Below are 487587 nucleotides of genomic sequence, written 5' to 3'. Positions count from 1 at the left end.
AATGGAAATATAATTTACATGAAGCAAAGAAAGTAGAAAACTTATTTCGGTCTCTGTCGAAGCAATCCGGCATCTTTACCTTAGGTTCAAACCTGAAATTTTGATGACCTCTGACATTAGTAGCAACCAAACATGCATGCTGCTGTTGGTCCCTGATTTTGTTTCTGGAAAACAGAAGAAACTAAAAATATATGGGATATACCGAAACCCCCATATACATGGAAACCCCCCAAATTCCAAATGAAACAGAAAGGGAAGGATATTGGGAAGGGAAACTCACAAAGTGCAGGGAACAGCAGAAGAGATTATTCAGCAAGCAACTCCTTAACTGAAGATCTGGGACTCCAAACATCCATCCATCCATCCATCCATCCAGCCAGGAATGTAGCCAGCAATAAAGGCATGCGCATGGTGAGAATAAATAGCCCCTCTCAAGATGTAGCAGTAGGCAAACAAAACGAGGAAGTGAAAACACCTGAATGAAAGTTAAATAGAGAAAAAGGAAAGACAAAAGAACTATCAGCATTTGGACAGAGACAAAACGGGTTGTGGTCCAAAAGAGAACAAAACCAATCACACATCCAGAGTTTACTAAATTGAGCCCCGGAGTTCAGCCATGACAGGCACTGTCTCCAGTATCCATCAAGCAATGAAGGGCAATGACTATCAGGGAAAACTGAATAGTAACTATGGACTGCTAGTGCATCGCTATATCCTCCAATGCACTTACAATCTAAGTTGCATATGGGAAAAAATGAAAATTTTGCCACAATTGAGCAATAGTTGTAATTGCTGCAGACTACCCTATCCTGCACTGCCTATAGTTGCCTACCAAATCTAGCCCCATCTTCTACTTGTTGGTTGTAGTTTAAGAATTCTAAGTTTAACACAATAATAAGTTTGTACCATTCAATAAAGTATTTTTTCCTCAACAAATGAAAGTGCTAATAGATGAGTTGATTACACTGGGAGCTGATAATACATTATAGAAAGGACATCATTGTGTTTTTAATGTAAAAGAATCACCTAGACTGTTTTACTCGTCTCTCTCCATTATGCTTCCTCTGTGGTCCTGCTGCTGTATATGAAGACATTCGGTCTGGGATGGTGCCAGTACTCCTCCCTCTGCCCCTGTCCCCTGTGCTTTTATTGTGACTGTTTAGATACTGCAAGGCGTGTCTCATCCCAGACTCATGTGATGGAGAAAAAGAGAGGGAGGGGAAGACTTAAGAGAGGAATAGAAGGAGAGGCTGTCATCTGAAAGAAAAAGCCCACACACCGAAGAGTGTGTAAGATAGTTGGCTAGAGACTGCTCTGGGTAGAAAGCATTTGCATTGTATAACTTGAGAGGAACGCTTTCCTGGATCTGGTTCTGGACGATCTACTTAACAATAACAGCCTGCGGACAGATCCATAGGAGTCAGTGACATCAGACACACACCTCTACTGTAGTTGGACACTGCATATTGGAAATTTATCCTCTCACATGATAAAAAGTCTCTGCACACTTCTGTACAGTAGATTTGCTCCCAGGGGAGTTTTTCTGTTATCCTAAAGAAGAATACAAATCAAAGAGCCTGGAGAAAGGATCACAACATGGGAGCTGGGACTTCTACAGAACAGGTCACTGACAAGCCCACAGAAGAGCAGATTGAGCAATGCATTGACCTGGGGCAAGAGGTGCAAGATGGTCAAGAGGTGGAAGTCAACACAGCAGGTGATGCCAAGGTAAGATACGGGATACACCCTGGTATGGTCTATTGTATATGGTCCACTGCAGTAAACTCACACAAAGCAGTAGGAGTTCACATGGTGGGTACCCAAGTACCCACCACACCTACAAATTACATTGTGTCAATGATTGCTTATTAACATACAACTATAAATATTTGTAAAGTGCTGCAGAATATGTTGGTGCAATATAAAGAAATAATCTATACCAAGTTACATTGCATTATAAAGACATAATATGTAAAATACAAAGATGTCATGGACTTAAAATGTTTTTTGGCGAATTGGACCAGACACCGGTTTAGGATAGATATAAGCATACAGCAAATGAGGGGTAGATGGGAGCTTAGTGTAGGAATGCTCCCGCACAGTCACACGGGACACAGCACAAATACTTTCCTTATCAGATGGATGGATGCTATTTGTTTGCACCCATAAAATGTACCACAGTGATGAGCGGGCAGGAAGCCGGGAACTATCCTATAAACTAAACATAACTTGAAATCAGGGTTATTTACATTGTGTACATTCCTGACATTGTATCATGGCAAAACACTGTACAGTTAATAGGGGCTGCTGTGTGGTACAGCGTGGCCGGCTTGTGCATGGGATCCTGCTGTGCCAAGGGCGCAATGATCAGATCTGCAGTCATAAAATTTGTAATCACATTAACCTAATCCACAGCCATGTGTAAGCCGGGTATTGGCATCTATTATAGAGATGAGTTGCTGGGAGTAGATGGTACTGCTGTGGGCTATGTCCGGCTACCCTGAATGCAGCTCTGGCTGTCATTGTCTACCTCCTCCAGCCACTCCTGCCTGAGCAGCCTCCACACCCTCAAGGTTAAAGCACGTGGATGTCTGATCTGCTCAATCTGGTTACATAGGATCACCATGATGGTCCCTAGCCCATATCTATCTATCTATCTATCTATCTATCTATCTATCTATCTATCTAGGAATGAAATGGAATGTTTACAAATAGAATGTTTACAAAAAGAATTTTTACAAATAGAATGTTTACAAGTAGAATGTTTTCCATTCTAAACATGTAGCAGTACTTATTATTATTATCATTATTAATAAGAAAATATTTACTTATATGGTCGGTGTCAACTATTTTATAACATTATATTTTGGAAATGAGCAAAAAGAAATCTCTTGTTTCTTAATTCCCCAGAAAGTGAATAAATTGAATTTGATTCTATGGTCTGTACTTTCCTGCTCATAGATAAAGGACAATGCAGGAGCAGCGCCTTCCCAATGCCTCCTGCTTCTTTGCTATTGTGTGGTACCCAGTCGATTCCTCTACCGCAGTGTGCACACAGAGCAAATTCATGCAAAGGATGGGAAACTGCTCAATCACGCTCCGCTCTCCTCCACACTGCAGTGATGCCGAGCTTTGGGCTATTTCTGGGTCACGTTACCATCTCCTCCTCCCTTTCCCACACCCTTCTCATAGCTGACCCCACTGTGTACATATTTGAGTGGACTGAAAGTGATTTTCCATTTTCCTATATGGAGCATGGAGGCTAATTGGAATGCAGAGGGGAGTTTTACAAACTTGCTGCTTCTGCTCCTGAAGGAATTGCTTGTAAAATAAGTGGGGAATCTGTAAAGTGACTGATGGACGCTGAGTTAGCATTTTGCATAGTAATGTGTGCATGTGACTGCAGGTTAATGGATAATACAGGGGTGGTAGAGACTGTGCGGACTTTAGGGCTATTTCCATCACTGTATTGATCACAATCCATTAATCCACTTCACACTGACCATTAAAAGTGCGCAGTGGAAACCTACCCAAAAATATTCCTGAATCATGCCTTTTACTGACGCTTACTGGATGAGCTTGTCTCATTACTTACATGATATATAGCATCTCGGGGCACTCACATCGGCCTGTAGATAAACATGCTATCCTCTAATTAATGGTAATAATGTCCACATTTTTATAGAAAGTAGAATATAACTCCTACAAAGTGGATCTGTCACCAAATGTTACAATAAAAATCTTAGACCCACTGAGTCCGGTATACTTACTTTGGAAATCCATGTCAGAATAGCTGCTGTATAAGCCTTATTGAACGTTATTGAATTAGTCCAGTTCCAGTTGGAGTCATGTAATGCTTGTTTTAATAATATCATTATATAGTCTTTCTGATAAGTGGATTCTCAACGTACAGTAAGTACACCAGCCTCATTGGGTCTAAAACTTACATTTAATAATGTATACATATTGTATTGCGAAATCTGGTAACAGATCTGCATAAAAGTCAAACTATTGTAGTTAAAGGAACTTTTGTAAAGGTAGCTATTAGGGATGATAAATAGGGCTGATCGAATACCTCAAATATTCCGCAACGCCTATATTCACCAAATAGGTCGCCGCTATTCAACTATTTGCGAATATTCGATGTGCAATATAATGCCGGCGTCACACGGTACGATATATCGGGCGATATGTCATTGGGGTCACGTTGTTAGTGACGCACATCCGGCATCGTTAGACATATCGTACCGTGTGACACCTAGGAACGACTGTGAACGAGCAAAAATACTCATCTTATCGTTGCTCGTTGACACGTCGTTCATTTTCAAAAAGTCGGTCCTCCTTCGGTGCTCTGGTAGTTCATCGTTCCCGTGGCAGCACATGTCGCTCCGTGTGACACCCCGGGAACGACGAACACAGTTTACCTGCGTCCCGCCGGCAATGCGGAAGGAACGAGGTGGGCGGGATGTTTACGTCCCGATCATCTCCGCCCCTCCGCTTCTATTAGCCGGCCACAGTGTGCCGTCGCTGTGACGCAGAACGTCCCTCCCCCTCCAGGAAGAGGATGTTCGCCGCCCACAACGAGGTCGTCCGGGAGGTAAGTACGTGTGACGAGGGTTCACGACTTTGTGCGCCACGGGCGACTAATTGCCCGTGATGCACAAACGACGGGGGCGGGTACGATCGCTCTTGCGATCGCACGATAGATCGTCTCGCGTGACGCCGGCATTAGTCTATGGGAAACTTGAATAGTTGCCGAATAGCAACTATTCGGGCTTCCCATAAACTTACATTGCGCATAGAATATTCGCATAGCGATGGCCTATTCGTCGGATATTCGTGAAGCCGAATATTGCCGAATATTTGTGATATTTGATCATCCTAAGTAGCTATATTAGGACAAATTCACATGTGGAGTTTTTGTGAGTATTCTCTACAATGTTCAGAGCTGATTTGTTAGCCCTTGCACTTATACAATACGTAAAAATTTCAGGTGAAAAATAATGACACCTGTAAAATTATACAGCAATGCAACATGAAGCTTCAATATACCGAAAAGACTGACGGCCCTTGTATATGTGAATCTGGTGGCTTTAGCCTAAACAACCTTAACTGACAATTATTTAATGTGTCACTGAAAAGGGAATTATGGGGTATATGGCATATCCACTATATGCACTTTAAAGTTTTGATATATTTGAATTTATACTCAGTGAGACTGACACCGATTGGGACATCCAGGTGAAAAATGAATGTGGTGCCTTCTCAGCTCTGTCCATACACTTCTATGGGAGTTATAGAAACACAGAGCAAGGCCAAAAAATTTGAGAACTATTTAGGTTTTAAAGTGAATCTGTCAAGTGCAATATGCACTATGCAATATGCAATAGGACTACGAGCAGTTCTGGGTGCATATTACTAATCCCTGCCTACCTGACTCTGCATCTAGTAGCATAGATAAAGAGATCTTTAGAAAAAGTATTTCTAAAGATCCTTTATGATGATATGCTAATGAGCGCAGGGACTAGTCATGACAGCGTTAGTCCGTTTTCTCACTCTGTCCTCTTAGCATGTTAGCACACTCACAGGGGCGTACTAACATGCTAGTCAATGCCCATTGCCCAGCGTCATCATCAGCGGTGACGCCCGTACCTGTGTCCGTTGTCGCAGCTTTAGACGCTGGCTTTAAGGTCAGTGCTCATGATCAGAAGTCACCACACTTCTGGTTATGTGCACTATGAAACTGTGTGTACACGTCCCAACTTCAGAGAGGTCTAGTGCACATGACCAAAATTGCCAGGGACTTCTGATCATGCGCACTGACTCTAACCTGGCGTTTTGAAGCGGTGACATCGGACCCAAGGTACGCTAGTCACCACCGATGACTGAGTAATGGGCATTGAATCTCATGTTAGCACGCTTCTGCTAAGAGGGCAGAATCAGTACAGGAACTAACGCCCTTGTGACTAGTCCCCACACTCATTAGCATATCATAAAGGATCTTTAGAAATACTGTGGAAGGCACTGAGCTGAAAGATGTAATTTGAGAAGGAACCCTTCAAAAATGTGACATCTGGAGCAGCTGCTCATGAGGAGTGGCCAAAATACCTGTGGACAGGTGCAGAAGTCACATTGAGAATTAGGCTATGTGCTCACGTGTGCGTATTGCATGCAGTTACGCTGCGCTCTGCACTGCAGCGTAACTGTATGCATCCTGCGTCCCCAGCACAATCTATGAAGATTGTGCATGAGAACGCAGCGATTCGGCTGCTGCCCGAAGCGTGCGTTCTAAGAAGTGATATGTCACTTCTTTCGTGCGGTTTGCATGCTGTCTATAGGGAGAGGCAGCATGCAGAGCGCACGAATTCTGCAGGCACCAGGCGCTTCAGAACAGAGCTTTTCAGCTGCGCTCTGAAGCGGACCTTTTGTGTGCGGTGCAGAGCACACACGTGCGCACATAGCCTTACAGATATTGTTTGTTTGCAGGGATTGTCTCAAAAGGTAGTGCAACAAAATATTAAAGAGAATCCCTGTCAGCACAATTTTGTAATATAAAGTGAAGCCATGGCTTTAGTGGCGGTGTAATGAATACATTGTTCTCTTTAGTGAAAAAAATCAGCTTTGTTGTTCTACTTTAATTACCATTTGAAGTTTTCTGCTAATTAGATTTTGGTGTACAGGGGTAGGACGGTACACTGGGTCTTCTGTGCACAGGGGCTGGACTGTACACTGGGTCTTCTGTGCACAGAGGCTGGGCTGTACACTGGGTCTTCTGTGCATAGGGGTGGGACTGTGCACTGGGTCTTCTCCTCCCTATCTGTGATTCCCCAGCCCCTCTGCCTGTTTGTGCACCAAAATCTAATTTTTGGAAATAGTCAAAAAGATGATTGAAGAAGAACAACACAGCAGATTTCTTCACCAAAGGTATTAATATGATCATTACAAAATCATTCTGATAGGTTTTCTTTTTTAAAAGGTACCATCATTTTTAATTAGATATATTAGACAAATGGGACAAATGAAAGACATTTCTGAATTATAATCTGCAAGGTAAAGCCACCATTAAAAAGAGATTGCCTTTATACCTCTTTAAATAGAGATGAGTGGACCTGTGGAAGTTCGTGTTTGCCAAACTTGACCCCGGACCTGGATCCCCATAAATCAATGGTGAACGTCTGTGCTGTAAAATGGTCAGAGTTAATGGACTGTTAAAGGAAGCAAAATAGAAGCAATTGCCCTGCAAACAAATGTGGAAAGCGAATTAATTTAAAAAAAAATGATGTGGGTTCCCACCTATATTTGATTACCAGTGCAGGTAAAGCAGCCAACTGTGGGATGCAACCCTTAGCTGTCTGCTTTACCTTGGCTGGTTATCAAAAATAGAGGGGTCCCCATGCCAATTTTTAAAATTATTTAAATAAATGATAAAAAAAACTGCATGGAGTCCCTTCTATTTTTAACAACCAACCAAGGAAAAGCAGACCACTGGGGGCTGGTATTATCAGGATGGGAAGGGCCATGTTTATTTGCCCCTTCCCAGCCTAAAAATAGCAGCCTACAGCCGCCCCAGAAGGGGCGCACCCATTAGATGCGACAATTCCGACGCTTTACCCAGCTCATCCCAATTACCTTGGTGCAGTGGCAATTAGGATAATACTTTTGGGGTTGATGCCAACTTTGAATTGACAGGTATCATCAAGCCCTGGGTCTAGTAATGGAGAGGAGTCTATAAGACACCCGCATTACTAACCTGGCAAATGTAGAGTTAAAAAATATACACACACGTGCACACACAGGAAAAAAATAGTTTAAGTAAATAAACACTCCCCTGCACGCTCTTGTTCATGAATATATTAATTAAAAAGAAATCCTCAAAGTTCCTATGTAATCCAATAGTGTAATGTCCCTTAACACCCTTCAAATACTGTGAAGCTTCATTCTGGGAAAGTTCTCAGAATGAGGCTCCAAAGGTCACTGCTGATTAGCGGCAGACCCAGAATTTTTCATGCTCTCAACAAACTTTATTAGCATATGAACAGCAGCTGAACATTTTTAAGAGTCTCTGTACGAGTTTGAGACCTGGACATCTGGTATCCGGTACTAACTCCCAAATTTACATTTCGGGTTCTCTCATCCCTAGTTTTAAACAAAATGGTTATAGAAATATTTTCATGACTCAATTTATTTTTAAACTAATTGATTGTTTTGGCAACTTGTGAAATGATTTTGATAAATAGGGCTGACTTAAAGAAGTTGTCCAGTTACCAAAACTGATTTTTTTTTTCTCATAAATCTTGCTAATATGTGCCTCTCCACAGATCTATCATGTTATTTTACGAATATTACCTTTTATTGTGCTCTAGCAGAACATCCTCATTTCTGGCTCCAGCTCTGATGGGGTTAATCGCTCTCTTGACTTCCTGGGTTCAGTTACTGTGAAGCCCCACAGGTGTTGTGTCGGTGCATACCTTCAGGGACTCCACGTAGCTGGTGCTGGTCACAGGTAGGGAATCTTCGGTTTTCGATCGTGACGCCACTCTCAGTATTGCGGCCAGTAGGGACCGCCACTGCAGGTTGAGGGTCGCCTGGGGCTGATGGTGTGTGCAGTTAGATGTAGGAGCCTCCTGAGAGTGAGGCAAGCCCCAGGGTCCTGTGTAGGTTTGTAGTACCACAAGTCGCAGAATGACCACACAGGCAGGATGTCTTTCAGGGTTTTTACTCACTTCAGGTGGCAGGGTGAGTAACCCGGGCGTAGCTGAGATGAACCAGGTAGGAACCAGGTATCCTTCAGGCTGACTTTATGAGGGTGACTACTGACTCGCCTTCCTTAGCCCTTGGTGGTTTGGGGTGACCCCGACTTTGAGTCCCTATGGGGGTCACCCAGGGAAGATGCTGAAGCCTCTCTCCCCTTCGTTTGCCGTGTGCTTGTTCCCCGGACCAGGCCACTCCAGCCTCTTGCCTCCTATGACCTATGGGCCCTAACTTGCGGTTACGTGGCTGCGGCTTTTGTAGTGTTGTGGTGTGGGCTTTAAGAGCCCCACACCGGCAGGTTTAGCAGAAGAAAGTTGAATCTATCCCCGCTTCGGGATCTGCCGCCCGGTTGGGCCTGGTGCTCTCTAGCAGTCTCCTTACTTCCCACTCCGTTGCACTCTCTAGCTGAAGCTGGCTTTCAGGCAGCACTCCTAGTTGACCGTTCTCCCCCGTCAATAGCCACTGCGCGGGCGCTGTTAGACAGCAACAGCCCCACAGGTCTGCTCCTCACTGAGCCCTATGGAGTTCTGCTCTAACTGACTCACTGCCCCTCCTCTCCTGTTCTTGCCTACGCCACCTAGCAACCAGACTCTCTTACCACACCCCTTGAGAGGAGATGGAGGCTCTACCCCCTCCACTATTCCAGTGAAGGTGAAGGCTTGCCCCCTCCTGGGATCCCCAGGGGTCCTCTCATGGGTACATGTGTGAGACCTGATCACTATGCGCCTGTGTTCCACACCCCAGTCAGCCATCTGGATTACCTGTATTGTACTGTCCCCAGCATGGGTGCAGTACTCAGTGGTGCCTGACCAGGTCAGGGGCGCCACATTCCCCCTTAGTTATCACCAGCACGTCCTCGGGCTGCAAGACAACATTTTAAAATGCATAAAACATTAAAACATGGTAAAACATTTTAAGATCACCAGTTATCGTACATCACCACCCTCCACCCACAAGTCCGTTAACCCACCCAAAACCCTCTCAGGAGGCAGGTCACCGGTCCTGTTGGTAACCAGGTCTGGGCCATCCGTTTCCCCAGACCTTTCCTCCAATCTTCCTCTCCCGTTGGCCGCGGCTTCAGCCACTTCTGGCAGGATGTAGAGGCGGCTTTCATGGGCTGGTGGTTTCAGGGTATACCTGGCCTGGTGGATCCGCGCCTTCAGCCTCTTCTGGCAGGATGCAGAGGCGGCCTCCACAGTTGGTGCTGACCAGGTACCCTCTTTGTGGTGGTGAGCCAAGGCCCCATAAACAGGCGTGCTCTCTGGTCGCAGGTGAGCCAAGGCCCTTTTCTACGGACGGGCCCCCCTGGTTGCAGACGAGCCAAGCCCCTAAACAGGCTGGCCCTGGTGGTGGTGCCACTGGTGTAACTATTTACACTGCGAGAGTTTGTGGCTATAGCAAGTTCATAGCCTTAAGGTTTATGGTTTTTCTCACAATAGTTTTTGTGGGCGCATTTCTTAAACGTTGCAAACAAAACTTGTCAAAACTTCAACTGGTAACTTGCTGGATTTCTTTACTTCTCTCTACTCTACTCCTCCATTTCACTAGGGCGTGGGCATGTAGGGCACCGGCACCTGTGACTTTCTTGCTCTCCGTCGTCGTCCGTGGTTGTTTCATCTGTAGGATCTTTGTCTGTGGTTGTTTCATCTGTAGGTTCTTTATCTTTCCTTTCTTGGTCTTCGTCTGTTTCTACTTCTGGTTCTTTATCTCTGTCTTTTCTTTCTTGTCTTTCTTGTCTTTCTTGTCTTTCTTGTCTGGGACATGGTGCTACGTCTAAGGCATAGTAGCCCCTTTCTCCTTGATGCAAGGTGAACTGTACTAAGTCCCCAATTTTCAAATTTCTGCCTGAATGTCCTCTGGGCAGGTGGGCTTGAACATCTCTCCGATTCACAAATATGCCCTCTTTTATTCCTTTTACTACAATGAAGCCGTATCCGCTTTTCAAGTTGAAGTCCTCTACTATTCCTCTGTAAAGGGGTCCTCTAGCCTGGGCTTTGGACCTTCTTAGGCACCTTTTCTCCTCCAGGTCTCTGGCTGTGACCTCTCTCTGCTCTGGAGACTGTGGTGTTGGAGGATACTTTGTTCTGCTGCGCCGTGTCTTGCGGGCTGGGTTCATGCCTGCGGGCTCCCAGGTGAGGTCTTTGGGTTGATCTTCATCTGCTGACGGTGTCAAGTCTTCCTCCTCCCAGCGAGAATAGGGCAGCATCTCTGGCTCTGGGTATGGGTCCACTGCTGGTGGCTCCGGAGTCAGCTCCTCAGCTTCCTGGCCTCCTCTCCCCCTTAGTTCTTCTTGGCACTCCTTTGGTGGCAGTGCTGGGGATGGGCTTTCTTCAGCTGGTCTGGGCGGTGGACTCTCTGGCGCGGCTGCAGGGGTTGCCGGAATCTCCTTGGGGGTATGCGGGGGGAGCAGATACCGATCCACCATCTCCTGTGGGAACTGGGCCTCTAGGTCAGCCTTCAGCTTCCAGTATTCAGGGTCCTCTCCTATCAGGGTCTTCCTAGCAGGGACCTCTCTGGACTGGGGAGCGGTGTCTGCTCTGGCCTTGCAGGCCGGGGAAAATAGTGATGCAATCTCTTCTTGGCGGGCCGCGCCCTGTATGGCGGCGGCCTGGTCTTGGCGGGCCGCGCCTTGTATGGCAGCGGCCTGGTCTTGGCGGGCCGCGTCTTGTATGGCGGCGGCCTGGTCTTGGCGGGCCGGGCCTGGCATGGCGGCGGCCTGGTCTTGGCGGGCCGCGCCCTGTATGGCGGCGGCCTGAATTGGCGTTTCTGTCGCGGCCGGTTCCTGGCGGGCCGGACTGGACACTGCAGCCGCGGTCTCACTTGGCGTCGCAGCCTCGATGGGGTCCGTGCAGGCTGAGTCGGGCGTCGCTGCAGTGATCGGAGCTTGGCGGGCCGCACCCGGCGGGGCTGCGGCCTGGTTCAGCATATCACTTGCGGCGCGGACGAGCGTCGCTGCTGCGTTGGGGTCTTGGCGGACCGGGTTCAGCAGGGTGGCAGCCTGGGTCAGCGTCACACCTGCAGCACGGATGAGCACTGCCGTGGTGGTCGGAGCCCTGCGGGACAGGCGGGGCATCGCTGCAGCGGCCTGGGCTTGGCGGGCCGCACCTAGCGTGGCTGCGGCCTCACTCAGCATCGCCGCACCGGGCGCCTCCTCTGGGACCGCGGTCGTAGCAGCTAGGGTCGGGGCTCTTGTTCTAGCCGGGGCAACACCGGACTCACCCATCGGGGTCTGAATCGTCGTCGTCGCTCGATCCGGCAGGCTCCGCGCGGCTCTCTCCTCATAGATCCGGACCGCTGCAGCCTTCTCTAGAAGCTCCTTGCGTTCCTCATAGAGCCGTCGCATAATTCTGGCCTCCAGCTGATCACAGAAGAGGGCAAGCTCCCGGCACCACCAGGCAGCAGAGCCTGGTTCTGGGTATCCGCGTCTGGACTCCATTTTCTCTAGCAAGCTGCTGGCTTCTCTTCTGCTCCGCCGTTTCTGGACGCTTCCGCTCTCATAGCCGGCAAGGTCAGAACTCTGCAGGGGATCTCTGGGTAGCCACACCTCTTCGTGGGCGGTAACTTCTTCCAGCGCGGGCTGCTGTTGTTTTTCAGCGCGCTTTTCATGGTGGCAATATGGCGGCGCTTCCAATTTTTCAAGCGGACCGCCCAGGCACATGGTCACCTGTCTGAACAGGTCTAGTCCTTATCCTGTTCGTGACGCCAGATGTGAAGCCCCACAGGTGTTGTGTCGGTGCATACCTTCAGGGACTCCACGTAGCTGGTGCTGGTCACAGGTAGGGAATCTTCGGTTTTCGATCGTGACGCCACTCTCAGTATTGCGGCCAGTAGGGACCGCCACTGCAGGTTGAGGGTCGCCTGGGGCTGATGGTGTGTGCAGTTAGATGTAGGAGCCTCCTGAGAGTGAGGCAAGCCCCAGGGCCCTGTGTAGGTTTGTAGTACCACAAGTCGCAGAATGACCACACAGGCAGGATGTCTTTCAGGGTTTTTACTCACTTCAGGTGGCAGGGTGAGTAACCCGGGCGTAGCTGAGATGAACCAGGTAGGAACCAGGTATCCTTCAGGCTGACTTTATGAGGGTGACTACTGACTCGCCTTCCTTAGCCCTTGGTGGTTTGGGGTGACCCCGACTTTGAGTCCCTATGGGGGTCACCCAGGGAAGATGCTGAAGCCTCTCTCCCCTTCGTTTGCCGTGTGCTTGTTCCCCGGACCAGGCCACTCCAGCCTCTTGCCTCCTATGACCTATGGGCCCTAACTTGCGGTTACGTGGCTGCGGCTTTTGTAGTGTTGTGGTGTGGGCTTTAAGAGCCCCACACCGGCAGGTTTAGCAGAAGAAAGTTGAATCTATCCCCGCTTCGGGATCTGCCGCCCGGTTGGGCCTGGTGCTCTCTAGCAGTCTCCTTACTTCCCACTCCGTTGCACTCTCTAGCTGAAGCTGGCTTTCAGGCAGCACTCCTAGTTGACCGTTCTCCCCCGTCAATAGCCACTGCGCGGGCGCTGTTAGACAGCAACAGCCCCACAGGTCTGCTCCTCACTGAGCCCTATGGAGTTCTGCTCTAACTGACTCACTGCCCCTCCTCTCCTGTTCTTGCCTACGCCACCTAGCAACCAGACTCTCTTACCACACCCCTTGAGAGGAGATGGAGGCTCTACCCCCTCCACTATTCCAGTGAAGGTGAAGGCTTGCCCCCTCCTGGGATCCCCAGGGGTCCTCTCATGGGTACATGTGTGAGACCTGATCACTATGCGCCTGTGTTCCACACCCCAGTCAGCCATCTGGATTACCTGTATTGTACTGTCCCCAGCATGGGTGCAGTACTCAGTGGTGCCTGACCAGGTCAGGGGCGCCACATTACTACAACCTCCATAATCCTTTGCAGTAACTAGCAATCTATCTCACACCCACTCTAACTGTTCCCTCCCCTCAGATCTCCACCAAAACAGTTCCCTCCCCTCCTTCCTGTGTGTGCATTGCCTAATCATGGTAATAGAGCTTTTATCATTTGGTCACCTGCACAACAAGTCCCAGAGTGGAGCAAGATAGTGACATATAGCACACTATGTGTAAGAGCAGAGCATGTCACTGTCTCCACTCTGGGACCTCTGCTGCTGGTAGGATTATATGATCACACTGCCGACACCGCAGGCTCTCCTGACAGCTGAGCACAGCGGGCGGGTGGATAGTGTGATCATTCACTTGCGTGGCAGGGGGGATTTCAGCTGAAGAATCCCCCCCTGTACGCCACACTGGAGCCCGCACCTCCCACAACTGACCGATGGTAAGCGGAGCCGCTCTGCATTCACCGCTCCACACTAAAGCTCTCTGGATCCTCCCCTCGATGCTGGGCTGTGATGTGCGGTAGTCACCGCCCACAGCCCAGTCAATCAGTGTGAGTGGTGCCAGCCTCCTCTGACGTAAGCGTCAAGTTTGAGAGCCCGGAACTTCGTCGGGACATCAGAGGATGGTGGCGGCCACAGCTCCAGGGGTCATGTGACAGGCACTGAGCGTGCAGGATAGCGCCGCTCAGTGCCAGAACTGGAAATAGAGACCAATTAAAAAAACTCCCAAAATGGTAAGTTACATCCATAGACAAAATAAAAAAAATGGGTGAACCACCCCTTTAATATTTGGAGAACAGCAGATACTTAGACATTGTAGCAAGTATCTTTCTGAACAGAAAGTCGTGACATTTGTGTGGAATGTCCCATTTCACTATTGTCCTAGAAGCTTAGGTTCATATTTAGCTGAAATCACATCCTGTTTTCTACTGTAATCATTTATATAACATCTAAAAAAGGAGCAAGATGGAAGGCAGTGTAGCTTTCATAGAGGGATTTGCAATCTTTACAAAGTTTGCCTACCACATCTGCACCTGGAGTCTGTAAAACAAACAAGAGATTTTTGCATCTCAGCTGCCTGGTATCTGAATAGAGGAAAAGGATGAATAGAACATGTTGAAGATAGATTTAAAAGGGTTGTCCAGTCTAACTCCATACATCTGCAGTCACTCTATGTTTCAGATCCTGTAACGGTGATCATGTGGCCAAGAGTATTTATATGCACACTCCAGGCTACATTCCGACTAGAGGGGTGCAGCCTCACTCAGTATACTTGCATTGAGTGATGTTGCTCCCATCTAGTAAGAGTCTGACCGGGATGATGCATACCACATAATCAAGGCCTCGTTACCAGATCTGAAACCAGTGAATCCTCACAATGCACAGTGCATATGATGTGAGGATTCATAAGTATGCTGATGTCATACCCATGTGACCAGAAGAGGTGGGGCCTCAGCCAAGAGAAAAATAATGTTGCTTCCTGGTATCAGCCTAATTGGCTGAGGCCCCGCCTCTTCTGGTCAGATGGGTATGACCTCAGCACAGGTCCTTCTAGTCACTTAGTAAAACGACTCTATAATACAATTAGTATAAAAAACAGGGTCAGGACGAAATGGCAGGGGGCGGGAATCACTATGAATACCCACCCCAGCTATTAGCTGATCAGCAGCTGCTGCCACTCAAAAAGCTGCTCATTTTACAAACTTTACTTACTTGTGTTTCAAAACCTATACATCCTAGCTAACAACTAAAGGTATGTATAGAATCAGCCTGATAGTGCCAGTATAGCACTGGCTTTAGCTTATAAGGAAAAATCCTGGTGATTGGTTCTCTTTATCGTATAAACTAAATTTGCATTATAGTTCATAACATAACTATATGAGCAGTAATAATAAATATATAAACATATTATTATAATAATAATAATAATAATAAAAAGAAAACAGTTTCAGATTTGCCATAGATAAGACATTCATGTGACTAGTGGAGAAGCCATCGTTTCATTAGATCTTTACATACTGCTTTGGTTTGTGCATTCATCAAATTAAAAGAGTGAAAGTCCATACATTTTTTGTTGTTTTTTTTTTACATAAAAATATCATTTTAATTCTTGTCACTCCACAAAGTAATAAAGTCAAGAAAATGTTAATCTAGTACCTTCATTGAATCTTGATGGTAGCGTCAAGATTTTAATGCCAACGGTTACATCTAATATGGTACAGATGCTCATGTCATTATAGTTACCCACATTCCCATATACAGTACGTTTTCTGAACACTACCATCTTCATTTACTTATAGACCTCAGTTTACCGTAATGGAAACCCAATGATACAATCCAAAAACTCATCAATGTACAATAGTTGAAGAACAGTAAGCCGTCAATCATGATCCATGATAAAAGAAAATTTGTCTATATATCAGACTGACGGAACAATAGTTACTTCTGATCATAAATTACCGTAAGATATGATGGCAAAATAATAAAAGAAAATATGGAAAATAGATGGGACATTATCTGGACTTGTGTTCTATACACAAGGCTTGGAGAACAATTTGACAAATTTGGTGCATATATTTGGTTGCATTAGTACTATAAATTGAAATTAAATTTGCATTATACTTTGGGCAATTTCTGGAATAAGTATTTGTTAATCGGTTGGTTGGAGGGTCGCCCTCTTTCTATAATTCCCTACTATTTTCCCCATCTGTGTAGTATTTTGATAGAAAATATGATCCTGGCAAGAATGATACAGTGATTTGTCCAGTCCATGGCCAGTGGGATCAGAACATGGCACCCAGATTTCTTTCAATCCAACTGTCATACACCACCCTCTATGGCGCTGCAACAGGACGTAACACAATGGATAGCTTTTGGTTGTAAGTTTCTTTTCAATAAATCACATTCAAAGAGTTTTCTTTATTTTTAGGACTCTGAAAATTGTAGATTCACATTGAAGGCATCAAAACTATGAATCAACACATGTGGAATGAAATACTTAACAAAAAAGTGCGAAACAACTGAAAATATGTCTTATATTCTAGGTTCTTCAAAGTAGCCACCTTTTACTTTGATTACTGCTTTGCACACTCTTGTCATTCTCTTGATGAGCTTCAAGAGGTAGTCACCAGAAATGGTTTTCACTTCACAGGTGTGCCCTGTCAGGTTTAATAAGTGGGATTTCTTGCCTTATAAATGGGGTTGGGACCATCAGTTGTGTTGTGCAGAAGTCTGGTGGATACATAGCTGATAGTCCTACTGAATAGACTGTTAGAATTTGTATTATGGCAAGAAAAAAGCAGCTAAGTAAAGAAAAATGAGTGGCCATCATTACTTTAAGAAATGAAGGTCAGTCAGTCCGAAAAATTGGGAAAACTTTGAAAGTGTCCCCAAGTGCAGTGGCAAAAACCATCAAATGCTACAAAGAAACTGACTCACATGAGGACCACCCCAGGAAAGGAAGACCAAGAGTCACCTCTGCTGCGGAGGATACATTTATCCGAGTCACCAGCCTCAGAAATCGCAGGTTAATAGCAGCTCAGATTTGAGACCAGGTCAATGCCACACAGCGTTCTAGTAGCAGACACATCTCTAGAACAACTGTTAAGAGGAGACTTTGTGCAGCAGGCCTTCATGGTAAAATAGCTGCTAGGAAACCACTGCTAAGGACAGGCAACAAGCAGAAGAGACTTGTTTGGGCTAAAGAACACAAGTAATGGACATTAGACCAGTAGAAATCTGTGCTTTGGTCTGATGAGTCCAAATTTGAGATCTTTGGATCCAACCACCATGTCTTTGTGCGACGCAGAAAAGGTGAACGAATGGACTCTACATGCCTGGTTCCCACCGTGAAGCATGGAGGAGGACGTGTGATGGTGTGGGGGTGCTTTGCTGGTGACACTGTTGGGGATTTATTCAAAATTGAAGGCATACTGAACCAGCATGGCTACCACAGCATCTTGCAGAGGAATGCTATTCCATTCGGTTTGCGTTTAGTTGGACCATCATTTATTTTTCAACAGGACAATGACCCCAAACACACCTCCAGGCTGTGTAAGGGCTATTTGACTAAGAAGGAGAGTGATGGGGTGCTACGCTAGATGACTTGGCCTCCACAGTCACCAGACCTGAACCCAATTGAGATGGTTTGGGGTGAGCTGGACCGCAAAGTGAAGGCAAAAGGGCCAACAAGTGCTAAGCATGTCTGGGAACTTCTTCAAGATTGTTGGAAGACCATTTCCAGTAACTACCTCTTGAAGCTCATCAAGAGAATGTCAAGAGTGTGCAAAGCAGTAATCAAAGCAAAATGTGGCTACTTTGAAGAACCTAGAATATAAGACATATTTTCAGTTGTTTCACACTTTTTTGTTAAGTATTTCACTCCACATGTGTTAATTCATAGTTTTGATGCCTTCAATGTGAATCTACAATTTTCAGAGACATGAAAATAAAGAAAACTCTTTGAATGAGAAGGTGTGTCCAAACTTTTGGTCTGTACTGTATATAGCAACATCAAATCCCATAGTGCTTTGCAGACATCACTGTCCCCATCGGAGCTCACAATCTCAATTTCCGATCAGTGTGGGAGGAAATCCATGCCATCTCCTTGTCCTGGGTGGGATTTGAAACCAGAATCCCAGTTTGCATGTGCAACATACTAAGCCCCCATACTGCCCGACTGATTGTTTGCAGTCAAGTGATTCATGTACAAGGGGTGCTGGTGCAATGAGTGATTTCTAATGGGTATTTTTTATTTTCTAACGTTTGATACTGTTAGGTTACGTTACCCAAGTCACAGACAGACAACCCTTTCAATAAAACATGAAAAGCTGAGAAGTTTTCAATATTTTTATTCCTATAATGTTACATTTTTTAGCCTCTGATAGTAGCAGTGACTGATGCACTTTATTGGGTTGATTTGGGACTTAGTATTATGGTGCCAATTTCTATACATTACGCTTCTAGTTTTATTTTTTTATATCAAAATATGTCTGGCTACCACTATTGACTACTCTCATTATGCTTTAAATTGTTAAACTATTAACCAAGGGCCTATAAACTGTATCCTTTGAACTGGGCCTGCATTGTTGTTAGCGTATGTCTGGCTTTTACCTTCGACGTGACCATGTGTGGATTACTTTCAGAGCCTTTTCAGTGTTGTATCATGATTTTTGTCTATCTTTGTATTATATAATTTGCAATGATCATTCAATTTCACTTCCAGGCTTCTTTATTACCTTGTTCATAAATTAGTTGTCATTTATTCCAACTGATCCTAAAATCTTATTATTTCTATACTCGGCTATGTTCATAGTATGTTAGGTATGAAAGTTTAGCCTATTGGGAATGTTTCTTGCGTACACACTGAATGTATCCATAAACCACTCAAGACTTAACCAATGCTAAAAAATGTATTCTTTTGACATTTATCAGAAATGTACATATTAGTATAAATCCTCTTTTGCATTAAACCGGCTGTGCTTTCCTGTGCTTTTTTTTTTTTAAAATAAGCCCTAGCAGGAATTTTCAGCCTTTTTGGATAAGTCTTACTCCAAAAATAAGCCCTAGTTGCGGTTATTAGTTGGCCACCAGATTATTGAAAAAAATTTATGTTGTACAGTATAGATATTGTAACAAAGGAGTCCACAACGACATATGGAGCTGAAGTGTATACAGTTGTCCAGGTCATGGGACACCTTTGTCACATACATAGTGATTTTTTGGCGGGTATGCGCTGAAAGTAACATTATAACCTAAAGTGAAGTTTGAAGTTTGAGGCAGTGTTATATTATTTATGTTAAATTCACCACTCTGAGTCTTAACCAATAGTTTTGGTCTCTACTTAGAGTATTTCTATTTTGGTTGTCTAATATGGTCAGTTTTCTGCAGAAATAAACCCATACTTACCATACTTTTTGAGTATTGTTTTTTTATTTGTTCTGTTGATTTCTTAATTTGCAACTATAAAAGTAGTCCTGAATTAGCAAAAAAACCCCATTAAATCCAAAATCTACAAGTTAAAAGGAGGCGATCAGCCCCAAAATGCATTTTAAATGTGTTATACAGTGATGTTGGGGACTTAGCCCCTATAATCACCGTACTGTACCTGTTGCTCTTACAGTGCCTGAGAAAATATCTTTTAATTCACATGCAAATGAGAATGCTAAGGTGCACTGTTGGTGTGACTTAAGCTGGGGTCACACATAGCGATGCAGCAGCGATCATGACGGGTGACCTGACCTTATCAGGATCGCTTCTGCGTCGTTACATGGTCGCTGGTGAGCTGTCAAACAGGCAGATCTCACCAGCGACCAGTGACCAGCCCCCAGCCAGCAGCGACGCGTGGAAGCGATGCTGCGCTTAGTAACTAAGGTAAATATCGGGTAACCAAGGAAAGCACTTCTCTTGGTTACCCGATATTTACCTTAGTTACTAGCGTCCGCCGCTCTCACACTGCCAGTGCCGTCTCCCAGTTCCCTGCACTCCTAGCCAGAGTACACATTGGGTTAATTACCCAATGTGTACTCCAGCTACGTGTGCAGGGAGCCGGCACTGGCAGCGTGAGAGCACACCGCTTAGCGCTGGCTCCCTGCACCTCTAGCCAGAGTACACATCGGGTTAATTACCGGATGTGTACTCTGGCTACGAGTGCAGGGAGCCGGCACTGGCAACGTGAGAGCGGCGGACGCTAGTAACTAAGGTAAATATCGGGTAACCACCTTGGTTACCCGATGTTTACCTTGGTTACAGCTTACCGCAGGCTGCCAGACGCCGGCTCCCTTCTCCCTGCACATTCAGATTGTTGCTCTCTCGCTATCACACACAGCGATGTGTGCTTCACAGTGGGAGAGCAACGTCCAAAAAATGAAGCAGGACATTCAGCAACGACCGGCGACCTCACAGCAGGGGCCAGGTCATTGCTGGATGTCACACACAGCGACAGCGACGGGACGTCGCTGCTACGTCACAGAAAATGGTGACTTAGCAGTGACGTCGTTGTTGCCGTCGCTGTGTATGACACCACCTTTAGAGTTTGGTGCACTATTATGGCTCCTCATTTGCATATTCTGGTCCTTCCTTCACTTCTGATTGACAGTTCTTGCTTTTCCGAGTGAGCACTGTCTGAATGTTGGCCGTGTGCAGCTACAGCTCCTCCCTGTCTCTTTTTTTCTGATGCTGCTCAATACGCTAATACACCTGGAAGTTCAGCATAAAATAAAGGAAACAGAGAGGAGAACACATGTGAGTAACATTCAGACATTGCTCTCTCTGAGAAACGAGCATTGTCAATCAGAAGCAAAGTAAGTGCTCTGTGAGCAAAATACACTCCTTCTATGCATTGGGACTCCAAATTAGTGAGATTTGTTCACGGAGCGCTCAGGAAATCGTTAAAGTACACACACTTTGTGGTGTACTGAAAGTTGCTGATTCATTACATCACGTGATCAGTTTATAAAGTATCCCAAACAAAGAAATAACTCCTCAGAACTATACACCAATAAGAGCCGCAGCGTTGTGTATAGAACTGTGAAACTTCCCTGCGCATTAGTGTTTGATGAGCCCTATGACATCATTCAGGTATAAGACAAGATGCTTTCGATAAGAACAAATTGGATTGTATTCTCTCACAACTCCAATATGCAAATGGAGGGCATAATGGTGCACCAAACTCTTGGCCATGCTTTGGGTGCACCGAAACTCTTGGCCATGCTAAGGGTGTACCGAAACCTACTTATTAGTATATAAATTAAAATGTATTTTCTCAGGCAATATACCAGTCACAGGTATCACAGGTTCAATACCAGTATGGTTGTAATAGGGGTTACAACACTGTATAATACATTTAAAATGCATTTTCATGGTGGACTCCCTTTAAGAAAGCACTCTGTTAGTAATGGTTTTGCAGGTGACGGAGAAGACCGGCCTTTATCCAGGTAAGGCTTAATAAAATATCTGCTATTATGTGAAAACCATAGAATGGACCACCTGAGAAGTGTGGACTTCTTCAATTCTTTACATTTCATTGCGACCACTGTACTGTTTTATACATTCCCTATTTTTTTCCTTTACACTGACAATTTTTGTTTATGGACTACTGGAATTTCTTCTGTCACTTTTGTGACTGAGTGACAAAAAGCAGCTCATTGTAGCGTAAAAAAAGCTACCAATACCGTGCAACTTTCTTCCATAAAGTGCAACATTTTTTTATTTTTGGCAAAGAGCTATGCTCAACACATTCCTGGCTTAAACATATGCAAGTCATATTTCAGTTGGTTGCATTTGTGGAATACATTTATTTGCAGACAACAGAAATCTCTGTCTCTTGACAGCTATTACAGCTGCTGCTCTTCTTGCCCTTCTTAAGACTTTGTAACCTCTACAAACACACATAAAAGATTAACTATGGAAACTGAGCTTCCTGTTGCAAATTATTGTGGATTTGAAACATAAGAGACTGTAAGTACAGAAAACAATTTCAGTGATTCACAGGAAGTTTCTAGTTAGAAACTGAAAATGGCTTTTTTATATTATATTTATTAGGAAAAAAAAAAAATAAACATTGTTAGTAACACAAAAACTATATATAATCAGTGGCACAACAAACGCAGTTGCAGAGGATGCTAAAGCCAGTGGCTATTTCAGCTATATGTGCGTCCAAGGACGCAAATTTAGCGGAAATTGATTGCAGCGCAGAGACCTATTGGGTCTCTGCACTGCAATATACGCCACCGGCAAATGATTTTGGCGTGCATATCACGGATAACGCAGGGCAGTGACGTCATGATTTGGAACACTACAAAGGCCAATACATCTGACGAACATGTAGGTAGGGTACCAGGTCCAAATTTATCATCGGGGCTAATTGGACTCTAGTAATGCCACTGTATATAATGTAATAAATTTAAATATAATAAGTAGAGTTGAGGTAATAAATCCTACTTGAATTTTATAAAAATCAGCATTTGTCAATATGCAGATTTTATGTAGTTTGCATCCACACAGGTTCAACATATTATGGCTGCTGGCTGCCATTTTCTGAACCATAATGGCCCGTCAAAAGATTGAAATGTCCCCCCCAAATTAAAGACTTATCTCCTCTTCTTACCACCACCCACCCTGTCCATGCTGCATCTTCTGATCTCACACACTTACAATGAAGTCTTTGGGTATCTCCCATTGTACCGTGAGGATTCTGTGCATGCACATGGACAGTCATTGCACACATCATGATGTTGATGACTTCCTGTATGACCAAGCAGTACCCTCTCGTAGACCATGAAGTCCGGCAGAGTGTGAGATGCCTAATGGCTGATGCCATCGAGAGTGGTATTGAATCTGATGGTGCATCAAGGAATGGACAAGTGGTGGTAAGTAGCAAAGGGGTCAGAGAGGTGGGCAGAGGTTAAGTATACCTCTTTTTTAATAATTTTTCACATATTACAATTATTATGCTTTGGGGTGATATCACGTGATCCCTATGACCAAGCAACGGCCTCTTCCCTCTCCCCTTTCAGATACATCAGGAGGAAGCAAGAGAGCATCCTCTCCTCTGTCTTCCTCCGGATGTCAATGTCACATGAGCCCATGAGAGCCAGTGCCGAAACCACTGGAACAGCGGCCAAGACCAGAAGTGAGTATGGATGATATTACTTTACTTGGGTGAAACATACTGGTTGAGAAGGGTTTGACCAAGAATTAGACAACCTCCTTTAATGCCCCAAACCCTGAGCAATGCTGAAACGTGTATTTGTTTTGGTCAGTAATTCAGATAATTCCTGTTAAATAGATTGTTTTGAGTGTAACATATTTAAATAGACCACCAAAGACGAGACTTCATTATCACTGGTCATTTCTTGATAGAAAGTTATTTACGCCGCTCATGTTTTGCACGTAGGACACAGTGTATGAAGCTGTTCTGACTTTCATTATCTCCTGTAATAAACCGTACTTTCAGATTTGGAAGGTGGCTATAATTTGTTAACATTACTCTTGTATCCTTTGCTGGAATACTTTGAGGCTCTGGGAAGCTTCAAATACTTATATGACGCATTCCCTAACAGCATGTGGTCAGATTGTTCCACAACCACAGTATTTATTATCTCAGGATCACAAGTGGTTTAATCTGCCTGGGCTGATATGCTCGTTTGACCTTATTTATATATATTGTAACAGGCTGTCGGAATGATACTAGGCATCTCTGTGTGGTCATTCACAAAGAAAGAGAGGTTCCCATTGTACCATACCCAACGTGAAGGGGCTTTACGGGAGGCGATGTTCCCCCAACCAATTACTTGTATGAAGTTTGTTCCTGATTGTTGCACAGTGTAAACATGCCCAATGATCAAATAAAAAAAAAATATTAAAAAACTTTATCTGTTACTTACTGTGTCTTTTATGCCTTCATAAAAAAATATTGCATGCTGGCAACACATCATAAAAACAGGGCATGTGCTGCACATACTGATAGGGGGGGGCAAATCATAGCAAAATAATGTATGATAATCAGAACATGTGGATACACTTGAACCAACGTCAATGGACTTGCTATATTGTTGATTGCACTATGTTAGGATACACTGTGTAAATTATGCCTTAAATAGAGTTAATAAATGGGCATTTTTTTCTCTTATGTTATACCTGCTATCCACCTGAATATTCGGGAATATGGTTCAAGAAATATGTTCCTTTAGAATTAGTAATAATTCTTTTGTTTTTTACCAAGGCGGCATAGCTCACAGGATTCTCTGGGGCATGTCTTCAGGCTGCTCTCTATTATTACCATGTGAGCCATTGTTAAAAAACATAACATTTTGCATAAAAGAAAATAACTCTCTTTAAATATAATAATTATAATAATATTTATTCACTTATATGACGCCATGAATGCCACAGCGCTTTACATACATCACGAACAATGTCCCCATTGGGGCTCACAATCTAAAGTGGGCTTTACACGCTACGATATTTCTAACGAGATGTCGGCGGGGTCACTAAAAATCGAACGTCTGGTTGTTCAGTGTTCCCGAGGCAGCACACATCGCTCCGCGTGACACCCCGGGAACGATGAACACAGCTTACCTGCGTCCTGCCGGCAAAGCTGAAGGAAGGAGGTGGGCGGGATGTTTACGTCCCGCTCATCTCTGTCCCTCCGCTTCTATTGGCCAGCCGCTGTGTGACGTCGCTGTGACGCCGAACGTCCCTCCCCCTTCAGGAAGTGGATGTTCGCCGCCCACAGAGAGGTCGTTTGGAAAGTAAGTACGTGTGACGGGGGGGTTACAACATTGTGCGACACGGGCAAGAAATTGCCTGTGCCGCACAAACGATGGGGGTGGGTGCGATCGTACGACATATTGTAACGTGTAAAGCAGCCTTTAGTTCCCTATCACTATGTCTTTGGAGTGTGGGAGGAAATTGGAGTACCCGGAGGAAACTCACACAAACACTGGGAGAACATACAAACTCCTTGCAGATGTTGTCCTTGGTGGGATTTGAACCCAGTACACCAATGCTGTAGTGCTAACCACTGAGCAATTGTTCTACCCTAAGCTCAGTTTTGCCAATAATCTAATGAGTATGGGGACCTCCCAACAGATGACTGTCAGGGGAGATATGAATTCATGTCCGATTTCAGACCGATGATTCTTTTGTTCTCTGCGAGATAAGGCACCAGCATAGATGTCTAGCCTTAGCTCTCTCTTGGAGTACACAGGAGATCTCAGCAGAATGGACGCTCCTGCGTATGGATGAGAATGCTGCAGGCAGAACTAAGGTTCAGCTGACCACTATGTAAGGCCCGTTTCACACGTCAGTGAAAAACACTGACGTTTTTCACTGGCGTGTAAAACACGCACATGTCCCTCCGTGTGCCGTGAATCACGGCACACATGGGTTGTCTATGGCAATCCGGGCTCCGTTCTCCATGGCCCGTGATTGCACTTAGAGATTAACTCACCTGTGCGCGCTCCCGCTCTCCATGGTGCTGATTGCTCCCGCGGTGCAGCATCCGGCCGGCGCTGACCCCCGCAGCAGCTGCTTCCGGGTCGGCTGTGTCGTGCATCATGAATATGCATGACAGTAATGAGCCGGCTCAGAAGCAGCAAGCTGCACGGGCTGCAGAGGACATCGCTGGAGCCGGGTGAGTAAAAATGATTTTTATTTTAAAAGCACGTTTTTTCTGGCACGTGTTTCACGGACCACACCACTGCGTGGTCCGTGGGACATCAGTGATACCAGAAAAAAATGGACATGTCTCCGTGCGGCAATCACGGACACGCGGGTACGCCGCACGGAGACACGTGCAGTGAAAAATCACTGATGTGTGAGCAGACCCATTGATTATAATGGGTCTGTATATGTCACTGATTCTGGTACGTTTAAAAAAAGCACAAACGTACCAGAATCACTGACGTGTGAAACAGGCCTTACGTGTTTGTGCGGCTTTACACTGCTAAAAAGGATCTATCATCTTTCTCTTTTCTTAATACATTAAATGAGCAATAGTTGTCATGAGATTCATAAATGACCAGGATAGCAGTAGGGAAAGAAGCAGAACCAGAATTCCATCACAACAAACACTCTACCTAACTAAACCCCAAATTTTATGAACATTATCACCTTTGTCCTACACACCTCTCGACCAAGATCCATCAATCTAAAAGGCAACTTTTCTTGTCTCGTATCCTGTTTATGCATCATGATAAAAATAATTGCCTGAAGACACAAGCTACAATTGGCATAGAAGTTGTATTGGCGTACCACAGATGCTGCAGATTTTCTGCACCAAGTTGGATTTGACTGTGGCAATGTTGTGGTTTTACTCCAAAGTTTGTCTATTGTATTATAAAGGACAAAATGAGCAGTAAAGCTCCTCACCTTAAATTAACAGGTTGCTATACAGCTCAGGTCAATTTCCCCTTTGGATTTCCTCTGCAGCATGGCTCTGAAAAAATATGCCCAGTGTGAACATAGCCTTATAGCGTGCAGTTCAGTTTCTGGCAAATATGATTTCATAGTCAGTTAACTGGTATCACTATAGGTTTTTGTGAATAATTTTGTATATAGTTTGTTACTGTTCGCAGTTAATGCTTACATTTTTCAATAACACATATAGTGGTCTTAACCAAGCACAGTATTCAAAATCTTGCCCACAAGCACGGCCCAATCATCTGGCATAGGAAATAGCAATTAACACCGATTTAACCCTATATGTTTACCTATTTAATGTAATTAGTCCCTATTTTTCACTTTTTTCTCTAACTGCCTTCTTTTTTTTTTACCAAATTTGTGTTTGATAAAATTTTGGTTGGGAATCCCCAGTGCTTGCTGGGATACTCAATCAAGACATCATCAAAGGCAGCTTCTATGTTCACCCTGAAACTAAGCATCATCAGTGACGTCTGCTTCTGGAGCTGGGCTAATTTCTACTGTAGGGAGTGCACTGTTACTGCATTACAAAGAATATTGAAAAGTGACAAGATCCTACTGGGCATACGTTATAATTGACTATCGATGCATGCTCAGTAGAGCAGGAACTTGCCCAGGACCTAAAATGGATGTCACTGATGACACTTCATTTTAGGGAGGGCACAGAGGCTATGAACTCTGCTCCCTGATGGTTGATCCCAGCATCAAATGAAATGTCATCGAACAGTAAAATGGTAAAATAAAAAAATAAAGCAGTTAGAATAGAGAGGGAACAGTAGGGACTTTTTAATTAAAGCATTTTAGAAAAGAAATTAGATTATTACATTGATCACATAGACAATAGGGTTAAATCAGTGTTAGCGTCAGATCACCCCTTTAAAGCCAGTTGAAATCTTATCTAAATTTTCTTTGGGAAGTGAAGGCTCTAGATTCCCAGCCATTTGTGGATTGACTGCTGATTAAATATCCTCCTCTCCAGGGTAGCGAAAGAATGGCAAGAATGCCCATGTATTCTTGGAAGTAGTCAGAGTTAATAAAGTGCTGCTTTAGTGAATGCAGGGCCCACTTCTTAAAAACAAGCCTGGAAAACTGAGCTCAAATCTGTTTGGGTGGCTCTCTTAAATACATTAACAAGCTGTCTGTGAAATCTGCCAAGTACCTGTGTGACTGACTAGTAAGATAGAATAACAGTAGAATGGTCTAGTACTTTTACTGCATTCATTTGTAAAGGGTCTGTCAACACGTGTTTAACAAGCTGAATATAGTAATGTGCCTCCTCAAAAATCAAGTTAGTTCTTTGAGAGTATCGTACAGAATACTTCAATGTTTGGGTTAATTGTAATGTTCTGCCGGTATATACATACGATCCGCTGGGTGTAAGGAGTTTGTTCTGCTTGGTGGTTGGAAATTTACATAACAAGAAGATGTTGTTTGGTCCTGTATAAGCAGTAGTAGGAAGAATAATAATAAGGTTGCTGGTCATAACTGACTGATGTGTCTACTTGTGTGGCCAATATCTTTGTTGGTACCGCTGCCAATAAGTTCTTTATAGTTACACATGGAGAGGATCATTTAAAGGACATGTTCGTCATCTGGTGGGTACCTAAGCTAAGTACATAGGTACATAGCTAAGCAGATACACATATTCCTTATCAGGAGGCTCATGTCTTCCTTGAGGAACAAGTTTCTTTTAATGTGCTTCTTGGCTGGTTTTGACTTTAATTGATTACCTCCTTTCATGTGATTTAACTAAAGTCAGACTAAAGGCGAATGAACCTGCCAATGTTGGATGTATTTACCAACAATTAATTGTGTATGGTGGCCTCCCGACCAATTGTGTATGGTGACCTGCATAGATGATGTTGGTGTAGGAAGCGATTCGGTTGTTGGAATTTCAACAGCCAACCCTTTTGGCAGAGAGGCCTGAGATAAGCCAAATGAGTCTTGCAAGGCTTTTCTACACAGAACACAGAGGCTCTGCGCTGAGTGTTTTTGTGTATAGGGGACTTAGGAGAAACAGCTGTCTGCCAAATAATTATGTATTGGTGCTTTTAGTATCTAGCACTAGTATACCACCTCTTTTCATGCATAAATCATTGTCCACCATGTAGTCCTAGCCTAAAGGAATCACGTCTTTGATTTTTCCCACTCTGAAATGAGAGTTGTAGCAAATCAAATAGATATTCATCAAATGAAGACAGTTGACTACTACCTAATACTTTTACTATTATCAGTATAAACTCGGGGTCTCAAACATGCAGCCCGCATGCGACTAGTGAGGCTGCTTCTTGGAGCCTGCAGGCCCGTAGATCTCATGATGATCATAACTCGGTGGAGGAGGCCGCCGCCATTGACAGCACTTTACTTCAGTTGAATGATTTGACGAAAATGATGTCAGCTGCAGGCCTCTGATTGGCCGGTGCCTGCCATTGGAATAGCTATACAGAGCGCTTGTCTCTGCACGCCACCGCAAATCATTCAACTGAAGTAAAGTCTCGACGGCAGTGGCCCCCTGTATCGGGCTGCAACCTTCAGGGGGTCAGTGGGCTTCAAGCAGCAGAAAAGAGGACCCTGAGGGAATGTAGGAGAGGTGAAAAAAAATATTTTTTAGTGTATGTGAACAACAGGATAATAGAGGACATTACTACAGGATGGGACATTGCTAAAATAAGGGGACTTGGAAAGGGGACATTACCACAGGATGGGGCACATTACTAGAGGGGACACGTTGGCACAAGCATGGACACATTACTACATGGGACAAGATGAGCACATTGCTATAAGGGGGCAAGATGGGCACAAGGATGGGCACATTACTTCAGGGGACAAGATGGGCACATTACTACAGGGGACAAGGATGGGCACATTACTACAGGGGACCAGTTGGCCACAAGGATGGGCACATTTTACAGGGGAAAGATGTGCACATTACTATAGGGGACAAGATGGCACATTACTACAGAGGACAATGTGGGCACAAGGATGGGTACATCACTACAGGGGAAGAGATGGGCACAAGGATAGGCACATTACTACAGGGGGCAAGTTGGGCAAATGACTAAAAGAAGGACACAAAATGGGTACACTACTACAGAGGACAAGGATGGACACATTACTACAGGAGACAAGATGAGCACATTACTACAGGGGACAAGAATTTACAGGGAACATGATGGGCACATTACTACAGGGGACAAGATGGGCACATTACTACAGGACACCAGATGGGCACATTGCTACAAGGAGATAAAAAGGGCACATTACTACAGGGGACAAGATGGGCACATTACTACAAGGGGACAAGGATGGGCACATTACTACAGGGGACAAGATGGGCACATTGCTAGAGGGGACAGGATGGGCATATTACTACAAGGGGAACAGAATGGGGGATATTACTAAAAGATGAAGACAAGGATGGGAACATTACTACAACATGTTGGCCAAAATTACTATATTGTGCTAATTGTAAAACGATAATACTTCCAAGAAAGGGATAAAGTGTAAAAAAAATAATTAAAAATAAGCACTTTTTTTTTTTTACCATTTGAAAATGCTTTTTCATACATAAACTGAAATAAAAAGTGCACATTTGTTATAATAATAATAATAATAATAAAAGAAAGAAAGGGCGCTCCTGTGTAAAATCCAATGATAAAAGCAAGACAATATGATGGACACACTCACCTGGTACTGTTGTACATCAGGTACAACGCTGGGGAGATAGCCGAAGGGAATTACAAGGTGTACCACTTTGGCATCAGCGGGGATCTTGTCCTCTCAAGCCCGCAGGAGTCCTGACCTGGGCAGCTGCTCACGCGATCGGTAAATCCACGTGGAAATCACAGCTGCCGAACCAGCGTTAGGCTGCAGCTCCTCCTCTGGGATGGACGAGCCCGTAGGTACGATGTCTGGGATGGAGGGACCCGCAGGTACGATGTCATTAAAAAACGATATATCCCCGAAACGCGTTGTGGCACAGTTATCTGTAATAAAATCTTCTGAAAATTATTACTATCATCCTCATGAACTTCCCTAGCAGCGCAGCCGATACTGTGATTTTTTCCATTATTCTTTAATCCATTTGTTATAATAAATGAGAAATTAGGTTTCAAAAAACGTGATTCAAAAGGTGTATAGAAAAAAAATGGTGTCACCAAAAGTGTCACTTTGTCCTGCAAAGAATGTGGCCCTCCAAATATTTTTTTTCTTCCACGTGCGCCCTTATAATCAGCCAAGTTAGAGACCACTGGTGTAGACTAACAATGCCCCATGGGTAAACTTTGAGTTTCAAACAAATGAAAAATAAAAGTCAATGCAACCATTTCTGTTTGGTTTTACATATATAATGTAAAAGAAGACTGAAATCGCTTTTTCTATAGGACTACACTATGAGGCAGATAAGAGTAAAAGCAACAATCCTCCAGATGGTCTTCTTACAAGGCATATTAAGGAGAAATATATCTACTTGGATTTCAATGATGTTAATCAGCCATCTACATGAGAAGCGAATTTATTAAATGATGTAATAATGATGTTGAAGCTGCATCTGGCACTGAAAATCTAACTACGCCCATAGGTTTCTATTACCGCATTGTCTGCTCATTACGTATTGTCCCATGATATTTAAGTAAGAATTCTAATAATGTAGTCATAATAAGAAATTATATGTATGGAAGTGCCTTGTGGCGATCATCTGCTATCATTGGGGACATTTTATTCAGGCATACAGACAAATAGTTGTATTACATATTGGCCAAAAGCCAACATGAGTAGCCAAGCATGTAGTGTGCCCGAGTGGTGGTCACTAGAGATGAGCGAACCGGTCGCGGTTCGGCTCGAGGTTGGTTCGCCGAACGGACCTCCCGTTCGAGTTCGGTTCGTCGAACGTTCGACGAACCGAACTCGAACTGCATAGGAAACAATGGCAGGCAATCACAAACACAGAAAAACACCTAGAAAACACCCTCAAAGGTGTCCTAAAGGTGACAAACAACTCAAACACATTGGAAAGTGACAAGGACATATACTCATGCGAAAACAAAACAGCTGGACAAGGAAAAAGAGGAGGACACACAGATATAGGCATGGCACGCCCTTCTAAAATCATGTAAAACACCGCAAGGTGACTCCAAGCGGAGTCTCCATTTTTTCCAAAAATTGGGCCACACACACACCCACCCCTTCAGTGGCAGCAGTTGTGCCCCAGTTGTACACTTCACAGCTACATTTGCATCAAGCACATTCAAAAATACGCCATTCTTATCCGTCCCCAGGATGACACCGGGGTAGGTAGCAAAGTCTTTCCTGATCCCAGCTCTGTTCATCTTGGCTTCTTTTAAAAACACATCAAGCAAGGGTTACTCCAAGCGGAGTCTCCCTTTTTTTCCAAAAATTGGGCCACACAGACACCCACCCCATCAGTGGCAGCACTTGGGCCCTAGTTGCAAACAGGATGTTTTGATTTGCATCAAGCACATTCAAAAATACGCCATTCTTATCCGTCCCCAGGATGACACCGGGGTAGGTAGCAAAGTCTTTGCTGATCCCAGCTCTGTTCATCTTGGCTTCTTTTAAAAACAATGTAAGCAAGGGTTACTCCAAGCGGAGTCTCCCTTTTTTTCCAAAAATTGGGCCACACAGACACCCACCCCATCAGTGGCAGCACTTGGGCCCTAGTTGCAAACAGGATGTTTTGATTTGCATCAAGCACATTCAAAAATACGCCATTCTTATCCGTCCCCAGGATGACACCGGGGTAGGTAGCAAAGTATTTCCTGATCCCAGCTCTGTTCATCTTGGCTTCTTTTAAAAACACATCAAGCAAGGGTTACTCCAAGCGGAGTCTCCCTTTTTTCCAAAAATTGGGCCACACAGACACCCACCCCATCAGTGGCAGCACTTGGGCCCTAGTTGCAAACAGGATGTTTTGATTTGCATCAAGCACATTCAAAAATACGCCATTCTTATCCGTCCCCAGGATGACACCGGGGTAGGTAGCAAAGTCTTTGCTGATCCCAGCTCTGTTCATCTTGGCTTCTTTTAAAAACACATCAAGCAAGGGTTACTCCAAGCGGAGTCTCCCTTTTTTTCCAAAAATTGGGCCACACAGACACCCACCCCATCAGTGGCAGCACTTGGGCCCTAGTTGCAAACAGGATGTTTTGATTTGCATCAAGCACATTCAAAAATACGCCATTCTTATCCGTCCCCAGGATGACACCGGGGTAGGTAGCAAAGTCTTTGCTGATCCCAGCTCTGTTCATCTTGGCTTCTTTTAAAAACACATCAAGCAAGGGTTACTCCAAGCGGAGTCTCCCTTTTTTTCCAAAAATTGGGCCACACAGACACCCACCCCATCAGTGGCAGCACTTGGGCCCTAGTTGCAAACAGGATGTTTTGATTTGCATCAAGCACATTCAAAAATACGCCATTCTTATCCGTCCCCAGGATGACACCGGGGTAGGTAGCAAAGTATTTCCTGATCCCAGCTCTGTTCATCTTGGCTTCTTTTAAAAACACATCAAGCAAGGGTTACTCCAAGCGGAGTCTCCCTTTTTTCCAAAAATTGGGCCACACAGACACCCACCCCATCAGTGGCAGCACTTGGGCCCTAGTTGCAAACAGGATGTTTTGATTTGCATCAAGCACATTCAAAAATACGCCATTCTTATCCGTCCCCAGGATGACACCGGGGTAGGTAGCAAAGTCTTTGCTGATCCCAGCTCTGTTCATCTTGGCTTCTTTTAAAAACACATCAAGCAAGGGTTACTCCAAGCGGAGTCTCCCTTTTTTTCCAAAAATTGGGCCACACAGACACCCACCCCATCAGTGGCAGCACTTGGGCCCTAGTTGCAAACAGGATGTTTTGATTTGCATCAAGCACATTCAAAAATACGCCATTCTTATCCGTCCCCAGGATGACACCGGGGTAGGTAGCAAAGTCTTTCCTGATCCCAGCTCTGTTCATCTTGGCTTCTTTTAAAAACACATCAAGCAAGGGTTACTCCAAGCGGAGTCTCCCTTTTTTTCCAAAAATTGGGCCACACAGACACCCACCCCATCAGTGGCAGCACTTGGGCCCTAGTTGCAAACAGGATGTTTTGATTTGCATCAAGCACATTCAAAAATACGCCATTCTTATCCGTCCCCAGGATGACACCGGGGTAGGTAGCAAAGTATTTCCTGATCCCAGCTCTGTTCATCTTGGCTTCTTTTAAAAACACATCAAGCAAGGGTTACTCCAAGCGGAGTCTCCCTTTTTTCCAAAAATTGGGCCACACAGACACCCACCCCATCAGTGGCAGCACTTGGGCCCTAGTTGCAAACAGGATGTTTTGATTTGCATCAAGCACATTCAAAAATACGCCATTCTTATCCGTCCCCAGGATGACACCGGGGTAGGTAGCAAAGTCTTTGCTGATCCCAGCTCTGTTCATCTTGGCTTCTTTTAAAAACACATCAAGCAAGGGTTACTCCAAGCGGAGTCTCCCTTTTTTTCCAAAAATTGGGCCACACAGACACCCACCCCATCAGTGGCAGCACTTGGGCCCTAGTTGCAAACAGGATGTTTTGATTTGCATCAAGCACATTCAAAAATACGCCATTCTTATCCGTCCCCAGGATGACACCGGGGTAGGTAGCAAAGTCTTTGCTGATCCCAGCTCTGTTCATCTTGGCTTCTTTTAAAAACACATCAAGCAAGGGTTACTCCAAGCGGAGTCTCCCTTTTTTTCCAAAAATTGGGCCACACAGACACCCACCCCATCAGTGGCAGCACTTGGGCCCTAGTTGCAAACAGGATGTTTTGATTTGCATCAAGCACATTCAAAAATACGCCATTCTTATCCGTCCCCAGGATGACACCGGGGTAGGTAGCAAAGTATTTCCTGATCCCAGCTCTGTTCATCTTGGCTTCTTTTAAAAACACATCAAGCAAGGGTTACTCCAAGCGGAGTCTCCCTTTTTTCCAAAAATTGGGCCACACAGACACCCACCCCATCAGTGGCAGCACTTGGGCCCTAGTTGCAAACAGGATGTTTTGATTTGCATCAAGCACATTCAAAAATACGCCATTCTTATCCGTCCCCAGGATGACACCGGGGTAGGTAGCAAAGTCTTTGCTGATCCCAGCTCTGTTCATCTTGGCTTCTTTTAAAAACACATCAAGCAAGGGTTACTCCAAGCGGAGTCTCCCTTTTTTTCCAAAAATTGGGCCACACAGACACCCACCCCATCAGTGGCAGCACTTGGGCCCTAGTTGCAAACAGGATGTTTTGATTTGCATCAAGCACATTCAAAAATACGCCATTCTTATCCGTCCCCAGGATGACACCGGGGTAGGTAGCAAAGTCTTTGCTGATCCCAGCTCTGTTCATCTTGGCTTCTTTTAAAAACACATCAAGCAAGGGTTACTCCAAGCGGAGTCTCCCTTTTTTCCAAAAATTGGGCCACACAGACACCCACCCCATCAGTGGCAGCACTTGGGCCCTAGTTGCAAACAGGATGTTTTGATTTGCATCAAGCACATTCAAAAATACGCCATTCTTATCCGTCCCCAGGATGACACCGGGGTAGGTAGCAAAGTCTTTGCTGATCCCAGCTCTGTTCATCTTGGCTTCTTTTAAAAACACATCAAGCAAGGGTTACTCCAAGCGGAGTCTCCCTTTTTTCCAAAAATTGGGCCACACAGACACCCACCCCATCAGTGGCAGCACTTGGGCCCTAGTTGCAAACAGGATGTTTTGATTTGCATCAAGCACATTCAAAAATACGCCATTCTTATCCGTCCCCAGGATGACACCGGGGTAGGTAGCAAAGTCTTTGCTGATCCCAGCTCTGTTCATCTTGGCTTCTTTTAAAAACACATCAAGCAAGGGTTACTCCAAGCGGAGTCTCCCTTTTTTTCCAAAAATTGGGCCACACAGACACCCACCCCATCAGTGGCAGCACTTGGGCCCTAGTTGCAAACAGGATGTTTTGATTTGCATCAAGCACATTCAAAAATACGCCATTCTTATCCGTCCCCAGGATGACACCGGGGTAGGTAGCAAAGTCTTTGCTGATCCCAGCTCTGTTCATCTTGGCTTCTTTTAAAAACACATCAAGCAAGGGTTACTCCAAGCGGAGTCTCCCTTTTTTCCAAAAATTGGGCCACACAGACACCCACCCCATCAGTGGCAGCACTTGGGCCCTAGTTGCAAACAGGATGTTTTGATTTGCATCAAGCACATTCAAAAATACGCCATTCTTATCCGTCCCCAGGATGACACCGGGGTAGGTAGCAAAGTCTTTGCTGATCCCAGCTCTGTTCATCTTGGCTTCTTTTAAAAACACATCAAGCAAGGGTTACTCCAAGCGGAGTCTCCCTTTTTTTCCAAAAATTGGGCCACACAGACACCCACCCCATCAGTGGCAGCACTTGGGCCCTAGTTGCAAACAGGATGTTTTGATTTGCATCAAGCACATTCAAAAATACGCCATTCTTATCCGTCCCCAGGATGACACCGGGGTAGGTAGCAAAGTATTTCCTGATCCCAGCTCTGTTCATCTTGGCTTCTTTTAAAAACACATCAAGCAAGGGTTACTCCAAGCGGAGTCTCCCTTTTTTCCAAAAATTGGGCCACACAGACACCCACCCCATCAGTGGCAGCACTTGGGCCCTAGTTGCAAACAGGATGTTTTGATTTGCATCAAGCACATTCAAAAATACGCCATTCTTATCCGTCCCCAGGATGACACCGGGGTAGGTAGCAAAGTCTTTGCTGATCCCAGCTCTGTTCATCTTGGCTTCTTTTAAAAACACATCAAGCAAGGGTTACTCCAAGCGGAGTCTCCCTTTTTTTCCAAAAATTGGGCCACACAGACACCCACCCCATCAGTGGCAGCACTTGGGCCCTAGTTGCAAACAGGATGTTTTGATTTGCATCAAGCACATTCAAAAATACGCCATTCTTATCCATCCCCAGGATGACACCGGGGTAGGTAGCAAAGTCTTTCCTGATCCCAGCTCTGTTCATCTTGGCTTCTTTTAAAAACACATCAAGCAAGGGTTACTCCAAGCGGAGTCTCCCTTTTTTTCCAAAAATTGGGCCACACAGACACCCACCCCATCAGTGGCAGCACTTGGGCCCTAGTTGCAAACAGGATGTTTTGATTTGCATCAAGCACATTCAAAAATACGCCATTCTTATCCGTCCCCAGGATGACACCGGGGTAGGTAGCAAAGTCTTTGCTGATCCCAGCTCTGTTCATCTTGGCTTCTTTTAAAAACACATCAAGCAAGGGTTACTCCAAGCGGAGTCTCCCTTTTTTTCCAAAAATTGGGCCACACAGACACCCACCCCATCAGTGGCAGCACTTGGGCCCTAGTTGCAAACAGGATGTTTTGATTTGCATCAAGCACATTCAAAAATACGCCATTCTTATCCGTCCCCAGGATGACACCGGGGTAGGTAGCAAAGTCTTTCCTGATCCCAGCTCTGTTCATCTTGGCTTCTTTTAAAAACACATCAAGCAAGGGTTACTCCAAGCGGAGTCTCCCTTTTTTTCCAAAAATTGGGCCACACAGACACCCACCCCATCAGTGGCAGCACTTGGGCCCTAGTTGCAAACAGGATGTTTTGATTTGCATCAAGCACATTCAAAAATACGCCATTCTTATCCGTCCCCAGGATGACACCGGGGTAGGTAGCAAAGTCTTTGCTGATCCCAGCTCTGTTCATCTTGGCTTCTTTTAAAAACACATCAAGCAAGGGTTACTCCAAGCGGAGTCTCCCTTTTTTTCCAAAAATTGGGCCACACAGACACCCACCCCATCAGTGGCAGCACTTGGGCCCTAGTTGCAAACAGGATGTTTTGATTTGCATCAAGCACATTCAAAAATACGCCATTCTTATCCGTCCCCAGGATGACACCGGGGTAGGTAGCAAAGTCTTTCCTGATCCCAGCTCTGTTCATCTTGGCTTCTTTTAAAAACACATCAAGCAAGGGTTACTCCAAGCGGAGTCTCCCTTTTTTTCCAAAAATTGGGCCACACAGACACCCACCCCATCAGTGGCAGCACTTGGGCCCTAGTTGCAAACAGGATGTTTTGATTTGCATCAAGCACATTCAAAAATACGCCATTCTTATCCGTCCCCAGGATGACACCGGGGTAGGTAGCAAAGTATTTCCTGATCCCAGCTCTGTTCATCTTGGCTTCTTTTAAAAACACATCAAGCAAGGGTTACTCCAAGCGGAGTCTCCCTTTTTTTCCAAAAATTGGGCCACACAGACACCCACCCCATCAGTGGCAGCACTTGGGCCCTAGTTGCAAACAGGATGTTTTGATTTGCATCAAGCACATTCAAAAATACGCCATTCTTATCCGTCCCCAGGATGACACCGGGGTAGGTAGCAAAGTATTTCCTGATCCCAGCTCTGTTCATCTTGGCTTCTTTTAAAAACACATCAAGCAAGGGTTACTCCAAGCGGAGTCTCCCTTTTTTTCCAAAAATTGGGCCACACAGACACCCACCCCATCAGTGGCAGCACTTGGGCCCTAGTTGTACACTTCACAGCTACATTTGCATCAATCACATTCAAAAATACCCCATAATTAACCGTCCCCAGGATGACACCGGGGTAGGTAGCAAAGTCTTTGCTGACCCATGACTTGTTCATCTTGGCTTCTTTTAAAAACAATGTAAGCAAGGGTTACTCCAAGCGGAGTCTCCCTTTTTTCCAAAAATTGGGCCACACAGACACCCACCCCATCAGTGGCAGCACTTGGGCCCTAGTTGCAAACAGGATGTTTTGATTTGCATCAAGCACATTCCAAATCCACAAGCATTTACTCTCCCCAGGATGACACAGGGGTAGTAAATTCCTTCTGGATCCATGACTTGTTCATTTTGATGAACGTCAGTCTGTCCACATTGTCACTGGACAGACGCGTGCGCTTATCTGTCAGCACACACCCAGCAGCACTGAATACACGTTCAGAGACAACGCTGGCAGCTGGACACGACAAAATCTCCAAGGCGTAACTGGAGAGCTCTGGCCATTTTTCTATGTTTGAAGCCCAAAAGGAGCAAGGCTCCAGTTGCACAGTCATGGCATCGATGTTCATTTGGAGATACTCCTGTATCATCCTCTCCAGCCGTTGAGTATGTGTCAGACTTGTTGTCTCTGGTGGCCTTGCAAAAGAGGGTCTAAAAAAATTATGAAAAGATTCCATAAAATTGCTGTTACCGGCACCAGATACGGTCCTACTGGTACGGGTAGACTGGTGAAGATGACGAGACCGTCCCATGTTTGTCAAGTTACAACTGGGAGATTCCCTCCCTGCACCTGCACGGTTGTTTGGTGGAAAAGCCGAGCTAAGATCGAGTAACAGCTTCTGCTGATACTCCTGCATACGTGCGTCCCTTTCTATGGCTGGAATTATGTCACAAAATTTGGACTTGTACCGGGGATCTAATAGTGTGGCAATCCAGTAGTCATCATCACTTCTAATTTTGACAATACGACTGTCATGTTGGAGGTAGTGCAACAAAAAGGCACTCATGTGTCTTGCGCAGCCATGCGGACCAAGTCCACGCTGTGTTTGTGGCATAGAGGTGCTACCCGTTCTTTCTTCCTCTGACATCTCCCCCCAACCTCTTTCAACTGAAATTTGACCAAGGTCTCCCTCATCCGCTGAGTCTTCCATGTCCATGGACAGTTCGTCCTCCATTTCTTCATGTTCTCCTGCACCTTGCTCAACATTTCGCCTGCTACTATGCGCCCTTGTCGATCCCTGTTCCCCATGGTCCCATGCCTGCTGCGTTGGTGATGATGAACGTCTGGACCTTGGTGATGTTGTTGTCCCTTGCACATATGAATCCTCCTGTAGTTCCTCCCCTTCATGTTGTCCCACCCCCTGACTCCGAATAGTGTTTAGCGTGTGCTCCAGCATGTAAATGACTGGAATCGTCATGCTGATAATGGCATTGTCAGAGCTAAACATATTCGTCGCCATGTCGAAACTGTGCAGAAGGGTGCATAGGTCCTTGATCTGAGACCACTCCATCAGGGTGATCTGCCCCACCTCTGCATCTCGTTGGCCCAGGCTATACGTCATGACGTATTGCACCAGGGCTCTGCGGTGCTGCCACAGTCGCTGTAACATGTGGAGAGTTGAATTCCAGCGTGTCGCCACATCGCATTTCAGGCGATGAACCGGCAGGCCGAAAGACTTCTGTAGCGATGCAAGTCGCTCAGCTGCGGCGCTTGAACGCCGGAAGTGAGCAGTCAGTTTTCGTGCCCTGTTCAGAAGGCCATCTAGGCCGGGATAGTGTGTTAAAAATTGCTGCACGACAAGGTTCAACACGTGAGCCATACAAGGTACGTGTGTCACCTTGCCCAGGCGAAGGGCCGCACCCAGGTTTGCAGCATTGTCGCACACGGCCTTACCAGGCTGCAGGTTGAGTGGAGACAACCATTTATTAAACTCGGACCGCAGAGCTGACCACAACTCCTCAGCTGTGTGACTCTTATTACCAAGACATGTCAAGCTAAAGACCGCCTGATGCCGTTGCGCTCGGCTGCCAGCATAGTAATGAGGCGTGCGTGATTCCTTCTGCGCAGTGAGAACGCTGGTGGCCTGACCAGGCAGGCTTGGGGCGGAGGTGGAGGACCCAGATGAGGTGGAGGATGCAGAAGCTGTGGCGGAACTTGGACAGACAGAGGATTGACACACAAGTCGTGGGGACGGCAAGACTTGTGCAGCAGACCCTTCACCATCTATCACCATAGTTACCCAGTGCCCAGTCAGCGACATGTAACGTCCCTGTCCATGCTTACTGGTCCAAGTATCGGTGGTGAAATGCACCCGTTCACACACAGAGTTTCTCAAGGAAGCGGTGATGTTGTGTGCGACATGCTGGTGTAGCGCGGGCACACCTTTCTTAGAGAAGTAGTGGCGACTAGGCATCTGGTACTGGGGCACAGCGACAGACATAAGGTCTCTAAAATCCTGTGTGTCCACTAGGCGGAAAGGCAGCATTTCGGTAGCCAACAGCTTACAGAGGGATAGAGTCAACCTCTTAGCTTTGTCATGGGTCGGAGGAAGTTGCCTTTTATTTGACCACATCTGAGGGACAGAGATCTGGCTGCTGTGTGTAGACGGTGTTGAGTAGGGTGTCCCTGGAAAAATGCAGGTTTGTGAGGAAAGTGCAGGCGGAGACATGATGTTGCCTTCATCCAACGTTGGTGCTATCGATGTCTGAGAGAGCTGTACACACTCACTTGTTTCCCCTTCCAAACCAACTGACGACCTTACAAGCAAACTGCCTGTTGCGGTTACAGTGGTGGAAGTTTTGCGTGGAAAAACAGGTGTGACAGCTGTCCCCACAGTCCTAGAAGATGAAGAGCGCGCGGATGCACTGGAAGGGGCGGGCGGTGGATGGTTCGCTCCGCTAGCCGGCATTGCAGCACGGTGAGCTTCCCACCGGGACTTATGATATTTATTCATGTGACGATTCATGGAAGAAGTTGTCAAACTGCTGAGGTTTTGACCTCTACTAACAGAATCATGACAAATGTTACATATCACATGAGTTGGGCGATCTTTTTCGATGTGAAAAAAGGCCCAGGCTAGGCAAGGCTTATAGGCCATGCGACCTGTTGATCCACCCCGAATAATGCTCATAGGCAGAGTGGTGGCTGAGGATGCAGTTGTAGACGTGCTACCAGTGCTCCGACTCTGTCCAGGAAGGTGCAAGGTAACTTCGTCGTCAGTTGCATCCTCCTCCACCGCCTCTGTTGACCTCCTCGAGTGCCTGACTGGTGGTTGACAGTAGGTGGGATCTAGAACGTCATCATCAATTGTTGTGTTCGCACTCCCCTCCCCCTCAGACCGAGCCTCTTCTTGCCCTGACCGAATATTTAAGTTGTCATCCCAATCGGGTATCTGCGTCTCATCTTCATCAGTATGTTCCTCATTGTCTATAACCACAGGTGTTACAGTTTGTGACAAAGGGTCAACATTATGCTCAGAAACTTGGTCCTCACGGCCTGAATCTGAGTCACAAAGGTTCTGGGCATCACTGCAGACCATTTCCTGTTCTGTACTCACTGTAGCTTGGGAGCAGACCTCTGATTCCCAGGCTATAGTGTGACTGAACAGCTCTGCAGACTCAGCCATCTCAGTTCCACCATACTGTGCAGGGCTGATGGAGACTTCAGAGCTGGGAGAAATCAAGTGTGATTGGGATGACAACTCAGAGGAATGGTGTTTTTTGGATGCGGTACTTGAAGTGGCTGAGAGGGCACTTGTTGGACCACTTGAGATCCATTCAAGCATTTTCCTTTTTTGCCCATCATCTACCTTTGTTCCTCTTGTTCGTGTCCGTAAAAAAGGGAGCACATCGGATTGTCCACAATAAGTAGTAGACATCTTACTTTTGCTAGTAGATGGTCTATCTTCAGCAGATGATAATGGAGCTTTGGCACCTTCCCCACTGACAAAACCTTTTTTGCCTTTTCCACCACGCCTCTTCCCCTTTCCACCAGCATCTGTCATTTTGCCACTCATGTTGATTGCGACAAGATTGTGGACTGAAAATGTGGTAGTAAAAATTGAGAGGTGGTGAAGATTGCAGTGGTGGTCTAGCTTTATTAACAGCAGAATAATAAAGAATAAATATCCCTGACAATGTAACTTAGTTATAATTCGTTGGAGTGTGCAACGCAGGCAGACGTGCTGCAAATGTCTTGGCACTAGTGGGACTATAGCAAAGTCCAATAGCCACGTATAGGATGCCACTAGGTTCACTGAGTGTGTGCTAGTATAATGGCTTAGTTATAATTAGTTGGAGTGTGCAACGCAGGCAGATGCGCTCTGCAAATGTCTTGGCACTAGTAGGACTATAGCAAAGTCCAATAGCCACGTATAGGATGCCACTAGGTACACTGAGTGTGTGCTAGTATAATGGCTTAGTTATAATTAGTTGGAGTGTGCAACGCAGGCAGACGTGCTGCAAATGTCTTGGCACTAGTGGGACTATAGCAAAGTCCAATAGCCACGTATAGGATGCCACTAGGTACACTGAGTGTGTGCTAGTATAATGGCTTAGTTATAATTAGTTGGAGTGTGCAACGCAGGCAGACGTGCTGCAAATGTCTTGGCACTAGTGGGACTATAGCAAAGTCCAATAGCCACGTATAGGATGCCACTAGGTACACTGAGTGTGTGCTAGTATAATGGCTTAGTTATAATTAGTTGGAGTGTGCAACGCAGGCAGACGTGCTGCAAATGTCTTGGCACTAGTGGGACTATAGCAAAGTCCAATAGCCACGTATAGGATGCCACTAGGTACACTGAGTGTGTGCTAGTATAATGGCTTAGTTATAATTAGTTGGAGTGTGCAACGCAGGCAGACGTGCTGCAAATGTCTTGGCACTAGTGGGACTATAGCAAAGTCCAATAGCCACGTATAGGATGCCACTAGGTACACTGAGTGTGTGCTAGTATAATGGCTTAGTTATAATTAGTTGGAGTGTGCAACGCAGGCAGACGTGCTGCAAATGTCTTGGCACTAGTGGGACTATAGCAAAGTCCAATAGCCACGTATAGGATGCCACTAGGTACACTGAGTGTGTGCTAGTATAATGGCTTAGTTATAATTAGTTGGAGTGTGCAACGCAGGCAGACGTGCTGCAAATGTCTTGGCACTAGTGGGACTATAGCAAAGTCCAATAGCCACGTATAGGATGCCACTAGGTACACTGAGTGTGTGCTAGTATAATGGCTTAGTTATAATTAGTTGGAGTGTGCAACGCAGGCAGACGTGCTGCAAATGTCTTGGCACTAGTGGGACTATAGCAAAGTCCAATAGCCACGTATAGGATGCCACTAGGTACACTGAGTGTGTGCTAGTATAATGGCTTAGTTATAATTAGTTGGAGTGTGCAACGCAGGCAGACGTGCTGCAAATGTCTTGGCACTAGTGGGACTATAGCAAAGTCCAATAGCCACGTATAGGATGCCACTAGGTACACTGAGTGTGTGCTAGTATAATGGCTTAGTTATAATTAGTTGGAGTGTGCAACGCAGGCAGACGTGCTGCAAATGTCTTGGCACTAGTGGGACTATAGCAAAGTCCAATAGCCACGTATAGGATGCCACTAGGTACACTGAGTGTGTGCTAGTATAATGGCTTAGTTATAATTAGTTGGAGTGTGCAACGCAGGCAGACGTGCTGCAAATGTCTTGGCACTAGTGGGACTATAGCAAAGTCCAATAGCCACGTATAGGATGCCACTAGGTACACTGAGTGTGTGCTAGTATAATGGCTTAGTTATAATTAGTTGGAGTGTGCAACGCAGGCAGACGTGCTGCAAATGTCTTGGCACTAGTGGGACTATAGCAAAGTCCAATAGCCACGTATAGGATGCCACTAGGTACACTGAGTGTGTGCTAGTATAATGGCTTAGTTATAATTAGTTGGAGTGTGCAACGCAGGCAGACGTGCTGCAAATGTCTTGGCACTAGTGGGACTATAGCAAAGTCCAATAGCCACGTATAGGATGCCACTAGGTACACTGAGTGTGTGCTAGTATAATGGCTTAGTTATAATTAGTTGGAGTGTGCAACGCAGGCAGACGTGCTGCAAATGTCTTGGCACTAGTGGGACTATAGCAAAGTCCAATAGCCACGTATAGGATGCCACTAGGTACACTGAGTGTGTGCTAGTATAATGGCTTAGTTATAATTAGTTGGAGTGTGCAACGCAGGCAGACGTGCTGCAAATGTCTTGGCACTAGTGGGACTATAGCAAAGTCCAATAGCCACGTATAGGATGCCACTAGGTACACTGAGTGTGTGCTAGTATAATGGCTTAGTTATAATTAGTTGGAGTGTGCAACGCAGGCAGACGTGCTGCAAATGTCTTGGCACTAGTGGGACTATAGCAAAGTCCAATAGCCACGTATAGGATGCCACTAGGTACACTGAGTGTGTGCTAGTATAATGGCTTAGTTATAATTAGTTGGAGTGTGCAACGCAGGCAGACGTGCTGCAAATGTCTTGGCACTAGTGGGACTATAGCAAAGTCCAATAGCCACGTATAGGATGCCACTAGGTACACTGAGTGTGTGCTAGTATAATGGCTTAGTTATAATTAGTTGGAGTGTGCAACGCAGGCAGACGTGCTGCAAATGTCTTGGCACTAGTGGGACTATAGCAAAGTCCAATATCCACGTATAGGATGCCACTAGGTTCACTGAGTGTGTGCTAGTATAATGGCTTAGTTATAATTAGTTGGAGTGTGCAACGCAGGCAGATGCGCTCTGCAAATGTCTTGGCACTAGTAGGACTATAGCAAAGTCCAATAGCCACGTATAGGATGCCACTAAAAAACACTTAGTGTGTGCAAGTATAATGGCTTAGTTATAATTAGTTGGAGTGTGCAACGCAGGCAGATGCGCTCTGCAAATGTCTTGGCACTAGTGGGACTATAGCAAAGTCCAATAGCCACGTATAGGATGCCACTAGGTACACTGAGTGTTTGCTAGTAAAATTGCTTAGTTTAAAAAAGTTGTAGTGTGCAATGCAGGCAGACGTGCTCTGCAAATGTCTTTGCACTAGTGGGACTATAGCAAAGTCCAATAGCCACGTATAGGATGCCACTAGGTACACTGAGTGTTTGCTAGTATAATGGCTTACTTAGAATGAGTTGGAGTGTGCAGAGGACAGGAGGGTACAGTGGCAGGATTGTGGTGCTCTGGGTAGAGGAATGGAAGCCTGCCTTTCTATTCCCTCCTAATGGTGAAATGCAGGGAGGAAATCCCTGACCTGGGCTACACAGACGCTGTTGCTGTTTGCAGGACCTGTCACTTATGGCTCTCTGACCCTGCCGCTTTGAGCCCTTAAAAGGACTGCTAGAATGTGCTCTCCCTAAGCTGTCTAACGCTGTGTATGCAGCGCATACAGCTGTATCGGCTATAGGACTCAGGAGGACGGAGCTGCGACACTGATGTCTGACACCAAAGACGCAGAAGGCAGATAATGGCGTTCGTGAAGAAAATGTCCGGTTTTATAATGCAGGGACATGTGACATGCAGATCCTATCACACATGCCGTTGCTTCTCTGGCTCAAAGTCCACTTAGGTGTGTGTGTGTCTGTGATTGGCTGACATGCTGGCCCGCCCCACAAGACGCGCGCGCTTAGGGAAGGAAGACAAGAAAAAAAAAAAAAAAAATGGCGATCGCCATTATAGAAACAGCAGTGATCTGAAGGCGCTGTTCACGCACACTATACACTGAAATGTGATAATAGTTTGATTCACAGAGTGACTTACACTATTACAGCAGAAACCAAGCTAGGATTTAGCTGTTTTTTGGCTGCTAGAACCTTTCTCGAACGTTTCTAGAACTATCGAGCTTTTGCAAAAAGCTCGAGTTCTAGTTCGATCTAGAACATGCCCCAAAATCACTCGAGCCGCGAACTGGAGAACCACGAACCACGAACCGCGCTCAACTCTAGTGGTCACTCTTATTTTGTGGTTCCTCACTCTGCCCTAAAGAAGAAGACCCCATGATAGGAGACAGGACCAGGTCTTGTTTTCTCTAGGTTACTCAACCAAAATGAAAAAAAAAAAGTTAAACAAGAAATGAAGGGACATTTTCTTTACATACATAAGTCGATAGTGAGATTCTGGATTTCTATTTTAGTGAAAACCATGCACAATGTGTTAAATCCTATACTTCACAGACATTACAGATATAGACAATGGTTGAAATAAGTGGAATTAATTACGGTAATTTTTAGCTGGGGTTATGTATTTTTGCTGGCAGACATCCTGTTTGTTGGGAGGTGGAAGTGCGAAAGGATGAACTGACTTATCTGCTACTCATGGATACTGGCTGCCATAACTATTGCATCAGACAGCATGAATAATGGAATGTAGGTGTGACCAAAAAAGAAGCGTTTTGGAGCAAAGTGTCCCTTTTACTCAGTTTTTTCCATTTTGTACCATGTCAGATTATCCTTAAGGGGGCTTTACACGCTGCGACATCGCTAATGCGGAGTCGTTGGGGTCACGGAATTCGTGACGCACATCCGGCCGCATTAGCGATGCCGTTGCGTGTGACACCGATGAGCGATTTTGCATCGTTGCAAAAACGTGCAAAATCGCTCATCGGTGACATGGGGGTCCATTCTCGATTATCGTTACTGCAGCAGCAACGATGTAGTTCGTCGCTCCTGCGGCAGCACACATCGGATGTGTGACGCCGCAGGAACGAGGAAGCTCTCCTTACCTGCCTCCCGGCCGCTATGCGGAAGGAAGGAGGTGGGCGGGATGTTACGTCCCGCTCAGCTCCGCCCCTCCGCTGCTATTGGGCGGCCGCTCAGTGATGTCACTGTGACGCCGCACGGACCGCCCCCTTAGAAAGGAGGCGGTTCGCCGGTCACAGCGACGTCGCCGGGCAGGTAAGTATGTGTGACGGGTCTGGGCAATGTTGTGCGGCACAGGCAGCGATTTGCCCATGTCGCGCAACAGATGGGGGTGGGTACCCACGCTAGCGATATCGGGACCGATATCGCAGCGTGTAAAGTAGCCTTTAGCATTGTAAAAAGTGTCTGAACCATAATGCATGTATTCAATGTATACGTGTCTTTATGTTATAAGAAAAAGGTAATCAACTGAAGGTCATTTATTCACTGTACGAAGATACTAGGACATAGTAAAATATTCATTCTCAAATCTCAGCTCAAATTGAAAACAAAATACGGAAGCGAGTAAGATGTCTTTTGATTGTTCATTTGCTTCTAAATCCGAAGTTATCGGAGTTGTCCAACAGTAAAAAAAAATTTTAGGTATGGCTTGTTTGAAAATATCAAATAGAGGCAAACTCAACTTACAGGGCCCTGCATCTTAGGGTATGTGCACACGTTGCTTTTTTTTCCGCGTGGAAAAAAACGCACCCTCTGGCAGAGGGGAGAATTGTAAACAATGCTTTTTGAGAAACAACGCATCGAAAACGCATGCGTTTTTCATGCGTTTTTCATGCGTTTTTCATGCGTTTTTTTAGGTGCGTTTTTTAAGACTTGTCAGTGTTAATAAAGTTGGTTGAACACAGACCTTTGGAAGAAAAAACCTGTGATGTCATTTCCTTCTCCACAGTCTGTTTGGATAAATGGGAGGGCTTGGAATGGAAGGAGAACCATTTGAATTTTGGAAAAGTTGAAATAAACTTCGCGCACCAAGCCTCTTAGGTACCTATACGTCAGAAAACCCCCACAAATGACCCCATTTTGGAATCTGCACCCATCAAGGATTTTATTCAGGAGTATATTAATCATTTTGAATCCACAGCTACTTCCCCCAAAATGTAAGATACATATAGTCCAACAGTATATTTGATCCACAATGCATTAGTCCCTTAATTGGGACGCTGCATTGTGTGACTGAGCTACTCAGAATACAATTCAAAAACAGGAGGAAATGAGTAGAAATGCTTCAAACAATATGTATTTTCCATGCGTATTTATTAATATATTTTCTATACCAGAAAAGTGATGAAAAAATACATATACAAATATATACAAAATGTAAACAAGGTAAGGCCAAGAGGAAAGATCTTAAAAGGTACATACATAACCTGCAAGAACCCATGCAGAGAATCCTAATAATCTACTAGGGAATGATGTCTAAATATCATATCCCATGGTTCCAAAAATGCACATAAATGTACAATGTGTGTCTGCTGCTAACATGGATGTTTAACAATTGCACAGTGGATAATTGTACCCGAGGTCTACTTATACCTGCTATATAGAGAACCAATTGCTTATCTTAATAAATATTAGTTTTTGTATAAAATTTACATCAGCAGGACTCCAGAAAGACACCAAGGCACAAGAGTTTGTTTGGTTTGTGTCAAAACACCAAACAAACGTAGATGTGTACATCTAAACAAAATCCACGACCACAAGGCTTACATTAATCACTATGCATCCCTAGTAGGCACTTATCACACAGGAAATTTTAGTATCTTGTAGCGGTTGCAAGGGGGCAATCTCTAGAAAGAGATTGGCGTACGAGGGCGCACAGGCCGCACCCATCGCAGTGCCACGTTGCTGCAGGTAAAACGAATCTTTAAACGTAAAAAAGTTGTGGGTGAGGATAAAGCGGAGCAGCTGGAGAATCAGATCACACATCGCGCTGTCCCGACCGGAGGTCCCAAGAAAAATTTGAGCGGCTGCCAAACCATCGTCGTGGCGGATGCAGGTGTACAAAGATTCTACATCCGCCGTGACCAACAACATGTCAGATTCCATATGGATGCCGTTGATCCTATTGAGCACGTCCGTCGTGTCTTTTAGATAGGAGGGAAGTGTTTCGACCAGAGGTTTTAGATAGAAATCGATGAACTTACACACTGGGTCACACATTCCCTCCAGTCCAGACACGATCGGACGACCCGGCGGGTCAAGGGCATCCTTATGAATTTTGGGGAGCAAGTATAAGGTGGGCACCTTAGGGTATTTAATCAACAAGCCATCCACAACTTTCCTCGTGACGAGACCCAAGTCCAACGCCCGTTCCAGAATTACTGAAAGCTCTCTGGAGAAGGAGTCAACAGGATTAAAATGTAGTTTCTTATACGTGCCCTTCTCTCTCAGCTGACGAAAGACTTCCCTCTCGTATTTAATTATGGGCCATATCACTACATTTCCCCCCTTGTCAGCAGGTTTTATCACTACGTCCTTCCAGCTCTCCAGTTGTTTTAAGGCTGTCCTCTGCCGAGATGTGAGATTATCATTATAGCGCCTAGATGACAAATGGGCAAAATCATTTAGTACCAATCTTGTAAATATCTCGACAGAGGGGCATAGTGACAAGGGGGGAAATCTAGTGGACCTAGGTAAAATACATGATGGAAACACACCTGTGCCGTCGGGGGGTTGTTGTTCCGACTGAAGCTCCTCCAAAATTGCTAAGGCCTCTCTCTCTTCACGACTATCCTGCGGTGCATATGCCTTCACTGCTTTGACATAATATCTTTGTAAGGTCAATGTTGAGTGCAATTTAATAGTGCTTGGCAGTGCTTGGCATTGCAGGGACAGGGCCCCCTTGCAACCGCTACAAGATACTAAAATTTCCTGTGTGATAAGTGCCTACTAGGGATGCATAGTGATTAATGTAAGCCTTGTGGTCGTGGATTTTGTTTAGATGTACACATCTACGTTTGTTTGGTGTTTTGACACAAACCAAACAAACTCTTGTGCCTTGGTGTCTCTCTGGAGTCCTGCTGATGTAAATTTTATACAAAAACTAATATTTATTAAGATAAGCAATTGGTTCTCTATATAGCAGGTATAAGTAGACCTCGGGTACAATTATCCACTGTGCAATTGTTAAACATCCATGTTAGCAGCAGACACACATTGTACATTTATGTGCATTTTTGGAACCATGGGATATGATATTTAGACATCATTCCCTAGTAGATTATTAGGATTCTCTGCATGGGTTCTTGCAGGTTATGTATGTACCTTTTAAGATCTTTCCTCTTGGCCTTACCTTGTTTACATTTTGTATATATTTGTATATGTATTTTTTCATCATTTTTCTGGTATAGAAAATATATTAATAAATACGCATGGAAAATACATATTGTTTGAAGCATTTCTACTCATTTCCTCCTGTTTTTGAATTCCCCCAAAATGTAGCTGTAGCAACAATAGTCTCACTGTTGGGCTATGTGGCCATGATCCAGCGACACGGCATCTAGTACCCAGTGTCAGCCTTCCTGCAGAGATGTGAGTGTTTCCCACGGGAGAACGCAGCTGCCCATGCCCACGATTTGGGTTCAGGCTGCTGTGGAGCTCTATGCTACCTGCAGAGAACACTCATCTACGCAGCATAAATTGACATGCTGAGGCTCGGGAAGCTGCGCCACCGGTCGGTTTATGCTGCGGAGAAAAGAAGCACAGTGGGCACGGGATTTCTAAAAATCCTTCCACTGTGCTTCTACTGCACAAGGCAGCGTCATGGACGCAGGGAAAACAATCTGCGCCCAAAACGCTGCAAACCCCGATTGTGGGCATCCAGCCTAAAAAGCGTCAATGGAGGTCAAATATATATACAACGTCCCACCCCCCCCCTGCATATTCTAAGCTGGCACCTTTATTACCTTTCATGTGGCACTAAAGGGTGCCTAGCCTAGTTTTTAATCACAAAAACAAAAAAAAAAATGGCGTGGGGTCCCCCCTATTTTTGATAGCCAGTCAGGGTAAATCAGACAGCTGTAGCCTGCAAACCACAGCTGGCAGCTTCATCTTGTCTGGTGATCAATTTGGAGGGCTCCCCAGGTTTTTTTTTTTTATTTATAAATAAAAATAATAATAAAAAAATAACATGGGGTCCCCCCAAATTAGATCACCAGCCAAGGTGAAGCTGACAGCTGAGGTCTGGTATTCTCAGGGTGGGAAGAGCCATGGTTATTGGACTCTTCCCAGCCTAAAAATAGCAGGCCACAGCCGCCCCAGAAGTGGCGCATCCATTAGATGCGCCAATCCTGGCGCTTCGCCCCAACTCATCCCGCGCCCTGGTGCGTTGGCTAACGGGGTAATAAATGGGGTTGATACCAGATGTGTAATGTCACCTGGCATCAAGCCCAGCAATTAGTGATGTCACGGCGTCTATCAGACACCCGACATAACTAATTGACAGTAAACAAAAGCAAAAAAAGACAACAAAAAATTTTTTATTAGAAAAAACACTCCCCAAATCATTCCCTTGTTCTCCAATTTAATAAAAAAATGGGTCCGCAGAAATCCATTTGGATGTCCCACATCGGCTCTGGACCTTCTAGAATATGGGGGCACGTTCAGGGAACGTATCCCCCATTTTCTAGGAGGGCAGACCCTCCATTTGAGGAGAGTGGGTGCAAAAATCTGCACCCACTCTCCCCGGGTCACAGCTGCAGAGTGCGAGCAGCCAGCACAGCTCTCTAAACACAGTGCTGGCTGTCAGCTGCTCTGCTCATGTGACCGGCCGGCGTCTGCTGTGAAGGAGGAGGGGGCCGCGGGGGATCAGCGCTGCGACCGGACAGGTATGTGTGACACCGGGGGGAATTGGGGTGAACGGGCAGGGCCTGGGTGCATTTTTCTGTCGCATGTCTCAAGGCACATGCGACAGATAACATAGGAGCAGGGCGGCCGGTGCGCTACTGTGCGCGCGGCCATGTTGGATTTTCGGGAGGGGGGTCGGGGGTCGGGGCGGGCACTTTGGCGACACCGGGGGCTTTGCCAGGAAGTGAGGTCAACAGGAAACCTCTTGACCTCACTTCCAGGTAAATGCCTGCGTTCTGGCGTGCCGACAAAGCCCGCGGACCGCAACAAAAAAGCAGGTCCATGCGGTGTAGCTGCGTTCTGACCCCACATCATTGATTTCAATGGGGGAGAGAACGCAGCCACACCGCACAAAAGAAGTGAAATGCTGCTTTTCTTTCCGCACCGATTTTTGGCATCCAAAACGCTGCGGAAAGAAACGCAGCGTGTGCACTGATTTTTCAGCTTTCCCATACACTTTGCTGGGAAAGCTGAACGCATGCAATTTGCCACTGAAATGCTGCGGTTCAAAACGCAGCGTTTCCGCGGTAAAAAACGCAACGTGTGCACACAGCCTTAGGAGGTCTAAACTGGCTCCAAAAGTAGTGTCTTCACTGTTTGGTGGAAGTAATTGCACTCCTGTAGACTGTGATGGACTGCCGTGGGCTGGTTACTAGAAGAATGCATTATTAGAAAAACTGTGATGCTCGTCCCTACTTGCCTTGAGGCTGGGTACTCAGAAGGTCCAGGTCAGATACCAAGAACACTTGTGATAAACAAAGGGGTAAGACAAAGGCAAATTAATGTGGCAGTCCAAGGTTAAGATTCCAGACAGGTAGAGGATCACGATAAAAGGTCTAGGCAAACAGGTTGTCAGAAGCGAGATTAGTGGTTGGGCAACAATAGATCAGACTGAGCATAAAAACACAAGGCACGCAGACACCACTGATCTAAAACTACAACTGGCAGTAATTGGAGACAGGGAGCCAGCAAGGTAATCACTCCGAACAGTGGACACATGAAGGAAACCCTACACGTCCAGGCCTTGTTTGGGTGGCTGGACTGTCACGCAACACTGACAGCTCAGATCGCCCCAGCCTTTGATTGGACAGTAAACTGTGCATCACCATATCGACGGCTCAGCATGCCAATGCCCAAGATTAAACCGGTCAATTCTCACCTAATGCGTTCAGACACACTAGGAGGAATCATGACAGAAACATCCATAACACACTCTTCTAGTTACCTGACCACTGGAACTAATTACAGGCTGCATCCATGCAGTGATCTCACAATGTAGCAGAGTCAGTGAACACCTCTGGAGGTGGAAGGTGAGTATGCCTTCATTTGTTATGTTAAAACAGTCCATGCTTAAAAAAATATTTTGCTGCTGTAGAGCGTGCATTATCTAACTGTGATCTACAAATAAAGATACACATCTATTAGAGCTCTAGATCAGTTTTGAGGCCTGTCTTCACCCAATCCCTTCTCAGTATTAGATGTAGACAAAGGGATGGAAAAGGTTCTACACACAGTGCAGAAAGAGCAAAATATATAAAGTTTTATGCACAGCAGGGGCAACAACCTATAGACATGGAGGAAAGTACATGGTTTAGAAATAAGTGTAGTTCTTGATCTGTGCAGATGCATTAAAGGAAGTGATGACAGCATTACCTGTCACAATGATTCTGGGATAGCAGGGCACCTGGGCCCCTAAGCTGTCCCACAAGCTTGGGGTACTTATGCTATCCCTATTTTCAGGGATACCCCAATGGTGGGAATGCCTGAGTCTCCTTCCTGGCCCTGTTCCTGACCAGCCCTGTTATGTTTACCCCTCCCACTTCCCCCAGGAACAGGACAGGAGTGTAATGAAAGTCACAGATATAGACAGACAAGGGAAAAAACAAAACTCTGTCACACAGTGTGCACACATGTAGGTAAAGACAATGAGAGACTCCGAAGAAAACAAAAGAGGGAGAAGAAAGCTACAAAACAACATCAGTAAATTTCTGCAACAAGCAAATAGCATAATTTTCACCAGAAAATCTGGGACACCATCCCTCACAGACCAACATAGAAACTCTAGCTGGTATGGGTAGAAGATTTCATCCAGCTTAAATAGAAAGCTAACAGATGTGATTGGTCCCCTCACCACATGTGATCAAAGGAACCAAACAAGCAAACTAGCAGAGATTAACTCCTGCTATCCTGACTATGAGTTAGCACACAGCAGGTCGACGCCCGAGTCTGTCTGTGTTGATGCAAGACACCAGAGAAACCATGAGGTGGAGAGTCAGAATCTGCAATGTGAAAAGAGCTCACCGCCGCCATGACAGTCAATGAAGTTTGTGCAAAACTCCGTGTGGCATTACCTAGATAATAATTAATATAATAATAATTTTATTCATTTATATAGCGCTATTAATTCCACAGCGCTTTACATACATTGGCAACACTGTCCCCATTGGGGCTCACAATCTAGAGTCCCTATCTGTATGTTTTTGGAGTGTGGGAGGAAACCTACGCAAACACGGGGAGAACATACAAACTCCTTGCAGATGGTGTCCTTGGTGGGATTTGAACCCAGGACCCCAGTGCTGCAAGACTGCAGTGCTAACCACTGAGCCACCATGCTGCCCTTATATATGTGATGGCTTCAGGCGCCACAGGGTATTCCACCTCACCCAAGGTGCAGTATTCATCTTGGATACGGAGGAGGTCATCACCGGTAAACCACCACAATACATCCAACACACAACTCGGGAGCTCTGTCACTGGGACTGGGCCAGGGTAAGTGCCAGGGGTGGACATCATGAGGTATGGGACCAATGCCCACTAGTTCAGCAACCCAGGAGGTGGGGCACCTGCAGGGAAAGTGATGAGCACACAGCATTCAGTAAGCTCTGGGCGCAGCAACCACCAGGTCGCACTCAGGAAGAGACAACAGTCAGAAGTGACAAGGACAAACAGGGACTGGTGGTCCAGAGCTGGAGGCTCGACCCGGGTTCTTAGGAAGAAGGGAGATCCCAGGGTTCGCGGTGAGTGCAGCAGGCACCAGTCATCCATTCCAGGAGGGAAGACCATTGGAAAGGACACACAGAAGGAAACATCGGCCTTCACCTCTGAACTATCCGGGATTGGCAACAGACAAAGTGGAGGAAAGCTTGACACGCCCAATGGAATAGGTCACCACACATCCATGGAATGCAACGATATAAAGTCCGCCAGGTGGACTATAACTTGAATAAGAGGGAAAAATATCGGCACATCCAACGTAAAATAATTTCTTTCTTTATTTTCACATGGTATTATTATTATTATTTATTATTATAGCGCCATTTATTCCATGGCGCTTTACAAATGAAAGAGGTATACGTACAACAATCATTAACAGTACATAACAGACTGATATAGGAGGAGAGAGGACCCTGCCCACGAGGGCTCACAGTCTAAAGGGAATGGGTGATGGTACAATAGGTGAGGACAGAGCTGGTTGTGCAGTGGTCTACTGGACTGAGGGCTATTGTAGGTTGTAGGCTTGTTGGAAGAGGTGGGTCTTGAGGTTCCTCTTGAAGCTTTCCACGGTAGGTGAGAGTCTGATGTATTAAAAAAGTCCATCCATATTCAGAAGACCCTGACGCGTTTCCGACGCAAAAGAGCGTCCTTAATCATAGGCTAACATTTTTAGTGAGCTCTAGACATTTATAGGCAAAGATCAACAATATAGTTAGGGACAATTAGTAACACATGGTTAAAAATCACACACTAAAAACAAAAAGTAGGATTGGACAAAAAGAAGGGGGAAGGGATTGTGAAACACCGTAGTATAGAGTATCTCATATAAAGTACCATTAATAATATTTCAGCAATGACATAGAGCAAGTCATATTTAAAATCTCATTGCAATGAACTGTGTGACTGAACACATTGGAGGGAGAGAGAAAAAAAAAGGAGAATTTTTTCTTTTTTTCTGTTTATTCAATATATATAATATAAATCATTTCTATAGTTCATACCTTCTGGAAATTTGTTTTTTAATGTAAGGATCCAGTAAGCTTCTCTCAAAGCTAGATTTTTCATCCTGTTACCACCTCTAGTGGGTGCATTGTCTTTATCAATAGCAAAAAAGAGAAGCTATCCAGCCCTCCCCTATGTGTAGTTATAAAGTGTTTGGCAGCTCCTGAGTATGAAGCATTGCCATTATTAATGTTTGCAATGTGTTCAGCCACACGTTTTTTTATTTTGCGAGACGTATATCCAACATAACGCAATTCACATGTTGCACATTCAATACAATAAATCGCATGATCTGTATCACAATTGATAAAAGCTTGTATCATATGCGTCTTACCAGAAGGAAGTGAAATCACAGTTTTTCTATTTTGGGCATATGGACATACATTACATCTGGATCCCTCACACCTATAAAAACCTTTCACTTGCAACCAATGCTGTTGTCTGTTTACTGTGGAAAAAAGTCTGGGGGAAAGCATGTTTCCCAAGGATCGACCTCGTCTTGCCACACACATGCAACCATTTTTTAGTACCTTTCCCAGGATGTCATCCTGATTGACAACAGGCAAATATTTGAGAATTATTGCTTTTATTTGCTGAAAATGAACACTATGTGCTGTAGAGAAAATGAATCTCTGATTTTTATCAGAATGACCCCTGGGAAGTTGGTGATTATTATAAAGTGCATTCTGTCTAGAACGACTACAAACGATATTGCATGTGTGATTTAGGGCAGTAGTACAGTAACCTCTCTCTTTTAATCATTTTTTTATTATTAAACTCTCCCTATCAAAGCTAGCATCACTAGAACATAGGCGTCTTGCCCGCGTGAATTCTCCATGTGGTATTTCATTAATTGTGTGTCGGGGATGATTGCTTGAAGCAAGGAGTAGAGTATTACCTGCGGTTTCTTTCCTATAAAGACAAGAATTAACTGAGTTCGTACAAGGATCACCAGTGAGTGTAATATCCAGAAAAGGGACTTGTGGGCCACCATGACTATAGGTAAAACTTAAATTTATATCATTTTGGTTCAGAAACCCCAAAAAGTGAGGCACGGCCGCCATGTCGCCCGACCAGACAAAGATCAAGTCGTCGACATAGCGGCCGAACCAAACTATATCAGCGAAAAAATGGATTGGTATCAGCAAAGAGAAATAACTCCTCCCACCAAGCCATATATAATATAGCTAAAGTGGGGAAGAATTTTGAGCCCATCGGGGCGCCCTCTACTTGTAAGAGCATAGAAGAATCAAACATGAAAAAATTGCTTCTGAGTAGATAATTTGTGACCTCCAAAACATAACTGATAAATTCCTCATTGTAATTACCGTATTTCCTCAAATGGTAACCAATAGCCAATACCGCTAGTTGGTGGGGTATAACAGAGTATAAATTCACCACATCAAATGTCAAAAATCTATAATGCTGTTGCCAAGCAAAATTATCAAAGCATTGCAGCACTGCACTGGTGTCCTTTAGAAAGCCAGGGACTCTATGGGTTAATGGCTGTAAAACACCATCCAGGCTGAACGGAGCCAGGGCAGAGCCGTGGGCGTAGTGACCCATGACTCACCTTTGCAGGGCAACCAAGGGGTTAATTGCAGTTTGGGAAAAGAGCGGGGTTTTCTGCAGGGTCAGGAGTTTAAGGGGTGGACTTATAGGGCCAGGGGAGGGAATAGGGGGGGGCTGTATATATATGTCCAGTGAGAGAGGGGGGGCATCACTTTGGCATGAGGCACCTATAGAGAAAGGTCCCCGTGTCACCTACCTAGATCTCCCCCCTGACCTGATGGCAACGTTGGCGGAGATCCTGGAGCAGCTGCGGGCTGCTACTGGCGGCGAGGATGGAGCTGCGGTCAGAACAGCTATGAGGGAGATCCTGGGAGGCTCTGAACCTGCTGCCGACGCTGACCCCCCTCCGGTCCGGAGCACGCACAGAGTGAGGGCGCCGGAGCGGTTCTCACCTGATGTGGCTCCTGGTCCTCAGCGGCGCCGCCGGAGCCCCTCCGGGGACCCTCCTCGCAGTACAGCTCCAGCTTCAGCACGCAGGAGCAGGCGGGGGAGGAATCCTTCTCGGCGTCCAGGACCTGTGGTGGTGGGCGGTCCCTCCAGGGATCATGTGACCGGCCCAGCTGCCTCTACTGCACAGGGCTACAACAAGATGGCGGCGGTCCTTCCTGGCGATGCTCCAGTCTGGGGGACTGCTGGACAGCGCGGAGATGGGAGTGCTGCAGGGCCAACAGGGTCTGAAGTCAGGAGGACAGCAGATCCAGGAACCTCGTCTGCGATGCCAGCGCTGGACCCATCTTCCAGGAGGTCAGCGCGCGCCGGGTCAGAGTCGTCTGACAGGTGTGGGATGCTGCAACGGAGGATGTCATCACCGGCAGGGAGATCGCGGTTCAGGCACGGGTCGCCTTCAGGCAGGAGAAGGCTGTCGCCGTCAGAGAGGTCAACACCCCAGTTAAATTCGCCAGCACGGCAGGGGCCTGCGTCTGGGAGAAGGTCCTTTCCACGGTCATGGTCGCGTTCCAGGAGGAGGTCACCTTCTTGGACACAGGCAGCATCGGGGATGAGCCAGCCCGCATCTCATCATCCAGTCCGCTCCCTGGTCGTCCGACCAGGTTCGAGCGTGGAGGGCTCTCAGGGTCCTCCTGGTCGAGCTGCTGAAGATGCTTTCGTGAGGAGCCATTCCAGAGGGGATCGTCATCCGGAGTCAGGATTTTCGGCTGGTGGGTCTCATGTACTGACGCAGCTTGGTGAGTTTGCCTCTATGTTTTGTACGTCCTCACCTAGTTTAGTTTCCCCGGGGTCAGGAGCTGGCCAGGCGCAGGCAGGGTTGAGCGTGGCGGGCGTGGATGTCGGTAGCCTCGGCGACGTGCTGAGGGGTGTACGTGATTTGTTGGAGTGGCTGGATAGGTCGAGTCGGGGGGCAGTCGGGTCTCCCGTTCCTGCGTGGGTACCGAGCTCTGGGGTGGCAGCGCTGGCTGTTGTAGTTGTGCCGACGGAAAGCGAGGCGGCTGCTGGAGATGGTGTGGTGGCTCCCGGGCAGAAGGAGACGGATAAGGAAGGGGACAGGATTATTTTGGATGATAGGGCCAGAGGGGAGGTGTACGTTTGCTTTGGGCCCTCTGGGGGCGCATTTGAAGAAGGAGGTGAAGGAAAAGATTTGGAAGGATGAGTATGTGGAGATTTTTATCCTCCTTCCTTTGGAGAAGTTTAATCTAGATAAGAAGAAGAAGGATGATAGCAAGAAGGAGGAGGAGGAAAAGCGGAGGTGGCGGCTGATCCCTCAAACGTTTGTTAACTGGTTGCAGGCTTTTGCGATCCTAGCTAGTGTTATTGGCGAAAAGGCGCCGAATAATTGTTCTGGGCTATTCTGTTATATGGACGCCATAGCGGAAGCTCATAGGATTTATGGCGGGCAGACTTGGTTATGGTACGATGAGCAGTTTAGGCAGCGAAAAGCCGTGCGGCCCAGCATACGATGGGATCAGAACAGATCAGGACATCGGGTTATGGTTGAAAGTTATGGCACCGGCTCGTTATGGTCAGCCCTTTCACGGGGGGGCCGGGTCGGCCGGCCAACATATCGTTGGGGGAGTGGGGACCCAGGAAGGTGGCGTTGGAGCAAAGGCAGGGGTGTGCTGGCAGTTTAACGACAGCCAGTGCAAGTTTGGGAGCTCCTACAAGTTTAAGCATCAGTGTTCCGGTTGTGGAGGTTCCTCCCATGGACCGGCTCGTTGCTTTAAGAAGGGAAGGCCCAAGGCAGGGGGAGATTCTGGAAAAGGGGGGTAGCCCAGTGAGGCTTCTCGAGATGGCCCCTTATCTAAATAGATACCCTAGGCGGGACAAGGCAGTGTTATTGGAGGACGGTTTTCGTGTTGGTTTTAGGATTCCCCCCCCCTCATGTTGTTCCGTTTTAGTTAAAGAATTTGTTGTCAGCGACACCCGGAGGTGGTGACTAAAAAGCTACTTGGCGAGGTTGCTCGTGGTCAGATGGCGGGTCTGTTTGCATCCCCCCCCATTCTGAATTTGGTTGTATCGCCGCTAGGGGTCGTCCCAAAGAAGGAGCCGAACAAATTTCGGCTAATTCAGCATTTGTTGTTCCCCAAGGGTTTGTCTGTGAATGATGGCATTGACCCAGACCTCTGTTCGGTGGTTTACACCTCGTTTGACGCAGCCGTCAGATGGGTTCGGAAATGTGGTAGGGCAGCATTGTTAGCAAAAATGGACATCGAATCGGTTTTCCGTTTGCTGCCGGTGCATCCAGAGAGCATGCATCTGTTGGGTTGTTTTTGGGACGGATCCTATTTTGTTGATCGTTGTTTGCCTATGGGGTGTTCCATTTCTTGTGCTTATTTTGAAGCGTTCAGTTCTTTTTTAGAATGGGCAGTGTGTGACGTGGCTCAGCTCTCGTCGGTGATTCATTATCTCGACGATTTTTTGTTTATTGGTCCCGCCGAGTCGGCAGTCTGTCAGACATTGTTGAAGACTATGGAATGGTTGTCTGATCGGTTCGGGGTTCCCTTGGCTCAGGATAAGACGGAAGGCCCGTGCACTTGTCTGAATTTTTGGGCATCACTATTGATACTGTGATGATGGAGTGCAGGCTGCCGGAGGAAAAAATCTCAGCTTTGCACGCGGAGGTGAGTTCGGCTGTACGCCTTAAAAAAATTTAGTTGAGGGATCTTCAGTCTTTGTTGGGTAAGCTGAATTTTGCTTGTCGTATCATGCCCATGGGCCGGGTTTTTTCACGTAGGTTGGCGTCGGCGACGTCCGGGACGCGTTCCCCCAGGCATTACATAAGGTTGACCCAGGACCTTAGGGAGGATTTGGCTGTTTGGGGCACTTTTTTGGAGAAGTACAATGGCCGGTCGCTAATGATTGCAGAAGTGGTAGATGGTTTTGATTGCGAGCTTTTCACCAACGCAGCAGGTGGTACGGGCTTTGGGGCTTACTTCGGAGGTAGGTGGTGCGTGGGGGAGTGGCCGATGACGTGGCATGAAGCAGGGTTTACGCGGAATTTGACGTTGTTAGAGCTGTTCCCGATTGTGGTGGCGGTGTCCGTTTGGGGAGATAATTTTAGCAACAAAAAAATTCGCTTTCACTGCGACAACATGTCGGTTGTCATGGCGATTAACAACTTGTCTGGCTCGTCTCTTCCGGTTGTCCGCCTGTTGCGGTATTTGGTGTTGCGTTGTCTTTGCCTTAATGCGTGGGTGGTGGCAGTGCATGTGCCGGGGGTCAAGAACTCCATTGCTGATTCCCTTTCTCGCTTACAGTGGGATCGTTTTTGGAGCCTGGCGCCGGAAGCGGAGTCCGCCGGCAGCACCTGGCCGGCGGAGCTCTTGGAGTTGGTGTTCGAGAGGCGAGCTCGTTGATCAGAGCGTCATTGGCTCCTGGTACGTGGGCTGCATATCAAGCAGCCTGGAGGGACTGGATGAATTGGAGGCAGGAATTTGGGCTTGGGGAGTCTGAAGAGGATTCTATCGGTGCCTTGCTTTGTCGGTTGTGTAGGATGGCTTCGGATCAGTGGTCTTTTTCCAGGGTTAATCGGTTTTTGGCGGGGGTTTCGTTTGGTTGTAAATTGCAGGGGGTAGTGGATATAACAAAGAAATTTCTTGTTCGGCAAGCTGTGAGGGGCTTGAGAAAGGGGGTTCATAGACCAGACAGTCGGAGGCCGGTGTCATTCCAGCTGCTGGAAGAGCTGGGTGCTCAGCTGGAGCAAGTGTGTGTTTCACACTTTGAAACGGTTCTGTTTCAGTTGGCATTTTCATGGGCCTTCTTTGGAGCTACGAGGATAGGCGAGTTGGTATCCCCAGCGTCATCCCGGGGGGGGGGGGCGTTTTGGGAGAGGACACGGTTGTGTCCGGGGACACTGTGGAGTTTTGGATCCGGCGGTCTAAGATGGATCAATTTGGTCGTGGGAGGAGGGTCACGTTATGGGCGTTGGCGGGGTCCCCTATGTGCCCTGTATCCTGTTTTAAACGGTATTTAGAACTGGGGGTCGGCCACCCGGGCCCATTGTTGAAGCATCAAGATGGATCGTTTTTGTCCAGGTACCAGTTTGTGGCGGTTTTTCGGAAATGTTTGGAGAGGTTGGGGTTGCAGGTGGACAAGTTTTCAGCCCACTCGTTTCGGATTGGGGCAGCGACCGAAGCTGACAGATGGGGGATCCCGGCGGAGACGGTGCAGAGGATAGGCAGGTGGGAGTCGAAGAGGTTCAGGCTGTACGTCTGCCCCCATTTGTTGTAGGAGTCTGGGCGTTTCTCTGGACTGGTGGTGTATATTTTAAAAAAATAAATAAATAAATAAATAAATCTCTGCAAGGTTGTTTTTACAGTTTAATGATCGTTATTGAAGCGTGTCAGTTTTTCGGTTTTGTTACACCCCTTCCCCCCCCCTCTTTTTATTTTTGTTTCCTTTTTATAGGTGATACGCCCCTGGTGTGGATTTTCGGCCATTCTTTTGTTTATTGGGGGGCACTGAGAGCTGATGTGCGGCGGAATGGTCGGCAGTTGGGTTGGTCCAGAAACGAGGTAATCGTTCATTGGATCGGGGTGAGGGGCATGCGCTGGCGGCAGGTGTTGGTGGATTTTCACCGTTTCGCTCGTTTGGATCGCCCCCCTGAGGTGCTGGTGTTGCACATCGGGGGAAATGATTTAGGGGCTTGCCCCTGTCGGGAGTTGATACGGGATATCCGGTACGACCTGCTCCGCCTTTGGGCAATCTTCCCTAAACTCAGGGTGGTTTGGTAGGATATCGTTCCCCGAAAGATTTGGCGGGGGGCTCGCTCCCTGGAGAGGATTGAGAAGACCAGAATAAAGGTCAACAGGGTGGTTGGGAATTTTGTGTCCAGGAATGGAGGAGTCGTAGTTCGGCACAGGGACTTGGAGGCGGGGGAGGGGAATTTTTGGTGGTCAGATGGTGTGCACCTGACTGCCGTGGGTATCGATCTATGGGCCTTGAGCATTCAAGAAGGAGTTGAGCGAGCACTCGTTTTTGTGGGGTGACTCGCATTATGAGGGGTCAGGTAATGCTCGTGGTGGCGGTGGCGAGGGGGGTTCTTGGAGTCGGTGGAAATGTCGGGGAGGGGGGTGGTACATCGGATAGATGGGGGACCACCCCCCTTGTTTATTCTGGTATGGTAATTGCCTGGCCGACTTGGGGGGCTCTACAGAAGTGGGGTCTCCTGAGAGTCGGTTAGGGACACGGTTTTCCGGCAAAAGGTGGTGCCCCCGAGCTTGTGGTCGCGGCTGGGGGCAAATATGCCGGATGGTTTTGGTAACATACTTGGTGTCCGCCAGCTTTTGGGGCTCCAAGAACCGCCCTTGCATTGATATAAATGGTTAGTTATGGTTATTTATGTGTTATGATGTTTGTTAATAAACCGGGCCGATTTGGCCAATTTATCCAAAATAATGGTGTTGCGTGTTTATTAGTGGGTGGGATAAATTGGTTATGGTTCGGTGTGAGGCAATGGTGGGGGGAAGCCTCTGCAGTAGGGCAGTCAAGGCTGAACGGAGCCAGGGCAGAGCCGTGGGCGTAGTGACCCATGACTCACCTTTGCAGGGCAACCAAGGGGTTAATTGCAGTTTGGGAAAAGAGCGGGGTTTTCTGCAGGGTCAGGAGTTTAAGGGGTGGACTTATAGGGCCAGGGGAGGGAATAGGGGGGGGGCTGTATATATATGTCCAGTGAGAGAGGGGGGGCATCACTTTGGCATGAGGCACCTATAGAGAAAGGTCCCGCCCTCCCACCCTATGTTTAATCTGTGTCAGGGGTAGATGGGGAGTTGCGTTTAATTTAACTTCTTATAGTGTGTTCGGGTCATTTCGGCGAGCGGTGGCGAGGGGGGTTCTTGGAGTCGGTGGAAATGTCGGGGAGAGGGGTGGTACATCAGATAGATGGGGGACCACCCCCCTTGTTTATTCTGGTATGGTAATTGCCTGGCGGACTTGGGGGGCTCTACAGGAGTGGGGTCTCCTGAGAGTTGGTTAGGGACACGGTTTTCCGGCAAAAGGTGGTGCCCCCGAGCTTGTGGTCGCAGCTGGGGGCAAATATGCCGGATGGTTTTGGTAACATACTTGGTGTCTGCCAGGTTTTGGGGCTCCAAGAACCGCCCTTGCATTGATATAAATGGTTATTTATGGTTATTTATGTGTTATGATGTTTGTTAATAAACCGGGCCGATTTGGCCAATTTATCCAAAATAATGGTGTTGCGTGTTTATTAGTGGGTGGGATAAATTGGTTAGGGTTCGGTGTGAGCCAATGGTGGGGGGAAGCCTCTGCAGTAGGGCAGTCAAGCCATGAACTAACACCCTCATTCAAGGATTCTATCCCTGCAACTATGGGTCGGAGTGGAGGAGGAAATACGTCTTTGTGTAATTTTGGCAACCCATGAAAAATGGGAGTTACAGGATGACCAGGCAAAAAAAATGTTTTATATTTAGACTCGAAAAAATTTAGTGCAATGCCTTCCTCCACTAACCGTTTTGTATTTCACTGAGGGATCATTAGAAAGGCGTACATATGTTCTAGAATTAGGTAAAATAGACATAACCTGTGTGGCATAAAGAATGGAGTCCAAGACACCACACAGCCTCCCTTGTCACTCTGGCGTACAACAATGTTTTTATTGTGCTGCAATTCATGTAATGCTTTAAATTCATTTTTATTAAAATTTTTGAACCGATTATCTGTAAAGGATTCCTCATGCAACCTCACCAGATCCCTCTCAACTAAGGATTGAAAGAGATCCAGCGATGGAACACGAGACTCCAAAGGATAATATGTATTATTTTTGTATTGCAAATTACCATCAAAGCAAACAAGGGGAGGCTGTGAGCTGCCCTCACTATGCAGGCTTTCCAAGGCCAGCAGTGCAGATTGTTCAGAAAACAGCATACGAGATTTTACAATGGAATCAGAAGAATCATCATCAATGACATTTTAATACCATGTGATAATAAAGAAAGAAATTATTTTACGTTGGATGTGCCAATATTTTTTCCTCTTATCCGGGATTGGGTGGAGCCCATCACAGAGGAACACGGCACTCCAAAGGTGGTGTGACTCCAGAGAGTAAAGAACTTGAACTGGACCCTCTGTGTCGTCCCATCATTGCCAGCGCTCCCATCAGCGATAGCTAATAACTGACTGCATACCACAGGTGGTGTCACGAATAACTACTCCCATCATCCCCATCTTTATTGACACCTTTAGGGGTCACGAAACTGGGCCAGGCCGCTGTGACATCCCAAACCAACACCGGCTCGGTGACGGGTAACCCCCAAGACCCCGTGGGAGCGTCATATACATCACAACCAGCATGTATACAAAAGGACGGACACTCCCAAAATAACAAAACGGAAACTGGGATCAGGCTGTAAACTGCATAATCAATGAGTCTGAAGATAAATGCAGTAATGAAGAAAAACTTCATTTTATTGCAATTTTATTAGGCAAACATAAGTAAATATAGTTTTGGCAATGTGAAAGGTTACAGTTTCATTTACATCAAACCAAAGAGAAGAAGAGCACATTGTAGTATAAAAAGTACATGTAAGTATATGATATATCAAAGAGAATCCATCAAGAAAAGATTAAGAAGATATACTCTGGGGTCCTAATGCAGACATTACACCCATCTAAATGCTGATGGGGTCATTTACCCACAAGTTTATACTATTTGCACTGATTGAATATTTCTAATTAATATAGGCTTTCACAAAGTACGTGCAGTTCAGTCTGCAATCAGCATATTACATAGCAGAACGAGCTGAACAGTTCTGTTGAAAAATATTGAGTATAACCTTTATTTTAATCCTTTAGATTCTGCTCTTTCTATGCTTATGTGCGGTCCCCGTGCCAGCAGCTGGCGCTGCTCGTGTCCGGTCCTTCTGGGGTGGTGGCTCGAGGGTCTCCGGACCCGGGGGTCTTGCGGACACGCCGAATAAAAAGGGGGATAATAAATGTACGGACTGGGCCTTAGTAGGTTCGTGATGCCACTCATGGTGTGTGGTGAAGTGGGACACCACCACTGCTGTTGTAGGGCACCCAGGGGAGATGTTGTGGCAGCTAGTTGTTAACCCCTCCGTGGGTAGGGATCGTGGCCCCGGGACCCGGTGTCTCTGTGCAGGGTATAGCGACCACAGGGAGTGTTTGTGTACTCACAGTTAATAAACCACACAAGTTTCTGGTAAACCAAGGTGCTGGTGGCCGGTGCCGCGGCCGATTGCATTCGGGTCCCCCACCAGGCTGGTGGTCTCTATCCTTTTCTCTGCACTGTTTTGTGTAAGGTGGACTTCCTAGCGTGAAACTCAGACTCAGGAATCCGCTCCCGGCTGGATATGGCCTAAAAAGCCGTGCCCGCAGACGCTGGCCCGTGGGATCTATGGGCCCTGGCAGTGACCTCTTATCCCTATCGGTGGGCTGTTGTCTTCTATGAGGGACTTTGGGTGGGACAGAACCTCTAGTCAATCGGTGAATTAACCCGTCCACTTGTTTCCGGTTCTGGCTTCAGTGTCCGAGTACCCCCCTTTGTGCTACGGTTTCCGGGTCGGTTCCCCGTGTCGGTACTGGCGGGCTACAACCCTGTCCTGGTCCACCTCGGTTCTGCTGAGCCGTCTTCCCGTCTCCTAGCCAGTGGCACCAGGGCTCCTACCCTGGTACCGTTCAACTTGAACTTTCCTGCTGGAGCTACACTTAGCTCCAGCCCACACACCTCTCCAAACTGAACTACAGCTTAACTGCTTGTTTTCCCGCCCTGGGCTTTCTAGACCCCTGGATGGGCGTGTCCCTACCGCCTGGTGATGCCCACTGGTGTGTTTGTCTTTCCCTAAGGGGCGGTGACTAGGGTTTCTAGGTTGGCTGTGTGTTGCCTAATGAGGGAAGGTGTTATGCAGGGGCCTATTTGTGACTACCTGGTTTTGCCAGGGCATCACACTTAGTAGTCCAGTAGGTGGTCCTAGTCAGTGATTTATAGTTACCTCTAATCCATACCTACACAGGAAAGTCTGCCAATCACTGAATAGGACCACCCAGTGGTCTAATAGGACCACCCACTGGATTTCTAAGCTTAGAAAGAGCTAGATTTCAATAAAATACAGATAATACTACGTTTTTACCCCACAAAGCTATATACAATCTATTCAGCTACTCATGCTGTATAACGCGCAGCCTGCAGATCAGACACCATATTCAACATGTTAGGTTAACTCACCGAATTCCACCAAAAATCAGGCATCAATTCATCCCGATTTTGTATTAGTGGTAAGTCTTATACCTTATACTATGTCTTATACTAATGAAATGAATTAAAGGGAACCTGTCAGGTCCAATATACACCCAGATCCACGAGCAGTTCTGGGTGCATATTACTAATCCCTGCCTAACAGTCCCTTTATACACAAGCACAGATAAAGAGATCTTTAGAAAAGTATTCCTAAAGATCTTTTATCGTACGCTAATGAGTGAGGGCAGTAGTCCCCTGGGCGTTAGTTCGCCGGACAGTCGCCTCCATTAGCATGTTAGTACGCCCCTGTGGGCATGCTAATATGCTAATGAATACGCAGCGTCACAAGATGATCTCACTCACCTCTCTGCTGCCATCGCCGCCCAACGCTGGATTTCGGCTCAGTGTGCATGACCCAAACTCCGAGGTCATGCGCACTGAGCCGAAATCCCCCTTCGGACGCAATGGCGGCAGAGAGGTGAGTGAGATCATCACGTTACGCTGCGTATTCATTAGCATGATAGCACACCCACAGGAGCGTACTAACATGCTAATGGGGCGACTGGTTGGGGAACTAACGCCCAGAGGACTAGTCCCCGTGCTGATTAGCATACGGTAAGAGATCTTTAGAAATACTTTTTCTAAAGATCTCTTTATCTATGCTAGTGTATGCAGGGACAGTTAGGCAGGGATTAGCAATATGCACAGAACTGCTCGTGGCTCTGGGTGCATATTGCACCTGACAGGTTTCCTTTAAGTAAAAATACATAATTGTGAACAGACTCATTTCCTTTCTTTTTACCAGTATTGCTTTAAAAAAAAACAGGACATCATAAATATCAAATTCCTTACTGTCATTTTGGTTTCAGTCCACGGTTTTGCAATGAGCTGTATTTCATCAGAGCTCTGTATGCGAACGACTGCAGAAATACAAGGCATGTAGGCTCCGTGAGAGCTCTGCATTAAGCTCAGCGAGTGCCAAAATTGTGTCAACTTATATATACACATACATTTTAGACTGTCGTGGTGACACTTATATGATTTGCTGTACAGAGCAAAACAGGAAAAAGATGGAGGAATGTAGCTTTCTTCTGTATTTATTTCCTGTCTACGTAAAGAGAATATAAAGGCATTCTTCCAAGGTTAAATGTTACTGCATGTTCACTTTTTGCCATTATTGCATATAATCTATCTATCTATCTATCTATCTATCTATCCCTCTATCTATCCCTCTATCTATCTATCTATCTATCTATCTATCTATCTATCTATCTATCTATCTATCTATCCCTCTATCTATCTATCTATCTATCTATCTATCTATCTATCTATCTATCTATCTATCTATCTATCCCTCTATCTATCTATCTATCTATCCCTCTATCTATCTATCTATCTATCTATCTATCTGTCTGTCTGTCTGTCTATCTATCTGTCTGTCTGTCAATAAAACGTAGGCCTCATTTAGACGTCAGTATTTTCAATTTACGCAAAGTAAATTTACGCAAAGAAAAGTACCAGTGTCATCAGTGTTTTTCACATACAGTATGGATAAATAAATCAATAAATGACAAAGCATCTCCTATCCTAGCAATCCTAAACATGGACAGCACATGAATATTACAGAGCCATCCATGTGCTGCCCGTGTCTTTCATGGACCCATATGATTGTATTGGCACTTTTCATTTGTGCTGCTGGAAAAAAAATGGATGTTTCTCAATGTATTTTACACAAATACATGGCAGGCATAAAATCACTGACATGTGAAAGGACTATAATAGATACATGTTCTATCAGTGAACACGTGCGACATGAACGTCTGAATGAGGCCTTAGAAAGATTTTTATTCCATCCCAAGGTATGATACGTTTCGGTCTAAAATAGAACGCAGCTTACATTTCATTGAAGGATATGTGTGACGCCCTGGCCTATCAGGTCATCACAGGGTATTGTGCAATCTGCCCTTCTGCACAGCATCCACATTCTCCTTGGTTACGGGTCCCTGACGTTTGGTGTTGCTAAGAACAAGCTAATCGAAATCCTAGAAACACTCTGCACCACACCCACTAGACACACCAATGGGTAGCCTGAAGGGAATAGGGCCGCTCATTTGGGGGGTTGGTTAGGGAGGGTTAGGAGTGACAGGAGCAGTCAGTTGAGTGGTGACTCTCGTAAGGAGAGGTCACAAGTCAGTTGGAGGAGGTTTGGAGCTTGGCTCCTTGCTAATACTAGGTGGCAGACGTTGGTCTGGGCCTAGTAGGAGCTGGAACCCCGGTCGCAGGGGATCATGTCAAGGGGCACGGAACTGCCAAGGAGGGCAGCTGGCGGCCTTGTGCCATCTCCGGGCAGGGGCCAGGGCACGACGGGGTATGTGGACCTTGAGCCGGGAAGTAGCTTCAAGCGTCCTGGTAATTCACCCGACGAGGACAAAGTCTTCTTCAGGAATCATTCTCGACCCGCTCCAAAATCGGGGTACTAGCGCAACAAGGGGGATAGGACTTTTCCAATATACAGGCCAGAAAATCCCAAGCATGAACCCTGACTAGTTCTATAATACAGGGGCCAACCAGTAAAGAAGGTGCCAAGGAAAAGGTCACAGGCTAACAAGCAACACCATCAGGCACGGGATTCAGGCATGCTCCCTCCCTGCTGCAGTGGTAATCAGAATTTTGGTTTACAAGTTGTCGGTGTCAGCGTTATTGGACTGAGTGAGTACGCAGTGACCCTTTCCTCCCCAACGGTATCCCTCACTACCATCACCGAGTCCCGGGGCAGTCCCCCTACCCACGTAGGGGTTAAACACCTGGCTGCCATCCCATCACCATTGGGCGTTCCCAACAGCAGCGGTGGTACTCCACCTTACCACACACCGTGGGTGGCGTCACGAACTCTAAAAACACAACCCCCTGTAAATACCCCCCTTTTATTTTGAGTGGCCGCATGACCCCTCCCGGGTCCGGAGACCCCTCGAGCCACCGCAGATCCGGATCCGAGCAGTCTTGGCTGCTGACGCTGGGGCGGTACATATGCTGCCTCTATCTATCTGTCACGATGTGACTACAGATGTCAATCAAGGAACAAATGGATTCCCAGCAAGCATCGGAACACAGTGGGAACACCAGGGTAATGTTAGGCTGAGGGAGGACCCCTAAAGAGCAACACAACGCAAGGGGTACCCCAGGGATGCAATGGTAGGTCCAGGTGCTAGGGAGAGGGGAGCAGGGTCACCTCCTAACACTCACCTCAGGCTGATCTCTTCACTCCCAAATGTCTCTAGATGGTTCCTTCCCCCTGCACGCCGGTCATGTGCCTATGCCCTCACTGGCCCTGAACTCACCCTGACTAGTGAAGGCCAGTGAGTCTCTAGTTTTGCTACTGCAATAAGACAACACGAGGAAGGTAAGACAAATAGGTAGGGAAAGACAACAAAAAGGACTGCTTTGATTCTTCCATAGGAAACTTTGCGGCTGCAGTAGTAACGGCACCACAGCTATGCAGCGACAAGCTTTTTCAACATGGTCTGCTTAGGAATGAGCTATAGCCGGCCTAGAGAGGAGTGAGCTGCGGATATTTATAGCAGAAGGGAGTGGCTGCAGCTAAAGTTACAACTAACTGTTAGATCACTGCAGGATAGAAATGCACCGTAATCTCTTCAATACCGGATGGAATGAAATATGCTCCAACTCAGGTTACATGATGAGCGGGCACCTAAAGCGGATCTGCAATGATTAAGTCAGGACAATATCTATCTATCTATCTATGACAGTGAAGCATCAAATATGGGTGCAGGTCTTTACATCCACTGCAAAGCATAAAAAAACAAAGGGAGGCAGCACTTCCTTGTGATGCAAAAAGGAATAAATAATTCCATGTCCAAAAAATATAACCTTTTGACTCCAAAGATTAGCTTTTCTAAAAACATTAAACTTTACTGGCCCATGTGACGTGGTGACGTATCGGTTCATATACTGAACTCTTATATTCACGGAGTTTAACATAAATTTGAAGATGTCCTATTGCGTTCAGAGGCACCCACTATGTGGAAAACCTTGCACTATTTAAGGGGAAACGCACTTAGAACAAAAGCATTGTTCTCCTGACCTAATTCATGCTGACATATACTCACATTTTGCACTCATTACATTGGACACATTAGCATGTTTTTATTTTTCTTTAATAAGGGTCTAAACCAGTCTATTTCTTTTGTCTGTAGTTTTGTAAAAAGAACAAAAGGAGACATTGTCCTAAGAAAGGACGCATCAGGAAATTCCAGACCTGGGGATAGTTAGGAAGCTGCCAAAGATAATGCAATTGTTAATTTCCTGAGGGAAAAAATTAAAATAGCTATCTGCAGAGAAGACTGCTCTAGTCATTCATCTAGAGACCAGTATTCTACGATTAGGTCATATCCAGACTTATGTCATACCAAGACTAAAAGAACACGAAACCGAGGAGAAGGGTTTCTGTGAAAGGCTTCCTAGAAACTAAAACAAAAGCAAAATATTGTTATCTTTTCTATTATCTATAGATTTCATCTTTATCTAGCTATCCATCTAACCCTCTATCTATCCCTCTATCTATCTATCTATCTATTCATTATCTATCCATCTATCTATCTATCCATTATCTATCTATCATGTATCTATCTATCCATCTATCCATCCATCTATCTATCCATTATCTATCTATCTATCTATCTATCACTTTCACTATCTATCTAGCTATCTATTTATCCATCTATCTATCTATCCATCATGTATCTATCTATCTCTTTCATGATCTATCTATCTATCCATTATCTATCTATCTATCACTTTCATTATCTATCTATCTATCTATCTATCTATCTACCTATCTATCTATCTATCAATCACTTTCATGATCTATCTATCTATCCATCTATCTATCTACAGTATTTATCTATCTATCACTTTCATTATCTATCTATCTATTTATCTATCTATTGTGGGGAATCAGCTTTGGTAGGCATTGTTAAGGTGGTGTCACACTCAGCGACGACAACAACGACATTGCTGCTAAGTCGCCATTTTCTGTGACGTAGCAACGACCTCAACAGCGACGTCGCTGTGTGTGACACATAACAGTGATCAGATCCCTGCTGCGAGATCGCTGCTCGCTCCTGAATGTTCCAGGTCATTTTTTGATCGCTGCTAACCCGTTGCGCCATGATGATAAGCTCAGCATCCTTGTGTTTGACCACAGCAGCAACGGTCGCGACGACGCTGAAGGCAGTAACGTAGGAATGAAGACAGGACAAGGGCGTGTTTTTGTGGTGTATTTTGCAATGCACCTACGACTCCGATTGGTGGTTACAACAGCGTTCCGATTGGGTAACTTGCCGAAGGCGTTACAGTGATTTCATTCTTTAAGTTCCATTCTTTGTTCCACGTAGTGGATTCTCTGTCTGGTGTCACTAGTGTGTCGTTCTTTGTGGATCTGAATGAAATGAAAAAAAATGAATGAAAGCACTACTGCGTCTTTCTTTGTTTGGCAAGGTCACCCAATCAGGCGCCGCTGTAGTGATCACCAATCGGAATAGAGAGGCGTGAAAAAAGGCAACACAAAGGCGCTGTAGCGATCACCAATCGGAACAGAGGGGCGTGAAAAGAGGCAAAGCAAAACATGTCTAGGGGTAAACACCACGCCTCTATCAAGGTCTGAGTCGTTGCATAGCGACACGTGTGACACCGCACAACGACCATCGAGGTCGCTATGATTGCTGCTCCGTCGCTGCTTAAAATTACATGTTTGACAGCTTACTAGCGAACATCTAAGGTCGCTGTTACGTCACAGGAAATGGTGACGTAACAGCGACGTCGTTGTCGTTGTGTGTGAACCCAGCTTTAGGGACGCAGTAAAGAGGCACACATAGGTCTTCAGTCCAAAATTCAGTGTTTTATTCACACTGGTAACAAACAGAAAAACTGTCTTACTTCAGACAGGTATGCAAACCAAAAGTCCAGCTTACCAAACAGCATAGCATAGGTCCTGGACATGCCAGTCCATTCAGGTATATCAATTCCCGCAGAACCTGCTGCAGCTTTCCAGCCCAACCACCCACACATTGAGAAGTTCTGGCTGCCTATTTATGCTGTGCTAGACTTTGCGGTGGTGCAGCGTGCGTGTTGCCCCAAAAACCTGGACTAGCAGGGAAGGTCCAGGCCATATTTGAACCTCCTTCCCTTCTGCACACCAGTGTGAAAGGCACTTGCTGGGAGAAATATACCTTTCATCCAGCACAACACCCTTCACTGAGTTTCTCTATCTATCTGTCTGTCTGTCCGTCCGTCTATCTATCTCTCCATCTATCTATCTATCTCTCCATCCATCTATCTATCTATCTATCTATCTCTCCATCCATCTATCTATCTATCTATCTATCTATCATCTATCTATCTATCTATCTATCTATCCCTCTATGTATCTATCTATCCCTCTATCTATCTATCCCTCTATCTATCTATCTATCTATCCAGTGACGTAACTAGAGTTCGATGGGCCCCAATCCAAAATTTGGAACTGGTTTCACAGTTTTTTAGTGTATCCTAAAAATACATTTTATTAGGCAAGCATCCTGCCCACCTCCTTCCTTCCGCATAGCCGGTGGGAGCCGCGGGACGTAGGTAAGCTGTGTTCATCGTTCCCGGGGTGTCACACGGAGCGATGTGTGCTGCCCTGGGTACGATGAACAACCTGCGCAAAGAAAAAGAAACGATTTTTTAAAAATGAGCGACGTGTCAACGATACACGATTTGCAAATGTTCTGCGTCGCTCATAGGTGTCACACGGGACGACGACGTAAACGATGCTGGATGTGCGTCACGAAAACTGGGACCCCAACGACATATCGCACGATGGATCGTCTCGTGTGACGCCCGCATAAGAAAAGATGCTCCAGCTTTGTTATTTCATGAAGAATACAATTAATTAATAAAACAGAAATCTCCGGAGGTGACAGACCCTTTTTAAGTTGCAGACATTCCTGTGTGGCTTTTTATGGAAACTTTTCTTTTTAGAACCATAGTGTAAAGTGTGATCCTATTAAAGAGATCTTTGGAGGACAAGGTTACATATAAGTGTTATATTTTCCATACTCTTGCGAAATATCACTATTCTATTAAAACATCATTTTTAAAAGACAAGTTACTATTTTTAAATGGTCGCTGTCACATTTCAACAAACTGTTCATAAAGTTATAGTACAGGAGAATATAAGAAACTTTGGAATACATTTTATCAGCTAAATATGCTTCTTTCTTCACCTTCGAGTCACTTCTTCCATGTTCCGCGTCAACACCTATCTCCGCTCTTGAACTCACCATCCATGCCAAAATGATTTTTGGTCTACCCAGGTAACATCTCCTATTATAGAGGTGGGGAAGAGGAGTGCGGAGCAATAGGGATAAAACAAAAATTAAATCTGTCCTTTAGACATGGTGACAGGTCCACTTTAAGGGACTCCAAATATATTCTATTTATTTAAATATAGGGAAATAGTTATTTTTATTTTTCCGACCCTGGAAGTTATCCGCCTTTGTACACCAGTCAAAGGACACCTGTCTGGGGAAAGGTCATTAGCATACAGGTGACATATTCGATGTCCTGGACAAATTCCTATGAAAGAAATAGCAGCTGCTTAGTGCTAAAATGTAAAAAACAGGTATAAACAGCAAAAAATAGGAAACACTAAAGGGTGCTTTACACGCTGCGACATCGCTAACGATATATCGTCAGGGTCACGTCGTTAGTGACGCACATCCGGCGTCGTTTGCGATATCGCAGCGTGTGACACCAAGGAGCGACGATCAATGATCGCAAAAGCGTCAAAATCGTTGATCGTTGACACGTCACTCCTTTTCTAAATATCGGTGGTGCATGCCGCTGGTTGTTTGTCGTTCCTGCGTGTGACACCGCAGAAACAACGAACATATCCTTACTTGCGTCCATCGGCAATGAGGAAGGAAGGAGGTGGGCGGCATGTTCCGGCCGCTCATCTCCGCCCCTCCTCTGCTATTGGGCGGCCGCTTAGTGACGCCGCAGTAACGTCGCTATGATGCCGAACGCACCTCCGCCTTGAAAGAGGGATTGTTCCGCGATCACAGCGACGACGCTGACAAGGTATGTGCGTGTGACGCTACAGTAGCGATAATGTTCGTTATGGCAGCAATCACCAAATGTCGCACGACCGACGGGGGTGAGTGCTATCGCGCATGACATCTCTAGCTATAGCTAGCAATGTCGCAGCGTGTAAGCACCCTTAAGCCTTTACGGTGCAAGGATTATGGATGATTTCTAAGTGATAAACTCACTTTTCAACCTGTTTTCATACAACGCATTTCGCATTCATTGTTTTGAAACTGATTTTGAGAAAATGCAATAAAATTGTGCTTTTTAACCCTATTTTTGGAAAATCATGGCAAAAAAATATCAACAAGACATAATGGGCACATGTTCTTACTTTTTTTTAAACTGGGGTTTCCTTCTTGCCCCTATACTTTTAAGTAGCTTTTCAGGATAAGCTGTATATGTACACGAGGAATAATGCTTGTCATGATTCTCTTGTGGCTCTTCTCTCTGCAGAGCCCGTGGGTTCTGTGTGTTTTCTCATTGTCTGTATTGTCCGGGTCTGTGCCTGGTGGGAGGGCCCTATTCGGTGGTGATAGTTCCTGCTCTGCAGTGTATGTTTCTAGTTCCTGTGAGTTATTCTGATCTTGTCCCGTTACCTAGTTTCCCATTCGCTGTTCCTGTTCCTCTGCCTTGTCTATACTCTCTGTCTCCCTGACCTCTGGCTTGTTTTGTGACTCCGACTCTGCCTGCTCCTCTGTACTTATGTGTCCTCCCGGCTCCCGACCCCGGCTTATACTCTGACCACGGCTCTGCTCCTCATCTGTGCCTAATGCTACTTCCTGCCCTACCGACCACCGGCTTGTACGTGACCTCGGCTTCTCTTGCTCCTCTCTACTGATGTTACCTCCACGGCTTTTGACTCTCGGCTTGATCAACTACTCTGTAGACCGTCCCCGCTTGGGTACTGGTGACCCCTAGTGGGCTTGCGCCTCACTACACCTTAGTGCTTGACTTCTTTCTAGTGTACCTGTACCCACGGTGGTTAGTGTCACAAAGCTATATCTGGCCATTATATGACTTATAGCCTGCGGTCTCACCGGTTTTCCCCTCTGCAGGTTTAATTTCTTATTTGTAATAACAGGACAGGTGTGAATTTAGTTCTGTGAAGAGGTAAAAGATTTGTTTTCTCACCCTGCACCTCTCTCCTCCTCCTCCATTCCCACTCCAGAGTATTAAAGGAGCTATAACCTGACTCCTCACTGCTTGCCATCCATATTGACTTGAACAAAATAGAGTTTAGCATTTTTCTTTTTCAGAAATTGTGGTGAATCCAAGTAATAGGAAAGAAGCAGAATTCTTTGAGAGTTCTTTTATCAAATATATTACAAATTTTCTTATATTCAGTAGTATTATTGATTTATGCAAAGTTTGATGAAAGTACAGTTTCTATTTAAAGAGTTTTCCCACTCAAAAGAGCACATAATCAAAGTCCGTTCAAAACCAGAAACCAGGCCTTTCCTATAAAAGAGACTACAAACGTTGGGCTTATTCAGCTTGGAAAAGAGAATCTCCTTGAGGCCTGCGCCACACATCCGTGCCTCCGGCACGTGTTTGTCATTTTTTACACGTACCGGCGGCACGGAGACATGTACAGCAATGCTACCCTATGGTAGCAGGCACACACACGTAAAACCACACGGAACGTGTGTCCGTGTGCGTTTGTACGTGTGTGCGATTTTCAAAGCGCTGACATGTCAGTGTTTTCTCCGGCAGCACGGGTGTTACACGGCCCGCACCCGTACCACACGGGTGTAGTGTGGATGCGGTCCCGTGTGACACGCGCCGGAGTAAACACACATGTCAGGGAAAAAAATAAAAAACATTAACTCACCTTCTCCAGCCCTCCTGTCTCTGCCGCTGCTGCCTCTTGCTGCCGACCGCCGCTCATTATTCTCATTGAATATTCACTTCACTGCCTGGCAGCAGCAGCAGCGGGGAGACGGGAGGGCTGGAGACCGAGGATCAGCACCACGGACAGCAGCGCGGACATCAGGAAGGACCAGGTGAGTATAATAATTACCGGTTCTACGTGTGCTATCGCGGATAGCACACGTAGAACACACGTGTCACGCACGTACCAGAGACACGTACTTACCTGCACGCAACACGCAGGGGAAATACGTGTCTCTCGGCACGTGCGTGAAATTCACGTGAGTGTGGCAGAGGCCTAATATGTATAAATATATGTTTGGTCAATACAAAGGACTGGCGCAGTATTCCTTCCAAGGGACTAAGGGATATTCATTACATATGGAAATTGCGGAAGCTAAATAGGAAAGGGTTCTTTACAGTTAGCAGTGAGATTGTGGAATTGTGACTACAATACCTAATAAACAAGCTTTGAAAAAAAAAAGCTGGATGCTTTTCTCACAACATAAGACATTGTGGAGTATTAATAATCTAGTGATAGTGAATGTGGAAATTGTGGAGAAAGGTTGAACTTGATGGATCTCTGTCTTTGTTCAGCCTATGTAACTATGTAATTATATGTAGATACAGGGGTTGTATTTGTGCTCAGGCCCTGGAACTTAGCAGGGCGCAAAAGTTTCTTTTGGGCATTATGAGAAGGCTAATATTATTTAAAAAAGCATAATAATCTGGAGCACTGTTGGAGATATTTCATTGGAGCCCGAGAGCTTTAAGTCATTGCCCTGCAGAATGAGTGTGAAGAAAACATCCACTGGTGAGAGCAGCTGATTGTCAGGGGTTCCAGCAGTGGCGTACCATCAATTAAGGCAGGCCACGCCACTGCTATGGCTTCCAGCAATCAGACGTGCATGAACATTTTCCTTAGGAAACAAGGTCAACAACATACAGTACAGACCGAAAGTTTGGACACACCTTCTCATTCAAAGAGTTTTCTTTATTTTCATGACTCTGAAAATTGTAGATTCACATTGAAGGCATCAAAACTATGAATTAACACATGTGGAATGAAATACTTAACAAAAAAGTGTGAAACAACTGAAAATATGTCTTATATTCTAGGTTCTTCAAGGTAGCCACCTTCTGCTTTGCCCACTCTTGGCATTCTCTTGATGAGCTTCAAGAGGCAGTCACCGGAAATGGTCTTCAACAGTCTTGAAGGAGTTCTTAGAGATGCTTAGCACTTGTTGGCCCTTTTGCCTTCACTCTGCAGTCCAGCTCACCCCAAACCATCTTGATTGGGTTCAGGTCTGGCACAGATTTCCACTGGTCTAATGTCCATTCCTTGTGTTCTTTAGCCCAAACAAGTCTCTTCTGCTTGTTGCCTGTCCTTAGCAGTGGTTTCCTAGCATCTATTTTACCATAAAGGCCTGCTGCACAAAGTCTCCTCTTAACAGTTGTTCTAGAGATGTGTCTGCTGCTAGAACTCTGTGTGGCATTGACCTGGTCTCTAATCTGAGCTGCTGTTAACCTGCGATTTCTAAGGCTGGTGACTCAGATAAACTTGTCCTCTGCAGCAGAGGTGACTCTTGGTCTTCCTTTCCTGAGGCGGTCCTCATGTGAGCCAGTTTGTTTGTAGCATTTGATGGTTTTTGCCACTGCACTTGGGGACACTTTCAAAGTTTTCCCAATTTTTCGGACTGACCGACCTCCATTTCTTAAAATAATGATGGCCACTCGTTTTTCTTTACTTAGCTGCTTTTTTTCTTGCCATAATACAAATGCTAACAGTCTATTCCGTAGGACTATCAGCTGTGTATCCACCAGACTTCTGCACAACACAACTGATGGTCCCAACCCCATTTATAAGGCAAGAAATCCCACTTATTTTTTTTTATTTATTCTCTATCTACATGTGTTTGCAGGGCAATTGCCTTCATTTTGCGTCTTTCTGCATCCCCTAGCACTAACTACAACCAGTTTACAGCCATTTTGTAGCACATAAGTTTAGGTTTCTATTGACTTATATGGGGCTTGGGGTACGGAGTCAAGTTTTGGCTCCCAAACAAAACTTTTAACTAAAGTCAAACCCAGTGAACCTGAACTTCCATGACTCCGCTCATCTCTTAAGGCCCCGTCACACACAACGAGATCGCTAAATCGTTGCTGAGTCACCTACCAGCGATCAGGCCCCTGCTGTGAGATCGCTAGTCGTTGCCGAATGGTCTGGACCATTTTCTTCAAAGGCGATGTCTTGCTGGGCAGGACGCATCGCTGTGTTTGACACTGTGTGACAGGGTCCCAATGACTGGCGAGATCGTTATACAGGTCGCTACTGCGTCGTTGGTAAGGTCTTACTGTGTAACATCTCATCAGCGACCTCCCAGCGACTTACCAGCGATCCTTATCAGGCCGTATCATTGTCTGGATCGCTGGTAAGTCGTTGTGTGTGATTGGGCCTTAACACTAGAACTACTGAGGTAGTCATTTTGACTACTTTTCACTATGTATTTCTATATAGGTGTCACAAGTCCAGTAGTTCTAGTGTTAAAGGTGATTTGTTTATCTTTTTGGTTATTTGACTAAGATTAGACAAAAAAGAGTCTGTTTTTCTTTCCAGAAATAGCCCCACTTTTGTAAATAGGCTGTGACTGGTATTGCATCTTATTGAATGGGGATTAGCTGTAACCCAAGGCATGGAAAGGTGAGGACCTGTGTTTTTATTTTCTGTAATTTAATAGGAGTAAAGTACCTTACATCATCCTTGAACTGTCTTTGGTTTCCTATTTCTTCACCATACAGCCTATACATGTAATACAATAGGGTATAGAAAAATGGTGCCTGCATTAGTTTACATATACAGGCAATGACGATAATGAGAAGGATTGGAGGAGACCATAATATAGCAAAGCGTAAAGCAAGGGTGAAGTGTTTTATACTACTAAGGTTGAGGAATAATATATAATAAAGGTAATGGTATATTAATATTTCACTTTTCAGAGTGTATTTTTCATCAGGGAATCCAATCGTCCCCTCCCTGATTTTCCTTCTGATGATATCAGATTATTTAATGGCCTGCTGCAATCCAAGGTACTTCTGCTGGCTCAGGCTTGTGACTTGGCATAGCGATAGCTTTTCTTTTCTCAGCGTGCTCGTAGAGGATGCTGAATAAGTGTTTCGAGGGACAGCAAGGTTCTGCAGAACGTCGCTAAACCTTCACGGATCCCGCACTGCCCCCTCTCCAAGGACAACCATCCATTAGCAGATATGACAATACGCATGAGAAAGAACAAGAGTACGAAGAATTCAAGGAGTGGCAGACTGGAAAAAATAGGACCTTACTGCAGCCGGTGAAAGGGTTTATTCAGATCTTGTATAGAATTTCAGGATGGATATGTGATACTGTTCTGTGCTTTAACAACACACCTTTTTACTGCAGTATCATTACAATGTTGTTTATACAATCCTTACTCGTCATGCGGGTTCAAAAAGTTATTGCCTTTTTAGAGTTATAATAAAAATGGAAACAAAGACGATTTCTTGTATTGAGAACCTGTGTGAATGGAGTACACATGGGAAGATTACATTGTAGGCAAAATTTAGACTAATTTTAACGAGAGACCATCTACACTGATATATTCAAATGGTGACCATTAAAAACATCATATAGAAGGATATACATAGCAACCACCTTTAAAGTGAACCTGTCAGATGCAATATGTACCCAGAACCATGAGTAGCTCTAGGTGCATATTGCTAATACCTGCCTACCAGTCCCAGGATAGATTAAGGGATCTTTAGAAAAAGTATTTCTAAAGATCCCATATGATAGGGACTAGCTGCAAGGGCGTTATTTCCCTTGGCTAGTTGGCCCCCTTAGCCCCTGTGGGAGTGCTAACATGCTAATGAATGCACAGCGTCAGGCATGGTCACGCTCTCCTCTCCGCTGCTATCACTTCTGACTCCTGGACTTCGGCTCAGTGCACATGATCCCAGACGTTCGGTCATGCGCAGTATGAAGCAGGGTGTACGAGTCCTGACTTCAAACTCATGTAGTGTGCATGACCAGAAGTCTGGGATCATGCGCACTGAGCCGAAATCCAGTGTCGGATAAGATGGCGGCGGAGAGGTGAATGCGACCATCCTCTGCTGCGCATTCATTAGCATGATAGCACACCCACAGGGGATTACTAATATGCTAAGAGAGCTGACTAGTCAGGGGAAGTAACACCCTAGTCCCTGGCCTCGTTAGCATATCATATGGAATCTTTAGAAATACTTTTTTCTAAAGATCTCTTTATCTATGCTAGTGTATACAGGGACTGTTAGGCAGGGATTAGCAATATGCACCCAGAACTGCTCGTGGTTCTAGGTGCTTATTGCATCTGACAGATTCCCTTTAACGCTAACTCATTTTGTTATATTTTAGGAGATATTGTTTATGGAACGTTTCCTTAAATTTAAATCCTTCACATTTACTTATCTAATCCAGAGTTATTTCAGAAATCTGGATTTACACAAGAGTTCAGCAGTAAATCATTATTGCAGAAAAGTAGTAACCCTATATATAAACTGAGATGTTACAATTACTCAGAAGAAAGTTATGGTAATTCTGTCCCAGAACTGATGGGACTGTTTGTTACTTTTTCCCATTCTGTACATTCTGTTTGTGCACATGTGTATTGATTCAATTTGACACAATAGATGCTGATCCATGGAAAATCATGTGTTTCTCAATATTTTCCATGAAAAAAACTGTTTTGTACAACACCATGGACATAGATTTACCACATCTACTCAAGTTGGCTCAAATATGTCTTGATCAAAACATTTTTAAATTGAACCTGTCATGTACAAAAATGCTATTAACCTGCAGATATGGGGTTAATCTGCAAGTAAGTAAGTAATTATTTGAAGCCGTGTGGCCGCCACTTTGAGATCCCTACTGCTGGGAGGAAATAAACGTTATTCTTCCCAGCAGCCTCCAGCTTTCAGTGATAGAGGTGATGGTTAAATCGCTTCAATCACCACTCAGTACATAGTGAGCAATAGCTGTAACCATTTACCAGCAATGATACACTGATGAGCCAGCTGTCAGTCAGCCCCCTGGTGTAGTTACAACCACTCCCTATGCACTGAGTGGTGACTCTATGACTGAAAGCTGGAGGCTGATGGGAAGAATAAAGGACATTTCCTACCAGTAAATAGGGTCCCAGTGCAGCAGCCTCACGGCGTCAGAATGCTAATGACCTGCAGAATTACACTATATCAGCAGGTTAATAGCATTTTTTCATATGACTGGGATTCTTTAATATTAGATTATTCAAGTATTAGAGGTTATTATTTAGTTAATTCTACATATGATTTAATTTTGTATGCATTGAGTATGGATTATGGAGTATGAATCTATGAATTAAAATATATTATTTATTGGTGTTTTATTATTCAAGCACTTTTAATTGTATACAGAAAGGGTCACAAAGGTCTATTAACTGCTTAAAGGGAATCTGTCAGCTATGTAAGCTGAAGCCATCATGCTGCAACGGTTAACACAGAAAGTTCAGAATGCCTGTTTTGTCACAGTCTATCTTTTGTTTATTTGCTATGTTTGTTTAAACAGCAGGACTCTTATCATTACAGGACTAAAAAGTCATGTGCAGCTAAGATCAACACACCCCCTGCTGTGATCGACAGCTTACTGTCGATGTACAATCTCTATAGAGAGCCTGGTGTGGGTGGGGACAGCTCCCTGGGCTCAGCTACATGACTAAGGGGTGCTTCACACACAGCGAGCTCGCTGCCGAGATCGCTGCTGAGTCACGCTTTTTGTGACGCAGCAGTGACCTCATTAGCGATCTCGCTGTGTGTGACACTGAGCAGCGATCTGGCCCCTGCTGCGAGATCGCTGCTCGTTACACACGGCCCTGGTTCGTTTTCTTCAAAGGCGCTCTCCCGCTGTGACACACAGATCGCTGTGTGTGACAGCGAGAGAGCGACAAATGAAGCGAGCAGGGAGCAGGAGCCGGCGTCTGGCAGCTGCGGAGGCTGGTAACTAAGATAAACATCGGGTAACCAAGGTGGTTACCCGATATTTACCTTAGATACCAGCCTCCGCAGCTCTCACGCTGCCTGTGCTGCCGGCTCCGGCTCTCTGCACATGTAGCTGCTGTACACATCGGGTTAATTAACCCGATGTGTACTGTAGCTAGGAGAGCAAGGAGCCAGCGCTCAGTGTGCGCGGCTCCCTGCTCCCTGCACACACAGCTAAGCAGTGTGCGCTGGTAACTAATGTAAACATCGGGTAACCATACCCGATGTTTACCTTAGTTACCAGTGTCCGCAGCTTCCAGACGCCGGCTCCGTGCAAGCGCAGCGTCGCTTGCACGTCGCTGCTGGCTGGGGGCTGTTCACTGGTCACTCGTGAGATCTGCCTGTTTGACAGCTCACCAGCGACCATGTAGCGATGCAGCAGCGATCCTGACCAGGTCAGATCGCTGGTCGGATCGCTGCTGCATCGCTAAAGTGTGAAGGTACCCTAAACCTAAAAATAAAGATTGTGTCAGAATAGCTGCACCTAGTAATCTAAGTGATATGTCATTGGATTCGGGATCTATTTGCCTACATCATGCTGCTCTCAGATAAAGTAGCAAAAACCTGCTGATAAATTTCCTTTAAGGCTTCATGATGTACTATCACATCATGGAGTGTAGGAGGGTTTTTGGAATGGGCTCAGGAGTAGAACTTGTTCCAAACAGGGAAGATGTCGGCTATATTATATCTGACCTCCTTCCGAATGCTACTGTTAGCCTCTTATGATGCTGTAAATTTGTGACAGCGGAATATTCAGTGCCAAGATCCGGCTGCCAACTGTCTCCCCACCTCCCTCCACGATGCAATAGTGGGGAGCCTATGGGATGCTATGACAGTTAAAGTTATAGTGCTTGTCATGTGATTTCTCCTGTCATGTACAGCCATAAGCTGGGTGTAACAGAAGGCGCTGATTATTACTATGTACAGTAATACTAAAAAAAAAAAAGTAAATGACCTTAATGGAATTTTCCACTACTAAAAAAAACGTTTACATCGCTGTGCTTAAAAAAATACACATACCTATCACACCCCACCTTTCCCCTCGGCCAGTAGGCGAGAAGCTGCTGTTTGGCTGCAGCAGTCACATTATGTCCATCTGCCAGGAAAGCAGGCTATACTGGCAGGAAGCAGGGTGACAGTCCATAGGTGGTTATGCATTATTCTTTAGTTTGCACCCTTGGTCTATTTTTTTAAGTGATTTAGTATTGGACATCTTCTTTTAGACTGGAGATGGAATACGCACACTTTTGCTTGTGTTTTTCCCCATTTGTTTGAAAGGATGAAAAACGCTGCAAAAACACAGAAAGAATTGACATACAGCAGATTTGATAAAAAAAAATATTTTAATGGCTCAAATCTGCAAGGAAAAAAATAAGCAGCATGTGTATAAGAGACTCTCATCTAACGCACTCTTTGACACTCTACATCCGGCTTCCTTCCCCACCACTGCACCGAAACTGCCCTCACCAAAATAACAAACGGCAATTTTCGATTCTCTTCCTTCTGGACCTGTCCTCTGCCTTCAAAAAAGGTAGACTACTCCCTTCTACTATAGTTCCTCTCAATTAGCCCTCTCCTGGATCTCCTCATATCTTTCTAAATGCAGTTTTAGCATTTCCCACTCCACTGTTACCTCCTCAGCTCACCCTCTCTCTGTCTGAGTCCCTCAGAGCTCTGTCTTGGCACCCCTTTTTTTCTCTATCTATACCTTTGGCCTGGGACAACTTATAGTCTCATGGCTTCCAATACCATCTATACGCTGATGACAATCAATTCTACCTCTCTGGTCCTGATGTCACCTCTCTACTGTTCAAAATCCCAGAGTATATCAGCCATATCTTCTTTCTTGTCATCATGTTTCCTAAAGCTCAATGTTGACAAAACTGAGCTCATCATCATCTTTCCTCCATCTCACCTAAATCCCGCTCCCAATTTATTTCTATCACAATATATGATGCTTAATCGTGCTTTTCCCTATACAGGAAATCCACTGCCTTGGAGTAACCCTTCACTCTGCCTTGTCCTTCAAACTGCACATCCAAGATCTTGCAATATCCTGCAGCCTCCAACCCAAAATATTTCCAGAATCTGTCCTTTCCTCAACCCTCAATCTACTAAATTGTTAATGCATGCCTTCATCATCTCCTGCATCGAATACTGCAATATTCTCCTCTTTGGCCTTTTTGCTACACACTTACACGTCTCCAATTCATCTTTAAATCTGCTAAGCAACTAATCCTCCTCTCTCCTCGTTACTCCTCCATTTCTCCCTTCTCCTACTTCTCCCTAAATCTCTTCATTGGCTCTTAATTGCCCAAGGATTCCAATTCAAACTGCTAACAATGGCCTACAATGCTGTCCATAATCTGTGTCCTCCGTATATCTCCGAACTATTCTCCCGATATACACATATATGGTATCTATGGTGGTCCCAAGACATATTCTCTCCTTCACACTTGTATATTTTTAAAATTATCGCCTCTAAGATTTCTCTCGAGTATCCGACGAACTCTGGAACTCTTTGCCCCAAAGTGTCTGATTATCCACCACACTCTGAACTATCAGATACAACTTGAAAACACATCTCTTCAAGAAAGCTTAAAGCCGGCAATAACTCATCTCGCAATCCCACAACCTACTGTTTCCTTCCCTATACCCTGTAGAAGGTAATCCCGCATGGGCAGGGCCCTCTTTTGTCTATACTATTGTCAGTGGTGAATATGATGCTATAAAAATAAATAATAATAAGATGACCATGAACACAGGAAACTGCTTGCGCTACAGTATTCCTCTCATAAATGCATACTGCTATACACAGATGTAGTCCACGCAGATAGCTATGCTGTAATAATCAGTAGTGCTCTGTCATTCCACAAAAGTCACTGAAAGTCCTAAGTATTAAAGTGAAGATGACGGAACTCATCACATTATGGAAAAATCTTTATTGTCTCATAGAAAGCAATAAAAATCACGAGGGGAGAGTACAGGCAAACGACCGTTGGCTACTGCCGCTTTATGTCTACCAACACTTCTACTGGCCTGAAGAAGTGTCAGTAGACACAAAACGCTCGTAGACTGCTGCTGTTCATATTTACTACTTGGGAGCATGTGCATAAGATTTCAGGAATGTTTTCTTTATTATCCTTATTTCTTCACTTTTAGCTGTTACCTTATGATGTGTCCTGTGACTTTACAGTGTTTATTATTATTACCCACGTTCAGTGACATCACTGTGTGCATCCTCCTGTGCTGTTATTCCTCTTTGGTAATTAATCCATGTGCTGAGACATCAATGGTGTTATTATCCCTATTCATCACTCTCCATTATTCCCATACAGTTACTTCACTATGCTTATTTTCTCTCTGGTGGAGTATTACACATGATGGATATGATGTCACATCCATTTGTGCATTTTTAAGAGTTTACGTATATGAGTTGTTGTTGCACCTGGAAACTGGTACCGGAGGTGACCACAGAAGGAAGGTGAGGAGCTATTCCAGATCTTGCTCTGGGGCTTCTAATCATATAATTCCCTTTATAACTCTATGAGTAGTAATATACAGCATGTGGACAGCACACGCACGTGTCCAAGACAAATGCAATGACAATAAAACGTATTTGTCTGCTTAAATAGAAGCTTTTTGCTCACTCAGTAAAATCTCAGCAAATTCCTGCCTGTAGCATCTGGTATTTCAGTTTTTTTAAGTATGCAACATTTGGTCGCAATTCCAGGAGGAGCTCAGCATAGTAATCTTGTCTAGTCAGTTTCTGTAGCTCATCCATTTTACATCGTATCTACAACTCACTAAACTAACTGTCACCCACGTACAGAATGTGGCTTCATCTTCAATAATATTTTAGCACCGAGAGTCTAATTGTGAAGTGTTGTTCTACGGAATGATTGCCCTAAAAGGAGGCACCAGATAGGGGGAAGGACGTCGAAACCCATAAAGTAGAGGAATGTTTACTGTGAATAATTCTGGAGAAATATTTCAGTGCCTCATGCAGTGTACGGGAGGCACCCAGGGGGAAAGGAATCAAGATACAAGGAAACACTAATCTTATTTTGCTTCAGGGTGTTCCATTTCAGATATCCCTGCTAAGGCCCATTGCTGGACTTGGAATCCTTATAGATTACACTTGTAATTTAAAAAATAGTTCATGATCTTGGATATTAAATTTTAGAAAACTACTATCTTTGATAAAGTTATACTATTCATTAACAAAATGTGCCTCTTCAGATAAATAAATGGCTTTATGTCATATAGTACCTGACAACGTTTGACGGCAAACATCCAGAATACGTATCAATTTGTAGTGTGCATGGCACATTTTGACCGTAATTACACCCCTTTTATGTAGCACCACTTACACACCCATTCTGTGCTTCTTTGTACCCCATTTCCTGCCTCTCCATAGAGTAGCCACCAAGTCGGACTATACCAAAGTGACTGTTGGCTCACAGCCTGTCCTATTGTGCCAATATGGGCTTCAAACAGGGTATTCTTTAGCATAACCTGTCCCTGATATGTGCCAGGTTTTGGATTGTTCCACTTTGTGGGAGTTTATCTGTACCTTCATTTGTTTTTGTGGCCACTCACTGCTACCATTCATGGATCCAAAGCTCCCTTAGCGCAAGTATACAATGTACACATTGCAGTATCCATTATTATTTGCAACACTGGGAGAACAGCTCCTAAGACAAACAGAGAAAAATTCCGTTCCAGTTCAAGTCTTGTATAATTGGTTACCTTGACTTTTAAAGGAATACTGTGATAACTGTCACAAGGTGGCACAAGACACTACTAGTATGCAGTAAATGGAGAGGTAGTCAGATGGGCTGAGATCATCAACCAGGAGGGCATGACAGTATACGGGGGCAGACAGGGATGAGGTTTAGATACAAGCCGAAGGTCAGGGTTCCAGGAGAGTACATACAAAATACAGGGAGCAGTGGAGGATGCAGTCAAGAGGAAGTCTGAGGTCAGAAGCCGGGAAGTCACAAACAGGGGAGGACAGGCCGTGATGGGTAAACAGCAGTCCATAGTAAAGAGACCAAGATCTGAACACTGAGGATCACAGGAGCCAACAGCACAACTGTAAACAGGAAGTACGACTGGCGGCATCCTGCGCTAATACACTCCCTAAAGCAGCAAAGCAATCACCAGGAACAAGAAGGATCTGTTAGAGCCCCTCCCAGGACAGCGTGTAACCCAGTGCTGTGAAACAAACCACAGAGCATTCATCCTGCAAAAAGCTCTGCAACATAGACAACATATACCAGCTCTGCAGGAGAGCATAGCAGAACAATACAGAATGTTCTGCACAATGGAATCAGGACAAATGCTAAATATAACTTCAGCTATAATAATTCAATAACTTTAAATAACAAGGTGATAAATACTTGCAGAACACAAAGTTAACTCATGTACACGTCACTCCCCTACTCAGAAAGAGGAAATATATTCCTAAAATTGACCCCTTTGGACCACCAATCCACTCCATATGTAGAGTTGGAAATAGTCCTTGTCGTTAGTCATTGGGTTCTTTGTTCAGTCTTGACAGGTATACTCCCCGCCTGCACTGAGCATCCAAGACTCTAGGTGTCCTTCTACCTCTTTGTAGTTTATGATAAGAAGAAAAAAAAAGGTTATAGGCTATGTGCGCACTTACCGGATTTTTCGCGGATTTTGCCGCGGATTTGCTGCATGTTTCGCTGCAGAAAATGTTCATAACATCTCTGCAGTGAATCACCAGCAAATCCTATGGAGAAAAAAAATCCTGTGCGCACTGGGCGGAATTTGACAGCTGCATGTTTTGCTGCGGGAATCCCGCAGCAAAAACAAGTGCATGTCACTTCTTTTCCGCACATCGCTGCGGGATTTTACTCCATTGACTGAATGTTAATCAAGAAATCCCGCAGGGAATAACGCAGGCAGCAAATTCTGTGCGGTTCACTGCGTTTTCCTGCGTTATTCCCTGCGGTATTTTGCGGTTTACCTCCGGTAATGTGCATCACTTGCTTGCGGTTTTGCAGGGAAGTGATGTCATTACAGGAAGAGGAAGCCGTGCAGAGTAAACACACACACAGATCACAGACACAGACATCACAGACACATAGAACACATAGACACAGACACATAGAACACACATAGAAAGAAAACGGAAATATAGGAAAAAAAGAACGTGGGCTCCGCTGCATATTTACCTTCCAGCCGAGGTAAGCACACAGCGGCGGCCCGGTATTCTCAGGCTGGGGAGGGAGAGGGGCAGGGTTAATGTCCCCCGCCTCACTCCCCCTCCGGCAGCCGAGAATATCAGCCGCAGCTGCCCCGGGACTGTCGCATGCAATATGCGACAATACCGGCGTGTCCTCGGCTCTTCTTGCCACCGTGTAGCAGTGGTGACAAGGTAATACAAGGGGTTAATGGTGATGGGGGACCACCGCCATTAACCCCAGGCTTGATCATGGCAGCGTCTATGTGACAGCTGACATGATCAACCTGTAAGTAAAGTGAAAAAAAACACAGACACCGAAAAATCCTTTATTTTAAATAAAACAAACAAGCCTCGTTCACCATTTTATTAACCCCTCCCGCACCAAAGCTCCGGCGTAATCCAGGTCCGACGTCCAGCGCTGCTTCCATCCAGCCGCGACTGTCACAGACACAGGCTGAATGCAGCAGAGGTAATTACCGGTCATTTCCCACGGCCGGTAATGTGAACTCACTGCCGACCGTGGGAAATGCAGCGATCTGTCATCTATCTCTCTATCTATCTATCCCTCTGTCTATCTATCTATCCCTCTATCTATTCTTCTGTCTATCTACTCTCAGAATTAAATGACTTTTTTTTTTTTTTTTTCTTCAATGTGCTTTATTGCATTGAATGCAATAAAGCACATCCCAACCCGCACGCGGCAAAACCGCGGCAATACCGCGAATAATACCGTGGTAAAACCGCAGCAAACCGCGGCAAACCGCATGCGGTTTTCGGGTGCGGTTTCCCGCGGTTTTTTACCGCGGGTGCGGTAATCTTTGAGGGCATGCGGAATTTTCTCAAGAAAATTCCACTTCCCAGTGCGCACAGAGCCATAAGGAGAGTTTATCTGCTCATGATGTGAGCTATGTATGCGCATAGAATCAAGCTGTGGGCGTGCTGCCGTCTCGTCCGTCACCAATCATTCAAATGGATCTTTAGTGCAATCGTATATACACAAGCAATAGAAGGATCTATTAGGGCTTCCTAATTTGATTTTTTTTTTTTAAATCAAAGCTTAGGGATTTTTTTCCTAAAGTTTATTTGGTTTAAAAGTATTCAGACTCTATATTGTATAGCAAACACATTTTGTTCCCACCTCCAGTGTCATGAGAGAGCTTCAATCAGCTGATTAGATCGGGTGCTGGGTGTTGGAAGTCTAGCAATTTGATATTTCTGACATATCGGTAATATAATATAATTACCTTATCATATCAATAACATATAATGATAATATAATAGATCATCAATAAAAACATTCTTGACAACCCCTCTAAAAAATGAGTTGCCCAGGTGGACATTACCCGTAGGAAAGATTAATGTTAAAAGTCTGCTAGTAAATTTGGTGGGAAATGTAGTTGTCAAAAAAAAGCATCTTTAATATATTTAATATTTATCAGTCAATTAGATTCTGGAACAGATTGACAATTTATCTCTAGAAGACTATCATGATCACCTGTTTTGTTGGCCCCATATATACTGATTGTGTCAGGTAGAACAGTAAATATTCTGTAGATAATATTACATGCCAGTAGTACAGGTGCAAATCACAGCCTTATCAGTGGCCTTTGCATCAGGTAATCGTGACAGATCTCTGCCTTAGGTGCGCTCATAACTTATGAACATTATGTAACGTGTTGCAAATCAGGCCTTCTGGCTGTTTCCCAAGAAGCTCTAAAAAAAGGAGCCTTTGGTTTATAAATCTGGAATTTGGAAGAATATCTGTATTATCACTTCAGTTATTATTTTTTCAGTTAAGAAAGTTTAGAAAAATCCCCTTTATTTACTGGGATCCAATATCCATATGCTGTCTGCTATTTGTATTGTGTGCTTCTTTGGGCGTCTATCCAGGTGTAATGTCAGATCAGGCAAGATAACCGGCAGGTCTATCAACATAAAGGTGGACAGAATTCTTCAGTTCTTGATATTTGTTAGGTGTTATTACTGGACGAGCTTTAGAGATTTCTAATGGCAATTTTCTGAATTAGTCGTCATTTGTAGCGGGTCTGTGAAGGTTGTCGTCTTCGATGACAGTCCCGTAAATTGAACAGTTAGTCAAAACAACAGACAAATCCCTTCTATGATCTGTTTGAGATTCTATTCAAATGGTACAAGTCCTAGTAAAAAAGGAATTAAAAGATGCAATGTTGCAGATCAGCTTCTCTACAGATAATTGTCACAGCTTAGCATTTTCCATACTCCGTCGTGTCAAGAATAGGTGCTGATGATTGGTGCAAAATAACCTAAAATGGCCTTGAGGGATGTCCAAAATGTCAAGTGTACAGTCACCTTAAAAATGCACTCCTATTAACTTTTTTTTCTAAGCCTGTGTGAATAGTATTGTAATGTAATGTCAGTGTGGTAATATACATACTGATCACCACCTTCCCCGGTTTCGAGCACCATTTTGCTCATCTCTTGAATCATATGAGATTCATACTTTCCAGATCACACTTCGCTCTATTGTTCAACTCATCAAAGTCATTCAGATTTCTGGTGTAAATAGCTCCGGAAAGTTGCACAATTTTGGCACTCTTCAAGTTGCACAAAAATGTTGCAGCCATGGCATTTTCATGCCAGTTTCTGTCAGCTATGCCAAAATGTGCAGAGCTGGGGCATGATGGGAACTCGGCAGGGGTGTGATATTGGGGTTCATCTAATTCATGATGAAGCTGTGGCATTCTCTACAGCAAAACCCTTACTCTAGACAGGGACTGGTGTAAAATTTATGACATGACGCTTGGTGATCCATGCCACTTATCAGATGTTCCAGATTCATTCAGAAGCATGCACCTTTTCATGAATCAGGAATGTTTGACTCCTCTACATCCCCTCATCCAGGCCGGAGGAAATAATCGTTGGTCTGTAAAGGGAACCCGTCAGGTCCCTTATGCCCTCCAACTCTAATGCTGTCACGCTCCCCGGGTCCTCGGCTCCCCTTCCCGGGTCCTCACCCCCGCTCCCCGGCTCACCTGCCACGCCCCCCGCTCTCCAGCCTACGGTGTCCGTCCTTCCTAGGCCCCCTGGTCCCCGATCCCGGCGCCCGACGGCTTCCCAGGACCTGGCCGGCCCCCCTGCGTCCTCCTCTCAGCCTCCTTCCCTGGCTTCTGGCACCCGGGCGGCGCGCATGCGCATTAGGGCGCGAGCGTGGTCACTGACCCTTTCTTAAAGGGCCAGCGTCCATTAACAGGATATGAGGCTAATCAGGTACAGGGTATAAAGGGGTTTATTGTCCAAGGGGGCGGGGCCTGATCTTCGTGTTTTCCAAGCTAGGAGTCAGGTCTCCTTGTGTCTTCGTGCCATACTCACGTATCTCTCTTCTAGAGCTGATCCTGCCTCGCCATCCGGTTCTGCTGAATCCCGAACCCCGCACGCTGTCCGTCTGCCATCTGACAGTCCGTACCATCTCTGATCCCTGCGGTGACCTGTCATCTCGCTCCACAAGGTTCCGGACCCTGCCTGACATCATCTCGGCTTCCGAACCTGAGCTACGTCACCCGGACTACCATCTGTGACTCCGTGGTCCCAGGGACTTCTCCGTTACCTTCACGTGCACGGACTGTTCTGCTATCCATAGTGCTTCAGCTACCGGACTCCTACCACCATCTTAGAGTTCGGCCCAGTGGATCCACCTCCTGGGTCTGCCCGACCGCCTGGCCCTGACAGTAAGATCAGGCCATGGATCCCGCTGCAGCACTAGCGGCCTTGCAAGAGGAACTCCAACGCCAGCGTGAAGTCCAGACCCGCATGCTGAACTTTATGTCTTCCGTGGACGCCCGCCTGAATACGTTACAAGCGGCAGTTACGCCTTCAGCATCCCGGGCCTCCACTAGTCAATCCACGGCTCCCGCACCCGTGGCCGCCTCTTCGGATGCTTCCCGACTCCGTTTGGCTTCACCACCTCGTTATGCCGGAGATCCCAAGACCTGCAGGGGCTTCATAAACCAATGTTCCCTTCATTTCACGCAGCTGCCACATTTGTTCACCTCCGACCAAGCCAAGGTCGCCTTCATAATGTCCCACCTAGAGGGCGAGGCACTGGCGTGGATGAACCCCTTGTGGGAGAAGGAGGACCCTATGACCAAGGATCTTCAAGAGTTCCTGCAGGCCTTCCGCAGCACCTTTGACGAGCCGGGTCGCGCCTCTGCATCTGCTTCATCCCTTCTCCGCTTACGTCAAGGAACACTGACGGTGGGCCAATACGCCATCCGTTTCCGCACGTTGGCTTCAGAACTCGGGTGGAATAATGAGGCCCTAACAGCCGCCTTCTGGGAAGGACTCTCGAGTCGCATCAAAGATGAGTTGGCGGGTCGTGACGTGCCCTCCACCCTAGATGCCCTGATTGCCCTAGCAACTCGAGTGGACATTCGTTTTCAGGAGCGCTCCAAGGAGCTGTCTCGTGAGAGACGTCCGGTACGGCATTCTTCTCCTCCACAGAAACCCTCCACACCTCAGTCATCATCAGCTGGGATTCCCGTCCACGAGCCCATGCAGATCGACCGAGTACGGCAGTCTGAACAACGTCGAGCAGAGCGACTCGCCAAGGGTCTCTGCTTTTACTGCGGAGAGGGCACTCACCTCCTACGCTCCTGTCCGGAAAGGCCGGGAAACTCCAAAGCCTAGGGTTGGTAGGAGAGGCCACCCTAGGTGCTGGGACTCTCTCAGACCCGGTTACGTGGACTGTGCAAGTAACAACGGGAGAGACGCGTTTCACGGCTGAGGCATACCTCGATTCCGGGGCAGCAGGCAACTTCATCCAGCAAGCCACGGTGGACAAGTACCAGCTGCCTGTTACTCCACTTGACAAACCCCTCGTGATAGCCTCTGTGGATGGGAGACCCCTCTCTGATACCATCTCCTGGGTCACCAGGCCGGTCAAACTGCGTATCGGTGCCCTTCACACCGAGAACATCGCGCTCTACGTCCTCCCACACATGTCCCATCAAATCCTGCTGGGACTTCCCTGGTTGCGGACACACGAACCATCAGTCAGCTGGGGCACTGGCGAAATCACCCGATGGGGCTCTGCCTGTCATGAGAAGTGTCTGAAGTCCATACAACCCATCCGACGACCTCCGGTTCCAGAGAACCTACCGGAACTGCCCTCGGCCTATTGGTCCTTCGCAGACGTTTTTGACAAAAAGGAGTCTGAAGTACTTCCGCCACACCGTCCCTACGATTGCGCCATCGACCTGCTCCCCGGAACAACACCACCTCGAGGACGGATATATCCGTTGTCTCCAGCCGAAACCAGAGCCATGTCTACCTACATCACAGAGAGCCTGGCAAGGGGATTCATCCGGAGATCCTCCTCTCCTGCGGGAGCAGGCTTCTTCTTCGTTAAGAAGAAAGAGGGTGACCTACGCCCATGCATTGACTACCGGGGTTTGAATCAGATCACCGTAAAAAACAAGTACCCTCTGCCGCTCATCCCCGAATTGTTCGACCGGCTCAGAGGAGCCCGTGTGTTCACCAAACTGGATCTTCGGGGTGCCTACAACCTAGTTCGTATTCGCTCTGGGGACGAATGGAAGACTGCGTTTAATACTCGCGATGGGCACTATGAATACTGCGTGATGCCCTTCGGCCTGTGTAACGCTCCTGCCGTCTTCCAAGAATTGGTGAACGACATTTTCCGGGACCTCCTCTACGTCTGTGTAGTAGTTTATCTGGATGACATCCTTGTCTTCTCTCCGGACCTCCAGACCCACAGAGAGAACGTACAGCTGGTTCTACAAAGACTGAGAGAGAATCGTCTCTACGCCAAATATGAGAAGTGTGTCTTTGAGCAGTCTTCTCTCCCCTTTCTGGGGTACATCATCTCTGACACTGGACTGCAGATGGATCCCAAGAAGGTCTCCGCCATTCTCAACTGGCCTCCTCCTTCTGGACTGAAGGCAATCCAACGCTTCCTGGGATTCGCCAACTACTACCGCCAGTTTATCCCTCACTTCTCTGCCCTGACTGCTCCTCTCTCCGCTTTGACCAAAAAGGAGGCTAATCCAAAGGACTGGTCACCTGCGGCCGACGCCGCGTTTTGCTCTCTGAAGCGAGCATTTGCCTCCTCTCCTGTACTCCACCGACCGGAATTAAACCGCCAGTTCACCTTGGAGGTGGATGCCTCCTCCTCGGGAGCCGGAGCAGTGCTCATGCAGAAGTCCTCCTCCGGTAAGATGGTGACTTGCGGCTTCTTCTCCAAGAGCTTCTCAGCGCCTGAACGTAATTACACCATCGGTGACCGAGAACTATTGGCGGTCAAACTGGCTCTGGAGGAGTGGCGCTACCTCCTGGAAGGAGCAGTATACCCCGTGATTATCTACACGGACCATAAGAACCTGGAATACCTGCGGTCCGCTCAGCGACTGAACCCACGGCAAGCCAGGTGGTCCTTATTCTTTGCCAGATTTGATTTCCAGCTCCATTTCAGACCCGCGGACAAGAATGTACGCGCTGATGCCTTGTCTAGGTCTCTCATGCCCATGGAGCAGGAGGAAGAGACTACCCAACCTATCATCTCTCCTAGCAAGATTATTCCGGTGGCTCCTGTCACCCTGGCCCAGATACCGCCCGGGAAGACCTATGTCTCTGAGACTGACAGGCAAAAAGTGTTACACTGGGGTCATGCCTCAAAAACAGCCGGTCATGCAGGCCAGAAGAGAACATGGGGTGCGATTGTACGTCACTACTGGTGGCCATCCCTTCGCACGGACGTCGCTGCTTTTGTCTCTGCCTGCCCCTCATGTGCCAGGAACAAGACGCCCAAACACCTGCCCTATGGCCGTCTTCTGCCTCTGCCGATACCCTCAGTTCCGTGGCAACACATAGCGATGGACTTCATTACGGACTTGCCATTATCCTCCGGGCACACAGTCATATGGGTCGTGGTGGATCGGTTCTCCAAAATGGCTCACTTCGTCCCTATGGCCGGACTGCCCTCTGCTCAGGAACTCGCGGAAGCCTATATACATCACATCTTCCGCTTGCATGGCTTTCCATCCCACATCGTATCCGACAGAGGAACTCAGTTCACCTCCCGCTTCTGGAGGGCGCTCTGCAAACATCTGGGAGTGACTCTGGACTTTTCTTCTGCTTACCATCCTCAGTCTAATGGCCAAGTGGAGAGGGTCAATCAAATCTTGACCTCCTTCTTACGTCACTATGTCAACGCCCATCACGACGACTGGTCCACGCTTCTTCCTTGGGCTGAATTCTCCCATAACCACCACATCAGTGAGTCGTCCTCCAAATCTCCTTTCCATGTCGTTTACGGACTTCAGCCCTCCGTCCCATTGCCTATATCCCCTTCTTCGGATGTCCCTGCTGCTGATACTGTAGCCCGTGACTTCGCTACCATTTGGGACTCTGTCAAGGCGTCCCTTGGGCGCGCTTCCCAGCGGATGAAGAAACACGCTGACAAGAGGCGTCTGGACCCTCCGTGTTTCTCTCCTGGTGACCTGGTCTGGCTTGCTTCCCAGTACATCCGATTGAAGATACCTTCCTACAAGCTGGGTCCTCGCTACATCGGGCCGTTTAAGGTCCTCACCAAAATCAACGAGGTCTCCTACAAGTTACAGCTCCCGGCCACGATGAGGATACCCAACTCATTCCACGTCTCCCTGCTCAAGCCGGTGGTCCTTGGTCCATTCTCCGCTGCTGCCAGTCCGGCTCCTCCACCTATTGCCGATGACGACATCTATGCGGTAAGGGATATCGTGGCCATGAAGACCGTTCGAGGCCAGCAGTTCTTCCTGGTGGACTGGGAAGGGTATGGTCCTGAGGATAGGTCCTGGGAGCCCAGGGAGAACGTGGGCACTCCTCTGATCCGTGCCTTCATGTCCCGGTTGCGGGGAGGGGGGCGTGGGGGGGGGGTACTGTCACGCTCCCCGGGTCCTCGGCTCCCCTTCCCGGGTCCTCACCCCCGCTCCCCGGCTCACCTGCCACGCCCCCCGCTCTCCAGCCTCCGGTGTCCGTCCTTCCTAGGCCCCCTGGTCCCCGATCCCGGCGCCCGACGGCTTCCCAGGACCTGGCCGGCCCCCCTGCGTCCTCCTCTCAGCCTCCTTCCCTGGCTTCTGGCACCCGGGCGGCGCGCATGCGCATTAGGGCGCGAGCGCGGTCACTGACCCTTTCTTAAAGGGCCAGCGTCCATTAACAGGATATGAGGCTAATCAGGTACAGGGTATAAAGGGGTTTATTGTCCAAGGGGGCGGGGCCTGATCTTCGTGTTTTCCAAGCTAGGAGTCAGGTCTCCTTGTGTCTTCGTGCCATACTCACGTATCTCTCTTCTAGAGCTGATCCTGCCTCGCCATCCGGTTCTGCTGAATCCCGAACCCCGCACGCTGTCCGTCTGCCATCTGACAGTCCGTACCATCTCGGATCCCTGCGGTGACCTGTCATCTCGCTCCACAAGGTTCCGGACCCTGCCTGACATCATCTCGGCTTCCGAACCTGAGCTACGTCACCCGGACTACCATCTGTGACTCCGTGGTCCCAGGGACTTCTCCGTTACCTTCACGTGCACGGACTGTTCTGCTATCCATAGTGCTTCAGCTACCGGACTCCTACCACCATCTTAGAGTTCGGCCCAGTGGATCCACCTCCTGGGTCTGCCCGACCGCCTGGCCCTGACAAATGCTATGTACTAAAATCAATGTTTAAAAAAAATCAATTATAAACTGTGCTGTTCCTATGATAATTAGACCTTTGACTAGTCGAAGAGGTGTTGTTTCTGCTGACTAGTCAGCCCTCTCTACATGCTATTACTCTGCTGTGGCATGATCACATGATTTCCATGAGTTAGTGTCCCTGGCAGTTCCTGGAGATCTTGCGCATGCACGCAGCTCATTTTAGCAGTGTCAGTGTGCCTGAGAAGATGGATGTACGCTTCTTGGCTTCAGAGAGGTGTACTGAGCATGATTGGAAGTGCAGAAGCTGTTTTTCCGATCATACGCAGTGCGCCTCTCTGAAGCCTGGACGTGTCTACTTAGCTTCTGAGGCACAATGACAGTGCCAAAATGATCCGCACTCCAGAAACTTTGTTGTGAATACATTTGGACTAGGTTCCAGTTTGGGGCTCCCTCTTGTAATCAGTGCTGGTAGTGAAGTTTACTTGCTGAATAGAAACCAGACAGCTGGGGATGATTGGCAATCAGTTTGTTCTGACTGGGCCTATATAACTGAGTTTTGTTTTCTTGTTCCTGGTCAGTGCTCAATGTTGTTTCCTGTGTGCTAAGGACATTCTGAAGCCAGTCCTTCCTTCTGTGTCTACCAGAACTCCTTTCAGATAAGTTTGGTCTTTGTACCTCTGCTGGTGGTTTCCACCTTCTTGTTGTTTTTTGGTTTAGGTACTAAGGCTTATTTCCTATTTTGCCTGTGTGGAGTTCTGAATGGAGTTGGATCATTCCCTGCTGGGAATGTCTGTGTACCTTGCTCCATATTCTGGTATGTATTTTGCTTTGTCATGCTTGGTGCTAATTTCAGTCCCTGCACTATATTAGTGTTTTGTTTGGATTCCAGTAACACCAGAGTACTGATATAGTGGGGGAGAGTCCATGTTGCCTCAGTATTTTGTCATACACATGTGACTACTGTTGGGTTGGAGGGCACAGGGGACCTGACAGGTTCCCTTCAAAGAATTGAGGCCTATGTATGAGCTGGAAGTCTTTTTTACAATGAAAGCCTATGGAGTCTTGATCTGGCTCTCCATAGACTTTTACTGTAAAAAACAGTTCCAGAAAGTGTATATCACTTCATGTGACTCAGAAGAAGACCAGAATAGCGCAGGATACAGGAGAAGATGGTGATCAGTGAATATATTATCACACTGACACTTCACTAACATTTTCACAGCTTAGGAATAAACATGTGTAACCATCTGACGTCTGCATCTAATTTTAAGTGTAACCATCTGATGGATCTTCCAATTTACTTTATTATCCAAAAGAGAACCAACCCAAAGTACTTGCAAACTAACATACACTTACAAATTAACATTTAATAATTAATTTCATATTTTAAAAACTCAATAAGTATTTATTCATTGAACTCTCAGGGTACGTGCACACAGCTATAGTATTGTCCAGTACAGTACAGGTTATCCAGTTTCTTACCACGCTTCAATCATGTACAGATAGGTAATTTAGATTATGAGTCCCAATGGGGACAGTGATGATAATCTCTGTAAAGCGCTGTGGAACCTCTTGGTGCTATAAACAATGCATTATAAAAATAAATACAATATTCTGCAGAGCTGTAATGGGCTTTATTTTAATATATGCAGCATATACTATACCTTTGCATGATTTTTTTGGCCAGATTCTGTACATTTTAGACAAAACAAAATAATGAAGTAGGGGCTCAAATTCCTTATTTGCTATTTTTCTTATCCTGTGATAATCATTGTCAGTTTGTGTGCCAAAGAGTTCAAAATGGCACACGAGGATTGATGAGTTTTACGTATAATGAAAGATGGTCATTTTTCTAGTCTTTTCCCTTTTCTCTGCTTCTTTAAAGCAAAAAGTCGCATGATCCTTTAAATTGTTATACCTAAAGCGGGCTTTACAGGCTGCGACATTTCTAGCCGATGCTAGCGATGGCGAGCGTGATAGCAGCCGCCCCTATCGTTATGCCGATATTTGGTGATCGCTGCCGCAGCGAACATTATCGCTACGGCAGCGTCACACGCACTTACCTGGTCGGCGTCATCGCTGTGACTGCCGAACAATCCCTCCCTTAAGGGGGAGGGATGTTCGGCATCACAGTGACGTCACCGCGACGTCACTAAGCGGCCGGCCAATCAAAGCGGAGGGGTGGAGATGAGCGGGACGAACATCCCGCCCACCTCCTTCCTTCCTCATTGCTGGCATGTGGCAGGTAAGGAGAGGTTCCTTGTTCCTGCGGCATCACACGTAGCGATGTGTGCTGCTGCAGGGACGAGGATCAACTTCGCCCACGCGACAGCAGCGATATTTGAGAATGGACCCCCATGTAAACGAGGAGCGATTTTGGATGTTTTTGCAACGATCCAAAATCGCTCCTAGGAGTCACACACAATGAGTTCGCTACAGCGGCCGGATGTGCGTCACAAAATCCGTGACCCCAACGAGATCGCTGTAGCGATTTCGTAGCGTGTAAAGCCCGCTTTAGTCTTCAATTGTGCAAAAGTAAATGTAGATTTTGTACTCTAGAATCGGAGAACAATTACGGAAACATTTTGTGACTTTTCAAAAAGTTGTAAATAATAAAGTAGGCTAAAAACAAAAGAATAAGTAAAATAACACCAGTAATGCCGAACAATAAAAAAAAAACATCGAAACCAATCAAGCTTAAAAAAGGGGCAAATTAAATAGCAAAAAACCTAAGTCACTATGAAAACCAATTTGACTCCATATAAAAGGCACAAATACAATGATGACCTGAGGCCCCCATCTGTCGGAGGCTGCATATCAGTGAATAGAGGCGGTGACTCTCTTACTAAGTGGTCGTACAGGTTATAGGTGCGGTCAGCTGCATAGACTGCTCCGGTCCTACATGAGCTCTTATTCATATTCTAATGAACTGATTTTGGCTAAGATAAATGAGGTACATAGCTCACATACCGGAGGCGCCTCACACCTGTTTGTGTATTCACTGCCAACATTTTAGCCATAATTCATTAATTCTTCATAGAAAATACTTTTCAAAAGCTTTTCTTACTGAATTTATTATCCCAGTCAATTGGATAAATAACACTTGCTTGAAACGCAAATACAATTTTCATGGCTTTCCTACCAAAATAAATTCTACCTGTCAACACTGCATATTTGACCTTTTTATTAGATGTTAACATCAGTTTCTTGCTTATTTCTAGGAGCGTATTCTTATTGTAGAAGGTGGAGGGAGTGGATTTTTAGCTCAAACAGTATTAGCATGGTAACAAAAGAGTAACCAGGACTGGGTGTTTACAAATCACAGAACATTTTTATTACTGATGTACTCATATGTGGCAGAGGTGCCATGTTCCCACCGGACAAGCTACACAAGACTTCTATTCTATAGCAAGTTTTACTAGCAACCCTTGAATCATCTCAATAGGGTATCATCTGAACTCCAATAACTCATACTAGTCAGACTTTGCTTGAATATACAACACAAAGCATGGCTATAGCACTAATCAGTAAAATATTAAAGTATTGAAGAGGACGCCACTGTAACAGGTATGGTGACACATATGGCGAAATCTTGAACTTGTGCCCAGACCAAAGACTTAACTATAGAAGGTGCCATAGGTTTGGTTTCTTGGCAGTAATGGGGGCCTTCAGTCATCTCCCTAGCTCGCTCCGTACCCCAGTACACTCAAACCTGTCATACAATGCACATGTATGGCATTTGTTGGGAAGAGATTGATGTACCAACATACACTGTAGACCATCATCCCTAACCAATGCCCAGCTAACTTGGTATGCATAAGGGACCATTGCCCAATGCTGTTTACCTGAATAATAGGGTTCCTGTATGTACAAATGTGTTCTTCAGAGTAATCTTCCAGTTACTGACCTATCTTGTACCCTGACATTGATTCTTGTCTGCCTCCTGTACTGACCTTTGGCTACATTTCTATATTGTCTGTCTTCTCTGACAGCATTTCATGGACCTAATTTTGGTGGTAGATCTTGGATTCCTGCATCTGTCAGCTGTTCTTAATGGCAACTTTCTGAAGTTGTGTAATTTAAACCCTGCATTGAAGTCCAGATTTCTGTACGTGGGTTTAAGTGTGAATAACAGGGGGTCCAAGGGTTATAAACTCCACAGTTTAGCCCCTGCCAAGTGTGTCACAACCTTAAGGATCCACTCCGTGGCGTATCTAGTGGTTCAGCTCAGGGGGGGGCGAAACATCTGAATGGGCCCCTAACCTGGTAACAACTATAATATCATGCCTTAATAATGGGTATAGAGAAACCTCAGCAGATGACCGCGCTGTTACTGAAAATAAATCTACACAAAGGCCAACACTGATATTACCGCCATATGGTGACCATATAGTGGTAGATATCAGTCCTGCAGTACATGTGAGAGATTATAGTACAGTTATAGGTGGTGACTTACTGCTAATGTTCTTTCTGATTTACTTTTCTCGTCTTTTTTTTCTGGCCCAACCCGACATGAGGACTTCTCCAGCCAGGGCTCGTCTGCAGAAATTACAACACAGACTCATCTGACTTCTCACATATCCAGCCCCGACTCCATCTATTCCCGACCTGCACAATCCCCTCATCCTCCTAATACCCCAATACTGAGCCACTGCTGCCATATGTGCCCCTATTACTGCACCAGCTGTGTGGTACAATAACAGTGCTCCTCTTACCACCCCACATACTAATGCCACCGGTGTACCCCCACATGGTAATCATGCCTCATTTGTGCTCTCGAGATGGTAAAATTGGCCCCTCAAAATCATTTTTGCCCTTGGAAAGTGCCCTAGAAAAGTGTCCACATTTTGCCCCTAGAATGTAATAATGCCCCCAGTGTGCCTGTGATGGTCACAATACCCTGAATGCCCCTATAACAATAATGCTTCTTAAGTGTCCACTACTTAACATTTAAAAATGTCTCCTGAGTCTCCAGGTACACATAGCTCTCTATACAAAGTATGATGTCCCCACAGCTCTCTATACAGAATATGATGAGCCCACAGCTCCCTATAAAGTATAATGGGCCAATAACTCCCTATACACAGTATGATGGGCCCATAACTCCCTATACACAGTATGATGAGCCCACAGCTCCCTATACACATTGTAATGAACCCATAACTCTCCTATACACAGTATAATGGGCCCACAACTCCCCTATACACAATAAAGTGGGCCCACAGCTCCCCTATACACAGTATAATGGGCCCACTGCTCCCCTATACACAGTAAGATGGGCCCACACCTCCCCTATACAAATTATAATGGGTGCATAGCTCTCCTATACAAAGTATGATGGGCCCACTGCCCCCCTATACACAGTATGATAAGCCCACACTACATGTTATCAGGCCCTTATAATATATAGCCCCCCCACACCCATCCCCTCATTACATACATGTTGTCAGGCCCTTATAATATACAGCTCCCCTCCCCTCCACTCATATCACCTCATTACATACATGTTATCAGGCTCCCACACTGCACAATGTAATAGCCCCCTCCCCCACACACATCACCTCATTACATACATGGTATCGGGCCCCCACATTGCAGTGTAATAGTCCCCTCCCCCACACACATCACCTCATTGTATACATGGTATCGGGCCCAAACACTGCACAGTATTGAACACTCTGCGACCTGTCATCACAGTAACTTATGTCCCTTCCTCACTGCACACAATCTTATAACCCCTCTGCGTCTTACCATCAGCCCAGAGCGCTGTGTTCAGCAGAGGAAGAGGGAGGCAGAACCGGCACGGGTCCTGGAAGAACAGCAGGGAATCCTCTGCACACAGTGCGCTGCTGTATGATAGGACCTAAACCTCGTGACGCGGCCAAGCCGAGATATTTAAAGGTGCAGTGTCACTGATATAGTTAGCTGTATTGTAGCTCCGAGTGGCCCCCCTCTGAGCACGGGGCCCGGGGCGACTGCACCCTCTGTTCCCCCGCTAGCTACGCTACTGGATCCACTCCTTTAACCCTCCCCCTGGGTGATTTTCCATTTTTTGTTTTCGTTTTTTTTCTTCCCTTATTCCAAGAGCCATAACATTTCTATTTTTCCACCAATATTGCCATATGAGCGCTTGGTTTTTACAGGATGAGTTGTACTTTTGAATTACACCATTCATTCTGCCTCCAATTTTACTGGAAAACAGGAGACAAATTCCAAGTGCAGTGAAATGTCAAAAAAAAGTGCAGATACATAATTTTTTTTTTAAATTTTATTTACCATGTTAATTATATGTTAAAATTGACTTATTAAAATGATTCCCCAGCTCTGTTTTCGTTTGTAGATACCAAACATGTATAGTTTACTTTTATCTAAGTAGTGACAAAAATTCAGAAGTTTGTAAAAAAAAGAATTGCGCTTTTGTCGCTGTTTTCCAGAACACGTAGCGTTCTCATTTTTCAGCATCTGGGGCTCAGTGATAGCTTATTTTTTGCATCTTGAGCTGACATTTTTAATTATACCATTTGTGAGTAGATGCGATGGTTTGATCACCTGTTAATGCATTTTAATGCAATGTTGCATCAACCAAAAAAACATAATTCTGGCATTTTGATTTTCTTCGCGCTACACCCTTTCACAAAGAGATTGATTGATTTTATATTTTTATAGATCGGGCATTTCTGAAAGCAGTGATACCAAATATGTGTATTTTTTTATTTTATTTTTAATGGGGCAAAAGGGGTGTTATTAAAACTTTTAGGTTTTGGGGTTTTTTTCATATTTTTTTCATATTTTTTTACATTTCTAATTGATTTTACTAGTCTCCCTAGGGGACTTTATCCCTGCACTGTCTGATTGCTTCTGCTGACTAGAGCGATGCTTCAGCATCCCTCTGATCAGGAGAAATGCTGATCTCCTGTGAATGTCATTGCTCTGTCGGCATTCACAGGAAGTGAGTCATGACAGTGACAGGTATCGTCATCTGACCCCACATTCTCTTAACAACCCATTGGTGCCCCGTGAGCGAGTCACGGGGCTGCCGATGGCAACGGGGAACAGCGCAATCCCCGCTGCCGCATGTTAGATCATGCTGTCAGAGTCTGACAGCGTGATCTTAGGGGATAGAGATCTGTTAGCTGCACATCTGCTGATCAGATTAGCACACATGTGTGGGGAATAATGCGGGCTCACGTGGTGAACCCGCATTAAAGGGACAGACACAGCCAAAGACGTACTGTATATATACGTCCTTGGTCGTGATGGGGTTAAGGTAGGCTTTATGACAAGTATGTTCTAAGTCATGGTGTTTCAAGAATATCAGTGTAATTTCTCAGGATACCACTATACTTTAGAACTATTTTTTGTTAGTATGAAATAATACTAGCTATGACTAGGCTGGTTAATAAATAATCCATTACGTCAGGTTATTACGGGGTCTAGATCAATGTCCTCTTGATGACATGGTGATCTTCTATGGCATGCCTTGCAGCCATGATCTCACAAAAACAACAGTAATTTTACTATGTCCACCATGCTGTGTCATAAAGGTAGTCGTAAACTCATAGAGATATTTGGCAAGACTCTCAAGGTCCAGGTGAACATGCTGCCGCTTCTCTGGGTTATTGTATTTTACAGTGAAGCTTGAACAATGCTGGCTCTCTTCATCAAAGAATTTTATTTGTGCCTCTTTTTTCCAAGAATGTCATACTTAATTTTTTTAGGTACAGAATACAGTAATAATTTACATGTGACAATGGCAGTGATCAATGTAAATATAACATTCTTACACAGTGATGCAACCGTCTACCATCTACTGTTACAAACAATGAAAGCTCCACAAGGGTACTACATCGAGAGAAATTCAGAAAGCCATCATGTTTCTCTTAAGTGTATAAAATCCTTAAATGGTTTGTCCACGGCTAGAACATTCCACGTTTGTCCCATTAAAATTAGAAAGCTTATATACATCTCCTGTACCAGTGCTGTTCCAGCGGTGTTGGCAATCGCATTCTTGGGGCTCACGTAAGGTTGTGAGATCACCCGAGACCCAAGCCCAATCACCGCTGACTTCCTTATCTCCATCATCGGATGTATAAGTAATCAACATTAAGGGAGATTCCAGCCACAGATCTCCCTTCCTATTGATCACTCATACGTCTGAAGGTGGGAGAGGCAAGTTGGCAAGTCAGTAGTGATTGGATGCAGAGCTTGGGTCATGTCACAACCTGACGTGAGCCTCGGGAATGCTAGTGCCAGCACCGCTGGTATGGCGTCAGCCCCGGAGGTGAGTATAATCTTATTTATTTTGATGAGGCCAAACATGGGGCATGAGAAGAGATTTTTCAAGTAGTGGATAACCCCTTTAAAAGTAGTCAACTTTCTCATACTCTACCCCTAGAGACAGTAACAGTAAAAGCAGTATCATAATTTAGTGTTAGAGTCCTGGGTTCAAATCTCACTAAGGACAACATCTATTAGTAGTTTGTACGTTCTCCCTGTGTTTGCATGGGTTTTCTATGAATGCTTCAGTTTCCTCTCTTTCTCCAAAGATATACTGATAGGGAATTTAGATTGTGAACCCTAATTGAGACAGTGATGATGATATCTGTAAAGCGCTCTAGAAAATAATGGCGCTATATATGTAAAATAAATTATTCAAAAACTGAGAAGGCAATTATATTATGATTAATGAATTTGAGATGTATAATTGGAGGGAGATATGGAGTTACATTGGTCCAAGGATATTAACCCCTTCACGACATATGACATATTTACGTTATAGATCGTGTCTTTGCCTTTCATACGAGCTTGCACGCCAAGACCGCATATTTAACTGCACATGACGGCTGATTTAATCAGCCAGCATTTGCCTCTAGGAGCCGTGGGTGGATCGGAGACCGCCAGTGGCTGTTAACCAGTGGAATCCCGCTGTCAATCTCTGACAGCAGGATTTAACACTTGTCCAGCAGGGGGGCATGCAATTTCCTGCTCCCAGTAGCGCTCCTGTAACATAATTGGGGGCGCCAATGGGTTGTCATGACAGCCAGGGGTGAACTTATTACCCCTATGTCTGTTACGATGATCTTCCTGTGAACCCCGTCTGCGAGCCGGCATTCATAGCAAGTCATCTTTCCTTTTGTTCACAACAGTGCTGATGCACTGCTCTGTACTGCACAAGCGTTCGGATGATCAAAGCTTCAAGTCTCCTAATGGGATAAGTAAAAAAAAGAAAACAATTATTAAAAAATACACTTAATTGGTATCACGGCATTTAGATATGTCTGATCTATCAAAATATTAAATAAATTAATCTCATGGTAAACAGCATAATGCAAAAAAATGCCAGAATTACAGTTTTTCCGCAATTAAATACAATAAGAGGTGATCAAAACACATCGTATCTACCCAACATGGAATCAAGTAAAAATGTCAGCTCAGGCAGCAAAAAACAGTCAATCACACAGGGCCAGATCCCAAAAAATAAAAACTTTATGGATCTCGGAAAATGGCACCAAAAGTGATATTTTTTTTTCTATTTTTTTTTTACAAATTTCTGAATTTTTTTCACTATTTTAAGAAAAAAAACGATGCATGTTTGGTATTCACATACACATATTGACCTGGAACATTATACTGTCAGGTCATTTTTATCATATAGTGAACATGGTAAATAAAATAAACAAAAAACAATTGTGAAATTGCACTTTTTTTTTGCAATTTTACTGCACTTGGAATTTTTTTCCTCTTGTTATTCACGACATTATATGGTGAAATGAATGGTGTCATTAAAAAATGCAACTTGTTTCGCAAATAAGCAAGCTCTTAAATAGCTATTCTGACGGAAAAATTAAAAAGTTATGTCTCTTGGAAGAAGGGGAGGGAAAAATGAAAACGCAAAAACGGAAAATGGCGGAGTTCCACTACATACAGTCATGGCCAAAAGTTTTGAGAATGCTACAAATATTAATTTTTACAAAGTCTACTGCTTCATTTTTTCTAATGGCAATTTGCATATACTCCAGAATGTCATAAAGAGTTATCAGCTTAACAGCAATTACTTGCAAAGTCAATATTGGCTAAGAAAATTAACTTTAACCCCCAAAACACATTTCAACATCATTGCATTCCTGCCTTAAAAGGAGCAGCTAACATTGTTTTAGTGATTGTTCCATTAACACAGGTGTGGGTGTTGATGAGGACAGGGCTGGCGATCAATCAGTCATGATTAAGTAAGAATAACACCACTGGACACTTTAAAAGGAGGCTGGTGCTTGGTATCATTGTTTCTCTTCAGTTAACCATAGTTATCTCTAAAGAAACACGTGCAGCCATCATTGCTCTGCACAAAAATGGCCCAACAGGGAAGAGTATCGCAGCTACAAGAATTGCACCTCAGTCAACAATCTATCGCATCATCAAGAACTTCAAGGAGAGAGCTTCCATTATTGCCAAAAAGGCTCCAGGGCGCCCAAGAAGGACCAGCAAATGCCAGGACCGTATCTTAAAACTGTTTCAGCTGCGGGATCGGATTACCAGCAGTGCCGAGCTAGCTCAGCAATGGCAGCAGGCTGGTGTGAGTGCTTCTGCACGCACTGTGAGGCGGAGACTCTTTGAGCAAGGCCTGTTTTCAAGGAGGGCAGCCAAGAAGCCACTTCTTTCCAGAAAAAACATCAGGGACCGACTGATATTCTGCAAAAGGTACATGGAGTGGACTGCTGAGGACTGGGGTAAAGTCATTTTCTCAGATGAATCCCCTTTCCGATTGTTTGGGGCATCTGGAAAACAGCTTATTAGGAGAAGAAGAGGTGAGCGCTACCACCAGTCTTGTCTCATGCCAACTGTTAAGCATCCTGAAACGATTCATGTGTGGGGTTGCTTCTCAGCCAAGGGAATCGGCTCACTCACAGTCTTGCCTAAAAACACAGCCATGAATAAAGAATGGTACCTGAATGTCCTCCAAGAGCAACTTCTCCCAACCGTCCAAGAGCAGTTTGGCACCCAACAATGCCTTTTCCAGCATGATGGAGCACCTTGCCATAAAGCAAAGGTGATCACTAAATGGCTCATGGAACAAAACATTGAGATTTTGGGTCCATGGCCTGGAAACTCCCCAGATCTTAATCCCATTGAGAACTTGTGGGCAATCATCAAGAGACGGGTGGACAAACAAAAAACAACAAATTCTGTCAAAATGCAAGCATTGCTTATGCAAGAATGGACAGCTATCAGTCAGGATTTGGTCCAGACGTTGATTGAGAGCATGCCAGGGAGAATTGCAGAGGTCCTGAAGAAGAAGGGTCAACACTGCAAATATTGTCTTGCTGCATTAACTCATTCTAACTGTCAATATAACCTTTTGTCATAATATGATTGCAATTATATTTCTGTATGTGATGTAAACATCAGACAAACACAATTAAAAACCAGAGGGCAACAGATCATGTGAAAATATAATTTTGGTGTCATTCTCAAAACGTTTGGCCATGACTGTATGATGGGGCAAATTGGGCACAATTATCCTGGAAGTTTATTGACTTGTATCAGTTGGTAGGTCTGAAAAAAGTTGAAATTGATAGAATTATTTAATTTTTTTTATGTAACTATGTATCAAATCTTTTTGAAATGATTCAAAGCTGAGCTGATTAAACAATAAGTGTATCTGGACATTTGATCCTTGCATTCTGCAGTGATAAATACAGGCTACTTTATATTTTAAGCCATTTCCTATGTCACTGAAATGCAGTTGTTTAAACAGCAGACGTCCATCAGTGGCAGCTGGTATTTGCCAAGCACTTTTATGGCAATCGGCGCTGTCTGGGACAACATGCCTCAAATATTTACAGTTGACATAGCACCTGCAATAGATTTGTCCAGGTTACAGACTGGTTTGGTTGTCAAGTTAAAGAGCAAATGATGTAATGTTTGGATAGTTGAGCTCAGACTTAAAGGTAGAAGCTGCCGATATTACTGATCAGTTCCGGACTGACTAGTATAGATCTTCTGAAGGTTTTCCACCAGCCCATATTGTTGTTTTTTTTGTAATCCGGTAAGTGACTAAAGCTGGGTTCACACATAGCGACAGCGACAACGACGTCGCTGTTATGTCACCATTTTCTGTGATGCAACAGCGACCTAGTAAGTCGCTGTTATGATCGCTGCTTAGCTGTCAAACACAGCAGACGCAGCAGCGATCATAGTGACACGCATCGCTGTGGAAGCCATGCTGCACTTGGTAACTAAGGTAAATATCGGGTAACCATTACCCGATATTTACCTTGGTTACCAGTGCACACGCTTAGCGCTGGCTCCCTGCTCTCCTAGCCAGGGTACACATCGGGTTAATTACCCGATCTGTACTCCGGCTCCAGCTACGTGTGCAGGGAGCCAGCGCTAAGTGGTGTGCTCTCACGGTGCCAGTGCCGGCTCCCTGCTCCCTGCACACGTAGCTGGAGGACACATTGGGTTAATTACCCGATGTGTACTCCAGCTACGTGAGCAGGGAGCCGGCACAGGCAGCGTGAGAGCACACCACTTAGCGCTGGCTCCCTGCACACGTAGCCGGAGCCGGAGTACACATCGGGTAATTAACCCGATGTGTACCCTGGCTAGGAGAGCAGGGAGCCAGCGGCACTGGCAGCATGAGAGCGCGGTGCTAGTAACTAATGTAAATATCGGGTAACCAAGGAAAGGGCTTCTTGGTTACCCGATGTTTACCGTGGATACAGCTTACCGCAGGCTGCCAGACGCCGGCTCCTGCTCCCTGCTCGCTTCAGTTCGTCACTCTCTCGCTGTCACACACAGCGATGTGTGCTTCACAGCGGGAGAGCGACAAGCAAAAAATGAACCAGGACATTCAGCAACGAGCGGTGACCTCACAGCAGGGGCCAGGTCGTTGCTGGATGTCACACACAGTGACAGCGACGGGACGTTGCTGCTACGTCACAGAAAATGGTGACGTAGCAGCGACGTCGTTGTCGCCGTCGCTGTGTGTGACACCACCTTAAACCTCTTTAAAGAGATTCTGTTAGCAGGTTTTGCAATGTAATCTGAGGACAGCATGATGTAAGGGTTAAAACACTGAATAAAGGGATGTGTCACTTATTAGGCTATGAGCTGTTCTTTACTTTCATTTAAAGTTTTATCATCAGGTGATTATCACTACCTGGACTACAAGACTCCTGAGCAGTTCTCTGATAATGCCCACTCCTCTAATGAGGAGCACATTGTCACAGAAAGCTGCAGTGGGGTGGGGATACCTATCTGATCTCCGCCACATGCCACATCTAAGACCTCCGATTGTGTCACAACAGGTGCACACTGTAAACCAGGCGTCCACAACTCCAGTCCTCAAGGGCCATCAACAGTCCATGTTTTCAGGATTTCTTTCAGGATTTCTTTGGATTGCACAGGTGATAATTCCAACACCTGTGCAATAACTAAGGAAATCCTGGAAACATTGACTGTTGGTGGCCCTTAAGGACTGGAGTTGGGGACCCCTGCTTAAACTAATAGATAAATTGTTGGAATTAGGGTCCCTTTACCCTCATTAATGCTGCTCTCAGATGAGGTAGGGGTTAAAACATTGAATTCAGCGATGTGTCACTTATTAGGCTATGTGCTCTTGTTTACATTCAATGAAAGTTTTATCATCAGGTGATTATCACTACTCGGACTACAGGGCTCATGAGCAGTTGTCCGACCACACCTCCTCTAATAAGTAGCTTATTGTCACAGAAAACTGGTGGGAGCAGGGTTAGCTATCTGAATACTGCTACATGCTACATCTAAGACCTCTGATTATGTCACAACAGGTGCACCCTCTAAACTAAGAGATACATCTTTGGAATCAGGGTTCCTTTACCCTCATTATGCTGCTCTCAAACGCTGTATTTTTTATAAAGTCTGTGTTCGGTACGAGCACTGAGATCGAACCTCAAGTTCGCTCATCTCTCTAATTTCTGAAAATAATCAAATGTTTCAATTAGAGAAGAGCGAACCCAATGTTCAGTGTTCATTGTTCATACCAAACACAGACTTTAAAAAACAAACAAACCAGAGTTTTCGCATGGAGACTGGATGTTTTACGTATGCAAACCACTCAAGCGAGCATCATTGTCCTTGGGTACGCTTGGTCCTCAGTCCAGTATGAGCTGTTTGCAGTGTTTGAATGGTAATCAGATGTAGTGTACACAAAACAAAATCCCACTTACCCCTCCCCGGAAAGTGATCGGTGTATGGCTGACCGCATGTAGGCGGAGACCTGAACTGCCCAACTAGTGACTTCAGTTGGGGTCAGGTCAAGTCCAGGTCCCAAACCAAAATTTATCTAAAGTCTGGCTGAACCAACCGAACTAAACTTCGCTCATATCTAATTATTTTCATTTTTGTGGTACCCAATTTGGAGTTCAATACCTTAATATACTCATTCTGTTCAGGTTATTCTTTTGGATAATAACCTCTATTTCTGTTTGTGCATATAATTATTCTCCAAAATTGTTTATTTTCATTGTGGATCATCTAATGCATCATTGTATGTTGGAGGAGGGGTGTGATTCCCAATAGAAGCACATTTGTTAGAATTTTGTACAACTTTAAATGAACCTGTCAGGTCGTTTATGCACCCAGAACCACGAGCAGTTCTGGATGTACATTTCCATTCCCTGCCTATCTGTCCCAGCATCTAGTAACATACATAAAGAGATCATTAGAAAAAATATTTCTAAAGATCCTCTATGATATGCTAATGAGCGCCGGGACTTGTCGCATGAGCGTTATTTCCCCCGAATGGTCTGCGCTCTTAGCATGGCAGCACACCCACAGGCACATGCTAACATGCTATTCAATGCCAAGTTTTATCGGCATGGACACGCATATGTAGCGCCCCTGAGCCACTCAGGGCACTACTGGGTACTGCATCCCCACAAGGATGCATGGCCTACCCTCTGGGACCTGGAACACTAGTGCCAGTAACACCTGCACTCACCAAAATCCGAGTTCCCACACAACACCAGGTGCATTCACTAGTCAGATGCTGGGGAATGGCCACCTAGAGGGTGGAGTCAGACCAGGGGACTAGACAGTCTGGTGGGAGTGGACAAGTCAATTACCTTGAACCTGTGCAGTCTTCCCTGATTCCATGTCCGGTTTCATGTCTTTTTAATCACTCTGTCAGTGTCCATTTACTAGAGACAGACTAAGAACTACGCTGTTCGAAATGCGTCCTCTCACCTGTATTCCCTATGAATTCATGATGGAAATTTTTTTAACTTGAACATGAAATAAAGAAAGAATAAATTTTTAACCTATTTTGGACCTGATTGCTGGATTCCTACCCTACCTATGGGAGTGGACAAGTCAGTCTGTGAGAATGTAGTGAAGGGAGCAGACGTGCCTCGAGCTGGGTCTGTGCAGCGGTGACCCGGGGGCACAGGAGTAGGTTGCCAGAATAGGATCAAACAAGTACCTCTGGAACAGAGAGAAATTGCCAGGGATGGTACGAGGGAGCACCACTGGAACCAGCATGCACGGGGCACAGGGCCCTAGGTCAGGCGACAGTTTCACATGGCCTGGCAAATTCCTGCACGGTGAGGTCTCTCCAAGTTCCTCACTGACCTACAGATCCGGGTGCATCAGCAGTAAAGCAAGGATCGGGGTTCGGACACATACCTCTTCACAGGGTCCACACTGTCAGCAGTATGGATAGACTTCTGTACCACAGCTGGGGGACCCCCAAAGTTCCAGGCTTCGGGGTCCTAACTACACTGAGTGCTGGGGACAGAGCAACCAGGTCACTACCTGGCACTGGAATACAGGGACCTGAACCAGTCGTCCACAGGTTAAAGTGAGTAGAGACTGTTCATTACAACCCCGTTGTGGTCTCCTTCATTATAAAGTGCAAAAGCTCCCATCTCGCAAATCCCCGGGCTGAGTCCTGCCTGCGGAGGGCCTACCCCCATAGCTGTCATCACCATCAGCCCAGGGGTAATTCCACTAAGCAGCGGCGGTTCCATCCTATTAACCGCAACCCGCAGGTGGCGTCACATAAATGACTTTCATCTCCCATGTAAATAAGCCCTTTTCAAAAAGGCCCCAGGGCACAGGACCGGGCAATGGCCACCACCAAAATGACATTCCTTAGTAGTAAACTGTCCAGGACCGAGTACCCCATTCCCTGGGCGACACACATACCTTTGTCCATTGTCACCACCTTACATGCTTTGTTTAGGCTCAGCGCGCATGATCAGCAGTCCCGGCACTTCCGATCATGTGCACTAGACCTCACTGAAGCAAGTGAAGCCATGAACCAAGGGCCCTCCAGTATGTAGAGCAAGTCACAGGATCAGACGGATTGACGGATAGACCAGGGAGAATGTTTATTTACAGGGAATTACAAACGCTAGCTGTCGATCACCGGGAGGGGGGCAAAAGGAGTAAAGACAGGTAAACAACCCACAGTACAAAAATATACTCTTTAGCTGAAGCAACTGCTAGGTCACTACAACTAGAACAACATACAGTATAGTTTTAACAGCAGTACAGCGATATGCATATATTCAAAGTTAAACAATCCTACGCTGTCCTCTATCCTAATTGGTCTTCTCTAAAAGGACCGCACGGATACCGCACTCTGACTACAGAGGCCTAATATGGTCCCCTAACCATTACTCCCAGGTGTACATGTCGCGGGCGGGGAGGAGGGTGTCAGCACACCACGCTCACCCCCTTCTGCTCGGGTCCGGCGGCTGCTGCTCAGTGGTGGCTCGAGCGGTGGGCCGGATCCCGGGGGTTTCTCGAGCGGCACTCCTCGCCCGTGAGTGAAAGGGAGTTGTTGGGTGTGGGGATGATTATTGTCCGTGACGCCACCCACGGTTGTGGTGATTTCACCACCGCTGCTCTATACGGGGCTCCCGGGGATGGTGATGCGGAGCAGCCAGGTGTTGTGTTGCCCCTCCGTGGGTAGGGGTTGGTGATCCCGGGGCCCTGGTGACGGTGAGGGAGGTGCAAGGCCTGGTGGGCGCAGGGACGCGGGGGCAGCGCTGTGCCTTGCGGCACTGTGGTACTCACTCAGCCTGAGACGTGACACAGTTTTTACGGTAAACCAAACGGCTGGATAGACGGTCCCACGGACGGCTGCACTTGCTCTCCCAGTAGGTGACGGTGATGTCCCTTTTCCTTGCACCTTGATGTACTTGTTGGTTGCGATGGGTCCCCACCGGTAACCCGCTCCCCGGCTTCAAGCTGGACCGGGGGAGCTCTACTCTTTGCCCGCAGGCGCTGGCCCTAAGAAACTGGTGCCTTGGCGGTGGCGGTGTCTCTCTTACACTGGCTGGGCTGTTGCCTTCAATCGGGACTGGATTGTTGGGGGATCTACGTCCCCTTCACTGACGGATTCGGCAAATTATGGCGACTCCAAGCCTTGCCGGGGTCCGAGAGGCCCCTGCCCTGGTGCTGACTGTCCTTCGGAACACTGCTCCAGACCGCCGGGCACACAGCCTACGGGGTCCTTCCAGGAACTTCCAAACGGTCCCCCTCCAGACAGTCACCGCCGTTGCTGACCTTGCTGACCTGGTGCTACACACAGCTGGACCCTTCAGGCTTTCTTTCTTTCCTGTCACCTCACTTGCTTTCCTCCTTTTCCACTTTTCTACTTTCACTTTCTTAACTCCTCTACTTAGCTCCTCACTCCTGCTCCTCCCTGAGCTATCTGCCTGGTTTCTCCCGCCTCCAGAGCTGTGACCTCCTCGGTGGGCGGAGCCAACCGCCTGGCCCACCCCCTGGTGTGAATCATCAGCCTCTGGAGGAAGGCAACAAGGATTTTTGGTTAGCTGAGATGTTCCTACCTGGGATGTAAGGTGTGGTGGTGTGTGACCTGTGTCCCTGGCTTGCCCAGGGCGACACATACACTCACTGTGCTGTCTGCAGGACTGGTCCGCTCCAAGGCTTGACAGTACAGTGGTGTGCACTTAACTCTGTGAGGGTGATGCAAGATTTTTCTTCCCAAGATTCACCAGATCGCTGGGCTCATCCAGGCGGCATTTTCTAGCAGGCCGGATACTGACTCTCATGTATGCGTTCCTCTGCACGTCTTGGAACTCTCTCTCTGTCTGCCACTTCCTGTTTCTTTTTGCACTTTTCCTTAGGGCAGAGGAAACAAACACACAGCAGCAGGGGAGATGCAGGCCATTCCATTGTGATCTGCAGGGGAGTCAGTCTCTTAAAGCCACAGTACAACAAACTCTTAGGGCCGCTTTACACGCTGCGATATCGCTAGCATCGGCTAGTGATGTCGAGCGCGATAGCACCCGCCCCCGTCGTACGGCCGATATGTGGTGATCACTGCTGTAGCGAACATTATCGCTACAGCAGCGTCACATGCACATACCTGCTCTGCGATGTCGCTGTGACCGGCAAACTGCCTCCTTTCTAAGGGGGCAGTTCGTTTAGCATCACAGCGACGTCACAGCAGCGTCACTGAACCGCCGCCCAATAGAAAAGGAGGGGAGGAGATGAGCGGCCGGAACATCTCGCCCACCTCCTTCCTTCCTCCTTTTCCAGTGGACGCAGGTAAGGAGTTGTTTGTTGTTCCAGCGGCATCACACATAGCGATGTGTGGTGCCGCAGGAATGACAAACAACATCGTACCTGCAGCAGCACCGATATTCTGGAAATGAACGAAGTGTCAACGAGCAACAATTTTGCACGTTTTTGCGCTCGTTGATCAACGCTCATTTGTGTCACACGCTGCGATGTCGCTACCGGCGCCGGATGTGCGTCACTTACGACGTGACCCTGACGATATATCAGCAGCGATGTCGCAGCGTGTAAGGTACCCCTTAAAGTCACAGTAAAGCAACATTCTTAGTAGCAGCTATACTCCCCTACACAGGGACGCGTACACACACCTTCATAGTACTGGGACTTTTGATCATCCACACTGAGCCTAAACCCGGCATCTGAGACGATGACAATGGACACAGGTACAAGCAACCCAGCTGGGCAATGGGCATTGAAAAACATGTTAGCTTACCCCTGATGTTACACAGCCAGAACTGCTCGTGGTTCTGGATGCATATTGGACCTGACAGGTTCCCTTTAATGCTTTTAAGTATTTTTAAATGTGTGCCATTGTTTGTTCTTGCTACTTGTCAATAAAATATAATTTTTTTATACCAATTGGTGTACACACCCTCTTCCTCTTTTTCTTTCTTTAATTGTTACAAAAGGTGTGTCATTGATTCAGATCCCATACATATCTGTCGTGCTCCCTATTATTTTTCTATTTAAAAACTCGATAAAACCACATGAATAAAACATAAGTTAGTTGGTAATGTATGTAAAGATCTCTGTAATTAATGTTGCTATATAAGTGAATAAATATTATTATATTATTATTACATAATGAGTGCCTAAAGAGTTTAGAAGGTTAACTGAGCGCAATGCTCCCTTTGTTCTATGGCAATGTTGTCTCCAGTCCTTGAGTACTCCCAGCAGGTCATGAAATTGAGGATATCCTATAGCAAGAACACCTGTGGCAATTTTTGCAACATTGACAATAATTACATCACCTGTAAAATACTAAGGAAATCCTGAAAACATGACCTTGTGGGGGCTCCTGAGGACTGCCGAGTGCACACACTTGTCGCGGGCGGGGAGGAGGGTGTCAGCACACCGCGCTCACCCCTTCTGCTCGGGTCCGGCAGTTGCTCCTGGTGGCTCGAGCTGCGGGCCGGATCCCGGGGTGTCTCGAGCGACACTCCTCGCCCGTGAGTGAAAAGGGGGGTGTTTGTTGGGATTATAGTTCGTGACGCCACCCACGGTTGTGGTGATGGCACCACCGCTGCTCAGTGTGGGGGTCCCGGGGATGGTGATGGGAGCAGCCAGGTGTTGTGTTGCCCCTCCGTGGGTAGGGGTTGGTGATCCCGGGGCCCGGTGAAGAGATGTGAAGTGTAGGGCCTGGAGGGCGCAGGGGCGCGGGGGCAGTGCTATGCCTTGCGGCACTGTGGTACTCACTCAGCCTGAGACACGGACACAGTTTGTACGGTAAACCAACGGCTGGTAGGACGGTCCCACAGACGGTTGCACCTGCACTCCCGGTAGGTGACGGTGACGTCTCTCTTCCTTGCACCTGTTTGACTGATGGTAGCGGTGGATTCCCTCCGGTTACCCGCTCCCCGACTGCAATCTGGGCCGGAGGAGCTCTACACTTTGCCCGCAGGTGCTGGCCCTGGGGAAACTGGTGCCTTGGCGGTGGCGGTGTCTCCCCGGTAATGGTCGGGCTGTTGCCGTCAATCGGGACTTTGTTGCTGGGGGATCTGCGTCCCCTTCGCTGACGGATTCGGCAAATTGGGCGACTCCTAGCCTTGCCGGGGTCCGAGAGGCCCCTGCCCTGGTGCTGACTGTCCTTCGGAACACTGCTCCAGACCACCGGGCACACAGCCAACGGGGTCCTTCCAGGAACTTCCAAACGGTCCCCCTCCGGACAGTCACCGCCGTCGCTGACCTTGCTGTTCTAGCCCTACACACAGCTGGGCTCTCAGGCTTCTCCTTCTCTCTGCTCTGTCACCACTTCTTGCTTTCCCCCTGTTCCACTTTCCTTTCCTTCACTTTCACTTCTTGTTGTTTACTCTAGCCCCTGCCTGGGCTACTCTGCTTCTTCACTCAAGCCCTGCCTGGGCTAATCTGCTGTTCACTCCTTCATGTCCCTGAGCTTTCTGCCTGGTAACTTCCTGCCTCCAGAGTTGTGAGCTCCTTGGTGGGCGGAGCCAACCGCCTGGCCCACCCCCTGGTGTGCATCACAGACTCCTGGAGGGAGGCAACAAGGATTTCTGGTTAGCAGGTGTGCCTACCTGGAGTGTGGGGTGTAGTGGTGTTGTTATCTGTGTCCCCTGGCTTGCCCAGGGCGACACATTCCCCCTTAGCAAAATGCAGACCGTCCGCGGGCTGCCGTCCTACACCGGTTTTATTTTTCTGTAAAAAGGGGATAACAGGGTTAAACATAACATAAGCATTTTCAATCAACTCTTCCCAAGACGGGAGGCACATTTTACTTTTAACGTTTCAACGGTGTACGGTCACGGTTTCCGCTCTCTCCCACCCAAGCAACCTGGCCCTGATGCTGCCCCTAAAACCCAGGCAGCACCCCTTGACCCACAGTCCAGCACAAGTCACCCGAGCGGGATCTGTCCTTCCCTCCAGAGGGTAGCCACCGGTCCCTTTGGTGGCTGGGCCCTGGCCTGCTCTGCTCAGGGCCCTCCCTTCAACCTGCCTCTCCGGAGGCGGCATGCGGAAACGGTAACGGTACCCAACATATTTACAAGCCACTAACGTTTGTGGTTGCCCTGCAGAGTTCACGGGCTTGTCCATAGCTAGTTCCCATGCATTTTTAAACTTTTAACGGTCCCCACGGGGACAACGGTGCCGGCTCCTGCCGGTTGCTAATCACAGCTGACAATCAGGTGAAAACTCGGTTCAATCAGTGTTTTTCATTTTTCAAAACTTTCAACAAACTTTCAAACAAACACACAACACTCTTTTACATTTTCGGGCCCCTCTTACTCATAGAACGGTCTCCCTGTACCTAAGTGGGGGTCTACCTAGGTTGGAACGGGTGGACCTTCGGGGCCCGGTGTCAGTGGTGCTAGACAGTGGGGTAGAGGGAACAATCGGTTCCTCCTCCCTGCTATAGTGTGGGGCAGGCGGAGGTGCAGGGGGGCTGGGTGCAGGTTCATCCCTGGGCACTGGCACTGGTTCTGGCTCACGGTTAACCGCTTCCACTACTTCTTCATCCACGGGTTGTGGGAACAGTATCACTGGAAGTATCACCGCGCCGTTCTGTGTAGGCCAGTTTGCTGGGAAGTCACCCATTACAGTGTGGATTACCTCTGCTGCCTTTTCCACTGGTGGAGGAACCGGTACTTCAGCCTCTGCTTTTAACGCTGGGGGGCATTTCTTTAGATGGTCCCGAGAAACTGTGGCCAGGGTGCCCCCTTGGTCACGACTGATCTGGTAGGTCTTCCCATTGTCCCACTCGGTGGGTTGTACGACGTAAGGGACTTGCTCCCACTGGTCATCCAGTTTGTGGGCTTTTCTCTTTCGTTTCAGCACCACATCTCCTGGCTGGAAAGGACCTGCAGGCGCCTTCTGGTTGAACCGGTGCTCTTGCTGTTCTCGACTTCGACTGAGGTTTTTCTCCACATACTCCTGGATTTGCCGGTACTGGGCCCTCCTCCGACTTTCCCACTCTGCCGTTGAAGGGAGTGCTTCCGGAGCCTCCAACCCCATCTCCAGATCCACCGGCAGGCGGCCAGGCCGGGCCCTCATCAGATACGCTGGGGTGCACTTCGTCGAGCTGGATGGGATATTATTGTACATGTCGACCAAGTCGGGTAACTTTTCCGGCCACATGTTCCGTTCTTCCAGCGGTAGCGTCTTGAGGAGCCCCAGGACCAAGTGATTCATTTTCTCGCACATGCCGTTGGTTTGGGCGTGGTACGGAGTGGTCCGGATCTTCTTGCAGCCGTACAACTGGCAGAATTCGTGAAACACTTCTGCTTCAAAAGCCGGGCCTTGGTCAGTCAGCACCTTCTCGGGGTACCCATGGGGTCGGCAAAAATAGGCCTGGAACGCTCGGGCAGCGGTTCGACCAGTCAAGTCCTTAACGGGGACTACCACCATGAATCTTGAGTAGTGGTCTACCATGGTCAACGCGTAGGTGTACCCACTTCGGCTAGGGGTGAGCTTGACATGGTCCAGGGCGACCAGCTCCAGCGGCTGATGGGTGACTATGGGATGTAACGGTGCCCTCTGGCTAGTCTCGTCCTTTCTCCTTAGTGTACAAGGACCGCACTCTCGGCACCAGGCTTCCACCGATTCACGCATCCCACTCCAATAGAACCGCTCCCTCAACAGCATCTCCAGCTTCTTCCACCCGAAGTGGCCAGCACCATCATGGTATGCCCGCAGGACGGTAGCAACCTCAGCTTGAGGAACGATCAACTGGCATATTTTCTCATGGGTCTTTGGGTTGATCAGCTCACGGTACAGCCTCCCTTGGTGTAGGTAGAGCCGTTTTCGTTCTTTCCACAAGCGTTGGGCTTCGGCTGGAGCGGCAGGGTCCATTCCCATAGCACCTTGTTCCACCAGGGTCTTGACAAGGCGGACAGCCGGTGCTTGGTCCTGGGCGTCCTGCCACTCTTGACTGGGCCACGGGTCCAGGTCCGCCCGTTGCTGACATACTTGTACCCTTTCAGTAGGTGGCTGGTGAAACGCAGGCAACTCAATCTCCTCGAGGTCGTCATCCTCACACCCCTCTTCTGACAAATGGGGCATCCGGGAGAGTGCATCTGCATTGATGTTGACACGACCAGCTCGGTACTTTATGGTGAAATCATAGTTGGCTAACCGGGCTACCCACCGCTGCTCCAGCGCGCCCAACTTGGCCGTGTCCAGGTGAGTTAGCGGATTGTTGTCCGTAAACGCGGTGAATTTTGCCGCCGCCAGGTAGTGGCGGAACCGCTCTGTGATAGCCCACACCAACGCCAATAGCTCGAGCTTGAAGGAGCTATAGTTCTCAGGGTTCCTCTCGGTCGGCCGGAGTTTTCGGCTGGCGTAGGCAATCACCTTCTCCTTCCCATCCTGGACCTGGGACAAGACCGCTCCTAGCCCCACGTTACTGGCGTCCGTGTGGAGGATGAACGGGCGCCCATAGTCAGGGTACGCCAAGACCTCTTCTCCGGTCAAGGCCGCCTTCAACTGGCCAAAGGACTCCTCATGCTTGTCCTCCCACAACAGTGGGGCTCCAATAGGTTTACCACCTTTGGTCTGTCCCACGAGGAGATCTTGCATGGGGGCAGCCATCTTCGTGTACCCCTTTATAAAGCGCCGATAGTACCCCACCAGACCCAGGAACTGCCTTACTTCCCTCACTGTGGTTGGTCTCGGCCAGCTCTGGATGGCAGTGATCTTCTCAGGGTCGGGGGCGACACCATCCGCACTCACCACGTGTCCTAGATACTGCACCCTGGGTTTCAGCAGATGGCACTTCGAGGGCTTCAACTTCATCCCGAACTTGGCAAGGGACGCGAACACCTCGGCCAGGTGCTCCAGATGGGCCTCATACGTCTGGGAATAAACAATCACATCATCCAAATACAGCAGGACGGTCTCGAAGTTTAAATGTCCCAGACAGCACTCCATCAACCGTTGGAAAGTCCCGGGGGCATTGCACAGCCCAAACGGCATGCTATTGAATTCGCATAGCCCCATCGGGGTGGTGAAGGCGGTCTTCTCCCGGTCCTCGGGGGCCACGGCCACTTGCCAGTATCCGCTGGTGAGGTCAAGGGTCGAGAAGTAGTTTGCAGTTCTCAGTGCAGCCAAAGATTCTTCAATACGAGGCAATGGATAGGCATCTTTATGGGTTATCTGGTTGATCTTCCGGTAGTCCACACACATCCGCATGGTACCATCCTTCTTCTTGACCAGTACCAACGGAGCGGCCCAGGGACTACAACTGTCCCGAATAACCCCTGCCTCCTTCATATTCTTCAACATATCCTTGGCACACTGATAATGTGCAGGGGGAATAGGTCTGTACCTCTCTTTGATAGGGGGATGTTCACCAGTGGGAATGTGGTGTTGGACCCCCTTGATCTGCCCAAAGTCTAGGGGGTGCTTACTGAAAACCTGTTCGTACTCCTGCACTACCCTGTGTACCCCTGCCCTGTGATGTGTAGGGGTATCATCAGTGCCCACATGTAGCTGTTGGTGCCACTCCTTGGTGTCCCCCTGGGGTGGGGAAGTGCTGGTGGTAGGTGGGAGTGTGGATGGACGGGCTTCCTGGATAGTGTGAGGGTCTAGGGTGAGCAGTTTGGCAATGGTGGCATACCGGGGAAGCCTAACCTCCTCTTCCCCACAGTTTAACACTCTCACAGGCACTCTCCCTTTCTTCACATCTACCACCCCTCGGGCGGCCACTACAGTGGGCCAGTGCTCAGAAGGCATGGGCTCCATCATTGCAGGGTAGTCACGCCCCTGAGGCCCTACTGCTGCCCTACACCAGATCATCATCTCACTTCTAGGGGGCACAGTCAATGGAGCAACATCCATCACTCGCACTCCACCAATCTCCCCTCCGGTTGAGCTTACATGCTGGCGGTACATCAGGGCGCGGATCTCACGTTGCACAGCCCTCTGCCGGCTCCCCGCCGCCGTGGCGGCTAGCTGCTGCAAAAGGTTCAGCACATCAGCCATGCAGTGTTCCATCACATTGGTCCCCAACACTATTTTCGGGTTATGATCACTAGGCTCATTCATGATCACAATCATGCCCTGGTGTTGCAGTTCAGCTTGCCCCACTGTCATAGCCACCTCTTTATACCCCACCTGGGTCAATGGAAGTCCATTAGCGGCAATCAAATTTATACTATTGTCTGGAGGCGCTAGCTCGTCTGTGGCCCAATATCGCTGATACAATGTGTACGGTATGGTAGTTACCTGTGATCCAGTGTCCAAGAGAGCCATCACGGGTATGCCGTCCACAGCCACAGGGATGATAGGGCGGGCCCCGACGTATCGGTCTCGCCAGTCCGGGGGGCCACGGTGTTCTACTCCTGAGGATTGGCCCGGGGCCCCAGGGGTTGCTCGTTTAACGGGCACTGTCGGTAAACATGGCCCGGCTTACGGCACTTGTAGCAGATTGGAGGTCTGCTCCGCGGGTTGTTAGCGCTTCTCTGCTGCATCCAGGGAACATCTTCGGGACTGTCAGCAAGCTGTATCTGCGCTGGGGGCTGAGATCTGGTCAGAGGTTGTAGTGCAGCAAGGATTTTAGCAAGGTCTCCATCCAGGCGACGGACCTGGGCTGCCAGTTCTTCCACTGCGCTGCTCGAGGCTGCAGGTAGTAAGGAGGTTGGTTTGGCTGGGGCCGCCACAACAGGAGCTGTCTCGACGGGCCACGGGACAGGTTCCAGAACTTCAGCAGCTGGGGGCTGTAGTGCTTTGATAGCTCGCTCCTTTAACACAGCAAAGTCCACATCAGGGTGTTCCAGGGCCCACAGCCGGAGTTGTTTACGATCCTCAGGGGACCTCATCCCCTGTGCGAATTGCTCCACTAACATCTTGTTGCTATCCGCCTCATTAATAGAGTTCACCCGCTTTAGCGTGCGGAGGGCGGTCTGCAGACGTAGGGCATAGTCCCGAATGCTATCCCCAGCTCGCTGCCGGCACTGGTAAAACTGCATCCTCAGCTCAGCTTCAGTCCGGGTCTCGAAGGCAGTCTGTAGCTTCTCGAAGATGGTGGCTACAGAGAGCCGGTCCCCCTCGGCCCAGGTCTCCGCTTCCTGCTCCGCCGCACCGGTTAACTGGCCCAGCACTATCGCTGCACGTTGCTTATCAGTCAGGGGGTACAGCTCTAGCAACGGGTTAAGCTTTTTCCGGAAGGCCTGCAAGGCATCCGGTTTCCCGTAATACTGCGGTAGCCAGGCAGCTCCGGGTGCATAGGGCAAGGAAAACGGCATGACCTGAGCAAGCGCGGGGGCCGCGGCACCTCCCGCCAGTACGGCCGGGACCTGGGCAGGCCCATTCCCATCCTCGGGTGCCGCTGCGGCTGCGACCACCGCTCTTCCAGCGGCTCCGTCGGGCGCAGACATCTTGTTTCCGTCCCCCTTAGCTCTTTCCGGCCCCTCCTCTCTCGGGGCGGAGTTTTGGCCTTCGCGCCTCTACTGCTCGAGAAGACGCTCGAGCGGGAACTTTTCGCGCCAAAGATGGCGACTTCTGAAATTTTTCTGCCGGATACCTCCGGCGGTAACAAGGCGCACCTCTACCAGACGGCAGAGCGGTAAGATCCTGTTCGTGACGCCAAGTTGTCGCGGGCGGGGAGGAGGGTGTCAGCACACCGCGCTCACCCCTTCTGCTCGGGTCCGGCAGTTGCTCCTGGTGGCTCGAGCTGCGGGCCGGATCCCGGGGTGTCTCGAGCGACACTCCTCGCCCGTGAGTGAAAAGGGGGGTGTTTGTTGGGATTATAGTTCGTGACGCCACCCACGGTTGTGGTGATGGCACCACCGCTGCTCAGTGTGGGGGTCCCGGGGATGGTGATGGGAGCAGCCAGGTGTTGTGTTGCCCCTCCGTGGGTAGGGGTTGGTGATCCCGGGGCCCGGTGAAGAGATGTGAAGTGTAGGGCCTGGAGGGCGCAGGGGCGCGGGGGCAGCGCTATGCCTTGCGGCACTGTGGTACTCACTCAGCCTGAGACACGGACACAGTTTGTACGGTAAACCAACGGCTGGTAGGACGGTCCCACAGACGGTTGCACCTGCACTCCCGGTAGGTGACGGTGACGTCTCTCTTCCTTGCACCTGTTTGACTGATGGTAGCGGTGGATTCCCTCCGGTTACCCGCTCCCCGACTGCAATCTGGGCCGGAGGAGCTCTACACTTTGCCCGCAGGCGCTGGCCCTGGGGAAACTGGTGCCTTGGCGGTGGCGGTGTCTCCCCGGTAATGGTCGGGCTGTTGCCGTCAATCGGGACTTTGTTGCTGGGGGATCTGCGTCCCCTTCGCTGACGGATTCAGCAAATTGGGCGACTCCTAGCCTTGCCGGGGTCCGAGAGGCCCCTGCCCTGGTGCTGACTGTCCTTCGGAACACTGCTCCAGACCACCGGGCACACAGCCAACGGGGTCCTTCCAGGAACTTCCAAACGGTCCCCCTCCGGACAGTCACCGCCGTCGCTGACCTTGCTGTTCTAGCCCTACACACAGCTGGGCTCTCAGGCTTCTCCTTCTCTCTGCTCTGTCACCACTTCTTGCTTTCCCCCTGTTCCACTTTCCTTTCCTTCACTTTCACTTCTTGTTGTTTACTCTAGCCCCTGCCTGGGCTACTCTGCTTCTTCACTCAAGCCCTGCCTGGGCTAATCTGCTGTTCACTCCTTCATGTCCCTGAGCTTTCTGCCTGGTAACTTCCTGCCTCCAGAGTTGTGAGCTCCTTGGTGGGCGGAGCCAACCGCCTGGCCCACCCCCTGGTGTGCATCACAGACTCTTGGAGGGAGGCAACAAGGATTTCTGGTTAGCAGGTGTGCCTACCTGGAGTGTGGGGTGTAGTGGTGTTGTTATCTGTGTCCCCTGGCTTGCCCAGGGCGACACACACTATTACGGAGCGCTTAGTGAAATGTCCGTTCCTTGCAGTGCTTTTCTACAATAGCAATGAACTATAGAAATCATCAGAGCCTATAGAGTTTAATAGCTGTGACATTTTTTTTACATTATTAACTGTGGATTATTTGACATTATTATATAGTAGTAAGGAGTAAAGGGGGAATTCTTTTGTGGGATTGGGCTACAAGGTGAGATCTCCGCTACATTGCACTATAATAAAAGTGAATGGGGTCACGTTGAGACTCACAAGTTGCTTCAAACAGAACACACAAGTCGCAGAATGTCCAGCAGATTTCTGGCAACTACAGTGTTGTGGTCAAGACAGTTTATGGCTAGACTGGACCTGTGAAATAGCACACTGACCCATTTGAGTACAATGTACCAAAAAAATATACAGTATATATTGTCTCGTTGGGCTAAAAGTGGATCAAATAGAGTGTAGCGATCTCATAATTGTGTTTTATGTATTCATGAAGGAATCCTTTTCTTTCTTTTCCAAAATATTGCCTCTCTTGTCTATAGGATGTCTCGGGTATCGCAGTTCAGCTTTATTCACTTGAATGGGAAGGTTCCATAAAGCCCTTGGGCACAACTGCCTGTGATTCTGGCAAAAGTTAGGCTTTTTTCAACCCTGGCCACAGGGGTTATCCGAGACTATTTTTTTCCTATGGGCCTAAGACTAAGGGGTACTTTGCACGTTGCGACATCGCTACTGTGATGTCGTCGGGGTCAAATCGAAAGTGACGCACACCCGGCGCCAGTAACGACATCGCAACGTGTAAAGCCTAGATGCAGCTATCACAAGATATCACATGTGCGACGGGGGCGGGTACTATCGCGCTCGGCATCGCTATCATCGGCTAGCGATGTCGTAGCGTGCAAAGTACCCCTAAGAACTCAACTTCCTGCCTGATCTTCCTGACAACAATCTTTGCCGGTTCAGATCAGTCACGGACCATTCCAGACGATGATTCTGTGGCTTCTGTTGACATCACATCAACTGTTACTCTTCTGCTCTGTTGATAGGGCGTTACTGCCAATGTCATGATGATTGACACCTGATTCCCCATTACCTAAGTACAGGCATCCAACTGTCAATCACCTTGATGTCAGTGTGATGCCCTGTCAACAGAGCAGCCCGAAAGAGGAAGAGCTGCTCACTTGATGTGAGGTCAAATGAAGCAGCGGATCTTGTGACCACTCTGAGACAAGCAAGGTCCCGGTGCCTCCCAGTTCTTAAGCCCTCTGAACCTTTTTGATTTCTAAGCATAAAAATGAATCCTGTATTGAAACCATTACATTTTATACCTTTAAACACTAAGTACATACAGAATAATCTCAGACTAACTAAAGACTAAAATGGATATGTCGATGAAGAACGCAGTTTGCCATCAGAAGAGAAAAACATTGTGTACAGCCGCTGACAATGCACAAAAGCATTTTGGGGTTGGAATTAAAAATTAATGTTAATTACAGCCCTGGAAATGTAATGGGCACCTCACTACGGAAATGAGTTGAGAATGTTCCAGTAATGCGCAGGAAACTTACTTTGTTGTGTGAAACTTGTATATTTTTATATTTTCTTACCAAAAGCAATCCAGAGAAAGTCTTCATGTTGGGAACAATAAAGTAACTAAACAACTGAAACACCACACAAGTATAAAAGGTAATTATTATTAGGTAATTAAAGGTATTGTTTTAGGATTATGTCGTCAATGAAAATATAATGTTTACAAACAAACTCCAATGATTGTTATATATATTAGGGATGAGCGAACCTGAACTGTAAATGTCAGGGTTTGTACTGAAGACTGGGTGCTCAGTCCAGTGAGAGACACTTGCTGTCTCTGAATGGCTCTTTCTGGGGGTAAAATCAATGTTTTTGGATGTTGTGTGTAAACAAAATTTGCCCTCCCTGCCCTGGAAATGCTCAGTTTATGGCTGGCTGTATGTGGGTGGAGAGCCGAACTACCCAATTATTGACTTCCATTATACTCATTACTTTAGTCAAGCCCGTTAGTTTGGATCCCCATTCATTTATGGGGGTTTGGGGTCCAGGAACAAGTTCAGGTCAAGTCTGAGTGCCGAAACAAATTTTTAACTAAAGTCCGACCGAACCTGATGATTCCGAACATACCCATGCTCATCTCTAATAATTATTTTTATGATTAATCATACATTAACCCCTTAAAGTGAACCTGTCAGGTGCAATATGCACCCAGAGCCACGAGCAATTCTGTGCATATTGCTAGAAATATTTATGCTAGTATTTCTAAAGATTTTTTTTCTTAGCTAATGAGCTCAGTAACTAGTCGTAAGGGCATTATATCCCCTGACTAGTCCGCCCTATTAGCATGTTAGTAAGCCCACAGGGGTGTACTAACATACTATTCAATTCAGCATCACTAGAAGTGCCGCGTGTACCTGTGTTTGCTGTAACCGCGCTTCTGAATGATGGACACTTCTGGTCATGTGCACTAGCCCTCTCTGAAGCCAGGACGCGTACACCCGGCTTCATACTGCGCATGACCGGAAATGCCCGCCAATTCAGAACAGCGGTCACAGAAAACATAGGTACACGTGGCGCCGCTAGTGATGCTGCATTAAATAGCATGTTAGTACACCCCTGTGGGCGTGCTGCAATGCTAAGAGGGCGGACTAGTCAGGGGATATATCGCCCTTCGGACTAGTCCCCGTGCTCATTAGCATACAGTAAAAGATCTTTAGAAATACTTTTTCTAAACATCTTTATCTATACTAGTGTATACAGGGACGGTTAGGCAGGGATTAGTAATATGCACCTAGAACTGCTCTTTGTTCTGGGTGCATATTGCACCTGAGAGGTTCCCTTTAAACATGCAGCCAATTTTTGTTTTTTGCATTTACATTTTTTCCCTCTTCTTTTTGATAAAGCCATGACTTTTGTAGTTTTTTTGTAAGCATAGACATTTGTTGTGGGACAAGTTGTTGTTTTGAATGCTCATTTTACCATATAAAATTTGGGAAAATGTGCCAAAAATACCATGGTGAATGTTCTCTGATTGGTCAGTTGCAACCGATCCAACGTGAAATGGTTAAAAGCAAAATGCAATTCCACAATTGTTTGTTTTATTTAATTTTAACGGCATTTTTTGCAGTAAAAATGACCTGACAAGATGAATCTCTGGGACAATACAATCATGTTGATATTATGTTTTATTTTTCTATGAACTCAGTTTCTTAAAAAAAATCAGAACTTTGTAAAGGAAAAAAAAATTGCTTTGCGTCACCATTTTCCAAGATCTATAACTTTATTTTTCCATCAGTGGGAATGTGAGAACTTTTTTTTATTTTTTACATTTCATTATTTTTAACAGGCGATGATTTGAATTTTATTTTTTTTTTAATGTTTTTAGTGTTTTTCAAAAACGTTTTTTTAACAAATTACTTTCTTTAGTCCCCTTAGGAAACTTGAACCTGTGATAGTTTGATTACTTTTACGATATTCAGTAATACCACAATATTGCTGTATAAAATAAGAATGACAATTTGCTATAATGCCCAGAAAATCATCTGTCACTCATGGAGGTCTTCAGCCAGTCACAGGAACTCATTGGCATGTAAAATAGCTGCTTTATGGCATGCTCCATGACATAATAATGTGTCGTGGAGCTTTAACCCTTTCACGTCCAAGGACGTATATATACGTCCTTGGCCGAATCTGTCCCTTTTAATGCAAGCTTGTGCATATTAAAATGAGTCCAGTTAAAGAGGGGGAGAGCTCATGTGTCCAAGTGTATTCAGTCTTTGCCCCAGGCTGATGGACAGCTGCAGCTTGTACTGAGCGCTGTGAGATCTCAGCAACAGCAGGGAGGAAGGACACTGAGGAACTGTCAATCAGGGTAGGTGGGCAGAGATTGTGTTGACTTGTCAAAGTAAATGTTGCAACCTCATCATGTCTGTGAAATCTATTTACACAGTTTGTAATGTGAAATCTGGTGACAGATCCACTTTAAAAGACAATATTGTGAAATTCTTGTGTTTTTATGCACCAGTAAAATGGCAAAAAAATACTTTAAGGTAAGAATGACTAAATAAATGATGTTGCAGAGACAAGTGATGGGCAGTCTTCTTGGTGATCCAGCTCTCTTGGCTTTGCTCACCAAAAAGAGCTGGATCTTTTGGATCCTAAATGGACACTTATTAAATATGTGTTTGTCCCAGGCCAACACATATTTAAGATGACGTTAATGCAACAGAAACTCCACATGCCTGTGGGTTAAACCCTGCCCACTTGGAACGGACCAATTAAATTGATAAGCGGGAGGGGTCATGTTGAGTTAGGTGGGGTTTTGTTCGGTGAACACCAGATTTTTACACTTAGTGAGAGCCATTAAGAGAATTTAGTGTCTCCCTGGGGTGCCGTCTCCCATTTTTCAGAGTAGAGAGAAAGCTTTTTGTGTTGGATCGGTTGCAACTAAAGGTACCGTCACACTAAGCAACATCGCTAGCAACATCGCTGCTGAGGCACAACTTGCTAGCGATGTTGCTGTGTGTGACATCCAGCAACAACCTGGCCCCTGCTGTGAGGTCACTGGATGTTGCTGAATGTCCTGGACCATTTTATAGTTGTTGCTCTCCCGCTGTGAAGCGCACATCGCTGTGTGTGACAGCGACAGAGCAACAACTAAATGTGCAGTGAGCAGGGAGCCGGCTTCTGTGGACGCTGGTAACCAATGTAAATATCGGGTAACCAAGAAGCCCTTTCCTTGGTTACCCGATATTTACCTTCGTTACCAGCGTCCGCCGCTCTCACACTGCCAGTGCTGGCTCCCTTCTCCCTGCACACGTAGCCGGAGTACACACCAGGTAATTAACCTGATGTTTACTGTAGCTAGGAGTGCAGGGAACAGGGAGCCGGCACTGGCAGTGTGAGAGCGGCGGACGCTGGTAACGAAGGTAAATATCAGGTAACCAAGGGAAGGGCTTCTTGGTTACCCGATGTTTACCGTGGTTACCAGCGTCCGCAGAAGCCGGCTCCCTGCTGCCTTCACACGTAGCAGAGTACACATCGGGTAATTAACCCAATGTGTACGGTGGCTAGGTGTGCAGGGAGCCAGCGCTAAGCGGTGTGCGCTGGTAACCAAGGTAAATATCGGGTTGGTTACCCGATATTTACCTTAGTTACCAAGCGCAGCATGCTTCAATGTGTAGCGACGCTCCAGCGATCCCTGCCAGGTCAGGTTGCTGGTGGGATCGCTGGAGCGTCGCTTAGTGTGACATCTCACCAGCGACCTCTTATCAACTCACCAGCGATCCCTATCAGGTTGTATCGTTGTTGGTGTGACGCCCTGGGCAAGCCAGGGGTCACAGGTCATTGCACCACCACACCCTACACCCCAGTTAGGAACACCCAAGCTACTAAAATCCTTGTTGCCTTCCTCCAGGAGCTGGTGTCCACACCAGGGGGTGGGCCAGGCGATTAGCTCCGCCCACCGAGGAGTACACAGCCCTGGAGGCGGGAGGAACCAAGCAGTCAGCTCAGGGAAGAGCTTGAGTTCAGTGAGGGAAGTGAAGGAGTAAACAGTTGAGATGAGTGTAGGAAGTGAAAGTAGAAGAAAGTGAAGTGGTAGAGGAGCAAAGGAGAAAACTGGAGTAAAGGAGTAAAAGGGACAGTAAGAAAGCCTGAAGCTGGTCCGGGTGTGTGCCCCGGACTGAGACAGCAAGGTCAGCAGACGGCGGTGACTGTCTGGAGGGGTGATTGCTCGGAGGTTCCTGGAAGGACCGCGGACGGGTGGTGACTCGGCGGTCTGGAGCAGTGTACAAAGAACAGTCAGCACCAGGGCAGGGGCCTCTCGGACCCCGGCAAGGCTAGGAGTCGCCATAATTTGCCAAATCCGTCAGTGAAGGGGACGGCTGTCTCCCAACAACCAAGTCCCGATTGAAGGCAACAGCCCAACCATTAAAGCAGAGACACCGCCACCGCCAGGGCACCAGTTTCTGAGGGCCAGCGCCTGCGGGCAAAGAGTAGAGCTCCTCCGGTCCAGCTTGAAGCCGGGGAGCGGGTTACCGGTGGGAACCCATCGCAACCATCAACAACATAGGTGCAGGACAGAGGGACATCACCGTCACCTACTGGGGAAAGCAAGTGCAGCTGTCCGTGGGAACCGTCTTTCCAGCCGTGTGTTTTACCGAGAACTGTGTCATCGTCTCAGGCTGAGTGAGTACCACAGTGCCGCAAGGCACAGCGCTGCCCCCGCGTCCCTGCGCCCACCAAGCCCTGCATCTCCCACCTCATCACTGGGCCCCGGGATCACCAACCCCTACCCACGGAGGGGCAACACAACAACTTGCTGCTTCACACCATCACTCCCGGGATCTCCACACCGAGCAGCGGTGGTGCTAACAATTCACCACAACCGTGGGTGGCGTCACGGACAATAGACTATATCCCAAAACCCAATCCCCTTTCACTCACGGGCGAGGAGCGCCGCTCGAGACCCCCGGGATCCGGCCCACCGCTCGAGCCACCACTGAGCAGCAGCAGCCGGACCCGAGCAGAGGGGTGAGCGCAGCCTGACACCCTCCTCCCCGCCCGCGACAACTTGGCGTCACGAACAGGATCTTACCGCTCTGCCGTTAGGTAGAGGTGCGCCTTGTGACCGCCGGAGGTATCCGGCTGAAAAATTTCGGAAGTCGCCATCTTTGGCGCGAAAAGTTCCTGCTCGAGCGTGTTCTCGAGTAGCAGAGGCGCGAAGGCCAAAACTCCGCCCCAAGAGAGGAGGGGCCGGAAAGAGCTAAGGGGGACGCGATGGCGGCTGGCTGCATGTAGCAACGCAGCTAAAAAGACGGGGACACGAATGGAGAAATGGCAGTGTCCTCAAATTGGAGTGCGGGAATCCCCGCAACCGGAGCACCCCAGCTCTGGAGGAAACGAGGAGGAGTAGCCTTTGAAGACTGCAGCCCGGGTGAGCTCCCCGCCGGGACCGCTGAGTGGCTGGAGCGGGAGTTGGGTCGGTTCTGCTTGAAGGTGAGGGCGCAGAGCTTGCAGCAGTTGATGGATTGGAAGGCAGAGATGCGAAGGATGGTTGCCGTAGTGGGGGCCCGTGAGCAAGGGGCCGGTACAGCCGTGTCGCGTCATGATCAGTCCACCCAAACCCCAGAACCGGCCCTGATTGAGTGGGAAACGGATATCAGCACCGTGGCTGGAGGTCCGGAGAGAATGTCGTTGATGGAGGAAGAGGTCCCCAGTCTGCCGCCTCCGCCGCCATTCCTAACGGCTGTCAGTGGTTCGGGGTTGAACTGCCGGTGGGAGGAAAATCCCATGTACCGCTCGGCCCCGGAGTGGGCCGACGCCCTGCGGTGGTAGCCGCCTCAAGGGCAGCGGATGCCCGCTGCAGCAGTCCCCGTTGGGACCACCACTGAGTTGTGTTTGTTTGAAAGTTTTGAAAAGATGATGGAAGCAATGATAACCGGAGAAGTAACCTGATTGACCGTGATTTGGAAAACCGGCCGTTGCTGGCACCGTTGTCCCCATGGGGACCGTTTAAAAAGTTTGCATGAGGAACTGCTCATGGACAAGCCCGTGAACTTGCAGGGCAACCACAAACGTTAGTGGCTTGTAAATAAGTTGTTTACCGTTACCGTTTCTGCATTGCCGCCTCCGGAGAGGCAGGTTGGAGGGAGGGCCCTCAGCAGAGCAGGCTGGGGCCCAGCCACCAAAGGAACCGGTGGCTACCCTCTGGAGGGGAAGGACAGATCCCGCTCGGGTAACGTGTGCTGGACTTGGGGACAAGGGGTGCTGCCTGGGTTTTAGGGGCAGCATCAGGGCCAGGTTGCTTGGGTGGGAGAGAGCGGAAACCGAAACCGTGAACCGCTTTGCAACGTTTAAGTAAAGTGCCTCCCGTTGTGGGATGATGTTATGTTACTGTTTACCTATTTTTTTATATTTACAGAAAATAAAACCGGTGTTGGACGGGCAGCCCGCGGACGGTCTGCATTTTGCTAAGGGGGAATGTGACGCCCTGGGCAAGCCAGGGGTCACAGGTCATTGCCCCACCACACCCTACACCCCAGTTAGGAACACCTAAGCTACCAAAATCCTTGTTGCCTTCCTCCAGGAGCTAGTGTCCACACCAGGGGGTGGGCCAGGCGGTTGGCTCCGCCCACCGAGGAGTACACAGCCCTGGAGGCGGGAGGAACCAGGCAGTCAGCTCAGGGAAGAGCTTGAGTTCAGTGAGGGAAGTGAAGGAGTAAACAGTTGAGATGAGTGTAGGAAGTGAAAGTAGAAGGAAGTGAAGTGGTAGAGGAGCAAAGGAGAAAACTGGAGTAAAGGAGTAAAAGAGACAGTAAGAAAGCCTGCAGCTGGTCCGGGTGTGTGCCCCGGACTGAGACAGCAAGGTCAGCAGACGGCGGTGACTGTCTGGAGGGGTGATTGCTCGGAGGTTCCTGGAAGGACCGCGGACGGGTGGTGACCCGGCGGTCTGGAGCAGTGTACAAAGAACAGTCAGCACCAGGGCAGGGGCCTCTCGGACCCCGGCAAGGCTAGGAGTCGCCATAATTTGCCAAATCCGTCAGTGAAGGGGACGGCTGTCTTCCAACAACCAAGTCCCGATTGAAGGCAACAGCCCAACCATTAAAGCAGAGACACCGCCACCGCCAGGGCACCAGTTTCTGAGGGCCAGCGCCTGCGGGCAAAGAGTAGAGCTCCTCCGGTCCAGCTTGAAGCCAGGGAGCGGGTTACCGGTGGGAACCCATCGCAACCATCAACAACATAGGTGCAGGACAGAGGGACATCACCGTCACCTACTGGGGAAAGCAAGTGCAGCCGTCCGTGGGAACCGTCTTTCCAGCCGTGTGTTTTACCGAGAACTGTGTCATCGTCTCAGGCTGAGTGAGTACCACAGTGTCGCAAGGCACAGCGCTGCCCCCGCGTCCCTGCGCCCACCAAGCCCTGCATCTCCCACCTCATCACTGGGCCCCGGGATCACCAACCCCTACCCACGGAGGGGCAACACAACAACTTGCTGCTTCACACCATCACTCCCGGGATCCCCACACCGAGCAGCGGTGGTGCTAACAAATCACCACAACCGTGGGTGGCGTCACGGACAATAGACTATATCCCAAAACCCAATCCCCTTTCACTCACGGGCGAGGAGTGCCGCTCGAGACCCCCGGGATCCGGCCCACCGCTCGAGCCACCACTGAGCAGCAGCAGCCGGACCCGAGCAGAGGGGTGAGCGCAGCCTGACACCCTCCTCCCCGCCCGCGACATTGGGATCGCTGGTAAGTTGTTTAGTGTGACTGGGCCTTAACCAATTAGAGACCATTCAATGCAATACAAACAAAAAAATGAGACTTTAGAGGCGCTAAGTTATACCCCATCTCTTTCAAGTTGACATCTATAACCAGATCTGACTCTCTACAAAGTAAAATATGTAAAGTCAATGCAGGTCATGATATTGTAGATTACAGACTTCAACATGCTCGATCCTATAGTTGCATGTTGTGATCTTATCTTATCCACCCGGTTGCTTTTATATTGCTGAATAGCTTCACTTGTTATTAAATGAAAACCTTCTCGAGGAAGAATGTAATCTGAAACATTTCTGAAGGTCAGGATGAGCAGAGAAAGCTTTATTTACGGAATGAAACCACAAGTTTCACTGATTATTTAAAAAACAAATAACTCTTGTAGAATACAACGGTTTCCCAGAACTCCTCCAAATGGCACCAGCCTTCATGCACACATGTACGCCAGATGACCGGCGGAAAAATAGTAAAAAGTAATCCTAAATAGTGACATTAGATACATGCATTTTAAAAGTAAATTCTAGTCAGCTAATTTATATAAAGAGATATCTTGTCCTTACCTTGCCCAGGAGCTAAGCAGGCTCTAAAGGTGATGAGTGTTTTAGCCCAAATCTATGAACCAGCTTAAAGTGAACTTGTCATATAAAAAAAACGGTATGAACCTGCTGATATGGGGTTAATCTGCAGGTTAATAGGTTGGCTTAAAAGGCAAGATTTATATACAGGGAAGAGAGGGCAATACCTCAGTAATAGAGAAGTGCAGGAACCAAAAAAATGCAATGTCAGATTTACGAGAACTGAGGCATTTATTCCTGGTAAATAAAATACTGTATTTTTTGTTTTATTAGATGCACACCAAATTTATAGAAAAAAATTCTGGTGGTGTTTTACCGGGGGACAGCAGCGGTGGTGAAGCGGGGACACAGGAGGCAAGGGTAGTGGTGGAGTAGGGCGATGCTGGAAGCGATGTGTCCCAGATGCTGTGTCATAGGTGAGGGCTTCAAAGAAATGGCACCCAGAGTCAGCATGTGCGCAGATTGAGCTATTGGCTTAATGACAAGCTGAGATCTCATTTGCACATGCGCCAGCTCCAGGAGCCATTTTCCTTAAGTCCGCTGCTGAGAGATCAATGGGCCGGAGGCGGCACGTACGCAGATGAGATCTTGAGTCGAGAGCTCCATCTGCGCACGTGCCGACTCCAAGCACCATTATTTGAAGCCCTCGCTGCTGAAAGAGCATCTGGGACACCCGCTGCACAGCCTACTCCACACAGCCAGCACAGTGTCTGCAGCCAGCAGAGCCCCAGCAGCCAGCATAGCCCCTGCAGCCAGCACAGCGCCCGTAGCCAGCACAGCGCCCGTAGCCAGCACAGCCCCAGCAGCCAGCACAGCCCCGCAGCCAGCACAGTGCCCACAGCCAGCACAGCCCCAGCAGCCAGCACAGTGCCCACAGCCAGCACAGCCCCAGCAGCCAGCACAGCGCCCGCTGCTAGCACAGCCCCAGCAGCCAGCACAGCCCCCGCAGGCAGTACAGCGCCCGTAGCCAGCACAGCCCCCCCCAGCCAGCACAAATCCCATTCTCCACCTCCCGGTAAGCTATATTCGGATTATAAGATGCACCCCTCATTTTCCTCACAAATTTTTGAGAGGAAAAGTGTGTCTTACAATTCAAAAAATACGGTACCTATTTATGGCAAGTGGTAAATCTTTGCCCATATACATGTATGTATTGCACTATCTATACAATATAATGTAATTTAATGTATACATACATCTATGAGTACAATGCAAATCGATTGGAAAAATATAAAATGGTTACAAAGTTGTATAAACCCTTTGATTGGATCTTCAGGGGCTGACCTTGAATACTGCAGACGTTGCCTTAGGGTGATGTACATTACTATTATGTCTATGTATGTGCTGCTAAGCATTTTATGTGTAAAAGCTGAAAGAGAATTATAATTATCTACTTGGCCCTGCTCTACCTCTATAGAAGTGGTTTTGATAGATTACATCCAAAAAGATACTGAAGGAAGGTTCAGAAGGAATATTCTTCATCTAGCTCAGCTAAGTACTCTGGATCTGCTAATGCATAATTTCATTTAGCCTGCTATGGTCATCTCCGGTCAGGTTCTTTCATTAGATGTGAATTACATGTCATACGATAAAATAAATGATAAGGAAAATATTTTAAAGCCAAGTGCTCAAACTTTAATGCAGTTACACATTGTCCCGCCAAGTACAACTGCAGAGATACTCCTGGAAAATCAATGGGAGATCTCACACAGGGAGCAATCTGGACGATCTGAAATTTAATTGCAGTTTTACGGTTATGTGAAATTATAGATGGAAAAAGAACACAAACTTGGGGTGAATGTGTCACTCAGAAGCAGCTCTTGGCTGGTTTTCTTCATATTTCTAAGTAACAACAAAGAGCTAAAGAGGTTTATTTTCGTCTGGCAGTTATTTGTGTGATAAAATAACAAAAAAAAAAAAATCAATTAAATATTCCTTTCATTCTTTCCCTGCCACTCTGGTACCCCTAGTCCCCGTCCTGTCTCTGCTTAGATTGCTTCAGCATTGCTGCCTATACTAGCATGTGACTACTGCAGTCTGTCAATGGCCATAGTAGCAATTTGCCATGAACTCTGAGTATATAACTATGGTCAGTGATTGGCTGCAGCACTCACATGTCAGTATGGCACGTCATTGCTGAAGATATGTAAACAGTGACCATCAAAGGGGATTTGAAAGTGACTAAGGCTAAGTTCACACACTGCGTTTTTTTTGACGCTGCGTTTTTGTGCGTTTTTGGCCGCTAAAAACGCACAAAAACGCACCCGCGTCGAAAAAACGCGTAAAAAATGCATGCGTTTTTACCGCGATTTGGTGCGTTTTTGGCTGCGTTTTTGATCTCTGCGTTTTGCTGCGTTTTTCCAATGCATTGCATTGGGGGAAAACACAGAAAAACGCAGGAAAGAATTGACATGTCCATTTTTTTTTTCAAGCTCAAAAACGCAGCTTAAAAAAAAAGTTGTGTGCGGACAGCAAAAATGAAAGCTCATAGACATTGCTGGGGAAGCACAGTCATGCAGTTTTGAGGCCAAAAACGCACCCGAAAAACGCGCAAAAACGCACTCTGCGCACATAGCCTTAGGGTTTACTTTTTCCCCTATGCTGCCACAAAAAAACTCCTTCTTTCTTGTCCATTGACCACTTCTTTACCCATCTGCATATAGTTTTCCCTAGTCCTTGCTTCTGGAGCTTTAGTATAAGGCTATTATGTGATACAGTATCAAATGCCTTAGCATAGTCCAGATATATCACATCAGTTGCATTACCAATATCCACATTTGCAGTTACCTCCTCATAGAAGCCATGTTGGTTAGACACGACTTATCTTTCATGAATCCTTGCTGGTTATCAGTATTATATTATTCTCTGCAATATATTTCTGGTTATCTCTGATAATGCCATCAAAAACTTTACACACCACTGATGTCAGCCTTACCGGATGGTAGTAACCTGAGTCCACCAACTTAGTTTTCTTAAATATGACCAGACCTGTCCATTAGTCTCCGGTCTACCCCTGTAAGGTGTTTTACAATCGGAGGAGCCGATGGTCAGTTCTGGTAACAGGTCTGGTCTCCACCAGCAGCCTGATGATTAGGTCAGTGTGTGAGGAAAGCTACATGAACAAGAGAAATTGGCCAACCTCTACCTGAGAATCCGTCAGGTAGCCCGTTCTGATAATCTGATAGAATAGTTTATAACTCTGTTTTCTAAGCTCTTCTTAGTTGACTTACGCCCATAGACTACACTAAATGTCCAAGGAAACTAAGAATTAAAATGAAAAAATAAATAAAACCCAATTGCAAAATATATTTTTAGCAAAAAATACATGTATCTAAATAAAAAACATGTTCCTCATAGGTGGAAAAACTTCTCTAATGACTTCTGAACTGCCCATTGACTTTAAACATCTGGAGCACAGTAACTCGCGATCATGACAGCCGGAGTCCCCATAGAGATGGCACAGTTGATTTATTACCTAATGAGACTTCTCCATTGATAAAGAAGTACTATACACTCAGTACTAGGATGCATTGTTGGTGCTCTCTCCTCCATGGGTTGGGTCATAGGAGTCCCAGACAGCTCCGCGGTAAAGCCAAGAGGCTGCATTTCCCCTGTAACTGGGGCTAATATACCAGTATCAGTTACAAGGGAAATAAGATGAAAAAAAAAATTTCAATATATAAATGCGCCTCAATTTATAGATTAATGGTGTTTACTTGTAGCTAAATAGGTTATTATAAATTCTGTGACTTTTAGATGGATGGGTTTCTAGTGCTAATGTGGTTGGAAAAGTGTTTTAATGATAAACTCTGGTATAAAAAAATGTATGTAAAACTGGCAAACCAATTGTTACGGCGGGACTGGCGGATTAGCATAAAGGTGGTGAATATCCCAATCGCCAGTCAGGGTCCACCGTGCTCCAAGATGGTAAAGGAGCTGCTGGCAACTCGTTGGTCAGTTGGATAATACAGAGCTGGGTGGCTCTGAAATAATATGAGCCTGATCCAAGTTTAACGTCACTTGGACCAGGACTATTGTGAACCCTGTTAACGCCACAGGGTCCACAAACCCAAACCAGGACCTCCCCTGTTAGCACCTCAGGGGTCTGGCATAGGATTTATGCCAGATCAGAACCTCAATTTGCAGACACAATATTTCGGGGTAATTGCCCCTCATCAGTGCAAAGTTTGAGAACTTATCTGGCTGTATGAGAGGCTAAGACGTAGTCTAAAGGAGAAGCTATTGTCCTTACGGAGACTGACACACCATTCCAGCATGCCAGAGAGGAAACTTATAAGCTGCAATGCTCCTAAGTCATACGACAAAACTCGTTGGAGGGTCACTTTGACTTCTAGAATTGCTACCTCCAATAGGTGGCACCAGATTTCATCTTCTTCCTCCCTGAAGAGACAATTTGAATAGACTCTGTTATAGTACACACAAAGGCAGGAAGAGGAAGTTATGTAGACTGGACATGCAGGGATTTGTCTGCTTCTAAAGCTGGGGTCACACGCAGCAGCGATCATGATGGGCAACCTGACCTTATCAGGATCGCTGCTGCGTCATTACATGGTCGCTGGTGAGCTGTCAAACAGGCGGATCTCACCAGCGACCAGTGACCAGCCCCCAGCCAGCAGCGACGCATGGAAGCGATGCTGCGCTTGGTAACTAAGATAAATATCGGGTAACCAAGGAAAGCACTTCTCTTGGTTACCCGATATTTACCTTAGTTACTAGCGTCCGCCGCTCTCACGCTGCCAGTGCCGGCTCCCTGTTTCCTGCCCTCCTAGCCAGAGTACACATCGGGTTAATTACCCAATGTGTACTCCAGCTATGTGTGCAGGGAGCAGGGAGCCGGCACTGACAGCGTGAGAGCACACTGCTTAGCGCTGGCTCCCTGCACTCCTAGCCAGAGTACACATCGGGTTAATTACCCGATGTGTACTCCAGCTACATATGCAGGGAGCAGGGAGCCGGCACTGACAGCGTGAGAGCGGCGGAAGCTAGTAAGTAATGTAAGTATCGGGTAACCAAGGAAAGGGCTTCTCTTGGTTACCCGATATTTACCTTGGTTACAGCTTACCGCAGGCTGCCAGACGCCGGCTCCCTGCTCCCTGCTCGCTTCAGTTCGTCGCTCTCTCGCTGTCACACACAGCAATGTGTGCTTCACAGCGGGAGAGCGACGAGCAAAAAATGAAGCAGGATATTCAGCAACGACCGGCGACCTCACAGCAGGGGCCAGCTCGTTGCTGGATGTCACTCACATCGACAGCGATGGGACATCGCTGCTAAGTCACAGAAAATGGTGACTTAGCAGTGACGTCGTTGTCACCGTCGCTGTGTGTGACACCACCTTAAGGCGTATATCCTATACAGATAAATAATCTTATTAGTACCATGTGGGGGAAATAGTACTTAAAGAAACCAACTCAGTAAGCAGTTTTACAGGCAATGTTCTATTTGAGTAAAAAAAAAAAATTCTGGAAGAGTCTTGTGATCACTGCAGCTATGTGCTTCAAAAATTAAAAAGGGACAGAAATAATACATTATAGATAAGGATGAAGAAATCTACCAAAATTCAAATTCAATAGATTTCCAAGAATTCAGCAGCTTTGCCATTAGAGTCTCGTAATTTCATGACCTTGTGGGGCCTAATAAGCACCAAAGATACCAGTGAAGACTGTACTGGGTAGAAATAGAGGACTGGACTGAAGTGAGTCTGTGTGATATTACAGGTGAGAGCTGGATTAGCAGAGATAAGTAAATCAATTTAATGTACATCAAATTCATATATAATGCATCCACTGGTATGGTATATCAATGTGAAAGACCTGAAATACAGCAATAATACCTAAAATATAACTTTTAATAATTCCTCTAAAAATAGGGAAGGATCACCTTGCCTATGCATAAAAAATCAATGCAGGGAATAAATCAACTGCTGGAATTCTTCCAACTTCAAGGGGAAACCAGCAAACCCTGTGAAGTAGCAAGCACACCTTAAATACAATTGGTGTTTAAGCAAATATAACTAATCAACCGGGTGTGCAGTTTTCATAACACAGCTGCTTATTCACACTCTGTTGATATCACTAGCAGCAGCGTCATCCATCAGATTATTAACCACCACCACCATCAGGGGAGCATTAAGGAGTAGACCTACCATGCACAGCATACAGGACCAGCGCTGTGACCGCCTGATTAACCCAGTTTAGGTCTACTCCTTAATGCTCCCCTGATGAATGATACACAGGAAACGCGTCGGGAGGAGGAGAGTCTGGGAGAGGAGAAGTGGGTCTATTCATAAGGGGTCCTAGACCGGCTTGATGAAGGTCTTTTGGATTACGCCGAATATGATGACACACTGACCCTCTGGGAAAGAAGACACCAGGATTTGGGTGAGATTGTTCCCTGATAGAGAGCATCAGGTTAACCTATGGAGATTGCATCCCTGGTTATTGTTTTTCAGTATCAACCGGTTGTGAAATAATCTTTAATTGCACTGGTAGCTGGGGTCTATTCAGGACTTCTTGCCATTATTTAACTGGTGGTTAATAATCTGATGGATGACGCTGCTGCTAGTGATATCAACAGAGTGTGAATAAGCAGCTGTGTTATGAAAACTGCACATCCGGTTGATTAGTTATATTTGCTTAAACACCAATTGTATTTAAGGTGTGCTTGCTACTTCACAGGGTTTGCTGGTTTCCCCTTGAAGTTGGAAGAAATCCAGCAGTTGATTTATTCCCTGCATTGATTTTTTATGCATAGGCAAGGTGATCCTTCCCTATTTTTAGAGGAATTATTAAAAGTTATATTTTAGGTATTATTGCTGTATTTCAGGTACATCAAATTCATGCCAAATTTTTAGGAATTTGCTAAACCCGTTGAATTCGAACAATGTGTGATTCACTTTGTGGGAATCACCTAAAATGGCCACCATTTTATAGATTACAGAAGATTGTATCTGCCAGAGAAAGATTACATGACCTCATGCACAGCTAGGTGGGCATTTCCATAAGTCACTACAGCTATCTCATCACATACACAGCTAATTAGGAAGAACTATCATAGCAGAAGCAAGGAATCTAGCAGCCATGTTATGGTGAATCTGGGTAAGGAGAGGATGTCACAACTCACTGACAGTGTGTGACAGCATGGCAGGGAAGAAGATCATTGTGTCAGGAACAGGCTGTTGGTTACCATATAAGAGCCATTCATTTTGAGGTCACATAAAGGAAACCTGTCACCGTGATTTTCCCTTATAAGCTGCGGCCTCCTCCAGTAAGCCCTTATATACAGTAATCTAGGATACTGTATATAAGTCCACAAGCCGATCTGTATAACATAAAAAAACAGCTTTTATTATACTCACCTACGGGGCAGTTTGGTCCAAAGGGCATTGCAGGTCTTCATCCAGTGCCTTCTCTCTTCTTGCTATCTCCATCCTCTTTCCCTGCTCTATGTGGATGACGCATCCTACGTCATTCACACAGGCCTCCATTGTGCTTCTGCACGTGTGCATTTTTCTTTACCGAGCTGCGGGCAGAGCAAAGTACTGTAATGCGCAGGCACGAGGAAAGGTCAAAGAATGACAACGCATGTGTACTTTAATACTTTGATCTGCCGTCAGTAGGGCAGAGAGAAGGAGTGCAATGGAGGACTCTGTGTGGATGACCTAGGACACGTAATCCACAGGGAGCAGGAAAGGAGGATAGCGATTGCAAGAAAATAGGAGGTGTAGGACCGAGACAAACTACGTCCATGTGACCTGACTACCCCACAGATGAGTATTCTAAAAGCTCTTTTTATGTTATACAGATTGGCCTGGGCACTTATATACAGTATTCTAGAATGCAGTATATAAGGGTTTACTGGAAGTGGCCACAGCTTATAGGGGACAAATCTGGTGACAGGTTCTCTTTCAGGCTGTGCTTGATTCAAATAAGAGGGTTTGGATACAGTCTTAGTAGACCTCAAAGATGTCTTTTCAGGGCAGTTAAAAGATTTTAATTCCTGACAAATTGATTCACAGCTAAACAAATTTTAAATAAAAATTTAGTGAAGTTGTCGAATTCGAATTTCAAAAGATTCGCTTTCATAATTTTTGTTTCTTTTTATCCCCTTCTGGGCTTATTCTAATCCAACAAATATTCATGGACCAGCTGCCATTTTGCCAAATTTGCCCGGAATGAATCATAAAAAATTAATCTAATTTTGATTTGTTTTGAATTGATTCACTCATCTCTATCTTTAGATATTGTCTTCATTTAACAATTTACTTTTTGTTAGTAGGACAACCTATCAATTATAGGTCCATAAGGTCTCTTGTGGGTATAATCCGCAGGGGAACCCAGATGCCAATGGAAAGAATGATCAGTCAATGGAATTTCACATTCCAAGGTCCTTTGCAAGGTACTCCAAAGACAAAGATTAATTTCAAATGTTCCCCTCTGGTTACTAGATAGGTATTCTCAACAGAAATTCCTTCTTAATTCACCTGATAGGGTGTTTATCATGTTTTTTCTACACCAGGCGGTTCTGCGGTCCCGTATCTTTTGTCATAACTCGGTTGTACATGTTATAAAAATGCAATGTCTTGTGAAGGAGACTTTTCTATGTATCACTAAGCTATGTATGCGAAATTCTTCAAAGCAAGATGTTTGTGTGACATCACAGGAATTCTGGATGGATATGGCATTTATTTCAGGCATCTGAAACAACAGGTGCCAGGACACATGCTGAAATACCAATATTGTTATCAGTCTGGTACAAAATTTGCACCTGTTGTCTAATCGTCAATTAAAATAACTATCCGACATTATCAATCATGAAATATGTTATTCTCTGGATTTTGGGGGAAAAAAGTCAGTATGTTAAAATATTAGATTTGTTAGTGTCCTCCATATTAACATTTACTCTTATTCAGGGTAATAATTCTTCTTTTCAACATATTTATAAATGACCTTGTTGGGCATGCGGAGTAGAATTTCAATATTTGCAGATGATACTAAACTCTGCATGGTAATCAATACAGAGGAGGATAATTTTATATTACAGGGAGATTTATGTAAATTGGAGGATTGGGCTGAGAAGTGGTAATTGAAGTTTAATGTAGATAAATGTAAGCTCATGCACTTGGGTAGAGGAAATAACATTTATGATTATGTACTTAATTGTAGAACACTGGGTAAAACAGACACAGAAAAAGACTTGGGTGTATGGGTGGATGGTAAACTTCACTTTAGTGGACAGTGTCAGGCAGCTGCTGCCAGGGCTAATAAAATAATGGGATGTATTAAAAGAGGTATAAGTGTTCATGAAAAAAATATAGTTCTACCTCTGTACAAGTCACTAGTGCGACCGCACTTGGAATACTGTGTACAATTCTGGTCACCGATATATAAGAAGGACATAGCTGAACTGGAGAGGGTGCAGAGAAGAGCGACCAAGATTATTAGAGAAATGGGTGGGCTGCAATACCAAGACAGGTTATTAAACTTGGGGTTATTTAGTTTGGAAAAACGAAGGCTTAGGGGGGATCTAATCACAATGTATAAATATATGAAAGGACAGTACAGAGACCTTTCCAAAGATCTTTTTACACCTAGGCCTGCGACTGGAACACGGGGCATCCACTACGTCTTGAGGAAAGAAGGTTTAATCATAATCACAGACGAGGATTCTTTACTGTACGAGCAGTGAGACTATGGAACTCTCTGCCGCATGATGTTGTAATGAGTGATTCACTACTAACATTTAAGCAGAGCCTGGATGCCTTTCTTGAAAAATTTTATATTACCAGTTATGTATATTAGATTTTATGACAGGGTATTGATCCAGGGAACTAGTCTGATTGCCGGATGTGGAGTCAGGAAGGAAATTTTTTCCCCATTGGAACTTGTTTGCCACATTGGGTTTTTTTTGCCTTCCTCTGGATCAACATGTTAGGCTATGGGTTGAACTAGATGGACTTAGAGTCTCCCTTCAACCTTAAAAACTATGATACTATGATACTATGAATTCCGGACTAAACCCCATCTCCTTTGGAGACCATGGACACTTCATTTGTCACTTTCCAAATGAGAAGAAGGGCCTATTTTACAGTTTTTCATCGGTGATCGTATTGTTGATGTCAGCAAAAAAACTATTATCAACTGTCTTTGTCGACTTGCAAAAACTATCCAGTAAGCGAGGACTGAGCTCATTTAACAGTTGCAGTAGGAGTCCAGGTATTCATGAGCTGTAGACTCCCCCGCATTGCCAACTTTCTCCTTATCTTATGCCTACGGAGAAAATTAATCAGCGGAGGAGAGAGTCAAAGCTCATAAAAATCAAAAACTCTAGGGAGAAAAAAAAGTAAAGAGAACTCTTAGCTCCCAATATGGCTAATATAGTGTGACTTGATGACAAGTACAGCAAGAAACTCAGTAAATGATACACCAATATGAATCTGTCTTATTAATGAAGAGCACATTCTAAAATATGAAATTGGCGGTAAACAGAGTTTTGTGTATGCAAGAATTTTGTAGAAATATTGCAAGGAACTGTCATGGTTGCCGGGTATGACAAACGTGGTGGGGGGCATTCAGACCTACGTGCGTCTGGTGCACAACAAAACACAACTGACAAAGGGGACACTGGGGACACAATAACAGCGGGGGCCCTGGAACTAGTAAAGGGTATGGTGGGACACCTCCTATCCTCACCTACAGCTGTCCCTACTCTCCCAGCCAGTCCCTATACAAGTTCTTCAACTGTCACCGAACAGGAACCTGAGACCCTGAGAAGATCCTATAAATGCCCTGGCTAGTGAAGGGCAGGTGAAGTACACTAGACCCCACTGCTGCACTAACAGGACACATGGTAAGGTAACACAAACAGGGGGGAAAAGCAACAAAAAGGATAAAGCCTGAGAGCAGAAAACCTACACAGTAGTACCTTCCTCCAAGGTGGCCAGAGAAAAAATTACTTTTGTATCTTCAGCAAGGATTACTGGGAGGACACCTCTATTTAAACCTGAAGGGAAGTGGCTAAAACACAGTTGCAGCTGAAATACTCAACTAAGAACTGCTGGACATCAAAACTAACATTAACTAACATTAACTCCTGATGTACTGAAAGAAAAGAAACCCCATTTAAGTGAAGAGTCCCAGATGGAAATGAGGGATCCCAACCTTGAATTCGTCATAAGTCGCCAAAAATAGAGAGGCAATCTTGACAGGAACACAATAAATTACACACTTACTTAATGGTATTAAGGAACCCATATACATTAGATTTCATATAATGTGCACTGGGACCACTGGTGTGCACAGACAGAGAACAATCTATGGGCCCTTTTCAGTCTAATAACTCATCAAAAGGAATTAGGCATAAATGGGCCTCCTGACCTCTTGGGCACCACATGTTGCACCAATAGTATGTCCACCCCTGATTGAGATCTCCATACATAATGATCATATGGTTAGAATTCACCAGATCCATTTGTTTTGAGCAGAGAGAAAGCACTGCCAGCAATGCTGGGCTAAGTTATGTATGGCAGAGAGAGTTGTAAACTGAACTACCATCAGTTACATAATATATATATAGTGAGTTTTAGTACTTTAGTTATGTGATAGCAAACAGTCCAGTGTGAGGAGGACTACGGCTGCAGCCTGTTGCTTTATAATGTGCTGCCCCTGACCTGGTCAGGCACCACTGAGTATTGCACCCATTCTGGGGGCAGTACAACACAGGTAATCCAGAAGGCTGACCGGGGTGTGGTTACACAGGCGCATAATCAGGTCTCCCACATTGACCTTTGAAGGGACCCCTGGGGAATTCAGGAGGGGGCGTGGCCTCCATCTCCACACAAGGGGTGTGGTAGAGCGCCTGGTTGCTAAGTTGCGTAGGCAGGCACAGAGGGGAGGAGTAGTGAGCCAGTCAGTTAGTGAAGCTCAGGTGGAGAAGTCGCAAGGTAGGAGACCCTGCAGGCTGTCACTAGTCAGACACCGCAGGTGCAGTGGTCACTGACGGGGGAGAATGGTCACCTGGTAGTGCCGCCTGAAATCCACTCAAGGCTGGAGTGCAAAGGGGTGGCTTACTACGGGGACTGTCAGGCGAGGACCAGGCCCGCACGGGTTTACAGGTCCCCAGAGCCGGTGCCCATTCAGTTGGCCTGCTCAACCTGCAGGTGGGGGTACTTCACACCCTCCACCACAACACCACAGAGTCCGGAGCCACGTAGCAATGAGAGGGCCCATACTTCACAAGAGGCAAGCAGCCGGAGTGACCTGGTCCAGGCTACAAGCAGACGGGCCGAAAAAGGGGAGAACAGGCAAAGCAACTTCCCTGGGTGACCCCGTAGGACTACAAGTCTGGGTCACCACAAAAACACAAGGGCTAGGAAGGTGAGTCAGTAGCGACCCTCAAAAGTCAGCCTGAAGGAATTCCTGGTTCCGCCTGTCTATTACAGCTTCGCCCGGATTACTCACCCCCTGCCATCTGACGAGAGTAAAACCCTGAAAAACATTCTTGCTGTGCGTGTGAGTCATTCTGCAACCTGTGGTTCCACACACCCAAACTGGGCCCTGGGGCTAGCCTCACTCTCGGGAGACCACTACATCTAACTGCATTCAACATCAGCCCCAGGCGTCCCCTAATCTGCAGTGGCGGTCGCCCTGACCGCAATACCGAGAGTGGGGTCACGAATCCTATAGAAGTCAACCTACCTGTGACCAGAAGGACCCAGGACGCGCTGTCCCTGAAGACCCTGAGACGACCTGAAGGTAACGGGACACTGGGCGGCACAATAACTAAAAACAAGGCTGGTTTGATGTTTGTGAGAAGAACATAAGTATATCATACACATTACATGAAAATAGGCTGACAAATGATTGCTATCCGTCGATCAAATGACCATATGTTGATGGCTCCAAACAAATGACAGACCACATCAGCAAATATTGGATTTTTTTGGCTATTATATCACCGGTTAAGAAATCAAACACACGCTACCAGTGTTTTAAACAATTATGAACATTCATCGCTCAGTTTTCGGTGAAAGCGACTGATCGAATATTTCACAGAACAAACCATGGATCTTTCATTATGATCTAAATCAACCGTTTCATTCGAAGTTTTATCTAATATGTGAGAGAAATAGATTTGGTCTCATAAATTATATTAGAGAATCAGTCATAACTGATGTAAGTCATGTTCTTAATGTTTTCTCTGTAGTTACTTATTGAAGATTGTATCATTTAATCAGAAATAAAAGATTTCCAGGATTTTTTAGTATCCGAATAATCTATAATGCGGGAAATTCCTTACTATTGCCTTGTAGACATCATCAGTAGAAAACAAGCAGCCATGTCATGAAGTGCAGATTACTGTAAACAGTATCTGAATTATAGCGAAGATGCCTGTAGCGAATTTAACATTCTTAGAAATCCTGCTGGGTTATGATCGAATTATCCATAGTCAAGGCACCCTTGAAATTGTTATAGAAAATTATCTATTTCTCCCAGAAAATGATTGCAATTAAGTATTTTTTTTATACACGTTTATTTCCTTTGTGAGTATTGGAAAAACACAAAAAATTTCTCACAAAACCACTAAAATGGGTTGGACAAAACTGTTGCCACCTTTCCGAAATTGTGGGTGAACAACTTTATTTCAAGCATGTGATGCTTGTTCAAACTCACCAGTGGCAAGTAACAGATGTGGGCAATAAGAAAATCACACCTGAAACCAGATAAAAAGTGAAGACGTTGCTTCAATCTTTGCATTGTATGCTACACTAAACATGGAAAACAGAAAAAGCACAAGAGAACTGTCTGAGGACTAGAATACCAAAATTATTAAAAAATATCAACAACTACAAGGTTACAAGTCCATCTCCAGAGATCTTGATGTTCCTTTGTCCATGGTGCACAAATTAATCAAGAAGTTTACAACACACAGCACTGTAGCTAATCACCCTGGATGAGGAGGGCAGAGAAAAATTGATGAATGGTTGCAATGCAGTATAGTCTGGATGGTGGATAAGCAAAATGTGTAATTGCAATATTTTTTTGGGACAAATATTGAATTTCCTGGGACAATTGCAAGGGTGCCAACACTTTTGCCCATGACTATATTATAAAATTATATAGCTCACATTTGAGATTTGTCATTTGACTCTCATTTTACTTTTACTTTAATTTACTCTGTATCGAAAATTAGAAAAAATTTTTAATAAAAAAAGGATTTTCTGATAATATAGGTTTTTATGACTTCCCTATTAATTATTAATAATCAAATAAAATGTAATTGCTAAGGAACTGATGTTCCTTTCCATCAGGATGATCCTCATTACTTCTAGGGAGGTAAAATCTAGCAACCAAAGGAAGACGCAAAAGTCATGCACTTGTTATATATTATTTTTGTAAATGTAAAATAAAGTTAAAAGTGTTCCTACATCTATATGTTATTTACTGAAAGTAGTAGTTGGCTATATGCATGGTTTATCACTTTGCAAGTACTTTGTAAGCTCTGACTACTTTCTCAATGCAGCCAAGTCCAGCTGGCAACTGCCATAAAGATTCGTAATCTCTAATGAATTACATCATGTTTTGAATAGTAGTCAGCCGAAGAAGACATCTCTGGAAGAGAACATACTATGTCTACGTAAAAATACTTGGATTGCTCTGGTTCTTGCTTGTGAAAGCCTTCATGCGCATTCCATCACACTCCAGCACTTCTGCACTCTACTTGGAAGTGGATGATTACACAGGTATGCAAAATCTGGGTTTAGGAAAATTGTTTCAAATCCAATGACTGATTCTTATGTTTTCTTATGCCCAGATTTCAAAAACACCTCCACTTTTAACCATCTTGTATAGATTTTGCCCAAAGCGCGTGAAATTATGTACAAGTGAGATGAACAAGACAAACCTTTATTGTAGCCAAAAGTATACACAATATTATATATATTATATATATATATATATATATATATATATATATATATACACACACACACACACACACACACACACACACACTTATTGAACTTTCATCTGCAATTTTATTGGAAATTAATTCTTGCACCTTTCAATTTCTCTTCAAAGCTTCTCTTGATACCTTTTCTCTTAAAGGCCTACAGATTTCTACTGAGTAGCATAAAGCAGTAATCCCACATCATGTTCACTTTCCATCTACCTTGGTATCGTCGTTCCATCTTCTTCGGGTCCTGATGAATTCTTTCTCCTTGCTCTTTGCTAACAGCACCAAGGTTTTCTGGAAAGTAGTGTAATGGGGAATGTAAAAAATGTAACTTTAAATTGATCAGACAACCCAAGGCTTCGAAACGTTTTAGTAACTTTTTAATCAGACTCCATATTTTACCATGCACTACATGGGGTGGTAAGGGGTCCATCTCTACCTCTAAAGCAGGTGGAATTGTGCATTTTGATGAGCTCTTGGACTACAAACGGACCCTCTAATGTTCTTACACAGGGGCCCTCTCTGTGTGTGTTGGTCAGTGGTCGTAACTATGGATACATAAGCTAAAGCCCCCCTCACACATAGCGATATCGCTAGCGAGATCGCTGAAACGTCACAGGTTTTGTGATGTATCAGCGACCTCACCAGCGACATCGCTGTGTGTGACACGTAGCAGTGAGGGGGCCCCTGCTGCGAGGTCGCTGATTGTTACAAAATGATCAGGACCTTTTTTTGCTCGTTGGTCTCCTGCTGTGCAGCACGCATCAGCATGTTTGACTGCGGGAGACCAACGAGCACCGACTCTGTGTAAGCAGCGTACGCTGGTAACCAGGGTAAATATTGGGTAACTAAGTAAAGCGCTTTGCTTAGTAACCCGATGTGTACCCTAGCTACGTATACAGGAAGCCAGCGCTTGCAGCCTACATGCGTTGTACGCTGGTAACCAGGGTAAATATTGGGTAACCAAGCAAAGCGCTTTGCTTAGTTACCCGATATTTACCCTGGTTACCAAGTGCAGCATCATTACACGAGCCGCTGGTGCCTGGCCGCTGGTGAGATCTGCCTGATTGACATCTCACCAGCGACCATGTAGCGACGCACCAACGATCCCTGCTGGGTCGGATCGCTGGTGGGATCGTTGGTGCATCGCTACGTGTGACGGGACCCTAATGTAATGCCCTTAACATGAGACAAGCGACATAGCTAATCAAGAGAACTATACTATATTGCTAATTGGAGGTATTTTCTAATATTATTATTATTATTACACCTATTACATATTTTGATAGGGTCTTAGAGATGTGAATACCACTTTAAAGAATAACAGGTCTTAAAAATGAAAACAATAAAAATCTAGGTCCCAGATATCCGCTTTAAAGAAGTAATCCAGACAATAACTGAGAATACAGAAATTTGCCTGTAGTATAGATGAAAAAATTGTTTAAAAGAACAATTTTTTTATCTCTACTGGCTAACACGGTACAAAGATATATTTTACTTGTAGTATAGATGCTCATTCCTGCCTCATAATCCCATCTATGTTGTCATTGTCAGTAGGGAGAGCCATGAGTAGGAGGTTATTCCTGAAGAGCACATGTACATTGTCTTATATAGGGGTTCTCATGACCCCCAAAGCCCCAAAGCATACTTTATTTTTTCTTTTTTAGGATCACAGTGTCCATAGTTTTTTGGGGGAAGGCAGTTGTACTGGGTGATCTGGATTATTACTAAGTAAAGCTTCAGTGCAGTTGTCTTCCTTATGAAGAATGACTGGAATGAAAGTGTGGAAGACAGAACGAGTTGTTTGATTGATAACATCTTCAGAGGACTGCGATGCTTTGAGTAAAAAATAGTAAGACCCATATTAGTATGGGACATAATTCATCAAGATGGCATCCTGGGGCTCTGAATAGGGGCCTATGTGTACGGCCACACGTGCTGGAGCATGGGGAACAGCACACCCCATACAATCAGCTCAGTGGAATGTTAGCCCATGTCAATAATCATAATAGAAAATGGCTGTCATTCCTCTGGTAAAGCATTCCTTCTTTAATGACTTCAGCTTCCTGCTGGGGACAGATCGGTCGCCGGCTCATAATCTATACCCCATTAGCCTTTTAAAGATAAAAGCAAAGGAAGATCGTAAGTGACTTCAAATAGATTTTCTCCTGTCAAATGTATGTTTTAATTCCTATAATTTAGCTATAATTATATTAGTAATCAGCTTCAAGTTCATAATTGATAAAACTAAGATGCTCATTCTACAATATTATGTGGTAATGTAATAATTGGGCTGATACCTGGAGCTTAAAGGGAATCCGTACTTTTAAGGCACTGCTGTATTGTCAAGGAATCCATTGTAAGAAATGACATGGAAAAGAGGGTGAAGTGCTCTGGACAGGACGGAGAACTTCAGCCGCCTCAGTCCCCACCTCTGTTCTTAATTTAAGGGTTTGCTAATACTAGTCTATAAAAATCATTCAGAAAACTTGTTTTAGTGTCATGCGTATGTTATTCTGTATGTTGTGTGCCATTATTTTCTCACCTAGCATCAACATGCACATGCCGTTCCATATGACAACTCAGGTATACAAGAGAAAATGAGATTTTCGCCGCGCTCACACCACAATGCTTGTGTAAATTTAATTTATGTCTTTTTTTATTATATGTAGGTACAGGTCAACACATTTCAAGGGACTCAGCCCTCTTCATCATGATAGCAGACAAACTATATTAATGTTCTTTTGGTCTGCTGTCCTGATGAAGAGGGCCGAGTCCCTTGAAAAGTGTTGACATCTACCTACATAGAATAAAAAAGACAAATTAAATTTACACAAGCATTGTGGTGTGAGCACGGTGAAAATCCCATTTTCTCCTATATACCTGAATTGCCTATCTCGGGGAGCTGAGGCTAAACACCTGTTCGGCTATTATAGGGGTTGTGACTGGTGCAACCCCTATAGGTGAGTGGACTTTACCTTTATACACAAGTGAGTTTATCGGTTAAGACCCTATTGCGCTTTTCTTTTCTGCAGTTCCTGTTACTATACTGTTCCATATGACAGATATTTTGTTTCTCACCAGCTATTATTCTACAGTCATTTACAGTACCATTTACAGCAGAGGTCTAAAACACACGGCCCGCGTGCCGCATGCGGCCTCCGAGGCTGTTTGTTGCGGCCCGCAAACCCCATGACGATCGCAGCTCTATGCCGGGAGTTGGCACTAGCAGAACTTTACTACAATTGAGATACAGGAAAAAAAATCATCCAACGCGTTTTGACAACGCAGAGTCGTAGAGTCTTATTCATCCATGAATAAGACTCTATAACACTGCGTGTTTCTATGGATACCGCCTGTATACTTTTAATGCGAAAAAAAAGTGCACGTTTTTACTTTACTTCTGCCTATGATACGCTGCAATTGCGTTTTCTTCTTGGATCTTTATACCTGGGATTTTCGTGCAGGATCAGGTGATCTACTCCTGGAGCAAAGAATCAGCAGTGGTGAGCTGGTAACACGGCTTGTTTATTACTACAATTGAATCATTTGCGGTGCCGTGTAGAGGAGCTATCTGCATTATACCAATGGCTGCTGCCTGCCAATCAGATGCAAGGAAGTGACGTCACTGTATGATGTCACCTCCTTGCATCTGATTGGCCAGCGGTAGCCATTGGTATAATGCAGACAGCTCCTCTGCGTGGCACCACAAATGATTCAATTGTAGTAAAGTCCTGCTGGTGCCGACTCCAGGCATAGAGCTGCAATCGCCATGGGCCGCAACAAGCAGGTACATGCTCACGATCAGAGGACCCGCTGCGTCCCTGGACGGGGCTGGTCCTGACCTTCGGTGCCGCAAGTCTCTTCCGCAGGAGACCACAGCTGCCCGTGCCCGTGATCAGCATTCGGGGCACTGCGGTTTCCTCGCTGTGTTCTCCCTAGGGAGGGCATGCGACTCTGCAGCATAAATTCATATGCTGCGGCCTCTGCAAGCCGCACTGCAGGTCACTTTTCACTGCGGGCCGCACAAGCACAATGGGCATAGGGTTTTTTAGAAATCCCATCCACTCTGCTTGTACTGTGCATCACAGCGTTTTGGATGAAGCTGAAACATGCTGCACCCAAAACGCTGCAAACGCTGATCATGGGCACGCAGGGAATGGAGGAAAGGTGACAAGAATTTTTTTTTTGCGTGTTACTAAAGGATGAGCACAATACTACATACCACAAGGATGAACACAAGACTACTGGGAACAATACTACAAGGATGAGCATAATACTACTGGGCACAATACCACAAGGATGAGAACAATACTACAGGGCACAAGGATGGGCACAATACTACAAGGATGAGCAGAAAACTACAGGGCACAATACTACAATGATGAGCACAATACTACTGGGCAAAATACCACAAGGATGAGCAAAATACTACAAGGATGGGCACAATACTAAAAGGATGAGCACAATACTACTGGGCACAATACCACAAGGATGGGCACAATATTACTGGGCAAAATACCACAAGAATGGACATAATACTAGTGGGCACAAGACTACAAGCATGGGCGCAAGACTACAAGGATGGGCACAATATTAAAAGGATGAGCACAATACTACTGGGCACAATACCACAAGGATGGACACAATACTACAAGGATGGGAACAATACTACAAGGATGGGAACAATACTACTGGGCACAATACTACAAGGATGAGCACAATACTACAAGGATGTGCACAAAACCACAAGGATGTGCACAATACCACAAGGATGGGCACAATACCACAAGGATGGGCACAATGCTACAGGGATGGGCACAATACTACAGGGCACAAGGATGGGCATAATACTACAGGGATGAGCACAAAACTACAGGGCACAATACTGCAAGGATGAGCACAATATTACAGGGTACAATACTAAAAGGATGAGCACAATACTACAAAGATGGGCGCAATACTACAAGGATGGGCACGATACTACAAGGATGAGCACCTTACTACAGGGCACACAGATGGGGACATCACTACAAGATGTTGGCTAAGATTACTTTATGATGCTGCTAATTTTAAAACAATTTGAAAACAAATTTACAAGAAGGTGATAAAATTCACAATAAAGCATGAATTTTATTTTATTTTTTGACATTTGCCCTTTTTTATATATAAACTTAACTAAACAAAAAAGTGCAGATTTGTTATAATAAACAAGCAAGAATTCATTAAAAATGTCATTTTGTCATGCAAAGAATGCATCCCCTCAATTTTTTTTTCTATATGCGGCCCATACACCCAGCTGAGTTTGAGACCCCTGATTTACAGTGTTCTATGCCAAAGAATGGTAATGTATCTGTAAAAAACAGTGGCATACGATAGTTTGCATGACATCCGATTTTTTTTCTTGTACCCATTGACAAATCTCAGCTGTTTTACGCGACCATACACAGTGTGCTCCGTTCTTTTCCTCCCGCCAAATAAGGGTGAGAAAAACATAGCACTTTTAAATGACTAACTTTGGTCTGAGTGCTATGCAATTTTTTTTTTGGACCCCTAGACTGTTTTATATGCTAGTGTGAGTGTACCCTAACTCCGATATGCTACAGTACTGCTGTCATTCACCCTTTGGAGGGCAGAGTTAGGCTGAGAATAGAACTGAGAGCTTAGACAGCTAAAGTGCATTGACCCGCCCAGAGCACTTCCTCATTTGCATGCCACTTCTCAAAGGGATTTCTTGGCAACACAGCAGCACATTTGACTGTTGAATGTATGGATTTACTGGTGTTCTTATAACCTACACATATATTTGGTCTACGTTCTGGTACAAGGAGATGACAGAATTTTTTTAAGTAAACACCTGATCTCTGGCCAGCAAGGATCCATACATACATGCAAACAACACCTGCAAGGATTTTGTATGTTCGTTCTGCATTTGCGAGTTTCCTCCCTCACTCCAAACGCAAACTGAGAGGAAATTTACAAATTCTGTAATTTAGACAGAATCTCTCTTCATATATCAAAATGTAATTCTTGATTAATCAAATTATTACAAAAATGAACAAAAAGGCAAAAACAAAGTTACACTGATCAATACAAGACCTGATGGCATGTGGTTTGTACAGCTATTGACAGAGGTGGAACAATCTCAGTCACAGGGATTGCAACTGCAACCGGGCCTGGGGGTGCAGGGGGCCCACCTGAGGCTGCAAATTCAGCTGAAATGCATCGTGGTGCAGAGACCCATCGGGCAAACAGAAGCAAACAGGTGCCGGGTAAACAGAAGCCAGCCACTTTCATCTGTGTCCGAGTGACTGGGGGCAGCGCATGACAATGGCGTCATGCGCTGCAAAAGCACAGACACCAATGAAAGCTGCTGGCCACTGTGCTCTGGCTACATATGAGAACTCTGCATGACATGGGAGTCAGGGACGGTAAGTATAATGTTTTTGTTTTTTGCATTAGAAAGAACGGAGACCTATTTGCCAGGATGGGGACATATATACCAGGAGGTGGACAGTAGATACCAGGAAGGGGACATTGTATACCAGGAGGGTGACAGTATATACCAGGTGGTGCCCAGCAGGGGAACAGTATACACCAGGAGGGCCCCAGGAGGGGAAGCGTAAATACCAGAAGGGGGACAGTAGATACCAGGAGAGACCCAGGATTGGGATATATATACTAGGATGGTGACATATATACCTGGATGGGGACATTTTTACCAGGATGGGGTTTAATATACACCAAGATATGGGCCACAATGGGGAACATACTTATATAACTTTTGGCATGTGTATAATTCAAGTGCAGAGCCACCAGATGATGAATTGAATTGAAGGTCTTTCTACTATAGTCCTTCTATTATACTGATGTGCAGTCTTCCTAATCAAGAAGCTTCCTCGTTTTAAAGCTTCTGATGGAGGGGTTCCCTTATATTTACTCAAAAATCCCTAATTGCAATTTTAAAGTGGATTTTACTAATCAGACAACAACTCTTTGTTTTGCAATAGGAGATTTTCCAACATGTTACCTCTGGATTTCTCGTTCTACATAAAATAGGTCTGGTGTACAAAGCTTTCGTCCACTATGTGCCTTTCATGCAGGAATGTAAATTAGTTCTGAGCTGGATTGGTGTAAAGTAGATATGAATAAACAACGTAATTTACTCTGTCAACATTGACAGAAGGTTAACGGCCTCACCAGTCTAGTGAAATCTGTGATGGAGAAGCTAGAACTGCCTATAATGGGTAACTTACACCATTTGCTGCAAACTATTGACACCTTTTTGCTACTTGGAAGTGCATGACAGGTGGCGGCAACCACAGTCAAAGATCTGTGGAAAAGTCAGTCAGACATTTCTGGTTGTTGACTTTGGCAAAGTTAAAAAGACGTTCATGACAAGTGTCAGGTTTGCTGCAGTGGGCATGCGTCAAGTAGAACGAAGGAGAGAGCTCAATCTACAGTCTGTCAATTAATTTTCAAAGTGACATATGGCCCAGTTTTTGAATAGGGTATTGTGAATTGCATCATTTGTGTGGACTCATTAGCATGGCGCCACATAATCTCCCTGCCATAGTTAAGGTAGAGTATATAAAGAGGAGTGCAGTATATATCACTTGTAGACAGTGCTTTCTGGACTCTCGACTGTGCAGTGACCTGTGGAGACTTATTGGGGCTGGTCGCCATTAGTTATTTCTGAAGTAGACTCACTGTGTGTCTTAATAAGTGGTTCCAGACCACATGTAGCACCCTCCTGACTTTCTAGTTGGAGTGGTCTCTGATCAGCTCTAGTGCAAACTTTGTATCCTGTCACTTTGGGGGAGGGTCACTAAGAACAGACAGAAGCTTCATCACCCCCTCCAGCAAGTATGGCCAGAGAAAGCTTCTTACCCAAACCTACAGTACAAAGGATTGCATTTGCTGTACCATCCTCGAGAAATAGGGTTAGAGGGCAAAACCCTAAACTGCCCTATAAAAGCCTTTTGATAAGGGATAGCTCCACTCAACAACTCAACTTAAGTATATAACAAATCAAGATCCAGTAGTGGTCAGAAAAATAGCCTTCTGGTCTTTTATTATACAATCTCACTTACACCCTAACTACATTCTTTGGATTCTGGCTGTTCAGGCTAATTTAATGGTGAACTGCTCATTATTATAAGATTAATAGTTTCATTGTTGGACAATAGTTTGTGGAGTCTGTAGATTACGTCATGTTGGTGTAAAATTCACACTGCCAAGGAGCCTGTGCTTTTAGGGGAGAATAGAAAGTGCGCTGAAGGAGGCCACAATCACTGAGAGATAATACGACATTGTGCATGAGAAAGGCTGCGGTAAAATGAAAAGTCTCTGTAGTTTGAGCATCTGCCTATTAACATAAGCATTCAATGATCTGATATTGGTCACTGATAGGGATTGCAAAGACATGTCTGACCCAATATATTTTAGTGGGAAAAAGTTACTAAATAGTAATGTTAGTTCTTATTTGTGCAATCCAGCGGAGGCATGTGTTAGGCACTGGCTGCGTGATTTCATCCATGTTTGCATTAACTCTTAAACACTATGTAATTTCAATGAGAAACATACTTTAAAGTTCCCATGGACTAAAGCTGGTGTCACACATAACGACGACGACAACGACGTCGCTGCTACGTCACCATTTTCTGTGACGTTGCAGCGACGTCCCGTCGCTGTCGCTGTGTGTGACATCCAGCAACGACCTGGCCCCTGCTGTGAGGTCGCCGGTCGTTGCTGAATGTCCAGCTTCATTTTTTGGTCGTCACTCTCCCGCTGTGACACACACATCGCTGTGTGTGACAGCGAGAGAGCGACGAAATGAAGCGATCAGGAGCCGGCACTGGCAGCTGCGGTAAGCTGTAACCAGCGTAAACATCGGGCAACCAAGGGAAGACCTTTCCCTGGTTACCCGATGTTTACGCTGGTTACCAGCCTCCGCTCTTGCTGCCAGTGCCGGCTCCTGCACTGTGACATGTGGCTGCAGTATGCATCGGGTAATTAACCCGATGTATACTGTAGCAAGGAGAGCAAGGAGCCAGCGCTAAGCAGTGCGCGCGGCTCCTTGCTCTCTGCACTGTGACATGTAGCTGCAGCACACATCGGGTTAATTAACCCGATGTGTACTGTACCTAGGAGAGCAAGGAGCCAGCGCTAAGCGCGGCTCCCTGCTCTCTGCACATGTAGCACAGCGATGCGTGTTGTTATGATCGCTGCTTCTGCTGTGTTTGACAGCTAAGCAGCGATCATAACAGCAACTTACAAGGTCGCTGTTACGTCACCGAAAATGGTGACGTAACAGCGACGTCGTTGTCGCTGTCACTTAGTGTGACACCAGCTTAAGCCTCACCAGTTGCTAGTGGGACAGGCGGGTCCCTAACGGCTTCTTCCTGCCCCTTGCCAGTGACAGACAGGTTTTTCCATATAGGGAGATACCTGTCCCACATTGGCAGCGAACAGGGAGTAATGCCTGTGCAACTAGTCTAGGTGGCTTTTAAAGTATGCCTCCTAACATACATGGCTGAAATCATGTTGCTGCTGTATGATGCAGGCGGCCCATGGATCGGGCACCATGTATCAGCTGTCATGAATGAGATCTGGCAGGAGCCAGATTTTAAAATGTTCTGGTCATAGAAAAGTGTAAGATTTTTAATAGCATATTTGGCCATAAGTATCAGAAGAACATTGGCTGAATACATCGATTTTGCCAGCCTTGAAGGAATGATTCATTAGAAAATTACTAGTGATGAGCAAGTACTAAAAAGCTCGGGTGCTCGAAGCTCGGGCCGAGCCTCCCAAGATACTCGTGTACTCGGCCCGAGCAACGAGCCCAATGTTATCCTATGGGAGACCCGAGTATTTTTGTGAAATGACCCCCCGGCAGCATGGAGAAACCCTAAAAATGTCACAAAAGTCTCAGAAGAGTGCTCAAATGACATGGCAACAGCATGGGGAAGACCCCTTGAAGCATTTATCACTGAAAAGTCACAGCTGTGAACAATTTTGTCCGCGTTTTACGCCATTTTTACGGACTCACCAGAAAACCTTCCAAAATGACCCCAAAATGATTTTTCATGGCGGAAATGTTAAGGGCACATACCCAATAGTGAGATAGAGCTGGTGTATGTTACTTTTTGAGATTAATACATGAAAGATTTTACGTGAAAACATTGTGTGGCACTCCGATGTCCCTGAGAAGAGACGTACATGAAGGCCTCTTGAGTCTAATGTGCCCATTTTGAGGAAGTAAGTCTTTGTAGTATTTTCCTTTGCCAGGGCAGTCCAAAATTGTGAGGTTCACCAATGCCCCTGCATACAGACGTGCATGAGGGCCTGTAAACCTGAAGTGCCCATTGTAAGGAAGTGTGTCTATTGTAGTATAGCCCTTAGGCAGGGCAGCCAAAAATTGGGAGGCTCCACGTTGTCCCTGGATAGAGACATGCATGAGGGCCTGTAAACCTGAAGTGCCCATTGGAAGGAAGTGGGTCTATTGTAGTATAGCCCTTAGGCAGGGCAGCCAAAAATTGGGAGGCTCCACATTGTCCCTGGATAGAGACGTGCATGATGGCCTGTAAACCTGAAGTGCCCATTGTAAGGAAGTGGGTCTATTGTAGTATAGCCCTTAGGCAGGGCAGCCAAAAATTGGGAGGCTCCACATTGTCCCTGGATAGAGACGTGCATGATGGCCTGTAAACCTGAAGTGCCCATTGTAAGGAAGTGGGTCTATTGTAGTATAGCCCTTAGGCAGGGCAGCCAAAAATTGGGAGGCTCCAGGTTGTCCCTGGATAGAGACGTGCATGAGGGCCTGTAAACCTGAAGTGCCCATTGGAAGGAAGTGGGTCTATTGTAGTATAGCCCTTAGGCAGGGCAGCCAAAAATTGGGAGGCTCCACGTTGTCCCTGGATAGAGACGTGCATGATGGCCTGTAAACCTGAAGTGCCCATTGTAAGGAAGTGGGTCTATTGTAGTATAACCCTTAGGCAGGGCAGCCAAAAATTGGGAGGCTCCACGTTGTCCCTGGATAGAGACGTGCATGAGGGCCTGTAAACCTGAAGTGCCCATTGGAAGGAAGTGGGTCTATTGTAGTATAGCCCTTAGGCAGGGCAGCCAAAAATTGGGAGGCTCCACGTTGTCCCTGGATAGAGACCTGTTAGGTTCTTAGTGCCTCCGTGCTTGCATTTAAAAACAGCACGTGTGTGCCTGTTGGTGGCAGCTTTCCGCTGCATTTGTGTGAGTTTTGCAAAAACTTGGATATAACGCACAAGTCTAGTGAATACACATCAGCACAGCATTGCAAAATGCGCAAGGGCGTTGTCAACGAACAAGGAAGTGGACGTGATGGTGGTGCAGGCAGAGACCGAGGTTGTGTGCAAGCTCTAATTTCGCCACAACAAAGGGCCACATCTAGTCGCTCGCACGTCCTGTCCCAAATTCTTGGGGACCGCTGCAGTACACCGCTCTTGAACCAAGACCAGTGTCAACAGGTTGTTAGTTGGATAGCGGATAATGCTTCCAGTCAGATTGGCACCACCACAAACACTCTGTCTTCCACACGGTCAAGTGTCAGTAGCCGTGATACTGCACCGCACATTTCAGAACCTGATCCTCCTTCCTACCACCAGGCCGAGTACACGTCCACGGACATTACTGATCCCACACTTGGACACTCGGAAGAGCTGTTCGTTCACGTTTCCATTCACAAATTCTGGCCTCTCGCCAGCTCCTGTTGAAGTGGGCCATGACGAGATTGTATGTACAGATGCCCAAATATTTGAGCAGCCACGTTCTCACGAAGTTGGCAACGTGTCTCAACAAGGGGTGGACGATGATGAGACACAATTGTCAGGAAGTCAGGAGGAGGAGCAGGGTGCGGAAGAGGAAGACGACGTGGTGGATGATCCAGTAACTGACCCAACCTGGCAGGAGGATATGCAGAGCGAGGACAGCAGTGCACAGGGGGAGGGAGGCGTAGCATCCCAACAGGCAGTAAGAAGCAGAGTGGTGGCCCCAGGCAGACGTCAGGCAACTGTTCCCCGGAACAACACGACACAAGGTGCCTGTACAAATGTTAGGTCTTCCCGAGTCTGGCTGTAATACTATTGTATGTATTGAGGATTTCGATTGCGTTAGGGCAATGACAACCAGAGACGAGTTCTTGGTGCAAGACGTTTATAATATGCAACCAGCAAATATGTACATAAACGGAACAAAAACACAGTAGAACATAAATACAGGAAATACCTTCCAGGGACGGAGCAAAAGGGAATTCCCGGGACCGCGCACCGGACTCCCCCAGGGAGACCACCAAGAGCGAACCCTTATACAGGGACTGTCTGGCAATCACCCCAGAAGCCCTAAATGCGCAGCAGCCGGGACACAAAAGGGCAATAGGTAAGTCCAAAAATGTCCGTACGTGATGTGAGTCCAGAATGGTATTAAACGGAAGGAACCGGGCAGTAGTGCCGACCAAAGACGGCAAACGGAGTCCGGGCACAGCTAGATGATATCAGATGAAGTCCAGAGTCGGTGTCGGTTGTTTTCCAAGAGGATCCGAATAACAATCAGGAACCAAAAGCTGCAGGGCAGGAGCACACAGGAAGCAGTATACTCAGGCACTGGACTAAGCTTTAGGGGCGGCTTTTAAACAGATGGACAGGAAGTAGGGCAACAGAACAGAAAACTCCATGTTAACAAAGGGCAAGCTCTTTCAAAAGAAAACTGGAAAACCCGGAACTCTGACACTGGCAGTTTTTTAAGTTGGCTCCAGATGATTCTAAAAAGGTCATTTGCAACACCTGCCATGCCAGCATCAGCAGGGGTACCAAAACTAGCCGCCTGACCACCACCAGCATGATCAGGCACATGTCAGCCAAGCACCCGACTTTGTGGGAAGTACAACAGAGTCCAGGAGCAGTGCTTGCTGATGTCACTGCTACGTCTTCGCTGGTTGTGCATGCGAGCCAATCCCCTGTCCATGCTGCCTGCAAACAAGCCTCCTCCACTCCTGCACCTGCAGTTGCCTACGCAGAAAGAACACCATCATCAAGCACGTCCTTGTCCCAGCGCAGCGTTCAGTTATCCATTCAGCAAACCTTTGAACGCAGGCGCAAATACACTGCCAACACCCCACATGCCACAGTTCTAAATGCTAACATTTCGCGACTGCTTGCGCTGGAAATGTTGCCTTTTAGGCTGGTTGAGACAGAAGCATTCCGCGACCTGATGGTGGCAGCTGTCCCACGTTACTCGGTCCACAGCCGCCACTATTTCTCCCGGTGTGCCGTCCCCGCATTGCATAACCACGTGTCACAAAACATCACACGTGCCCTGAACAACGCTGTTTCAGCCAAAGTCCACCTAACCACAGACACGTGGACAAGTGCATGTGGGCAAGGCCGCTACATCTCGTTGACGTCACACTGGGTTAATATTGTGCAAGCTGGGACCCAGTCTGAGCGAGGGACGGAACACGTCCTTCACACACCAAGTTTTGCAGGCCCTACCTCAGTCAGGGTTTCACACACACTCTACAGCTCCGGAATGTCATGCTCCTCAGCCTCCTCTTCCTCCTGCGCATCCTGATCCACTTTACCCTCCACACCAGTCCCAAGCTGGAAGTGTCGCGGGCGGAGGAGGGGACGGTGCGCTCTCCCACTGCTCGGGTCCGGCTGACGCTGCTCTACGGCTGCTGCTGCTCGTTGGCTCGAGCGATGGCCGGATCCCGGGGACTCGAGCGGCGCTACTCGCCCGTGAGTGAAAAGGGGTGGTTTGGGTTTTGGGGATATTGTCCGTGACGCCACCCACGGTTGTGGTGATTGTGTGGACACCACCGCTGCTCTGGACGGGGATCCCGGGAGCCTGTGACAGGGAGCAGCTTTGTTGTTATTTCTCCCCTCCGTGGGTAGGGGGGTTGGTTGTCCCGGGGCCTGGTGATGGGGTAGAGATGGATGACAGGCGGGTTGCGGGGCCTGATGAGGTGCAGGGTCGCAGGGGCAGCGCTGTGCCGCACGGCACGGAGGTACTCACTCAGCCCAATGATGATGACACAGTTCACGGTAAAACAAGTGGCTGGATGGACGGGTCACTCGGACGGCTGCGGTTGTTCCTCCCTGCAGGTTAGTGATGACTGTCTCTCCCTGCACCTAAGTTAAGTGTTGGTAGTGATGGTTTCCCAACGGTAACCCGCTCCCTGACCTGGATATGGGCCGGAGGAGCCCCTTTTGCCCACAGGCACTGGCCCTGGGAGACGGTTGCCCTTGGCGGTGGCGGTGTCTCCCCTTCACGGTTGGACGGTTGCCTTCTATCTGGACTTGGCTGTTTGGAAACCCTGAGGTCCCCTTCACTAACGGATTTGGCAAATTCACGGCGACACCAAGCCTTGCCGGGATCCGAAAGTCCTCTGCCAATGGTGCTGGCTTCTCTTTGTATACCGGTCCGGTACGGCCGGGTCACCACCCGTCCACGGTCCTTACGGCAGACTCCAATCGGCCTCCACTGCAGACGGTCACCACATCCTGCCAACCTTGCTGTCCTGTCCGGGCCACACACCCGGACCAACTTCAGGCTCTGTGCTGTCACTTTTCTCCTCTCTACTACTTTCCTCCTTCCACTTCCTTAGCTTAACTCTCACTGCCTGTGTTTTCCCTCCTCCTCGGTGGGTGGAGACCAACCGCCTGGCTCCACACCCTGGTGTGGACAACAGCCCCTGGGGAAGGCAACAAGGATTTTGTGTTTTGACTATGATATGCCTGCAGGGAGTGTGGGGTGTTTAAGTGATGTGCTCTGTGGCCCCTGGCTTGTCCAGGGCGACACAGAAGCACTGCAGCACTGCCTCGGCGAAGCGGCAACAGGCAGTGCTGAAGCTAATCTGCATAGGTGACAACAAACCCCACAATGCAGAAGAGGTGTGGACAGCTCTGAAACAGAAGGCAGATCACTGGCTCACAACTCTGAACCTAAAGCCAGGAAAGGTCGTGTGTGACAATGGCCGGAACCTGGTGGCGGCTTTGAGGCGAGGCCAGCTGACACATGTTCCATGCGTGGCCCATGTGCTCAACCTCGTGGTTCAGCGGTTTCTAAAGTCATACTCAGAGCTGTCTGATCTGCTGGTAAAAGTTCGCCGCCTGTCTGCACATTTTCGAAAGTCACCTACTGCTTCAGCCGGCCTTGCCGGCTTAAGACGCCGTTTGCATCTTCCGGCACACAGACTGGTGTGTGATGTCCCCACGCGTTGGAATTCAACTCTGCACAAGTTGGTCAGGATATGTGAGCAGAAGAGGGCAGTTGTTGAGTACCTGCATCACCTAAGCCGTCGGGAAATGGGTCAAACTCCACACATAACACCTGAGGAGTGGAGATGGATGTCCGACCTATGCACCATCCGCCAAAACTTTGAGGACTCCACCAAGATGGTGAGCGGCGATGACGACATTATTAGCGTCACCATACCGCTTCTCTGCCTTCTAAAATGGTCTCTGCTCAAAAAACAACCATGATGCATTGCAGGCGGAGCGCGATGAGTTTGAGCAAGAAACAGTAGTGGGTGTGGGTGATAACACACAGCCCAGCCTCGTCTCATCACAACGTGCAGTGGAGGACTATGACGAGGAGGAGGATGAAGACATGGAGCAACTCTCTGGCCAAATTGAGGATATGACATGCAGTCATATCCTCGGTTCAGCGTGGCTGGCCAGAGGACAGGGTAGATGATGAGGAGGAGGAGGAGGAGGACAGCATGTTCAGTCATCGTGTTGGTCAGGATACTGAAGTGATGGCTGTTAAGAGTCTGGCACACATGGCTGACTTTATGGTAAGCTGCCTGTCTCGTGACCCTCGCGTTAAGAACATCTTGGCCGACAATCATTACTGGTTGGTAACACTGTTAGACCCACGCTAAAAGGAGAACTTTATGTCTCTTATTCCCGAGGCGGAGAGGTCAGGCAAAATGCAGCAGTTCCAGAAGGCCATAGTCACGGAAGTAGGCAAAGCATTCCCCTCACAAAACGCTAGCGGCATAGGTCAGGAATCAGTGGACAACCAAGGCGTACAGCCGAGAGGGGCACAAGTCCAATCCGCCAGAGGTAGGGGAACAGTCTTTAAGATGTGGGACAGTTTTCTCAGCCCCTCACATACCACAGCCCCTGAGGTGAGGGGTAGTGCCACAAGAAATCCTAAGTTTGGCCAGATGCTCAAGGAGTACCTTGCAGATCAAACAACTGTACTCCGACATTCCTCTGTGCCTTACAATTAATGTGTATCCAAGCTGGACACGTGGCATGAATTGGCTCTTAGTCTCTACGCCTTGGAAGTCCTGGCCTGCCCTGCCGCTAGCGTTTTGTCAGAGCGTGTTTTTAGTGCCGCAGGTGGAATCATTACAGATAAACGCACCCGCCTGTCAACTGTAAATGCTGACAGGCTGACTCTGATCAAGATGAACAAGGGTTGGATTTGGCCAGACTTCACCACACACCAACAGCAAATGACAGCGGAATTTAAAGTTTGTAACGGGAATTTGCCATGTACCTCCACTCACCCATGGTAACACACTTCTGGACTTTGGCTAATCGCTGGACTGCTCCTCCTTCTCCTCATGCGCCATCATGGTGACCGTTACAATAGTTAAGCCGTTGTTTCAGGTATACCCCCAGTGGTAAATTTTTTCGCCCATTCTTTCTGAATGGGCATTACAACGACAGGAGACCCGCTCCTTTGCAATGGGAACAATGTTTTGAGGCCCTCATGCACATCTCTATCCAGGGACAATGTGGAGCCTCCAAATTTTTGGCTGCCCTGCCTAAGGGCTATACTACAATAGACCCACTTCCTTACAATGGGCACTTCATGTTTACAGGCCATCATGCACGTCTCTATCCAGGGACAATATGGAGCCTGACGCTGCCACCGACAGACACACACGTGCTGTTTTTAAATGCAAGCACGGACGCAATAAGAACCTAACTGGTTTTTAGGAGCGACAATTACTGAGAAGTCTGACACTATCAGACACTGCTGAATGACGTGTATTATACACTAGACTTGTGCGTTATATAATAGTTTGTGCAAAACGCGCACCTGTACGCTGCCACCGACAGACACACACGTGCTGTTTTTAAATGCAAGCACGGACGCAATAAGAACCTAACTGGTTTTTAGGAGCGACAATTACTGAGAAGTCTGACACTATCAGACACTGCTGACTGACGTGTATTATACACTAGACTTGTGCGTTATATAATAGTTTGTGCAAAACGCGCACCTGTACGCTGCCACCGACAGACACACACGTGCTGTTTTTAAATGCAAGCACGGACGCAATAAGAACCTAACTGGTTTTTAGGAGCGACAATTACTGAGAAGTCTGACACTATCTGGACTGTTTTAGACTGTGTACACCAGCCCCAGATATGATGAAGGCTGGTATACGGTCACCACTAGGAATGGCTATATACCCTGCCTGCCTGCCTGTATACTGCTACAATAGTCCTGACAAGGACTCTTCTGGTCACTAGCCTGTATTCCGACCTGGCTATACCCTGCCTGTATATAGCAACAATAGTCCTGAGAAGGACTCTGCTACTGTACTCCGACCTGGCTATACCCTGCCTGCCTGTATACAACTAGAATAGTCCTGAGAAGGACTTCTGGTCACACTGTTTGCAGCCCTGCTCCGGAACTAACTATAAAGGGCCGCAAAGCTTTCCCTGAATCAGCGACACTCTCCCTGCACTGACTGTCTGGATAGTTGTGAGCAGAGCACAGCGCGCCGGCCGGTATAAAGGCTCGGTCACGCTGTGCAGGCCGGCCAATCACTGCAATTCCACAACTAACAGGGCTGTGGCATTGCAGTGGTCTGCCAGCCAATCCCTGCATGAGGGCTGGCTCTCAAAAGAGCGCCAACATGCAGAAATGAAGACCACGAGTACAGCACGAGTATCGCGAGATTACTCGGTCCCCGCCGAGCAGCCCGAGTACAGCGATACTCGTGCGAGTACCGAGTAGTTACAAGCATGCTCGCTCATCACTAAAAATTACCTATTGTGTAGATTTTTTTTTGTAACGCTTTTTATTCTGTACATCGCCATTGTTGGGATCTGTGCGCGTGACTCCAGCAGTTGACAATGACAACTTTAGAGACAGTCCAAGTAGCACAGATCTGCACTTTATTCTATCCCAAGTATCATAGTTTAGCAATGTCATACAAATAGTTGAAATATAAACACTTTCCCTTCTGAGATCAAACCAAACATGATTGCTGATTATCTAATGCCTACATAAACTGATCAGCATTTACAGACAAACCATGTTCGTGTAGCTTTTTGGTTGTCACACACTGTCTACTGTCCATTTATGGCCCAGTAATGAGCTAAGTGGCTACACCAGCTAAGTATGGATCAAAGTATGATCCAAATCAAATTAGATAGGCAGTGAAAGGTCCAAACCACCTACCTTTCACTCCGGAAACTTGCAATCAAAGAAAGAACACTTTCACTGCTCTACATCAATTTTGCTGACTACAAGATGACATATGGTTTTTATGAATTTTGGTGTGCTGCATCTACAAATTACATCTGTTTCCTCCAGTCACGTCCATTATTTCCCTCAAAAAGCTGTTTACTAAGGAACTCTTACAGTACTAATAATGTAACATTATATATAACTATATTAATCAGATATGCTGAACACACACAATAAAAAGTTGAAAATGCAATTGATATAACAAACAGGAAGACTGTTTAATAAGCAGTTAAAAAATGACCATGTTGAAATGTTATGGATATATAAAATGTGAAAATGGATGGCAGAATTCAGTTGTTCAAGAGGCTTACAAGGTGCCAAAAATGTAACTGTTAAAAAGGTTTTTGTTAAGTATGTCATCCAACACTCAAACAATTCATGGACGGTGCAGGAATGATCCTGATATATTCTGTTAAATTTGTGGTTGTTTTACAACACCCAAAGGACAAATATATGTGACTTTGTGGGTAAAGCCTATCATGCGTATTTTGGGATTAAACTGGGTGATCAAGAAAAATCTTGGGTACAACATAAAATAAGTTGAACACCTAATACAGTGGATAAAGGGTGCTAGAAAAAGTCTCAGCTTAGGAGTTCCAATGGTCTAACGAGAGCCTGAAAATCATGTTGGTGACTGCTACTTCTGGATGGTAAATTTTACAGGTATAAACACAAAGACAAAATCTTCCATCCAGTGCCCAAAACAGATAAAACACAAACACGATGGCAGAGTACTGCTGGTGCTTACAGTTTGACAACCCTGAAAACCCTGATCGTAACTATTCCAGAGCATCCAAAAGAGGAAATTTCTCCCTAAGAATTAAAATTTACACAAATATTGCCCTCTTGATTGGAAGATAGACTCGTTTTTCATGAACAAATATAATACGTGCTATCGCTTCTTCACAATTTCCCAATTACCCCTGATGTTTGACTTTAGAACCTTTGGTCAAACATTTCTCATTTGTCAAAAAAAATTGATGTACAGTTGTGCTCAAAAGTTCACATACCCTGGTGACTTTGGCCTGATAACATGCAAAGAAGTTGACACAAATGGGTTTGAATGGCTAATAAAGGTAACATCCTCACCTGTGACCTGTTTGCTTGTAATCAGTGTGTCTGCATAAAAGCTGAGTGAGTTTCTGGAATCCAAACAGACTCTTGCATCTTTCATCCAGCCACTGACATTTCTGGATTGGGAGTCATGGAGAAAGCAAATGAATTGTCAATGGATCTATAGGAAAAGATAGTTGAACTGTATAAAACAGGAAAGGGATACAAAAAGATATCCAAGAAATTGATAATGCTAGTCAGCAGTGTTCAAACTGTGATTAACAAATGAAAAATCAGGTGCTCTGTAGAAACCAAACTATCAGATAGACCAACCAAATTTTTGGATACAACTACCAGGAAAACTGTTCTGGAAGCAAAGAAAAATCCACAAATAACATCAGCTGAAATACAAGACTCACTGCTCACTGAAAAAAGTGGTGTGGCTGTTTCAAGATGCACAATAAGAAGGCACTTGAAGAAAAATGGACTGCATGATCGAGTCGCCAGAAGAAAGCCATTACTGTGAAAATGCCATAACATTTCTCACGTACAATATGCCAAACAGCACAGAGACAAGCATCCAAACCTCTGGAACAAGGTAGTTTGGAGTGATGAAACCATAATCCAAAATCGAACGTTTTGGCCAGAACCATAAAGGTTACATTTGGAGAGGTGTCAACAAGGCCTATGATGAAAGGAACACCATTCCTACAGTAAAGCACGGAGGTGGATCGCTGATGATGTGGGGGTGTGTGAGCTACAGAGGCATAGGAAACTTAGTCAAAGTTGAAGGAAAGATGAATGCAGCATGTTATCAGCAAATACTGGAGGCAAATTTACATTCATCAGCCCGGAAGCTGTTCCAACATGACAACGATCCAAAACACAAGGCCAAGTTGTCCTGTCATTGGCTACAGCAGAACAAAATGAAGGTTCTGGAGTGGCCATCTCAGTCTCCTGACCTCAATATCATTGTGCCATACTGGGGAGAACTGAAACTCGCACTTCATGCAAGAAAGCCCAGGAATTTACTGGACCTGGAGGCTTTTTGCCAAGAAAAATGGGCAGGCTTACTATCTGAGAAAATAAAGAGCCTCATCCACAACTACCACAAAAGACTTCAAGCTGTCATTGATGTTAGAGGGGGCAATACACGATATTAAGAACTGGGGTAGGTGAAGTTTTGATCAGGGTCATTTGGATGGTTTTGGTTGTCACTATGATTTAAAAAGAGAAAACACAGTAGTTTGACAATAAATGGCTTCACCCAACCACTAACCATGAGTGAAAAAAAACGTTTTTGTGTTATCATTCTTATTCTGTGAAAAAAGACCAAGAAAGCAAAAAAATCTGCCAGGGTATGTAAATTTTTGAACAAAACTGTATTTAATTTTTTTACTTCATATTTGTAATCAGAACCTTTCAGTTGGGTAAAATCAGCAAAAATACTTAGGCTAGCAGATTTTTTTCAAATATAGGTCAGTGTTATCAGTATCCATCAAACTAGGTTTACTGACAAACCCCAAACGTTTGAGACTTGTTATCTCATGCAGCTTAAAAATCTGGGTAAAATATATGATCCTTTTAGGATTTTGACTGCTGTGTCAGGATTGTTGCCCGGCAATTCCTCAAGATGATTATTTACTTAGTTTAAAAATAATTGTTCTCATCAGCATATTGTCCAGGACATATGCTCCCGATAACATTCTCTGCACATACACGTGTGTTTGGCCTGTCTAAACAGACCATGAAATGACTACCAATTGGTTTGCATGCAGTTGATTTGCAGTTATTTAACGGCTGTGGTCAGTGTAGCGCCCCTGAAGCACTCAGGGTGCTACAAGGTTCTGCATCTCCACCAGGATGCAGGGCCTACGCCCTTAGAGACCCAGAACCACAGTGCTGGTAACACCAAAAGCCCAGGTAATCCCAGTTTTCCCCAAAAATCCCCCCATACAATGGTACCTAGCTAGGGTGGGACCATGGATGGCCGCCTAGAGGTGGAGCCACTCCAGTCCACTAGTTAACCAGGTGGGAGGGGCAGACTGTGGAGAGTAGTCGAGAAGACAGGAAGTCAGTAGTCTGTCTGAGTCTAAAGGGCCATTTACACACTGTGACATCGCTAACGATATATCGTCGGGGTCACGGTGTTTGTGACACACATCCGGCGTCGTTAGCGACATCGCAGCGTGTGACAGGCTGGAGAGACCTTAAACGATCGCAAAAAGAAAAATATGATATGAAAAATCGTTGTCTGGTCAGTAGCGATGTTGTTCCTCGTTCCTGCGGCATCACACATCGCTATGTGTGACACCGCAGGAGCGACAAACATCTCCTTACCTCCATCCACCGGCAATGAGGTAGGAAAGAGGTGGGCGGCATGTTCCAGCCGCTCATCTCCGCCCCTCCTCTGCTATTGGACGGCTGCTGTGTGACGTCGCTGTGACGCAGCACGAACCACCCCCTTAGAAAGGAGGCGGTTCACCGGCCAGAGCGACGTCGCAGGGAAGGTAAGTCCGTGTGACGGGTGTTAGCGATGTTGTGCGCCCTGGGCAGCGATTTGCCCGTGACGTACAACCGACGGGGGCGGGTACGCTCGCTAGCGATATCGGTACCGATATGGCAGCGTGAAAAGTACCCTTTAGTCTAAGTCAGTAGTCTGAAGAAGAACTGCAGTGACGTATTGACTCGGGTTGACGGTGACCTGGTACCCAGGAGAGGTGGTTGCCGGTGGAGTACAGTGTAGTACTCCCGAAACTACGCACCGAAGGGGTACAGGACCTTAGGACAGGAAAGAGCTTCAAGCCGACCTGTTAACACCTGCACAGCAAAGGGGACCATCAAGGACCTTGCTGACCCTAAAGAATCCGAAGACTCAGTAGCAAAGAGAGAACCGGGGACAAGACCAGAGACTCCAACCCCACATGGTTCACGCTACCGTCAGGCGGACATAAGTGGACAAACCACAGATCGGGGACCCCCAGTGTTCCATACCACGGGGACCCCCAGTGTTCCATACGACGGGGACTCATTTACCAGAGACAGGTGCAGGGGGAGAAGGTACCAGAGAACCAGACTGGCACTGGGACGAAAGGGACATGGAGGCGAAACCAGCCGGCCTCGGGCAACCAGTTACCATCTCAAGAAAGTGAGTAAACCAGTTGCACTGAATACCTGTCTGTACTCCTTCTTCCGACACTCACCGCACCATACACTCGCTCGGGCAATACCCTACTTGCGGAGGGACTACTATTCTAGCTGATAATAACATCAGCCCCAGTAGAGACATTTTGCAGAGCGGCTCCCTACATATAGCCACAACACCGCAAGTGGCGTCACGAATAAACTTTATTCACCAATCCCCCATAAATATCCCCATTACAAAAAGGGTCCAGGGCACGGAACCGGGTAACGACCACCATCGTGACATTCCCAATAGAGACACTGCCTGGAACGGAGTACCCCATATCCCTGGGTGCTACATTAGTCTGCCTAATTGGGACTTTTTCAACTATATTAAAAAAAAACTAAAATGGTCACAGTTTTTCCTCATCTCCCTGCTAAATAACTTCTGCACAGATCACAGAGCATGCCTAGAACTTATTCAAGAACATCCAGTCTCTTGTTTCGTATGGTTGATGTGGCTGCATTAAAGCATATTATAATAATAATAATAATAATATTTATTCACTTATATAGAGACATTAATTCCATAGAGCCTTAAATACATCAGCAGAAGGCCCTTACAATTTAAATTCCCTATCAGTATCGCTGTTAACAGTAGTTCAGTCTAGTTGGCTGCTCCAATAATCACATACAAAAAATAGAATATAAAATAATACAATAAAAAAATAAAAGCAGATGAGAAAAAAGGACATGCTGCAGTATCTTTTTTTTTAGCTGAACATCTCAGGTACAATATGCACCCAGAAACAGTTCTGGGTGCATATTCCTGATCCCTGCCTTATGCTCCCTGTATCTAGTAGCATACATAGTTACATAGTTACATAGTTACTTAGGTTGAAAAAAGACCTAGGTCCATCTAGTTCAACCTTCCTCCACCAGTTCTACATTTAGTCACTAAGTCACTTATAACCAACAATGTTGTGTGCACTGAGGAAATCATCCAGCCCTTTTTTAAAAGCTGTTATAGTATCTGCCATTACTACCTCTTGTGGTAGGGCATTCCACAGTCTGACCGCTCTAACTGTAAAGAACCCTTTTCTATTTAGCTGTCTGAATCGCTTTTCTTCCACTCGCAGTGAGTGCCCCCTGGTCTTTAGTACTGTCTTTGGAAGAAATAAGTCATGTGCCAGTCCTTTATATTGACCACACATGTATTTATACATATAAATTAGATCTCCTCTGAGACGTCTTTTTTCTAAGCTAAACATATCCTAACTTTTTCAATCTGCCATCATATGGGAGGCCTTCCATTCCTTGTAATAGTCTAGTTGCCCGCCTTTGATCTGACTCTAACTTCTGAATGTCCTTTTTAAAATGTGGAGCCCAAAACTAGATCCCATATTCCAGATGTGGCCTTACAAGTGATTTATTGAGGGGTAAAAAAATAAAAGCAGATGAGAAAAAAGGACATACTGCAGTATCTTTTTTTTTAAACTAAACCTGTCAGGTACAATATGCACCCAGAAACAGTTCTGGGTGCATATTCCTGATCCCTTCCTAACGCTCCCTGTATCTAGTAGCATAGATAAAGAGATCTTTAGAAAAAATATTTCTAGAGAGTCTTTATAATATGCTAATGAGGCCAGGGACTAGTTGCAAGTGCATTACTTCCCTTGACTAGTTGGCCTCCTTGGCATGTTAATACGCCTCTGTGGGCATGCTAACATGCTAATGAATGCGCAGAGTCAGAGGTATAGTCGTTCTCACCTCTGCTGCTTCCATTGGTTTTCAGCTTAGTGCACACGATCAGAACGTCCCCGGACTTCGGGTCAGGCGCACTACACCAGTTTGAAGCCAGTACACATACACCCGGCTTCATAGTACGCATGACTGATAGTCCGGGACTTCTGATCATGCGCACTGAGCCAAAATCCAGCATTGGGCGCGGTGGCAGCAGAGAGTGGTGAGATAGACCATGCCTCTGACTCTGTGCATTCATTAGCATGTTAGCATGCCCACAGGGATGTGCTTACATGCTAAGGGGGACGACTAGCCAAGGGAAGTAATGCCCTTGTGACTAGTTGCTATCCTCATTAGCATATGATAAAGAATCATTAGAAATACTTTTTTCTATAGATCTCTTTATCTATGCTAGTGTATACAGGGACAGTTAGGCAGGGATTAGCAATATGCACCTAGAACTGCTGATGGTTCTGGGTGCATATTGGACCTGACAGGTTCCCTTTAAATATTGGTAATACATTCTCTTTTTCTGGAAGCAAAGCATCTGATATCTCTAAAGATTGTTAAAGTGGGTTATCTTGTCTTATCAGAATGAGCAGGTTTAATGGCATTTCATTACTTTAGTCTTTCTTTTCTTTTGCAATTTACTATTAATAGAGTATCATATCTATTTTAATTCTGGGTCATACAAGGAGAAACTATACCACTAAATCATTCTGCCCCTTGCATAAATAGCAGAAAAAAAGTTATTCTGCTGTCATTTTATGTAGTTATGGAAAAACTCATTAAAACTTATTACCATATATACAAACCATTTGACACATAAGCATGTTGATTTATAAAGTAAACTCTGCTAAACAGAGCTAAAACAGTGCACAGTAGCTTGACACTTTATGGACGGCATTAAAGTCTTGCTACTTAAATCCAAACATGCTGTGAAGCCAAAGATGGCATTTACGCAAAACACCGATACGTCAGATCTGGTAACAAAAGCCATATTGGGTGACAGAATTTTTTAAAGACTATAAACAGTGAAAAAAGGAAAGACGGGTCAACATTTATAATATTGTACACAAAAAGAAGTTTTCCCACCATAAATATTTGACACCTATCTACAATGCGGGTAATAATACTTGATCATTGGGGACCCCAAAAAAATATTATAGCACTCTGAAGAAGGAGAGGAAAAAATGAAAAGCACAAAAATGAAAAGTGGCCGTGATGGTAAAAGCTTGAAGATAACTTGTCATATTAAATGCTCATTCCCATCTGCAGACATTATAATATAGAAGAGAAAATCCATGATAACTGGGCTTTAGCACCTATAAAAAAAATGTTAAACATAAATTTTACTGTGTAATTAAAAACATAATGAGAAAAAAAACAATAGATTAAAAATTAGCGATCCATAAACTTATGCATTTCAGGGTCAACAACCCTTATTTAAAGCTGTCAAAGAAGAAATGGAAGGGTGGAATTTTAAGCTGTTTATTCCGCCATCCACATTATACTAATGTGGCTCAAATTTGGCAAATTCACTTCATGCCGGTTATATGTCTTCCATACTGACCAAATTGAGGGAGCCTGTCTCTGGAGAAGCTGAGGTGTTCGTTTCAATTGCAGCTGTGAAGTTTCCTGCTGGAGTGCTATTTCTTGTGTCTTTCCCTACCAATTTGTCTTACTTTCCGCTTGATGATTTATTGCAGTAGTGAAACTAGCGTTTTGCTGGCCTTCACACTAGTCAGGGTGAGTTCAGAGCCAGCGAGCGCCTAGGCACTTAATGGTGCACAGGGGAAGGACCCGTCTAGGCATGTTAGGCAGCGCAGGGATTAGAATCAAGTGAATGCCAGGAGGAGACCTTGCTTTCTTCTCCCTATCGCCTGGGCCTTCCATTGTATTTCTTTCCGAGTTTTCCATTTGTCTTGCGCTGATCACAGGGTGTCCTCTCGCAGCCGGTGTGACAGGACTATTTATTGTCAGAGGAAATATTGATCTGACATGTTTGGACTGTTGATCATATTTTTCTTCTGTAGATAAGCCACCATGTCTGGAGATAGTTTTTTCATAGAGAACACAGTAGCCCTGGGCTGAACAAGTGCTAATGACTATGAAAGATGGCAGCCAGCTGAATAAACAGCTGAACCATCATTTTGGCCGACAGCCATCTAATGTGTATGGCAGGCCTTAAGCCGGCGTCACACGTTACGATCAATTGTGCGATCGCACGAGCGATCGTACCCACCCCCGTCGTTTGTGCGTCACGGGCAATTAGTTGCTTGTGGCGCACAAAGTCGTTAACCCCCTGTTACACGCACTTACCTCCCAGACGACCTTGCTGTGGACGGCGAACATCCTCTTCCTGAAGGGGGAGGGAGGTTCGGCGTCAGAGCGACGTCACACAGCGGCCGGCCAATAGCAGTGGATGGGCGTAGATGAGCGTGACGTAACATCCCACCCACCTCCTACCTTCCGCATTACCAGCGGAACGCAGGTAAGCTGTGTTCGTCGTTCCCGGGTTGTCACACGGAGCGATGTGTGCTGCCTCGGGAACGATGAACAACCGTAACACAGAAGGAGGACCAACATTTTGAAAATGAGCGACGTGTCAACGAGCAATGATAAGGAGAGTATTTTTTGCTCGTTCACAGTCGCTCTTAGCTGTCACACGCTACGATATATCAAACGATGCCGGATGTGCGTCACTAACGACGTGACCCCGATGACATATCGCCCAATATATCATACCGTGTGATGCTGGCTTTAGTGTCAGAGGTGTGACAGATTCACTTTAAGCATTTGTGCTTACCATTACAGGGCAGGGGATAATTTTATAGGAGGTAAGAAGATTTTAGCTGGTTCTCTCTGGGATTGCAAGTAAGATCTGTTCTGCGTTAATAACCTTTTACCAGTAAAGCTTGCCTACAGTGCTGGAGCAGACATAAAGCCACTTAGCTAATGAATACAGAAAAAACTACTTAGACATTCAGGCAGAGGATTTTATAGCCAGACAAAATGCTCGGATTCTTATTCTGATGGAAGCCCAGGTCATGATAATAGCAAGTACATCATAAAACTGCAGGAACCGGTGTTTTATTTTATGAAATAAAAATCAATAGTACATGAAAATAAGCAACATTGTGATACGACTTATGAGAGAAATCTGTTTCTTTCTCCTCCTGGTCTGATGTTTCACTCTTGATTCACAGCTAAAATCTGTAAAATCTTTTTAAGTGAAGACAAATTTTCCTATTACTGAAATAGATGACAGTTGGTGCCTTTAAAGTTCCACGGAGTTGGAGTGAAGAGTTAGATGTAAGCAGTTACATTCTGCAGCAAGTTCTCCTGAAATAAGTAGAGTTAAAGTTTTAAGTTTAAAGAACTTGTGAGCACCAAATGCCATCTCCTATCTCAGTGATGGAAAAACGTTTCTTCCCTGAATACAGATTTTACCTCTGAATTTAGAATTTTGAAAAAAATAAAAAGATTAACTCAAGAGGAAATAAAACCAAAGAAATGACAGGAGCATAAGTTGGTATACATGCGTTGTATAGAGCATGTTCACACTGTGGCTTAGATCAGGTCCCCTATGCTCTCCAACCATACAGCACTCATATCTGTGTGTCAAAATTCTCTGCCTATCCAGCCCTCTATAAAGCTATTCACTAAAATCAGTGTTTAAAAATGTTCTATAAACTGTTCTGCTCCTATGCTAATTAGGGGCATGACTAGTGAATGAGGCGTTAGTTCCCTAGACTAGTTAGCCCTCTTTCCATGTCATCACACCCCAGTGGGCATAAAAACATGATTTCAATGAGCCAGCATCACCACCAGCTCCTGAAGATGTTGCGCATGCGCACAGCTGTATTCACTTACATTGAGTATCTTCTGAAGCCAGGTGTACGTGTTCCGGCTTCAGAGAGGCGCATGATCTGAAGAACAGCTTCTGCACTCCGGATCAAGCGCAGTGCTCCTCTCTGAAGCCGGGACGCGTTCAACCATGTTCAGAAGAGGCTCAATGTAATTGAACAAAGCTGCGTGAATGCGCAAGATTTCCAGGCGCTGGCGGTGGCGCAGGTTCGTGTTAATCATGTTCATGATGACATGGAAAGAGGGCCGACTGTTCAGGCACCTGCCTTTTTAGATCTCAGGAGGAAAAAGAAGTAGATGTCTTCTAAAAGAAATGTTTTAAAGTTTCTCATTATCACATGCGCTATTGACTTATGAACGTGAAATTAATTACCCTGTAAATATCAACACCAGACTTTTTTTGCTTTGTGGCTTACATATTTCTGTCTACTGAGAAAACATGCACGCTCGGCCTAACTGAGTGTGTATGTGTTTGAGAGTATGTGGGAGGAATAGCTATCGGCTGAACAAACCCTTGTCCTGGAGAGCACTTTGACGTGAAATAATAAACTCTTATATACAAGTTAATATTAATAATAAAGTGTCATGTATTACACAACTTTGTATCTTCAATCAGCATTGCTAGATCTGCCTGACAAGCTCTTTGTGTGCTATTTTTCTGCAATCACCGCAGTACACCTGGCTTTGTGAACGCACTTTCAGCCACAGTCATTTAAGAATTTCGGAGGAAGTGAGAAGTACAAGGGGAAATTGTTTTCATTTACCCTGTAATAGGGGGATTTACACGGGTCTTCAGATCTTGATGCCTGCAGCAATGTCTGGCTCTGCTTCACGGAAACGTAAAACCTCCTGTAATTGAGACAATATCTGCTATGTTATAGGTATACATTGAGGGAATTTGCTACTCTCTATATAAACACTGGGAGGTCTCAATTCATCAATGGCATAAAGCACTTTGAAAAGTTGCAAAACGTTTCTTTGCAACACTAAATAGTGCAAAAGCTTAGTGGTTTTTGGCATTTTCACGACAGTTTGATGCAGATTTGCCAAAATAGGTGGAGCTGTGGAGGAGCCATTGTGGGACAGCCGTGGCTGTGCCCACCTGTCAAATTCATCAAATGTGTTGGCATTTGGTATGCCCAAAATGTTACTGCAGTCTATGCCTTGTGTAACAATTCTGAAACGGTGCACAGAGGTATATGCCATTAATAAAGTGCGCCAAATTCATCAAGTGACATGCACCTCTTAATGAATTTGGCACATGTTATTCCTGCATGCCCCTCATTAAGACTGGCGTACAGGAGTCCAGTGTTATGAATCAGGGCCTAGGAGTACTTGTGTGAACATCATTTTATTTTGTTGGGTCTAATAATTTGCCTATAGTTTTTTATTATTTTAACAGTGACAGATATCTTTGACATTACACTGCCAAAGCATGGGTGCTCGAATACTGAATCTTACACAGGGTCCCTAACTATCATGTGTTTTCAATAGTATTAGTCTTCTCATTTGGGCCAAAGAGCCTAGGTGCAACCTCAGCCCCCACACCAGTATAGTTACACCCCTGATATCCACAATACAGAATTATTTGCCTATTACAAAGTGCTGTTGTGCTCCTGTATTTCACAGATGATATCTGCAGGACACTTTTAAATTCCCTGTCAATATTTTCTCTATTACCAAAACTGCTCTTTTGTGTCACGTTGGAAACAAAGATGGTAAATCTACCAAACTAGTGTTTGATATACCAGTCTAAAGGCTGCTTTACACGGTACGACCGATTGTGCAATTTCACAATCGATCGTACCCACCCCCGTCCTTTTTGCGTCACGGGCAAATCGCTGCCCGTGGCGCACAAAGTCGGTAACCGCCGTCACACGTACTTACCTCTTGTGCGACCACGCTGTGGGCGGCGAACGTCCACTTCCTGGAGTGGGAGGGACATTCGGCGTCACAGCGACGTCACACAGCCGCCGGCCAATGGAAGCGGAGGGGCGGAGATGAGCGGGACGTAAACATCCCGCCCACCTCCTTCCTTCACATAGCCGGCGGCGGCCGCGTGATGCAGGTGAGCTGCTGTTCATCGTTCCCGGGGTGTCACACGGAGCGGCGTGTGCTACAGCGGAAACAATGAACAACTAAATTAAACGATATTATGGAACCTAGCGAGCAGTACACGACTCATGATTTGTGAGCGATACTGCGTCGCTAGGAGGTGTCACACAGGCCAGCATCGCCAGTGATGCCGGATGTGCGTCACAAAAACCGTGACCCCGACGATCTATCGCACAATAGATTGTCTGGTGTAAAGCAGCCTTTAAAGAGATTGTCCACTACTTAAACATTGATAACCTCCACCGAACTTGACAGGTTCTTCATTTTCTCGATCCATTAGCCCCTTTTCTCTTGTTTCTTCCAGACTCATTTGCACTCATCAGAGTCTGGTCTTTTCACTGTCCTCTCATCTCTCCAAATTACCCGTTTCCAATTTTTTACTGTCCCTTTTTCATACTTTTTTGTAAACTTTAGCCAACGCTTCTTATGATGATATCGAAGTTGAGACTTCTTCACCTTTTTTTGGACCACCATTCCAGACTTGTGTAACATGCATCTCACAGTGCTTAAATGGATGCCTGTTAACTCAGTATTACGAAGCATATGAGCCTCCTTCACTGCTGAGTTTGTCACGCCAGAACTGATAGACCTTCTGATCGACTAGTAGACTCCGATATTTTTACTTAATTTCATATTCTTCCAACTGTGACGGCACTTATTGCAAGTTGGCCAAGAGACAGCTATCGTTTAGCTGCATGATGCTGTTCTCTTTTCTTGGGAAATCATTTTCATGGCTGTTCTTCGATTTGAACCAGTGACCTTTCGCTTTGGAATCAATAACACATTGAACTATTATGGAATATGGGAACAGGTTGTAATTTGTAGTATACAGGAAGAAAAAAAAATTAAACACCAGGAGCAAAACAGTAACAATGCAGTAACGTAACAAGAATTTACGTAATTCATCATATGCTAGTTTTTGCAAGTCAAATTTATATATGCGATAACAAAGATTATTGTCTATAAAATTAAGGTAGTCTCTTGCTCAAAGATGTAATAGATGGTAAAATATGGAGCCTGAAAGTCAAAAGTTCAAAACATTGTTACCCTTTTGCTTATCACTGTATGTTTCTATGCAAGAAAACTGGTATAGAAAGCTATTTACAAAATTCCCCCAAGGACTCAGACAGGTAAGAATCCCGTCTGCCAGATTCTTGTTTCTTCTAATAGTCCTAATCTGATTGTTGAGGGGCCTCATAATCAAGTGATTATAGGGTCTACGATATTTATGACAAAACATATTTTTATGGGTAACCTGTTGCCTCATTAATTTTTTTCCATTATTTTTCATTATTTTGCCCATCCTTATTATCTCATCCTTTTTTTCAGTGACGTCACCTATTACTATTCCAACAGGTTATATCTCAGTTTGGAATCATAAAGGTCTGTAAGAAGAGAAACAAATGACAGTGTGCTGGGAGATAATGGGACTGTGCAAGAATAGGAAAACGAGCCGCCCCAGGCCATGTGTGTGAATACAGCCTTGATTAGCAGTTGTGATTCCCCATATCAATGTCCTTTTAATCAGTCATCACTGCCCTCCCCATTATTTTATGAAAGAACAAGCACAAATTTAACAAGCCCAAATTGTTAATAGACAAAATCCAAACAAAATGACCATGTAAACACTATAAATGATGGCTATGTTATAGTCTATGGAGGATACATACTGTATATGAGAGATATTCTAGATGAAGAAGAGGTTACATTTTCTAAATTAATCACATTTCATGTGGACTTCTGATGTGAAAGGGCCTTAGCCTAATCTTTTTAAAGAACAGAGCTAGTCCACGGTATGAAGGTATTTACCGTTCTATTTGAAGCCGTGGAGGGATTATTCAATAACGGCTTTCTTAAGTGAATTATCGCTTGAATTAATACCAGGATATGGTGGTAATCTGCAGCCAGGTACAATTAGTATATGAAGGGTAAGACAAAGGATTGAATAAGAACCCAGCATACATGTCTACGACATTGCATCGGAGCTACCAAATTACAATAATGGCACCATTACTTATTAGGTACATTTTGAGATAATACCTATTTACAAGAGCAAATTTCTGCTCATAATGAGAGGTGGTCGATGATATAACGAGGAAATTGGGGCTCATTTAAAAGTCCTTTTACATATGGCAGTGCATCAGTATGATGGGTAGGATGCGGCTGACAACAATGGGAAGAGAGACAGACACGGAAAGATACAGACAGACAGAAACTGACAGGGAAAGAGACAGACAGAGACAGACAGGGAAAGAGACAAACAGACAGGGAAAGATACAGACAGATAGAGACAGGAAGACACAGATAGACACAGACAAAAAGGCAGACAGGGAAAGAGACAGACAGAGACAGAAAGAGACAGACAGGGTAAGAGATAGAGAGACATACAGGGAAAGAGACTGAGAGATCGACAGGCAGGGAAAGTGACAGACAGACAAAGAGATAGAGAGAGACAGACAGGGAAAGAGACAGACAGACAGTCAAAGAGATAGAGAGAAAGATACAGACAGACAGAGATAGACAGAGACTGGAAGAGAGACAGAGAGACAGTTACTATCCTGGGCAATGCCGGGTACTACAGCTAGTCATCTGATAAACAAGAGTCTAGTGCTATCACATTAAAACAGCCATAATAGCAAACAAATGACAGATTGATGCAAAAGACATATAACAGGCCAAAAGCTTTTTGTCTTGGCATATTGAGGGAAGTGGTGGCATGAGCCGAGAATAAAATGGTGCCCAATACTGTATAAATCAGTCATCAAGACAGCATCTGTATAATCTCATGTCAATAAGTTAAATATATCCTTGGTCTGCAAAGGTCTATAGGCCCCTTTACACACTGCAAAATTTCAAACAACATCGCTGTAACGTCACCGGTTTTGTGACGTTACAGCGACCTCCCCAGCGACATTACAGTGTGTGAAACACATCAGCGACCTGGCCCCTGCTGTGAGGTTGCGGATCACTACACATCTCTCAGGACCATTCTTTGGTCCTTTGTTTCCCGCTGTGCAGCATGATCGGTAGAAAGTCTCAGTGTGTAAAGGGGACTTTACAGCGACTTCGTTAGCGACTTCCCTTTCAAAAAGCTGCTTTACAACGTCCCCAATGACTAGCTAGGTCGTTCTGCAGGTCCGTATCGTTGTTGCGTCGTTTTCCAGGTTTGCCTGTTTGGCAGCTCACCAGCGACTCACCAGAGACTTTGTAGCCATCCCGGCCAGGTTGGGATCGCTGGTGGGATCGCCAGAAAGTCTCAGTGTGTAAAGGGGCCTTAAGACATGTAAGGACAAGTTAGGACATTACATTGAAGAAGGAGGCCAATTCATGTGTAAAATAACCCCAAAAGAGGTTTCCTGCTGTGTCACTCAACACCTCACCCTCTTCATCATCATTATCTTAGTTCTTCTACTAATACTTAGATTTCTAAACAAACAGAACTTTTGTATAATAAAGCTGGGTTTACACACTGCAACATCTCAAACGACATCGCTGTAACATCACCGGTTTTGTGACGCAATAGCGATGTTGTTTGCGATGTTGCAGTGTGTGAAACCTATCAGCGACCCGGCCCCTGCTGTGAAGTTGTAATTGTTACAAATCGTTCAGGACCATTCCTAGGTCCTTTGTTTCCCGCTGTGCAGCATGCATCGCTGGAAAGTTTCAGTGTGAAAGACTTTGCAGCGACTTTGTTAGCAACTTCCCTTTCAAAAGGCTGCTTATCAACGTCCCCAACAACCAGCTAGGTCGCTCTGCAGGTCCGGATCGCTGTTGCGTTGTTGGCCAGGTTTGCCTGTTTGACAGCTCACCAGCGACTTAGCAGAGACTTAGGGAGGTCGCTGTTACGTCACAAAACCGGTGACGTTACAGCGATGTCCTTTGCGATGTTGCAGTGTGTAAACCCAGCTTAAGACTACAAGGTTTGTCGAAATAAAAACGTTACTAAACCCATTGTATATTGCCTTTAGAAAGCTTTGTTCACACTGATATTATGACTTCTTCCATGGATCCAAACGCCAACTGTCAGATCTTATTATACTGTTACAAGAATGACAAGAAGAACAGGAAGACAGTGGCTCATGGAAGATATGCCAGTGGTCACTAGAGAGATGAAATGATCTTTCCCCATATGGCTATCACTAAGGATTATATTAATAAGGATATACAGTTAGGTCCAGAAATATTTGGACAGTGACACAAGTTTTGTTATTTTAGCTGTTTACAAAAACATGTTCAGAAATACAATTATATATATAATATGGGCTGAAAGTGCACACTCCCAGCTGCAATATGAGAGTTTTCACATCCAAATCGGAGAAAGGGTTTAGGAATCATAGCTCTGTAATGCATAGCCTCCTCTTTTTCAAGGGACCAAAAGTAATTGGACAAGGGACTCTAAGGGCTGCAATTAACTCTGAAGGTGTCTCCCTCGTTAACCTGTAATCAATGAAGTAGTTAAAAGGTCTGGGGTTGATTACAGGTGTGTGGTTTTGCATTTGGAAGCTGTTGCTGTGACCAGACAACATGCGGTCTAAAGAACTCTCAATTGAGGTGAAGCAGAACATCCTGAGGCTGAAAAAAAAGAAAAAATCCATCAGAGAGATAGCAGACATGCTTGGAGTAGCAAAATCAACAGTCGGGTACGTTCTGAGAAAAAATGAATTGACTGGTGAGCTTGGGAACTCAAAAAGGCCTGGGCGTCCACGGATGACAACAGTGGTGGATGATCGCCGCATACATTCTTTGGTGAAGAAGAACCCATTCACAACATCAACTGAAGTCCAGAACACTCTCAGTGAAGTAGGTGTATCTGTCTCTAAGTCAACAGTAAAGAGAAGACTCCATGAAAGTAAATACAAAGGGTTCACATCTAGATGCAAACCATTCATCAATTCCAAAAATAGACAGGCCAGAGTTAAATTTGCTGAAAAACACCTCATGAAGCCAGCTCAGTTCTGGAAAAGTATTCTATGGACAGATGAGACCAAGATCAACCTGTACCAGAATGATGGGAAGAAAAAAATTTGGAGAAGAAAGGGAACGGCACATGATCCAAGGCACACCACATCCTCTGTAAAACATGGTGGCGCAACGTGATGGCATGGGCATGCATGGCTTTCAATGGCACTGGGTCACTTGTGTTTATTGATGACATAACAGCAGACAAGAGTAGCCGGATGAATTCTGAAGTGTACCAGGATATACTTTCAGCCCAGATTCAGCCAAATGCCGCAAAGTTGATCGGACGGCGCTTCATAGTACAGATGGACAATGACCCCAAGCATACAGCCAAAGCTACCCAGGAGTTCATGAGTGCAAAAAAGTGGAACATTCTGCAATGGCCAAGTCAATCACCAGATCTTAACCCAATTGAGCATGCATTTCACTTGCTCAAATCCAGACTTAAGACGGAAAGACCCACAAACAAGCAAGACCTGAAGGCTGCGGCTGTAAAGGCCTGGCAAAGCATTAAGAAGGAGGAAACCCAGGGTTTGGTGATGTCCATGGGTTCCAGACTTAAGGCAGTGATTGCCTCCAAAGGATTCGCAACAAAATATTGAAAATAAAAATATTTTGTTTGGGTTTGGTTTATTTGTCCAATTACTTTTGACCTCCTAAAATGTGGAGTGTTTGTAAAGAAATGTGTACAATTCCTACAATTTCTATGAGATATTTTTGTTCAAACCTTCAAATTAAACGTTACAATCTGCACTTGAATTCTGATGTAGAGGTTTCATTTCAAATCCAATGTGGTGGCATGCAGAGCCCAACTCGCGAAAATTGTGTCACTGTCCAAATATTTCTGGACCTAACTGTATTTATCAAATAAGGATTTTTAGACTGCAACTGCTTTGACAATACAGAAAAACTGGTGATTAGTGAGCCCTACCATGCTTGGGTGCTTGGTACTCGTTAAGACCAGTTGGGCACAATGCAAGTACCCGAGTATAATGCAAGCCAATTAGGAAGTCGAGTATATTTCCAGATCTTCCAGAAAAATGCTTGACTTCCCCATTGACTTCCATAATACTCTGTACAAGAGTCGAGTCCATCTGAGCTTCCGACATCATTAAGAATACCAAGCACCCGAGCATGGTAGTGATGAGTCATGGTAGTGATGAGGTCATCATGGTAGTGCCCGCTCATTATTAAGAAAAACACATGTGAACCTTTAGTACCTGTGTTTTAAGTTGAATTTTCAGCCTTGCAAGTGATATGATTTCAAGATCCCTTTTTAGAATCATATAAAAACAAATCCGCAACAAAAAAACAAAATGTACATTAACACGTTTTCTAATTGAGGAAAAAACCCAAAATAGGGATATTTACAGACTACAAACTGTCATGTCTGCTGATCTATTCTTAGGAATGTAGAATTTCATTGGAGGAATATTCCCATCTAGTCATCTCTCATCCATCTCCCTTCTTTACATATCACCATGTTCAGTAAGACGTCTTGCAGAAGTACATATTTCACATATGTGAATACCTACTATAGTCTATGAAGGTAGGAGTAAGAAAAAAAATGGAGCGTTGTCCCTTTTTACACGTTAAGGATCAAACCACCCTATTTAAATCAATGAATCTGTGAAAAAATGTATGGCCTAAGGATTTCATCCATGTCCTGTTCAATTTTTACTGATGACATAGTAGAAGCTTGGACCAAAAATGGTTGAATATTGAGTCCAGCACCCTGTTTAATATTGATTTTTTTTTTCCCATACAAGAAAATAAATCACTTCTAGATGAGGCTAAAGACGTGGTATCAAAAATGATGATACTTAATGTGTATTTCTTCTTTTCTGCAGTTGCTTCACAAAAATGGTAAAATAGCCTTACTCAATGGCGCTGCTGATGAAGACGTGGAAGAAGGATTACAGGCCTCAGATGTGAATGGACACGAGATAGAAGAAATATTAGCAGTTGTTAAAGAAGGTTGGTATTCTTTTTACAAGCTATTCTACACTTTGGCATGTATTGTATAGACATTTTTAGCTTCTTGAAATGACATTCATCCATAGACCTTGGAATTCTGCAGAGCAAAGTTCTTTTCACATTATGTTTATAGCCTCTATTTAAGGCCTGTTTCACACGTCAGTTCCTTCCTGGTCGGCAGTTCCTGCTTTTATGAATATTCATGAGCCAGGCAGGAGCTGCCGAGAGCGGAGGCTGCACAGCGAATCACAGGCAAGGTAAGTTGAAAATATTTAATATTTAATATGTCCGTGAGTTTCTGGTATGTGTTTCATGGATCACACACGGATCACACCATAGTGTGGTCCGTGGGTCATCAGTGATGCAAGAAAAAAACTGACTTGTCTCCGTGCAGAATCACGGACACGGGTGTACGCTGCATGGAGACACGTTCAGTGAAAAATCACTGATGTGTGAGCAGACCCATTGATTATAATGGGTCTGCGTATGTCAGTGATTCTGGTATGTATAAAAAAAAACCACATACATACCAGAATCACTGACGTGTGAAGGGGGCCTTACATATATGGAAGGATGTATATGTTAAACGATCTCCATACAGTGGTATGCTTCACTCTGTGGATACAATTGTAAAAAAAAAATGTGTTTAATACTTTTTTTTACAGCATTACATTATACAAAAAAAGAATAGCAGCATTCCATTTGAGGAGAGGAATGTAGCTCTCTGACACACTCCACTAGTAGCAATTTGTCTCCATGGAGAACAAAAAGATCTGAAATTAGAAAAATTTTACAGTTTCAACTTTAAAGGGATTTCTGCTATGTCATCTAGAGACAGCATGCTATAAGAGTAAGGCTATGTGCACACAGTGCGTTTTTCTCGGCGTTTTTGCGCGTTTTTCGGGTGCGTTTTTGGCCTCAAAACTGCATGACTTTGCTTCCCCAGCAAAGTCTATGAGTTTTCATTTTTGCTGTCCCCACACAGCGTTTTTTTTCAGCTGCGTTTTTGTGGTGCCACAAAAACGCAGCATGTCAATTATTCCCGCGTTTTTCACTGCGCTTTTCATCCATTGAGTTCAATGGGATGTTGAAAGACGCAATGAGAAACGCAAATAGCTGCGTTTTGGTGCGTTTTGGTGCGTTTCTAAGACCAAAAACGCAGCTATAAACGCAGGAGGTGGGTAGTAAAGGGACGTGTACAGGAAGAGGATTCCTTCTGTCAGTATATACAGAAGCGTGAATCCTCCCGGTACCGTCACCGCTGCGTCCACCTCCGGTCCTGTGCATGTATGCTGCCGTGCGGCGCCATGTCTGGGCGGGAGGTGGAAGCGGCTGCGAAAACAAAAGTTAACAGTAGAAAAAAAAAAAAAAAGTTATACTCACCTGTCTGCAGACTCCCGGTGCCATGCCCGCTCCCATCTCCTCTCACGGTATCGCCACCCCCCGCTCCGGCTGTGTGCAGACGGCCGGGAAACCTCCGATGGATGCAGGACCTGGCGATGGATCACCTGATGCAGTCACCTGACGCATCAGGTGATCGTAAGTATCGCGGTGACGCGGGCGCCCGGCCGGTATCAGCGGATGCGTCAGGAGACTTCATCCCTGATTACCGGCAGCTGCTGCAGCGATCGGACAGGATCAGACTCCCGCCCCATCGCTGCAGGAGCTGCCGGTAATCAGCACATAAGTGAGTATTATTTTTTTTTTTTTTTTTTTGCACCGATGCATCAGCTGATTGTATAACCGGCTTTTATACAATCAGCTGCTGTGTGATGGGATTCAGGCACTTGATCCTGACACATCATCTGATCGCTTTGCCTTCCAGCAAACCGATCAGATGATATTGGATCCGGATTGGACGGCGCGGGACCCTAACCCAGGATTACTGCTGAGGGGGGTTTATTTCAATAAAGATGGAGTCACTAATTGTGTTGTGTTTTATTTCTAATAAAAATATTTTTCTGTGTGTTGTGTTTTTTTTTTATCTTTACTAGAAATTCATGGTGGCCATGTCTAATATTGGCGTGACACCATGAATTTCGGGCTTAGGGCTAGCTGATAATATACAGCTAGCCCTAACTCCATTATTACCTAGCTAGCCACCCGGCATCAGGGCAGCTAGAAGAGTTGGATACAGCGCCAGAAGATGGCGCTTCTATGAAAGCGCCATTTTCTGGGGTGGCTGCGGGACTGCAATTCACAGCGGGGGTGCCCAGAAAGCATGGGCACTCTGCACTGTGGATTCCAATCCCCAGCTGCCTAGTTGTACCCGGCTGGACTCAAAAATTGGGCGAAGCTCACGTCATTTTTTTTTTTAAAATTATTTCATGAAATAATTTAAAAAAAAAAGGGCTTCCCTATATTTTTGGTTCCCAGCCGGGTACAAATAGGCAGCTGGGGGTTGGGGGCAGCCCGTACCTGCCTGCTGTACCCGGCTAGCATACAAAAATATGGCGAAGCCCACGTCATTTTTTTTGTTTGGGGGGGGCAAAGAAATCCTGCATACAGTCCTGGAAGGAGGATGTTGAGTCTTGTAGTTCGACAGCTGCTGTCTGCTCTCCTGCATACACTATTGGATGGAGGATGCTGAGCCTTGTAGTTCTGCAGCTGTCTGCTCTTCTGCATACACTAGTGGAGAATGAAGAACACATTGAAGAAGGAAATGACATCAGACCTTTTTTTTTTGTTCACTGATAAAAAACGCATAAAGACGCAGTGAGCAAAAACGCAGCAAAACGCAGCAAAAAACGCACCAAATCGCGGCAAAACGCGTGCGTTTTTTGCCGCGTTTTTTCGACGCAGGTGCGTTTTTGTGCGTTTTTAGCGGCCAAAAACGCACAAAAACGCAGCGTCAAAAAGACGCACTGTGTGCACATAGCCTTAAACAGAGAATTAAGTCCTGTGTCTCTAATCACAAAGTCTGTTTTTGTTTATCTGCAATGCTAGTATATGCCTTTTATCTATATCATTAGTGGGTCTCAGCAGCATTTGAGCTCTAGTCTGACTCCGCCCCCCTCCCTGTGATTAGCAACTTTAGTCTACGGAAATGTGCACTGAAAGGCTGGTGTGGGAGTAATTTGATAAGCTTTGCTACATGCAAAAAAATAAATCTTTTGATTATATCAGAACAGCTACACCCAGAACACTAAAGGTCCAGTCACACATAACGAGATCGTGAACGAGATCGCTACTACGTCACACTTTCTGGATCGTTTATGAGTCGTTGTTGAAATCGCATGTTGGGTGTCACACATAACGAGTTTATGAACGAGCATGCGTCCCGTATAACGATCTTTCAAATCGCTGGGACCCTGTCACACAGCAACTATGTTAACGATTCCAATCCCATTAGGGGCGTAGTAAAATGCAGTGAGTCACGTAGGCGTGCATTTGCGTCGCCTTTTCCATACCCCCCTCCGCTTTCATTGGCGGCCAATACTGCGTTCTGATTGGGCATGCAGGGGGCGTATCTAGCGGTTAAATTTTGGATCGCGTCACCCTTTGTCACTTCTTCATGGTTTAGTTCTTTGTATACCAGGAGATCCCACGGGTAGTGCCCTTCCTCTTTAATTATTGACCCTTTGTCACTTCTTTTGCGCTTTGCTTTGAGATAGAACCTGCGTCTCCACCCTGATTCCTTCGTCCATTGTACCCGGTCGCTTTGTTGGTGTGTTTTTCGGATCGAAGCCGCACCTGCACCTGGAGCTAACCAATCGGTGCAGAGAGGGGCGCGGAAACGGGGACACAACAACACGCCTTCGTGCATCTCATCTAGGTCGTCAACGAAATCGTTAATAGGGTGTCAAACATACAGATTCATGCAGCCCAGCAGGACTCCAACGAGCCAGAAATGGCCCAAGCTGTTCGGCATCGATCAGCGATTTCGCAGCAGGGGGTGAATCGTTGGTACGTGTCAAACGTGACGAGATCGCAATTGAAATCGTTCTTGCGTCACAGAAACTGTGACGTAGTAACGATCTCGTTTACGATCTCGTTATGTGTGAAGTGGCCTTTAGTGATACCTCATTAGATTCAGGATGTCTTTGAGTATATCATGCTGATCTCAGATGAGGTAGCAAAAACCTGGTGACAGATTCCCTTTAACCTCTTCATCCACAGGCAATTTTCTGTGTTTTTATTTTTTCCTTCCCTTCTTTCACGAGCCAAAACGTTTTATTTTTCTCTTTCCACATAGTCATGTGAGGGCATGTTTTGCGAGATGAGTTGTACTTTTGAATTGACACTATTCATTTTATCATGCGATAAACTGAAAAGTGGTAAAGTGCGTTGAAATTACAAGAAATTGTTTGTTTATTTTTTTATTTACCATGTTCACTATACAGTAACATTGACCTGCCAATATGATTCCCAAGGTCAGTACCAGTTTGTAGACAACAAATGTAGAGGTTTTTTATTTAGTTGGCGAAAAAAAGTTTGGAAATTTGTGTCGCCATTTTCCGAGACCCAAAGAGCTTTCAATTTTCTGGATATAGGGCAGTGTGAGGACTTATTTTTTGCGTCCTGAACTGATGTTTTTACTGACACCATGTTTTGATTGCCTCTTATTGCATTTGATTGCAATGTTGCCGCTGCCAAAACAATGTCATTCTGGTGTTCATTTTTTTCCTCATCACTTTGTTTACCAATTGGATTAATTTATATTATATTTTTATAGATTGCGCTTTTACGAATGCATCAATACGAAATAAGTGTATGTTGTATTTTTTTAATTCCTTTATTTTTAATGAGGCAAAAGAGGGTGATTTCAATTTTTTATTTTTTTGTTTCATATTTTTAAAAACGTTTTTTTTATTTTTTACTGTATATAATAGTCCCCTTAGGGGACTTGAAACTGCCATTATCTGATCGCTTGTGCTATACATGGCAGTGTATTAGCATTGCTGTGTATAACTAAAATCACAGTCTCTTATGAATGCCAGCAAAACACTGGGTTTAACAGAAGTATTGTTTTGACAAGCACATGGGTCTGGAGCAGACCATCAGCTGTCACAGCAACCCATCAGAGCCCCATGATCACATCTCGGGCTCACACATGGGTGCAAGGAATAATGCGTCACCCTGTTGGTGTGTGTTAAGTGCTGCTGTCTGAGATTAACAGGTGGATCTCTGCTCCGCTCCACCCGCGGTACTTGAAAGCACATCAAGGCTGATTAAATTAGCCATCTTGTGTCGGGAAAGATGCAGGCTCGACATATGAGCCTTTATCAAAATGACAGACACGACATATGATGTAAGAGGTACATCAAATGTGTATTGTCACCTTTAGGCCTAAGCCACACGGCGAGAAAAACGGTGCGAGTGGAGTGCGATAAAACATCACATTCCGCTCGGACCAATTTTAGCCTGTGTGTCAGCGCACATGAGCGATCATTATCTCAGCCCTAATCGGACCGAGAAAACAATCGCAGCATGCTGCGATTGTAATGCGAGACTCTTTCTCTCGCACCCATTCAGTTTTATGGAGCGAGAGGAAAATCGCACTGCACTTGCGGTACAATGGTGTACCACGTGTGCAGGGCAAGAATCGCAATAGCCGGCTGTGGAGGAGATAGGGAGATAAATCCCTCCCCTCCGCAGTGCTGACCCGCCCCTCCTCAGTGCCGACCCGCCCCCTGCACCTGAGGTCCGCTTGCACAGTCGGACCTCAGTTGCAAGGACACTCGCAGTGACACTTGGCTCCTGCTGTGCTGCCAGCGGGAGCCGAGTGTCATGCGAGGATCGCACTAGTGCCCCGTGTGGCCCCAGCCTTAGGCATAGGTAAAGACAACCAAGCAAGATGCATCTTGTAGTAACAAAAAGGAACATGTGAACATTTCTATATCATTACAAATATTAAGTCTGCCATTGACTTTGCAACGTTAATACCTAAAGTTTACTTTAACTGTCTATCCATTGATTTTTCGAATAAAAGCTAACATGGATGTTCCCATATATCTTCAAAAAATACCGCAATCTAGCACTCTGTTCCATAATTGCATGAATACTTTCCTTATTTAAATCTATTACCTATGAAAACAGGCAAAGTAGAACCTTTATCACAATAGAGCATATGTCGAAGGGCTAAACAGAAGTATAATAATGGGTATCTGCAGGCAACAGTGAACCATGGTGGAGGTTCCTTGGAAGTTTGGAGCTGCATTTCAGCTAAATGAGTTGGGAATTTGGTCAGAGCTTGTTGGTGAGAAATACAGGTAAAGCCAGCTTTACACCATACGATCCAGAATACAATATCGTATGCGATCGGACCTGCCCCCATCGCATGTGTAGCACGTTCAATTTGTTGAACGTGTCGCACAAACGATTAACCCCCTTCACATGTACTTACCTTCCATACGACCTTGATGTGGGCAGCAAACATCCACTTCCTGGAGTGGGAGGGACGTTCGGCGTCATATCAACGTCATGCGGCAGCCGGCCAATAGAAGCGGAGGGGCGGAGATGAGCGGGATGTAAACATCTCGCCCACCTCCTTCCTTCCGCATTGCCAGCGGGAGCCGCAGTACGTAGGTAAGATCTGTTCATCGTTACCGGGGTGTCACACACTGCGATGTGTGCTACCCTGGGTACGATGAACAACCTGACGTTCAATTTTTAGGAATTGAATGATGTGCATGCGATGAACGTTTTACCATTCAATCGCAATCGCACGTAGCTGTTACATGCTACAATGTAACTTAGTTACGATGCCTGATGTGCGTCACTTACAACGTGACCCCGCTGACACATCGTAAGATATATTGTAGCGTGTAAAGCGTCCTTAAATGCAAGGGGTATTCAATCAGATATCTCCCACGTATCCATCATGGAATACCATTAAGGAGGGTTCTGATTGGTTAAAAATGTATTCTGTAGCAGGACAGTGACATAAAACATACAGCTAATATAACTATCTTCAGCATGGAGTATAAGTGAATGCTGGAAGTGACGATCTGGCCCCCACAAAACCATGATCTCAGCAGCATTGAGTCTGTCTGGGATTACATGAAGAGACAGAAGGATTTGCATTTGCCTACACCCACAGATGAGATGATCTGTGGTTAGTTCTAAAAGATGTTTGGAACAACCTCCCTGTTGAGTTCCTTCAAAAACTGTGTGGAAGTGTACCTAGGAGAATTCATGCTCTGACACTATTTTGAAGCCAAAGGGTCGTCACATCAAACATTGATTTGATTTAGATTTCTCCTTTGTTCATTCACTTGTCATAAGGTTTTTGCTATGTAATCTGAAAGCAGCATGATGTAGGGCTGAGACCATGATTCCAGCAATGTGTCTCTTAAGCGGGCTTTACACGCTACAATATATCTTACGATGTGTCGGGGGGTTCACGTCGTAAGTGACGCACATCCGACATCGTAAGTTATATTGTAAAGTGTGACAGCTACGTGCAATTGCGATTGAACGTTAAAACGTTCATTGCACGCATGTCGTTCAATTCCTAAAAATTGAACGTGAGGTTGTTCAATGTTCCCGAGGTAGCACACATCGCAGTGTGTGACATCCCGGGAACGATGAACAGATCTTACCTGCATCCCGCGGCTCCCGCCGGAAATGCGGAAGGAAGTAGGTGGGCGGGATGTTTACGTCCCGCTCATCTCCGCCCCTGCGCTTCAATTGGCCGGCTGCCGCGTGACGTCGATGTGATGCCGAACGTCCCTCCCCCTCCAGGAAGTGGACGTTCGCCACCCACATCGAGGTCGTATGGAAGGGTAAGTACGTGTGACAGCAAATAATCGTTTGTGCAACACGTTCAACAAATTGAAAGTGCCACACATACGATGGGGGCGGTTACGATCGCATACGATATCGTATGTTTAATCGTAACGTGTAAAGCAGGCTTTACTGGGCCATGTATTATTGTTTCAATAAAACCAGTGTTTTATCTGCAGGTGACTATCATAAAAAGACTAGTTGACTTGTGCCATCTAGTCCTTCTGCTCTCTGTGGAAAGAGTAGAAATCCAGCAACCGACCTTCATTACAATGACAAATTTATTTATAAAGAATTAAAAATCATCCATAAGATGGTAGTGCAAGAACCAGAAAACCAGCAGGGGTCAAAAACAGAAATGCTTCGGATACTATTCCTTAATAATTGTTTCTGTTTCCAGACACAATGATTAAGGAATAGTATCCAAAACACATTTGTTTTTAACCCCTGCTGGTTTTATGGATATTGCACTACCATTTTATGGATGATTTTTAATTCTTTATTAATAAATTTGTCATTGTAATGAAGGTCGGTTGCTGGATTTCTACTCTTTCCATGTCCCCCTGTCTGGCATCATAGTGTCCATGCAATAGATCTTCTGCAGGAGAAGGTGAGCTGAGAATTTCTTTTTCCTTGTATTTACTGCTGCTTTCTGTAACTGTAGCACCCACGGGGCAGGGTTTAAAGGTACTCATCGCCGGGCCAGTGATGTCGTGTCTGGGGATGTCACGGGTGGCTCTGCCCGGCTTCGTGACCCCGAGGTGTACAATAAAAAGGGGATCGGAAATGATGGAGGGTGGTGGAGAGGATGAGGGTAGTAGTGGATGAGGATGAGTATCTCGTGACGCCACCTGCGGTATGCGGCCAGGGATTAGCCGCTGCTGTCGCTGTCCCCTGGGGTGGATGGTTGTAGCAGCAAGGATGGTTCTGCTCCCCACAGGTGGAGCGGGCCCCGGGGAGGTTGATGAGGGGAGTGGTGGCCGTTGGCGCCGAAGCGGTGGGCGGTGGCGCCGTCAATCAAAAGGCTGAGTCAGCTGCTGCAGTTCCAGGTCTTTTACTCACTGTCTTTAGATTGCCTGGGAGGTACCGGTCACCTCCATGGTGCGCTGCAGCCAATCCCGGTTAAGTTAGAGGTAGCCACTGGTATTTGAAAGTGTCCTTTCCAAGAGATGTCCCTCCAAGAGGGAGGAACTCGGGCTGAGCTTTCTGCTCCAAGCTGCAGGCCCTGTGAGAGAAAAGAAGAAAAGTGGTATTGTGTCGCCAGAATTGAAGTCCCGACTAGACTGGCTTAGTGTCCAGGTTGCTCCTACTTCTACCCCAAGTGGTGCCCGCCCCCCAGGTGGTTGTCCTAGTGACCGGGAAAGTCCCATGCCCCGTGATGGCCACCCCCCAGCCTACCTTAGTCCAGTTCCACAGTGAGACCTAAGCTGTATGTGAAATGAAATGTGGAAACACCGGTGATTAAGCCCCTCCTTACCCGAGATAAATATTGCACCTTAAGTGAGGTGCAGTACCCTGTGGCGATTGAAGCCTCAGGAGTGCCACATAAACACACCAACACCACCATTGATTAGTAGCTTTCTGTCAATATGAAACATGGCGTGGGGTGGTAGTCATGGGTGAGGTAATCATCTGCCGCACCCTGGTACGCTACATGAAAATGGAGGTCCTGGGAGGGTATGTGATGTTGTACTCCGGAGGCGATATGCTTTGCAGGCCGCATGTTGCTAATGATTTTGGCTGGCCAGTACCAGATATTACACAGTTCATTGAGGGAGACCACAAGTTCATAACAAAAGTAGTTTTATTGAAGATTAACTTGACAACAACAATGTGCATTAGATAGTGGGCACAAATCTTCTGGCACGTTTCCGTGTCACAGAGGATTATTAAGCACATTCTTCACTTCAGTTGTTCCAATGTCCATTAGTCCTTTTCTTCCCAACACAACCCCGCCTAGTACTACATCACAGTCCTTGGAAGTCATTCTCCTCCTTAAGCAGTTCCACATATTTTCCCTCTTAGAGGGATGTTGCCAATATGACTGGAGTGAGCAAAGACCAACTGAAGACGCCTCAGGGACACCTGCTTCATTCCTTGTCCTGCTCTATATTGCACTATCACCCATCTCGCTTGGTCACTCATTCCTTCTGTCTATGCACTGACCTGGCTCCACTAGATTACTCTGTGTCACGGTCACCTCCTTGTCTTTCTTGTTGTTCTCTCTTTTCCTTAGTCACACTGTCCCATATAACGGTCTCCGTCTCTTCAGGACACCCATGTCATGCGGCTCTGCTGCTCCTTAGACCTGAGGTCTGTCTGTCACAAGATGGGCCCTGACTGACGTTCCCACAGAAACCATTTCTCTCCCTCAGCGCTAGCTCCTCTCCTACAGGCTAATCCCAACTGTCTGTTGCCAGGCAGATTTAACCTTTCACTTGCATCCCTATGAAACGTATATACCTTATTAAGCCTCCTACATTATATACTGCATAACATTACATCTTATACCAATACACATACATTACATCATTAGTACTCCTACACCTCTACATAGTAACATTCTCAACTCTGCTACATCTTATACATTACAATACCATACCCTATACATTTCTACATAACATTATCCTAATAGATATAAAATGAACCAATCACCAGTATTTTCCTATATAAACTAAAGTCAGTGCCATACTGACACTATCAGGCTGATTCTATATATACCTTTAGTTGTCAGATTGGATGTATAGTTTTTGAAATACAGGCAAGTAAAGTTACACAAATATATAGGTTTTTGATTGGCAGCAGCTGCCGATTATCTAATATGTGGGTCGGGTTTTGCTATCTATTCCTGCCCCTGTCTGCTGCCTGACCTCTGTAGATGCTGGACTGTATGGGCTCCTTCCAGGTATGAATAATTTATGTCATGTGATAGGGTTATGTTAGAAATGCAGCCCATACAGTGTAGCATCTACAGAGGCCAGGCAGCAGACAGGGCCAGGAATAGATAGAAAAACCCATCCCATATGTTAGCTATTCAGCAGCTGCTGACAATCAAAAAGCTGTATATTTTGTAACTTTACTTACCTGTTTTTCAAAAACTATACATCCAATCTCACAACTAAATGTATGAATAGAATCAGCATGATAGTGTCAGTATAGCACTGGCTTTAGTTTATACAGGAAAATCCTGGTGGTTGGTGCGCTTTAAGAACACATTTGGTGTCTTCAGGGGTAGGAACTTGACCACCATCTTACAAATGCAGTGTGCATGGAAATCTATCAATGAGTGATGTGTACAGAATGCAGCATGCAGAGAACTGCTAGATCTACCTCAGAGAAACCTGTGATTTTTATCACAGTTGCTGTACTCAGTAAACTAAGAGACACATCGCTGGAATCAGCGTCTCTGCCCCTACACCATGCTGCTCACAGAAGGGGTAGCAAAAACCTGGTGATAGATTCCTTTAATTGATAAAAGTAAACTAATACAGTTTTATTGTTAAAATCCTTCTTACTTTGTAGTATTTTTTCTATATATATTTTGGATACTTTTGGCTTGGCCTCTTATCCTATAAATTAATATGTGTATATTATTAAAAGTTACTCTCATAAGTATTATTACTGTGGATAAGAGCCCAGCATTTGTTTCTAGCTTTGAATATATAATACCTCTTTAAGAAGAAGAGGGAAAAAATCCTGTGTGCCTGATCTGCAGGACGGCGGGATTGTATGTTTGCTTTTTAACAGTTTTTCTAGGAAGTTGTTTGGGACTGAATAGCAGGAAATAATTTCAGGATGATCAAATTTTGTTACAGCGGAATGAATCACAGTACTCAACACGCTCGTAAATAAAATAAAAGGAACAGGATGGAGAAAGTTGAGCTAAAGTTGATGATGATTGTTTTGTGTATATTATGAGATAAGAAGCGGAAATTTCTGCAATGGCTTTTGGTGTCTGACACCTGCGTCATCGTATGATGCTCATATATTGGACTGACATTATTTCATGTAAATGTGAATGGTTCCCATAATAATTATTACTAGTATGTTATCATTTGGGGAAATTCAGTTATTTTTATACAAATATTCAGTTATCAGAACCAGTGATTTATAGCACAGGCGGTTCAGGCATCCTGTTTTGACCTCTTGTGTTCCTGTTACTTCTTGTTTTATGGAGAGGTCAACTCAACTGTCTGGACTTTGGCTTTCCTAGTATACCTAATCTGTAAAAAGGCTGGAAGACAAAAGAGCGCAAATAGAGTCTTTTCCGATTGATAGAAAGAGGTTAAAGTGCTGAGAGAGGCTCACCTTAGCGGGTTGTGACATTCACAACCAATCGAGTTGTGTAGACCACAGCTCCTGCAGCTCCACATGGAAGTAAATTCAGGATAGTGATGGAAGGGTTAAATTCCCGCTGCTGTGATTGAGAGGAAATGCCAAGAAAATTTGATGGTGGTTTTATTAATAACGCGTTTTGGAGCTATCATCTCCTTCATCAGGTCAAAATCATAAACTGATCACATGTGATTCTGACTTGATGAAGGAGATCATATCTCTGAAACGCATTGTTAAAAAATCACCATCAAATTTTCTTGGAGTTTCCTCTCATTCACGGCAGTGCGGCATTAACCCTTCCATCTCCATCCTGAACCCCATGTACCTAATAACATTTAATTAATTACATAAATTCTTAGTAGCAAATGTAGGAGGGAAAATTAGAAAAACATTACAGTGCCTGAATTAAAGAAAAGCATGATTTAATAGTTTCAGGTTGGTTTTAAAGTGCTATAATAGCCAATTTGGACCATTTTATCCTGATGCTGATGGTGGGAACTTTTTCATTATGGACAATAGTCAGATGCAAATGTCAGGTATTGGGCTAACATACATGGAAAACCATTTAAGGGTATGTGCGCACGTTGCTTTTTACCTGCTTTTTACCTGCTTTTTTGCCGCTTTTTCTTCTGCGCTGTTTAATGCCAAAATGGATGTGTTCTTCTATTCAAGCAAAGTCTATGGGAATTTGGGTTTCTTGTTCACACTATGTTCAAAATGCTGCCGTTTTGTGGCAGAACTTTGGTCAAAAACTCAGCTTTGCAGTGCAAAACCCAAATGGCAAAAACAATTGACATGTTGCTTCTTTGAAAAGCTGAGTTTTTGACCAAAGTTCTGCCACAAAAAGGCAGCATCTTGAACAACATAGTGTGAACAAGAAACCCAAATTCCCATAGACTTTGCTTGAATAGAAGAACACATCCATTTTGGCATTAAACAGCGCAGAAGAAAAAGCAGCAAAAAAGCAGGTAAAAAGCAGGTAAAAAGCAACGTGCGCACATACCCTTAGACACTGACATATGTGCACCATGGATCATGCTCATGGTGTCCTCCCTTCATCAATAGAAACCAAGGTCAGATGATAGATAATAAATTGGCTACATTCACACGCTGAGTTTTTGGTGAGTTTTTTCATCAGTATTTGTAAGTCAAAATCAGGAGTGGGACAATCAGAGGAAAAGTAGAATAAAAACACAGGCACCACTTCTGTATTTTTTACCCACTCCTGGTTTTGGCTACAAACTGAGGAAAAAAACTCACCATATACTGAATGTGTGCATGTGAACTTATAGGTTCAATACCTGACCTGACTGTGGGTCTGAATATACAGTATTACACGCATATATGATGCTGTAAGTTTGAGTCATAAGATCCATTCCTAGTATTGACTTACAAATACTAAGGTCAAAAAACTCAGCAAAAACTGAACATGGGAAAATGGCCTTACATGGACCAAATTTCTGCCCCAAAAGAGTTCTGAGTGACAATATAGTAAGACGACAGGGTAACGGATCACACAAAGTTTCATTTCTAAGTTCATTTGTAAGGGTATGTTCACAAGTATTGTTTTTTCATGCAGAAAAAAGCCGCACCTTTTTACAGTAGCTGGACAATAAGATTTTTTGAGCTGCGGGGTATTTATTTATTTATTTTTTTAAACTGAAGAATGTCAGTTCTTTTAGCATTTGTGCAGCATTTATCGCCCATTCAAATGAATAGAAAATAAAAATGAAAGTAAAAACACAGTGAAATTCCATAAGAAACAAGTAAAAAAATATACGTATTGTAAACAGTGTTTTTCCTGCTAACATTGGCCAAATACTTCTACGTCTGAATATACTCTTATGTCTGCATTAAAAATGCGATGAAAAGACAAACAAGTCTGGGTTATTTGATCAAATATTTGTACCTGGACCAATGGTTAGGACGAACGTTAGCCCACCTGCTTATCGGCCTGCATTAAAAAGATTTAAAAAAAAGGGAACCAATCGCCAGGATTTTTGTATATAAGCTAAAGCCAGTGCAATATTAAACCAAAAAAGGAACCAAAGATCCATATCTGTCTAGACATTAAACAACGCAGATCCCACCATATTAATCACATATAGAACCGAAAAAGGTGTTTCTGCAAGTAGAGGTTTTTCAATAATTCATAAAGTATCCATCATGATTAGAAAAAGTGTCACATTTTATTCCATCATATTTAAAATACAATATTTCTTTATTAGATGCTGGTGTACACAGAAATTTAAAAGAACCCTACCCCATAAAACCATACAATGAAAAAACTGGTGCGTTGTGGAACAGCCATAATATCAATAATTAATATATCATGTATACATATAAATTCCTGGGTAAAAATGAACATAGACACATCCGATGATCTCACACAGCTATAGTAAGGTGCCAATGTAGCTCAAAAGGTTGAATATTCAACCTGCAACTTGCATTTCATATTGCAACCAAATCTATAATCCAAACCGTATGGATGGAAGCAATAATAAGGTTAAACTATTTTCCAAGTTACATGATAATGCATTATTCAAAGAAAGCAGATCACAGCATTCAAAGACAATATATATAACAGTCCAATGTCAGGAGCACAAAGCTTCCTGTTAGAGGTTAAACTGTTTGCCAATATTTATGAAATTGCATTATTCAAGAAAGCAAATCCCAACATTCAGAGACATTATGTATCAACCTGGTATCAACTTAGTATCAGGAGCAAGGAGCTTCCGTTAAAGCTGGGGGAAGTCAGGGAGCCACAATTTGTATACCCAGATGGCGGACCACAACGCCCAGCACCTCGACGCGCGTTTCGCCTCTCGCTTCGTCAGGAGATTAAAAATGCGATGAAAAGACAAACAAGTCTGGGTTGTTTGATCAAATATCTGTACCTGGACCAATGGTTAGGACGAACGTTAGCCCACCTGCTTATCGGCCTGCATTAAAAAGATTTAAAAAAAGGGAACCAATCGCCAGGATTTTTGTATATAAGCTAAAGCCAGTGCAATACTGGCACTATCAGGCTGATTCTATACATACCTGTAGTGGTCAGCTCAGATGTTTAGGATTCGAAATACAAAAAAGTAAAGTTTACAAAATGAGCTGCTTGATGAGTGACAGCAGCTGAGGATCTGATAATATATTCTTAGTTATCCCCTCCCCCTGTTAGAATTAGCATAAACATTATACAAACAACTCACTTTGTCTGTTGCAGGACCTGTGTGTGGTCATACCCATGTGACCAGTAGGGGTAAGGCCTCTGCCACCAAAGCTGGATACCAGGTCACATGGGTATGACCACACACAGGTCCTTCAACAGACAGTTAGTGAATAGTTTGTATAATACTTATGCTAATTCTAACAGGGGGAGGGGATAACTATGAATATATTATCTGCTCCTCAGCTGCTGTCACTCAACAAGCAGCTAATTTTATAAACTTTACTTTCTTGGATTTCAAAACCTAAACATCCGAGCTGACCACTACAGATATTTAGGGAATCAGCCTGATAGTGGCACTTTACTGGTGTTTTATTTGGACTGCCAGCATCACAGAGCACCCAATAACGTAAAAAGTAATTCAAAAATTAGCCAACGGCAACAATAGCACATGGCTAACTTTAGGACATCAAATAGAAGCTCCTTTGTTTCGTAAAGCTGTTTTTTAACCTTTTCTTTTACCAATAGCTTCTTTACCCTGCTCCTTCATACAAACATGTTGCATATTTGCTGCATTGTCTTGAAAAGATTTATCTATAACCAGAGGAGTAGTTAGGGCTAGTGATGGGGAGCAAAACACATCTGAGTGGGCCCCTAACTCAGGTAACCATGTTTACAGCAACAGTCGTGCACCCTAATCGTGGGTATAGGGGGAACCTCAGCAGATGTGTATGCTGATACTGAAAATAAATCACTGTACAAAGGCTAACACCAATAGCAACGCCATACAGTGACCATACAGTGGTAGGTACCTAATCCTACAGAACATATAAGAGATTATAGAACACTTATAGTGATATACAGGCGATATTGTTTATGATTGGAGTCGTTCACTTTTCCCATCTTTTCCATCTTACTGCCATGATAACTTCTTTCAACCAAGGCTCATCTGAAGATTTTACAGTAAAGATATATTTGACTTCCCACCTTATCAGCCCCGACCCATCTATTCCCATCCGTCACAAACTCCTCGTCCTCCTGTCGCCTCAATGCTGACCTTTCTACTACTGTATGTGTACTCCTTTTAGGTCCCCACATAATAGTGCCTACCACTGTGCCCCTTATGAATTAAAATGCATCCTTTTTGCCTTCTAGATGGTAAAATTGCTCCAGAAAATATTAATGTCCTGTACCAGTGCATAAGAAAACAGAGCCCACATTTTGCCCCCTAGAAAGTAATCGTCCGTTTGATGGTCACTATAACTTGAGTGCCCATATAACTATAACGCTTCTTTAGTGCTCCCTTAACAATACATTTTTGTAATAGTGTCCAAAGTTCCCCCAATGTATAGTAGTAACGCCCTCTGAATCCCCCCTATGTACAGCTCCTCTACACAAAGAATGATGGTCCCACAGCTCCCCTATACACATTATAATGCCCCACAGCACCCCTATGCACTATATACAGTATGATACCACAATAGCTCCCATATACAGTACAGACCAAAAGTTTGGACGCACCTTCTCATTCAAAGAGTTTTCTTTATTTTCAGGACTCTGAAAATTGTAGATTCACATTGAAGGCATCAAAACTATGCATTAAAACATGTGGAATGAAATTCTTAAAAAAGTGTGAAACAGCTGAAAATATGTCTTATATTATTGGTTCTTCAAAGTAGCCACCTTTTGCTTTCATTACTGCTTTGCACACTCTTGGCATTCTCTTGATGAGCTTCAAGAGGTAGTCACCGGAAATGGTTTTTACAACAGTCTTGAAGGAGTTCCCAGAGATGCTTAGCACTTGTTGGCCCTTTTGCCTTCACTCTGCGGTCCAGCTTACCTCAAACCAACTCGATTGGGTTCAGGTCTGGTGACTGTGGAGGCCAGGTCATCTGGCGAAGCACCCCATCACTCTCCTTCTTAGTCAAATAGTCCTTACACAGCCTGGAGGTGTGTTTGGGGTCATTGTCGTGTTGAAAAATAAATGATTGTCCAACTCAATGCAAACCGGATGGAATAGCATGCCGCTGCAAGATGCTGTGGTAGCCATACTGGTTCTGTATGCCTTCAATTTTGAATAAATCCCCAACAGTGTCACCAGCAAAGCACCATCATACCTCCTCCTCCATGCTTCACGGTGGGAACCAAGCATGTAGAGTCCATCCGTTCAACTTTTCTACAAAGACACGGTGGTTGGATCCAAAAATCTCAAATTTGGACTCATCAGACCAAAGAACAGATTTCCACTGGTCTAATGTCCATTCCTTGTAATCTTTAGCCCAAACAAGTCTCTTCTGCTTGTTTTAAGTCTCCTCTTAACAGTTGTTCTAGAGACGAGGTGTGTCCAAACTTTTGGTCTGTACTATATATATATATATATATATATATATATATATATATATATACAGTGCCTACAAGTAGTATTCAACCCCTGCAGGCAGATTTAGTAGGTTTACACATTCGGAATTAACTTGGCATTGTGACATTTGGACTGTAGATCAGCCTGGAAGTGTGAAATGCACTGCAGCAAAAAAGAATGTTATTTCTTTTTTTTTTTTAAACGTTTATTCAGAGGGTCATTTATTATTCAACCCCTCAAACCACCAGAATTCTGTTTGGTTCCCCTAAAGTATTAAGAAGTATTTCAGGCACAAAGAACAATGAGCTTCACATGTTTGGATTAATTATCTCTTTTTCCAGCCTTTTCTGAGTAATTAAGACCCTCCCCAAACTTGTGAACAGCACTCATACTTGGTCAACATGGGAAAGACAAAGGAGCATTCCAAGGCCATCAGGGAGAAGATCGTGGAGGGTCACAAGGCTAGCAAGGGGTACAAAACCCTTTCCAAGGAGTTGAGCCTACCTGTCTCCACTGTTGGCAGAATCATCCGGAAGTGGAAGGCTTATGGAACTACTGTTAGCCTTCCACGGCCTGGACAGCCTTTGAAAGTTTCCACCCGTGCCGAGGCCAGGCTTGTCCGAAGAGTCAAGGCTAAGCCAAGGACAACAAGGAAAGAGCTCCGGGAAGATCTCATGGCAGTGGGGACATTGGTTTCAGTCAATACCATAAGTAACGTACTCCACCGCAATGGTCTCCGTTCCAGACGAGCCCGTAAGGTACCTTTACTTTCAAATTGTCATGTCAAGGCTCGTCTACAGTTTGCTCATGATCATTTGGAGGACTCTGAGACAGACTGGTTCAAGGTTCTCTGGTCTGTTGAGACCAAGATCAAGATCTTTGGTGTCAACCACACACATGGCGTTTGGAGACTGGATGGCACTGCATACGACCCCAAGAATACCATCCCTACAGTCAAGCATGGTGGTGACAGCATCATGCTGTGGGGCTGTTTCTCAGCCAAGGGGCCTGACCATCTGGTCCGCATCCATGGGAAGATGGATAGCACGGCCTACCTGGAGATTTTGGCCAAGAACCTCCGCTCCTCCATCAAGGATCTTAAGATGGGTCGTCATTTCATCTTCCAACAAGACAACGACCCAAAGCACACAGCCAAGAAAACCAAGGCCTGGTTCAAGAGGGAAAAAATCAAGGTGTTGCAGTGGCCTAGTCAGTCTCCTGACCTTAACCCAATTGAAAACTTGTGGAAGAAGCTCAAGATTAAAGTCCACATGAGACACCCAAAGAACCTAGATAACTTGGAGAAGATCTGCATGGAGGAGTGGGCCAAGATAACTCCAGAGACCTGTGCCGGCCTGATCAGGTCTTATAAAAGACGATTATTAGCTCTAATTGCAAACAAGGGTTATTCCACAAAATATTAAACCTAGGGGTTGAATAATAATTGACCCACACTTTTATGTTGAAAATTTATTAAAATTTAACTGAGCAACATAACTTGTTGGTTTGTAAGATTTATGCATCTGTTAATAAATCCTGCTCTTGTTTGAAGTTTGCAGGCTCTAACTTATTTGCATCTTATCAAACCTGCTAAATCTGCAGGGGGTTGAATACTACTTGTAGGCACTGTATGTCGCGGGCGGAGGGGTTGGGAACGCCGCTCGCCTGGGGGTTCGCTGGCGCCTCCTCGCCCACGAGTGAAAAGGGGGGAGGTTTGTCGTGGGATGTTGGTCGTGACACCACCCACGGGGTTGTGGTGATGGTTGGGCACCACCGCTGCGCGATGGCGGAGAGCAGCTGAGGTGTTAGCCCCTCCGTGGGTAGGGGTTGTTGGTCCCGGGGCCCCAGTTGGGGAGGGAAGGTTTAGGTGCAGGTGCAGGGGCCGGATGCGGGGAGGCAGCGTGGGGCTCGGGTGCAATGTTGCGTTCAGCGCGGTGCCGGATGCAACTGTTGTACTCACTCAGACACAGAAGGACAGAGTCTCTGGTAAACCAAACGGCTGGATGGACGGGGCCCACAGCCGGCAGCGGTGTTTTCGCTCTCCCCGGACGGGTTAATGGTGGCTGTCATTTCCCTGCACCTGTGTGCAAGTGTTTGACGCCTATGGCTTCCCACAGGTAGTCCGCTCCCCGGCGTGTACATGTCAGGAGAGCCCGTTTTGCCTGCAGGCGCTGGCCCTTGGATCTCTGGCCCTTGGCGGTGGCTCTTATCCGGACGGGTTGGGCTGTTGCCTTCTGACGGGACTTGTTTGGGAATGAACCCCTGAGGTCCAGACCGCAATCAGAGAATTTGACTGTTACGGCGGCTTCTAGCCTAGTCGGGGTCTGAGTACCCTGCCTTGGTGCTTTGCTTCAATCTGCTCCCCGGTTCGGTACCGGCGGGCCACCGCCCGACCCTAGTCCTACGGTTCCGCTGACCTCCACCAGCTCCTGCAGACGGCCACCACCGTCTGCCGACCTTGCTGATTGTGCCTGGGCTCCAATCCAGACACACACAGTCTTTCCTCCTCTCACTTCCACTTCCAACTTCCTCCTTCACTCAACTTCTCAACTCAACTCCAACTAAAAACTGACTTTTTTCTCGCCTCCAGGCCTGTGAACTCCTTCGTGGGTGGGGCCAACCGCCTGGTTCCGCCTCACCTGGTGTGGACATCAGACCCTGGAGGGAGGCAACAAGGATTTTGTTTGACTGGTGTCACCTACCAGGGGAGGGTGTGTGTGTGTGTCAGTGTACTGTGACCCCTGGGGGTATATATATATATATTTACAGTGTGTCCACCCATATCCTGTCCACCGCCATTAACTTGAGAACAGCAGCAGCTATAGGCATAGAAGTGGTGTTTAGGTACAGTAAAGTATCCATGTGCTACGCAATGAAACCACTTATAGCGCCACCTGGTGGAAAACAACGGAGTTAGCATTTTTATCTTGATAACGGAATGAGATAGAGAAAAAAAGTGAAATACAAAGTTGTAAGGCATCATCAATTCAATACGAATCGACACCTTGCATACAGAAATGCTGTGATATGAAACCCAGGAACCCCCCAAAACATTGAATGCTGAACACGCATATGGCGCTCATTAACTTTGATGCTCAAAGTGGCCACCGTCAGCTGCAACATCTGGACTCTGGACAGCATACTGTATCTTGCTGCACATTGTGCAATATGGTAGGTAACATGTTTGCACAAGCATCTGTAATACGTCGTCGTAGGTCCTGCAATGTTGGTGGAGAGGTTGAATACACCTGCTCTTTGATGTGACCTCACAGAAAGAAGTCCAATGGGGTCAGGTCAGGTAAGCGTGGAGGCCACTCCACACAGCCATCATACCCAATGACTTGTAGGAAGGTCTCCATGAGGTATCACTTCACGTCCGCAGCCTTGTGAGTTTTACACGGTCTAATCATAGCATTTCTGTATGCAAGGTGTTGATTCGTATTGAATTGATGATGCCCTATATCCTTGTAATTCACTTTTTTTCTCTATCTCGTTCCGTTTTTGAGATAGAAATGCTAACTCCACCAGGTGGCGCTATAGGTGGTGTCATTGCGTAGCGCATGGATACTTTACTATACCTAGACACCACTTCTATGCCTATAGCTGCCGCCGTTCTCAAGTTAATGGCGGTGGACAGGATATGGGTGGACACACTGTATATATATATATATATATATATATATATATATATATATATATATATATAATTTATTTTTATAGCGCCATTTATTCCATGGCGCTTTACAGTGAAAGGGGGTATACAGACAACAATCATTAACAGTACATAACAGACTGGTATAGGAGGAGAGAGGACCCTGCCCGCGAGGGCTCACAGTCTATAGGGAATGAATGGGTGATGGTACAATAGGTAAGGACAGAGCTGGTTGCGCAGTGGTGTACTGGACTGAGGGCTATTGTAGGTTGTAGGCTTGTTGGAAGAGATGGGTCTTGAGGTTATATATATATATATATATATATATATATATATGTATATGGTGTAATGTCCCCACAGCTTCCCTATAGACAGTATGATGGACCCATAGCTCCTCTATACACAGTATGATGGGCTCACAGCTCACATATACACAGCCCCCAAAGCTATAATGACTTGAAAGCTCCATATAAACAGTACAATGCCACGCACACTGTATGATGGTCCCAACAGTAGTCCTCACACAGTAATTCCCCCAAAGCCTAGTATACAATGTATAAAACAAAATCCCCTATATACAGTATAATCACCCAAAAAAACCCTATATAAAGTATGATGGCCCTCACAATAGTTATCACACAGTACAAAACCCCCTATTATGCCTCCACAGCTCCCCTATAAAAAGTATAATCCTCTCCACAATGTCTGATGGCCCTCACACTATATGAAGACCATACAGTTTTCCTATAAGTATCCCTTTGAGTGAGGGGCCAAGGGTGACTGCCACATTTCCCCCGTCCTTTCCCGGTAGGTACACTACTGTTGTAACATGTTGTCTGAACTTTGCCAGATTGTATCCATTGCTGGCTATGCATTGTAACAAATCTCAGACATTATACACAGAGAAACTGTAAATCAGAGCCATGGCTATGTTACACGTGATTTTGAGGACTTCTCACCTATCCTCATACACAACCTTTCTTGGATCTATCATATACAATCATTCATCAGTTATCTTGTTAACACTCTCATTACCAATTTACATCTTTCACATATAAATTATAGCATTCTTGAACATACTTTGTAGGCTAAAGCCCTCCATTCTGGGTGCAAATGTAACCTGATATTCACAGAAGTCCTTTATCGCAAACCAAACAAGGCCTTTTGTGCATTTGTTGTCCCATTTGGCTTTTTCTATAGATAGTGGGGGAGGTACACTCCTCTGCTTCTGAAAGGTTTACTTGGTCTGGAGTAAAGTCTGAGCTGAAATAAAAGAACAATAGTATAAAAGACAAGTTCAATTTACATTTGCTAAATCCCACAGGTTCCCAGTGAAAAGGAGATTCATATGGTATGTGAAGAAAGTTCAAAAGATAAGGGGGGAAGGTCTTTGGTTTGCAAATGCTAATTCCTCATGAAGTAATGCACTGGATGGAGGATCAGGGTGAGTCATAGTTAAGCCACCTTAGGGTTTGAACAATTTAAAGCCCTCTCCATGGGGTCTGGGGGGCTGGCAGACAATAGGGCAGGGTGGGGTTGGAGGAAGGGGGAGTGTGGTGCTCTCAGGCAACTCACAATCAGGAAAGTTGTTAAAGGCTTGGAAGGAAGCTCCACTCTCATTTCACACATCCCTCCAAGAACAGCACAGGGACAGCACTGGGATGTTCTACACTTTCTGCCCTATAGCTGGATTGTCCTACAAGAAAAGCTTCGCAGGACATCTGCTGTCTGCTCTACTATCCTGGGATACAACTACTACTCCTGGCAGCCATACAGAGGACTGAGCTGTGGTATTTGGATAAGGATCTCACAGAGGACAGTTATGCTTGGCACAATCACATTAACTGGTAAGACCTCCACAATTCATCATGATCAGCATGGGCTAGAGGTGACATTTCCAGGGATGATCTGATGAATGCAGCCTTTGCCATTAGATATTAGAGTTTCTAGGAATAAGAGAAGTTTTCACACTTTTTCCTCTTCTAAATTAAAGAGCTCAGCCAAGTATATGATAAAGCAGATATTGTTAGGACTGGTTGCATTTTCTTTCTTTGCTACATTAATTCATAATATTTACATTTAAAGTTTGGGAAAAGGTTCCTCTTATTTCCTCCATGTGCTAGTTTAGGATAGGGGTCTGCTCCATTAGCAGCAGGTTTCTTCAGATTGCCACAACATAAATGGGGACAATTATTTCAGACATTTTCTCATTTTGCTGCTATAGATGTACCAGCTACATGTGGAGCAGCGGATAATATAGGAAAGGTGGAGTAAGAAGTGAAAGATCTTTAAGTTTTGTTATTTCTTTTACATTTTACAGCTTTTTAGAAAAAATAATTTAATTTACTGACAATGATATTATGGGATAGCCAATACAACCTTCCGATGCTGGAAATGCGTTTGCTGCATGGTGAAGTATCTGTGATGGATCCAGCATGTTACAGTATGGATCACGTTCACCTCGTAAATAACTGGGAACTATAAGGTTAACGCTCAGGATTTGGTGTCTTCTTACTGATATTCGTCAGCTGCCACTGTCCTGTGCTGCCTGACAATGACATTCATTTGTAAGTGATCCTACTGCCATTCCCCAGGGAAACCTTCCAATTTAACCCACTCCTGTTTACAGCCAGTGCATCTGGAGGTTTTCTTTATTAACATAACTAGTTTCCTAAATACTATTATTTTTATGGCATAACATTTTAGTACTAAAACCAATTCCAAGTGTTTGTCTGCTGTAATAGCATTCCCTGCCTTTCCTAACACGTCATTGTCCTATACAGTTAGGATCCTCATTCCTGGCAGAGACTCAGGGAGGGGTCCCAGTTCCCATACTGTGGAAATGTCAGCATTGGGAAAGTGTAATCCCATTGCATTGTGAAGAGCTGGATTCTTCTCTTGGTGGTGGCTTTGTAGTTTGGTTCATGGGTGCAGTAACATTTACTTCATAGTGAGCCTTTAGGACTTCTAAAGTTGGATTGTGGAGCACTCAAATCACTTAAGTGAGATATCCAGAAAGGGCATTACTGAATGGAGAAGGTTTTGGTATTACTAATATTCTGCACAGCCTTTACCAAGTAACCTGATAGAAATTGAATTGTAGTGGATTGTGCATATATCAGGCATGTGTGTGTCTGTCTATCTATCCATATCTATGCCTCTATATATTATTTCTGTCTATCTCATCCATCCATTCATATCTACCCATCTGTCCCTCTACCTACCTATTATTTATCTATCTGTCCCTCTCCCTACCTATCTGTCCCTCTCCCTACCTATCTGTCCCTCTCCCTACCTATCTGTCCCTCTCCCTACCTATCTGTCCCTCTCCCTACCTATCTGTCCCTCTCCCTACCTATCTGTCCCTCTCCCTACCGATCTGTCCCTCCCCCTACCGATCTGTCCCTCCCCCTACCGATCTGTCCCTCCCCCTACCGATCTGTCCCTCTCCCTACCGATCTGTCCCTCTCCCTACCGATCTGTCCCTCTCCCTACCGATCTGTCCCTCTCCCTACCGATCTGTCCCTCTCCCTACCGATCTGTCCCTCTCCCTACCGATCTGTCCCTCCCCCTACCGATCTGTCCCTCTCCCTACCGATCTGTCCCTCTCCCTACCGATCTGTCCCTCTCCCTACCGATCTGTCCCTCTCCCTACCGATCTGCCCCTCTCCCTATCTCTCTATCTATCCTCTTATAACACAGATCTATCTTCTCCATAATTCATCCCAATGATATTTTATGATCTGTATGTCTGACACCAGTGTTTCACATTTCCAGTATTGTTTCAATTAGAGATTAGATTAGTCGTTTTTTACTTTGGAGAATTTTCACATCCTTTCTTATTTATTTTTTTATTTTACACAGACTTCTATATTAGAAGGAAAAACATGATGTCCGAAACAAAAACAACCTAAATAACTCTTCTTAAAAAACAAACAAACTTGTGTTACTTTGTAAAGTCTTAAGGCCCTGTCACACAGAGATAATCTGCGGCAGATCTGTGGTTGCAGTGAAATTGTGGACAATCAGTGCCAGGTTTGTGGCTGTGTACAAATGGAACAATATGTCCATGATTTCACTGCAACCACAGATCTGCCCAAGATTTATCTGTGTGTGACGGGGCCTTATCCTATTTGTACAATTAGAGTCTGAATTTTAAACTGCTGCGGAATATGTTAGTGCTATAGAAAAAATGTTGTTGTTGTTATTATTATTAGGAGTGAAGGGGTTATTTTTTGACTAGCCTAAACAAATTCTGTGTGAAATAGCCCTGTTGGTAGTCGACCTATACTGTTATTATATAAGCTCTGCACGTCTCACTACCTACAAACATAATGATACAAATGTTAAAATGTTTGTTCTATCTGTCCACTTATCCTGCTGTAAAGGTTTTGGGCTTAAGCTGGCCATATGCATTTTATTTCTCAGTCAACTTTTTGCCCGATGTTTTTTTTCCTATCCGTTTGGGCAAGTTACTTTGAAGGAAGTATGAGCTGCGTCAGACATCTCATGCTTATTCTCTTGGCTAAAATATGCGATTGGGAAGGTTGAGATCTAATAAGCATATGGTTGTCATACATGTTTTGGGACAGCTGAATAGTCCCTGCCCCTCCCTGTTCAGTACATTAATTACACTTGATTTTCCATTTTCCCCAGCCATATGGATATCTATTTGAGAGAGGATGATTTTCTGTCACATACAGCTCCCTGTGTGGGAAGGTTTAATGGGTTGTCTTCAAGGAACAATCTGAGACGATAGAGTTTCAAGCTGTATAAGGCACAGCCCAGTCTGATTGCTTAGTAATCCTTCCATACATTCTATTTTAGCATTAGATGGTTAATGCTGTAATTACTGCCCCAGAGGTGAAACCCAGTTTGCCTTTACAATAAATAATTAAAGGAACCTCCCTAAATTGGAAAATGTCAGTTCCTGTTGCCTCAGCCTTAGTGAAACAGGACACTTATTCATTCTTCACATGGAGCAGCACCCATTGTGTCTCCTGTAGGTGTGTTCTACCATAGAAATCCCATGTCGGATAATTGTGAATGAACTTATTGATACATGGGTTTGAGGAAATTCTCTAATAAATACATCATGGTTAGAGCTCATCAATGTTCCCTTGTATGACAAGAATGTTCTTGATGTGTAGCTGCTAGAGAATGCGAATTACAGTCCTTTATTAAAAAGGAAATCATTTGCAGGGAAGGAAGTCTCCCATGGCTATCCCAACCCTTGGTGGCTGCTAATAAGATTTGCTTCTTTTGAAGCTGTTTGTCTAAGCTGAAATGCAAACAGACAACAGGGCCAGACACTTGGGCAAGTGTAGAAAGGCAAATCACTTGGTCACTTTGTAGTGAGAAGTCAGGTATGTGGACATTGCAAGGGGTCCACTCCTAATCTTGTTTCCTGTGTAGCTCATGAATTGTATCTTAACACTTGTACAGCCAATATTCATGAACATATGCTCACGGTTATGTCGTTCATTCATGCACTATTTCTAAGTAGGTCTCCAACAATTATTCATATAAATGTGTGCCGCAGCCGGGGCTGCTCGGATCCAGATCCGCGGTGGCTCGAGGGATCTTTGGACCCGGGGGTCGGGGTCGCGCGGCCACTCGGAATAAAAAAAGGGGGGATATTTACAAGGGATGATGTGAAAAGTTTGTGACGCCACCCGGGGTGTGTGGTAAGGTGGAGTACCAAAGCTGCAGTTAGGAGTACCCGGTGGCGATGGTGGGGGCAGCCTGGTGTTTAACCCCTCCACGGGTAGGGGAAATGCCCCGGGACTCGATGAGGACTGCGGAGAGGTGCCGTTGGGACGGTAAGGGTCACTTATGTACTCACTCAGTCCAATAACGCTGACACCGACAACTGTGGTAAACCAAAGTTCTTGACACCGCAGCCGCTTGGAGGGAGCACGCCTGGATCTCATGCCTGTTGGTGTTGCCTGTTAGCCTGTGACCTTTTCCTTGGCACATTTTCTTCTGACTGGTCTCTTTAGCATAAAACTAGTCGGGTCCCACTCACCAGTATGGTTAACTAGGTGAGCTTGCTCTCAGGGTTCACGCTTGGGATTTTCTCGACTATGAAGTGGGAAAGTCCTATCCCCCTCGTTGCGCTAGTACCCCGATTTTGGAGGCTCTGTCCTCGTCGGGTAAATTGCCAGGACGCCTGAAGCTACTTCCTGGCCTAGTCCACGTACCCCGTCGTGCCCTGGCCCCTGCCCGGAGATGGCACAAGGCCGCCGGCTGTCCTCCTCCACAGTCCGTGCCCCTTGTCACGATCCCCTGTGACCAAGGTCTGGCTCCTACCAGGCCCAGACTAACGCCTGCCACTTAGTAGTTTCAAGGAGCCCAGCTCCTGACCTCTCCTCGAGAGTCACCACTCAACTGCGCTCGTGACCTCTCCTTAACCAAATCCCAGTGGGTGACCCTATTCCCTTCAGGCTGTCCACTGGTGTGTCTGGTGGGTGTGGTGCAGAGTGTTCCTAGGATTTTGATTAGCTTGTTCTTGGCAACATCAAAGGTCAGGGACCCGTAACCAAGGAGGAGGTGAATACTGTGCAGAAGGGCATATTGCACAATATCCTGTGACGACCTGATAGGCCAGGGCGTCACAAATGATTGTTGATTTGTAAAGAACTACATTTAAGCTGGCCACACACATTACAGAGATGTCTGCCAAATTATCATTAGACCAACATGTATCTCTCAGTTCCACCATATACAGAAACACTTTGGGCGAGCGCTCCTTTATTCTTTGAGAGAAGCTGAAGGCTACCTACTGATGCATCAGTTGGCAGCTCATCTCTTGGAAAACAATGTGACTGGCAGTCTAAAATTGGACATGTGCAGCCAACAACTCTCCCAACATTCAGTCGGCTAGTGCCCCATACACATTAGACCGTCAACCGAACCCCTTCAGTATCAGAGGGTTCAGCCGACATTAGTCTAACATTAGTCTAACGTACATGTGGGCTCTGACTTGCCATTGATCAGAAGAATCTTTGTCTGAATGTCCCATATACTTATGATGACTACTTGATGTCACTAAAATCGGCATGTTCGACCACATCACTAAAGTAACTTTTACAGGAGAACCTAACTTAATACAGGATAAACATGAAAGTGATGAATCTGAGCATCATCCTGTATCTTAAAAGGAACCTGTCAGCAGATTTGGGGCCTATAAGCTGTGGCCACTACCACTGGGCTCTTATATACAGTATTCTAACATGCTGTATATAAGAGCACAGGCCGCTGTGTAGAGCGTAATAATCACTTTATAATACTTACCTAAATGGTCGCTGTGGTGGAGTTGGGTCATATGGGCGTCTTCGTTCTCCAGTGCCGGTACCTCTTCTTTCGGCCATCTTTGTCATCCACACTTGCCGGCATTGAGGTTCTGCGCAGGAGAACGGAGACGGCCATATGACCCAACTCCATTGCAGTGACTGTTTAGGTGAGTACTATAAAGTTATTTTTATGTTCTACACAGCGGCCTGGGCTCTTATATACAGCATGTTCGAATATTGTATATAAGAGCCCACTTGTGGTGGCTTATAGGCCACAAATCTGCTGACAGGTTCCCTTTAATGTACTCCATAAATGTTTTTTAGTTACACAAGGAATAGTTTTGCACTTTAATTATGAAGAAAATAGCTGCTTTTATCCATCCTAGACATTACTCTGGAATATCAGAAACTTATCACTGTCACCTTATTGAAGTTAATTGAATTGAGCAAAAAGATTTGTCTTGCCCTGATTGAGTAGCTGTAATATGCCGTAAGGCGGTAATTGTGGGCGTGGGATTGACTCTGGACACCCCGGTATGTTACATGAAAGAGCTGGTCCTGGCTGGGTGTGTGAACTTGTAAGTTATGGGCTCTACACCCATACAGAAGACATGCTGCCGCTGACATCAGCTCTCCAGGACTAGATGACGACTTGTTACCACAATAAAACCACAATTTTGTTTCAAACAGTACGTTACACATTGGTTCATCTTTATCTACAACTTCATACACCAGATAATGGGCACATACAGTATCTTCCAGGACATTTCAATTGTACAAAGCATATTCAGACACATTCTTAGCTCCTTCTGGGTTGTTTACGATTTTACTGTTCCTGTGAGTTCCAGCACAACCAAGCATAATGCTATAGTCCAATTTGTGACAGTCCCTTTTCTTTTCTGTGGCTGCACATCAGGCTTATACTCCCAATCTCTTCTGTATCCACATCTCTTCTTGTAGAGGAGGGGGGTAGGGTGTAGCCAGTAGTGTCAGTTTTGCCTTGAAAGAAAAGTTTTTTTCAGCTCACCCGTAGTATGTTTTCACCTGGCTCCAGGACCCAGAACGGTGCAGGGATGTAAATTCCGTGTTCAGGAATATAAAGCAGCAAGTAGTGGAAATTCCTTTCCTGATCCAGCAACACGTCCGAGATAGATGTGAATTAAAAATTCATTTTATTGAAAAATTGTTAAAACACCAATCATCAGAATGACATCCAAAAAAATTTTTGGATGTCATTCAGTTTTGCCTTGCACTCTTGAACGCTTGAGATAACTCTGCCCGGGAAAGCCAACTACACTCATGTACCAGTCCATCTCTGCCAGTTACGTTCTAGGCTTGGGACCTTTCTGCTAGACTGCTGTCCTCCGGAAACGTCTGCCTAGGGTCATTTTGTTAGCAGATTGGTCTCTTGGTTTTGTGACTCAGTCAACACTTCATGATTATTATAATTTTTTATTATATCTCCATTTATTAGGATCATGGAATAAATGGAGATATAATAAAAAATGATAATAATCCTGAAGTGTTGACTGAGTCACAAAACCTAGAGACATCTGAAAACGGGTATATGTAGACAAGTACAATAATCATGAACAATACAAGACGCAGACTGGTACGGGAGGAAAGGGGACCCTGCCCGCGAGAGCTCCAGGATCACGCCGTCTCCAGTATGGCTCCCTTTCTTATTTTTCCTTGCCACATATCACCTACTTCATGCTTCCTCGACGATCTGCCGAGTACATGTCTGTTTCAGTCATGCACTAACTTTATAAAAGGAAGTGTCTCTTTCCGTATAAACTAACTCCTCCCAATACTTTACAGTGTCTTTGGTAACTACATATACAAGTGCTATCCATTACACATGAAGCATTACCATGTATAACCTTGCTGTACATTGCACAACACATTACAACGCACAACACATTACAATACAATGCACACATCACAATATCTACAAAAGACACAATTTACATTACACTACACGACAATACAATAGCGCTTTTGGTGTCTTCAAGGGATGGAATGCGATAGCACCCAATCCACTTCCTTACATGGCTATGCCCATAGTCCATGTCCATTGGACCAGAACCCTGCAAGCTGATAACATGACAACATCCCAAGCATCTCCTCAGTAGGCGTCCAACAAGAGTTACCTCCACTGATTAGCTGTTATCTGCTTTATTAGCAGCTATAGGTAAAAATGCATGAAATAGGATCAGCATGGCTTTATACATTGCTTTGTAGTTGCTTCAGGAAACAGCACATTGTTTACCAGTCACTTGAATAGGAAATAAGTAAATGACAGTGGGTATTAGGTGATCTAGGGAGCCACACTGATCCAGCTCCTTACATTGTTGCCATAAAAATAACAGTTGATCAGTAGTAATGCCATGTGTCAGACCTCGACCAATCTGATATTGGTGAAGTATCCTGCAGATATGTCATTACTATGTTATTCCTAGATAATTCCTTTAAATGGTCAGTTAAAGCTTAAGGCCCCGTCACACTAAGCAACATCGCTAGCAACATCGCTGCTAACGAACAACTTTTGTGACGTTGCTAGCGATGTTGCTGTGTGTGACATCCAGCAACAACCTGGCCCCTGCTGTGAGGTCGTTGGTTGTTGCTGAATGTCCTGGGCCATTTTTTAGTTGTTGCTGTCCCGCTGTGAAGCACAGATCGCTGTGTGTGACAGCGAGACAGCAACAACTAAATGTGCAGGCAGCAGGAGCCGGCTTCTGCGGAGGCTGGTAACCAATGTAAACATCGGGTAACTAAGAAGCTCTGTCCTTGGTTACCCGATATTTACCTTTGTTACCAGCCTCCGCCGCTCTCACTGTCAGTGCCGGCTCCTGCTCTGTGCACATGTAGCTGCAGCACACATCGGGTTAATTAACCCGATGTGTGCTGTAACTTGGAGAGCAAGGAGCCAGCGCTAAGCATTGTGCGCTGCTCCCTGCTCTGTGCACATTTAGCTGCAGCACACATCGGGTAATTAACCCGATGTGTGCTGTAACTAGGAGAGCAGGGAGCCAGCGCTCAGTGTGCGCTGCTCCCTGCTCTCTGCACGTGCGGTGGTAACCAAGGTAAATATCGGGTTGGTTACCCGATATTTACCTTAGTTACCAAGCGCAGCATCTTCCACGCGGCGCTGGGGGCTTGTCACTGGTTGCTGGTGAGCTCACCAGCAACTTGTGTAGCGACGCTCCAGCGATCCCTGCCAGGTCAGGTTGCTGGTGGGATCGCTGGAGCGTCGCAGTGTGACATCTCACCAGCAACCTCCTAGCAACTTACCAGCGATCCCTATCGTTGTTGGGATCGCTGGTAAGTTGCTTAGTGTGACTGGACCTTTAGCCTCCTTATATAGGACCTTAAACTGAATTTATAAATGTAAACTGAGTACCTTCTCCAACTGGTGCTGCTCCACTGATTCTAGAACCGTTCTTCTGCGCCCCTCTGTTCCAGAAATAAAGATGCATATTTTCCCTTCCACGATACACCACAGAACGTCTCTATGGGTGTTTGCATTTTCTTGTCTGACACTGACCAATCAAATTACGACTTTTCCCACAGAGAAGTTCCAGTTGGCTGAAAGTAAAATTTGCACCAGTATTACTGGGTTGCATAGCTTTGGAATAGAGTGGCATAGAAGAAAAAAAACTGCTGCAGAATCAGTGGAGCAAAATGAATTGGAGGAGGGACTCGGTCTAAATTAAAAAAAAAAAAATCCAGTGAAAGGTCCTCTTAAGAACAGGAGGACCAGGCATATTGTATTTTAACATGCCTGATCCTTTTTGTTCTTAAAAGAAATGTCACATCTTGGAGAGTTTGAGCACCATCATATCCATTAGTTGGTAGACATGTTTTTCCCAAATTCAGCAGATTATGCTGATATTTAACAAAGTGCATGGTCACCTTAAAGGGGTGGTTTACTTGACCACTGAGGAAGGATTCTCCGGTCGTGATGGTTTACCATATCCCCCCAACTTAACCTAATAAATAACACACCGACTGCATGCGACTTTGGTTAAATAAATTGGCCACAACAGCCTTTATTACCTATTATTAACATTCTAACACCAGGGGGCGCCGTCCAACGGGCGACCCCAAACAAATAATAATAGGTAACACATAAATAATACACTGTACAAGTACCCTATGTAGGCCCTGTCCAGAAACCCTTTCCTACACCAAATCCCTGGCCGCAACACTCCGACCCAGAGATGAGGTATTAATCACCCCACGGATTAATACCCCCCAAACTTTGCAGAACCCCATGCCTGCAATTTACCGGAACCCGGAGACACCATACCAAGACAGTGCCTCTCGGTCCAGCCACCAATCCCTTACAACCGCCTCTGGACCAGACCTACCCCCGCTGCTGCGACAGAACATATGACCCCACCAACTAGTATTCCTTTTGTTTTCTGTTTTTCTTCTTTTTTTTTTTTTTAACTTTCTTCAAACAGTTTATCCATTGAATTAATGTTTTATTGTTAAAACGACATAGCCGGAAAACACACACAAAACACAAGGGAGGGTGGGCGGGAATCCTTCGCCGTCCGGAATCACAAGGGAAGGTAAGACCCCTCCCCTATAGCTTATATACTCCCCCCTCCTCCCCTATAGGGACCCTTTTCCACCAATCCCCTACGAAGTCCCATAATCCCCTTATTTCACTTTATTAACCCCCTCCCTCCCTTCCCTTTGGTCATGTCGCCCCTCCCCCCTATGGGGTCCATGGCTTTCTGCTAAGCAGTAGTGACCACATCTCTGTAAAACTGATAGGCTTTTTCTAAATACCTTGATCAGCCAATTCTACCTCTGAGCAGTGCTATTGCGGTCCACTCATCTCAATGAAGTGACCCCCGGGGCTCCATGACATCTGGGATCCGGTGATGTCCCGTCAACTGCCAGTTGACCTGATATCACCGCGGCCTGTCCTGGTATTTCTGAGTGCCTGGGATTGTGGGCGGAGTTTCACATCTCGTCACAGCCCAGCATCGTTCCTGCTTGCGGCGCTCTGCAGTGAAGAACACGCGCGACATGCTGCACTGTGATGCTGGGCTGTGATGAGCGGTGAAACGACGCCTACAGACTGGTCAGTCAGGAAGACTTGGGCCAGCCTCGGTGATATCAGGTCAACTGGGAGTTGATGTGACATCACCAGATCATAGAGGTCATGGAGCCCCGGTGGTCACTTCATGGGGATGAGCAGACCGCAATAGTGCCTCGCACTGATAGAATTGGCTGATCAAGGAATTTAGTATAAGCCTTCCCTATCAGTTTTACAGGTATGTGGTAACTACTGCAGAGTAGAGAACTACCCCTTTAATGCTAAGTGTGTAACGTGATAAAAGCAGAACTACTTTCTTGCATGTGGTTTAATATGCCTGAATATGTCATAATGCTTCTGTTTTACTTTGGACCCTTAATACTATAAACCACTTCATAAAAGTCTATTTCTCGTAAAGGCTTTACGAACCTTACTTTACAGTTGTCACCTTCCAGTTGAACCTACCCACTTTGTATAAATATTCATGCAGGAGCACCCAGAGGACATTAGCAGAGGCCCGACCATAAGGTATAGCTGAGCTTAAGTTGCCTGGAGCATGCAAAAAACGGTTTAGAGGATAGGATAATGGATCGATTCTAATTTTACACTGCACATACCTTCACCCCATAGCATTTGGAATGCAATTTGAGTAAAATTAATGTTATTGTCCCAGAGTAGTAACATAACCACTAGTCAAATAATATTGGAAAATATTATCATTCTGGGCAGCCTGTTACCTTCAATGATATAAAACATAAGAACGGAATGTCATGTAAAGTATATGTAGAAAACACAAAGGACGGAGGAAAAATGCACAGTTTGCAAAATGTGGTCTGCGTAAGGGGCTTTCGAGGGTCCAAAGAGAGAGAGCTTGGGTGTGTACATAGCATATCTGATCAACGTAGAATGCTGGGAATTTTTGGAGCATGTCCAGTTTAGCTGTAGGAATCCCATGGGAGAGTTGTCAACCAGCTCCAGATGTCGACAGGGATGTCTTTAAGCACATGGAGTTCTTTACATTCAATCTGTTACATCCCTGAAAACTTTTTACATCTTTCTGATTTAACCCTATAGTTGACCTAGTTATTTAAATTTTTGTTCCTTTGCATTAAAACCAAAGCAAGGGTTAGGTACCGAAATAAAATGAGTCAATTTTTTGTAAAGGAGTTTGACAATTATTTATTATTATAGCGCCATCAATTCCATGGCGCTTTACATATTAAAACGGTATACATAATAGGGACATGTACAATAATCATAAACAATACAAGACACAGACAGGTACAGGAGGAGAGAGGTCCCTGCCCGCGAGGGCTCACAGCCTACAAGGGATAGGTGAGGATACAGTAGGTTAGGGTAGAGCTGATTGTGCGGCGCTATATCAGACTGAGGGTTACTGCAGGTTGTAGGCTTGTCGGAAGAGGTGGGTCTTCAGGTTCCTTTTGAAGCTTGTCAAGGTAGGCGAGAGTCTGATGTGTTGAGGCAGAGCATTCCAGAGTATGAGGGAGGCACGGGAGAAATCTTGGATGCGATGGTGGGAAGAGGAGATGAGAGGGGAGCAGAGGAGGAGATCTAGTGAGGATCGAAGGCAACATGCAGGTAAGTACCGGAAGACTAGATCAGAGATGTAGGGAGGAGACAATCTTAAACATATATGGTCCACAGGCATAAATTAATAATTCGGTGTATCTCCTCTGACAACCTCATGTTTAAAGCACACAAATCACCAGGATTTTCCTATATAACCTAAAGCCAGTGCTATACTGGCACTATCAAGCTGCTTCTATATATAACTTTTAATTGTCAGCTAGGATGTTTAAGTTTTGAAATACAGGCAAATAAAGTTTGTAAAATGAGCAGCTTTGTGAATGACAGCAGCTACCGATCAGCTGATAGCTGGGGTGGGTTTTCCTAGTCCCCCTGGTTGTTCCTCCTCCTATTTATGCTAATTCTATTATGGAATTGTTTTACTAAGTGCTAGAAGGACCTGTGCTGATGCCATACCCATGTGACCAGAAGAGGCGGGGCCTCAACCAACAGAAAAAAATAATGTTCCTTTCTGGTATCAGCTCTGTTGGTTGAGGCCCCGCCCCTTCTGATCACATGGGTATTACATCAGCACAGGTCCTTCTAGTCAGTTGGTAAAACGACTCTATAATAGAATTAGCATAAATAACAGGGAGGATAGACAGGCAGGGGAGAGGGAATTACTATGAATACCCACCCCAGCTATCAGCTGATCAGCAGCTGCTGTAATTCAAAAAGCTGCTCATTTTACAAACTTTACTTTCTTGTGTTTCAAAACCTATACATTTTAGCTGACCACTAAAAGTATATATAGAATCATCCTGATAGTGCAAGTATAGCACTGGCTTTAGGTTATATAGGAAAATCCTGGTGATTGGTACACTTTAAGGGTAATGAGGTTCCTATTATCCCTATTCCTTCAATTTTTTTGTGCACCCATCCATATAAACTGCGTAAAGCAGCACTGGCATACCAAATGCTAGCTTGCACAGGACTCCTGATTGAACTTGCCCACATCCTTCCCGATTAGCTTTCTGTAACCCTTTCACATGTATCAGAAGTGTATCTGGATCCATGAGGAGTTTTGATACCACCGCAGAAAAAAATCCACTGAGGAAATGAGCAGCAATCTACTTATTTCCTCTAGACACTGCAAAGAAACTACTAATCATCATCATAGTATCATAGTTTTTAAGGTTGAAGGGAGACTCTAAGGCGGGCTTTGCACGCTGCGACATCAGTAACAATGTGTTACCGATGCTGCAGCGATAGTCCCGCCCCCGTCGCACGTGCAATATCTAGTGAAAGCTGCCGTAGCGATTATTATTGCTACGGCAGCTTCACACGCACATACCTGCCGTGCGACGTCCCTCTGGCCGGCGACCCGTCTCCTTCCTAAGGGGGCGGGTCGTGCGGCGTCACAGCGACGTCACACGGCAGGTGGCCAATTGAAGTGGAGGGGCGGAGATGAGCAGGATGTAAACATCCCGCCCACCTCCGTCCTTCTCATTGCAGCTGGCGGCAGATAAGGTGAAGTTCCTCGCTCCTGCGGCTTCATACACAGCGATGTGTGCTGCCACAGGAGCGAGGAACAACATCGTACCTGTCGCTGCACCGGCATTATGGAAATGTCGGAGGCTGCAACGATGATACGATAACGACGCTTTTGCGCTCGTTCATCGTATCAAAAAGGATTTGCACGTTGCGATATCGACTGCGACGCCAGATGTGCGTCACTTTCGATTTGACCCCACCGACATCGCACGTGCAATGTCGCAACGTGCAAAGCCGCCCTTAGTCCATCTAGTTCAACCCGTAGCCTAACATGTTGATCCAGAGGAAGGCAAAAAAAACCAAAAAACCCCAATGTGGCAAACAAGTTCCAATGGGGAAAAAATTTCCTTCCTGACTCCACATCCAGCAATCAGACTAGTTCCCTGGATCAATACCCTGTCATAAAATCTAATATACATAACTGGTAATATTAAATTTTTCAAGAAAGGCATCCAGGCTCTGCTTAAAGGGAACCTGTCATCAGAAATTTCGCCCAAAAGCTAAAAGATTCCCCCTCTGCAGCTCCTGGGCTGCATTCTAGGAAGGTCCCTGTTATTATTGTGCCCCATGTGAGACCAAAATAAAGCCTTTATAAAGTTCTACCTTTTTGTATGCAGCTTCTGTAAATGTGTCACGGGGGCGGGCTCTCTGCCGTCCGTTATTCTGCCTCCTGGTCCTGTATGCCGCCCCCATCGCTCCTTTCCATATCTGATGCACCGCCCACTGCTCCAGCCATCCCCGCGCATGCCCAGTGCCAGTCTCACAGGACTGAGCAGTGTGACCGCTGGTGACGTGTGCGCAGGCAAGTGATTATGGACGGGACTGTGACTGTTATCAGCAAGTACCCGGCCATAATCTCGTGAGCGCGCAAACCTCTCCAGCATTCACACTGAGCTCAGTGTAGATGCTAGACTGTATGGGCTGCTTCCAGGGATGACGTCCCTTTGTCATGTGATAGGGGCGTGTTCGAAATACTATCACATGACAAAGGGACGTCATCCCTGGAAGCAGCCCATACAGTCTAGCATCTACACTGAGCTCAGTGTGAATGCTGGAGAGGTTTGCGCGCTCACGAGATTATGGCCGGGTACTTGCTGATAACAGTCACAGTCCCGTCCATAATCACTTGCCTGCGCACACGTCACCAGCGGTCACACTGCTCAGTCCTGTGAGACTGGCACTGGGCATGCGCGGGGATGGCTGGAGCAGTGGGCGGTGCATCAGATATGGAAAGGAGCGATGGGGGCGGCATACAGGACCAGGGGGCAAAATAACGGACGCCAGAAAGCCCGCCCCCGTGACAGATTTACAGAAGCTGCATACAAAAAGGTAGAACTTTATAAAGTCTTTATTTTGGTCTCACATGGGGCACAATAATAACAGGGACCTTCCTAGAATGCAGCACAGGAGCTGCAGAGGGGGAATCTTTTAGCTTTTGGGCGAAATTTCTGATGACAGGTTCCCTTTAAATGTTAGTAGTGAATCACTCATTACAACATCATGCGGCAGAGAGTTCCATAGTCTCACTGCTCGTACAGTAAAGAATCCTCATCTGTGATTATGATTAAACCTTCTTTCCTCAAGACGTAGCGGATGCCCCCGTGTTCCAGTCGCAGGCCTAGGTGTAAAAAGATCTTTGGAAAGGTCTCTGTACTGTCCCCTCATATATTTATACATTGTGATTAGATCCCCCCTAAGCCTTCGTTTTTCCAAGCTAAATAACCCCAAGTTTAATAACCTGTCTTGGTATTGCATCCCACCCATTCCTCTAATAATCTTGGTCGCTCTTCTCTGCACCCTCTCCAGTTCAGCTATGTCCTTCTTATATATCGGTGACCAGAATTGTACACAGTATTCTAAGTGCGGTCGCACTAGTGACTTGTACAGAGGTAGAACTATATTTTTTTCATGAACACTTATACCTCTTTTAATACATCCCATTATTTTATTAGCCCTGGCAGCAGTTGCCTGACACTGTCCACTAAAGTGAAGTTTACCATCCACCCATACACCCAAGTCTTTTTCTGTGTCTGTTTTACCCAGTGTTCTACAAATAAGTACATAATCATAAATGTTATTTCCTCTACCCAAGTGCATGACCTTACATTTATCTACATTAAACTTCAATTGCCACTTCTCAGCCCAATCCTCCAATTTACATAAATCTCCCTGTAATATAAAATTATCCTCCTCTGTATTGATTACCCTGCAGAGTTTAGTATCATCTGCAAATATTGAAATTCTACTCCGCATGCCCCCAACAAGATCATTTATAAATATGTTGAAAAGAAGCGGGCCCAATACTGACCCCTGTGGTACCCCACTATGAACTGAGACCCAGTCTGAGTACATACCATTAATAACCACCCTTTGTTTCCTATCACTGAGCCAGTTTTTAACCCAGTTACACATATTTTCCCCTATCCCCATTATTCTCATTTTATGTACCAACCTTTTGTGTGGCACCATATCAAAAACTTTTGAAAAGTCCATATACACAACATCCACTGCATTTCCCTGGTCCAGGCTTGAACTTACTTCTTCTAACTAAGAACTTACTAAGATTAGCACCATTGAATGGCAATAAGGCTAATCGTCCTGTGTGGGTCTCTAGATGTGCTATCCAAAGGTCAGGCACGAATCTCTGCCACCGAAGTTGTGAACATAAACTAATACTTTACTAAGGTCTTATAAAGGAACATTACCCATTTATGCTACTAATAATGTACAATTGTAGTCCGATGCTTTGCTATTGTAAAAAAAACATGGTATTCATATTTCATTACCATTAGGACTGCTTCACGAATCCATTGAAGAGAATCTGTCAGCAGATTTTTGCTATGTATTCTAACAGCAGTATGATGTAGTTAGGGCCCCTGATTTCAGCAATGTATCACCTACAGTAGTTCAGCAGTTGTGATCGACATTGAGCCCAGTGTAACTCCACCCACACCACTGACTGGCAGCTTTCTTCACTGTATATTGACAGAGGTGGGAGCGAGGCTGGATCAGGAGTCACGAGATACCTAGTCCACTAGTGATAATCTACAGCAAAACACAGCCTAGTAAGTGACACCGCTGGAATCTGGGTTTCTATGCCCAAATCATGGTGCTCTCAGACTACCTTCCAAAATCTGTTGACAGATTCTATTAAAACTTCCAATTATTCCATAAAATTTATTTCTAATCAAATGTGGCACTATTCAGAAGTTATGCTTCATTTCATACTGGACTACCAGGGGAGCAGTCACTGTTCAGTTATAAAGTGTTAACTACTGTAAGAAGTAATATACACTTTTCGCTGTAGAGATCTCTACGTCTTAATCAACCCAATTCTCTTTCTGGCTACATAGTGCTACACAGTAGTGACAGTCTACTTGTTCAGGGGTAGTGCTACTCAAAATGTAGCCTAAAAGATAAAATTATATTTTATCTTCCATTCTTACTCACTCTACTCCACTCCAATCCACTCCACTGACACAGACAGAAAAGGGCCCCTATGCTAGAACAATATATGTTCCCTTTTTTCAGTCCAAGAGCTCATCAAAAAGAACAATTCCACCTGCATTGAAGGTAGAAATGGAACCCCCTTACCTCTTGGGCCCCCGTATGGCTGCACCAATGATGTTTGCCCCTGCTACGCTCCCTTTCACCACCCCCAAGTCACACTTTCTATGTGGTTACCAAAATAGACGTTTGTTGGATGAGCTCAAATGGTTTAAACATGCTTCCAAAATCCAAGAATATGAGCGAGGGCATCACTAGTAAGTGGCTCAAGAAGTGACATTTTCAACCCTAAGTAATTGTAGTGATATAGTTTAAAGTGTACTTGTCATTTTAGGTGAATATTCAGTATAGGGAGTCATCTGGATGAGCCGGCCCTGGTCATTGAGCGCCCACCAATCCGCTACATATAATCTGATTGGGGTTGTTTAATTGTCCCCTTAGACCAGAGGTGTACAACCTATTCTGGTTTGAGGGTCATATTGTCATACTGAATTACTTTCAAGGGCCTTAGTAAAATTTAAAAGGGTATTACCTCTTGAGACGTTTATTACATATCAAAAGTATATGCCATAAATGTCTAAGAGATGGAGAGATCCTTCACACCTGTAACTCTCCATTGAATACTATGAATGTTGTTGGAGCTTGAGCATTTTGCACTTCCCTAAGAATGTTGAGAGCTGGATTCATAGGCCTCCATCATTTCAACTCGCATATGCCTGTTAGGAGTTCTAATCAGGGATCAATTTGTGCTTGTGTGCTTGCCCCCCTGTTGGGAATGTCATTCAAGTGGGTGCTGGTGTGGAGCTCTCTCTAGTGGCCAGGAATGGTAATGAAGCTGAGTCTGAATCTGTGACTCAAACAGGTGATGGAATTAATTAGCAATTCAGGAAGTCCTATTGCAGGTCAGCCTAGTGTATTTAGGAGAGTATTTTCTGCCTGGCGGCCGCCGGTACTGGATGTTTCCTGCTGCTTCTGAAGATGGCTGGGAGTTTTCCCTTCAATTTCTCCCATTTCTGTGCCTGAATCTACTCCAGATAGGTTTACTAGTTTCTGTGCCTAATTGTTGGAATTGCACTTAAGGGTGTTTCTGCTTATTCCATTTTGGTCTGTGTTTTGGTTTCTTTTTTTTTTTTTGTGAGGATCTGTCTCTGCTTTTGTGACTAGGGCAGTTCCTCCAGCAAGAAAGGGAGCTTGCTCCCTGTTCATGTTTGGATTATTTGCACTTTAGAATATTATTTGTTCTGTGATTTTGTTTCTTCCCATTATATCTGCAGTTCTGTTTAAAGTATCTGGCACAAGAGTGCCTGATATAGGGGAGAGAAACCGTGTGGTCTCAGGTATTTTTTCTACCAGGAGTTTGGTATTTTTTGCAGGGTTTTTTGCTGGCCGCAATCAGTTATCTTTCCTGTCCTGTTGTATCTAGTAAGTCGGGCCTCACCTTTGCTTATCTATATTTTCTATCTGTGTATTGTGTTTTTTTTTTTGTTACATCACCGTCATTTACATGTTGGGGGCTTGCTATTTCTTTGGGGACAGCTCTGAGACAAGTTAGGATTCCTCATTTCTATCTTTGAGGTGTAGCACGTAGGAACAGCCCACTGCTACGTCTAGTGTTGTCCGATAGATAGGGGATTGCAGTCAGCTTATTTTCCAACTCCTTTTGTGGTTTTCTTTTTTTCCTGATTAATGGGATTTTTTGTGATCGTGCACGGTTACCAGTTCATAACACCCTCCCCCCCTTCCATGCTCCCGAGTAGTGTGCCACTCTTTTTCTCACTGATGTGGAAGCTACTATATACAGAAGATTAGGGCCACACAAGATGACATGGTGGGTCACATGCGATTCCCCCGAGCCACAGGCTTTGCACCCATGGCTTAGACGAGAATGCTCTGTGCACAAAACAATTGTTAATGTGATTGTTTTGTGTGCATAAAATATCAATAGTTATTGGCAGCAAATCTGCTCACATAGGACAATGACTTTAATGCCATCGTCATCGATCCAATCATCTGATGAATGAGCATTTTGCCTGTTTGTATTATTTATACAATGTTTGTGAAAAGACGGTCATCATTCAATAGTGTTTGAAAAAAAAGATGCACAAAGACCCTTTTCTTTAATCTTTTACAACTTTTAGGCAAGAACAAAATAATTATACTGTAAATAAAAAAAATACAATGTAATGATGGTTGGTTGAAGAGCTTTTTTAAGTTTTGCCTATCTGTTGCGGTGATAAAAGCAAACAAAGTTTTGGCACCAAGTGAGTTAGTTTTTTTCATTAAAGGCCTAGTCACACACAACGACTTACCAGCGATCCCGTAAACGATGCGACCTGATAGGGATTGCAGGTAAGTCGCTGGGAGGTCACTGGTGAGATGTCATACAGTCAGATCTTACCAGCGATGCAAGAACAATACAGGTCGCAGTAGCGACCTGTATAACGATCTCAGCAGTCTCTGGGATTCTGTCACACAGTGTCAAACACAGCAATGGGTCCTGCCCAGGAGGACATCGCCTTTGAAGAAAATGGCCTGGACCATTCTGCAACGACTAGAGATCTCACAGCAGGGGCCTGATCGCTGGTAGGTGTCACACATAACGAGATCGCTAACGGGATCGCTACTGCGTCACAGAAACCGTGACTCAGCTGTGATCTCGCTAGCGATCTCATTATGTGTGACGGTACCTTAAGTAAAATTGGGTGTTGCCAGAGATTTTCACTGGGTTGTGTTTGTCTTTTCCCTGTATGAGGTTGCCCAATCATAAGCAGGTAGCAACACACAGGAGAAAAAAGAACACACCCCACAATTGCTCAGAACACGCTACTCTTGTGTAAAGAACATGCTCTCAGTGAAAACTCTGAACAGCCTCTTGGACTTAATGAAAAATGGAGTGTTGAATACTTTGATTGCTAATATCTCCATAACAGAGAGGCAAAAGGCAAACCTATTTTTCTGCTCTGCAGTCTCAATTACATTGTGTGTCCAGTTCAAAATGGAAAAAATTCATTGAAGGCCCTCTCTTGAGCTTCAGTTTACTTATTTCAGGGTCAGTATTTGATCTCTTTCTGCTGTTCTGTTATTGTTATCTTGACAGATTTGTTACTTTGTACCTCGTTAGCTTCCTCAGTTTCTGTGTCCTAAACTATAGAAAAAAATATTTTCTCATCTAAGAAAACCAGACATTCATATTTGTGATGGCAAAGACAGAAAAGACCCCAGTGCAAGAGCAGTAAATGGGCCAGTCCAATAGCTCTTCATAATGCTCTATTCTATCTGCTTTGGAGGTAGACATGGAACCTCTTAAATCTTGGTCCCCCTGAGTGGCTAAACAGGTTGAACCAATGGTAAGTTCTTCCCAATGCTGCATTCATTAAGTTATAGTGAGAAGTGAAGTTTTTATCTCAGTACAACCTCCTACTACTGACCTTTGCTGCCCAATTTCACACACAGGACAGCAAGGATTTGAAAATGGTACAGTATGAAATATAGATGTCAGCATAGGCAGACCCAAAATTCCCACGTTGTCCCTAGCTCAGCGATGTCAGCCTCGATGGGGGCGGGGGGCTGCCTCCTCCTCATCACCCACAAGCACACAGACTGGGGACTCATCAAGCTCAGGCTTCTTTGGGGGTGAACCTTTTCGGAGCATTCGGGCATTTCCACCTTCCCCTATAAGTCCCAGAACAAGACTAACATCCCAGCCTTTTGTAATTGGGTGCAATAAGTCCTGGACCATGGGGGACCTCATGGGATTCAGTCCCCTTGGTTATCTCACTGATTACTGTGGCTACAGTATAGCCTTTCGCGACCCCATGGTTACAGCGGATGCCGCTCTTCTTCTTGGGAATCGGTTGGAGAGGGAGTGTGGCCCTCACCAGAGTCACCAAACTCCCTGAGTCTAGCAGTCCAGTCATTTGCATGCTATTTATTTTCACCAGACACGCCTGCAGTCCCTCACTGACTTGACAGTCCACATTACAGGTCAGATATGCATAACAGAAACACCGTCGACTCAAGCTACAGTACAGGCGACAATGGGCATCTATGTGACCTGGGCTATGACACTTCCAGTAAATTATATCCACAGCTTAGGCCTTGGAAACCCCAGTAAGGAGAAGGCAAGTCCCATGGCTTCCCCAAGGAACCCTCTATCACTTGGTACATTTCCAAGAGTCTTGACAGGTCATCTGTGTTCCTGGGATCTCCCTGGGCAAGCCATGTCTGTACTGGCTTGCATGGGATTAGATGAACCGCTCCATTACCAACCACTCAAGCATCTGCACTGTGGTGGACTACTCTGGCGGCAGCCATTTTTGGATCTGTGCCGCCACCATGCCCGCAGCAGCCGGGCTGCTTAGATCCGGACCTGCTGTGTGGCTCGAGGGATCCTCCGGACCCGGGGGTCACGTGGACATGCCAAATGAAAAGGGGGACGTAGTTGTACGGCCTTGGCCATATTCAGTTTGTGACACCACCCACGGTGTGTGGTGAAGTGGGACACCACCGCTGCTGTTGTGGGATACCCAGGGGAGATGTAGTGGCAGCTGGATGTTAACCCCTCCGTGGGTAGGGATGGTTGCCACGGGGCCCAGTGTTTCTGTGCAGGGTATGGCGATGGCAGGGGCTTGCGCGCCAGGACGTACCAGGGGATGTTTGGTTACTCACAATTAAATGAATCACACTAGTGTTTTGGTAAACCAAGGTACTAGTGGCCGGCCGCCGCGGCCGGTTGTACTCTGGTCTTCCACCCGGGCTGATAGTCGCCGTCGTTATGGAATACGGGAGTCTGCTCCCAGCTTGTTGTGTACCTGAGGAGCCGTGCCTGCTGATGCTGACTCGTGGGATCTATGGGCCCTGGCGGTTGTCCTATCCCTCTCTGTGGGTGATTGTCTGCTTTTGGGACTTTGGTTGGGACAGGACCTATAATTCTGCCCTCAATCGGTTGATTAGCTAGGCCGTTGGTTCCGGTCCTGGCTTCAGGGTCCGAGTACCCCCTCTGTGCACGGTTTCCGGTCGGGTCTCCGGTGTCCGTACCGGCAGGCTCCAACCCTGTCCCGGTCCACCTCGGATCTGCCGAGCCGTCTTCCCATTGCCTGCCAACGGAGACCATCGTCTACCACCTAGCCAAGGTACCAGGGCTCCAACCCTGGCACCATTCAACTTGAGCTTCTCCTCTGTTGGAGCTACCCCTAGCCCCAGCCTCCACTCCTCTTAACTTGAACTCCAAACTTATTCTGCTTGGTTTCCCGCCCCGGGCTGTCTAGACCCCTAGGTGGGCATTCCCTAATCGCTTGGTCCTGCCCACTTGTGTGCCTTTCTTGCCCTGAAGGGGGTGACTAGGGTTTCAGGTCGGCTGTATGTGACCTAGGTGAGGGAAGGTGTTATGCGGGGGCCTAATGTGTGACTACCTGGTTTTGCGAGGGCGTCACAGATCACTTGTAGCAAGTCAAACATCTGGGAGCAAGGGGGTTTGTCACAGTGATATGACCAGCAAGGGACCCATTGTGCCCTGACAATCATTGTCACACCCAGGTGCTTCAATACTTTAGTTTTTAATTTTTCATATTCTTTGGTATCCTATAAGGCAAGGTCAAAATATGCTTTTTCTGGTTCCCTGGTTAGATACGGCGCCAGCACCTTCGCCCATTGCTATGGCAGGAGTTTCTTCCATTCATCAACCCTTTCTAAAAGGTCAGAATTGCCTCCATATAGTCACATGGGGTCATCCTTTGCATGGCTTGTCCCGGACGTAGAAGTCCTCATCTAGACTTGGAGGTGTGGTGGTCACCCTGCCATGGATTGCCTCCCTAGGAACGCCATCTGCAACTGAAGGGCCTTCTACTGCTGCTGTTGCTGCAACTCAAGCACTCACTGCTGTTGATAGATCTGCTGCTGCTGTTGCTGGATCTGTTGCATTAACAGCTTGTATGTCTCCTGCTGGGCTTGTTGTTGCAGCTAAACCTGCACCTGATGTTTGACCAGGTCCTCCATGTGGTTCACCCGTCCTTTCTGGCTTATGGTCGCCTTCACACAGGACATACAAATGACCTGCAGCAATCACACGTGTTCCCTGGGAGCGTTGCCCACACTCTAGTACCAATTGTGATAATGCTACTCACTTGGCTACTGGCAGTAGTAGAGACAGGAACTGTTTCTATTTAACTTCTTGGCTTTTTTTTTTGTTGTAGTCTTCCTAAACCATTCCACAAACATAAAAGCCTATTTCGGCATAAGGTATTAAAAAGGAAAACCAATAAGGTCTCATGCGCACACTGCAGATTTTGATGCATTTTTGGTGCACTTTCGTGGTGACTAAACTGCATCTAAACTGCATGCTTTTCCTTCCCCAGCAAAGTCTATGAGATTTCAGATTTGCTGTGCGCACATTGCTTTTTTTTTTTTTTGGGCTGCAGTATTGTGGTGACAACAAAACTGCAACATGTGAATTCTTTGTGTTTTCCCCTGCATTTTTCATCCATTGGTGTTAAACGCATGGTGAAAAAAAACACAAAAAATGCACCAAAAAAAGCATACTTTTTTGGATGCTCTTTTGTGACCACACGGTGCAGTTTTGTGGTGAACTCAATACTGTAGCGTGCGGACATAGCCTAACAATTTCATGCAGTATTGAGAGCTTTGCCCCCTCGGGATACGCCACTCTTTCAATTGAGTCCCACTGTACACTGAGACACCATATGAGACTCCTGGTTTCCATTTTAAGTTATGTACCACTCCCATGGGTAGGGTATGTGAGCAGCCAGACCTGCCTTTCCCTCTGACTGCTTGTATAAAACCTGGCCCTGACGCACCCTAATAACTCTCTTAGGCCTAAAACACACTTCACCCGACTTCATTGTCATGCCGCGGCTCTGTCTGTGTGCCGCGTACTGATTAGTGGTCACCTGTGAAGGATTCACCAGTGACCGCTAATCCCCCGAGTGACTGAAGTGAGCAGCCCTCTCTCATACTTACCGCTGCCCGATCACCAGCGCGGCGAGGAACAGCTGTGCAGAGAATACGCGGCAACAATTACTTTGAATATGCCGGCCGCTCATTAATCAATCTCGTATTCCCTGCTTTCCCCGCCCACCGGCGCCTATGATTGGTTGCAGTCAGACATGCCCCCCACGCTGAGTGACAGCTGTCTCACTGCAGCCAATCACAGCAGCTGGTGGGCGTGTCTATACTGTGCAGTAAAATAAATAAATAATTAAAAAAAACAATGTGCGGTCCCCCCCAATTTTAATACCAGCCAGATAAAGCCATACGGCTGAAGGCTGGTATTCTCAGGATGGGGAGCCCCACGTTATGGGGAGCCCCCCAGCCTAACAATATCAGTCAGCAGCCGCCCAGAATTGCCACATACATTATATGCGACAGTTCTGGGACTGTACCCAGCTCTTCCCGATTTGCCCTGGTGCATTGGCATTCGGGGTAATAAGGAGTTTTTGGCAGCCCATAGCTGCCAATAAGTCCTAGATTAATCATGTCAGGCGTCTCCCCGAGATACCTTCCATGATCTGTAAATTACAGTAAATAAACACACACACCCGAACAATCCTTTATTAGAAAAAAAAAACACTAACAAATTGCCTTGTTCACCAATTTTATAAGCCCGAAAAAGCCCTCCATGTCTGGTGTAATCCAGGATGGTCCAGCGTTGCTTCCAGCTGTGCTGCATGAAGGTGACCGGAACTGCAGAAGACACCGCCGCTCCTGTCAGCTCCACGCAGCTAATAAAGGGAATAGCACGATTAGCTATCACTGAGGTTACTCGCGGCCAACGCTGAATACAGCTGATCGCACTATTTCCTTCATTAGCTGCGTGGAGCTGACAGGAGCGGCAGTGTCTTCTGAGACGCCTGACATGATTAATCTAGGACTTATTGGCAGCTAAATCGTGAAGAGCCGGGTACAGTCCCAGAACTGTCGCATATAATGTATGCGGCAATTCTGGGCGGCTGCTGACTGATATTGTTAGGCTGGGGGGCTCCCCATAACGTGGGGCTCCCCATCCTGAGAATAGCAGCCTTCAGCCGTATGGCTTTATCTGGCTGGTATTAAAATTAGGGGGGGACCGCACGCCATTTTTTTTAATTATTTATTTCACTGCACAGTATAGACACGAGTGAGACACCTGTCACTCAGCGTGGGGGCGTGTCTCACTATGGATTTATCTGGCCGTATGGCTTTATCTGGCTGGTATTAAAATTGTGGGGGACCGCACGCCGTTTTTTTTAATTATTTAATTATTTATTTTACTGCACAGTATAGACACGCCCACCGGCTGCTGTGATTGGGTGCAGTGAGACAGCTGTCACTCAGCATGGGGGGTGTGTCTGACTGCAACCAATCATAGGCGCCGGTGGGCAGGGAAAGCAGGGAATACGAGATTGATTAATGAGCGGCCGGCATATTCAAAGTAATTGTTGCTGCGTATTCTCTGCACAGCTGTTCCTCGCTGCGCTGGTGATCGGGGAGCGGTATAGGCCGGGGAAAGAGAAAAACCGAGCGCCAATGTAAGTATGACTGAGAACAGCAGAAAAAAAGGTAAGTATACTGAATTTAATTTAAAAAAAAAATAAAAATAAGATCGCTAGTGTAAAATCGCACACGCACGAAACGTGCTGAACACGGACATACTCCGTGTGCGGTCCGTGCAGGCACGGACCCATAGACTTTAGCGGGTCCGTTCCTGCGTGCTGCCGGCCAAAAACGGACATGTCGTCCGTGCAGAAAAGCGCACACACGTACTTATCACACGGACACACGTTCCGTGTGATTTTACGTGTGTGTGCCATCTACCATTGAATAACATGGGTCTCCGTGTGTACGTGTCTCCGGTACGTGCAAATACGTACCGCACATGTACAAAAAAACGGATATGTGTTGCGGGTCTTAGTACTTGATGTACTAGAGCTTGCATCCGGACTTGCATCACAGAGGATAACAACCTCTGTGATATATACCTCCCAATGACTACGTGTCAGGCGGCCATCTTGTAATTCTCACCTCCTTCAGCAGTGCCGTTCTGGCGATGTTCACGCCGTTTTTCCTGGAGAGTGGCATCACATTACAGCCAATGAGCAGATGACTATCAATGTGCATGTAAATGAAAAGGTATTGAGAGAGACAGGAATGTACTATGTATGGTCAGCAGGAGGCATTATTCTTATCTCCTCTAATTATTTCTGTATCATTGTTCCAGAATTATAGTATGAAATGAACTGCAGTTCAGTTGCCTAAACATAAAGATTCCAACAACACCCCAAAACCTCATTGACTATAATGGGTTCTGTCAGGTTTTCATCATAGTGGCCACCATTTTATTGAAGAAAACAGTGCAGCATGTGCTAGAATAACTGACTTTTTTGGCAGCATATTCAATGGAGTATCAAATGCAGCTTTATGCAGTTCTAACACCAAATGCATCCCGCAGCCTAAATGTAAGGGCTTTACATCAAAATCTATGAAAATTCAACAGTACTCCATCATTCCAAAATATATCGAGAATCAGATCAACATAAACGGAATGTTAGTTGGAAATTCATTCCAATTACAGCAAAATCTCAAAAGCTTTCCTTCCTGTCTAATCTAGGAATACACCATGCAGAAGATCCACTGTTCACAGTAAAGCTAACCATAAACATGGGAGGGTTTTTTGGGGGAAGATACAAATGCTGTTGGTGTTATAGGAAACTAATGTCTATAGTGGGTCATAAATATCAGACTCTTTGAAAATCCAACCAAAATTATCTAAATATGCCATAAAATTTATACGGCTAGCCTCCAAGTTTGTGGTTGAAGTAATTTTAAACTTGTGGATAGAGATTTAATTTCAGTAATTTGTTGCTTGCGTGATAATCTTACCTCTAATCCCTAACAAAGACAGCTTTGTAATTACAGTGGCACCTACTGGATTATGTCAGTGAAACATTTGAGTTTTCCAGTATGTTTTAGTTTTTAGTAATTGTCTTGACCTTTTATACAGTAGTGATGTAAAGCAGGTAATCGGATGCAACAACACAGACAATAAGGTGGCAGTGGTGACTGTACCAACAACGGTTTATTAACCATATACCAATCAAGGATTAACACTTTAAATGGGAGATCTTGGTATAGCACAAGTAAAGGCCCAGTCACACACAACGACTTACCAGCGATCCCGAAAACGATGCGACCTGATAGGGATCGCTTGTAAGTCGCTGGGAGGTCGCTGGTGAGATGTCACACAGTCAGATCTTACCAACGATGCAGGAACAATACAGGTCGCAGTAGCGACCTGTATAACGATCTCAGCAGTCACTGTGACCCTGTCACACAGTGTAAACACAGTGATGTGTCCTGCCCAGCAGGACATCACCTTTGAAGAAAATGGCCTGGACCATTCTGCAACGACTGGAGATCTCACAGCAGGGGCCTGATCGCTGGTAGGTGTCACACATAACAAGATCGCTAACGGGATCGCTACTGCGTCACAGAAACCGTGACTCATCTGCGATCTCGCTAGCGATCTCGTTATGTGTGATGGTACCTTAACGGTTGTAAATAAGATTATTTCACAGTGGATTAATCAGCAGCATGACTATACAGAATGCACTCACAACAGTATTATTCTCACCAGTAACTAATGGTCACCGTCGGCATTATAGTATTCTAGATCCCCTTAGCAAGGAAATGCCAGTGTCACTCTGTTCATTACTATTGCCTGCTTATCTAAACAATACTATACAGAGTGCAGGCCCTAGTGCATTCGGAAACATTATGCGCTAGACCGCAAGTCCAAATTGGGGGATCTCCGCACCCTCTTTAGTAGCTGGCCACCTTAGTGATCTGAAGCGCATCCTAAGTCCCCACTCAATGCCGTATCTATGCAAGAAGCAACGGTCCTTCTCTGGATCTTGACAGGTATAGTTTGTGGTTTGACCACAAACTCAAGGCTCTGGTCCTTGACTGGCATAATCTGGACTTTCTCATGTACTTCTTCTCGTGCAGGTCATGGGCTTTCATTTCAACGAGTCAGGGTTTTATACTTGGCTTAGGTCATCGCGTTTCCTCCCAGCCCAGATCACCGCTCTTCCTCCCAGCCCAGATCACCGCTCTTCCTCCCAGCCCAGATCACCGCTCTTCCTCCCAGCCCAGATCACCGCTCTTCCTCCCAGCCCAGATCATCGCTCTTCCTCCCAGCCCAGATCACCGCTCTTCCTCCCAGCCCAGATCACCGCTCTTCCTCCCAGCCCAGATCACCGCTCTTCCTCCCAGCCCAGATCACCGCTCTTCCTCCCAGCCCAGATCACCGCTCTTCCTCCCAGCCCAGATCACCGCTCTTCCTCCCAGCCCAGATCACCGCTCTCCTCCCAGCCCAGATCACCGCTCTTCCTCCCAGCCCAGATCACCGCTCTTCCTCCCAGCCCAGATCACCGCTCTTCCTCCCAGCCCAGATCACCGCTCTTTCTCCCAGCCCAGATCACCGCTCTTCCTCCCAGCCCAGATCACCGCTCTTCCTCCCAGCCCAGATCACCGCTTTTCCTCCCAGCCCAGATCACCGCTTTTCCTCCCAGCCCAGATCACCACTTTTCCTCCCAGCCCAGATCACCGCTTTTCCTCCCAGCCCAGATCACCGCTTTTCCTCCCAGCCCAGATCACCGCTTTTCCTCCCAGCCCAGATCACCGCTTTTCCTCCCAGCCCAGATCACCGCTTTTCCTCCCAGCCCAGATCACCGCTTTTCCTCCCAGCCCAGATCACCGCTTTTCCTCCCAGCCCAGATCACCGCTTTTCCTCCCAGCCCAGATCACCGCTTTTCCTCCCAGCCCAGATCACCGCTTTTCCTCTCAGCCCAGATCACCGCTTTTCCTCCCAGCCCAGATCACCGCTTTTCCTCCCAGCCCAGATCACCGCTCTTCCTCCCTCCCAGCCCAGATCACCGCTCTTCCTCCCTCCCAGCCCAGATCACCGCTCTTCCTCCCTCCCAGCCCAGATCACCGCTCTTCCTCCCTCCCAGCCCAGATCACCGCTCTTCCTCCCCCCCAGCCCAGATCACCGCTCTTCCTCCCTCCCAGCCGAGATCACCGCTCTTCCCCCCTCCCAGCCCAGATCACCGCTCTTCCTCCCAGCCCAGATCACCGCTCTTCCTCCCAGCCCAGATCACCGCTCTTCCTCCCAGCCCAGATCACCGCTCTTCCTCCCAGCCCAGATCACCGCTCTTCCTCCCAGCCCAGATCACCGCTCTTCCTCCCAGCCCAGATCACCGCTCTTCCTCCCAGCCCAGATCACCGCTCTTCCTCCCAGCCCAGATCACCGCTCTTCCTCCCAGCCCAGATCACCGCTCTTCCTCCCAGCCTAGATCACCGCTCTTCCTCCCTCCCAGCCGAGATCACCGCTCTTCCCCCCTCCCAGCCCAGATCACCGCTCTTCCTCCCAGCCCAGATCACCGCTCTTCCTCCCAGCCCAGATCACCGCTCTTCCTCCCAGCCCAGATCACCGCTCTTCCTCCCAGCCCAGATCACCGCTCTTCCTCCCAGCCCAGATCACCGCTCTTCCTCCCTGCCCAGATCACCGCTCTTCCTCCCAGCTTAGGACACCGCTCTTCCTCTCAGTACGGGTCACAGATCAGGTCATAGATTTTGCTTTCTGTTTAGAACACCAATGTTCTCAGCTTGGGTCACAGGTGTTTCTCTCAGCTCAGGTCTTCTCTGGGATTTGGCAATAGAGCACTAAATCCACTTCAGTGCCCCATTGTCTTCCTGGAAAAGCCTTACGGCATCAACTTCCCTTCTCTTGCCCCAGCCAGGCATTTTTATATTTTGCAACTGCAACACAACTGTCATCATGGTATTGTCTACATCCCAGTGGCCAGAGGGACCTCAGCTGATGTCATGCCAATGTGACCAGAAGGGGTGGGGCCTACGCCAACATAGCTGATATCAGGAAGCAACATTATTATTTTAAGTCCACGTGTAAATAGATTTGATTATAATAGAAAGAAGAGTCTGGGGTAAGACCCCCAGATGGGGAGGTGCAGGGGGTGGTAAATTCCCCCCCTTGCATGATTATAGTGGACGGGAGGAAACATCACTATGCCCACCAATGAATCTGGCCACGCCTACTCACCAAGCCGGCCACTCCCACGGTCTTCTAGCCACTGGGATTTAGCCACAACCCTGTCACCATTCCTGGTGTCTCTTCTAAATTCTTCCCTCCAGGAGACACACACCCAATTATTTTAATTCCTGTTTTCTCTTATTACCTTCGACCAGCAGATGGTGATGTTACCTTGCAGATGCTATGAGAGGTTAACTGTATGTATTCTCTGCTCAGCTAAATGTGTCTTTTGCTTAACCGACTCCCTTACATCTTATCCTTGGGATAGGTCATCTCTATCTGATTGATAGGGGTGTATCACTTTGCTTCCTCCTTGATCACTTGTTCTTGGTGCCAGCGGTGGACACCTGGAATCCATTGTGAAGTTGCATAGCACAGCTCCATGAAATATATAGTGGTTGTGGCCAGGTGCTGCACATCCTGACGTATTAAACATGAAATTAAAAATAGGAGTGTATGTGTAGTACCCTACTGTAGTCACTATATAATTGACACCTGTTCTGTTCCACTGTGCCACTGATCATATCTGGCCTCCACTGGGAACAGCTGATCATTAGAAGTGGTGGATGTTACACCTCTACCAGATAGGTCATCAATATAAATGTACTGGACAACTCCTTTTAAGAACTGAATAAACAGATGACATTTTGAACCTAAAGGGTGCTTTACACGCTGCGACATCGCTAGCGATTGCTAGCGATGTCGCATGCGATTGCACCCGCCCCCGTCTTTGTAACGATATGTGGTGATCGCTGCTGTAGCGAACATTATCGCTACGGCAGCATCACACGCACATACCTGTGCAGCGACGTCGCTTTGACCGCCAAACAATCCCTCCCTCAAGGGGGAGGTGCGTTCAGCGTCACAGCGATGTCACTAAGCGGCCAGCCAATAGAAGCGGAGGGGCGGAGATGAGCGGGACATAACATCCCGCCCACCTCCTTCCTTCCGCATTGCCAGTGGAGGCAGGTAAGGAGATGTTCGTCGTTCCTGCGGTGTCACACATAGCGATGTGTGCTGCCGCAGGACCGACGAACAACATCGTACCGGCAGCAGCAATATTAAGGAAATGAGCAACGTGTCAACGAGCAACGATTTTTCACGTTTTTGCGCTCGTTGATTGTCACTCATTTGGGTTACACGCTGCGATGTCGGTAACGGCGCCGGATGTGCGTCTCTACTGACGTGACCCCGACGATATATCGCTACCGATATCGCAGCGTCTAAAGCCCCCTTTAGGGTCTTTTTACACTGCGCAATGTGCAACAATAAACGGTTGTTGGCTGGTAGAATCATTGCTGATCGTTCAGTAGCCTGTTTACTCAGGACAACTGCTTCATATGGAGACTGAATGATCTTTTGTGTAACCAAGAGATAAATTCAGCCAAGAGAAAAGCATTTTGCTCATTCGTCCAGTGATCGTTAATCCTTTTACACCGCACGATTCTCGTGAAACGAGCTTTCCAAGGAACTCTTGTTACATGATAATCATGTAGCGTAAAAGCACCTATAAGGCCTGCATACACAACACAAATGATTGCTGAGCCCACCAATATTGATGGGCTTGGCTGATGTTTGCCATTAGACTATGAGGGCTTCCTGATTCTACCCCCCAACAGATGATGTTGGGGAGGGTAAGGATCTGGTTTGTCTAAAGGTGGCTTTACACACTGCAACATCGCAAACAACATCGCTGTAACGTCATCGGTTTTGTGACGTAATAGCGACCTCCCCAGCGACATTGCAGTGTGTGAAACACATCAGCGACTTGGCCCCTGCTGTGAAGTTGCTGATAGCTACAAATCGTTCAGGACCATTCTTTGGTCCTTTTTTTCCCGCTGTGCAGCATGATCGCTAGAAAGTCTCACTGTAAAGGGGACTTTACAGCGACTTCGTTAGCGACTTCCCTTTCAAAAAGCTGCTTTACAACGTCCCCAATGACTAGCTAGGTCGTTCTGCAGGTCCGGATCGCTGTTGCGTCGTTGGCCAGGTCTGCCTGTTTGACAGCTCACCAGCGACTCACCAGAGACTTTGTAGCGATCCCGGCCAGGTTGGGATCGCTGGTGGGATCGCTAGAAAGTCTCAGTGTGTAAAGGGGCCTTAATTTCAGACTGCGAATAGTTTTGTTCTTGAAGAGATAAGCCACCACCACAGTGGTCTGATAGAAAACACAGGAGCTGTCACCAGAGGTAGTGCTCAGGAGTATGTAGCGAGATCTGCTATCTGACAGCTATCTTAAGGCCCAGTCACACTAAACAACATCGCTAGCAGCATCGCTGCTAACGAACAACTTTTGTGACGAAACAGCGATGTTGCTAGTGATGTTGCTGTGTGTGACATCCAGCAACAACCCGGCCCCTGCTGTGAGGTCGCTGGTTGTTGCTGAATGTCCTGGGCCATTTTTTAGTTGTTGCTCTCCCACTGTGAAGCGCACATCGCTGTGTGTGACAGCGACAGAGCAACAACTGAATAAGCAGGCAGCAGGAGCCGGCTTCTGCGGACGCTGGTAACCACAGTAAACATCGGGTAACCAAGAAGCCCTTACCTTGGTTACCCGATATTTACCTTCGTTACCAGCGTCCGCCGCTCTCAGCTGTCAGTGCCGGCTCCTGCTCTTTGCACATGTAGCTGCAGTACACATCGGGTCGGGTAATTAACTCCATGTGTACTGTAGCTAGGAGAGCAGGGAGCCAGCGCTAAGCAGTGTGCACGGCTCCTTGTTCTCTGCACATGTAGCTGCAGTACACATCAGGTAATTAACCCCATGTGTACTGTAGCTAGGAGAGCAGGGAGCCAGCGCTAAGCGGTGTGCGCTGGTAATCAAGGTAAATATCGGGTTGGTTACCCGATATTTACCTTAGTTACCAAGCGCAGCATCGCTTCCACGCGGCGCTACTGGCTGGGGGCTGGTCACTGGTTGCTGGTGAGCTCACCAGCAACTCGTGTAGCCACGCTCCAGCGATCCCTGCCAGGTCAGATTGCTGGTGGGATCGCTGGAGCGTCGCAGTGTGACATCTCACCAGCAACCTCCTAGCAACTTACCAGCGCTCCCTATCAGGTTGGATCGTTGTTGGGATCGCTGGTAAGTTGTTTAGTGTGACTGGGCCTTTATTCTGTATGGGGCCCCTCAGTGCTAATCTGCTTCTATTCAATTCACAAGTATTCAATTCAAACAGTGGACTATTCCTTTATAGCACTGTTTTATAACATCCAATGTTAATAGCTGAGAATAGGAGTCAAACTAGGCGTATAGTGCCACTTAGTGGACAGTTGCTATTTACAGTTGCAAACTATTTGACAAGATATAGAAAACGGACAATGAACCAATCGTTTAATAAATTATGTGTGCTTAACTCGTGAATGTTAGAAATTCTATGGCAATGAGTCTAATATACAGCATATTTCTCATACCTTGTGCAACTTTCCTTTACGATATCATAAATAAGCCAAAATCTACTGAATTTTATAAATCCCCCTTCTATGGTTTAAGCTGTATACTTACCTATGGCCTTTATTTTATATATAGTGGGCTGATCTAAATTGGAAGTTTCTTTTTTTTTTGTATATGCTAAATTGGCAATGTCAATCTGCTAGCTTACGAGATCTGAAGATATATAAAGATATGTGATTATGCTGGTTTCTAATAATCCAAAATGAATTAATTTAATTCCTGTGAATTTATTAATTTTATTTTTATGTTTCATAATGTATAAAATTTATAGTATAAACATAATAAGTGCTATTAAACATGTCCGATATATTTTTGCAAGAGATCTAACAAGCTGTTTCTTCTAATTGCAGTTGAGCAACAAGAGCCAGCTATTGTGTTACTAGACGAAGAACTTGCAGAAAACATGGCAGTTGTGCACAATGACACCACTCCAACAGAGACTGCAAAGGAAAATGGACAAGATGAGACACCTGAAGCCACAGATACAACACCAGAGTCTGAAGAGAAAGCAAAATCTCCAGATCAAGCTAATGGAAATCAGAGTAATGAAGTAGGGTTTAAGAAAGTCTTTAAATTTGTTGGTTTCAAATTCACAGTTAAAAAGGACAAATCTGAGAAATCTGATCCTGTACAACTCCTAACTGTGAAGAAAGATGAAGTTGAAGTAAATGGCACAGACAATCACGATGAACATATTGAGATTACAGATGATGGGAAGAAAGAAAGTCAACAGGAGACCAAAGATAGTGAGCAGCCTGCTGAAAATGCAGAAAAGCCAGAAAAAGCTGCTGAAGGTCCAAAGGAGATACTAGAAGAAAATGGAAAGAAAGATGAAGAACCTGAGGTAGAAAAGAAGTCTCCAGAGTCTCCTACAAATCCAGCTGTCACTGAAACATATTCTCCATTTAGAAGATTTTTTACACAAGGATGGGCTGGGCTAAGGAAAAGGACAAGCTTTAAAAAATCAAAGGAGGAAGATCCACAGGAAGTTGAGAAGCATATTAAAGTTGAAGACCAGGAAAAGGCTGAAGCTCCTGAAACTTTAAAGGAGGAGAGTGCAACTGAAATACAACCAGATGCCGACCTTACTTTGCTACAGGATATAAATAAATCTTCAAGTGAAGAGTCCAAAGTGTCTGCTAAGGAAAATATTCAAAATGTGGCAGAAGAAAAGCCAAAAGAAGAAGAAGAAACTTCACCTAATATTGAAGCAGAAGTCAAATTAGATGAGTATGTAAAAGTAGAAGAGGACGATGCTCCAATAACCGAAAATACAGAGAATACATCTGAAACAGTAACTTCAATCCCAGAAGAAACTACAGTGCTAGATGTAAAATCTGACGCTGATACCTTGAAAGATAATGTTGAATCCCAGATAACTGATGGAATTGCTGTAGCTTCTAGCTCAACAACTGCAGAAGGAATTAGTGAAGAATTGCAAGGGACATCCGATTCTGGAAATGTAGATAATGATCAGCCACAGTTGGCTTCAAGTATTGAATCTGAAGCGCAGGAAAAAAGTCAGGAAGCCATCACCACAGAGGCTGAACTGTTGTCTTCACAAGAAAAAGCCAAAATTCAGGGCAGTCCATTAAAAAAGCTTTTTAGCAGTTCTGGCCTAAGGAAACTGTCAGGAAAGAAAAGTAAAAGTAAAAAAGAAGAGGATAATAAGGTAGAAGTTGCAGCAGAAGCTGTTTCATCTGAATCTCCAGAAGCTGTAGAAATAGATGGTGGAGATAGCTCTCCGTCTTCTCCCGATGAATCAGCAGAGGCATCTCCCACAGAAAAACCATTAGATGACCCACAACAGGCTGCAGAGGTAGAGGGAGAAGGAGCTACATCGGATGGAGAGAGAAAAAAGGATGGAATCACACCATGGGCTTCATTTAAGAAACTCGTCACACCAAAAAGGCGCCCAAAGCGACTGTCTGAAAGTGATAAGGAAGATGAGGTTGAAAAGGCCAAAACTTCAACTATGTCTTCTACTGAGAGTGCTGGTGTTGTGGAAAGTCTGGAAGAACCCAAAGAAACTAATGAGGAGCAAAAACTTGAAAAAAGTACAGAGGAAAGTAAGAAGAAAGTTGACAACTCAGTGTCATGGGAAGCTTTGATATGTGTTGGTTCTTCTAAGAAAAGAGCAAGAAAATCCTCAGATTCAGATGAAGATGAAGGAATAAAATCTCAAGATGAAGCAAAGAAAACTGAAGAAGTTGCACCAGCTAAAGAGATTGATTCTGACAGCCCAATTACGAGTTCACAAGAACAACAGAACCAAGAGAGTACGTCACCAGATCAAGCTGGCAGTCCTACAGAAGCAGATGGAGTATCTACTTGGCAATCTTTTAAAAGACTTGTGACTCCTAGACGCAAGTCAAGAACAAGAGTAGAGGAGAAAAATGATGAAACTGCTGCAGCCAATGCAGAACAATCAACCTCAGAGGGTGAAGCTGGAAAAGAAGAAACTTGGGTTTCATTTAAGAAACTGATTCCAGGGCGAAAAAAGAAAAAATCTGATGGCAAACAAGAACATGCAGCTACAACTGAAACTGGTCAACCATTAAGTGAAGCTGCTGAAGATGATTCCGATGAACCTGCAGTAGTTCCTTTATCAGAGTTTGATGCTGCAGAGCAAGAGAAGCTTGATGCGCTGAAATCTTTGGAAGAAGCTCTGCCAACTGTTTTAGGAGAACCACAAAAATCTTTAGAAAAATCCAATGAAGAACTAATTCATGCCGTAACTGTTACAGTAATAGAAGGAGAAAGAGCAATTACCAGTCTTGACGAAAGGTCGCCATCTTGGATTAGTGCAACTGTTTCTGAGACTATTGAGCATGCAAGAGAAACTGAAGAAGCTGTTGAAAGAATAAAAACAGAAGTCACTGTTGAAGAAATGATGGTGCTAAGCACTGTCTCCCAGGTTATGACTGAAATACCAAACACATTAATTAATGAGATGGAATTAACCTCAGAAGCTTTAACTGCACTTGAAGAAGCAATAGAAAATTCATGTGCCGAAGAGTCAACTGAAATGATATCTGCTGTTTCCCAATTAGGTGGGTCAGTTTTTTCAACTGAAGACGCTACTCCTGTGCCAGAAGAAGATGCGAGCGTCAAGACTTTGGAAGAACAAAAAAAGCATACTGACAATATACTACATGAAGCAGCAGAAAAGGCAAAACTAACTATTGATACTTTGCAAACATCTCAAGATATGACTAATATTCAAGCTCCAGTGGAGGACCAGGAAATAGTTTATAAGTCCGCTCCTCTTTGTGTCGAGGAAGAAACAAATTTATCTCCTGTTTCCTTAGAAGATCAAGGTGATCAAAGTACCATAATACGTGTTGAAGCAACCGTTCATCAAATAGACGTACAGAAAGATCTAAATGCCCCTGTCGCCACTTTTGACCAAACTGTTAACATTTGTGTTGATCCCTTAATTTCAAACGAGGTATTTGCTGATCAATCTACTGGTGCATTTCTTTCTTCATCTGAAGATCAGGCTAAAGAAACTTCAGTATGTAATAAATCTGATGTCACTCCAGAGAAGGGTGAAGATGCTTCAGATTCCGTTGTCTTTGAGACTATGGTTCAAGAAGGTATCACTGCTTTGGAAACTGTGTGCGCTAAAAATGATTCACTTTCTGTAGAAGATGTGACTGCATCAAGTGAAGTACAGGCTGAAGATTATATACCTATATTGAGTGAGCTTAAGTCAGACGTTGCACTTGTATCTTGTGAAGTGCAGACTGAAGAAGTTCCAGGTATATTAAATGAAGTACAGGCTGAGGAAGTTGTACCTCCAAAAAGCGAAATTCAGCCCCAAAAGGTTGTACCTCTAAAAAGTGAAATGCGGCCCAAAGAAGATGTAACTGTTGCAAGTGAAGTACAGCCTGAAAAAGGTATACCTGTTGCAAGTGAAATTCAGACTGAAGTTATACCTGCAGTAAGTGAAGTACAGCCTGAAGATGTGGTACCTGTAGCAAGTGACATGCAGCCCAAAGAAGATGTACCTGTAGTAAGTGAAGTACAACCTGAAGATGTACCTGTAACAAGTGACATGCAGCCTGAAGATATTGTACCCATAGCAAATGACATGCAGCCTGAAGATGTTGGATCTGTAGCAAGTGACGTGCAGCCTGAAGATGTTGGATCTGTAGCAAGTGACATGCAGCCTGAAGATGTTGCACCTGTAGTAAGTGACGTGCAGCCTGAAGATGTTGCACCTGTAGTAAGTGACATGCAGCCTGAAGATGTTGCACCTGTAGTAAGTGACATGCAGCCTGAAGATGATGTACCTGTAGTAAGTGAAGTGCAACCTGAAGAAATTGTACCTGTAGTAAATGAACAACAATCTGAAAAAGTTGTACTTGTATCAAGTGAAGCGCAGCTTCAACAAGCTGTGCCTTTAGTAGGTGAACTTCAGTCTGATGATGCTATACTAGTATCAAATGAACTCCAAGCTGAGAAAATTGCCTATGTATCAAAGGAATTAGAGCCTGAAGAAGTTGCACCTGTATCAAGTAAACTACCAACTGAAGAACTTGCACCTGTATCAACTGAAGTACCAGCTGAAGAAGTTGCACCTGTCTCAAGAAAAATACAGCCTGAAGAAGTTGTACCTGTGTCAAGTGAATTACCGGCTGAAGAAGTTGCACCTATATCAAACACAATTCAGCCTGAAGAAGTTGTACCTGTATCAAGTGGACTGCAGTCTGAGGAGATTATTCTTGTATCAAACGAATTGCAGCCTGAAGAAGTAGTGCTAAGCAAAGTGCAGTCCGAGGAAGTTATACCTGTAAGTAGTGATGTGCAGTTTGAAGAAGTTGTATGTGGGTCAAGTGAACAGCAGCCAGAAGAAACTGCGCCTCTGTCAAATGAAGTGGGGAGTAAAGAAGCGCTACCTACATCAACTGAGGTACAACCTGAAGAAATTGCATCTGTGTCAAATGAGGTGAAACTAGAAGAAAGTGTCTCCTTGACCAGTGAAGTCCTGGTCGAAGTGGATTCGAGTGCATCAAATAAACTGCAATCTGAAGTTGGTTCTGTGCCAACTGGGCTAAATAAAGTGGAAGAAGAAAAGATTGAAGAACTTTTACCAATGCGCCCTGCTATTGTGGCTGAAAGTGGTGTCAATGCATCTACTGAAACATCAGCATCAGAGGTAGTGAAAGCTGAAGAATTAACTTTAGTTGCAGAGAAAGACAAAGGATGTGCCCCTGCTTTAGTATTTGAGGAGCAGTCTGAAGAAGGTTTGGATGTGCCAATTGAAGAACAGGTAAAAGAAAATATTTCTATATCAGATGATATACAGGTAGAGGTGCAGGATGAAGAAAGTGTTGCTGTGTCAGAGATACCTGTTGAAGTATGTGCTGTTGTGTTAGCTGGAGCAGAGGTTGAAGAAAGTTCCCTTGAATCTGCTGAGGTGCAGGCTGAAGAAAGTGTAGCTGTGTCAGATGAAATACCTGTTGAAGTATGTGCCATTGTGTTTTCTGAAGCAAGAGTTGAAGACAGTTCCCCTGAATTTGCTGGCATGCAGGCTGAAGGAAGTGATCTTGTGTCAGATGAGATACACGTTGAAGCATATGCATTTGTGTTACCTGACACAAAGGTTGAGGATAGTACCTCCAAATTAGCTGAAGTTCAGGCTGAGGACAATGCCCAAGTTTCATCTAATATACCGGTTGCAGAAAGTTCCGCAGGGCCAGGTGAGGTCCAAGCTAAAGAGTCAGATGAGCTCCAATCAGTAGTTTCTCCTGTGGTTTTAGTTAACAAAATTGTTCAAGTGGATGAATGTGTATCGATGTTAGATGACCAACAGAGGGAAATGGCAACACATGTGGCTACTGAAGTGCATATTGATCAGATAGCTCCTGCAGCCTTTGAACAAATAAGTGATGTCCAATCTGAAGTGTCTGAGGTGCAAGCCGAGGAAGTTACTCCTTCACTCCAGATAGAGGATGATGCAAAAGCCAGTGCTGGTGTTACTGAAGAACATAAACACATTCAAGAAGAAATGAAAGAGGAAGTTGCCACTAGAGATATTCCAGAGGTAGAAAGCTCAGAGGCCGTCAAGGCTTCTGAACCAATTACTGCAGCTGCTGTGGAAGAACAGGTCTTAACAGAGATTGTAAAAACCATTGAAATACCCAATGATAATATAGAGCCTTCAGAAGAAGCTACTGATGATAAAAGATCAGAAGAAAATGAAACTTTGTCCAAAGGATTACAGGTCGTAGTAGAGTCCGTTTCTCAAAAAGCTGCAGCTATTGTGGATGCGGCAATCGAAGCAGCTACAAACTGTTTTGTTGTTGATGCTACCAGCCAAGGTGACACACTTGAAGAAATTACTGTGTCTGAAAAAGTAAATGTAACTGAAGAAACTGACGTCCAAACCATTACCATTGAAACATACAGTACAACTATTGTACAAAACATTGCTGAAACAACAGTGGAAACAGTAGTAAGTAACACGGTTAGTGTTCAAGAACAGAATCTGGAAAATGAACTTGACTCACAACGTCTACAAACTGTACCTGTGCGAGAGCTTATCAAACTATGTCCACAGCTGGAAGAAAGTGAACAAGGAAAGGTGGAAGGAGAGCAGAAGCCAGGTAAAGAAATTGAAGTGGCTGTTTCTCTTCATACTCAAGAGACGAATGAAATATCTACTCAGGCATCAGACGCTCAGGAAAAGGCACCGACTGTTGAATCCTGAGACCTCATGTAAGTTACAAAAGTCAATAAGTGTAATTTCCACATATTTAGGTTATATTTTGAAGAATAAGTATTGACTCCTGTTTTGTATATCTTTAGTTAGAATACTAACGCTATATATTTTATATTGTGAATCTGTCAGCAGGATTTTACACTCCAAATTATTTTTATTTAGTTCTTTCAAAGAAAAGTCCAGCAATACCTGTACATGACCAGTCCATTCCTTCATTACCGAGAAATTGCCTTTTGAATTGATATACAAATGAGGCTGTAGAAAAAAATCAAACAAAAATGTGAGCCGGAGTATGAGTTGGTATACATGTAGCTTGTAAGCTCCTGTTCACACTGGCCATAAGACATAAAAAAACAAAGAAGAAAATAATATGAACATATACCTTGCTGTAACTAAATAGAAACATAATGCATATAAATAAACATAGGGTACTTAGTAAAAACTATTTTTAATAAAAAAAAAGCGTAAAGCCATCCCACCACGACAAGGTGTACCCAATCGGGACAGTACCTACACTCTTTAATATTAAAACCTCACCATATGTCAACAGACATCAATCTGAATAGGGGCAGAGAGTGGCTGGGTCCCAAATGGACACACAGCCATGGGATACATAGAATTAAATGCCCAGCTCACTGAGAAGGGGGACACACCCTATTTGTATTGCGTACAAGAGACTACATAAAAACAAAAAAGTGGGGCTTAGTATGAGTTGGTATACATGTAGCTTGTAAGCTCATGTTCACACTGGCCATAAGACATAAAAAAACAAAGAAGAAAATAATATGAAGATATAGTATACTCTGCTGTAACTAAATAGAAACATAATGCATATAAATAAACATAGGGTACTTAGTAAACACTATTTTTGATCAAAAAAGTGTAACGCCATCCCACCGCGACAAGGTGTACTCAAATCTGGACGGTACCTACACTGTCTAATATTAAAACCTCACCATGTGTCAACAGACATCAATCTTGAGTAAGGACAGAGAGTGGCTGGGTCCCAACTGGACACACTGCCATGGGAAGCATTAGATGAAATTCCCAGCTCACTGAGAAGGGGGCCACACCCTATTTGTACTGAGTACAAGAGACCTGTAGATATGAGGCCTCTGTCACTCCAGTTCTATTCCCTGCCAAGCACTGCCTCCTTTTGCTTGCCTGACAGCCCCTATAGTGTGTGATTTCCGGCAAAGGAGCAGTCAGTTAAGGAGAAGGAGGCAGCTTTGGGTGGGGAATAAAGCTGACTGAGGCTTCTTATCTCTAGCCTCATTTGTATATCAACTCAAACACTGATTTCTCACTAAGGGAGGAATGAACCGGCCATGTAATGGTATTGCTGGACTTATGTTTGAAAGAAAACTACATGTACATATACTTTGAAGTGTGAAATCCAGCTGACAGATCCCCATTAAAGAGAAGGTCCATCCTGAACTATGCTCTGACTTGTCATTAACTGTTCTTTTTTTGTAAAAAGTCTATTTACACATTTTATTTCCAGTGTGCATGGCCAATAAGTCTCCCCATGTTAGCTTTGAAGTCTCCTGGGTTTTCCTTGACTTTTATATTGATGTCTTATCCGTAGGGTTGGACATGACTACAAGATCACAGGGTTCTGACCACCGACACCCTCAGTAATCAGCTATTATCACCTCTATTAGCTTCCGGATGTGCACAGTATATGGAGCTGAACTCCATATACTCCATACATTGAAAATAATTGGAAGTAATCTGCATTACCCCTGAACCATTGCTCCTGAACAGTGTACGGCATTGCTATTTTCCGCACTATGCTGTGTTCTCATCCAGGTGCTATTTAAGGTGATAATAGCCAATCGGAAGGGGGTGTCTCAGAGAAGCACTCCAGTGTTCTCTGAGAGAAACTCGACGAGACATGACAAATCTCGCCCGACATAATTTATTCTGGACAGGCGTATGCTCCCATACACAAGACTTGGTCTATTCAACCACTATCTGCAGATTTAGCTGAAATTTGTCTAATGTGTATGACAGCCATAAACCTCTGCAAATCTTTAAAACAAATAAAAACTAGAACTTGGTTATCACTTTTTATAATCTTATATACCACAGGACAACAGCATTCTATCAATGGTTGACAAACCCTAAAATAATATTGGGCCCAGAAGACAGCCCCATTTAGAGATGGCTTTTAATCAAATCACTTTTATATAACACCTATATTTTATGAGTGATTCTCAATTAAACTAGTAAATCTTATTGATGATATGTCCTGGGTACACAAATATCACATCTACATTTATTCTCAAATTATATGGGATGTGCACATGATTTTTATATATTGCTTGTAGTCTCACAGAAAAATGTCTTAGGCTAGTTTCACACTTGCGTTGTTTTCCTTCAGTCGCAATCCGCCATTTTGGAAAACAGCGGAATCCGTTAACGGATTCCACTGCTTCTCATAGACTTAGACAGATTGCGACTGATGGACCTGTGTTGCTTCCGCTGGCCGACGCTGCATTGCTTCCGCCGGGCGGCAGGAATGCAGCATGCAACGTTTTTTGAGCAGCGGAATCCTTAGGATTTCGCTGCGCATGCTCTCTCTGGCTCCCTGCACACGTAACCAAGGTACACATCGGGTTACTAAGCAAAGCGCTTTGCTTAGTTACCCGATATTTACCCTGCAGGGAGCCCGACACTTCCCCGCTCGGCTCCGCCCCCTCCCACACTCCACTCCACATGTACACTCACACACACACACACACTTGCCCCCAGGCATGCAGTCCTCGCGGCACTGACGTCCTCAGTGCCATGGCCCCGCTCGGCTCCACCCACCCCGCACTCCGCCCCCCGCACACATTCTCAGCGGCTGAATGATCAGCTGATCTCCCAGCGGCCGGCTGCTGTGAGCGATCAGCTGATCACCCAGCTGCTGTGAGCGATCAGCTGATCACCCGGCAGCCAGCTGCTGTGAGCGATCAGCTGATCACCCGGCGGCCGGCTGCTATGAGCGATCAACTGATCACCCGGCAGCCAGGTGATCAGCTGATTATTCACAACAGTCTGCCGCCGGTAAAACTGTAAAGAAAAAAAAAAAAGCAGATTCCGTTGTTTTGTACGATCCGTTGTGCCACTATATGCAACACATCCAACATGTAACGGATGCCATTCAACGCAAGTGTGAAACTAGCCTTAAGCATCAACTCAGGCGGGCTTTGCACACTACGACATCGCAGGTGCGATGTCGGTGGCGTCAAATTGAAAATGACGCACTTTCGGCATCGCATGCGATATCGTAGTGTGTAAAGGCTCGATGAGACGATTAACGAGCGCAAAAGCGTCGTAATCGTATCATCGGTGCAGCGTCGGCGTAATCCATAATTACGCTGACGCGACAGTCCGATGTTGTTCCTCGCTCCTGTGGCAGCACACATCGCTGTGTGTGAAGCCGCAGGAGCGAGGAACATCTCCTACCGGCGTCACTGCGGCTTCCGTAGGATATGCGGAAGGAAGGAGGTGGGCGGGACATTTACATCCTGCTCATCTCCACCCCTCCGCTCCTATTGGCCGCCTGCCGTGTGACGTCGCAGTGACGCCGCGCGACCCGCCCCCCTTAACAAGGAGGCGGGTCGCCGGCCAGAGCGACGGTCGCAGGACAGGCGAGTCCATGTGAAGCTGCCGTAGCGATAATGTTTGCTACGGCAGCTATCACAAGGATATCGCTGCTGCGACGGGGGCGGGGACTATCGCGCTCGGCATCGCAGCATCGGCCTGCGATGTCGCACCGTGCAAAGTACCCCTTAGTCCATCACTGGATGAGAGGTCTGTGAGTTAAAATTCTTCCAATGACATCTTTTTTATGTCTGAGTGATTTTAGCTGTAGCTGCACATTTTATGCATTTACTTGTCTATTGTTTAAGTATTTAAAAATGGTATAGATTTTGTTTTGCTCTTTGTATTTTTTCATATTTAAATGATTTTGTATAGCCTACATTGTCTGAGATATACGGTGATTAATCCCATTAAACAAAAATAGCTTTTAAAAATAAAAAAAAACAAAGTTCAATTGACCCATTAAAAGAAACACTAAAAAATACACATTTGGGATAGCTGCGTTCAGAAATGCCAGATCTATCGAAATATAAAATAAATTAATCTGATTGGTAAACAACGTGATGAAAAAAAAATCAAAATGCCAAAATTACATTCTTTTTGGTCGCTACAAAATTGCAATAAAATGCAATAAGAAGTAATAAAAACCTCTTATCTGCCCAAAATTTGCATCCATAACAATGTCAGCTCAGGGCACAAAAAATAAGCAATGACAAAGCCCCAGATTTTATAAAAATGAAAACGTTACGGGTAATGGAAAACAACGCCAGAAGCAAAATATTTTTTATTTTACAAAGTTCTGAATTTTTTTTCACCACTTAAAAATAAAAACTATACATGTTTAGTATCTACGTACACGTACTGACCTGGAGAATCACACTGCCAGGTCAGTTTTACCATGTAATAAGCCTGGTAGATAAATAAATTAAAGAAAAAAAAAATCTGAAATTGAAACGAAATTAAAAACGTTATGGATCTTATAAAAAGGGAGAACAACCCCCCCCCCCAAAAAAAAAATCAAAAACTGCACACCAAAAAATGATTCCAAGATAGCAACAAAAACACAATAAACTGTGTAGATGTCAGTTACCTGAGGAAAACAGAGAGAAAAAAAGCAGTGTTTTTGCGGCATGGGCGTGTACCCTAATTTCTGACGGAGAAAAGATGCCGCCGTAGATGCAGATGGATTATGGCTTTGTAGAAATGATAGATTTTATTTAAATATATATATATATATATACTAGAAGGTGGCCCGATTCTACGCATCGGGTATTCTAGAATTTACGTATTGTGTAGTTCATGTATGATTTTTGTTATATATATATATATATATATATATATATATAATGTTGTTGTGTGTAGTTACCAAGTGTTTGTGTAGGGCGCTGTACATGTTCTGGGTGTTGTCTGGGTGTGGCGGGGGGTGAGAGCGGTGTTGTATGTGTGTTGCGTGTGTTGCGTTGTTTGTGGAGCGCTGTGTGTCTGTAGCGTTGTGTGTGTGTGTGTGTGTTGCGCGGTTTGTGTGTGTGGTGTGTTTTGGGGGGAGGTATGTTTTGTGCAATGTATGTGTTGTGCGGTATGTGCGTATATTTATGTATGCCGCGGTGTTTGTGTGTTGGGTGTTGTGTGTGTGCAGCGTTGTCTGTGTGTGTGGGTGTCTGTGTAGGGTGGTGTTTGTGGTTCCCAGTGTGTGTGTGTGTGTTGTGCAGTGCGCGTGTGTGTGTGTGTGTTGGGGGGAGGTGTGCACCTCCCATCGTGCTCCATCCCCCATGCTGCGCACCCCCATCGTGCTCCATCCCCCATGCTGCGCACTCCCCATCGTGCTCCATCCGCCATGCTGCGCACTCCCAAACGTGCTCCATCCGCCATACTGCGCACTCCCCATCGTGCTGCAACCCCCATGCTGCGCACTCCCAAACGTGCTCCATCCGCCATGCTGCGTACTCCCAAACGTGCTCCATCCGCCATGCTGCGCACTCCCCATCGTGCTCCATCCGCCATGCTGCGCACTCCCAAATGTGCTCCATCCGCCATGCTGCGCACTCCCAAACGTGCTCCATCCGCCATGCTGCGCACCCCCCATCGTGCTCCATCCGCCATGCTGCGCACTCCCAAACGTGCTCCATCCACCATGCTGCGCACTCCCAAACGTGCTCCATCCGCCATGCTGCGCACTCCCAAACGTGCTCCATCCGCCATGCTGCGCACTCCCAAATGTGGTCCATCCGCCATGCTGCGCACTCCCAAACGTGCTCCATCCGCCATGCTGCGCACTCCCAAACGTGCTCCATCCGCCATACTGCGCACTCCCCATCGTGCACCATCCGCCATGCTGCGCACTCCCAAACGTGCTCCATCCGCCATGCTGCACACTCCCAAACGTGCTCCCTCCGCCATGCTGCGCACTCCCAAACGTGCTCCATCCGCCATGCTGCGCACTCCCAAACGTGGTCCATCCGCCATGCTGCGCACTCCCAAACGTGCTCCATCCGCCATGCTGCGCACTCCCAAACGTGCTCCATCCGCCATGCTGCGCACTCCCAAACGTGCTCCATCCGCCATGCTGCGCACTCCCAAACGTGCTCCATCCGCCATGCTGCGCACTCCCAAACGTGCTCCATCCGCCATGCTGCGCACTCCCAAACGTGCTCCATCCCCCATGCTGCGCACTCTCCATCGTGCTCCATCCCCCATGCTGCGCACCCCCCATCGTGCTCCATCCCCCATGCTGCACCAGCATCAGCCTCTCTGCCCGCAGCATCAGCCTCTCTGCCCGCAGCATCAGCCTCTCTGCCCGCAGCATCAGCCTCTCTCCTCCCAGCATCAGCCTCTCTCCTCCCAGCATCAGCCTCTCTCCTCCCAGCATCAGCCTCTCTCCTCCCAGCATCAGCCTTTTCTGTCCCTAGCATCAGCCTCTCTCCTCCCAGCCTACCCCAGCCTCAGCCTCCCCCAGCATCAGCCTCTCTTCTCTCAGACTCCCCCTCCCAGCCTTCCCCAGGATCAGCCTCTCTTCTCCCAGCATCAGCCTCTCTCCTCCCAGCATCAGCCTCTCTCCTCCCAGCATCAGCCTTTTCTGTCCCCAGCATCAGCCTCTCTCCTCCCAGCCTACCCTAGCCTCAGCCTTCCCCAGCATCAGCCTCTCTTCTCTCAGCCTCCCCCTCCCAGCCTTCCCCAGGATCAGCCTCTCTCCTCCCAGCCTCCGCCAGCACGCCGTGCTCCTCTGCCGACACAGATCCGATCGCATACACACAGACACACACACACACACACACTCACACACACCCGATCGCATACACTCACACACACCCAATCGCATACACTCACACACACCCGATCGCATACACTCACACACACCCGATCGCATACACTCACACACACCCGATCGCATACACTCACACACACCCGATCGCATACACTCACGCACACACACATTGACGATATTGTACATACGCGCTCACACTCACAACATCCGGAGATACCACATGCTTCTGGCCATGCTTCTGCACAGTATCGCCGCTGAGAAGCAAGCGATATCCCAGGATGTTGTGAGTGTGTGGATGCGATGTGATGTGTGTGTGAGGTGTGTGTTAGAGTGAGTGTGATCTGATGTGTGTGTGTGTGTGTGTGTGTGTGTGTGTATGTTCCGCCGCTTCAGGACCTTGATGCGCTGGTAACTATGCTACCATGGTTACCAGCGTATCCCGTCCCCCGCTCGCACGGGAGCCCACACCAGCATACGGCGGCAACCCCAGCAATGCGAGGGTATGTGTCGGCTGGGTTGGCGGCGTACGCTGATGTGAGCTCCCGGGGGTACAGTACTTACCTGGGAGTCGTGGCTCCGTGTCGGTCGGTTCGGGGAATGCGTGCGGGGGGCGGGGCCAGAGCGAGCGTGCATTGCGTGAGGGGGCGGGGCGTGGGCGAGTTGCCTGGGCGAGCGGCCAATCCGTGCGGGGGGGCGGGCCATGGCAAGCCCAGCGGCCAATCAGCTTTGTGTCACCGTAAGGACACAATTTTGGAGCAAGACAGACAGACAGACAGACAGACAGACACAGACAGACAGACAGACAGAATAAGGCAATTATATATATATATATATATATATATATATATATATTTGATGGTTTGGCCCAGTACATCCTCAATTGCACCAAGTCTACAGTGTACATCATGTTGAAACAGTTTTGTAGTTATAGATGGATTTTGAAATATTGAGAGAAGCCACTTGTGTGAACACAAGCTGACAAGTGCCTTGAAAGTCATTATAGTCTCAGTAAGTACTCCAGCTATACTTGTTATACCCTAATGCCAGACGTTTGCTTTGATGAAGGGCTGGCCCCTATCATTGCGGTTGAACTAAATCGTATTTAGGTGCAAGGTGGATCTTTTAATTTTGGAAACTGGGTCAGCATTAGTCAGGTATACAGAGAAAAGCTGGAGAGTTTGCTGGGACTGGAACTGCCACCAAGAAACCTACCAGCTTATTTACATATTAAAACAAACTGGTTTTTCTCAATATTCCTAAATAAATTTGTAGCCACATAGTTATGGTGTCCCTGTCCCTGCACTGTCAATAGCTTCCTATGTATAGATCATCTTACAAACTGCCCTAAAAGGGTTTGTCCACCCCCTGGACAACCTTTTTTTCAATGAAAGAGTCTCTCTTGTAAAATAAAAAAAACATATCCACCTCCCGCACCATGCCACCAATGTCAGCGCCGGGTCTGTTTGGATTCGCTTGGCATTCTTATGTTATATGAGCATGACACCAAATCATTGGTTACAATTCGGCTCGTGTTTGCAAATGGCAGGCAAACAGAAGACATGATCGTGAGCACACGGAAGCCCAATTGTGACCGCTGACTTTTAAGGCTCATGGGACATGATAATACCATATAAAACCCAGCAGATCAGGTGGCAACATCATTGGAATGGCACTGATGTGATGGGTGAGTATATGTGTTTATTATCTGACAAGACTACTTCATTTAATAAGGGGTGTTCCGGCCAGTGGACAACCCATCTAATACTTGGAGATTGAGTTGGACTGATCAACTCATGGGACTCCGGTCTATTGGTGAGGTCAGTAGTCTCTGGCTGCTGGACAGAAGCTCTGTGAATCTCTCACTTTCTGGGATTGCCTTAGGCTATGTGCGCACGTTGCGTAAATACATGCAGTTACGCTGCGCTTTGTAGCGCAGCGTAACTGCATGCGTCCTGCGTCCCCTGCACAGTCTATGGAGATTGTGCAGGGGCCGTGCGCACATGGCGTCTTAGAGCGCAGCGCTTCGGCTGCTGCCCAAAGCGCTGTGTTCTAAGAAGTGACATGTCACTTCTTCCGTGCGCTTTGCCGGCAGCTCCTGCTCTGTCTATGGCAGGAGCTGCAGGCAGAGCGCATGGAATCGGCTTTTTTTTTTTCTTTACGGACATTTTCTGCAGCGATTTGAAGCGCACGTGTGCTCTTCAGATCGCTGCAGAAATATCTGCAGGGCTAGTACGCAACGTGCGCACATAGCCTTACAGCTTTTGATTAGCCGGCACAATGTAATCGGTGCGTCATAGTGGCGTTATATCACCACGGCTTAACCTAGCCAGAACCATACTCTCTCAAATCAATCCGCCCTACTCTACTTTATGGTCTTCTGTTCCTCTTTTGGTATTAAATAAAAAAAATGGCAGAAAATCAGTGTAGTTTGGAGTTCAATTCAAAGGCTAAGTTAGAGGTTGAAAGCCCATCAAATGCCAAACAAGCTTTTTTAGAGTGCCATGCTGATTTATTAGGTAACAGTTGGCACAGAATTTTAGATTTTTTTTTTAACAATACTATTCACTTTTAATAACCTTTCTTCTATTCTTTTCACCAGTTTCTAAACTCTTAAAGAACTCTTCAACTAAAGAAACGAGAATGTGAAAGCTGCTGAAGCTACTAAAGAGGTGGAAGCTGCAACGTGAAGAAAGCTGACAACTCTAAATTATGAATTCTAAAGATGGAGCACACCTACCTTCATTGATAAGAATGAACTGTCTGACAATCCTGAGGACTTATCGGGAGCATTAATCAGATTCGTCCCTTGCTCTTAAATATTTAATGATCTTTCCAAGGCTTTTCTGCGTTCTTGTTTAGAGGCTAAATGCTAGAAGGCAGAATCCTAGGGAGTTCTATTCCAATTTGCCTTTTAAAAGGTACCTGGCACCAAATCTTGCATCTGGGTTAAGGCTGTATGTTTGAAATATCTCAATGTATTGCCAGAGTTATGTTTCTTTAGAGCTGTATGAAACTGGAGCGGGACAACTTGTGTATTTATGTGTATATCTTCATCCTGTTTTTCATTTTAATTACTGTATATTTTATTTTTTTCCCCAAGTATATATGTGTTAAAGGAGAAGAAAACAGCAAACTAGCCTAGCATACAATGCCTTACAATTGAAGCTACCTGCACGTGATCAACACATAATATTTTAGCAGCTTTTCCCTAAAATGCGACTTGTCTAACCAAAAGCTGGAATTGGCAATGCAACAGAACTTTAGATATGTTTGCTATTTTATCGTCTTCTAAAGAAAATCTCGATTAAAAGAAAAGCTGTAGAAGCCATTTACAGTGACATTTAAATTATTACCCAAAGTTATTATAAATGATACATACCTATATTAAGTGCACTATAAACTTTATTAAGACACAATTTTATTTTATTTTATTGTTTTTTTTTTTTACTTTTGCTTTCAAATCTGTCACATATATGATCTGTTTGACCATGTTTTGCACCTGAATTATCCACCGGGGACAAAAGTGACTCACTAAAGAATGACGGGTGTTAGAATATTCCATATTTCTATTGCCAATAATTCTTGTAAAACATCCCCATCCATGTTTGATCTGCAGATTTTTTAATTGGCTTGTTTTTTTATGTGTCTTTCATTAAGCTTCTGTACATTTTGCTAAACTGTGATTTCTAAACAATATAAGTTTAAATAAAATTCTCGCTTTTACTACTGTTCTCATCATGTGCATCAATATGGAAAGTTTGTAACCCTGACATCTTACTGAATAATATCATTTAATAGAGATGGGGAGCACTAAAATACTCGGGTGCCCGGTCCTCGAGTCGAGCAAGTCAGATGCTCTGAAAGTGTGCCACATGAGTATAATGGAAGCCAATGATTGGGCAGTCCGGCTTTCCACCCACATACAGCCAGCCATATACTGAGCATTTCTGGGGGGGGGGGGAGGGCAGGTTATTTCCATTTGACACACTACATCCAAAAATGTTGCTTTAACCCCAGTGAGAGCCTTTAAGAGACTGCGAATGGCTTTCCATAGGGTTCCTGCACACATCATGCAGTGAAGCAAACCTATGCTTTATGGTCATTATTTCACGGACAAAACATACGGGCATCTGCAATACTTGGCTAAGCTCTGCTAGTACCCAAGCACACTGATGTTCGATCAAGTACCGAGCAGAGGCGAAAATGCTCTGTTCTCTCCTACCTACTGTACATGGGCCCTGGTGCGTATGAACTTTGACAGGCAGCTAAACTATTATTCACTATAGCCCAATAAGGAGACTGTAGCTTGAAGGAAGTCTGTATTTATTGAACATTAGTAGATGTGTTTGGTAAAACTAGGAACAATCAGCACGTGTATAATACAACAGGGAACATATATACAGAAGCCTGATAATATATATATACAAATGTACAAGCAGTTTGAATCTAACTTGGTAAATACCGCTAACTAAACATGGTGAGATTCTAGAGCTGTAGAAGACAACAAAATATATATTTCTTTCCAGCAATGCTATCACAAGGGAAAATAAAATGGAGAATGTCCTCAGTATGTGAGTCATTAGAAAATGGAGACTTCCTACCTAGAATGAATCGCAAAGAGGAGAAAGGAGGCATGAAATACAAGGTTAATGCTGATAAAGGTTTGGCCACTAGAGGGAGCTAAAGTACAACCTAGTAATAAAACATAGATGTACAGCAAATTAAACAATAAAGAACGCAGACTAAATGCAGAAGGCAGAACATGCTCGTTCATCACTAATCATTAACTAATAACAATTCACAACACTATATTTTACATGGTTATACCTCTGACCCCTTTGAACACAGTTTTGTACAGTATATTCAGACATGAACTGTCTAGTAGCACAAAAAGCAATCAAGTTGTGCGCAAAGCTCTGTGCAAAATCAATACATTAATGTATTCAATTGTGCAGCTATAGTGCAGTAATCCCCAACCTCTTTTTCGTTGAGAGCCATATTCAGCTCTGGGAGATAATCGTGAGCCACAATCTGTGGGAAGAAATCACAGCCATATTGTGACCAATGATGAATAACTAGTCATTAAAGTGTTTTATCCAGTGGCTGGTACTATCCGTGTCAGGACAGCTTTCTTTGTAGAAGACTACATACAGAAATTGTTGTTAATCACTGATGGGACCACCCAATGGCCTGAAAATCCCATAAAGAGCAGTGATTTAAAATATTAAAACATTTCTATGATGACGGATTCCTTTAAATACCTGTACCTTTAATACTAGCCTTCTATAAAAATGCCCAAAAAGTTGGGACTTTATATAAGATGTAAGGAAAACAACAATGCAGTGATTTGGTAATCTCTAATATCCATATTTTATTCAAATGGTAGAGAAGTTTATGGCACAGTTGAAAAAAATGGGTGCTCAAGAAGGGTTCAAACCCTTAAATAAATAAAAGAACTTAGCACTCCAAAATACATGTAAGGAATTTATTATACAGTCGAGAAAAATTATAACGTATAACGTTTCAACCCCTATATTTGGGGTATTCATCAGACACAATAGATTCTTGTACCGGATATGCCTTTTAAGATGGTGATATTGTCAAACATCACCGTGATATTAAGAGATAAATCTGACTGTTGTGATGTTTAGATATGAGGGTGCAGTATAGTAAAGCATCTGAAAAAACACTGTTGGAAGGCACCATCAAATCTATACATCACAGCAGGCTGATTTTTCTAATAATCTCACATTGACTGTTGACAATGTCACTAACTTATCCTGTACAAGAATCTCTTGTGTCTGATGAAGACTCAAATATACATGTTCAAACGTATACTTTTTTTTACTTCTTGTATAATAAATGCTTTACATCCATATGTTATTCACAACAGAGCATGGGACACAGATCAGAAGGTGAAGGTTAGATATTTTTCCACTTCATTTGAAAAAATTAAATCATGTAGAAATTAATGGCAACACATCTGAAAAAAGTTGAAAGTAACATGTGTGCCATTGTGCAGCATCCCCTCTTCCATTTACAATAGTCTTTAAACATCTTGGAAGTGAGGAGACCAATTGCTGTAATTTTGGGTGACTGATGTTGTCCCAATTTTGTGTCATGTTTGATTCTAACTGCTTGACATTCCTGAGTCTTTTTTTACTGGAGTTGTCACTTTATAATTTTGCAAATCTTTTCTGTTCATGAAAGATCTGGACTGCAAGCAGCCAGTACATCACTTAAGTCTTCTTCTGCGAAGCGATGTCCAAGAGATGGGTCCTCTCTAGGACACTCACCTGCCAGGTTATTTGTTCATAAGTCCGGTGTTAGGGCCTCCAGAAAAAGGGAGAGGTGGTCACATATGTATTCTATTTCCATTTATGGCAAGTTATGGAAATAAATGAGAATTTCACAACCCCATTCACCAAAATGAAGGGAGACAAACACATGTGCCACCAAATTTGTCATATCTACTTTTCTCTGGAGTGGCAAAAATCAGATATTTATGATATACAGTATGTTAATTTAAGGGAACCTTTTTGAATAATGGGGAGGAGGGGTGCACAGTCGGGAGTGATTATTCTTGATGTGCACCCTATAAAACTATAACTTAACTATAAAAACCGCTTTCCTTAGTTACCCGATGTGTAACATGGTTACTAGCTTACCCCGGCTCTCGGCACACGTGTGGCGGAGCCGGCATATGCTGTTAACCAGCGTACACATCGGGTAACTATGGAAACCGCTTTGCATAGTTACCCGATGTGTACCGTGGTTATTAGCTTACCCCGGCTCCCTGCCCATTCAGATCGTTGGTCTCCCACTGTCAAACACGCCGATGCGTGCTGCACAGCAGGAGACCAACGAGCAAAAAATGAACCATCATTATTCAAGACTTACTGATTGAATAATAATATAATCTGCTAACCTACATACACATTCTAGACTACCCGATACGTTAGAATCGGGCCACCTTCTAGTGCTGTATTTAAGAGCCAAGGCTGCTGTGTAGAATGTAAAAAGCACTTTATAATACTTACCTAAAACGGTTGCTGCGGTGGAGTTGGCTCATATGGGTGTCTTCTTTCTCCGGTGACGGTTCCTCCTCTTTCGTCCATCTTCATTCTCCTTAAGCCTATCTGCAAGACGCGTCCTACGTCATACACACTCACCTGTACAGGATCTCAATGCTGGCGAGTGTGGATGACGTTGGACGCGTCATGCATCCCGACTTCAGAAGAAGGACGACAAAGATGGCCAAAAGAGGAGGTGTCGGCACTGGAGAATGAAGACGCCCATATGACCCAACTCCACCGCAGCGACCGAGCAGCTCAGGCAGACTCTGAGTCCTGCCTAGCACGATTCCTGCTGCTCAACTGACTAGATTCTCCTACCACACATGCTGTAACCCTCTGCTTACTGCTCCCACCTAGCTCTTTCTCCTTGACAACCCTCTTACTGTACTTTCTATGTTCCCTTGTTCTTATGGCTAACTACTCCTATCCTCCACCACCTGCTCCGCTTAGTCCCTAGTTCCTAATGCTATACCTAATTTTACATCTATACCTGTCCCTGTACTATACCTTCTACCGAAAACAGCACGAGGCACCAGTACTTGTTATACACAATATTTACAATATATACAGTAAAGCTATACCAGCGGTGACCGCCAGGGGGAGCCAAACGACGCACCTGTTCAGCTCTGCTACATTTTATCTTACGGTTACACATACAATACATATTTACACCACCTTTGTAGAATAGGGTGCTATTCGCCATCCTACATTCCTACATACCTCCCTCCTTTAAGGTCGGCTGTCCTCTGCCACTTTTTTTGCCCTGCAAGACATGTAGCATCCTGCTGTTTTTCTTTAGCAACACATTCTACATTCTTATACACATTTTCGAATATCCCGACTTACCAAGTAAACTTCCAGGCTACCTCGGGACCCTGGAGTTCCACAAAAGGGGCTCTTCATAACCACATACCCCATTCATTTGCATTTTAACCAATACGACACTTGTAAATTAACCCTTTTCATTCGGCATTAAAACTAAACATATTTCTCTCACTATCCCGAAATATACCTATTTCTGGGTAGGCTATCATGGGACCTGGGGGCTTCACACAATGGCACGTAGTACCTGACATACCCCACACGACTTATATCTTAAATAACATTTCTTACATTCTACAAGACTTATTTTCCTATTATTCCTCTTACTGGGTAGGCTTTAGGCTACCATGGGACCTGGGACTTCACCAAAGATTCAATGTATCCCAAAACTAGGACATGTTATCATAAACATTTTTATTATACCTCCTGGATATCTGAACCAACAGCCTGTCCAGGGAAAAAAAAGAATATCCTGTCACACGACCGTTAACACAGCGAGAAATCGTTTTAGCGCGACTCCTGGGGCCGACACCACTCCCGGTGTCCCATTTTTCCCAACACAGTCCGAGATCTTGCTGCCTCCCTCCTTGAAGGAGGACAGTCCCAACACAAACTTTCCTTTTTGCTGCAGACGCAACCAGTGTCACTCTTTAACCTTGGCGCAACAGGCACCACACATACCCAGGTTTTTCCAGGCCAGCTACTTCAGCTCTTCCATTCGTACATAAACTGCCAAATGGGCAAAATGAAATACCGACAGAGCCCCACCTGAAATCACTGGGTGGCGACCGAGCCCGGGGTACCGCATTAGGGCTCACTGGTGGCGAAGAAGATGGGGAAGCCGCATTGGTGCTCACTGATGGCGATGAAGACTGGGAAGGCAAGTGAACTTCAGGGCCCCCGGTGAAGGCAGGCGCTGCCAGGGTGACCACAACAGCGTGCCACCCTCTCGGGCCATTTTCTCAGATATAGCGCACTCAATCGCCCAGACCTAGCTCCTAATCCCCACATACAGACAACGCATTCAGGTACACATTCAAGAAAGTCCCTTCTTTGAGGGACCCTTATCCGCATTCGTGATTTAAGTAGAGTATCCAGCCAAATGTGAACAGCTCTGCAGCAGACTCACCTCCAGGAAGGGCGAGCTTGGTCTGCATTTCCCGCTCACACTGCTTCTTTTCATGAATGATGCCCACAACCCAGGCGGGATCTGGGGTGATCTCTTTCCCTTGCGGCAGGTAGACAGTGGCGGGGCCTTCTTTGCCGGCAGGTCCGCATCGGTCTGGGTGGCGGCAGTAGTGGAGGCACCGGCCAGCAGGGTGGACGGCTTGACGGAGGTGGCGATGGCTCCGGCAGGATGGGTAGATGGAACCGTGACCTCGTCATCTTGCTCTAAAGATGGCGGTGTGTCGCCCTGGGCAAGCCAGGGGACACAGGTCACACACCACCACACCCCACATCCCAGGTAGGCACACCTAGGCTGAAGCAAAAATCCTTGTTGCCTTCCTCCAAGAGTCTGATGAGGCACACCAGGGGGTGGGCCAGGCGGTTGGCTCCGCCCACCAAGGAGCTCACAGCTCTGGAGGCAGGAAGTGTCAGGCAGATTAGCCCGGGGAGGGCAAGAGTAAACAACGGAGTTGAGTGAGGAGCAGATAAGAGAAGTGAAAGTGAAGGAAAGAAGAGTAGTAAAGGAGGAAAGCAAGAAGTGGTGACAGAGCAGAGAGTGTGCCAAGCCTGAGAGCCCAGCTTTGTGTAGGGCCAGAACAGCAAGGTCAGCGACGGCGGTGACTGTCTGGAGGGGGACCGTTTGGAAGTTCTGGAAGGACCCCGTTGGCTGTGTGCCCGGTGGTCTGGAGCAGTGTTCCGAAGGACAGTCAGCACCAGGGCAGGGGCCTCTCGGACCCCGGCAAGGCTAGGAGTCGCCAAATTTGCCGAATCCGTCAGTGAAGGGGACGTAGATTCCCCCAACAACCAAGTCCCGATTGAAGGCAACAGTCCAACCTATACAACAGAGGCACCGCCACCGCCAGGGCACCAGTCTCTGAGGGCCAGCGCCTGCGGGCAAAGTGTAGTGCTCCTCCGGCCCAGCTTGAAGCCGGGGAGCGGGTTACCGGTGGGGACCCATCGCAACCATCCGTACATACAGGTGCAAGGAAGAGGGACATCACCGTCACCTACCGGGGAAGCAAAGCAGCCGTCTGTGGGACCGTCCTACCAGCCGTTGGTTTACCGTACAAACTGTGTCCAAGTCTCAGGCTGAGTGAGTACCATAGTGCCGCAAGGCACAGCGCTGCCCCCGCGTCCCTGCGCCCACCAGGCCCTGCACCTCCCAAGCCATCACCGGGCCCCGGGATCACCAACCCCTACCCACGGAGGGGCAACACAACACCTGGCTGCTCCCCATCACCATCCCCGGGATCCCCGCATTAAGCAGCGGTGGTGCTACACATCACCACAACCGTGGGTGGCGTCACGGACATTATCCCAACACCCCAAACAACCCCCCTTTCACTCACGGGCGAGGAGTGCCGCTCGAGGAAAACCCCCGGGACCCGGCCTACGGCTCGAGCCACCACTGAGCAGCCGGACCCGAGCAGAAGGGGTGAGCGCGGTGTGCTGACACCCTCCTCCCCGCCCGCGACAACTTGGCGTCACGAACAGGATCTTACCGCTCTGCCGTCTGGTAGAGGTGCGCCTTGTTACCGCCGGAGGTATCCGGCAGAAAAATTTCAGAAGCCGCCATCTTTGGCGCGAAAAGTTCCCGCTCGAGCGTCTTCTCGAGCAGTAGAGGCGCGAAGGCCAAAACCCCGCCCCGAGAGAGGAGGGGCCGGAAAGAGCTAAGGGGGACGCGATGGCGGCTGGCCGTATGTGAGCGCGGCTGTGGAGGCAGGGACGCCAGGACCCTGCGGCCATTTATTGGTTCCTGGAAGAGGCAGCTGCTAAAGATGCTGAGTCCGACCAACAACACCGTGGTCCCCGCGCCCGGCATGGCGGCTTGGGTGGAAGTCCGGACCGTCCAGCTAAGCAGCCGTCTGCAGGTCCGCATGCAGCTCCTCCTGGAGGAGTGGGAGGCCGACATGGTGGAAGTGGTGGCTGCTGTGTGGAGATGCGAGGCGGAGGAAGATTTGGAGGAACGGGTAAGAGACCCACGTCCCTGTATTCCCGAGGGATCGGCCGCTGCGGCTGAGGGGCCCGGCCTACACCCGTTCACCTTGCTGCCTCTCCCGCTACCCGCGTTAGCTGCTGCTGCCCCGCCACTAGGCCCGCTACCACCACCACCGGTAGCGGTACCCTGCCAATCCGCCCCGGCGGACCGACCTGCAGCAGAAGCTCATGACCACCCTGAACCGCTTCTATGGAAGAAGCCAAAGGCTGAGCCCGTCAGCAAAGATGCACCGGAGGCACGGCGGGGATGCAGCTGCCAGGAGGCAGAGGAGGCCATGTCACAGCGGGGTCCCTCATTACTGAAGGTGCCGGTCGTAGCCGACATGGAGGGACTCTGGCTGGGTCCGTCCCCCGCACACGCTGAACCGGAGCAAACAGAAAGTACTCCCGGCTGGGAGCGGCGGCAACAGCAGCTGCGCAGGGAGATCGATGCCCGAGAGGGGTGTAGAGCGGATGTGCATGCCCGCATGTATATGGAAGAAGATCGCCTGCAGCGAGCTACCATTGGGGTCCAGAGCGGTGCACCATGTGAAGGTGGCACTAGAGCCCCACGAGTGAGAATGGACTGCTGAGCCGCAAAAGGCAGCGGAGTGCCGCTGCACAGTCCCCGTTGGGACCACCTGCTTGTTTGTTGAAAAGTTTAAAAGTTTAAAGAATGAAGAAAAATGATTACCGAACAGTAACCAGATTTGTTTTTGTGATTTGCAACCGGCTGGAGCCGGCACCGTTGTCCCTGTGGGGACCGTTTAAAAATGCATGGGAACTATCCATGGACAAGCCCGTGAACTTGCAGGGCAACCACAAACGTTAGTGGCTTGTAAATATGTTGGTTACCGTTACCGTTTCCGCAGGCCGCCTCCGGAGAGGCAGGTTGGAGGGAGGGCCCTCAGCAGAGCAGGCTGGGGCCCAGCCACCAAAGGAACCGGTGGCTACCCTCTGGAGGGCAAGGACAGATCCCGCTCGGGTACCGTGTGCTGGACTGTGGGTAAAGGGGTGCTGCCTGGGTTTTAGGGGCAGCATCAGGGCCAGGTTACTTGGGTGGGAGAGAGCGGAAACCGTGACCGTATACCGTTTAAACGTTAAAAGTAAATTGTGCCTCCCGTCTTGGGAAGAAGTTATTAAAAATGTTATGCATGTTGTTTAACCCTGTTATCCCTTTTACAGAAAAATAAAACCGGGGTAGGACGGCAGCCCGCGGACGGTCTGCGTTTTGCTAAGGGGGAATGTGTCGCCCTGGGCAAGCCAGGGGACACAGGTCACACACCACCACACCCCACATCCCAGGTAGGCACACCTAGGCTGAACCAAAAATCCTTGTTGCCTTCCTCCAAGAGTCTGATGATGCACACCAGGGGGTGGGCCAGGCGGTTGGCTCCGCCCACCAAGGAGCTCACAGCTCTGGAGGCAGGAAGTGTCAGGCAGATTAGCCCGGGGAGGGCAAGAGTAAACAACGGAGTTGAGTGAGGAGCAGATAAGAGAAGTGAAAGTGAAGGAAAGAAGAGTAGTAAAGGAGGAAAGCAAGAAGTGGTGACAGAGCAGAGAGTGTGCCAAGCCTGAGAGCCCAGCTTTGTGTAGGGCCAGAACAGCAAGGTCAGCGACGGCGGTGACTGTCCGGAGGGGGACCGTTTGGAAGTTCTGGAAGGACCCCGTTGGCTGTGTGCCCGGTGGTCTGGAGCAGTGTTCCGAAGGACAGTCAGCACCAGGGCAGGGGCCTCTCGGACCCCGGCAAGGCTAGGAGTCGCCAAATTTGCCGAATCCGTCAGTGAAGGGGACGTAGATTCCCCCAACAACCAAGTCCCGATTGAAGGCAACAGTCCAACCTATACAACAGAGGCACCGCCACCGCCAGGGCACCAGTCTCTGAGGGCCAGCGCCTGCGGGCAAAGTGTAGTGCTCCTCCGGCCCAGCTTGAAGCCGGGGAGCGGGTTACCGGTGGGGACCCATCGCAACCATCCGTACATACAGGTGCAAGGAAGAGGGACATCACCGTCACCTACCGGGGAAGCAAAGCAGCCGTCTGTGGGACCGTCCTACCAGCCGTTGGTTTACCGTACAAACTGTGTCCAAGTCTCAGGCTGAGTGAGTACCATAGTGCCGCAAGGCACAGCGCTGCCCCCGCGTCCCTGCGCCCACCAGGCCCTGCACCTCCCAAGCCATCACCGGGCCCCGGGATCACCAACCCCTACCCACGGAGGGGCAACACAACACCTGGCTGCTCCCCATCACCATCCCCGGGATCCCCGCATTAAGCAGCGGTGGTGCTACACATCACCACAACCGTGGGTGGCGTCACGGACATTATCCCAACACCCCAAACAACCCCCCTTTCACTCACGGGCGAGGAGTGCCGCTCGAGGAAAACCCCCGGGACCCGGCCTACGGCTCGAGCCACCACTGAGCAGCCGGACCCGAGCAGAAGGGGTGAGCGCGGTGTGCTGACACCCTCCTCCCCGCCCGCGACAACTTGGCGTCACGAACAGGATCTTACCGCTCTGCCGTCTGGTAGAGGTGCGCCTTGTTACCGCCGGAGGTATCCGGCAGAAAAATTTCAGAAGCCGCCATCTTTGGCGCGAAAAGTTCCCGCTCGAGCGTCTTCTCGAGCAGTAGAGGCGCGAAGGCCAAAACCCCGCCCCGAGAGAGGAGGGGCCGGAAAGAGCTAAGGGGGACGCGATGGCGGCTGGCCGTATGTGAGCGCGGCTGTGGAGGCAGGGACGCCAGGACCCTGCGGCCATTTATTGGTTCCTGGAAGAGGCAGCTGCTAAAGATGCTGAGTCCGACCAACAACACCGTGGTCCCCGCGCCCGGCATGGCGGCTTGGGTGGAAGTCCGGACCGTCCAGCTAAGCAGCCGTCTGCAGGTCCGCATGCAGCTCCTCCTGGAGGAGTGGGAGGCCGACATGGTGGAAGTGGTGGCTGCTGTGTGGAGATGCGAGGCGGAGGAAGATTTGGAGGAACGGGTAAGAGACCCACGTCCCTGTATTCCCGAGGGATCGGCCGCTGCGGCTGAGGGGCCCGGCCTACACCCGTTCACCTTGCTGCCTCTCCCGCTACCCGCGTTAGCTGCTGCTGCCCCGCCACTAGGCCCGCTACCACCACCACCGGTAGCGGTACCCTGCCAATCCGCCCCGGCGGACCGACCTGCAGCAGAAGCTCATGACCACCCTGAACCGCTTCTATGGAAGAAGCCAAAGGCTGAGCCCGTCAGCAAAGATGCACCGGAGGCACGGCGGGGATGCAGCTGCCAGGAGGCAGAGGAGGCCATGTCACAGCGGGGTCCCTCATTACTGAAGGTGCCGGTCGTAGCCGACATGGAGGGACTCTGGCTGGGTCCGTCCCCCGCACACGCTGAACCGGAGCAAACAGAAAGTACTCCCGGCTGGGAGCGGCGGCAACAGCAGCTGCGCAGGGAGATCGATGCCCGAGAGGGGTGTAGAGCGGATGTGCATGCCCGCATGTATATGGAAGAAGATCGCCTGCAGCGAGCTACCATTGGGGTCCAGAGCGGTGCACCATGTGAAGGTGGCACTAGAGCCCCACGAGTGAGAATGGACTGCTGAGCCGCAAAAGGCAGCGGAGTGCCGCTGCACAGTCCCCGTTGGGACCACCTGCTTGTTTGTTGAAAAGTTTAAAAGTTTAAAGAATGAAGAAAAATGATTACCGAACAGTAACCAGATTTGTTTTTGTGATTTGCAACCGGCTGGAGCCGGCACCGTTGTCCCTGTGGGGACCGTTTAAAAATGCATGGGAACTATCCATGGACAAGCCCGTGAACTTGCAGGGCAACCACAAACGTTAGTGGCTTGTAAATATGTTGGTTACCGTTACCGTTTCCGCAGGCCGCCTCCGGAGAGGCAGGTTGGAGGGAGGGCCCTCAGCAGAGCAGGCTGGGGCCCAGCCACCAAAGGAACCGGTGGCTACCCTCTGGAGGGCAAGGACAGATCCCGCTCGGGTACCGTGTGCTGGACTGTGGGTAAAGGGGTGCTGCCTGGGTTTTAGGGGCAGCATCAGGGCCAGGTTACTTGGGTGGGAGAGAGCGGAAACCGTGACCGTATACCGTTTAAACGTTAAAAGTAAATTGTGCCTCCCGTCTTGGGAAGAAGTTATTAAAAATGTTATGCATGTTGTTTAACCCTGTTATCCCTTTTACAGAAAAATAAAACCGGGGTAGGACGGCAGCCCGCGGACGGTCTGCGTTTTGCTAAGGGGGAATGTGTCGCCCTGGGCAAGCCAGGGGACACAGGTCACACACCACCACACCCCACATCCCAGGTAGGCACACCTAGGCTGAACCAAAAATCCTTGTTGCCTTCCTCCAAGAGTCTGATGATGCACACCAGGGGGTGGGCCAGGCGGTTGGCTCCGCCCACCAAGGAGCTCACAGCTCTGGAGGCAGGAAGTGTCAGGCAGATTAGCCCGGGGAGGGCAAGAGTAAACAACGGAGTTGAGTGAGGAGCAGATAAGAGAAGTGAAAGTGAAGGAAAGAAGAGTAGTAAAGGAGGAAAGCAAGAAGTGGTGACAGAGCAGAGAGTGTGCCAAGCCTGAGAGCCCAGCTTTGTGTAGGGCCAGAACAGCAAGGTCAGCGACGGCGGTGACTGTCCGGAGGGGGACCGTTTGGAAGTTCTGGAAGGACCCCGTTGGCTGTGTGCCCGGTGGTCTGGAGCAGTGTTCCGAAGGACAGTCAGCACCAGGGCAGGGGCCTCTCGGACCCCGGCAAGGCTAGGAGTCGCCAAATTTGCCGAATCCGTCAGTGAAGGGGACGTAGATTCCCCCAACAACCAAGTCCCGATTGAAGGCAACAGTCCAACCTATACAACAGAGGCACCGCCACCGCCAGGGCACCAGTCTCTGAGGGCCAGCGCCTGCGGGCAAAGTGTAGTGCTCCTCCGGCCCAGCTTGAAGCCGGGGAGCGGGTTACCGGTGGGGACCCATCGCAACCATCCGTACATACAGGTGCAAGGAAGAGGGACATCACCGTCACCTACCGGCACAGCGCTGCCCCCGCGTCCCTGCGCCCACCAGGCCCTGCACCTCCCAAGCCATCACCGGGCCCCGGGATCACCAACCCCTACCCACGGAGGGGCAACACAACACCTGGCTGCTCCCCATCACCATCCCCGGGATCCCCGCATTAAGCAGCGGTGGTGCTACACATCACCACAACCGTGGGTGGCGTCACGGACATTATCCCAACACCCCAAACAACCCCCCTTTCACTCACGGGCGAGGAGTGCCGCTCGAGGAAAACCCCCGGGACCCGGCCTACAGCTCGAGCCACCACTGAGCAGCCGGACCCGAGCAGAAGGGGTGAGCGCGGTGTGCCGACACCCTCCTCCCCGCCCGCGACAGCGGCACTGGCTGACGCACTGGAAGTCCTGGTTCCCCCACTTCAGATGCGGGAAACTTGGTGGCCTCCTCGTTGAAAGATGCCCAGGTGGGGATCTTGGTCACCGGTGGCAGGGCAAACAGTACGGGAACAGGCTTGATAGGCTCCTCATCAAGCAGTGCTAGGATGGTCTCAACAGCGGTGGACTCGAGGGGCAGCTCCACAGCATCCGGTTTCAGTCTGGATCGGTCTCCTTGTCCCGGAGGGACGACCAGGGCAATGGTCTGTGTTTTTGAGACCTTCCGCCATGGGGTCACTGACTGGCTATATCTCCTCATCCTGGACTAGGCCAAACTTCCACTGCTGCAGGCCCCCTGGTCTTTGAGGCAGCATCTCTCCTTCCTGCTCCTTTTCCTCCCATGCACAACATCCGCGTGTACGGGCACGTATGCCAGGCCAACAGCCTGCTCAGACTCCGGAGGGGGTAGGGCTGAAGTCCATCTTAGTCAAGCTCTTATTCCAATATGGCTGCAGCTCTCTCCTTTGAGGGTAAATCTCTGTTGTATGCCGCAACTTCATAGGAGGTTCTTTTGCCTTTGGCCCTCCCCAAGGCCGAACACAATTTCGCGCTGCAGTGCATCTACCACATCCACAACAGGTTGGTCTTCGCCTCCAGGCGGCAGCTGCCATTTCTTTAACTTTAGCCAGATATGATCTGCGGCTTGCCATCTCTTCTCCTTTAAGTCCATGGGGCCAGGACATGCAGACGCACCCTGCTCGCAGCACCACTTGAAGAAGGGAGCCGTGTGATGGCTGGCATTGCTTCCCCTGACTTTTTTATATGAGAATGAGTACAGATGCGTCGTTACCTTTGAGAGTGACCCCATTTGTCCTTGCAGGACTCCTCATCGTAGACGGGGAGGAGATGGCAATAACCACACGACAGTCTAGATAAAAATGAACTGGAACTTATTTATTCTGCTTATTCTGGCACGTTCAGTTCCAAACTTTTGGTCCATAGGACCCCTGTGCTGTATACTTCGTCTTCAGGGAAAAGCTCTGCTAATTTGCCCTAGGTAGCTTCTTCTAGCGTCTAAGTCCCATAAACTTTATCTTTTCCAGTATCCGTTCCTTTTTCAGCTGTCATGTGTCACTCTTTCCCGCGTCCTGAACACGAAGTGTCTCCTGGCACCAGTATGAAGTCCCACTGAAGTCTCCAAGCCTCAGAGTCCCACTGATCTGGGATCAATTTACTGCGGTCAGCCGGATGAGTTCTTGACACTTTGTGAAGGGATTCCCTCCAGCTCAGGCAGACTCTAGCACGAGTCCTGCCTAGCAAAATTCCTGCTGCTCAATTGACTAGATTCTCCTTCCACACATGCTGTAACCCTCTGCTTACTCCTCCCACCTAGCTCTGTGTCCTTGACAACCCTCTTACTGTACTTTCTATGATCCTTGCTCTGAGTCTTATGGCTAAATACTCCCATCCTCCAACACCTGCTCTGCTTGTTCCCTATTTCCTAATGCTATACCTAATCTTACATCTATACCTGGCCCTGTACTATACCCTCTACCGAAAACAGCATGAGGCACCAGTACATGTTATACACAATATTTACAATATACAAAGCTATACCAGTGGTGACCGCCAGGGGGAGCCAAATGATGCGCCCGCTCGTCTCTGCTACATCTTATCTTACTGTTACACATACAATACATATTTACACCATCTTTGTAGGATAGTGCGCTATTAGCCGTCCACCAACACTGACACCCTGCCTTCCAGGTCGGCCACGCTAGGAATTCTTTCTTTTCTCATACGAGCAGCTCCTTGGATACAGAAACTTCTCAGGATTGCTTTTTGAGTCTTCCAAAGGAAAATTGGTGAGGTAGCAGACTGAGGATTCAAAGATAAGTAATCATCAAAGTGGTTACTGAGTCTTTGGAGGGTTTCTGTGTAAGAAAGTGTGGCGCCCCTGACTTGGTCAGGCACCACAGAGTATTGCATCCATGCTGGGGCAGTGCTTCCAGGTAATCTCCACAGGCCAGGATGAGGTGTGCACATACAAACACCTAGCAACCAGGTCTCCCACACCATTAGGAGGGACCCTTGGGTAGCCCTGAAGAGGTTAACTTTCAATTCCCTGCAAGGGTTGTAGAGGAGGGGCTGGAAGCTAGATGCAGGGGAGACAGGAAAAGGAGGAGGAGCAAGCACTTTAGGGCAGAGTGTTCGGGAGTGTGGAAGGGAGCAGGCGTACACCCATGCTAGCCAGACCCTGCAGAGTGTGGTAGCTATTAATGGGGAAGAACGGGTACCTGTGGGTCAGCCTGAAAGACACCTACAGAGAGGTGGCCGAGTACGGGGACCACTGGTATTCCGGCACGCACGGTGATACAGGTCCCCAGAGCAGAAATCTAATCATCTGGAGCTGCTCAACCTGCCGGTGAGGGTACTTGCGGTACCTCACCAGAAACACAGAGTCCGAGCCCAAGCAGCAACAAGGGGACCCACAAGGGGACAGGGCCAGAAGCCATCTCACCAAGGTCTACGCTGCCGGCAGATGGGCCAGGGAGGGGAGTGGAGTCAGAAACAGCTTTCCTGGAGGAATCCCACCATACTACAAGTAAGGGGTCCTCCCAAACAAAAGGAGTGCAAGGAAGGTGAGTTGATAGCTACCCTCAGAACGGCCTGCAGGAATTCCTGGTTCCACCTGGTTATCACTGTATCGCCCGGGCATCTCACAGAAACAACCAAAAGTGAGTAAACAAGTTAAAAGACTTTCTGGACTGTGTTTGAGTCATTCTGCGACCTGTGGTTCCACGCATATACACCCGAGCCCCTGGGGCCAGCCTCACTCTCGGGAGGCTGCACCACCCGACTGCAATACCATCAGACCCAGACGCTTGTTAAACTGCAGTGGCGGTCACCCATCCCTGACCGCAACTACCGAGAGTGGCGTCATTACTTCATATAAAGAAAACCTGACTTACTGGTTGACAGAAGGTATCCCCCAAGAGCCATCCCCACAGTGTCACGCTGCAGCGCTGTGGTGGGCTACTCAAAAGCAAAGAGTCATTCAGAGCTCAGTTAAATGAGCGTGAGCGGGGATGTATGGAATATCAAGTCAACTGTATTGCAGAGTGATCAGACCAAGGGGTAGTGAGGATAGATAAATTCGTTATGTTGGGTATTAACTCTAAATGGGCAAAAATATGTTCAATTTTAGAGAAAACTAAGTGATGTGGGGAAAAAAAAGGTATAGTCTTTGAAATAGGATGTAGTTTGCTCCGTAAGTCAACCATTAATGGAAAGAAAGCTTCCTTCAGAGGGAGGCTGTGTCAACCAAAAGCAGAAATAATTAAGGCCTTGACAGCTGGGGATTAGTGGACCTATCAAGTTTAGAGTTTAGTATGCAATTCGAGTCACCACAAAGAAGTGAGACTGGTGAGTATTCTGGGCATACTAAGACACAGTAGTCACCATCTCATCCAAAATAGTGCTTTTTACAATTAAATAACAGCCATCGTTGTCAACTACATTTGATTTGATCACATCAGCTTGTTGGGATTTGTAACAGTGAAATGCTTTGGTGCATTTATCTGGGAAGGTAAGACCCAGCACATTGAAGGATAGAATGGTTACTGACATGGCAAAAAAGGTAGCTGGATCATACAATGAGGCATTACCTGCGGAGTGTAGTTCACAATTAAGGAAATTGTTTGGGTGAGGTAGTCCATTTTACACCCTCTTCAGTGGGAAAAAGGGCAAAGGGTGAGATGTAAAAAAGCATTTGAATGAGAAGGAATGGCATGAATAGCATGGAAGAAGAGTAAGAAGCAATCTGGTAAAGTCATAAAAGGGGTAGCTTGACACGAATCAGGTTCAGACATTCCGCTAAGGTATAAGGTGTGAAGTCAAGAAATAACATCTATCTTAAAGGAAAAAGAATAGTAATAAGAAATTATTATAATTGTGAACAATAGACAACCTCATAAGAATATTAGAAATAAGTCCCAGGTAGACAACAGTAAGTAAAAGTATTGACTAATAAGTGCATACAGGGGAATACGTATCCATCCTGGGAGAGCAGCAAGTCAGTCTCAAGTGGAATAAAATTCTTGGTGGTCTATAATGGGTAGCTTTGTCTGGATTAAGTATCCAATAGATTAGTTTGTCTTAGAATGTACCTAAAACACAAGAAAGCTGAAATACAATTTATGGCAACCTGAGATAAATATGGCAATACGGAAATATTTCTGGACCAGTTTGTAGCAGAGAACTTCTGTAGACCATTATTGAGTTGAATTTAAGTTCACAAGAAGAGAAGGAGAAAAAAATGGAAAAGGAATTTTTATACATTAGTTAATTTTTCTATCCTGGAAAAGGGGTAGGTATTGAGTGAGTAGTCTCTATTTCAATGAGGTTTGGAAGAATCTCATGGTCTGAAGCAGGTATCTTTAGGCTGTTAAGGATGAAGCTGGCAAGGGGATGGCTCCAGAAGCCGTAATTTGTTGAGGCAGCGATTGGTGCTCTCCAGGAAAAGAACTGTGGACTACATCTAGGTAGGTGAAGATCAGTTTGATTGGGAATTCCCAATGGTATTTGATGTTTTTGGAATGGAAAATTTCCAAGTGTGGCTTCATGGCCGGTTTCTTAGCTCTAGTTGTTGGAGCCAAGTTTGGATAAGTTTGTAGGAGTGACCTGGAATCTAAGGAGAAATTCAAAGCCACTAACAGTAGTTGTTTTTTTTTGTTTTTGAGGAAGTAAAGCTTAAGGATAATGTCGCAGGGTGGACCATCAGGCTTGCATTTTCTTAGTGCTCTATACATTCAATCCATCTCCAGTCTTTCGATGGGGATCCTGGGATTGAGTTGAAATAGAACCGTCACAATGGATTAGAGGTCTGTGAGTGTCAGGTAGACCTCTGATGCGTAAATAATTCCTGTGGTTCTCAATGTCTTTTAGCTTGTTGTTGAGGGAGTAGATTTCTTCATGTAGCATCTCTATCTTCTTTCATAGGTGACAAGGGCTGCGGTTGTTGAGTCCATTTTGTTTTTGAGATCAAAGGTGCAATAACCTAATTTTCTGATTTCCTTGTAAAGTTCTTTAGTTGGTTTATGTGACATTTTGGATAGTTTTAAATGTAGAATAGATTGAAACTGTGTTAGTAAAGTAGCGTTGTCCAAGATGGGAGTACACAGGATCCTGGTTGTAGACTCCAGGATAGTTTAGCAAACAGCCCCTTCAGGTGTAGAGTAGCAAGATGATTCAGCTGTAGAGTGTAGTCCAGAATACATATTGTCAATGCAATGTGACACAGGTTAATTTCTGAGGTTAGGATTCGCTGAGGTTCTTCTGCGTGGCCTTAGCATGATGGTGGACAAGGAATGTTAGAAAAACTGGTAGTTGTAGTCCAGCACTAAATGAGTGAGTCAAAGGGAAGGCATATTGCATACTTCTCAACTGTCCCAGATTCAGCAGGACTGTCCCGATTTGAGGGCTCTCTCCCACAGTCCCACTGTACATGGCTCTTGTCCTGGCTCCTCCCCTCAGTGCAGTGAATAAATTAACTCAGTTCACTGCATAGATTAAATTATCATCTGCTCTGGTTTACTAGGACAGCCAAACTCATGAACTCATTGTTTATAGGCAGCAGCTCTACCATTCAGCCACTCCCTCTATTGAAAGACATAGGAAGATTTGGTAATCTTAACCTGTATTGCAGGCAGCAGCAGATTATTCAGTTAGAGAGATTGATAGATAGATACTTGATAGATAGATAGATAGATAGATACTAGATAGATAGGATAGCTAGATAGCTAGAAAAATAGATACTAGATATATAAATATAGGTAGAGATAAATAATAGATAGAGATAGATGTAGATACATATCATCTATGTAGGTGAAAGAGTTAGATTCATATGTTTGCATAAAACTACTATAAAGAAATGAGAAAAAAAATACATATATATATATATATATATATATATATATATATATATATAAAAAAATTCTTTATTTTTATCCCCTTGGATTCAAACATGTGTCCAGCAGCCCTCATCTGTTGAGCCACAAGGAATGATGATGTCAGAGGGAGGATTTTATATAGATGAATTTGCAATGCAGCCTCTTACACAGCTGATTACAGAGGACATAGAGATCAATTGTACAGAGCAGCATCTCTATGTACTCTAGAGGGAGAGGAAAAGAGAGTTTTTTCTTCTAATAAAATTACTAAGAATAATTAAAAAAAATTAAAATAATATAATTTTCATTGTGCTTTTTTATAAAATAATAAACATCACAAAGCAGCAAATAACATGGACATATTTGGTGTCCCTGTAATTGTAATGACCTGAACAACACAGCGATCAGATTATTTATGGGGATCGGTAAATACAAAAATGGCGCAATTTATTATTTTTTTTTAGTAAAACCCATAAAAATTGTAATAAAAATGTATCACTGAGGCCTTGTTCACATGTAGCATAAATGCTGCGTATTTTTCTGCAGGATCCACACTACACAAAGCAATAACATTCTCTGATTATTGCGTTTTGGCGGTATTTTTTATGCATTGTCCCCCTTATTTGATACATGTTTGGTACACATGTGAATCCTGAAGCTTATAAAGAAAAAAAAACACACCAAAAGCACACAGTTCAGCAGCGTCTTTAGACGCACTAGGGGGCGGAGATTTAATGACGTCACATCCACTTTGCTTGGACATTTAGTCCATGTTCACATGTAGTGTAAATGCTGCATTTTTTCTGCTGCTTTTTTTGCAGATATATTCTGCTGTGTTTCATTGTCCAAACAAAGTGGATGTGATTCTATGAAAAGACACCGCTGAACTCTGCAGTTTTGGTGCTTTTTTTCTCTAGACGTTTCTATGTGGAGCTTAAAAAAATGCATGGGAAAAACTTTTCTGCACTATAAAAACACAAAAATGCACATTCACATCTGAACCAAAAATGCATTAAATAATGGAGAAAAGGCATAAAAAATGCAGCAAAAAAATGGAATAACCAGAGAAAATTGTTATTGTGTAGTTTGGTGCAGACATTGCCAGATAGAGATTGCCGGTCGTGGGCTGTTTTCATCTCAGATTAAGAGGTAGAACCAGACAATGAAATAAAAATGTAGTTTTGCAGTTGTCTAAGCAGTTTGTTGAGATATTATTATTATTATTATTATTATTATTATTATTATTATTATTATTATATAAGTTTCAGGTAGTGGATTTTGTGGTTAGTGATGTAATTATGGAAGGTACCCACTAGGTGTCAGCAAAGTCCAGAAAGTATTTTCATCTATATCTCTAACTGCTGTGCTGCTGTATAGTATTTGGCTGTATCAGATTATTGTGAAGTCCCCCGATCCCCACATTTGAGGGGTGCTAAATAGAATAGAAAATGTATTTTATTTAATTGACTGCTCAAGATGTGCATGGGCAGGAGACAGATGGATGAGCACAGCCAGGGGCTCAGCAGGATTGAAGACATAATTGGTGGTGAGCACTGGCTAAGAATGGGGTTTTCCCACCCTATTACTTGCACCACACAGGAAGGGAAGAACCTTCAGAGGCTATATGAGCATTGACCACTTATCCTCGTTGTTAGGGATGGGTGATCCCGAACTGTAAAGATTGGGGATCGTACCGATCACATAGTGATCGTGTACACAAGCCTGATCACAAGCTTTCCTGGGAAACTCGTGTTACAGATCGGCTACAGATCGGGTCCAGGGACTGAAAAAAAGCACATTATTAAAAAACATTATGATCATACCTACAGCTCCAACAACGCATCCTGCAGACTCTGCCCAGGGCTCCCACTAGGAATTTCAGGGCCCCTGACTGGCATAATTTTTGGGCCCCCTTGAGACTCCATGCCAGCTCTACCTCCATCCCTACTCCGCCTCGACCCCTCACACCTTCCACAGTCACACTGCCAATCTTGGAAAAACTCCACCTCTGCACCACATCCTCACCAATCGCACATTAAGGCTATGACCCCACATGCTAAAAGCCTTCAATTCCATATACAAGATGATCAAAATGTAGCTTAAGAAAAGAGAAGGTATCTTATGCAATATAGAACTTGTTTTGAGCTGCTCCTGACAATCCAATCTCTAGATAACTCTTCTCGACTATTGGACAACTGGGAGCGTAATAGACTTTTGGAAAATCTTTTGCCAGTGTAATCTGAAGGCATGTCTTTGATCATGTCTATTAACTGTCTTTCAGTTTTCAACTTACACAAAACGACACACTGTCTGTCCTGGTCTTGCAAGTGTTCTGGCCATCACCCAGGATCACTGTAGTCGCAAATTTCATTTTCATGCAAAATCATCAACATTATCATTTGCCTCTCCTAGTCCCAGCCCCACTGCTAGTCCTACTGACTCGACCTCAGTTTGACTTGCAGATGTTTAGTTTCCAGATCCGATAGTTGCACAGCCGTGTTCTTTGTCTGCGGGCCGCAGATCTTCATGTGGCAGTTCCTCGTGGGATGTTGATGGAGAGGAAACATCTTCCGGTTCAACAGATGCATTAGGTTTAGGAGCATCACGTTGGTTAAAAAATTTGGCAATTACATTTGTGCGCTTCAGTTCTTTTTCCCGTTTCTCTCTCTATTTCTTTTCACGTCACTTTTGTGAACCAGACTTGTATCGATTCATTATGTTCTATTTGGATCTGTTGGCAAATAATGATAACTTTATTATTCAAACGTAGGGATAAGTAACTCACCTCTCGGCATGGTAAGATCCCTCCAAATGGCTCCAGTCTCTGCTGTGTGAGCCTCCTGCCTGCAGCATGGTGATGTCTCTACACTGAGCTGCCACAGTGCAGCAGACACAGCCAGGAGAATGAGGAAGGAGTCTGCGCCGGATAGTGTCGCGCTGACTCTTTCCTCATTTTGGGGAGGAGGGGCCAGCCGTGGTTGCGATGCAGGGGATGACGGGCCCGTCGCACTGAGTGGCGCAGGTGACCCCTGCTGCGACCGCGGTAGTTACGCGGCACCCCTGGTTTGTAAGCCAATAAATGAAGCGTGAAGGAGCCCACCTTGTGTTGGGGCCCGGACTAGAGTCCTGTTTGCCCCCCCCTGGTGGCGGCCCTGCTCTGCCTCCTGGCGCTTCTGCCTCCGCGTCCGTCCGATCATTGCTATGCCGTCGGGTAACCAGCACTGACTACTAAAGGACCTTCAATGACGTCATAGCCATGCGACCCAGTCACGTGTAAATGCTGTATTACCACATTGGCTACAGACTGGTCACATGACTATGACGTCTGGAAGGTCCTGGTAACTGAACTTTGACTATTACTGTGCTAGTGTTGCATTGGCATTACCTGGAACGGCTTCACACTCTTCTGACAGGAGCGATCGACGCTCGTGTCCGAAGACTGTCAGTCCGTTCGGGGAGATGCAGATGTGAGACTGCATGAGTCACACGTAAGTGGAACTCCGGCCTCAGTGTCAGCCTGCATCTCACTCTGTATAGCCGCTGCTGTACAGAGTGATGTAGCAGAGTTGACATTGCTCATTGCTCTCTCTGCTTCTCACACTGTATAGACTGTCTGTATAGAGTGATGAAGCAGAGTAGAGATTGCTGTCCCTGTAATTACATCGGACTAGGGATTGTTTTATAATAAAAATGGAGTCTCTAAATGTTTTTTTGTTTTATTTCTAATAAAAAAAATGTCTCTGTGTTGTGTTTTTCTTTTACTGTTTACTAGAAATTCATGGTGGCCATGTCTAATTTGGTGTGACACCATGAATTTTGGGCTTAGTACTATCTGAAAATACAAAGCTGGTATAAACCTCTTTATTATCCCAGCTAGCCTCCCGGCACCAGGGCCACTGATGAGCCGGGTAAAGCGCCTGGAAATGGTGCTAAGAAACAATGCGCCATTTCCAGGGGCGGCTGCAGGCTGTCAAGATTCCCAGCCCTCAGCTGCCTGGCTTTACCTGACTAGCGATCAAAATACGGTGGGAACCCACGCATTTTTTTATTATTTTCTTAAATAAAAAAAAAAAATAGTCTTCCCTGTATTTTGATTAGCAGCCAAAGTAAAGCCAGGCAGATGGGGGTGATGGTGACAGCCCGTAGCCATCCACTTTATCTGCGCTGAGAATCAAAAATACTAAAATACTGCGGAGTGCTACTTCATTTTTTAATTTTTTTTTTATACAATTATATATTGTGTGTGTGTGTGTGTGTGTATCTATATATATACAGTTAGGTCCAGAAATATTTGGACAGTGACACAATTTTCGCGAGTTGGGCTCTGCATGCCACCACATTGGATTTGAAATGAAACCTCTACAACAGAATTCAAGTGCAGATTGTAACGTTTAATTTGAAGGTTTGAACAAAAATATCTGATAGAAATTGTAGGAATTGTACACATTTCTTTACAAACACTCAACATTTTAGGAGGTCAAAAGTAATTGGACAAATAAACCAAACCCAAACAAAATATTTTTATTTTCAATATTTTGTTGCGAATCCTTTAGAGGCAATCACTGCCTTAAGTCTGGAACCCATGGACATCACCAAACGCTGGGTTTCCTCCTTCTTAATGCTTTGCCAGGCCTTTACAGCCGCAGCCTTCAGGTCTTGCTTGTTTGTGGGTCTTTCCGTCTTAAGTCTGGATTTGAGCAAGTGAAATGCATGCTCAATTGGGTTAAGATCTGGTGATTGACTTGGCCATTGCAGAATGTTCCACTTTTTTGCACTCATGAACTCCTGGGTAGCTTTGGCTGTATGCTTGGGGTCATTGTCCATCTGTACTATGAAGCGCCGTCCGATCAACTTTGCGGCATTTGGCTGAATCTGGGCTGAAAGTATATCCCGGTACACTTCAGAATTCATCCGGCTACTCTTGTCTGCTGTTATGTCATCAATAAACACAAGTGACCCAGTGCCATGGAAAGCCATGCATGCCCATGCCATCACGTTGCCTCCACCATGTTTTACAGAGGATGTGGTGTGCCTTGGATCATGTGCCGTTCCCTTTCTTCTCCAAACTTTTTTCTTCCCATCATTCTGGTACAGGTTGATCTTTGTCTCATCTGTCCATAGAATACTTTTCCAGAACTGAGCTGGCTTCATGAGGTGTTTTTCAGCAAATTTAACTCTGGCCTGTCTATTTTTGGAATTGATGAATGGTTTGCATCTAGATGTGAACCCTTTGTATTTACTTTCATGGAGTCTTCTCTTTACTGTTGACTTAGAGACAGATACACCTACTTCACTGAGAGTGTACTGGACTTCAGTTGATGTTGTGAACGGGTTCTTCTTCACCAAAGAAAGTATGCGGCGATCATCCACCACTGTTGTCATCCGTGGACGCCCAGGCCTTTTTGAGTTCCCAAGCTCACCAGTCAATTCCTTTTTTCTCAGAATGTACCCGACTGTTGATTTTGCTACTCCAAGCATGTCTGCTATCTCTCTGATGGTTTTTTTTTTTTTTCAGCCTCAGGATGTTCTGCTTCACCTCAATTGAGAGTTCCTTAGACCGCATGTTGTCTGGTCACAGCAACAGCTTCCAAATGCAAAACCACACACCTGTAATCAACCCCAGACCTTTTAACTACTTCATTGATTACAGGTTAACGAGGGAGACACCTTCAGAGTTAATTGCAGCCCTTAGAGTCCCTTGTCCAATTACTTTTGGTCCCTTTAAAAAGAGGAGGCTATGCATTACAGAGCTATGATTCCTAAACCCTTTCTCCGATTTGGATGTGAAAACTCTCATATTGCAGCTGGGAGTGTGCACTTTCAGCCCATATTATATATATAATTGTATTTCTGAACATGTTTTTGTAAACAGCTAAAATAACAAAACTTGTCTCACTGTCCAAATATTTCTGGACCTAACTGTATATTATATATATATATATATATATATATATATATATATATAGTACCGACCAAAAGTTTGGACACACCTCATTCAAAGAGTTTTCTTTATTTTCCAGACTCTGAAAATTGTAGATTCACAACATGTGGAATGAAGTACTTAAAAAAGTGTGAAACAACTGAAAATATGTCTTATATTCTAGGTTCTTCAAAGTATCCACTTTTTGCTTTGATTATTGCTTTGCACACTCTTGGCATTCTCTTGATGAGCTTCAAGAGGTAGTCACCGGAAATGGTTTTCCAACAGTCTTGAAGGAGTTCCCATAGATGCTTAGCACTTTTTGGCCCTTTTGCCTTCCCTCTGCGGTCCAGCTCACCCCAAACCATCTCGATTGGGTTCAGGTCTGGTGACTGTGGAGGCCAGGTCATCTGGCGTAGCACCCATCACTCTGCTTCTGTCACGCTCCCCGGGTCCTCTGCTCCACTTCCCGGCTCACCTGCCACGCTCCCCGCTCTCCAGCCTCCATCGCCCGCGCTTCCCAGGCCTCCTGGTCCCTGCTCCCGGCGCCCGTCGGCTTCCCAGCCCCAGCCCGGCTCTGCTGCGTCCTCCTCTCAGCTTCCTGCCCTGGCTTCTGGCACCCGGGCCGCGCGCATGCGCATTAGGGCGCGCGCGCGGTCACTGACCCTTTCTTAAAGGGCCAGTGTCCACTGACAGGAAATGAAGCACACAGGTACGGGGTATAAAGGGGTGCAATGTCCAAGGGGGCGGGGCCTGATCTTCGTGTTTCCCAAGCTAGGAGTCAGGTCTCCTTGTGTTCCTGTGAGATACTTACCTCTCTCTCTTCTAGAGCCGATCCTGCATTGCCATCCGGTCCTGCCGTGTCCCGAACCCCGAACGCTGCCTATCTGCCATCCTGACAGTCCGCACCTTCTCTGTTCCCTGTGGTGACCCGTCATCTCGCTCCAACGGTTCCGGACCCCGCCTGACATCATCCCGGCTTCCGAACCTGAGCTCCGTCACCCGGACCCCCATCAGTGACCCCGTGGTTCCAGGGACTTCTCCATTGTGCTCTTGTGCGCGGACTGTTCTGCTACCTATAGTGCTCCGGCTACCGGACTCCTTTCCCTCATCGGGGAGTTCGGCCCAGTGGATCCACCTTCTGGGTCTGCCCATCCACCTGGCCCTAACAGTAAGATCAGGCCATGGATCCCGCCGAAGCACTAGCGGCCTTGCATGAGGAACTCCAACGCTAGCGTGAAGTCCAGACCCGCATGCTGAACTTTATGACTTCCGTGGACGCCCGCTTGAACACGCTACAAGCATCGGTCACATCTTCAGCACCTCCGGCCTCCACTAGTCAATCCACGGCTCCCGCTCCCGTGGCAGCCTCCTCGGATGCTTCCAGACTTCGTTTGGCCTCACCACCCCGGTACGCCGGAGATCCCAAGACCTGCAGGGGGTTTATAAACCAATGCTCCCTCCATTTCACGCAGCTGCCGCATTTGTTTGCCTCCGACCAAGCCAAGGTCGCCTTCATAATGTCTCACCTAGAGGGCGAGGCACTGGCGTGGATGAACCCCTTGTGGGAGAAGGAGGACCCTATGACCAAGAACCTCCAGGAGTTCCTGCAGGCTTTTCGCGGCACCTTTGACGAGCCCGGACGCGCCTCCGCGTCTGCTTCATCTCTTCTCCGGTTACGTCAGGGAACTCTGACGGTGGGTCAATACGCCATCCGTTTCCGCACCTTGGCTTCGGAACTCGGGTGGAATAACGAGGCCCTAACCGCCGCCTTCTGGGAAGGACTCTCGGGTCGAATCAAAGATGAGCTGGCTGGTCGTGACGTACCGTCCACCCTGGACGCCCTGATTACCCTAGCGACTCGAGTGGACATTCGCTTTCAGGAGCGGTCCAAAGAGGTGTCCCGTGAGAGACGCCCGGTACGGCATTCCTCTCCTCCGCAGAAGTCCGCCGTACTCCAGTCAATGGCATCTGGTGTCTCCGTCCATGAGCCCATGCAGGTCGACCGTGTGCGACAGTCTGAACAACGTCGAGCAGAGCGGCTCGCCAAGGGTCTCTGCTTCTACTGCGGAGAGGGCACACACCTGCTACGCTCCTGTCCAGAGAGGCCGGGAAACTCCAAAGCCTAGGGTCGGTAGGAGAGGCCACCCTAGGTGCTGGGACTCTCTCAGACCCGGTTACATGGACTGTGCAAGTGACAACGGGAGAGACGCGGTTCACGGCTGAGGCGTACCTCGATTCTGGGGCAGCAGGCAATTTCATCCAGCAGCCCACGGTGGACAAGTACCAGGTGCCTGTTACTCCGCTCGACAAACCCCTCGTGATTGCCTCTGTGGATGGGAGACCCCTCTCTGACACCATCTCCTGGATCACCAGGCCGGTTGAATTGCGTATCGGTGCTCTGCACACCGAGAACATCGTTCTCTACGTCCTCCCACACATGTCACATCAAATCCTGCTGGGCCTTCCTTGGTTACGGACACACGAACCTTCAGTCAGCTGGGGCACTGGTGAAATTACTCGATGGGGCTCTTCTTGCCATGAGAACTGTCTGAAGACCATACAACCCATCCGGCGACCTCCGGTTCCAGAGTCCCTACCGGGACTACCCTCAGCCTATTGGTCCTTCGCGGACGTCTTTGATAAGAAGGAGTCAGAGGTACTTCCGCCACATCGTCCTTACGATTGTGCCATTGACCTGCTCCAGGGAACTACACCACCTCGAGGACGGATATATCCACTGTCTCCAGCCGAAACAAGGGCCATGTCTTCTTACATCACAGAGAGCCTGGCAAGGGGATTCATTCGGAGATCCTCCTCTCCTGCTGGAGCAGGCTTCTTCTTCGTAAAGAAGAAAGAGGGCGACTTACGCCCATGCATAGACTACCGGGGATTGAATCAAATCACCGTAAAAAACAAGTATCCCCTGCCGCTCATCCCCGAATTGTTTGATCGGCTCAGAGGAGCTCGCGTGTTCACCAAGTTGGATCTTCGTGGTGCCTACAACCTGGTCCGTATCCGCTCGGGGGACGAATGGAAGACCGCGTTTAACACTCGCGATGGGCACTATGAATACTGCGTGATGCCCTTCGGCCTGTGTAACGCACCAGCAGTCTTCCAAGAATTAGTGAACGACGTGTTCCGGGACCTTCTCTACGTCTGTGTGGTGGTATATCTGGATGACATCCTTGTCTTCTCTCCGGACATTCAGACCCACCGAGAGAACGTGCAACTGGTTCTACAAAGACTGAGAGAGAATCGTCTGTACGCCAAGTACGAGAAGTGTGTCTTCGAACAGTCTTCTCTCCCCTTCCTGGGTTACCTCATCACCGATACCGGACTGCAGATGGATCCAAAGAAGGTCTCTTCCATTCTCAACTGGCCTCCTCCTTCTGGACTGAAGGCAATCCAACGCTTTCTGGGATTCGCCAACTATTACCGCCAGTTCATCCCTCATTTCTCTGCTCTGACTGCTCCTCTCTCCGCCTTGACCAAGAAGGGGGCTAATCCAAAAGACTGGTCAGCTGCGGCCGACGCCGCGTTTGGCTCCCTAAAGCGGGCCTTTGCCTCCTCTCCTGTACTCCACCGTCCGGAGTTAAACCGCCAGTTCACCTTGGAGGTGGATGCCTCCTCCTCGGGAGCCGGAGCAGTGCTCATGCAGAAGTCCTCCTCCGGGAAGATGGTGACTTGCGGTTTCTTCTCCAAGAGCTTCTCAGCGCCTGAACGCAATTACACCATCGGTGACCGAGAACTATTGGCAGTCAAACTGGCTCTGGAGGAATGGCGTTATCTTCTGGAAGGAGCAGTGTACCCCGTTATAATTTACACGGACCACAAGAACCTGGAATACCTGCGGTCTGCTCAGCGACTGAACCCACGGCAAGCCAGGTGGTCCTTATTCTTTGCCCGGTTCGATTTCCAGCTCCATTTCCGACCCGCGAACAAGAACGTACGCGCTGATGCCTTGTCTAGGTCTTTCATGCCCATGGAGCAGGAAGAGGAGACATCCCAACCCATCATCTGTCCAAGTAAGATTATTCCGGTGGCTCCTGTCACCCTGGCCCAGATACCGCCCGGGAAGACCTATGTCTCTGAGACTGACAGGCAAAAAGTGTTACACTGGGGCCATGCCTCGAAAACAGCCGGTCATGCTGGCCAGAAAAGAACTTGGAGTGCGATTGTACGTCATTATTGGTGGCCATCCCTTCGCACGGACGTCGCCTCTTTTGTCTCTGCCTGCTCCTCTTGTGCCAGGAACAAGACGCCCAAACACCTGCCATATGGCCGTCTTCTGCCTCTGCCTATACCCTCAGTTCCCTGGCAAAACATTGCGATGGACTTTATTACGGACTTGCCATTGTCCTCCGGACACACAGTCATATGGGTCGTGGTGGATCGGTTCTCTAAAATGGCCCATTTCGTCCCTATGGCTGGACTGCTCTCTGCCCAGGAACTCGCGGACGCCTATATACATCACATCTTCCGCTTGCATGGCTTTCCATCACACATTGTGTCCGACAGAGGAACTCAGTTTACCTCCCGCTTCTGGAGGGCTCTCTGCAAGCATCTGGGAGTAACCCTGGACTTTTCTTCAGCCTACCATCCTCAGTCGAACGGCCAAGTGGAACGGGTCAATCAGATTTTGACCTCTTTCTTACGTCTCTACGTCAACGCCCATCATGACGATTGGTCCACGCTTCTTCCTTGGGCTGAATTCTCCCATAATCACCACGTCAGTGAGTCCTCCTCCAGTTCTCCCTTCCATGTCGTCTACGGACTTCAGCCTTTGGTCCCATTGCCTGTATCCTCTTCCTCGGATGTCCCTGCTGCTGATGCGGTAGTCCGTGACTTTATAACCATTTGGGACTCAGTTAAGGCGTCCCTTGCACGTGCATCCCTGCGGATGAAGAGACACGCAGACAAGAGACGTCTGGATCCTCCGTGTTTCTCCCCCGGAGATCTCATCTGGCTTGCTTCCAAGTACGTCCGATTGAAGTTACCATCTTACAAGCTGGGTCCTCGCTACATCGGACCGTTTAAAATCCTCGGCAAGATCAATGAGGTCTCCTACAAACTGCAGCTCCCGGCCACGATGAGGATACCCAACTCCTTCCACGTCTCTCTGCTCAAGCCGGTTGTCCTTGGTCCCTTCTCCGCTGCTGCCAGTCCGGCTCCTCCTCCTATTGCTGATGACGACATCTATGCGGTAAGGGATATCGTGGCCATGAAGACCGTACGGGGTCGACAGTTCTTTCTGGTGGACTGGGCAGGGTATGGTCCTGAGGATAGATCCTGGGAGCCCAGAGAGAATGTGGGTACTCCTCTGATCCGTGCCTTCCTGTCCCGGTTGCGGGGAGGGGGGCGTGGGGGGGGGTACTGTCACGCTCCCCGGGTCCTCTGCTCCGCTTCCCGGCTCACCTGCCACGCTCCCCGCTCTCCAGCCTCCATCGCCCGCGCTTCCCAGGCCTCCTGGTCCCCGCTCCCGGCGCCCGTCGGTTTCCCAGCCCCAGCCCGGCTCTGCTGCGTCCTCCTCTCAGCTTCCTGCCCTGGCTTCTGGCACCCGGGCCGCGCGCATGCGCATTAGGGCGCACGCGCGGTCACTGACCCTTTCTTAAAGGGCCAGTGTCCACTGACAGGAAATGAAGCACACAGGTACGGGGTATAAAGGGGTGCAATGTCCAAGAGGGCGGGGCCTGATCTTCGTGTTTCCCAAGCTAGGAGTCAGGTCTCCTTGTGTTCCTGTGAGATACTTACCTCTCTCTCTTCTAGAGCCGATCCTGCATTGCCATCCGGTCCTGCCGTGTCCCGAACCCCGAACGCTGCCTATCTGCCATCCTGACAGTCCGCACCTTCTCTGTTCCCTGCGGTGACCCGTCATCTCGCTCCAACGGTTCCGGACCCCGCCTGACATCATCCCGGCTTCCGAACCTGAGCTCCGTCACCCGGACCCCCATCAGTGACCCCGTGGTTCCAGGGACTTCTCCATTGTGCTCTTGTGCGCGGACTGTTCTGCTACCTATAGTGCTCCGGCTACCGGACTCCTTTCCCTCATCGGGGAGTTCGGCCCAGTGGATCCACCTTCTGGGTCTGCCCATCCACCTGGCCCTAACAGCTTCTTAGTTAAATAGCCCTTGCACAACCTGGAGGTGTGTTTGGGGTCATTGTCCTGTTGAAAAATAAACGTAAACCGGATAGAATAGCACGCCACTTCAAGATTCTGTGGTAGCTATGCTGGTTCTGTATGCCTTCAATTTTGAATAAATCCCCAACAGTGTCACCAGCAAAGCACCATCACACCTCATCCTCCATGCTTCACGGTGGGAACCAGCCATGTAGAGTCCATCCGTTCACCTTTTCTACAAAGACACGGTGGTTGGATCCAAAGATCTCAAATTTGGACTCATCAGACCAAAGCACAGATTTCCACTGGTCTAATGTCCATTACTTGTGTTCTTTAGCCCAAACAAGTCTCTTCTGCTTGTTGCCTGTCCTTAGCAGTGGTTTCCTAGCAGCTATTTTACCATGAAGGCCTGCTGCACAAAGTCTCCTCTTAACAGTTGTTCTAGAGATGAGAAGATGAGAAGCCGTGACTAAACTTTTGGTCTGTACTGTATATATATATATATATATATATATATATATATATATATATATATATTGTGAGGTATCGACCGGCTGTATTACAAAGGGCCGGTATGTTTTGCAGAAGCGTGGGTGCTCTGCAATGTGAAGTTGGCTGGGACATGTGGTTCCACAGGATTGCATTATATGCAGAGCCATGGAAGGGTGTGTGATGCTGATTCCAAGTACTGACAAGGGTCAGTGACACGTGTGAGGAAGTCCAAGAGTGTGTGGACTTTATGTTATGTGTTGGACTTAGAGGCTATGGCCAAGGCATGGCATCTTTCTGTTATGTGACCTAGTATGGTTTATTTGAGCTGTTAATAAACCATATGATCTGTTAAAGAGACAAATTGTTCCGGTGTGCGTTAATCCCGATACCTGACGTGTGGCCCCCATACACTCGGGGTCCACATCGTTACAATATATATATATATATATATATATATATAAAAATATATTGTTGTATAAAAATAAATAGATAATTTAAGAAAATTACATAGCGCCTTGCAGTATTTTTGATTCTCAGTGCACATAAAGCAGACAACTAGGGGCTGACACTCCAATCTGCCTAGCTTTACCTTGGCTGGCAATCAACATACAGGGAAGCTTATTTTTTATTTTTTTTTACTTATTTAAAAAATAGTTTAAAAAAAAATGTGTGAGATCCCGCTACATTTTCTATTGCTAGCTAAGGGTAATCCAAGCAGTTACTGGCTGCTAACCCCCACTCCTTCGTGTTACCTTCACTGGCAATGGAAAATCCAGGAAACCCTTTTTTTTGCCAAAAAGCTAAAAAAAAAAAATGACGTGGGCTTTGCCATATTTTTGAAGAAAAAACAAAAAGCAGCACCAAATGTGCACTACAGCACTAAACATTCCAAACTGTACTTATTTTAAAAATTTTGAGATTTTTGGCAAAAAATTGCAATTTCTTGAGCTGCTTCGCCACGTCACGGCAAATCTCATTTGAAGCAGTCCTACACTAAAATATTTTTATAAAATGTGCCATACGGCCTCACATATGAATAGTAGAACTGCTCTTAGCAGCACTCACCTGGTCTATTTCAATCCCGTACCCATGACTGAGTCATGGCTGTGGGCGGGACAGGTCCAAGCAAATGCTGCATGAAGTAAATAGCCTGTGGACAAAGCCTGATGACTTAATGTGAACAGTCACCAACCGCCAAAATCTAGACAGATGGAATACATCCCAAATTGGGGTGCAAAGCAAGGTGGAGGTCAACCACCGACCAATTCAATGAAGAAAAAACAAAAAGCAGCACCAAATGTGCACTACAGCACTAAACATTCCAAACTGTACTTATTTTAAAAATTTTGAGATTTTTGGCAAAAAATTGCAATTTCTTGAGCTGCTTCGCCACGTCACGGCAAATCTCATTTGAAGCAGTCCTACACTAAAATATTTTTATAAAATGTGCCATACGGCCTCACATATGAATAGTAGAACTGCTCTTAGCAGCACTCACCTGGTCTATTTCAATCCCGTACCCATGACTGAGTCATGGCTGTGGGCGGGACAGGTCCAAGCAAATGCTGCATGAAGTAAATAGCCTGTGGACAAAGCCTGATGACTTAATGTGAACAGTCACCAAAACAAAAAGCAGCACCAAATCATTTGTGAGGCCGTATGGCACATTTTATAAAAATATTTTAGTGTAGGACTGCTTCAAATGAGATTTGCCGTGACATGGCGAAGCAGCTCAAGAAATTGCAATTTTTTGCCAAAAATCTCAAAATTTTTAAAATAAGTACAGTTTGGAATGTTTAGTGCTGTAGTGCACATTTGGTGCTGCTTTTTGTTTTTTCTTCATTGAATTGGTCGGTGGTTGACCTCCACCTTGCTTTGCACCCCAATTTGGGATGTATTCCATCTGTCTAGATTTTGGCGGTTGGTGACTGTTCACATTAAGTCATCAGGCTTTGTCCACAGGCTATTTACTTCATGCAGCATTTGCTTGGACCTGTCCCGCCCACAGCCATGACTCAGTCATGGGTACGGGATTGAAATAGACCAGGTGAGTGCTGCTAAGAGCAGTTCTACTATTCATATGTGAGGCCGTATGGCACATTTTATAAAAATATTTTAGTGTAGGACTGCTTCAAATGAGATTTGCCGTGACGTGGCGAAGCAGCTCAAGAAATTGCAATTTTTTGCCAAAAATCTCAAAATTTTTAAAATAAGTACAGTTTGGAATGTTTAGTGCTGTAGTGCACATTTGGTGCTGCTTTTTGTTTTTTGCCATATTTTTGTATGCTAGCCAGGTACAGCAGGCAGGTACGGGCTCCCCCCCAACCCCCAGCTGCCTATTTGTACCTGGCTGGGAAGCAAAAATATAGCAAAGCCCTTTTTTAATTATTTCATGAATTTCATGAAACAATTAAAAAAAAACTATGTGGCTTCGCCCAATATTTGTGCCCAGCTAGGTACAACTAGGCAGTTGGGGATTGGAATTCACAGCACACGGTGGCCAACGCTTTCTGGCCCCCGCCCGCTGTAAATTGCAGTCCGCAGCCGCCCCAGAAAATGGCGCTTCATAGAAGCGTCATCTTCTGGCGCTGTATTTGACTCTCCAGCGGCCCTGGTGCTGGGTGGCATGCTGGGTAATAAGGGGTTAATACCAGCTTTGTTTTACATGTCAGGCCAAGTTTGACCTGATCATTAAGAATCTCCAATAAAGGGTTAACAAAAAGACAACCCACAGAGAAAAAATACTTTATTAGAAATAAACACACAGACACACGCCCATCATCCTGCCTACCTGTCAGCGCCGGCTTCAGCGCTGAGAGATGATGGGCGGGATGATGGGCATGCATATGAAATTAGTGGGCCAACGTGGTGACGGCAGGCGCTGCTCATGTCGCCAATGACCCACGCCATCTCAGCACCCTCACTCCCCGCAGCCATGCCCTAGATTCAGACTATAAGACGCACCCCCCCACTTTCCCCCAACATTTGGGAGAAAAAACTGCATCTTATAGTCCGAAAAATACAGTCATTACTAAAATAGGAGCTAACAGTTTGTGCTCATAAATTTCTATATAGAATAGAGGCAGACAAGGATTTAGAAGTAGTGATGGGCGAACCCCCCAATTTTCGGGATCGGGAGCTTCGCCTGAACATTTTGTAAAGTTCGTGTTCGGGGTCGGAGATAACTCGAACTTACATCCGAATCCCGAACTTGGACTTTACAGTGATTTGATTATGCGGGGGGGCTGTAAAATAAAGAATATAGTTAATAATAAACATTGTCATTATACTTACAGGTCCCGAAATGCGTCCTGCAGACCTGTTTCCTGGCCACTTCTGCTTCCAGGTCCGATCATTGCTGTGCCCCCGGATAACCACCACTGACTACAGAACCATCCATGACGTCATAGCCATGTGGCCAGTCTGGTGTGAATATTGTATTACCTCGTGGGTTACAGACCGGTCACATGGCTCTGACGTCATGGATGGTTCTGTAGTCAGTGGTGGTTACCCGGGGGCACAGCTGACTGGTCTCAGGTATGCACTCGGGTGAAGGCTCTGACAGCTCTCAACTGAGTCTGTGTGAGCAGACCTGTGTTCATCTCCTCGCACAGATGTAGCACAGCTGAAGATGCTCGCCCGCCTTTGGGCTATGTCGGAGAGTTTTTTTTGAGTAATAAAGATGGAGTCCTAAATGTCTTCTGTTTTATTTCTAATAACATATTTTTTTCTCTGTGTTGTTGTTTTATTTTACTGTTAAAAAAACAGACAATCACAGCCGCTGTCACAGAGTGGGCGTCTGTGATTGGATGCTGGAGTAACCTGAAACCAGCCCATACATTCTAGAATCTAGAATGTATGGGCAGATTAAAGGTTACTCCAACAGCCAATCACAGACACCCTTTCTGCATGACAGCGTCTGAGATTGGCTGTTGGGTCCCTCACACATATTGTAGCGTAAAAATAAATAAATTAAAAAAAATGATGTAGCGCTCCACAGTATTTTTTATTCTCAGCGCAGATAAAGCGGAGGACTATGGGCTGCCACCCCCATCTGCCTGGCTTTACCTTGGCTGGCAATCAAAATACAGGAAGCCCATTAATTTGTTTTTAATCAATTCAAAAAAATAATTAAGAAAAAAATGCGTGGGCTCCCACCGTATTTTGATCGCCAGTCAGGTAAAAGGAGGCAGCTGGGGAATGGATTTCTCAGTGTGGTAAGGCCCAAGTTTTCTGGGCCCCCCACGCTAAAATCCGCAGCCCACAGCCACCCCTGGAAATGGTGCATTGTTTCTTAGCGCCATTTCCAGGTGCATTACCCGCCTCGGCCAGCAGCCCAGATGGCAGTGGCACGCTGGTAATAAAGGGATTTATACCAGCTTTGTATTCTCAGCTGGTACTAAGCCCAAAATTCATGGTGTCAAGGCAAATTAGACATGGCCACAATGAATTTCTAGTAAACAGTAAAAAAAATCCACAACACAGAAACTTTTTTTATTAGAAATAAAACAAAAAAAAATGTAGAGACTCCATCTTTATTATAAAAAAAATCCTTAGTCCGACATTCCATAGGTAGAGTAATGTCAGCTCTGCTTCATCGCTCTGTACAAACAAGCGTCACTCTTTACAGAGCGAGAAACAGGTTGCCACTGAGGGTATGATTCCACTTGTGTATGATTCGTGCAGGTCGTGCATTGCATCACCCCACACTGCGCATACTCTCCTGACAGGAGTGTCTCAGCTGCATGGAAATACGTGGAGCCGACTCGCTCCAGTAAGGAGAGTGATACTGATACGAGACTCAAACAGTGACAATCAAAGTTCAATCAAGTCCGTGGCTCATGGACTCAGGTGAACCCTGACATCACCACGAACATGGCCGAAAACAGTCGAAGACTGCGGAGTGACAGCAGTGCAGTGAATACACCCAGAAGTTAATGATTGGACCCGGAAGCAGAAGCAGCCGGGAGACAGTACCTGAGCAGGTCTGCAGACACGTCGCGGGACCTGTAAGTATAATCATAATGTTTTTTAATGTGCTTGTTTTTACTGCTCCTGGACCCGAACTGTAACACGTAACACGAGCTTCACAGGAAACCTCATGTTCAGAATCGTGTGCACGAGCACTATGTGTTTGGCATGGACCCCGAACTTTACAGCTCGGGTTCGCCCATCACTAGTTAGTAGCAAAGCGCTCTCATCCTCACTACATAGAATGTTACCAGTACTGTCATCTAGCTCAATAATGTAATAATCTGTCTTTACTTAAAACAGAAATAAGAAGTTTGAGAATGAATGATCAGTCCTAGCCGAGAAAGAAACAGATTTCTATTGTGTTTTATTACAAAGTGTCTTATTTTCAGGTATTATTGCTTTATAGTAAAAAAAATAATAAAATAACGATTACTCTTTAAAGTGCTTCAAAATTTATATACAATAATATAGCAACTTTTGACTTTTTTTCACACTCGTCCTGGCCAGCACTACCTACCTTTTTCAAACGAAGGAAGGTTTTATAGAAAGGCAGCATGTCTGGATTAACTAACAAAAGGAGCTAACATAAACATTAGGATAAAATAAATTATATTTTATTAGAAATATTTGTTAGAAAAATTACAGCGTTAAAAAGTTAAAATAGGAGGATGATACAGTTGTGGAAGATGAGGGACCTACTAAATCATAATAATTGGTATACTAAGGTAAGTGCACTACAATACCTATAATAGCACAATTCACATATATAAATATTTATGCCCATAAATATAATAAATTAATATCAAGATGAAATAAATAAATAAGTTATGCAGCAAAATAATTTATAAAGTGCAAAATAGGTATCCAAAGGTAATAAATAAATAAATATGGCAATGTCATATAAAAATATATGATCTAATGTGGGTTGTTATATCAATATTGCACCACTAGGTGGCATCCAAATCCTATCACAGAGAAATATAAAGTGCTATGGGTCCAGTAACTAAGATCATGCGTCTGTGCACCGATATAAAGATAACACTGATCCTAGTAATAATAATAGTAATAATAATAATAATAATAATAATAATAATAATAATAATAATAATAATATGTTCCCTGGATTAGGGTGTATAAATATTACCTCTAAAACATGTGGTGGTGATATAGGTCCCTCCTTTTTTAACAAATATTTCTAATAAAATATAATCTATTTTATCCTAATGTTTAACTTCCTTTTTGGTGGGTTTATGTTGCCTCCTTTTGTTAGTTAATTCATTGATTGGAGTTTTGGATTGTTTTGGGGAGCACTACCCCATTAATTAATATGAACATAATTTGATATTATTGATAGTGACTGGAGTAGATTTCTTACCCTGTCTCATGGCAGCTGAATTATTCCCCAAATGTATCCATTTTTGGGTATATTACTCTTGTGTACCCTTTCATCATGTAAAACACCAGCCTTGATGAATTGGGAACATAGGGCCCAGTTCATCAAAGCTTTCACACTAGTATTCTGGGTTGTGGGTTGTTATATCAATATTGAACCACTAGGTGGCATCCAAATCCTTTCACAGAGAAATATAAAGTGCTATGGGTCCAGTAACGAAGATCATGCATCTGATGCGTCTGTGCACCGATATAAAGATAACAGTGATTCTAGTAATAATAATAATGATAATAATAATATGTTCCCTGGATTAGGGTGTATAAATATTACCTCTAAAACATGTGGTGGTGATATAGGTGCCTCCTTTTTTAATAAATATTTCTAATAAAATATAATCTATTTTATCCTAATGTTAAACTTCATTTTTGGTGGGTTTATGTTGGCTCCTTTTGTTAGTTAATCCATTGATTGGAGTTTTGGGTTGTTTTGGGGAGCACTACCCCATTAATTAATATGACCATAATTTGATATTATTGATAATGAAGAGTACATTTCTTACCCTATCTCATGGCAGCTGAATTATTCCCCAAATTTATCAATTTGGGGTATATTACTCTCGTGTGCCCTTTGATCATGTAAAACCCCAGTCTTGATGAATTGGGAACATAGGGCCCAGTTCATCAAAGCTTTCACACTAGTATTCTGGCATGCAAACTTTGGAAAGGCTGTCTTAAAATGTTGTGACTTTAGGTGTTGTCTCGCCATTTTCAGCCAGCTCTGGCCAAGTGGGTGGAGCTGGGGCGACACAAGGGCATGATGATCGCCGCTCAACATGAATTAGAGAAGAAACAAGAGTAGGATTTGTGGCAAGCCCACACAGAAATAAATCAGGCGGATCTGAAAAATCACAATCTTAGCAGATTGGGGCCAACGTGTTTAAATTCTCTTCATAGTGGAGTACAAAACAAATATCATTGTTTCATTTTTATTTGCTTAGCATCTTGAAGCTATTGAAAGATTATTAAAAAGGAATGACACGTAATGTACCGCCCTTCCAATAGGCTTGGCTAAAAAATCCAACTGTTCTCCGTGGATGACTTCTATGCAGAACTTCTCGCTTACAGTAGAATAGAAGGCAGATGGAAGAGAATATTGAATTTGTAAACTTCCTTTTCTGTGCATTGTGCAATATGTTGTACGAATGCCCATAATCTCATTGTAATGTAACTGTAGAGATGAGACGATCTAAGAAGATTGAAATTTGCCAAATTGCATGGATGTTACCAGGAAATTTGATTTTCAGCAAATTTACTCTTCCTGAATACAATGTTCCTTGTTTTGCTGGAGAGACCTATGGCACAATAAATGTAAGGTAAATATATAAAAAAAAGTAATACATCTGCTGCTTTCTTTACTCTATATGGTCCTCAATGCCCTTTCTTGCCACCGCCACGCATTGCATTTTCACGATAGGCTGGGACTTCTGGCTGTGAGTAGCCCAAGATGACTCTGCGCATCGTAAGGTGGCGGCGCACATTGTGATATCACAAAGTCCCCATGACTGTACAATGTGCATGCGCACATCCTTGGGCCTAATCGCCAACTCTAAGACTTTTGCAAATATATTTTTGAGGACAAGTTAAAGTCCAAGTAGCGTGAGATAGTGAAAAAAAGTCTTTAAAAATAACAAACAGAATTAACCAATGTTTTTTGGGAGTATATTTTTACGGTTAAAATGACCTAACAGTATAATTCTTCAGGTCAGAAACTCATAATATTTATGGCAATACCTTTATGATTTTTTTTTAAATGTTTGAAAAAGTTTTAAAAAAATTCTTTATTTTGCAAAACAAAGGTAGTTTGTGTCGTAATTTTCTAGGACCCATAAGTTTGTAATTTTTCTAGGAATGGACTTTTTTTTCTGGCACAGTTTTCGCTTTTGATGACATTTTTTGTGTGAGGTGTGGTGACTTTTTGATTTTTTGTGATTTATGGAAAACTTTTGTTTATGTAATACATTGTAATCCTTTAGTATAGATAAATTAATGATCTCCTAAAAAGTCTAGCTACATGTATCAAATATAGACAGCTAGCTCTGATCACTGCTGATAGAGCCAGGAACTTGACATGTGCATACTGTACGTGACATGTCGGGAAAGGTTATGATAAGCAAGAAATATAGTGGCTTCATGGTTTGTAAGTCTGCAGCAATTTGTCCATGAATATGATAGGCTCCTGGTAATCAGTTGCATATTTGGCTAGTGGCTAAATAATAGCAAACCCCAATCTCACCAGGATTTTCCCATATAATCTAAAGCTAGTGCTATATTGGTGCCATCATACTGATTCTAAACCTTTAGGGGTACTTTACACGCTGCGACATCGCTGCCGATATATCGTCGGGGTCACGTCGTTAGTGACGCACATCCGGCGCCGGTAGCGACATCACAGCGTGTAAAACAAATGAGCGATGATCAACGAGCGCAAAAATGTGCAAAATCATTGCTCGTTGACACGTCGTTCATTTCCATAATATCGTTGCTGTTGCAGGTACGATGTTGTTTCTCGTTCCTGCGGCAGCACACATCGCTATGTGTAACGCTGCTGGAACAACAAACATCTCCTTACCTCCGTCCATCGGAAAAGGAGGAAAGAAGGAGGTGGGCGACATGTTCCGGCCGCTCATCTCCTCCCTTCCTTTTCTAGAAAGGAGGCGGTTCGCCGGTCACATCGACGTCGCAGAGCAGGTATGTGTGTGTGACGCTGCTGTAGCGATAATGTTCGCTACGGCAGCGATCACCACATATCGGCCGTGCGACGGGAGCGGGTGCAATCACGCTCGACATCGCTAACAAATGCTAGCGATGTCGCAGTGTGTAAAGTACCCCTAAGTTGTGAGATTGGATGTTTAGTTTCTGAAATACACTGTTATTTGATTGAAACAGAATTGTTATTCCGGCCCCTGTATGCTGCCTGTCCTTCCTCCCTCTCTCTCTGTTATTACAGGAGGAGGAAGGAGGGAGAAAAGATGTGGTGAGGAAGGACAGGCAGAAGACAGGGGCAGGAATAACTAGCAAGACCCGACCCACATCTTACATATTCTGTAGCTGCTATGAAATAACAGTGTATTTCATAAACTTTACTTGCCTGTATTTCAGAAAGTATACATCCGATCTCACAACTAAAGGTAGGTATAGAATAGCATTCTAGTGCCAGTATAGCACTGGCTTTAGTTTATATGGGAAAATCCTGGTGGTTGGTTCTCTTTAAGTAATCTTTTGTTCTATTGCAGACAGGGCACAACAGGGACACTTCTACTGCAGCCAGTTGTCTTACAGCCACACAAAATCCAATGAGTTGTACATGGCCATACTTCTTATAGCAGGCTCTGCAAAAATGGAACAATGAATGGATTACAAGATTACATATTTGCAACACCTATGAAAACTTGGCTGTACATGGTGCTAGATCATTATGAGCGTGTTCTGAATAGCCAGATTTTTCAGTGCTGAGTTGGCTAGTTTATTTTATTATCTATGTAAAGTCCAACTTCGTCAAATGTCTAGATGTCTATGGAATTGGCCCTCTTCTCATAGAGGCAAGGTCATAAAATTATTCACATCTGTTCCATTATGTTGTACACTCTTTAGTGGACACTTGTGTATGTCAGTAGCCAGATGTTTTCAATTATAGCTACTAATCGCAGTCCACTTATTAGCTAGTGACACAGCATATACAATGTGCTGAGCTCTACAGCTGTTAGGTCACCATGCGCCAAAGATATGACTGCCCCCGGGACCTGTGCTCCCAGGTGTTTCTATAAACTAGAAAAATGCAAAGAATTGTAATATTTTCATTCCTCTTATTCATTGTCTGTTAAAGGCTCAATGATGAGCAATACTCTTTAAACCTAGCTCTTGGCTTTTGATAAGAATATGTTCTTGACAGATGTTAAAGGAGCCCTGAGGCCAGCAATGATTATGTTCAGACATAAAGAATTTCTGGAAAGCCTTCATATCTCTACCTTATATATTTAAGAGAACTGTCTTGTTCTCTTCAGCTTGTGCATGCACGATATTGAGGGCTAAGAAATACATACTTGGTGTATGATAAGGTCAAAAGCATAGAGTAATTAGGAAGTAGGAAGAATTTATAATATTCCAAAAACACATCATTATAATATCTGCCGTGTCAATTTGTTGTAAGGTTATAATTTGGTCATCCAACAGGAGATAAATCTATTTACTGGCTTAAATTGTCTCTCCAGTAAAGGAGACAAACTCTAGCACAGCGCCACCTATTGGAAGTAGCGATCCTAAAAGTCACAAGTGGATTTTCGACAATCCTTTGCAATATGACTCAGGATATATAAGCCAGATCAGAATCCCAATTTGCAGACACGGTGTTTCGGGGTGCTTGCCCCTCGTCAGTGCAAAGTATGGGGGTGTCTGATCTGGCTCATGAGAAAGCTATGTGGGGACCACGGGGGAACACTATTCTCCTTAAGGAGACTTTGCAAGCCAGTCTGGCTGCCAGGTAAGGGGACTTATAGCTGCAATGCCCCTCTGGGAAATATTCAAATTGTCTCTCCAGTAAAGGAGACAAACTCTAGCACAGCGCCACCTATTGGAAGTAGCGATCCTAAAAGTCACAAGTGGATTTTCGACAATCCTTTGCAATATGACTCAGGATATATAAGCCAGATCAGAATCCCAATTTGCAGACACGGTGTTTCGGGGTGCTTGCCCCTCGTCAGTGCAAAGTATGGGGGTGTCTGATCTGGCTCATGAGAAAGCTATGTGGGGACCACGGGGGAACACTATTCTCCTTAAGGAGACTTTGCAAGCCAGTCTGGCTGCCAGGTAAGGGGACTTATAGCTGCAATGCCCCTCTGGGAAATATTCAAATTGTCTCTCCAGTAAAGGAGACAAACTCTAGCACAGCGCCACCTATTGGAAGTAGCGATCCTAAAAGTCACAAGTGGATTTTCGACAATCCTTTGCAATATGACTCAGGATATATAAGCCAGATCAGAATCCCAATTTGCAGACACGGTGTTTCGGGGTGCTTGCCCCTCGTCAGTGCAAAGTATGGGGGTGTCTGATCTGGCTCATGAGAAAGCTATGTGGGGACCACGGGGGAACACTATTCTCCTTAAGGAGACTTTGCAAGCCAGTCTGGCTGCCAGGTAAGGGGACTTATAGCTGCAATGCCCCTCTGGGAAATATTCAAATTGTCTCTCCAGTAAAGGAGACAAACTCTAGCACAGCGCCACCTATTGGAAGTAGCGATCCTAAAAGTCACAAGTGGATTTTCGACAATCCTTTGCAATATGACTCAGGATATATAAGCCAGATCAGAATCCCAATTTGCAGACACGGTGTTTCGGGGTGCTTGCCCCTCGTCAGTGCAAAGTATGGGGGTGTCTGATCTGGCTCATGAGAAAGCTATGTGGGGACCACGGGGGAACACTATTCTCCTTAAGGAGACTTTGCAAGCCAGTCTGGCTGCCAGGTAAGGGGACTTATAGCTGCAATGCCCCTCTGGGAAATATTCAAATTGTCTCTCCAGTAAAGGAGACAAACTCTAGCACAGCGCCACCTATTGGAAGTAGCGATCCTAAAAGTCACAAGTGGATTTTCGACAATCCTTTGCAATATGACTCAGGATATATAAGCCAGATCAGAATCCCAATTTGCAGACACGGTGTTTCGGGGTGCTTGCCCCTCGTCAGTGCAAAGTATGGGGGTGTCTGATCTGGCTCATGAGAAAGCTATGTGGGGACCACGGGGGAACACTATTCTCCTTAAGGAGACTTTGCAAGCCAGTCTGGCTGCCAGGTAAGGGGACTTATAGCTGCAATGCCCCTCTGGGAAATATTCAAATTGTCTCTCCAGTAAAGGAGACAAACTCTAGCACAGCGCCACCTATTGGAAGTAGCGATCCTAAAAGTCACAAGTGGATTTTCGACAATCCTTTGCAATATGACTCAGGATATATAAGCCAGATCAGAATCCCAATTTGCAGACACGGTGTTTCGGGGTGCTTGCCCCTCGTCAGTGCAAAGTATGGGGGTGTCTGATCTGGCTCATGAGAAAGCTATGTGGGGACCACGGGGGAACACTATTCTCCTTAAGGAGACTTTGCAAGCCAGTCTGGCTGCCAGGTAAGGGGACTTATAGCTGCAATGCCCCTCTGGGAAATATTCAAATTGTCTCTCCAGTAAAGGAGACAAACTCTAGCACAGCGCCACCTATTGGAAGTAGCGATCCTAAAAGTCACAAGTGGATTTTCGACAATCCTTTGCAATATGACTCAGGATATATAAGCCAGATCAGAATCCCAATTTGCAGACACGGTGTTTCGGGGTGCTTGCCCCTCGTCAGTGCAAAGTATGGGGGTGTCTGATCTGGCTCATGAGAAAGCTATGTGGGGACCACGGGGGAACACTATTCTCCTTAAGGAGACTTTGCAAGCCAGTCTGGCTGCCAGGTAAGGGGACTTATAGCTGCAATGCCCCTCTGGGAAATATTCAAATTGTCTCTCCAGTAAAGGAGACAAACTCTAGCACAGCGCCACCTATTGGAAGTAGCGATCCTAAAAGTCACAAGTGGATTTTCGACAATCCTTTGCAATATGACTCAGGATATATAAGCCAGATCAGAATCCCAATTTGCAGACACGGTGTTTCGGGGTGCTTGCCCCTCGTCAGTGCAAAGTATGGGGGTGTCTGATCTGGCTCATGAGAAAGCTATGTGGGGACCACGGGGGAACACTATTCTCCTTAAGGAGACTTTGCAAGCCAGTCTGGCTGCCAGGTAAGGGGACTTATAGCTGCAATGCCCCTCTGGGAAATATTCAAATTGTCTCTCCAGTAAAGGAGACAAACTCTAGCACAGCGCCACCTATTGGAAGTAGCGATCCTAAAAGTCACAAGTGGCTTAGACATTAATGGCTGTGTGTTGAGTTATTTAGAGGGCCCTTCAAATTTACTCTGTCATACAAGCTGTACACTGACTAGTTTACATTGTATCAAAGTGTCATATCTCCAGTGTTGCAAAATGAAAAGATAAAATAAAATATATCTACAAAAATGTGAGGGGTGTACTCACTTTTGTAATATAATGTATTAATAATGCACATTTAATAGCATTTCCACAGGATATGTTATAAATGCCAAATAGATACATGATCGTTATTAATCATGGAAACGTGGCTTTTCTCACACTTTGCCAGGAAGGAGAGGAAGCTGCACATGCAGTCATATTAAAAAGTTTGGGCACCCCTATTAATGTTAACCTTTTTTCTTTATAACAATTTGGGTTTTTGCAACAACTATTTCAGTTTCATATATCTAATATCTGATGGACTCAGTAATGTTTCTGGATTGAAATGAGGTTTATTGTACTAACAGAAAATGTGCAATCCGCATTTAAACAAAATTTGACCGATGCAAAAGTATGGGCACCCTTATCAATTTCTTGATTTGAACACTCCTAACTACTTTTTACTGACTTACTAAAGCAGTAAATTGGTTTTACAACCTCATTGACTTTTGAACTTTATAGGCAGGTGTATCCAATCATGAGAAAAGGTATTTAAGGTGGCCACTTGCAAGTTGCTCTCCTCATCGCAGTGTGTGACACCTCTGGAACGATGAACAGATCTTACCTACGTCCTGCGGCTCCCGCCGGCAATGCAGAATGAAGGAGGTTGGCGGGATGTTACGTCCCGCTCATCTCCGCCCCTCCGCTTCTATTGGCCGGCTGCCGCGTGATGTCGATATGACGCCGAACATCCTTCCCACTCCAGGAAGTGGATGTTCGCCGCCCACATCGAGGTCGTATGGACGGGTAAGTACGTGTGACGGGGGGTTATTCGTTTGTGCGACACGTTCAACAAATTGAACGTGCCGCACATACAATGGGGGCAGGTACAATCGCATACGATATTGTATGCTGGATCGTATGGTGTAAAGCAGGCTTTAGGGTAATAATTAGCAAAGTGAAGCATGAAATATTTCACCAGATGAGCGTTTGGCTCCTGCATACTACACCATGTGCAAAATTATTAGGCAAATGAGTATTTTGATCACATGATACTTTTTATACATGTTGTTCTGTGACGCCCTGGCCTATCAGGTCGTCACAGGGTATTGTGCAATCTGCCCTTCTGTACAATATCCACCTCCTCCTTGGTTACAGGTCCCTAACCTTTGGTGTTGCCAAGAACAAGCTAATCAAAATCCTAGGAACACTATGCACCACACCCACCAGACACACCAGTGGACGGACTGAGTGGAATAGGATCGCCCACTTGGGGGGTAGGTTAAGGGGGGTCAGGAGTGTCAGGAGACAGTCAGTTGAGCAGTGACTCTCAAGACGAGAGGTCACAAGTCAGAAGCTGGGCTCCTTGAGACTACTAGGTGGCAGACGTTGGTCTGGGCCTGGTAGGAGCTGGATCCCGGTAGCAGGGGGACCGTGACAAGGGGCACGGACTGTCGAGGAGGACAGCCAGCAGCCTTGTGCCATCACCGGACAGGGGCCTGACAATTTACCCAACGAGGACGGAGCTTTCAAGATCCGTTCTCCACCCGCTCCAAAATTGGGTTACTAGCGCAACGAGGGGGATAGGACTTTCCACACATATGGTCCAGAAAATCCCAAGCATGAACCCTGAGAGCAAGCTCACCCAGTTAGCCATACTGGGGAACGGAACCCGATTAGTTCCAAACTAAAGGGGTCAACTAGAAGACAAGTTGCCACGGAAAAGGTCACAGACTAAAGGGCACTTTGCACACTACGACATCGCAAGCCGATGCTGCGATGCCGAGCGCGATAGTCCCTGCCCCCGTCGCAACTGCGATATCCTTGTGATAGCTGCCGTAGCGAACATTATCGCTACGGCAGCTTCACATGGACTCACCCGTCCTGCGACCGTCGCTCTGGCCGGCGACCTGCCTCCTTATTAAGGGGGCGGGTCGTATGGCGTCACTGCGATGTCACACGGCAGGCGGCCAATAGGAGCGGAGGGGCGGAGATGAGCGGGATGTAAACATCCCGCCCACCTCCTTCCTTCCGCATATCCTACGGAAGCCGCAGTGACGCCGGTAGGAGATGTTCCTCACTCCTGCGGCTTCACACACAGCGATGTGTGCAGTCGCAGGAGCGAGGACCAACATCGGACCGTCGCGTCAGCGTAATCATGGATTACACCGACGCTGCACTGATGATACGATTACGACACTTTTGCGCTCATTAATCGTATCATCGAGCCTTTACACACTACGATGTCGCATGCGATGCCGGAAGTACGTCATTTTCAATTTGACCCCACCGACATCGCACCTGCGATGTCGTAGTGTGCAAAGCCCGCCTAACAGGTAACACCAACGGACATGGGATTCACGGTGCTCCCTCTAAGTGGCAGCGGTGTCCACATCTTTGGTTTACTACAGTTGTCGGTGTCATCGTTATTGGACTGAGTGAGTACGCAAGTGTCTCTTACCGTCACAACGGCACATCCCTGTCACCATCACTGAGTCCTGGGGCATCCCCTCTACCCGTGGAGAGGTTAAACACCTGGCTGCCCACACCATCGCTACCGAGTACTCCCAGCTGCAGTGGTGGTACTCCACCTTACCACACACCACGGGTGGCGTCACGAACTTTCCACACCATCTCCTGTACATAACCCCCTTCATTTGAGGAGCCGCACGACCCCCGGGTCGGAGCCCTCTCGAGCCACCGTGGATCCGGATCCAAGCAGCCCGGCTGCTGATGCTGGGGTGGCACACCCTCAAATTACCTGGCGTCATGAATAGGATTCGAGCAGGACCCACTTACCTGGGTGTCATATGCGCCTTGAAGATCGAAAGCCGCGAGTCAGGATCCCTTTTCCCACCAAATCCGCCATTTTCCGCCATTTTTCGAGCCAAAACGCCATCTTCCCCGCGAAAGTGCCCGAAGTGGAAGCCCCGCCCTTCGTCCTGAGTGTGAGGCCAGAACCGGACGTTCCCAGAGGGCCACATCTCATGAAAGAGTGCTGAGTGAAAACCAAGGGGGTGCGCGAAGATGTCGGCACCAGACGATAGATGCGTGGCGGCGTTGCCTCCACCCGACCTGGGTGACGGCATGTAGCAGCAAGAAAGAAGCAGGGACGCCAGGACAATGCCATAACATTCCTGGACAGCGCAGAGGCAAGATGGCGGAGCGAGACTGGTCATCAGAGTGTGGTGCTGTTCCCAGGACCGCGACCTGGATTGAAGAGGAGACAGAGCAGCTGTGCAGGAGAATGTGGACGCAGTTCCTGTTCATCTTGAATCACTAGAGGGAAGAGATGAGGAGCCTGGCGATGGCGGTGCGAGCCCGTGAGATTGAGATCCCATGTGAAGAGAGGGTAAGCGGTTACCCAGTCCCTACTGATTGCCCAAATCCGGTCACAGCGGCTGAGGGATCCGGACCGCCCCAGCTCGCGGTGAGCACTCCACTGTCACTAACCCCGTCCTCGGCGGATGCCGATCTTCCCACTACAATCCCAGCAGCGGAACCTTTGGTGCCTTTAAGTGAAGCTCCAGCTGCAGAAACCCCGGTTCTGACCCTCATCCTGGTCATGACAGCGGTCATCCAGACACCGGCCAGACCAAACCCGGCTGCATCACCGGGCCCGTCCACAGAGGCGGAGCACTCTGACCCTGCAACTCCAGCTGCGGAGCAGTTGGTTCTTCAGTTTGTCAAGGCGGAAGTGGAGCCTAAAGATCCACCAGTTAGACCTCTGCGCAGCATCCCAACGGCTGTTGGGGCCGCAAGAGTCCACTTAAAGCCAGAGCCAGTTAGGGAGCTGAGGCTGGACGCTGACGCCCCCTACTGGGAACAACATAACCAACAGTTACAAGCGGAAATAGTGACAAGGAATCGGCGACGACAGGAGCTTTCCGCCCGCAACAAAGAGGAGAAGGAGCAAATGAGGAGTGCTGCTTCACAAGTTAGAGGGCCACAGTGCCGTGGTCTCGTGGATCAGTTTGACCCCGATCAAGGGTGGGGGTTCATCCGAGAGGCAGGCCTCACAGCTGGGGTGTTCATGTCGCAGCACCTCCCCTGGGGGCACTCTGAGCGCAATCTCCAACCTGAAGATATGGTCACCTACACCCGGCATTGCGGAGAGCGGGGCTGGTATGCCCTGGAGGTGACCAAGCATGTGATGCCTGAAGAATAGTTTGTGCCGGTGTCGGTAGCACGTAGTCGCAAGGAAGCGTGGCTATGGGACCCAGTAGTTTAAGAGTGTTAGAATATATCAGTGGTTTAACGATGCCATAGAACTATTAGGTATCGGTGTTTTTGTTTATTATTTTTTACAGTTTAGTGTTTTCCATCTAGAAAATGTTAGCAAATAAGTGCATAATCAATCAGTTTCAATGAAAAGAGTGAAAGTTACCTGATTTGCAAGAAGTTTGTTAAAAAATGTGTACACCCGGTACATGAACTTCGTTAAGTATTATATATACATATATATAGTAAAAATGGAGCACTGTCACAGGACTGGCGTGACCAACACGAACTTGTGTATTGTAAATAGTTGCACCTCCTGTGTCCACCAGAGTCGTCTAACACAACGCCCGGGACCTTAACCTGGTCACCGACCCACCATAGGATTGCAGGGGGTCAGGTGGTTTGGGTGTCGGGTTATTAGGATCCGGAACATTGGGACTGGACGGTCGTGGGAAGAGGCTGCGACGGAGCAGGTTGAGTCTCTGCTACCACTGGTAGCGTCCCACCGTTGAGGAGATGAACTCAAAAATGTTAGTAACGTTTAAGTGAAAAGCCTCCCTTATGTGGGATGAAAGTGTAAATAAAAATGTTACCTTTTCTTACCTTTTTCTACAGTTTGGAAAAAAAAATAGATAAACCTCTGATGCCCTGTAGCTCGGGGACAAGCTACGTTTAACCAAGGGGGAATGTAACGCCCTGGCCTATCAGGTCGTCACAGGGTATTGTGCAATCTGTCCTTCTGTACAATATCCACCTCCTCTTTGGTTACGGGTCCCTAACCTTTGGTGTTGCCAAGAACAAGCTAATCAAAATCCTAGGAACACTCTGCACCACACCCACCAGACACACCAGTGGACGGCCTGAGGGGAATAGGGTCACCCACTTGGGGTGTTGGTTAAGGGGGGGTCAGGAATGTCAGGAGACAGTCAGATGAGCGGTGAATCTCAAGAGGAGAGGTCACAAGTCAGGAGCTGGGCTCCTTGAGACTACTAGGTGTCAGATGTTGGTGTGGGCCTGGTAGGAGCTGGACCCCGGTCACAGGGGGATCATGACAAGGGGCAAGGACTGTCGAGGAGGACAGCTGGCGGCCTTTTGCCATCACCGGGCAGGGGCTAGGGCACGACGGGGTACGTGGACCCTAGGTCAGGGAGTAGCTTCAGGCGTCCTGACAATTTACCCGATGAGGATGGAGCCTTCAAGATCCATTCTCCACCTGCTCCAAAATCGGGGTACTAGCGCAACGAGGGGGATAGGACTTTCCACACATATGGTCCAGAAAATCCCAAGCGTGAACCTTGAGAGCAAGCTCACCCAGTTAGCCATACTGGGGAGCGGGACCCAATTAGTTCCAAACTATAGGGGCCAACTAGAAGACAAGGTGCTATGGAAAAGGTCACAGACTAACAGGCAACACCAACGGGCACGGGATCCAGGCGTGCTCCCTCCAAGCGGCAGCGGTTTCCAGAACTTTGGTTTACTACAGTTGTCGGTGTGGACTGAGTGAGTACGCAAGTGACTCTTACCGTCCCAACGGCACATCCCTGTCACCATCACCGAATCCCGGGGCATCACCCATACCCATTGTAGGGGGTTAAACACCTGGCTGCCCACACCATCACCACCGGGTACTCCCAGCTACAGCTGTGGTACTCCACTTTACCACACACCACGTGTGGCATCACGAACTTTCCACACCATCCCCTGTACATAACTCCCCTTTGTTTGAGGAGCCGCACGACCCCCGGGTCCGGAGCCCTCTCGAGCCACCGCGGATCCGGATCCGAGCAGCCCAGCTGCTGACGCTGGGGCGGCACAGTTCTACTCCAAGCTGTATAGGCTGAGAGCCAACTACCAATAAGTAAATCAGGTGATGTGCATCTCTGTAGTGAGGAGGGGTGTGCTGTAATGACATCAACACCCTATATAAGGTGTGCTTAATTATTAGGCAACTTCCTTTCCTTTGGCAAAATGGGACAGAAGAGAGATTTGACGGGCTCTAAAAAATCCAAAATTGTGAGATGTCTTGCAGAGGGATGAAGCAGTTTTGAAATTGCTAAACGTTTGAAGTGTGTTCACCAAACAATCAAGCGTTTCATGGCAAATAGCCAACAGGGTGGCAAGAAGCGTGTTGGGCAAAAAAGACGCAAAATAACTGCCCATGAATTGAGGAAAATCAAGCGTGAAGCTGCCAAGATGCCATTTGCCACCAGTTTGGCCATATTTCAGAGCTGCAATGTTACTGGAGTATCAAAAAGCACAAGGTGTGCCACACTCATTGACATGGGCAAGGTAAGGAAGGCTGAAAAACGACTACTTTTGAACAAGAAAATTTCAAGACTGGGCAAAGAAATATCTTAACAATGATTTTTCAAAGGTTTTATGGACTGATGAAATGAGAGTGAATCTTGATGGGCCAGATGGATGGGCCAGAGGCTGGATCAGTAAAGGGCAGAGAGCTCCACTCTGACTCAGATGCCAGCAAGGTGGAGGTGGGGTACTGGAATGGGCTGGTATCATCAAAGATGTACTTGTGGGACCTTTTCGAGTTGAGGAGGTTGAGAAGCTCAACTCCCAGACCTACTGCTAGTTTCTGGAAGAAAACTTTTTCAAGCAGTGGTACAGGAAGAAGTCGGTATCATTCAAGAAAAACATGATTTTCATGCAGGACAATGCTCCATCACATGCATCCAACTACTCCACAGCGTGGCTGGCCAGTAAAGGTCTAAAAGATGAAAAATAATGACATGGCCCCCTTGTTCACCTGATTTGAATCCCATAGAGAATCTGTGGTCCCTCATAAAATGTGAGATCTACAGGGAAGGAAAGTAGTACACCTCTCGGAATACTATCTGGGAGGCTGTGGTGGCTGCTGCACACAATGTTGATCAAGCAACTGACTGTATCTATGGATGGTAGGCTGTTGAGTGTCATCATAAAGAAAGGTGGCTATATTGGTTACCAATTTTTTTGGGTTTTATTTTTGCATGTCAGAAATGTTTATTTCTAAGTTTTTTACAGTTATAAAGTTATATTGGTTTACCTGGTGAAAATAAACAAGTGAGATGGGAATATATTTGGTTTTTATTAAGTTGCCTGATAATTCTGCACAGTAATAGTTACCTGAAAAAAACAGATATCCTCCTAAGATAGCCAAATCTGAAAAAAACCCACTTCAACTTCCAAAAATATTAAGCTTTGATATTTGTGAGTCATTTGGGTTGATTGAGAACATAGTTGTTGATCAATAATAAAAAAAATCCTCTAAAATACAAGTTGCCTAATAATTCTGCACACGTTGTATATGTAAAATTTTCCACCTTTTTTTCCATCAACAATGTATTCAGAAAAATTAGAACTTCTGTTTGTTAGCAATAAGTTTCTTTAGTGTTGTTGAAAGTAGGAACACAGATGGATGTTTAGTGCATAGTAGCATGTCAGTTCAACTTTTGTCTCCTGGCCACACCTGTGTTTGCCTTGGGCTTGAGAATAATTAGTTTTATATAAAATACTAAACGTAGAAGAATTAAAAAGATGCTGGAAACAAGTCTAAAATTCTTTTTTTATACTAACTTGCTGTATTTTGGGCATGTGGTTCATGGTTTCAGTATATTCTGCAATGTATGTTAAGTTCTTAGTATTTTGTTTTAACATAAATTATATAAAAATAAAATAACAATGTATGTTGGAGTCATCTCATCTCTAAAGTAAATTCCAACAATTAGTTTTTGATCAGCTTTTAACTCTGCATATTTTCTATGTTCAAAAGACACAGTATAGAAATCTCATGTGCTTTTATTTAACGCTGCACAACTAATCTGTGGTGCCTGTTTGAAATCTGTAACATGTCAATTTCTCTTGTGTGTACGCACTAACTGAGTCACAGCTGTGTGTGGTGACATCACTGAGTTCACCTGACATCACAGCTGGCGGTTCCCACAGTACCCCAGCTGTGACTACAGGTGAACTGCCCTGAGGTGAACTCATTGACCTTAGTGACCTCGCCTCAGGGGAAGTCATTAAACTCAATGCCGGATTACCTGATTAGGCAATGTTTGTACAGTGAGTATTTGTATATCCTGGCAGAAAATCACACTGAAACAGCATAAAAAATGCATGCGGTTTTGTTGGATTATTTTGCCATGAGATGCAAATTTGGTGCTGGAATGTCTGCAACCAAATACTTAATGAGCACACATTGCCTAATCCGGTATTGAGTTCAAGACTTCACCTCAGGTGAGATCACTGAGTTCAATGAGTTGACCTTAGAGCGGTTAACCTATAGTCACAGCTAGGTTACAGTGGGAACTGCCAGCTGTGATGTCAGGTGAACTCAGTGATGTCACCGCTCACAGCTGCGGCTCAGTGTGTTCCTGTTGACCACAGTGAGCTGTCATGTTTTCTAATGTGACCATGCACTGAAAAGTCAGATGTAGCAGAGCCGGGTTGTTGTGGGATGGGACCTCATGTGGATTACGTCGGACCTGCAGGGGTGTTTTGGGGGTTAATATATTGGTGAAAGAGGATGGTTTTTTTTATTAAAATAAAGGATTTGTGTGTGTTTGTGTTTATTTCTTTTTACTTACAGGGTTAGTAATAGGGGACCTCATAGACTCCTCCCTATTACTAACCTAAGGCTTGATGATAGCTGGGATTTTTTGACAAATCACAGCTGTCATTAACTCGTTATATTACCCCACGCTCCAAGGCAGTTGGGATGAGCCTGGTGAATTGTTGAAATTGTCCATTCAATGGATGCAAAAATTCTGAGGCAGCTGTGAGCTTATATTTTTAGGCTGGGGAGGGCCCAATAACTATGGGCCTCCCTAGCCTAAGAATACCAGCCCCGAGCTGTCCTCTTTATCTTGGCTAAGTATCAAAATTGGGAGAACCCCAAGTCATTTTTTAAATTATTTATTTATCTTTACACTACAATACAGCAGACTAACTGCAACCAATCACAGATGCTGGCACAGAGGGTAGGTGGGGAAAGCATTGAATATTCATGAGCAGGCCGAGAGAATTCTGACTGCTGTGTTATGTTCCAGTTAACAAGGCATGTATAATTGTCCTGCTCTTACCCCCATTGTGCATCTTTTTGCAGCACCCTAACCCTTACCTTGATCATTTTACAGCCATTTTTCAGCACAGACATTTGGGTCCCCATTGGCTTGCATAAAGTTAGGCATTTTTGGGCCAGGTTAGGGTCAAGTCTGGTTCCTAAATCAAACTTTTTTTAAAATATGGCCGAACCTGAACATCCATGGGTCAGCTTATATCTAACCATATGTGTTTATGATTAGAGATGAGCAAATGGGATTGGAGTTCGGCCGCTTTTTGTATGCTGACCACTCAAGCGAGCATTGCTGTGCTCGGGTACGCTCCGTGCTCATCCCAGTGCAAGCCACTTGCACTGTTTGAGTGGCTCACCCTGGAAGTAAAAACAGTGTTATCAAATGTAGTTTGCACCAGCCCCCAAAAAATGGAAAAACCCCTGTGACGGGGTCCTGCTCCCATATCACACAATCAACAGAGCGAGAAATGGCTGTACAATCCAAAGAGCATTTATTCCAAGCAAATCAAATGGTCTATAACATAATCCACAAAACAGAGGGTAAAATTAGTCCAGAAATATGAATATAATCGAATAAGCGATAAGTGTCCTGGTCTCTCTGAGAAGTCCCAGCTTCTCCCAAAGGTTCACTCTTTCTCCCTTCAAGTTCTCCAACAGACTGCCTGAATCTCGCAGGTAAGCAAAGAGTTTACAGTAGGTGGACTCTAGGCCCACCTCCTCCCACACCCAGGGACGGAATCGCCTCAAGAGGCTATAACCTTGCATAACCTGGGATGATTACTTACAAACTGTACCCAGAAGCAGTACAAATAATGGACAGTAAACCAAGCATAAAATACGAATCTGCACAGCATGATACACCTCCTCCATATCCCACCATCACACCCCTCCAACCCAGTTTTGTTTATGGCTGGCCTCAGTTGGGTGGAGACCCAAACTGCCAATTACTTATAACGCCTGCCCGGATCCACAGACTCATATGGGCTGTAAAGGGGAGGCTAGAGGGAAGCCACTCACCAAGCAGGACCCCCAGAACCCTGAAACCCTTTAACCCCTCTACAGGGATTTGGAATTGCACAGGGCTCTGGAGATCACTACCTGTGGAAGGCTGCAGTCTGATGAGAGTAGTAGTCAGGCAAGGTCAAACCAGGAATTGCGGAACAGGGACAGAATCGGCAGGCAATGACGTAGTCAGCAAACGTAGTAGAGGTCAAATCCGGATCGGGCAGCGAGGTACAAAAACAGTAGACAGGAGGGTAGTCAGAAAACACGCAGAAGTCAACACACAGGAATCACCAAACAGAATAGGATGTAACAGGAGCCAGGAAAATCAGAACTATCTCTGGCAGTGGTCATGTTACAGGAGGGGGAATAAGAAGGGTGTGGTGTCTTCCCATTGGCTGTAGCTGAACGCTGGCAACTTCAGCTGGAAGACACATGCCACCCACAGTCAGCCAGCGGTACTGCAGATTCCAAGCTAACCCAGCCCAGTGGATGCTCGGAGCCTGCGCCCACCGCTGGCATCGACTCCTCTCCCCTCACCAGCACCATCCACAGCAGGAACACGGCGTCGCCTGGCAATCGGAGCAGACGTTGCTGGAGCAGACTCCAGCGGTGACGTAACAGTACCCCCCTCCACGAGGGGCCTCCGGACCCTCAAAACCCGGCTTCCCAGGAAATTGGAGGTGAAACCGCCGGACCAGACCCTTAGCATGAATATCGCTTGCAGGGACCCATGACCTCTCCTCAGGGCCGTAACCCCTCCAATGCAACAAATACTGTACCGCCCCTCTCTGACAATACGGGAATCAAGTATTCTATGTACCTCATACTCCAAGTTACCTTCAACCAAAACAGGAGGAGGAGGGTCACTGACTGGGTGAATGGGGACATGATATAACTTGAGGAGGGACTTATGGAACACATTCGATATCTTAATGGATGGGGGGAGTTGCAGGTGGAAAGCTGTGGGATTAATTACCTCGATTATCTCGTAAGGTCCAATAAACCTCGGACCCAGCTTAGCAGAAGGAACCTTGAGTTTAACATTCCATGTGGATAACCATACCTTGTCCCCAACTCCAAGGCTAGGGCCCTTGGCACGTCTCTTATTAGCAGAGGAGGCTTGACCAACCTTTGCCTTCTTCAGGTTTTCTTTTACCTCAGACCAGATAGCCTTCAATTTGTCCACAGTTGATTCAGCCTCAGGAGTATCCACCACAGCGGAAGAAAAAGAACCAAAATGTGGATGCAACCCTAAATTGCAGAAAAAGGGGGTAGTCTTGATGGATTCCTGATACTGATTATTGATAGCGAACTCAGCTAGTGGCAGATATTCCACCCAGTCAGACTGACGGTCAGACACATGACACCGGAGATATTGTTCAAGGGTTTTATTGGAATGTTCGGTCTGACCATTGGTCTCTGGGTGGTAGGCAGATGAAAAAGATAGCTCTATATTGATCTTTTTACAAAACGCCCTCCAGAATTTCGAGACGAACTGTGTTCCTCGGTCAGAAACAATATTTTACAGAACCCCGGGTAGCCGCACAATATGCCTAATAAACAACTTGCTAATTGTTTCGGAATTGGGTAGTCCGGACAGAGGAACAAAATGACACTGTTTGCTGAATCTATCCACTACTACCTAGATACAGGTCTTCCCTTCTGAGGGTGGAAGGTCAGTGATGAAGTCCATTGAGAGATGTGTCCAAGGGCTTACTGGAGTAGGTAGGGACTGGAGAAATCCGGCAGGGCAGTTACGGGGTGCCTTGGCTCGAGCACAAGTTTCACAAGCCAGTACATATTCCTTACAATCTTTCGTTATGGTTGGCCACCAAAAATTCCTGGTTACTAATCGGAGGGTATTACCGATACCAGGGTGACCTGCCAGCACAGAATTGTGGGATTCCTGGAGTACCCGTAAGCGAAGTGAGGGGGTGACAAACAGTTTATGGACAGGAGTGGTTTCAGGAGCTTGATCTTGGGTATTATGGACCTCTTCTATCAAATCTAAGGAAACAGATGACATAATAATGCCTTTAGCTAAAATATGCACTGGTTCAGAGTTTTCAGACTGAGAGGGACAGAAGCTACGGGAAAGTGCATCAGCTCTGGTGTTCTTGGTACCGGGCCGGAATGTTACCACAAAATCAAATCTGAAGAAGAACAATGCCCACCTAGCTTGCCTAGGATTGAGTCTCTTAGCAGATTCCAGATAAGTGAGATTTTTATGGTCTGTGATGACTGTGACCTTATGTTTGGCGCCTTCGAGGAAGTGGCGCCATTCCTCGAAGGCCCATTTAATTGCCAACAGCTCACGATTACCAATGTCAAAATTTCGCTCTGTGGGAGAAAACTTCCGGGAAAAGAAGGCACAAGGACGAAGCTGAGTGAGAGACGAAGTACCTTGTGATAGCACCGCTCCCACTCCAACCTCGGATGCATCGACTTCCACAATAAACGGACGCATAAGGTCAGGCTGAACCAGCATCGGGTCTGAGGAGAAACATTCTTTTAATTTTGAGAAGGCATGGATCGCCTCTGGCTTCCAATTAACCACATCAGCCCCCTTTTTAGTCAAATCGGTGAGGGGTTTGGCAATTTTGGAAAAAATCTCTAATAAATTTGCGGTAATAATTAGCAAACCCAAGGAAACGCTGCAAGGTCTTCAGAGCCTTGGGTTGTACGCACTCCTTAATCGGTTGAAGCTTAGAGGGATCCATGCGGAAGCCTTCTGCAGACAATATATAACCCAGGAAATTAACCTCTGCCTCAAAAAAAACACATTTCTCATATTTAGCAAATAGGGAGTTCTCCCTGAGTCTCTGGAGTACAGTGCGTACATGTTGGACATGTGACGTAGCATCAGGAGAATAAATCAGGATGTCATCCAGATAGACCACCACATATTGACCACAAATATCTCTGAAAATGTCATTAACAAAGTTCTGGAACACAGCCGGCGCATTACTTAATCCAAAAGACATTACCAGGTACTCATAGTGTCCCTCTGGAGTGTTAAATGCCGTTTTCCACTCATCTCCTTCTCTGATGCGGACTAGGTTATATGCTCCCCTGAGATCCAGCTTGGTGAACCACCGGGCTCCTATGAGCTGGTTAAACAGATCAGGGATGAGTGGCAGAGGGTACTGATTCTTTACAGTAATAGCATTAAGTTCACGGTAGTCAATACAAGGTCTGAGGACACCATCTTTCTTATCAACGAAAAATAATCCAGCGCCGACTGGTGACCTGGATGGTCTGATGAACCCTCTCTGCAGACTGTCTGCTATATAATCTTTCATGGCCTGACGCTCTCCGGACCAGAAAGATTATATATTTTATCCTTGGGGAGTCAGGAATTGGGGACCAAATCTCTGGGGCAGTCATAATCTCTGTGCGGAGGTAATTTTTCAGATACAGAAAACACATCAGCAAATTCCCTGAATGCATGAGGCATGAAGATAGGTTCAGCTCTAATCAGGTTAACAGATAACGATATACACGTCTCCTGACACTCAGGGCTCCAGCGCACAATCTCACCCTGGTGCCAGTCTATGACCGGGTTATGTTTGCGCAGCCATGGCATGCCCAATACCACTGCTGACATCAGATTCTCAAGAACAAAAAATGACACTGATTCTACATGCAGAGCACCAACAAGCATGGAGATCTCTGGAGTTACAAAAGTAACCACACCCTGAGTGAGAGGGCTGCTATCAATAGCAAATATTCTAATAGGTGCATTTAACTTTAGCAAAGTCAAACCCAGCTCTTTTGCTACAATAGTGTCTATAAAATTAGCAGCAGAGCCACAATCAAAAAAAGCATGCAGCCGTACAGATTTTCCCTGGTGAGACAATGAGACAGGTAACATTAACCTCATAGGGTCTGCAGGAAGTACCTGGGCACCTGAGCGGGTATCCTGGGGTCCGCTCAGGTGGTGCTGCTGCCTTAGAAGCGATTGCCTCTCTGATCCAGGCACTCCATGTTTGGCTCCACAATGTGATCTGTTCCCTTGCAGTCGATGGGACTCTGGACATGCTGAGATAGGTGCTGCAGCAGGGGCTTGGACCTGAGCAGACCTGAGATCTTGCACTTGCTGTGTAAGTCCATGTACAAGGCCAGAAAGGGTGTGCACCTGATTTAGCACAGCATGGAGAGAATCCATTTTTTTTATCTCCTATTTAGATGGGCCAGAGATAATGTAACGGCTGCCTGGATCCACAGACTTAGATGGGCTGTAAAGGGGAGGCTAGAGGGAAGCCACTCACCAAGCAGGACCCCCAGAACCCTGAAACCCTTTAACCCCTCTACAGGGATTTGGAATTACACAGGGCCCTGGAGATCACTACCTGTGGAAGGCTGCAGTCCGATGAGAGTAGTAGTCAGGCAGGGTCAAACCAGGAATTGCGGAACAGGGACAGAATCGGCAGGCAATGACATAGTCAGCAAACGTAGCAGAGGTCAAATCCGGATCAGGCAGCGAGGTTCAAAAACAGTAGACAGGAGGGTAGTCAGAAAATACGCAGAAGTCAACACACAGGAATCACCAAACAGAATAGGACGTAACAGGAGCCAAGAAAATCAGAACTATCTCTGGCAGTGGTCATGTGACAGGAGGGGGAATAAGAAGGGTGTGGTGTCTTCCCATTGGCTGTAGCTGAACGCTGGCAACTTTAGCTGGAAGACACATGCCACCCACAGTCAGCCAGCGGTACTGCAGATTCCAAGCTAACTCAGCCCAGTGGATGCTCGGAGCCTGCGCCCACCGCTGGCATCGACTCCTCTCCCATCACCAGCACCATCCACGGCAGGAACACGGCGTCGCCTGGCGATCGGAGCAGAAGTCGCTGGAGCAGACTCCGGCGGTGACGTAACATTACTGACTTCAGTTAGGGTTCAGGTCAACTCCGAGTCCTGAACAAACTGAAATTTGGTTGAGTTTTCATGTCCTTAAACCAGAAAGTTATATCATACAAAATGGTAATCAAAATAACAATTCTCACAAGTCTACTTTATATCAGCACCATTTTTGAAATGTAAGTTTGTTGGAACTTAGAAGGGTTAAAAGTTTTTTTAGCAATTTCTAATTTTTCAGACTAAATTTACAAAACCCTTTTTTAGAGACCATATCAACCTTGAAGTGATTTTAAGAGGCCTAGGTGACAGAAAATACCAAAAAGGGACACCATTCTTAAAACTGCAGACCTCTAACTGATCAAAACCACATGTAAGTGATGTGAAAGTGCTGCCGGATTGTAGCTCTGTGGAGCACGGCTATGACCCACAATCCACCAGTCCAACAGTGGCTTCAAGTTTCACTGAGGGAAGTATGTGGGCAATGATGAGCCTTTGTCAAGGCAATATTATCTAATAAACAGAAATACACATAGTGTCAGTTTCTTAACACTAGAACTACTGGACTAGTGACACCTATATAGAAATACATGGTGCAAAGTAGTCAAAATGACTACCTCAGTAGTTCTAGTGTTAAAAACAAAACAAAAAAACTGCAAAATATCATCATTGAGTCGAAACGTTGGCAAACTGATGATTTTGACTTTTTGCAGAAACAAAATCATAAAAAATAAAAAATTGTCTCTATACTTATATGTTTATTTTGTGTGCCAGAAATATTTTCTCTGCTATATTTGTATTTTTTCTGAGCATCGGCTATTTATGGTTGCAGCAGAGCTCTATCATATTTACTGACAGCCAGACTGTCGGACTACGGGTTGTGGCGGTCTGACAATTCAGAAGAACTTTCCCTGAGTGCAGTGGGGGAGACCCTAGTGTGGCCTCAGGTGACATGACTGCTGGACTGTTGGACTGCAGGTCATGGCTGTGTCCAGCAGTCCGACGGTCCATCGGTTAGGTCATCTAAAGTCACACTTTGGGAACTCAGGTGTGACCTCCAGTGACCTGAGTGACATAACCTGCTCACAGCTAGGTCCCCCTTAATGAGCGGTTCTGGAAAAGAGCTTGACTGCAGTGTGATCCTCTGGGAAACACAGTATGAATAACTATCCTGCTTTTACTGCCATTTAACTTCCATTTGTAGCCCCCTAGCGCTTACTACAGAGATTTTACAGCAAAGAACTTCTCATCCCAATTGACTTGTATGGGGTTCATTGTCCAGGGTCAAGTTTTGGCTCAAGTTCGGCTGCTGAAGCTATTTTTTTTTTGTCTGTGCTTGTTCAGCGAACCTGGATATCCACGGCTAAACTCATCTCTAGTCGTCATATTGAACATTTTCATTTCTTTCACAAATGTTGATTTAGCCCCAAATTTCTTACTTTTACAAGAGGTAATACAAAAAATTGGACCCTGCAGTTTGCCACCCACTTTCATATGAGTCTCTTGATACCCTACATATGGTCAAAAATTTCTGTTTGGACGTATGGCAGGGCTTGGAACAGAAGAATAGATATTTGCAATAGAAATTTGACTGAAATAGATTGTAGACACTGTGTCTCATTTTCAGAACCCATGAGGTACCAAAAAATCAGAACCCCTCACAATAATCAATAAATAATCAAAAAATCAGAACCCCTCAATGAATAAAAGAGGGAAACAGACTCCATAATTTGTTACATAATTTCTCCATAACACGATAATGTGGAAGAAAACTGGTGTTTGGGCACAAGGCGGAGCTCAGAAATGAAGGAGGTCTATTTGGTTTTTGAGTACAGATTTTGCTAGAATAGTTTATGTGTGACATTTGCAAGGCTTCTTGGGTGCCAGAACAGCAGAACCCCCTCCCCCCTCCCACCTCAAAAGGACCCTTGTAGAAATTGCACCTCTAAATGAATTCATCTACAGCTGCAGGGACTATTTAGTAGCATCCATTCAGTGATTTTTTTTTCTGTAGAATTAGAAACATTCCAGTGTAGTGCCCAGTACATTGTGCCCAGCTTGTGCTGCTGGTGACACACATCCTTTAAATTGGTAAGTGCGCTCTCCCCATTAAAATAATGCCCAACTGTGGTTAAGGCACAGTGGGATCAGAAGGAGGGAGCATTTGGATTTGGGAGCTCAGATTTTACTGGATTTTATTTAAGGGTGGGAGCCCTTGCTTTTCCAGAGTCTTTGTTCTACTAGTAACGTGGGAAGCCCCGATCTTTCCAGTGACAGATGACGGACCTGAGTAGAGGCTGTTTTTTTGGGATAAGTTAGGGGTTTTATTGGTAAAATTTTTGGGTACATAACATTTTTTTGATCGCTTTCAGTATAAGACTGAGATCACATTCTTGTGTTCTACACTGATCACTTATATCAGAGTAAGGATCTGTTGGATCCGAAACGCGTCATCTATTTCCCTTTTAATGGAGTCTTAATCATGGAATTTTAAAATGTGAAAAAAAAGTCTTGAAATCTTTTATCATTTGGGATTGCTGGATTTTTCTTGAATCATTTTGCATTGCTTCTTCTGGGAATCAGCTGGACTCTGATCAGTGCATCCCGTTCCCTGTACCAGGAATTGCAGTTGGTGGTGGAGTGGCAGATAAGTATTTTTTAGAATGACCAAATAAACAGCAGTATAAGAATAATTCTTATTTTATTCAATTTGCGTGGTTTACCGTTCGGTATTAGTAATAGGATGAATTTATTCTTTGGGCTAGTGATACCAGATTTATATGTATTTATATATAGATTTATATTAGTTTTTATGCTTTGCCACTATGACACAGTAAAAATGATTATTTTTTTTATAATAAATCATTTTTCTGTCTCCATGTTCTGAGAGACGTAACTTTTTTATTTTTGCGAATGGGGCTGTAATTTTAGCGTTTATAACATTTTTTGATCTTTTTGTTTTCAGATGCAGAATGAGCAAAAGCCAACAATTCACTTATTATATTTATTTTTTTGAAAAGTTCACCATGTGGTAAAAGTGATAAGACCGATTAATGTTTTTGGTCAGTCTGATTACAGCAATACCAGATTTATATAGCTTTTTCATGCTTTGCTACTTTTACACACTAAAAACAACATTTTACTAACAATAATTTGTTTTTGTGTTGCCATATACTAGGAATTGTAATTTTTCATTTTTAATTTTCCAAACGAGCCACATTAGGGCTTGCTTTTTTAAATGACAGTTTGGCATTTTCAATCATACCATTTTTTTTACATATAACTTTTTGACTGCATTTTATTCATTTTTTGTGTGTATCAGCATGATGAAAAAGCGAAATTTTGGGCATGTTTTTTATTATTTTTTTAAGGTGTTCACCGTATGGAATAAAAAAAATTACAGTTTTATAGTTCTGATCGTTCTGGATACGGCAATACCAACTATGTTTATGTTTTTTAATTTTTGTTTTAATGCAAACACTACGTTTTTAGTGGTGAAACTGGAGTTTTGTGCACTTTCTTGTGTTTTTTTTTTACATATTTTATTTCACTTCTTTTTACTTTTTCACTGAGTGCCACTGTGGGACATGAATGTTTTTTTTAGTATGAGACCTGTCAGTTATTCACTGTTTGTGCCTGTAAGGTCCGCTTGTAGCAGTATTTTACAGGCCACCATACTCTGGGGTCATCAGATGACCTCAGGGTACGATGGCAACAATCGGCACCGACGATTATCATGACGGGGGTGGGTGATTCTCCCATCGGGGGTCTTTTAACCAAATACTTATAGAGGTAAAGTAGCCAAAGGCGGACTTTGCACGTTGCGACATCGCAAGCCGATGCTGCGATGTCGCACGCGATAGTCCCCGCCCCCGTCGCAGGTACGATATCGTGTGATAGCTGGCATAGCGAAAATTATCGCTACGCCAGCTTCACATGCACTCACCTGCCCTGCGACCGTCTCTCTGGCTGGCGACCCGCCTCCTTCCTAAGGGGGCGGGTCGTGCGGCGTCATAGCGACGTCACACGGCAGGTGGCCAATAGCGGCGGAGGGGCGGAGATGAGCAGGATGTAAACATCCCGCCCACCTCCTTCCTTCCATATAGCCGCTGGCGGCAGGTAAGGAGATGTTCCTCGCTCCTGCGGCTTCATACACAGCGATGTGTGCTGCCGCAGAAACGAGGAACAACATTGTACCTGTCGCAGCACCGGCATTATGGAAATGTCGGTGAATGCAACGATGATACGATAACGACGTTTTTGCGCTCGTTCATCGTATCATCTAGCATTTACACAGTACGATGTCGAAAGTGACGCCGGATGTGCGTCACTTTCGATTTGACCCCACCGACATCGCACGTGCGATGTCGCAACGTGCAAAGCCGCCCTTAGGGTACAAGTTATTAGATGAAAGCAATTAATTTATCTAGTCAAACCTGCTATTTGTTGCTGTTGATGACAGACTGATAGTATAGCATCAAAAGTATGTAGATATAATGTATAGTGCTTAGTACCCATTTGTGCGTAGTGTGATCAGTAAAAAAAAACTTTATTACCTAGAACACCATTGCCGAAGTATTTGCTAATGCTTCTTTTGCATACAGTTTGCTAAGTGGGACTCACTTGTTAAAGGCAAATATTCTTGTAACTTCTGTTTGATTTGGACTTTGTAATTTCCCTACTCAATAAAGTCTATTTGACTTGGAAACCACTATTCACACATCCCCAATTACTTAGGTCCCAGCAATATGGCTATCTGCTGTACATTTATTGGCACCTTGCTTGTATTTTTTCGCAATGCTGGAGACACGTTAATTTTATGCACAAGCTATGGTATAAAGAAAATTATTATAGCGGCACTAAAATCTATTTAGTAATATAGAGTATAAGGGAATTCCAAATCTCTTGCAGTACTGCTATGTCAGCTGTTAGAAATGTCTATTATATTCCCAGCAAAACAGAAATATGCAAAATACAGGTTTTCCGTGAAGATTATATTCTAGCATAGAGATGAGTACATAGTAATTATTTGAGTTTGGATAATGCTTATCGAATACTGGGAACTGTACTATTTCAGTATTCGACTAGACAAGAAAAATGCTCAGGTTCCCCACTGAATTGCTTTAGGTTTGTTTTTTTAGATGAATATTGGAATAGTACTTTAGGATTCAATATGAATAATCCGAACACGAATAGTTACTATAGTACTATAGTTGCTCAATGTGGAAAAGGGGCAGCGTGTGGTGGACTAAGTGTGGAAAAGAGTCAGTTTGTGGTGGACTCAGTTTGGAAAAGCTGCAGCATGGGGTGGACTCAGTGTGGAAAAGGGGCAGTGTAGGGTGGACAAAGTCAGTAAAAGGTGCAACGTGTGGTGGAGTCAGTATGGAAACGATTCAACGTGTAGTGGACTCAGTGTGGAAAAGGGGACGCATGAGGTAGACTCAGTGTGGAATAGGTGCAGAGTGTGGATGACTCAATGTGGAAAAAGGGCAGCATGGGGTGGACTCAGTGTGGACAATGGGCAGTGTGGGGTGGACTTAAGGGGGCTTTACATTCTGCGACATCGCTAATGTGAACTCGTCGGGGTCACGGAATTGGTGACGCACATCCGGCCGCATTAGCGATGCCATTGCATGTGACACCTATGAGCGATTTTGCATCGTCGCAAAAACGTGCAAAATCGCTCATCGGTGACATGGGGGTCCATTCTCAAAAATCGTTACTGCAGCAGTAACGAAGTTGTTCCTCGTTCTTGCGGCAGCACACATCGCTCCGTGTGACACCGCAGGAACGAGGAACCTCTCCTTACCTACCTCCCAACCGCTATGCAGAAGGAAGGAGGTGGGCGGGATGTTACGTCCCGCTCATCTCCACCCCTCCGCTTCTATTGGGCGGCGGTTCAGTGACGCAGCTGTGACGTCGCTGTGACGCTGAAAGAACCGGCCCCTTAGAAAGGAGGCGGTTCGCCGGTCACAGCAACGTCGCCGGGCAGGTAAATAGTGTGACGGGTCTGGGCGATGTTGTGCGGCACGGGCAGCGATTTGCCCGTGTCGCACAACAGATGGGGGCGGGTACCCATGCTAGCGATAGCGGTACCGATATCGCAGCATGTAAGGCGGCCTTAAGTGTGGAAAGGTGGCAGCATAGGATGGGATCAATATGGAGATGGGGCAACATGACTCAGTATGGATAAGTCTTTAGGGAGCTCTAATGGGAGGGAGACAGTTTAAATGGGGCAGCATAGGATGGAAACAGTGTGTAGATCATAGTTATAAAGTGAGGAGGGTGCGGTGGATGTTATTCATAAAGGGGGACGGTTTGGTGGTCATAGTATGTAAGGCTGGATAGTGTGGTGGTCATGGCATATAACAGAGGATGGGTAGAGTTGTCATGGTATATAAGGGGGACGGTGTAGTGGTCATGGTATATAAGGGGGATGGTGTGGTCATTGTGGTATGTAAGGGAAGACTGTGTGGTCGTCACGGTATATAATGGTGGATGTTGTGGTGGTCATGGTATATAAGAGTGAATGGTATGGTTTTCATAATATATAAGGGAGGATGGGTTGGTGGTCATGATATATAAGGGAAATGGTGTGGTTGTCATGATATATAAGAAGGGTGTCATGGTTCGCCTCCCTGTCCACATGGCTAGGGGGCGGAGCCTTTTCTCGAGCCTCACTTCCAGACCCTGGATGCCTTAAAAGCTGGCATTTCCAGTGAACCAGTGCTGGCTATAAGCTTAGCACTGCTTTGCCTGTGATTGCTGGTCCTGTGAGTGATATCCTGTTCTGTCTGTTCTTGAGCCCCCGTGCCCTTGTCTGTGTTCCATCCCCTAGTCGTCCCTCCTGTCCTCTGTCCCATCTCCTATTTCCCCACTCGGTTGCTTCCTCCGGTACTGACCTTGGCCTGATTTTGACTCCACTTTTGCTCGTTCCTCCGGTCCTGCTTCTGCCCGTACGGTGTTTGACCCAGCCTGCCTGACTATTCCTTGCATGCTCTGCAGCTCTGATTCTCAGCTGTGCTTTGAGGTAATGCATGAGAATGCTGTGAATTCACTTCCTGGTTCTCATTGCTCTGTGTAGTGTATTATGCTACAGAGCTCTGGCTCCCCCTGGTGGCAGCATTACAAAGGGATGGTATGGTGGTCATAGCAGATAAGGGGATGGTCATGGTTTATAAGGGTGGATGGTGTGGTGGTTGTGGTATATAAAAGAGGATGGTTTGGTGGTCCTGGTATTTAAGGACGGATGGTGTGGTTGTCGTGATATATAAGGGAGGACGGTGCATTGGTCATAGTATATAAGGGGGGACGGTGTGGTGATCATAGTATATGAGAAAAGATAGTGTGGAGGACATAGTATTTAAAGCCTGATGGTGTAGTGGTCATGCTATATAAAAGGAAATGGTGTGGAGGCCTTGTCCATAAGATGGACAGTGTGGGGTCATTTTTTGTGCAGGTATCATACTAAGGGGAAGTTATGTATTTGGGGAACAACATAGGGCTATTCAGGGCACAGTATGGGTGATTATTTTTTTTCAGACCATTCATTTTTTTGTGTCTCGAGCTGAGGTTTTTAACAGTGCCATTTTTGCACAGATGCTATGGTTTGATCGCCTATTATTGCATTTAGCGCAAAATTTGTGCCGACCAAAAAATGTAATTTTGGCGCTTGGAACTTTTTTGCTACTACGCCATTTACCGATCAGGTTAATTGATTTTATGTTTTCATAGATCATGCATTTCTGAAGGCGGCAATACCAAATGTGTGTATGTTTTTTATTTTTTTAACCCGTTAATTTTCAATGGTGGGAAAGGGGAGTGATTTTAAAATTTTAGTTTTTTTATTGTTTTCTAAATATTTAAAACTTTTTTTTTTTACTTTTTTTAGTTTACTAGGTCCCCTAGGGGACTATAAGAATCAGTTGTCTGATCGCTTTTTCATATCTGCTCATCACAGCTACACAGCTGTAAACATCAAAAATGCTCATCTCCTATCTCACACAGCTCTCGGCCGGGTGAGACAGGATCTGAGTCATGTGAGCACAGGAGTCATCACATGACCCTGTGCTATCATGACAACCACCGCATCCACGTGATCACATCACGTGACTTACGCTATTGGGCGGTGAGTACGATCTACTCTTCCATTTGAGGATGCCCCACAGATGCTCAATAGGATTTTGGTCTGGACACATGCTTGGCCAGTCCAGCACCTTTACCCTCAGTTTCTTTATCAACACAATGGTCGTCTTGGAGGGACTGTTATCATGTTGGGACACTGCCCTGTGTTCCAGTTTCTGAAGAAAGTGGATCATGTTCTACTTTAGTATGTCACAGTACATGTTGGCATTCATGGTTCCCTCAATGAACTGTAGCTCCTCACAGCTGGTAGTACTCGTGAAGCCCCAAACCATGACACTCCCACCACCATGATTGACTGTAGGCAAAACACATTTGTCTTTGTACTCCTCACTTGATTGCCGCCACACATACTTGACACCATCTGAACCAAATAAGTTTACCTTGGTCTCATCAGACCCCAGGACATGGTTCCAGTAATCCATGCCTGCTTGTGTTCTGCTTGTGTTCAGCAAAGTGCTTGCAGATTTCTTGTGCATCATCTTTGGTCTGAGCACTGACAGGCTGACCCTCACCTTTTTAAGCTTTGCAGCAATGCTGGCAGCACTTATTTGTCTATTTTGAAAAGACAACCTCTAGATATAACGCTAAACATGTGCACTCAACTTTGGCCAACCATGGCAAGGCCAGTCCTGTATAGTTAAACCTCTGTGTGGTCTTGGTCACCATGATGACGCTTAATTTCAGGGTGTTTGCAATCTTATTGTATAGGTTATCTTTATATAGAGCAATAATTCTTTTTTTTAGATCCTCATAGACTTCTCGCCATGAGGTGCCATGTTTAACTTTCAGTAACCAGTATGAAAGAGTATGTGAGTGATAACATCAAGTTCACCATGCCTGCTCCCTGTTCGCACATGAGACCATGTAACACTAACATGACACCTGGGAGGCATAATGGTTAATTTGGCACAATTTGGCTATTTGCACTTAGGTATGTACTTGCTTTTGCTACCATCTGTTTAGACATAAATGGCTGTGCATTGAATTATTTAGAGGGCACCAAATTTACACTGTTTAAACTGACTACTTTACATTGTATTAATGTGTCATATCTTCAGTGTTGTCTCCTGAAAGGATAAAATATAAAAATACAAAAATGTGAGGGTGTACTCCCTTTTCTACTGTATGTCCGTCCCATAGATCTTAACAGCCCAGAAGAAATAATTACATCGAATTACAGACATTAAGGTGCCATTTTATTTAGATTTCTATGACCTGACAGATTCTCTTTAAATTTAATTCATATGAGTAGAATATGTTGGGTTGGGTTCATGCATTGCGGATAGTCAAACTAAAACAGTCAAAAGCAGTTTGACTGTGAAGTTGCTGTTTGTCTGTCAAACCACAGCGCTACAGTATTACTAATCATACTTCTTTTAGCTGCCATCAGTTTGACATGAAGATCAGCTTGGTTTTGGATGCACGACTGCCACAATGTGTTATCCAAACATTAAGAAAACCACAAATGGCTATTAGTATTAGGTCAAAATTATTTAGAGATTTGTATTCTTTATTTACATATAACCAATGAGAGGACAAAAAAATATAAATTATGCTTAAATGGGTTGCCCCTTTCAGAAAATGTTGGTCCCTAGGCACATTTTGTTATGAAATTAAACAAACTGCAACTTTACTCTCCAGATCCAAACCTAAGTCAATTCTCCTGGTCTCCAATATTGGCTGTGGCACTGACTTCATATCAACAGTGTTAGGCCCCCTTCACACGTCAGTGATTCTGGTACGTATGTTGCAGGTTTTTATATGTAACAGAACCACGGACATATGCAGACCCGTTAAAATCAATGGGTCTGCTCACACATCAGTGATTTTTCACTGACATGTTTCCATGTGGTATACACACGTGTCTGTGTATTCTGCATGGAGACAAGTCCATTTTTTTTCAGGCATCACTGATGTCCCATGTCCCACATAGTGGTGTGATTCATGAAACACATACCAGAAAAACATGTACATTTCAAATAAAAAGCTTTTAATACTCACCTTCTCCAGCGATGCTGTCTTCAGCAGCTGCTGTCTCTGCTTCCAGGCCAGCTAATTATGCTCATGCATATGCACTGCACAGCCAACCTGGAAGTAGCTGCAGAGGAGAGACAGCGGTGGCTGGACACAGCATCGCGGGAGATATCAGCACCACGGACAGCAGGTGCGTGGACAGGTGAGTGTAAGTACTTGATCTCTGTGCATTATCACGGATGGCACACGGAGATCACACCTGTGCCAAAATCACGGCATACAGAGGGACATACGCACATTTAGCACATCAGTGAAAAACATGTGTGTTTTCTACTGACATGTGAAAGAGGCCTAATAGCCAATGAGTGAGCTTTGTGGCTCTGAGTGTAGTGCTCCATCTACTGGGAGAGATCCGCTGAGCTCACTGATTGGCTGATTTGCTATCAAGGTGACATCAACGCCACAGCGATTACTAGACATTGGGAGCAGCACACACCTTGGAATGGTGAGTACAGTATGATTTCCTTTTTGCTTTTTAAAAAAAATCTGTGCCTGGGGACCAGGATTTTTTGAAAGAGCAAAACGGCTTTATGTTTAATCAAGCTTTCTTTTTATAAATTCACAATATATCCTGAAGTCACTCCATACTTTAGATGTTTATTATATTTATTTAATAATTAGAATTTTTTTTAACAAACTACGGTATTAAATTTTATTATATATGGACTTTTGTGTATTATATATAATTCCTTACTGTCATGGTTAAAGAAGTTGTATCACTAGGAGAATCACTTTACTTACATCCTCTTCAGACATTTGTGTAGCATATACAATTTGTTGTGTCCATTTTTTTTCACGGATACAGCTAGCTCCCATTATAGTCTATGGTGCCAATTAAATGTCTATATTTTTACATTAACTGTTTGTCCATACACAACACACAGACATTTTATTGTCTGATAATAATAACGGACACACTGACTGTACACTGATGATACAGTGATGCAAAAGGATGATTGACAAGCGGTATCATTTTTTCAAGTACGTGTTGAAAGATGGACGTCTAAATTAATCCTCAGACTGTATATATTAGAAGTTATAGATGCCAGAACAGAAAGTTGCATCAAGGTTAAAAATAATTAGGATATAAAATAAAAAATAAATTATTTTTGAAGTGGAGATGACCATGAAAAGTTACCTACAGAAATCTGGAAGAGTCTTCGTGTTGAATCATCAGAATTGTTTTCTAGGTCTTGTCGGGTGGTCCATGAAGTTTTTTTTTTTTTAACCACACTAATCTATGGCAACCAATTCATGAATGAAATGAAGAAAGACTTGTCAAGTGTATCGTAAAGTGGCCAAACTTTTATTTTGCAATTGATCTATTGAAGGTCTCCTGAAAGGAAGAAGAGATGTTCTCTGCTTATGGCTGTCTTATTTTTCCCATATCAATAAGATATAAGACGTGGTGGGTGTAAAACAAAAGCATCTCTTGCGTCTCATGAAAATATATGCTAATAGCATGGTATAATGTGAGTAGCTAAAGTCACCTCCTAAGAAATCCCTATATCTTATATATTGTATTGTTAAGGGTCCTGGTCCTGCATTTTCTCAGATATCTTAATATTTGCGCTTTGTTGAAAATTATTTTAGACTGTGTCAGTTTTGAATCAATGATTAAATTGGCACATGAGATTTTCTTATAATGAGCAATTATCATTTTTTTTAATGTGCCTATCTGTCTGCTATATACATTCTAATAAATATACAGTACAGCCATTGTAATCATAAAATAAATGTGATTCTCATTTGCACAAGGAAAGTGTCACGGCCGTCTCTCTTCAGTATGAGACTAGTGACAGGTTCTGGGTTTGAGTCTTTCATTGCTGTGTAAGACTCTCTATTTTAAATGTATAAGCCACAAGGCAATGTATTTTTACACATACAATTGGATCTAGGGTGGCTAAAAGAGATACTGGGTCTGGGGCGGGTGGTACATGGTTTATGAATTTAGTACCCTCCTGTCGGTATAGATGTACTCTTTATGCATTATTTTTTGCACTAAGCACTTTTGGTGGGAGGTTTGGTGATGGGTAATCATTTGAGTTAGGCAGGGAAAATTAAGGGACAGCCATCGTAGAATGGGGGCACCACACATCTACGGTGCTTAAAGCCCCATTGTCAGGCAGGGTTCAGCGGAAGGATAGTACTATCCTCATCCCCACAATGCTAGTAAATAACTGTAAGGGGTGCTTCACACACAGCGAGATCGCTGCTGAGATCGCTGCTGAGTCACGGTTTTTGTGACGCAGCAGTGACCTCATTAGCGATCTCGCTGTGTGTGACACTGAGCAGCGATCTGGCCCCTGCTGTGAGATCGCTGCTCATTATTACACACAGCCCTGGTTTGTTTTTTATTGTTGCTCTTCCGCTGATAAGCACACATCGCTGTGTGTGACAGCGAGAGAGCGACGAAATGAAGCGAGCACAGAGCAGGAGCCGGCATTTGGCAGCTGCGATAAGCTGTAACCAGGGTAAACATCGGGTAACCAAGGTGGTTACCTGATATTTACCTTCGTTACCAGCCTCCGCCGCTCTCACGCTGCCTGTGCTGCAGTCTCCTGCTCTCTGCACATGTAGCTGCAGTACACATCGGGTTAATTAATTTAGCTACTGAATTGATCAATGCAATAGAGCCCCAACACTATGCCAAAGTATTTCTCTACGTTGGGGTCCCTAGCTTGTGTGTGTCCTCTCATGCAGTTAAAAAACTTACCGTGTAAGGGAAGCTGAGACCCAGGATATTTATGCGTATGATGTGGATTGGCAATAGGTGTGTGTGGGGAGGGTTCACAAACGAAAAACTACTAACAAATAAGGAATAACATTTGGAACACCATTCTAAGTCTGAACTGGGTGCAAAAACCTAAAAAAAAAAAAGTTTCACATTTTCACTCTTACATATAGCTATTGGATTTTTCAAGTCAGTATTCACACAGCAGTTTCTGCTATTACATGTATTCCCTTGCATAGTCACTGGTGTGCATACCTTATCTCCCCATAGTGATGGGTTTTTTTTTAGGTTTTTGCACCCAGTTCAGACTTAGAATGGTGTTCCAAACGTTATTCCTTATTTGACCTGCCTATTCTCGAAAGCTTGCTATTATTACCATCTTTTCAATTAGCCATTAAAAGGTATCAACCACTTAGGACTTCCGTTCTTTTAAACAATTTTTAATTTAATCTAAATGACTAATAAAATTTTGGTTTTAGAGGAAGATTTATTTTCAGTTTGGTCTAGTAATGTAGGAATCTCTTTATAAACATTAATCTCTGGTCTTACATTTTTTTTTAAATGTTTGGCAACATTTTTTTTTCATATTACAATATTTATAAAAATAAATAACAAAATTAGTAATCTTGCAATTTTAATAATGACCACTGGGGCTATTTTTAGACTCATACTTCCTGTCCTGTCCTTTCAAGAAGAGTTCTCAGCAGGCTCCTTATCAGCAGAGGCAGAATTACATTGACAGGTAACACCAATCACAATTGGTGATGATAATGAGTGAGTCTGTTCACTGTGGCTAATGTAACAGGTAGAGTCTAAAGCACGTCATTGTGGTCAGTGTGAAAATTGTTAGATTATTATTTTTTAATACACCTGGACCTGTTCCTATATCATTTGCTTCTGTCACAAGACATCCAATATTCATTCTCTGAGAAGCAGTAGTGATAGAAAAGACAGCAGGGACCAAATCTTTGGGAGGTGCAGGGTTTGTCCATCCAAAGATGAAAGCGTGACTGGAACACTGGCAATATGGGTGTGTGTGCTATGCAGTAGGAGCAATCGACTCCCTGATGTGTCCAATGTGACAGCCTTACTAAACCTCCCAGCTTACACTGGGAGGGACTAGATAAAGTTCATAAGAGCTCTATTTCTTTTCTGTTCTTTTGATTCCCATTTTGTTAACTTAGGCTGCTTTCACACTACGTCTTTTTAACATGCGTCCTGAACTTTTTTTGCTGCAAAAGCGGATCCTGCTTTTACAGCAAAAAATGCATGCAAACGCATGTGTTACTTTGCAGGATCCTGTCACTGGATGTTTAGGGGCGGGCATTGGAGTCATGTGATCGGGAGTGAGGGGAACTAAACGTGCCAGACTGGGAGCCGGCATCTGACAGCTGCGAGGCTCGTAACCAAGGTAAACATCGGGTATACTTGCTTGGATACCCGATATTTACTTTGGTTACAAGCGTCTGCAGCTGCTAGGAGCCGGGCTCCCTGCACACGTTACCAACGTAAACATCGGGTAACTAAGATAAGTGGTTACCCGATATTTACCTTGGTTACGAGTGTCCGCAGCTCTCAGGTGGGAGAGAGAGACAGGAGAGGGAGGGGGAGAGACAGAGAGAGATGGAGGAGAGAGGGGGAGAGAGACAGAGGTAGGAGAGAGAGGGACTGATCACGCGAGACTGGTTCTGGGCATGCTCAGTAGAGCAAGCAGGATCCTGCCTATCAGCATGCCAGCGTTCACATGCGTTTGCATGCTGTTTAGTCAGGATCCAGCAATTTGCAGAATTTGGACGCAGCTCAAAAACGCTACAAGTAGCGTTTTTGAAAGATGTTAAAAAACTGCAAGTCGCTGGATCCTCACTATAACGCACGCAAACGCAGGAGAACGCATGTTAACGCAAGTCCATGGCAAATGCATTGAAATGAAAACGCATTTGCACTGGATCCGTTTGTGCGTTAAAAAAACGTTCAGGACGCATGTTAAAAAGACGTAGTGTGAAAGCCGCCTTAGGGTATGTGCGCACGTTGCTTTTTACCTGCTTTTTACCTGCTTTTTTGCTGCTTTTTCTTCTGCGCTGTTTAATGCCAAAATGGATGTGTTCTTCTATTCAAGCAAAGTCTATGGGAATTTGGGTTTCTTGTTCACACTATGTTGTTCAAAATGCTGCCTTTTTGTGGCAGAACTTTGGTCAAAAACTCAGCTTTTCAAAGAAGCAACATGTCAATTGTTTTTGCCATTTGGGTTTTGCACTGCAAAGCTGAGTTTTTGACCAAAGTTCTGCCACAAAAAGGCTGCAGTTTGAACAACATAGTGTGAACAAGAAACCCAAATTCCCATAGACTTTGCTTGAATAGAAGAACACATCCATTTTGGCATTAAACAGCGCAGAAGAAAAAGCAGCAAAAAAGCAGGTAAAAAGCAGGTAAAAAGCAACGTGCGCACATACCCTAAGGCCTGCGCCACACATCCGTGCCTCCGGCACGTGTTTGTCATTTTTTACACGTACCGGCGGCACGGAGACACTTTAACCAATGCTACCCTATTGTAGCAGGCACACACACGTAAAACCACACGGAACGTGTGTCCGTGTGCGTTTGTTCGTGTGTGCGTTTTTGAAAGCGCTGACATGTCCGTTTTTTCACCGGCAGCACGGGTGTCACACGGCCCGCACCCGCACCACACGGGTGTAGTGTGGATGCGGTCCCGTGTGACACGCGCCGGAGAAAACACACATGTCATTGAAAAAAAAACAAAACATTAACTCACCTTCTCCAGCCCTCCTGTCTCTGCCGCTGCTGCCTCTTACTGCCGACCGCCGCTCATTATTCTCATAGAATATTCACTTCACTGCCTGGCAGCAGCAGCAGCGGGGAGACGGCAGGGCTGGAGACCGAGGATCAGCACCACGGACAGCAGCGCGGACATCAGGAAGGACCAGGTGAGTATAATAATTACCGGTTCTACGTGTGCTATCGCGGATAGCACACGTAGAACACACGTGTCACGCACGTACCAGAGACACGTACTTACCTGCACGCAACACGCAGGGAAAATACGTGTCTCTCGGCACGTGCGTGAATTTCACGTGAGTGTGGCAGAGGCCTAAGCCTGTGTTTTGACTATTCTTCAGCCTGGCAATTCTGTTCATGGCCCTGACCTCCTGGTATTGACTCTGCTCCCTGACCATTCTCTGCCAGTCGGCTTCATCAGACAGGAGCTACTCTATGGACCCAACCTATTTTTATGTCTAGATCTTTGCACAGTGGTTAAAGTAGAAGAAAAAGTCAACCCCTGGAGTCAGGTAGATGAATTGTTTACAGTTAAGCCTGTCCATTGAAGCACTATTAAGAGCTGTCTGGCTCCCATACATAGTGTGTCTATGACATACAGATTGTGATTTGAAAAAACAATGTAAATACTTTTATGCCCAAAAATGACAAAAGTATTCTGGGAATGATACCTTAAAAGTATTTACATCGATTTTTCTGGCTAACACTATACCACAATATATTTTTGTTTTGTCAATGATTTGAAAAAAAATAAAAATTCTAAACATTTTAAAAAAACTACATTTAACACAAAAACCTGATTTAAGCAATAGTCATTTTCTGATTATAGCGTTCCTTTATCTCTCTTCATTAATAATCATATGTTTAGTTTTTTACGATGAACAGTAAATTCTTAAAGCAGTCACCTTGATCTAGTAGCATTTGGTGAGTGCTTCTACTTATTTTATATAATACTGTCTTTGCAGCCATTTGCACAGGCAGCTCGATGGAATTTCAGTACAGGGGCAGAATGGGTTTCTGTCTCCGTCTTGCTGTCTGTGACATAACGATGCCTCTGTTAGGCTACTCACTTAATGGAATAATGTCTGTGATGACATGGATATTATATACCACATGGATGAATTACTTGGCTTCTAAAAACAGCTCTGCTGGAGAGCGCACAAAGCACAGAGTTCCTGCCTTATTCAAATCCAAACCTCAGTTTATTTTCCCTTAACCTGCATCTCTGCAGCAGCCGCATGCTTTGGATGTAAAAGCAAACTTGTCAGTCCAAAAACATCATTAATGGTAAATTTCCAGTATGTTGATATTAAAACAGATTCGCCAATCCAATTTAACTAAGGAATTCTTGTACTATGCAACTTACCGGCATAGTGTCTAATTCTATTTATAATATGTGGAAAAGTACTGTGCAGGAGTACAACATGGTCATTGAAAGCAAAAAAAGCACTTTATATATTCTTATTTATCTAATTAATGCTTTAGAATAGCTCACATTTGCTGCATCAGACCCGCAACACACATCCGTTTTTTTTGTACGTGTGTGGTACGTATTTGCACGTACCGGAGACACAGAGACCCATGTTATTCAATGGTAGATGGCACACACACGTAAAATCACACGGAACGTGTGTCCGTATGGTAAGTACGTGTGTGCGCTTTTCTACACGGACGACATGTCCGTTTTTGGCAAGCAGCACGCAGGCACGGACCCGCTTTAGTCTATGGGTCCGTACCTGCACGGACCGCACACAGAGTATGTCCGTGTTCAGCACGTATCGTCCGTGTCCGTTTTTCATCACAAAATCTGAAACACTTGTTTCCAATCTGTCAGGTCAATTGAAAGCAAACAACAACACCAGGATCTCATGATGAATGATTAAAATCGTTAATTGGGTAAGAATATGGATCTTAAAAAACGGACGGCACACGTACGTATTTTATGTCAATACGGACATTCCACACGCACACACGGCTCGCATCCGCCATCACACGGATGCCATAAGTACCGGAGAAACGCCCCTAAAAAACGGAACACGGACCCGAAAAACGGACCGTAAGACACGTACGTGTTTTTTATGTAAGTGTGTTTTAGGCCTAAAATGAAGAGGAACAAATTGTCGATGACAAGAACAGGTTTTTGGCAAAATTCTCCAGATTAACACCTGTTCTTCAAATTAAAGATTTGATTACCTGACGCCATCATTATTCAATCAAATAATAACATAATGGTTTGAATTTCTTCTGGTATCATATCATTTGTCTTTAAAAGATGCCATCATAAACCCAGTATTAATAAAAATCATTCCTTGATCTCACTGAAAAAATATATTTGGGATTATTGAGAAAGTACTGTATCTTTAAAGAGTACTGTGGAACCTTGGATTACGAGCATAATTGGTTCCGGTAGTGTGCTCTTAAACCAAATTACTCTTATATCAAAGCAAATTTTCCCATAGGAAATAATTGAAACACAGACAATTCGTTCCACAACCCAAAAATATTTACTGTATTTATACAAACTTATTACAGTAATATAAAATAATGTACTGTATTCATATAAAATTATTACAGTACACTAATACAAAATACTGTGCAGTATAGTAAAACACATAAAGCAAATTAAATTGCATTTTAGCTTACAATGGAATAGTTGGTGTGCGGGAAGTACAGTATAAGCAATGCGCTCTACTGGATAGCAGAAAGAAAGTACAATACTATATTCAGAAATGCAAATTGATAGACATGCTCTATAGTATATACTGTATATAGTATAAAGTGCATATGTACAGAAAGTTACCTCCAGAGCGGGTCAAAGCATGGTGAAAGGACAGAACCAGAAGTGTACATGGTGAATATTTGCTCTTCTAGCAAAGCATTGCTCTTAAACTAAGTTACAAATTTGTAAAAAGCTTTGCTGGTCTTGTGAAACGCTCTTGTACCGCCCCGCGGGCTCGGCTGCGACCGCCGAGCCGCTCGGATCCGTGCTCATACGGTGGGTGGTGGCTCGAGCCTCTCACGGACCCAGGGGTCACGTCGCTCTGCAAGCGAATTGGCGCTACACGCAGGGACCTGACGGGGAGTTCCACGGCCGGGGCTGCGGTGGTTTGGTTTGGGATGTAAGTTCGTGACGCCACCCACGGGTTGTGGTGAATGGATGGACACCACCACTGACGTTGACTAGGTTATTGCCCACATGAGGGCTAAGAACTCAAGCTTGAAGGAGCTGTAATTTTCGGGGTTCCTTTCCGTCGGCCAGAGTTTGATGCTAGCGTAGGCGATCACCTTTTCCTTCCCATCCTGTACCTGGGATAGGACCGCACCCAGGCCCACATTGCTGGCGTCGGTGTAGAGGACGAATGGGAGGCCATAGTCTGGGTAGGCTAGGATTTCTTCTCCCGTCAGGGCTGATTTCAACTTGTGGAAAGACTCCTCATGTTTCTCGCCCCAAACAAACAGGGGACCAGGGGCCCTCCCATTCTTGGTCTGTCCCACGAGGAGATCTTGCATGGGCGCGGCCATCTTCGTGTACCCCTTGATGAAACGGCGGTAGTAGCCCACCAAGCCCAGGAACTGCCTCACCTCCCTCACTGTGGCCGGTCGTGGCTAGCTCTGGATGGCAGCAATCTTCTCTTGATCCGGGGCCACACCTTCTGCACTCACCACATGACCGAGGTATTGCACCTTGGGTTTCAGCAGATGGCACCTAGAGGGCTTCAGTTTCATCCCGTACTTGGAGAGGGCTGCGAACACTTCTGCTAGGTGCTCCAGGTGGGCCTCATACGTCTTGGAATACACGATCACATCATCCAGATACAATAGAACAGTCTCAAAGTTGAGATGCCCCAAGCAGCACTCCATGAACCATTGGAAGGTCCCCGGGGCATTGCACAGCCCGAACGGCATACTGTTGAACTCGCAGAGTACCATGGGGGTAGCAAATGCGGTCTTCTCGCGGTCTTCTGGTGCAACTGCCACCTGCCAGTATCCACTGGTAAGGTCAAGGGTAGAGAAATAATTAGCAGTTTTTAGTGCAGCCAGCGACTCTTCAATGCGAGGGAGAGGGTAGGCATCTTTATGTGTTATCTGAAAGATCTTCCGGTAATCCATACACATCCTTATGGCACTGTCTTTCTTCTTTACCAGCACCAATGGAGCTGCCCAGGGACTACAACTATCCCGGATGACCCCTGCTTCTTTCATGTTCCTCAACATGTCTTTGGCGCATTGATAGTGTGCTGGCGGTATCGGCCTATACCTTTCCTTGATGGGTGGATGTGTGCCTGTGGGGATATGATGTTGAACCCCTTTAATCCTCCAGAAAACTAGCGGGTGCTTGCTGAAAACCTGCCCATACTCCCGTACTACCCTGTATACCCCGTCTTTGTGGTGTACCGGGGTAGATTCAGTGCCGACATGTAACTCCCGCCACTACTCCTCTAGTGGCGTAGATGGGATGTCACTGCTCATGTTGGGTGTATGGGTAGAGGGGGTGGTCTCTTGGATGGCGTAGCTTAGCTATGGTGGCGTAGCGGAGGAGCCTAACCTCTTCCTCCCCGCAATTCAGCACTCTCACAGGCGCTCTCCCCTTCTTGACGTCAATCACCCCTCTGGCTACCATTACTGTGGGCCAGTGCTCCGAAGGCGAAGGTTCCACCAACGCCAGGTAATCCCGTCCCTGGGGCCTACTGCTGTCCTACACCAAATCATAATTTCGCTCCTTGGCGGGACCACCAAAGGGGCTGCGTCCATCACCTGCACTCCACCAATCTCTCCACTCGTCAAGTTCACTTGCTGCCGGTGCAGGAGGGCCCAGATTTCACGTTGTAGGGCCCTCTGCCGACCTCCTCCTGCAGTGGCAGACAGTTGCTGCAGCAAGCTCAACACCTCTCCCATACAGTGCTCAATCACATTGGTCCCTAGGACCATTTTCGGGTTATGGTCACTGGACTCATTCAGCACCCCAATCATCCCTTGGCGTTTCAGCTGGGTCCGTCCCATGGTCAGGGTCACCTCCCTGAGTCCCACTTGGGTCATAGGGAGCCCATTGGTCGCAATAACGGTCATGCTATTATCGGGAGGGGCGAGTTCACTATTGCCCCAATATCGCTGGTACAATGAATAAGGCATAGTGGTTACCTGCGATCCGGTGTCCAACAGGGCCATGGTCTGGACGCCATCCACTGCCAGGGAGATGATGGGGCGGCCTCCAACAAACCAGTCTTGCCAATCAGCTGGGCCATAAGGGTCTACTCCTGAGGATTGGCCCTTGGCCTCAGGGGTTGCTCGTTTAATGGGCATCGCCTAGAGTAATGGCCAGGCTTGTTGCACCTGTAGCACACAGGCGGCCCGTACTGCAGGTCGGTGTTCTTCCTTCGCTGAATCCAAGGTACGTCCTCTGGGCTGTTGGTGAGCTGGATCTTCTCCTGGGGCTTGACTCTCGTCGGGAGCGTCTCATCTTCATTCATGCGTCGGACCTTCGAGGCCAGCGCTTCTATCGTCCCGACGGGTGCGGCAGGGGCCGGTAGAGCCAAGGGGGGGTTCTACTGACACGGGAGTGGTTTCGACCGGCCAAGGAATCGCGTCAGGAGCGCCAGCGGTTGGTGCTTTCAGTGCCTTAATGGCCCGCTCCTTTAGTATTGTAAAGTCTAGGTCCGCTTGCTCTAAAGTCCATAACCACAGCTGTTTGCGATTTTCAGCAGACCCCAGTCCCTGCAAAGACTGCTCCACTAGCATCTTGTTGCTGTCGGCCTCACTGATGGTGTCCACCCGCCTCAGCGTCCGGAGGGCTGTCTGCAGGCGCAAGGCATAGTCTTTTATACTGTCCGCGGGTCGTTGCCAACATTGGTAAAACTGCATCCTCAACTCGGCCTTGGTGCGGGTTTCAAAGGCGGTCTGGAGTTTCTCGAAGATAGTGGTCACCGAGGCCCGGTCTGCGTCCGTCCAGGTCTCCGTCTCCTGCTCGGCCGCGCCGGTCAGCTGCCCAAGCACTACCATCGCATGCTGTCTGCCAGTCATGGCATACAAGTCAAGGATCGGGTTTATCTTTTTTCAGAACACCTGTAGGGCATCAGGCTTCCCATTGTACTGGGGTAGCCAGGTAGCACTGGGCACGTATGGCAGGGAGATCGGCATTACCTGGGCGACCGCTGGACCCGCGGCCTCCCCCACTCTTGCGACCGGAGCTGTCTCCGGTAGGTACGGACATCTTTTTTCCGTCCCCCCTTTGTCTTTTCTGAGCACTCTCCTTGCTCTCTGCACCGCTCTGCTCTCGGGGGGCGGGACTTCGCTTTTCGCGCCCTTTCTGTTCAGGGAAGACGTCTCGGGCGGGAACCTTCGTGCCCAAGATGGCGGATTCTGCAATTTTTCAGCGGGACGCCGCTGACTGGGACTTCAAGGCGCATTTCGACTGGTAAGTGGACTTGTTCAATCCTGTTCGCAGACACCAGAAAAGTCGATGTGTACCGCCCCGCGGGCTCGGCTGCGACCGCCGAGCCTCTCGGATCCGTGCTCGTACGGTGGGTGGTGGCTCGAGCCTCTCACGGACCCAGGGGTCATGTCGCTCTGCAAGGGAGTTGGCGCTACACGCAGGGACCTGACGGGGAGTTCCACGGCCGGGGCCGCGGTGGTTTGGTTTGGGATGTAAGTTCGTGACGCCACCCACGGGTTGTGGTGAATGGATGGACACTACCGCTGCCATTAACTAGGCCTCCCGGGGATGATGTTGCGCAGTTTGGTGTTGACCCCTCCGTGGGTAGGGGAGCGATGGTCCCGGGGGCCCGAGGGAGGTGCTGAGGCAGGGGAGCGGATGCGTGCTGGGTGCTGATGCTGTGTGGCGCAGTGCACGGCCCGAAGGCACTGGTGTACTTACTATGAAACAATACACTGGAGTCTCTGGTAAACCAAATGGGGTGATGAACGGGGCCCGCAGCCGGCTGCAGCTTCTTCCAGAATGGATTGGTGGTTTCCGCCTTTCTCCTGCACCTCTTTGTATGATGGTTTTGACTCCTATGCCTAAGCAATGGTAGTCCGCTCCCCGACTTGTATATGCCGTAGGTGCCCGTTTCCCCGCAGACGCTGGCCCTTTGGGTCTCTATGCCTTGGCGGTGGCTTTACCCTGTATGGTTGGGTTGTTGTCTTCTAACGGGTCTTGTGTGGGATAGGTCCTAAAGCACTGTCCGCAATCAGTTGATTTGACTCGGCCCTGTCGGTTTGGGGCTTTGTACTGGGTCTGAGTACCCCTCCTGGTGCTCCGGTTTCCAATCGGTTCCCCGGTTCGGTACCGGCGGGCCACCGCCCAACCCCGGTCCCTACGGTTCCACCGGCTGTAATCCCAGCTCCTGCAGGCGGCCACCACCATCTGCCTCTTTGCCAAAGGGGACTGGGCTCCGACCCAGCCACTGGAGTAGTCTGTTGGCAGGCATGGACACAGGTCTGCCCTTGAACTTGACTTCTCTCTACTCTGCACTACAACTTGTGGTGTCTGTTTTCCCGCCTCCAGGCCTGTGAACTCCTCGGTGGGTGGAGCCAACCACCTGGCTCCACCCCCCTGGTGTGGACATCAAACCTGGAGGGTGGTGACAAGGGTTTCTTGGTTGGCTGCTGTCACCTACTCTAGGGTGTGTGTGTGTGTGTGTGTGTGTGTGTGTGTGTGTGTGTGACTACCTGGGACGACCTGACTAGTCCAGGGCATCACACTCTCAAACCAAGTTACTCTTAATCCAAGGTTCCACTGTATTTTTAAATGGATTATACCAGCTGTCATGTGTGGGGAAAAATGTAGGCTTGGCATGTGAGCTTGCATCAAAGGCAGGGATACAAAATGTGATGTAAATGTACTCCATATCAAAGGCTGTAATGGGGTTAAGCATGTCCTAAAAAATAATATTTTTAGACAAGCTTATCACAGTGCCTCACTATTCAAATTGTTCTCTCTTCCTAAATTTTTCTAAGAATCTGGTCCTATCATCTTCTCCCACACCCTCCATGCATTCCGCTTTGTATCTGAACATATACAGATATTGAATTGTGACCAGTTAATGCAGTTTCATTTTAATTACTTTTTTATTATAATGACGGCTGAATCATACACTTCAAGCAATTTTCTCCTTTTCTTACAGACAGTAAGGTTTTGAGCAGGCCCCTTTAATTCTTTTGTTAAATTCTTGAATTATGTGCTACGGTCGTGTCTAGTTATTTGATCATGTGTCCAACTTTTTTCCATAAAATGATATAGAACTAGTTTGCTCATCGTAAGCGATGATCATATTGATTAAGTCGATTGACTTTTCATAGGAGCAGTGCATTAGAATGCTCCAAAAGAATGGTTGGAGATTTTATCGACATGGAGAAGAACAAGGTCAACTAAAGGACCCTTGGGCAGTCAGACTAAATTGACTATTGTTTGGGAATACTTAATTATGTTCTATCAGATTACTGTGTATTAATATTACACATGCTTATTTACCGGTATATTGATATATGCCAGCACACAGAGCTGGTCAACCTGGCCAAGCGACAGGACCCACTCTGCCCATACATTTATGGTGGATGTCCACACTGCAGTTATGGAGTGTTCTCAAAGGCTGAGCCTGTTCTAAACAGCATGGGTGCCGACTAGAGTTGAGCGCGGTTCGTGGTTCGTGGTTCTCCAGTTCTAGGCTCGAGTGATTTTGGGGCATGTTCTAGATCGAACTAGAACTCGAGCTTTTTGCAAAAGCTCGATAGTTCTAGAAACGTTCGAGAACGGTTCTAGCAGCCAAAAAACAGCTAAATCCTAGCTTGGTTTCTGCTGTAATAGTGTAAGTCACTCTGTGAATCACACTATTATGACATTTCAGTGTATAGTGTGCGTGAACAGCGCCTTCAGATCACTGCTGTTTCTATAATGGCGATCGCCATTTTTTTTTTTTTTTCTTGTCTTCCTTCCCTAAGCGCGCGCGTCTTGTGGGGCGGGCCAGCATGTCAGCCAATCACAGACACACACACAGCTAAGTGGACTTTGAGCCAGAGAAGCAACGGCATGTGTGATAGGATCTGCATGTCACATGTCCCTGCATTATAAAACCGGACATTTTCTTCACGAACGCCATTATCTGCCTTCTGCGTCTTTGGTGTCAGACATCAGTGTCGCAGCTCCGTCCTCCTGAGTCCTATCGCCGATACAGCTGTATGCGCTGCATACACAGCGTTAGACAGCTTAGGGAGAGCACTTTCTAGCAGTCCTTTTAAGGGCTCAAAGCGGCAGGGTCAGAGAGCCAAAGGTGACAGGTCCTGCAAACAGCAACAGCGTCTGTGTAGCCAAGGTCAGGGATTTCCTCCCTGCATTTCACCATTAGGAGGGAATAGAAAGGCAGGCTTCCATTCCTCTACCCAGAGCACCACAATCCTGCCACTGTACCCTCTTGTCCTCTGCACACTCCAACTCATTCTAACTAAGCCATTATACTAGTAAACACTCAGTGTACCTAGTGGCATCCTATACGTGGCTATTGGACTTTGCTATAGTCCCACTAGTGCAAAGACATTTGCAGAGCACGTCTGCCTGCATTGCACACTACAACTCATTGTTACTAAGCCATTATACTAGCAAACACTCAGTGTACCTAGTGGCATCCTACACGTGGCTATTGGACTTTGCTATAGTCTCACTAGTGCAAAGACATTTGCAGAGCACATCTGCCTGCATTGCACACTCCAACTTTTTTAAACTAAGCAATTTTACTAGCAAACACTCAGTGTACCTAGTGGCATCCTATACGTGGCTATTGGACTTTGCTATAGTCCCACTAGTGCAAAGACATTTGCAGAGCACGTCTGCCTGCATTGCACACTACAACTCATTGTTACTAAGCCATTATACTAGCAAACACTCAGTGTACCTAGTGGCATCCTAAACGTGGCTATTGGACTTTGCTATAGTCCCACTAGTGCAAAGACATTTGCAGAGCACGTCTGCCTGCATTGCACACTACAACTCATTGTTACTAAGCCATTATACTAGCAAACACTCAGTGTACCTAGTGGCATCCTATACGTGGCTATTGTACTTTTGTCAATTCACAGTATTGGAACGTTATTTGCAGCATGTCTGCCTGCATTGCACACTCTAACTTTTTTAAACTCAGCCATTATACTAGCAAACACACAGTGTACCTAGTTGTATCGTAAACGTGGCTTTTGTACTTTTGTCTATTCACAGTATTGGAACGTTATTTGCAGCACGTCTGCCTGCATTGCACACTCTAACTTTTTTAAACTCAGCCATTATACTAGCAAACACTCACTGTACCTAGTTGTATCCTAAACGTGGCTTTTGTACTTTTGTCTATTCACAGTATTGGAACGTTATTTGCAGCACGTCTGCCTGCATTGCACACTCCAACTTTTTTAAACTCAGCCATTATACTAGCAAACACTCACTGTACCTAGTTGTATCCTAAACGTGGCTATTGTACTTTTGTCAATTCACAGTATTGGAACGTTATTTGCAGCACGTCTGCCTGCATTGCACACTAACTTTTTTAAACTCAGCCATTATACTAGCAAACACTCACTGTACCTAGTTGTATCCTAAACGTGGCTATTGTACTTTTGTCAATTCACAGTATTGGAACGTTATTTGCAGCACGTCTGCCTGCATTGCACACTCTAACTTTTTTAAACTCAGCCATTATACTAGCAAACACACAGTGTACCTAGTTGTATCGTAAACGTGGCTTTTGTACTTTTGTCTATTCACAGTATTGGAACGTTATTTGCAGCACGTCTGCCTGCATTGCACACTCTAACTTTTTTAAACTCAGCCATTATACTAGCAAACACTCACTGTACCTAGTTGTATCCTAAACGTGGCTATTGTACTTTTGTCAATTCACAGTATTGGAACGTTATTTGCAGCACGTCTGCCTGCATTGCACACTCCAACTTTTTTAAACTCAGCCATTATACTAGCAAACACTCACTGTACCTAGTTGTATCCTAAACGTGGCTATTGGACTTTTGTCAATTCACAGTATTGGAACGTTATTTGCAGCACGTCTGCCTGCATTGCACACTCTAACTTTTTTAAACTCAGCCATTATACTAGCAAACACACAGTGTACCTAGTTGTATCCTAAACGTGGCTTTTGTACTTTTGTCTATTCACAGTATTGGAACGTTATTTGCAGCACGTCTGCCTGCATTGCACACTCTAACTTTTTTAAACTCAGCCATTATACTAGCAAAGACTCACTGTACCTAGTTGTATCCTAAACGTGGCTATTGTACTTTTGTCAATTCACAGTATTGGAACGTTATTTGCAGCACGTCTGCCTGCATTGCACACTCTAACTTTTTTAAACTCAGCCATTATACTAGCAAACACACAGTGTACCTAGTTGTATCCTAAACGTGGCTTTTGTACTTTTGTCTATTCACAGTATTGGAACGTTATTTGCAGCACGTCTGCCTGCATTGCACACTCTAACTTTTTTAAACTCAGCCATTATACTAGCAAACACACAGTGTACCTAGTTGTATCCTAAACGTGGCTTTTGTACTTTTGTCTATTCACAGTATTGGAACGTTATTTGCAGCACGTCTGCCTGCATTGCACACTCTAACTTTTTTAAACTCAGCCATTATACTAGCAAACACTCACTGTACCTAGTTGTATCCTAAACGTGGCTATTGTACTTTTGTCTATTCACACTACTGCAAATCTATGTGCAGCACCTCTGCATGACAACCTCGTGCTCTGTTTTTAATAAGCTATAATGATAGCACAAAATACTGCCATTTTGTGGCATCATAGAACTGGCTGTTGTATTCCATTAGTGCCCCACTGGTGACAAGCTATTTCTAGCACCTCTACATCACACCCTCATGCACATTTTGCTACGCTAATGTTATAGCAAACTCATGGAATTCATTGCTGCATTTCATAATTCGGAGGGATAGAAAGTCAGGCTTCCTTTAGCTTTTCCTTCTGTTCATAGACAGCATCTCCAAGACAAATTTCCCCTCCACGTCTAAGTGTGGAGAGGCAGCAAGTGCGCATGCGTGTGCCGATGTACCCCAGCTGCAGCATAATTACAGTGTTTCGCCTAGTGAGTATGCTCAGCCTGACTGTGCCATTCCTGACGCTAAGTCTTCATTTCGGGATACAGCGCATGTTCCCACACTAAGTGTGAAAAGCCTCTTTGCACAGGTGCTTGCATTCCGTGCCGGGTCTAAGTCCTGTTTTGTGCCTAGACACCATGCTAAAGCTGATAGTCTTTTTTCAGAGACTGTATTTCATGCTACTGAGCATGCTCAGGCACTTCCTGCATCAGAGACTAGGTCCGGTAATGAACTCTTTGGCCCTGGCCCTGATGTGGGGGTCCCATATAGACCACAGGGCATCAAGTGTCCTCCCAAATGGCTTGCAGAGGCCCACACCTATGACTTGTCATCGCATTATTGATGGTCAGACGATGACTGGTGAGGTGTTTGGGTCATGGCAGCCATGAGGTCATCATTGAAGTTGCGTTTCCAAATAGGACGCTAGTTATGCCACTCATGACGTGTCACTCTACTTTTGTCTATAGGAGGTGCATTGTGGTTCACCATGGTTTGGGGCGGACCCAGGTTATCAAAGGGGCTGGAGCCAACAAGGAGGTGCACAGTCTTCTATTATGCTCCGAAAGAGCACACCTCCATGTGTTGAACCCATTGCGGCTTTAGGCCAGAGGTAGGCAGGGATAGGGTGGTGGATGCAGGCCACCACCACAGTTGGTAACGCAGAACGGTTAAGACCAGCTCCTGTCCTAACAGTCCTGCTTGTGCAGCCCAGTGGCATTAACAGGCCTGCTGCTGCTGATGCGCCTGCTGTCCACAGGTGTGGCCCCTACGCACACGGTCAGCGTACTCAATGGCCCCTGTGTTGTTAACAGGGAGTTCCTGGGCTGGGTGGGCATGTGGACCCTGTGACGCTAACAGGGCTCCCAGTCTCCAGATCCGAATGGCGTCTAACTCGGTTCAGGCTACTATTAGTTTCATAGCCACACAGCTCTGTATCCTCCACCAAACCTTCCAGTTGCCAACCTCTCCTTTTCCAACTGGGAGCACGGTGGACACTGACTGCTGATGGGGATATATACCTTTCTCTTTCTTTTCTTATTAATTTTCGTTATATAGCGGTCAAAGATTATATACCACTTTATCCAAATCTGCCAGTCCCACTGTAACAGATGTTGTTTCTTCAGCAAATGTTACAGTTGCTTAACCACCAAATCCACGGACCAAAATTTTTTTCCCCTTTCCAACACATCTGTTCCCCTTTCCAACAGCATCTGTCCTTTTCCAACTCATTTTGGGATATGACCAAAAGTGCAACTGTGCAGGGACACCGTACTCAACGCCATCTCAGCACAGCAGCCATCCCTCGGTCCCTCCGATGTGGACAAGTAAAAGACCATTTCCTCCTATCCATGACAAAGCGTTGAGATTCACTCTGTGCAGCACTGGTGTTTAGTGGAAAAGTAGATCTAAGATTGCGTACCACATTCTGCAGATACTCCTGTATACGTGCGTCTATTTCTATGGCAGGAATTAGTTCGGCAAATTTTGTCTTGTACCGGGGATCTAACAGTGTGGCAACCCAGTATTCTGGATTACTTTGAATTCGTACAATCCGAGGGTCATGTTGTAGGTAGTGCAGCAAGAATCCGCTCATGTGTCTTGTGCATCCAGGAGGACCAAGTCCTTGGTGTGTTGGTGGCAGAGAGGTGAGAATCGTGCATACTTCCTCTGTCCTCTACCCACAACCTCGCACAACCGAAATGTGAGCAAGCTCTCACTCATCTGCTGAGTCTACCATGCCGATCGCCAGTTCGTCCTCCATTTCTTCATGGGCTCCTGCACTTTCATCAACACTTTTTGCTGATACTATGCGCCCTTGTTAATCCCTCTCCCTCACCATGACTGCCGCATAGGTGCCGCTGACCATCTGGACCTCGTAGATCTTGTTATCCCTTCCGCATATGACTCCTCCTGTACTTCCTCCCCTTCCTCTTGTCCCAACACCTGACTCTGAATAATAATTACAGTGTGCTCCATCATGTAGATGACCAGAATTGTCACCCTGAGAATGACATTGCCAGTGCTAAACATCTTCGTCGACATTTCAAAACTGTGTAGCAGGGTGCATAGGTCCTTGATCTGACACCACTCCAGCAGCGTGATCTGCACCACCTCTGGATCAAGTTATCCCAGGCTATATGTCTTACCGTATTTCAGCAGGGCTCTGCGGTGCTGCCACACACGCTGCAACATGTGCAGATTCCAATTCCTGCGTGTCGGAACATCGCATTTCCGGCGTTTAACTGCCAGACCCTAAGACTTCCGGAGTGATGAAAGTTGTTGAGCTGCTGTGTGCGCACGATGGAAGTGAGCACATAGTGAGCGTGCCCGCTGCACAAGTCCATGTAGGCCGTGATGGTGTTTTAAAAATTGCTGGAGAATTCGGTTCAACACGTGAGCCATACAAGGCACGTGTGTCACATTGCCCTGACGATGGCCCACAGCCAGGTTTGCATCATTGCCGCACACGGCTGTTAAGTCACCAACGTAGTCCGCTCCGTCAATTTGTACTCCGGTTGCCAGGTGACAACGTGTTCCTTTCATGAATAGTGCTGATGATGGGAGAGTAGTCGATGCCAGCGGCGCAGGTGGACGCAGGTTATGCTCACCCACTGGGCTGCATTACCTTGACAGATGCAGAATCTCTGGCTGAATGTAGCTGGTGGGTATCTCACAGATGAAATACCATCATTCAGCTACAACCAATGGGAAGACACCACACCCTTTTTTATGCCCATCCTGTCTGCAGACCACTGCCAGACATAGCTATGAACCTCTGGTTAATTTTACCCCCAGTTCAGTTTTATGATTTTGTGTGCTTGTTACCTGACTACGTTTCCTGCTTGCTGTTTATGTACCTTGTTGGCCGATACGCATTTCACCTCTGCTTGTTTTCTGATTAAGTCCTGGCCGTCCCATTCTGTTCCTGTTCCTCAATTAATGTTTTGACCCTGCCTGACTACTATTCTCTGGAATAGCGGTGTGACTCACATTTCCCATACATTTCAAAGTAAAACTTTGACTGCCTGATGGCATTGAGCTCTGCTGCCAGCATAGTAAGGAGGTGTGTGGTAGTCCTTGTGCGCAGTTGCAAGGAAGGGTGGCCTGACCACACAGGGTTTGCGCCAAGGTAGAGGACCCACACGAGGTTGAAGAGGCAGAAGCAGTGTATTAACTTCTACATACAGAACAAGGATTGAAACAACTCGTGGGGACGGCAAGACTTGTACAGCAGACCCTTCTCCATCTCTCACCATAGTTTGCCAGTGCCCAGTCAGTGACATGTAATGACCCTGTCTATGCTTACTGGTCCAAGTATCTGTGTTGAAATGCACCCTGTCGCACACAGATTTTCTCAAGGAAGTGGTGATGATGTTGTGTGCGACATGCTGGTGTAGCGCGGGCATGCTTTTCTTGGAGAAGCAGTGGTGATTGGGCATCTGGTACTGGGGCACAGCGACAGACATAAGGTCTGTAAAATCCTGTGTGTCCACTACGCGTAAAGGCAGCATTTCGGTAGCCAACAGCTTACAGAGGGATAGAGTCAACCACTTAGCTTTGTCATGGGTCGCAGTAAGTGGCCTTTTATTTGACCACATCTGAGGGACAGAGATCTGGCTGCTGTCTGTAGACGGTGTTGAGTAGGGTGTCCCTGGAAAAATGCAGGTTTGTGAGAAAAGTGCAGGCGGAGACATGATGTTGCCTTCATCTTGCCTTCAGATCTGTTCATCTTGTATCATTTTTAAAAAACACAGCAAGCAAGGGTTACTCCAAGCGGAGTCTACCTTTTTTCCCAAAATTGGGCACACAGACACCCCATCAGTGGCAGCACTTGTGCCCTAGTTGCAAACAGGATGTTTTGATTTGCATCAAGCACATTCCAAATCCACAAGCATTTACTCTCCCCAGGATGACACAGGGGTAGTAAATTCCTTCTGGATCCATGACTTGTTCATTTTGATGAACGTCAGTCTGTCCACATTGTCACTGGACAGACGCGTGCGCTTATCTGTCAGCACACACCCAGCAGCACTGAAGACACGTTCAGAGACAACGCAGGCAGCTGGACACGACAAAATCTCCAAGGCGTAACTGGAGAGCTCTGTCAATTTTTCTAGATTTGAAGCCCAAAAGGAGCAAGGCTCCATTTGCAAAGTCATTGCATCGATGTTCATTTGGAGATACTCCTGTATCATCCTCTCCATCCGTTGACTATGTGTCAGACTTGTTGTCTCTGGTGGCCTTGCAAAGGAGGGTCTAAAAAAATTATGAAAAGATTCCACAAAATTGCTGTTACCAGCACCAGATACGGTCCTACTGGTACGGGTAGACTGTTGAAGATGACGAGGCCGTCCCATGTTTGTCAAGTTACAACTGGGAGAATCACTCCCTTCACCTGCACGGTTGTTTGGTGGAAAAGCCGAGCTAAGATCGAGTAACAGCTTATGCTGATACTCCTGCATACGTGCGTCCCTTTCTATGGGTGGAATTATGTCACAAAATTTGGACTTGTCCCGGGGATCTAATAGTGTGGCAAGCCAGTAGTCATCATCACTTCTAATTTTGACAATACGAGGGTCATGTTGGAGGTAGTGCAACAAGAAGGCACTCATGTGTCTTGCGCAGCCATGCGGACCAAGTCCACGCTGTGTTTGTGGCATAGAGGTGCTAACCGTTCTTTCTTCCTCTGTCATCTCCCCCCAACCTCTTTCAACTGAAATTTGACCAAGGTCCCCCTCATCTGCTGAGTCTTCCATGTCCATGGACAGTTCGTCCTCCATATCTTCATGTCCTCCTGCACCTTCCTCAACATGTCGCCTGCTACCATGCGCCCTTGTTGATCCCTGTCCCCCATGGTCCCATGCCTGCCGCGTTGGTGATGATGAACGTCTGGACCTTGGTGATGTTGTTGTGTCTTGCGCATATGAATCCTCCTGTAGTTCCTCCCCTTCCTGTTGTCCCACCCCCTGACTACGAATAGTGTTTAGCGTGTGCTCCAGCATGTAAATGACTGTAATCGTCATGCTGATAATGGCATTGTCAGCGCTAAACATATTCGTCGCCATGTCGAAACTGTGCAGAAGGGTGCATAGGTCCTTGATCTGAGATCACTCCATCAGGGTGATCTGCCCCACTTCTGCATCTCGTTGGCCCAGGCTATACATCATGACGTATTGCACCAGGGCTCGCCGGTGCTGCCACAGTCGCTGTAACATGTGGAGAGTTGAATTCCAGCGTGTCGCCACATCGCATTTCAGGCGATGAACCGGCAGGCCGAAAGACTTCTGGAGCGATGCAAGTCGCTCTGCTGCGGCGCTTGAACGGCGGAAGTGAGCTGACAGTTTTCGTGCCCTGTTCAGAAGGCCATCTAGGCCGGGATAGTGTGTTAAAAATTGCTGGACGACAAGGTTCAACACGTGAGCCATACAAGGTACGTGTGTCACCTTGCCCAGGCGAAGGGCCGCACCCAGGTTTGCAGCATTGTCGCACACGGCCTTACCAGGCTGCAGGTTGAGTGGAGACAACCATTTATTAAACTCGGACCGCAGAGCTGACCACAACTCCTCAGCTGTGTGACTCTTATTCCCAAGACATGTCAAGCTAAAGACCGCCTGATGCCGTTGCGCTCTGCTGCCAGCATAGTAATGAGGGGTGCGTGATTCCTTCTGCGCAGTGAGAACTCTGGTGGCCTGACCAGGCAGGCTTGGGGCAGAGGTGGAGGACACAGATGAGGTAGAGGATGCAGAAGCTGTGGCGGAACTTGGACAGACATAGAATTGACACACAAGTCGTGGGGACGGCAAGACTTGTGCAGCAGACCCTTCACCATCTATCACCATAGTTACCCAGTGCCCAGTCAGCGACATGTAACGTCCCTGTCCATGCTTACTGGTCCAAGTATCGGTGGTGAAATGCACCCGTTCACACACAGAGTTTCTCAAGGAAGCGGTGATGTTGTGTGCGACATGCTGGTGTAGCGCGGGCACACCTTTCTTAGAGAAGTAGTGGCGACTAGGCATCTGGTACTGGGGCACAGCGACAGATATAAGGTCTCTAAAATCCTGTGTGTCCACTAGGCGGAAAGGCAGCATTTCTGTAGCCAACAGCTTACAGAGGGATAGAGTCAACCTCTTCGCTTTGTCATGGGTCGCAGGAAGTGGCCTTTTATTTGACCACATCTGAGGGACAGAGATCTGGCTGCTGTGTGTAGACGGTGTTGAGTAGGGTGTCCCTGGAAAAATGCAGCTTTGTGAGGAAAGTGCAGGCGGAGACATGATGTTGCCTTCATCCAAAGTTGGTGCTATCGATGTCTGAGAGAGCTGTACACACTCACTTGTTTCCCCTTCCAAACCAACTGACGACCTACCAAGCAAACTGCCTGTTGCGGTTACAGTGGTGGAAGTTGTGGGTGGAAAAACAGGTGTGACAGCTGTCCCCACAGTCCTAGAAGATGACGAGCGCGCGGATGCCCTGGAAGGGGCAGGCGGTGGATGGTTGGCTCCACTAGGCCGCATTGCAGCACGGTGAGCTTCCCACCAGGCCATATGATATTTATTCATGTGACGATTCATGGAAGAAGTTGTCAAACTGCTGAGGTTTTGACCTCTACTAAGATAACCATGCCAAATGTTACAGATCACATAATTTGGCCGATCTTTTTTTATGTCAAAAAAGGACCAGGCTAGGCAAGGCTTAGAGGCCATGCGACCTGTTGATCCACCCCGAATAATGCTCAGAGGCAGAGTGGTGGCTGAGGATGCAGTTGTAGACGTGCTACCAGTGCTCCGACTGTGTCCAGGAAGGCGCCAGGTTACTTCGACGTCGGTTGCATCCTCCTCCACCGCCTCTATTGACCTCCTCGAGTGTCTGACTGTGGGTTGACAGTAGGTGGGATCTAGAACTTCATCATCAATTGTTGTGTTTGCACTCCCCTCCCCCTCAGACCGAGTTTCTTCTTGCCCTGACCGAATATTTAAGTTGTCATCCCAATCGGGTATCTGCGTCTCATCTTCATCAGTATGTTCCTCATTGCCTATAACCACAGTTGTTGGAAAGGCAGCATTTTGGTAGCCAACAGTTTGCATATGATGAAAGTCAACCTCCAAGCCATGTCATGCCCTTCTAAAAGCATGTAAAACACAGCGAGGGGACTCCAACCACAGTCTCCCTCGTTGCCACTAACTGGGCCACACACACCCCACTTGACTGGCATCGGTTGAGCCCCCTTTTGAAAAAGAAAAAGATGCTTTGCATGAAGCACTCTCAAAAATACGCGTGCCTTTCCCGTCCCCTGGCTGACCCAGGGGAAGAAAAGTCCTCTGAGAGCCATGACTTGTTCATCTTGGTTCTTTTAGAAACACAGCGAGGGGACTCCAACCACAGTCTCCCTCGTTGCCACTAACTGGGCCACACACACCCCACTTGACTGGCATCGGTTGAGCCCCCTTTTGAAAAAGAAAAAGATGCTTTGCATGAAGCACTCTCAAAAATACGCGTGCCTTTCCCGTCCCCTGGATGACCCAGGGGAAGAAAAGTCCTCTGAGAGCCATGACTTGTTCATCTTGGTTCTTTTAGAAACACAGCGAGGGGACTCCAACCACAGTCTCCCTCGTTGCCACTAACTGGGCCACACACACCCCACTTGACTGGCATCGGTTGAGCCCCCTTTTGAAAAAGAAAAAGATGCTTTGCATGAAGCACTCTCAAAAATACGCGTGCCTTTCCCGTCCCCTGGCTGACCCAGGGGAAGAAAAGTCCTCTGAGAGCCATGACTTGTTCATCTTGGTTCTTTTAGAAACACAGCGAGGGGACTCCAACCACAGTCTCCCTCGTTGCCACTAACTGGGCCACACACACCCCACTTGACTGGCATCGGTTGAGCCCCCTTTTGAAAAAGAAAAAGATGCTTTGCATGAAGCACTCTCAAAAATACGCGTGCCTTTCCCGTCCCCTGGCTGACCCAGGGGAAGAAAAGTCCTCTGAGAGCCATGACTTGTTCATCTTGGTTCTTTTAGAAACACAGCGAGGGGACTCCAACCACAGTCTCCCTCGTTGCCACTAACTGGGCCACACACACCCCACTTGACTGGCATCGGTTGAGCCCCCTTTTGAAAAAGAAAAAGATGCTTTGCATGAAGCACTCTCAAAAATACGCGTGCCTTTCCCGTCCCCTGGCTGACCCAGGGGAAGAAAAGTCCTCTGAGAGCCATGTCCACATTGTCAGTGGACAGACACGTGTGCTTATCTGCCAGCAGACCCACAGCAGCACTGAAGACAGGTTCCGAGAGAACGCTGGCTGCAGGACACGACAAGATCCCCAAGACGTACGTGGCGAGCTCAGGCAATTTATCAACATTGGAAGCCTAAAATGAGCAGGGCTCAAGTTGCACAATAATGGAATCGATGTTTCCTTGCATATACTCATATATCTGTGTGTCCTACTCTTTTTCCTTGTCCAGCTCTTTTGTTTTCGCATGAGTATATGTCCTTGTCCCTTTCCCATGTGTTGTGAGTTGTTTGTGACCTTTTGGACACCTTTGAGGGTGTTTTCTAGGTGTTTTTCTGTGTTTGTGATTGCCTGCCATTGTTTCCTATGCAGTTCGAGTTCGGTTTGTCGAACGTTCGACGAACCGAACTCGAACGGGAGGTCCGTTCGGCGAACCAACCTCGAGCCGAACCGCGACCGGTTCGCTCATCTCTAGTGCCGACTGTGTCGGAGTGCAGTGAATGGAGCTGGTGCCGATCACAGAAGGTTAACCTCTTATTATGCCTGTCACTCATGACAGCAGCATTTAAGACTAAAAATGTGAAAAGTTGTCTCTTAAGACACCCAATAACCCCCATTTATAAATAGGTGTCTTCAGTAGGCCAACGGGCCTACTGAAGTCCCCCATTTATAAACCTGTTCAACATTCAGAATTAAGCCTATTTAGGCCCCTTCCCATTACCGCCTGAACACACCTCGGGTTGTGGCCCTTTCTGGGCAAACTATGGACTCTTGGGTAGTATAGATGCCACGGCTGCTTTAAGATTGTCTTCTTTTGCAGAGCAGATTATAACATGAGCTTTGTATCTTCACTTTAATCCTCACCATATACAGTATGTGAGCAAAAAAGGGAATGAAAAATAGAAATATGGAGTAGGAGGTGTAGTGTTGTGAACCCAATAGATATTGTAATCTCTGGAGAGGGGGACCCTACAGGGGATTAGAAATATTGTGAATAATTTGATAATTCTGCAGGACTCTAGTTACACTGAGTGAGTATATTTACAGAAACTTGTAATGTTATGTATTATTTGTGGTGCTCCTAGAAGCAACAAATGTAAGCTTTGCCCAATGTAAATGAAAAACAGTTTAGTTTTGTCCCTGGTGTCCGGTTTACTACAGGCTAGGTGAGCACCATATTTTCTGTCTGCTATTCATCATAAAACTAGAGATTATATAGGTGCAGCTGCTATGAAAATTTGGTGACAGGAGGTGTAAATGTAGAAATTATGACTTAAGTGCCATCGCTGTGATCAGTGGTAAACCACACATAGAAGTGTAATAACACTCTTCAGTTTGAGAACAGATAACTAAATGTACTGCAATTCTTAGGGCATCAGATCCGTCAATAACACTACAATGTCAAGATTTACCTGTCCCAGCAGGCATTGAGCACTAAAAAGAAAGCTCCTTAGGCAAAAGAGCATATTTGAAGAAAAGTTCAGATTTGGTGCTGTAGTGTCTTTTGTACAATGTACCAAGATGACATTAAAAGTAAGGAACAAACTCAGTTCAAGTACTCTGCCTCTTCTGTCTGTCAGCAATAAGTGAGGGCAGAGGAAGTGGAGTGAGCAATGACCGCAGGGTCAGACTACACATAGCATTTGTTTGAAGTCTGTAGCCATGGAGAATTGGAGATGCATAGTTTGTAGTGACGCTGTTTGTACAAAATAGTAGGACCTTGTCATACGTCTGGATTCGAACCCTTGAGTGTCACAAGGGGGTTTTACAAACATCGTTTACTGTCATAGTGGCGTCAGGATCGGGAGAGACTACAGAATCTGGCACTCTGCCTGCTAACTTCTTTCATGTCTGTGATCAGCTCAGGGAGACTTGGGCATCGATCAACAGACTTGTAGCTCATAGGCAGGCTAGCAAAAGCTAATCCCTGCTGGGCTGCTTGTTAATCTTTTTTGATCTAATGCTGTAGGAGAGCCAGTCACATTCCCTCCTTTATATTCTGGCTGGGCATTTGCATTAATGCCAGCTATAGCTAGTTTATACTGGTCTGGAGAGGTGGTGTGTTCTAGACTTATGGTTTTAGTAGTTTATTGCTGTGAGCGGATGTGGTGTTAACCCTTGTTGTCCTTTTTTTGCTGCCTTACTTTACTTGCTTTTCCCCTTAGTCTCTTAAGCGGGCTTTACACGCTACGATATATCTAACGAGATGTCGGCGGGGTCACGTCGTAAGTGACACACATCCGGCATCATTAGTGATATCGTAGTGTGTGACAGCTATGAACGAGCAGAAATACTCACCTTCTCGTTCATCGCTGACACGTTGCTCATTTTCTAAAAAACGCATGTCCTGTTGTTCATCGTTCCCGAGGCAGTACACATCGCTCCGTGTGACACCCCGGGAACGATGACCACAGCTTACCTGCATCCCACCGGCTATGCTGACGGAAGGAGGTGGGCGGGATGTTTACATCCCGCTCATCTCCGCCCCTCCGCTTCTATCGGCCGGCCGCTGTGTGACGCCACTGTGAGACTGAACGTCTCTCCCCCTTCAGGAAGTGGATGTTCGCCGCCCACAGCAAGGTTGTTAGGAAGGTAAGTACGTGTGACGGGGGGTTACAACATTGTGCGACACGGGCAAGAAATTGCTCATGCCGCACAAACGATGGGGGCGGGTGCGATCGCAAATGCGATCGCACGAGAAATTGTAAGGTGTAAAGCAGCCTTTACTGTTTCTTCCTGTGAATTTTCAGAGTTTTGTTTTTCCCCTGTCTGTCTTTGTGTTGACATCACACTTCTGCCAGTTCCTTCCCTGGGGGAACAGATTAGCTCTGGTCAGAATAGCCATGCAGTGGACTCAGGCACCTCCACCTTTAGGGGTAATCCCGAGGTTAGGACCAGCCTAGGGTCCTCAAGCGTGAGAAACAGTATAGGAGTCCTCTGTCTCTTGTTATACTGCTGTCACATAGTGACACAAGTCTGTGATCTGTGGTCAGCTTCTTTGTTCACCAGACCACAGCAGATATACCTTCTCTTCGGGTAATTAGTTTCCATTATCCTTGCTTTAATTCCATTATGGTAAAAGATGTATTCATTTACTTGTTTGGCTGCTATATCACCTTTTAAATACTTTTCATCTCGTTCTGCTGTTTATGTTCTTTAGGCCTAAGCCACATGGTGAGAAAATCAGTGCGAGGGGAGTGCGATAAAACAACGCATTCCACTCGAACCAATTTTAGCTTGTGTGTCAGTGTGCCGCCCCCGTGCCAGCAGCCGCAGCTGCTTGGATCCGGACCTTCTAAGAGGGTGGCTCAAGGGTCCCCGGACCCGGGGGTCTCACGGACACGCCGAATAAAAGGGGCTACATAGATGTGCGGGCTAGGCCGTATTAAGTTCGTGATGCCACCCACGGTGTGTGGTGAGGTGGGACACCACCGCTGCTGTTATGGGGCACCCGGGGGAGATGTAGTGGCAGCTGGATGTTAACCCCTTCGTGGGTAGGGATGGTTGCCCCGGGACCCAGTGTCTTTGTGCAGGGTATAGCGATGGCAAGGGCCGGTGCGCCTGAGCAGGCAGGGGGAGGTTTGGTTACTCACAGTAAATGAATCACGCGAGTCTTTTGGTAAACCAAGGTGCTGATGGCCGGCCGCCGCGGCCGGTTGTATTCGGGTCCCCAACCCAGGCTGGTGGTCACTGTCCTTTTCCTCTGCACTTGTTTTGTGTAAGGTGGATTACCTGGAACTCAGGAGTCCGCTCCCGGCTGGATGTGGCCTGAGAAGCCATGCCCGCAGACGCTGGCATGTGGGATCTATGGGCCCTAGCGGTGGCCTTCTATCCCTATCGGTGGGCTGTTGTCTTCTATGAGGGACTTTAGGTGGGACAGGACCTATAATCCTGCCCTCAATCAGTTAATTAGCAAGGCCATTGGTTTCCAGTCCTAGCTTCAGAGTCCGAGTACCCCCTCTGTGCTACGGTTTCTGGGTCGGCTCCCCGTGTCAGTACCGGTGAGCTACAACCCTGTCCCGGTCCACCTCGGTTCTGCCGAGCTGTCTTCCCATCTCCTGCTGACGGAGACCACCATCTGCCTCCTAGCCAAGGCACCAGGTCTCCAACCCTGGCACCGTTCAACTTGAACCTCCTCTGCTGGAGCTACACCTAGCTCCAGCCGTACTCCTTTCAACTTGAACTACTCAACTTGATCTGTTTGTTTTCCCGCCCCAGGCTATCTAGACCCCGGGGTGGGCATGTCCAACCGCCTGGTCCCGCCGACTGGTATGTCTATCTTTCCCTAAGGGGGGGTGACTAGGGTTTTCTGGTTGGCTGTGTGTTACCTGTGTGAGGAAAGGTGTTATGCGGGGGCCTATCTATGACTACCTGGTTTTGCCAGGGCGTCACATCAGCGCACATGAGCAATTATTTTCTCAGCCCCAATCGGGCTGAGAAAACAATCGCAGCATGCTGCGATTGTAAAGCGAGACTCTTTTCTCTCGCACCCATTCAAGTGAATGGGGCGAGAGAAAAATCGCACTGTACTCGCGGTACACCGGTGTACCGCGCATGCAGAGAGAGAATCGCAATAGCCGACTACAGAGGAGAGAGGGAGATAAATCCCTCCCTACCCTCCTCCGTGCCGGCCCACCCCTCCTCAGTGCCGGCCTGCCCCCCCCGCAGCTGAGGTCTGCTTGCACAGTTGAACCGCAGTCGCAGGGATACTAGCATGACACTCGGCTCCTGCTGTGCTGCCAGCGTGAGCCGAGTGTCATGCGAGCATCGCACTAGTGCCCGTGTGGCCCCGGCCTTACTCTGCATCTATCTACTACTTGTTAATAACTAGGCGGCATATTCTTGAGCAATATACACCGTTTCTTGTATTTCGTATTCTGTTGTTTCCCTCTGTTGTTTTCTTTGAGATTATTTTCTGCTTTAGCACACCTTCCCTTCTGTAGGTAATTTGCCCTCCAGTTCCTTAGGAGGAATTTAAAGCACTTGAAGGCCAATCAGGCAGAATAGGAACAAGTTGCCGTTGTTTAGTACAGTTAGGTCCAGAAATATTTGGACAGTGACACAATTTTCGCGAGTTGGGCTCTGCATGCCACCACATTGGATTTGAAATGAAACCTCTACAACAGAATTCAAGTGCAGATTGTAACGTTTAATTTGAAGGTTTGAACAAAAATATCTGATAGAAATTGTAGGAATTGTACACATTTCTTTACAAACACTCCACATTTTAGGAGGTCAAAAGTAATTGGACAAATAAATCAAACCCAAACAAAATATTTTTATTTTCAATATTTTGTTGCGAATCCTTTGGAGGCAATCACTGTCTTAAGTCTGGAACCCATGGACATCACCAAACGCTGGGTTTCCTCCTTCTTAATGCTTTGCCAGGCCTTTACAGCTGCAGCCTTCAGGTCTTGCTTGTTTGTGGGTCTTTCCGTCTTAAGTCTGGATTTGAGCAAGTGAAATGCATGCTCAATTGGGTTAAGATCTGGTGATTGACTTGGCCATTGCAGAATGTTCCACTTTTTTGCACTCATGAACTCCTGGGTAGCTTTGGCTGTATGCTTGGGGTCATTGTCCATCTGTACTATGAAGCGCCGTCCGATCAACTTTGCGGCATTTGGCTGAATCTGGGCTGAAAGTATATCCCAGTACACTTCAGAATTCATCCGGCTACTCTTGTCTGCTGTTATGTCATCAATAAACACAAGTGACCCAGTGCCATTGAAAGCCATGCATGCCCATGCCATCACGTTGCCTCCACCATGTTTTACAGAGGATGTGGTGTGCCTTGGATCATGTGCCGTTCCCTTTCTTCTCCAAACTTTTTTCTTCCCATCATTCTGGTACAGGTTGATCTTTGTCTCATCTGTCCATAGAATACTTTTCCAGAACTGAGCTGGCTTCATGAGGTGTTTTTCAGCAAATTTAACTCTGGCCTGTCTATTTTTGGAATTGATGAATGGTTTGCATCTAGATGTGAACCCTTTGTATTTAATTTCATGGAGTCTTCTCTTTACAGTTGACTTAGAGACAGATACACCTACTTCACTGAGAGTGTTCTGGACTTCAGTTGATGTTGTGAACGGGTTCTTCTTCACCAAAGAAAGTATGCGGCGATCATCCACCACTGTTGTCATCCGTGGACTCCCAGGCCTTTTTGAGTTCCCAAGCTCACCAGTCAATTCCTTTTTTCTCAGAATGTACCCGACTGTTGATTTTGCTACTCCAAGCATGTCTGCTATCTCTCTGATGGATTTTTTCTTTTTTTTCAGCCTCAGGATGTTCTGCTTCCCCTCAATTGAGAGTTCCTTAGACCGCATATTGTCTGGTCACAGCAACAGCTTCCAAATGCAAAACCACACACCTGTAATTAACCCCAGACCTTTTAACTACTTCATTGATTACAGGTTAACGAGGGAGATGCCTTCAGAGTTAATTGCAGCCCTTAGAGTCCCTTGTCCAATTACTTTTGATCCCTTGAAAAAGAGGAAGCTATGCATTACAGAGCTATGATTCCTAAACCCTTTCTCCGATTTGGATGTGAAAACTCTCATATTGCAGATGGGAGTGTGCACTTTCAGCCCATATTATATATATAATTGTATTTCTGAACATGTTTTTGTAAACAGCTAAAATAACAAAACTTGTGTCACTGTCCAAATATTTCTGGACCTAACTGTATGTGGTTAAGGCTATTCCAACTCATGCAGGAACCACTAGGGACTGCAGAGTTGGGATCTCTAGTCTGTACAGGAACTGGCAGGGTCAATTGCAGTTTTTAGTGTGTTAACTATATGCCTTGTGAGTTGCAAAACAACCATAACATTATCACCATCCCACTCCATTTTTATGTGCGGTAAAGCCATCATGGACAGTAATAGATGCCCTAACCATGCAATTATGGTCCTTGTCCTTGGAGTAAAACCTAAGGAAAATTTACAAGAGCATTTCAACAGGGACCAAAGTAAGTTTTCCATCTCTTTCTTCATGTAAATTGTATTTTTGTCTTCATCCTGCCTCAATGGGAGGAGAGAGTCAACGTGTGGTTATTACTCTGTTGTTGCTCCATGGAGTTCTTCAGCGATGGGCCTTTTCTCATCCTAAGGATTTGCCGTTATTTCCTCAGCGGATGCCTTTTTCTCTCCTGTGGGGCTAACCTATGATGATCCTGATAAAGTTGCTGCTACGGAATCAATGATTCACAGGTTGATTCAGGGAAATTTTAAAGTGGAGGATTACTGCTCTCAGTTCAGATGCTAGGCAGTGGAAACCTCCTGAAATGACCCACCTCTCTGCAGTCAATTCTGCCTGGGTCTTTCTAGTCAGATCTAAGATATTATTGTTTCTAGTCCCTCCTGTCACGTCCCCACTAGAGTCTGCTACTGCAACTTCTGCTTCGATCACCAGGTGGCGCTGTGCTGCCGCTGTGGATACTGCTGGTGATAGGAGAGGAGTTGGTACCAGTGGCTCTGGTGGGTGCAGGCTCCGCTCATCCACTAAGCTGGGTTTCCCTGGGACCTGCAGTACCACTGGCTGACTGTAGGTAGCGTGTGTCTTCCAGCTGAAGTTACCATCATTCAGCTGCAGCCAATGAAAAGACACCACTCCCTTTCCCTTTTAATTCCCCCTCTTGTCTGCTGGTCTCTACCAGATATATTTCTGTACTAGCTGTACTACCCGGCTTCACCCGGGTTAATAACTGCTGTTAACAAAATAGAATGTATTAACAAAAATTTATTCTGCACACAAAAACAACAAAACAAACAGATAGAAATGTACAGTTAGGTCCAGAAATATTTGGACAGTGACACAATTTTCGCGAGTTGGGCTCTGCATGCCACCACATTGGATTTGAAATGAAACCTCTACAACAGAATTCAAGTGCAGATTGTAACGTTTAATTTGAAGGTTTGAACAAAAATATCTGATAGAAATTGTAGGAATTGTACACATTTCTTTACAAACACTCCACATTTTAGGAGGTGTAAGGATGCAATGTGGTAGATGGCCGGTATGTGTCACAGAGGGGGAAATCCTCTGTGATCTGAACCTGGAATGTTTCTCTGGGACTTGTAGTTCCATGAGGATTGTTGTACACATTCAGGGCTGGGTTCATGGGATGGTCAGAAGTGATGGGCGGGACTGACCATCCACATACCTCCCATACGTAGGTGTGTCTCATGGGATTTAATGGAGCTGTCGTTTGTCACATGATCTCTGTGTGCTGGTGGGAGCCATCTTGGTTGGAGCACATGTGCAGGAGATCCTGTGCATACAGAGCTAGTGAGAGCTCTGAAATGTCAGGGAGCTGCAGAATCCACTGAGGCTGTGAGGAATTGGAACGTGTACAAGGGCCGGGATGTTGAGCCCAGTGTGAGAGTCTCCCTGGACTGGATGGAGGCAGACTGACAGCCTGCAAACCTACTGGCAGGTAACACCCCAGAAAGGGGACTATACTGGCTGATGCCAGAGAATGAACTGTATGAACAATCAGCAGTTTAAACAGACAGTGAGACATTGTCCTGTGGGAAAGTGGCTGTGGCCCATTACACTGCGTGGTTTATGAGGATGTGAATAAATCACCGAGATTCTTTAAGTGACAAAGTGCTTGTGTGTGTCTTGATCCCGCTGCCAGACGTGTGCCCCAAGACGTTCAGGGCCCAGGTCATCACATTATGGTGGAGAACGCGGGCATATGGCCTGGTTGCTAGGGGCAACACAGCCTGGTTGCTAGGGGCAACACAGCCTGGTTGCTAAGGGCAACGGCCTAGGACATATTCTTGTGGATACGGACTGCTTGCTGTGGATCGGCGGGTCCACGAAAACATTTTTTGAAGCGGTTTGCGGTGGATCGGCGGGTCCACGAAAATTGACGGCGCACTCAAGCAGCTTGCGGTGGATCGGCGGGTCCACGAAGTTCCGGGAAAGCTGAGCGACCATGAGCCGCAAGCCTGGACGTTATGGAGGAGCTGTACCAGTTCCTTGTGTGTGGACAGCAGGAGCTGTCAGTGCGCAGAGATGTGGCAGCAGTGGACCAGTTTGTGAGTTCCCTTCTGGGGCCAGTACGGGCACAGGGTACCCAGGGAGATAAAGGGGAACGGTGTGAACTGGGATCTAAGGACACTGCAAGGAAGCCACAGAAAGCCCATAAAGGGGTGGTTGCCCATAAGGGGGTGGAGTCCCATAAAGGGGTGGTTGCCCATAAGGGGGTGGAGTCCCATAAAGGGGTGGTTGCCCATAAGGGGGTGGAGTCCCATAAAGGGGTGGTTGCCCATAAGGGGGTGGAGTCCCATAAAGGGGTGGTTGCCCATAAGGGGGTGGAGCCCCATAAAGGGGTGGTTGCCCATAAGGGGATGGAGTCCCATAAAGGGGTGGATGCCCAAAAGGGGGAGGAGTCCCAGAAAGCGGTGGTCCCCCAAAATGGTGCAGAGCATCCCAAATCCAAGGGTGAAGTGGCGAAGATGGACTGTAGCCAGGGACAACAGTGTTCATGCCACAAGTGCCCGGTTTGCGGTATAGACCACCCATCCGACGAGAAGCCACGTCTGTGTTCCGTGGAAGTGGATGGGGAATCTGTAACAGGGGTCGTAGACTCAAGGAGCTTGGTGACCCTGGTGAGGACCACTTCTGATGTCAACTTGATTCCTGGAAGGAAGATCCACGTCAGCTGCACCCACAATAATGAGACAGAATACCCAGTATCCAGCGTGGTCATAAAGACAGCCAGGGACAGTGGTTCTCATGATGTTGGTGTAGTCTCAGATTTACTGCACCCAATTATTATAGGTTGGGACTCTAAATTATTTGTGCACTTGTGGAAGCAGGGGGACGTATCCGGTTGCTTGTGTAAGAGCCAGAACAGCCCAAAGGAAACCCTACCACATTGGGAGGTGAAAAGGGGTCCTTGTTGTGGAGTTATGTGTGGTAAGGAGGAGATAGTACCTTCTAAAATTGACTGTCCTAAGTTAGGGGTGACCAAAGAAAATGGACGGACCCAACTTGGTGACATAGGGACTAAGGGAATAACCAATAGTGTGACCGTTAAAAACGGGGTAGCTCCAGAAAGGGAGGCAGATATCTGGTTAAGTGGGGACATGATAGTCCAGGACGCCAGGGGGAGTGACGATGACTCCAGAATGGACACTGACTCTTATAAAAGGACAAGAGAGTGCAGTGAGGTACAGACAATTGAGAAGGGTAAAACCTCCTCCAGACGCCGGAGACGTAATAAGCGCCAAAAGCTTGTGCAAGGTATCCCGTCTGAGGGTGCAGAGAAAGTGAAGTACCTGGTCGAGGAAAACGCATTGCCAGTAGCAACTGCTAAGGTAGAGTCAGACAGCGATGTCCTACACAAGAAAGAGGTATCAGAAACTGAACTGACACATTGTAACGACAGACATCAGCAGGGTGAAATGTCAAAAAATGAGCCAACCAAAGCAGTAATGGTGGTGTCTCCTATAGATTCCAAGCATGAAGCAGAAGGTCTGTCGGACAAGAGCACTGTAGGAGGTGAAATCCTAGAGGGTAATACAGGACAAGGAATCCTGGAGAAAGTTGGTGAAGTACAAATCCATAGAGGTCATGGTGAGCAGACCGGTAAATTACCCAGTGTTGGGGTGATGAAGGGTGAAAACGGGGCCAAAGGTCTAAGAGGAACAGAGTACCACGCTGAAGGGTGTGACACCCTTGCAGAAAAAAAGAGGACTGAATGTGACACTGCAGAGACCCGCAAGGAAGTTGAAGGTAACGCAGTGAAGACCCAAGAGACAGCTGGTGCTGCAGAAGTGAAAAGAGTCTCTGATGAGGTGAAGTCTGGACCAGAGGTCTTATCAGGAACTGATAGCCTGAGTGACCTGCCTGGTAAGACCAAGATGGAAGACATAGAGATTGTCTTGGTTAAGAAGAGTAGCAAACCCAAAGGCTCTGAGGCTGGAGCAGAACCGGAAGAGTGTGTAACTCAAGAGGTGGAGCCGTGCATGAGAGAAAAAGATAGATGCAAGAGACCAAAGGAATGGTCTAATTTCCTTGAAGGTCAAGAAACCGGTCCATTCTTTAAGTGCATGGTAGATGTGCCCGAAGACCTAAGAAAAGCCTGTGCCCATAAGTCGATGCATGAGACGTTTAAGAAGGCTGTAGGGGCCTGTGAAGTGTACTTTGCCCCAGAGACTTGTCGGTTGGTGGTGTGCTCTGCCAGTAATGTCACAAAGAAGCGGGTGGCTATCCTGAGTGACATGCACCTGCAGTGTCTTCGCACGAAATGGCTCATCTCGGCACAGATGGAAGAAGACACCAGACGCTTGGAGTGTATGAAGCAGCTCACTGCAGAATTTCAGGAAGTTGTGGTGGTGAAGAAATCATTAATTGGGCTCGCATTAAGAGCGCTGAAAAGTAACATTCAGCAAGCCAGGAAGGTTCCAGGTATTACAGCGATTGAATTAGAAGAGCACAGTGGAACATTCCAAATCTATGGGAAAACTGAAGAAGCAGTGAAAACAGCTCGAAGGCTGTTGGACTTTGTGGAAGAGGTCACACAAGTGCCCAGAGAACTTGTCAAGAAACTGATTGGCAGAAATGGAAGAGTCATGCAGGAGATGGTTGATACATCCGGTGTGACGAGAGTAAGACTTAAGGTTTATCATAAAGCCAGGTTACCCTGTGAAGTTGGTATGGTTCCATGTGTCATGGCGGGAACAAAGGAGTGTGTTGAAAACGTACGAGTTCTCCTAGAATACCGCCTGGGATACCTGGAAGAACTAAAGCAAATGGATCTTGAAAGACAGAAGATTGCAGAGACACTTTGTCAAGTGAGTTTGAGGTCACGACCGCTTTCGGGCCAGGGCCCAGAGAAGAAGTGTGGTCCACCTGATGAACGTGTTGCCTTCACTGGCAAGGGAAGTAGGTCCTGTAGGGAAAGGAGCCTAGGTCATAGAAGACCTACCTATAAATCAGGCTATGGCACAGACTCTGAAGGGTCCAAGCCCTCTAAAACAAAATCTGAAAGAAAAGATGGAGGGAGTGACTGGTCCATAGCCAAAAGTGGTGGTGGGAAAAGGCGGAGATGGAAAGGTGACCTAAGACGTCATGAGAGAAGAGGCCATAGTAGATTGGCAAACAGAGAGTGTGCAGGGTCTAGTTGTGGGAGATCTCCTGTCGGCTCGGTTGTGAGTTACCTGGACAAGAGCCCCTCTAGTGGACTGGTTAGCGCAGAGTCAGGCCGCACGGTAGTTTTGACTGATGGGGTGTCTCACTACCACACTGACCGTTGGAGACAGTTATGGAACGATATGTCGGACCGGCGGACGTGTCTGAGAAGAGGGTTCACTGAGGAGGGTTTGGTGACAGTGGCGGATAGTCGGTCAGGAGCAGAAACTCCAAGTTTTCGTAGAGGGCCCATTCGACTGGTAGGGTATGGTTTCCCTAATGCCCTGTCTCAGGGTCACTGTAGGTTGTCGAGTGTTCCACCCTACAAGTTGGAACAGAGGGGGGGGATATGTAAGGATGCAATGTGGTAGATGGCCGGTATGTGTCACAGAGGGGGAAATCCTCTGTGATCTGAACCTGGAATGTTTCTCTGGGACTTGTAGTTCCATGAGGATTGTTGTACACATTCAGGGCTGGGTTCATGGGATGGTCAGAAGTGATGGGCGGGACTGACCATCCACATACCTCCCATACGTAGGTGTGTCTCATGGGATTTAATGGAGCTGTCGTTTGTCACATGATCTCTGTGTGCTGGTGGGAGCCATCTTGGTTGGAGCACATGTGCAGGAGATCCTGTGCATACAGAGCTAGTGAGAGCTCTGAAATGTCAGGGAGCTGCAGAATCCACTGAGGCTGTGAGGAATTGGAACGTGTACAAGGGCCGGGATGTTGAGCCCAGTGTGAGAGTCTCCCTGGACTGGATGGAGGCAGACTGACAGCCTGCAAACCTACTGGCAGGTAACACCCCAGAAAGGGGACTATACTGGCTGATGCCAGAGAATGAACTGTATGAACAATCAGCAGTTTAAACAGACAGTGAGACATTGTCCTGTGGGAAAGTGGCTGTGGCCCATTACACTGCGTGGTTTATGAGGATGTGAATAAATCACCGAGATTCTTTAAGTGACAAAGTGCTTGTGTGTGTCTTGATCCCGCTGCCAGACGTGTGCCCCAAGACGTTCAGGGCCCAGGTCATCACAGAGGTCAAAAGTAATTGGACAAATAAACCAAACCCAAAAAAAATATTTTTATTTTCAATATTTTGTTGCGAATCCTTTGGAGGCAATCACTGCTTTAAGTCTGGAACCCATGGACATCACCAAACGCTGGGTTTCCTCCTTCTTAATGCTTTGCCAGGCCTTTACAGCCGCAGCCTTCAGGTCTTGCTTGTTTGTGGGTCTTTCCGTCTTAAGTCTGGATTTGAGCAAGTGAAATGCATGCTCAATTGGGTTAAGATCTGGTGATTGACTTGGCCATTGCAGAATGTTCCCCTTTTTTGCACTCATGAACTCCTGGGTAGCTTTGGCTGTATGCTTGGGGTCATTGTCCATCTGTACTATGAAGCGCCGTCCGATCAACTTTGCGGCATTTGGCTGAATCTGGGCTGAAAGTATATCCCGGTACACTTCAGAATTCATCCGGCTACTCTTGTCTGCTGTTATGTCATCAATAAACACAAGTGACCCAGTGTCATTGAAAGCCATGCATGCCCATGCCATCACGTTGCCTCCACCATGTTTTACAGAGGATGTGGTGTGCCTTGGATCATGTGCCGTTCCTTTTCTTCTCCAAACTTTTTTCTTCCCATCATTCTGGTACAGGTTGATCTTGGTCTCATCTGTCCATAGAATACTTTTCCAGAACTGAGCTGGCTTCATGAGGTGTTTTTCAGCAAATTTAACTCTGGCCTGTTTATTTTTGGAATTGATGAATGGTTTGCATCTAGATGTGAACCCTTTGTATTTACTTTCATGGAGTCTTCTCTTTACTGTTGACTTAGAGACAGATACACCTACTTCACTGAGAGTGTTCTGGACTTCAGTTGATGTTGTGAAAGGGTTCTTCTTCACCAAAGAAAGTATGTGGCGATCATCCACCACTGTTGTCATCCGTGGATGCCCAGGCCTTTTTGAGTTCCCAAGCTCATCAGTCAATTCCTTTTTTCTCAGAATGTACCCGACTGTTGATTTTGCTACTCCAAGCATGTCTGCTATCTCTCTGATGGATTTTTTCTTTTTTTTCAGCCTCAGGATTTTCTGCTTCACCTCAATTGAGAGTTCCTTAGACCGCATGTTGTCTGGTCCCAGCAACAGCTTCCAAATGCAAAACCACACACCTGTAATTAACCCCAGACCTTTTAACTACTTCATTGATTACAGGTTAACGAGGGAGACGCCTTCAGAGTTAATTGCAGCCCTTAGAGTCCCTTGTCCAATTACTTTTGGTCCCTTGAAAAAGAGGAGGCTATGCATTACAGAGCTATGATTCCTAAACCCTTTCTCCGATTTGGATGTGAAAACTCTCATATTGCAGCTGGGAGTGTGCACTTTCAGCCCATATTATATATAGATTTGTATTTCTGAACATGTTTTTGTAAACAGCTAAAATAACAAAACTTGTGTCACTGTCCAAATATTTCTGGACCTAACTGTAATTATTAAAAGGCAAAAACTAAGCTAATAGAAGCATTTCACAACATATATTTCAACACTACAGATAACCAACACATATTGAACTAAATTGGCCAAGTAATGTGCTCCGTCTGCCTCTTTCCAGGTCTGTCTCTTTCCAGGTCTGTCTCTTTCCAGGTGTTTCTCTGTCTGTCTCTTTCACCGTTTATCTCTGTCTGTCTCTCTCTGTGTCTCTCTCTGTCTCTCTCTATCTGTCTCCCCACCGACATCTAAGACATATAAGCTTCTTCTACTATGAATGTCTTTTGTTCTTATAGCAATCAATCACTACACAATCGCTCCTACTAATAACCTGTAGTTCCAGGCTCCATTTACTTTAATGAAGGCATGTTTTTTGGAGAGTAACTGTAAAGAGCGGGGTTAAATTTTCCTGTCGAAATATAGTCTACGATGTTCCCTGGGTCACATGAGGTGTCTGTGCAAAATTTTGTGATTGTAAATGCGACGGTGTGGATACACTTTTCGTTTCACTTTTCCCCCATTATTTAGATAGGGGCAAAATTGATTGGTAAATTGGAACGTTCAGGGTTAAAATTTCGCCTCACAGCATAGCCTATGATGCTCTCGGGGTCCAGCACCTGGCTGGCGCTGCCTGGGATAGTAACTATCTCTCTGTTTCTCTCCCATTCTCTGTCTGTCTCCCCCTCTGTATATCTCTCTCTGTCTCTCTCTCTCTATCTCTTTGTCTGTCTCTTTCCCTGTCTGTCTCTGACTGTCTCTGTCTCTTTCTCCGTCTGTCTCAATCTCTTTCCCTGTCTGTCTCTGTCTCTCTATCACTTTTCCTGTCTGTCTCTTTCCCTGTCTGTCTCTTTCCCTGTCTGTCTCTTTCCCTCTCTTTCCCTGTCTGTCTCTTTCCCTCTGTCACTTTCCCTGTGTCTGTCTCTTTGTCTGTCTCTTTACCTGTCTTTGTCTCTTACCCTGTCAGTCTCTTTCCCTCTCTTTCCCTGTCTGTCTGTTTCCCTGTGTCTGTCTCTGTCTCTTTTTATGTGTCTGTCTCTTTACCTGTCTGTGTCTGTCTCTTAACCTGTCTCTCTCTTTCCCTCTCTTTCCCTGTCTGTCTCTATTTCCCTGTCAGTCTGTCTCTTTGTCTGTGTCTGTCTCTTTGTGTCTGTCTCTTACCCTGTCTATGTCTGTTTCTTACCCTGTCTGTGTCTGCCTCTTTCCCTGTCTGTCTGTCTCTTTCCCTGGCTGCATTGTGACATGCCAACATTCCATTTAAGGGCGTGGCTGCGCATTCTTCTGAAGTTCTGGCTGCACTGTGGCTCCCAGCTCCATTCGCTTTAATCGAGGCAGGTTTTTTTGATGAATAACTGTAAAGCGCGGGGTTAAAATTTCCTCTCAAAACATAGCCTGTGATGCTCTCAGGTTCCTGTCGTGTGAGTGTGCAAAATTTTGTAGCTGTAGCTGCGACGGTGCAGATGCCAATCCCGGACATACATACACACACACACACACACACATTCAGCTTTACATATTAGATTACTGGTTCTCGTGTTAGTTTGTGATTCCTGCATTTTGACCTCTGCATGTTCTCTGACTACCCTCCTGCCTACCGTTTTTTGTACCTCGCTGCCCAATCCGGATTTGACCTCTTCTTTGTTTTCTGACTACACCCTTGTCTGCCTGATTCTGTCCCTGTTTTGCATTTCCTGGTTTGACCCTGCCTGACTACTACTCTCATTGGACTGGAGGCTACCAGGTACCAGGTAGTGATCTACGGGGTCCTGTGTAATTCCAAATCCCTGTATAGGGGTTAAAGGGTTTCAGGTATCTCGGGGACTTGCTTTGTGAGCGGCTTTCCTCTAGTGTCCGTTACAGCCAGTCTGAGTCTGTGGCTCCAGGCAGGCATTACACCTCCCTGTTGTTTTTGGAAGAAGCTATGTTGCTAGCAGTGCATTTGGACAGACATCTTAGGGATAAGAGTACATTTGAGGGTGTTTCAGTGACTTCTCCTTTTCATCCTATTGAGGCAGAAGAACCCTTGGAAATTGAAGCCTATAGAGATTCCCAGGAGGGAACTGAACCTGGAACACCTGCTCGTTTCCGTCTATACTGCAGTCAAACAGGCCATGTAATTGTAGTGCTCCTGAAGCAAACAGGCGCTACAAGGTACTGCATCCTGTCAAGGATGCAGGGCCTACCCCCAGGGACCCGAAAGACCAGTGCCGGTAACACCAAAACATACTATAATCCCAGTTTTTCCCCATCCCTAAGGACTGGTGACAGACTAGAGTTGGACCCAATGAATGGCCACCCAGGGGTGAAGCCGATCCAGTCCACTAGATGACAACCAAGTGGGAGGGGTCAAACAGTCAGTAAGTGGAAGTGAGATGAGACGAACGTCATCGTACTGACAGGGGTGTGTGACGGTGACCTGAGGGCCCAGGCGCATGGTTGTCGGTGGAGTATGGTGGAGTACTCCTGAAACCATAGCACTGATGGGCTACAGAGCCCTAGATCAGGCAAATGCTCCAAACAGACCCGATAAAATCTGCACAGTGAGGGAATCATCCAGGACCTCACTGACCGTAAAGTCCGGGTACATCAGCAGTGATGGGAGAACCAGGGACCGGAACAGAACACCGACCCTACAGGGTTCAAACTGCCGCCGTACCGACTAAAGACTGAGAGACTAGCAGGAGGGGACCCCCAGATGCTCCAAGCCCCAGGGACCCACCAACTAGAGAAGGGTGCCAGACAAAGAAGCCACTAGGTCACCAAACCGGCACTGGTACTAAGGGTACCAGTGGTGAGGACAAGCCTTCCTCTGGGTACCAGCTATAAAACTGCTGTGAGTAAAGAACCCAGTTACACTGCAATCCCTTGTGTGGCTTACCTTCTTTACGCGCCTAACTCCATCACATACCCCCCCTTGGGGCCCCGGCCCTACTTGCGGAGGGCCCAACATTTAGGCTGACACTAACATCAGCCCCAGCGGTGAGAAACTGTACAGTTGCGGTTCCATCATCATAACCGCAACCCGCAAGTGGCGTCACGATACAAACTCTATAAATATTCCTCTGTAAATAACCCCCTTCAAGTGACCCCCAGGGTCATGAAACTGGGGAATGGCCACCCAGTGAACTGTCCCCGTAGACCAGGGGTGGGCAATTAATTTTCCCATGGGGCCGCATGAGAAATTGGGATTGGTTTAGAGGGCCGGACTAATATAATTAACTCAGTTCTACCCAATATACTACATCATTACACCCCCTCCATATACTACACCTGTAATAAACTACACCAATACACCCCTATATACTACACCTGTATTATACTACACTCCCTCCATATACCTGTAATATACTACACCCCCATATACACCTGTATTATACACCACTATATAATACACCTCCGATATACTACATCATTACACCCCTATATACTACACCTGTAATATACTACATCACTACACCCCATATACTACACCTGTAATATAGTACACCCCCATATAGTACACCTGTAATATACTACACCTCCATATAGCACACCTGTAATATACTACACCTCCATAGAGCACACCTGTAATATACACCTCCATATAGCACACCTGTAATATACTACGCCTCCATATGGTACACCTGTAATATACTACATCACTATACCCCCATATACTACACCACTATATACACCTCCATTTAGCACACCTGTAATATACTACACCCCCATGTCACACACCCTGCTCCCCATACAGCCTGCACCCCCATATCACACACACTACACCCCATACAGCCTGCACCCCCATATCACACACCCTGCCCACATATCTCACCCTGCCTGTACCCCAACTTACCCCTCTCAAACACTCTGCACCCCTTCACATCCTTCTGTCAGTCTGCAGCCCTCATCTGCCACTCACCCTGCAACTCCATCTTCCCTCATATGCACTCACCCTGCAGCTCCATGTTCCCACATATGCACTCACCCTGCAGCCCCCTCATGTCCCCTCTTTTCTCATTACCAGTCATCATGTGTCCACATCTCCTTCAGGATTCAGTATCTTGCTTTCTGCCCGGCCTCCTGTGTCTCCTCCCACACAGTCACATGGGCGTGACGTCATCGCAGGTCCTGCAAGATGAATTACTCCGTCTGCTGTGCTGCTTCTTCTCCTGCCCGGCGGGAACTTTTGAAATGACACACGCAGCGCAGTACTGACAACGTCAGAGCGCGCGCGTGTGTCACTGACAATTAGTGCCGGCAGGGAACAGAGGAAAGACTCCTGCGTTCCGCTGCCTGCACTGACTGTGCGGACCTGCACAGGATCTCCCCCTGCTCGGCACGCTGCAGCCTGGCTCCACTGCACCGGCTGAAGACGGGCGGGCCGGTCACAGAGAGCAGGCGGGCCGGATGTGGCCCGCGGGCCGCCCCTTGCCCAGGTCTGCCGTAGACATACGGCACGGGACCGAGTACCCCATTGCCCTGGGGTGAGTCATAATGATTCAGTATTTCAGATAAATAGGGAATTTCTTAAAGGTGAAGAAAAAAAATATCATTGATATGCAAGGCGCTGATTCTAAAGATTTGAAGATATCGCTCCTGTATGCTACATGTTTCTTTTTACAAGTGTCTTTGGTAACTACATCTGGAGTTATAACTACTTCTGCATTTGTTGATTTAGGCTCCACCTTGGATCTTATTGACAATGATTTTGGTATCAAGTGTGCATACACAGTTTCTACCCTCGGTCATCCTATTCTAGTATCCGAAAATGATAATTCTCCCTTTACCCAGAGTCATATTACTTCTAAGGTTGAGAATGTGTGCAGGAGAGAGAGCGTTACACACAGAATCCATTTCATTTATGGTGTTTTCTTGTTTTCTTCTTTACTAGCTAAAGTTGTGTTGTGTATATGCCTTGGTTGGTGAAATACAATCCCACCATCAACTGAGAGACTCGCAAGGTTAAGTCTTAGTGGAATTTTTTGTTTTTTCCCCCATTGTTTATCTAAATCCCTGGAATCTATGAGATCTCTTCTTTCAAATTTTATTCAGGATTTTGAGGATGTTTTTTATGAGACTAGAAGTTCTTCCCTCTTATAGGTCATATGACTGTGCTATCAATGTTATGCCTGGGGTTAAATTGCCTAAATTTCACCATTTCACCTGTTTAAACTCACTCTTCCTGAAAGAGATGCCTTGGAGGGGTACATTCAAAAGGGTCTCTCTAAATTGTCACATAAGGCCTTCCACTTCCCCAGTTGCCATGGGATTTTTCTTTCTTAAGAAAAAAGATGGCAGGTTGTGTCCTTATTTGAATTTAAGAGAAATTAATAAGAATATCGTATATAACCCATACCCACTACCTCTTATTCCTTATCTATTTATTCAACTAGCAGGAGCCAAGTGGTTTTCTATACTGTATCTGAGAGGAGCATATAACCTCATAAGTGTTCACCAAACTGATGAGTGGAAGGCTGCCTTCAAAACACCCAAGGGTACCGTTGAAAATTTGGTAATGCCATTTGGCTTGACCACTGCTCTAGCAGTGTTTCAGAACTTCAGAAATGATACAGTATATCTTCTTCTCTAGTGGATAGATTTGTAGTGATATATTTTGATGATATCTTGATGATATCTTGATTTACTCAGGTTCTTGTGAGGAGCATAGTGAGCATGTTCTGCAGTTGCTTCAAGTTCTTCGCGACAGCAATTTATTTGCCAAACTAGAGAAGTGTCAACTTGAGTTGCAGCAGATTCAGTTTTTGCGCCATTTGGCTTCTGCTAAAGGTTTTCAGATGAATCCTGTTAAAGGGAATCTGTCACCAGGATTTTGCAATGTAAGCTTAGTACTGAATGCTGCAATTTTTACAAAAGAAAATACAACTGTGCCTGTCTTATCTTTGTGCAAGCTATTGGTTATCTAAACTAAAGGGTTCATTGCTTTGTGATTAACATTGGTGTGTCATACATGCCCCCTGCTGTGATTGACACCTCATGGTCAATGCAAAATCTCTAATGAGAGCCTGGTGTAGGTGGGGACAACTCCAAGCTCTGCTAAACTCTTAAGGTACTGTCACACATAACGAGATCGCTAGCGAGATCGCAGGTGAGTCATCGTTTGGTGACGTAGTAGCGATCCCGTTAGCGATCTCATTATGTGTGACACTTACCAGCGATCAGGCCCCTGCTGTGAGATCGCTAGTCGTTGCTGAATGGTCCAGGTCATTTTCTTCAAAGGCGACGTCCTGCTGGGCAGGACACATCGTTGTGTTTGACACTATGTGACAGGGTCACAGTGACTGCTGAGATCGTTATACAGGTCGCTACTGCGACCTGTATTGTTTCTGCATCGCTGGTAAGATCTGACTGTGTGACATCTCACCTGCGACCTCCCATCGACTTACCTGCGATCCCTATAAGGTCGCATCGTTTTCGGGATCGCTGGTAAGTCGTTGTGTGTGACTGGGCCTTTAGACTCTCTGTGATAAAGTCAGAAACCTGCACACAGTGATTTTAGTTAAACAAGGTTAGTTTCAGAATCTCTTTGCCTACAACTTGCTGCTCTCAGATGAAGTAGCAAAAACCTGCTTACAGATTGCCTTTAAGGTACAGGTCATCCTTGAATGGGTACAACCTACTAATCTTAAAAAATCCAAGAAAAATCCAGCAATCCCAAACAATAAAAAATTCCAAAACTTTATTTCACATTTTAAAATTTCATGGTTATGACTCCATTAAAAGGGAAACAGATGATGCGTTTCAGATCCAATAGATCCTTACTCTTATTTGATTGGATCCGTTGATTGGATATGAAACGCGGCATCTGTTTCCCTTTTAATGGAGTCCTAACTATGGAATTTTAAAATGTGAAATAAAGTTTTAAAATTTGTTATTGTTGGGGATTGCTGGATTTTTTTGGGATTTTTTTATTGCTTCTTCTGGTGACCAGCTGGACTCTGTTCCGTGCATCCCTTTCTCTATACCAGGAATTGCAGATGGTCGTGGAGTGGCTGATAAGTATTTTTTGTTACTACTAATCTTAAAGCTTTAAAGAGGTTCAAAGGTTTTGCTAATTGCTACCGTAAATTCATTAAGAACTTCTCTGTCATAGTCAAAGCTCTTACTAATACGACCAAGAAGGGGACTGACTTCTCCTCTTGATGTGCTGAGGCTTTTGTTGCCTTTGCAGCTCTCAAGACAGCTTTTTCTAAAGCTTAAGGCCGGCGTCACACGGTACGATATATCGGGCGATATGTCGTCGGGGTCACGTTTTAGTGACGCACATCCGGCATCTTAGACATATCGTACCGCGTGACACCTCCGATCGACTGTGAACGAGCAATAATACTCACCTTATCGTTGCTTGTTGACACATCGTTCATTTTCAAAATGTCGGTCCTCCTTCTGTGCACCAGTTGTTCATCATTCTCGAGGAGCACACATCGCTCCCTGTGACTCCCTGGGAACGACGAACACAGCTTATCTGCGTCTCGCCGGCAATGCGGAAGGAAGGAGGTGGGCGGGATGTTACATCCTGCTCATCTCTGCCCCTCCGCTTCTATTGGCCGGCCACTGTGTGACGTCGATGTGATGCCGAACGTCCCTCCCCCTTCAGGAAGAGGATGTTCGCTGCCCACAGCGACGTCGTCCGGGAGGTAAGTGCGTGTGACAGGGGGGTTAACGACTTTGTGCGCCACGGGCAACTAATTGCCCGTGACGCACAAACGACGAGGGCGGGTACGATCACTTGTGCGATCGCACGATAAATCATACCGTGTGATGCCGGCCTAAGTCCTCAATCAACCCAATGTTGATTTGCCTTTTGTGGTTGAGGTAGATGCCTCTTCTGTGGGCATGGGTGATGTTCTTTCACAGAAGGATGGTTGCTTTTATCCTTGTGCTTTTTTTCTCAGAAATTCTCACAAGTGAAGTCCCCAAATATTTACTGTATGCTGATGCAGCTAAATGCTGGAATACTAGACAGGCCCAGTGGGCCTTTTGTCACCACTTGGTTTGACTTTTCTGTGACATATCTCTCTGGAACTAAAGCCTGCTTTACATGTTACGATTCTGCATACGATATCGTATGCGATCATAACCGCCCCCATCGTATGTGCGGCACGTTCAATTTTGTTGAATGTGCCGCACAAACGATTAGCCCCCGTCACACGTACTTACCCATCCATACAACCTCGATGTGGGCGGCGAATGTCCACTTCCTGGAGTGGGAGGGACGTTCGGCGTCACATTGACGTCACGCGGCAGCCGGCCAATAGAAGCGGAGGGGCGGAGATGAGCGGGACGTAAACATCCCGCCCACCTCCTTCCTTCTGCATTGCTGGCCGGGAGCTGCAGGACGCAGATAAGATCTGTTCATCGTTCCCGTGGTGTCACACACTGCGATGTGTGCTACTCCGGGTACAATGAACAACCTGGCGTTCAATTCATGAGGAATGAACGACGTGCGTGCGATGAACGTTTTACCATTTATTCGCAATCGCGTGTAGCTGTTACACACTACAATGTTCCTTATGATACTGGATGTGCGTCACTTACGACGTGACCCCGCCGACACATCGTAAGATATATTGTAGTGTGTAAAGTGGGCTTAAGAATGTTACGACTGAATCTATATACATCCTTTCTTGTATTTCACATTTTGTTTATTGTCTTACTAACTCTGGGACCCTTTTCTACTTTAGCACGCCTTATCTTCTGTAGGTAAATTGTACTGCCATCCAGTTCTTTAGGAGGAACGTGAAGCACCCAATGGCTGATCAGGCAGAATAGGTCTGAGTGCATCATATAGTCTGAATCAGGGTTATTCTAACTCATACAGGAATCACTAAGAACAATAAGAGAAAAAATTACCAGCTCAACCACCTGGAGAACTACCAAAGAGGAACGGTGCAGGGATCAGGAAACAGCCAGACCGGGCTGCAGGCAATCACTGAACTTGTAGAAAAAGAAAGGATCCAGCATCCAAGTTCCAATTGAATTAAAAAATTTTCTTTATTCAACAAAGATAAAAGGGACTTTCCATGATAATAAAATCCAGTTTACATGGCAGGGTAGAAAAAACAGAACGCGTTTCAGAGTGACAACTCCTTACTCTGAACCAGAGTAAGGAGTTGTCACTCCGAAACACGTTCTGTTTTTTTCTACCCTGCCATGTAAACTGGATTTTATTATCATGGAAGAACCCTTTTATCTTTGTTGAATAAAGAAAAAATTTTAATTCAATTGGTACTTGGATGCTGGATCCCTTCTTTTTCTACAAGTTCAGGAACCACTAGGAACGGTGAGGTTGGAAGGAACTGTACAGTTTATAGTGGTCTGTACAGGAACTTGCAGGATCGGTTGCAGTTTTTAGTATGTTACCTATATCCTTTGTGAATTGCAACACAACTAGTGATGGACAAACCCCGCGATGTTCGTGTTCGGGAGCCTCACCTGAACGTTTTGTAAAGTTCTAGTGCAGGTTCTGAGATAACGCAAACTTGTGTCCCAACACCGAACTTAAACTTCACAGTTATGGGATGGGGCAGGGGGGCTGTAAAATAAAAAATATAGTTAATTACAAACATTGTCATTATACTTACAGTCTGTCTCCCGTCCGCTTCTGCTTTCAGGTCCGATCATTGCTGTGCACTCCCAGTAAGCAGCACTGAGTAAAGGACCTTCTGTGACATCATAGGCAAGTGACCAGTCAAGTGTGAATGTTGTATTACCTCGTTGGTTACAGACTGGTCACATGGCTATGATGTCATGCAAGGTCCTGTAGTGTCAGTGGGGCACAGCTTATCTTAAAAAATAATAAAAAAAATGCGTGGGCTCCCGCCGTATTTTGATCGCCAGTCAGGTAAAACCAGGCATCTGGGGGCGGGTATTCTCAGCATGGTAAAGCCCAAGTGTTCTGGGGCCCCCATGCTAAAAACCGCAGTCGCAGTCGCCCCTGGAAATGGCGCATTGTTTCTTAGTGCCATTTCCAGGCGCTTTGCCCGGCTTATGCAGTGGCCATGATGGCAGTGGCACGCTGGGTAATAAAGGGGTTAATACCAGCTTTGTATTCTCAGCTGGTACTAAGACCGAAATTCATGGTGTCACTCCAAATTAGACATGGCCACCATGAATTTCTAGTAAACAGTAAAAAAAAAAACAGAGTAAACATTTTTTTATTAGAAATAAAACAAAAAAACATTTAGAGACTTCATCTTTATTATAAAAAATCCTTCCTCTGACATAGTCCACAGATAGTGCATTGTCAGCTCTGCTTCATCACACTGTACAGACTGCAGCTAACAGAGTGAGAAGCAGGGAGAGCACTGTCAACTCTGGTTCATCACTCTGTTTTAAAATATTATTATTTTCAATAATTAAGAAGGAGAAAGGGGGAGGAGGAATTTGATACTATTTCACAGTTGAATATGATTGAATATAACGTAGATAACAAAAGACTTATATATCATAAAGCTTCTATTAAGGGTTAGGTATAAGATAAGGATGGGAAGAACGTAGGAAAGGTTGGACTTTGGAAAGTCGTGTAATTTATTTGGGGAAACAGGGACAGGAGGAAGGAAAAATTAGAGTAGAGGGTAAGGGAGAACAAGGCTTAATCAATCATTAACTATAACTGAAACAGATATCCATGTTACATGTGATTGAATAAATGATTTTATCTGCGATGACATATTAATTGACCATATTATTTCATGAATTAAAAGAAGATACCCCTACGTGGTGTATATTATGATGCACAAATATTTGTTCATGTGATATCTTCTCGAAATTGGTTCCATGGATTCCATGATTTGTAATATGGAGCGAATAAATTATTCGGAATAGCATAATATTTTTCATGAAGGGTTAGAGTTTTAATAATTTGTGATATATTGGGAACATCGATTTTCTTCCAATTGGCTGCAATCAGGTTTTTAGTAGTGAGGAATATATGGATAATAATGGGTCTGTATATGGGAGCTATTTGTTCTAGTTCTAAGGAGAGGAGGGCTTTTTGAGGGGTGAGAACAATATTTGAATGACTGATGTTATTGATTAATTTTAATACTTCTTCCCACCACAATTCCTCCAGCAAGCAGGGGTGACATCTTTGTTAAATTGGTGAATTCTTGATGGAGTAAAGTACCACCTCATTAGTATTTTTGTATGTGTCTCTAGAAGAGTGGCACTAGAACTAGAAGAGTTTGTTGCTTTTAAGCTTTTTTGACACATTTCTTATGAGATCTGTTGCTTAAGTTCCTTCTCCCAAGCAAGAATATAATTTTTGTTTTCAAATTTGGTATCTTTTATTATATGATGATATAGCTTAGTACTACTCCAGACTGCATTGTTGGTTGGGTTATAGAATAGGGGATCTGTACGTTCAGGGAAAGGGTTTTTATTTTTCAGTAGATTACGCAGGGTATCTCTAATAGATAATTAAATTTTAAAATCGGTATCAGGAATTTTATATTTAATTTTTAAGTCGAGAAAGGGGACAAAATGACGACCATCATGGATGGCGCTTATTTTATTTAGTTTTAAAGTATGCCATGTGGTCAGGATTTCTAAATTTGAAAGTGTAGCTAGGAATTTAATGGAAAAAAAAAATAATTTGGGTGTATTTATTTAATTTGGGTGATTTATGTGATAGGTATTTCCAGGCTTGTGCTGTTGCTGTTAGGGTAGGAGGATCAGGAAAAGTTAAAGAAGGGTTGGATATATGAGAGATAATAAGATTTTTAAGGGGACAATAATTATTAAATCAAAGTTCCAGAGTCATCCAGGGAAATTAATATGCTTCTTTGATCCAATATTGACTTTGTTTAATTAAGTTGGTGATATAATACCCATAAAGGTCTGGAATTCCTATACTCCTCCACTCTTATGCTTGGTTAATACATATTTAGAAATTCTTGCTCTTTTGTTTTTCCATATGAAATCATTTAGAATTTTTTGTAGTGGGTTAATAGTTTGAGGTGACATACTGTAGGTAGTGGGATGGATCTGAATAGGTAATGGATTTTAGGTAAGGGTTATTAGTTTCAATGTGATTAGTCTCCCCAACCAAGATAGATCGTATTTTTGGGCATGCTTGAGGTCATTTTTTAATTTTTCCAATAATCTATTTATGTTGGTGCTAACCATAGTTTGAGGGTTTTTAGTTATTTGTATTCCTAAATAATCTATGGATGAGTCTTCCTAAGTAAAGGAGGAGTGGATTTGATAGAATTTGTAGTTGGGTGATCAAGATGGAATGATAGTAATTTAGATTTCTTTGGGTTTCATTTGTTATATGATATTTGTGAATATGTATCTAGGATCTTTATAATTTCTAGTATTGATGGGAATGGATCTGAGAGGGAAAGGATTATATAGTCTGCAAATAGGCCTATTTTATGATTTTTTGTTTTAGTTGGGATACCTTTTATTTTGTCATTTGTTCTAATTAATTTGGCTAATTGTTGCATTGCCAATACAAATAATAAAGGGGAGAGGGGGCATCCCTGTCGAGTACCATTGGTAATGTCGAAGGATACAGACAAATGATTATTGGTATATTCTCTAGCAGATGGCTTAGAGTATAGTGGCATAACTCTTTGTATAAAACTGTCATCTAGGCCGAATTTTGACAGAGTCGCCCTCAGATACTGTCAGTTTATTTGGTCTAATGCTTTTTCTGCATCTAGCGCCAGCAGTATGGATGGTATTTTATTGTTTTCCATCTGATGTACGAGGTTGATTGTCCTCCTCATACCATCAGTGGTCTGCTGTCCTTACACAAAACCAAGCTGATCTTTATTTATCATATCTGGGAGGAGCTTTTTGAGCCTGTCGGCAATCATTTTTTAATAAATTTTAATGTCGGTGTTTATTAAAGAGATAGACAGATAGACAGCTTCTATACAGAGTGAGAAGCAGGCTGACACTGAGAGTTAACTTATGCTTACGGTCCCACTTACGCATGACTTTTGCAGTCTTGCATCACCATCACCCAACACGGACTGACACTCTCCGGACACGAGCGCCTCAGCTGCATGGAACTACATGCAGCCGACTGCTCCTGTCAGGACAGTGTGCGGCCATACCGGGTGATGCGATGCGAGACTCGCACAGTGACAGTCAAAGATGAATTGAGTCCATGACTCGGGTGAATCCTGAGGTCACCGCAAACATGGCCGAAAACAGCCGAAGATTGCCGAGTGACAAGCAGTGCAGTGTATACCCCCAGAAGTTAACAGAACCTGTCATGACATCATAGCCATGTGACCAGTCTAACCCAATGTCTATACAACATTCACACCAGACTGGTCCCATAGTTATGACGTAATGGCAGATCCTGTAAGTCAGTGGTAATTACCGGCGGCACAGTGATAATCGGATGCGGAAGCAGAAGTGGCCAGGAGACAGTCTGCAGGATGCATCGCGGGACCTGTAAGTATAATCATAATGTTTTTTAATAATGAGCTTTTTTTTACAGCCCCTGGACCGAACTGGACCCGAACTGTAACAAGAACTTCCCAGAAAGCTTGTGTTCGGGATCGTGTGCACGAACACCATGTGTTTGGCACGAACCCCGAACTTTACAGTTCGGGTTTGCCCATCACTAAACACAACCATAACAAACTTTTGAAATAAAGACTATTTTCTAGAGGCAATGCAACAATAGAAACATACCGTACATAGAAAGTACAAGACTTGACCTTATAAAACCTTTACATTGTTAAGGGAAAAAGCTCATTGATGACATTGTTTCATAGTCTATAATAGTATATATGCCTAATTATGCAGTATTACTTTATTATTCTTCATACTCAAGTTTCTGCAAAACTAGACAGATTTGAGTCTGGGAAAGTTATTCCAGGAATTGAGTTCCATTATTTTCTGTACACGAGTTGAGCCCGTCCGAACGTTTGACTGCTCATTACGAGTACCGCATACCCGAGCATGGTAGTGCTCGCGCACCACTAGTTGTCACCATGTAGTGACAACATAAAGTACCCAGGGGTGCTAATTTCATTGGTGCAGCCTGTGGAGCCACCCAGGGGCCCAAGAGGTAAGGGGGGCAACTACCACCTCCAAAGCAGTAAGCCGTTTCTCTCATAAACAGAACTATTATTCTGCAAATGACTCATATACAGTTCTTGCACAAGTTCCCCTTTCCAACTGGTCCTGCCACTGTTAGTGCAAGTACTACATGGGTAATCTGCAGACCATAAAAGAAATTATTAAATCCAATAGCTCATAAATAATGTCTTCTATGTGTAAGAGGGTGGCCTCGGTGGACGTGTGTTTCTGTTCCTGAAGACTCCAATCTCGACTATGTCTTATAATGTGATGTCATTCATAGTGTCATAGTATATATGACATAATATATAAGTGCTATGTAGGATGTAAAGTGTGATAAGCAATATTAATATTAAGTATAATAAGGTGTGGTATAATGCATAGACGTATCTGTGTTGGTAATGTGTAAGGTGCTATGGTGCATAGTAATATAATGTTTATGTAGGAAAGTAATGCAAACTGTGTAAATGTATGTAGGTGAGGAGTTAAGTTCTGCCCAGCAACTATAGGGCAAATAGGAGGTAAGTGTGGGAGGACTAGCCCACAATGGGTGGGTTTAGTTCTTAAGGCAAGAGACTGGTTTCCGTTTCACAGTCAGGTAGAGAACAATAAGTGTTGTGTATGGAAGTACAATTCAAGTAGATGCTAAAGACCGCAGTTAGTGAGTGATTTGTGGCAACTACAACTACTACGGTCTGAGTGAGAAAGCTAGCTCTAAGGAACAGGACAGACACATGAAAGGTCAGCATATTTTCCTGGCCAAGAACGGACTGACTCTTCTAGTAAGGAGCCTTGGAAGGATCCTTAGCAGAATGCCTGGTGTAGCTTACAGATGTGTGGGAATCAACTGAGATGGTGACAAATGTGAAATGAGAATACAGTCCTGGGCATCAGATCTGAGAGTGTGGCTACTTCCTGTTGCTGGGAGAAATGTGGAATAACGTGTGCGCTAAGATAAATTTTGTGTATGGTACTGTGATGTCAGGCTGGTTGACAGAGGAAGGACTGCATACCAGCAAAAGCAACAAATGAGGAAATTGGAAAGTGTGTCCCAATCAATCAATAATGTTGATTCTCTTGGTCCTGAAGAAGGGGACTGGATCCCAGCATCGTGTCGAACTATGGAATAAAGATATTATCATTAATGAACAATTTTTCTTTATTGGCAGCAGCGTGGCGTTAAACCCATTTCTTCTCTCCGGCACCGAACATTAACCCATGTGGGGCTGCGGCAGCCGCCATTATCACTTATACCTTCACTAAAAGGTGGCCCGATTCTAACGCATCGAGTATTCTAGAATTTATTGTGTAGTTAATGTATGATTTTTGTTATATATATATATATATATATAGATGTTGTTGTGTGTAGTTGCCAAGTGTTTGTGTAGTGGCTGTAAATGTTCTGGGTGTTGTCTGGGTGGGGGTGTGTGAGAGCTGTGTTGTTTGTGTGGAGCGCTGTGTGTGTGTTGCGTTGTTTGTGGAGCGCTGTGTGTCTGCAGTGTTGTCTGTGTGTGGTGCTGTGTGTGTTGCGCGGTTTGTGTGGGTGTGGGTGTGGGGTGCGTGTGTGTGTTTTGGGGGGAGGTATGTTTTGTGCAATGTGTGTGTGTTGTGCGGTATGTGCGTATATTAGTGTATGCTGCGGTGTTTGTGTGTTGGGTGTTGTGTGTGTGCGGCGTTGTCTGTGTGTGTGGGTGTCTGTGTATGTGGTTCCCGGTGTGTGTGTGTGTGTTGTGTTGTGCAGTGCGCGTGTGGCAGTGTGTGTGTGTTTTGGGGGGAGGTGTGCACCCCCATCGTGCTCCATCCCCCATGCTGCGCACCCCCCATCGTGCTCCATCCCCCATGCTGTGCACTACCCATCGTGCTCCATCCCCCATGCTGCGCACTCCCCATCGTGCTCCATCTCCCATGCTGCGCACCCCCCATCATGCTCCATCCCCCATGCTGCGCACCCCCATCGTGCTCCATCCCCCATGCTGCGCACCCCCCATGGTGCGCACCCCCCATCGTGCTCTATCCTCCATGCTGCGCACCCCCCATCGTGCTCCATCCCCCATGCTGCGCACCCCCCATTGTGCTCCATCCCCCATGCTGCGCACTCCCCATCGTGCTCCATCCCCCATGCTGCGCACTCCCCATCGTGCTCCATCCCCCATGCTGCACACTCCCCATCGTGCTCCATCCCCCATGCTGCGCACCCCCCATCGCGCTCCATCCCCCATGCTGCGCACCCCCCATCGTGCTCCATCCCCCATGCTGCGCACTCTCCCTGTCGTGCTCCATCCCCCATGCTGCGCACTCCCCATCGTGCTCCATCCCCATGCTGCACACTCCCCATCGTGCTCCATCCTCCATGCTGCGCACTCCCCATCGTGCTCCATCCCCCATGCTGCGCACCCCCCATCGTGCTCCATCCCACATGCTGCGCACTCCCCATCGTGCTCCATCCCCCATGCTGCGCACTCCCCATCGTGCTTCATCCCCCATGCTGCGCACTCCCCATTGTGCTCCATCCCCCATGCTGCGCACCCCCCATTGTGCTGCACAGTCACACATCAGACAGTATACACGCACACATCTGATCGCATACACTCACACCCCACTTCTGCCTGTGCCCTCCAGTGGGCAGTCCCAGCAGCTGTACTGCACGCCGTGCTCCTCTGCCTTCTGCCGACACGCACACACCCGATCGCATACACGCACACACCCGATCGCATACACGCACACACCCGATCGCACGGGAGCCCACACCAGCGTACACCGGCAACCCCAGCAATGCAAGGGTATTTGTCGGCTGGGTTGCCGGCGTACGCTGGTGTGGGCTCCCGGGGGTACAGCACTCACCTGGGAGTCGGGGCTCCGTGTCGGTTCGGGGAATGCGTGCGGGGGACGGGGCCAGGCCGGGCGTGCAATGCGTGAGGGGGGCGGGGCGTGGCCGAGTTGCCAATGTGTGCAGGGGGCCGGGGCGAGAGGCCAATCCGTGTGGGGGGGTGGAGCCTGGGTGAGCGGCCAATCCATGCGGGGGGGCGGAGCCGAGGCGAGCGGCCAATGAGAAGCTTGTCGCGGTAAGGACAGAATTTTGGAGCAAGACAGACAGACAGACAGACAGACTAAGGCAATTATATATATAGATAAGGGTTATTCCTTTCTACAACCCTGCCAGGTGAGTGTTATCCTTCACACACCACTATTTTTAATCTGGTAAAACCCGATTGTGCTCACTCCTTTTTAAGTTGATGTGATGTTGTATTGGAAGATCTCTGTTCATTAAAAAACTGTTGTTTAAAAACTTTTGGCCTCTGTTACTGTCTTCACTATGGATTGGTCCTGGTTCAGCAGAAGTAATGGCGATAAACAGTCTGCAAAAAGGTATATCCTTCACCACACAAGTCGATGTAGCCAGCCAGGACCACAATCCTCCTGTAGGTTGCTGGTGTTAAACAAAAAATGTGCCTCGTCGCAACTGCTGCCCCATGCACCCTCACATATGATTGCAAATTCCTATTGTTTTCACCCAGCACTATGAAAAAAATTTTCCAGCCACAACTTGTGTTTGCAGAAATTGCTGCCCAAGCATCTTTGACTCGTCATGCTTCTAGAAAACTGAATATTTTTTTCTCAATCCGTACAAACTCTCCATCCTTCTAATAACCACAATTTTGTTCCAGTTGATTGTAATGTTTCCCCTATTATTTTCCCTGCTGTGTAGTACACTGTTGGACACAGACAGAAAAGGGCACCTGTGCAAGAAACAGCATATGGCCCCTTGGCAGTGCAAAAGCTCATCATAATACATAACTCCAACTGCCTTGGTCCCTAACCTCTTGGGCTCCTCTGAGGCCACACAGGTGTCACTCAGACGTCAGGAATGCAACATGCAGTAAGGATGACTTCAACTTTTTTTTAGTGGGGAACAGGGAGATGGAGGACAGTTGGGTAAACAACAGTCAATGATGAAATACAAAGCAAAAGACATTTTATTACAGTTGGCACATTTCATAGTTACATTCGAGTGATCAGGTATGTGCAAATGTAAAACAGGCGGTCGGATACAACTGGGCAGAGAATGAAGAGTCGGCATTAACCAAACCAACAACGGTTTGACTTTATACAAATTAAGGATTATGAGAGATAATGATACAACACAAGTAACGTGGGGCTTCACGTGTTGACTGCCCCACGTGAAGCAGTCAACAGAAAGGTCAGATTCTGGTGGACAGCAGCACAGTGTGGATGGAAGGCCTTGCCCATCATGGGAGTCAAATAATAATAATAATAATGTTTTATTTCTATAGCGCCAACATATTCCACAGCGCTTTACAATTAAGAGGGGACACGTACAGACAATATAAGACAATACAAAATAACAAAATTAAGATACCAGGAGGAGTGAGGGCCCTGCTCATAAGCTTACATTCTATGAGGAAATAGGGAAGACACAAAAGGTGAATGGGGGGGATAAAAACTTGCTATATATGGTCCAGCCATCGATTTAATAGGGTATTCAAATAACAGGAATAGCAATAAGATTCACTCTGCCCTCCAAATGTTGCACCTACTGAAGGGAGTACAGTGCCTGGAAAAATTAGTCTAAGATGAGGGATGTTCACCCCATAAAGCAAAGTGGAGAGAGAAGATCCCATAGTTAGAGAGTGAACACAGAGAATGAATGGAGACCTGTAAGAGATGGGAAGATGAGCGAGGAATACCTTACCCAATGCAAGCATAAGCCATGATGCAGGATGACGAGGGGTGAGAGAGAGAGCATAATTTTTCTTCAGCAAGTCGTCTGCATTACCCTGGGACCTGAAAGTGACTAAGATGGAGCTTCTGTACACCATGGATGTGGAAGATGATGGTGGCTCCAGAGAAAAGGCAGGGTCGGATTCCCGGCTAAGGTACAGTCATGTGTTGGAGGTGGTGTACTGACGCAGCTGTAGGAGGTACCGTGTATGCAAAGTACCATTACCCCATATAAAGAGCTGCTTTGAGGCTGCAGAGACACATGGACTGACACCTGATGATGACATTTGGTGGCCTGGTGGAGGAAGTCACTGGGTCCCTTGGAGAAGAGAAGGAAGCTGAACTCCCGCATGAAGTAATGGGTGTACCTGTTGAGACACTGCAGGAGGAGCCTCAAAGTACTGAGCATGCTAATGCTGACATTTCATCTACCGTGTTTTTCCAAAAATAAGACACTTTTTTTCTACGTAAAACACACTATGGCTTATTTTCAGGTAGGTCTTATTTTTGGCGAAACATGGTTGAGGGTAAGTTTACCCCTCCAAAAAAGCAGACTCCCCCCCCTTCCCAAGAAACTCATAGTTACCAGACGTTTCCAGGGCTCCCAGGTCCATCGCCATCCTCAGCGAGTGCTCCTAGGTAAGCTGCATGCCATCCTCCCCTACTTCTGGCCGACATACTCACACATAAACTCATACACACACTTATATCAGATTACACACACACCAGATTGCACACACGCTCACTTACTACATCTGACGGTACCGATTGCTTCCAGCCAGGAGGGGAAGATGGGATGCAGTCAATGCATCAATGTGTTTCACCGCTGGTTCTCTATGCATTCCACCATACCGCATCCCAGGATTCTCTGATGGCAAGAAGAAATCGGTATCACTGGATAAGTTGAGTGTGTGATCTGATGTGTGATTGTCTGAGCGATCTGATGTGTGATTTTGTGTGTCATCTGCTGTGTGTGTGTTCTGATGTGTGTGTGATCTGATGTTTGAGTGTGTGTGTGTTGGTGTTCGATCTGAGTTGTGTAAGTGTGCGATCTGATTGTGTACACGATATTATGTGTGTGGGTGTGCGATCTAATGTGTGTGAGTGTGCGTTCCACTGCAGGTCCTCCCATTCGGCGTCTGGTGAGTATGACTGCAGGGTCGTTTCTTTTCTTTCTTCTCTCTTTTGGGGGTGGCTTCTTTCAATAATGAAGTGTCCTGCAGTATTCTTTAACTTTTTTGCAAACATATGAAAACACATTTTTATTAAACCGGGGATGGGACGGGACTGGATCCTTTCAGTTGCCCACCCAAACAAACCTGAACCTTGATGCTGCCTCTAAAAACAGGTCAGCACCCCTTTTCCCCTGTCCAGGAAACAGGAACGGGTCCAGGTGTTGCCCAATGGGCCGGGTACAAAGTTCCATACCCAGCAGTCTCTCAGAGGCCCCACGTCCAGGGGACCCCTGACCCAGAGGGTGGTCACCAGTTGCAATGGTGACAGAACCTCGGCCTCCTCTGCGGCAGGCCCTTCCTCCAACCAGCCTCCCTGGGGGCTGTAGGACCTGAAAGGGTGGTCCGGGGTTATTTACAAGCCCAAAAGTTATTTCGTGGCCTGCAAGTTCTCAGCCTTGTTCATATTAAAACGAGAACATCAACAAAGTCCCAACGGGGACAGGCAGTTTGGTAGCCGAGAACCGCTACCTTCTTTAACACTCCTCTTCATCCTCGGGACTGTATGGCGGGGGAGGGGACTGGGTATTGCGGCTCACCCTTCCCTTCATATTAGGGGCGAACCAGCCCCTCTCCCCGAAATGCCGGGTGTAGCTCACCAGCTCTCCGGGCTCCAGGTCACGGTCCGGGTGACCTACGGGCAGGTGCGGGTACACATCACTGCGGGACACAAACACTTACGCCTCCAGGCCGGGCTTATATATAAACCCCCATCCACGGTCGGGGTCAAATTGCCAGACTTGGCCTTCGTAGGTCGGGCCCCGTACCCGATAGGTGGCGCTGCAGAGATTCTCCTTCTCCCTGATGGTCCGGGCCAGCACCTCTGCCTTCTGCCTCTCATGTGCTGTGATCTCCCAGCCCAGCTGGCGCTGCTGCCGCTCCCAATGCGCGGGGGTCGGGCCCAGCCGGAGCTCCCCCGCGCCGGCTGCGACCGGCACCTTCTGGACTGGGGAACTCCACTGTGTCATTGCCTGCTGTGCTGCCTTGCAGCGGCAACCCTGCGACGCCTCAGCCAAGGCCTGGTTTGTGGGAGCGGCCAGCTTTACCTGCTAGGCTGGCTTCTGGACAACGGCCACCTCCATCTTGGCCGGGCGTTCTGCCGGGGCCTGGATCACCTTGGCGCAGTTGCTTCCGGGACTGGCGGGTCCACACTGGGAGCGGGTATCCTCTGGAGATGGGTCTTCCAGGGAAGTGGTATTGGCGCCGGCCGGATGACTGGCCATCCTCGGGCTGCTTCCACGGGCGGGTCCTCACGGGCGGATTGCACAGGCTCCGCTGCCGGTGTCAGGGGCAGCGGACCGAGCAGGGAAGCGGCGGCAGCCGGTACGAGCAGTGAGCTAGGCAACATAGAGGGCAGGGGCAGACCGGGTCCCTCAGCCGCATCGGCCGGTTCCTCAGGGATACAGGGGTGTGGGTCGCTTACCCGCTCTTCCAAAATTGCCTCCACTTCACTTACCCGCATGGCCGCAGCTATGTCCTCCATCTCGGCCACCCATTGCTCCATCAGGAAGCGCACCTGGGCCTGCAGACGGCGACACATCAATGTCGTCCGGGCTTCCACCCACGCTGCTGTTCCGGGCGCGGGTTCCGGTGCTGCGGGCTTGCAGGACGGGTCAGCCATTGCAATTTCACGGGGTCTAGGAACCAGAAGTGTGGCAGGGTCCTGGAGTCCCTGCCCTTTATCAGCTCGGTCACATGTCGCTGAATCGTCGCCCGCCCCCCCTTGGTCTTTTCGCGGCACTCCCTTTTTCTACTGGGCAGTTTCGCTTTCCGACCGCGTGCTTTGCTGCACGGTCATGTTCCCAGGGGACGGGGCTTCGGCTTTTCGCGCCCTTTCTGCTGGGAAGATGATTCTAGCGGGAATCTTTGCGCCAAAATATGGTGGATTCTGCAAATTTCGCAGTATTCTGTTCGTGATGCCAGAAGAGTCGATGTGTACCGCCCCGCGCTTGGCCGAAGCCGAGACGCTCGGATCCGGGCTTGTTGGTGGGTGGCTCGAGTGCCTTCGGACTCGGGGTCACTTCGCTCTGAAAGGGTGCTGGCGCTACTTAGGGGTTGGTGGGTAGGTGTATGGCCGGAGCCGTGTTTGAGTTAGTGACGCCACCCACGGGATGGGGTGAAGGTGTAGGCACCACAGCTGCGGTTACGGGGCACCCAGGGGAGATGGTGATGCAGCAAGATGTTAACCCCTCCGTGGGCAGGGATGATGGCCCCGGGACCCATTGAGGAGAGTGGCTGGGCGGTGCAGGGCGGTGCGCGGCCAGACGGCACTGTTGTACTCACTGTTATTGACACACACAAGTCTCTGATGAACAAAGTTGATGGTGGTCGGTGCCCGTAGCCGGTTTCGTGGTCTTTTCCTTTCTCCTGCACTGTGTAGTGTATGTGTAGACTGCCTGCGCTTCAGCAATGGGAGTCCACTCCCCGTCTGTGTATATGTCGGAGAAGTCCGTTTACCCACAGACGCTGGCCCGTGGGATCTCTCTGCCTGTGCGGTGGCTTTCTATCCCCCTTGGTGGGCTGTTGTCTTCAGTCGGGACTTGGGTGGGAAAGGACCTAAAGTCCAGACCGCAATCAGTTGATTAACTCAGTCCAGTGGCTTCTGGACCTCGATTCAGGGTCTGAGTACCCCCCTGTGTGCTCCGGTTTCCGAATCGGTTCCCCGGGTCGGTAAAGGTGGGCCACTACCCTGTTCATATTACCAGCACGGTTCCACCGAGTCATCTTCCCGTCTCCTGCAGGCTAGGCCACCGTATGCCTCCTAGCCGAGGTACCAGGGCTCTGACCCCGGCACCTGTCAGTTTTCGCTGCAGACCTGTCACCTCAGGCCTGCTGCACTCCACTCAACTCCACTGCGACTACAACTCGACTGTAACTCAACTGAACTTTTTTCCTGCCTCAGGCTCTCTGAACTCTTTGGTGGGCGTGGCCAACTGCCTGGCTCCGCCCCCCTGGTGTGTCCATCAAGCTCTGCGGGAGGTGACTAGGGTTTAATGTGGTTGGCTGGTGTTACCTTATGTGGGACTGGTGTTGTGCAGGGCGCTATCTGTGACTACCTGGCTAGTCCAAGGCATCACACATCGATGTGCCTTATTTTCTAAGAAACTATATTTGGCTGAATGTAATTACGATATTAGTAACAAGGAATTACTGGCGATCAAATTAGTGATTGGCAACACTTTCTGTAGGGAGCGATCCTGCTGCTCTTGCATTACTCCTGAGTCTCTTATGGTCTATTTCTGTGTGTGCAGTGTGTCAGAATTTTTTATTTTCTTTTGTCTGTCTTTATCTGTTTTCTATTACTCTTGCCTTGTCCTTTCCTCATGGGAGAATGTTATCAGAGTTGTACTGGTCAGGAGTATAGCCAGGAATGGTACTCAAACATCTCCACAATCAGGAGTAACCCTGAGGTTAGGGATAGTCTGGATTCCCCTAGTGTGAGGTACAACATTGGAGCCCTTGTCCCCCACTATCCTAATAGTCACCTCATGACAACAAGATGGGGACCAGGATGGACACATTACTACACTATAGGGACAAGGATGGGAATATTACTACAAGATTGGGACCAGTATGGAGACATTACTTAGAGGGGACCAGGATGGGACATTACTACACTATGGGGACAAGGATTGGGAGATTACTACAAGAAAGGAACCAGGATGAGCACATTACTACACTATGGGAATAAGAATGTGCACGTTACTACAAGAAAGGGACAATGATGGACACATTACTACCAGAAGTGGACAAGGATGGGCACATTACTAAAAGATTAGTATCAGGATGGAGACATTACTACTAGGGGACCCGGATGATGATATTACTACAAGAAGCGGACCAGGAGGAGCATTTGTAGTGCCCCTGCGGCTTCAGGCGCCACAGGGTACTGCTCCTCACTTAAGGTGCAGTATTCATCTCAGATACGGAGGAGGTCGTCGCTGGTAACAACCACAAATTCACTCATCCAACACATAAACACGGGAATTCTATCACTGGGACCAGGCTAGGGTAGGTGCTGGGGTGGCCATCACGAGGTATGGGACCTCATGCCCACTAGTTCAGGAACCCGGGAGGTGAGGCACCCACAGGGGAGTTAGGAGCGATCACTCACACAAGGCAGTAGGAAGTCAGTCAAGGAGTCCAGCAGATGCTGCGAGCACCGGGAGCACTTGGGAACAAGCAAGCAAAGACACGGACAGTTCGGGGCCTGTGGTCTGTAGCTGGAGGCTCGACCCAGGTTGTTAGGAAAGAAGGGGGATCCCAGAGTTTGCGGGGAGTGCAGAGGGCACCCATGACCCATTCCATGGCTCAGGAGCTGGGGTGGAGGAAACCATAGAAAGGTAACACACAGAAGGAAACACCGGCCTTGACCTCCGAAGTATCCCGTATCGGCTGAAGCCCATCACAGCATAGTCCGGTATTCCAATGGCAGTGTGCTTCCCGTGAGTAACAAGAACTTGAACTGCTCCATATGTGTCGTCTCCTCACTGCCGACGCTCCCATCATCGCGCCCCTGCGCCATGACTTCTACTGCCGTCACCCTCCCTGGGGCAAAGCTCTGCCTATGGAGAGCTGAACCATCTGAGTTGCCTTGTCATCGCCCCAGCAGAGAAGCAACCGCAGCGGTGGCTAATATTGGCCGCACACCACAGATGGCATCACAAACAACTACTCCCATCATTCCCATCCCCGTCTTTATTAACACCACCATGGTCACGGAACCGGGCAAGGCCACCGCAGTGACCCTAGAGAAGTACCAAAGTTCGGTAATGAGATGTCCCCAACCCCGTGGGCGTGTCCCATTATTACGAGATAAAAACCAGGATGGACACATTACTACAAGATAAAGACAAGGATGGGCACATTACTACAAGATGGGAACCAGGATAGGGACATTACTACAAGATGGAGACCTGGATGGGGCTTTACTACACTATGGGGAAAATGATGGGGACATTACTATAAGAATAGGGCACATTATTACAAGATGGAAACCAGGATGGGGACATTATTTCAAGATGAGAACCATGATGGGTACATTACTATAAGAAGAGAAATAGGATGAGGTACCATATTACAAGATAGGGACAAGGATGAGTGACATGCAGTAACTACAAGATAGAGATCAGGTTTTGGATATTACTACAAGAGGTTGGTTAGAATTACTATATGGTGCTAATTGTAAGACAATATTACTGTATGTGGTCAATTTGGGGGGAAAACATTGTAGAAATGTAAAAAAATAAATAAACATAAAGCTTGGAAAAATATTTTCTTGCTAAAAATGCATGCTGTTTCATATATAAAGTACACAAAAAAGTGCACATTTGTTATCGTCACATCTGTGATGATCCAAGTTATAAAACTGCACCATAAACCCATACGATGAATAACGTTTAAAGAAATAAAACATGCCAAAAATGTTCCAAAAAAATGATCAAAGGAGTATAGAAAAGTATGGGATCACTAAAAATGTCACTGTGTCCTGCAAAGAATGCGGTCCCTCAAATTCAATTTTTTTAAGTGTGCGGCCAAAATGCCCCGCCGAATTTGAGACCCCTGCTTTAAGGTGTTATCAAAGTTTATGCAACCTTCTCTTATTTTCCAAAGGAAAAGCAGCAGTCCTAGTAATTGGACCTAGTAAACAGATGTTTAATTATTATACAACACTCCCCTTGTTTTCATGGACTTCTGAGAATATTTTATTTGGCTTAAAGTCGACTAAACTGAACTGTGACAGTGTTTAATAGCCAAGTGAGGAAACTGCCCTTCCTGTTGCTGGAAAGAAAATAGCAAAATATAAAAACAGGCGGTAAAATGTCACCATCAAAAATGAGTGCATGAAATATATAGAATTGAAGAAAACTGCAATAGATAGATACATTTTGCTTTGCATTCTATTGAAATTAAAATGAATTTTAGTATCACATTAATGATATTAGTTGTTTTTAGCTGAAGCACCACTGCGCCTATATAAACATTACTGATGTATAATTTTTTTTTTTTTAATCTTTATCTTTTATCTTTAATCTGCACAGTTGTTTACAGATTAGTGAAGCAGTTTGTGCTCCAGAGCTGCACTTCTTACTGTAACAAAGTGTTAAAGTGCAAGTATAGTTGAATATTTTGGAGTCTGTCTTATGTCAGTCAAACACCATATACAGTCGTGGACAAAATTGTTGGAATCCTTCGGTTAAAGTAAGAAAAACCCATAATGGTCATTGAAATGACTTTTTTGAAATGACTTAAAACTGACAAAAATGCTGGGGCCCTGGACAGGCGGGGGGCTCATTAGCGGTCAGCAGGAGCAGGTTGGTCACTTTCTTTCTTGCGACCCTCGGGCAGATTTTCGGGGACTGCAGACAGTGCATCGGCCAGCAGCCTCACTGTGCTGTCTGCCAGCACTTTAAACCAGCCGAGCACGTGCCTGAAGAGTTCAATGCGGGGTGCATGTGCATTGCAGGCTGGATTCACCTGTGGGCGGAGCTAGCATGCAATGCACTCATGTACCACAGATAAAGATGAACAGCTGCCGGCTCCCAGCGTCTTCCGGTGCCCCAGCATGTCCAGGGCTAGTATGTGAATTCCCCACAGGCTCCCAGGGCCAGTATGTCAATGCCCCACAGGCCCCCAGGGCCAGTATGTGTATGCTCACCAGCATCCCCCAGTGTCCCCAGGCCAAGCTTGGCCAAGCTTCAAAGGAGACAATGATTTTTACTGAAGCCTGGCCACAGCTAGGTCTTCAAAGGAGGGCTACCATGACAATCACTTAAAATCAGATGATTGCAGGTTATAATTAAATTAAAAAATATGTAAACAAATTAAACATAAAAGTTCAAATCACCCCATTTTGCCTCATTAAAAATAAAGATGAAAAAATACATATGTGGTATCGTTAAGTTTACAAAAGTCCTATCTCTTAACCCCTTAACCTCCTGGCGATTTTTCGCTTTTCGTTTTTTAATTTTTCCTCCCTTTCTATCATGAGCCATAACTTTTTTATTTTTCCTTCAATATTGCCATATGAAGGCTTGTTTTTTGTGGGACGAGTTGTAATTTTGAATGAAATCATTAGTTTTACTATATAGTGTACTGGAAAATGGGAAAAAAAATTCTAACTGCAGTGAAATTGCAAAAACAGTGCAATTGCACAAATGTTTTTGGGGTCTTTTATTTAGCACATTCACTACATGTAACATGTAATGACATGTCAGTATGATGCCTCACATTGGTACGAGTTTTAAGATACCAAATATGTATAGGTTTACTTTTATCCAAGGGGTGAAAAAAATGTCAGAAATTTGTCCAAAAAAAAGAATAGCGCTTTTGTCACCATTTCCGAGCCCTGTAGCATTCAAATTTTTCAGGATCCGGACCTCAGTAATGGCTGATATTTTGCGTCTTGAGCTGGTATTTTTAATTATAACATTTTTGTGTCGATGTAATGTTTTGATCACCTGTTATTGTATTTTAATATAATGTTGCGGAGACCATAAAACTTAATTTTGGCGTTTGGAATTTTTTCTCGCTATGTCATGTACTGATCAGAATAATTGATTTTATATTCTGATTCATCAGGTATTTCTGAATGTGGCAATGCCAAATATGTATTTCTTTTATTATTTTATTTTCAATGGGGCGAAAGGGGGGGTGATTTGAACTTTTATTTTTTTTATTTTTTTCATATTTTTAAAACATTTTACATTTTTTTTATTGATTTTGCTATTTTTTAAAACCTTTTTTTGATTTTGCTTTTTTTTAAAACATTTTACTTTTTTTTTATTGATTTTGCTAGTCCCCCTAGGGGTCTTTATCACTGCCCAGTCCGATCACTTGTGCTGATGAGAGCAATACTGCAACATCGCTATGATCAAAAAAATGCAGTTGTCAGTGTCGGCGCTCTGTCGGCTTTCACAGGAAGTGAGTCATGGCAACATCAGGGGTCATCAGCTGACCCCATGCTACCATGGCAAAACCATGAAAGCGCGATGGTGGTGGGGAATGGCCATTTAAATCGCTCTGTTAGATTTTGACAGCATAATTGCTTAACCTAGTCCTAATGTACTAAGCTGGCAGGCAGCCATGAGCCACACATCACAGGTCCGCGAGCCACATGTGGCTCCCAAACCATGGGTTGGGGACTCCTGATCTACATGGTTAGGAGGCACGGGTGGATCTGGGATCCACCGGTGCCTGTTAGCAGCACATGTCTGCTGATCGGATCAGCAGACAAGTGCAGTGATTACCGTGGGCTCATCACTGGAGCCCATGGTAACCGCCCGGAGGCCACCTTGGATGTATTTCTACATCCAAGGTCATGAAGGAGTTAAAATATAAAAATAATTAACACGTTAGTTATATAAACAAATACATTTCAATAATGCCCAAATTATTTTTTTGGGTGCAATACTGCAGACAATGCTGTAACAACAGATCAAATTGTGATATCTATCCCAAAATCGCATAATAAAAACATCATCTTGCCCTTCAAAAAATAACTCATCACACAGCTTTATTGACGTAAAAATGTAAACATTAGAGGTCTTGGAAAATGGCGACACAAGTCTTCCAATTGTTTTTATGCAGCCTTCGGATTTTTTACCACTAAAATAATAAAAAAAACTGGACATGTTTGATATTGACGTAATTGAACTGATGAGGAGAATCATATTATGAGGACATTTTTACCACAAAATGTACACTGTAAAAACAATAATATTAAAAAAAAAACAATGTGAGAATTGTGTTTTTTTTTCACAATTTATCAACATTTGGATTTTTTCCCCAATTTTACAGTACACTATGTGGTAAAATGAATGGTGTCATTCAGAAGTACATCTTGTCCCACAAAAAAGCAAGACCTCATATGTCTATGACAGAAAAAAAGTTATGGCTCTGGGAAGAAGGGAGGAAACAATGTACTGAATATTAACTACTGAAAATCAGACACATGCATGGGAATTGTTCAATAGAAAATTTCAAAAACAAACTAGTGCTAATGGCCAGGAAAGAAATGTTGATTCCTTAGCTTTATATTTTATTGCACAACAAACAAACGATTTCTGCAACTCTCAATGAGAATTTTGCACATATCCACAGTTATTTTGGCCCACTCATCATGAGCAAACTGCCCCAGCTGTCTCAAGTATGAAGGCACCTTCTTCAGACTATATGTTTCAGCTCGTTTTACAGACGTTTAATATGATTTAGATCATATCGCAGGCGAGCCTTGCTTGGCACTGCTTGGTACTCCATCGAGTTCGGCTACTCATGGTGCTCGGCTGAGTATCACAGGTACTCGGATGTGTCGTTCGTAAAGCATTAAAGACAAAGCACAGGCATGCTTCAGTGAATGATGAAAGCAAGCACCCAAGTGAGAGCCACTTGCAGTCTCTAAATGGCTCTCACTGGGGTTAAAAACAACATTTTCAGATGTAGCGTGTTCCCCCCCCCAAAAAAATCCTGCCTCCCCTGGAAATTCTATGTTTACGGCTGGTTGTATGTGGGCAGAAAACCGAACGGCCAATCATTGACTTCCATTATACTAGTTACTCGAGTTGAACCTGTAGGTGTCTCTGACGAGCTCGACTCGAGTAACTGGCATTCGAGCATTGTAGTGTTTAATCATTATTTCGAGTACTGAGCACAAAGCATTGTGCTGCTCGCTCATTATTAATCAGAGCTCATAAACCGCCACTTCAGGATAGTACAATACTTTTCTCTTCCATTCTTGGGTGTTTTTAGCTGTGTGTTTTGAGTCATTATCCTGTGGGAGAACGCATGACCTGTGACTCAGACCAAGATTTCTTACACTGGGCAGCACATTTCTCTCTAGAATGCCTTGATAATGTTCGGATTCCATTGTACCCTGCACAAGAAACCCAGTACCAGATAGAGCAAAACAACCCCAAAACCTAACCAATCCTCCATGTTTCACAGTAGGTACAATGTTCTTGTATGCTTCATTTTTGCATCTCTAAACATAGAGTTGATGTGATTTGCCAAAAAGCTCCAGTTTTCTCATCTCATCTCCCAGAGACTTTGTGGCTTGTTATTATGTATTTTAGTAAATTCCAGTCTCTTTTTTATGATTCACTTTCAATATTGTTCTCCTTGTTAGTAATCTTCCATGAAGTCCACTTTGGCCAAGACAATGATGGACGGTGCGATCTGACACTGATGTACCTTGACATTGTAGTTCTCATCTAATCTCTAATTTCTTACATTTTGTGTAAATTCTGCAAATCTACTAGTTAGACACGTTTCCTTTTCTGTTTCTGTGTGTGACAGTCATTGTGTATGTTGCTGTACGTCCATATTAATGCCTACTTTAATAATAGGGTGTGGGAGTAGAAGGAATATTTTTGGATTTTGGACATAATCATGCCTGCTAAACTTTTGTGTGAGCGCAGGATAAACCCCTATAAGTAGGATCTGGCAGTGACTTACAATAAATATAATTATATTCATAGTAGTGAGACATTTGGGCTATTTCATTATAAATTTACCAGTAAAATAGACAAATTAACAGCTTCTTTTTCAATATTCGGTATATATTTTATTTTGTGTATTGTCCTTAGAAAAAAAGATATAAACTATTTTCCACTTGTCAGAAAAGTTATTTTCCAGCTGCATTTTGAATGACTAATCATTTACTTGTAACAATAGCTTATTATGTTGATATGTGCTTTTAATGTTTAATAGAACATAATGTTTTATTATTTTTTAAAAGGGGTTTTACAGGCCAACCAGCAACTTTGGCAGGGACTGCATCATACCGAATTCCATCAGTGTGTAATATACACACTGGTAAGATCTCGCTGTTTCATGGGTGAAGTGGCTATCTCCCACTTAATGAAGCAGGAAAAAAAGGTGGTTGGTATGTGACTGCTTGTATACAAATCACATATGAGTAGCCAGATGATGGCTGCTCAAACCTAATAAGAGAGGGAAATCCTAATATTGTGTACACAGTATTAAAAGGAATCTGTAAGCAGGTTTTTGCTACCTCATCTAAGAGCAGCATGTTGTAGCAAAGGGACTCTGAATCCAACGATGTATCACTTAGTTTATTGGCTGCAGCAGTTCTGATATAATCAGAGGCTTTAGATTTAGCAAAGCTGCAGAGCTTAAGGGGCACTTTGCACACTACGACATCGCAAGCCGATGCTGCGATGCCATGTGTGATAGGCCCCGCCCCCGTCGCAGCTGCAATATCATTGTGATTGCTGCCGTAGCAAACATTATCGCTACGGCAGCTTCACATGCACTCACCTGCCCTGCGACGTCTCTCTGGCCGGCGAACCGCCTCCTTATTAAGGGGGCGGGTCGTGCGGCGTCATAGCGATGTCACACGGCAGGCGGCCAATAGAAGCGGAGGGGCGGAGATTAGCGGGACGTAAACATCCCGCCCAACTCTTTCCTTCCGCATAGCCGGCCGGCACGCAGGTAAGGAGATGTTCCTTGCTCCTGCGGCTTCACACACAGCGATGTGTGCTGCCGCAGGAACGAGGAACGACATCGTAACATCGGTATTTCCCAATTAATGGAAATGACCGACGCTACACCAATGATACGATTACGACGCTTTTGCACTCGTTAATCGTATCATAAAGGATTTACACACTACGATGTCGACTGCGACGCCGGATGTGCGTCACTTTTGATTTGACCCCACCGACATCGCACCTGCGATGTCGTAGTGTGCAAAGTGCCCCTTAGGCTCTGTCCTGCCCACACCAGGCTCTCAGTAGAGATTGTACATTGACAGTGAGATGTCAATCAGAGCAGGGGGGTGATGAACAACATGCATGAGCCAGCTAGTCACAGCCATGATAATCACCAAGTGATAAAGCCTTTAGTTTAAGTAAACAACAGCACATAGTCTGAAAAGAGAGGCATAGTTTATGTTTGTTTTTTATCCCTACAGCATGCTGTTTTCAGATTATATAGCAAAACCCTGCTGACAGATTCCCTTTAAGAACCATATAGTCACCATATATATATATATATATATATATATATATATATATATATATATATATATATATAGAACCATAAGAACAATATTGCTTCCTGTACTGGAAAATCCATTTTAAATACAGATCTTTGCAAGACAAGCCTAGCAAAAAAAGTGTGTTTATTTTTGCCAAACTTAATCATGACAAGTAGCCTGACTGCGCACATTGCTAGCAGGGGCATAGCTATTGGGGGTTCGGATATTGAAGTTAATCCGGTGCCTTGTTCTCTTAGATGACTTGTTGGACTCTCTGCCGTATGTAAAAACATCGATGGTATCAATCCTGCGTGGTGGTTGGTGGTCTTTGTTACAGATTTGCATTGGGACTCAAGTTATTCTTCTCATTAAATTTCCAGGAGATTTATAAAATAAAGGAATACACCCTAGACTCTCAGAAAAAAAGTAAATTTCCCAATCAGGCAGGCACTGCAGTTGTTTCTGTGGGAATGTGTGCAATAGTAAGGAGGTACAGAGGCATTGTTTTTTGAAAAGGTACTGTTGTTTTAGTTATTTGGCTAGTATGACTATCATTAAAGGTGTATTGACCATGAAGCAAGAAGAAAAATATATGCAACAAAAATAACTTATCAGGACCTACTTTATTACTCATATTGCCTTGGGCATAAGGTAACACTGGCTAAAACATCTGTCTCACAAGAAAAATGCTGTATTGACATGTATAATCCTTTTACTGGAATATTGACTTTGTTCACATTTGCATTAAAGCCTTCATCACAAATTCTATCATTTCTACAAGAGGAAAATGTCAGTAAAATGTTCCCGAAAAATGATGGACAAGATCACAGAAAGATTGACTGACTGCATTATAATCAATGGAGTTTGTCAGATCCCTGGCAATGCACTTTCAACTGTATCAGTATTGTGGATGCCAATACAGTTGAGAACAATGATGGAATGGGGCAAGGTTTGCTCCCTCCTCCATCATTCTCCTTCTGCATCTGATCTGTGACAGCTCAACACAGCGGGCATGATGATGTCATTATATCGTATATCGCGCTCGCTGAACTGAAATGTGCAGCATGCCGCTGCAGAGACTGCAGCAGTGAAGGAACAAGGAGAGGTGAGTATTATTATTATCATTATCATTATTTTTTAGTCAATGTGTTGTTATGGGTGTGTCACGCTTGACAGACAGTCCTGTAGTTTCCAGCTGTAGAAGGTCGCAGCATTTGGCTACACAAACTGCTCTCTGGCTTTCCCGTTTTCCTTGCTTGGGGTTTATCCTCTTTAGGACCCTGCAGATTTCCTCACCTTTTCATCTGTTGATCGTCAGCAATTCCCTTTCTGTCTTTAAATACTTTGATTCCCCCTTACTCTGTGCTGGTGATAGGTCTAATACTCTTAACAAGTCTTCAGTGCAAGCAGTCGGTTTGTTTTCATCTGGAGTTGTTGCAGTTCCTCTTCCTGAGTGTTCTGGAGATAATATTTGTTCACTTCCTCCTGTTTGTGCTCCCTGTGTCTTCTTTAGAGCTTATGTGACGCCCTGGCAAAACCAGGTCGTCACACAGATAGGCCCCCGTATAACACTTTCCCACACGGGGTTACATTCAGCCGACCTGAAATCCTAGCCACCCCCCTTTTGGGTAGTACAGACACACCAGTGGGCCGGACCAGGCGGATGAGAAACGCCCACCTAGGGGTCTGGGAGAACTCGGGGGCGGGAAAGAAGTCAGTTGGAGTTCAGTTCAGTTAGAGTTTGAGTTTGGAGGTGCTAGTTGACAGGCGTCGGGGTTGGAGCCCTGGCGTACTGGCTAGGTGGCAAACAGTGGCCAGTGTCAGCAGTAGATGGGAAGACGGCTGCCGGAGATCCGAAGTGGACCAGGGCAGGGTTGTAGCCCGCTGGTACCGACACCGGAGAACCGACCTGGAAACCGTGCACACAAGGGGGTACTTGGACCCTGAAGCCAGGACCGAAAATAACGGCCTAGCTAATTAACCAATTGAGGGCAGGATTATAGGTCCTGACCCAACCTAAGTCCCGAAAAGAGACAACCACCCACCAAGAGGGATAGGGCATCCGCCAGGGCCCGGTAGATCCCAAGGGTCAGCATCAGCGGGAAAGGATCCCAACCAAAGGACCGGGAGCGGACCCCCGTGTTTCACAGCAGGAGGTCCAACACACAACACAAAGTGTGCAGAGGAGAGAGACATTGACTACTAGCCTGGGTGTGGGATCAGATACACCTGTCTGCAGCCGGCCACCAACACTTTGATTTACAAAAAGGACTTTGTGTTTATTGACTCCACACATCAGTGCAACTTCATCCAGCACCAGGACAACCGAACTGTAAGTTTACTGGCCCCTGCAACCCTGCACAATCCTGGGCCCCGGGGTATCCATCCCTACCCATGGAGGGGTTAATATCCAGCTGCCATCCCATCGCCCCCAGGTACCCCATAACAGCAGCTGTGGTGTCACATCTCACCATACACCGTGGGTGACGTCATAGACTAATTACAGCAAATCCCGTACAAATACGTCCCCTTTTATTCAAAGTGTCCGCACGACCCCTGAGTCCGTTAGAGTCCCTCGAGCCATACCGCAGATCCGGATCCGAGCAGCACGGCTGCTGGCACGGGGGCTGCACACTTAGTCGGGTTGAAATATTCGCTTATCCCATCTGTTCCCTACCTAGGGCCTATTTCAGGGTCAGCCAGGGTCAGGTATCCGCCTCGGTGCATACAGTTAAGTCCAGAAATATTTGGACAGTGACACAAGTTTTGTTATTTTAGCTGTTTACAAAAACATGTTCAGAAATACAATTATATATATAATATGGGCTGAAAGTGCACACTCCCAGCTGCAATATGAGAGTTTTCACATCCAAATCGGAGAAAGGGTTTAGGAATCATAGCTCTGTAATGCATGGGCCTCCTCTTTTTCAAGGGACCAAAAGTAATTGGACAAGGGACTCTAAGGGCTGCAATTAACTCTGAAGGCGTCTCCCTCGTTAACCTGTAATCAATGAAGTAGTTAAAAGGTCTGGGGTTGATTACAGGTGTGCGGTTTTGCATTTGGAAGCTGTTGCTGTGACCAGACAACATGCGGTCTAAGGAACTCTCAATTGAGGTGAAGCAGAACATCCTGAGGCTGAAAAAAAAGAAAAAATCCATCAGAGAGATAGCAGACATGCTTGGAGTAGCAAAATCAACAGTCGGGTACATTCTGAGAAAAAAGGAATTGACTGGTGAGCTTGGGAACTCAAAAAGGCCTGGGCGTCCACGGATGACAACAGTGGTGGATGATCGCCGCATACTATCTTTGGTGAAGAAGAACCCGTTCACAACATCAACTGAAGTCCAGAACACTGTCAGTGAAGTAGGTGTATCTGTCTCTAAGTCAACAGTAAAGAGAAGACTCCATGAAAGTAAATACAAAGGGTTCACATCTAGATGCAAACCATTCATCAATTCCAAAAATAGACAGGCCAGAGTTAAATTTGCTGAAAAACACCTCATGAAGCCAGCTCAGTTCTGGAAAAGTATTCTATGGACAGATGAGACCAAGATCAACCTGTACCAGAATGATGGGAAGAAAAAAGTTTGGAGAAGAAAGGGAACGGCACATGATCCAAGGCACACCACATCCTCTGTAAAACATGGTGGAGGCAACGTGATGGCATGGGCATGCATGGCTTTCAATGGCACTGGGTCACTTGTCTTTATTGATGACATAACAGCAGACAAGAGTAGCCGGATGAATTCTGAAGTGTACCGGGATATACTTTCAGCCCAGATTCAGCCAAATGCCGCAAAGTTGATCAGACGGCGCTTCATAGTACAGATGGACAATGACCCCAAGCATACAGCCAAAGCTACCCAGGAGTTCATGAGTGCAAAAAAGTGGAACATTCTGCAATGGCCAAGTCAATCACCAGATCTTAACCCAATTGAGCATGCATTTCACTTGCTCAAATCCAGACTTAAGACGGAAAGACCCACAAACAAGCAAGACCTGAAGGCTGCGGCTATAAAGGCCTGGCAATGCATTAAGAAGGAGGAAACCCAGCGTTTGGTGATGTCCATGGGTTCCAGACTTAAGGCAGTGATTGCCTCCAAAGGATTCGCAACAAAATATTGAAACTAAAAATTTTTTTTTGGGTTTGGTTTATTTGTCCAATTACTTTTGACCTCCTAAAATGTGGAGTGTTTGTAAAGAAATGTGGACAATTCCTACAATTTCTATCAGATATTTTTGTTCAAACCTTCAAATTAAACGTTACAATCTGCACTTGAATTCTGTTGTAGAGGTTTCATTTCAAATCCAATGTGGTGGCATGCAGAGCCCAACTCGCGAAAATTGTGTCACTGTCCAAATATTTCTGGACCTAACTGTAGGTGCAGAACCTATCTAAGGTGGTGACGGAAGCCAGGGGCCAATGGAATGTTTGGTCAGGAGTCACCATTTTGCCCTTCCCTATACACAGGGATTCCCTTCCCTTTCGCCATTTGCTTGGTACTTTTTTGTACCTAGTGTAGCATGAGTACCATGTGGGAACATTATACTGTTTGGAGGGCTATGAGAGCCGCATTATACTACATGGAAGGTATTGTGGTGTGCTATACTGTATGGTGGGCAATATGGTGGCATTATACTAGATGGAAGACAATGAAGGCCCCATTATACAACATGGAGGACAATATGAGGCCCATTACACTATGTGGAACGGAATGCGGGCATGTTATACTATATGGAAGGCTTTGTAGAGCCCATTATAATATTGGAAGGCTATTTGGGGGCCATTATATTATATGAAAGGCAATATGGGATGTTTTTTATTGTATCAAAGGCTATGTGGGGTCCATTATACTATTTGGAAGTCTGTGTGGGGGGCAATAATTCTGTATGGCGGGTTATGTGTTTGCCCTTGTACTATCTGAAGGGCTATGTGGAATTTGAAGGCATATGTGGGAGCTAATGTAATATTTGAAGGGTTATGTGGGGGCAATTATACTGTTTGGAAGGCTGTTTGGGGGCCATTATGCTGTTTGGAAGCCTGATTGGATGCTTTTATGCTGTTTGCATGGCTATGTGTGGTCCGCCATACTGTAAGGAAGGCTGTGCATGGGGCCGGCCAGTATGCTATTTGGAGGGCTGTGTGGGGCCATTATGCTGTTTGGAGGAGAGTGTTGGGCCATTATGCTGTTTGTAGGGCTGTGTGGGGGCCATTATACTGTTTGGAGGGTTAGTGGGGGCCATTATACAGTGTGGAAGGTTGTTTTGGGGCTATCATACTGTTTGAAGGATTGTATTGGGATCATTATACAATATGTACACTATAGAGGATCATTATACTGTATGGAGGGTTTTGTGGGGGTCACAGTTGGGGCATGATACTGTGCATGCAGTGGATACTGTGGATGAATTCACTGTGTCGATATCCTACTGTTTGGAGGGCACTTTAGGTAGCATCATACATTACTAGGGAAATGAAACGGAAATTTAGGAGCTTCAATAGGAGAACATTTACTTTGTAAGTCCCTGTGTGCACACTACATTTTTTGCCACGGATTTGCAGCGGTTTTTGCTGCAGAAAACGTGCAGGTTTTTTTTAATAACCTTTCTGCAGTCCTTCCCCAACAAAATCTATGAGAAAACCAAAATGCTGTGCGCACACTGCGTTTTTTGTTCCTATAGGTTTTGCTGCAGAATTTCTGCAGCTTTTCTGCAGCAAAAAAGAAGTAGCATGTCACTTCTTTTCCGCAGGTACCTGCGTTTTTGCCATGTATAATGGTAAAAAACCGCAGGGACCAACCTGCAGAAAAATCGCGGCAAAACCGCGGGTGCGTTTTTACCGCGGTTTTTGCCGCGGGTGCGGAATTCTGCCAGAGGGTGCAGATTTTTCTTAAGAAAAGCAAATTTCCCAGTGTGCATAGACCCTAAAGGGTACAATGTTGTTAGATATGCAATTCTGTGAATCCGCCGAATATTAGAACTTCTGCTATGGGGCCCCATGATTTCTATATATGTCCCTACAAGTTGATAACACAGAGATTTTATTAAAATTATAGCAAGCAGCCAAGACTGCTGGAATCAGGGTCTCTGTCTTTAAATCTACATCATGCTGACTTCAGAAGAAGTGGATAATACTTGGTGACAGATTCCCTTTAATGAGAAATATTACCGTATTTTTTGGATTATAAGACGCACTTTTCCTCCCAAAAATTTGGGAGGAAAATGAGGGGTGCATCTTAAAATCCAAATATAGCCTACCGTTGGGGCTGTCTGTGCAGGCGTCCGGGTGCGTGTGGGCGTCCGGGTGCGTGCGGGCTTCCGGGTGCGTGTGTCGTGGGCGGGGAGGGGACGCTGCGCTCACCACGCTCGGGTCCGGTGCTGCTGCTGCTTCGATTGCTGCTCGGTGGCTCGAGTGGTGGGCCGGATCCATGGACTCGAGTGGCGCTCCTCGCCCGTGAGTGAAAAGGGGAATGGTTTTGGGGATTTATTGTCCGTGACGCCACCTACGGTTGTGGTGAGGTTGTGACACCACCGCTGCTCTGGATGGGGATCCCGGGAGCGATGACAGGGAGCAGCTTGGATGTTGTTTTTCCCCTTCGTGGGTAGGGGGGTTGGTGGTCCCGGGGCCCGGTGAGGGAGGAATGGCAGGCGGGTTACGGGGCCTGGTGAAGTGCAGGGTCGCGGGGGCAGCGCGGTGCCGCACGGCATGGTAGTACTCACTCAGCCAATGATGAATGCAAAGTCTCCGGTAAAACAAATGGCTGGATGGACGGGTCCCACAGACAGCTTCGGTGGTTCTTCTCCCGGTAGGTTGGCGGTGACTGCCTTTCCCTGCACCTGTGTTATGTTCTCGGTTCTGGTGGCTTCCCACCGGTAACACGCTCCCCAGCTTGGGTGGAGGCTGAGGGAGCCCCTTTTGCCCACAGGCTCTGGCCCTGGAAACTGTAGCCTTGGCGGTGACTGTATTTCCCTTCACGGTTTGAGCGGTTGCCTTCAATCGGGTCTTGACTGCTGGGAAACCCCGGAGGTTCCCTTCGCTAGCGGATTTGACCAGTTTTACGGCGACTCCAAGCCTGGTCGGGGTCCGTAGGCCCTGCCGAATGGTGCTGACTTCTCCGCTCCCAGATCCGGTACCGGCGGGCCACCGCCCGTCCCCGGTCCTTACGGTCACCAACGTCTGCCAACCTTGCTGTATGTGCCCGGGCCACGCACCCGGACACCGTCAGTCTGCTCCACTACCACGTCACTCCTCAAACTCAAAACTGATCTTCCTTCCTTTTCCCGCCTCCAGGACTGTGAACTCCTCGGTGGGTGGGGCCAACCGCCTGGCTCCACCCCCTTGTGTGGACATCAGCCCCTGGAGGGAGGCAACAAGGATTTTTGTTTGACCTAGATGTGCCTAGCCGGGGTGTGGGGTGTGTTGTTGCAGTACCTGTGACGTCCTGGCTTGTCCAGGGCGCCACATTCCCACTTAGTAAAATGCAGACCGTCCGCAGGCTGCCTGTCCATCACCGGTTTTATTTTTGTTAACTGCAAAAGATAGAAAACGGTAAAAACATGTAAAAATCACAAACATTTTACAGCGGTACGGCTTCCGCTCTTCTCCCACCCAAACACCCTGGCCCTGATGCTGCCCCTAAGAAGTGGGCAGCACCCCTTGAACCCAGTCCAGAACCAAGCTGCCCGAGCGGGTACGGTCTCTTTCAGGGGACCCGCATGCATGGGGACCCCTGAACCCCCGGAGGATCGCCACCGGTTACGGTAGTGGCGGGCCTGGGCCATCCCTTTCCTCCAGGCCCATCCTCCCAAATCAGCCTCTCCGGAGGCGGTAGCGGTGTAAGCCAACAATTATTTACATTCCACTAGTTCGTGGTTGCCCTGCAAGTTCTCGGGCTTGTCCGTAAGAAGTTCCTTACGCAACGGTTGAAGAAAGTCCCTACGGGGACTAATTGCCAGCAACGGCCGGTTCAATCACGGTTCCAATCAGATAACTTCTTCGGTTGATTCAATCTTATCATTCAAACTTCTATCTATACACTAAACACACAAAGCCCCTTTTAAAGAGTTGTTTCCCTGTACTTAAGTGGGGGTCTACCTAGGTTGGGACGGGTGGACCTTCGGGGTCCAGTGTCAGTTGTGGTGGGCAGTGGGGCAGAGGGAACAACTAGTTCCTCCTCCCTACTATCGTGTGGGGCAGGCGGAGGAGTAGGGGAGCTGGGTACAGGTACATCCCTGGGCACTGGCTCATGGTCGATCACTTCCATCACTTCCTCATCCACGGGTTGTGGAAACAGTATCACTGGAAGAATCACCGCGCCGTTCTGCGTAGGCCAGTCTGCCGGGAAATCACCCATCATGGTATGGATTACCTCTTTTTCTTTCTCCGCCGGTCTGGGAACTGGAGCTTCAGCTGCTACTCTCAATGGTGGTGGGCATCTCTTTAGATGGTCCCGGGAAACCGTGGCCAAAGTCCTCCCCTGGTCACGGCTGATCTGGTAGGCCTTCCCATTCTCCCATCCAGTGGGCTGTAATACATACGGGGTCTTTTCCCATTGATCATCTAGCTTGTGGGTCCTTCTTTTTCGCTTCAGCACTACATACCCAGGCTGGAAGGGACCGGCAGTCGCCTTCTTGTTGAAGCACTGCTCCTGCTGTCCCCTACTCCAGCACAAGTTCTTTTCAAAATATTCCTGGACCTGTCGGTACTGTGCTCTCCGCCGAGTGTCCCACCCAGCTGTCGAAGGGAGTGCTTCTGGAGCTTCCAACCCCATTTCTAAGTCTACTGGTAGCCTGCATCAGGTATGCTGGAGTGCATTTCGTAGAGCTGGAAGGGATGTTGTTGTACATATCGACCAGGTCAGGTAGCTTCTACGGCCACAGGTTCCGCTCTTCCAGCGGTAACTTCTTGAGGAGGCCCAGGACCAAGTGGTTCATCTTTTCACACATGCCATTGGTTTGGGCATGGTAAGGCGTGGTCCGGATTTTCTTGCAGCCGTACAACTGGCAGAATTCTTGGAATACCTCTGCTTCAAAGGCCGGACCCTGGTCGGTAAGCACCCTCTCGGGGTACCCATGCGGTCAACAGAAATAAGCCTGGAACGCTCTAGCGGCGGTATGGCCGGTTAGGTCCTTAACTGGGACAACCACCATGAACCTTGAGTAGTGGTCTACAATGGTCAGAGCGTAGGTGTACCCACTTCGGCTGGGGGTGAGCTTCACATGGTCGAGGGCAACCAGCTCCAGCAGTTGATGCGTAATGATCAGGTGTAGGGGTGCCTTCTGGCTGGCCTCGTCCTTCCTTCTCAATGTGCAGGGGCCGCATTCTCGGCACCAAGCCTCCACAGATTCCCGCATTCCACTCCAATAGAACCGCTCTCTCAACAACATTTCCAGCTTCTTCCACCCGGCCATTACTGTCGGCCAGTGTTCGGAGGGCATGGGCTCTATCATGGCGGGGTAGTCTTGCCCTTGGGGCCCTACCGCTGCCCTACACCAAATCATCATCTCACTCCTGGGAGGCACAATCAAAGGTGCCGCATCCATCACTCTCACTCCTCCAATCTCTCCTCCTGTCGAGTTCACATGCTGGCGATACATCAGGGCCCGGATCTCATGCTGCACAGCCCTCTGTCGGCTCCCTGCTGCTGTGGCAGCCAGCTGCTGCAGTAGAGTCAGCACCTCACTCATACAGTGCTCCATCACATTAGTCCCTAGCACTATTTTTGGGTTATGATCACTGGGTTCATTCATTATAACAATCAACCCCTGGTGTTGCAGTTCAGCTCGTCCCACAGTCATGGCAACTTGTTTGTATCCCACTTGGGTCAATGGGAGTCCATCAGCAGCAATCAGTGTCATGCTGCCATCTGGGGTGGCTAGTTCGTCCTTCCCCCAATACCGTTGATACAGTGTGTATGGTATTGTGGTTACCTGAGATCCAGTGTCCAGGAGAGCCATCAGCGGGATGCCGTCCACTGCCAAGGGGAAGATGGGCTGGGCTCCGATGTACCGGTCCCGCCAGTCGGGGGGGCCACTGGGTTCTACTCCTGAGGATTGGCCCGTGGCCCCAGGGGTTGTTCGTTTAACGGACACCGTCGGGAGTAGTGGCCGGGCTTGCTGCACCTGTAACAAATCGGAGGTCCATACCGTGAGTCATTGGCCCTTCTACGCTGCATCCAAGGGACGTCCTCGGGGCCGTCGGCGAGCTGCATCTTCCCCGGGGGCTGGGACCTGGTCGGAGGCTGGAGTGCGGCGAGGATCTTGGCGAGGTCCCCATCCATGCGGCGGACCTGGGCAGCCAGTTCCTCCATCATTCCGCTTGGGGCTGCAGGTACTGGAGGCGTTGAGAGGGCAGGGGCCACCACGACGGGAGCCGTCTCAGCTGGCCATGGGGCTGTCTCAGGGACTTCCGATGCTGGGGGCTGCAGCGCTTTAATGGCCCATTCCTTTAACACGGCAAAATCCACATCAGGGTGTTCTAGGGCCCACAGCCGGAGTTGTTTGCGGTCCTCCAAGGACCTCATCCCCTGTACAAACTGCTCAACTAACATTTTGTTGCTGTCCGCATCAATAATGGTGTCTACCCACTTAAGTGTGCGGAGGGCGGTTTGCAGGCGCAAGGCGTAGTCCCGAATACTATCCGCGGGCTGTTGCCGGCATTGATAAAACTGCATTCGCAGCTCGGCTTCGGTACGGGTCTCAAAGGCAGTCTGCAGCTTCTCAAAGATGGTGGCTACAGAGGACCGGTCCCCCTCGACCCAGGTCTCCGCCTCCTGCTCAGCCACACCGGTTAGCTGCCCCAGTACTACCGCTGCACGTTGCTTATCAGTCAGGGGGTACAGTTCTAATAGCGGGCTAAGCTTCTTCCAGAAGACCTGCAACGCGTCAGGTTTCCCCTCATACTGCGGCAGCCAGGTAGCTCCGGGCACATAGGGCAAGGAGAACGGCATCACCTGAGCGAGAGCTGGGGCCGCGGCGCCCCCCGCCAGTGCGGCCGGGACCTGGGCGGGCCCATTCCCATCCACGGGTGCCACTGCGGCTGCGACCGCCGCTTCTCCAGCGGCTCCGTCGGGCGCAGACATCTTGTTTCCGTCCCCCTTAGTCTTTTTCCGGTTCCTCCTCTACAGGGACGGGGTTTCGGCTTTCGCGCCTCCACTGCTCGAGGAGACGCTCGAGCGGGGACTTTTCGTGCCCAAAATGGCGGCTTCTCAAAATTTTCGGCCGGACACCTCCGGCGGTCACAAGGCGCACCTCTACCAGACGGCAGAGCGGTAAGATCCTGTTCGTGACGCCAAGTTGTCGCGGGTGGGGAGGGGACGCTGCGCTCACCACGCTCGGGTCCGGCGCTGCTGCTTCGCTTGTTGCTCGGTGGCTCGAGCGGTGGGCCGGATCCGGGAACTCGAGCGGCGCTCCTCGCCCGTGAGTGAAAAGGGGAATGGTTTTGGGGATTTATTGTCCGTGACGCCACCCACGGTTGTGGTGAGGTTGTGACACCACCGCTGCTCTGGACGGGGATCCCGGGAGCGATGACAGGGAGCAGCTTGGATGTTGTTTTTCCCCTCCATGGGTAGGTGGGTTGGTGGTCCCGGGGCCCGGTGAGGGAGGAATGGCAGGCAGGTTACGGGGCCTGGTGAGATGCAGGGTCGCGGGGGCAGCGCGGTGCCGCACGGCACGGTGGTACTCACTCAGCCAATGATGAATGCAAAGTCTCCGGTAAAACAAACGGCTGGATGGACGGGTCCCACAGATGGCTGCGGTGGTTCTTCTCCCGGTAGGTTGGCGGTGACTGCCTTTCCCTGCACCTGTGTTATGTTCTCGGTTCTGGTGGCTTCCCACCGGTAACCCGCTCCCCAGCTTGGGTGGAGGCTGAGGGAGCCCCTTTTGCCCGCAGGCTCTGGCCCTGGGAACTGTAGCCTTGGCGGTGACTGTATTTCCCTTCACGGTTTGAGTGGTTGCCTTCAATCAGGTCTTGACTGCTGGGAAACCCCGGAGGTTCCCTTCGCTAACGGATTTGACCGGTTTTACGGCGACTCCAAGCCTGGTCGGGGTCCGTAGGCCCTGCCGAATGGTGCTGACTTCTCTTCGCTCCCCGATCCAGTACCGGCGAGCCACCGCCCATTCCTGGTCCTTACGGTTCACGTCAATCAGCCCCTCCTGCAGACGGTCACCACCGTCTGCCAACCTTGCTGTATGTGCCCGGGCCACGCACCCGGACACCATCAGTCTGCTCCACTACCACTTCACTCCTCAAACTCAAAACTGATCTCCCTTTCTTTTCCCGCCTCCAGGACTGTGAACTCCTCGGTGGGTGGGGCCAACCACCTGGCTCCACCCCCTGGTGTGGACATCAGCCCCTGGAGGGAGGCAACAAGGATTTTTGTTTGACCTAGATGTGCCTAGCCTGGGTGTGGGGTGTGTTGTTGCAGTACCTGTGACGTCCTGGCTTGTCCAGGGCGCCACACGTGCGGGCTTCCGGGTGCGTGCGGGCTTCCGGGTGCATGCGGGCGTCCGGGTGCCTGTGGCTGAGTGCGTGCGGCCGGGTTCCTGTGGCTGCATGCTGGCTGTCTCTCTGTCCCGGTGGCCAGCTGCTTCTCTGTGCGGCTGGGCGGGCGGCCTGCGGTGGCTGTGCGGCGGGTGTCCCAGTATGTCCGCGGTCCAGTTTCAAATGATGGTGCCGGGTGTCAGCATGTTAGCAGATGGAGCTCACGTGCCGCTCCGAAAGTCAGCGCGTGCGCAGATGGAACCCTTGGATGAGAGCTCGATCTGTGCATGTGCCGCTCCGGGCGCCATCACTTGAATCGGGACCACGGACACTGTGGGACACACCGCACCGGCCTGCTCCACCACTGAGCCGTCGCTGCTGCCACCACTGAGCTGTCATCGCCACTGCCACCACTGAGTCATCACCGCCGCTGCCACCACTGAGCTGTCACTGCCGCTGCCACAACTGAGCCGTCACCGCCACTGTCACCACTGAGCCGTCACCGCCGCTGCTACCACTGAGCCGTCACCGCCGCTGCTACCACTGAGCCGTCACCGCCGCTGCTACAACTGAGCCGTCACTGCCACTGCTACCACTGAGCCGTCATCGCCAGTGCTACCACTGAGCCGCCATTGCGACTGTCCCTACTGACCCGCCGCTGCCACCACTGACCGCCACTGCCAGCACAACCTCTGCCTCCTGTGACCCCGCTTCACCACCACTGCTTCCCCCTCTGGTAAGACAACACCACTGGAGTATAAGACGGACCCCATTTTTTTTCTTTTACCTTTTTTATCTCTAAATTTGGGGTGCGTCTTATAATCCGGTGCATCTTATAAAATGAAAAATACGATACATTTGAAAGGCAGAAAGAATTACATCACAAATTCCTTCATAGAGTGTATTACTAATGGATAAGTTCTGTACACTAATTTTGATTTTAGCATTTATTTTGATTAATTGTAGAGTTGAGCGAGTACCTAACTATTCGTACTCGTACTGTCTAATACTCGCGTATTTGTTCCGAATAGTGTGTGCAATGCAAATCAATGGGGAAAAACTCGCAAAGTAATGAGTAATCCGAACGCCATACTATTTGTGCGAGTAGCGAATAGTGCGGCATTCGGGTTACTCATTACTTTGCGCGTTTTCCCCATTGACTTGCATTGCACACAAAATTCAGAATGCATACGCGAGTATTAGACAGTACTCGTCATGAGTTTAGCGAATACAAATACAGTAGTTAGGTACTCACTCAACTCTAATTAATTGGTACTTTGCCAACGGTATGATGTCTTCTTTTACAATGCTATAATTTAATCATAAGCCGTTAATTGCTGACCTTAGTAGATGACTACAGCATAAGACCACCCAGTAGCCTCCTATAGATAATTTCTGTCTGTTTAGCTAAGCATGTATCAATATGCAGGAAACCGCTCCAGGCTTGTATTTTAATGCTCGTATAGAGCACCATTCATCAGACAGAGACCAAAAGACCGTCCTTTTGACCTCCTCCTGGCAGGTATGATCCTGCATATCTTTTATTTAACTAGCATATAGCAAAGTGCAGCAGACAGTGCTTTACTGTACAGAAGGTTACTACAAGAAAAGCATACCATATATTTTATTACAATCTCTCCTGAAACTAGAAGGACACCAGGGCATTTATCCAAAAAGTGGCCACTGTTGGTCATATACACCTGACATCACAGTCAGAATGGTTATCGGTTGCAGTTATCTCATCTTGTAAAACATACTTGTAAAAAAAGAAACTTTACTTCTTATTAAAAATCCCCTTCTTCTTAAGAATGGAATGATTTATAATTCTAAATTTACTGCTTATTTCCTAGGTTACCGGTCACCCCTTCAATGTATCTCAGGTGGCCAGTCTCCTGGATAGGGAGCATTGCTTATGTAATAAGGTGTCCAGTGCCTACCACCCCCAGACTGAAGTGGTGACTAGGGAAGCTGCAATGTAAATGTTTGAGACTATTGTATGGTATTCTGGTGCTAATGTAATGCATTGTGAATGTATTTCATGTGTATCTTATCCTGTGTAATATGACCGGCTGCCATCAGGCATCATAGGTTCCGCTTACCTTGGTGAGAAGGGATGGATATAGGGAGTGACAGCGCAGCTGGGGTTAAGTGAGAGGGTGGCTCACCAGCACAGGAAGAGATATAGGAAAAGGCAGCTTTTTGTTCCATTCAGATAGGGAGACACTGCTGTAGTGTGCAGAACAAGAAAGGAAGGACCAGAAGGGTCAGAAGAGCGGAGTGGAATGAACAAGGTGGAGGTGGTTGGAGCAGGACAGAGACAGGACAGAAAGAAAAAGAAGATGGAAGCAGCCAAGATATTTCAAGGGGGCTCATCTACAGTGGAGTGTAAGTCCAGTGTGTCATGGAGACGTAAAAGGAGTTGGGGCGCGCCTACCTTAGGCTGGCATCTGCTGGTACCTATGGGAAAGCAGTTGCGGTGGGAGGGCAAGTGGGTCCATCCATCTGTGAGCCAAGCTGAACAATCCACCACCATGCTGGGGAAGTGGGTCAGAAGCGGGAGGATAAGTCGCCCCATTACGGCCGAGCCAAGCTGGGTACAGAAGATGATGTACTTGAAAGATGATGATGATGTCACAGGTACTACAACATGCACCCCCACCCCGAGATAGGCACATCAGCCAGACACAAAATCCTTGTTGCCTCCCTCCAGGGGCTGATGTCCACACCAGGTGGGGTGGAGCCAGGTGGTTGGTCCCACCCACTGAGGAGTTCACAGTCCTGGAGGCGGGAAAAGGAAGTCAGTGTAGAGATCAGTTAGGGAAGTGGAAGAGTGAGGAGTAAAAGTGGTAGTAGAGGAGCAAACTGACTGTGTCCGGGTACCCAGAGCAAGGTTGGCAGACGGTGGTGGCCGTCTACAGGAGAGGCAGATCAACGCGGAACCGTAGGACCGGGGACGGGCAGTGGCCCGCTGGTGCCAAACCGGGGAGCGAAGTTAAGCCAGCACAAACCGGCAGGGCCTGCGGACCCCGACCAGGCTTGGAGTCGCCGTTAAATAGGTCAAATCCGTCAGTGACCGGAACCCCAGGGATTTCCTAACAGCCATGACCCGATTGAAGGCAACCATCCAACCAGCAAAAGGAAATACAGCTACCGCCACAGCTAGAGTTCCAAGGGCCAGCGGGCAAAAGGGCTCCTCCGGCACATATACACTCTGGGGAGCGGGTTACCGGTGGGAAGCCATCGGGACCGAACATACACAAAGGTGCAGGGAAAGGCAGCCACCACCAACCGTCCGGGAGAAACCACAGCGGCCGGCTGCGGGACCCGTCCATCCAGCCGTTTGGTTTACCAGAGACTTTGCATCCATTTGTGGCTGAGTGAGTACTACCGTGCCATCCGGCATCGCGCTGCGCAGTCCAAGCGACCCTGCACCTTGCCAACCCTGCCTCCCCGACACCTCACCGTGCCCCGGGACCACCAACCTCCTACCAACGGAGGGGAGAGAAACATCCCAGCTGCTCCCTACCATCGCTCCCAGGATCCCCGTCAATAGCAGTGGTGGTGCCCAACCTCACCACAACCCGCGGGTGGCGTCACGGACCAAATCCCCAAACCGAACTACCCCCCCTTTCACTCACGGGCGAGGAGCGCAGCTCGAGTCCCCGGATACGGCCCACCGCTCGAGCCACCGAGCAGCAGCAGCAGCAGCACCGGACCCGAGCGTGGTGAGCGCAGCGCCCCGCCGCCCACAACAACTTGGCGTCACGAACAGGATCTTACCATTCTACCGGCTGGTAGAAGTGCGCCTTGTGTCCCGCCGGCGGTATCCGGCCGAAAAATTTCAGAATCCGCCATCTTGGGCGCGAAGATTTTCCTGCTCAAGAGTCTTCTCGAGCAGTGGAGGTGCGAAAGCCGATGCCCCGCCCCTGAAGAGGAGGTCATGAGAAAAGACCAAGGGGGGACGTGGACGGAGAGATGGCGGCATCTTCGGGCTGGAATGCGGGAGCGCCCGCCACCGGAGCATCTAAGCTCTGAAGGGGCAGAGGAGGAGTAGCCTTTGAAGACTGCGGCCCGGGTGAGCTCCCCGCCGGGACCGTTGCGTGGCTGGAATGGGAGCTGGGCCGGTTCTGCTTGAAGGTGACAGCGCAGAGCTTGCAGCAGCTGCTGGATTGGAAGGCGGAGGTGCGCAGAATGGTCGCCGTGGTGTGGGACCGTGAGCAAGGGGCCACGGCGGCCGTGCCGCGTCGTGATGAGGCCACCCAAGTTCCTGAACCAGCCTTGATTGAGTGGGAGCCGGGGGCCGGTACCGCAGCAGGAGGTCCCGAGAGAGTGCAGCTGATGGAAGAGGAGGTCCCGAGCACGCTACCCCCGCCACCGTTCCCAACGGCGATCAGCGGTTCTGGACTGCACTGCCTATGGAAGGAGAACCTGATGTACCGTCCGGTCCCTGATTGGGCCGACCCCCCGTGGTGGTAGCCGCCCCAAAGTCAGCGGTCCCTCCGTTGCACCGTTGTCCCCGTTGGGACCACCAGTACCGTTAACCTGTTAAATGAGTGGGTGACTGTGAATCAAACCGAGTAAATCATCTGATTATCCGTCCGAGGAGAGCCGTCCGCGTTGGGACTGGAGTTGTTGTCCCCTGATTAACCGTTGATTACCCCCCACCGTGCATAAGAAACTGCTTATGGACATGCCTGAGAACTTGCAGGGCACCCACAAACTGGTGGAAATGTAAATATGTTGGGCATGTTTCCGTTGCCGCCTCCGGAGAGGCTGATTTGGAGGATGGGCCTGGAGGAAAGAGATGGCCCAAGCCCGCCGCTAACGCAGCCGGTGGCGATCCTCCGGGGGTCAGGGGTCCCCCATGGACGTGGGGTCCCCTGAAGTGACAGTCGGGTGCGGGACACCGTGCCCGTTCCCGCTCGGGCGGCCTGGATCTGGACTGGGGTCAAGGGGTGCTGCCCGCTTCTTGGGGGCAGCATCGGGGCCGGGTTGTTTGGGTGGGAGAGCGGAAGCCGACCGTTATTAATAAAAATGTGTTTGTAACGTTAAAGTACAATGCCTCCCGTTAAGGGAAGATTTATAAATATGCTTTGTTGAATGTTTTCACATGTTTTATATCGAACCGGGGAGCGAAGTGAAGCCAGCACAAACCGGCAGGGCCTGCAGACCCCGACCAGGCTTGGAGTCGCCGTTAAATAGGTCAAATCAGTCAGTGACCGGAACCCCAGGGGTTTCCTAACAGCCAAGACCCGATTGAAGGCAACCATCCAACCAGCAAAAGGAAATACAGCTACCGCCACAGCTAGAGTTCCAAGGGCCAGAGCCTGTGGGCAAAAGGGCTCCTCCGGCACATATGCACGCTGGGGAGCGGGTTACCGGTGGGAAGCCATCGGGACCGAACATACACAAAGGTGCAGGGAAAGGCAGCCACCACCAACCGTCCGGGAGAAACCACAGCAGCCGGCTGCGGGACCCGTCCATCCAGCCGTTTGGTTTACCAGAGACTTTGCATCCATTTGTGGCTGAGTGAGTACTACCGTGCCATCCGGCACCGCGCTGCGCAGTCCAAGCGACCCTGCACCTTGCCAACCCTGCCTCCCCGACACCTCACCGGGCCCCGGGACCACCAACCCCCTACCCACGGAGGGGAGAGAAACATCCCAGCTGCTCCCTACCATCGCTCCCGGGATCCCCGTCAATAGCAGCGGTGGTGCCCAACCTCACCACAACCCGTGGGTGGCGTCACGGACCAAATCCACAAACCGAACTACCCCCCCTTTCACTCACGGGCGAGGAGCGCCACTCGAGTCCCTGGATCTGGCCCACCGCTCGAGCCACCGAGCAGCAGCAGCGCCGGACCCGAGCGTGGTTAGCGCAGCGTCCCGCCGCCCGCGATAGTACCACCTCCACACCACTTAATACCCACTGTACTCTGCCCCCCGTGTTTGTTCTGTGTCGGAGAGTAGGTTGAGGACCATCATGACCCTCGCCCACGTCTGCCCCTCTCCGGCACTTTACGCTTACAAGATCTTTGCTTTGGGCTTCATTTATATTTCCGTTTTTCAAGTAGACATTCCTTTATCGGTAAACAAAGAGAAACCACGTAGTTTTGAGTTATAAATATTAAAAAACAGTTTTATTATAACAGTTAAAAAGTTCCATATAAATGACAATGGCACATGACACGACTAGTTAAATATGTGAAAATTAGATATACAATGATGGAAGTACGGTGGGTAGGCAGGCTTGCATAGCTGGATATTCACCCTTAATCCTGGCACACCAGTGTAATGATAACCCCTGGATAGACAAATAAGTATATCACAACATCGTGGAAGAGGTATAGCGTGGCAGGATATACCTAAGGCGCCAGTTGCAGCAGCTTTCCGATGGAAAGAAGGCTCCACGTGGAGGACCCGATGTACGTTTCGCAATGGATTATGGTCGCTTATTCATTTATTTACATCCTTGTGGTTGGCCCTGCACTTTGTATTTAAAATGTGCCGTAGGTTTCTTTGTTTAATTTTCTTCTATCAGTGGTTTTCACAGATACAACTAGTAGACATTACAGTCAATTGGCTGTTTACACATACCTCACAACTTTTGAAGAACAGCAAGAGGGACAAAGCATGTGGTACGCGTAACGCGCTGTGGCAATTTTGGCCACACCCCTAGCCACACCCCAAACCACACCCATTTGGTAGTGAGAGATGTTCAGCAGACACCCCAGACGGACTGTTTATTCATGCCAGAATTTTCTCATATTTATATAAGTCTCACTACACTATATGACGTTACTTTTTTGTATCTCTAAGGCTTTGTTCAGGTTACATAAATCCTGTTTCTGTTTTTGCCGCTGTCTGCACCAAATTATACAATAACAATCTCTGATTATTGCATCTTTGCTTCATTTCTTATGCATTTTTCCCATTATTTCTTGCGTTTTTTTGTTCCAGATGTGAATCTGCATTTTTAAGTCTTTATATAGTACAGAAAAGCTTTGATTCTGCACTTATAAAAGTAACTGCAGTTTCCTCCATGAGTTTTTTAAGCTCCAAATAGAAACCTCTAGAAAAAATACATGACCAAAATCACAGATTTCAGCGGCGTCTTTTCATAAACTCACACTGTACAATGGAGCTCTATGTCCAGTGTAATCAGACGCTGCAATGCAGTTCATCTATGTAAAATCCTTCTTCTGATATCATCAAGACTGGTGGCACAACAGCTAGGACAGCTAGGGCTACTGTTATGTGTTTCAAAGTTGCTAGATTGATTCCAAGGGGTGATAACAAATAAAATTATATTTTGTAATTTTTTTCTCATTTCTTTGTAGCAGTTTTATGGGAACTAAATAATCTTACTTCTTTCTTCAGCTACATGAAGATGTAGTGTATATCTGTCTATATCTCATTGTAGCTAAATAATTTACTTTTGGCTTCTCTGCGTGCAATACAGGTCAAGATTACCAAATCCTCCTACACCTCTCAGGCAGTGGCACAATGGTAGAGCTGCTGCCTATAAATAAAGAGCACACGAGTTGATGAGTTCAAGTCCTATCATGGGAAATCAGAGCAGATGAGAAGTTAATTTATTCACTGCACTGAGTGGAGGAGCTGAGGCAAGTGCTGTGACAATCAGAACAGTCCCCCTGAATCTGAGATGGTCGGGATGTATGGTTTACATGTCCATGTTTTTCACAAAACGTGTGTCCATGAAAAAATCTCAAAGATATGACCATTTTTGCCAGCATCAAGGATGAAAAGTACCAATAAAAGTCCATGTGACAGCGCACAATGGCATCAGGGTACAGTCCATGTGTGGTCTGTGATTAACATTGTAATAGATAGGAGAAGCTTTGCCATTTATTTATTAATTCATAAGTGAAATACACTGATAAAACAATGTGGGTAACCACTGACACAGAGACCTAATATTGCTGAAACGTGGATCAAGAACTCTGATGACACTTGTACTATTGTTTTACATACGTATGTGATGCACCCACAGGGTGTGGGGCTTACTTGTCACTGGGCCGGTGCAGGGGTTTGGGATGTCACAGCGGCCAGGCCCAATTCCGTGACCCCGGCGGTGTCAATAAATGGGGGGGTGATGAAGGGGATAGTAGTCATTCTTGACACCACCTGTGGAGTGCGACTATATTGTGGGAGCTGCCGCTGCAGGGGGTTTCCTCTGAGTGCCGGTGGTAGTGCAGCTAGGTTGGTACAGCTCTCCACAGGCAGAGCTCAGGCCCACTGGGAGGTTGGGAGTAGTAGTCCATTCTAATAAGAAGCGCAGGGTGCGGGAAGGATTTGACGACACAGCGGGTGCAGTTTAAAGTTCTTTACTCACTGAGATGTCACCACCTTTGGACTGCCGGCCTCCGCTGTGATGGGCACCAGCCGATCCCAGATAGTTTGGAGGTCAGAACCGGTGTTTCTTCCTGTGTGTCCTTCCTCCCTGCACGGTGTTGTGTGAGTCCCTGCGGCTTGAAGCCACGCAGGTACCCGAGTTGTTGAATGGACCCCGTTCCTGTCTCATATAGCAGGCAGCGTGAGTCCGTTATTGGTGCCACTCTGTTGTCACAACTCATGGCTCTATATGCTGCTGTGCCCTGGGCGCTTTGTGAGGGCCAGAGACTTGAAATCCTCTGCCCGGCAGATTCTGCTGATGGGACGTGAAGTACCCATCAGCCTAGGGCTCCGCACCCTGGTTTGTGCGCTCGGTCCTGAGGGAGCTATGGCACAGCTATCCCCTCAGCAACCGTGTTCTCCTACCTCTCACTTGTTCCGTGTCTGCCACCATCCGGTGTCAGTGTCTAACTCCAACTGTCTGCGTGTGTGTGTGTCGCCTTGCTCCCCTGTGTCAAGATCCTCCCCTCGGGCTCCTGAACTAGTGAGCAGAGGGTCCACATTAGTGATGGCCACCCTCCAATGTCTCTACCCTAGCCCAGTCCCAGTGAGAGGGCAACTAACTGTGCATTTTGGGTGAGTTGTTGTGGTTTACCAGCAATGACCTCCTCCTTAACCGGGATGAATACTGCACCTCTGGTGAGGTGCAGTACCCTGTGGCGACTGAAGCCTCAGGGGTGCCACATATGTAAACATGGATGTTTTAATGTGGCCTTAGACCTTTCAAACGCCATTCTAAAACTAGCTGAATCAGGATCTCGGGTGTGTGGTGGCTTTTTTTTACTCCCCGAGCTAAGTGATACAATTTTTGGGTAGATATAATGTTTTGATCGCCTTTTATTGCATTTTATTGTAATGTTGTGGGGGGACAAGAAATGTAATTCTGTCTTTTTGAATTTTTTTTGTTACGCTGTTTACCATTTAAATTAATCTATTTTATATTTTGATAGATTGGATATTTCTAAACGCAGCGATACCAAATATTTATTTTGTTTTATTGTTTATTTTCAATGGGGCAAAAGGGGAGTGATTTGAACTTTTCGGTTTTTTTCATATTTTTTAAATCTTTTGTTTCTCACGTTTTATTGTATTTACTAGTCCCCTTAGGGCACTTGAAGCTGCGATCATCCGATCAATTGTGCTGTACAGAGCACTGTATTCGCACTGCTCTGTACAGCAGAACTGATGGCTTCCTATGAATACCAGCTCACAGCCGACGTTCACAGGAAATTCATCATGACAGACACAAGGGTCACCGTCTGGCCCCTGGCTGTCAGGGCAACCCATTGGCTTTGTGACGCACATCCAGCATCGCTTGCAACGTCGGGCTGTGTGACACCTCTGAGCGACGCAGTATCGCTCACAAATCGTGAGTCGTGTACTCGTTGCTCGGTTTCATAATTTCATTTAATTAAAATGGTGCTGGTTGCTCATCGCTCCCGGGGTAGCACACGCCGCTTCATGTGACACCCCGGGAATAATGAACAGCAGCTTACTTCCATCCCGCGGCACCCGCTGGCTATGTAGAAGGAAGGAGGTGGGCGGGATGTTTACGTCCCGCTCATCTCCGCCCCTCCGCTTCTATTGGCCGGCCGCTGTGTGACGTCGCTGTGACGCCGAACGTCCCTCCCCCTTCAGGAAGAGGATATTCACCACCCACAGCGACGTCGCAGAGCAGGTAAGTGTGTGTGACGGGGGTTAACAACTTTGTGCGCCACGGGCAACTAATTGCCCGTGACGCAGAAACGACGGGGGCGGGTAATTGAAATTGCACAATAGATCGTACCGTGTAAAGCAGGCTTTAGAGGCACATGTTGGCTGATCAGATCGGCCGACATGTGCGGGGATAGATGTAGTCTAGCATCAAAGGCAGGGTCACGACCTTGGATGTACCAGTACGTCCAAGGTCGTGAATGAGTTTACCCTATATCTGCAGTTTAATACATTATTACTTATACATGACAAGAAATCACACATTGGATCTTTGGTGTAACCAATAATTATATAATGATTATTGATTTAGCTTCTATGATTTTTTTTTAATGTGAGCAATGTTGTGGAGAACTTTTCATTCAGTTTCTGGCCCATCCACCTGACCCATCAAGAGTCACTCTCATTTGATCAGTCCATAAAACCTTTGAAAAATCAGTCTTAAGATATTTCTTGACCGAGTCTTGACATTTTATCTTATGTTTCTTGTTCAAAGGTGGTTGTTTTTCAGCCTTCCCTACCTTGGCCATGTCCCTGAGTATGGCACACCTTGTGCTTTTTGATACTCCAGTAACGTTGCAGCTCTGAACTATGGCCAAACTGGTGGCGAATGGCATTTTGGCAACTTCACGCTTGATTTTCCTCAATTCATGGGCAGTTATTTTGTGCCTTTTTTTGCCCAACACATTTCTTGTGACCCTGTTGGCTATTTGCCATGAAATGCTTGATTTTTTGGTGATCACGCTTCAAAAGTTTGGCAATTTCAAGACTGCTGCATCCCTCTGCAAGACATCTCACAATTTTGGACTTTTCAGAGCCTGACAAATCTCTCTTCTGACCCATTTTACCAAAGGAAAGGAAGTTGCCTAATAATTAAGCACACCTTATATAGGATGTTGATGTCATTACACCACACCCCTCCTCATTATAGAGATGCACATCACCTGATTTACTTAATTGGTAGTTGGCTCTCAAGCCTATACAGCTTGGAGTAGGACAATATGTATAAAAAGTATCATGTGATCAAAATACTGATTTGCCTAATAATTCTGCACACAGTGTAGTGGATTATCTCAGCACATGAACATTTTTTTGGACACATAAAATTTTGAAATGTATTATTATTCCAAGATCTAATGATTAAAATGTACTGTGTTTGTGGCACAATCCATTTAAATAAAATGATTTATCCATAACTTGTCTAAAAGTTCCCTGGTCACCACAAGCACAAAATTATATCTGTGACAGCTGAGAGAAAAGACCCAGATGGTTTGTACACTATGTAATAAACACTGATTTCTTATATTATCTTATCTTCTTGAAATTTTAAAGTTTAATTTTCTATGTATGAATTATATGACATCCTGAAAAATATTAAGGAAAAAAAATACAGCTGATGACAACAGATTCATTCATTAGCTTCTTCTATTACTTGGCTATGAGCCTAACTATAGCTTAAAGGGAACTTATCAGGTCCCATATGCCCTCCAACTCAGCAGCATTCCTATCTCTGTACGTTAAAATTCCCTGCCTTACCAGCCCTGTATGATGTTATTCACAAAAATCAATCTTTAAAAAAAGGATATGTTATTATATGTTCATGTGGTCTATTTTACATAGGTGAAACCACACAACGAATGAAGACAGGATCTCTAAGCACAAATCTATGATTAGGTGTAAGGAAAATATGTTACCTATTCCATACCATTTTAATACCGAGGAACACAATATTTCTCAGTTGAAATTTATCGTAATTGAACAAATTTCTACCCCACGTAGGGGTGGTAGCATTAAATCATTACTCCAAAAACATGAAGCGTTTTGGATTCATGAGCTTAAAACTTTATCACCAAGAGGTCTTAAATTAATAGAGATTACGATCTACAGGCATTTATATAATATGAATTGATTCTTTATGTAATCCTTTTGTGTTTAGAGATGTTATATTTACACTTGATATTTTTATTTATTAATTTTGATATATTTTTTTTCAGCAGAGTCATGTATGATTCCACTTGATTTTCCGTGTGCACCTCCTCAATTGCTTCCTCGAATCCTGTTTTTGTGCTTGTCTATGATATATCCTTTAATTTGTTTTATAAATCTGACATAATTTTCAATGTTTTCATTATTCCTTTTATTTATATTCCTTTCAGTATTCTTTTCTAAGTTTTTTTTCTCATCATTACACATGCTTCATGTTTCCCTGGTTCCAGTAGACGCTGCTCATACAGATGATACATATTAGCCTTTACAGTGGTAATGCCGCTCTGTTTCTAAGTCCATTTTTCTCACCATTGCACATGCTCTTAAGTCTCCCTGGTTACCATAGACGCTACACATGCTGTATGATACACGCCTCTCTCTCTGATTGGCCATTATAGCGGTGACGCTGTTCATTCATATGTCATCAGTTAAACCCACCTTTTGCCTATGATTAGCTACTTTCTGTGACACAATGCTGCCGGCCTTGCGCATGTGCAGGTTTCATATGATTAATACCACCCTCTGATCGCTCTTATTGGTTGTGGATGCTATTTAAACATGACGCCCGGCCATTTTGTATATGCTGCATAGCGGTGGATACCACTGCCTCCCCGTTTACTCTGGTTTTCTAATAACATAAGGTGAGATTTATTTTATTGTATATTCTGACCTTTTTTTCCATGCTCATGTTGCGGGTGGAGGAGGGGACGCTGCGCTCACCCACTGCTCGGGTCCGGCTGCTGCTGCTCGGTGGTGGCTCGAGCGGTGAGCCGGATCCCGGGGACTCGAGCGGCGTTCCTCGCCCGTGAGTGAAAAGGGAGGTTGGTGTGTGGTTTGGGGATATTGTCCGTGACGCCACCCACGGTTGTGGTGAGGTTGTGACACCACCGCTGCTCTGGACGGGGATCCCGGGAGCGATGACAGGGAGCAGCTTGGATGTTGGTTCTCCCCTCCGTGGGTAGGGGGTTGGTTGTCCCGGGGCCCCGGTGAGGGTTTTAGGGATGACAGGCGGGTGACGGGGCCTGGTGAGGTGCAGGGTCGCGGGGGCAGCGCTGTGCCGCACAGCACGGTGGTACTCACTCAGCCAGTAATCCACACAGAGTCTCTGGTCAAACAAATGGCTGGATGGACGGGTCCAACAGGCGGCTGCAGTTGTTCTCCTCCCGGCAGGTTGATGGTGACTGCCTTTTCCTGCACCTGTGTTGTATTATGGTTCCAATGGCTTCCCACCGGTAACCCGCTCCCCAGCTTGGATGGATGCTGAGGGAGCCCCTTTTGCCCTCAGGCTCTGGCCCTGGGAACTATAGCCTTGGCGGTGACTGTGTTTCCCTCTACGGTGTGAGTGGTTGCCTTCAATCGGGTCTTGGCTGCTGGGAAACCCCGGAGGTTCCCTTCGCTAACGGATTTGACCGGTTTTACGGCGACTCCTAGCCTGGTCGGGGTCCGTAGGCCCTGCCGGATGGTGCTGGCTTCTCTTTACTCTCCGATCCGGTACCGCCGGGCCACCGCCCGTCCACGGTCCATACGGTTTGCTCCGATCAGCCTCTCCTGCAGACGGTCACCACCGTCTGCCAACCTTGCTGAGTGCCCGGGTCACACACCCGGACACGGTCAGTCTCCTCTGCTACCACTTTCCTCTCCAAAACTCAACTGTCTACTTTTCCCGCCTCCAGGACTGTGAACTCCTCAGTGGTGTGGACATCAGCCCCTGGAGGAAGGCAACAAGGATTTTGTGTTTGGCTTCGGTGTGCCTAGCCGGGTTGTAGGGTGTGCTGGTGTAGTACCTGTGATGACCTGGCTTGCCCAGGGCGCCACACTGACACTGGATCTACAGCAGTCTATATAATATAGCACACCTGTCTTTAGAGTTCTATATGATTTTCTATTCCCCTTTTGAAACTCCCCTGTTTCCATGTGATGATTGCATATGTTTATGATTGACATAATTTGTGTATGCTGGTCTTACCATTGATACATTATATTGTCATGTTTGTCAATTTTTTTGTTTCTTTTTGATTAATATATATCTCAGCTATTTGCTTTAATATTTTGTTTAAACTCATTTGAGTAATTATAAAAATTATTGTCAATTTCAGTTGTCTGGTGAAGGCCAACATGTGGCTGAAACGTCACATGTTAAATTGCATTGGGAATAAAATTACGTGAAAACTAATCCTTGCGAGTGCCTTGTATCTTACTCTTGACTAGTCGATGTGGCATTAGTTAGTTCCGCAGACTAGTTGGCCCTCTTTCCATGTTATCATGCCCCTGTGGGTGTGATAACATAATTTCCACGAGACAGTTTCAGCTAGCTGATTTCAAGCACAAAGATGGCTAAAAGAGGCGGCGCCGGCACCGGACAATGGAGACGCCCATAGGGCCCACCGCACGACCGTTAGGTAAGTATTATGAAGTGTTTTTTTATGTTATAGCCCCGGCCTGGGCTCTTATATACAGCATGTTAGAATGACCGCAGTTTATAGCTGAAAAAAAGTGATGACAGGTTCCCTTTAAATAACATTATACAGGACTGGTTAGGCAGGAAATTTAGTCACACAGATATGAATGCTGCTGGGTTGGGGGGCATAGGGGACCTGACATGTTCCCTTTAACAAGGATAAATGGGACAGATTTGTATATTCATGCAACTGTCTCTGGAATATACAGCTATGTTAGTAGAATATGGTCAGACCTGTCAGTCTGTATTCATGTCAGTGATATACAGTATATGGCAATGAAATGCTTCTTTTTCCCAGCATTTTACTGCAGACGTTATTAAATACTTTTGGTGATCTCAGATAAGGTTCAGGATGAAGTATATACTCTAGACGTCCTCAGATCTTGTTTGTCTTACAGACTGTTTCAGACTGGAAATTAATCAACATATTTTGACAACACACAGTATGATATTACTGTATCAAGCCTGTGGGCAGAGAGCTTAGTAGATTACTCACTGCTTTTACCCTTGACAGTGTTTTGGGAACCTTCGTACTGTATCTTACAGAAATTAAAGATGTGGAAGTAATCTGAGAATGAATAAACGGTTTAAGGCATTTTATTTGAACTCTTCTTAAGCTATGTAGAAATAGTTTTAAATGGATTTTCCAGTTTTGTGCAAATTAAGTTTAATCACTATTTTGTTTTATTTATTTATTTTTTTAAGTTAGAGAACTTTATTCTGTTCAGTTCCTCATAATAGTCTTTATCTTTTGCTTTCAGAAGATGAAAATAATTCTTTTTAATGTTTAAAAGTTAAAAATCTACAGATTTAGCCTGTGTCCAGATGGCCATATTGTCAGGCAGTGAGCTTCACATAGTGGGTGAGTGCACTCGAGCAACTTTGACAGTGGACCTATGGTTTCACCGTGCACTAGTCTGGGCTATTTTACTTACAATGGATATCATTGTATATAGTCTAAGGAATGTTGAGCCAAAGGGCTGAACTCTAGACCAGGAATGCGCAAACCCAAACTTTAAAATTCGGTGTTTATACCAAACACAGACTTAACAAAAAAGTGTTCGGATTCAGAGTTCGGGTGCTTTACGTATGCAAACCACTTGAGCGAGCATCGCTGTGCTTGGGTACGCTCGATGCTCGGCCCAATGTGAGCTTCTTGCATTGTTTGAAAGGCTTGTACAAAAGAGAGTACACAGCTCGGTCTATATAAGAACTTATGCTTTTATGTACTACAGTAAATCACAAAAGTGAGTACACCCCTCACATTTTTCTATTTAATGATTAGGGCTATACAAGAACTTACCATTTTATATAGTACAGTATCTCACAAAAGAGAGTACATCCCTCGGATTAGTGTAAATATTTAATTATATCTTTTGATGGGACAACACTGAAGATATGACACTTGGATACAATATAAATTTGCCAGTGTACAGCCTGTATAACTGTAAATTTGGTGTGCCCTCTAAATAACTAAACACATAGGCATTGATGTAAAATTCGCTGGTAACAAAAGTGAGTACACCCTTAATGAAAATGAACAAATTCAGCACAATTAGCCATTTTCCCTCCCCGGTGTCATGTGACTCATAAGTGTTAGGGCTCAGGTGTGAATGGGGAGCAGGTGTTTTTAAATTTGGTGTTACAATCACGCACTCTCTCATACTGGTCACTGAAAGTTCAACATGGCACTTCATGGCATAGAATTCTCTCAGTATCTGAAAAAAAATAATTCCTGCTCTACATAAAGATGGCCTAGGCTATAATGAGAATGTCAACAGCCTGAAACTGAGTTGCAGAATGGTGGCCAAAACCATACAGCAGTTTAACAAGACAGATTCCACTCAGAACAGGCCTCACCATGGTAGACCAAAGAAGTTGCATGCACATGGTCAGCGTCATATCCAGAGGTTGTCTTTTCAAAATAGACATATAATTGGTGCCATCATTGCTGCAGAGGTTTAAGGGGTGGGGGTCAGCCTGTAAATGTTCAAACCATACGCCGCACACTGCATCATATTGGTCTGCATGGTTGTTGTCTCAGAAGGAAGCCTCTTTTAAGTATGATGCACAAGAAAGCCCACAAACAGTTTGCTGAACACAAGCAGAATAACAACATGGGTTACTGTAACCATGTCCTGTGGTCTGATGAGACCAAAATAAACTTATTTGGTTCAGATGGCATTAGGAGTGTGTAGTGGCAACCAGGGGAGGAGTACAAAGTCAAGTGTGTCTTGCCTACTGTCAAGCACAGTGTTGGGAGTGTCATGGTTTTGGGCTGCATGAGTGCTGCCAGCTGTGAAGAGCTACAGTTCATTGAGGGAATCATGAATGCCAACATGTACTATGACATGCTGAAGCAGAGCATGATCCCCTCCCTCTGGAAACTGCCTGCAGTATTTTAACATGATAATGACCCCAAACACATCTCCAAAATGTCTAATGCTTTGGCAAAGAAACTGAGAGTAAAGATGCTGGACTGGCCAAGAATGTCTACAGACCTAAACCCTATTGAGCATCTGTGGGGCATCCTCAAATGGAAGGTGGAGGAGCGCAAGATCTCTAACAACCACCAGCTCCGTGATGTCGTCATGGAGAAATGAAAGAGGATTCCAATGGCTCCTATGAAGCTCTAGTAAACTCCATGTCCAAGTGAGTTAAGGCACTGCTTGAAAATAATGGTGACCACACAAAATATTGATAGTTTGAGCACAATTTGGCTGTTTTCACTAAGGGGTGTACTCACTTTTGTTGTCAGCGGTTTTGACATTAATGGCTGCAGGTTGAGTTATTTAGAGGGCACCAAATTTACACTGTTATATAAGCTGTACACTGACTACTTTACATTGTATCAAAATGTCATATCTTCAATGTCCCATGAAAATAAATAAAATATTTACAGAAATGTGAGGGGTGTACTCACTTCTGTTTTATACTGTAGTTGCACTCATAGATCTTGAAAAGAGGAAAAAAGTAAAACACAACTTTTAAAAACTTTATTTACATACAACTAGTATAAAAGGGTTAGAACCTACTAAGACTGGACCAAAAAAGGACAAGGAAAAGTCAACACGCAACAAGGTCAATGTTCATTGATTCATAGGGTGCAAAGATTAGCCTTTCTAGTCTGATCGTACAAAAAACACACTTTATTACATATTGCTGAAGGTGAAATGATTTGCTATGATAGAAAGGTGTCAAGACAGTGCATTAAAGCTTACTATGAATGGAACTGTATAGTCACAGATCAGTCAAAGTGCTCATATAAAAAAGGGCACATGTAGCAGGGGCTGCACCAAAGATAAAACAGTTTTTAACAGTTGATTGCAGCTTCGGTTGCTGAAAACAGAGCAACGTGTGTATGTATATGTATCTGTGTGTGTCTGTGGCTGCAGCGTTATCGTCATGACGTCATCACTGCAATTAAACAAAAGACACTAGTGCAGCAGCGGAGAGATAGCGCTGGACCAAGGAGGGTAAGTTAATCTGGGGGTTATTTTTTTACACCTAACTGGGCCTGAAGTTCTGAATGTGGGCATAAGTATTTTGACCACCTTTAAACGGGGCTAAAAGCTCAGCGCACCATTCCGCCCACCCAATTACCATGCTGCACATTTCCAGCTATTGTGTTTCCCTGAAAATAAGACCTACCCCAAAAGTAATCCGCACCATGATTTTATAGGATTATTCGACTATGCTTGAAATACAAGCCCTACTCTGAAAATAAGCCCTAGTTACATTCAAGGCCGGAGTTAGGGTACCTTCACACTTAGCGATGCAGCAGCGATCCGACCAGCGATCTGACCTGGTCAGGATCGCTGCTGCATCGCTACATGGTCGCTGGTGAGCTGTCAAACAGGCAGATCTCACCAGCGACCAGTGAACAGCCCCCAGCCAGCAGCGACGTGCAAGCGACGCTGCGCTTGCACGGAGCCGCCGTCTGGAAGCTGCGGAGACTGGTAACTAAGGTAAACATCGGGTATGGTTACCCGATGTTTACATTAGTTACCAGTGTGAGCAGGGAGCAGGGAGCCGCGCACACTGAGCGCTGGCTCCTTGCTCTCCTAGCTACAGTACACATCGGGTTAATTAACCCGATGTGTAATGCAGCTACATGTGCAGAGAGCAGGGAGCCGCGCACACTGCTTAGCGCTGGCTCCTTGCTCTCCTAGCTGCTGTACACATCGGGTTAATTAACCCGATGTGTACAGCAGCTACATGTGCAGAGAGCCGGAGCCGGCAGCACAGGCAGCGTGAGAGCTGCAGAGGCTGGTAACTAAGGTAAATATCGGGTAACCACCTTGGTTACCCGATGTTTATCTTGGATACAGCTTACCTCAGCTGTCAGACGCCGGCTCCTGCTCCCTGCTCGCTTCATTTGTCGCTCTCTTGCTGTCACACACAGCGATCTGTGTGTCACAGCAGGAGAGCGGCTTTGAAGAAAACGAACCAGGGCTGTGTGTAACGAGCAGCGATCTCACAGCAGGGGCCAGATCGCTGCTCAGTGTCACACACAGCGAGATCGCTAATGAGGTCACTGCTGCGTCACAAAAAGCGTGACTCAGCAGCGATCTCGGCAGTGAGCTCGCTGTGTGTGAAGCACCCCTTAGAGGGAGTCAAACTGCACAATTTCCCTTGGCCCCCACTCTCTTAGGGACATCCCCTGAAAAGAAACCATAGCCCATCTTTCAGAGTAAAAAAAAATAATATAAGACCCTATCTTATTTGCGAGGAAATACGGTAGCTTGATTGACAGCATTCATTTAACTCAGATTGAGCACTTTCTGAATTGAATCCCTGGCCTGCACATCTACATTAACATAGTAGGAGCCCAGAAACCATAAGCACTAATTGGTAGAATTGGTGGAGGAAGGTTGAACTAGATGGACCTAGGTCTTTTTTCAACCTATGTAACTATGTACTGTAACTATGTAACTATGTAAGCGCATACATAGGGTCAGTGCAGGCACACTCTTATCCTTCTATACTGCCTCCAATGGCCACCTGCTACTCTGTTTTTCTCTTTGCAGAAAATGCTGTCAATCAAGACAAGGGGAAGTGTTTCACATGCTAATGGCCAAAAAAGAGCCCTCATTTGCATATGAAACAAAATGTTTGTTTGTTTGTTTTCTTTTTTGTACAGCTACAGAAGTGATCTCTATATTGAGGTATGTGAGATATTCCATGGCCCAGAAAAGATTGAAGTATTGACATGGTTCAGACAATGCAGATTTTCTGAATGGATTTTTTAGGAAGAAAATCTGATGCTTTTTCTGTGACGCCCTGACAAAACCAGGTAGTCACAAATAGGCCCCCGCATAACACCTTCCCCCACTAGGAAACACACAGCCAACCTAGAAACCCTAGTCACCCCCCTTAGGGAAAGACAAACACACCAGTGGGCATGACCAGGTGGTTGGGACACGCCCACCCAGGGGTCTAGACAGCCCAGGGCGGGAAAACGAGCAGTGAAAGTTTGGAGTTCAGTATGGAGAGGAGTGTGGGCTGGAGCTAAGTGTAGCTCCAGCAGGAAAGTTCAAGTTGAACAGTACCAGGGTAGGAGCCCTGGTGCCACTGGCTAGGAGGCAGACGGTGGTCTCCGTCAGCAGGAGATGGGAAGACGGCTCGGCAGAACCGAGGTGGACTGGGCAAGGGTTGTAGCCCGCCGGTACCAACACGAGGAACCGACCCGGAAACCGTAGCACAAAGGGGGGTACTCGGACCCTGAAGCCAGAACCGGAACCGAGTGGACTGGTTAATTCACCAATTGAGGCCAGGACTAGAGGTCCTGTCCCACCCAAAGTCCCTTATAGAAGACAACAGCCCACCGGTAGAGATAAGAGGTTAAGAGGTCACCGCCAGGGTCCATAGATCCCACGGGCCAGCGTCTGCTGGCACGGCTTCTTAGTCCGCATCCAGCCAGAAGTGGACTCCTGAGTTTCACGCTAGGAAGTCAGCCTTACACAAAACAGTGCAGAGAAAAGGATAGAGACCACCAGCCGGGTGGGGGACCCGAATGCAACCGGCCGTGGCACCGGCCACCATCACCTTGGTTTACCAGAGACTTGTGTGGTTTATTAACTGTGAGTACACAAACACTCCCTGCGGTCGCTATCCCCTGCACAGAGCCACCGGGTCCCGGGGCCACCATCCCTACCCATGGAGGGGTTAACAACTGGCTGCACAACATCTCCCCCGGGTGCCCTGCAACAGCAGCGGTGGTGTCCCACTTCACCACACACCGTGGGTGGTGTCACGAACTTACTACGGCCTAGCCTGTACATCTACGTCCTCACATTTATTCGATGTGTCCGTGACACCCCCGGGTCTGGAGACCCTCGAGCCACTACCCCAGCAGGCCCGGATCCGAGCAGCGCCGGCTGCTGGCATGAGGGCGGCACACCTTTTACAGTTTGAGCTGAACCATGGTAGATATTTGATATTAGTCAACTTAAAAGAAACCAAGTCCCCAGGTCCAGACGATTTACATCCTAAAGTCTTGAAAGAGATAGCTGAGGAAATAATAGTACCCCTTTCCATAATCTTCAATAAGTCATGGGAAACCGGAGTGGTCCCTCTAGATTGGAAAAGGGCAAATGTGGTTCCTATCTGCAAAGAGGGGAAAAAGGAGGATCCAGGGAAATACAGGCCAGTGAGCCTCACCTCCATAGCAGGAAAAATCTTCGAGCAAATTGTCAAAGAACATTTACTTAGGTACTTGGATGGGGAAGGCATTAATTAACCTAAGCCAGCATGGCTTTATGTCCAATAAATCTGTCAAATCAACCTGATTTTCCGTCTATAACAAAGTCACTGAATGGTTGGACCAGGGGTATGCCGTGGATATAGTATATATAGTCACCCACCACCGCTGCAGTGGTCACCTGCGGGACACTGCGGGGACTTCTCTGTAGGGACCCTTCTGACAACAGGTATGTCAGGTTCACTTTCATAGGAGTTGTGACTCCACTCTCGATTTTGCGGTCAGGGTGATGGGGGACCGCCACTGCAGTTTAACGAGCGTCTGGGGCTGATGGTGTCTGCAGTCTGGTGTATAGCCTCCCGAGAGTGAGGCTGGCCTCAGGGGCTTGGGTATATATGTGTGGAACCACAGGTCGCAGAATAAGTCAGTCTCAGTCCAGAAATGTCTTTCAACTTGTTTACTCACGTTCAGCTGGTTTAGTGAGGAAACCCGGGCGATACTGAGATAGACCAGAGAGAATCAGGTATCCTTTAGGCTGGTGTAGGGGTGACTGCTGACTCGCCTTCCTAGCACTTCTTTTTTTCAGACAACCCCTGACTTAAAGTACCGTGGGATTCATCCAGGGAAGTTGCATCTGCCTTTTCTTCCCTTTCTGGCCCGTTTGCTGGCAGCGTGGACCAAGGTAGATAGCTTCAGGCTCAATCCTCCTTATGGGCCCCCTCATTGCTGTTGATGCTCGGACGCTGTGTTGGTTGGTGTGGAACCTCTAGTCCCACCACCTGCAGGATTTAGCAGACCACTAAATGGATGTCTGGCTCTAGGGACCTGTTCCCCTTGCATGCTTCATTACCAGGAGTCCCCGTACTCAACTGCCTGTCCTTTCTTTTCTGCAGGAGTCTTTCAGGCTGACTGTGTGGCAATGTACTCCCCCGCCAGCAGCCATTACATGTGCAGGGTCTGACTAGTGTGTTCGCTCTCCTGCGTCTTCACTTCAGACTCGGCTACCTCCAGCTCCTCTTTCCTTGATTGCCACTGCAATAACTCTTCCAGGTTCTCTACCGCACCACCACTAACTGAGATGTGGAGGCCACGCCCCCCCCTTCGTCTTCCCTAGGGGTCCCCTCTAATGTGTGTGTGAGACCTGGTTAAAGTACCGTATTTTTCGGACCATAAGACGCACTTTTTTCCTCCAAATTTGGGAGGAAAGTGTGGGGTGCGTCTTATGGTCTGAAGCTGCGGGGTAGGGAGCTGTGGGGGAGTCAGCGCTATGCAGTGGGATCACAGTAGGCAGGGAGGGTCGCTGCTGCAGGATGCCGGCTGCTGGAGAAACCACGTGTGCCCACTGCTTACAGTCAGTGAATATTCATTAGCTGCTCCCCGCCCACCTCTCTCTGCAGTCAGCGGGTGTGAGGAGCAGCTAATGAATACTTGTTTAATGTAAACAGCGGTCACACGTGGGAGCTCCAAACGCCGGCTTCCTGCAGCGGCTGGGGAGACTGTGTCCGCTGTTTAGGAGGCAGGAGCAGGGGGCTGCTGCACTCATGTATGGCCCGGGGGCAAGTGCAGATCACTGCAGTGTCCGGGCCAGAGCACGGCATACCTTCACAGCACAGCCGCAGTCTCTGTGCTGAGGGCTCAAATTACTTTCACTTTGCTCCTGCTGCATTTACACTAGAAATAGTCTCACGTAGCTGACAAGGACCTACAGTGATGTAATGCAGAGGGGTGGCCAGAGCAGCACAGAACAGCACAGTGCCCTGCCTCTTCATTACATCACTCCAGGTCCTTGAGATACCAGAGACTTTGTCTGTAATGCCAGGACCAAACTGAAGCATGGTGAGCAGCACAACAGTAAAAGTAAGGCAATAAATAGTATCTATATATATAATTGCCTTATTCTGTCTGTCTGTCTGTCTGTCATGCTCCAAAATTGTGTCACCGTGACAGTGTCACCGTGACATGTCCTTACGGTGACACAAAGCTGATTGGCCGCTGGGCTCGCCATGGCCCCGCCCCCCCACACCGATTGGCCGCTCGCCCAGGCTGCGCCCCCACACGGATTGGCCAGCCGCTCGCCCAGCCTCCGCCCCCCCCACAGATTGGCCTCTCGCCCCGGCACCCTGCAGGCATTGGCAATTCGGCCACGCCACGCCCCGCTCCCCTCACGCAACGCACGTTAGCTCGGGCCCCGCCCACCTCCCCCCGCGCATTCCCCGAACTGACAGGGCTGTCACGGAGGTGAGTACTGTACTCCCCCCCCCTCTCCCCCCCCGCGCATTCCCCGAACTGACACGGCTGTTAAGGGGGGTGAGTACTGTACTCCCCCCCCCCATCCCCCATCCCCCGCTCGCACGGGAGTGGTGTGGGCTCCCGTGCGAGCGGGGGACGGGATACGTTGGCATGGTTACAAGCGCATCGAGGTCCTGTAGCGGCGGAAGATCCACACGCACACACACACACACACACACATCAGCTCACACTCACTCTCACACTCACTCTCACACACACCTCACACACACATCACATCGCATCCACACACTCACAGCATCCGGCGATATCCCTTGCTTCTCGGCCTCGATACTGTGCTGTTGTGACCTTCCAGGACCTGACGGAGGATCACATGGCCAGAAGCATGTGGTATCTCCGGATGTTGTGACTGTGAGCGCGTATGTGCGATATCGTCAGTGTCTGTGTGTGTGAGTGTATGCGATCGGGTGTGTGAGTGTCGCCAGAGGAGGGGACAGAGAGGGGCTGAGGCTGGGGACAGAGAGGGGCTGAGGCTGGGGACAGAGAGGGGCTGAGGCTGGGGACAGAGAGGGGCTGAGGCTGGGGACAGAGAGGGGCTGAGGCTGGGGACAGAGAGGGGATGATGCTGGGGACAGAAGGCTGATGCTGCGGGTAGAGAGGCTGATGCTGGTGCAGCATGGGGGATGGATTACAATGGGAGGTGCGCAGCATGGGGGATGGAGCACGTTTGGGAGTGCGCAGCATGGGGAATGGAGCACGTTTGGGAGTGCGCAGCATGGCGGATGGAGCACGTTTGGGAGTGCGCAGCATGGCGGATGGAGCACGTTTGGGAGTGCGCAGCATGGCGGATGGAGCACGTTTGGGAGTGCGCAGCATGGCGGATGGAGCACGTTTGGGAGTGCGCAGCATGGCGGATGGAGCACGTTTGGGAGTGCGCAGCATGGCGGATGGAGCACGTTTGGGAGTGCGCAGCATGGCGGATGGAGCACGTTTGGGAGTGCGCAGCATGGCGGATGGAGCACGTTTGGGAGTGCGCAGCATGGCGGATGGAGCACGTTTGGGAGTGCGCAGCATGGCGGATGGAGCACGTTTGGGAGTGCGCAGCATGGCGGATGGAGCACGTTTGGGAGTGCGCAGCATGGCGGATGGAGCACGTTTGGGAGTGCGCAGCATGGCGGATGGAGCACGTTTGGGAGTGCGCAGCATGGCGGATGGAGCACGTTTGGGAGTGCGCAGCATGGCGGATGGAGCACGTTTGGGAGTGCGAAGCATGGCGGATGGAGCACGTTTGGGAGTGCGCAGCCTGGCGGATGGAGCACGTTTGGGAGTGCGCAGCATGGCGGATGGTGCACGTTTGGGAGTGCGCAGCATGGCGGATGGTGCACGTTTGGGAGTGCGCAGCATGGCGGATGGAGCACGATGGGAAGTGCACAACACACCACACACACACACACACACTGGGAACCACAAACAACTGCCCTACACAGACACCTACACACACAGACAACGCTGCACACACACAACACCCAACACACAAACACCGCGGCACACACAAATATACGCACATACCGCACAACACACACATTGCACAAAACATACCTCCCCCCAAAACACACCACACACACACAAACCGCGCAACACACAACGCTACAGACACACAGCGCTCCACAAACAACGCAACACACATACAACACCGCTCTCACCCCCGTCACACCCAGACAACACCCAGAATATCTACAGCGCCTACACAAACACTTGGTAACTACACACAACATATATATATATATAACAAAAATCATACATGAACTACACAATACGTAAATTCTAGAATACCCGATGCGTAGAATCGGGCCACCTTCTAGTAGTATATAAAGGCATTACTGTACACCTGGATGGGGTTGGATCATATATATATATATATATATATATATATCTTTACACACACATACACACACGCACACACACTATATAACTATATACACACAGACACACACACATTATATACACACACACAATAACTATACACACACACACACACACACACACACACAATCCAGATTGGAGGATCACACACATAATGATGGGGAACATACATATTCCACGATGGGGGCCATATGTACCTGGAAGGTACCCAGAATGGAGGATATGAGGACAGAATTTGGGGATATTATTACCTCAGTAACACTGTCAGCAGTAAAATAACAGTGTGTCATGACCACATTCTTTTACTTTAATTTTATTTTTTTCTATTTTTTCCTTCTCTAAAACAAGGGTGCGTCTTATAGTCCAGTGCGTCTTATAGTCCAAAAAATACGGTATGTCTGTGTGTACACACCCTACTCAGCCTTTGGGATTACCTGTTTGCACTCACCCAGTGTGGGTGCAGTACTCAGTGGTGCCTGACCAGGTCAGGGGCGCCACATATACCTTGACTTCAGTAAGGCATTCGATAAAGTATCACATGCCATCTTCATTGAAAAAATGATCAAGTACAGAATCGACAAAAAATCAGTTAGATGGACTCACAATTGGCTTAATGATCGTGCACAATGAGTAATACTAAATGGTGTCACGCTCACCGGCTCCCCTGCCATGCTTCCCGGCCCCCCTGCCATGCTCACCGGCTCCCCTGCCACGCTTCCCAGCTCTCAGGTCACGCTCCGTCACTCCCGTGCCATGTTTCCCGGCCCCCCGCTCCACAGCCTCCATGCCCCATCACCTGCGGTCTCCAGGCAGCCCGGTCCCCGCTCCCGGCGCCCATCGGCAATGCTGAGCCAGCCCGGCACTCCTGCCTCCTGTGCACCGCTCCCTGGTCTGGCTTCTGGCACCCGGGCCTCGCGCATGCGCATTAGGGCGCGCGCGGTCATTGACCCTCTCTTAAAGGGCCAGTGTCCTCCAACAGGATATTGAGGAATCAGGTACAGGGTATATAGGGGGATCCTTTCCAAGTGGGCGGGGCCTGTTCTTCGTGTTTGCTAAGCTAGGAGTCAGGTCTCCTTGTGTCTTGTGCCATACTTACCTATCTCTCTTGTAGAGTCGCTCCTGTCCCGCCAACCGGTCCTGACGATTCCCGAACCCCGAACGGTGACTGTCTGCCATCCCGTCAGTCCCTACCATCTCCGATCCCCGGATCCGTGTGGTGACCCACCTCCTCGCTCCGCTGGTTCCGGATTCTGCCTGACGTCATCTCGGCCTCCGAACCTGAGCTCCCTCACCCGGACTACCTTCAGAGACTCCGTGGTCCCAGGGACTTCTTCACTCCACTCCTCTGAACGGACTGTCCTGCTACCCGTAGTGCTCCGGCTACCGGGCACCTTGCCCTCGGTGAGGTGTTCAGCCCAGTGGATCCACCTCCTGGGCCTGCCCGTCCACCTGGTCCTAACAGTAAGAACAGGCCATGGATCCCCCCGAAGCACTAGCGGCCCAGCTGGGCAACTTGCAGCAGGAACTCGGACGACAGCGTGAGACCCAGTCCCGCATGCTGGCCTTCATGTCCTCGGTGGATACCCGCCTGAACACGCTGCAAGCAACTGCCACGTCCCTGGCATCTCAGGCTTCTACAGCACAGTCCACGGCCACAGTTCCCGTGGCGGCTACCACGGAAGCTTCTAAACTCCGCTTGGCCTCTCCACCCCGCTATGCCGGAGATCCTAAGACCTGCAGAGGATTCTTAAATCAGTGCTCCCTCCACTTTAAGCTGCTTCCGCACCTGTTTGCCTCCGACCAAGCCAAGGTGGCGTTTGTGATGTCCCATCTGGAGGGTGAGGCACTGGCCTGGATGAACCCCTTGTGGGAGAGGGAGGACCCTGTGACTGCTAACATCCAGGACTTCCTGCAGGCGTTTAGAACCACCTTTGACGAACCCGGGCGTGCCGCCGCATCCGCCTCATCACTCCTCAGGCTACGTCAGGGGACCATGACAGTGGGGCAGTATGCCATCCGCTTTCGCACCTTGGCCTCAGAATTGGGGTGGAACAATGAAGCCCTCACCGCCGCCTTCTGGGAAGGACTCTCCAGTCGTATTAAGGACGAGCTGGCAGGCCGCAATGTTCCTTCCACACTGAATGCCCTAATTGCACTAGCAACCCGCGTGGACCTCAGATTCCAGGAACGATCCAAAGAGGTGTCCCGCGAGAGACGTCCGATACGGCATTCCTCTCCTCCGCAGAAGCCCGTCGTACCTCAGTCGGCATCGTCTGGCGTCTCTGTCCACGAACCCATGCAGATTGACCGTCTGAGGCAGTCCGAACAACGCCGAGCAGAACGGCTCGCTAAGGGTCTCTGCTTCTACTGCGGAGAGGGCACACACCTGCTACGTTCCTGTCCAGAGAAGCCGGGAAACTCCAAAGCCTAGGGTTGGTAGGAGAGGCCACCCTAGGTGCTGGGACTCTCTCAGACCCGGTTACGTGGACCGTTCAAGTGACAACGGGAGAGACACGGTTCACGGCCGAGGCGTACCTCGATTCCGGGGCAGCAGGCAATTTCATCCAGCAGGCCACGGTGGACAAGTACCAGGTGCCGGTTACTCCACTCGACAAACCCCTCGTGATTGCCTCTGTAGATGGGAGACCCCTCTCTGACACCATCTCGTGGATCACCAAGCCAGTAGAACTACGTATCGGTGCCCTGCACACCGAGAACATCACTCTCTACGTCCTCCCACACATGTCTCATCAAATCCTGCTGGGACTCCCCTGGTTACGGACACACGAACCGTCGGTCAGCTGGCGTACTGGTGAAATTACCCGATGGGGCTCCTCTTGCCACGAGAACTGCCTGAAGTCCATACAGCCCATCCGACGACCTCCGGTTCCGGAGTCCCTACCAGGACTGCCTTCGGCCTATTGGTCCTTCGTGGATGTCTTTGATAAAAAGGAGTCAGAGGTACTGCCGCCACATCGTCCTTACGACTGTGCCATCGACCTACTCCCGGGAACTACACCACCTCGAGGACGGATATATCCTTTGTCCCCTGCTGAAACAAGGGCCATGTCTGCCTACATCACTGAGAACCTGGCAAGGGGATTCATCCGGAGATCCTACTCTCCTGCTGGAGCAGGCTTCTTCTTCGTTAAGAAGAAAGAGGGCGACCTGCGCCCATGCATTGACTACCGGGGATTGAACCAAATCACCGTAAAAAATAAATACCCCCTGCCGCTCATCCCCGAATTGTTTGATCGGCTTAGAGGAGCTCGTGTGTTTACCAAGTTGGATCTTCGGGGTGCCTACAACCTGGTACGCATCTGCTCTGGGGACGAATGGAAGACCGCATTCAATACTCGCGATGGGCACTACGAATACTGTGTGATGCCCTTCGGCCTGTGTAACGCACCAGCAGTCTTTCAAGAATTGGTGAACGACGTGTTCCGGGACCTTCTCTACGTCTGTGTGGTGGTGTATCTGGATGACATCCTGGTCTTCTCTCCGGACCTCCAGACCCACAGAGAGAACGTGCAGCTGGTACTACAAAGACTGAGAGAGAATCGTCTGTACGCCAAGTACGAGAAGTGTGTCTTCGAGCAGTCTTCTCTCCCCTTCCTGGGTTACATAATCTCCGATACCGGTCTGCAGATGGACCCAGAGAAGGTCTCTTCCATTCTCAACTGGCCCCTTCCTTCCGGACTGAAGGCAATCCAACGGTGTCTTGGATTCGCAAACTATTACCGTCAGTTCATCCCTCACTTCTCTGCCCTGACTGCGCCTCTCTCCGCCTTGACCAAGAAGGGGGCTAATCCAACGGACTTGTCACCTGCGGCCGACGCCACGTTTGGCTCCCTGAAACAGGCATTTGCTTCCTCTCCTGTGCTCCACCGTCCTGAGTTAAACCGACAGTTCACATTGGAGGTGGATGCCTCCTCCTCGGGAGCCGGAGCAGTGCTCATGCAGAAGTCCTCCTCCGGGAAGATGGTTACTTGCAGTTTCTACTCCAAGAGCTTCTCAGCGCCTGAACGCAACTACACCATCGGTGACCGAGAGCTATTAGCAGTCAAACTGGCTCTGGAGGAGTGGCGCTACCTTATGGAGGGAGCAGTGTACCCCGTGATCATTTACACGGACCACAAGAACCTGGAATACCTGCGGTCTGCTCAGCGACTGAACCCACGACAAGCCAGGTGGTCCTTGTTCTTTGCCAGGTTCGATTTTCAGCTCCATTTTCGGCTCGCGGATAAGAATGTGCGAGCAGATGCCTTGTCCAGGTCATTCATGCCCATGGAACAGGAGGAGGAGACATCCCAGCCCATCATCTGCCCAAGTAAAATCATTCCGGTGGCCCCTGTCACCCTGGCCCAGATTTTGCCCGGGAAGACCTATGTCTATGAGACTGACAGACAAAAAGTGTTGCATTGGGGCCATGCCTCGAAAATAGCCGGCCATGCTGGTCAGAAGAGAACATGGAGTACAATTGTACGTCACTACTGGTGGCCATCCCTTCGCACGGACGTCGTGTCTTTTTTCTCAGCCTGCTCCTCTTGTGCCCGGAACAAGACGCCCAAACACCTGCCATATGGTCGCCTTCTGCCTCTACCAATTCCCTCCGTTCCGTGGCAACACATTGCAATGGACTTTATTACAGACTTGCCCTTGTCCGCCGGACACACAGTCATATGGGTCGTGGTGGATCGGTTCTCCAAAATGGCTCATTTCGTCCCTATGGCTGGACTGCCCTCTGCCCAGGAACTCGCTGACGCCTACATACAGCACATCTTCCGGTTGCATGGCTTTCCATCACACATTGTGTCCGACAGAGGAACTCAGTTTACCTCCCGCTTCTGGAGGGCCCTCTGCAAACATCTGAGAGTGGCTCTGGACTTTTCTTCAGCCTACCATCCTCAGTCGAATGGCCAAGTGGAACGAGTCAATCAGATCCTGACCTCCTTCTTGCGTCACTACGTTAATACCCATCACGATGACTGGTCCACGCTTCTTCCTTGGGCTGAATTCTCCCATAACCACCACGTCAGTGAGTCCTCCTCCAGCTCTCCCTTCCATGTCATTTACGGACTTCAGCCTTCCGTCCCATTACCTGTGTCTTCTTCCTCGGATGTCCCTGCTGCTGATACCGTAGTCCCTGACTTTTCAACGATTTGGGACTCTGTCAAGACGTCCCTTGGACGTGCTTCCCTGCGGATGAAGAGACACGCAGACAAGAGGCGTCTGGATCCTCCATGTTTCTCTCCAGGAGATCTGGTCTGGCTTGCTTCCAAATATGTCCGATTGAAGCTACCATCATACAAGCTGGGTCCTCGCTACATCGGGCCGTTTAAAGTCATCGGCAAAATAAATGAGGTCTCCTACAAGCTGCAGCTCCCGGCCACGATGAGGATACCCAACTCCTTCCACGTCTCCCTGCTCAAACCGGTTGTCCTTGGTCCCTTCTTCGCTGCTGCCAGTTCTGCTCCTCCTCCTATTGCTGATGATGACATCTAAGCGGTAAGGGATATCGTGGCCATGAAGACCGTGCGGGGCCGACAGTTCTTCCTGGTGGACTGGGCTGGGTATGGTCCTGAGGATAGGTCCTGGGAACCCCGGGAGAATGTGGGTACTCCCCTGATACGTGCCTTCCTGTCCCGGTTGCGGGGAGGGGGGCGTGGGGGAGGGGGTACTGTCACGCTCACCGGCTCCCCTGCCATGCTTCCCGGCCCCCCTGCCATGCTCACTGGCTCCCGTGCCACGTTTCCCTGCTCTCAGGTCACGCTCCGTCACTCCCGTGCCATGTTTCCTGGTCCCCCGCTCCACAGCCTCCATGCCCCATCACCTGCGGTCTCCAGGCAGCCCGGTCCCCGCTCCCGACGCCCATCGGCAACGCTGAGCCAGCCCGGCACTCCTGCCCCCTGTGCACCGCTCCCTGCTCTGGCTTCTGGCACCCGGGCCTCGCGCATGCGCATTAGGGCGCGCGCACGGTCATTGACCCTCTCTTAAAGGGCCAGTGTCCTCCAACAGGATATTGAGGAATCAGGTACAGGGTATATAGGGGGATCCTTTCCAAATGGGCGGGGCCTGTTCTTCGTGTTTGCTAAGCTAGGAGTCAGGTCTCCTTGTGTCTTGTGCCATACTTACTTATCTCTCTTGTAGAGTCGCTCCTGTCCCGCCAACCGGTCCTGACGATTCCCGAACCCCGAACGGTGACTGTCTGCCATCCCGTCAGTCCCTACCATCTCCGATCCCTGGATCCGTGTGGTGACCCACCTCCTTGCTCCGTTGGTTCCGGATTCTGCCTGACGTCATCTCGGCCTCCGAACCTGAGCTCCGTCACCCGGACTACCTTCAGAGACTCCGTGGTCCCAGGGACTTCTTCACTCCACTCCTCTGAACGGACTGTCCTGCTACCCGTAGTGCTCCGGCTACCGGGCACCTTGCCCTCGGTGAGGTGTTCAGCCCAGTGGATCCACCTCCTGGGCTTCCCGTCCACCTGGTCCTAACAAATGGTTACCCATCAACCTGGAGGAAAGTTAAAAGCGGGGCCGCAAGGCTTTGTACTGGTCCAGTGCTGTTTAATACCTTTATAAATGATCTGGACAAAATAATTATTGGGGAACTCATAAAATTCACAGATACTAAGATAGGAAAAATAGCCAACACTAGAGAGGAAAGAGAGAGTAATGAAAAGGATCTAGACACACTCAAACAATGGGTCAAGGAGAACAGAATGGTGTTTAACAGGGACAAATGCAAAATCCTACATCTGGGTAAAAGAAATGTAAAAAGCATATATAATATGGAAGGAATAGAACTAGCTGATAGCACCGGGGAAAAGGACTTGGGCATAATAGTGGATCCCAGATTCAACATGAGTCAACAGTGTTGTGCTGCAGCTAAAAAGGCCAATAAAATTCTGGGATGTATCAAGACAAGCATTGAATCTAGATCAAGAGAGTTAATTATTCCCCTATACTCTGCCCTGGTTAGACCCCCACCTAGATTACTGTGTACAGTTCTGGGCGCCTCAATTCTAGAAAGACAATATATTGGAGCAAGTCCAGAGAAAAGCAACCAAGATGGTAGAAGGTCTGCAAGCCAAGTCCTATGAAGACTGAATAAAAGAATTAGGAATGTTCAGTTAGCAAAAGGGAAGGCTGAAAGGAGACTTATATAGTGGTCTACAAATAGATTAAACAGATTAGACATTAGGAAAAACTTTCTGATGGTGAGGCCAGTCAGAGAGTAGAACAAGCTACCACAGGAGGTAGTGAGCTCTCCATCAATGGAAATCTTCAATCGGAAATTGGATAAACATAGCTGGGATGATTTAGGAAACCCTGCACTCGCAGGAGGTTGGACCCAATGGCCCTTGAGGTCTTTTCCAACTGTACCATTCTATGATTCTATGATATCTGAAAAGTAGTCACAATGCAGAGGGAACTACCCATAAAGCTCTCCACAATGCGGCAACCCCTACATTTCCACCCTTATTTCAGTCTATCACCTTACCCGTTCTCTACGCTCTGCAAAAGACGTTCCACTAACATTCACACTAATCCAAACCTCCTACTCCAAGATCCAGGACTTCTCCCGATCTGCACCAATCCTCTGGAATACTCAAAGAAGCTAGAACGAATCACAACTTACTCAGAGTCAGACGTCCCCTAAAAACACACCAATATTAAGGATGACAGCATTCATCCGGGTGAAAAAACACACAATTCTTTATTCCATCAGTTGTGTAACAGCAATGTTTCGACCTGGTGGTCTTTGTCAAGCACATTTGTTTAGGGTGGCCTATCACACTCCCTAGCCAAACAGTCCCTCCAAAACTTCTCAGAACATAACCCTCTATCAAACTCCACCGAACCCAAAAGCATCTTAAAGTTTTTGCTGACTGGTTCAGGCAGCCTCTATCCCCCATTTCTTTGAGATGGCTATATTTTCAATGTAAATAAGCACGTGTACCTTTTCCCCCCCTCACCTCATTGTAGATTGTAAGCTCTAATGAGCAGGGTTGTCTTCTTATTTTTTTTCCTCTAATTATTGTATTTTCTATAACTGTTACTTGTTTGTATATGAACCTCCTGAATTGTAAAGCGCTGAGGAATATTTTGGCGTTAAAGAAATAAAGATTTATTATTATTATTATCATTATTATTATTATATTATTACCCTATTTTCATTAGTACAATGAAATAAAAGATACAATGGGATGAAAGTGAATGGAAGGCGATTTAGATTAGACATTAGGAAAAACTTTCTGACAGTGAGGGCAGTCAGAGAGTAGAAAAGGCTACCACAGGAGGTAGTGAGCTCTCCATCAATGGAAATCTTTAAGCGAAAACTGGGTATAGCTGGGATGATTTAGGAAAACCTGCACTCGCAGGGGGTTGGACCCGATGAACTTGAGGTCCCTTGCAACTCTACCATTCTATGATTCTATGTGCTTTGGTGATAATTCACAGAAAAGTTTGTCATCAACAGTATGTCAATTTGTTCTGCATATTATTACTGCACCTTTCCAACATCTCAATGCAGAGGATGAAGTCTGCAGTAAATCTGCAGGATTTCTGCAACTTGTTTCCAATTCTGCTAACGTGATATTGTGCTGATAAATACCCTGTGGATGCACACTAGAAGACATTTCTTGAACAATAAAAAAAAGCATAAAAATAGGAAAGGTCTTAATTACAAAAAATAACATTATTCACATGTTGAATCCCCTTTACTATTGATGCTTTGGTAGTTCTCACAATTATTGTTTCTGTGTACTTCCATTGTGACTGCTTCATTCTATTTCTCTGCCTCATGTCTACCTGTGACCTCCAGTGCTTCTCCTCCAGTGCTTCTGCCACCTGCTTCCCAGTCTCCTTTTAATCTGTGGCCTCCAGTGCTTCCCCATCTAATGCTTTTGTGGCACCCCTGAGGCCTCAGTCGCTACATAGTATTGCATCTGTCTTAAGGTGCAGTACTGATCCAGGTCAGAGGAGGTTAACCACTGGTGTTCAGAGCTTACACACATCCTGAGCTCATAACTTACATAAACACTGAGTTACACAGGAAGCCAGAGAGTCTGGAAAATTCCCAGTTGCTGTGCTACCCAGCTCCCCTCAGAGAGACCGCCCGGGATGCATGCTTCAGAGCTATCTCAAGAAAGGAGAAAGTGCCAGAACATCATGGGACTTTCAGTACCACAATGGCTATAGAGAGTCCTTAAGAGCTTCTGTAGCTATGACCAGGCAGACTGGAAGAGACTGGTAGGACGGAGAGAAGCATGAGACGATCTGGTGGAGCTGGTGAGACAGAGGAGAACATGGTAGCTGAGGTCGAGCCTAACCATTCCCACAGTGCCAGCGCAGTTAGGTTGTAGAGCCCTCAGTTAGGGAAACCTTCATGGACACTATCAAATCTGCAAGGGATGGGGATTCCACGTCCCATTGCCTACTACCCATTTTCCCGAAGCACAGTGACATATATAGGATCGGGGTCAGGGCCCCAGCTGGACCCCACATTGGATCCGCGTCACCTGCATACGGTACGGGACACTTAACACCGATGGCAGGGTCCCCAAATTGCTTCAGGCCACGGGGAACCGCATGTCAGTGCAGAGGAGGAAGGTCTCACATGCTCCACAACACTGGGATCGGCTGGGGCGGTGACCGGTACCCTGAAGGCAGCATCATAAGTACTTTGAGTAAAAGACCTAGACCAGCAACCATTGCCTCAGTCCCCTATTACCGGCGCTGGTGCCCAGAGATTCGGCACCAATGGACCTTCTGCCCCATCTCCACCATTTCCCCCTGCGGCTTGTTCTACCTGTGAGGAGCTGGACTACCTGAGCTGCGTCAACATCAGCTGCTGGGGACAGCCACATCTCACAGCGGTAGCTGAATCCCTGGCTGTGCACCACGGGTGGCGCTGCAAAGCAAACGCCCATCCGCCATTATCAGGACACCCTGGACCCTTCTTTAATGACCGGAGCCGGGTCAGGCCAGTCACAGTGTGACGCCCTGGAGAGGCCAGGTAGTCACAAATAGGGCCCCACACAACACCCGTGCCTCACAGATGACATCAGCCAAACCCTTAAAACCCTAGTCACTCCCTAAGGGCTTGATAGACACACCAGGGAGCGGAACCAGACAGTTGGAAGATGCCCACCTAGGAGTTTTAGACAGCCCGGGGCGGGGAAAAGTCAGATTAGTGGTAGAGTTAAAGGAGTGTGGAGGTCAGGCCTGTGTCTCAGTCCTGAAGTAGAACTGACAGGTACCAGGGTAGGAGCCTTTGGCTAGGAGACAGACGGTGGTCTCTGTCTGCAGGAGCCAGGAAGACGGCTCGGTGGAACCGAGGTGGACCGAGATAGGGTAGTGGCCCACCGGTACCGACCTGGGGAACCGACTCGGAAACCGAAGAGCACTGGGGGGTACTCAGACCCTGAAGCTAGGTCAAGAAGCAACTGGAACTGGTTAATTAACTGATTGCGGCCAGGACTAGAGGTCCTGTCCCACCCAAAGTACCAATTGAAGTCAACAGCCCACCGAGGGGGATAACAGGCCACCGCCACGGCTCAGAGATCCCACGGGCCAGCGTCTGCGGGCAAGGGCTCCTTGAGCCATATCCAGTCAGGAGCGGACTCCTGAAGTTGCAAGCACAGGCAGTCCACCATTCTAAAACAGGTGAAGGAGAAAGACAGAGACCACCAGCTGGGTGGGGGAACCAGAACGCAGCCAGCTGTGGGCACCAACCACCATCACCTTGGTTTACCAGAGACTCGTGTGTTTTCTTAATAGTGAGTACACCAGCACACTGCGGTCACCCATCTCCCTGCACCACCAAACCCCAACGGGTCCCGGGGCCACCATCCCTGCCCACAGAGGGGTTAACAACTTGCTGCACAACATCTTCCCCCGGGTGCCCATGCAGCGGTGGTGTCCAATATCACCACATACCGTGGGTGGCGTCACAAACCTAGTACGGCCCAGCCTGTACATATACGTCCATCAAATCCCCCTTTTCATTCGGAGTATCCGCGGGATCCCCCGGGTCCGGAGACCCTCGAGCCACCCACCGGAAGGTCCGGACCCAAGCAGCGGCAGGCTGCTGGTACGGGGGTGGCACAACAGCAACCCCAAAATACCAGTGGCCCAGTGACGGATGAGCCCTGAGGCCCCGGGGGGCTGCACTTGCATGTAGCCTCCTATGCTGTTACTACCCATTTTATGCATGCCTCACCTACCTGCTACCCTGATGCCCAAGGCCCATGTGCCCACCAGTACCTTGGCTTGGAGGATCTACCTCACCATGTGAGCCAAAACACTGGAATGTTGATTTTACCAGTATTATTGGTATTGTCTATATAGTTGGTATTGTTAGTATCGTTGGCACAGTTGGTATTGGTGATATTTTAGTATTGTTGGTTTTGTCAGCACTGTCAGTATTGTTGGCATTGATGGTATTGCTAGTCCTGTCAAAATTGGTAGTTTTGACAGTACTGTCAGTATTGTCTCTCTAGATGCTCTTGTCTGTATTGTTTTTATTGTTAGTATTTTCGGTATTATAGGTATTGTCAGTACAGTAGAAATGGCTTTTTATTTAGTCACTGCACAATAGAGTATGCTTTGTTAGAAACATGAGAAGAAATTGAATTTGCGCTAACTGCTGAAGACAGACTAAAATATGAGCATCAGTTTCGAAGGCCCAGATAAGTTCATGAACTACCTATGGACAACATACTTGGATGATATTTTTCTCTTTTTCCAGACAGGTTCGTTCATCATTTAATGGATGATGGGCCACCCAGGGGATACAAAAATGCAGCAAAAGATATTTCATCTACTGTGAATTTTCCCTTCCTCTGTAAAATTGTTTTTCTGATAAAAATATACATAAACCAGCACTCTCATATATAAATAAATCAGGATATCTTCTGCTGGAAACCGTCAGACAGTATGTAGACTTCGTTTGATAATTTGACACACCTGAATGCAATGGTGCTGAAATTTCAAGCATGCTTTGAAGTGTTGACATTCTAAGCTCCCAGTAGTTAAATCCACATAATTTTCCTTACAAGGGTCTAAAGTGAAGGTACTGTAGTTTCCAATCGTCACTCTATTCTGACATACTTTGAATGAAACAAATTTCCAATTGTGTATGACGGGAAATATTGGCCTCGGGGCAAATGACTGCTGCCATAGATCGCTCAGCCCTGAACCTTCTATACTTATCATGGAGAGTGGGTGGTAGTTCCCCCTCTTGTCAATACTAGAAATAGCACAAAGTAGTAGCGACTGAAGTAGATGGTAAGGTCATAAGGGAATATCAAAGGACTTGGAGGATAAGATATGTTATATTAAACTGTCTATGCTGTTAATGAACAGTTATGTGATCACAACAAACAGAATTTAGAGAAATAAGAAGTGTAAAAAATTGCAAGTTTGTGATTTACATCTGCAGATTTATTTAGATTAGCAGTCTTTAAATCTTGGTCAATCATTTTTAAAAATTCCTGCTTTACAAAGTATCTGAGAAACATGTTTCCTTCTGAGATTAAGGAGCAGCTCAAAGACCCAAGGAGACAAACATTCATTGACTCATTGCTATACAGAAGATGTAGCTTTACCTTGCACTTGTCCGAGCAAATGGACAACCCTTCATGGTCAGCCCGAGTTCAAAAGCTCTTTATGCAGATTACTCTGGTGACTCTATTGTGTTTTTAGAGGGAAAAAAGACAAGGACATATATCCAACTGGAATTACCCCTTAAGCTATTAAAATAAATACCATACTAATTTATATGTAAAAAAATATGGGAAATTATGCACTATATAGTAAGATTTTCAAAATATTTTTGGACTTCCCAATTGTAGTTCACTTTTATGAAGGAATGATCATAATGTAGACTACATTTTGAGTAAATCCATCATATCCTGAGAGCCAAATTCAGCTCTGCTAGATGGTAACGAACCAAATCCAGTGCCCCTCAAGAGTAATGACACCTCGATTTCCCCATTACCAGTAAAATGACAGCCAAGTTACCCCATAGAAAGCAGAAAGGGACCATACTGTACATCCAGGGATTTTCAATTTACTTAATGTAACGTCTGCCCTGAGCCACAGTCTCAGGATAGCTGTCACAGACAAACTAGAGGCTAGCCGCCAACTAAGCAGGATCCCGAGAGTCCTGAAATCCTTTTAAACCTATACAGGGATTTGGAATTATTACAGGGCCCTAGAGACCTCTACCTGTGGAAGGCTGCAATTCCAAGAAAAGTAGTCGTCAGGCAGGGTCAAACCAGGAGATACAGAAAAGGGACAAAAGCAGCAGACAAGAGCGTAGTCAGGAAATCAGGCTAAGATCAGAACTGGAGATAGCAGTGAGGTACAAAAATGGCAGGCAGGAGAGTGGTCAGAGAACAGGCAGGGGTCAAAACACAGGGATCAATATTCAGGGAAGGGCGAGAACTAGAGACAAGCAGGATAAATTAGACTCTACATCTAGTGGCAACCAGTAAACAGCAGGAGGAATAAGAAGGGTGTGGTGCCTTCCCATTGGCTGTGGCTGAAAAGTGGTAACTTCAGCTGGAAGGCACACGCCATCACAGTCATCCAGTGGTACTACAGGTCCCAGGGAAATACAGCTTAGTGGATGGGCGAAGCCTGCGCCCACCAGAGCTACTGGTACTGACTCCTCCCCTATCACCAACACTGTCTACAGTGGGAATACGGCAGCGCTTGGTGACCAAAGCAGAAGTCACAGGAGCCAACTGTGATGGAGATGTGACACATCCAGCATTCCCACTACACTATTGGGTTCAAGTTCAAGATCCCCTCTAACTGGCAGTATCATCGTATCTCCAGCCTACAATATTTTTTTCTCTCCACTAGCCCCCTTTGCGACATCCAGATTTGCTCTTATTTGCCGGGCTACCCACAAAGTTCATCATTTTAAGACCCTTTCTTCATAGCTGCTTGCTAGACCTGTGGCTAATGCACCAAGCTAGAGACATCCGCTATCTACATATTAAGGGCCCATCTATCACATAAGGTACCCGAGCCCCATTTTGGAGGCCCCTGCCCTAGAGGGTCCTTATATTTTGTTAACCACTGTGTGATACTATGAATATAACATTGGTAATTGGTAGTACCCAGTAGTCACAGTCACCAGAAAATGGCGTATACATTACGGGGCAATAATAAGATTGAGAGTGTAATTGGCAAAATATTTGCAACATTTTGATCTCAGACAAAATATTTCTCAGTGTTTTTTATAAGTTAATAAAGAATGGAATCATACATTTTTCCTTACTTCATTTATTTGTGGCACAATCTAGATACTTCATTTTTGTTATCATAATCCCACCATTTTTCACATTTGACAAGTAAGCAGCAAAGTTTCAAATACAGCACAAATGTGGTAAAATATGCAATTTATATCAGATATTTGTTAGAGAAAAGTCCATAAACCATATTTAATGTATTTTTATACACATACAGTGCCTACAAGTAGTATTCAACCCCCTGCAGATTTAGCAGGTTTACACATTCGGAATTAACTTGGCATTGTGACATTTGGACTGTAGATCAGCCTGGAAGTGTGAAATGCACTGCAGCAAAAAATAATGTTATTTCTTTTTTTATTTTTTTTTTAAATTGTGAAAAGTTTATTCAGAGGGTCATTTATTATTAAACCCCTCAAACCACAAGAATTCTGTTTGGTTCCCCTAAAGTATTAAGAAGTATTTCAGGCACAAAGAACAATGAGCTTCACATGTTTGGATTAATTATCTCTTTTTCCAGCCTTTTCTGACTAATTAAGACCCTCCCCAAACTTGTGAACAGCACTCATACTTGGTCAACATGGGAAAGACAAAGGAGCATTCCAAGGCCATCAGAGACAAGATCGTGGAGGGTCACAAGGCTGGCAAGGGGTACAAAACCCTTTCCAAGGAGTTGGGCCTACCTGTTTCCACTGTTGGGAGCATCATCCGGAAGTGGAAGGCTTATGGAACTACTGTTAGCCTTCCACGGCCTGGACAGCCTTTGAAAGTTTCCACCCGTGCCAAGGCCAGGCTTCTCCGAAGAGTCAAGGCTAACCCAAGGACAACAAGGAAGAAGCTCCGGGAAGATCTCATGGCAGTGGGGACATTGGTTTCAGTCAATACCATAAGTAACGTACTCCACCGCAATGGTCTCCGTTCCAGACGAGCCCGTAAGGTACCTTTACTTTCAAAGCGTCATGTCAAGGCTCGTCTACAGTTTGCTCATGATCACTTGGAGGACTCTGAGACAGACTGGTTCAAGGTTCTCTGGTCTATGATCAAGATCGAGATCTTTGGTGCCAACCACACACGTGACGTTTGGAGACTGGATGGCACTGCATACGACCCCAAGAATACCATCCCTACAGTCAAGCATGGGGGTGGAAGCATCATGCTGTGGGTCTGTTTCTCAGCCAAGGGGCCTGGCCATCTGGTCCGCATCCATGGGAAGATGGATACCACGGCCTACCTGGAGATTTTGGCCAAGAACCTCCGCTCTTCCATCAAGGATCTTAAGATGGGTCATCATTTCATCTTCCAACAAGACAACGACCCAAAGCACACAGCCAAGAAAACCAAGGCCTGGTTCAAGAGGGAAAAAATCAAGGTGTTGCAGTGGCCTAGTCAGTCTCCTGACCTTAACCCAATTGAAAACTTGTGGAAGGAGCTCAAGATTAAAGTCCACATGAGACACCCAAAGAACCTAGATAACTTGGAGAAGATCTGCATGGAGGAGTGGGCCAAGCTAACTCCAGAGACCTGTGCCGGCCTGATCAGGTCTTATAAAAGACGATTATTAGCTGTAATTGCAAACAAGGGTTATTCCACAAAATATTAAACCTAGGGGTTGAATAATAATTGACCCACACTTTTATGTTGAAAATTTATTAAAATATAACTGAGCAACATAACTTGTTGGTTTGTAAGATTTATGCATCTGTTAATAAATCCTGCTCTTGTTTGAAGTTTGCAGGCTCTAACTTATTTGCATCTTATCAAACCTGCTAAATCTGCAGGGGGTTGAAGACTACTTGTAGGCACTGTATCATTGCATAAATAGTTGAACAATATGGGGAATAATATTTTTTGTTTATGCCGGTATTAACCCTCTCTACTTGGACTACAACTGTAAATATATACATTTTCCCGATATGGTCGTGAACCACAGACAAATTATTACCAATTGTTACAAAATGCATGAGGTATTGGTTGATATTGGTTGATATATTGGCCAAAATACCAAGTTCATCACCTGTCAGCCATATCTTCCTTCTCCTCCTCTCACTTTGTAAAGCTGAATTGGGCAACTCTAAAGTCATCACCTTTCCTCCATTTTATCTAACTGCCTTACCTGATCTATCTATCACAATAAATGACATCATGTTTTCCCCTGTACCAGAAGTCTGGTGGTTTGGAGTAATGATTGAATCTGCTCTGTCCTTCATCCCACACATCGAAGCTCTCACCACCTCCAACGCAAAAATATTTCTAGAATCCATCCCTTCCTCAACCCTGAAACTACTAAAATGCTAGTGAATGCCCTCATCATCTCCCACCTCAACTACTGCAATATCCTCCTCTGTGGCCTGCCTGTAAACACTCTCCTGTCTATTCCTAACTCTGCTGCCCAACTAATCTACCTTTTTCTTCATTTTTCCTCTGCCTCTCCCCTCTGCAAATCGCTTGTTTGGCTCCCAAGTCCCCAAAGTAGCCAGTTCAGGCTACTAACAATGACCTACAAAACTATCCATAATCTGTCTCCTCCATATATCTCCAAACTAATCTCCCAATAACTACCATCATGGCTAACATGGCTCAACCAAGGGGATATTTTGTATTTTGGCAACATTCCAATATTTACAGGGGGGTTAGTTCTTAAATTGTCTGTTCTCTTTGTAAGGAAGTGGTGGATCTAATTTCAACCCCTTTAAACACCTAAATATTTACTATTCATTTTCACTGACTATAATATTCACAAAAAGCTTTTGCAGTGGATTAATATGTAAATGGCCATTAGCTCAGATAACTGGAAATAAATCATCAATTTTTTACCATGTTCCTCTCTAGAACCTCACTGCACAAAATACTTTTCCCTATTTTTCTTTAAGGTATTTCAATACAGCCATCCTTGCCTCAAGGGGTAATAAATTAAAATTTGAGTACTTCAGACACCGCATTGATTCTACACGTGTTGTTATTCATGTTGCCTTTCTATATTCTTAAATAATGCTTTATAGTAGTTGTTTTTTTCCCTACAGCGACAGGATAGGCTATGCTATGTTGTCCACTGTCGGTCAAAGGGGTGCCCCAACTAGTTCGATATCTTGCGATCTTCACAGCTCAGATTATATAGCAGTATAATTTATACATTGTATAGCACTATTATTAGGTTATGTTATGAAGGCACTGTGAAAAATTGTTAGTATTTTAGCAGCTGTGAGGAAGAGTCATTTGGGAAAAATATGTTGCTGATGTTTTCACAACTTACTTTATGGTACTGCCTATAATTGTGAAGGCCTCGATTCCTCAAGACCGGCATCATTTTCACCCTGGTCTTGATGGGGAGAGTGGGGTGGAGTGTGATGTGCCCAATTCATTAATAAGCTCACACACCTTTAATGAATCAGATGAGGCGCTAAGTGGCATGAGCAAAAATTGTGCAACTTTTCATGCCAGTTTTCTGTCATAAAATCTTTGATGAATCGGGCCCAATTCATTTTATGTGTCCATGCATTCCAATTTAAAGTGGCCGAGCACCATTTTGCTCTATTAATGCACTTATTGGTTCCTCAACATAACATCTATACATATACACACATATACCCACACACTGTTATATACACGCACACACGCACACACACACACACTTACACACACACATACACACACTCTTACACACACACATACATAGACACACACATACACATACATAGACACACACATACACACATACAGACACACACATACATACATACACACACACATTCACAACATATTCTACATAATTATGATTGCTTCTCCTTTTATTTATCTTTTAATAAAGCTGTTGCATTTGGATAGCTTCTGATGCAATTTTGTAATATTAGTTTACCATAATTGTATGACTTAAATATTTTTTTTTTTTTAGTAGTTTTCATCAAACTAATTAAAAATGCCTTTCTTAGTCCTGCAGCACAAAAACAAGTTTAGCAAATTCTTAGGGGGTATGTATAGCATTATGCTAATAATTACTTATTAAATTCTGTCAATCTAATACATCTGCTGAGGTAAAAATAAATTAAAGTTCTGATGCTTGAAACACCGCTGTCAGCTTTCTCATGTAAAGGTGTGTCCCTTTAGAAACTCAAAAATAACTGAAATAAGACCTGGATCAGAATGCTATAAGGTGAAATTTCTGCCTTTCACTATCGTATATACTGAACAATTTTTTTTTACTTTAAACAATAACTAGCAAATAATTTATGCATGAAATATATTTGACTAGGGTGGCTGGGTAGTGGTAATTTCCCTGCCGGAATGTCACATTATCAAGTTGTGTCAGAAATTTGCAGGCTCCTTACTTACTGGTTTCTGATAAGGCGGCATTATTTCTTGAGTGACATTTCTTGTGAGTTCCAGAATTGTAGTATTAGTAGAACTGTAAAGTTCAGCACCAGCTCTGCAATAACTCATCTGTCAGTGGTTTGGTTTGTTCTAAAGTTTACCCTATCACTAAATTTACTCGTAGAGATAGATGGGAATTTGAACAAACACAGGGCTTAGGAATAGCGATGAATAGGAAAACTGCTCTGAAAGCAGCCAATGGTGATGGCTGGTGGTATTTCAAAATTTATAACAGCAGCGTGTCAGGAGCTGCGAAGGTGAGATGTTAGCAACTAAATGTTGTTTAGAAGTCAATGGAATGTAGAGAGCTGACTGGGATGTTAGGAGTTATGCACCCTCCTGGAATGTATCTACTGCACATTCAGCTAGACTCTGGGCAGGCACTAGTGGTTGTAAAAATCCATGGAAACCAGCTGTACACTATGAAAGATAAAAGTTCTCATTTGAGTAGAATGACTTGTGTTAGAAAAGGCAAGTCAATTGCAAACTTGCTTATTTTCATGCCGTCTAATTATACACACAAATTTAATAACTTGATAAAACACATTTAATTTTCTCTTACAATGAGGTGCAAGAATTTTGATAGTTATTGTCACTTGAAGTGACATGTGGCATGCAAGCATAACAGCTATAGCCTCTAAATGAGGTATATTGCTCTGAAGTGGCTCTTACATTTGGCTGGTAATTACACATGAAGAGAATACCAATAGAACAAAGATAAATGTTTACAGTCACTTACTGGAAGATTGTGCACATACCTCAAATTTTCCAGTGGTCATGCTCAACAAGGTTAATGACTAGTGATGAGTGAACCCATGGCTATTCGGGTTCGCTGGACCAACATGGACCCCCTCAAAAATCTGGTTTCATAACCAAACCTGACCTTATAACTTTACAATAAATCACAAACCCATTCAAGTCAATAGGGGAACCCAAGTTCGGGGTTGTAAAATGGTCATAGTAAGGGATAAGAGGCTTCAAAAGGAACCTAAATGGGGGTAAAAGCATGACAATTTGCATACAAATAAATGTGGATAGGTAAATGACTTAAAGGGCTTCTGTCACCATTTATTAAAAATTAAAAATTTTAACAGTGACCCCACAGACATGGATTTCAGAAATTCTCCACAGTCCAACAATTTAAAAAAGGGCCCTTACACAGCCTGTGTTCCCAGCTCACCCACTCAGTCAAGATTGCCAGACTTCCCCCACAGAGCAACAAGTTTAACAAATTTCCCTTCTGTAGTCTACATTCTCTGTTCACCCACTCAGTCAATATAGGCAAATTTGCCCCCAAAATCAACAATTTTAAAATATCCCATATAGAGTATATCCACAGCTCCAGCTCTGTGAGGAATTTCAGGCCCAAACAGCTGAGTCTCAGAACAGCCTGCTGTTGTTTCCCCCTGGCTGTGCTGAGCTGAGTTTGTTAGAGCATTTGTCATGCTGACTGGATGAGAAGGAAGTGGACAAAGCAGAGTAGTAGTAGGGGGAAGCATGAACGGAGAAATGTGCACCAATCTTCGGTGGTGTTAGGACATGTGCTAAAAGCGTTTCCACCTAAGGCACAGACCACAATATATTACACTGTGCAGACTCTGTTTTCATATTTTACCATCACAGCCATGATTGAAATGGTACCCTCACAGAAAAATAAAAAAAAAATGCCAGAGAGAGCCTGTTTTCCAAGTTCCCCCAACAGAGCCTAATGTTCAGCTGCTGTTGAGTACATTATAGCTATTGCAGTAAAAAACACGTACTTGGATTTGTGATTGAGCTGGTGGTCCACCAACTAGACTTGCTACTGCCAGTCCCAGCCCCTTAGACTTGAACCAGCCCACCCATGCTGCTCAGTGTCTTTCCCGGGAATCCAAAGCATTTATTTTGTAAAAATGATTGTTCAAAGTAGGCAGACATAAAACATTGGCAAAATTTATCCACAGAGCAACAAGTTTAACAAATAATGTCCCCTATATAGCCCATATTGCCAATTCAATCCCATAGCCAAAATTGACAAAGTTCCCCCACAGATCACCAAATTGTAAGCAAAGGCCCTGAAACAGGTTGTTTACCCAGTTGACCCTCACAGCTCTCATTGCCTGAGATCTACCACATAGCACCCAATTAAAATAGAGATGGGCCATGGAACCCCATCAAACTGAGTGCTCAAAAACCAGAAGTGACAGGTCCCTGACTTTTTAACGTTCCCACTGCTTTGCTTGTGTTCAAGGTGGTAACATTAATGAAAGATGCCCATGTTCCTCAGGTGCCAAATCTGTGTTTTCAGCAGGATACTCATTCTTAAGGGTGCTTTACATGCTGCGACATCGCTAACGATATATTGTCGGGGTCAAGTCATTAGTGACGCACATCCGGCAACGTTAGCGACATCGCAGCATGTGACACCAAGAAGCAATGATCAACGATCGCAAAAACGTCAAAAATCGTTGATTGTTGACACGTCGCTCCTTTTCATAATATCATTGGTGGTGCATGGCGCTGGTTGTTCGTCGTTCCTGCGGCGTCACACATCGCTATGCGTGACGCTGCAGGAACGACGAACATCTCCTTACCTGCATCCACCGGTAATGAGGAAGGAAGGAGGTGGGCGGCATGTTCCGGCTGCTCATCTCCGCCCCTCCTCTGCTGTTGGGAAGCCGCATAGTGATGCCGCAGTGACGTCGCTATGATGCTGAACGCACCTCCCCCTTGAAGGAGGGATTGTTCGGCGGTCACAGCGACGTCGCTGAAAAGGTATGTGCGTGTGATGCTGCCGTAGCAATAATGTTCGCTACGGCAGCGATCACCAAATGTCGCACGAACGACGGAGGCGGGTGCTTTTGCGCACAACATTGCTAGTTATCGCTAGCGATGTTGCAGCGCGTGTAAAGCACCCTTTAGAATGCCTGTATTTACAGTTCCCACAAAGGAGCCAGTTTTCTGCTCAGTGGTAGACAGTCTAGTTGCTGCATTTTGAAAGCTCATAGTTGGATATAGATCGGAGGTATGCCAGCTAGACTTGCTACTGCCAGTCCCATCCATTTACACTTGAAGCAGTTCACCCATACTGCTCAGTGTCTATTCTAGGAATACAAAGCATTTATTTTGAAAAAATAATTGTTCAAAGCAGGCAGCAATGTCTGAATACGACAGTTTGAATAATGGAATAAGACTCTGCTTCCATTTTTGGGTTTGGTGATACTGTGGTAGTTTTGGAGAACGGTCGGCACTAGAAAGTCCAGTAACCGGATCAGTACCAAGCACGGCAGGGTACAGGACCCTAGATCAGGGAGTAGCTTCACTCAAAATGGTAATTCACCTCTGGAGGATAGTTTCTTTATGAACTTTCCCCAAGAGCTCAGAGATCGAAGGCACCAACACAATAAGGGGGATAGGGCTTTCCAGCTTATGCGGCCCACTGAAATCCCAAGTGTCAGCCATCGAGAGCACAGCTCCCCTATTTAAATATAGGGAGCAGGACCCTGACAGCTTCAGGCCGAGGGGTCACTCAAAAACATCTATCTACATGTGCATGGAGGCAGGCTCCGGACCACTAAGTAATACCAGCAGGGACGGATTCCTGGATGAGCTCCCCAGAGTGGCAGTGGCACCCAGAGATTTGGTTTACTTCTGTATCATAGTCTGCTTAATGGTTGCACCAACATCCAGATGGCCTGAGTGAGTACACTGCTCTCCCTGCGTCCTGCCTGCCCGCACAGCCTGCACAATGCTACCCGCCACCTATATCTCTGGAGTCCCGGGGTCTCTCTTACCCGTGGAGGGATCACCATCTGGCGTCCCCACTCCATCTTCCCCGGGTACTCCCATCGGCAGCGGCGGTACTCCCATTACCGCGAACCACGGGTAGCGTCACGAACACTTTTCCCCTGTAAATACTTCCCCTTACTTTTCCAGTGGCCGCAAGCCCCTGGGTCCGGAGACCCTCGAGCCATGGCAACCCCGGACCCGAGCAGTTTGATTGCTCCAGGGGCGGCACATTTACTGTACATTACAAAATATAAGTTCCACTGTAAGGTTGCAGTGCATGATCACTACTGAATGATAAATGATTTGAAAAATCACTACGAGTATTGAAAGTATATTTCCATTGGATCATTTATTGTATTGCCATTTAAAAGCTCAGGTTCGATCATTGAGATAATGTAATTGGATAGGAAAATTCTACATAAGAGGTCATCATTATTTGTTTGGGGTAAGGTTAACGCCCAAGTGTGTTCAATGTTTACATCAAGCCTCCGCTCAGAGCTAATAACAGCTGATTAATTGGAGGTGCCAGATGACTGACTCCCACTAATTGAATTTGATAACCTATCCTAAGTATAGGTTATCAATATCATGTGACTGGAAAACCACTTTAACTAATTATATTTTTTTCCTAGGTTCCGAGGAAGCCTCATTTTACAGTTGCATTCAGATTTAAATCCCATTAAATCACCAACCCTTTGGATTACTTTAAGGGGTTGCCCTCTACTAGACCAATTCTTAAGTCGGCAAGCTGAAATTACAAAAAACTATATACTCCCTCCCTAGACCAGTGCTGTTCCAGTGATGTCATCAATGTGTCTACTGGTGGGGGGGGTGACTTGACATTGTTATGACACGTGAACACTACATCCATATTCACATTTGCTTATGGACTTATCTTTATCCTTGAGAGTTACATCAGACTGCAGACAATAAGCAGCTGATGATAGGCAGCAGTGTCCATGTGACATCACAAGGTGATCAGTGCTGACATTGCTGGAACAGTGTGGGTCTTGCGCACCACTTCAGTTTGAAGCTGGGACTCGTACACCTGGCTTCATAGTGCATATGACCGAAACTCCGGGGTAATGCGCACTGAGCCAAAATCCAGCATCAGGCAGCGATGGCGGCAGAGAGGTGAGTGAGATCATCCTCTAATGCTGCACATTCATTAGCATGTTAGCACACCCACAGGGGCATACTAACATGCTAATGGGGCTGACTATCATGGAAGCAATGCCCTTGACACTAGTCCCGAGCTCATTAGCATACAATATAAGATCTTAGAAATACTTTTTCTAAAGATATCTTTATCTATGCTAGTGTATACAGGGACAGTTAGGCAGGGATTATCAATATACACCCAGGACTGCTCGTGGTTCTGGGTGCATATTGGACCTTAGAGGTTCTCTTTAAAGGATTAACAACGGCCAAAATTAATTATTTACCTAAATTCAGTTTTCTAAAAAAGAGATGTTGATTCCCAGTTTTAATTGAAATGATTTCTAATAAAAAATATTACAATTCACAGTCCATTGTCCTCTCTTATTAATGAAGGCATGAATGTGCTTATTTATTGCTAGGAAGCATTCCAGGTTTTTTCTTGCAGTATATAGTCTGTCAAGCGACAGTAGGATGCAAGAAGATATACGGTTATTTGCTCTGCACTCTCAGCACATCTGCAGTTCATTGCTCTTTCTTTCTTCATTTTCCAGCACTTAAAGTAAATACTTATGCTCAATATCTGTTCTTCATTCAACACCTGTGGCAACATGTAATTATCTTTTTAGGCTTTTTACAAGGTTAAAGAGTCAAATGAAAGCGACCCATTTTCTAGTTGTAACAAATCACACTATACGGATAATCTTCTTATCCTCTTAACAGTTACACTGTGTAATGTGCGAGCAACAGAGGTCATAATTTTGCCTTGTAGTGAATGGAAACTCACTAACTATGGGCATGACATGGGGGTTCACTCAAGTTTTCTTTTCTCCTCACTGTGGTGTATTTCTAATACTGATACCTAAAAATATTATTCTATTTAGTTAAAAGATGTTTCAGAAAACTTCTTACTGAATCAGGTGCATCAGAGATGATTAGGCATCACCACTCCCTGTTGTACTCCCATCCCGCCACAGCTCCACCCATTTTAGCTGAGTTTGCCAAAGTTGGCGTAAAACCAAACAAAGTTGCAATTTTGCATAATTCCAATTTTACAACTTTTCAAAGTTTTATTTGCCAAAATCTGGCTTATCTCTTTGATGAATCGGGGTCATCGAGCTTATTGGCTGCAGGGTTGTTGATGTGACAATAGCAGACACTAGGATCAGCAGTAGAGATTTAGTGGTAGATCGGGGAGAATGAGCAAAATATAGTTCTTTTTTTAAACAAATTACAGAACACATGTTTTCCGAAACTGGATAGCCCCTTTAATATTTACTTATTCATACAGCTTTTCAGTACACATTCATTACATCCATGATTCACCTTCATTAAATAAGGGACATGTAAGTGCACCTTAACACCTGCTTGTTTTCCCTCTATCTCCACGTTCCACCCACCTCATCCAGAGATTGACAGCTCTGGATTATAGACCCAAAAAATGGATGGAGATAGTTGGGAAACAAGTAGGTGGGGTTGTGCACTTAAATGTTTGGCCATGTCATGATGCCCCATGTACTTGGTTTGAAAAGTCATTTTGTGCTGACAGTCTCTTTATGGTGTTATATCAGTTTTGCTAGATGTGCTTGAAAATGGGAGCCATGAAACTGGGGAAAGACATCCAAATCTAAAAAGTGACAGTTAAATGCTAAAATAGGGATTACAAATTTTCCTGAAATAATTTTGGGCATATTTGATCAAATCAACGTGCAGATGTGGCTGTTCTAAAATAAAAATACATTCATACATTGATCCATTGAATCGATTTCATCATCTCTAAATACAAATAATACTAACCCCCACTGATTCTGTAACAAAGCTACCTGGGTCTATCTCTAGTCACGATATTTCCTGTTTGGTCAAAGAGGTACTTAATAGTAGAGTGTTATTCATTTTTTTTTTCCCAACAATTAAGGGTAGGGAGCAACCCCTCTAAGTTGAATATTTATGCTGTTCTGATGTAGAAAAAATATTGTACTGACCGCTATACTATTAGGTGTATACTAGTCATAAATATCACTAGACCACAAGGAATCTCATTACTAAACTACTAGGATCTTGAAGAATGGTCAAAGAATCATCAGGGGAGAACCAAATTCAACAATCAACCACATCTAGATCGCAAAAGGCTGGACTATCTATCTATCTATCTATCTATCTATCTATCTATCTATCGATCTACCTTCTAGCATGCAGAGTTGTACAAAGTAGTATGATTATATAATGTAACACATTGAAAGCTAAGATGTTAAAAGCCTCTTACCTACACACATGCTTTGAGAAATATTCACCCCAAGGGCTTTGAAAACAGTAGTAGTGGAGGTATTTACCTAAGTATCACTAGAAGAATTTCCCCTGGAGTTCAGTACTTTCTGCTAGTAAAACAAGCTTGGAACATATATTTATCCCTTTTACCAAGAGATATAATTTCACCATTCACTTATAATTATACATTTACACTTCATATTTTTTTGTGGGAAGCAATACAACAGCTTGTTAAAGAAATGGGAAAATAAGCAGTTTGGTATGCCTGGTATTTAAAAATATTTTTACATAACTTGGCTATATACTTGTGTTGAATGACTTGGAAAGTTTAGTTTTTGAAGAAACAAATTGTCGAAATAAAAATGTAAAAAAATTAGTGTTGTGGATGTTCTATTACATTTTTCATTTAATAAATATTGAGGAGCAAGATTTCTGGGCTCAATGATACATCTAGTAGCAATTAGAGATGATCAAATTAATTTACAGAACCCTGGTCCAATGGCCATTTCAGTAACCAGACTGGAGTCATGTGAACGTCCTTCTGCCTGCCGGTTTCCCATGTGCCTTTTCTTATTAGTAGACCCAGAACATCACGTCATCAAGTCATGTGTGTCATGTCACAGTTATGAAAATGTTCCGGTTCTATAAACCGGTAGAAGTATTGGGGATTACCACAAGTAGTAGGTGGTTCACAGGGTACCCATCTATCAGCCATGGACTGCCAAGATGACTTTCATGATTTCTTCTACCAGTGTGTATGGAAGAAGTGAGTCACAGTTCAGCCATTCAATCTTGGGCAGGGGCATGCTGAGCAGTATGGTGATAGACAACTCAGCCATCCAGTCAGGCCTGTGGCATGTGAGGTTTCCTCCATGTGTCTCCTGTTTGGAGTGATTACCTTGCTATTTAGCTACCTCTCTGCCTTTAATTGCTGCCAGTCATAGCTTATGCTTAGTGGTGTCTGCGTGCCTTTTAGTTCCTGTGTTCAGTTTTTGATGTGCTACCCAATCTTGGATCTTTTTTCTATCGGTATGGCTAGCCGCTTTGTCTTGATGAACTACCTTCCTAGATTCTGATCTCGCACCATGTCCAACTATGCCTTTTGTCTTACCCCTTTGTTAATTACTAGTCCTCTTGGTATCTGACCCCAGACCTCCAGACTCACCAGCCTCACGGCTAGTGCAAGAGTAGTGACTAGCATCACAGTGACCACTGGACCACTTATATATGATCCACCATACCTAGAGAATTTGCTCATCCAGAAGCAGGCAAAACATAAATTGTGAAAGATCTGGTAAAGTTAGCATAAATCTCATAAAAAAACAAAACTCCTAAATATGAATTAAGTGGTTTGATGTCTAATAAATTTAAGCGTTATTCCCACCACCAAGATCCTTTGTAATGATAATAATATTAGCAAATACCTCCAATTATAAATGTGTCGCGGGCGGCGGGGCGCTGCGCTCGCTAACGCTCGGGTCCAGCGCTGCTGCTGCTCGGTGGCTCGAGCGGTGGGCCGGATCCGGGGACCCGAGCGGCGCTCCTCGCCCGTGAGTGAAAAGGGGGTGGTTTGTTTGGGGATTTAGTCTGTGACGCCACCCACGGGTTGTGGTGAAGATGGGCTCCACCGCTGCTGATGACGGGGATCCCACGAGCGATGGTAGGGAGCAGCTGGGATGTTGTTTTCCCCCTCCGTGGGTAGGGGTTGGTGGTCCCGGGGCCCGGTGGTGTGACGGGGAGGCAGGGTAGGTGAGGTGCAGGGTTGCAGTGACAGCGCGGCGCGGTGCCGGATGGCACGGGTGTACTCACTCAGCAATTGATGCACAAAGTCTCCGGTAAACCAAACGGCTGGATGGACGGGTCCCACAGCCGGCTGCAGTGTCTCTCTCCCTGGACAGGTGATGGCGGCTGTCTTTCCCTGCACCTATGTGTACTGCTCTTGACTACGATGGGTCCCCAAAGGTAGTCCGCTCCCCAGTGTATGGATGCCGGAGGAGCCCGTTTGCCCGCAGGTGCTGGCCCTTGGGTCTCTAGCCTTTGGCGGTAGCTGTATACCCTCACGGTGTGGACGGTTGCCTTCTAACGGGTCTTTGGTTGTTAGGAAACCCCTGGGGTTCCTGTCACACTCGGATTTGACTGTTGACAGTGACTCCAAGCCTAGTCGGGGTCCGATGGCCATGCCTGTGTGTGCTGGCTTCACTTCGCTCCCCGGTCGGTACCGGCGGGCCACCGCCCGACCCCGGTCCTACGGTTCCGCATTGATCCACCTCTCCTGCAGACGGCCACCACCGTCTGCCAACCTTGTTGTCAGTGCCTGGGCCACAAACCCAGACACTCTCCACTTCACTCTTCTCACTTCAACCTCCTCAACTCAACTCCTCCTTTTCCCGCCTCCAGGCCTGTGAACTCCTCGGTGGGCGGGACCAACCGCTTGGCTCCGCCCACCTGGTGTGGACATCAGACCCTGGAGGGAGGCAACAAAGGTTTTGTGTTTGGCTAATGTTACTGTCTAATGGGGGCGGGTGTGTGTGTGTTACCTGTGACGACCTGGCTAGTCCAGGGCGCCACAAATGTAGTGCAGTTCGCTTGATATACAGTATCCATGTCTCTCACCTCATGTGCAGGGCATTTTAGCCTAGGCATCCATAGTTACGTCCACTCATATAGTGACAGTTAGTTAGACAGTTGGTTGCTCGTGGTTGTAACAATGGATACCTAAACTAAAATGCACTGCACATGAATTAATAGATAAGGCTATATCAGGAAAACTGTACTAAATTTTTAATTGGAGGTATTTGCAAATAATATTATTATTATTATACCTACTACATATTGGGATAGGATCTTGGAGATGAGAGTACCCCTTTAAATGTTTAAAGGGGTTCTCTGGGATCAGTAAGGTAAGTGATGGCTGACACCTGACATCCCCACTGATCAGAGGCCCCTTGCTCTGGCACTAGCTGGATTTAAGCTATGTAGAGGGAGTAATGTAGTTTATTTCACAATTAATTAATGGGGGATAATAAAAAGTCTATTGTATGAATTGTTTTCGAAGGGTTTATTATTATTTTTTTAAATTTGTAATTTGAACTCATAGGAGCCTGATCACTCATATCCTGCACATTCAGTATTGCTGAATATTGTGCCTGTCCGTGAACAATTGAAAGGTATTCTATTACGTCATGCCACCTTATAATATCTTCTTGTGTCTAAGAAATGGTTGTTGCCATGCCCCCTCCACGCCCCCTGTTCTCAGACAGAAGCAAATTCAGAAAGCTGGCTGTTACTAACAGCAGGGAGCACACCCTCTGATGTGTGACGTAACGTCCCAGAGGTGAGGGGGGGGCAGAAAGAACAGTTACTGTCACACGGAATTACATGTGTTGTAAGGATGAGAACTGCACTGTGCATCTCATCTTTATAGTTTACTAGCTGTAGTACCCTGGCATTGCCCGGGATAGTAACTGTCTCTTTGTCTCTCTCCCAGTCTCTGTCTGTTTGTGTCTTTCTGTCTCTGTCTGTCTGTCTCTGTCTGTCTCTGTGTGTCTGTCTGTCTATTTCTGTCTGTATCTGTCTCTGTGTGTCTGTCTCTGTGTGTCTGTCTCTGTGTATGTCTCTTTTTGTTTCTTTCCTTGTCTGTCTCTTTCTGTCTTTTTCTGTGTCTATCTCTGTGTGTCTGTCTCTATCTATCCATGTGTGTCTCTGTCTATCCATGTGTGTCACTGTCTCTATCTATGTCTGTCTGTCTGTATCTATCTCTCTGTCTGTCTCTATATCAGTCTCTGTCTGTCTTTCTCTATCTCTGTCTCTCTCTATCTCTGTCTCTATCTCTGTGCCTGTCTTTCTTTCTCTCTGTATCTGTCTGTCTCTCTCTAGCTCTGTCTGTCTGTGTCTGTCTTTTTCCCCGTCTGTCTCTTTCCCCATCTGTCTCTTTCCCCATGTGTCTCTTTCCCCGTCTGTCTCTTTCCCCATCTGTCTCTATTTCTTTTCCTGTCTTTTTCTTTGCCTCTGTCTCTTTCCCTGTTTTTGTCTCTTACCCTGTCTCTTTCTCTTTCCATGTCTCTGTCTATTTCCCGGTCTGTCTCTGTCTGTCTCTGTTGGCCTCTGTCTGTTTGAGTGTCTGTCTCTTTGTCTGTCTGTCTGTCTCTTTCCCTGTCTCTTTCCCTGTCTGTCTGTGTCTGTCTGCCTCTGTCTCTTTGACTATCTGTCTCTCTCTGTCTGTCTCTGTCTCTCTGTCTCTTTCCCTGTCTGCCTCTTACTTTGTCTGTGCCTATGTCTTTCTGTCTCTCTCTGTTTCTCTACTGACATCTTATTACCTCACACATAAGCTTGTTATACTATGAATGTCTTTCGTTCCTATAACAACCAATCACAGCTGCTATTAATAACCTATAGCTTGTAGTTCCATTGACTTTAATGGAGGCAGGTTTGTTGGAGAGTAACTGTAAAGCGCGGGGTTAAATTTTCCAGTCAAAACATAGTCTATGACGTTCCCTGAGTCACATGAGGTGTCTGTGCAAAATTTCGTGATTGTAAATGCGACGGTGCAGATTCCTTTAGCAAACATACACACATACATACATATATACATACACACATACACTCAGCTTTATATATTAGATGAAGGCAGAAACAGTAGAAGAATTTTTAAGCTCCCCAGAGTACCCCTTTAAAGAGGACCTGTCAATTGCCAAAAATATATATATTTTTATCCTGGTGTTGGTGTCACTTATCTCCTGAAAGTGACATTATTTTACTTTTATTGCCACACCTCTTCTTTCCTGAGAGATGGCAAACTTTTTCTTCATTATAAATCTAGACTCTTTAAGAAGACTCCCATAAAGAAGAGTTGTGTATCATATCCACATTGCTTAAAAGAATAGATTCACATACATGGAAGGTCGGTCTAAATCTCAAGAACGGAGAGTTACAGCAACAAATGAAAAACAGTGTCAGAGGAACGTGCTCAGTGCATCATGGCGTGGCAAGAGTTGCACCACTCGCTGTCGCAGGTCTGACCCTAGCAACTACAAAAGCTGGATGTGGGTCCGAGGACACACATTTACCTAAAGTGTATTGCAGAACAGAGACCCATTGGGTACCTGCATAACAATACACGCCACCAACCAATCAGAAGCTGGCAGATGATGTTGATGTGCAAGGCATTTCCATTGCAACAACATCATGGATTGCCATAGAAGGCACACTGATGTCAGCTGCTGGCCTGTGCACTGGCTACAAAAAAGACATCACACGTCGTGGGATAGGGTAATGCGAGAAGAATGTTTTATTGTGTTTACTTTAGAGAAGAGCAGCAGCACAGGGGAAATTTATACCAGGAATATCCTCAGGATGGTGGACATATATGAACTGACAAGCAAAATTGTAACTTTTTACTTTTAGGCTCCATATCTCACAATCCAGTACAGCTTAGAACGTGAGATTACCTTCATTTTATATGTCATTGCATTATTACTGTTTTGCTCCTAAAAATCTAAATTTGCATTGTTTTGTTTGTATTTTGTAAATCCACCTTTGACTTTCAAAACTACCTGAATCCTTTTGGGCATGCTCTCGATCAGATTGGAGCACGATCTCATCCCAGGTCTCTTTCACACGTTCCCAATGTTGGCACTTTCTTGTTGATTCCGTTGGATATGTATTCTTCAACCCATATGTGTTCGGTTGGGTTGAGGTCTGGGGACTGTGGGTGCTAAACCAGCATTTCATTGTCATTGAACCTTTTCTTCACCAATCTCGTTGTATGTTTAGGGTTGTTGTTCTCTTGGAATACTATGTCGTCTTTTTCATTTCAAAGTGGTACTTGAGTGTATGAAGTAAGTGATCTTGTAGGATACTCAGCATTGTGACTACCATTGATCTTGGTCAAGTATCTAATGCCTTTGGCTATGAAACAACCCCATATAATCAAGCTTCCGCCAAATTTGACATTTCCTTCAATTTTATGATCCTCTAGACACTTTTTTCTTCCAGACCCATTTGCACTCATCAGTGGCTAGTCTTAAGGACTTTCCTATTATTGCTCAAAATCACCCATTCCCAATCTTCTGCTGTCTACTTTTCACACTTTGTTACAAACTTGCCCCAATGCATCTTATGACAATATTGAAGTCAAAGGTTCTTCACCTTTTTTTGGGCCACCATTCCAGACCTATGTAATGTGTGTTGCACAGTACTTGCATGGATGTCTACAATCTCATTATTACGAAGCATAAGAGCCACCTCCACTGACTTGTCTTGTTTGTCATGCCAGAACTGATAAACGTTGTGATATGCCAACTTGTTGATTTCGATATTTTGCCTAGCCATCGACCTCTTGGCTTTTGAATGAATGGACAGACTTCATTTTGCATTGTTCAAACTATCATTGCACTCACATGACACAATTTGGCAATTCTCTTGGCTGAGAGACCGCTATCGATTAGCTGGATGATGCTGTTTCTCTTATCTTGAGAAATGTTCATGGCTGCTCCTCAATTCAAACCCGTGACCTTTCACTTTGGAAATCAACCTAACAACATACTGAGCTATTAGGGAATGTGAAAACTAGTTGTAATTTATAGTATACAGGAAGAAAAGGTTTTTCAAACACCAGGAGCAAAACAATAACAATGCAGTGACATGACAAGAATCTGCATAACTAATCATATGTTAAATAGTTGCAAATAAAATATATAAGCCACAAAAGTATACCATCTCTGAGTCAGGAAAAATCCAAAGGTTCTTTAAACCGCACACCAGACGTGTTTCGAGCACATGGCTCTTAGACCTTGGTGAACAGGGTATACAGCTCAAAGGTTGCTATAGGGGAAACAATTAGTTTAACACCTGAACACCTGAAATCCCACAATCAACAATGAGGCAGGTTGCAAATGGATGGGGACATATATACCAGGATGGGTCCCTGAATGTGGGACATTAGTACATGATGAATAAGGAAGGGGGGACACGTATGTCTTTATATAATTCAAATGCTTTAAGGGTCTATACATCTGACTAACATGCAGGGGACGGGGTGGGGGCAGGTCTACATTTTTAAGTGGGGCCCATTTGACTTTAGTTATGCCACTGGACATGGTGGAAAATGTAAGTGCACCTTGCTAACCTACTTGTTTTCCATCTATCTCAATGGAGAAAATTGTGATTACAAAGGGATGTTTATAGACTTCATAGATCTACTTTGTGTGGTAGTTTATTTTGGTCATAGTTTGCTATATTTTTTGACAGACCAGATACTGTAAAATTAGATTTATATTCCTAAATTATCACTCCACCCTGGTCAATGTCATCTTCTGTATGTGATTTCCTGTCAGACATTCCCTTTTGTAAACTATAGAACAGGTCATCTAGTTATTTTTCCTAAGCACATTAAATGTGCATTGAGGAAAGTTCAAGATTTTATGGAAAATGAAAGAATTTTTACAAAAAGCTGTATTCATGCTGAAGGAAACTGGCATGATGATCCATTTTCCTCCAGCAGTAAAAAGCCAACTATTACTTAATGACATCTACAAATATTGGATAGTTTGCTGTGATACATAAACTAAAATGAATACCTGTACATATTTCTTTGCTTACACTGGTAGCTGAAGTATCATGCATCCTAAGGCAATAAGGGAACAGTTATCTCTGGCTCGATGGAGAGCAAACACCATTTGGTTTGGTTCCAATGTCCTGGGTTATGTTTATTTGATGTTATCACTCTAAGAAGTTCACAACTGAACTATTCATTCTTGAAAAGAAAATCGTTTATTCTCAAAGCCGACAGACTCTACTCTTGGCTAAGTGTGTATTATTATTTCAATGGTAAGGGGGGTTAGACCTTACCAGATGTGGCTTATGGTTCATGTACACCAGGCCTGCACAACATGCGGACCGCCAAAGGATGTTGTGCAACCGACAGAGAACCAGTCTTTATCTCCCTATATTCAACTGTATTTGTGTCTTTCAGTCTCAAATACATTTAAACACTTTGGCACTGGGATTGGGGGAGAGTAGAGGAGTGCTTTTCATCCCCCAACAGGATGTGCAACAGTATGATGAGGTCATCAAGCCACGCTGTGACCTCATCACACTGCTGCTGTCACTGGCCCTACAGCACAGAGGCAGCAAAGACACCCCGTAAAAGGTTAGTGCTCCAGGAGGAGCCAAAGATTTAACATCCTATTGTGAGGCAGCATTTTGGGGCAAGAAGGAAAAGGATTATGAAGGAGGCACAGTATCAACAGAGGCAGGGTGTGTGGGGGGGGGGGGGTAATAATATGGAGAGGAGTTGTGTGTGGGGGGGAATTATTGAGAGGAGCTGTGTGTGTGTGTGTGTATACGTGTGTGTGTGTGTGGGCGGGGAGATTATGAAGAAGAGCTGTGAGTGGGAAGAATATTATAGAGGGGAGCTGTGGGAGGGGAAATATGGAGAGGAGCTATGTGGGGAAAACATTATGATATGGAGCTGTGTGAAGGAGGAAACTATGGAGTGGAGCTGTGTGTCAGGAGAAATTCTGGAGAGAAGGTGTTTGTCAGGGGAATATTATGGAGAGGAGCTGTGTAGCTGGGAATATTACGGAGAGGAGATGTGTGAGGGACATAATGGAGAGAAGCTGTGTATGAGGACATTATGGAGAGGTGCTGTTTGGGGGATATTATGAAGAAAAGCTGTGTGGGAGTAATATTATGGGGAAGAGCTGTGTGAGGTAATAGATGGAGAGGAGCTATGTGGGGGAGAATATTATGGAGAGGAGCTCTGTGGGGGCTAATAGATGGAGAGGAGTTATGTGGGGAGGAATATTATGGAGAGGAGCTTTGTGGGTCAACATTATGGAGAGGAGCTGTGTGAGGGGGATATTACAAAGAGGAGTTGGTTGGGGGGACATTATGTAGAAAGGCAGTGTGGGAGAAATTATGAAGAGGGGCACTGTAAAGAAACATTTTGGAGAAGGGCAATGTGGGGGGGAAATTACAGAGAAGGGCTATGTGGAAGGGACAGTTTAGAGAGAGGCTGTGTGGGGGTATATTATGGAGAGGAGCAGTGGGGGGGGAAGTTAGAGAGAGATACAGTCTGGGGAGGATATTATGGAGAGAGCTATATTATGGAAGCAAGCAGTGTGGGGGGATATTTTGTGCAGAAAGCATAGAAAGAGGCAATTATTTAATCAGGGGTGCAGTATGGGTGATATCTTTATTAATGGAGCAGTATAAGGATACTTTTATTTTTAAGAGGAATGTGTCAAAAAGTGCTACTGAATGTGGAGAAGAGGGAAGTTTGAAGAGACGAGCTCTTGGCATAAAATCTCATCATGGCATCTGTACTACGAGAAGACAAAAGGGATGGGAACATGTCACATGTAAGTTACCTGGATGTAAATGCTTATTTGTGATCATTCTTGATCATTATTGCATGTCATGAGAACTGTGGTTCCTGTATAGTTCACAGTTTGATGATGGATGGCAACAATAACTCCCATCACTGTAAAGGATATACTGAGAGTTGTAGGTTTACATGATACATATGTACATGGTCCTGACCTGAAACTGCAGTTGATCACTGTACTAAGCTTGATGATGTATTCCTGTGCTTACTATGATTCTGATCATGTAGCAATCCATATCGTGTTTCACGTTAAAACTGAAAAATCCTCATTATTTATTTTTTTTAGTTTATGAGGAAGAGTTAATTGAGTTTCTGCTACAAAAACTCAATTAAAGATAGGGTGTATTAATATAGATTTTTTACTTTTTGCAGAAACTCTTAAAATCCTTCTCAAACACTCAAAACCTGGTTCTGGAAATGTATTCATGGAAATACCCCTTTATCCATCAGGAAATGTTATATTCATTTAGTTACATCAACAATATTTCGGTTTTGTTCCCTCAAAATATGAAATTCAGGCATTTTTACAAAAGATTTTATCAAGAATGGGGGCAGTCAGTGATAACAAGGTTCTTGACGCTTTTTTTGCACACTTTGGCCCTGATTAATTAAGATAAGCAAAATGTAATTTTGGGTTTTGCACAAAATTTCATGTGTAATTCTGATAAATTTAGTACAAAAAAGTCTTTAAAAAACACAAGTCAAAAAAGAAATATGCAGAATCCTCAGTTTTAGTGTTTCTTCTCCAATTTAGAAGGTGAGCTTCATACCCAAAAACCATCCAGGTTTTAAAAAGAGAATGAAAAGTATTGAAATATATATTGCATCGTTTCCCAGCATCCTAGAGAGGTTCAGTAGGACTTGCGCCAGTGTTTTGTGTAGAAGATCTATTCATAATTGAATAGAAAATAATGTCTCCTGTGCTAACAACAAAATGGTGGTTACTGGGACAGCACAACACTTCTGAACAAACTTCAAGACAGGGACTCATGGGTCAATATGTTTCACTGAGTCCCCTGCACCCAAGCCACAGTCAGTAATCTGTGAGCCACTTCCCTCTTCTTGTGTTCACAACTGGGCAGCACCCTCACTTTACCGGGTCCCCCATCACTGGCCAACACTGGACTGACTACGTTATTGGTTTCTTCCTCCTTACAGGTCTCACCCGACTTGCTGACCAAACTACATCACTTTCGCCTAAAAGTTCCTTTTCTGAATCTTGCTGCTTCTGTACTTTCAGCTATACTTCACACACCTCTTCCACCTCTTTCTCTTAGATCTTTACTACACACTTTGCCTTCTAACAGGAACACCGTCAACACTTTTTCCAGGCTAGCTCCTCACTATGGACTAGACCCAAAGTTAACTGACTCTTACCCTTTCTGTTTGCTGGGCAGAACTCAGCTTCTTCACAGCACAGTGCACAACATTATACAACATATGAAAAGGAAAACAGTTACCTCTTCAGTAGAGCTGGACGGACTCAAAGAAAACCGGGACCGGCGGGTACCTTTTACCTTTTTTTTAAACCTGGTTCTGATCCGAAATCTGGTCCCTGTATAAGTCTATGGGGATCAGAATTCGGAGATTAAAAATATTGGTAAAAGGGATAGGGAGATAGGAGGGGGCGCGCTGTACTCACCCATGCTATGTCATGGCGACAAGCTGCTTCCAGGTCGCGCATTCACTTCTGGAGCAGGGTTCTTTGAATATACACTGCTTTCCTGCCCACCGGTGCCTGTGATTGTTTGCAGTCAACCGCGCCTTCACACTCAGTGTCAGCATGTCATATGACTGCTTCCATTCACAGGCGCTATGCTCGTCTATATCGTAGGTCGGGGTCACACTGGCGTATGGCATCCGATGCGAGAGCATCAGATGCAATATGCTAATGACCCTCGGCTCAGGCACTGCTGCGAGCTTGGTCCGAGTGTCGTGACTGTGACCCAATCACAGCTGTGGAGGAGAGGGAGAGGATAATCCCCCCCATCTCCTCCATTGTCAGCCTGTGCATATATTGCTCTGCATTTGGATAACATCCGAGTGCAGTCCTATGTTTCTCTCGCACCTATAGACTTGTATGGGTGCGAGTGATAGGAGGCTTGCAGACCAGGCCAGAATTACACTTGTGTGTGACTCATGCAAGTATAGAGTTGTATCACCCGACATGGCCTGCTGCTCTCTGGACAGGAACATGCCTTTGCATGTATTTCTATGCAGCTGCACGCTCATGTCCAGAGAGCGGAAGGCTGGGTGACGCGACTTAATACTCGCACAAGTCACACATAAGGGTAACACCAGACACAATCGCAGCATGCTACAATTTTTTTTCCTCAGTCCGAATAGGGCTGAGGAAAAACTCGCAGATGTGAGCTGTAGTATTGTCTTACATGGGGCCAAGTGCCGTGCGAGTGTTGCAAGCGGGGAGGGAGCCGTCGCTGCTGCGCTCTCGCTGGCGCTCGGGTCCGGCACTGCTGCTGCTGCTCGGTGGCTCGAGCGGTGGGCCGGATCCAGGGACTCGAGTGGTGCTCCTCGCCCGTGAGTGAAAGGGGGTAGTTTGGTTTGAGGATTTGGTCCGTGACGCCACCCACGGTTTGTGGTGAGGTTGGGGCACCACCGCTGCTGGTGACGGGGATCCCGGGAGCGATGGCAGGGAGCAGCTGGGATGTTGTTTCCCCCTCCGTGGGTAGGGGTTGGTTGTCCCAGGGCCCGGTAAGGTGTGACGGGGAGGTACGGTTGGTGAGGTGCAGGGTCGCGGGGGCAGCGCGGTGCCGGACGGCATGGGTGTACTCACTCAGCCAAGAATGGATGCAGAGTCTCCGGTAAAACAAACGGCTGGATGGACGGGTCCCGCAGCCGGCTGCTGTGGTTTCTCCCGGACGGTTGGTGGTGGCTGCCTTTCCCTGCACCTTTTGTGTAACTTTGGTCCCGATGGCTTCCCACCGGTAACCCTCTCCCCAGCGTGGATATATGCCGGAGGAGTCCTTTTGCCCGCAGGCTCTGGCCCTGGGAATTCTAGCTGTGGCGGTAGCTATATTTCCCTTTCGCTGTTTGGACGGTTGCCTTCAATCGGGTCTTGGCTGTTTGGAAACCCCTGGGGTTCCGGTCACTAACGGATTTGACCTGTTTAACGGCGACTCCAAGCCTGGTCGGGGTCCGCAGGCCCTGCCGGTTTGTGTTGGCTTCACTTCGCTCCCCGGTTCGGTACCTGCGGGCCACTGCCCATCCCCGGTCCTACGGTTCCGCGTCGATCTGCCTCTCCTGCAGACGGCCACCACCGTCTGCCAACCTTGCTCTTGGTACCCGGGCCACGTACCCAGACACGGTCAGTCTGCTCCTCTACTACCACTTCACTCCTCACTCTTTGACCTCCCTTACTGAACTGACTTCCTTTCCCGCCTCCAGGACTGTGAACTCCTCAGTGGGTGGGGCCAACCGCCTGGCTCCACCCCACCTGGCGTGGACATCAGCCCCTGGAGGGAGGCAACAAGGATTTGTGTCTGACTGATGTGCCTATCTCGGGGTGTGGGGTGTGTTGTTGCAGTACCTGTGACGACCTGGCTAGTCCAGGACGCCACACGAGATTTTCTCACTGCACTCGTGCGAGTCATACGTCAGTACAGTACAGTAAAAATAAATAAATAAATTAAAAAAATGGCTTGGGGTCCCCCACATTATGATATAGGCAGAGATAAAGCCCATGGCTACAGGCTGCAACCTCAGCACTGCAATAATCTTGGCTGTGTATCAAAATAAGAGGAACCGCATGTGGCTTTTTTTTTAATTGTTTAAATAAATAATTAAAAAAAACAGCATGCGGTTGCTCCAATTTGATACCCAGCCAAGAAAAAGTCCAACAGCTGGGGGTTGGTATTTTCAGATTGGGAAGGGACATGATTATTGGCCTCCACCAGCCTAAAAAGAGCAACCTGCAGCCATCCAGGATTGTCGCATCCATTAGATGTGACAAGCCTAGCGCTTTACCTGGCTCTTCTCTTGCCCTGCTGTGGTGGCAATTGGGGTAATAAGGGGTTAATAACAGGTCACAGCTGTCACTATACCCTAGGTTAATGATGACAGGTGTCTATGAGACACACCCCTCTCATTAATCTGTAAGTGAAAGTAGATAAACACAAACACCAAAAAAATCCTTCATTAGGAATAAAATACACCATTTTCACCACTTTATTAACCCCCTAAACACCCTGCAGGTCTGACGTAATCCACACGAGGTCCCACAGCGATTCCAGCTCTGCTACATCTCAGTCATAGAGAGCGGCCATAGAGCATGACAGCTCTTTCCTTGCAGAAACAAGAATTTGAACACTCCTCTGCTCTCAGTTGCTGTGAATATCGAATATTGAATATTAGATTAGACTCCGCTATTTTGTTTTCCCGCGTGCATAGAACACTGTTGCCATAAGCAACAAACGCAAAATTTTGAAAACATATATTAGACACATGTGATGTAACATTAATTACCGTATAATCAAAAAAAATCACAAAGCCAAAAACTTATCAGCAGCCCCTCGTATTTTTACTCAAACACTGGGGGCTGCCATCCTGGATTTGTAATGTGTAATGATGACAGTTACACACGACAGATACGGCAGACCCTGTGCATAAGGTCTGACACTTGGGCTCCAACCCTATCTCCTGCACTGTGGCTGCTCCCTGCTATGACCTGGACATGCCCCCTGGGCTGTCCAGATCTCAGCTCTGGGAAGAAACCACTGCCATCTCTGAGGGCACTGAGCACTGGCGAACGTTGGGGGCACAGAGAGCACTGGGAAACATTGGGGGCACAGAGAGCACTGGGGAACATTGGGGGCACAGAGCACTGGGAAACGCAGAGGGCACAGAGCACTTGTGAACACTGGGGGCACAGAGCACTGGGGAACACAGGTGGCACAGAGCACTAGGGAACGCTGGGGGCACAGAGCACTGGAGAATGCAGGGGGCACAGAGCACTGAGGAATGTAGGAGGCACAGAGCAGAGGGGAACAATGGGGGCATAGAGCATTGGAGTATGCAGGGACACAGAGCACTGGGGAATGGAGAGCCAGGCACAGAGTACTGAGGAATGTTGGGGCACAGAGCACTGGGGAACACAAGGGGCACAGAGCACTGGGGAACATTGGGGGCACAGTAATATGGGGGCACAGTAATATGGGGCACAGTATTATGGGGCACAGTAATATGGTGGCAGAATATATGGGGTACAGTATACAGTGGGGCACATTATACAGTGGAGCACTATGTCAGCTGTCCTCGGTAACACTTTCCACAGTTCAAGATCACTTTGCAGTAACGAACAAAATGGCTCCGCACTGTGATCCTAAACTTCATGCTTCATTATCCTTTTGCAAACACCCAGAAGGGGAGGGGAGGCGTTACATCACATACAGGAGAGCAGATTATGCCCACTTTTACTGCAGTTGTAATATGAGATAGTTGTACATTAGGTTTTCAGCAGCTGCCCTAGTGATTAAAAGTGGAAAATATAAAACTTTTAAAATTATTTTTTCATATTTTGCTCCATTAAAAACAAATGATAATATTTAAGCAAAACATTGAAAGATGAATAATTTACATTTTTTCAGTTATTGATTTTTTTATGGCACTTTAACTTTAAGACCAGTCATGATTGAAGTAACTCAGTTTCTATAAATATATAAATGCGAGTTCCACTGCAGAGAAATAAAATCTTGAGAACAGAGCAGCACTGCATGCTGCCATTAGCATAGATGTTCTAAAGTGCTTAAAAGGACCCACACACCAATATGCACAGGTCTGATCAGATAGTTTTATTGATAATTTCTCATATTAAATTTTTTACCACAGTGCAAGAAATGTAGTTGCTTGAGATATGGTGACAAATAGCAAAGTTTTGAAGTTTAAAGAATGCTTTACACGCTGCGACATCGCTAGCGATAGCACCCACCCCCGTCCATGCGACATTTGGTGATCGCTGCCGAAGCGAACATTATCACTACGGCAGCGTCACACGCACATACCTTTTCAGCGACGTTGCTGTGACCGCTGAACAATCCCTCCTTCAAGGGGGAGGTGCGTTCGGCGTCATATTGACATCACTGCGACGTCACTAAGCGGAGGAGGGGCGGAGATGAGCGGCCGGAACATGCCGCCCACCTCCTTCCTTCCTCATTGCCGGTGGACGCAGGTAAGGAGATGTTCGTCATTCCTGCGGCGTCACACATAGCAATGTGTGATGCCGCAGGAACGACGAACAACATCATACCTGTGGCAGCAACGATATTATGAAAAGGAGCGACGTGTCAACGATTAACGATTTTTGCCGCGTTTGCGATCGTTGATCGTCGCTCCTTGGTGTCACACGCTGCGATGTCGCTAACAGCGCCGGATGTGTGTCACTAATGACGTGACCCCAACGATATATCGTTAGCGATGTTGCAGCGTGTAAAGCACCCTTAACTCTATGCCATGCATAAGAGAGTAACCATAACTACACCATGTTCCAAATTATTATGCAAATGATATTTTTCTCTGATTTTTCTAAATGGTCAGTGCAAATGACAGTCAGTCCAATAAAAGTCATCACGCGTTAGAGTATACATCGAATTTTGTTGAAGAAACCTCCCAATGATAACAGTATAATCTTCAAAATAAAAAATACCCTCAAAATGCACTGTTCCAAATTATTAGGCACAGTAGAGTTTCTAACCATTTTATATGTTTTAAAGAACTGAAAATGCTTACTTGTGGAATTTGCAGCATTAGGAGGTCACATTCACGGAAATAAAAAGCTATTTAAATCCAAAACATCCTAACAGGCCAAGTTACATGTTAACATAGGAACCCTTCTTTGATATCACCTTCACAATTCTTGCATCCATTGAACTTGTGAGTTTGTGGAGAGTTTCTGCTTGAATTTCTTTGCATAATGTCAGAATAGTCTCCCAGAGCTGCTGTTTTGATGTGAACTGCCTCCCACCTTCACCTTCATCTTTTGCTTGATGATACTCCAAAGGTTCTCTATAGGGTTGAGGTTAGGGGAAGATGGTGGCCACACCATGAGTTTCTCCTTTTATGCCCATAGCAGCCAAAGACACAGAGGTATTCTTTGCAGCATGAGATGTGCATTGTCATGCATGAAGATGATTTTGCTCCTGAAGGCACGTTTCTGCTTTTTGTGGAAGAAAGTTGTCAGTCAGAAACTCCATATACTTTGCATAGGTCATTTTCACACCTTCAAGAACCCTAAAGTGGCCTACCAGATGTCTCCCCATGATTCTGGCCCAAAACATGACTCCTCCACCTCCTTACTGACATTGCAGCCTTGTTGGGACATGGTGGCCATCCACCAACCATCCATTACTCCATCCATCTGGACCATCCAGGGTTGCTCGAACATTCATCAGTAAACAAGACTGTTTGAAAATTAGTCTTCATGTATGTCTGGGCCCACTGCAACCGTTTCTGCTTGTGAGCACTGGTTAGAGGTGGTGGAATAGTAGGTTTATGCACCACAGCAAACCTTTAAAGGATCCTACACCTTGAGGTTCGAGGGACTCCAGAGGCACCAGCAGCTTCAAATATCTAATTGCTGGTTTGTAATGGCTTTTTAGCAGCTGCTCTATTAATCCGATGAACTTGCCTGGCAGAAACCTTCCTCATTCTGCCTTATCAGCACAAACACGTATGTGCTCTGAATAAGTCACAAATTTCTTCACAGTACGATGATCACTCTTAAGTTTTCGTGAAATATTTAATGTTTTCATCCCATGTCCAAGGCATTGCACTATTTGTTGCTTTTTGGCAGCAGAGAGATCCTTTTTCTTTCCCATGTTACTTGAAAACTGTGCGCTGCTTAATATTGTGGAACATCCAGTTTTCCGTTTATTGGGCTCACCTGGCAAACTAATTATCACAGGTATCTGAGATTGAATTCAGTGATCCAAAGAACCCTGAGACATAATACCATCAATGAGTTTCATTGAAAAAAAATAAATAAAAAATAATCGCTATGACGCTTAAATCCAATTTGCATAATAATTTGGAACATGGTGTACATCGAATAGTACTGTGTTTTTTTTCCAAAAATAAGACACTGTCTTATACACTGTCTTTTGCCTCCCAAAAAGCACTAGGGCTTATTTTTGGAGGAGATGTTATTTTTGAAGAAACATGGTTGGGGGTAACTTTACTCCCCCAAAAAAGCAGACACCCCACTTCCCAGGAGACTCATACTTACCAGACCCGGAGGTCTGCGTAGCTCCCAGGTCCTTCCTGTGATCTCCGGTGGGTGTTGCACACCGTCCTCCCCTGCTTCTGGCTGGCTGGCTCACACACACACACACACACACACACACACTCATTACTAGAGTTGAGCGCGGTTCGCGGTTCGTGGTTCTCCAGTTCTAGGCTCGAGTGATTTTGGGGGCTGTTCTAGATCGAACTAGAACTCAAGCTTTTTGCAAAAGCTCGATAGTTCTAGATACGTTCGAGAACGGTTCTAGCAGCAAAAAGCAGGGCTTTTTACATCTACAGTGTGCAGGAGCCATCGCTGGCAGCCTGCCAGAAGCTGGTAACCAAGATAAACATCGGGTATCCAAGCAAAGCGCTTTGGTTAGTAACCCGATGTTTATCCTAGTTACGTGCAGGAAGCCCACACTTCCCCGCTCAGCTCACTCCGCCCCCTCCTGCCCGCGGCATGTACACATACATACATACATACATACATACACACACACACACACACACACACACACACACACACACACACACACACACACACACACACACACAAACACACACACACACACACACACACACACACACACACACACACACACACACACACACACACACACACAGTCCCGCTCGGCTTACCTGCGGTGATGAAGTCCCGCCATCCCGACCTCAGCGCTGTCACTGTCCTCCATGGCCATGGGGAGATAAGGTATGCACACCAGTGACTATGTAAGGGGAATACATGGAATAGCAGAAACTGCTGTGTGAATACTGACTTGAAAAATCCAATAGCTATATGTAAAGTGAAAATGTGAAAAATGGAATCTGCATTACTGCCATGAACATATGAATCAAGAGAAATTTAGCTACTGAATTGATCAATGCAATAGAGCCCCAACACTACGCCAAAGTATTTCTCTACGTTGGGGTCCCTAGCTTGTGTGTGTCCTCTCATGCAGTTAAAAAACTTACCGTGTATGGGAAGCTGAGACCCAGGCTATATATGCGTATGATATGGATTGGCAATAGGTGTGGTTGGGGAGGGTTCACAAACGAAAAAATACTAACAATAAGGAATAACGTTTGGAACACCATTCTAAGTCTGAACTGGGTGCAAAAACCTAAAAAAACATCATCACTATGGGGAGATAAGGTATGCACACCAGTGACTATGTAAGGGGAATACATGGAATAGCAGAAACTGCTGTGTGAATACTGACTTGAAAAATCCAATAGCTATATGTAAAGTGAAAATGTGAAAAATGGAATCTGCATTACTGCCATGAACATATGAATCAAGAGAAATTTAGCTACTGAATTGATCAATGCAATAGAGCCCCAACATACCTTATCTCCCCATAGTGATGATGTTTTTTAGGTTTTTGCACCCAGTTCAGACTTAGAATGGTGTTCCAAACGTTATTCCTTATTGTTAGTTGTTTTTCGTTTGTGAACCCTCCCCAACCACACCTATTGCCAATCCATATCATACGCATATATAGCCTGGGTCTCAGCGTCCCATACACGGTAAGTTTTTTAATTGCATGAGAGGACACACACAAGCTAG

The 487587-nt window shown here is 46.2% G+C and overlaps 1 protein-coding gene across 2 annotated transcripts; it reads left to right on the top strand.

Moving 5' to 3' along the window:
• Positions 1 to 1210: 1210 nt before the first annotated feature.
• Positions 1211 to 262224, top strand: AKAP12 (A-kinase anchoring protein 12). 2 transcript variants are annotated; one of them, XM_075339528.1, is made up of 4 exons: positions 1211 to 1728; positions 188057 to 188183; positions 245266 to 251641; positions 261101 to 262224. In XM_075339528.1, the coding sequence occupies exons 1-3, from the start codon at positions 1597 to 1599 to the stop codon at positions 251631 to 251633; spliced, it is 6627 nt and encodes a 2208-aa protein (XP_075195643.1). In that variant the 5' UTR covers positions 1211 to 1596; the 3' UTR covers positions 251634 to 251641; positions 261101 to 262224. The 2 variants fall into 2 exon arrangements, with proteins under 2 accessions (XP_075195643.1, XP_075195644.1); XM_075339529.1 differs by lacking the exons at positions 1211 to 1728; positions 188057 to 188183 and adding an exon at positions 211056 to 211267.
• The last annotated feature ends 225363 nt before the right edge of the window (positions 262225 to 487587 follow it).

Source organism: Anomaloglossus baeobatrachus, chromosome 3 (assembly GCF_048569485.1).
Source record: "Anomaloglossus baeobatrachus isolate aAnoBae1 chromosome 3, aAnoBae1.hap1, whole genome shotgun sequence".
Classification (NCBI taxonomy): domain Eukaryota; kingdom Metazoa; phylum Chordata; class Amphibia; order Anura; family Aromobatidae; genus Anomaloglossus; species Anomaloglossus baeobatrachus.
The sequence above is the reverse complement of the archived record's forward strand: the minus strand, read 5'-3'. Positions and strand labels throughout refer to the sequence as shown.

Bases quoted from the DNA above. Each gene is read 5' to 3' on its own strand.
- AKAP12 (XM_075339528.1), top strand. From the start codon at position 1,597: ATGGGAGCTGGGACTTCTACAGAACAGGTCACTGACAAGCCCACAGAA. The intron at 1,729-188,056 runs GTAAGATACGGG...TCTTTTCTGCAG, and splicing joins ACACAGCAGGTGATGCCAAG to TTGCTTCACAAAAATGGTAA. The intron at 188,184-245,265 runs GTTGGTATTCTT...TTCTAATTGCAG, and splicing joins ATTAGCAGTTGTTAAAGAAG to TTGAGCAACAAGAGCCAGCT.